Source organism: Passer montanus, unplaced genomic scaffold, assembly GCF_014805655.1.
Source record: "Passer montanus isolate IOZ18808 unplaced genomic scaffold, ASM1480565v1 scaffold10, whole genome shotgun sequence".
Classification (NCBI taxonomy): domain Eukaryota; kingdom Metazoa; phylum Chordata; class Aves; order Passeriformes; family Passeridae; genus Passer; species Passer montanus.
In genome coordinates, this window is record NW_024356505.1 from 24615674 (window position 1) to 25192389 (window position 576716).

The 576716-nt window shown below is 36.9% G+C and overlaps 4 protein-coding genes across 15 annotated transcripts in view; 3 read left to right on the forward strand and 1 right to left on the reverse strand.

The window, feature by feature from the left end:
* Positions 1 to 20312: 20312 nt before the first annotated feature.
* On the forward strand, positions 20313 to 268369 carry CACNB2 (calcium voltage-gated channel auxiliary subunit beta 2). 11 transcript variants are annotated; one of them, XM_039706174.1, is made up of 15 exons: positions 20313 to 20645; positions 31030 to 31122; positions 183327 to 183446; positions 221960 to 222082; positions 226297 to 226433; positions 228247 to 228323; positions 232150 to 232283; positions 235674 to 235754; positions 236026 to 236084; positions 238949 to 239058; positions 253446 to 253597; positions 254589 to 254684; positions 255960 to 256145; positions 257568 to 257611; positions 260705 to 260832. In XM_039706174.1, the coding sequence occupies exons 1-14, from the start codon at positions 20547 to 20549 to the stop codon at positions 257571 to 257573; spliced, it is 1473 nt and encodes a 490-aa protein (XP_039562108.1). In that variant the 5' UTR covers positions 20313 to 20546; the 3' UTR covers positions 257574 to 257611; positions 260705 to 260832. The 11 variants fall into 11 exon arrangements, with proteins under 11 accessions (XP_039562108.1, XP_039562099.1, XP_039562005.1 ...); XM_039706165.1 differs by having other exon boundaries at positions 260708 to 260830; XM_039706071.1 differs by lacking the exon at positions 257568 to 257611 and having other exon boundaries at positions 20315 to 20645; positions 260705 to 268369.
* NSUN6 (NOP2/Sun RNA methyltransferase 6) lies at positions 265456 to 288790 on the reverse strand. Of its 2 annotated transcripts, XM_039706195.1 has the most exons (12): positions 288777 to 288790; positions 286619 to 286712; positions 285778 to 285933; positions 284046 to 284125; positions 283228 to 283337; positions 280431 to 280584; positions 278877 to 278958; positions 277760 to 277879; positions 274982 to 275126; positions 273152 to 273300; positions 272230 to 272355; positions 268592 to 269064 (listed from the first exon to the last, which is right to left on the reverse strand). In XM_039706195.1, exons 2-12 carry the CDS (start codon positions 286691 to 286693, stop codon positions 268852 to 268854), a joined length of 1410 nt encoding a protein of 469 aa, XP_039562129.1. In that variant the 5' UTR covers positions 286694 to 286712; positions 288777 to 288790; the 3' UTR covers positions 268592 to 268851. The 2 variants fall into 2 exon arrangements, with proteins under 2 accessions (XP_039562120.1, XP_039562129.1); XM_039706186.1 differs by lacking the exon at positions 288777 to 288790 and having other exon boundaries at positions 265456 to 269064; positions 286619 to 286851.
* An 856-nt stretch (positions 288791 to 289646) lies between these two features.
* ARL5B (ADP ribosylation factor like GTPase 5B) lies at positions 289647 to 307416 on the forward strand. Its single transcript, XM_039711859.1, has 7 exons — positions 289647 to 289840; positions 297448 to 297508; positions 298817 to 298964; positions 300583 to 300666; positions 302318 to 302469; positions 304364 to 304403; positions 307228 to 307416. The coding sequence occupies exons 1-7, from the start codon at positions 289795 to 289797 to the stop codon at positions 307300 to 307302; spliced, it is 606 nt and encodes a 201-aa protein (XP_039567793.1). The 5' UTR covers positions 289647 to 289794; the 3' UTR covers positions 307303 to 307416.
* An 88461-nt stretch (positions 307417 to 395877) lies between these two features.
* Positions 395878 to 576716, forward strand: part of MALRD1 (MAM and LDL receptor class A domain containing 1) — a 236134-nt gene continuing 55295 nt past the window's right edge. The window contains exons 1-32 of the mRNA XM_039703707.1: positions 395878 to 396049; positions 400545 to 400685; positions 404680 to 404774; positions 404855 to 405016; positions 409144 to 409237; positions 412962 to 413105; positions 416641 to 416798; positions 423405 to 423497; positions 425682 to 425889; positions 433421 to 433567; positions 436473 to 436582; positions 440447 to 440614; positions 442746 to 442866; positions 454522 to 454674; positions 454824 to 454929; positions 456200 to 456567; positions 458000 to 458412; positions 471869 to 471956; positions 474656 to 474832; positions 477130 to 477307; positions 487357 to 487513; positions 490900 to 491010; positions 491885 to 492098; positions 495626 to 495873; positions 498394 to 498691; positions 514323 to 514568; positions 516191 to 516348; positions 537828 to 538008; positions 552370 to 552498; positions 556701 to 556862; positions 559194 to 559351; positions 566193 to 566394. Of these exons, the coding sequence (XP_039559641.1) occupies positions 395878 to 396049; positions 400545 to 400685; positions 404680 to 404774; positions 404855 to 405016; positions 409144 to 409237; positions 412962 to 413105; positions 416641 to 416798; positions 423405 to 423497; positions 425682 to 425889; positions 433421 to 433567; positions 436473 to 436582; positions 440447 to 440614; positions 442746 to 442866; positions 454522 to 454674; positions 454824 to 454929; positions 456200 to 456567; positions 458000 to 458412; positions 471869 to 471956; positions 474656 to 474832; positions 477130 to 477307; positions 487357 to 487513; positions 490900 to 491010; positions 491885 to 492098; positions 495626 to 495873; positions 498394 to 498691; positions 514323 to 514568; positions 516191 to 516348; positions 537828 to 538008; positions 552370 to 552498; positions 556701 to 556862; positions 559194 to 559351; positions 566193 to 566394 (5560 nt within the window). The remainder of the gene's footprint in view (positions 396050 to 400544; positions 400686 to 404679; positions 404775 to 404854; positions 405017 to 409143; positions 409238 to 412961; positions 413106 to 416640; positions 416799 to 423404; positions 423498 to 425681; positions 425890 to 433420; positions 433568 to 436472; positions 436583 to 440446; positions 440615 to 442745; positions 442867 to 454521; positions 454675 to 454823; positions 454930 to 456199; positions 456568 to 457999; positions 458413 to 471868; positions 471957 to 474655; positions 474833 to 477129; positions 477308 to 487356; positions 487514 to 490899; positions 491011 to 491884; positions 492099 to 495625; positions 495874 to 498393; positions 498692 to 514322; positions 514569 to 516190; positions 516349 to 537827; positions 538009 to 552369; positions 552499 to 556700; positions 556863 to 559193; positions 559352 to 566192; positions 566395 to 576716) is intronic.

Here is a 576716-nt window from a genome sequence, read left to right on the forward strand (position 1 = left end):
GTTCACATATTATAAAATAGATGACTTTCAATAACTTAAACTTCAGACAGGCATTGAAAATATGATCTATATGTTCATAGGTATGCAGTTGGGAAACTACATATTCATAGTTGATGAAATCAGTGTAATTTTGTGCACAGGATGTAAATTCCATCTCAAGTAATGAGAGGGAAAAAAGCTTATGAGAGCATAGTCCATTTTCTATCATTTTCTACTACCATAAAACCTAGTTTTCAAATTGGCTTTCTGTGCTTGCAATTAGCAAGAATATGCCATTTGTCTAGACAACAGAGTAGCTGAATATGATGTTTCTGGCATTATGAGAGTAGACTAAGAAATCACATGACTATTTGTAAATTCCTTCCTAGCATGTAATATTTTAATACACCATCAAAATTCTTAGGTTGGACTGCACCAATTAAACCTTGTTCTTGACTATGATTCCTGCTCATGGAAATGTGTTTTCTAGAAGTAATTAAAATGTATTTCACTTGAGGGAAGTGACTTTTTCTGTTTCCTATCCTTTCTCTCACTTATTTTCTCCCATCAATATAATGGCTGCTGTGTGTTAAATTTCAGTTTTGGTGGAGAAAATCTGAATTTTTTAGAGACATTTCATTACTATACTGTGTGTTGGATCATGGGCAAGAGAGACTTCAGAAAGGATGGTTTGAATTCTGAGGAAGCATACATAGAACAAAAAGTTCCTACCTTTTTTTTTTGGTTGGTTGGCTGATTGCTTGAGGTTTTTCAACTTGTTTGTTTTATTTTCTTATTAGAAAGTATACTTCAGCTTTAAAATAAAAAGAAAAAAAAAGAAACTAAAACCCCAACAAAAAATTTAAATGTCAAGGTGTAAATAACAATTCTGGTATTCACCAGCTTACATCAGACTGCAAGTGATCAGGTCTTCTGCACATCTGCAATCACTCTTTTAAAGCTATTGCCTCCCAGCTGAGATATATTAGCTGACCCTGGCCATGTGCCTAATGTTTTGAAAATTCTCAGTAAAACAATTGCTAACCACTTTCATTTCTACAGCCTACTAGTATTACAGATGAAGAAACAGAAAAACAGTTTCTAATAATGGATAAATATTGGATTTAGGCAATATAAACTGAAAATTGCTGGTGACTTGAAGTAGATATGTACTTGCAATAAACTCCTGCAGTTTCTAGCTCTGGCATGAATGTAAACTACAGCAATAACAAGAGTTGCTTTTGAGTATCTCATATTGATTTCAAGTAAGAAATATTCCATAGTTTTCCCTTCGAAATTCACAGCACAAAGGGTATCTCAGACATTATGAAGAAATCTTCAGGTCCCTGGCTTTCTCATGAATTATATTTTTGTGTGTTCAAAATGGCTATTTGAATAGTAAAAAGTCCCTTTCCTGTCTTCTGCATTTTGTCCTTTGCTACTTATTTCAGAAATAGCCACCTTTTTCAAAGAATTGCCAAGCTTGTTCTCCAGGGAAATTGGTGGTTCACATGGTAAGACACACAAAGTTTTGGCAGAAGAGACATTTATATCCACTATATTCATGGTTACAAAACAGCATCAGATGTCAGACTCAAGACTTTGCTCTCTAATGCTCTTGAAATCAGTGAGACTTAAAGAATAAACCACTTCTGAATTCTCAGGGTTTTTTTTGTTTTATATTGGCAAAATTTTACTAAAAAGCAGTAATTTCTTCTTCATTCTATTTTAATCAAAAGACAACACGGGCTTTTGAATTCTTTATAACAAAACTCCTAAGTCTGCACAGCGCCTCTGTTACTGAGATCTACATGATAAGGAGATCATCTGAAATACAGCTGGCAACCAGCACTGTTTCTCAAGTACTGAAAGTTCCTAGGCAGTATGTTTGATGAAAAACACATTGCATGTTCATTTATCCTCTATGTCCATTGAAAATGTGAAATATAAACAACTCTACTACAGACCAGCTCAAAAACCCTATATCTGGTTTACATCCTTCAGTCACCACAAGGACACTTCATTAGCTAATCCATTGTGAAACTGATTTTTAACAAAATAAAAGCAAATTCAATTTGTTAAGTTTAACCAGATCACATGTAATACCCTTCCAGTAAGTCTACCACCACAGTTCTAGCTGCCTTGTGTTATTATTTTCTGGTGACAGATAGGCTGCTACAAATACTTCTACCATAATTAATCTGCTCCAAGGGAAAAAAAAAAAGAAAAGAAAAAAGGGTTGAAAGTAAACTTCTAAATTACTTGGTGCTGCACCTTACAGTGTGAATTCGTCCTTGGGGTTTTGAGGTCTATGAATGTAAGACAAATAAGACAAAACAATTTCCCATGCAGTTACAGGGAAGAAACAGTGTTTGATATGTCTGTGATGCCAGATAATAATCATCAATAATAATGTAACGGTTTTGGCACTAGTCTGCTTGTCTTTAACTCTGTCTGTTGGCTACATCTACTATTTTCATTCTATTTATACAGAGTTCCATATTACTTACTTAAATGAGAGAATAATCAATCAAGTTCTCTCAGAGAAAATCAAATGAAGAAGAGAGTCCCTTCATAGATGAAGTTTTTTCCATGTCTTGTCTCTCACATTATCTCATCAGCTGAATTCTGCAGAATGGTAAGGAAATTAAAAGAATTTCTACTGGAGTTCAACAAAAAGCTCAAAACATGGAGTTTTCCAGTCAGTTTTAAGCAGCATCTTTGGGTGCTTCAAGTAACCCCTAGGGCTTGGAAAGTTTGTCAATTTGTAGTTAGGTACAGCAAAAGAAACTTCCTTAGCTCTGTGGTCTTATCTTTGCACAAGACTTTGTAAGGGAGCACAAGGGCAGTAGGACAGAAAAGAATTGTCAGTGAAAAGCCCCATATATGTGCAGAGAAACCACCTGTTTCTAGGTATGGCTAATTCAAAAGGTAGCAAAATATATTAATCCTCCTTTTTTCTCTAGAGTTTAGAGACCTTTGAGATAATCCAGTCTGGATGTAAAGAATTGGATGTAATCCTCTCCACATAGTGCACACATTTTCTATCAAAGATCTGCATCTGATCACTCCTCTCTGTTAGAGTTGTATAAAATGTAATTGCAGATCAGAATACTCAAAAACTAATCCAAAACTAGTTAGTCCCATTTCCAGAGACTGCTTGTGCATTTTCTACAGGGCCTACTGTTCCTTGGAGCAAAGACTAGAATCCCCAAATGATAAATTGGTTGCCAGGCTGAGGAGTAACAGCCAAAGAAGAGCTGAGGTGGGCAAACACCTCTGGAGATTCTCCAGTCCAACCTCCTAGCTCCGAGCAGGCTCAGCTAGACAAGGTTTCCCGCAGTCATGTCCAGCTAAGTGTTGAGAATATCCAAGGATGGAGACTGCACAGCGTCTCTGGGGAGCCTGTGCCAGTACCCAGTCACCCTGATTCAATTTGTGCACTTCACCTCTTGTCCTGTCACTAAATACCACTGAGAGGAGTCTGCCTCCATCTGCTGCATGAGTTTAACTTCAAGTATCCACGCTCAAGGATAAGATGCCTCCAGGCCTTCTCTTCCTGAGGGTGAACAGTTCCAGCCTTCTCAGCTTCTCCTCATGCAGCAAATGCTACAATCCCTTAAGCATCTTTGTAAAAGTTTGCTGGCCTTGTATTTCCATGTGTTTCTAATCCTGGGAAGTTCAGCACTGGGCCCAGCACTCCACATAAGTCTCATCAAGGCTGAGCAGAGAGGCAGTTCTGGCCATGCTGATGGACAGGCTGGACATAAGCCAGCAAAGTGTTCTTACAGCACAAAAGGGCAAAAGTCTCCTTTGCAAAGCTGATTTCCAGCTTGATCCCAGCCTGTACTGGTGCATGGGGGTTATTCCTCCCCAGGGACAGGACTTGGCATTTCGGCTTTTTAACTTGATGAGATTCCTGTTTGCCAATATCTCCAGCCCATCAAGACCCCTCTAAAGGGCAGCACAACCCCTGGTTCTTTACCACCTGCAGATCACATTCCTTCTTTTCTTTTTCTCCAACCTACCACCTTAAATTAATTCCTATAGAGTTCCAAAGAGCATTGAGGAGTGTCATGCCTCAGAGCTGCCAGTAAGTGTGATGTAAGCACAGTCCTTTGGGGGTAGGAAACAGGGATCTCAAGCTCTTCCTGATAAAAGCAACAAGACAATATCCCCAGCAACGTTCTTCACACATTAGATATCTTGCCTAAGAATAGGGATCTGTGTTTTTCCCTCAACCATCTCTGGAAAGGCAGTGATCTTTCTGTCAGAGGATAGTTCACAAATTAGGCAATTTTGAAGCATGTCTTGGCTGGCCCCTAGAAAATTCTTAATTTATAGGTCTTGAATCCTCGAGAGATAACATTCTGAACTGCTCAGACTGTAACAGTAGCTGAATTTGAGGAGCTTATGAACCAAATGGAGTTATTTAATAAGTTTATGTAACTCTAAAAATTATTCAACTTAACCCTGACTTTGTCCTTTCCATCCAGCCTTACAGAGTGCCAAGAGTGCACAATATTCACTGTCAAACTACTACTGCTGCTAGAGATGAGAAAAGAATGAGATGAGATAAATATTGCAGTTATTTTATTCTAACACTCCTAGCCAGTTCACATCTCTGCAAATTAGTACAACTTATGCTGTACAAAACCCACTAGAGCTACAGATTTATATGTTGAAAGTTTAAACAATTAAGCATTTTTGAAAAATAAAAATAAAAAGTTAAAACTCTACTTACTACCATCTTCATTTCTGCCAAAGCTATGTCAATATATGAAGTACCCAAACATTGTATAAGCTTGTTTGAAAATCTGAAATTCAAAGAATGATGTTTTATATTCATATGTTAACAGTTTACTTGCTACCAATAAATTCCTTCAGCTTCCTGCACTGCACAGATCTGACTGTACTTTCCATGCTTTTGTTAATGCCAAAATGTGCCCATCAGATAAAGTTTTTTATTTGGATAGAACTTCTTGTCTTTACAAAGCTGTTCATAAGTCTGGAACACAGGCTTTAAAATGCCAAGTTTGTAAGATGTCTCTTTATCTGAGTGAATGTGTCCTCAGTTAAAGCAATAGCCCCTTACACTTCAGAGATTGCCTTAGGAGAAACCAGGAGGAAATTAAAGGTAAATGTGGGTGAAATAAAATAAAAAACTGAATATATTTCAAAGGTGATCTCAGTGCATTTATTTAAATAAAAAATATTATAAATCACAAATCCTTTAATTAAAACAGTTTTCAGAGCCCCTTAAAGAATCACTATAGGAAGCAGTTAACCCTGAATCTCAATTGCTTATTTCTTGCTATCAAAAAATTATCAGTATTTATAGTTGTAAATGTAGAAACTTGCACAATACTTCCTCTATAGAAAATGAAAGTTAAATCTTTGGAAGTTCACAAATACATTCTCTTGTGCTGTTTCACTTACTTTTGCTACTTTGATCACATTCTTTGTCAAATGTTTTTGAGGCAATTACAGCTAGCTGGCATTCACAAAAGTGCTACATGATAGAACAGAGGGTATTCAGTAGGCTTATTGCAGCAGCATTTGTTCCTATTGACTTTTTTCCAAAATGTTCAAAATTTGTTTTCTCCAGAGAAAGCTTTTATTTGCCTTAAGACTCATACTTTGCTGTGGTACAATGAAAGGCAATCTTTTGTGCTGTAAACAGCTATGGAATGGTGGATTACTTCTATTCACCCAAGAAATGCTGTTTCAATAGTATTTATTCCCATGTTAATGTTTAATGTGAAGTTCTTAAAATGTATTTCCTTAAGAAGTGTAACTCCTATCTTTCTCACTAACACAAGTTAGTGGGTTTAAAATACAATAAGCTCATTGGTTTGCAACCATGGATTTTTTTTAGATATTGTTTCTTGACATCTTTTAGTTGTAAACAATAAAACAGAGGTTGATGATATGGCAGCTCTAGGGAAAATAGTATATTTTTTCTAAATTTTATATTTTTTCCAGATATATATTGCTCATAAAATCACAGAAAATAACATTTCATATCATAAATAATATAATAAATTATTTGAAAATACCAACACTTCTAGTGGTGTTACTACCTCTACTTTATATACTTTATATACTTTATATTGCATGATATATTGCATATATTATATATATTTGCCCTGAGAATACATTTATGGTCTGAAGAAAATCTAGAGGTAATGAAAGTGATAGTAAATGCATTTTTATGAATACTTTATAATTCATACTAATCCGTTATTTATGATGTGGGCCAGATTCAAGATAGCAAAAATGAAAATTAGTAGGTATTTTTCTGGCAGGAAAATTTACTCCACTATTATGCACAGGATATTACAACAAAGAAGGGCTGTTCCTTTTTTGGGCTCTCCCAGTGGATTGACAAGACATTTGGCTGTCATCCTTAAAATTTTTGGATATAAAAAACCAGGCTTTGCAGTAAATATTTACATTTGGTTGTGGTTTTTTGCACTGTGCAAGGACCAAATGAGAAAAAGGCTTGAAACCTTCAAAAGCTGTTGATGTAATATCTATCTCTTCTCATTTTATAGCATTGCTGTCTTTTAAATGCATTTTTACTTCTCATTTGGGAATTCCTAGCAAGATCAGATTTTAGCATAATGGAAGAGAAAATTTGGAAGCTGCTGTGGAAAACAGGTTACTAGGGTTACTAACCTGTGAACCTGCTTTCTACCCAAGATCTTGTAGAGGTTCAGAAGCATAGGGTATTATATTTTGTAAATAAATAATATTGACTCCCTGAATAGATCTGTTTTAAAGGTTTGATTATTTAAAACAGTAGCAGGTCCAACACCTTGAAGAGCAAAAGTCTCAGGACAAGGGCAGTGGCTTTGCCTGGAGTGCCCAGCTCAGGGCACTGCTACTTCACTTCCACAGATTTCAAATTTCCACCGGCTACAGCAGTTCAGGGGAGTTGTAGGCATACAGGAAAGAGATGTTCACTCAGTATCCCAACCTGGTTTTCAGGCTGCTGTCCAAAAAACAGCTGTGCAATAGCTCTCAGTGTTGTAAATCCTCTGAAGAACAATAATCTTAGCAAATTTAGTGAACTGCAATAAACCAACTTCATCTTATGGCAGTGTTAATACTTGATAGAAGCCCAGAGCACTGTAACAATCAAAGTAGGAAAATCTGATCTCCTCTCTAGAGTGACTTATCTGGCAATTCTCAGAGAACCTGACCTAATTTGAGTTACTCTTCTTGCACCTGTGCTAATGTGATGAGCGCACTTAGAAACTATTCCTGAAAAATCCTCATGGGGAAAGGGGGCTTGTGTCTGTATCCCCCCTCATATACCCCAGCTGGCAGCTCTGCAAACTGAGCTGCCTGAGCTGAAACTCAAATGACTCATCATTTTAAAGACAATTGCGATTTAAACCATGCTTCTGTAATAGCCTGAAATACTCCTTATAAATGAGTAAATGAGATGACTGTTTATAAATAAGAGTGCATATTGATAGTGGCAATATTTTCCTTCTCTCTGAAAGATTTATGATAATAATTCCAAAATAGTTCATCCTTATAAAATACATAAGAAGAGTTTTGTTGAGAATAATTGTTTTACATTATTATTAAAATAACTAGAGCTTGCCTGGTCTCTGCCTCAATTCAGAGCTCTGCTATAGGAGTTTATCAATCAAAATAACAGCTAAGTTATCCCAACTGGCTGTTACTCAACTTAGTTATTTTAGCACAGCTGATGTCACAGAAAGGGATTTATAAAAAATTATTATTTCTTTTATACTAGCCTGCTTGCTAAGATATCTTTCAATAGACTGGATTTATATTTATGAAGCTGAAATAAAACACTGACTTTTTCAAAAGTTTTTCCTAGACCTGGCCCATTGTGATGTGATTGTACATGACAAAACTACTGATGGGGGTATGATGTTTACAAGTCTCTCGGGGGAGTTTTGTTGCTCAGAAGTAACACTGGTGCAACACTATTTTTGGAAGTGTTGTCATATGGATTGCTTTTACTAGCAGCATTCTTGTGCATGAGGCTGGTGCTCTTAGATGTGTGTTCACAACAGTATTGTTAATCTGAGAAGCTTCAATGAGTGCTACAACCAATATATGCTTAAAATAACCCTGATACAAGAGCTGCTGTAAAATTCTGATAATAAAGTCACCAGGTAGAAATGCACTGATAATTCCCATTGCAATCAGAATAAATACTGTATTTATTTATAAATAAAGTATTTGGAATGGAATTACATGGACTAATAGGGAACAACCTTGAGCAATAGAGGTACTGTTTCAGGTAGAAATGCACTGATAATTCCCATTTCAATCAGAATAAATACCAAAGTATTTGGAATGGAATTACATGGACTAATAGGGAACAACCTTGAGCAATAGAGGTACTGTTGCTTTGATGAAAAGGGTAGGAGACATCAAAGAGCAGATTTTGCACTTTTAGCCCCAAGAAAGTAATAAGATTTATTAGGCAACCAATTATTTCCATTCGATATGGTGGCTTCAATAGCTATTGAATCAAACAGTATTTCGACACTACAGATATTTGGTTGATTGGCTCTTAATATGCCAGCCTGGTAGATATGTATAAGCAGTCAAAAGATAAATTCCAAACTCTGAAATGCAGAATCATAGTTTATCTCTATCAATGAACTTATGTTTTGATTCTGTCCTGCTTAAAGCTAAACATTTTTCTGTGGTATCTTTCAGCATAATGTAGCTTTTTGACATTTTGACTTTTTTCTAAGTGGGATGTACTAGGTTTTTCTCTTAAACTTCATGAAAAGCTACTGAGGAGCCATAGAAACAAAGGTATCTTGGCATATACATACTAACTAGAGTGAAATGGAATAGATTATATAAGCCAACATTCTACAGTCCTTCCAAACTGAGACTAATTACCAGATGTTCAAGAAACTTTATCATTAGTACTATCAGTCCTGATGTCCTTGCTTTGTGGTATATGTGGTTTTAGCCTTTCTGATACTGTATATTATTTCCTGTAGGGCTTAAAATGCTGCGGTTATATGGCTCTTTGTGTGAACTGGTTTTACTGCACACATTTTTAGGCTGGTTTCTCTTGATTATGATGCAACCTGAGAAGTGCCAGCACAGCAACCTAACCTGTCTGTGCTCCAAATGCATGGAAATTAGTGTTAAGAGAAGTTTTGTGTGGGACTGAGTCACAGAATCCAGAGAACGGCCAAACGTCACTTCCCATTCATGACATTCTGCTGTGCTTGTCTCAGGGCATTTTAGTCTCACAGTTTACATGTGTGAAGTCATATCCACATGGAGAAATCTTCAGTTAAATTACCTTCCCTCTAAGACAATAAGGAAAATGAACAGCAGAAGGATTAGGGACTCTGACAGCCCTACATTTAGCTGGCCTGTGAGGTTCAGCACATATCCCACTGTAGCCAAGGCTGAAGCCATAGATCAAAGGCAGTTTTACAGCAGCTGGCCAGCCCAGAGGCAGCACGCTTCCAGCAGGACAGAGTGCAGTGAGTGCCAGCCACCTGAGCACTACCAGCTTGTTCAGGTGGAATGTGCAGCCCTGGCTGCATCCCAACACTCTCCTGTTTTCCCTGCCAGCTCCCTTCAGCCTTTCTCAGTACAGACTTCTGACTGCCAGGGATGTGCTGGGACACAGCTTTACACTCTGTGTTAAGCCATGGAATCACAGAGCTGCTGTTGTTCCACACCAAGCTTTCATCTGTCCTTGGCTTCAGAAATCTCTGTGGACCAGCATAGTTTTTTAAAAAAAAATTTGAAGCAGAGGAGAAGGTGATGAAACAATTTGGATTTCCAATCTTCAGTGATTTGGTTTCAGCAAAGCTACTGACTGACAAATATTTAACAATACATATGTTTTGTGCTAGAAATGCAAAGATGTAATCTATCTGCAGATGTCTTTGTTCACAGTATTAACATCTTGAGGTATTTTTCTGGAGAGCCAGGGAAGTTGAAATAGAGATTATAAAAATTTCTCTTGACAAAGCAGGTTCTTGTTAATCTAAGATCCTGCAGAGAACTGTAATTTCCTACTGACAAAGATAATATTCAGGCATCACGTGGCCTTTGTCATCTAACAAACAGTGAAGGGTGCTGATTTTACTTCTGCAGCAGGTAGATTTTTTCTGTATTGTACAACCTGAGGCTTCACACCTGAGACCTTCCACTGCTGCTCTGATACTAGTGAAATGAGATAATTTATGGTAGAGTCCACAGCATGTCTATGTTAACAACATGATTTTCCTTTTTCTAGTCTGAATGGCTAAGTAAAGATCAAAACTGCTTGAAAAATATTTTATATTCTATAGAAAACAATTCTTTTTCAAATACCTTTCTGTCTGTGCTTTCACTTTTCAAAATTTGCAGGTTTTTAATATTTTTATTTTAGTGGAAATTTTAATTTGACTCTTTCTTTCGTCTTTCTTTTTTTTCCTTTTTTTTTCCCAAACTTGGCCTTGGATCCCAGACAAAGGAACTTGTGCTATGGGTTACAAGTGGGGTTTACTATATACACCTTTGCCAATGCAACTGGCCAGTCAAGTCTAGTCCTCCTTTTTCGTACAAACACTAAACATGCTTAGAAAGTAACTGCATTGAATTATTCCAAACAAGTTTGATTCTACTTGTCTGGGAGAAAAAAATGGTACTAACAAACAATTATAAGATACTAAGCCTTGAAAGCCTTCATTTTGGTTTGGAGTAGGAGGATGTTTAGTTTTGTACTAAACTGATGCTACACACTTGTTGCAAATGGCTCCCAGTCTGATCATCAACTTTGAATGTTACTTCTAACTCTCTGAGCTCTGAAAGTATAATCAAAATATATTTTCATATTATATCTAAGTTTATTTTTCAGTGCTTTCCCTACTGAAGTATATGTTTAGAAAGGAAGATGTGGAAGTGTTAGTGAATGCTGAATGTTCCATTTCACTGGTAGGTTGTAATATAACATTTTACCTCCAAGACATTTTTGTACAGATTTTTTTCTGTTAAATAAATTATTTTTAAAACACTTTGCATTTATAGCTTTTGTACTTGTATGTTACATTTACAGCCAGTCTACCTTTTTAATATTTATGTTGCTTATCATTAAAAAAAGTTGTATGCACAGACCTACAGAGCAAACAGTAACTACACTGAGAGAGTGTTTGTTTCTGTTTTTAAGGATATTTTGGTTTGTAATCTGATATCTGTTTAATTACCCAAAAGCTAAAAAAAGGTCATCTTTAGGATGTCTCAGATTAGGTTTGCCAGTTATGATTTCAATACTTTTTGTCATGTTTTTCTGTTTGGATTGACTTTGCTTTGTTTGATTCGATAAGTTTGGAGTTTCTCTAAAAGATGTTGTGTAGTAAAATCTCTGAAATTTTAGTTACTTCTAAAATGTAAGGGCTGATCTAAAAATAGGATTACTCTCATCAAATGGGATCTGAATTGAGGTTCAGAAGCAGTAAAGAGCAAACCTGAGAAACCTCCTGGGGTGCCAAGTGATCTTAAAGGCGCTCAACTCGATGGATTTGTGTTTCTCTATCAAGTTGCACCTGGGACCAAAGAGCAGGTAACTTTTTCCCCTAAGAAACTCCTTATCCTTATAGGTAAGGATTCGTATATCTTCAATATATATCTGTCAGGAAGTTCCTGTAACCATCCCAGGCAGAGGATGCACCATCCCTGAAAGCATTCAAAGTCAGATTGGACAGGGCTCTGGGCAGCCTGATATATTGAGGATATCTCTGCTCATTGCAGGGAGTTGACCAGATGAGCTTTAAATGTCCCTTCCAACTCAAACTGGTCATTAATTCTATGATTCTATGGTCACGAATGGTCTCTGTTCTGAACACACCTTTTGATAGGACAAGGAATAAATAGTAATTTTTAGTCAGATGGTTGAGTATTCCAAGAACTTTGAAATATGCTGAGATTTTATTCCTGTTCTTAAAGAATATTTTAATTTATCCAATGCCTATTTTGGTTAAAAAGCCAGTACAGTTTCACCGTTTCACCTTGGAAGCACTGAACTATTCTGTACTTCTTTTTCTTGACTTGCAAGTTATAATTTCACTGGCTAATTATACTATTATTTCTAATCAGTGTTATATTTTAAAATGTTTAAAAAAAAAGAAAAAGCATTCAAATTATAATGCAAGCCATTTGGCAAAATTACTAATTCTGCAAGACATTCAGAATAATGAAAGTATTAAATGTACTGGAACACATATTTGTGCAAGAAAGACACCTATCTTAGAGTTGTTGTTTTCCCTTTCTAATTGAAGCATGGTAGCAAATGCAAAACTGATGAATTTTCTTACACAGAATGCAGCTATGCACATGGAGATTATACGTAGACACTATAGTAGATTGTGGTAAATGAACTTTCATTGCAGTGGCAAACAGCAACATGAATGCTAATTAAAAGAGTTTACAGGCTTGTTGCACAACAGCATATGTGCAATCCTAGAAAAGCAGAGCAGACACTCAGCCACGTGGTGATCTCTGCTGCAGTGGGAAGGAGCCCTTATGAGCAGCACCTAATCTCTTTATGAACTCTCAGAGTAAGGAGGATATAACAAGTTTCTTTCTTCTACATGATCTTCATGTAGATACTTTGGTATCTACTTTGTTTTCATTACTAATTGATAAAAAGACATGCAAAAGCCTTTATTATAACTTTCGCCTTGTTTATTTAGGGGGAAAAAAACACAAAAAGAAAAGAAAACACTTACTCTGGCAATAATTTCTAAAAGTAAAAGCCCTTTTAGTTTAATGCTAATAGCTGAACAAACACTGAAAACAAACTATGTTTCTCCGAGAAAGAACTACATGGTATATGAAGCTGGAATTGCTGAGTGGGTGACCACATTCAGCTGGCCCCTTTGCTGCCCTAGAACATTGCTGCTTCAGCAATGGCTGCTGTTTAGAGAACTATTACACTAAACTTACAAGTGAGAATCAAACATTAGTCTTGTTTTAAACTGGTATATTGGATTTGAAACAGCAGGAGTTCAGGAGTTGATTCTTAAACAATAGTTTGGCTACAAACAGCTGACGTTTTGGTTCTAACTATCTCACTATGTTTACTGTCATTGTTTCCTTCATGATGAGTGACATATAGAGCAAAACTAAATAAAACAGTTTATTTTTTGTAAAAGCATGCAACAGAGATTTTTCTCCAAGAAGCAACCTCACAGCAACCCAACATGAAGAGCCCAGAGTTTCACACTGGTCAATAATATTTATGACATTTGCCATGCTACTTATGTAAGGAGCCATTCACCTACATGTTATTCTGTTGTTGAGGAATTTACTTTAATACACAGTATTTTCTTTTTTTCATGTGTTTTATCTATTCTAAATGTTTTGTGTCAGCCTGTAGAAATGAAATCATGGGGTTTTGCTATTTTTTGAAGAGTAGATGAGCATTCAGAAGGTATAAGCACATTAGCTACAGTAAATATTGAATTACTGTTTCTAAAGTGCTAGAAAAAAACTTGCATGAAGTAAGAATTGTGTTAGTGTTTATAAGCCATGATGAAATACGTCCAATGCAGGAGAAATCATGTTTGGGATTCTGGCATCCAGTCAAAAACTGTACAAAGTGTAGAGCACTTTGTAACCCATGAAGGGTTCTATGAAACTAATGAAGTTATGTTCATTAATGATTTTCAGAACTCCTTTTGGTACCCTGATGTACAGCTCATTCACAAATCTTGGAAAACTAGGGCTTAAGGAATAGCTGAAGAGGAATAGTTTTCTTTTTTGATGCTTCTCTCTTCAGGTGTATGTGAAAACTAGCAGAACTTCCTGAGCTTTGAGTGAATAAAACGATGCACACTGATTATACCAGAAAAAAAAAAAAAGGAAACAAAGCAACAGCATGAAATTTATTTGAATATTCTCCAAACAAAGGCTGTAAAATCTCATCTGGAATATATTTTGTTCTCAGGAAAAATTCTTTATGGCTAATTACCAAAGACCATGTTTTGCTTCTTTTCTTGAGGAGGAAATTTTTTAAGACTTTGCTCATTATCACCCTTTGAAATGTATTTTTCTTCCTGTTGTGCTAGAATACACTCCATGTATCTTTTCAGAATGAGGTCTCTGGCTAACAGGATGTTTCTTTAGTATTTGTTGCCATGGAGCTGCCTCTGCCTATTGAATTCACCTGGGCAGACTTCAGATGGCTCACCAGAGCTGATGCAGCCTGCCACTAACACATGTCTTCAGTGACCACAGGGTTTCACAGGTGCCATAAGGAAAAGCTGTTCTGATCCCTCAAAACAATCCCTTAATGTCCTATTAAGGGATTGTTTTAAGTAATACAAAAAAGTTTGGGTTTTTATGGATGCCTTGTGAGGTCACTGATGGCCTCAAATGCCCTCCTTGAAAGAGCAATGCTTCCTCCCTTTCTTTCTTTGCTGCCTTTTTCAGAAATAAGCATTCAGGCAACTAACCCAAGAGTGAACAGGGATGTGTTTCACCATGGCTTTCACCGTGGCTTTCAGCAGCAGCTCCTGCACTCCCCGCTGGAGTAGAGCAGAGTGGTTTGATTTCTAAAGTCCTGGGTGGCACAGGCTTGGACACCAATACATTAGCTCTTGCTTTTAATAGATATGTGATTTTAGAAGTTGATCCTTTTCTATTACTTTTATCAGTGTAATTCCATAATGAAAAATATATTAAGAAAATATATGTTTATTTCAAGCTATTCCTCCTACAAAATAGACCAGAGCAAATTTGAAGAGAAATTAATTTTTTTTAGTGTGCAATGATATAAGGAAACCATACAGATTTGAGAAACATGTTACAGGAAGTATTTGAGGATGTATTTAAAAATACATGGTTTCAAAATAATGTAAAAGTATATGTTTACTTTCAAAATGTATAGTACATTTGATTGATACTTGCAACTGTTTTCTTCTTTGCATAGCTGGGATCAGAATGCTGCTTTAGGCTTTTGGCATTTTTTTTCTAGAGAAGATGGGATGGCAATGTTACAATAGTAGAAAATTATGTCTATACTAACTTGGTTTTAGGTTTTTGAAGGACACTTCAAGGATAGTTATCTCAATAAAATTCAGGGCAGCATGGAGTCAGAGAAGATGGCGGAGCCTTATGCACCATTTCATGTTTTAGGGGCACAAAGGTTATCCCTTAAAAATTTTCTCTGGAAATAGATAAGTTGGTTTTGATGGCAATTAATTGACTGTGGCAATTATAGCACTTACATCACAGTAGTAATGTGACTGCTGATATTTTATTCCTCAGAATCATTTTTCTTATAAAACTTGAAGGGTACTTTATTAAAAACCATTTTCTTACAAAATGAGAACTTCAATTTTGGTAATGATTGGGTCACAGTTGAGTAAAAGAGGCTTAGCGATATGTGAGAAAAAGGAGGAACAAACAAAAGCATGAAGACTTGTCTTTCCTTGCCTCCTTTTGTTGCATAAACTCAAAGTACTTACCAAAAATTACTTTTCGGAAATCAAATCAGCATTATTCTGCAGTAATGTTCTCAAAACTAAGCCTTTGCAGTTTGATGTTTATAGCCAGGCTGCCTTAAGGGTTGGTGTGCTGCCAGGAAGGAATTTTTCAGCCCTGCTCCGAGTTGTGTATCCCGGCTGTCTCCCCTTCCCCTTTCACCCTGGCAGTCGCACTACTCAGTCTTCATGGTAGGATGGCTCAGGGAGATAAAGCAGCAGATTTACCCCATGGAAAGGTAATTAATTTTGTGCTACATTTTACCTTTAGTTCTTGAGTGGAGTCCCGAGTGCTCCAAAAGCCAAGCGGTGTGCCATGGAGGATCAGATTAGAGCAGCCAAGGCAAGGAGGGAGGGAAATGACATCTGGCAAATGCTCACTGTTAAAACTGACTAGATGGCAACATGGAGTGGTGCCATCATCGATTTGCACTTCAAATCTGTACATGTATAAATTGGCAAAGAATTTCAATACTCTCAGACGTATGAACTCTGCCAGCAGCCTTGGTAACGATGAGTTAACTGTCAACCACATCGGTGGTTTTGCAATCTGCACGCTGACTAGAGGTTGTCACTGTCTTCTCTTACACAATTTATTCTGAATGAAGTTTTGCCTCAGTGCCACAAATAAATGATTGTTGGGTTGAAAAAAACCCCACCAACAAACTACCCAAAAGCATAGAAGCCCAAATGGAGCATAGGGCTCAATGAAGGGTGGAGGAAAGGCCATCCTCAAGGAGCTATGGAGAGCTTGGATGCTGTCCTTGGACACAGGCCACACACGATCTGTTAAAATCTGTCTTTCATGTCAGTAACTCACATGGGCTGAGCATATTTGTGGCTGAGAATGCTATAAAACCTTTTTGTGTTCTTGTGATTCAAGTATTTAATAAGAGAAAAATGATACTATAAATAGGAACACCATAGTTGGTAAGGACTGGGGATACAAAAGGAGATATGCAGTCTCAGTTATGACAGGAGAGCAAAGAAAAAGCAAAGAAAATATCAACTGAAACCAGCAACTTCTGCAGAAGTGCTTAATCAAACATGAACTTTGTATACAACCCATCGACAGCGAATTTGCTCTCGCAAAGTGAACAGCTTGCGAGCCTTTTTTGGTCACGTTCTGCAAAGGGCTGAAAATATGTGCTTAGTAGGTGTTGTGGCTTTTTCAAGTATTGTGAGCCTTTCTGTGCATTAAAAGCATTTTTGCCAGTGTTTATATATTGCTCCTGTCTTCCATCATGTGGAAACCTTCCTCCTTCCATTCCTGCCTTCTCCTGAACACATTGTAACAGGATCAATCAAGGCTTTCTTTGGTGCCTGGCACCTATATCCAAGAATAAAGCATAATAAACGGGAGCTGGGAGAATGGATCAGTTCATTAAATCCAGTGGTGTTGTGCTCTGATACAGACTGATAACAGATTCAAAAGTGAGCCTGTCTGGAGTGCTTTTGTTCAGACTTGTGTGAAAGATAAAGTACTAAAATAAGAGGAATCCCTTTAATTTGCACTTGATACAGGCAGCTTCCACTTTATCACTGAAAAAGATGAACTATGCCTGTTTTGAGATATTAAAACCAGGTAATCAAGCAATTTTTTTTTAAATTCACAATATTGAATTTCTAGCTACAATTCATTTCAGGCAGGAGGTGGCACAGACTAATAGATGGCCAGCACTTCTTTTTAACTGAAAGTCCTAAAGAAATTCTCTATATCAGGGCTTTAAACATATGCTCAGTTCGAAGTATTTTATATAGTTTCATAAGAATAATTGTAAGCTCACTGGTTTGTATTTGTGCAAGTTTTTAATGAAGTCCCTTGGGTCTAAGTTATTAGCTTTTAGCTGCACTTGCACAAATATCAGCCAACCCTCCTTGGCCTATTTTTTGCACATTTAAGTGATAGTTATAGGCTAAACCAAACATGTACTTGCCATACATGGGTACAAAGGTTAGGACATGGTGCTGACACCACATTCTTATACTGGTGGTAAAGAACAATTAAACATGCAAACTAATATAGCCCTCCTTGCTTTGAAAGAACATCTAAACTCTCATGCAAAAAACCCAGCTATTTTTGGCACCCAAATCAGGTTATCTTGTCAGCCTAAGCTTTTGGGGTTGTTTATTTAAACAACAACAAAAAAAAAGCCCTATGAACAAAACAGCTTGTGCTGTCTTCTGGTTTTCTAACATTTACATGTTTATAAAAATCCACATAAGCATGCACAACACCTCTTTGTTGCAGATAAAAGTGTAAATAAATGCAGCAGTGTGGTTTTCTGCTGAGAAAGGGTTAGGCATACCAGGTTGCTTTTCCCCTTGAGAAAGAGCAAGCAATTTAGAATCTCTGCACATTGTTTTTACACACTGACCCTTCTCCTGGAGCAGAGGCGGCCAAAAACAGCATGCAGAGGGATGACTGCATGCATATGTGTTCAGCTGAAGGATTTTCACTGCACATTTCAAGGTTAGAGAACTTGGATTAACTGCTGAACAAAAGGAGTGAAACAGAATAAAATACAATTATTTTTCTATGCTAATCTTCTAGCCACTCATTACATCAAGGCAGTGAATGATAATTGCTGCTAAAGAACTGTTATGTAGAATATTTTTCCTCAAAAAGAAAAACCAAATAAACTTACTGAAAATTCAGGTGTTATTTGTGTGTGTGTGTGGGGGGAAACCTTCTTTTCTGAGTCTTTGCTTTCTGCAGACCCTATATGGGTGTACATAAACAAGCAAAATAATGACCATTATATTTTTACTGCAGAAAGAAAAAAAAAAGGACAAACTAATAATGAAAGATATGACTGAGCACACAAAAAAAGAACTTCAAGCTCTAATTTATAAGAGAGTAGAAATATTCTTTCAATCCAGGTTCACAATTTATGGCTTTAGAAACAGTAATGTTTCAACAATGATCACTACTACTCTTACAGGAGGATGGTATACTTAAAAAATGCTCTTATTTATACACTCTTTACAAAGTGAAAATCCAGAAGGTAATATGAAGGGCCACTGTTACATGATTAAGTGACTTCCTTCCCTTCTCTGTGTGAGAGAGAACAGGCAATCCCTGACAGATGCCTGAAAATCTACCAAGTAGATGTACTGAATCATGATGGATCGTCAGGCGCCTGTCCTAGAGCACACCTTGAAACAGAAGGATCAATTGTTCCAAAGCCACAAAGGTGTTGGAAATTCAAACACAACATCTTTCAGTAATAATATGCCGCCCAGCAATCATTAACACAAATTCTGTGTTTAGGTTTCCCAGCAAAGTCCTTAATTATGATGATGGTCACAAAAAGTCATTCCATTTAAACAATCTAATTTGTGTCAGAGAAATAACTACTTCAAAGCCTCTACTAGATGATGAAGTACGCATTTTTTACAACCAATATCTAAAAAGAAAATATATTTTTCGTTATAACGACCTGAAGAACATCTGGAAGCAGCCCAGGCTCCAGCATCTTTTCAGTTTCAAGATTGTTGAACATGTTCATTGAGTTATTTGAAGGAAAGTTAAGCAATGAACCCCACACTTTTCACTTTAAATTGAGAAGGTGTTTTGTCTTGGACAACACCTTAAAATTCTAAAAAATAATTTTGAAATGTCGTCTTCAAAAATAAATACGAAAGTTTTTGGACCAGTAAAGGTTCTTCAAACCTGAGAGCTCTTCCTCTTTCAGAGGCAGTTAATTCCTTCACAAAAAAAAAAAAAAAAAAAAAAAAAAAAAAAGGCAGTTCCTGTACAATTTTCACTATTCATATGAGAAAATCCATAGGGGTAAGCTAATTCAGAAAGGAACCTTATTAGCTATTATTAAAAAGGAAATAAATCAACCATGCAATCTGGACAAAGCTTGAAAGTACTTCTTGAAATTGATCTGGCTTTTGTTTGCTGGCTTTTCCTGAAAGTGACTTTTATTGCTTCTAGTAATGGTTGTGATTTTAAGTGTGTGCCATTAGGCCAGTCAGTTTCTAGACTTTCTTTTCACTGTTTGCAATCAGCTGGTAAGAGATTTCACAAACCATCACAAAGTGATTCTGAAAACTTAAGTTTCCCTCATGCTGCATGGGGCACAGCTAGGTCCCATCCAGTGAAAGAAAGGTATCAGCCATTGCGGGCTTCTCAGGATTAGAGAGTTCGGTCTCTATCGGGACCAAAACGATCTGTCATTCACAAGAAATAAAAGATCATCTCAGGGGTGGAGGGTGATTTTGCCGGAACAGGTTTCAAACAGGTGTTTCAAGCGCCTCCTGTGGGGCACCTGATAGCACGACTGAGATTGTGCAGACACAGGTTATATAAAATTTGACAGCGGGCTTCATCTTTCTCATCCCTTGTTGATATGTGCACAGGAACCTCAGAGCACAGGCAAAACCCCTATCAACACGAGAGACCCACGGACCCTTGTCCCAGCGCCGCTTTGCTCGCTAAAACCGCAGGTCTCAGCCGGGGCGCGCCGAGGCAGGCGCTGCCTGCGGCCAGGCTCCAGCGCCCGGCAGCGATGAAGGGCAAAGCAGGGCCTGGCCGCCCCCTGCACCCCGCTCCACAGCCCCGAGAGCCCCCGCTCTGCTGCTCGCCGCTCGGCCGCCCTCGGGCTGGGCGGGCGCGGATCCCGATCCCGATCCCCATCCCAATCCCGATTCTGATTCCGGTGCCGGTGCCGGTGCCGCCCCCGCCCGGCGCTGCCGGAGGGAGATGCTCGCTGTCACTTTCCCTCTTCCCCACGCACCGCCCCCTGCCCTCCCCCGCGCCCGCCGCCGGCGCTGCCCCGTCCCCGGCGCCGAGCGCTCCCCGCCGGCAGCAGGCAGGGCAGGGCAGGGCGGAGCACAGCGGAGCAGAGCAGAGCAAAGCACAGAAGAGCAAAGCAGAGCGGAGCGGAGCCGGGCTGGGCAGGGCAGGGCCGCCCGCCCGCTCCTCGGCATGGCCGGGTGCTGAGCGGCGCCCGCCGCCCCGGCTCGGCTCGGCTCGGCTCAGCACGGCTCGGCTCGGCTCAGCACGGCTCTGTCCCGCCGAGAGGCTCGGCGCCCAGCCACCCGCTGTCCTCGCCAATGGTCCAGAGCGACATGTCCAAATCGCCTCCCAGCCCGGCGCAGGAGGTGCAGATGGAGCTGCTGGACAACCCCCTGCCCGCGGCCGCGGCAGCGCAGGTACCGCGGGCTCGGCCGGGGCTGCGGGCAGGGGGGCGCGGGGCCGCCGGGGCTGCCCGTCCTTCAACTTCGGTCACCGCCGTCAGAAAAGTTTGACAGCTCCCCTAAGACGCCCGAAATCCCTGTCTTCGCCCCCACCCTCAAATGCCGTTTAATTAACATACACGGGATGCTCTGTGCCGTAGAAGCATCGTAAGTCAAAAGAACCTTGCGGTTATTTGGAGGATGAATATGTAAGAATACGTTGCCATTAAGCTGATGTTCCGCACATGTATTACTCGCAGGGTACGGGTGTTTTCCCCTGCTCCAGTAACCTGTTGTATCTGTACCTGATGCTTACCACGCACGGCTGAAGCCTCCCTCGTCTGCTCCACGGGCTGGTGGCAGTCTGTAGGTGAGGGAAGGCGATTCATGCCAGTTGCTCAGCAAGAATTTTGGGGAGGCTGAAGGTGTTGAACATGCTGAAGATTTAAGCTGCTCGATTTTCATGCAGAAGGTGGTTGTACAGTCGTCTCAGAAATTTTAAGAACTCAGTTCAATGTTCGGGTGGATGGGTGATGAGAAGGAGGCAGGGTAAGGCATACTCAGAAAAGATTTCATATTTTGAAAGGTTGTTTCTGTTTCATGTATGAATGTTACTTAATATCTTGAAGTTTGCAATAGTTGGCTACAAAGACTTCAGAGTGCTGGTTTTGACCCCAGTAAAAGTGTGGTGAAATCTGATTGTGTCCATTTCAGATTACAAACATGCATGATCTTGTTAGGACAGAGGTTTTCCTTTTGGGGTGCAGTTTTTACTGTTGCTGCCAAAGCTGTCTCTGCTTTGTTTGAGAAGGTGGACTAGCTCCATCCTAGAAGTGCTTGGTTGACAGGGAAAAATGCTGTCAGTCTGTCAACAGTCTTGGTGACTGATCTTTACTTACTCAGGCCCTGTGACAGCAGAACAAAATCCAGGCACTGAAGCAGAGACTAGGTTAAACTAAAAAAGAGAAAGTGTCTCTTTGGATGTCAAAGCCTCCAAGCACAGAACAGACATTTCAGTAGGGCCATATGCTTTGCCAGCTTCTCCAGAAACACTGGCAATGGAGCTAATTTCTGACCTACAAATCCCCCACTTTTTACATCTTTTCAGCCCTAAGCACAGATTCAGCAACTGTCAAATCATATGGTACATCTCTGTTGTGGACAAATATCAAATACTGATCATAAAATTGATTTCGCAATCCTGCTTTTTACTAGGGTTAAGAACCTCTCTTTAGAGAGGAAGAATAGTTTCCTAAAACCCATGTTATTTATGTTTCAGGTTATGCATTTATATCCTGTCTTATAAAACAGGTTTCTGAACATTCACAGCCAAAAAGATTCACTTTTTAAGCCAGTGAAAATGCACCTTTTGGTTCAGGGATGTTTTTCAGTTTTTGGAATCAAAGTCATTAGGCAGAACAGGAATCGTCTTCTCAATATGTACTTGTTTTAGTCATATATAAACCTTTGGTAGAGAGGAAATAAGGTCATGGAAACAAAAGAACCCTTTGTCTGAATAATATAGCAGGTTAATTCCTTAGCAAGCACTGCCTTTAGAGACAATTATTTTGATTTGAATTTTTGTTCCATGAACATTTAAAAAAGCCCAATGTTGTAAAATCTTACTGCTTTAGAACACACTCGCAGTGAGAAGGAGAGGCTTAATGAGGACATGGGAATCATCAAGTAGATTGCCTACAGGTACTTCAGTTATTTGTACCACTGTCTCTTTCTCTAAGGTAGTTGAATATCATTCCTAGAAACATTTCTACCAAATAATCTGTCAGGAAAAAAAAAAGATCCCCAACCAACATGTGAGTTTATGGCATGATGTCACTCCTAAAATTGGTCACTCTGAAGTGCTTCTTCTGGGAATTATGATTTAAAGAAATATTACTGAAGAGCCTTTGTAGAGTTTTTGGCTTTGAAGAGCCAAGTCATTCTCTTATCCAAGAATTTTACTTTTGTAAACCTGAGATTTCTTTTAACCTATGTTAACATCATGATCAATATTTTGAATTGTGCCTGTCCATCCATTTTGGGCAAACTTGTCACCATGGGCAGAGGAGTGAAATGTAGTTAACACTCTAGAAATAGTTCACTTAAAAGGCAGTTAAATATGTGAAATATTCCTAGATAACATCTGTGTAAAATCTATTTCTTATTTTCATAATACATTTTCCTAACAAGATCTGCAAACAAAAAATCTCTTTGGATGTTGATCATGACAGTTATACTGTATTTTTCCAGGGAAGTTCTTTGCAACTGGGACAAGATATTTGTGGGGTTTTTTTCTGTATTACCTAGAATTCTGTGGCTTTTATGTCCATATGACTGTAAAAATATAGTTCTATCTTTAGTGTGATCTTAGTCTCAGATGGATCTTGGTCTTAGATGGAGTTGCAGTAGAGTTTTAGATGTCCACAAAAATCTGCATGCTGACAGTTACATTGTGGACTTATTCACAATGTCCAGGTGTATGTCAGTGCAAAGTGGTGGTTTTAGGTGTGGCCCTTTTGTACTGAAATCAGCATTAGGTTTTCTGAAAGAAAAGAAGCAAACTGTTCAAATGTATCAGTGTATGGTGATCAGTTTTTTGGTGTATTTTTTAATCACCGAAATCAACTCCAGTCTTCTCTTTACTTCCTTATTTAATGAACCCTTTTTTTTAAGGAATCTGAATTAGTAGAATATTCATTTTAATAATTTTAATTAACCCAGGTACTATTATTATTTGTTTATAATATAACATAGCACATTAATGCCTTTCATCACAAGTCTTAGCCTCTCTCTTTTCCCCATGCTCCCATGTAATTTTCTTATGATCCTTCTTCAAAGTCTCTCAGTCCTCAAAAATCATTAGATTCAATTTCTGTTGCTGTTTTCTCATCACAAAGCTTCCTGTGCTGTGCATTAGGGACAGTCATAGCAAATCAGATGAGTAAATTACACGAAGACATTTCAAAGAAAACATAATGAAACCTTCTATCAAGCAACTACACACTACCTTGTGGAGGGATGAATCTTACACTGGATGAATTCTTCCCTATTCCTCATTACTATTTTCCTCCTGTTCTTCTTTTTGCCTGCCTATTCATCATCTGTCAGTGCACGTCCTAACAACCTGACACATTTTATGTGGAAACAATTCTCTTCTCAATTGTTTTCTTCAGCTCTTTCACCTGCATTTAGATTTCCTCCGCTACATGGTACTGCTAAATGCTTCTGCCTTCCAAGTCTCAAGGCTTCATCATCCCTGGAGTGCTTGGCTTGTTTTTCAGGTTGCATTGCAGGAGGTAAAATGCATGAGTCTGGGGGACAGGCTTGTTCAGTTTTCCTTCTGTATCAACTATGATTGATGTTAAGGTGAATTTCAGGGTCATGTGCATGTGGTGACTCCAGAAAATCAGCTTAGTTACAGGCCCTTACACTGGCTGTTGTCCTTCCTGAATCTCCAGCTACCTTCTCAGTTGTATAGCACCATCCCTTCACTGCCTGTCTTGTGGTAATGAGGAATGGAACAATATCCAGAGATTTATTCTCAGCAGATTAATCACACTGCCCTCTGCTGCTTTCAGCTGAGTTGATTTATCCCAGTTCATACCATGTTTACCTGTTCTTCAAACAAACATTTTGCAGCCGTGTATTTCCCAGTACTGACTTGCAAGAATACTTTGTAAGCCATAAACAAACAAAATTTATATCCCTTTGCTTACTTAAATAATAACCATACCCATTTGTTATAGAGGTGTGGAAGGTTTTACTCTCTTCTGGCAGCATCCCTAGAGGCCAGATGCAATGTGGCAGCACGTCAGTGGAGGATATACAAATGAAGAGATAAAATCCAATTCCATTCATTGGACTTCCTCATGGCCCTCAGCAAGAGGTAGTGTTTTCTGTCCTGAAGTGGTAATCTTCCTTCAGTGTTATATTCCTTACTGACAAAAATAAATTTTAATAATCCTTCACTGCAGAAAGCCCTTCAGGTTTCAGCTATTATTTTTCTGATAATTCTCTGCTCTTTGGGTATTTTTTGCATTATCCTGTACTCAAGCAATAAAAGGTGATTTTTCATGCTCATCTCTTCCAGAGATATTTTCCATTTGGGTATTACACATTATCAGCCTAGATGGGATGTAATAGTTGTTCTTTACATTATCCTAGAGTGTAAAATCTCTGAAACAGTTCAGCAGTTTCAGTTCTAACTTATTTATCAGATAACTATCTTCTAGAGGCTATCTCTGGTTTTGTCTTGTTTTGTCTCTATGGATGAAAAGCTCCTGTGTCATTACAAGGCTGGCTTCTCTGGAGTCTCAGTTACTTTTCTTCTGCTATTTTTCTCATGTCTTTACTGTACTGCGATAGAAGAGTTTAAAAATCAAGGAACCAAAATTGCCTTCCCTTCCCTCCAAGGGGTTGCCTTCGTCTCTGTCCTCAGGGTAGCAAACCCTTAGCAGAGGGAAACTGTCTCATGGTTGGCTGTTGGTCCCTGCAGGCATCCTTCTGTCACAGATCTCTTTCTTCTTGCTTGTGCAAGTGAAATACAGAAATCCGTGGAGAGCAGGTGGGGAGGTGCAGGCACGTGGCCTGCAGCTGTAGTTGCCAGTTTTAAAAAGCTGCAGGAGGCACAGTGGGGTTTGGGCAGGAGCTTCAGCACCTTCTGCTGCTGTGTGCTCCTGTTTTGCTGAGGGGGGAGCTGACATCTTCATCACTGGTATTGCAAGTAGATGTGCAGCAGGTTTGCACCGAGGTGGGTTTCCAAGCCACTGGGGATGAGGAGAGCCTGCCAAATTCCCAGCTTCTTGTCTGGCAGGTGGAGACTGCCAGATGACCTGGTCTGAGGCCAGGGTGGGAGCACTGGGAGATGGCTTACAAGTGTAGGAACTGGCAAGAATAGGGCTGTTTCTAGATGCAGTGCTGGCAAGGCTTTATCACAGGCCAGCAGAAAAGAGCATCTAAGATTTAACCATTACAGATTGCTCAGCAGAAATTGGTTTTCTTTTCTTTTAATGGTGAAAAAGAAGCATCTGTCAAATACTTATTTATGCATTATATTTGCAAGTTTTGAAAAGTGATTTGTGGAGGTTTAGGGGTTTTTGTATGTTTGTTTGTTTAGATGGATTTTTGTTTGGTGTAGGTGTAGGTTTTTTTAAATGACTGTGAAATGGACTTTGCAGACTATCCATGTAGCTTGCATGAACTTGATGACACTATTGGAAATCCTCAATTTGACAGGATTCCTGAGGGAAAGTCCTGTCTTTCCTGAGTTTTGTCCTGATAGCAAAAGTTTGTTTGGAGAAATCCAGGTTTTGAGACCTAAGCTGGGGATTCTTTTCTGCTGTGGGGATAATGAGTCTGTGCTGCTCAGGCTGCAGCTATGTCACAGAGCAGGGTGCCTGTCATAGGTCTGTGCTGATGTGGACCACACAGAGTGACTCGAACCCCTGCTCCTGAGGTGGAGGCAAGCCAGGATATGTTGCTGTATCCTACCTTTCCCTCTTGCCCTCATTCCTGTCATGGAAGGGAGCTGTGGATTAGTGGAGTACATATCACCAAGGTCTAAGTACATCTTCCAGCCCTTGGCTGTATGGTCAGGAAACTCAGCTCTACTCCTTTATGAGATTAGTATGATTTGTGGTGCAAAAATCAGAAATAGTCACGTCTTTTTCTGTTGAGTGAGAGTGTGGGGGTTGCAGCTGTGCAGCTGATGCTGGAAGGTTTAATTTCTGAGTGGTGGTAAGCCTGGCCAGTGGCCAGAAAGGGCCCAGGGGGTCAGACCTGCAGAAGCATTTGTTTCCTTGTTGTAAGGAATTGCTTAAAGAGGCAGAGGCTGTCCGTTTAAGGAAAGGATGGAGCTGGATGCATATTCTGCATACTCTAGAACATGTGCATCTTTAAATATTTTTAAGCTTTTGCATGGGAAGGAAAAATACTTGCTCCATATTTTCATTTCTGACATTCTAGCAATTTCCTAATCCTTCAGGGGGGGTCACTTTTTTACCTTTTTAGGTGTTTTGATTTTTGTAGTTGGTCCCTTGTTCATCTGAGATGATGTAAGATTCAATGTAGCTCTGAAATTTTGTTTTCTGGTTTTGTTTCCTCCAACTTATTTCTTCCATCTTTGTTTAAGGACCTAACAATGTCAGTGACTCTACTGCCTTAATCATCTGTAGTCTTCTTTCATGAGAGCAGATTTTAAAGGTTTACCTCTGCCACCTGCCACCAGCCTCAATGGCTGGTGCTGGTTTACCTATGATAAATAGTTAAGGTTCAGACTCATCCTTTGTATAGTCCTCACCACTGCTTTGCTATGAGATGCCATTAGAGTGGTTACTGGTGAAGGGCATTTTAAGATCCCACAGAAGATCAGTGCCCTGGTTGTAGATAGCTGGTAATTTTAAATGTTTTATATTTCCTCTTCCAGATGATAGTATTTTGCCTACAGGGATAAACAATGCCTTCTGCTTGTCCTGTGTGTTGCAGGATTAAATGTTAGGTGTTTTATGTGTTGAGACAGAACCTTGTTAAAATTAAAGTTTTACTGAGCAGCATTGATCTCATCTGTTTACAATAACAAGTAATTGTACATAAAACTGTTAATTATCAGGAAACTGCAGTGTATGCCTTTAGTACTTGATAAGATTCCCATATTTTACTTGATTACATGGGTTGAATAACAGTTGCACAATCAGAGTTTCTAATCAGAGTTAAAATGCAGAGTCTTCTTTGCTTTGTTAAGTCTTGGTTGATGAAATGGTTTTTTCAAAACTACTTTGGTTTTGGTTCGGTTTTTGGTAAGGTTTCATGTTGTTTTTCAGGTATTTTATGAAGCTTTAGAACATAAATGTGTGTGTTTTATTTCCCCGCTTTGAAAACTCAGCCAATTTTAAAGGAATTTCACACCTCTGACTAATAAATGAAGCTACACTTTTGAACTTGTAAACACATGTATACATAACTTTATGTTTGAGTAAGATGCTCTGCTAAAATCCAGCAACAATGTTACTGTCAGCAAACTTTTTTTATGAACAAGCTTGTTCACAGGGCTGGAGTCAGTGGTAAGCAGATCAGCAGGGACAAATGATGATGTGCCAGCCCTGCCTGCTGGGTTTGGAGGCTGCCACCATTGGGCAATGTGTGCTGGGGTACTGAGGTGTTTGTGCTCCAGTGCTTGTTGTGTTAGGTACAGCTGCCATACAGGTTAGGAACGACTGCCCCACGTTGCTGCTTTTGCTGGCCAATGTCCTCATGTTGTGATTCAGCCCTTTATTTTTAGCTGCCTAATCACAGCCAAGCGCTGCACAGAACACAGATAGGGGAATGCATTTTAACATGAAAATCACAGTAATATATTGGGCAAAAATGGTCTCTTTTTTTTTTTTCCTGAAAATTGAAAGTAACTGAGAGCTCATTACATATTTATTTATTTATTTACAAAGGCCTTGTTCTCGCATTAAGATCTTTTGGAAAAAAAATACACATGAAGAAGCAAAACATAATGGTCATGACAGGATGAGTATTCAAGCTTCTCCACGTGGCAGAGATAATTAAGAATTTTTAATAATATATAAGATTATTTTGATTATGGAAGGCTAATCTCGTCTTCACAAGAAAGTTTCAGGCATTTCTTACTGTGGGAATGAGCTTGAATGGCATGGAAAGTAAATGTAGTCCCCAATTAGCATCCTTTAAAACAATGAAAAGAGTCGTCAAATCCCAGTTTTCCCACATACAAAAACTGTCCCCCATTCTTCTGACTGAAAACTGCTCTGTGCAAAGAAGCAGGTGTAAAACTGACTCTGCCTACAGTCTGCAGCCACAGCCTGCCACCATGTCAACAGGTTTTTTATGTTTAAAGTTAGTATGTAGCTCATGCTTCTGAGGAGTTTTCACTTTAGAATAGCAGAACAAAAATATGCATGTTGCTGTGCACAAAAAAAAAGTCCTCAAACTGAAAAATCAAGGTGAGTTTTAGTTTGAGCTGCATTTCTATGATGCTGCCAGAAATAAACGCTTTTAGTCATTGCTGCACAGATATAAGGCATGCTTCTCTATCTGTGCTTGTAAGATATTCTTTTTGTTTTATCCTCATCACTCTAGACACAGTCCCTCTTTTGCCTCATAATTTTTTGGGTGTTAGCAAACCAAGCACTATGATACTTTAAATAAAAGAAATATTGTAGAAACTGGAGACAAATACAAAATGTGTGACTGTGAGAGAGAATATGTGTACATGTTTTTAATTATGTCCTTGGGAATTACACAATATTGTACTGTACATTATTAATGAAATTGCCTAGATAGTGTGGTCTTCATGTAGGTGCTTTATATTCTTGATCTCCTTTGTGAATGTTAGAAATTATATTTTTTGTAAGTGTATGTGTATTTCTATATTCTTCCACAAAAATTGTAGGAAAGGAATTCAGAATATTTGTGTGTAACCCTAGACAATTAACTGAATGGGAACCATTCAGAACAGGTAAATTTTGATTTAAAGATGTTGTTATATTTGAAGAATACTGCTGTCAGAGATATTTTTATGTATTTTAGGTACTTTGATATCATATTACGTGGAGTATTATTAATTGTATTGTACTGGGTGGAAAAAGATGGTTCTGGCAGAACTGTCTATTATAACTGGAAAATATTTTTAATAATTTGCTTGTAACAGTGGTTCCAATCTACTTATTACTCTTATTGATCTAGGAAGACTATTTCTTTACCAGCAATTTCTTCAGTTATAAAAGTGTCCTTTTAGAAATGCAACCATGTAAAACTATTCCTGACTGAAATTTAATTTAATATTTTGAAACCTGTGGGTTACAGTCCTAGACTCATCAGAAAGTCCTATTTTCACCCCCATAATCTTCAACATGCTGATTTTTGTATAGTTCTGCCCTAACCAGCATGCTTAGAACAAATTTGGGTGCCTTTCAGAAATTTCTTACAAGGCTGTTTTGCAGTTTTGAAAAAATCATTTGAGCTTGGCAAAATGTCTTTCCCATTAATCTGTTTTTTGGGGGATGCAACACTGCTTTTGTTGTAGGTCATTGTTAGGTTAGTGAGATAACAGAAACTGTTTTTGCTGAGGGTGTCCTGCCCACAGAACTGCTGTTCCTCGAGTCATCCTTCCTAAAAGATTGGTGCATTAGATTCCATCAAGTGCTCCAAGCTCACCCAGCACCAACACAGTTACAGTTTGAGATTGTTCTCTAGCATCTGGTGGAGGAAAGGTACCTGGATTTGTCAAATGATCTGAAGTTAGTAGTGGCTATCTGTAGTCCTCCTGAGTCTTAGACTGCAAAATATTTAAAAATATTTAATTTACTGCTAAGAACAGCACTCACATTTTGAAGACACGCTATTAAAATTCTGAAACACTATTTAAGTGTTTCAGCCTGCACTGGAGCCCTCTCTTCCCTACCACGAGAGCCAATAAGCTCAGGCCCAAAGCTCTGAGGGTTGCACAGCCCAGAGGTGGCGTCATGGCAGAGTTTACAGTCTATACAGTTTGCACTCATACAGAAATAAGTGGTTGCAAATAACATAGTTTTGAACCATTTATTTTTTTTCCTTGTAATTTAATGTAAAAATATTTATTGATGACCCATTTTTAATGCACAAAACAAATTACTTTTTGTGGACACATGCATGCATTTGCTTTGTTTCTAAACCATTATTTTCTGTGTTTCTGAACCATAAAGTTTTGTTTCAGCCAACCATAGCTTTCTCCTCATGTTTCTTTAAATTCTTAGTAGATAAAAGTAGATTAATGATGCCTTGCTTTTTAGTAGTATATTACTCCTTTCCCAGATACACATATAGTTCTTTTTATTGTTATACTGCTTTTACTTTCTTGAAATTATTGTAAAAAATTGTTATTGTAAAATCTCCCTCAGTTGTAAGATTGTATCAACAAGTTGTTTGTCACTTCTTGCTGTTTAATGTTCCCTCAGCTGACTTGGCTCATAGCTGTGATGTACTGGAGTCTGCTCCAGTACCTCCTCTCCTGCCATGTTTATTTAAACTAGCTGCACAACACTGTACTTTTTAATCACTGTGACTTAGGTAAATAATGCTACATCTATGTGAGTCTATAAGTATGTTTCTGAACCAAATGTGGAAAAAACCCAACAATGGCAAAACTTTTAGGGCTCAATTGACCAAGCCTGGTGAGAAGTTGCACATACATCCCATCAGTTACTTACTGAATATTTGCTTATTGATAGACACAAAGCTGATAATCTGAATCCCTGCTAGTCTAGGAGACACTGGAAGCTTTCTGTGCAACACAAACTAATGCTGTAATGTTGTTTCTCTAATCTGCTTTTTTTTTTCTTTCTTTTTTTTTTTTTAACAGTCCTATGGTAAAGGGGCAAGAAGAAAAAACCGATTTAAAGGCTCAGATGGGAGTACATCTTCTGACACTACCTCCAACAGTTTTGTACGCCAGGTATGGGTTTTCTGTTTCTGAAAGATTGGATGGCTTGCTGGTGTAAATGTTCAAAATATAATTTTTAATTTATTTTTTGTAAGTTGTCAAATCAGACTGATGCTGTAGTCTGAGAAATACCAGAAGTCTCTTCTGGCACAATGAAAAATATTTGGTTGCTATTGTTTTGATCTTGGCGTAAAAATACTTTTTCTTTTCTCATTCCTTTCCATGTATAGTAGTTACCCTTATTTTTGTTACTCTAATGCTATCAGGTGATTAAAGCTGGAGGAGGAGACAAGAGTCTGATAAAAGTGCCTAAAGTGGCAACATTTGGAAGAAAGAATCAAAACCCTACCAATCCTTAGGGTTTTCCTGCTTAAAATAGTGCTGCATGAAGCAGTGTTAACCTAGATGCTTTCCTCCCACATCCCAGTGTTATTTTAAGGCATGGTTTGGAGGGGAAATCCTTGGCAGCATTTGTCCCCGTTGCACTGATGCTGGAAGGAGCCTGTAGAAGATGGGCTCGTGGTGTAGGCTTCTGTGCCCTGGTGTCTGTGTGTCTGCTTCCAAGGGAGAGATCCTGGTGGAACCCATGGGGATCCCAGATCAGTGTGGGTGCTCCCAGGACAGCTCATTCTGGCCAACAGAGGGTGGCTGGAAGTGTATCCAGAGCCCAGGGTGGCTCTGATGCTACTGAGACTGTGCTTCTGAGGAAGGAGGATGCGTGTCAATGGAAGTGTGTCTGACAGCTGGGAGAGCAGAAATGGTACCCAGAGCACCACAGTGGCTGAGCCTGTGCAGTCTGAAACACAGCTCTTCATGCCCAGCTGATTCAAACCATGGTATTTCCAGTGCACACTTGGCCATCTTTTTCAGGAAGGTTCTGGAATTTGGGAACGTTCATAACAGAGTTTTGGGGCTTTTTTTACCATAAGCAGGCATCACACCTCCTTCTTTGCTGGCTTGTCCTGCATGTCCCTTCATCCCAAATTATTTAATGACTCCATTGTTGTTGTATTGATTGTATCAATACGGATCTTCTGTTTATAAAATTCTTTGACTTTGTCCTGCTGTGATTGTGTTGGTACGTTTTGTGGTAGGCTGTGGATTTGATAGAGTCAGGCCCTTATTACATTTCACTATCTGTTGGACATAGGCATGAAATATTAATTCATCATGGGACTTTTCAGTGACAGTACATTATATCAAGGTGGAAACCCTGGATCCAGTAAATTACTTGTTTGGGACATTTTGTCCTGTCTTAAAATACTGTGAGTCTAAGTAGTGTTTGAGAGTAGCAACAGGATCTCTCAGTTCCAAGGAATCTTTGTAAGGAATTCTTTGTTGCTGTTTTCCTTAGCTCCTTGTGGATGTTCAATTCAGCCTGGAACATTTTTAGCAGAGAATGAGTGTTTATTTTACACCAGCTGCACATGCTTCTTTGCCTTTCTTGTTTACCTAAATGAAATCTGAAGTTGGTCTCAAGTATCTCCTCTTGTTTGTCTTGTGATGGTGAGGAGCAGGGCAAAGAGGATCCATAAGAAGGGGGATCATCAAACCAAGTAGTGATATTGAGGTGAGCTCCTCTAGTCATTGGTTGTCTCTACAGAGTGTGAGGCATGATTTATCAAAGTACCAGACCTACCATAGGAAGCAGGTTTGGTGAGCTGTAGACTAAGTGTGTCTGTATCTCTCTGAGGGCTTTAAAGAGAGTGTGACTTCAAGTAAAGATTTTTACAGAAGAGATTTATATATTTCCATGAAATAAAATGTAGCAGTTACTCAAGTGATGTAATACAAATGATTGAAAGGTGAGTAGCTTCTTTGAAAAATTAGAAATGTTATAGATTGCTGAAGCAAAACTCAGCTTTGTAACTGTATTGTCACTGAAGATAATGAAGGGATGTTAATGGATAAATTAATTAATGAATACATTTGACAATTAATGAATTAATTTCATGTTACATTAAATTGTCCAGAGTAAATTTTTTAAGAATTGCCACAAAACACTCCTACCGAGTAATGTACAGGCAGAGCTGTTCAAGTTGTAGCAGATGCATGAAAGAAATAAATGCTTCTTCACAGTTGCTGCTGAGACGTTTATGTCAGAGCTTGGATTCCATGTTCAACAGGCTTTCCTGCTCTGATTCCTCTCCTGGGACAGCTTGGTTTCTCTTGCACTAAGGAAGAGCTGCCACCAGCATGACCAGGGTGCCCAGTGTTCCAGATATTAAACAGAATGGGGGCAGAGTTCTCTGCTGGCTCAGCTGCTGTGCCCTTCCCAGAAACTCTCTTGGTATATATATTGTTTATCTCCAGGTATCTTGCAGGATATTTTATATGGTATAAATAAACATAATTGTTTTGTCATAGCCATTTATTTGCAGAAAAATATAAATCCATTAATTTTGTCATTTTCCGATATGGATAATAATTGCAGAGAAACAGGGAAAACAAATGAATTTAAACCCTTTAGAGTCAATGATGTACTGTTCATTTCCTGTTATTTTATTTTAGTGCTGTATTGAAACCAAGAAATAAGCTCTTGCTTAAAAATGAATTTGTGTGGTTGTTTAATGGTGGTTTTGATCTAGACATAGGATGCACACAACCTGTTTGTTTCAGCAGTGCTTATGATGCCTATAGCTGCCTTTTGTTTCTTCAACCTCATTTCCCTCCATCAGCTCCCACTTCCTTTCCCATTTATTTCTTAACTTCTCCTGCCACTTTTATGTACATATCTACAAGTACTCCCCTCTGCACTGAAGGAGAAGTCCTGGGGTTGTCCTGAACCTTTATCACGAGGATGTGTCTGCATTCCTCATAAGGAAGAAGAAGTGTTTGGAAGGTGCTTTTGTGGGATATTTAGCTGGCCTGTCCCTAAGCTAGGGGAGCTGTGAGAGGTGTGCAGGTTCTTGTCATAAGCTTCAATAGAAAGTGGCAGATCCTAACACAGAAATATATTGTTGCTGGATAAAAGAAGACAAATACATCTAGTCCTAAGGAAATGTTATGCACATGGAAGGCAATTGAGGTATTTGGCAAGAGCAAGGATATAGGATTCAGTCTTTTGAATTCACAGAGCTGCTGGGCATTTAAGGAGGGCTGCAGGAGGGAGGGACAGACTTCATGTTTATTGCTAACATTGATGAACTTTGTTGTCTGGGTTTTAATATTTCCTTAAGGACATATGTCTCTCTTGCTCCAATATATATACCTGGCGGATTTCCTGCTATGCATACCACATGTTACAGTAATAAAAGTAATGCCAACTTTGTACTTTTTCCTTCAAATGCAAGTAATGTTCAAATTGCTTGAAAACTCCTGCTGCTGTATACGAATAATGAAATGTGGTCTGCAGAGCCCTGTGTGCGATGATCTTTTCCATTTAAATCTGTTTTGTGGAGTGCTGAAATAGAGCAGAGCAATCTATCCAGTATTGTTTCTGATTGTGTAAAAGAAGACTTCAACTGGAGCAAGAGCATCTGTATATAATATACAAATTAAGCCCCCATTCTTTTCAGTCCAGTTAGAGCTCCTTTGTGCTGTGAATTGTATGTATTGATACAGATTTTTATTATAATTTTTACTTGTGACACTATAATATGTATGAGATTTTAGGGGAATGTTTGGATCATGTTCTATTTGTTTGTTACAAAAAAAATGTTTGTTTAGTTTTGTCTCTAGTTTGTTATTGATGATATTTGAGCTTAAAAAAATAACAACAATTTGGCCTTCTTTTTATTTGCTAGCAACAACTGCTTGTCTTTTTAATAGCAGGAGAGAGAAATTTTTTCCTCTGTTTTCTTGTGAAGTTGTATTGGCAATTAAGCTGTGTATTTGGAAAGCAGAAGCATCAGTGCACACCAATCAGCTCCTAACTGAATGTAATAATGTCTTTAGGGAACCAAAGGACATTGTGTTATATAGTTTTCATCATCTTTTTTGAGCTTTGGAGTGATAAGCAGCTTGTTCTTAGGGTTAGTTATGAAAGACTGAATTGGATTTGAGCTCTAGTTGTTGCCATTTTGACTGATGCTTGGTAATGATTTTGTTCCCAAGGGTTTCTTCAAAATACAGAGCAGACAACATGTTTTGCACACAACACTATGGCACCTCCCAGGAACATTATTTTAAGCAAATTGCATGTTCTGATAGCATTACATATTTTGTGGTTGTGCTTCTGGACCCGTCTTTGTCAAGGTTTTATTTTAAATCATAATGATTAATCAGAGAGGCAGGCTAAGTTGTTGGGATTTTTTATGTATTACAAAGGCAGATTAGATTGTGAAATAGGCTGTTGTCTATGGACTGGCTTACAGAAATATTTAAGGTTTTACAAATCTGGTTTTTTTCCTTTAAATATTGGCTTGATGCCTGTTATACTGTGTTCACTCAAAAACACAGCTATAAATAATTATGTAGGGAATTCATTATTCTTCTGCTTTCCTCTAAGGACTTTTGCCTAGCTGTGTAATTACCTATTGAATTTTATGAATGGTAAAACTAAGATTTGCTCTAAAAACCAATTTGAAAATATTGACTTAGTTTTGCTCATAAACATGCCTCTTAATCTTGATTTCACCAGAGAACTGAGCTGTGTCAGAAATGTATTCCTCTTGTTTTAATTGCGTTTTTTCTTCCAGATGTAGAGCTTAGCTTTGATTTTTAATTTTTTTTCCTTTTCATGAGGGGAAGAGCTTATGTATTCAGCTCATAGATGCAGCCTGCCAGTGAGGCTATGCGTTTACAGGCTGAGCCACAAAGAACTGGTGTAGAGTGGGCAAAGATATTAGCTTTGGTCTTCATGCCCAGTACTAACAAACTTAGGCTGAAAACCTGCCTGTGCTTAACCTGCTAGGACTATTCCTGCTTCTTGAAGACTATATGTGAACAAGATTGTGGCTAGCCAGAAAATCTAAATAAAGAAGTACAAATAGGGCTCCCTTGCCTATTAATATATTCTTACATCCTTTGTGGGCCTCAAATTATGAGACGTGTTTTGCTTGTAGAGAGAAAAAGGAGCTTTGCAGACTTACCATTAGATTTTTTACCCATAAAAAATTAGGTATGTGAGGCGCTTTTGGAGGTATTGTGCAAATGCTGATTGTAATACATAAAAATATATATCTGCTGCTCAGCTCAATTTTCTCATCTCCTATTTCTGATGCAAATGTCTGGAGTTGTTGTGTTAGATTTTTTTCTGGTGATTTCACTGCAGATTTCACTGAAAGCCACATCAGTGATGCTTGTGGCCCGTGCTTGCTCTTGTGATTGCATTGAAGCCTTACACAAGTGATGATAAATTCTAGAAAGTCTCCTTATTTCAAACACATTAAATAACACTGTTATTTCATGGGGAATTGATGCGATTGTGGTGCCCTATGTTTTGCACCATAAATTGTAAGTTATTGAAAGAAATGCATTGCACTTGGATAAAGCCAATTTACGATGAGGGCATAGGGAGTATGATGTCTGTGCTGCTCTGTTCTTCTGGTGGTAGTGGGAGCACCCAAGCTTTCCTCTGAAGGCCAGTGTGTGACTTCAAATCCTGTGCAGGCAGTGCAGTTTCAGGGTGACCTGCTGTTTGTACTGAGCAATGTGAATCAGCTCTTAGTCAAATCCACTGAGACTGCCTGCGTTGTGATACGACTCCAGGAGTAGTACTGGCATGGGAAAGCAGCTGTTTTTTATGTTTTGTTCTACTTCTTGTTGTATGAAGTAAACCAAGTTCACAGCAGGGTGAAGAACTTAGAGCAATGCAGGTATTCATAAGAATATGTCAGTTCAGTTGTTGATGTAGAGTTTCATTTATGGCTCATAAATAAATAAGTAAATTGTTCTCAGTTCCTCAGTTGTGGTAAAAAGCAGTTGGATAGGGAGTGGGAGGAGGAAGGATAGCTTTTAGAAGAGGCCTGGGTTGGGAGCATGGGGCTGGAGGAAGGGAGGGGGGAGAAAGAGACTTTCCCTTCGGATGGCACTTGTGGAGCTTCAGACATGGGGAAAAATAATCACATTAGGCTCATTGAGCTATAGATTTCCTTGGCTGTAGTAAGAGTTTAAAAAGTCTCCTTTTTTGGCCTGGAGAGAATAGAACAGATGCCCCTATAAAGCATGGGATTTTGGCAGGCATGACTGGAGGGGAGATGGCTGAGAAAAAGCTGTCAGAAAGGAAGTTCATTTGTGGACTTCAATTCTTTCATGGGCCCTTTTTTGCCTCAAATGGTTTCTAAGAATAGAAGTCAAAATGTTGCCATGTGTTAAAAAAAACCTCCACACACCCTCTAACCAAAACAAACAGGCAAAACATCTTAATGCTCTTCTGACATGTCCATTTATGCTTCTTGTAGCAGGGTAAGAGAAAATTACCAAGGGGGGAACAACTAAATGTAATTATTTGTAAAAACAGAAGGATAGGAGCTCTCTTTTTAGCCTTGAATGGGTGTACATGTTTGATGTTACTCTGCATGCAGCTGAAGTCAACGCATCCTTTTCCAAGGAGCAGTGGAAATTTTGAAGGTGGGGCTCATACCTGATGTCTGCTGAGATCATTGCCAGCATTGCTTTGGAGCTTGCTGAGGTGATGGGTGGGTGTTGAGAGGTGTCTGACAGGTCAGACGTGGCCTGCTGCGAGAGAACAAGGGAGATGAAGCCCTGAAGGGGGGTGGGTGGCATCCCTGGGGGGGCAGCTGCTCAACCTCCTTTGGCATTCCCATTGCTGCTGGCTCTGTGCTTCTCTGGCTCTGTCAGGGAGAGGAGGAATGGGGCTTTCCAGTTGCTCAGTGTCTACCCCTCAATCAAACCATCACTCAATCACCTTTGGCAGCATCAGATCTGTCATTTTGTAGCGGGGCCTTCAAAAGGTGTGGCAGGACTTGTGCATGGCTGAGCCTGGGGGTTTCTGCAGGTGGCAGAGCTGCCTCCATGCAGAGGAGGGCGAGGAGGAGGAGGCAGGGGCTCAGTTGTGAGGGATTTTTAAACATTTAGCGAAACTGGTGAAGGATTTTTGGAGACTCTTCTATCATAGTGGATGGCATATGGAATGAGCAGAAAGCCTAAACTGGGCTAGGCTTAAGCCTTTGTCTTTGGCCAAATACCTTTCTAGCTGCTGATTGCTCTCTGACTGTCTCCATCTTTCAGCTTTGCTCTAATCAGAGTGGGCTTGCAAGAGCTGAACCTCTCAAAAGCCTTACAGCTGTGCTGGGAAGGAATCTCCTTGCCTGTACTTGCTGCTCCCTTGTGTGGGATATAGCAGTTTTTCCTTTTTCCATGGAAAAACTATGCAGTTGTAAACAGTTAGGATCAAAATTAGGAATAGGATTGAATGAGAATCAAGTGTTTTGTTTTATTTTGTCCCCTGCTTCTCCCAGAAAATTCAGTGTGGTTTCTAGTTCTTGTGTGCAGCATTGTCTTTAAATTTGTGGTGAGATGCAAGGTTTATTATATGCTATCATAGATGTTTTGTAGTAAGTACAGACATACAAAATATCTGCAATGGAAGAAAGTTTATTGTTCATATATTTCATATATATTCATAGTGTAGAGACTTTAAAAATATTTTATGAAGATAAATGCAGTATTTTTATAACTTTTACTTATGGGCCTATCTAGTTGGAAATTTTTTAACAAGGCCCTAAAATATGGAGGTTCTTTTTAGAAATAATGTGTTTTAATTCACTGGCAAAATTCAGTTTATAATTACATTTAAGCGCATAATAAACAATCATTTAGTTCCTGAAATGTTTTCTGTAATTTTCAATATTGCATTGATTTTCAGGGTTTGCAGTTACACTGTGTGGTTTTGATTGGGAACAAACGCCTAAGACAAGGGAACAGTTTGATCCTCTGTAAAGTAAATGTCATCTTCTGCTCCAAAATGCAGGCAGATTCATAGGAAAATAACTGCTGTTTGGCCAATGTGCAGCAAGCTGCTTCAATTTCTCTCCATCATGAAGATGAGCTGCTCCCATTTGCTGGCAGGGCTCAGGGAGAATAGAAAGATCCTTTGCAATTAGCCAGGAGGATTTACTGGATCTTTTGTCTTTCACAATACTCCACCAGTACATTCCTGCTTCAACTCAGGAGTGCTTAGTTTCGTCCCTCACTAAATAGATACACTGCAAAATATATGTGCCATTTCTGTTTAGTTAGTCACAAAATTGCCAGTTTTATGGGCAGTTACAGCAGAGAGCTGTCTTCTCTTGGGCTATGTGTTTAGACAGTATTTCCAGTGCTGATTATATGTTCCTGTACACTTGAATGTTTCTTTTTTGTGTGATCTCACTCAGACTTTGCTGGAGTACTAGGTTCACTGAAAAGGTTTATGATCCAATGCTTTTAAAATTGATTGTAAATCTTCTCAGGAATTTAAATTTTTCTTTTTATTTGGCTATCAAATAGTTGAGTGACACCCATGTGAGCACAGCTTAGTGAATGTTGCTTCCACTGGTTCGCAGTACCATGATGGTCACATGATATTTTACTTCCTGAATATTACTGGCCTGAAAAAGAATAAGACCTTAAGTGAATCTGGGTGTATAAAAACACTTCTTTAAAATGTGGTATTGTAGAATATATAAATTCTTTTTCCTCTGCCAAAGGAAATAAGTAATTAATAACACTCTTGCGACATGCAGTATTAATTCTAAGCACCATATAAACCTGTAGTGCCCTAGGTGTTAAATGGTTTTAATCAGATGGTTTACAAATAGGATAATCAGGTCTTGGATAGGAAAGAGAAGTAATTCCTGCAAGGAGGCAGGGAGCTGAAGGAGAGCAGGATGGATGAAGTGCAAAAGGTGTGAGAAAGATGACGTGAAAAAGGAGAAATATAATTATACATGCCTTTGATATTCTTCCTCCTATTGTCTCCACTGGTGTTTCCAAGTTTTCAGGTTTTTTGCAGATTGAACCTGGAGAGTCTGTTCCAGGATGAAAGCTTACCCTCTCTTTTATGCCAAATTACCTTTAATTGCTATTTCTTTTATATTAGAAATATAGATTTAAACCATGGTTGATCAGGTGGCTCTCAAAAGTGTCCTTATCAGATCCTTCTTTTGTAGGGACTGAGCTGAAGGCAGGCATCATTGCTCCTGTAGAAACAGTGAAGCATAGCTAGTTGGGTTTATTTTTCCTACAAATGGAGGAAAGTATAGCATATGTTCAGTAATTTCCTCTTGCTACTTTTCTAAAAATGTGTTATTTTATGTGCAGTTCTCTGAAAAATCAATCACTTTGTCCAGCTTCTTTGACCTTATTTATTTTTTAGGAATCCTTTTGAAAACAGTAATGTGTCAATGAAATATTTGTTTGCAATAAGGAAAGATTAAAGACTATTTCAGCCTCGTCCTTGAAATAATTGCTGAGAAAATTGCCAGAGATAGTAATAGAGTTTAATCAGGAATTGGTTGGTTTTAACATCTCTTTCCAAGATTAACTACAATTTATCCATCATCTGCCATTTAAACTGAAATGGGGAAAGGATGCTTTCCTAAGCCACTTGTATTGTTAAATAAAATGTTGAAATAATATGTTAAAGTAAAATTTCACATACTTAGGAGAAATTGTGTTTGCTCAAACTCCATAAACAGTTTGAAGATATCAAAGGTTAAAATATGCAAAATCTTCATGTTCGTGTTATTATCTGAGAAAAGTGAACAGTATTAAATTGCTTATACAGACATTGCAAAGAAATGAAAGTACATCAATAGATTTAAACAATTATGTTGTTACTATACATTGAAATCTGAATGTAGAAAATTAATCAACACTTTACACAATAAATAAGTGTGATGATAAAGTATGGTGCTGAGATAAAGCCTTGGAAGGAGATGACACAGCCAAGTAAAAGAGAGACAGCATCATTTTGAGGCCCAAGAAGCAGTGATTCATTGGAGATAGTCTGGAAGAATTGGCAGTGTGCCATGTTGGGTTTTTTTATGGAAATAGCTTAACTCTGGAAGGTTGAAGATTTTTTTTTCTAGTCTTACTGATTAACTGCTCATAAACAAGAGCTACTTAGAATGATACTTGAATTTTTTGCACAGTTCTCAGCCTCCATATGATATTTATTTATTTTAGAAAGATTCCTGGCTGTTTGAAGCACATAGGAGTATCACATTTTGTCTTTCTTGCAAATTTTTCCTACTCAGAGTTCAACTCACAACTTACTTAATTTGGTCCTATAATATGCCTAAAAGTCAATGTGGCAAAATGCTGTTTAGCACAGCATTTGGGATTTAATCTGGTATTCCTTCTATGAGAAATCTGCTCTCTACTGTGGCAAAGTTCATTACATCAGCCCAGAGCTGAGTCCTTGCACTCAGAAAATCCTTTGGTCTCCTATGACCTGTGATGTCAACTCTCTGTTAACTTACACCCTGTATTTTCTCTTAAAGCAGGGTCAGCTGAACCTAGGGTATTTCCAGCATGCATCAAATGTATATCATTTGGAGAATATGATTAGTCCTATTAGTTCTTAAAATTTTGGAAGGATAAATGGAGCCCAAAACCACTGGAAAATGTGTATTTTTGACACTACGTCTCCTGCTTGTAACTTTCACTATGGTTGGTTGATTGTTGATGTGGCAAAGCATTTGTGGGTTGCTTACATTTAGCATGGAGTTACTAATAGCCAGGGGAAATTAAGAGATGAAATAATAATGAAAATCACTGTTCCAGTGTTTGCTTCATTAAATAAAAGACAGAAAGTTCATCCATGGGAACAAGCCTAGATGTTACGATTTTGGGAGATGTGTGCATCATTTGTCCTTTTATCAACACTGCAGAACAAAAGCCCCAGCCCCAGTTCTGAAGGGATTCTTTGCTGATGGTTCCCTTGGGGTTGAAATGAATCTTCTTGTACTGTGCTTCTGACTAAAGACTGCAGCATATTGGTCAGAAGGTGGCATTGATCTTTTCTGTTTTTCTAATTTTTGTGCTGTAAAGTACTAACCTGTTTAAACTTGCCAGTGCTATTAGTTCTGCAGGCTGTTTGCAAGTAAAGACAGACCTTGGCCAGATGAAATTATTATCTCTGCTGTTTCCATGACAGTTTTAATTTTCCCCCATTGGAAAATCTGTATTCAGCTTAAAATACTAGATCAATTTACGCAGCCGAAGAGTCCTTGATTTAGACATCAAATTACCTCCTCTTATTGCCTGAATATTTGGTAGATGGACTTGGGGGAAATCCTATTCCTAGGCTGTAAAACTCCAGAAAGTTTCTAGGCAGACTTTCTTGGCACCATACATAAGATTTTATTTTTCACTTTAGGAAAGTTCACTGTATTTATAAGACTGGCATTATTCATGTTTTTTCAGAACACATGCTTGAAGTCAAGCAGCTGCAACTAACAGTTAATCTGGCAAACATTTACCTCTGCTTGCTCTGAGTACCACTCAGGGATTTTTCTCTGCTAGCCCTTTATAAGGGTTTTTGAAAGGTCTTACAAATGTGGTATTGCCAGCTGTGGAACAGGACCTTAACTTGGTCTTATTTGTACTAATGGACTTCCCTTTCAAGTTTAACTGTGTATGCATAACTGTTTAACTGTGTATGCATAACTAAATTTTTCTGTGAAAGTGGTATTTTAGTGGTCATTCAAGAGTTGGAAATACAGTTTCCATTACATTTCCAGGAAGACAGGATCTGCCTGAAAATACATAATCAGTTTTATTACGTAAGTTATCCCCAAAACAGAACACTCTGAAAATGTGAAATGTGTGTAAACCCCATCTCTGCCAACTTGGGAAAGTGCTTTTCATTGCATAATCAGTTTTATTACGTAATTTATCCCCAAAACAGAACACTCTGAAATTTGAAATGTGTGTAAACCCCATCTCTGCCAACTTGGGAAAGTGCTTTTCATTGTTTTGCACTTGTTTGGCAGGGATATTGTCAGCCACGGGGGCAAGGAGGCACCCTGAGACAAGAGGGTGAGCTGCTGGAGAGTCATTTGCCAGTGGTGCAGCTCCCAAAATGTGTTTGTGCTGCTTTGCTGGGCCAGGGAGGCTGCACAGGCTGCTCAGCTGGTGGCGAGGGGGGGTTTGGATGCTTTGTCCCAGCAGGTGTCCCTCTCCAGCCCCAGGTGGTGTTGCTTGAGTGCTGCTTTGGGTCAAGTGCTGCATGCTGCTTCAGAGGACTGTAGGAACGGTCCTGTGGGTTTTTATTATGCACAGGACAGCCCCTGGCTGAAGAGTGTGGTTGAAGTCCTTATCATGCCAAAAGCCATCAGACTTGGATGTCGTAGTCCCTCTGGTTTTGTCCACACTGTGGGAAGCCCCTGGGTTGGGATCACGTGCACCATGGCAAGCAAAGGTGCACGTGAACATCATTGCCTTTTTCCTCACCCTGTATTTCCCTGAAAGGGAAGCAGTTTGCAAGGAGGCCCAGCCTGCTCTGTGTTCCAGAAGTTTCTGAGTTTGGGCAATGGCTGGACCATTTTCTCCCTGTGACTGCTGGGCATTTCTCCCGCACACTGACACTTGTCTTGCTAGCATGGGTGTCCCCAGCTGCTAACAGGAGACTTCAAATCCTGTTTCAAAGGAAAGTTTTGACAAAGAATATACTGGAAATTGTGATGTCAGCAGGTGTTAAGTATGAGATAGGTCAGGAAGCAGACAGAAATGGAACTGAAGGTCATGTGTCAGTGCAGAGAAGAATTCCCAGCCTTTGTAAGCAGAAAACCCAGAATATCAGATTTTAAAAAAGGAAATTTTCCCACTGTGGCTACAAACATTTTATAGGGCCCATTTGCTGTATAGGATATTCTAGGGATTTCAGAATAGAACCAATTTATCAGATTGCTAGCAGTCTGTTGTTTGTTAGGTCTCTAGGCACCATAAATGAGGGTGACTGAGGCATTTGGCTAAATGTTGTTTCCTCCTTATATGGTATATCATTGCCATTTAAGAGAGTATCTATTAATTACTATCCACTTATGCAAACTTGTCTGTTTTTTCATGAGAAGATAGGGTACAATTTGAACTATTCTATTTTAGAATATTTTTTCCTTGATTTTATCCTGATTTTCTTAGGAGAAAAGGAGAACCTGGTGCATAGTCTCTGTTGCTTAGCTCATTTTGCTTGCCTCCAGTGGATGCTGTTGGTATTAGGCAGGGAGGAAAGTACTTTTTGAGTTCATCTGAGTTAGCAGCATTCTTGGGTGTGCTTGATGGTTATGGAGACAGACCATCTCTTCCAGAAGTTGATTTGTGTTGCCTAAATTAGTCTTGTGTTCTGGAATACTTTCCAGAAGAAGGAATTGTAGTCCCACTGAGTGCAGGGGGAGCATCAGGGAACTGGCTTTCTCATTTAGCTGCCTGTGGTTGGTTGCTGTAAATAGTCTCTTTTGCTCATACCTGTGTCTGACGCTCAGACTTTCTTCTTGGCTGATGTTTTGGAGCTGTTTAGCACTAATAGCACCTGTTCAGCTATTGAACACAGATTCAGCACACATTGCTATAGTGTTTTCTGTGTCTATACATCTTATTTCAATGGAAACCTTTTGCATCTGTTCTAATCATATATTCTGATACCTGTGGGGTGTGGAATACAGCAACACATAAGCTTTTTTTAATTGTCTTGCTGCTCTGTGTTTAGGAGTGACTCATTGCTTTGGAGACTGGGTTGATGAAAAATTTGCACATCTCATTATTCTAATACTGTAATTCCTGAGAAACATTACACTGAAAAAGCCCATTGTTCAGTTGGTACATGGTAACTTTTACTCTGTGGAATAGTACTATGGCCTTCATGAAGCAATCTTAGGTGTAATTTTCTATCAAATAAAAATAGAACACAAGGACCTTGCAGAAACAAAAAAATGATGCCTTGGAACTCAGACCTCAGGCAGAGTTGGATTGAGAGTTTTAAGAGGCTTCAATTTCATTCTGTTAGTCATATGATTGATTGTTATTAATATCAACCTTGAAGCTTTTCTGAACAGTGACATTTTTCTTTCTTTTTCTCTATAAATCTAGTAGATTAATGACAACCACCTGATTGACCAAGAGATTGGTTTTAAAACTGTTTTAAAGCTCTTGTTTTATGTAGTGGTAGTCCATAAAGGGACAGAATAACAATAATAAAAAAAGGAAAACCTTATACATCTTTCCTTCCCTTTGGTTTTATGATTCTCATTTAGACAAAATATTTAATGCAGAACATAGCTAAGTGAACTACTTCTATAATTTTTAAAACTAAATTGATTATCTTCTTGTTTCACTATTTGTTTTTACTTTATCTTGTAATACAGTGTCTCATGTCTTCCCTGCTTCCCTCTCCCTCCCAAAAAGCCCAACCCCAAAAGAGCTAATGAAGGGTCCCTACAACCCATTTTTGCATATAAAAATTTCTGAAGGTGAGAAGAAACTGAAAATAATGTTTGATGTGGCAAACAGTCATTCCCAATATTAATTTTAATGGAATGTGCGAATTGTAGGAATGGCAAGCAAAAAAGTAGGAAACAAAAACAATGGAGACAGCACTGGAAAACACTTGATCATAGTCAATCTTCAACCTCTCACTTCAAACACTAGGGCAGTTTTGGGCCTGCTTTCTGGGATCTGGGCAGCCCAGCTCCACGTGACCTTGAAGAGCTCCTGTCTGGAGCAAAAGCTTGGTGTTTGCTGTTACATCCTTCAGAGTAACGCAGTGTTTGGTATCTTCTGGGAGTAATATTTTTGGTGTAGTAAAGTTGCTATGGTAATGTACTAAGAATGAAAATTCTGAATGTGGTAAAATGTATGGACAGTTCTTAACTTAAGCCACATCCCTGGTTGTAATTTTTTTCTAACGCTGTAAGAAGACCGCATGATGAATTGCACATGCAAGTGAAGCTGAGCTTTGCTTTTTTTAATCTATAGGATGTGTCTGTGTGTGTACTTGCTTTATTTCCTTTTTTGTCTAGAGGACATAAAAGTAGTTTTCTTGCCCTGAAGTTGTGGGCAGGCTGGTGGGCACCTGATGTGTGAATTTAACCTACATTTTTTGAAGGGCAGTGGTCCATGAGTTGCAGTGATTACTTTTTTTTTGGCTCACATAAACGACATCTGCTCTGTCCAACGTTGTGTGCATTCCTGGGACTTTTTGTTTATTGCATGTACAAACTAGGAACAGAAACTCCAATTTAAGAAATATTTCTTTAACTTCCTATAATTTGAGATTTTGACCTCCAATTTAGATGGGAGAGTGTACCTACATTTCAGTCTAGTAGGTGGTGTTTTAACATGTTTTGGTTCAAGACAGAGAAATGCAAGTGAGGAACAGGTAAATTGAATGAACATAATTAGCTGTAATTGTGGGAGAATATTGCATAGACTTCAAGCTTTGTTATTTGTACATGTGACTTTCCCTGATCCTGATGAAATGCAGACTTAACAGACACACATGAGAGTGGCTGTCTCTTGGAGGAAAGGCTCTTTCCCCCTGAAGCAGAGGCAGCTGGTGCCTTGCAGTGACCAGGGTTGCCATTCTGCATGGGCTGTGAGCAGCTGTCCTGTTACACTGAGGGGATGTAGAGGCACTGGTTTGTAAACTAGTACATCCTACTCTTAATCTTTCTTTTTTACCCCTGCTTTGTTTCATAATACTTTAGGCCGCTGGTGTTTGATTTTTTAATCCTGTGAGTTAAAATCTAGCTACTATGTTAAGAACAATAGTAAAAGTGTCCATCATTTACGGAAGAAAATCTAAAATTGTATGCATTGAAGGTTTTCATAGTAATTTTTTACATATATGTTTATTCAAAACATTGGGGAAAAAAATCTGTTTGCCCTGCTAGTGGTCTCTAGCAGTTCTGCATCTAAGCTCTATGTGTTACTCCACAGCTGCTGTGCTCCAGGTCTTTCCCTGGCTGCCTCCACACCACATTGTGTCATCCATCTGTTTCTTTAGCTGATAACACACAGCTATTCAAAAAAAATTGATCAAATTGATGACACTGAGTAGTGTACTTAGTATATCTTTAATTCTGGAGGCATGCCTTTTTTTCTATTCCTTGTACAGAGCCTATCATAGTTCTTTATTTATTTTACCTGTGGAATAACCTGGACTTTCCACCCTGATCTAAAGATGCGGGCTACCATGCTAGACTACTAAAGGCTTGTGAAAGTTAAACATATTTCATTTTTATTCCTGGTTTTGTGGGAGTTTTAGATACACAGACTGGTTTTGGTCATGATGCTTTTAAATTCATGGCTCTGTTTTTGCTTGACAAAGGAAGCCAAACTCTGTAAGAAAATAAAATGTTCTCTGGGATCAAGATGCATTACATATAATATATTATGCAGAAATCTGTGCATTGTTTTCTAAATTATGTGCGCTTATTTCCAAAACTAAGCAAAATTGAATATGAACTGTAATGGAATAAAATAATGAAAGGATGAGGAGTTTTAAGTTTTTTCAGTAACGTCAAAAGTTAACATGCTAGTTGCCTGGTTTTAGGTATGGGAGGCATCACCAAAAGTTTTGATACCATTGTTATTATGAGACCAAGTGGCATTTTTTTCTTTTCATTTTCCATATATTTTTCTCTGAGTAATCTAAAATAATTATCTTACTGTCCTTAATATTTTAGATACAGATGCTGAGATATATATCTATCTGGACAATTCGTGAAAGGCAATGAGGCATGTGTATGTTAGCCTGAAAAAATAATCATGCACTGACTAAAATTTAACCCCCATTAACTTGTTTCATTTGCATGCCAAGCAATTAAAAAAATTATTGTTAGTCTGCATGCATTGTTTAATATCTACCAGGTACTACCTTTTCTGAATAATCCTGCAGGAAAATAGTTGAGCAGCATTAACAATATTATTAATATGATTGTAATTACTGATTGACTACTAATGATTGTACCAATTATCAAGTTGCCATAATACTTTCATAATGGAACCTCATTTATGTAACTTAAGTTTTCATACATATACTTTTACTTTAAGAGATGTGGCAAAAAAGGAATTTTCTTTTTTCTAAAAAGGAAGTAAATAAATATGTTTTTATTGCTATTCTGTTAGTTTGTAAAAATGCTAATTAAACACATTAAATTGATTGAAGATGTAGACAGGTTTACTCTTTGCTTTTCCATTTGTCCTTTCCATTCAACCTTTCTAATACTACATATTTGGTTACCTGCATTCGATAGGTAATCTTCTTATTAGAAGTTTGCATTGTCTTTTACTTAAACTGGATTAATCTAGTTAGTGAATTCCTACCACAGTATGTTGTGTTTGGTGTACTATTAAATGTAATTTCCACTGTTTAACTCTCCTTTTTCATGTTACTTGAACTTTGAGCCTGAGAGCTCCAGCAGTGCTGGAGTGAGTCCCACCACACTGGTCAGAGTTTGAAGCGTTTCATAGATCATATAGTTTGGGTTGGAAAGGACCTTTGAAAGTCATCTAGTGTTATCCCAATAAGCAGGGACTTCAACTGGATCAGGTTGCTGAGAGCCATGTCCAGTCTGGCCTTGAATGTTTCCTGGGATGGGGCATCTGCCCTCATCGTAAAGGTGTCTTCCTTGCATCTAGTCTAGATCTAGTCAAGTCTGAGATGTAGCTTCCTTCCCATCTCCTCTCTGTGTTCTTGAGGATGCTTGCAGAGTGGTAGAAATTTCTTTCCATGTCTGTTCCTGCCCCCATTTTGGAGTTACTTTTAACTCTAGGGATGATTACTGGAAGTCTCAAAAAGACTCCTTAGACCACACTAGTATCAATGAACTAAAACTCAGTAATCCCGAGTAATTTGTCTCAGTTTTGGCTCTGTCTCACCTCTGCAATTCCTAGAGGTCTCTTCTCAGAAGACCCTCTGTGCTATCTTTTGTTCATAAGTCACTTCTAAAATAATTCTTTCAAGTAAAACAAAATCTATTCTTTGATAGATGCAGCTCATGAGCGGAGTAAAAGATTGCTCAGAGTGGTGATTTTACATAGGGCTGTTGTTAAGCAGATGTGTTTCTTGTTTCATCCCCTGGCTGTGAGCAGGTTCAGGTGTCTGTAACCATTCCCTGCCAGAGCCGCTGTTATCGTCACCGAGTTCCCTCTGCAAGGAGTGCTCTGTCCTGCTCCACACCTGGGTGGGCGATGGAATCGGCTCTTGGAGGTGAGACAGGGGGCCCAACGCTGGACAGGCTGCAGGAACCAAATATTTCAGATGTTACAGAGGATCCTCTAAATCTTAGACCCAAGGAGGAGCTGGAAACAATTCCTGTGGAAGAAATTCAAGACCTTAAACCTGAGGATTTGCAGGAATCTTCTCCTCCTGAAGCAACTCAGGACACTAAACCTGAGACTGGACAGGTACAACAAAGGGATAACTGTAGATTAAAGTCTGGGGCATTTTTGCAGTTGCAGTAATGTATTTGTTAGCAATTATAAGCATACTGTTTTTAGTTGTTCTTGAGAAGGCTTGCTTGGGTTTTATGGATTCAGCCTGTTATGTCTAGAGGTGGTAACTGTCAAGCCCCGGAAGTGTAGTGCATATCATGGGAACCCTTTCTGCTTTAACTAGGGAAAAGTTTATGTATGTCACTGTCATCTTCAGGGGGGTTGAGTGGAATGAGAGTATCTGTTTCAAGCTGACCTACATAGCAAACTTACAGGTGTAATGCTGAGCACTATCCATAATGGATAAATTGAAGCTACCCTAGTATAAGGAGAACTTCTGTGTGCAGTTGAAATTACTGGCCTCAGTTGAGAGTGAGGCTAGAAATACGATTGTTGCTATCTGTGGTATTTTTAGTGTTGGTTCCTCTGCAGAAAATTGCATTCTATTTGATATCACAGTCCACGGAGAAGCATGAATATTGAGGGCTTCAAGTAGAGCACGTGTAAAATAGGTTTTCTTCATTGGAAAAAACTTAAATTATTTTTCAGTGTTGCTCCAAACAAGTGAAGAAGAGATCTCAGGAATGGGAGACAGGCTTTGATGACTGGTTCATCAGATGATCTGACCTTTCACTGCAATACAAAAGCTTGCTTTTCTGTGCTGTAAGAAGGAGATGTCCGAAAAAAATTCTGGACTGGGGTCTTGCCCAGACATTTTCTCATCTTCATATTTCTCTATAAAATTTCCACATTTGTTGTTCCCTGGATTTCCCCAGTTGTTCCCCAACCATTCAGGTCAGTGCAGCAGGCATTTGAAACATCTCCTAAGCACCAGATGAGTGTCCTACCCAGCAAGTATTTTCCTCCAAATCAGTAGTCCAGATCTACCAGAAGCTGGATCTCAGCCTGCTATCTACATCCTGAACAGGTGTCTTTCTGTTCCTTAAATATTTGTTTTGTGATAAGTGCTTTGACTTTTTTTAATCTGAAATTTTAACCAGCAGTCCTATCTTGAACTTGAGAAGTCTGTCCCAAAGAAACTTGTATTAAAAATATGATATTGTTGCTAAAAGTCTAGCTAACAGATTGACTGCTCTTTCTGTAGTATTGTTCTTCTGAAAAACTCTTAAATCAAGAAATGTTAGGAAGAATTCCTTGACAGAATGAAAAGATGACTCTTGTCTCTGGATGAAAAAATCGTTAATAATACAACAAGAAAGTTATCAAGTGTCTCACAACAATTCACTGAATCTGAAAATATTTTTTACAGAGTGCCTTGACTCTGCTGGAAAATATGACCTTCTGATGTTGAGGGTTTTCTTCTTTCTTGAAGGTTTGAGTCGTACGGAAAAGGGTCGGGGTGAGATGGTTGTCATCTTAACCAGCATGACATGGTGTCACAGCTGACAGCAGTGCAGTTCCATACAGCTGCTCCTCACTCCCCCAGCAGTGGGATTGGGGAAGGAAGCAGAAGGGGAAAAGGTAGAAAACTTGTGAGGTGAGGTAAAAACAGTTAATTAGGAAAAGGAAAAGCAAAATCCACATACACAAGCAAAGCAAAACAAAGAATGAATTCACTGATTCCCATGGGCAGGCAGGTGTTCAGGCAGGAGAGCAGGGCCCTATCACTTGGGGATGGGGACTTGGGAAGGCAAACACCATCACTCCAAATTCCACCCCCCCACCACTTCCTCCTTCTTCATTACTTTATATACTGAGCATTATTTCATAGGGTCTGGAATATCCCTTTGGTCACTTTGGGTCACCTGCCCCAGCTTTCCTTTCAAGTCTTTCCTTGAACCTCCCGTGCACCCTCATCTCCCTTGCCATTGGGGCAGTATGAAAAGCAGAAAAGGCCTTGGCTCTGTGTAAGCTCTGCTCAACAACAAAAACATTTCTATATTATCAACCCTGTGTTCAGCACAAATCCAAAACACAGCCCATAGCAGCCACTGTGAAGAAAATCAACTCTACCCCAGTGGAAACCAGCAGACGTGCAAAAACTTGGGTACTAAAATTTTGAAGAAGAAATGCTTCTGAAACAGGGCTTTCTTTCTACTTCTAAAAATTATTTCTTTCTATGAACAGTCTCTAAATCTTAGCCTTTAATAATTGATTTTCCTATTGGTCAAATAACTTATTTACTAAATGAAAAAAATGAAGTGTGAGGGAATTCTGGAGTTGAACTTTAAGAGTGCATCTTTTATATCTCTGTATCCAGGTAACATTCAGTGTTGCTGAATGTAAGATATGATTGGTTAATGAGCAGTTGTGATAATGTGTCCAACATCCTTGAGGCTGGCTTTTAATGCCAGATTAAGAGGAAATCAGTCCCACTGGGCATCTTCAAATATGGAGTCACAAAAAGGAAAGGGTTATTTTCAAAACTTTGAGATTTAATCTTGGCATAGTTTATTGCTTTTCTCTGATGCTTCTGAACATACATTTTCAGAACATAGACATACAGCTCTGTGAAAGCACCACTTTGGCACAGTCCTCCCCTTTTCTTTGTTTAATAGCTGGGAACAGTTCTTGCTGTTTAGTTCTTAATGTTTCCTGAGTTCTTTTTGCTGTTGCTGACTTCATGTGCAGAACCTCATGTGTTTCAGGGTTGTATGTGTACATGGCCCCTTTCAAAATGAAATAATTAATCATGTTGATAGAGTTGAAAAATTCTTGGCACATGTACAGGAGTTCTTTGCTTATATTCAGAAGGTCTTTTTATTGTTTTTAAAACTCAGCTAAAGTACATCCCAATATTCTTTAAGGCATCTGAACATTTAATTTAGCTAAAAAAGATGGAATTCATTAGAAAATATGTTCTCTGGAAGTTTCTTCATCTTAATACTTTGAAGTAGATACAAATAAGTTTAGAATGATTTCCATTAGTGTTTTGATGTGAGGTAAATGAAAGCAATAAACCATTTATGAAGAAATAAAGAAAGCTATTGTTAGTAAGGATACAAGATGATAAATCAATGCTTTAAAAATATTTCTGCCTTTTTAGGACTGTCAAGAGGCAAACTTTCAGCGTATTCTGGATACTAAGCACTTGCATTATATAATGATGTGTGTGTAGTTCTTGAACTTTTAAAATAATGTTTAGTTTATGAACTTTTCAACTTGAGATACAGCAGATTCTGCCTGGTGACAGAAAGTAAACAGAAGTTAGAACCTGCAGCTTCATTAGATGCCTAGACTAAATACAGTTTGTTTTCTAACAAAGCAGTATGAATGCTATGCATTCCCCAGCCTTTATATTCAGGGACTTCTGGTAGATTTATGGATCTTGAGTGTCTTTTTCTTTTTTTTCTTTGTCTCTCTCCCTCCTTTTCATTTCTGGCATCACTTTGTATGACTCAGATATTCCACTATTCTCTCTTTAAAGTGCCAGTAGTGCTTGCAAGAAATGCCAGTGTAATGGACTAGGAAATTCTGGTTCCTTTTCTCTAGAAACAATCCAGGCTAGGCAGTGGCCAGCCAACATCATCATACAGATGAAAAAGCCACCATTTCTTACCAGTCTTAGCCTATGAATGGGGAATCCTTAGTGACAAATGACTGCCCCTACTAATAGCAGAATTATGTTCAGTTGGGGAGCCCAGCCTGAATGGGGCACAGGGGAAGATTATTTCCAATGTGGTTTCCCTTAAAGTGTGCATGTGCTTAATTAAGAACAAGTGAAATGCTCAGCCAAGTATTTGGGGTTTATTTACTGTCAAGGTGTTCTTCTGCATAGCCTCTTGTGGTTTCCCATTCTGCTCTGCTCCTTTTCTCCATGAGAATAACTTCATTGATTGAAGTTATTGAAATTATTGAAGTTCCAGGTCTGTCTGACAGATCTCACCTAAAGAAACTAAGTTTGATTCAGATGGGCTCCTCGGCATAATCTATGCATTTACACCACAGTTTCTGCTCTTGGTGCTTTCTTTGATGCAATCAGGAAGCATCCCTAAAAGGACCTGGAATCTGCAACATTGGCTCATTCCCAACATTTGTTATATCATGCCTTCTTCGGGGAGTGCAGCTGTGTGTCATTTTCACATATATTCAGAATACATTATGAATGGAAGTTGCTCTTTCCCAAAGAATGCACAGCTCTTGTTTCTGTTTGTGATCAGGAGCAATTTAGATTGATAATAAACTTGTAGAAATTAGTAGTGGTGGATATCATGCATCTGAAGCAGTCTGATTTGTGTTCACTCTTCTCAGTAGCATCTTACTTGTCAAAAGTTGATTTTTTTTTGCTTATTTGTCAAAATTTTGCAATTCCCTTAGGGGGATTTGTGTACAAACTTTGAATCGTGTGAATTTATTTACAAGTCAGACTGCCTAATGCTTTGTAAGTTTTCTATGATTGTTTTAATTGTTGAAATAAGCCAAAAATCACAACAGCTTTCTTCTACTCTGGATTAATGATTACTACAACTGATGGTAACAGGGTTCACTTGGACATGGGTTAATGTCCTGTATGATTGGGACCAGTGTTATTTACTGTCTTCATCAATGACAGATGAAGGGATTGAGTGAACCCTCAGCAAGTTTGCCAGTGACACCAAGCTGAGTGGTGCAGCTGACACACCTGAAGGACAGGATGCCATCCAGAGGGACCTGGACAAGTTTGAGAAATGGGCCATAGGAATTTTAAGAGTTTTAACAAGATCAAGTACAAGGTGCTTTACCTGGGTTGGGGCAACCTCCAGTATCAGCACAGGTTGGGGATGAAGAGATGAAGAGCAGTCCTGCTCAGAAGGACCTGGGGTGTTGATGTCAAGAAAGGTGGGACATGACCCAGCTGTGTGCATTCACTTCCCAAAGTCAAATGTGTCCTGGGCTGCACCAAAAGAGATGTAAGCAGTAGTTAGAGGAGGGGGGTTCTGCCCACCACTCCATAATTCTTTACTGTGAGGGTGGTGAGGCTCTGGCACAGATTGCTCAGAGAATCTGTGGTTGCCCCACCCCTGTAAGTGTCCAAGGCCGGGCTGGATGGGACTCTGAGCAACTTGGTCTAGTGGGAAGTGTCCCTGGTTATAGCAGGGGAGTGGGAACTAGATGATGTCTAAGGTCCCTTCCAGCCCAGGCCATTCTATGATTTCATTGTGATTGGTGCCAGGGTGAGTCCTGCTTTATAAATGTATCATCCTGAATCAAGCCAGTAACAGGAAATGATGTGGCTCCTCAAGCTGGCCTGCAGTTTAGTACTTTGAATATCTGAACTTGAGGTAAACCATTAGTTTTGGAGGTGAATGTTCCATCAGGAAACAGCTGATTCTTACAATTTGTCCCTGCCATGGTCAGTAAAAGGTGGTGTTAAAAGAGAGGAAGCAAGTGTGCTCCATGACTTACCTTACAGTGCTAAAGCCCTCCACAGTCACAGTCTACCAAGGCCAATGTGAAACCTGTGTGAGCAGCTGGAGAATTATGAATCATTGCTCATAATGAGGAGCCATAATTCAGGCAAATATAAGTGGTGACTCAGGAGACACTGAATTGTGAAACAGAGAACAGCAGATTAGTTTCAGAGGGGCCCAGCAACCTCCCTTCAGCAAACCAAGGAGTGGAAAATGGCACATTAAATGCCAAATTATCCAAAACACAAACTCAAGTTATATGTAAGATTTCAGATTCTAGATGAAAATTAGAAGGTTTCATAAATAAACACCAAGATTTAAGGAGGAGAAGAAACCATGAGGTTGAGATTAGTTTACAGAAGGATTTTTCTGAAATCAGAACATTGTGAATCAGGTTTATTGTTTGTGTCTCCAGTTACATTATTTAGACCTTACATTATTTGAATTATTTAAGCACATCAAATGTGTTTTATTACACTTCAGTATTTATGTGGTTAATGATGATCATCACAAATTTCTTCTCTTAATTTTGATGCTAAAAAAACCCTTTCACCCACTTTGGTGCCCTCCCCTCATTTTTTAAAGCTGTGCCATCTAAATTTGTTCTTAATGACTGTCCAAAAGACAGTCTCACCTAATTTGTCTAGATTCAGTTTCTAATCCTTTGCTTTTGTTTTGACATTTTCTGCTAGATTAAAGACCTGTTTACTGTTATAAGCCCTTCCTGCTCCAGCTTACGTGTAATCCTTGTCAAGTCATCTCTTTAACTTTCTTACTGTAATAAACAGACTCAACTGCCTTAACATGCCTGAAGTAATTTTTCTGGCACTCTAAAATTTTACAGTTTTCATCAGCAGCCTAAAAGATGCGTGGATGTTTGTCCTGCACACATTATCACTTAATCTTGCTGATAACCATAACACCACCTACTTGCTCTCTCTTTACATTTCTTTGTAGGTTCAAAATCATTATGACCTTCTAAGCTACAGACCTGCTTAGAAAAAGTCTTTCTGTGAAACCAGTATTGTTCATGATCCTTTCTAGTTTGCTCCTTTCCAAAGTATTCAAGTACTACCTAGTTCCCCCTTTAAATAGATCTGTGTGCTTAGCTTAAATTAATTTAGTCAGGCCAAGTTTCCACGTAATTGCGTCATCTCCAATGTTTATTGCATCCTAGATTTTTCAGATTAACCTATCATTGAAGTCACCACTTTGCTGCAAAATCATTGTCTATTCTATCAAATTTGGCAGTGCAGTGGAGGTCTTAAAAATGTTAATTTTATGCTGAATTTGTGAAAAACAGAGGAGGGTGTGGGCAGCAGACGGACGGGGATGGTTCCACAGCGCAGATGGGTGAAATCTGACCTTTGCCCTCTCTTTATGGCAGTGGTGACAGGGTCAGTGGATGTGAAGCTTGTCACGGGGCAACAAGCACATGTGTAGGTTCAAGACACCTGCTGTCACCTGAAGCTGAGGTAGAGGTAGGAGAGGATACTGGTGTAAGCAGGGAGCACTATGGTGCTGCCCAGAATAGGAATCTGCTGCATGAAGAAGCTTAGGGAATCTGGGACACTGGCTAATGAAATGTTTGGGATATGAAATACACAGGGACTTAAGACAGACCAGTGTAAGATTTCCTGGTTTAGGCTGCCATTAACTCCACAGAACTGCTCTGAGCCCATTTACCATCCTTGCATTCACATATTAAATGTGTCACGGGTCTGGTCTACATATTTAAAGTAAAACGTAGTCATTTGCACTTTGCTTTTTTTGCCAAAATCTTTTCTGTCAGTGTACTAAACACACAAATCTGAAAAAATATTTTTGTTTAAGTTAAGAAAATCAATGTAAAATCCCATTTTTTCCCTATGAAAAATTCTAACAGGAGATAGTCATAGCTAGAAGCACCAAGCAAATATTTTAGAACAGCAGAAGAAACCTAGTGTTGTGCTGCTTTGGGTAGCATATGACAAAACTGGTTAGAGTGCTGTTTGAGAGCTAAGCCTATATTTTCAAAGATAAATCCTACACAGTTAAACAGCTAATGCATTATTCATGTGATACTAGGGAGAGATATAGATTTCAGCAGATAATTCCATATGGCTGGCCAGAGCAGTAGTGTGGAATCATTCTTGCTGTTGCTTGCCATGGGGACACATGATCAGGAGGGCATCGTGCTGCTGCTCGCCAGTTTAGACCCCGCCCTCAGCTGTGCAGAAAGCCACCAGACTGCAAAATGCAAAATGGGAATGGCAATGAGAAGATAATATTTTTATGGAATTTTTTATGACAGTAGTTCAGTTTTGAATAATGCCATTTAATGATTGTGTGTGCCTGTATTTGATAATTTTATGGAACAATTATTTTATTTATTAAAAACACTCCAGCAGAAATGTTTCTAAACATGTGTATAAAGAAGAAACAGATAAAAACAGTAGATAGCCTTCAGCTGCATATTTTAGAGGAAATTTTTTTAAAGTTACCAGGCTTGGCTTTTTCTGTGATACTTTCTGTTGATTTTTTAAAATAATATCTTCTAAATAATAATGCATTATTATATAAATATGGACATTAACTCCTGTTACATGCTCCCTTTAAATGATCTGCTCATTGAATTTGCTCTCCCAAAGTTATTTGTTATAAATATTTTGCTGGTGTCCAAGCAGTGTTCAAGTAAACTTTCTAATAATGTCTCTGAAGTCTGACATAACAGGGAATTTGTTATGGTTATATAAAGGTGAGACTTAAGATTAAGACACTGGGGCATGGAGCATTTGACTGTGAAGCTCAAATGTTCAGTATGAGTGTATACAAAATGGGTGTTGTAGGTTTGACTTACCACGAGCATGAAGGAAACTGCTATAAAAGCAGATAGTTGGAATATTTTATTGGTTGTGAAGACTGCCTTTCTTAATGGCATGGGAACTGAGTTATGTTTACCCCCCAACATTCTGTTCTCCACTCATGTCAAAATTATTTTAATTGTTACATAACCTTTTATTTAATGTATTTCTCTGAAGAAATGCCGGGAATAATTATAACTTTAGGACCACATTGTATAATTTCTGTCTATATAGTGTCTAGCAAGTCAAACTGTGATATTTGGTAGAGCATTACATGACATTTTATGCATTTTTATTATGTCTGCTATTAGCAATAATTTGTTGGAGAGTCACCTTATATTTCTATAGTTTATTTAAACAGAAAATATATAAATTTTTTGTACTGATCCTTCAAAATATAGCCACAAGAATCCTGTTTTCCTAGAAAATTTAATGAAATATTTTTTCTTCTTATGGTTCAGAGGAGTATCTCTTTACCATGCAAGGAAATTGAATTAAAAGCTGTCAGACGTTACAGAGTTTTCATAGCTAGTATTTGATGGCACTAGAGCTGGATTGCAAGAATTAATAAATATTGTGTTATTACTAAATTGCCTCACTGATCAGCAAAACATGACACTTCAGTTGCCTACAAAGAGGCTGCCAGCAGTTCAGATAATCAGGTTGTAAACATCAGTGTCCAGTGATCTACTCTTGGCCTACTTCAGGAAATGATCTAGTCATATATAAAGCAAACACTAAAGACACATTTAAAAATTAACAATGAAATTTAATGCACACTATCCTGTGCATGAAAATGAATTCACCTGAACTCACATTTAATTTTTTAAATTAAAAAGACAAAATACTGTGCATTCAGTTGTAATCTCTGTGAAGCTGAGCTAGATGCTGCAATTGGCATCTTCTGGAAATCCTGCTGAAAGTGATAAAAAGTACTCAAAGGTGTTATTGAAAGTTGGCAAGAAAGCAGAAAGATACTACAAGGAAGCATTATTCCAGATATGTGAACATGATGGATTCATCTGTTGAATATAAAATTAGGGAGTTTTTGAGTTCTTTTTTTCTTTTTGACTAACACATTAAAGAATATACACAGTATAAATTATCATAGGAAGAAAAAAAAGAGGAAGGGAGTCAGCATCTATATAATCATTTGAGTTTTTAAAGTGCTTTTTGTTCTCTCTGGTTTATTTGAATTATTTTTATTCTTGCAACTGCAGAAGTCTTCTAGAAGCTAGGTTAACTATATTAATCAGAGATGGTGATCAAAGAATCAGACGAGGGAGGATAAGAAATCATTACTGCTTCAGTAATAATTGAGAAAAGCATACTGTAAATGCAAGAAAAAATGCATGTGCATTTGGGACATAGTTTAGAGAAGCTAAACTGGTTTCTGCAATTAGCTGGTTTCTGTAATTCTTTCTCTCTTCATGATCACTGCTGAGACAACTCTGTGTCCCTGTATTTATTGCACAAGGGATAGTTCTTTATAATCGTTACTGCCCAGGAATTGCCAGTTATTACAGAGTAAAGTAGCATTAGAATTTCCTACAATATATTATAAATTTTTTTTAAAAAGTTCAGAATGTAATAATATTCATTGTAGAGGTACAATAGGTTTCTTTAGGAGTAAATTATAATGTTTTTCTGATGACAAAAGTGTGCCGTATTTGGGTAATCTGTTTTTGTGATATCTGTCAACATGTATTCAGGGAAACAGAAAATATGTCTAGGTGTAGTTTCTAAAATATCAGTTGCTGTTAGAGAAGCATAATGCATATGAATCTTTTCACGGCTAAGGTACTGCATCCATAATTATTACAGGAGAACGTTTTTTATTAATTTAAGTACAGCCAAAGCATTTAAAAATTTTAAATTGCATAGATACTTTGTGAAGTAAGTTTGTCTTTTTTTTCTGTTCAGCAGTCAGACTTAGGTCCCTTTGAATATGAATGTTTATCTTTTTATCATTTTGGTATTAGAATAACACAGAGGTAGGTGTGGTTGTACTGAAGTTACCATGCCCTGCCAGTATGTGTGTATTTTTTTTCCTAATATGTATTCTGCTGCTTGGACTGGCCAGCAGCAAGTGTGTGTTTGTGTATGCAAAATGGATTCCTCTTTTTGTCTTTTCAAAAATGCTCCAAGGATAAGTCTTTTGCTGCATGTAATTATAATATCTGGAACATATTCTCTGAGTGACGCCAAATGTTACAGATTTTTTTTTTATTCTTGTGTCATCCAAGGGATATCTAACTTAAGGACACAAATACATGAAAAATATGTGCTTTCATAATTCTGATTTTGTCCTTCACTCTTTAATGTCTTATGAAGTTTCCCAATACAGTGAATAAACAAAAGCATGGCTGTTAGTTGGTTCCATCTGAATTAAGCTGCAGCGAGTACATATCACTTATTCAAGGATGCTTATAGAGAATAATTTGTCAGTTGTGTTGACTTTGGCTCTGATGAGAAGAAAACTGGCTTTGACTACAGTGCAAATGTGTTCTGCATCTTCTAAATTCTGCAGTTAAAAATGTTAAGACAAAAGAAACTTTGTTAATGAATATTGAATTTATGTTATCAATCTAATTAAATTTAAAGGAAGATTTAATAAGCTGAGACCAGTGGTAAATGGTTATTCAGCATATTTATGAAGAAGACCATGCACAATTGCTAATTTTTCTGTATACTTGCTGAAATAGCTTTGGATTTCAAAGAGTTATAGAAAAAACCCCACAGTTCTAAAGAAATTCTGCTATAAATAGTAGACCAGCAAGAAGTTTAATGATACTTCCACTTTCCATGCAATTGTGCGCAAGTTACACATAAATTGTAAAAAATAATCAGATGACAGTGAAATGGTTAATATTTACAGAATTGTATTTTTGGATACAGAACTGTTGGTCTGGAAAGTGAAATTCTATTTTTAATTTCTAAATATGTTTGTTCCCTCTGCTCTCTGAATTTTATATTTAGTCCAATACACATGACATGGATGCTAAGTTAACCTAAAACAATTATCAATCTTGCCAGCCTTGACAAGCTTAGGGGAATAGTTCTGACCTTTTGCAGTGTCATTTAAAATGGAATATATCTCATGCTGCAGTGTTACAGATATCAGACATGTAGGCAAACTTTCTAATAAGAGTAGTTTTGATTACATCTTAAACTTTACCATCATATGCTGAAAGTAGATCTCTGTTCCAATGGGATTATTGTGTATTTAAGATTCATGCATGATATTTAAAAATTTTTCATAAAATTTAATTTGTCTGGTAGTTCCCATACATTCATCATATATATAGCATCAAAGATATTAGGACATAATGAATGAATCAGCATAGAATTCACAGATACCATAAATTGTGTAGTAGTTGTACAGTTGCAGGGAAGAAGTTCTGTGATACTGTGAACATGTAAGAGTATAATTATTAATGTTCATTAACTTGTGAAGACATGTATTTGAAAATACAAAGCCAATTGTATCAAACACTGTTTTTAGGTAAACATTTATTAAAGATTTTTATTTTGTTTTAAGAAGGTTTGCTATTTTTTTCCAAAAGTACTGTTTTCTCCATAGATGGGCCATTTGCTTTCATGCTTCCACTTTTGAGGTCTGAAAGACCAAAACTGAACAAAACTCATAGGATTTCCTTGTGCTGGAAATTTACATTATATTGCTGAAGGAACACAAGTCAGCTCTGGTTTATGTCAAGATTTCAGGGTCTTCTTTCTTTATATATTGAGAATACTCTAAAATTTGAAAAGAAAGAAAATCTCATTATAGAATGGTTTTTATAAGCATTATAGGAAACTAAAGTGGCAACTGTGTAAAAGCAGAAGCTCAAGGTGTGCCCCAAATGTTCCACAATCCTTTATGGTTCTAGTAGGGCCCAAACCAGTGGTTGAATAATATGTGTGCCAGTAAACATTTTAAACATTTTGTCCAAGATTCAATCTTGTCTGAAATAAAAACCTTTCCGTGTACAGTGGAGGCCTACATGGGCATTGGCACTGATTTTTTGTTGTTCTGCTGAATGGTTTCTGTGGTGCTGCATGATTGCTAATGGAGAAGCAGCCAAGACTATAATCTCCTTTTGGTGTTACTGACTTCCTTAGATAAGCCATTTAAAAGCTTCCTCCTTAGCATTTCACAATCTCCCCACTTCTTTCTTCCCTAAGTGCTAGTACATTTTATAAAACTTGTTACTATCATAGATAAAGGTGTAGTTTTTCTTCAGTTAGTCTTCAATTTTTTGCACATCGTTCAAATCTATTAGAAGATATGATTTTTTCTTGGCCTTTGGGGGAAAAAAAAAAGTAGATTGTTAGTAGTACAAGGTCCTTATGCAGCCAGAGGATATGTTTTTGCAAGCTGCTCCCCACATGTATGTGTTATCAGGAGGGATGTGCAGCATCTTAACATTTGCTTCTATGTTCATTGATGTTAAGAATGTGAGAAAACCATGAGATGTATTTGTGAAAAAAATGATGAAAACAATGCTTTAGATCTATTCAGTTTTTCCTGTATCTGTGAGGGAATCTACACTGACTACAGTTGGTTGTTATTTTTCAGGATAATTATAGATCCAAGCTAACACTGCTTGGGTGTTAAAATTGCTTTCACATGTAAATAATTATAGATGTCTTTGCAAAAGGGGTGAAGAAGGTCTGTAACATGAGAGATGGTCTTTAGCATTGGGTTGAACTCTTCTTACAAGACTCATTCTAAACTCTCTTGTAGTACTGTACTCAGTCAAGTAACTTACACCTTTGAGTGCCAATGCAAGCCTGTATTTCTCATAGAAATAAAAACACCTAGTGATGAAAATCTGATTGTTGGGTTGTTGGGTTTTTTCCTGTTGTATGTTGCTGTCTGGGTTAGGCTGTGTTTCTTTTTCATTTGGTGTAAGATCAGACACTGGTGTTTAGTGTGGCAGTTTTTATGTCACCAGAAGGAGCAGCCCTGGACAGGCTGTTTTCTTCCATGGGTGAAGGGTGGAAAGGATGGTGACAGGGAATGTGCAGCCATGCCACAGCAATTCATTAGTCTGTGCGCTTTTTCCAGCGTTGTTTGGATGCAGGCAGGGAGTAGGCTTGCAACCTTGATGAATATTTAGCAATAATTATTTTCTCTCAGCCATCACCTTGACTAGAGATTTCCGTTTCTTCTAATCTTGGTGCCTCAGGCAGAATAGAGCAGGGAAGGACAATGTGCGGTGGAGCAGTCACCAGTGCTGCCATCTAGTCATCCTTCTGCTTTGTCCCAGGGAAGTGCCAGGGGGACATGCAGACCATCCAGGTAATAGGCTGAGCATCTGTGGTTTAGTCCATCCTGATGTTGGGGAAGTGGGTTTAAGTGTCTGTCAGAGAAACTCTTGTGAGGAATAAACCCGATAGGATCAGATCACCATGGTGATCTCCTAGTGCCCCTTCTCCATACTGAAGAACTGAATTTTGTTACTCCAGATTGCCCCTCTCTACTTTGCATGAGCCCTGGAGGCTGAAATACTTACCTTCAGCATGTGGATGATAGATGTTCTGCAAATTAGCATTTTCCCAAGTGAAAGAAATGGACCAATGTCAAAGAATAAGTTTTATTCACTGATTGTTAGTTCTGGAATCTATTAAAAGCTTATGTATATCCAGTTAATTTCTACCAAAAGTTGCATTTATTATTAAAATAGTTCCCTATCTAGAAGTAAGAGTACCTTTTATATTATCTGGATTTAAAATACGGAAAGGTAAAGGAGTGAGTGCCTTGCATCATTAACACTGAATTTACCTTCCACTCACGTGTGGTGTGCGTTAATATAATATTGTTCTGCTCAGGACATGAACTGCATGACAAAAATTCCTCTCTGGTTACTGGGGTTTTAATTTCTTTTTTCTTTGTTATTTTCTTACATCTGTATTTCTTTGGAGTTTTTTTTCAGCTAGATAAGTATTTATGTATATTTTAGAGAAAGTGTGATTAAATGTTTCTGTCTGAAATGCTATCTTGCTAAAAGCAATTCTGTATAGTAGATAGATGTATAGTACTGGTATCTCTCTTATGGTATTTGAGTTTCAGAATAAAATAATAACCAAATACTTGATCAGCTCATGGATTCTGGATCTTGGGGATCATATGTCTGGTGTCTGAAAAACATTGGATGTTTTGAAAGGGTGTATTTTGTAGTGATGGAGATAGTGCTGGTGAGCTTTAATTACTATTTCATTAAGTAAAAGGTTTCTTTTCAGAAGCTTTTGCAGATTTCTTGCATTTAAATAATATTTTGGGATTAGAACAGAATGAACAGTAAGGAGTGGTATATTTTAAGTACATGAATAGTCTTCTACAGTACAAAATCCCCCATTTTGTTTCCTCTGCTAGGTTTTCTTTTGATTACAGATGGCCTGTGTGATAGTTGCTATAGAAACCAGACCATTTTACTTCAATCTCTCTCTGTTGCTATGGTGTGCAGAGAGCTGCTATGTGTAAAGTGTCATTTAGATTTTTTTTGTGATACCTCATGTAATAGTTAACTTGCAGTCAATACTCTCTAACAGCAGACAAAGTAATGTGACATGCTAATTAATGCTTTCTGCCACCAACTGTTGGATTCAACAGTTTGGCAGAAATTTGTTGCAAAGTTAATTTAACGGCAGATAAAGCTTTCTTTAAATGCTGTAATATTAGAAGAAAATAACTCACTGTTAGGCGGAATTGTTTTTCCTGCTGTAGCATACTCCCTGACTGAGAACGAGTGTATAGAAGGCACCCAGAGCCTCTGAATGCAGAAACCTCATGTTTGCAGGGAGGCTACACCAACCAGAGGAGCTGGTTTTGCAGCCTGCAGTTGCCAGTGGCAGCTGTGGCCTTCCGGCAGCTCCCAAAGGCGCAGCAGTTGGGACCGCTGAGTGTGAACAAGCTGGAGTGCAGCTGTGCCGGCCTCCAACCTTCATCCTTCTGCCAGGCTGAAATAAAACCACGGTGGGGTGGGGTGTAAGACTTGTAACACTTCCGTGTTGCAGTCTTCATAACTGGATTTGGCAACTAAAAATTAAAATTAAACCAACTTCCATAAGACTTCAAAAATTAGATTTTCAGGAAATGCTGCAAGGCTGGCATGAATGAGCCCTCAGTGAAGATGATGATCCTGTCATTACCCTAAGGTGAAGATGAGATTATTTTTCATGCAGAATAGTTGTATCCAGAACAAAAGCCTTACGTGAAGCAGGCTAGTGAGGATGTAGAATATGGCAAAATGTTCAGTGATCCATTGCCTGTTGCCAGACTTGTTTAGTACTAGCTCCTACTTAATTTATTTTGCTCAAACCCCAATTACCAATGCAGCATAAAAGTAACAGAGTTGCCCAGGATCTGAAGTGTCAGGAGGAGTCCCCAGGTTAGGAGCATGGTGGTTCTTTGCCTCCCCTCTGGGCTGAGCAGCCCTGGAGGGGCTATCCTGGGGGATCAGCAGCCAGTTTGCAGCTGTTGGGATAGCACAGCACCTCAGCCTGCCGCACCGCCATGTTCCCCTGCAGCACACGCTGCAAAGGAAGAGAATTCCATGGAGATTTTATTTGTTCCCAAGTACTGTCATCCCAGAGAGGCTCCAAAATCCTCCTTCCACTTTCCCTGCACAGTTTCAGTAATAAGCAGCAAGGAGTGTTGAGATGATGCTAGCTACATCCTGAGGCTTCGTCAACCCCCTGCTTTTCAGGTGGGAAAATGGTACCATCAGGGTGCATCTGTGTATGGCTTTGGTAAAGTTGTTTCAAGGGAGAGACTTGAGTCATGAAACAGAACCCGTTTTGAAACATAAAATCTTAATGCTTTTCAGATGTGAAATCTTATTTATTATCTACCCTCCAGTAAAGAAGAATAAAAAACTTGTTCTGCTAAGAGAAGTTCTTGGGAAGTGAAATATGCCTTCTGGAAGTATACTTTTGTAAACATCAGGATCTCCTTTTCAGATGTGAAATGTTCTTTAAGATTTTTAACCTCCAGTTAAGAAGAATAAAGAAAACTTTTTTGTTCTGTTGAGAGGAATTCTGGAGAAGTGATCTGTGCTCCTTGGAAGTGCAACAAGATATGCATTATCATCACTCAGGGTGATGCACAGACCAATGTGCATCTTCCAAGGCAGACGTTTTCTTCACCCCCTTCTTTATTTCACCCAGGATCAAAAACTTTTTATAGTTTTGTGTCTGCTGTGCCCAAGATGAGCTCAGCACCACATCTCCCACATATCTGTTTATAAACAGCAGGTCTTAGGGGGGCACCATCCTTGGAAGGTTTCCCTGCCAGCTGTGACAAAAATTTATGCTCCATGCACTTCAGGACCTTCATATACTTTCTCCTTTTCACTTTGCTGAGTTTGCAGCAGAGTTACAGCAAGTTAAAGTCTCCCAAAAAACCTTCACCTTGGATTCAAGGCAATAAATATATGAAGTTAAGTGTGGTGAATTTAATTATTTCTTCATGCGATTGACAGTGCTGAAGTTGAATAGCACAGATGCCCATTACCTGTCACCAGAGCAGCTGAATCAGGAGGTAGTCATGACACTTACACTTTCCACTGTTTTTTGTGGTTTTGTAATCACTTATTTTTCTGTTTTTTGTAAATGAGCCTACTGTATTCTTGTAATTGAGCCTAAACCTTAATAATTGAAGCTTCTGGTTTAGGTCTCATGCCTTTGTTTAGAAAAAAATACAAATTTTTCCACCTCGGAGAACCATTAAATCACAGAGCTGTGAGTGCACAGCACAGTTCTTTAGTCTATGAGAGAGGGATATGTCTGTCTTGTTAAACTGGCTTCTAAATTGCACCCTTTCCAACACACATTACAAATGGCACTGGCAAGGTTTGTACTTCTCATGGGTGCTTTGCTGAAAGAACAGCAACTGTCACGGTCTGTAAGGACCATGGATGGGTCTGCTCTGTTGTATTCTAATAACATGGATTTCCATAATTCTAATACTTTGTTCATATTTACAAAAGAGAGGATATATTCCAATATGAGCCAATACTATATTGCAGACCCTCTAACAGTAAATACACATTTCAGTGTAATTTTTCATATTAAAAGTTAAAGTCTTGTTTAACTAGCTTGCTTAATTAAAAATTAAATCACCCAAGGCGCTACAGCATTGAGAAAAGCTGTCTGAAACCGTTTCTGTAGGAGTCAAAATTGAAATGGAGGGCACCATATGTTTTTGTTCTACCTCATTCATTGTTTTTTGTCATTGTTGTATGTGAGCTAATGAAAATGAAAGACCTCTAATCTAGATAATTGAGCCTAGTCATCCAGGATGTATTAAGAGTCTGACATCTGGAAACATCTGGGTATATTAATGTTATTTTAAGTGGTTGTGGTTTTAAGGACGCTACTAAGACTGCTGTGCTGTGTTTATGGTTTGGGCTGTTTTCAAAATCAATCTTTGTCTTAAAATATATGTCCATGTGGATAGTATTGAATGTAGGTATGCAGATAGATGATCATTGGTTATCTAGTAACATGTAGCCCAGAGATTGTTCTTAAAAAACTAAGATGTTTTATTTTTTTATAAGTCATTATTTAGTTGCTTCTTTGTATCACTGTTATCTAGGGAAAACAGAAAAGTCATAGTAACCATAGAATTCACAGTTCATTACTGAGTCACACATAATGTGTTCTTGAGCAGGAAATGTTACTTGTACCATGCTGGCAGAAATAATTTTCAGTTATTGACTGGACTACATTTAAATATATTATTTCAGGCATGTCTATAATTTTGAGTATAGTTTTACTTTCTGTAGTTATGTAGGTACTAATGTAGCAATTAACATAGTCTTTACTGATGAAGTGGTTTTCATTTATTTCTTATACCTGGAGCTTCTTTGTACTATTTTAGTTCTTAAGTGACTTTTTAGAACACTTGAAAGCCAACAAAAAAAACCAAAACCAAACCATTGAGGGTTTTTTTAAGGACCTTTAAAAGACTCCAAGACCCTTTTTAAAGTCTTTGTAGTTTATGTACAAGACTGCTTCCTACAGAGATTTCCTTTATACCTCAAGGAAGGCTGTTGCATTTCTGTCTTTCTGGTTGTCTTTATCCCCCTTCAGCAAAAGTGAGACATCTCTTGCTTCTTTGGTTGTGATGAGCTGTACTGGCTTTTGAAAACCCAGAGAATATTGCCGTAAAGTTGGAGTAGGACTGCAGGATGTCTTTGTAGGGTCAGAAGAGGAGCAAGAGCTTATTGGTGCCTCTTCAGGGAGAGACATCTAGTGTCTGGTTGCAAATTAGCACGGAAATAACCTCTCTATTTTTCTTAAAGAAAGGTTAGAGTCAAAATAGCACCTTAAGAGCAAAACCACAAAATGATGCCCATGTGATTTGTGGGGTTTAGGTCAGTGTTTACTGCAGGCAAAGTATTACCAGTGGTGCAGGGATTTTATTTTTATTTTTAAGAGATACTTGATGTAGCAGTGCTTTATAATTAACTGTAAAGGTAAGTTTCTCTAATATTTGTCACAGTGGAATATAAGATGTGGTCTTAGGTATGCATTTATTTCTAGAAGTGAAAGTTTCTCTGTTGAAGAGTTGAGTCAATGTAGAATAAAGCTGCTCATGAAATTATTGCATCTTTGCTGAAAATGGTTGTAGGTCTAAATCATTTGCTTCTGAGTGTGAAATTGACTTTGGTGGCTCAGCATGCTGTGAATATTAACTGAAAAACCTTTTTATCAGTTTGTTGATTAGTATGTCTTATTCTTGGTGATAGAGTTCTGGTTGATTTTACTAATGGCTTTCTTCTGTCTTTGTGCTTTTCCACCCCCCCTATGTACTACTTCTAAAAATTACTTTGCAATCCCTTTGGAACACATGCTTTGCTCTGTTTGAGTTCCTTGAAGTACTGTGCACAGTTGGAAGCAATGAAAATTATCAAGTATTACAAATAATCTCTCAAGTAATATTCTAGATGGTGAAAAGTAGACTGAAAATGAAAAGATTAAACTAAGGTGGTGTATTGGGTTTTTTGGTATGTTTTGGTGGGAAGTTTTTGGGTGTGATTTTTTGTTTGTTTTGATTGTTTGGGTTTTTGGTTTGTTTTGTTTAAGCAAAATAAATGGAAAATATATTTTTAACTTAAAAAAAGGGAAAAGAAAAATATCCTTATTTGTTTTCTTCCAGAATTCTGGAGCTGTTTTGAGTTAATTTTAGCATTCCCACCATTGCTCAGTTATTACAATTTTTGTGTAAGATATAGCAAACAGAACTAAATTCCAAATCAAACTTGGAGGAAACAAAACTTGCTTTGCTACATTTTAACAAAAATGGTGTGTATAATGTAGAGATTCCTAGTGGCAATTAAATCTACACAATTTGCTGGAGCATAATATAGTTCAAACAGGAAGTCTATAAACGTGCTTGACAACTAATTACTTCATTCAAGAGAAAAGTGCCTTGTCCTTTGTTTGATGCCAGCACCATTCTTGCCTATTGTGTGTGTGGCAGCAGCTGTATAAAACGATTTCCTATACTGTGAATACAGTTAATTGCTGCAGCTATCGTTTCCCTTGGTGGAAGAAAACCCCCAAGCCATCTGAAGGGAAAAGGAGTAAAGGAAAAAGAAGTCATTCAGGATTGGAATTGTAATTGTGGGTTTGTTTTCTCCAATCTTTGTCAAGGTAGTTTGGCTCTGAGAACAGGAGCCTGCCAGTGAGTGGAAGGTTGCTGTCCTTGTGATGAGTGCAGTGCCAACAACGTGACATCTGTGAGCAGATACTCATCTCCATGAGTCACTGGTGGCCAGTAATGCTCTTGCTTATTCCCAGACATAGGGGTGTGTTGAGAAACGTTTTTTGTGAGATGCCTCTTTCTCCACAGTGTGGACCCGTTTGCCACCCGTTTAGCACTGTCACTTCTGTATTTAATTTGCTGAGGGAAGTGTGTTCAAGGTACATCCTCTTCACCTACCCTGCTCATAATGTGAAAGATGTGTTGGCCTCTTTCTTTCTAGCTCCTGTTTGCTCTCCTTACTTTCCTGAAGACGAAAACTAGGGAATAGACTAATGTGTAGATTTTACTCTCTGTCTTTGTTTTTCTTTAATATTTTTAAACATTTTTTACCTATAAAATAGTTGCAAGAATGGGTAGGTATGTAAAGCAACACTTTTCAAATTGATTATTAGTGCTTCCTTTAGGAACCGCAGTTGAGTTGTGTTTCAAAGGAGAAAGAGCTGTAAATTCAGAATTAGTTTCAATCCCTGGTATAAAAAAGTAAAGCTCTAAAATATTTTCATTACCCTTCTGAATATTGTGGATTTGTTAGTGCCTGGGTTTTTTTTCAAAAACCGGCTCACAAACTTACTATGTTGATTATTGGTGTCACATTACAGGCAAGCTGGAGAGCATGGCTAAGCATAAGATGTACAAGCTTTCCTGTGTCCATGATCCTGGACAAATAGAATTTGGGACACATCTTTCTGACTCATTTCATCTGTGAATGAAACCAAGCTGGTAATTGTCCAGGAGCAGGCATTTGGTGTGTGCCACATGGCAGTGGTGCTTAGCCTGTTACCAAGTGTCACAACTTACCTGATGCTATGCAGGAACACATCTACAATTGATCTGAATCCAACTGCGCTCTTTGCTAATATGATTTATGTGCTCTATTGTAACCAAAGCAATATGCAGTCACTAAATCAGCCATTTTGTAAATGAAGTAAACTGCACTAGTAATCCTCTGTGGAAAAACAGTGTGAGTATAAGATTGGTCATGGAAGGTTATTTATATCCCTTGGTTCTGCTTCCAAAACATATTAATTATTGCATGCAGTTAGGTGACACCTTACTTCTGCCCTCTGCATATGTGAAAACAATTCTGTCAAGCCTATGACAATCATCTTTTTTGTATGAGGAAATGTTCTAAAAAGAGTGAATGATGTCAAGTGATAGCAGAAAGTAAGATTTATGTAACTGCTTGTAGTGACCTGGTAAAGCTGTGATGAGAAGAGCAGACTACTGTATTGCTTTTTAAAAGTGCTAGAGCATGCATTTATGGAAGAGATTGTCCTCAAGTAAGGATAGACACTCCTGAATTAGCAGAAGTTAAGGTTTTTATGCACTGTGAAGTGTAGGTGAGAGACTGAAGGGGATAGCAGAACATCTTTTTGCATAAAGATTTGTTCTGTTTTGACTTTCATGAAGCAGAGATTGAAATACCATACCGGCGCTGTTGTATAGCACAGAAGTGTGAAAAGGTATGCTGGCCTCTCTTTGCCATTTTTAACCATTCATGACCAGCCTCGGTGGTGTTCAACAGATTGAAATTAGATATTCTTGGGCTACCCCAAGCCTTCTTCCAGGGATAATTTAAAGTGGGGTAAACCGGACCATCTGCTCCAGGAGCAGGTCCCAGGTCTGGACCTCCTGTGGATTTTAGCAGGGGTGCAGCAGTGCCAGGGACTGTGCTGGGCAGCACACGGTGAGGGGGACACATGTCCTATCCCCAGCTCTCCTGTCACCCCAGCAGCCACTTTCTATCCAGGCCAGACTGCTGGCAGGTGTGGGAAGGGGCCTGTGTTTGTTCATCTGGGAAGGATTCCAGTGCCAATTCCCAGTCCTTCCCTGAGGAGGGCCTGGTGGGCAGTTGGAAAGCATTTGGCTGGCTGACAGCAGAGCCCTACCGGATATTAAGCTACACAGTAAATTAATGAAGTTGGCACAGGGAAATTTAAGTTCTGGCTTTGAAACAAAGGTTTTGCTTTCAAGGCACACCATATTTTATTTTATTTTATTTTATTTTATTTTATTTTATTTTATTTTATTTTAATTTAGTAGTTTAAGAATACAGAAACTAAACATGTTGTTACAGATCAAACAAAAGATTTGGGATTCATAATGCTTTATTCTGTGAACTGTTTATGTCTGTGTAAAAAAGTTTGATTTTTCCTTTTATTGGAACCAAATTTACTTTCTTAAGCTGTAGTAGTTAAAAATTTATTTTATATAGGACCTGGTTTGAATCCTGACATCTTTTTAGTTATTTGCTCACATTTCTTTTCAGAATGGAGTTTCTATTTTTTGGTTATTTGAGTCACCATTTCATGTCAATCAATACACTCATTTCAGGATTCAAAGTGGCATCTACAAGGAAATGTAAAAGTATTTGCAACACACTACAGTTTGATTTCTATATTATACTTTTGTTTGCAACTGGTAACAATTTTGAACTGATTATGCCTCTAGAAGAAAAAAAATTATAGTGACCTGCTGCATTTCACAATGACGGGCTGTATTCTTTATGATTTATAGGCTGTATGGCTATAAAGCCTGCGCTCCCTCTTCTGCTACTCTTTCCTCATTCCAGTCTATTTGAACTTCTGATCACTGTTATCAAAACAACATGCCATCCAAACAGAGAAGCCAAGATTAGTCAGGCTTAAATTATCATGTATGGAGCCTGTCTCAGGAGACAGGGGCTTCCTGACACTGCATCAGGTTTCAGGCAAAGTAGGACTGTGAGGTTTAGAGTGTTTTCATTTCCAGCAAAATGCTTTGGTGCCATCTGAATTCTTCCAAGCAACAAGTAGCTGGAGGAAGTAGAGATTTCATTAGTTAATACCCCAGGGATGTCTTATTTGAGTTCATGAGATGTGCCATCTGGAAATTCTTGTTCATTCACATGTTGCATCCTTTTTTGGACACTGAAGAGATCCAAGGTGCTTTATTTGAGTTGCTTTGGAAGTGCCTAAAATAAAATGGGGAAAAATATTTGAAAGTCCCTATTAAAAATAAATAAATAATAAAAAAATCTGTTTCCATCAGAGTTGCCCAGGTTACCCTTCTTTGCTATGAAACCAGTCCAAGCTTTCCTGCTGCTTACTGCTATTCTCTAAGCACTGACTCTTTTTCTTCTACTTTTCATCCATTTATACTTTAAAATTTCAAAGAAGTCACCTTCAGAAGCATATCCTTTTCTCTTCCTCTCTTTTTTTTTTCTGCCCCTCAGCCTTTACCCACCAGTGTTCAGTGTGGTCCATGGGAACCTTGGGAACATAGGCAACTCCAGACAATAATACTCAGCACAGCCATTGTGGCGTTCTCATCCTTGTAGTTGTCTTGTTTGTCATGGGGTATGTTTGCTAGGATGAAACTTGATGTCTCCTAATTCTGCCGTGTTTTGCTTGCAAAATGTTAATTTGAGAAAAGTCTCTGATTTGGCAGAGCCCAAAGGGTGGCAGAGGTGTACCTTGTGGTTTGCTGTCTCTCTCTCTGTCTCCTACCCTATGACCCCAGCCTTGGAGCTCAAGGATTTCTGGGCTTTCATGGTCTGGGGTATGGAAGCTGCCCATAGAGACAGGGGCTGGGGAAGCCACATCCCTGCAGAGACTGGCAAAGCTCAGAGAGTGCCACAAAACTGGCATTAACATGTGGTTTTTTCCACTTGCCATTGCGTAATGCAGACATTCTTTTTGGGTGTTGGGTCTGTTTGGAGAAGGAAGAATGTTTTGAATTACGTTAATGAAGTGTGCTGAAACTTTAATAATGAAGTAGGATTTATTTTGCTGTTTCAAAATTGATTCAAATACATTTAGCCTTAGTTAGTAAGGCATTTTGTCCAAAATTGAGGCCCTTTGTGTAATGGTTGCCATGTTTGTCCCTCAGTGTTTCCTATAGAACCTACAGTTTCTTTTTATTTGGCTACTCATTTAAGCAAAGCTGTAGGAAATTAATGCTTAGTGAGGTCAAACACTATTGAAACTGACAAATGAGCCCAGTACAAAGAGGGAGACATAAGCTTTATTAGGAAACTACTCTAAAAGGTGATTGTTCATCCTGTTTGGTTGGAAGTAGTGAAATATTGCCCATAATTTGCAGAAATCCACTCATATTGCACCAGCTGCTTTTATTGTACTGAACTTATTTCCTAGAAAAAAATTTGTTTTAAATAAGCTGTGACATATATTTTTAAAAGAAGTTTCCATTTTTGTTTGCTTGGTTTTGTAAGAAAGATTTATCACTGGGTACTCTGATCTTCTTAAAAAATGTAGGTTTTGTTGCATTTGAACTTCTCCATTCATTATATTATGGTTTGCCAATCAGTAACACAATTCAGTAGAAATAGACAGTTGTTTTCCAAGAGTCCAAGAGGTTTGGTAATTATGAAGTGAATGTTTGTAAAAAGCTTTGGAAGTTAGTGAGACTATCCTAAGAGGAAAATTTTGTCATGCTTTTTAAAAATGTTTTTATGTTTGCTTTTACATAGCAGTGAATTCTTAAAACTTTGCAGCATCTTAGTATCTATAAAAGCTTCACAAAACAATTGTAAAACATCAAGTAATTGTCTTTTTGAATACATTTATTCTTTGGTTAGTAATAAGGACAGATTTAGAAAAACAGACTTTTAAATAAGAATTACACTGTTTGTGTCCTTGCTCTCAATACAGAAGTAGCTTAAGCATTACTTTCCTATTGCTTTTTAGAAGCTAAACATTAAGTAGTATAAGAAATGGAGATTATAAGTTCTTTCTTTAAGCAAAAAGACTACTTCAAGTTAAGCTTAGGCTAAATTCTGTGGCGTTGTGTCTACTTAGTGTTTGTAGAATCAGAGAATGATGGAAGTAGGAAGGCATAACTGGAGATCATGGAGTCAAACACCTTGCTCAGAGCAGACTCAGCTAGAGCTGTTTGCTCAGGGCCATGTCCAGGAGGGTTTTGAGTATATCCAGGGATGAAGACTCCATAGTTTCCCCAGGAAACCTGTTAAAAGTGCTTGACACCCTCACTGTAAAATAGCTTTCTAATAATTAATTGAAATTGCCTGTATTTCAGTTTTGTGCCCATTGCCTCTTGTCCTGTCATAGGGCATCTCTGAGTTGCTGGTGCTTTTTATGATATCCCTTTGGGTACATAAACACATGGATAAAATCTCTTCTCCAGGCTAAGCATTACGAACTTTCTGTCTCTTTCATGTAAGATGATCCAAGCCTTTCCTCATCTTCATGGCCCTTGGCTGGACTCATTCTAGTAACTCCCTGTATGTCTTGTTGATGCTGTTTCTCTGGGCAAGAACATTTTCTGAAGGAATGAAGGTTTGTGAGATCGTGCCCTGTTTGAAGTGTGTGATGAACACGGTGCCTCATCAAGGTGCTGTGAGTGAGTGATGTGGAGCCCTCCTGAGATACAGGGACTCATGCTGTGCCCTCACTCTGGACATTATTGTAGGCTGCTTCCAAGTGACCTGTCTGCAAACTCCTGCCTTTTGGGGGGCTGAAAAAAAAAGGTAGCCAGCCGAGGGAGTACCTTGCTCTGTCTCTTATGCTCCAGAAACTGGACTGCTCAAATGTGCTTAGCTGGGGCCTTGTTCTTTTGTTCCTCCTTTATCATCCCCCTTCTCCTTCCTCGCAATGTACTTTGGATGAGAGACATGCCACAGTTTAGGTTAAGAACTCAGAGCACTTGTGGCTGCCTCTTTTAGCCTCTCCTGTGACACAGAAGCTCATAGATTTTATAGCTGCATCACTGTGATCAGTAGTTCACTGACATGTTAGATGACACACATCTAGGAATGGGAGTGGATGCTACTGAGCAAAAATACATTCCACATCTACTGCGTGTAGCTGGTAACATTCCAGCTACACTCACGGCTTTGGAATGACTCATCCTCAGTCTGGTTTTTTATTGTTTTCTTTTCTCCTTATTCTGAGAGGGATGTTTATTAGTGACTGTCACTTAAAATAAAATGCAAAATAAATAGCGATGATACTCAGCATTAGATTTTCCTTCTTTACTATAAAGAATGCCATCAAAACTGTTAAGCATTTACTATCTGCAGTGGTTGTCTCAGATTTCTTCTTCTGTCCAGTCTCCCTGCCCTGCAATGCTGGAGCCACAGTGGCTTGTAAAGAGCTTGATATGACAAGAGCTTACCATTAGAACACACACTCAGTACAGTATATTTATCATTTTCTGGCTGGTTAAGTAGTTTAGCTTAGGCAAAAATCCTTACCTGTGGAGCTCACAGTACTTCTATCTTGGAGCTAAGCAGATCTGTCCCATGAAAGAGGGAAAAAAAAAAGCCAGGATCATCCTGCCTTTATTCACTCTGGACACTTCATGCTCCTGGTTCATGGGTTTTTTTGTTTATTTTTTTTGTAGAGGGAGGTACTAATATTGTAGTATTTTCGCTAAGAGTAGATTTTCACTAAATGCTTGCTCAGTATTTCTTTGGGAACCTTGGGTCAGGAGAGCTCTTCTTCCAAACTCTTGAGATGAGTTCTAGATGAGTCAGATGGGGTTTGCTTTGCAGTATATTTGCAGAAAGTTCAACTGATGTTCATTTCATGTCACTTTTAGCTCTATTGGAGGTACCACTGATTCCAGTACGGTGGGATGTGTAAGTGTAGACAGCATGGAGTTTAACTTAAAGCACGAATCAACAAGCAGATGTGCTGAAATGAACAGAAAAAGTAAGAGCTAGCCAGAAAAGATTAAGGAGAAGAAAGTACTAAAAGAAAAGCTTAAAAGACTGTCTCTCTTTGTAAAGTATTTGCTGAAATTCAACCAGATGGAGAGTGACTGTGCTGGTTTGAAAGGCAGAAAAGCAGCTTTTGTATCAAGAGACATAAGGAGTACTGTGTCTTCTGTAAGTTAGCATTACTGTACCTGCTGTCAAGTCAGAAGGTATTCTCATCTAAAGTTAAAATTTGTATTCAGTATTTTTATTGTTGCCCTTTGCAGTAATTACTTCATTTGATTTCAAGAAGAGTCAGTAAAATTATTTTGCCATTTTTAAAAGATTTAAATAGATGGATGAAGCAGTTTAAATTCCTTAAAGATAATGTCATAAAATAAGTTTACGATTACTGAATTTAATTTTTCCTTTACACTTTAATTTTCTGTGTCATTTTTTAAATAAGCCCTTTGTATTCAGATAGAAAGATACAGCCAAGTTTCAAACATTTCGTTCTTTGGCCAACTTTGCCACCTAGCGGCTATAATTAAATAGAACAACTCGTTTTCTGTGTTTTCAAGGAAGGTAATGTAGTGCAGTACTGCTGCCTTTTTTTTTTCTTTGCATTGAATTATTCGAGGATTTTTTGAATTCGCATAATATTCAGATGCAACTGAAGCCACTCATAATATGTTATGAAAAGAAGCACTCTTTCCTAATGTTTAAAAGCTTAGTATGCAAGTACAGGAGAGTTCAATACAATACTTTGTTTTTCGTTTTTTGTAAAAAAAGAAGTCTGGTTGTAATAGAATCAAAAGAAGAAATATCCCTGTTATATTCTCTTACAAAAAGGTGTCATTTTAGGTATGTGTTTGCATCTACTGTGATTTTTTTCTCTTTTATATCCCTGTCGCATATATAAAATAAATAATCCTTCTTTAGCTATCATCCCTACAGTGCAGAGAGGAGAAACCTGCACCTGCAGTGTTTGTGCTTCTATTGTGCTTTATTGGTGGGCTGAGTCCACAGGAGGAGTAATAAAGACTGCATAAGTATTGTTTTCTCCTCTTCCACTTGCTCCTAGTTCTGATACAGAATCATGTCCAAGTAGAAATTAATCTGTCTGGAAATTGTACTTTTGTATGTTGTAGTGCCTGTATTTCTGTGAAATTCTGTTGAAATAGGAACTCTGTAAAAGCTGTTTCCTCAGTCTTCCTGCCATGGGGGGGCACAGGTGCTGTGAACAGCTGCAGTGGGCAAGAAATGTGTGGTGGGTGCAGTGATAAACCCTAAAACCTCTGGACAGTGATCCACCTGACATGTTCTCTCTGGACTGCACAAAGCCTCAGGCAAGGCAGTTCCCCAATTTGTATGTAATCCTCCTTCTTCTCTCCCCGCCTTTTTTCCTTGTTTTAAAACCAGAAATGCTACCTTTTGTGGTTTTTTTCTTCCTCGTACACTTTGAGCTGACCTTGTTTACACTTAGTAAAAATTTGGTTAAAGAGAGGTGTTGAGGGAAAATTGATTCTTTCAACAGAAAAAAAATATTATCTATAACATGGACATTTGAAATTAACAGTGATATTTAATTTTGGAAAATATGATTACAGCAAATAGTTTTTTTAGACTTGAAATATTGTCCTTCAATCTCTCTTGAAAGGTTCAAAGGAAAAAAAAAAGCAGCTGTTGTCTGAGCAACAGGGCTACAGAATCATTATTTCCTTTTCCTCTATGTCCTTTTTAAGTCATATATCCCAATAATTCTTTCTAGGCAAGTAGTAGCTTGTGCTGTGACTATTTCAAAGTTATATGTGTGGTGACTTTCCACACATGTAAGCATGATATAGTATTGTGGCAAAGCATGAGCTGTTTGTTTATAATTTAATATGATTTTGTAAGTTTCAAGGGTGTGTGTGTCTCTATGCATCTTCTAGTATTTGACAAGCCTGTAGAAACTAAATATTCTTGAAATTTCCAGTATTTGAATTATATTGACTGACAGGTGGAGAATCTGATGAGGTAGTGAAAGGGAGGAGGATCTTCTGCATGAAAGGAAGAATCACAGAATTAGATAAAGCTTTGTTCCCTAAAAACCTTGTCTAAAAAACTGTGGGAAAGGCTATCATGCATCTTGATCTAAGAGAGCCAAGAGAGCATTCTGCATACAATAAGAAATTACAATAAAGACCTGAAACTAATAAGATATAGCATGGACATCTTCTTAATATTTCATATTCCATGCAGCAAATTTTTTAACTTTTGGAACTTGTTCAATAAATCCCTAAAGTACAGGAACGAGTAGACATAGGACCAGAAAAAAAGGGAGGGGGTGATGCAGATTGTCTTTAATGAGAAAGAAACAAGTTCTTGACTTTTGAGCTGGGGACAAGGAGAGGTGCTGATAGTGTCTGAGATGGCATGAAAGATGACCTTCCCATGAAGGAGAAAACAAAGATGACTGGGTGTAGAAGCTGCCAAATGTTCATTGCTAATGAGATTTCTGATAACATCTGCCTGTGCATGATATGACCTAAACTGGGGGCAGAACAGATCTGAATATTAGAGTTCACAGGTGGACACACTAGGGCTGGAGACAAATTGGAGCAAAGAAGAGAGGATGCCACAGAGAAACATGGTGTGTTCTAACACCTGTCTGACAGGAAAACCTGAAAAGCTGGCTGCCACTACAGAGGGTGATGGATCCAAGTGCAGAATCAAAAGAAAATAAGCTGAAATACAGTTGATGTTTCTGGATAAAAAGAGACAGAATGAACTGCAGGCAAAGGGAATAATGAGGCATAAAGGAACTCAGCTGACATGCAGACAGCATATGTCTGTAAGCAGAAATCCCTTAAAAAAAGCTAGTAGTGTGGGTACCAGATCACATAAAATCTCCTCCTGCATCAAAGCCATGGTGCTTCTAGCACAGTAGTGTAACTGTAGTTAAATTTATGCTAGATAGAGAGTGTCTGAGAGCCTGTTGGCTTTTTGAGGGCCCTTGTTTTCCTTGGTTTTTGGAGGCCATATCCTTGACTACTTGCATTTGTGTCAGTTTGTGTGACTGCTGTCTTTGAATTTGTCCCCTCTTCTCCAGTAATGTCTGTGGTACTGCCAGTGGCAAAAAAATCCAGAATTTTATGCCTGATATTGTAAGAAGCATTTTATTTTATTTGTTTGACTTTCTAGGAAATCAGTTTCAAACAAGTTAAAGTTTAAACTATGACTTTCTGGTTGCCATTCTCTGATGTTAATCTGTATGATTTACATCATACAGATTTACATCAGAGAATTGTATGAGAACAGCCACAGCTTGGATGATAGCTTGACAGATTCATATAAACCTAGGTTAGCAATCATCTAAAGGACATTGTTTATTATCTGTCTTTGGAGAGATTTTAACATTGAAAAATGAGCTTGAAAATATTTCAGTTTGCATTAACTCTCTAGGTTAACAGGCACAGTAGGGTTTGCATACATGGCTTCTTTCAGGATCAACTCTAAGGGATGATTTATTAAAGGATATTTTAAAAATTATTTAAGTTATTTTTGCTCAGTAATTACGTGTGCATAGATGTTGTAAGCAAAATCTAAATATTGCTAATTAATGTTAACATGTACACCATAATGTAATACATATAAACCAGCAAAAATAGCATAGTGATAGATAATTAAATCAAAATACATCAGGTTGAAAGGGTTTTGCTATTTTCCAGTCTATTGAGAAATAGTTGCGTGCAACTTCAGCAGCCTTATAAGAAATTGAAATTAAAAATTGAGCAGTATAGCTCTGAGGTGGAGATGGCCAGCATGAAGCTCTCTTAATGAACATGGACACTCCTTAGAACTGATATTCTTTTCCAGAGAAAGGCTGGAAGAGAACAAGACATTTATAACATTAATAGAAAGTCAACAACATTATTCTCTGATGTAAGACAAGAAGGTGGGGGCCATACTTTGCAAAAGCTTATTGTCAGTGATTAAATCAGCAAACTGTTATTTAAAAATGTTATCTGAATGCAGAGTTCTTGAGCTAGTAATGAGTATTTTTTTATATTAAATTTAGTTAGTTTTTTCCTGGAAAATAGACATCATACATGGATGATACAGTATAGTTATCAATTTGGAATGCCATTAAAAAAAGCAGCTGACAGAGGAACATTGTTTTTGGACTTTCGAGCAGTAGAAGAGTTAGACATCAACAAAAGCAGGTTCTTGAAAAGCCTTGGGAGGAATTGTGTATAGCACGTGGTCAGTAAAATGTCATGTGAGAAAGCTGACGCTGCTTGAGAGAAATCATATTCTTAAGTTTTTTTCCAGCAGTTTCTGAGAATCAGTTTATCTTTTTTTTCCTTCTTCCTGTGTGTGATTTATTGCATAATACATAGGAAATGCTTTGTAGAAGTTGGACTGTTTTTGAGAATCTCATGCAGGTTTTTTACCTGTAACTTTGTAAGCAAAGTAAGTTTTTTTATTTGGTTTTCATTTTTAAGGTGGAAGGACTGCATGACTTTTTCTACAGTTCAGAAAACCAAGGGATTCAGAAACAGCTTATTCTGCCAAAAAGTCTGAGATGTTTTTGTTATGATTTCTCCGTCACCATAGACCCTTCCAGTTTAGCATGGGTGCTTAAACACTTAAAATGCTTTTTTTGTAGGTAACTGGGTGGCTTAAAATATCTCAAATCAGTTTCTCGGAAGTTCTTAATGTTAAATGGAAATAAGTAAATTAATCTATTTAAAGACTGACCAATATGCCAAAAACATTTAGCTAAAAATAATACATTATTTCACAAACATTGACTCAGATAAACTGCTAAGAAGTGAGCCTGAAAATCTTTAAAATGATTAAAATTAGGAGAAATTTAAACATTTTGATGTAAATTTAGAAATCTATTCACATATTTAGAATGAAGTTATGATGCAACTGGTAAAATCAGACATAAATGTGCATGTAAAGTTTTAGGGGGAGAGGCCTTTCTGAGGGACAGTGATTTACACTGAGTATCTATTCCACAAAGCTGACATCCCAGCAAATTGGAGCTTAATAATCTTTAAAGAGTCATGCTGATTAGGGAAATTTTGTAGAAATTGTAGAAAGCAAATATAACCCGGGTGAGAAGGGTGAGAAGAAGAAGGAGGATCTGAGGACCTACAGGCTGCTCACCTTTACTTTGATCCCTGTGGAAATCCTATTGGAAACTGTGATTAAACATATGAAGGATAAGTAGGTGACTGGGAGTAGCCAGCATACATTTACACAGGGCAGATCGGGCTTGACCACCTTGACAGCCTTTTATGATGAGATGAATGGCTTAGAAGACAAGGGTAGAAGAGTGGATGCTGGTTATCCTGCCCCTGGGGAGGTTTTACAAGCTGTTTCCCAGCACGCGCTCATAGAAAAAATTATGGAATCAGTAAATGGATGGTGAAGTGGACTGAAACTTGTCAGAACTGCCAGACTAAACTGGCAACAAGAAATCCAGCCCAGACTGGAGTCCAGTCACTAGTTTTGTGCCCTAGAGTGGTCCTGGAGCCAGTACAGTTTAACCTCTTTATTTGATAGTCTGTGTGATTTATGCAGAGCATACCCTCAGCAAATTTGCTGATGCTACAAAACTGGGAAAAGTGGGTGACAGATCAGAGAGTTGTGCTGCCATCCACATGGACCTCAGCAGGCTGGAGAAATAATCTGACAAGAGCTTCATGAAGTTCAACAAAGGGAAAGGCAATGTTGTCCATCCAGAAAAATTAGTCCTATGCACCGATACAGACTGGGGCTGACCATCTACAAAGCAGCTTTGTAGGAAAGGCCTTGGAATCCTGGTGGAGTCCACAGGAGCATGAGCCAGCAACATGTCCTTGCAGCAAAGGCCACCAGCCTTCTAGGCTGTGGAAAAGTGCTGGCAGCAGGTAGCTGCTCAGCACTGGTGAGACACATCTGGAGTGCTTCATCGAGTTCTGGGTTCCCCAGGACAAGAGGGACATGGACATTCTAGAGTCAATCCAAGAGCCAGAAGATACAGGCAACTGCATTTACACTTAAGATAAAGCCTTCTTTTTTTCCTGTGGGGATGGTCAAGCACTTTAACAGGTTGCCCTGAGAAGTTATGGAGCCTTCATCCTTGGAGATAACTTGAAACTGGGATATGGCCCTGAGCCACCTCTTGCAGCTGAGTCTATTCTGAATGGGGGCTGGACTCAGTGATCTCCAGTAGTGTCTTCCTACATCAATTTATCCTTTAATGGATAAATTGAAATAATAATGTAGTGGATATTACCTCCAAAGGATCCTGAAGAATGCACCATAGCAGTCATTTTTTCAGTGACTTTTTACAGAGGGTTTGGAGGGGGAGGTTTTGTCTTGTATTTTAGGTGTTTTTCATCCAGAAGAAGAATTCAGCATGGTTTTATTTTGTCATTTCTGTCCTTTGGAGTGGATGCAATGCCATTTGAGGTAGCTAGGGAAGCAGTTCCTTGAGCTTGCTGGCACTGAACACTTCAGATCAATCTCATTATCTCTGGACAGTCACTTGATCACATTATGGAAGATCTGGCCGTGAGCTTCAGTTGACTGAGCTGGCAGAGGCTTCACCCAGACAGTGCTGGTTAGCTGAAGAAACCAATCCAAGTAAATGATAACACTTCTGTGACAGCCTCTTTTTCTTTCCTCACCCTTCAGTTTATATAACCTGTGAAATGAAGCACTTGAGGAGAATATAAATAGCTGTATCACTCATTTACCTTCTAGAGGTTCATTCCTATTTCACTTTTCTTGCCAGCCTGTTAATTTAATTTCAGATAAGAACTTTTGTCCTTTCTTCCATGCTCTTTCAGCATTGGAGAAGCTGCATCTAAAAATTGAAAAATTAGCCTCACTGATTACTTCAAAATACTTCTAAATTTTCTCCTTATTTATTGCAACTGTTAGTATATATTTCACTGTCTTTTTCACTGTCTTTTCCTGCTTCCCAAGTGTCTGTACAAGTCTTTTAAATGTTTTGTACGTGTCTGATAAGCTCCTTTTTTGAAGGTGCTATCATTTTGCCCTGTATGCAAAAACAAAATCAATCCCTGAGTACATTAACCTTGGTGTTGTCTTAATGATAATGGCTAACGAAAAGGTCATTTCAAAAACACATCACAAGGAAAACAAGATTCATAGATTTTTTTTTTTTTTGCCATGTTAGAGCAGGGAAAAAAACCCTTTTACTGGCTTGGTAGTTTTCTGTCTTCTTAGTGAGGTTTTCAGGGTTTTAAATTTTTTTGTTGTTGTTGGATGCCTTGTTACACTTTCAGTTTAAGGTAACATGGAGGTCTTTTTGTTTAACAGAAAATGGAAGTGGTCTGATTCTCTATTCACTGCATTGTCCTATGGGGACTGTGGCAAAGTCATATTTGCTGAACATTAAATTTTATCGGATTTCAATTAGATGAGTTTGACTTGTGTCCCTTCTATCCCCATATAGCCATCCTTTCCTTACATCTCCATAAAAAGCAACACAGACTCACATTTAAAAAATTGTCTTTAGTAATTTTTTGACGTAAAGTCATGACAAAGTATTTTAGTAACTTGGAGTAGGAAGAGAGAGACAACCAAACAATTTTCCTGCCTGTGTTGAAAGGAGAGATTTATTGGTTAAATTATGAAGTCTGTGGTTGTGAGAATAGTTGCAGACTAATTTGAGTAAGAGTTCTGATACTGTTTTTTTAAGAGGTGCTTGTGGTTGCTGGGAATCTTCTGGATGAATTTCAGGAAGGGTTGAAAACATAGATGGATTTGTCTTCCTCAGAAACAATTGAAACTTCTAAAATTAATTGTTTCCTTACCAGTGCAAGAAACATTTATGTGAAGCTAATGTTATTGATCATTTTCAAATAAGTTTCACAAATCTTTAAAACAAGTGGAATGTGTAACATACAGCTGATGCATGGCTTTTATATTTGTGTTATTTTGTGTCCAGATCTTCCCCAAGAGTAAAACATAGTCATTATAAGGAGAGAATTTAGAGAACTGATTTTTACATACATATGTAAGCTACTGCTGCATTATTTTGTCTAGCTTTATTTCATTAGCTATTTTGAAATACATTACCATACTTTTTAATGGTAATGTTCAGTAAGTCCTACTTCAAAATGTTTTGTTCTTCCAGCTAGTTATCATTATTGCTGTTATTAATGGTTTTATTAGAATAACTCTAAGCAGTCCTGATCAGAAGAGATTAATGATCTACACTGCTTATTGATCTGGTATTCTGCTTTTGAACTGTGAAATTGCTACAAGGACACTTCCTTATGGGTCACTGGGAAGTACCAACTTCTGTTCTTCTGCTAAAGATAAATCAATATGTATCAGAATGTGTTGTAGAAGGTAAAATAAAGATAACTTAGATTTAGGTGTATATATTAGGTCCTTACATCCACAATTTCCTGGTTTTAATTTTATTAGTCTTATTATATTTTTTTAAGATGCTGAGAGCATCTGCAGGTCCAGCTGAGATGAGTTATCAGCAATATATCTTCACTAACAACTGTGGCTTTACACCAAAAGTACATTTAACTTAAAAAGACCAGTTGGCGCGTTGGTGTCCATAGGAATGGATGGTTGTTAGTTGGATTGGAAAAAAAATCTACCAAAAAAACCCCACCCAAACCAGTCAAGCTGGTTATATTTGAATGGCTAAAAAGTAATTTCTGTCCCCAAAGACACAGACATGCTTAGCGCTACTAATTCTTATTGTTTTAAGAGGTATGTTGAAATTGAAAGGAGGTGAGTTTTAGTTGCCAGACTTTGGACTTGTAAATGTTAACTCTCTTTGTTACATAATTTTATCACACTGTCAGAGGGCTTCCTACTTCAGTGGGCAGACTCCTTTCCTTGCACTGGAATGAAACTCTGACCATTCAGCTGGCTTGTGTATCTGATAATACTTAGCCCACACACAGATAGCTTGCCTTCTTTGGAGTCCCCTCTTTCAAGTTGAAATCCAAACCAATCTCTGAGGAGTATCAGCTTCCTTTTCTTTACCTTTTTTGGGAATATTTAACCCTTTCATTAGTCATCCTATCAGAGCCTACATAAAGACAGGATAGAAATAGCTTGTATAATCTCTAATTTTTTCATTGCAACTTTAAAACATATTATAGTACAATAATACGTTAATATTACAAGCAATACATTATTTTATTAACTATTATTATAGTAATGATAACTATCATTATATTAATAACTGTTTTAATCCCATTGCTTATCCTAGTTTTTAGCAAAATGCCAGTTCTGAAAGAGTTAAGTATACTTCAGTGTTAAAAAAAGTGCCTGATATATTCATCTGACAGGAGATACACAGTACTGGAGAGGTTTGAGACTCTTAGACCACTGTCATAAATTAGTGAAGGATGGAGTTTTAAGATGTAATGTAGCTATTAAGCCTTTTCAGTATTGAAATACTCAGTCTCTCCCATAAGAAAAGTGATGAACTGTGATCACAAACAGGTTAATTTAATCTGACCTGATTTCAGAAGTGTCCCTTTATTGCTTTAAGGGTAATAATTTTTCATTATATTTGTCTTTTCAAAATCATTATCTGTAAGTCTCAATTATCCAGGTATTTAATTAGTTCTCTAAGTGCGTATTCAGAGTTTTAGTATTCTCTTGAGTTCTTTTTGTAAACAGTGTCAGCAGAGGAGACTGTGCCTCTGATGCAAGTCAGGTAGCAAGGCCACTCAGCAGTCCTGCCTACAATTCATGTGAAACACGTCTCGCCAGACAAAGCATCTGCCTGTTTGGAGAGTGGTTCTGTAGTCTTGCAAATCCAGAGTGAATTCAAGTCTAGACTCCGTCATTTTTCCAGGCTGTTGGGAAGGGCTCAGTAACAAATCAGATATGCCTAAGACAGAGCAGAGGTAACGCTGAAGCAAGGATCCTATTGCTGGTTTGTGCATTGGGAAGAAAGCTGTAGTAGCAGCAGCAGCAGCAATAACAACAGCAGCAGCGGCGGCAGCAGCAGCAGCAGCAAGAGACCTTCAGAAAGCTGGGCTTGCAGTAGTCGGAGATATAAAGATCCTGTTATATCTCTGTCTCTCCTAAGTTCAGAATGGTTCGTACAAACCTTACGCCACGTGTAGTAAAGGATGTACAGGAATATGGAATTTGCTTTGTAATAACTGGATGCTGAGGAAATAAAGACGTGCCTCTGGGTTTTTGTTGTTGGGTTTTGGTTTTTTTTTCTGCTTTTCTTTTTAAATCATCGGAAACAGAAGAGATTAATTTCCTCAGAGAAAGTAAGTTTCATCTGTCTTCACGATAATTTAAAGGGATAGTTTCAGAGCTGAAGGGTGACCATTTTGCTATCTGTTCCCTTGCACCTGGGACTGAAAAGTGAAGAGAAATGGACAGTGTCTCAGAGGAGACAGGAATGACCGAAGCTCGGTGAAAGCACACTCTGATTGTTGTCTGCTGTCCTCTTCATGCAGTGCTGTGGGCTGGTGCACCGACGGCGAGTACGGGTTTCCTATGTAAGTTTGCATTTGTATTAGAACGATGCTGACTTGTATGTCCCACTCCTAGCATATTAGATGATGTGGTATGACTGAGGCAGGTATTTTATTGCATAGCTGAATGACTGACCAGAGTACCTGTGAAGTAAGTTTTTACAGCCCAAAGACACAAGGATTTTTTTAACAGGTATGAATCTTGTCATCTCTTTTCTTGTAACTTGTTCTTATTCTCAAGGATGTGTGGCTTGTTTTTTTTTTTGTTTTTTTTTTAATGACCTGTAGTATTAATAGACTGGAAGTCTGACCATTCTGACTTCTTTTTTTAAATTGTGTATTTATTCTTGCTAGGTGCTCTGTGTAAATGGAGTTATTAGAAAAGGACATCTCTACTTATGCATATATGATAACTGAAAATCAATTAAAGTTATAAGAAATTATGGGCTGGGAACAAAAATTTTTGGAAAGACCCTGAAAAAATATATAAATAATCCTGTGAGTTATTTCTTTTGAAAAACAGCAGTAGTACAGTGGCAGAAGTATAACCTGATGTTTTGCATGGTGTATTTGCTTTCCAGAACAGGGTGTTTCAATACTCAGGTATGATATGACTGCTCTGTCTTGCAAAATGGCTGTCTCCAATAAATTCCACAAGGAAGGCCAGCACCAAAGCTTAAGTATTAGTAATGAAAAAGATTAAGTACTAGCAGAAATATATCTGAATTATGCTCAGTGGCATGATAACCCTCAAGTAATTAATTTATGTTTTAATATTCCTCTTCTATTCTTCTACTTAGTAGTCAGACAAGATTTCCAGAACAGGGTGTTTCGATACTCAGGTATGATATGCTCTGTCTTGCAAAATGGCTGTCTCCAATAAATTCCACAAGGAAGGCCAGCACCAAAGCTTAAGCATTAGTAATGAAAAAGATTAAGTACTAGCAGAAATATATCTGAATTATGCTCAGTGACATGATAACCCTCAAGTAATTAATTTATGTTTTAATATTCCTCTTCTATTCTTCTACTTAGTTGTCAGACAAGATAAGAAACAGGAGGTCACAATGATCAGGATAAGCTGCAAATTAAAATTGCTGAGTATTATCAACAAGCAGCTTGTAGCTTGTTGCACAAGAAAAGAGCAAAGGCATCATATAGTTCAGTTGTCAGAATTACTGTGTTTTTCTCTTTGTAATAGAAAGGTCTTTTAGAAATGCTTAAAAATTTATCACAGAGCAAGAAGGTCATAAGTAGTTGCAATCTAAGTCAAAGTTTGTGTAGGGGATTGATGGAAAGAATTGAATTATTAAAAACCCCTAAATCTCTCATTCAGAACAAATTGCAGAGATGTAAACAACTGGAAATGTGAGTGTTATCATAACTGTTTTGCACAGAGATAATTTGGCTTTGGGTGGGTCTTGTTCTCACTGTTGCAACAGTTGATACTGTAAAAAGCAGGCAGAAGAATGGAGTATCAGATGAGATAAAGGAAAGAACTTCGACAGTACTGTATTTTTGTACAAACTGTGCAAAACATTATATAAAGTTACTTTTAACCATCAATTCGGTATAAAATCAAAACTTGTATATCACTTATGCAGATACTTTCTTGATAATATTCCCAGAATTGTACACAAGTTGAAATACAAATACATTGAAAACCCTTCTTGATAGCTCTCGCATGCCAGTGAACTTTAGGTCATATGATAATAATGAACTCTTGAGAAGCATCACCCATCCTTTCATTTCTCCTTGTTACTGTTTTTTTAGCAGTAGCACTGGCCACTCTGAACAATATTATCTAGGCAGAATTCTGTGAACTCCATCATTTCTTGATGTTTGTGGGTAATAGAGAGAAAGGTGCCTAGTGAATGTTTCATAACTTACACAAAAAGTTACACAAAATGTTTCAGAACTTAAAGTAAAGTAAAGGGTACTGTGCAAAGCTGATGCACCTCATGACTTCTGAACATCTCACTAACTAGTACAAAAGTTTGTACCTTTTTTGTGTAAAGGGTACTGTGCAAAGCTGATGCACCTCATGACTTCTGTACATCTCACTAACTGTTTACAAAGGAGAAAGTCACCCAGTCTTAGTTAGGACAAGTGAAATGAAGTTTGCGCTTGATCTTTTTGGTCCGAACGCTAGTACCTGAAAGATGACCATGTTCTTAAATAACTTAATTACAATGAAAATTCTCTCTGTTGTTTGAATCCTTGATTATCCAAACCTGTTAGTATTATTTTTTTTTTTTTTTGGCACTCCCTATGGCATTTGACTAATTGAGGTTGTACGGTATGATTCTTTTGGGATGAAGGCACTGAAATTAAAGTGAGCCAAGATCTGACCCTTTTTATTAATGTATGACTCACTGGGGAAAAACATTAGACTTTTATTCTGGGTTATTAGTTTACAGTTCTGAAGTTGCTTATGAATTGTAGTTGTAAATTATCTGTATTGGAGGTGTGTTGTTTTTTGTTTTTTTTTATTTTTTGGGGGAGTTTAAGGTACTGTATGTAACTGAAACATATGACCAAACCTAACTGACTGTTGTGTGCCAGCAATAAAGGTCATTTTGGTCTGGGTCCTAAAATTTGTGCAAATTTTAGGCATAATCAATCCCTTTGATGATGTTTTGGGTCTGGAATATAGATCCAAGTACACATTACCCTTAGTACACAGGCTCCCATTGTTTCTTTGGAGGAGCAGCATTGTTGGTAGAGAAGGTATTTGTATTCATATATTGCTCCTTTCTGTGATCTCCTGCATGTTGGACAGTCATGTACAGAGATTAGTCCAGCATCTGTGTGCTGGGATAAAACTGAAGGCCTGGATAGGTTGTATCCATCTTTACCTTCTCTACTGGTTTTGTAGCTAATGAGTAGTGTGGGGACCACACAATGATAACAAAATTAAATCTTGCTCAGGCATTCTCATTGACTCTTCCCTCATGCTGGAAATATGTAATGCCTGAATCCACATTTCCACTCTTCCTCTTCTGTGGTTTCTTTGGATGTACAAAATTAAATCTGGCTCAGGCATTCTCTTGGCTTGCCAGATCATTGACTCTTCCCTCATGCTGGAAACATGTAATGCCTGAATCCACATTTCCACTCTTCCTCTTCTTTGGTTTCTTTGGATGGGTAAGCAGGGTGATGGGGGCATGAGATATCATTTAATGCAATTTGTTTAACATGGTGTGGAATAATCTGCAGCTCCTAATGGTAGGAAGTTTCATGTAGATATTATGACTGCATTCTAATACTCAATTCCAGAAATAAAGACCCTAATACTGGACATTTTCATGGCAAAAGCTGGAGATAATTCCAAGTAATATCTTCATTTTGCTCCATCAGTCATGCCTGTGAGATGGCATTTGTCAAATAGGATCTATTTGGAGTAGGAGGGAGGAGCAGCTGAGTGAAGTCCTTCCAGTGAATAATCTCGTATCTTTCTGTAAGTGAAGTTTAAAACATTAGTACTAATTATTTATTGCCCAGAAATGTTCTCACAATTCTTACTGCCTAAATAGTATGGAAAATCTAAAAGCACTGGAGCCTGAAGAATGAGCAGTTTATTTCCTGTTCAAAGTTTAGTCCAGTCTATCCATTGTTGGTCCAGCCTTCAGGAGAACTTGTAATCTGATGGGAGTCACTCAGAAATCTTGTAGAGCTCTCTGTTCTCCCTGGAAGAGTCTGGAAGTAAAGGCTGTTTGAACACAGAGTCCAAGATAATTCCAGGGTCTGCATTTATCTGAGCAGAGCAATTCTCTCACCCACTTTGCCTAACTGTATGTGTGTTGCCTTCTATTACTGCTGCGAGTTGTCTCATTTGCTGTGGTTCAACTTGCCAACAGAACTGGAAAAATTGGTTTTATGGCAACATAATAGGGTTGACTGAGCTTTTTAATCCATGGTAAATTAGATTGAGGAGGACGATTTGTATAGTTTCTTGAAAGACTGTTCAAGTCACTGTGTATGGAAGGGCCAAATCCATGTCTGGAAGGCATCTGCTGGAGACAGGTAATCTCAAACCCCTTGATCATCCCAGTGTACTGCAGGGCCTGCTGGTTTCTCAGGATGCAGATGTGTTTATTGCTATTTTTACAGCTTGTAAACAAGGAGTAGGTGAGTGTGGTCAGGGAGGACAAACACACGATAATCTGGATAGGCAAGCCATGGGTTGGAATCCCTTGTACTTTAAATAATAGCTTAAAATCTTTAGCTGTCTGGATTTCCAAACACTGAATTTAACACTGGTTTGTTTGAAAACTCATGTGGTTGACTTTTTGAGTTTTTGTGGGCTTTTTTTTTTTTTGGTTCTTTTTCAGAATTGTTGAATTAGACTTTTGTTTATGTGGAAGGACTATTCAGAATAAGTCTGAGCTGATGTTTTAAATATTTTTCTCAGATATATAACTAATTTGATAAAGCATCGAGATGATGTCTGGAAGGCAAATATTCATTACTCTGGCTCTAATCTTAACAAAGGACCATTATAATTTGATATAAAAAAGAAAAAAGAAACTTCAAAAATGCATTCCAAAACAATATAATATTTATTTGAACATTAGTAGTGAAATTTATGGTATGGCTTGTACTGTGTGTTTTAGTTTAATGTAATTAAAGGACCTTGGTATGGTTTTGTTTCAAGATGATTCTTTTCTAATGGTGGGGACTGTAATTGGAGAGCTTTCTGCCTGCAGCAGTGAGTGGGCTCCAGACATCAGGCTTTTTGTGCCTGTGTCTGGAGGATATTTCAGATCTCCTAAGGGAACGTTCTCTTTTTGGTGTACATTTGTGCTTGGGCTTGGTTTTTTTTTTTTTCCCTGTTCCTTTTTGAGACCATAATCTTTTCTATCTATCACTTAATAATGTTTCTCACCAGATCATTCTTTATCATAGCAGATGCTGTCCTTTTCTTTGTTCCTTTTGCTTGCCACTTCCCTTTCTCTTCTTCATTGCTGATTCACACTTTTTTCTACGTAGAGCCACATTTTTACTCTTCTCCACCATGCTTCTCGACCTGCAGAAATCTTGCTTCACATTTGAGAACTTCTTTTGCTTCTGTTGACATTAGTCTCAGCCCAGTATGGCACCTGCCAGGGCTATTTCTGTGACCCCCCTCTAATACTCCTGTGCCATCAGCTCTAGTCTTGTGTCTGCCCCTCTTTTCTTCATTGCTGCTCTTGTCAGTTTTAGTGGAAGTTTGAGCTGTTCACAAGGACACAAGGAGAAGCTGCAGGCTAAGGCAGCTGTGGTTGAACTGTTGTTAGCAGAATTTGCATCCATGATTCTCTTCTTTGTTTGCAGAAAAGCACATGCTGAGGAGGAGGAAAGAAAGTATAAACAAGTTGTGGTTTACTGATGAAGACATTTAAAGCAATTTTTTTAGCATAAAATAGTTGTATTTACAGCTTAAGGGAAGTGACTGGAAAAGACAAAGTCCTTTAACTTGCTTAAGTAACTGCACTGCCCTCAGTATGGGTGCCCTCAGTACTGTTATAAAGAAACTCATAATCTATGGATTTGGGGGCATATTTTCTATATTTGTCTCCAGGAAATCCTTTTTGCATTTTTTTCATACCCTAATTTTCTAAGTTTTTGTTTTGGTAGCATGGGGAGAAGAGTCAGTGAATAAAGTGGAATAAACCAATGGGGCCATATTTAAAAGGAAAGTGATTTGAACCAAGACTCCCTTAGTCATTGTATATCAGCCAAACCAGGAGTGCCAAACACTGCCAAAATTAAAAGTAATAAATTCTCTTTATCTGCATTTACTCTCCTACTTCTGTCTAATAACCTGTCTTCATTATGCTAGGGAGTAGTATTGATACTAAACTCTTTTGATTGCAGCTCCAGTCCTTTCAAGTGAAATGTCACACTTGTGCTCCAATTGTTTTTCCTTTAACATCATTAAGAGGCCATAGGTTTTTGGGTTGTTTTTTTTTTTTTTTTTTTTGACTCTGTGGCTCCATTTAGAAGATTTTACAGCATAGAGTTTGGGCTACAAAGCCTCTGTTTTCTTGTTGGACTTATTTAAAATTCTTGGTGCATTTCCTAGGTGCAACTTTAGAATTTCATTAACTAGCAAAAAGAGCTTCTTTTGAAAAAGAATCTTACATTTATGAGAATTAAATGGAACATTTGCAGCTCATTGTGCTTTGTGTAGTAAAATGATATAATAAATATGGCTGGTGAATAAAGTACTGTGACAATGTCTGCAATTAGTGTCCACTGTCATTCCTTTTTCAGTCTGTGTATAATGTAACTGCTTGAGTAATAGATTTAAAATATGTAAAATTTCAAGGTAGCAGCAGTATCCAAATTTCAATTTTATACTGAAGTAAAGAATTAGAGAAACCCATTTTAATTATTTTTCACTACCCTTCTCTCCTAAGGTTGAGTTCATATTTCCTTTAGCAATTATATCACTATTTTGCTGTTGCTTAAATGAAGCATTATTTTTTATTCCTTGCTAATTTGGGTATATCAAAGTAGTTACATTATTTGCATTGTTTCTGGCAAGAAAAGCTCAGATGTGTAAAACCTACTGCTTCCCTTGTAAACTCCTCTTCCTCCATCAGCAGCACCCTTGAATGTTATGCGTATTTGAATGTTAGCTTTCTGAAGCTGTGTTTAGATGAGGTGTTTTTAAAAAAGGCTTTGTGTTTTCTGAAACAAGTGATATATTACTGAAAATAAGTTTGCATATTTTCAACAAGCTGTACACTTCAGTCACTGGATGGTCTATGATTAGTCTATTGGTGTTAATAAGTGGGAATTGGGATCTGTAACCTTTGTCTCCAAACCCACTAGTGTGATTCATCTTGTGTCTGTGAAAAAGTCACATGGATACAGGCCTGGGGCACTTCCTTTCCATAAAACTTGAGGAGAATCCTGCTGCACAAATATGTGTGCAAACAGAATATTTTTTACTAAACTTGAAAAAAAAGGAGTATTTGTTAAAAATAAACACTTAAAACTAGCTTAAGAGATTGCTACATGTGAGATGTAACCCATTTTCATGCTTCATTTCTTTTTGGCTTTTTCTTCTTTGCCTTTTCTCCGACTTCATGCACAGTGAACTTTGTCATCTTCATTTGGTAAAATGTTTTTCTCCTTTTTTGGTAGTGTTTTATTGGTTTGGGTCTTTTGTTATTTCCTGAGTGTATTTTTTTTTCCTTTCAGCAGTTACTTTTTCTATCTGCTCTTCTTGAGTACAGTGTCTTTGAGTACAATACTTACTGACTTCAAGGTGGAGGAAAAATTTAAGTAGTCTTGGCAATTTTAATGAATTTTCTGATGAGTTGGCATCCCATAACAATTTTATGAGTGTGAAGTCATAAAAAATTAACTGGCTGTCTTACAATACTAATTGAGTCCCCTGAATTCCCTATAGAAGAATGCCACGCTGAATGTCTTTCCTACTATCTTTATACTAAACCAAAGTGGCAAAATTAGTAACTTAGTATTAGGGAAATGAAAGGAAAGTAAAAGAACACTTTTAGATTTGAATGGAAAAGATGGATTAATGAAGTGCTGGACACAGCAAGAGTGCTTCAAAGAGTAAAAACACTTCTGGAAAAAGTCTTGTAATTGTTCTGTTGTGATTAAACATCTTCCATCAGGATTGTTGAAGGTTTACAGGAGAATTTTCTGAACAAAGCTCTGATAGAATGAAGTTTGCTCAAAGATGTGGCTGCAGCTCTCTTCACAGACAGCAGCAGGCACAACTTCCCCATGATTTTTCCTGGGGAAGGCAGTGAGAAAGCTCAGAGAAGAAGAAAAACAATTCATATCTTCTCTTGCTGCATCTGTTGTTTGGCACGTGTGGAATGGGTTATGGAGATTGTTTACCCAAAAGGGATTTGTTAATTGGACACTGGTGATGGTGTTTGGATTGACCAATTAGGTCAAAGCTGTGTCATGACTGAAAGGGTCATGGGTTTTCCTTTAGCTTAGTATAGAATATAGTATAGTATTAATATAGTATAATATAGTATAGTTTAATAAAGCTCTTCAGCCTTCTGAATTGTGGAGTCTCTGCATGTTATTCCCCCCGGCTGGCGGTCATCCTTCATCGATACAAAGATGTCAAGGGCAACAAGAAAAATCTTTATAGGTGTATTGATGATAAAAGAAAAACAAGGGAAATTGTGGGACCTCTCCAGACAGAAATAAGAGACCTGTGTACTTGGCACATGCAGGCTGAGGTACTCACTGGCTTTTGTGCCTCAGTCTTCATTGAAAAATGCTCCATCCACACCAACTAAGTCACAGAAGGCAAAGGCAGAGACTGGGAAAATGTAGAACTGCCTGCTCTAGCAGATTAGGTTTGAGACCATCTAAGGTACCTGAAGGTGGGCAAGTCCATGGGACCTGAGGAAGTGTGTCTGTGGTTCCTGAGGGAACTTCCAGGTGAAGTGGCCAAGCCACTATCAATCATATGTGAGCAATCATGGCAGTCCAGTGAAGTTCCCGCAGACTGGAAAAGGGGAAGCATAATTCTATGTGTTATGGAACAAAGAAAATAAAGATATGATGGTGACAGCTAACATGGCTTTACTAAGGTCAAGTCATGCCTGACAGATTTGGTGTATTTCTACAACTTGATTACAGCATTGGTGGAGGAGACAAGTTGGTCAGAGCATGGTGCTAATAACACCAAGGTTGTGGGTTCAGCCCCTGCACAGGCCATTCACCTAGAGCTGGACTCAGTGATCCTTGTGGGTCCCTTTCAATGCAGAATACTCTGTGAATCTACCTGGACTTGTTCAAAGCATTTGACGATGTCCAGCACAGCATCTTGGTCTCTAAACTGCGTAGACATGGATCTGACACATGGATAACTCGACACATATGGAATTGGCTGGATGTTTGCACTCAAAGGATTGTGGTCAATGGGTCAATGTCCAAGTGGAGATCAATGACAGGTGAAATTCCCAAGGGGTTGGTTTTGGGACTGGTGCTGTTGAACACCTTTGTCAACAATATGGCCAGTGGAATAAAGATCTCCCTCAGCAAGTTGGCTGACATTAACAAGCTGTGTGGTGCACTCCACACACTGGAGGAAAGGGATGACATCCACAGGCATCTTGTGCCAACCTTATGAATTTCAATAATACCAAGTACCAGGTCCTACACCTGGATCAGGACAATCCCAAGAACAGGTAAAGGCTGGACAGAGATTATTCTGAGTAGAATGAGAGCAGCCCTGAGGAGAGGGACTTGGTGTCCTTAGACCTGAGGAGAAGGTGTTGGTAGATGAGAAGCTCCACAATGTGCAGCAATGTGCACTCACAGACTAGAAATCCTTAGTTGCATCATCAATAGAAGGAGATTGTCCAGATTATAGATGTTAATAATTCTGATGCTTACAACATTATAATTCCTGTCCAGTTAACCAAGCAAGCAGTACATACTTTGTAGGAAACAGAGTACTCATGGAGCTCTGGTAGAAGGTAGCAGGGCCTTTATACTGAAAGTCCTGTAGTAATGGTTTATGTTTAGTCTTTATTTAAGAATAGCTAGTCATCAGGGATGAGTAGTTTTTACACACTCTTCCTCTAGATGGAACCACTCTGCTGCTTCACTTGGATGAAATACTATTTGTTTAACAGCTGAAGAATCTGTTGCAGTGTGTATTTGCAATCATGCATTTATGTTCACATGTGCATGTGTGGCTCGGAGCAATCTGTGTGGCATTAAAGCGTGATGCAAGAGAAGGAATGCTCCTGGGGTTTGTGTTGCTTCTGGAAATAAATAAGTGGAAAGTAGTGTTTGCACGCTTTGATCTGTTACAGAGTAATAAAAATTACTATCTCTATGTGAATAATGACCTATTTATTCTACAGCTGGTGAAATGCTTCTTCTTGTCCATCATCTCTGTAATATCTATTTCATAGTTTATAGCCAGACTGCTAGCAATAACACTTCCAATCTTCACATTTTATAATCTTTTCTACTGATAGGTTTGTGCACAGAACCTGGTTGACTATAGCAGACATCTCTTTTCAGTAAAAACATCTTGATTCATTTATTGCTTCTCTGTTTCCATTTGTTACTTCCAGAATTTGTCCCAGTCAAAATATCTTTCTTACGAACACTTTTCCCATATTTTCTGATCATGAGGTTTTTAAGTAAGTTGTGAAAACCAACAACTAAGGTTTTCTAAGGTTCCTCTGCTTTTACCTGAATTAAAAATATTCTGTTTACCACTTGTTTTTCCAATTGTTAATGTGAGCTGTGTGTATTGCATAATATCCTCTTTATATTGTTTTCATTGAATTGTAAGGCACAGACTTTACTTACACTGGATAGTTTACTATTTCTAAGAGCAGCACGCTTTCTAAGGCCTGTGTCACTGCAGGCCATGCAAAAGATTCAGAAGATAGACTAGCTGGATTAATTATCTGCCTAATCAGAATGAAACGTAGTAAAAGATTGTCCAAGGGAGAAGAAAAAAATGTTTTAATGCAGTTAATTTAACTATTTCTCAGTTTTCATTTTCTCATGGAATTTTCTCATGCAATTTTCTCTCTTCATTTTCTTATTCCATTTTCTCATGGAATTCTGAAAGTATGCTAAAAAAGCCTGAGCCTATACAATACCAGCCTCAGTAAATAAATATAAGATGCTGGGTTTTGCTACCCAGCAGCTAAGGAAAGAAAGGCTTAGTCATGCAAGTCTTTAAGAACTTACCAGCAAAAATCTAATTGAGAGGTTAGAAATCAGATTAATTCAGATCATATTCGTATGGAATAATAATAAGCTACTTGAACTGAAAGAATTAGAGACATGATAAAGAGAAATTTAGAGGGGATGTCAAAGAGAAGTCAGCAGACCTGGAGGAGGTTTGCCATGTGTATAGGAAAAGCAGGTGGAGAGGAGTCACACTCATGGCACCTTCTTTTGTGGAGGAATTGGTTCATATTGTTATGAAGTACTGCACACATTTCATTAAAGATATATGTTTAATTTCATTTGAGATACATGTTTGCATGTGTCTGAAACCACAGTACCAAAATTCAAGTAAAATGGACAGCAGAATTTTTGCAAATGTTAGTTAAACTATGTTATCTAATGATTGCTGGTAATTGTTAAAGTATTGTCATGTTTATCTTTTGAATTGTCACTGTGCCATTACTTATTAATCTATTTGCATTTTAGTAATGACCTTCCTCTACAAGGATTAACATATTTGTGTATGTTGCATACGAATTACAACACATACCTTAGGAGAGGACATCAGGTGCAACAAGTCACCGAAGGGCAGCAGAGATGAAAGAAATCTTACCTGACTGAGGCAAAGAAGTGTGCATTAAACCAGGCAAGCCTATGAAATGATACCATGTCTAAGAAGGAAATATTTGCATCTCTGAGGAAACAAAACAGGATTTGTTTTGAGAGGTACACTAACCCTAGAGTTCTGTATGTTGTAAGAAAATAAATTAATAAATTTGTCTCAGTGACAAATGTTGAGGGAGAATTCACTGATCAGGTTAATTTTAAAATGCCAAGTGCTTCACCAAAACCAGGAGGAGCTCCACCCTGAGGGTAATGATATGAAGAAAGATGGAAAATGGAATAGAAACACAGGAATGTCTGTGAAAAGGAAATATTCAGCTTCCTACTTTTGTCTTCATAAAAAATTTAACTGTTGACTGTTTTGGAAGGTTAAAATAAATATTTTTCTTTTTGTTTTAATCTTAAACGGGCTTGTGTCAAGGGTTGGAAAGCTCCTGGGTGAAGCTCCTCATCCAAGCCTATTGTGAGTCAAACAATTAATTCACTCTCTCTTTTAAGAAATATTCTGTTTGTCCAATGTGTGTCCAGGGTGACCAGTGGTAACAAGGTTTGCCCTGGAAAGGGTGTCCAAGGGTCACATGAGTCTGTGTGTCCCAGTCACTGGTGGGGGAACTGAGACAGCAGTTTTTAAATGGGTCATCAGTGACCTTGCCAAGAAAATATTTTAAAACCGTTTCCCTTGTTGTGGTCTATGATGATACATCTTCCCATCCATATGGAGTAGGATTTGTGAAAAATTAAAAAGGTTTAAAAAACAACAACTAAAAAAACCCAGCAAATCCCCCCCATCACACACACACACACAAAGCTGGAGAATTGCACAGGGAATCTCTCCTGGTCTGAAATGCAGTGACCTAGCTCAGCCTTGCCTTTGCCAAGCTCGAGAAAGCTACAGATGCAAGACTTCCTGCAGGGACCCCTTCCTCCAGGTGTGCATTTGAAAATGTGGTGTTTATGCCAAATATTTTCCTTTGATTTTATACTTATTTTTGAAACTGCTTTGGATTCAAAGAGATAAGACATCATATTATCATTTTTTTATGCTAATACTGTTACTTACAGTTCAAGAGCTGACCTCAGTCTTAGTTATGTTTCTAAGCTGGATAAAGTGATCCTTGTAAATTTTAAAGAAAAATGCCAAAATACTGCAGATTGTAGTACTGATTTCTTCAAAGAGAGAAATAAAAAGGAGACAGAGCAGAGAGGACAAAAACTCATTCCAGAAATAGTGATATTTACCTGTGGTACAGACAGGGATCACAGAGGTGGTTTTTTTTCAGTGAACTCTTTGCAGTCGCTCATGGCAGAGCTCTGGCTGGATTCCAAGGAAGAATCTCTGTCTTCTTGTGCAAAGCTTGCTCACACTACCAGTTGTTATTGTGAGGCCGTGTCTCAGGAGCACTGAACAGAAAGACCTTCTGTACTCTTAGAGAAATGGCATGATTATAGGCAGAAAAAATTCTTATTCTTAGATACTGTAAAAATACAAAAGGAACAGTGTAGTTGTTTGGCATTAGAAAAGTCATATATATTCTAGAAAAAGTAAATGTATTCAGAGTACATGGGTGGAAGATGGGACAGAAAAGGGTTTATGACTACTGCAGTAAATAAAAAAAGTTGTTCAAGAACAGTTCAACCAGCTGGAAATAAAAAAATTGTAAAACTGCCAAAGTCAGTGAGACCCAAAGCAATTTGCTAATTGAATGATGATCACATGTGCATGTGCCTGTGGGTTCTGTTTCGTTCCTGTACTTTCATGCTGTAAATTTAAAGCATGATAAAAAGGGACAAATTAGACCACAAAATAAAACTTGAAATGTCAGTAATTTCTTTAGAGCTTGTATTATATATATTTTTTTTAGTGTGGGACAAGTTTCTGGGGTGCTCTCCAGATATGAAGGTGTATGAATCACAAACTGACAGTAACTTCTCTGTCACTTTGTTATCACATAACATGTGGATTTCTGCCCTAGAAGGTGGAATTTTTTAAAATGTCTTAATAAATGATTGTAATCTCATGCCTTGATTTAATACAGCAAATTACATTAACAGTTCTTAATATAACAATTTATTTTGCATTGAGAATTTGTGGATGCCCCATCCCTGGAAGTGTTCAGGGCCAGGTTGGATAGAGCTCTGAGCAACCTGATCTAGTGGATGGCATGCTGCCTATGGCAGGGGGCTTGGAATTGAAAAATCTTTGAAGTCCTTTCCAAACAAAAAAAATCTATGATTCAATGAATGTGACTAAATTATTGATGTAAATGCAAAACTCTTGCTGTGATTTCAATGGGGTAACTTTTTCAGTTTGAACTTCAGAGCTCAGTGTATTTCCCAAACTGAGTGGTGCTGTGTGGCATTGTTACCATGACATTACAGACCAGTTTGTCCAAGCTGAAGGGCTGGCCAGCAGCAGTGACCATTAGGGCCAAGGAAAAATTGATTATAAGAAATTCTTTCTTTCTGGTCTGGGGACTTGTCTACATTTCCCAATAAGAAGTGGATGAGAAAATAAAATGTGCCAGTTACTCACAACTCGGTAGGGTAGATTCTGTTGCCCAGGGCAAGTAAGTTGGATGACTTAAGGTCTATTTGATTGGAATTGTAATGGAGTCTTTCCAAAACTAGATGCAAACTCCAGGACGCTGTAGAAGGTATGATCAGGACTCTTTTCAGCCAATAAGGCTGGTTTTCCTGTTTTGGTTTCAGCTTTTTGAGGCAGGATGTCTGTGCCAGCCCAGCACCAAGAAGAATATATGGGGACAGGTTGGCTGCTGCTGTGCTAGGTAAACCTGGTCTTCAAATGCTCTAAAGTTTCAGAGATCAGTGGGAATATCTGTCTTCATACTTTTTGTGAAAATGAAGTTTCAAGGCTTTGCCAGTGGCTGCGCTTTGCTGTAAAGGAAGACAAAGTAGGGACTCCAAGAGAAGCCATTGCTGCTGTGCTGCTGAGCTCCCTCCTCCTGTATCTTCCTGCCTCCTCCTACCTCCAGTCTGCCTCTTCTGCCTCCTTCTGCCTTCTCTCTGAGGAGGAGAAGGAGGAGGCCGGAGCAATGCTTCCTCACCAGCTTAAACTGAAGATAGATTGCAGCCTCAGTCATGAATCATGTTGAGATAAAGATGTGTCTGGCAAGTTATGAGCTATAGAAGAAACTCTCCCATTTTTCCTTCACATAAACTCTTTTGGGTTTGCAGAGTGGTCTGTCCTACTGGCTCTTCTGAGCTGAGGAGACCACTCTCTGGCACTACTGACAGCAGGACACTCCTGTTACCATAAATTGCTGCCCATCATTGTTTCATGTGCTGATCTCTTTCATCCTTCAATGCCTGCCATGTGCTCCTGAGCTTGCTCTGCTGCTGGAACATTTAATTTGGTGCATGAAGGATGATGTAATTTGTGGCCTTTTTCCAGTACACTACTCTTGATTATATTGGATTGTGTTGGGCAGCCCAGGAGGATAATCTGTGTATATAATACATAAATATTACCTAGCCAAGCTGAACTTTATTTAATTACCTTTTCTTTGTCCCCTCTTCTGCCTTTTCTCCCCAGAATGTCTCTTTGACTTTAACTACAAGGGTACTCCAAGCCAGAGCCAAGTGTTTTCCCTTGATCTGTCCTGGACTGGCTGCTCTGACCACTCTTGCTGTCTTCCCTGCATGTAGGTGCTATGACATGAGAAGCAGAGGTGCAGATCCATCAGACCATTTTGCCTATAGCAAGTGCAAATAGGCATGAGAAAAGAGTGATTTAAAAAAAGGCTGTGTAAACCAGAATATTTCTTGGTACATGGTCTTCAAATATTGCCATCTTTTCTTTTAATAGAATTTTTGAGAGCATTTTTGTTTTGAAATCAGTGCTTTGCAGTATGCTGCTTGTCCCTGAGGAATGATGTGACGTAGTAGGACAGACTCTGATTTGAGCTGGCTTTTCACTGATGATTTAATTTATTAAAAGACAACATTATGTGAGGTTAAAATGAAACTGTTTCTCTGAAAGGTTTTCACAGTTCTAGTAGTGATTTTGAGCATCCTTTTCTAACCTCTATTTTTTTCAGCAATTTGGGCTTGAAATGCTTGATAATGTTGTCCAACAGCAACTTCTAATAAACTCTATTATTGCTATAGTCTAGGGTATTTGGCTTTTCAGTCCATGGCATTTTTCAATTGATAGCCACAGGAAAACAGGATCATCTGATGGTGTATTTAATTAGGGTTAGAAGTAAACAAAAAGTTAAAACAAATTTTTGTTTCTCCAAGCACTGCTGTACTTTTCATGGCTTTGCTGGTGTCTGTGTGCAATGTTTTCATTGTTTTGTTGTATAAAATATTGCAAATGAGCTACTTTTTCCTTTTTTTTTTTCTGTGTCTGTGTATTCTGAAGGAACTGTTTGAGTGGTCATAGGACAAAGAACAGAAAAATAAAAAAGAAAATATTAAAGTCATGTCAGTAACTCATAGTAAAGAATATTACACAGCCATTCAAATAATTGCATTAAAAAGCTTTTGTTTAACATTTATCTGTATTTTTGGATGAGAGATGAACATGAGTGAGTTGAGGTAGTAAGTTCCATAGTGGACTCGCTGTACTTCTGATTTTCTTATATAAGAACTGTACAAAGTTTTTAAGGTATAGAAACAATTTAATACTTTTTAAAAAGAGAGATATGAAAATTCCTTTTGCTTACCAGGGAATTTTGAGAAATTTTGTTTCGTAGAAGCATTATTAGAATTAATATGCTACTTCAGGAAATGATACATTTCTTAAGATGTAGTACATCTTTTTACAAAAAGGTTTGATTTGCCTTGCCACTGATTACTAATAGCTTATTTTGAATATTTTTCTTAGTGATTTTGAATACAATTTAATATGTGACACTCAACAACTCTTAAATTTCAGTTCTCTGAGTATTTTTAGTTCTTCCACAATTATTTGTATGCAATGAACAAAAATACCACTGAAATACTGCATTTGCATACTCTTTAAGCTTTCCTTTGCTGTGAGCATGTAATTAGTTTTCTACTTTTAAATATCTAATGTGAATTTTTCATTTACTTCTAAAGCATGATGCAGAAGCCAGTAAAAAATCAGATATTTTTTGTGTTCCCATTCTTGTGGTGATCCACTTTTTTATGCTTTCCTGCATTATTAGAAAATTTTGGGGTTTTTTGTACTGCTGAATAGGACAGATATGGAAAGAAGTTTTTATCCTACCAACCTTAGAAACTAACTATAGGAACAGACGCTGTACATGATTAATATCCATAGAACTTCTTCCTGAGAAACATCATCTCTGAGTCAGCTGCAGCATCTCAGATAATATACTTTGAAAATATGAATGATGATTATAAACTATGACAAATGCTTAAGAATTATTTTTGAATCAAACTTTGAGTTATCTGAATTTTGGTTGGTTTTGCAGCTTTGCAGGTGGGGGCTCTTTGTAAATCCATCCCACTTCCTTCCCTCTCTGCTGGGCTCTAGCAGCTGGGCAGCATCCTTCTTGCCTTGCTGCCTGACTCCCCCATTCACCCCAGGAACATTAAGTCTCAATTGTGCAACTTGAAGTTTTTCTACAACCACGGCCTATATTCCAGAAGATTTTTATTTTGAATGAGATTAGAAGAAATAAGCTGATCCTTCAAAAACACCAGTTACAAATATGATTTGGCTGTGGGGATCTGCCTCGAGCAAGCAGTTGGTTTTCTGCTGTGCTTGGTTTGGCTGGCCAGGCTCAGTGGTGGTAGCACTGCTGGCTGGGGCTCAGGGCAGGATGGGAGTCAGAGGACTTGGAGGGATGCTCAGCAGCTGGGCTGTGCAGTCAGGAGTCACTCGGTGCTGGGGAGGAGATCACCTCCGAGATGCAGAGCTGTTGGGGACAGCAGCTGGAGGGCACAGTGTCAAAGCTGCAGATACCTTTCCTCTACCAGTAAGCAGAAGATTGACCAGTGTCTCATCCTTTCTGCAGCCTGGCCATTTATTTCTCTGTGTAAAGAATAGCAGTTGTGGTTTGGCAGCCCACGTCACGGTTTGTTATGTATGCAAAGGCTTTTCTTTAATGATCTTCATTAAGCAGTGCAGTCCTGCAACGTTCTCATTGCTTCACAAACTTTAATGAGAAAATTGGCAGCATATTTTTGCAAGGTCACAGTCTTATTTCTGTTTTATATCTAGAGAGAAGACACAACAATTCCAGCATCTGCTTATTCTGAAGGGACAAAATGAATGATTCGGGTAACATGCATCTGGCTCAGCCACAGCTTGAACTGAGGGCAGTGGCTGTGAAGCTTGTTGCAATCAAAATCAATGCATACATTCATATGGTTTCTATTCTGGTGGTGATGGTGCTGGAACTTTTATTAAAACCTATAAAAAAAGGAAAACCTGGCAAAAGAAAGGTTTGAGATTAGAAGTCAGTTATTTGAAAGCTAAAACATCCTAGAATTCTGTGTATATGCATACACAGAATTCTATATCCAGTCCATATACAATGTATTTAAAAACCAAGAACCAAATTCTCTTTTTCTTAGTGGATGGATCATACTCAGGGGAAAAATAATCAGTTTTCTTGATGTGAGACATCACTTTCTTTCTGAATGCAGAGCTCACCAATGTAGGGCAAGAAGAGAGAGGATACTTTTATGAGTAAAATGGAAATAGATTTGGTGCTTACTTGGCTTTTGGCAATGCTGAACACTTTGCTTAAATCATAAATTCTGTTAATAGTCTAACTGTCTTGTGTACCACCATTTGGGAATACCCAGCTTAAAACAGGTCTCTGATCTCAAAATGGAAGTGATGAAAATTTATTTGCATAACTGCTGAGTATGCAATGCAGAGAAAGGCCACAAGTGTGCTCTAGATACAGAAAGCATTATAGAATGTTAAATTCTTGAAAGGATCAGACCAGAATCCTCTCAGACTAGATTCCTCATTAACTAATGGACTCATCTGGAATATATATTCCAGCTTTCAAATGAGAATAACAGCAACAGCTTCCCTCACAAGCATGTTCTGAAAACATGCTCATTAAAGACAGAAAAACCATGGGATATTACAGTGACTGTACAAAAAGGGCACCATCAGAAAGGAGAGGATGCATGGTGCAGAATATTTCTCTCATTTTAGGTTTATTGATCAGCATTTTTCCTCTTATGAGTACCTTCTGTTTTCTACAATGGGATTTGTGTCCTCTGGAATTAAATATTGCACCATATAATAGGGTTAATTTATTGACTTTCTAGTCTTGTTAGCATCTAAATTTTCAATATTTATTATCTTTTATTTCATTGTATTTTAGCAGTAGGATTTTTTTAATGTATGTCATTGGCAGTAACTTAGCTGCTTAAAGTAAAATTCAGTATTTCAAAATCCTTCTGTGTGAGGGAATAAATTTAGTTCATTTTATTTGAGCATGTCTGGCAAGCCATTAGCAGCTGCTGCTCTAAAATTCTGTGAACTGAGTTAATATTAAGAAGGAGAAAGCTCAAATGCCAGCTGTTTTTCAGCTTGTATGTGTAGCACCAAGTGTATATTTATTGTCACAGTGTATAGGGGCAGATCTGATCTAATCCATTCTACACCAGTGACAGTACTCTAGGATACCTTTGTGTTAGATGCTAATTTAATAGACTCTACAATTATAATCTTTAACTTTCAGAATGGAATGGAGTAATTTCTCCATGAAATATTTTCTTTAATATGTCTAGACAGGGTATATTTGAAACAGAACTGTTTCTAATAAATGCTTAACATCTCATTGAGAATTTTTCACTGCATAAAGTTTCCACTCTGCTGGATTTATAACCAGTCATATACCTTTGTATTCCACCTGTCCAACTACTAGAGTTTGAATCTCAGTGCACGTATTGAAGGCAATCATCCACTCTTTTATTTGAGTCCCAGTCATTTAGTGCTTCAGCTTCATGAGACTGAGCAGACTTATGAAAAAGAGGGGGATCTAATTAAAAACTGTGTGCATATAAACCTTCTTTCTACTATATGCAATGCAGAGTGTACCAGTCTTAGTTTCTGATTACCTACAATGTGGACTAGAAATAAGCAGAGGACTGTAATTATTTAAAAATCAGATAGTTATTTCCAGTGAGAAGTACACATGTTTTATCTCTGTCCCAATCACATAAGCAGTTTCTAGAATTTCTTTTAACAAAATAAGGAGTTTATGTTGCCACCTTGGAAAAGACCTTAATATTAATTTAATACCCACAAACAAATCACAGACCAACAACAAATTGAATTCTTGCAATCATAAGCCCATTGCATTTATGCTAATACATTAAATAATCAGTGTAAAGTGACAGATGATGCTTGAAGCATAATCTAGGTCTGTTTCATGAGTAGATAATAATATTAAGTTATTATTTAGGAAGTCCTAGAAAAATGGTATGTTGTCATGCAGTCTGCATCTGTCTGTCACATTCACAGTGTCTGTCAGCTGGACTTAATTTTGTACAATTTTTTTGGTGCTTTTTATCAGATTGCTTCTATGTTCCATGTCACCTCCTTTACTTTTGTGTTTTGTTTTCTTCTTTTCAAGATAACATATCACCATTTTAGGATGTTACTGTATCTTTTAACCTTATAGTTCATATTCATATGCAAATTAATATATATATATATTTGAATATGGTTCAGGTAGGTCACCTTCCTGGTACATTTAATGATATGCCTTGGAAAAAGCACATTTGAATTAAATGCTGTTGGTGAGTTGTGTAGATACTGTCAGTAGGATTTGCAGATGTTATCCGAGGGAAGGATGATGCTTCTCACAAGTTCAGTGCTCAGATGCCACGGAGGTACACTTGGACTGGATCCACAGTGTACCTGCAGCAGTAGCAAGCAGGTACACAGAGCATTTTAAGTACCTAGTGCCACTCTTTGATGCTTTGTGGTGAGTCTGTGAGGCTCCAACAAACTCTTCCCTCTGGAAATGGTCTGAAACACTCCCCTGTAAAATTAGTGCGGTTACTGAAAACAGGATCCCTTTTCTCTCATTTTTAAAGACAGTGCAGTCTGGCTTGTTTGCTCTTCACTGTTTCTCTTCTAATGGACTGCTCCAAATGCTCTCATACTGTGCAGTGAAGCATAAGTATTTTGCAAATGGTACTGGCCCGTGTGCTGAGTGAGGAAGCAGAGGTCTTCCTGTATAATCCGATTTCAATCAACTCACTCTAATCACTACTGATAGTTGCAAAATTTAGCCTGGATCTGCACTGGTAATCTAGATTGACAGGAGGTAAAAGTAAAAGGACAGAAGGGCAGAGGAACAAAGAGAAACGAGCAGAAACAGTGATTTTCAGGCTTTGCTTGCCGCTCTGGGACGCGTGTCCGTGCCGGCGGTGAGCGCAGAGCTGCAGGAACAGGTGCCCTCTGCGGGGCTGGAGCGCAGCCACCACGCCACGGGCACACACGGTGCAACAGGTACTGCACGAGCTGTTGGCATTATTCACTGACATTGAGATCCTAATGCTCTTTATTACTCTGAAGATCCCGGGGTCGTGAAATAGCAGCAGTTAAACAGTGCAGGCAGCAGCTGTGTGTGTCTTTGACATCCTCTGGAGGCAAGTGGCTCCCAGGGCTGGGCTTCACTCTCCTGCGAGATCAGTGCTTGGCTGGAAGCTGGCAGGATCACTGGACTCTGTGTTTTCTCACTGGGCAGGTGAAGTGTCTGTGAGAGTAAGACCCTTTGACTTTTGGTTTTAACTTTTCAAAGAGAAGAGCAAACTCTGGATTTCATGGATATACAGAAATACAGCCAGTTGCTGCTGAAGACAGATATGTCTCAGTTTGATTGGATTGTACACCGGGAGGAAAAATGACTTTTTTTCTTGTTACCTGACCACATGCTCAGTGTGCCTGTGTCAGCCAGGCCAAGGAACTCTACATCCTGGGGTAACCAAGGCACCTGGACTATCACTTCATCTGACTTCCCATGCTGGTGGGGCTGTTGTTGGTCGTTTCAGCCTTGCATGTTGCCATGCTAAAAACACCCAAGGCTAAAAATGTGTCCTGGGTAAGTACAGAACTGTGAACAAAGTTTCTGTAAGTATGGATTTTTCAAGTGTATATAAATATGCTTTGCTTATATATGTGGTAGTATAAACTTAGACTGAGTGTAAAGTAGACAAAAAGATTATAAGTCATTAAAGAATTATTTGAAATATTTCTAAGAGTTAGGAAAAAATACATTATTTTGAACACTGGTATTTTGAAAGAACTGTACTAGGAAATATAACAATGGCAGACTTTAAGCTTACTTGTTTATTATATATACTTTCCATCTATTCTAGTAAAGGGTTTGTGCTACATACTTTTAAACAATTGAAAAATTGTGGCTTGTGGCTTTCAGGATGCAGACTTAAAACGTAAGGTTTTAAGATTTTGAGGGGATTAATGCATAACTGTAGTTGAATTTCTATTTTTTTTATATTTCAGTGGTTTGATGCTGTATGTGTTTTCTTATCTAGTATAAGTCACATCTTTAAACACTGTTTTAAAAGTCCCAGGAGTTGTTTTGGTATGTTGTAATCAGTCATAATACACAGTGGGATGAGGGAGTCCACGTTCATTGTCTTTTCAGTTGACTTTCTTCTTTTTTACTAAGAAAATACATTATTATTTTTTCCATATCAATTATTTATGTATCAGAAACTAGGTTTCCTGTTGGGGAATAGAGTAAGCCATGAAATACAATTCCTGAGTTAACAGTGCCCTTTGTTCACCCCCATCATGTGTGATTATACAACGCTAGCAGCGCACAGCCTGCTCTACCCAATAAACACAATATCATCAAGTCCCAGCTCCACACAGAGTCCTGGAAATGCTGGCAGCTGCTCAGGAGATAGCTTTAGGGCTTCTTCAGTGACCTCACCGAGTCCCAAATATTGCCCCAAGTGTTCCTCATAACTGCATTTTCTTGTCTACAATGCTGGGGTTGTTCAGGAGTAAAGGATGTCAGTGCCAGCTCTGAGGTTCAGATACCTTCTCTTCCCTGCTGTGAAAATGCATTAAGTTTCAGGTTACTTAGAAATTTAAGTGTGCCCATGAAGTGGGCTGTGGTTGCACATGAGCCTAGTTGAGAGATGTTTGTATCCCCGAATTCATGTACTGAGTGATAAACTGCCCACATACAGTTCTTGGAAGTAGACTCATGAGTCTGCAGCTGTGAGGGGCTCCAGGTTTGGCTATTTAAATATAAGATATATTCAGGTATTCAAATACCATTTTCTGGTGATTATGTTGGAGAATGCTGAAATACTTACTCTTACCCATAGTTTTGCACTGTGTAACAGTCACCAAGGATAAAATAAAGTCCTTTCTTGCTCTCCATCCTTTCATTACCAATTTGCATAAAAAAAGGAAATAGATCTATGTTGTCATGAAAAAGTAAAATTTGGTAATCATTTCAACTGGGTGATTGATGCAGAGTTTATCTACCATAGCATAGCCCTACATTGCAGACATTAATGACCTTTAATTGTTTCACTAAACCCAGAATTGCGCATGTGAAATGTATAAACTATAAACTGATTTGAAAATTCCAGTGCAAAAATGACAAATTACATGATTGCAACTGTGTGCTACATAAAGAAATAGATGCAGCATCCAAACGACTGTAGCATCTGGGATTACTTCTAGTTCATGTACCATTTTTTCCTTTAAATGAAAACTACAAATAATTTTTACAGGTTTATATGTAAGGATTTCTGACTTTATTTTTAACTAAGCGAATTCTGTTAGTAATTTATGATTGTGATTGGATAGCTGTTGGAGTAAACAAAGAAATTAGTAGTTATAAAAAGATGGAGATAGTTTTATCTTAGCCTTGTATTCATCTCTTTCCTTTTGGTTTTTTTGGGGAGGGTTTAATCACCTAATGTCTTTTGCAATATAATATAAAAGTTATTCAATACTAAGTGATGGAAAGTGTCACTTCCTTAGCAAGTATAATTTGTGACCAGTACTTTAATTGAGAAAAAGAACACTTATTGCTCTGAGGATGCTTAAAACAAGTAAGAAGAATAGCGGGGTTTTATTTTAATGCTTTAGTATTTTGAAAATCTGACATACCCTACAGTGAAGTACAAGAGCACCCTAGAGAATCAAACGCCTGTTCAGAGTATCACTTGGTTAAAATCCCAACAAGTGGAGATTAACTTCAACTCCTTGAAAATCTGGATTTTGATTCTGGAAGTTTTACCTGTCTGGGAATTGACCTTGACCTTTATTCATATGCAATGAAAATACAAGGGTCCCAGGCTGAATCACAAAGATAAAAGTGCATGAAAAATGTTTTGGCTGTAATCTAGCAAGATGCTTTGACATCTGCTGAAATTTCAGTTTAATTTTCACCTGCTAGAAACTTGAGATTCTGGCCACTTTTTGGCAACTACTTCACTGAATCAGTGTTTGCTAAATCTTTGCTATTCTGTAATTGAAGTTGGCATTTTTTCCTTGTATCTTTAGCATATAATGATTTAAGGACAGAAACCATGTTATGTGGTGTACCTTTTTACAAAAAGCCTGCTGCCCACTTAATTTACTCATCAAGGCTTCCAGGTGGCTGAGTGCCTTCCCCTGTGAAAAAAGAAACCCCAAACTTTCTACAGCCTTTAAAAACTAGGCAGCTTCTGCTATCTGTGCTACAATTTTGCACCAGTGTGTCTGACAGTCCCTCACTGCTGCCCTCACATCAGAAATTGCAAGGCACAGAAGTTCGTATATAATGTATTTCAAGAGCTGAGGAGTCATCAACTTTTTAGTGGGTTGTTGTTTCTTTCCCAGAAGTGCTTCAGATACCACTTGATAGATCTCCTTGTCTTCGTTACAGGTTCTGTGAGTATCAGCCTTGGTTTTGTGCTAAAAGCAAGACATGTGGGGTCTGGCTTTTTAAAGGCACTAAATGGTCTTCTAGGAGCTGTGAGGACTTTAGTTTTAAATTATGTAGAGAAAGTTTTTACTTCTCTCTCTCTAATAGCTGTTGGTGCTGCCACATGTGAATATTTTTGAAAATCACTGGGAAGAACTGAGGCTGACCTAGACAATATGACTGTAAAATCTGTTTGTCATCTAGTGCCTTGGGGGTTTTTATATTTAATTTGCAAAATGAATTCATTTAATTATCCCTAATGGAATAATTTTGTTAAATTGACTCCTATTGACACAAATTTAATTTTCATTGTCTAATATAAGCAATTTGATTGTTTGTTACTTTATGTAACAAAGCTACCTTTGAGCTCTGTGACAACTGTAGGTAGGACCTGTACCTGTGGAAAAGGCAGTAGGCTACAATAAATGTGGCTGTGGGGCTTGGTGTATTTCTTTTAACTATGTTTTTTACCTAAGCAGCAGATGGTTGTGAGAATTTAAAAGAAAGGAACTTTGAAATTGGAAATGCTGTAGCATTCAGGTTCAATGCATGTTAATGAAAGATGCCTCCCCTATGGTTTCTGTAAGCTACTTGGCTAGTCTGTTCTACCAGTATATTGGAGGAGTAAGCACCTTCCAGTATTCTGTAAAAGACATTTAATAGTGACCTGATGTACTTTTCCAAGGTAGCACCATTTCAGGGTTCTAACTACAGCCACTTTCACCTATCCAAGCGTCCTCTGGCCTTTGGAACTGCACGAGCCCCGCTGGAGGGCCGCAAGCCTTGACTCTGTGCCAAGGCAGCCTACTGAGCAGAAAGGTCATTGAGCCACAAATACCCAAAATAAATTCTAGCTCTTTAGCTGAAAGCTGTAGAGCTGCCTGCCATGCTCTGCTGTCAGTAGTTATAGATTGTGGTGCCCACTGCAAAAAAAGAGCAAAGTCTGTGTGGCTTTTTTTGCAGAGTAGCTCTTCTTCCCTGAAACACAGGGTGGGGTGGGTAGGAAATGTTCTGCATTGTTGTTACTGTAAGTAGGATGCTTGTGTGTGCACACATAGTATGTTTCTGTTTATATTAGTATTTAAATTGAGTTGTCAGTGTTGGTATTAAAGAGACAAATCGTCTCAATGGCACAGTATCCTTTATCTCTGTCTTACTTAATAATGCTCTGTTGCACACCTTGTAGCACTCAGGTACAAAGGAGTGGAGTTTACAGAGGAGGAGGACTGACTTTTATGTAATTAATGAAATTATAACTCCTGCTGAATTCCCTCAGCTACTAAGAGGGTGTGATATTTCTATCTCACGTTATTACTTAAAATGTAACATGGTGATACATGCAGTGTTAGAAAGGCACAGAAAGGGAATGAGAAAAGAATAAAAATAGAATGTAAACATGAAATATGCTTGAAATATCACGTAATGTGAAAAAATGGTGTTATGTAGTCAGATAGAAAGGGAGAGCAGGGGATGAAATTCTAAGGGACAAAAGAGAGAAAAAGAAAAGGGCTTACTAAAGAAAATAGAGCTTTGACTCTTAAGAGATGCAATATTATTAGAAAGGAGGGATTAAACAAATACAGAAACACAAAGAGGAGGATGTGGCTACATTAAGAGCTTTATTTTTGTGTACTTGGGGTCAAATTGAAAATAGGAAATGAAACAAGTAATTTGAAGGAAAAGACAGTGGAAAAAGCCTGGAAATAATAGGAAAGTTATCTGGGGATGATTTCATGTTTACCCTAAAACATGAAAGATAATGGTAACACAAATGAAATTTGATGTGCTTCTGACAGAGGACAAAAGGTTCCCTCGGATGAGTTCTCTTCAGTTGGGGTTCTTGAGGCACATGGATGAGAGGAAAACTTGGAGCACCTGCTATTCACAGGCATGCTAGTGCTATTGCTTTGCTGTGGGTTAGTACTGATCTTGTGAAGATACTGCAAAAGTGCATGAAAATTGTGCAGGAAAGTGCAGGAAATATTGAAGGCGCACACCTCACCTGTCTGTGAAACATTAATAGAACTATTGCTCATTGCATAGCACTCTTTAAAATGTTACTGAAGGAGGGTAAGCTAGGGTTTGATGGAAGGGCTGTGCAGAGATCTCCTGACTGCAACAGTATCTCCTTGGACTTAAAAGGTGTATCCACACAATAATTGCAGGAGTATGTGACATAAAAGACGATTAATTGATTACTCAGCTCTGGTTTGCATGGAGGACTTTCATCCTTGGATAAATCATGGCTCTTAGCATTTAAGGATTGACACAGCTGAAACAGCTATAGATATTTTCTATCTGAAATGCACCATTATTGGTGAAAAACAGAAAAAACTTGTGTGTTACATTGCTTATGGAGTTCTCTTTCTTTTCAGTAAATTGGTGGGTTGCTGTTTTGTTCCTGTCTTGTCCTGGTCTAGTGTGTGCCAATGTGATACAATACTCACTCTTGTCAAATAATCTTTGACTGAATGACATTGTAGTTTGCTTTTTTCTGGTTGTTTTCAAGTCCTTAGTTTCTAGTGGAGACAGCTTTTAGCATTCCTGAGTAATAGAGCAAGCTTCCTCAGCAAACTTCTTATGACACGTTTGGCTCTCTCTGCTGGCAGCACAGGTTTTATTTCTATTCATAGAGGCAGGTCTGGGTTGTCTCCATCCTTCAGAGGCAAACCTTTTGTGAAAGCTCCAGTGGCTGCTGGATGGACTTCCTTTGGTTGTGTAGGGTTCTGTGCTGTCCTGCAGAAAGTTCAGGGGATTCAGAGCACTAGGAAAGAAAAGGCAAAAAGCTTAGCTCTATATTATCCTTTCCTCTGTTTTTCTTGTACACATATTTATCGGTGTAATTCCCACTGATTTTGGTTGGAGCTACATTCATAATCTGATTAGCAGAAAGGTCATCAGGACATGCAGAATTTTGAGTAGTCTGCTGCAAGCTAGAGGACTTGCTTCCTTTGACATTTCTGAAAGTTTTCCTTTGAGTCAGGGGAGCCAGGGTTCTGCCACATCCCGGAGCAGCTGGGCTGTGCCCAGGGAGCTGCACACGGGGCAGGTCCTGCAGGACACCTGGCTGTGTGTGCAGGGCTGGGCTGGCACCCACCTCACTCTGCTGGCACTGCCAGTCTGGGCTGCTTCACTCAGCCTGCATGATCTCTGACATCCAGCAGTCAAGTCTGAAAAATAAATTACTGGTGCATTCCAAATTGGAATTTATCATTAATTTTAGCAGCTCTGTACAGTGTGCTAAGGTCGTGACTACCAGGCAGCAATTTTGAAGAGTTTTGAGGGTGATTTGTGTTAAAAGTAGAAAGTTGTTGTTGACTGACTTCATATAGTAACGAGAAGTTAATCTTGCCAGAACATTTTCTTCTTCATACTGTGTAACTGCATGCACAAGCATTAACCACAGATTTCTTATTGCTGCTTCTAATTTCTGTGGGCTTTTGTAACCTCACAGATATAATGAGGAGGGCAAGAGGAATACGCTTTCCGCTTTTTAAAATGTAAAAGTTAGGGTGGGGCTTTTTCCACCTATCAAGAGTTAATAAAAAAGCAGAAGTTAACTGTTGACCCAGTCACAACTGATTTGATCTGCCTTGAAGTGTCTTGAAATTTTTTGAAACTTTGTTTTTCTGGGACAGAGGAGAGTGTTGTGAAAAAATACAAACCTTAGATTGAAAGTGAGTGATGTTGTCTGAGATGAAACAGAAAGTGAAATTACAGATGCATCTGTGGACAAAAGGAAATTGTGTCTGTTTCTCTCAGCAGTATTTGTACTGGCCTTGGACATAAAACTCTGGATACAGAGATGCCAGCTGTATACTCCAGTAGTTTAGTTATTTATATTGTCATTTAACGTTTAGTTTCTTAAGGATTTTGCCCCTGTTAAAATTGGAGATGCTTTCAATATAAATTTATAATGTAATTTTCCTGTATTTGAATTACAAAGATTAAAACTGACTGGGCTTGCAATTTATGCCAAATTCTCAGATACATCCCACATTTCTAGAGGCATAAATGGGCCCAGAGTGAATAAAGTGTAAATGGTTTACTTTTCCAGTGATGCATGACAAATTTAAACATGTAATGGCATAAGCATTTATGAATTCTTCACTCAAAACATTAGTGTATTAATGGGAAAATTATTCTTAAAATTATGGTAGCCAAGGGAAACAGAAAGTTAATCAAAAGAATGAATAGTGGACATTTAGCACTACTGCAACCAAGGAATACTCTGGAAAAACTGAGGAAGATGGAGAAGTTTTAATCTTTTGGACTTGCTTAATGTTACAGCTGACTGGGATTTTTATTTATTTATTTATTTATTTGATTTTTTTGTGCTGTATGTTAAGACTGTATGTTTTTCAGTTTGAATTCATCTTGCTCCTTTTCAAAAATAATTGTCCTCAACACAATTGCTACATCTCAGCTGGAATTCTGCTTGTGTATAGATATTCTAGTGTCCTGTGTTTTCGTATCCCATGGAGTTATAATGTTCTTCAAGTAATGTGTGATGCTGAATGAGAATTATGCATACACTGAAAAAGGCTCTTGAGAAATGTTCAAGAAATGTGTCCATATTTTAGTAATAAATTTATGGATACATTTGATCAGAATTTTGTGGAAATTTAGTCAATATATGCTCAAAGTATTCTGTATCTGTTTATTTCTTGCTAAGTATACTCATTCATAGGAGAATATTTTTATCTAACCATTAATTATTTATTTACCTGAATTCATAGGGGATATAGATTACTTTGGAAGTCTTCTTAAGTTCTGTTTTTGCAAGGCACCTGTTCTTGAAAGAAACTATGACCAGGATTTCCCTCGTGGAAATTCTTTTTGAGTATTTAAAAGCAATTTGAATGTAACACAGTGCAGAAAATTAAACCAAATTAACTACGCATTTTTATTATTTATTATGGTAGAAAAAGCTGTGATAAAAATTACTACAATAGAAAAAAAAACCAGTAGGACACTTAATATAGTTTCTCTGGAGCATCATCAACTGTCAGTAAGATGTCTTCTTTAGAATAAAAATAGTATCCACACTTGTTAACACAAAATATAACAGTTGGTTACTAGACTAGATAAATCTGGACAAAGATATGCAAAGGTGTGCCAGACATGGGGGAAAAAAAAAAAGTACAAATAAAAAGTTACTAATGTGGAAGGGTATGCTGCAGTGTCAAGGTACACATTGCCAATGAAAATCTCTTTTATCTATTACACATGATTTATAAATGCTTTTGGTCACGAGTGGAAACATTGCAGAAATGAGAGAAGAGATTCAAAGTACATGAGGGAGTGAAGATAATTCGGCCTGAAAAGCAGGAAACAAGTAAATAGAACTATAAAAACTCTAGAATTCAAGAATTCAAAAATCCATGCCTGTACCTAGAGCCTGTCAGTGATGCCTGCTCTGCAGAGGCTTAAGGGCTGGCCTTTATAACTGACTTCCCTCTTTGCTTCCTAATTTCTTTCAATTTATGTTTGCTTTGGTAAATAAGTATCTAGGTACTATAATATATACAGTGTATTGAATTCTTTCTCTATTACCAGGCTGAAAGCTGTTTCCTCATTTCAACATGTCTTTGGCTTTTCTTCCAGGAAAATCCCACTCTGTGAGATTTCTGCTATGTTATAGAGCCTGTTTCTTAAATGCACAGTATTTTTAGTCAATTTATTAAGTAAATTAAATTTGATAAACTTCAACAGACATTTTGATATTTTCTGCAAAAGGACTCCGTTGAGTCTTCCAGTAATTTTGGGGTTTCGTTGTATGATTTCCCTCTGTAACTACCCCATGTTGAATGAAGAAGGGAGCAGGGCCTGTTCAGCCTCAAGAAGTGACCACTGAGAGGAGACCTTATCTCTCTCAGTACCTGAAGAGAGGGTGCCCAGTGGAGGGACCAGGCTCTTCTCGGTGCTGCCAGCAGTAGGACAAGAGGGCAGAAACTGACACACAGGAAGTGCCACCTGAACATGAGGAAGAACTTCTTTACCATGAGGGTGGCTGAGCATTGGAACAGGTTGCCCAGACACCGAGTGGAGTCTCCTTCACTGGAGATATTCAAGAACCATCTGGACACAATCCTGAGCCGTGTGCTCTGGGATGGCCCCCCTTGAGCAGGGAGGTTGGACCAGGTGACCCTCTGTGATCCCTTCCAACCTGACCCATGTGCTTCTGTGGAAGACATAAAGCACTCCCTAGTGTAAGAGGTGCTCCTGCTGTGAATAAGAACAATATTTTTGTTAAGTAACAGTAAATGCTGCTTCTTAAAAAAAGACTAGTAAACAATTTGAGATAGATGCATTCAAAGAACCTACTCTCCTTAAGACTCAGAGACAGCTCACTTAAAATAAAAACAAACCATCATAAAACTGTGTTGGGTCATTTGAGTGCACTAATATGCAAGATATTATTTTACAGATTTGTTCATAGCTGCACTTCTGAATGTGAATGCTGTTAAACTCCAAGTACCAAATGTTCTTACTCTTTCTTTGTCTGAAAAGGGCCACTCAGATGTCCTTGAAGTTCAAAGTTCCTCCCTGAAGATGTGAGAATGTTTAAAGACATCAGAAAAAACAGAATGAAATCCCAAAAGCACAAAGGGAGCAGGAACTACAAAGTACTGCTATCCCAGCTGCTGATAGCTGCTGCTTTATTTATTTCATATTGGAAGGCATGAATCAGATATGACATCTTCTGAGAAACTGTTAACTCTTTATAAGCCATAATCTCAGTCTAGTCCTAGAGCTGTTTTTGCCTGTTAAGGAAATGGGATGTTGCTGGAATGCCTCAGCATTTATTAGTTGTCAGAAATTAGAACAGCAATTAATATGGTCTGCTGTGATTCAGACAGATGCATATGAAGCAGAAGCACCATAGCACAGCACTCAAATTCAAAAACTCCTTTTTTCTTCTTCTCACAAAAAACTTGATTTTCAAGCTTTAAAGTTGCTCATATTTCACACTTTAAACTGCTCACACAGTTGCTCACTGTACCTTGTTTCTCACAAAGCACACACACAATTTCTTAGTCCTGTTTTATTTATCACTTAGAAAAGAGTGCAGCACTTCCTTGTAATTTGTATCATAGTTTCTATTGTACAGAAATTGAAATTGTATTTAATGTCTTGATCTCTTTCTAGACACTGAAAAAACAGGAATTTGTAAGGACTTGGTGTGTATACGTGCATGGAATACTGTGCTTGGAAGACATTAATGTGTTGTGATATTCTTTTGAGTCATTAACAATCAATTGAGAATAGAGCTAATGAGGCAAAATATAACTATAGAATATATATTAATTTCCTCTTAACATATTCTTAGGAGAAGTTTTTTTGCAGGAAGAAAAAACATCATCCCATATTGCCAGCTGTAGCAGATTTTTAATTCAGCAACTGAAAAATTGTATTCTTTCATAGAAAACAAACAAAATATCTATTTTGAACTGTTGAAATGTTTAATGTAGTATTAATATATTATTAATGTAGTAATAGGGTCTATAATATTTTCACTTAAGTAGCTCTAATTTTTTAAGAGTTTTAACAAATTTTTGTTGGTTTATTATAATTGTAAAATGCTTTTCTCAATATCACAGAAACTTGTGTTAGGAAATTTTTCCCATTGTAAACAGAAATTAAACAATCTGTGTGCCAGCTATTTAAGCACTGACAACTGGGCCCTTGCAAGGTCACTTACAAAAGCTCATAAAGTTAATTGAGCTCTCCTATGAGCTTCGATATGAAGAGTAAGTAGAAAAGTGTTGGATTGCCAGATATTTTGAAGTGTTCCCAGTGCTTTGGCCAACAAAGCAGCAGGAGAGAGGACAGGGCAGAATGGGGATGTGCTCTTCAGTTCCTGGCAGAATGACACAGTGGTAGAGCAAAATCTATTAAATGACTTTCCAACTTTGTTCTGAACAAGCTGTACTCTCAAGTACCATCTGAAATGTCATCAGCTCTGTCAAATGCTTAATATTGTCCTGTAAGGTTAAGTAATTATCTCTGAATGCTTGTTTGAAGTCAGTAAGTCTGTTCTGATGTAACCTCTGTGTGCTGTGTAACTGCAAGACAATGGGAGGTATAGTTATACTGTATTTGTGATGAGTAAAATAGCATCAGTCACACAACATCTTTCTCCAGTGTCACCAGATCAGACATTTCAGTCTTTTCACCTGCATTAGGGATGACAGGGAATGTGGGCTGCACGACAGGTTATGTGGGCTGCACTGTAATGCATTTGTTATTGGCCTGTTCTCCTCTATCAGAAAATCTCAAGTTATCAGTCAATCACCTCTGTACACTGTTGGGTTGGAAATCTTTTAAATGAATAAAACTGTCGCACCTTTCCAGAACAAGTGGGAAGTTTATATCAGCAATTCCAGTGACCAGCTGCAGTCCCTGGGCCTGCAGACTGTGTGGTGTGACCAGGCACTGCTGCTCTGTGGGGTTTTGAAGGGATCCCTGAAGAGTGTTCAGCTGCTGTGCATGGGCTGGCTGTGAGGAGGGGGATACTTCTCTGTCCGAAGCAAAGCCAGTCCCTGTTAATAGCCCAGCACTGTTTAAACCAGCACCCTCATTTCTAAGCTGTTAGTGGAAAGACCCAGATTTGGGATCACTTGGTAAGTACCCCCAAACAGCATCAGCCACTGCATCAATCAGCCATTTCTTATTATCCCTTCTTTCCTCCTAAGTTCTTCCTCTTTCTCACCCTGATTCTCATCCAAAAAACCAGCTGTCCCCTAATCATGGTTTTTTCCAGTTTGTCCCAATTTTGGTGTGTCTGACAGTGTTGCCCAGGTAATATGGCCTTACATCACCTTACTGATAGAGTTACCTGCACACTGTGTGCAGCTTTGGTGGGAGAGGGAGGAAAAGCATTCATGTGCTGGTGGGTAAATGAAGCACTGGCACCTCTCTAAATCTGAACTGCTGCTTGGATGACAATGTGCTAAGCACCAGATCCCAGTGAGGATGGATGTTTTAATTTAAACTACTTTTGGGGTGATTTAAGCACTCATGAAGAAATGGCTTTTGAATTGCAGCCTTTCCTGTAAATATTCCTTATCTTCTTGGTCAATTGGAAAGAGAGTATTTTAAGAGATGTTTTGTAAGTGACCTCTTCCAAGGGACAAAGTTTCTGGTTTATTTTTCAAAGTACCTCCTTTGAAATGTGTTTATAACTAAAATCTTAAAAATGTGCACATTGCCTTCTTTAGAAAATAAAAAAAAATTAAAATTGCTTAAGTGGAAATCTAAACCCCAGTTGGTTTAAATCACTGCAGTAATCTGCATATTTATGATTGGAATGTCACCAGACTTGCTCATGATTGTAAATTAAGGACTTCTTTTCACTTACAGCCAATGCTTTTAACTACTGCCTTGTATCTTTTTTCTGAGTTTATTGTTGTTTGGGGAAATATTTTGAATCCTATGAGAAATGTGGCATGTTCCCACACTAATGGAAACTACTGTATTTTTGTACTATACAGTTTTGAAGGAAAAGGAGCTCCTCATGCTGCAAGTTACATCACAAGTAATGAGCCCATTGGATCTGGGAAATTATGTTCTTGCGATGGTGTAAATTCTCTGTTGTAAAAAATAAACTTTTAAGGAAAAGGAATGAAAAAGCTCTTTAGCAGTAAGTCAGGTGTTTCAGATTAGTTAATTATAATGTTGTGTGATAGTCTTTCAATTTAAATTTGGGGCATTCATGACTTCTCTGGGAAACTTGTTCCAGTGCCTCATCAATTTCACAGTGAAGAATTTCTTCATCATTTCTGATGTAAACATGCCCTCCTTCAGTTTAAAACCATTCTGCTTGTCCTATCAGTGTATGTTCTTGTACAAAATTCCTCTCCAGCTTTCTTGTCAGGTCCCTTTGGATACTGGAAGGCTAACCTGAGGTCTCCTTGGAACCTTCTCTTCTCCAGGCTGAGCAGCCCCAACTCTCTTTGTTTGTCTTCATTAGGTTGGTTTTCCAGCCCTCTGATCATCTTTGTGGCCTCCTCTGGACTTAGTCTGACAGGTCCACGTCCTTACACTGGGCACCCCAGAGCTGGGTGCAGCACTCCAGCTGGGGTCACACCAGAGCACAGCAGAGCAGAGGGACAAATCCCTCCCTCACTCTGCTGGCCACACTGCTTTTCATTCCCACAACTGGCTCTCTGTGCTGCAAGTGCACTGTGTCAGCTTGTCTTGAGCTTCTCATCCACCAACAGCCCCAAGTCCTTCTCTTCAGGGCAGCTCTCAGTCCATCTTCTGCCCAGCCTATACCTTTGCTTGCAATTGCCCTCACCCAGGTGCATTTATCATTAATACAAATCTTAGTGGTACTGTTAAAACTGTAATTTAGGTTGAAATTTTCAAGACTTGCTAGACTGTAGTTTGTAAAAATATGTAGATAATTCCACAAGTCCATAATTAACTGTTTAATGCATACATTCTGATAGGATTTTTCTTGTATGAATGTGCCTCACCAAAAAGGAGGAGGTTGAACAAAGCTATTCAAAATCATTGTGCTTCCAAAGTGAATGTTACCTGTTATTCCTGATATCTGACATGGTAGCTTGCCTCAAACTGCACAAAAAGTAGCCTAGTTAGATGTCCACTTCTGTGGTTGTAATGTGCAAATTGACAGAGAATATAAAATCCAAAGAGAAAAAAAAAATCCTCCCTAAAGTTGCCAAGTAGTCAATGTGTTAAAGAATGAGAAGAGGTAGAGTTTTACACCTCACTGATGCTCAGGACTGTTTGTTGACTGATGAGTGCAGGATTCCAAATGTAATGTTTATGAACATAAGAGAGACAATTACCTGCCTGTTGGATGGTGACAAACTAGCTTCTCAATTAAAAGGGTGGCTGGGCTGTTCTCTACTTAAGACAGCAGAAAAGTATTTCAGCAAAAAAAAATAAACCTTTTGAAAATCTCAAGGTGGAACCAGCTGTAAAAACCTGTCTTCCTTTCCATCACAAAATTATTTAGAAAGGAGAAAGGGTTGCAGGAGAAAACTATAAAAAATAAAGTTGAACTTCAAAATAATTCAGCCATAACAAAAATTGTTGACAGGAAATGTATCTAGTAATTAAAGAAAAACATTATACATTATTTACTATTTATTTTAAAGCTATCATCAATTTCTACTTGCACATTCATTTTCAGAGATACTGTGAAGTTACTGAGAAACACAGGTTTCTGTCACAATTTACTTAAAGAATGCATTCACTAAACGCTGTAGAATAGACAGACCAGTGTAATACTGTGTGCTCAAAGCCTTCAAATTTTTTAGAGTAATTCATGATACCTTTGCCAGTCTGTGCTTAGGGTTATATGTCTTATTTCATTAATATATTGTTTATCCTCTGAAGTGTGACTGTCCATCTCTTGCACAAAATTTAACAACTGTTAACGACTCTCCTGAAAGGTCTAGGGTCACATTTTTTAAGTTATTCATTGCACTTTTGTCTCTTGCAAGTCGTGTTTTGGCTCCTTGTGTTTCTTAGCAGTGCTGAACTTACTGGTGCATTATTACTGTAGGACTGGTCAGTTCTCTGAGAGCTAAATGGGTGCAACTCCTCAGCACTGTTCCTGCCAAATTCTGCTTTCTGTTTCTGAGGTTTTTAATTTTTAATTTGCATGTCTAAGGATTGCCTCATCTGTTTACAGCTGTAAATTAGAACAGTCAAATGTTTTCATTTATGGGAATTTATCATGGCATACAAGGAGGTGTTTGGGACCATTTACGGCATCCCTCAGTCTCCTCCAGAGGATGTCCCCAGGCAGTCAGCATTTTCCAGGGCTCTCAGGTTCCTGGGAGAAAATTCTTCCTTCATGATGGCAAATCTATGGTCAGACTGGGGGATCAGAACTTTAAATCTTATAAAGAGTTTTTACTCATTGCCATGGGTCCCCTGATGTGGGCTCTCTTGACTAGATGTTAGTAAAGATCACCTGTCTGTAGAGCTTGTCTTTTCCTTGGTCAAACATAACCTCTAGGCTGAAGAGCACTTGAGGCTCATACATTTGTGAGTGTGAATTGGGGACTCTATGGAGTGAGAAGAGGAGCATGAGAAATACCTTCAGTGAGACCCATTTCTGGCATTCTTCAGACATAAAGTCAGCATATTAAAAAGAGCTGTATTTTTAGCCAGGATTGCTTCCTAGCAACAGACCATTTACTGTACTGTGGGCTTAAAAAGTATTAAATAATTTTAGCTTTCCTACTTTAACCTCGATGGATTACACTAATGCCTGTGGGCTCTTTTCCTGTGCTATGCTATCTGCCTTCCGGTGCAGCAAACTACTGTCGAGGCCAGACTGCTCTTAACTCAAACGCTGGGAAACTTTTTTTAGCATATAAGGATGGTAACATAATTTCTGCTACCTTCCTGCTAAGCAACTAAATAAGTAAATAATTAGCAGCTCAAGAGATTGCTATCCAAAAGTTGCTCTAATTTATAATTTTACAAGTTAATAAAAAATATTTTTACTGGTTATATTTCTGCTAAGATTATTATTTGAATTTTAAAAAATTAATATTAATTAATTTCCTTCTAGTTCTAAATATTTAAGAATTATTACTCAATGATTTTCACTGAATGGTTCAATTTTGACTTTTATATTCACATTACAGTGTTTGATAGAACTTACGGCAAAAGAAGTTTTGATTTTCTGCAGTGACCAATGTGTGTATCCTGCTGAAGGCAAATAATTAACCTGTCTGCCTGATCAGCTTATTGTCTAAATAAAGCCTGTATTGTTTAAAGAGGATACTTTGACTAAAGTATTTAAATGGTCCAGACCTGAGAGTGCAAAAAGGCAAAGGTCATGCAAGTCATTTTCTTCCATACCCTCCCACCTTCTAAATGCTGCTTAAATCCAAAGCAAATCATCTCCTCAGACAGAGAACCTGCCTTTAATTGGCACATTCTAGTCACCTAGACTAAAGCCAAATTTACTTTTAAGCATGTTTTAAATAGCTAGAAATTGTCATAAAAAGAAGTAAATAATAAACCTTCAGTAAATTCCAGCCAGTAACTACTCCTTGTAGACTTCAAAAATATCTTAAATTTAACCATAGACTATATTAACCAAATTATTTTAGGATACTTCAAATTACTGTAAATTTGAAAAGTATTTTGAAAATATTTTAATTTAATTTAAAAATTTTGAAATATTTGTATATTTTCCACGTATAAAAATGGTAGCTATTTGAAATACTGAGTTCTCAAAACACTTAAAATATTCTTTAACATTTAAAAGAAGCATCTATTGATTTATCCCTTGTGTCTATATTTATGTCCCATTCGGCCCTGAGGTCAATATATTGAGTATAAATCTCCTGTGATTTGGGAATTTAAAATTCGTTTCTTACAAATTTTTTGATATGTTTTCTTTTCTAGTTTGTACTTGGTAAGTCTAGGCTAAGTCGTTTTCCAGTGTTTCTGAAAGTGATAACCTTTCTCTTAGCCCTGTTAGGCTTCACATTTAAAATGTGAAATAAAAGTCTTTGGGCCAATTTTGTTGTTATTTATGCATGGGTAAAGCAAATCACAGCTGTCTAGTTTTGTGCACGCCATGGAAGATGTTTATGCAAATCACTGAATAAGTCATTATGCATGCTTAATGAAATTTTGCATATGATAAAAGCCTTCCATTTGGAAAACAAAAATGCTGATGAAAAAATGACTGTTCTCTCTGGTTGGACAAGTCTTTTATTATGTACAGGGTAAACATAAATGGTAAACACATTACCCTGTTGCCATGTCTGAGTTCTTGCCTGGTGGGAATACAAAGGTTATTTCTGTCCTGTTTCGTTGCTTCAGGTGCTTTTCTGTTTGATTACCAATTAAGATTAGCTGTGATGAGTACATAGTATGGAAGCTGGAACTGAAAACTCAGGAATTTGACAGATGTGAGATATGCTTAACTGTTACTGAGATGCAAAGGGAATCAATGAATTAATGACACTCTTCATTACCCAGACCCAAAAATCTGTAAGGTTCTAGAGAGGGGGTTGTACTTGTTCTACAAACATACACTCTGAATTTGGATGGTCTTAAAAATCAAGTCCTGAATCAGACATCAATCCTTAAAATACTAATCTTTTTAATTCAAAATTATTAATTTTGTATTTGTATTTCAGCAAAAGTAAATAGGAAAAAAAAGGTGTATTCCTAGTGTTCTACGAGACATTATGCAATGTTCCATGACACTGATTTTGGCCCCAGCTCCCAAAAAGGAATGATTCAAGAAGCTCTAACTAAAAATGATGGAACATGACCTTCAGCACTTCTTTCCTGCACCAGACAAGATGCTTGAAATTGCCTGATTTTCCCTACTCTTCATATATTTGCAATTTCATTATTTTTATCCTGTTTTTTTTTTTTTTTGAGTCTCAGTATTTCTCATGGTTATGTTGTAGTAGGCTGCTCCTGTTTGTGCATTCTCCGAAGCTGCCAGGTGAACTCTGGTAAGGGAAGAGTGCAGAGATACTCTGTGATCTCAGCAAGAGCTGAGATCTTGTTTGTCTCAGGAGTGAATGCTGCTTTCCCAGAAGGAGTTTTGGAGTGTAGCAGGAAGGAGCTTCCAGGGCTGAAATGCTAGGTTTGACCTCCACCCTTGCCAGATCCTTTCCCGGATCTGGTGCTCCCATCCTTCACGAGCATGGGATATTTTGGCATGGGCCTGCCTTACCTGTTTGGCAGGCTGGACATGGATCCAGTCAGAATGGCTTGAGGTGCCAGTAACTCCCCAGTGCAGCCAGGGGGGAGCTGGAAACGTGGCCAAGTGCCGTGCTGGGTTCCCTTTCCATGCCCAGTGTTCATTGCTCTGAGTGCCCAGCTCAGTGAGAGTGTGCCCAAACGCAATCCGCACTGCCTGTCTCAGTGGAACATTGTGCAGGTCTGTTCTCTGGCCTTGGCCATGAATTATCCTTTCTTCAGGGTTGGGATAATTCAATCTAAAAATGCTGTATAGTAAATATTAGGGTTATGTTAACCTTAAAACATTCCACAGCATCTTTTTGTATTGTGACAGGAAGATTGCAGCCCTTTCAAAAACTATTATTAAAAAAGTGTATACTTTGGGATGCCATTTAATGCCTGTTTTGTATTGAGCATCCTATTTTCTCTTCTACATATATTTTGACATGAGAAAATATGAAATCATTGAATATATTTCAGAGCAAAAAGGCATGCTGAAATTGAATGTCCATGTTGATATGGCAATGGGCTGCAGAGCACTGAGATGAAAACTGCTTTGGAAAGTCTAAGGTCGTATTTTTCAAGCCCTGAATTTCCAGAGAGACAGAAATGTTTCAATTGCATTTTTATATATGCTTGAAAAATGTAAGCAGTGCTTCCTGCCTGGCACTGAGGCTGCCCAGGGGGCCTCTCAGTGGTCTGTGCTGGGAGGTGCAGAATCAGCTCCTTAAGCTGCTCTTCTCTTCCTTCTCTTCTACCTTCTACAAAATCCTGCCATACAGTGAGTTACACTGCTGTCAGCACGTCATGTTTTTATCCTTCCAAGTTTTGTACTGTTCCAGTTTCAGGATGAATCTCCTGAGATTTTAGTAGAGAATAAGTGAGAGAATAAGTATTTTAAATTTTCCTTAGTACATCTGAATAGATTAGTCTGAATCATATACATAAGAAAAAGATATTAAAGTAGTAATATTAAAATTCAAGGATGAAACATCAGCCTGAGTTCCTCTGAAAAGTAGCCTTGCCAGTTCCAGCAAAATTATCTTCTTGGAGACCATTTCCTTCTCTGCTCTGAAGAATTTTTGTATTGTTTTGCAGACAACTTTTGCTTTCTGGTTCCCTTTCTAAGGATTTTGGTGAGCTTCAGAAATATTTATAGCTGGCTGCAGTGTTTTATGGTATAGCATTATCAGTTTCCACTTGATGGTATGGGTAAAAAAGCCCAAGTCTTTGACAGATAGGTGGTCTGATATATGATTGATGAGGGGCATGCCAAAAGTTTTTTAATGTTTCTATGTTAGATTTGAGATTTAGTGTTCTTTTGTGGTTCATGGTTTATAAAATTGCATTCTAGCAGAGCTTATAAAGTTCTTTTGCTATTGAATGCAATCTATTAACTGGGAAAACTTTAAAAAATGTGTGTGATGAATAAGTAATCAAATACCCATCAGAATCCAAATATGCCTAAGTATTTGTTCTAATATCTGTTAAGATATCTGTCAGAATTGAAGAAAACTGCATATTTAAATATTTGGTTGAATTGATAGTCTTAGTTTTCTTACTAAAAATTGTCTTTAAGGAACTGTAGTGGAGTATGGAGCACTGGGAAGCAGATATGAATTTCCCTATTCTGCTGCACTGTGTTTTTTTTTAAAAAGTTTTTATGTTTCTGCTTTGCAAAGAAAAAGAAAAGAAGAAAAAAAAAAAGAGAAAGATGAGAAAAAATAGAGAAAAAGAAAAAAACCCCAGCAGTCTCATGACTGGCAGAGTTAAAATTTAATTTTACCAGTGTCATGGTTTAACCCCAGCCAGCAGCCAAACCCCATTTAATCCCCCACTGGAGAGGGGGGGGAAAAGAATTGGAAGGGGAAAAATGTAGAGGACTCATGGGTTGAGATAAAACTGGTTTAACAGGAAAAGGAAGAGCAAAAGCCACACACACAAGCAAAGCAAAACAAGGAATTATTTCACTGCTTCCTGTGGGCAGGCAGGTGTTCAGTCATCCCCAGGAAAGCAAGGCCCCAGCAGGTGTAATGGTGATTTGGGAAGACAAATGCCATCACTCCAAATGTCCCAGCCTCCTTCCTCCTTCTTCTTCAAACTTCATATCCTGGGCATGATGTCACATAGTCTGGCATACCCCTCTGGTCACTTTGGGTCACCTGTCCCAGCTGTGTCCCCTCCCTGCACTCCCAGCTGCATTGTCTTTGTGCAGTACCAAAAGCAGAAAAGGCCTTGGCTCTGTGTAAGCTCTGCTCAGCAACAACAAAAATATCTCTATATTATCAACCCCATGTTCAGCACAAATCCAAAACACAGCCCTATGCCAGCCACTCTGGAGAAAATTAACTCTACCCCAGCTGAAACCAGCACAACCAAGGATATTAAATTTGAGTGTTTTAAACAAGGCAGTGGAAAACAGGTGAAGAAACTGTGTGAAATTTAGGCTGTAAAAAAAAATTTGTGGTCTTTAAAAGTTACCCCGATGCTCTGAGGAGGGGCATCGGTGAAAATGAAAAGCTATGTCATTCATGTACCTTATGTGATGGAGACATGAATATCCTGAAAAGTGTAGGTGTATTTATCTGCATAATAGGGAGTTCCTAGCTTCAGCATCGGGCAAAGTAGTGTCTTCTCTCAGCCTTGCTGAGCTGCCCGTGTCTCAGAGCTGTGCAGAAACAGCAAGTGCCGCTGGGTGAGCTCTTTCTCACCTGCATAGCTGATAAAGCCAGGCTGCCAAAGAGCACAAAACCCTGGACTTGGTACAGAAGCTGGCCCTGTTTAATCCCTACATGGCATAAATGGGAAAACAGAGTACTTCTCCCCAGAAACAGCACCTTTATTGCCCTTTATTCCACATAGATGATAATGTCAGCACAGCAAGCACCTAAACATATTTAGAAAAATTATTTCTCTTTAGTAGAAAAGACCAATTTGTTCGATCTGGTTTTATTTGCATCATCATTTTCTATGCTAAACCCTCACTCCAGGGTTGTAGGTAGTGAGCTGTAAGTCAACTCAGACAAGGAAGTGCAAAATGGCCTCTGGAGCTGTCAGCCTTGGGACAAATGTTGCAATCAGACCTAAACTCTCCCCAGCTCTGCTCCCGCAGCCTCTGGGATAGTCAGCCCATCACTTCTCCCTATGTTGCCATGCCCTCACAGGCCCTTTTTCTGAGAGCCAGGAGCTAAATGTTGTAAAAACATCTGCTCTGCTCTTGCTGCTCTGCTCTTGCTGTTCCGCTCTTACTGTTCCGGTGTCTCATTTTAAACACAGTCCTAAGACATGAAGCAAACGGGTTTGTTATTTTCATCTTACTCATTAGATGATTCTCTGGCTTTCTTCTACTCTCTTTCTAACTGTTCTGCTTGTATTTTGTAATTTGTGAGGGACTTTTTATACAGACAGTAAATGGGGGTGATGCTGCCCTTGCAAAGACTCAATAATTTCCAAATGAGTCTCCCAATCTACAGGCAAAAATAGTCATAGTTGGTTCTGATTTCTTTCTAAAAAGATTTCATTGTCACCATTTCTATGTTGTAATACAAGTACAGTCAAGTGGAAAAGGCTTAGAAATTAAATCGTAGCACTGGGCAAACTGATTCTGTGGCATTGAAATGTCATTTCTAGAATTATCCGGCTTACTGGGAAGTGTTTCAAGGAATAACCTTCTGGTGTGGCAGACTACAGTGGAGGGATTAGATGGGGCTTGTACAGCGGGCCAAATTCTGCCAGTGTTAATTAGGATTGAGTGAGCATAAGTGAGGACAAGAACTGTCCCAGTGATTGCCATTTTACTTTTTAAACTCGTCTGGTATAGTTTTTTCCATTTCCATGTTACATTATTTATTTCCAGGTAGAAGCAGACTCATACCCCTTTGACTTAAAAAAAGAAAAGATGATCAGATAATGTGTTGACAAAATAATTCTACAAAGCCACAGAATTTGCTTTTTCTTTTTTTGTGAAATTTAGGATATGTTCGGGACCCTGTTTTCAACAGAAATACATCCAATTTTAATTTTTTCTAAGAAACTGGGCAATATTACCCCTTGAGCAGGACCTAGAGTTTTGAAGGTTTATGAAAACATCCTTAGAACATAATTGAATGCTGTTTACATGGGGTTTTTCAGAAAGGCAGGGAGGGTCTTAAGGAAGCCACAAAGTGAGGAGTAGCTGCTGAGACTATGAGGCACTCCACTCGGTCCTGCTACCTTCCCTGCTTCTGCAGGGGCATGGAAAGAGAGAAAGAAGTTGAGGGTGGAAAGTTTTGGATTTGACTCCCAAAATGTGTCAGCAGAAGAACATGGAAAGTTAAGATGGACAAGCTTTACCTGAAAATCTTAGCATGATGCTTTGCATGCTTCCTGAATTGCTATTTAACAGTATCAGAATGAAATTACTCAGAGGCACAGCTTTGAACTTCGAGTCAGTCTGAGTGCAGAATAGAATACACAGCCCACTGTCTTCTGCTTCAAGAGACTAGAAGAGAATGGAGCTGATTAAATAGCATTAATACTGTTATTTTCAATAATGTTATTTTAACTGCGACTCTTTGCTATTTTTAAGAAAATCAGATCAAAAGTTCAAGTGCTAAGAGGTGATATAACTGTAATAAGCTTCTGACATAGTGGAGGGAACTTTTGGAACTGTGGCTACAAGGATGACTGTGACTGATTTAACAGTGTTCAGTGGGAGCTACCAAACAGCTTACTGAAAGGAGAATCTAGGGCAAAGAAGAAGTATTTGTATTTAAATTATTTTATGAGGAAATGAAACAATATGTGAGCTGTATTTAGGCCCCTTCATTTTAACCTGGGAGAAAAATGCCGATGTGCTTGTGGTGAGAAGTGAGGAGGAAAAATGTACCTGGCTGCTGGATGACAGATCATTTAGGGGGAATGGATGTTTCCTTGTCTGCCTTCTACTGGGCATCTGGCAAACTGCTAATCTCATGATAATTTCCTGAAGTTCACTGTGCAATGATTAAGCTAGTTTTTAAAGACTTCATAATTTCATTATATAATTGTTTGGTTTTCTAGTATGTGGTTGAACATGGCTGGGTTTAAAAACCTAAAGAGATTTCTTCTAAAATCAAGCAGGTTTTGCATTGGTTTTGCAATTGTAACAATGACATTTAATATTTTTAATAAAATGTTTTATAAATTTATTATAATGATATTTTAGTAATATAATATATAGAGTAGCAGGAATATTAACTGAATACTAATTGAATAATATTTAATATTATTCAATCAACTGGAAAAAAATCTGACAAGGCTTGAAGCCCTGCAATTTGTGAATGTTTATCTTTTCTGCAGTTTTGATATAGATGTACTGTATTTCATGGACCAAAGCTTAAGCCTTATACAGTAACTCATTATTTGAGTTTTGTCCATTATTCAATCTACTGGAAAAAAAATCTGACCAGGCTTGAAGCCCTGTAATTTGTGAACGTTTATTTTTTCTGCACTTTTGATATAGATGTACTCTATTTCATGGACCAAAGCTTAAGCCTTATACAGTAACTCATTATTTGAGTTTTGTCTGTTTCCTTATTTAGAAAATTGGCACTGAAAAAATGTTTAATGACTGCCTATGTTTGCCATATTAATGGTTTTCATGCTCTGTATGTAATTCATATTGTTTTGCATAAGGATTTCCCTTGTATTTACATGTGCCTTTATAGTTTTTTTATTACTTTTTTTTTTGCTACAGTAGAGAAATGAACATTTAAAAGCAGTCCTGTGATAAACTGATAAGGTTGGATAGTAAAAGAGGAGAATTCACAAGAAATCACTAACTTCTTGCCAGCCATGCACCCTTGGCTCATCAAGAAAGGTGCTGGCAGCTGTTTGTTTGTGTTAAGAGGGGATGGCATTTATGCCTTGCGTTAAATCCTTGATTGACGCAAACTGCCCAAATCTCCTTAGGAAGAAGCAATCAGGGAGAGGCGGGCTGGGGGTGGGCAGCGCTCCTCCCTGGGCACAGCGGTGTCAGGACAAGCCCTGCCTGCTCTCTGCTCTGCCCTGGGCAGCTGCAGCCAGACCCTGCCTCTCCTGGTGCCCCCTGAGCCTGCCCGTGGCCGCAGGGCTGGGCAAGGGACTGAGCTCTGGGTCAAAATGATTGCTTGAAATGTGACTGCGCTTGAATTTCCTCTCACAGCAAGATAAGGAGTAAATTCTAAAAATGGCAAATGGAAGGGAAAGATGAGTTTTCTGCTCTGCATGGGAATTTCCCCTCAATGGCCCATGTTGTTGGTTTGGGGATTTTTGACGAACAGTCACAGCATTCTGCTTCATTTAAGTAATCCCACCCTGCAAAGAAGGGGAGGAATTGCAATGATTCTGCTTAGTAGCAAGAATGCCTTTCCATCTCAGTTCAAACCAAATAAAACTGGTAGTTTTGCAGCCTTTTACCTGACCTGTTTCATCACCCTGCTGGGCTCGGTGGTGGTGAACTGTTAGCAGAGTCTTTTCTTTCTCTTGTGCACTGTTTGTCACACAGACTGATGAGGAAGTGTATCAGGAGATGAGAAACACATGACAAAGGAGAGAGAGCCCTCTGAACCCCATCAAAAGGTATCTGTAACAAAATGTCCTGTAAAGCAGCCTTAAACCAAAAATACTAGAGATGTAGCACCTTCCAAATGACCTGACTTTTCCATGTATCTGAATTTTTTATATTCTTCATTACAAATTCATTTTTGTCAGGGCTGAGCTAATAGATTTACACCAGAAATAATTTTGCAAGTAATGGATCTTTATTTAGCCCTGCTGGATTTCATAGGGAAAAAAAAAGAATTAAGAAATTTTTTTCCTGACAGTTCTCAGGTAAGCTTCAGGTCTTTAAAACAAAAGCTGTTTGATTAAGTTATTATTTTGGGGGTGTTTCAAGAAAATAGGATTTAGAGCAGGGCTTCTAGGAGCACCAATATAGGAGAACAACAGAATAAGCTGAGATAGAATGGCTTAAAAGAAGGAAGAAAAATCATACTGCTTAGAAAAAAAAGTCAAAGTATGGTGACAGCAACAAGCAAAATAGAGGTAGAAGGGAATGATAATACAGAAAAAATTAATCCTGAATTGAAGGTGAGCTTTTAAGTCAGCTTCAGTACAGCTGGCTGCATAAAAAGATGGATGAAAAAAGATTGATGCAGAAGTTATTGTTTGAAACAGAAGAAATCAGAACAATTCTTAAAAATTTGTCTGATTTATAGATATTCCATCAAGGGGCTACAGTTGGCCTTTTAATATTTTGAGATGTACTGAAATGGTAATTGAAAATATTGGTTTAATATCTTTAACTCAGGATTCATTGTTGTCAGACATCACAAAACTCTTCTGTTTTTCTGTGTTGCCAACAACATTTGCACAGAGCACGGAAGCCAGCACAGTCTGATGAAGAGCGCTTCCTCTCTGCCTTCCGTGTGCTGTTCATGAAACATATAGGTAACAATTAGAAATTCAGTCTACAAATGTATTTTAGTTTCTCATATTTTAAGGAAGAGGTGCAAAAGATTAATTCCATGTTTCTTTGCCATCCAGGCGGTAGATAAGGGGTGTCCCTGCTCCCTGTCAGTGTCTCAGTGGGGTGGGCGGGCAGAGGGTGTTGGGTGGGCAGAGCAGCACTCAGCAAGCTGCAGCCAGGCATCAGATTTAAAATCACTCCTGTAGTAAAATATGCTCTTTTAGAAAAGACTAGCATTTGATTAATTCTCTTTTTTTTCCTTAATCTCCTTCCCTTCTTTTATTTCTGTTACATAAGAAGCCTAATTGTTTTTATAATTCACATTATTCCTTTTCTACAATGTATTCACCTCTCTGCATCATAAACTAATCTCAAAATATCTGTTATGTACCAGAAACAGAAAATGGCAGTTTTGTGTTCTATTTTAGTTTAATGTTATGGTTTTTTATTCTCTTTTCTAGAAGCTTCTTTCTGCAGCCTCTGGTCTAAATGCTGCCCAGCAATCCTGTGTATTCCCTGGATCTGGGACACAAAATCGTTCCCTTAATTCCTGTCTCTGATTACTTTCTGATTCTGACCAGTGTCTGGAGCTGAAGCACACGGACTTTATGTGTTTGATTTGCTGTGCAACTGAAATCTTTTATCAGCCAAGAATTAAAAACAAAACAAAACAAAAACAAAACAAAACAAAAAAAACCAAAAACAAACAAAACAAACAAAAAAAAAAAAAACCAACCACACCCAAACCTCTTCTCTGCAGCTGTACAGGAGAGGGCACAGTCTAGCGAGCTATAAGGTTTTAAATTCTCTACGGGTGCTCCAAAGTGAGCATGTGCTTTAAGCTGTATTATGTTATACTGATCTGAATATTCCTGTGTCTAAAAGTTAGTTAAATTTTATGTGGAAAGGCACACAATGGGAAGGGAAGCGCTGGTAGAAGTGGGTCTGTATCAGGGAAAATTTGTCTTAAAAAGATCTATAGAAATAAACTCAGTTGCAGAAAGATAAATATATATTTTTCTTAATGGATCAGCAAACCTAAACCTGTGTGTAAAATGACTGGAAATCTGGAAATGTGGTAAAATCTGTGCATAAAATGCCAAGATGTGTCTATAACTCTGGTCTTAAACAAACATCGACTGCATTATAATAACCAGGCATATAAATGACAGTGCTGCATCCAACAGAATTTGTTTTGTTTTATAAATTTCCTTTCATATACTTCACCAAATCTTTTTGGAAATAATTACTGAGAAGTGAAAATGTAAGAAGATTCAGAACAGTGATAAGTTGATATTAGCTGTGCTCAAATTTGACAAAAATTCTCAAAGCCTTTAAGAGATCTGAGATGCTCTGTGGGCAGCTGTTGGCCTGGGCCTGCCTGCTGGGGGAATGAGAGTCTTTCTTTTAAAAGAAAACTAGACGAGCAGGTGAGGGTATCAAATAGAAATAATTGATTTGGCTTAGAAACTGTGGTGAAATTATCACCTGAAGGCATTTTAAAATGCATTTGTGGCCATAAATGGGGTGTGGCTTTGCCTGTAGGAGTCCCTGAAGCTGGCTAGAACCAAGGCTGTTTCTGTAAGTCTGAGCTGAGGAGCACCAGAGGTTTCCTGGCAAAGGAGCACAACTGCAGAGCTGTCAGAACAGCCCCTGGTGAGCATTTGACCAGGACGAGCTCCAGACGTAGAGGCAGCTGAGGCCAGGTGATTCTGTGGGGCTGGATTCAGCCATGCTCTTCTGAAGGGGAAGAGTTTAATCCTGTGGGCTTGGCAACTTCCAGGCAGTTGGCTTTGGTTCAGGAGAATTGTCCAGGCATGTCAGTGCATTAGACTCCACTAAGAGGAGCCAGGACTACTGTCCCTTGGGAGCCACCAGTTCATCTTCTGGGGCCCTGCAGTGATTGTCCTGCTAACTGTGAGGAGAGGACCAGGAGCACCATGAGCACGGAGGAAAAGCTGTGATCTTTCTCCAGCCCTTCAAGGTACCTCTGTGTTTTTTAAGAACCATTTCCATTTCTGCTCTTTTATCAAATGTGGTAGTTGCATTGCCAAGACTACATTTTAGCTATCATTTGTAAGCCATTCATTTTGTGCTTGATAAATCATATAGCAGTAGAAGCTTTGAAAAATAATTTTCTTTTTTAGCTGAGCAGCTGACCTGAAATGCAGTCAGTGGTATTACACTGTTCAAAATATTAAAACTCTTTGGTCTCCATATTCCACTTTTGAAAATAGTTTTGTCAAAAGTTCTGTGTTGAAAATGAAACTTTTAAAAACAACATACTGGCACTAGCTATACAGCAAATTTAAATGAAGTGCAGTGTCTACTGCAGTTTCCTGTTATGGGGAAAATGATGTTTAAATGTAGAGTATATAATGTCCCTGAATCATGGAGAATATTAGGGAAATAATAATGGGAAAAATGGACTAAATTATATTAGGAAAATAAAATAACACTATCAGCTGAAGTCTCTATTTGCAGAGATAATGGAACTTCCTGGGCAGTTCCTGTTGTCTTGGGCTGTCCCTCAGCTGCCTAGTTTATGGTAAAAGCACTGTTTAATGCTGTTGGGAAAACTCCTTCCCATAACCCAGTACTTGACAGCACAATGTCTGTACTGGCCTGTGTAGTTTAGTGAAATTGCACAGCAGTTCCTTGGGCATTTTTTTTCTCCTGTGTACAGTAATATAAAGGGACTGGTTGCACTTAGTACCCCACATTTGGATTTGATGTTTCTGGGAAATTTGTGCTCTAACACAACAAGAATTTAAGTTTTATTTTGCCAGAGGGAAAGCTAAGTCTGTGATCAGAAGAACAGAACCAGAGTTAAAAGAGAAAAACATAAAAGGAGCAAAAAGGAAACTTTAAGTATATTTAACACCAACCTCCTTCCCTGGAAGATTTTACAGAGGTATCTCTCAGCCCTGAGAGGGGCTTAGGGGCAGCTTTAGCACCATGATGCTTCCTGGGAGTTTTGTTTTATATCAGCCCTTAAGCTAACTTTGAAAGTTGAAGAACTTGGTGTGTATCTCCTTTTATTCTCTATCTTCCTCTCATCTATTAATTTAGCACTTGACATAAAATATGCTGTATCAAATTAGATCAAAGATTTATTTGGCTGTTTGCAATATTAGCCAGTAGCAGAAATAGAGAGAAATATAAGCACAAAGCAAGTGTGCAGTGATATCCTTCCACATGACAGTTTATTGTCCATGAATACTGGCACAAGAACTGCAGCTGTGGTACTATTCCTAAGCTTTATTTAATATGTGTTTACTGGCTTTCAGTGGATTTGTATTCCAAGAATGTGATGTGTCCACTCACTTTTTGGGTCCAGTTCTGTCATTTGCTATGTATGTTACTTACTCAACAGCAATATGGTTTCTGAATTTACATGGCAGATGGCTGTGGTGGCTTAAGTTTTTTCTTGACAACTGATCTTTAGATCAAAATGCAAGAGGAGAGAATGCTCCTGCCTTAAGGGGTTTGCCTACATTTCAGTTCTGTTCTACCCATTAATTAGCATTTTTCTTCTACTTTAAATTTTTTTTTTCTTTTTATTGTCATGTGAGTGAATGACAAATTTTCTTCATGTCTTCCTAAGATTCCTTACAAGAAGTTCTCTTCTTGTGAGCTGCTTGGAGGTGAGACACTGGTACTGGGAGCCGGAGGCTTGCTCTTACACACCAATCTTTGGTGCTAGAGGCAACAAGAAGATTGCATTCTCCAATTTCAAATACTCATGTGGTATTATGTCCCCTTTTTGCCTGTATTCTGGCTGCTTAAAGTCTTATCTGAAAAGTGGGGAAAAGTTTCCCTTCATTTTATTGTGGAAGATAAATTTTTGAAGCTATAGATAGAGCTCATGGTGAGAGTCTCATAAAATAAAAAAACCCAAAGTTAACAACATGGCTTTCAGAACATACAGGAGGCCTGGGGCCCAAATACTCAGGGAAACAAAGAGAAGAAAAAATATACATAACATAGTAGATCAGTAAACATTCATGTGTCTGAGTGCTGAAAAATGTAGGAGCTTCCTGGAAATGAGAATATGATTATGTAGGTGAGGACAAGGGAATTCAATTAACGTTGACTAAATGCTTAATTGCTTTATTTTGCAGTCTAGTCTTCTGTCAAAGTAGGTTATGTGTGTAATATATTGTCGTTTAAGCTTGGTATGAGTGTGGTTTTTATCATCCATTCCCGGCTTAAAACAGAAAAATCCAGAGTACAGTGTTTCCTATTATTGAAAAAGAGTAAGTTAGCATTCTTTTTGCTTGATACATTATTTTCTTGAGCCTATTTACATGTCTTAATTGGCAAATAATTGCTCTCCTAATCCAGATAAGTAGTGTTCAGCTGTGAATTGCAAATCCCAGTGCCTTTTAGATTCATGGGTGGAGACTGCTGTTTGCAAAGGATGACTGAAAATGCTGCATTATCAACCTAATACACTATTTCTGTTGATACAGACAGATAATCTCAGATATTTGTAGACTGTAGTAGTCTGTGATAAATGGTTCTCCAGTGGAGAACATTAAATAAATAGAGAGTGTGAATAATCCACTCCTGTCACATTGATAGGAGTTGGGGAAATAATTTTAAAATTGCATATCTTTAGTCCTTATAATGCACTGTTGTACTGACCTATTTTTGATATAATCTTAGAGACTGTAATCTGAAGACTGTTCTCTGATTCCCTGTAGATCAGTGCACCTTACTCTGGTAGTACTTCTGACTTATCCTTTTATTTCAGCAAGGTTTTTTTCTATAGTAGCAAAAATTAATTCTCTGCAAGGATTTAGTGGTAATCCTGTTAACATTTTGTTGTTTGTGCAATTACAAGAATGGATATAGATATCCTTGTGTCATGTTTTTATTGTCAGTAGAAAAAAAGCGACTTAACAAGAATTTGTGATTGTTCTTAACTGGAGGAAAATTATGGTTCAGGAGAAAGTCAGTTATAACAGTTCATCATACTTCTGCATTACCGATAGCTTAATGGGCTGTTATGTGTGGGGATTGCTATTTAATAGCAATCCCTTCCAAATTTCACTGAGGAGCTGCACATAGACAAATATGCACTCACTCACATATTAACAAGTACTCTGTGTAGGCTCTGCCATGGTGCAGTGTGTCTTTTGTGCTTTAATACTAGATTGCTTTCCTGGCTTCTGAGTAAAATCACAGATCAATCTGGAATTTACACAGTATATGTAATACTTTATACTTTGCACAAAAATAATATATGAGAAGAATACCAACCTGGGGTCTTCTACCTTCCAGGAGTTCCAGCTGTGGCAATACTGGCCTGCTGTGCCTTTTACCCCCTGTGCAGATATGGATATTAATTTCCAAAGCACTGACGTTAAACACCACACCAGAATACACTGGATGTGAATGTCATACAAAATTGCACTATTTATTTAATTATTTTCTTGGAGAATATATATTAGCTGTTCCAAATTACAGGTGTCTGTTAAACAAAAACTAATTTATACTTATATTTAAATTGTGTCTGCTGGAATTTGCATAGTTGAAATGGGGCCCAGATGTTGCAGTTATGTAAGGGTCTAATCTAAAGCCAACCAAAGAGAGCCTTGTGGGCTTCAGATCACGCCAATAAGAATATTTTCAGAAGAATTAACATCAAAGGAGATTTCAGTAAGCTAACATTGTCTGTAGCTATTATATGTCTAAAATCAAAATATACAAATGGAAGGGGTGTGCCTTATTCACTGTGAATGGAGTTAAATTTGTATTTTAGAGGGGAAAAATGTGACATGAATTATCTGTAACAAAAAGAACCCCTTCATTTAGATGTTAAGGCTAACTGTATGTATCTTAAAAGCCATCCTTTTGTCTATTTGCTTAATTATTTGTGTGGGAGTTGTTAATTATTAATATTTTTTATGTGAGATGCTTTTCAAGTAGATCTCTTTTCTACTTTAAATTTTATACAGCTTTACATTGCATAGCTATTGCCATGCATTGCAGGATAGAAATGAAACTCACAAAGGGATTTACACTCTTGGTGGGTTATTTTGTGAGGCTTTGCAGTGATGGAATTGCCCCACCACTAGCAGCATCCTTTCCCCAACTTTTTTTTCCTTTATCCATTTCATCTTAATGACCGGAAAAAACCTCCACAAAACAAACAAGCAGTGTCTGACTAAGCCAGGTATGTCACTGTCCTCCTGGGAGGGTCTGACAAGTGCTGGATGGTAGAGGGGAGGGAAGCTGGGGATGCACCTGCTGGGGGTGCCAGGGATGGAGGCAGGAGAGGAGCAAGAGCTCTGCTCATAGCAGCATTGTGGAATCATCTAAACCTTTAGTTTAGCTGGTTTACGTTGTATTTGCATTTTGTGTGCTGCATTTGGAGTCCTGTAAATTTCCTAACACATCTCTCAGTGCCATCTTAAAATTTCATCTCATGCTGAAGATCCTTCTCTGCAGAAACTAAAACCAAATTGTAGATACTCTGTGAGTCCTGCTTGCCTAACCAACACTTAACTGTGTAGTGCTGTTGTGCACTGATCATACTTGGTGAATCTTGCAATAAGTGTCATGAAAAAACAGGAGTGTATTTAGACTGCTTGAATCTTTCATTTTCTAAACTTATTTTTGCAAAGCAGTGTGTTCTTGAACTCAGGAAGATGAACAGCCATGAAGATGCAATAATCCACTCTCAGGTGTAGCTGATGGTCTCAGAAGCAACAATTTGCAAGAGTTTCTTCAAGTTAGCTGGTCAAAAGTGAGGAAAATCAAGGTAGTTCTTTGTAAGCCAGGCACTCGTGTTGTGATTTTCAGCTGTGAACTTCTTTGTTCCAGAAGGTATCTAACTAAGTCCGATTACCCTTATTAAAAAATGCTCATCAAACTCTTCCCTGTTACAACCAGTAATTCTGCTGGCTTGTGTACTCACCCTTTTCAAACCTTAAAACCTATTTTACAATATTTAGGAGTAACAGAATTTTCTTCTTTATTCAGTGACAATTTTTTCACAGAAAAAAACCAAGGGGTTGACTTTAAATCCAGTACTGAACAAACTTTTCCTTAGAGGCAGGAGACCCTGTTAGTGTCGTTTGCTCCAGCTGGGCAAAGTGTACTGGAACAGTGACCAGTGAGTGATCCTAAAGCTCAGCTCCCACAGTGCTGGGTGTGCTCTGTCTTTTACTGGAAGTATCACCCAGCTGCTGTCCCAGCATCTCACCTGGGACCTGCTGTGTTAGCCCATGTGCACAACAGTGAGCAAACTTCCCTTTGGTGCAGGTCTGAGAGGGAAAGCATGAACCTGAGAAACCTTTGTGAATTTTGACATGTGCTGGGGAGCTGAGCACTCCTCTACTGACAGGGCTCGGGTGGGTTTGTGTGTTTTCTGTGGACAAGCTGTTGGAACAATTTAAAAGCATGAGTGTTGTCTGTTTGCTTATGAATTGTTGTCTTTGTGTGAGCTTTGGTTGATTTTTTTATCTCTCTTCTCAACAAAATTTTATATGTTAAAGTTCATATATATCAAGTTTGCGTAGATATATACAGTGTTCTTCTGTCTTGTTGTGATAAATGAGGGATTTTAATACCTTGGTATCTTTTGGAAAGACTTTGGATCTTCTAAAAGGGGAAATAAAACACTTGTAAGGCTGACTCTTGCGAGGTGAGAAGAGCTGACAGCATGTGTCACTTATAGGAACGGCAAAGGGATAATACTCACCTTCACATAGGAAAAAGGAACAGCTTGGGTTGTAGTAAAGTCGACCTGAGCTCTTTGTATGGGGTGCCTGAAAACCTAAAGGGCCAAGTTGGGCAGCTATGAAACATGAAGTTATTATTTGAGAACTCATGTAAGACTGGTGAGATACTTTATGACTGAATAAAAGCAAATGTGATGCCTGAAGTAACTGAAGAAAAACAAACACATTATCTGTCTTTTAAAATGGGAAGGCAAAACTGAAAAATTTTCAATTATATATATATATGTTAGACTTAGGTATTCAGATTTATGAGTTGCCATGTTAATGCATATCCTCATCAGCAAATGTCAGATAACATAATTCATAATGAGGCAGAATTACAATAAATTGCCTTAATTTGTTTGCCATATGCTAAGCATGCCCACATGTCCGCATATGGATCAGCTGATGCACAATAACTTGGTGATGAGAAAAATTACTCATATGTCTTAAGGTTTTACCAATTCTGAGTTACTGACTGTGTGATCCCTTAACAACTCATTTTTGATCTGGTTTGTCAACAAGAACTTTTATAGACTGACATCCATCTTGCTTTGTTACACAAAAAGACAAAACCAAAGCAGCTTAAACTTTTACAAGCAAGCTTCTATTAGTATGTTACTGAGTATTTAGTTAATCAGTACTTTGGTTTTCTCATGTGCTTAATGGCATTTATAATCCAAACCTAGTAAAATTCTATAAAGCTGTGTTTAATATTAATTAAGAGACTTCTGATGAAATCACTGCATAAATATAGATTATTAAGATTTAAAGTTAGGGCTGCTTCTCCAGTAGAACTATATGGGATTAAAGAATGAATTAGAATAGTAATCTCTGATTTAATTGGGCTCCTGTTCTCATAGTAAAGATGTGTTTTTCTGTAAGGGTTTGAAGGTCTTTGTTCTCAGGCACTTAATTTGTCAGGTTACGTAGCAGATACTTTTTAATAAATCTGACACACCTTAGGTGATGATTCACCCTCTTGGGCAAAAAAGGGTAGAAGTCATCTAGGACTTACTGCATGCTGGTTCCATGGTGTTTGCTGCTCAGAAGTTAAAAATAATTTTAAAAAAATTAAAAAGAAAACAAAATAGAATAAAAAGAGGTGTTTCTATTCCATGACTGAAATATTTAGGGAGCTTTAGAAACTATGATTGGTACAGGCAAATTTTTCTGTTGCTGTTTCTGTATTTTAAATTATCTCATTACTGTGTTTTCTGCTACAAAGTTCTTTTGTTTCAATATTATGATACCAAAATTTGCCATGATGACAGTGTGGTCTTGCAAGCTTAGTTTCAGTATTCTGTAAAATCTGCTGAAGGGCAGTAAATAAGCCTCTGGAATGAGAGCTGCTCTGTCCTAATTGCAATATTCCAGCTGGGACTGTGATTGTGTATTCTTCAGAGTAGTTCTGATTTGCCCCAAGGTATTTGTGTCCCACAGCATGAATTAAATTTTTTAAGGATAATAACTTTGCTAAAAAGCTTGCTCAGTAATTTTACTGTTAACCCCCCAACATTATTAATAAAGTATTGCATCAGAAATTGTTCTATTTCTCACAGCCTTCTAAAACTCTATTTGCTGAAGTTTACTGTTTGCTTCCTTGGAAACCAGTAGTTGTTTCAACATTTTGAGTTTATTACCCATCCTAGAAGTGCCTTATGGAAGTCAAAATAAATTGTGCATGTGGTTGTCAGTGTTCTGTGTATTTTTCTTTGCTCTGTCTATTTCATGTAAATAGAAATGTCTATTTCATGAGAAATAAGGGCAAAGTTTCTACTTATTTAATTCTCTTTTGGCATCCAAAATGGACCTAGCATGAATACTGGATTCTGAAACCATGGTTAAATGTTAAGAAACCTGAATTCCCATAGTCCCCTTAAAAAAAACCTCAAACCATAAAAACCCCTTCAAACAAACAGCCACCTCATCAGGTATTAACCAAAAGTCACTTGTTTCTGTGAGTGAGAATTATTAACATATGGTATGCAGATTATATAAATAAGAAATTACATTTTAAGAGCATAACTTTATATAGATCAATATTGGTACACATTAAAAGTGTCTGTGTGAAAAAATGTGCAGGGACCAGTTAATAAAAATGGAAGCCAGCCTGAGATTTTTGTCTAAAAGGGGAAAAAAAAGAATCTGTTTTGGTACTTTTTGTAGACATGTAGGTAGGGTCTGCCCTTCCCTCTCCGAGTACTGTTGTCTTTACAGAGTCTGCACACAAAGTTGGTATTAAGAGTTTAGCTTTTGGAAATGGACAATGTTTTCAGCTCTTATGGACCAGAGGCTGGACTTTGTGGGGCTTTTCTGGCCTCACATGTCTATTGAAGAACAGTCTTGAGGCATAGGCAGAGGAGAAAATTGCCCAGCTCATTGAGCAGCTGGAGCCAAAACAATGTTTATGCTTGTTGCTCCTCTGAGGAATCACTGCCTTGACATTCATTATCTCAGTGGTAACAAAGGGGGAAAGTGGTTTCTCTGTAGCTCTTTTTCTGTTCATACCATTCCTTGCCTGTTGCTGCCTGGTCCTTTCTCGTCTTTACTGCACCTCCAGAAGCCTCAGACAAATACAAACATGAATCCTTATTTACTCTTAACCTATGCTCTTATTTTAAGCCAGTTGACCTTAATCTTGCAAATTCTTAAACTCATTTGGGCCAATAAAATGCATGTAAGTTTTCCTGATAATTTCAGTTGACTGACTAATATGTAGAAGTATTGGCATGATGAAATGTTTAGTGAGAGTTTTTTAGGGTGAAAGTTTATATAAAAATCATGATTAAGGTTCATTTATATCTATCTTCTACCATAATATGTCTTTAACCTTATGTAGAGTCAAGCAGAATTTTTCTTTTACACAGAAAATTTCCAACTTAAATTGATATTTACAGCCTGAAATTCCAGAATAATATTTCTGTTGGGGTGGTGGGGGGGAGAATAGAAAGAAAAAATCTGTATCCACAGACATCAATAAATGGATTGTGCTTTGTTAATGCTCAGATGCCTTTCCTGTTTCTGGCTGCACAGCAGTTGTATGTTACCAGGAGGCCATGCATGTTGCAAACCATACATCTGAGATGAACAAAGAGTGATGTTACTCCAGCAAGTGTGCAGGCTCTGTCCTTACAGCGGCTGGCGTCACCATGAGCACGGAGCCCTCCCACTCCTCCTTGGTAATTGATGGTGACAGGCTCTCTGCTGAGCTGTCCCTAACGTAGGGACTGTATCAGATCAACAGCTGAGAGGAACGGCCAGCTAACAGTCTTGCTCCAAAGCTGTGCCCTTTAAACCAGGCCTTGCAAGTACAGGTATTGGCAATGATGGCCAGTGTGGGCTGAAGGTCTCGCTGGTGCGCTGCTTTGCGTCGGAGGCTGCACTCCTGTAAGAAGTGTTGCTGCTGCTGGAAGGGCTGGCCTGCTTGGAGTGAGGCTGACATGCTTGACAGACGCCTGATGTCTCCTCAAACTAAGCACATTGCTCCTGGGGTAAGCATATGTGGTAGGAGTGCAGGCCAGATGCTCGGGAGCCCTTTAATTTTACAATGCGATGTAGAGGCTGGCTTGCAAGTTAACTTAATTACAGTTAAACTGTTTCACTTTGTTCTCATTTAGCCAAACTGGAATGTTGTTGAGAAATGTGCCAGCCTTTTTGTGGAAGTCCAAACCATACTTTTGAGCTTCCTTTTTTGAAACACGCTAACTTGACTTACAGTTTGGAAAAACTGTAACAAAATGAGTTGAGGGGGAGGGAAAGCACTTGCAGGTGGCTGCTGCTGAGGGCTTCTCTCTATGACCCTATTAAAGTAGTTAAAAGTGGCTTGCTTTTTGTTCAGTGATTTTTGGGGATGGTGCTAAATTATTTTCTTCTCAATATGAAAGCAATGGGACTCTCTGCTGGCAGTAGCTTGAAGTACATTCTCTCTACAGACACAAACATTATACTCTCTATTATTTTTATGGGGTTAGGTTGTAACACGTTCATGAGTCTTGCTTTGGCAGCATTTGACCAGGTATGTGTATGCTGGGGCCAGGGAGTTTTAGTAGCAGACATCCCACTACAGCTGTGCTGTGAAATAAAATTTAAATAGATGACAAATAGTATTTTTAAAGTTCAAATGGATGTGCTTTTTCTTTTTGCACTGTATGAGAAAGGGATGAGGATTAAAATAAAATTAACATAAACATAAATTTTAGCTGAATGTTTGCTGAATAAGCTTGCTTCTTTCTATAACATTTATGAGCTTTTTGAATAAAATTGCAGTAAAAGAACAGTACCTTAAGATGACAGTAGCTTTCCAGAGTTGTTCTGAGGGAAGTCAGGGGCATTGTCTTGTGTAACAGCTGCTCCACAGCTTTTTTCTAGAAGGAAATCAGATTTGGATCATTGCTATTCCTGGGTTATTTAGGGATCTCCACATAGGAAACTGATTAGTTATTGCTAATATCCATTCTGTTCTCCTTTTATGGACAACTTTTCTTTATAAACAACTTCTTTTTATTCCAATTAGACTGTGCTCTTATGTTTGTGGGGAAAGTAGTGCAACAGTGGGTCCTACAGGAAGTGTGCCATGAAGCAGGAAAGTGTACAATTAATATATGCAATTCTAGCATGGATGTTCAGAATAGTAGAAATCAGCTACTAATAGAATCACAGAACCATTTAGCTTGGAGAAGAGCCTTACAATAATCGAGTTGAACCACAGCTATAGCTGCATTTAGTATTTTCTTATCTAATTAATATAGTAAAAAAGCTTAAGTCTTTATGTTTTAATCTATATACAAGCAATTATTAAGAGTTCAGGTAAACAATATGTGTTAGGATTCTCTGACAATAATAATAATAATTATCAATAATTCTCTGACAATATAATCCCAGTACAAATATAGGTGGGGAGAAATCAGGACATAACTTTTTTTGATGGGAAAAAGTTGTTGTAAAATTTAAAAAAATCCCTCAAATTGGAAAATACTGTTTTCCTCGACAAAACCAATCTGATGTTGAAACTTAGCACAACCGATCTACATGTTTCCATGCAGCATTTTCATCTTCCTGTCTGCTGGTTGTCAAATAATGTCATCAATACCGAATCCCTCAGTATTTCGTCAACCCTTCTTTCAAAGTGATAGCTGATGATTATTCTATTCCTGTTTCCTCAGTTTTTATTCTAGTCTCCAGATATGTCATGTGGAGAAGGCTATTTTGTTTTGCTAATGTGAGTTTTAGCTGTAGTCACTTCTTGTTCAGAAGCATTTTACAGGAAGCTGTAAAACAAATTAGCATTTTGTTTAGCAGTACTGCTCCTCAGATATTATCTAATTGAAAAAACAAATTGTTTAAATATCCAGGAGGAAGGTAATTGGGAAGATTAAAGAAGAGATATAGCTTGAGAACTTTCATATTATTGGCATCAATAATTAAGTAAATTTATTATTGATTATAGTCTTTGAATGGCAGTTGTTGCATCAAAAGTAGATTGAAATTGTGTACTTGTCCAGAAATTCAGTTAACTGCTTTATGGTTACATTTTTCTAAATTTCCAGATGACAGAATGTCCCTTGGAATATGTTGACCCCTGATGTGTTCAAGTTAATTAAAATGTTATAGAAAGATGAAATAAAGGATTACTTATTGCATAACCACTGACACATTTTCATCACTAACAGTCATTGTAACATAGAAGTTCTGAAGTATGGAAACTTCAGTAACTGTCAGAAAGTGTAAGGACATTTTGTCCTTACCTCACCCTCTATACACAGAAGCAGCACCCACCATTTTCCAATTTATCCAAATTTACATTTGTGACATCAGTGAAATAGATATTTGCTGCTAATATTTTTTATTCAGTTTTCAAATAGCAGTGAACAAGCCGAGGAATTCATAAACTTAAAAGGGCAAATTCTGCTATTTGCTTCCCAGGATCCCCGGTGTGGAGCTGCCACAAAAAAAAAAAAAAAAAAAAAAACAAAAAAAAAAGGACAGGAGGTAAAGTGCTTCAATTGCATTCAGCTATCAATTTTATAGGCTATTTAACAACTGGGATTCTTTTTTTTTTAATTTATTTTTTTTTGCTATGGATCAAAATACAGGAGATGCCAGAATTTAGAAAATAGGTTGTCTAATTACATATGAATATATAACTGTTTGCAATATTTAATCACTGATCCCTAAAGTCCTTTGTTACAAAAGCAGTATTTACAAATTTTTTTTCTGCCACTGGTGCTGCATGTACATGACACAAAAGCCTGTGGTTTATACCGTGCTCATAACTGCTTAATAACTGCAACAATTGCTCTGTGACAGTGATGATTTGAAAATTTTCTGACAGATTAAATGTTTACATTGCTGCTCATGGCATCAGCTTATATTTAAACAAGCTGCTGAGTCTTAAAGTGCACGGACAGTCTTTGTATAACAGCTCTGATTTCTTAGGTTTGTTTCCCAAGACAAGATTTATGCAATCCCACTTTCCATCTGTTAGTTGTGCTTCTCAGGAACTTCAGTGGCCGATTTAAACCAGCCTTGCAGAGGTCTCAGAAGCACTGAGTGATTATAGCAGAGCTTCCTGGGGGCTGGAGGAGCTGTTAAAGCCTTTTCCTCCAGGGGCCAGTGTGGGAGATGTAGAGCACTCTCTGGCCTCCTCTGGCATCTGGAAGGCAGCATCCATCCAGCTGAGAAGCACAACTTTAACTGCAACAGAGCAAACAAATGCTCACTCCTGCTCAGCTCACGAAAAGAGAAGTTCAGGGAGGGGAAGGGAGCGGAGGGTGCAGAGCATGTGGTGTGTAGGGAAAAGGAGAGAGAGCTGAAAGTATTGTGGAGGTGTGTGTGGGAACCTAAGCTTCATTACTTCTGCTGTCACTAAACAACTTTTTTTCTTCAGCTCATTAATGATACATTGCATTTTGCAGTATTTTACTGCATATAAACATCTATTCTTTTTCTGAATGTTTTGAGGCTCCTGAAAGGATGCTCTCAGGTTGATAATTTATAATATTGACCATTTAAAAATTACTAGCTGGCTAGTTAATGTATTGGTAGAATATTAGTATCAGAAGAAAATATAATTTTAGAGGCTTGCTAGATATAAAAACTAAATTTAATTTTGAGTATGCTCACGCTGATCAGAGGATGCCTGTAGAAAGACTGACTTACAGACACAGTAATTGTCTTGGTGTCTTCTCACTTTGATAGAGTCCTCACCCAAGTATGTATTATCATTCCTGTGCAACTCCCACAGTTTCAAGTACACATTGCAAAAACTCACTTCTACAGGATGAAATTTCCTTGAAAATCTCTCTGACCAAAAAATGTTTGGGCTTTAAAATTTTCTCTCTTATTAAAAGCCTTACAATTTGAGGTGGACTAAAAGACCTTTGAAGGTCCATTCCCACACAAAATTTTCCATGATTCTATGATTTTGCCTATTTGTTTAAGCAACATTAAGTGACTGATATTTATTTGAAGGGTTCTGGTTGGTTTTCTTGATGTCACAATTGCATATACTTTGTACTTGTAAAGTTATAAAGTTTCTATGAGCTAACAATGAAACACATATTTTCAAACTATAGTATTATTTGAAAGAATAATCTCTTCAATATTTCCTCTCTAGAAATTTTTAAGTTAATGCATAGAGGAAGGCATTGGAAAAAGTAATTTTTGATATTTTAAAGTACTGTTTTTCATCAATATTTCCAGTTTGTCTTGGAAACAGGGTCACTTTGGTGTGTAAGAAAAAGGATAATGCTTGATTTAATGACAGTTTGAATAGCTGATGCTATGGTAAAATACTGGAAAAGATGCTTTCAAACTAAGCACTTTGATAACTTCCTGCAAAATTCAGAGTAAATCAGTGAGTTCCTAGGACATAATGATATTTTCTGGCTGAATGTTTTCTGTCATGAAGGTGTGATCAGGTTCTATCACTTTAATTTCACATGGATCTCTCAGCTTCACTAGAACTTGTGTAGACATAAACAATGCAACCAGCTTGTAATGGCAGGAGTATTTTATTTTAGGAGAAATTTAAGGTGCCAGGACTGAACTACTTGAGAGAATAATTTCCTTCTTAAATTTTAAAAGCAACTTTCGTCATTGATGCTGGTTCAGTGCAAATCCATAATTCTGTTCATGTTATGGACAGCACAATATACAATTTAGGTGCAGTTTTACTAATTTAGGAGTGGAGAAATTCTTGCATCTTGGAATTCAAAATATTGTCTTATAGGTTGCTACCGTATTAAGATCAACAGTTATGGATTGGATTAGAATTCTTATTTTATTGACTTTTTTCCCACATGTTAAATCAAATGTCTAGCAAATTTTTTGTACTTAGGATGAGTTTCTCAGTGACTCATAAATCCTCATCCAATGCAATTTATTATCGTAGATTTGAAGCTGTAAAAGGTGCTGGGGGATGACTTGTGAAGCACAGGAATGGGTTCACCTTTAAAATTCTAGTCAGGGTGTAGAAAATGGCTGAAGGCCTTTCTTGGAGTATGAGAGTCCTGCAGTGTCAGACAGAGAAGGAGAGCCCCACAGAAATGCAGTTTGAGATGTGCTCTTTGCTTGGCTGCACGAGCCTTCAGTGCTGTCAGCATGGGGGAGCCAGGCTGTTCAGAGCATTCTTTATGAACACTGTTCGGGAATTGCGGCAAGGAGGGGAAGAAAATGTGCAATACAGAAAGATGCAATTGAAAAATCACACTTTTACATCTTACAGTTATATCTATATTATAAACGAGGAAAAAAAAAAGTCATTTCAATGTAGAAGAGGAAAGATCTTCACACCTTCTTACTCTCTGCCAAGTATTCCCCTTCTTATTCTCTGCTAACAAGATCCTGTTAATTTGAGTGGACAAGGAAGATTGACTGAAAGCACCTTACCTTCATGATGCATCTCATCAGGACAGTTCTGAACATGTTGTTGTAACACATTGCATTAATTCTCTGTGAGCAGCAACTTACTGCACTTATTTCATCCCTTGCATTGCAACCTGCTTAGCTGACACGCTAGTTCCTCTCGCTGTGTTTTCACTGCAACACACTGCGAGTGCCTGGCCAGGGTTACACATCTGGCTCCCTGCTCATTAAACTGAACAGCATTTCTGTTGTGCCAGGGTGACACCCAGCCTCATAGGTGAGAGAGCCGTTACAGCAGCACATATGCTGCCTAAATTCCACTTAATTCCTATTTTGAGCTCTTAAGTGGGTCCCAAGAGATAAACAGTCCTTTCTGCAGAGACAAGTTTTCCAGGTTTCACATTTCACCAGAACTTATTTCAGTGGAGCTTATGAAATTGCACAAGCTAGTCCATCAAAAATTAAATATAATTAATCCAAATTTTAAGAGTGCAAAACTGTGGCCATCAGAAATATTAGAGATTTCAAAAACAGTAAAAAATAAGAAATGGGAACTGAGATTTGAAGAAGCAATGAGGCCAAAGAAACCACAATGTTTGGTGATAATCAATAATTTTAATTGATGGAATTGTGGAATGATGGCTTATGCCAAAAATGCATAGACAAAGGCAGAGTGAGCCAAAATTACTCCTGTGGCCTGCTCTTGTGGTTCTCCTGGTAAGATGCATTTTATTTTCTGAAATGAGAACAGAATTTGGAGGTATCGACAGCACAAGTTTTACAAGCACTTCTGTAAATGTGATTTTGAGATATGGCTGGACATTTTAAAAGCCAAAACCACTTTAAAGGCACAGGGGCTCAGATATCTCCCCCATGAACTATCACTTTCCAAGTTAATGTCCTGAGCATGGAACTGCACAGCAATTATCCCAGAGGACAACCTGTAGGTGGACCACCGTTTTCAGGATGGGGGTTTGATTAGAGGGTAACACTCCTTTTGGTCTGGGCTAGCTGCTCTGCACAGCTATAAGCCAAAGTTTTCCTCAGTCTCCAGCTCTGGACAATCAGCATCTGGCCATGATGGAGCTGCCCATGGCACCTGAAACATTTCAGTGCCCCCAGAGGCAGACGAGTGCTGAGTGCGCGAGGTGAAAGCTTTTCACTGAGATTAAATACCCGTGTTTATTTAATGCTGCATTAAGGTATGGGTAACACTATCAAGTAGTAACGTTTCAGTGGAAAGATGTATTTTTTAAGGAAAATAACGAGCAGAAGCTGTTTCTACAGCATTGTGTAAGTTTTATATATTCTACTTCAGGATATTAAGTGTTCTATGTGAAGGTTGTTTCTTTTATTGAAATTCTTGTGCTCAAAAGTATATTAATCTCCCTTTTTGCAGTTAATACATATAGGAAAGCAAACATTATCTCCTATTTAATACTCAGGTATTACTTTTTAAAAATATCGTTGTTGAATTAATTTTTTCTTCCAACCCCTTAGAGCTCTGACAGAACTTACAGCTGTTTCAGAAGTGTCTGGGAGCACATTCAGCTGCAGGTGACTTCTGTGACCATCCTAGACCAGCAACAACATGTTGAATTGTTCTTTCTTCCTCTCTCCCCGTTCTCTGTGTTTCACTGCAACTAGGCTTTAAGAAGACAATGTTCCACATGACTCTACATCACATGTAAAAAATAAAAATAAAAATCTTGCCCACGCATGGGAACAATCACCTATGGGCAGATTTTGCAACTTTATAGCATTTATAGCACCTCTCCAGTATCTCAGTGATGCAGAGGATTTATAATACAACAGGTATTTTTATCATATATCTGTAATACAAATGTTTTCAAACATGTTGTGTTCCTGACACTCACTGTGAGTTGGATTAGATGTTTTAAGGTCTGACTGCAGGGAGATCAGCAGCTTGTTATTTCTGTGACACTGTGAGAACATACTCACGTTATCTTTCCATGCAGCAGGAGATAGCATGTGCCCCTAATGTATGGATGTTTGCAAGTTGAGAAGTTAAGTCTGCTGTTAGTGTTATCACTGCTGTATCCCGAAATAGAAAAGTGCAGGCAGATTGGATTGTGTCAGAGAATGGTAACCATAATAACCAATAACAATCTGCAAATGATAAGCAGTTTTAATGTTTAAAAATAAAATTTATATAGCATTCCTGTACTTCCATGGGCATACTTTCACATTTTATTATTCATTCATTTGAATGAATTTTAAGATGTGAGATTAATCTTAAGGAAGTGTTTTCATTATTGCATCTTGAATTAGTTGACACTGGTTTATTATATACCTAAACTAAATCTCACAGAATAAAATTTTACTTAACAACCCTCTTTCAGATGTACACCATCTGTAAGAGAGAATTACAAGCATCCTACATGATGTATGGAATTTTATGGAAGGAGATGGAGTTTTGTTTTGTTGGATGTAAAATGGATAAATTCAGGAAAAAAAATACAAAGTCTTCTGGAAATTATTGCAGTGTATCTTGACAATTTGGAATCTGCACCTTGTTCAGGATGCTGCCCGTTACTTTGGCTGGTACAAAAATTAAGCAAACAAACAAAAGATCCCTTTTAACTTGCCCAAACCGATGCTATTTATTTTGAGGGATGCTTTTAAATAAAGGAAGGTATCATTCAAGAGAAGGAAGTGGTCTAAATTGTGTCCTGGCCCTGCTAACCCCCTCCTTGCCTACCCCCAGCACAAAAGTAGGGATTTTAAGCACAAGTCTGGGAAACTCCAACTGAATTACTTAACTTGTCATGAAACTGTCTGAGCAATGTGGTGCTATGAGCAAGTTTTTAACTCTTCTGGGTTAGCATGGTCTCAGTCTTCCTTGCTCAGGCAGTCCTATCATTTTCATAAAACACTTGGATGTTTCTTAGAATGTGGAGTCCTGTTTCAGGTGTCCTTAACTGCTGAGACACTGCAGTTACCATCACACGGTGCTCAGAGAGTTACAGTGGCAATGAGAGGAGCTGGAAAAGACCCATTCTTCTAAATGTGCTGATGTCCAGAGGAACAAAGCAGCCTGGGCTTCAGACCCGTGCTGTAGCTCTTTCAGGGCAGTAACACTCCTGAAAATTTAAGTTTATGCTCTGGAAGGGTGTTGCCCACAGTTAGAAAGACTCCTCTGGGAGGAAATCAATGGCAGAGTTAAAATTCATAAGAAAAAAAAAAATAGTTGCTTATCATAATTTTCACATATAAATAACCTTTTTAAGAACTTATTCAGTGCTGGTGTGGGATGGGGTGGGATAGTTTGGATGCAGGGTAATTAAAGTGCATTAGCTCCTTATTTATATTATTAGCTCTTGCTCTTTCATGCCATATGTAAGAGGAAATAGCTTATTCAGAGTTTTTTGGCCAAAAGTTTCCTTAACAATTCTTGTTGCTAGCTTTGTAAAGGTGTTACAAGCTGTTGACATTCTTCACTGGGATTTGAATTTGAACCTGAATTAGGTAAGAGAGAGTCAATTGCTTTCCATAGAGTTCCCAAAGAAAAAAATGTTGTTACTGTTGGATACAAGCTGAAAAATTCTTGTTTATCAAGAAAGGCCTGTTTAGTCTATTAACCTTGACAACCATGTCAGCATTTTTTTCTGTTTGTTTTCCCAAAGGCACTGTGTTGAAGTACTATGATATACAAAGCTATTTATAGTGTAGACAGTTCATAGCTATGCTTAAAAGACATGGGTCAGGGTTTAAATACCAGAGTTAAATGCTATTCTCTTTGACAATCTGAAAAGTCATTATGCTTAATCCCTGAAAATTAAAATGGAGAGATGGAATCCCTAAAATATCAATGTGAATCAGATAATTTTTAATTTCACAGAGTGCTTGAGGTAAAAAGGAACCTCTGGAACTATTCCAGTTACCTGCTTAGAGCAAGGCCACCTAATGCTGGTAACCCAAGACCATGTTCAGATGGCTTTTGACTATCTCTAAGGATTGAGACTCCAAAACCTCTCTGGGCAATCTGTGCTAGTGCTCTCTCACCCTCTCAGTAAAATAAAAAAAATGCAACAAAACAAACCTTATTATGCAAAAAAAACAACCAACCAAACAACAACAACAACAAAAAACAACCCCCAAAAAACTCTTGGTAAATCTCTGTGTCCAAATGTATTTTCCTATATTTCAATCAATACTCATTTCTTTTTGCCTTTTTGTTAGGAGTCACTGAGAAGAGTCTGTCTCTCTCTTCTTTATTCGCTTTCCACCAGATACTATACACCTTAATAGATTTTTATGAAAGGAACAAAACTTAGGGAAGCAGTCAGGGAAAACAAACTCTGCATATATTGACACACCTGTGTTTATACCTGTTTGCCTCTGTTAACACATGATTAATATTGCTATTGCTGTGTTGGCTTCCACAGATGAGCAAGAACTACTTTAAAAGCGCTTGCAAACATTGAACAAGGGATGTACTTTATCCTTGTGATTTACTTCTTTTCAGTCAGACTGTAGTCTTGACTCTCACAGTCACAGTAGTTTATTTTTCTTTAGTCTGAACGCTGGTTCTTAAGGTTCAGTCTACATCAAGTCGTGTTGGTGTAGCTCTCTGCCACACATCTGCAAGAACGTGTCTTGCTGGAAAGTGCCAGCTGGGGAGAGGAGCAATTCCACCCTTAGCTTTGTTTCCACCTACCATTTTTCAGATGTATTTCTATGCTTTTGATACTTTCTGCCTTCATCCATTCTGCCTAGTTCCATTCTATCCCAAAAATAGAGCAGCAACTTTATCTCTTGCTGAAGTCTCCAACTTACAGGTTTTCCAATGGCCTGTATTTGCTTGATCAGCCAGTTCTGCCCAGGCATCCCATCTCAGCATTTCTACCCTGCTCCACACCATTCCACTCCTTCCTGGTTGCCCCCTGCTTGAGGCTGGTCAGGCAGCCAGCTGTCTCTGTGAAGGCCTTTTCAAACCCTATTGTGCTCCCTGCCTACCATGAACATTTTTCTTGCAGGATCTTAGTTCCTGTCTTCTGGCCCGGCTTCTAGGCTCTCCTCCCTGTGGGTCACACTGCTGCCATCCATTCTTGATCTGCACTCTGGTTTTCTACTCTTCCCATCCCACCACCTCTTCAGCCCCATTGTTCACAGATTCTTTTCCAACCTCTCTCTCCCTCTCCATGCCCCCCTCACACTCCTCCATCTCCTCCACTTCTCTGCTCACTCTTTCTGTGTGATCATGGCATTCTGCCTGCAAGGGCCAGCCCTGTGAGATGCTGCCCATGCTCTGCTGGCCAGTCCCTTGCAACACTCAGCTACTGGGGGAGCCATGTGCAGCAAAAACCCTGTGCTGTCACTTAGCTGGGAGAGGAGCACAGGTCATCCAGAAGTGCTTTGCTAAGTTTAAACACCCTCAACAGGGGTGGCATTTCTGCAGATTTTTAATTCTTGAACCATAAAAGCTATATGCAAATTTTCTTAGTGTTGCCCTGACACAGACTTTGGTACCTGTCACGATGTTTCAATTCAAGAGAGCAATGAGCAATTCAGCTTATTTACTGTCCAAGCTGCCAGACTCTGGCTGCTTGTGCTGTCTGCAGTGAGAATTACTTGTGACATGAAAGTCACTTGTGGTGACAGCCTGAATAATGCCCTAAGTCTCTGTGAGTGTATGTGTACTGCAGTCGTCCCTAATTTCATATTCACTGCCAAAGTACAGGAGCTGATGAAATTATTTTTTAAAAAATTATCATAGTTTTTAATACATACAAAGCAATATGTTTTCCCCTTTTTTGATGTTAGGAGTACTTGTAACATTCCTGCTGGTTTTATTTTTCTCCAAATTGTGAGAGCCATATCCAAAAGGGAGCAATCAAGCCACAGCACCCAAATTTCAATTGCTTACAAGAGCTGTATCAGACAAGCAAAGTAATGAGTGATGACACTGGCTTTGCCAGTATTGACAGGTGTGGTTTCACACTAAAAACACTGTGCAGGAAAACTTGGGCAATTACATTAAAACTAATAAGTGTGTGTGACCACACTCATTCAGCATCAATAGGAGCAACCAGCTTAGACAAGTGGTGATTACATTCCAGTAGAGGTGCCTGATGCCTGTTAGCCTCCATGCAGGAATGATGATGCATGTTTTATTTACGCTCTGGGAATGAACTATTATGATATTATTTGTTTGAAGCATAATTTGCAATTGATATAATGCAAAGTGACCAGTTCAGCTGACACATTAAACTAATGCTATTTGGTAAACATATGGTTGGAAATAAAATTAATGTCTTCTGATTTCTGATTTGCCCTTTTCCAACCATTTTCTTGGGTTTAACTCTGCTTGTGGATACATACAAGAACACAAAAAAAATCCAGACTCCTGAGTCACATCACATATAGTCAACAGAGGACAAAAGGTCTGTTTTGACAGAGAAAACAGATTGAGAGAAGAATATCCTACTAACTCACTCAAAGAAACTGAGTTAGTCAAGAGATGTTTTTAAAATAAGCAGGGGATGATGCAGGGGAAGGAACAGGGATGATATTTACAATGTATTTGAACTGCTTCATTTGCTGGTTTTGTTTGGAAAGAGGTCTTGTTCTCTTCTGTGGAAGAGAAGGAAATTGAGTAGCACAAACTGGTTTTCAATGCTATATCTTGTCATGAGATGCTGTGTATGTTAACTTGATGATAGATATACATGGGCAAGCATACACCCACACATTTCCTCCCTAAGATATTACATATTCCATATTTTTTTCTTAGTGCTTATGTATAATTCTGGTTATAGGATATATTGCTAGCAGCAGTATGAACTATAAAGAATTGAGAGGACTGAGCTGAGAAGGGATGGGTTTCATAGTGCTGTTTGAAAGCAGTTTTGATTTGGGCTGTGTTACTGGATGCCGACTGGTGGCCTCTTCCTCAGTTGTAAAGAACAGCCCTGCCCAGAGGGCAATATTTCTGCCTGCCTGGTTTACTTTATGCTGTATTCCTATGCCATCTTTATTGGGATTTATTTTTAAGTCCTATTTTAATATGAGCTTAGGAATGCAGCTGGGGATTTGGTCTCTGAAGTCTTTGTGTTTTATCATGCTCTTTGGCTTTTTTTCACTCTTTCTTGCCTGCTCTGCCTGGACTAGAAGTTGGCCAGGAGCGAGGCGGGTCCCTGGATCCTTCTGTCCCGGTGTGGTATCCCATGCCGATCCGCTGCCGTGCGCTGGAGGTAGCGGGTGTAACTTTTCAGTGACCTGAGTGCCATTGTGGCACAGAGATAAAGTTACACCGTGTTTGCAGAGCACTGGGCTTAGCAGCGCGAGGAAGCAATGAAGCGAGCGAAACATGCAAAAGGGAAACTATTCTGGGCTGTTTGTTTGCTTGTTTGTTCGTTTTTCAGAAGAGATTTTTCTTTTTTAAGGCACAGATAGTGAGGTAGCTGCATGGGTTTCTGCAGCACGGTCAGAGCAGCGAGGGGTGTGTGTGAGCCGAGCTCCCCGCGGCTCCCCCGCTGCTGCCGGCTCGCCCCGGCCGCAGCAGCCGGGCCCTCACCGCCCCTCACGGGTCCCGGCGGCTCCTCCCGGGCCCTCACCGGCCTCTCATGGGTCCCTCACGGGTCCCGGCGGCTCCTCCGGTGCCCGCCCGTCCGAGCCGCGGCTCCGGCTCCCCCGACGCTCTTTCCCCCCTCACAATTTGGGCAGTGTCGCGCCAGGCGGGGCAGGGCCGGAGCGCGGCGCTGCCGCCCCCCGCTGCCCGCACCGCCCCATCCCTCAGCCCGCACCGCCCCGTCTTGTTCCATCCCATCCCGTTCCTTCCCGTCCTGTCCCGTCCCTCTGTCCCGCACCGCCCCGTCCCTCTGTCCCGCACTGGCCCGTCCCTCTGTCCCGCCCCGTCCCTCTGTCCCGCCCCGCACGGCTCGGCACGGGCGCGGGGCTGCCGGTGCCGCCCGCGGAGTTTCGCAGTTTTCCATCCCGCCGGTGCCGCGGCCCTCGCAGCCGACTCCGAGTGGATGTCCCAGAGCCCCGGTGCCCCAGGAGCAGCCCAGGCGTGGGAAAGCAGCCTGGGAAGCCTGCCCGGCTGGGGCGCGGGAGCTGAGGATGCAGCGCAAGATCTGACTTCAGGCTACTGGGCGCTCCGGGCAACTGGTGTCAGACCGCCAGGGAGAAACTATGTACCTTTTTGGTAGTGAGGAGTACGAAGTGGTAAGATGTAAACAGTGATTTTTTTTTTCTTAGTTTTTACTTACTTTTAATGCTCCAGTCTCAGAGTTTATTGGACAGCTTTGAATTTCTGTCAGTATCGTTTGTTCTGTGTTTGAACTTTAATATTCACCAGTTCGATTGCTTTTAAAGTATGATATTTTTCTTCAAGTTCTTCAAGTAGTGGGGCACTATTTGGTAGATAAAACTGAATTTACTTTCCTTGTCTTGTTTATTGCATTGTGGTGGTGTTGAAAGTATTTAACTACTGAGTACTACGAGGCTGTTTGGACTCTGAGTTAAGCAAACCCATGCCTCCAAATAATTCAGAATTTGTCTCTTACTTTGCAATGTAAATAGACTACAAGGAGCTCATGGAAGTGGCCTTAATAGTATGTTTGTGGGGATGTTGCCAAACCATTTCTTTTGTACAAAAGTTCAAAGCATGTCATTGTAATGTACTGCAATGTCCATCAAAAGAGCTGGCTTATAAAAACCCAAACACACCCACGTTAAGATCTGACACTCTTTACTTAAGTACGTGTGTAAAACAGTGTTTGAAATAAGTTGATGATGTCAGAGAAGACCAGAAGAAAACCACTAAACAGCTCCACACTTTTGCATGACACTGTTAGCAGACATAAAAGTTTGCATTTTTTCAGCCTGTGGTTCAAGTGCTACGTTGTTAGCAAAATGGTTGGATTCTTCCACCCACACGCATTTGTGACCGAGTCCAAATCTAAGGAACTTTAGGGAAGAATAACACTGAAAAATATGTATGAACTCTACGATAGGACATCAAAATAAATTTCACAAGCTAAAAAGTGCTACATTCTTTGCATATAACTGGCAATTTCAAATGTTTTGTTTTGATTATTGAAGTTGCTCTTTGAAGTATGAAAGGGCCTTTTATGGCAGTCTGGTTTCTACAACACATTTCAAGGAATTAATTTAGTTATTTTGGATTTTTTTCCTCTTTTTTTTTCTAAGTTCCAGCCAGCTATCTATTTTAGATGCAACAAATGTAGAAGACATTCAGGAAAATAATTTAAGTGCAGCTGTCTGCGCATTGAACTCATTTGAGTATGTGTGACTTGCACAAACTTTCACAAACCAAGCTAGGGAGCTGAAAAGAACTTAGTTTTTCCAAAGCAGTAAGCCACAGGACACTGCAGTGATTGTGCTATAGAGTGTTTACTTGTGTATAAAAATTGTAAAGCAGGACAGAGTGTTAAACTTTGAAACTTTTTTTTTTTTAATTTGGTTACATTCAGATATTCGTAAAGGGTAGCAAATTGCTCTTAACAGACTTCTGCATTTTCCTCTTCATTCCACTGTATCCTGTGGAGTTACTTCCTGGTTCAAACAGCAAGCAAGTCTGAAATTTTAAAATGTCTTGAAAATAACCTAGATGACTGAAGAATGGTGTTAGAGCTTTGGATTCAAATCTCAATCTCTTTCTCTAATGCTGTTTCAGCTTCTGAAAAATATTGAAGTATTCTATGTCATAGAAAGTAGTTGAAAGTTTGAGACAACTTTCCCAGGCACATGAGCCATCTCATTCCAGTCCCTTTTCTACAACATAGTTGTGCAAAGTGAAATAGCATCAGTAGAAAAAGTAAGAAGTCCACCATGAATTGTGTGGGGTTGGGGTTTTTAAATTTTCTTTTTTTTTTTTTCTTTTCTTTTGTTCTTTTTGATATCTCTAAAGGTCCTTGAAACTGAAGAGTAATGATCTCCTCAAACAAAATGTGTCACTAAGTGCAGGCTAAAATACAATTTGGGTTTTTTCTTCTTAGTTTTTTCTTTAGATCAAGACAGTTCAGGAGAAAATAAGGATGCACTTTTTTGGTGTTATTTTGGCAGCCAGACTTCCAAGATGTTTGCTTTACTCAGTGATAAGTAAAATAGAATGGATGGTGTACATAAAGCTTGAAGAACACTTTTATTGTTCAGTAAAAGCTAAATCAATGTGAAACTTCTATCTGTACAGATCTGTTGTTCATGAAGCCATATGCTCTGTACTGTGGAAAAGACATTTGTTTTGTCTTCCCACACAATTACTTGAGTCACTGAAGGACAAAGTCAGTGAAAAGTGACAGTGAAGAATTTCAAGGTTTAATTTTAAGTTTACTATTAATTTAAATAAATTTTAAATAAGTTTAAGGAATTCTAGCTCTGCATACAAAATTTGATTTTTATCCTAGGGAGGAGACTACTGATGGAAAGAAACAGCATCATTAAAGCATCTCTTAGAGGAATTCAGTAAATCCATCTCTTAAAACTCAATATTTACATTGAGTAATAGAGAAATGGAACTGTGTGTGATCATTGTTTGCATTTCATATGCACACACACGTCCATGTGAGCATGCAGACACGTTTGCAGAAATGTGAGTATCTGAGGTGGTATTCTAACCCAGCTGAATTTAATAGCCAAATGCCACAGACTGCTACTACCAACTTTTGCATCCACTTTGCTTTCTTTTTGTTCCTGTGTATAAACAAGCTTGAATTATTAGCTTACTCTGAGTGCATACTAAGTCCAGATATCTGACAGCACTGATAATCATCAACTTTGATAAACTTTTGATAATGATAATCATCAACTTGGATAAACTTCTGATAATGATAAACTTTGATGTCGTCTCCCACCAATCCCAACTGACAAAGATAATATTGCTTAAGAATCAGTTACCAAAAGAAAAAAAGCTTGGGTTTATGACCACTTCATATTAAAAATAAAAACAAAAGGTCATGACACAGTGACAAAAGCTATCTTTTTAAAATAAATAAAATACATAAATAAATTTATTAATAATAAACCAGGTAGCAGTGGTCCTTTTTACCATTATTATTTCTATAAATGTTCTACTTGGGATGCACAGTGTCTTTCACATTACATTTTAAAACTTTAAGCAGATGCTTATTAAGCTCTTTATGAGTGATGAAATAAACATATAAAATCTTTGTAGGCATTCTTTGCCACATAACTGGCACAGTAGATGTGTTTGACACAGTAAGCAATTTAATTTCATAAATACAGGAAACTGTAAAAAGCTGCAGGCCCAACAGTCTCATTTGTGGCTGTAACTTGTTTGTTCAGGCCTTTTCCTGTTTGTTTGTGAGATAAACCTCTGGTTAAAGGAATAAATAAATAAATTAAACATAATTGGAGTAGTTCATCAAAAATGAAACAGAAAGAGGGAGCTCCTTTTCACAGATGCCTGGTAGATCGTAGTCTGCATTACTCTCCCAAAACAAAAGCATCTAAAACTTACTCCCAGCAGACTTTGGAGTTCCACATAAGGGATGATGGGACTCCAGAGGGTGCTTGCAAGTTTGGGAGGCTCCGCTGTGCCCCTGGACTACACTTTGCCCAGCAGAGCACTTCCCATGGCTGCAGAGCATCTGCTCTTCCTCCCTCAGGTGGACCTTGCCAGGGCTGTGGGTGCTGGCAGCTCCAGCCACATCCATCCCTCCTGCCTTCCCGGGGTGTGCCAGGGCTGATGGCACCGACTTGTCCTCAGCTGGGCACAGGACACCTTTAGTGTTTCATCTCTCCTTCCCACCAGCAGTCTCCCCTGGCAGAGACTTTGGGCTCTGCATGATTATTATTAGTATTGGCATGATCCAACACTGTAGGGTTAAGTAGGACTTCTTCTGAGAAAAACCTAATCACTGGGAAGCTATCCTTTTAGCAGAGTAATTCAGAGGCAGCAAGTTTTATTGGTTTTTGGTCATTTTAGAAAAATCATTGAATTTCATTCACTCTATTGCATGCAACTTTCAGAATTTTGTGATCAATTTTTAACTTTCCTAAGAAAGTCAAAACTTGGCTTTTTCTGATCTCCATATATATTTTTTCTTGGAAAATATCCTTAAAAAGAGTGGGAAACCTCTTTATAAGTCTAGTGAATTGCTTGTGATGTCCAGAGCATATGTTTTGGTTGCCTTGGAAATTGAGCATTTGTCACTTGTGTTCTCCAGGCAAAAGTTTTAAACTTGTCTATTTAAATTAAATCTTCGCTTCTGTTGAGTTTTACTATGTCCTCTTGAAGGAGGAGCACTTCTTTTGGAATAGTAAGTATGATGTTGATAAATGCCAGTTATATTCATGACTCCTGCCAGGCAGAATTATCTTCCAAAAAGTATGAAAATCTGTCTGCTAAATTTCTAAAGGAGGGGAATATCTTGGAGCAGTCAAATGCCATTCAGGTTTGAGAAGAGTTACTTTTTGACTGTTCTTCATTAATCAGACAGATCCCAATTCTGTGTGTACAGGCATTCTGCTGAGAGGGCTAATTTTCAATGGAAAACCCCACCTATTTTAGAAATATTTTAAGTCCTAGAAATCAGTAGGGAGAACACAGTGATGTATTTACTGTGAGTCATTGCTACTTACCTTATTTCAGAAGCTGAGTGAAGGGAGAAAAGGATGTTGTTTAATATCAGAGAGAGTCACTTGTAACTTTTTAGCAATGGTAGTTTTTATCATACTGTGGATTGACATGGGAATATATCTGAATAAATCAGAATTGCTTCTTTGGCAACCTCTCCCTTGAACTGCATGTTTGTTATTACAAGGATGGTTTGGCAAATTACCTGTGGCAGAACACTGTAAAAATTTAACTGTAAGATTTTGGAATGACTTTTCCATGTTCACCTTAGTTCAACCTAACGCAACAATATCTAATGCTATGTCCAGATAGATAAGTTGTACAACATGTGAGTGTAACTTGAAGTAGAGACTTGAAAGGCAGTCAAATTAAATTCAGTCTCTGAGTTTTGCCTCAGTGCCATGAGTCCATCCTTTGAAAAACCCCTTGATAATTTGATTTTTTTGTCTTTAAATTTTAGGAGACACTTGCCTTGTTTCTAGTGACAATAGCACTTGGTTAATTTTCAGCTGCAAATATTGTACAGCTGCACAAGAAATGGAGTTATTCATGCCTGAAACTGTGCGTTTAGTAAGAAAAACTCTTATGTGGAAGAAACAAGTGCTTATATGTGAAGATAGATGGGCTCACATCCAGAGCTGGATGTAGATTGTGAAACAGTCACCCTTAGCAAGCCTTTTTCCTGTGGATTTTCTGCAGCAGCCAAAGTGTAGAAGCAATACAGTTTTCTTTTCCTAAATTGGAAAAATGAGGGTCATTCTGTATGGCATCATTCCCCGTGACTAGCTCAGAGACCTCACAGCTGTGTTTAAGCACTGCATATGAGTTTTGGGATTTCCCCAAGGAAAGCCTGGGAGAGCTGGTGGTTCTGATGGTGTAGCAGAATGGCTCCTGAAACAGTTTCAGTTTAGAATAGGGAAACACTAGAGGGGAAAATCTCAATAAACGCATGCAGAGGAAAGTATTGGTCATTTCTGTGTTACTCCCAATGCACCCAGTGTACTTGCCAGACACTGATTTGCACAACTGTAGTGACCATACTTCTTTCCCCAGAGAAAATCAGTGTTTAATCTAATGTCCTGTAGTTTGTCTGAAGTAGATTTTTTAATAATGTTGTTACTGTTTCTTTCATATAGCTTCTATTTCCTTGCCTCCTGTCTTTAGTTTGAATTTCAGTGACTAAGGATGGAGCCTTTTATATTTTTGAGAGTATATTGAAGGTATTTGTAGTGTGTCTGACCTTCCCCTACTTCTGCCCCCACTGTCCAACACATGAACAGTCAATAAAGAGGTTGGGAGCTCTGTGGAGGCCATGGGTGGAGGCAGGAGCTGTAGTCCCTGTTACGTACACGAGTCTGTGAGCAGTGGATCAGCTGTCCCTTGTGTAGAGCTCCAAACACCTGGTTTTTAATGTAGGGTCCTGGGGAGTGTGGAGCTCTGGGAGATTAAAGACAAGGTTTCTCCCTTCAGGAAACAACTTTTAGAAATAGGTATTACCAACAAAAAATATGAGGCAAGTCAATGACTGCAATTTATCTGGATCCTTTTGCACTGGTTTAGTGCTGAGTGGTGTCTGAATGCAATGAAGGAAGGGAATGAGCATTTCTTTTATTGTGGAAGAGGATCATGGTGAGTGCATGATGTTTGCGAAGCAGGTTTGTGCCTGAGGCACGTGTGAGAGGGAGTCCTGTGAAAGTCAAATGGTTTCTGACATTTAGAAACCAACCCAAATGACCAGCTCCAGGTAATGAAATAGCAAAGGAGAAATTTACTTATGTTTAGTAGAGTGTAAGAGAAATAGAGTGTGAAAACTGGCCTGGGTTGGCAGGACCAGTGCAGTTCACCTCACAAACACTAAGAAAAAATAACAAAATCAAAGTACTTAAAAGTCCCACCAAATTGTTTGAGGGAGTTCTGAACCTCTTAGCTACTTTTCTATTTGTGAGACAGCAGTGGGAAGGAGGGAACAAAGTCTCTCAGAGGACCTGGCATTGATAGCACCAAGGCCTGATGAAATCTGTAAATTCATCGATTGGTCTTGGTTTGAGTTTATTTCCATTTGAAGGAAATGGCCGTAATAATGACCTAGTGCTGGCAGTGCACTGCTCACCCTCATGCTGCACAAGGCACTTTACCTCAGTGATGTGAACCAGCGTGGACTTGGGGAAAAAAACAACTTGATAACTTCATGATCAGGAATACGTGAATTTTTCTATTCCATATTCATCATTTATTCTACAGACCTTGACAGAAAAAAAAATTAGCATTTTTCAATGAGGAATTTCTATGAAGCTAGTGTAGTCATAAAAAAGTGTTAATGGTAGGAATAGTAATCTAGGCAGGGCAGTACAGAGTTAACAACAACCAACTTAGCTGGGCTCCCCTGATTTATGCAGCTTCATACTTAATTTTTGGATCTCTCTGCACACTGTGTGAGTGTGTCCAGGCTTTTGGAAATTATTTACAACTTCCTCCTTCTCATGCCACATATATTCATAGCTCTTATTTAATTAAATGTCAGGAGACCTATATAGCTAGAGATGTCCTCTGGGTAAAAGGTACTAATGGCATGTGGTTTAAGTAATCAACTTATAATGCTTGGGGTGGTGCCCTGCATGCAAAAGTTGAGATATTTAGAAAAAGGGGGCTTGAATGTCTTCAGTCAAGGAACTGGGACATGCATATGCTTTGCATGAATATGGTACAAAATAAATCCAGGTCTTGCAGGAACCCCAGTGTTCTGCCTCTAATAATAGCATTGCTTTAAAGTTTGTTTTCCACTTAAGTATTTGTGACATGCATTTTGATGTCTATGTTGTTTAGCCTGTGGATGGATGTGCGGTAGCAGAAGGGGTAGCAGAAGGGTTAGCAGAAGATGTTTTATGTGCAAAATGGAAATCGTGACTTCCCTGCAGCACATATGGAAAGCTAAAGTCAAGAAGGCATGTTGGTGCTGTCTGCCATCCTGCCGGCTCGCCTGGTGCAGCAGGCTGCCTGTTTTAGCCTCCCTATCCTGGGCAGCACAGTACTCTGCCATCAATGGTGTGTGAGTGGTGGCTGGCAGCCTGGGTAGCATGTTGCTCTCTTGACCTTTCAAAACTCTAGCAGTTACAACAGCTCAATTAAGCATTCCTAGCAGGCAGGCTGGATATAGTCCAGTGGCATTTTGATAAAAACCTTCCACGCAGGGAAATCAAGGACCTAAAATCCCATTTCAGAATATTTGATATGAATTTTCTTTGATAGTCTTTTTGGGGCACAAGTGCTTTTTTTTCTTTTTTTTTAATTCTTCTCTGTTTTCCTCTTCTTTTACAGTTGAGGCTGTCTGTTTGGGAATATGTTTTTGTTTTCCAATTGATGATTATAAGTAAGATGATTTGTCCTGTTGAACAAATTCAGTAGCAGCTGATCAAAGGAAATCTATAATTTCTTCTTATTTTACACTGGCTCTCAGGAAGGCTGTCACAGGGAAAAAAATTCATCTACCTCTTTATTGAAGTCATGGACATCTATTGTCATGAAGACATGTCTTCTCTAAATTATAAACAAGCTCCAGGAGCTGGAATGACTAAATGAAATGCTGTTTGTTTACTTACACTGCATGCTACTTTCCAGATAATTACTTCAGAGATGAATAAGAATTACAAAATCCAGCGGATAGGTAACACATCTTTAATAGGAATCATCAGTTCTTTTTTCAGCAGTCTTCTATGTACACAGAAGTGGTAATGATAGCCATGCTTTTTAATTTTTATTATTTTATCTATCCCTGACCAGATTAATGCCTGAGATTCTGCCAGGAAAAATTTTAGCAAAACTTGGGTGTTTTCATTGCTGTAACTACAGACCAATGGGAACCAGCCATTTTAAAAGGTTTTTTCCCCAAGAAATGAAAGATTAAAATCCCTGGGAAATTCTCTTGTGCACATTTCATTTTACATTGTCATTTACAGCACAGTGTGATTCTATACATTTTAATTTAGCAATGCGTAGGAATTTTTGGCATTTAAAATTCTAGAATTCCATATTATATTTTATGGTTTACAATAGAGTTTTAGAGTTCTGTTAGAGTTTACAAACCAGTCAAATGGAATTAATAAAAACTGGGGTTAATTTTTTAAAACTTTTTAAAGGCAGTTTCTGTGTTTTTTACAAATATCTATACAGATGTTCTTATTAAAAATAAATTCATTAAATGAAAGTAATTTTTATTGGTGTAAGAAAAGCAATTTTGTTTCTGAAATACAAAATGAGAGTGCTTCCTACTCAGCTGACTGCTTAAGTCTAAGGACAGGTAGATCATTACAAGAATCTTTAAGCAGAGGGAACAATAAAAGGCCAGGTTTTGGGAGCAAGGCTGATACATTAATATTACTAGTTGAGTATCATAAGAACATAATAGTATTTCAAAGCTATTCCTTTTAGTAACAATTAAGTATGAATTAAAATATATGTACATGTATTTTCATGAAGTATATTTGCCTGAAAGGAAATTGCAAACTTAGTTTTACCTCTTCACTGGAGATAATTGAAGTTTATTATATGTGTAGAAAGGGGCTTTACTGAAATTGACTTTGTGCATATCTTCATAGAATTGTTTCTATCTGCTTCTGGAGGCAGCTCAGTAGGCTAATTTTTGAGGCTAAATGTCAAACTTCATAGTTTATTATCCTAAGACATAAGTACTCTTAGAACTTCTTTACACTTTTATTTGGTGCAGGAGATTAAAAACGAAAACTCTTTGTAAAACTGCAAAATTTTAATCCATGGAGATTGTCAGACCTAAACTAGACAGGGTCATGAGCAATCTGCTGTGGCTTTGAATGTGCTGCTCTTGAGCAGGAGGTTGGACTAGATGTCCTTTCCTCCACATGTCCTCTTACCAGTCTACTTTTTTTCTTTGATTCCACTGAGAGAATGCAGACTATATAAAAATCATCAGGGCACAAAGGAGGAATCCCCAAGTTTTTACTTCATAAGTCAAAACGCACTCTTAGAAAATTTCATCTTGTCCAGCAGTTGCCCAGCAACTGATTTAGTTCCTGTTAGTGAAGGATGCCCAGCATCATTCTGAAATTTTAGGCCTTTAATCTTTAATTCACTGTGATTGTTTTGCCATGTCTTCATCTGGGGATAGTAATATGGGGATAGTATCTATAAAGTGAGATATGAAAGAGGCATTAGATTGTTGCTTGAATATAGTCAATTTATCATATATGTCATATTATGGTTTACCTCATATATTTAAGAAAGTTGTGTTGTTTCCCTTAATTCCTTCTAACATTCCTTCACACAATAATTCATATAGTGTGCTGTAATTCTGTTATTCATTATGGACATCCTGGCAAGAAAAGGGGTGGCCTTCAGACATGCTTAAGTGAAATCATCAGGTTTCCTGTACAAGACCTTAGTACCATATGTGAAATTTTGATTTTGCTGATGGACATTTCACTTGAACTTGACATTGGGAAAATGCTTTTTTCTTTTAAATAACCACCACATACACTTATTTCCTGATAAATTAAGCTGCTTTGCCTTCTAGGAGGTTTCCTTTACATGCGTGAATGTTATCCCCCTCCTCTCCTGCCAGGAACATAGATTTGTAAGGAAAAATTAATAATTCAGTTCAGTCATGTCTTTTTAGTACAAAATAATGTTCTCATCACTTTGGATCCAGAGGTTCAGTGGAATTTGCAGGTAAGAACATCTGGAAAATGGTCTGGATGGGACTGTCCTGGTGTGCTGAGGGAGAAAACATAATTCAGCTGATACCATTTCCTGGAGCTGTTTTTGCCTTTGCCGGGACTAAAATTTGAGCTATTCCTGTAATCAAATGCCTCCCAGTAAAATGCATACATTTAAAAAAAATCCAAACACTGCAAATTTTGCTGTTTTGTTTAGGGTTATTTTAAATAAACCTGGACATCTGTGTCTGTAAGTGTGGTGGGAGAGATTAATCCTGCCAGTTACACAACATGTTTTGTGGATCAGCTTGACTTGTAACAATTGAAAGTGTTGTCCTTGCACTTCTCTGCTAGATTTTATGATGTGAATACAATGCTATTCAATTTAAATAAGGTCTGGTTTAGCATAATCAAGACAGGAAGCAAGAAGGAACTGCTAGGGATATCATAGGCTATGATGATTTTGAAAATTAAGAGGAATAAAAATAATGACACCTTTTGAAATCATGAAAAGACCCAGGTTTGCAGACAACTGACAAAACATGAGAGGTCATAAAAGAGTACACTTGTGTTACTGTGCCAGCTTCAGCAACAAGCATTTCCTTTTCTTCTGCATGATGAAGGAAACAATAAACCATGATTCTTTTTTTAAGCATTGTAAAGTTAAAAACTTTGAACAGGAAGGGAGATGCTGACTGTGTGAATTATTGCTGATCATAAATGGAATAACTCTTACAGAAGGAATCATGGAAGGAGAGCAGTGCAAATCAAGAATGACATTCTGGTTTATGTAAATAAAATTTTTCAATATTTTGTAAGAAGTGTTTCTGACTATTTGAAATCAGTTAAGAATAAATATAAAATTTAAAAAAGAATAAATAAGATACCAAATCGTTTTTTTTTTCTCCAAAATTGAGTTTAGCTGGCATAAATGTGAGAGCCAGGAGGATTTCTTAAAGTCTTGAATTTAGTGGTGACTTCTGACTTTTACCTGACCAGAGAATCTAGCTAGCTGTGTCTGGAGAATGTTTGAAGGGTTTTGAGTACAAATGTGGTGTAGCAGTGCATATACAGTCTACTGAATGGGCCATAGGTGTGACCTAGGAGAGGTGATGCATCTTGGGTTTTTTAGAATTTTTAAATTTTTGCCTGCCCATGCACACTTAGGGGACTGACTTCATGTAAATCAGGGTGAGCACAGAGAGCCTGCTGAATGCTTGTAAGCAGGAAAAGACCAGTTGTAGAATTCACTTTCTACCTGTGTGCTTCAATTCAGAAGCCTGGAACTGCTGGGTATTTATTGCCTGGCTTTAATGGAAAGCTTCATAGAGTACAGAAGTGATTAAATGTTGTAAAAATGTGTATTGTTAAAAATAAACAAAAGGAAGACAGTAGCTTACAAACTATCCTTTTCATGCCAGGCATATAAGCCCAAATAATATTGAGGTTTGTTTTTGGTTTTGGTTTTTTTTTTTTTTATACAGTATTTAATATCCTAGAAAAGATACCTGTCTACTTTTGTGTTCTCTGCTGCTAAACTGGAGAGTGGCAAGAACTAGCAAAAGTTCAGAAAATGCTCATTGGCCTGCCATCCATCTCTTACATGCTTGAAATACACTCTCATATTTCTCTCATATTTCTCTCATATAACCCTGATATTTCTCCTCTTGAGGCTTTGTCCTTCTTTGTTGTTTTGTCATGGTGCTCATCCCCTGGATAATCTGAATGATGCCCATCATCCGCCTCCCTACATTTGGCTGCTCCTCGTTCACTCTATCTTTAGGACTCTCATCCAAATAAGAGTTGCCTTCCTGATTAGCACAGCAGAGCAGCAATCTCAGAGCCACCTTTGTCATGTTCCTGGCGCTCAGTGGGAAGCCAGCAGTGACAGCAGCAGAGGTACAGCTGATATGCTTGGGTGGTAATTCCTGAAGTAGAAACTGATCCCCTTGTAGATTAGAAGAAATAGAACTTTTGACTGATCGTAACCATATGAGTTTAAGGAGAAAATTAATTTAATTTCCAAACAATGGATCAGAGAGGAAAAAAGCAGGCTCTAGCCAGTGCAGTTCCTGAAGAAAACAAATTGTTGGGGATGACATAGGGTTGTTTGTATTTCTTTGATGAAAGTTAGCATAACATACTTAGAGACCTTAAGACTTGCAGAACTGGAGTTTCTGTTCTTGTGTCTTTCATCACTGCAGTTGCTGAAGACTCATTTGTAACCAAAAACTTGCAAGGAGAAAAAAAACTTGTAAGAAAAACTTGTAAATCTCTTTATCTGAGGATTTTAAAAAGTTGATTGATCCTGGTAGCATATTAGTAATGTCGCTTTACAACATAGTGAGATACTGCTTGTCTTACAATTTTTGAACAAGTTGACTGTTGCACAGCAAATCTAAAAAATGAAGGTTTGCCAAAGGTGTATGTTGTATCTTTTTGAGAATAATTCTATTGTATTACTTGTTGCAGATTCTTTTGAAATCCCAAACTCATGATTACTTTATGAAAAGTAGTACAGGCACTCTATCCAGAGAGATGATCACAGCATTCATTAGAACATAGCTGCTTGACTGTGACTGGTTTTGGTGCCCCAACAGAAAGATGTGGATAAATCAGAGAGGATGATTCAGTGGAGGCCTGCCAGGATGGTTACAGATGGATCACTTGACTTGCAGATACAGCCTGAGGGAATGGGGCTGGAGTCCAGATCCCTCAGCATCCACAAGGAGGTTATCAACAGCAAGGAGCTAGGCTCCTCAGAGATGTGTGTGGCAGGGCAATCAAGTATGTATTTTCTGCCAGTATTCAGTATTGCAACAATAGATGAAAGAACAACCAGTGGTATATCCTCTAGAAGAGGAAATGGCTCTGTGAGGGATATGATGTAATGTGCTCTCCTGACCCAGGCAAAGTCTGTTCTGAAGCAGAACGAATGTTCCTATGTTTCTCCTATGTCTGCAAAACAGAAAATGGTTTTTGGTCTTGGTCTTCTAGGTTGCAATAATTTAGAAACCTGAGTTCAGTTGTTGTCCTGGAAAATATCTGTTGTATTTTTCCAACCTGTGAATGTCCCCGAACACAAAAAATACTCCAGCACTGAATTATGAAAGTTCACCACACCATTTGCTTTTATGATTTCCTTGAATTTTTCTTTTGCAATTAATTTATATTTTATTTCCTTTCAGGTTAGCATCTAATCTGATCAGGTTAGCACCATCTTCATCAGCATGCATATTTCTGTTTCCATGTTGTCTAAAACAAACCCTGCCCTTTTAACCCTCCCATCTTCATTTAAGCAATCTTAGTTTTAGTGTTAGCATAAATCCATAGTACAAGATCTGTTTTGTCTATGAGAAAATACATTTAGGTTTATTCAATATTGTATATTTTACACTATCAGATGGTTTCCTAGAACCTTTTACTATTTTTTATTGTAAACAAGTATTGTATATACTCTCCACATTCTTGCATTGTCATGCAGATGAAAAACACAGACAATAACATGCAGAGCCTTCAGTCTTATTTCTTAGTAAAGAGATGGGGATAGTGCTCTAGAAATGATCAGACTCAGAATCACGAACTGTCTCACTCTCCTTTTAAAGGACAGTTGGTGGAGCTGTGCAAGCAGTGACAGCCGTGTAGATTGGGATGGGAGAATCAGGCATGTATTGCTTCCTTTAGCTTAATACCCTCATCCACTCTGTGAGGATGCACTAAGTCAGGTGGCTTGCAGAGACAAATCTAAATGAGCCAATGGATGTGAACAGTTGGCATCATGCAATCTATACATTAACTAATGTATTTTTGGTTTAGAAAAAAAATTATGAAAATATATGCTGGAGAAAGGGAATTTTTCAAGATTATTTTGATAGGTGATAGACAAGAGGTACGAAAGGCCTTTCCAGAGATATTTTCATTCATTCAAAGTATTGAAGACTGTTTATTCTTGAAATCAGATGAGAGTAATTATAATGTATAAATAGTGAAAAATGAGCCTCATCCTCTTTGTAAAATCCCAAGCAGTTTGCTTTGTTTTATGCTAGACCTGGTGGATAGGTAATGGGTATAAAGAAACAGTCCTGGTATTTTTGAAGGAGTCTATAGGGATGAAGACCAAAGCAAAGGACTAACACCTGAAACCACAAGGACTCATGTGGTTTTGACACTCTTAGAAACTGGGCTTAGATTCAGCCCATTGGTGAGGATGTATTTTTTGTCACGTTTATATCCTGAAATAAATGATGCTAGGCAATACAAAACTGCTTACTTTGTGTTTCTGGCAGTATCAATGAGAGGAAGGCTACAGATGCTTAAAGGGTCATTGTGTCTGCAAGAGATACCTGGGCTGACTCACAAATTAACTTCTGTTTTAAGGGCTTGAGGTTTCAGTGAGCCTGGGTGAGGGAAATTTAATTAATTGCTTAGTCTTCATGTGCACAGTTTAACAGAGGTCTTGGTAAGAAAACCTTTCCTAATCTAAGCAGTGAGCAAATGGCAGCATTCTATGTCATGACAGTCATCCAAGGTGGTTAACGAGAGACCATGACTCGGAAATCAAAATTTCAGTAGCAGATGATCTGGAAAATAAACTTATCAGTAGACTGATAACTAGTAACTAGTGTATGACAGCAGTTTCTTTAGTGTGTATGTGTCAGACTAACTCATTAAGAGATGGCAAAAAATATAGTTATTTAAACAGACAAAAACTGTATTTATGGTACAAAAAGAAAGGGTAGCAAGCAAAAATATGTATAAAAGCCGCTGTTATCTTTGAAAGATGACAAAGTTTGCGTGCTGGAACTTGAAGTTGTCATTAGTTGAGAGCCCCTAGGTAAGGATTAAGGGACAAACAAATAAAGAAGATATCATCATGAGAGTCTTCTATAGGGCACTCAGCTAGGATGATTAAACTGATTAATTATTCTTTAAGGAATTAAGGGATAATTCTAAATTGTCCATCCTTGTCCTTATGGAGGACTTCAACTTGCCAAGTGTCAACTGGGATCACTACAAAGCTAGCAAAAACAGGTCCAGACGATTCCTAAAACATCTGGATGATAACTTCATGGTACAGGTACTAAGGGAGCTGGCTGGGAAAGATGCCCTCCTTGATTTGATGCTTGCTAATGAGAGGATCTCATGAAGTGGTAGTTGATGACATTTTTGGTGACAGAGACGATGAAGCAGTTGAGTTTAAAATCTCTGCTGACAGGTGGAAAACTGCCAGCAAAGCTTCAACCCTAGATATGCTAGATATGAGAGGACCAGACTTCAGGCTGCTCAGGGAACTGGTGAATAAGGCTCCCTGGGAAATTACTGCTGAGGATGTTGGGGTCGATCAGTACTCTTTTAGAACCACCTCTTAATGGCACAGGAGTGGGCAATTTCAAAATGTAAGGGGTCCAGCAGGCAAGGCAGATGGCTGGCTTGGCTGAGTAGGATCTTCTGGAGCTAAAGCAAAAAAAGCCAGTGGAAGAAAGGTTGGGTGACATGGGATGACTGCAGAGATGGTGCTCACAACTAGAAGCTCAGTTAGAGTTGAAGCTACTCACTACTGTGGGGGACAATAAAACGTATTTCTAAAGAGGTAATCCAGTAATAACTTTGACCCGTTACTTGATGAGTGTGGTCACCTCACAAACAGGGACATAGGAAAAGCAGAGTTGTTTAATGCTTTCTTTGCTTCAACATTGATGATGGGCTTTGGGGGTCCCAGGGCCCTGAGCATGGATGTACGATGGCTGTGAGAATGATAAACTCCCAGTCATATCCAAATTTGTGCAAGATTTGTGCCAGTCAGTCTGTGGGGCTTGATGAGATTCATCCAAGAGTCCTCAAAGAGCTGGAAAGACCTCTCTCTGTGATTTTTGAACAGTCTTAGTGATCTGGAGAGGTCTCAGTTGACTGGAAGCTGTTTTCAAGAAGGGCAAGAGGAGTGACCCTGAAAATTACAGGCCTGTCAGTCTCACTTCAGTGACTGGTAAAATTATGCTGAATATTGTTCTGGGAGTTACTGAAAATCACCTAAAAGACCATGCATTGTTGGTCACAGCCAGACCACTTCTTGAAGGGAAGGTCCTGCTTGACAGACTTATTTTCCTTTTATGACAATATAATCCACCCAGTTGATCAAGGGGAGCTAAGTTGATGGAATATTTTGGATTTCAGTAAAGCTTTCAATGCTGATTCTCACAATGTCCTTCTGCACAAGATGTCCAGCTCACAGCTGGATAAACACATCATGTGATGGGTGAGCAGCTGGCTCACAGGTCAGGCACAAAGGGTTACAGAGAATGGAGTGACATCAGATTATGGATCTGATGGGATTCTGGAATCTAGTGGGATTCTGCGGTTTTACAGGGCTCCATCTTAGAACCAGTTGTCTTCAACATCTTCATAAATCACTTGGACATGGGACATACTGATATACTGAAAAAGTTTGTTGATGACACTAAATTGGGATGAGCTGTTGGCTCCCTTGAAGGCAGAGCTATCAGAGGGCTGGGCAATCACCAGACATTGAAGCCCAACAAGGGAAAGTGCTGGATTCTGCACCTGGGATGGGGCAACCCTGGATGTACAGACAGACTGGGGAATGAGAGGCTGGAGAGCCAGCCCTGTGGAAGGGGACCTGGGGGTCCTGGTCAATGACAAGTTGAACATGAGCCAGCAGTGCCCCGGCAGCCAGGAGGGCCAACCCTGTCCTGGGGGACATCAGGCACAGCATGGCCAGCAGGGCAAGGGAGGGGATTGTCCTGCTCTGCTCTCACTAGGGCAGCCTCACCTCGAGTGCTGGGGACAGCTCTGGGTGCCACAATATAAAAAAGACATTAAACTGTTAGAGTGCCCAAAGGAGGGCAACAAAGATGGTGAAGAGTCTGGAGGGGAGCTGTATGAGGAGCAGCTGAAGTCACTTGGTTTGTTGAGCTGGGAGGACATTGAGGGGGAGACTTCATTGCAATTACAATTACAATTTCCTTGTGAGAGGAAGCAGAAGGGAAGACACTGATCTTTTCTCTGTCTTGCCCAGTGACAGGACCCAAGGAAAAAACCTAAAGCTGAGTCAGGGGAAATTCAGGCTGCATATCAGGAAAAGCTTCTTCCCCCAGAGGGTGGCTGGGCACTGGAACAGCTCCCCAGGGAAGTGGTCACAGCACAGAGCCTGACAGAGTTCAAGAAGAGTTTAGAAAATAGTCACAAACAAAGGGTGTGATACATGGGGATGGTCCCTTGCAGTACCAGGAGTTGGACTTGATCCTTGTGCATCACTTTCAACCCAGGATGTTTTATGATTCTGTGAAATAGTAAAATACATAAGAGTTCATTACATATGCTTACCATCACTGCTTTTAGTAAGGTAAAAAATGAATAAGAAAGCAAGCTCCCAAACCTTCAGTTTTTTATCTGGAGTAGATTAAAAGTGTTAGATTTGAAAACCAGGTAGGGTCTGTATGTATGGAGATCAAAAATAAAATTCAAGGAAAATAGTCTTTTTTTCCTTCAGAATTCTCCACTGGTAACAGAATTTCATGTTGAATTTTCAAGGAAGCTATTTTTAAGTATGCAGAAAATCTTAATGACTTGAACCAAAATCCCAGATAAAAATATACTGACGATCTGGAACACAGAATCTAAATTGGCACTTTTTACTGAGCTGAGACAAATTGGGATGATGGTTGCCATGCTTTCCTGCAAATTCTTTCCTTTTCTAGCTTTCTGTTTTTTTGTTGACATCCCAGATGTGTTTTCCATTTTCCTCTTTTTTACTGTCCACTTTTAATTTCATGATGGACCCAATCTTTGTCTTTCTGTCTGTACTCTTATATCAACTACTTATATCAACTACTTATATCAACTACATAGCATTTTATATTCTAAATTCTTTTTTTTTTCTGAGTTGTCCTTCTGCAATTTAAAATACTTTCTTCATGATATTTTCTTCTTATTAATAAATACAGTCAAAAGTTATATTTCCATTTTCCTTAAAACCATTAATTTTTAAGCCCCTTCTGCCCTGGTAAACAGCTCCACAGGTCAGCTTGTTTTTACTAATAAGTCTGATTTACCTTCACCTATTGTCTTAAACATACAATCAAGTTACCAGTGTTTTCAAAAGTTACCAATCAATCTGTGTTAATATCTATGTGTGTACTTACAGTCTGAGACAAAAGAGAGATGATTTAGGTTCATGCTGCTTGCAATTATTTCCTTGATGTATTTTCCTTCCTTTGACACCTGTCTCCAAGTCATTCCACTGGCAACATCTTAGTTCTGTCACCGCTCTGACTTTCCTCTATAGCTCAAAATCATTAATAGTTTAGTGCCATTCTCTAGAGCAAATCAATTCTCTCAAAATGTTGAATTCCATTTATTTTCCTTTAATTTGGGGGATGTTTTTGTTTCATTTTCTAAAGTTCTCAATGATGTAATTATATTATTGATAAAGCTTTTTTTAAAATTAATTTGGAGACCGCCTTCTATTTCTGTCCTTGCCTTCTTCCTCAAAATCCCTTTCTCCTTTTTCATAAATGTGAGAATCTCTCTGACAGAATACACAGAGCTACCAGATTATCCTCCTTCAGAGGCTTTCACAGAACTAATCTCTGCCATAATACATATATGAAACTTAAAGAACAACGCACTGCAGTTATGCAAGGGATGAGTCATAATGCTGATATTGAGTATTTAAAAATGCTTTATTTTCTATTCCATTGTTACCTTGATCCCTTTGTTACTCCTTTGGGTTTTTTTTCTGCTCATATTCTCTCAGCCTTTAGATTGCAAGCTCATTTAGGCAGTGTTCATCATTCACTTTGTGACTGTGCAATGCCAAGCACAATATGGTCTCAATGAGTCTTATATGTTAGATGTTGTTTGGAAAACAGGTAAATTAACACACCAGAGCATCCCAAAGATTTGGGAAAAGTTTAGCTCTGACTATGAGGGTTCTATTTGTTTGATAACTAGTCTGATCTCTGCAGCTGCCTTTTTGCATATTTTTGAAGATTTTCTGAGGAATCTCCATGAAAAGACCATCATTCCTCTCATAATACCTACCCATTCTACTTTTTCATAGTGAAACAACTTAGAAGCAAACATTTAGGCCAATATCATGAAATGTGAGTACAAATGTGTGTGGGGTTATTTTGGTTTAGTTGTTTTGATTTTTCCTGATAAAGTACTTGGTACAGCTGTTTACGTGGTTCCTGAATGCCAAAATCTCCTCTTCTGCAAATCTAAGAGCTGTTTTAAAAAACTCTGCTTTCAGGCAGGTGTTGATTGGATTAGTGCCTTGTAAACATGTTAATGGGTAGCTGGATGCTGCCATCAAGCTTGCCAAAGTCATGTTAAGGGTAAAGAAAAGACTGATTTCCTATATAATCTCCCTTTTAATCATACTACCACCCTAAAGCTCCCAGCTGTTCTGAAATTTCAGTCCTGTGATTTGAACATTTCCCCTGGCTGTAGATGCCACAGCAATGCCACATAAGCTCTAGAGAACAACAAAAACATTGTAATCAACATTTGGTTTGGTTTTTACATGCAAACATTGAGTATTTCAATGCCTATGGTAGGAGCTGGCAGCACTCCTTGGATAGTAATTGTCTATTTACATGTAAATTTTGTGGCACTGCATTGCAGGGTGCATGCCAAGAACCAGGGAGGACATCAGGACTAGACTTTGCCAGGGTGTGAGGCATCCATGACCCTTATTAAAGAAATTAACTATTCCTGTTTGATAGTGCTTTAAAGAAAACATGGACTCTCATTTTTCCTTTGCTAAAAGGTATTTCTACAGTTTGTCATACACTTCAAATATACTGCAAAAATTAATTTAATTAAATTTGGGCTTTCTATAAACTCTACACTCAAGTAATTAACATCCCTATAGTATTATATAGCATTCTCAGAGCAGCCTTTTGTGTTTTCTTCAACATAAATAAATGACATTGTTTAGACATCTGGAGAAAACTTCATAGATAAGAAATTTTGATGTTCACCACCTGTGGTCCCTCTGCCAAACTGAGGTCCCCTCTACTCATGGTGCCTTTGTGGGAGAGCTTCTGGCTTCTGACTCTATGTTTTTCAGGTTGATCATTTTAGTGAAATAGAAATTTTAGAAGTTCATTAGGGTGAAACAACAATCTGTATTCCCTGGCATATTATGATGTGCCAATGTCAGCAGATTCACTTCATACTAAACTTTGACATTTCACATTTTGCCTTTGTTCTGAATCAACTTTAAATATTTTAAGATAAATTAACATTTTATGGAAATAACGCTTTTTTTTTACTTTAGTTCATAATAAACAAGCAGGAGTTGCACATCACAAGGACGTAATACACTCAATATCTAAAATCATGTCCTAGTGGGACGTGTGATGTCGTTCTTACTGCTGCCACAGGATAAGAATATAAGCAGTTAACATTATGTCTTTATAAATTCTGAATACTGAAGTGATTTGTTCCTCTTACTGGCACAGTGAGGCCTGAGCTTTCCATATTCAAAGTATAAATCAAATGAAGATATAAAGTAATTTCTGCTTTTGGATTTAAAAGTCTCATTAGCATCAAGTGAATGAAAAGATGAAAAATATATCTTAGAGAAGACCCCACTGCTATAAATTAAAGGGTTTGTATATGTGTGCAGTCACATATATTTCCTTATTCCTAGTAAAATCTCAATGCATGTTTGCTTACTGCTTCCTGCCTTCATTTAATAAATAATAATGTGAAAAGTCTTGAAGGAACTTGGTTGATCTTCCTAAGAAGATAATTACTTCTGAATTTTCAGTAATCTGGAAAATGATCTGCTCTAATGATATGTAATTCTTAACTGGATTACCCTGTGGAAGTTAGTCATGGTACTCAGATTGTTTTTATTCTTTAAATGCAAAACACTACATAAAGGCCACAATTGAATTGGTGAGAGCAGTGATGGCTGTATTAACCCAGTGAGAATTTCTCAGTCAAAATCTGTACTTAAGCTCTAGCTGTGCTGATGAAAGTTAAGCAAGGATACAGAAAACTAACAAGGAAAATAAAAGATCTAGAGGCACTACCAAATTTACCTAAATAGTTTCTACCTCCAAGTAAACAGTTAATATTATTTAATAAATAATATTAAAAGCCCCTTTTACTTGAGGGACCCGGTCTCCTAAAGATGACACACTTCTGCAATACTAAAAACATCAGACATTTATGGTCTTGTAGAAAAGGAACTCAAATATGATCACATATGACCACTAGCAGTGTGAAAAGTATGAATTTGCACTATAAGAATTGCTCATAGAAGCTACTCTAATAAGTGGTAAGATAATTGGGAAGTATTTTTCAAGCATGTTATTAAAACAGAAATTTATTTGTCAAACAAACTGGGACTGTAAATCTGCAAAGTAAGGAATAAAATAAAAAGAAGAATAAATAGATGGAGTAATTATTAACATGAATTATCTCACTTTTATTAGACAGTTTCCCATGAAAGATGAGGAATTGGGGGCTGCAGTATCATATATTACATACAGATACTACTGCAGCTCTTCCATATGGCAAAGGAAGGAGATGGAGACATGAAGAATTTCACAAAGACTGAATTTCAGAAGCTCTTGGGAAAAGATTTTTACTGTACTCCAGAGTAACCAAAAAAAACCTTCGGCATCATTTCCTCCTTCCCAGGGAGGAAATGTAGTTTCCTTGGTTGTCATGAATGGAAGGTGCACATCCACTTGTCATGATTTTTTCTTGACTAGTCAAGGTGTTTCTATTATAGTTTCATCATAGTTTTAATTTTTTTTTTCATTTTAATGCAACTGAATGCATTCTTAGCTCATATAAAAATATTCAGAAATTTACACAATTAATTAAATGTAATTGTATGCTCTTCCTTTTCCTCTGTTATCTGGCTGTGAGTTTTTTCCATATTCAGAAAGCAGAAAAGCTTCCAGCTTTCCCTTTGTGCAGAAAATTTACATGACCATGTCTGTACCATGGGGAAAATAAATGTAATGCTGCGGTTGATTCATGCAATTTGTCAATATAATTAAAATAGATGGGATCACTCTGATTTTTTGGATGTGTGTTGGGACTGTGGCCAACACAAGACATGACAAGCACAGTAAATGATCTCTGTGGTCGGGAAGATGAAATTCAAATTTTAGCAATTCTAGCCTGACCCAAAAGGCATTTTGGCCCTTTGGGGAGATATGAATTATGTTACTGTGCTTCATGATTTTTTTTTAAGGGTGAGGACTGGTTAGGTAGCATCCCTTGTGCACAGCAGAATGAGGGACAGTAAAAGTGATGCTGTGCTTCTTGGTCAGTGTCAAATATTGTGTGCTCACCATAGAAGTGCTGTAGGAAGCAAACACCCACACTGTCCTTTGATTCCTGCCAGGCTTAATGGCTGCTTTGTTTGTTTGCCTCTTACTTACAGGTGGTGCTGCTTCAGGGCTGGTTTATGGCTCCATTCCTCATGGCAGCAGAGTGGCACCAAGGAGCTGCAGGGCTGGTGGGGAAGGGTTTACGTGTGCCCTTTCCAAGGAGGATTGAGTGTCCAGGGATCACAGAGTGTCCTGGGGGCTGGGACTCTGGGGGAGCTCATCACAGTCCCACCTTTCATTAGTGCTGTGATAGCATCAGTGGTTTTGTCCAGAGGACAATGGTGTGTCAATTATAACGGGATTTAAACTCTGCACTAAAATTCTGTCTGCTTGTTGGTGATCATCTTTTCCCACTATTTCCTTTGGCAGCTGTGTCAGAAGTTGTTGCAAAGAGGAATTTTAAAGAACAGCAAAATTTGACAGGCTTTGGGGAGGTTACAGGGCCTCTGTATATTTTCTTAACAGACAAGATATTTTAAAAAATGCAGACTTTGAGTGTGTTTTATTTTGATTTCCACTCCTATTTCTCTAGCTCAGGAGACATTTTAGTTTTGAACAATCACCATAACTTAGCAGATGTATCTGAACTCCTAAAAAGCAAAATATTCCTTAGAGAATAATTTTCTTTATGCTGGTTCAAAGACAGCTTATTAAATTCTATAACTATTATGGGCTTCAGGAAAGAAAAAAGTAAAACATTTGTAAAGTTAAAAACTAGCTTTATTTAGAACTGTAAGTTTAATGACAACTGTTGTTTGCTCTAATAATGGTGAAATGTAGGCTGCTGCATCACTTGTGATGGGCAATTTCATTGTTACAGCTGTAACTATTACGGGCTTCAGGAAAGAAAAAAGTAAAACATTTGTAAAGTTAAAAACTAGCTTTATTTAGAACTGTGAGTTTAGTGACAACTGTTGTTTGCTCTAATAATGGTGAAATGTAGGCTGCTGCATCACCAATTGTGATGGGCAATTTCATTGTTACACAGACACAAATCATGGCAGGATTCGATCATTCCTGGGATATGCTGACATACTGCTGCATGTGCATCGCCACTGTTCTCAGCTGTAGTCTTTATTTGCTGTTTTTCTTGTAAATCTGAATTTATATCAAAGGTGGTCACTACAGTCAGATTCTTTTCACCTAGATTGTTGCATGTCTGACAATAAATTGTAAACACTCCAGAAAAACCTGCCTTAGCGTGTCACTCCCATGTCAGTTTCTTACAGGGTAGAGGATGATTCTGAAAAGCAGAACAGTGAAATTTAAGGTTTTGTTTGGCTTTTGTCATATGAGGATCTAATATTTATATGTTACATGGTATATTGTGGTTATTCTTTGCTCCTTTCCTCTGCTAATGTCAGAAAAAATACAGGCAGTAAGCAGGGGGTTAAATTCCCACTCAACAGGCGTATTTTTGGTTTCTGTAAGGGAAATGTGAGTGGAGCTCAGTGCTTTGCAGCGGAGGGCAGCACTCCGTGGCAGAAGCAAGCATCCAAGGGAAACGTGGCTGGCAGCAGACATCCATGACGGGAATGAAACACTGTACCAGCTCTTCCAGTTTCACAGGGACCTCGCGTTTTCCAGCTGTTTACCCTTGAGATGTAAAATGGCAATTTGGCATAGGCTAACAGCCCGGTGTGATGTGAGCATCTGCGTAAAAGGCTGCACATATGGAGCATGCCCAGTGGTATGAACAGCCTGTTACCCCACCCCCAGCCAATCTAGGAAGAGATGAAATGAACTTTGCACTTGCAAATGTCACTGAATACATTTTGCACAGGATTTTAAAAGGTTCTTTTACAAGCACTATTTTTAACAGCCAAATCCGCCCCCCAAAACAGAAAGGAAAGAGCCCTAGGTATTTTTCTGTGATTGATCTCAGTTTATGATCAGCTGAAGCATCTCTCACAATATTTCCGAAGCTGGTTTTATTTCATGTTTTTATCATTGAAGTTGAGATTTTTGGAGGTGGTGTGGATTTTCGGGAGTTTTTTTGAAATTTTTTTTTTTTTCCATTTTTTCCTACTGGCATGAGAAAATTTGAGAATTTAATTCCAGTAGAATACTTGGAAACAGTGAGGCTGGAAGCTTGAAAGGCAGAGGGAAGAGAAGGAAGGCTCTCACGGCAGAGCATGGATAGGAAAGGAGCTGTGATTCTGCAGTGCTCAGTGTGCACATGTTTTATGAGATCAGTGCCGGGCGCTGCAGCTGCGGACAGTAACTGAGCTGTCTGGCTAATGAAGGCCACCTGGATCAGGCTTCTGAAAAGAGCCAAAGGAGGACGTCTGAAGAATTCTGATATCTGTGTAAGCCCTGCATTTTCCTTATCACCTTATATTGTATATATTGCAAGTAGGGAGAGGAAAAAGGTGGTGAGGAGAGGACAGTTGTTTTCATTCTGATTGAATTACCAGAACTCTATTTTGTATGCAGGGAGATGCAGAGGGAAAGCAGAGCTGTCATTATTTATAGAGCTGTTCTGGCATTGTGGCTGCTTCCATTGTGGTGATACAGGGACATGTGTTGAGTCCAGACGGATTTTATTAGTTGGAAGTTGATTTGTGGTCATTTGCATGTCTTGCTGAGGGGCAGAGATGGATATGAGCCATTTGCTGTTCTGATGGGGAAAGTGTGTCAGGTAAAGACACTGCCCTAAAATAAAAATGCATAGCAGAGATTCAATCTCTTAGCAGTGATATTGTGTAATGGTAATTATTGATACTAAATTTGTATTTTGATTATAGAAAGTCTGTTTGCTTGCTATTTCTGTCACTGTTTAGAGTTCTAATTTTTATGGAGCCATCCTTGAAGCTGCTGTGTGTCCTTCAGCCCTGCACTGCACCAGTGCTGTAAGTCTCCAGAGAAACTGGCTCTGCTTGCTGAAAAGCACACAAATAAGAGCGCAGAGATAGGGCAGGAACTAAAGCACTGGAGAAGACACCTGCACTTTTTGAAAGTTTCCAGAAGAAAATGTTTATGTAGATAGAATTTCTTGTAAGTGAATTTCCCTTTTGGTCAGTAAGTCTCTGTTCAGTGATACAGAAGTAAGAGAAAAGGCAAGGTGTATAAGCACTTCTACTTTTTTTTTTTTGTTTAATATCAAAGGAACTTGTGACATTATTTTTCCTTTTGTTTTGCAGGGTTCGGCGGACTCCTACACCAGCCGTCCATCTGATTCAGATGTATCTCTGGAAGAAGATAGGGAAGCAGTGCGGAGAGAGGCAGAGCGACAGGCCCAGGCACAGCTGGAAAAAGCAAAGGTAAGGTATTGTTTCATGTTACAAACTCATAAAATGCTTGGCTTTAAAGCAGGGGTTGAAACTAGATGATTTTTAAGATCCATTCTAACTCAAACCATTCTATGATTCTTTGTCATGTCATCCATTAGTGATAAACTGTTTTTAATGTATTAATATATAGATTGGAGCTCTTTTAAACCTTCCAGACAGCAGTTGAAAATATATGTTCCATGAAAAATCACTTAGAATCAGTTTTCTGTAACAGGCACTTGATTAACTTATGTATTTCAGAACATTCTTATTTAAATGTGTGCATTTCTTCTTTTATTAAATACAAACATTTGTTGCCGTGTACAGGGTCATTGCTATGAATTCTTACTGAAGATGTTTCTGAAAGTTTGCTCATGGATTGCCAGGGCACTTAATGCTTTTACAGTGTTAAAAATCAGCCCTCAGTTGAACATCCTGTTCATCTCCCTTGAATGAAGAATCAGTCCCTAAAAATCGTATGTAAATAAGGAGAACCTGTTACAAGTGTGTTTTTTTCCTAAAGGCTTCACTGGCTTTCTTTACAGTTTGTGTGTTAAGTGACCCCATGAGTCATTTGCTGTAGGTCTTCTTCAGATTTCTGTTCTCTCCATACTCCTGGCAGATAGTGACAGTTTAGTAAGAAAAACCACTAAATGAGCTTTAGGTTTTTGCTGTGTGTTTATATATTTTCCATGAGATGTATTTAGGACTGTGAAGGTTTTAGCAGTGAAACTGGTGGGCTTGTTTCTCTTTCATCTGTGCTACATCTTTAAATAATACTTCATCTGTAAAAATTGTGCTCAGTTTATTTATTATCATTAATTTATCACTTCATTCAAATTTTTCTTTTTTTGTTATGTTAGCTGCAAGATTTAAATGTATTAACTGTTTTCCAAAATCTGATTTTTGTTCTAATATATTTAAATACACCATTGAGATCCCCCCTTAGATCTACCTACCGGATTTACATTTTTCTCTCACTTTCTCCGAGTCCCCTCCTCCATTTTGCCTAGTTTTTTAAATTCTTTATCTCCTTTCCATCTCCTATTCCATTTAATTCTCCACTGCCAGCTTCACCTCTGCCTGTTTATGCCACCTGTTTTACAAGGGCTCTTCAGAAATCTGTGAGTCCAGATCACTTTGCTCTGTAGCTGATCGTGTGGTGAGGACCAGCTCTGTAAATAATACAGTACTATAAAGCACAAGCAGACATCTTCATCAGGCCAGAAAGCCTGAATAGGGAAGCCAAAAATGCTTTTTGAAAATATAATTGTTAACTGATATTTAATAAGAGCTCCTACAGCAGCTTTTTAATGAGCTGCTGGAATGTGCCAAGTGTAGGAGATGCTGAACATCTCTTTGAAGTTGCATCTTGCTGTTCTGGGATCAGTGTAGCAGAAACTCAACAGAAGCAGCTCACTTCTTCCCTTCAGCCTTGTATATCAGAGATTGCTGATTGTAGTCAGGAGTTTCAATTTTATCAGGGGTGGATTTTGCTATTTTGAGGGTTTTTTTGCTCCTGGGAAAGATTATAAGGGCTGCCCTGAAATTCAGGTGAAGTTTTAAATTTTATCAGTAAATGCACAATCTTGAAAAGAAGAGTTGAAGTTATAGTATCTTGCAGATTAATCAGGGTAGCAGTGCAGTGCTTACTGCTGAACTGATGCATCCCTTAGCAATGAGTAAATCTATGCGAGTGTTGCTATGGGAATTTGGCTTACTGATGCTGGCTTGAATACATGGACAGCCCTTATGTAATATTCATGACCTCTAGCACAGCTGCCATTGTAGTTTGTAGAGAATCTGCTAGCAGACCTTGACTTCTAAAAGCTGTATTTCTATACATAAAACCAATGTTCCCACTCCAGCTGGCATGATATATAGTCTCTAGGTCTGACACCGTCTGAAACTGTAAGACAACTTGTGAACAGTGAAAGTAGTAAAGGCACTGCCAAAACCAACCTGTTGTAACAATGGTTATTCCAGTCATAGAAAACACAAAATTAGTTATTTGAATACTTTTTCCTTTAAAACAGATTAAGGCTGGAATTAGATAAACATTCTTGTTTCTCTAGTCAAATATTAAAAGGCATTCCAGGATGTAATGTATTGCAATAATTTTATGTAGAGGCTGTAACAGTGTAATATTTAGCCTAGTATAATATTTAAATTAATATTATTAAACAAAATATTATGCAAAATTTGTGCTTTTGTTTGAAATAAGTGGTAAAAAATGTGTTTAAATTAAGCCTAACTCGGTAGATGTAAAATATGACAGGGTGTGGTTTTTTGCCTTTATTGATGGTTCAGTCCTTCACCTCCCTGAATCACAGTAAAATTAATGAAGCAGTAGCTGCTGGTGGTGCCTCCTGGCTGCTGTCAGCCCCAGATGTGTTTGACACTGGCTGCAGGTTTGCTGCCTGCTCCCCACGGCTGCCTTGCCTGTGTCCTGACTGACTTCCAGGCAGAGGCAAGTGACAAAGCTGCTTTAACTTTTGCCTTTTTTCATTGTGAGAGGAAGTGTTGATCCTAAATAAAATCATTACAAATGTATTTGTCACAGGAATTAGAAGACGGTGACACACATGAATAATGCAGTGGTGGAGGAAAGATGATAGTGAATTAAGGGTAGATAAAAAACTATTGAACCATGTCACGCAGTTAATGAAAAGAGTTAAATGACATCCATTTTCCTTTATTGCAGCTAGGGAAAACACCTTAAACAGAAGATAAAATACAGTGATAGAGCAGACAATACCAAATTGTTAGGACAATTTTAAGATTTTTAAATTTGTATTTTTATAGCATCTAAGTGCTTGTGTGACATGAAGCCTGAATGTGTCTTTTATACCTATCCAAACAGGGAAAATAAAAGCAAAAAAGCTCATAAGGAAATGCACATTCTGGCTACCTTTATTTATATATTTATTTATTTAATACAAGCATTGCTTCTGTGGAAAATGGTTAAGCATATTTTGCTGACTCACTTTGGCATGTGACTTACTGTAAGGAAGGTGGGGCCATGGGCGCGTGTTCGGAGTCATCCAGGGACAGAAAATTAAGAGGAAGCTGATGAGGCTACCTGCAGGCCAGCATCTACTCCTGAAGCAAACAGATCTGAAATGAAGCTGTTAAGCTCAAAGCTTGAGATGCAATGATCTTGATTAGAATTGCTTAGCAATAAAACTGCAAAAAGGCTGGGAATTTTTTGTGTTATTGTTTTTGGTTTTGTTTGGTTGGTTTGATACAGGGGAAATAAAAACTGAAGGAAGGCATTGAGAATTTCCTCAGTGCTCTCCTCACAGACCATAACATATGCTAAATCTAGGATAAAGAGAGAGGACCTGTGTTGTGTCCAGGTAGGGTATGCTAATAGCATCCAAATCTAAGTCCATTGGTATTTTGCTGAGTTTCCTATTTTCACAAAACCATGAATCTTCAGCATTGACAAGCCAAAAAAATAATGACATTAATTGTGTTTGGCACTAATAATTTAAAAACCATCATTTCTACAGTCTAAAAGCTTTTTAGTTGTTGAAGGATGATGATTCAAAATAAAAAAAAATTACTGTCAAAATGAGACCATGGCATATGAGAAGTCCGTGGTTGTGTTAATAATAAGAAATCTTAATTCCCCTCAACCCTGCTTTGTTTGCACTCCACCCAATGCTCCACTGCTAGCATCCTTTTAGGAGTTTGTAAAAATTTGAAATATATATGCTTCTAGTTTTAAATGTTGTTAAAATATTTCTTAAGATGGTGAACCACTGAAATTTTGGTACTAGATGTCCCTTTTCTGGGTCTGAGGCAATGATATAAGCTGTCACATTTTTCTTTTTTTGATGTGTGCTGTAGTAGTGATGATGGCTTGTGACTGTGAGTAATAATGCAATGTCTTAAATGTAATGCAGTGCCTCCATGCATGGTTTGGGGACCACAGCTTTGAAATGTGTAGCAGGCTGGGATAATGCCTACATAGCTCTGTGAGGCTGAGGGCATGAAAAAGATTGTCAGATGTAATTATCCAGTGCAGTGTGCCAAGACTAGTTATTTGAGTATTTATTCACTCTCAGACAGGTTTCACAGCCTCAGAATGACCCCATGCTGCTAGCGGGCAGCTGCAAAGCTAGTTGAGGTATGTCTGCTGAAGCTGCAGTAGCATTTTTGACAGGCCAGAAGTGCCCATCTCCTTGATGTGCATCCTTATGTTATGTCAGCTTGTTCCCTCATGGACAGTCTTTCTATTTTCTCTCAACTGCCAGAATGTCATGGTGCTGAGCAGCACACAAAGCTATAGCAACACAGGATAGTACTGTTAGCTGTTGTGTGTGGTAATGTTTTTTTCACTGATTTCTTCTCATTTGCCCTTATGTTTTATAATATTTTTATTGCATGTTACCATTTAGATCACTAATATTGTGTCATAGTTGCTGGGATCACATGAGAGCTGGCACAGAGGTCTAGCTGGAAAAAGAATGAGTTGTTGATCCCAAAGTACAGTTGCAAATCTGGTTGTTGCTTAGCTGCAGGTGAGTTCTGCATTACTGGACCTGCTCAAATCAGGTTACAGATATTCTTTTTCTTCATTCACTGCTGCTGTTTTTTCTTGGGTGTGTAGCACTGGGATGTAAAGCAGCTTCCTTTATACTCTTTGTGACCTGTAGTTTTTTTCTGGTGTTTATTCATGATGATTTTGTCTTCAATTGAAGTGTATGTACTAGTGCCTGCTGTTATATTGGTTATTTCCCTGAACAGATTATCCCTTTTACTGTTGGGCTAAATTGTTGGGGGCTGGAATTCTTTCTTCCAGTGGGGTCTCACATAACCTGGAATCAAAGGTCCCAGAGACAATACCATTTCTAATTAGAAGGCATCGATTATCTCCCATTCATACCATGATTGGAGTGATTAAATATGTTTACTAAGTAGCATTTCTCCTTTTGCTTATTGGGTTTGAGTAGAAAAAAAAGAGTGCAGGGATATTAGCACAGCCTACATTTATAGACCCAGCTGTAAATACTTTAGTATCCTGGCTTTCTTCACATAATAAGGAAAAGAGATAAATTGTCTCCAAGGAATGGATGCAATACTGAGACAGCATTTTGAGGTTCTGAAGGACAACCACAGCTCTTCTGCCTGCTCTTTCACCTGCTGCTTTCACATGAGCCTGCTCCCTTGGTGAGATGTTTTTGTAGTGTTTTTTTCTGTATGGTTAAATTACCACGTAAAGAGCAGCAGTGCCAGTGGAACTTTGTGTAAAACTAACTAACTTCTTTATTAAGAGTAGTGTGAAAGAAGTATTTTAACTGAAGTAGGTGTCGTAAGCCAGGTGCAAACATCCTCCCTGGATGTTTTTCTGCTCCTTGTCCCACAGGTCCCTGGCACACCCAGCCAGTGGACTGTAAGCTTCTGCTGTAGGCTGGTACTGCACAGGTCACAGCAGAGATTCCTGAACCCTCATGTGCCTGCTTCTCACCTGCGGCTGCTGAACCAAGCTACAGATAAAGTGTGCTCAGGCCAGCCCTCCCTGGGGCTCAGGGGTGGTGACTGATGGCTCTGGGTGTTGAGCCAGATGTGCACGTGGGGGTCAGCAGGAGCTGCTGAGTGTCACAGGAGCCATACAAGAGGATGAGAAGTGGCCTTGGGGATGTTCTCGGTGACTGGTGGGGAGTGTGGCAGGAGAAAGGAGGAATTAAGGTGTGTCTGCAGGCTGCTCAGGCTGTTACAATGGTGAGCAGTTTCACTGATATCAGATTGAGGCAGATGCCCCTGGTTGCTCTAAGCAGAGAGATTTCCACTTAAGATACATATTACCTGGTTCATTGACTTTCTTAAGGTTTATAGGGTCTGATTTACTTTCCAGCATCCAAGACAGTAATGTAATCCAAGACACTGTAATCCGAACTTCATTTTTATCAGCAGCTGCTCCACCTACCATGTTTTTTTTGTTGTTTTTTTTTTTTTTTTTAATGGTTAACATACACATTTTCTACTTTAAAGGAAATAATGATTCAAATGCGGAGAGGAAGGTAGGGTTTCAGGGCACAAAACATTGTTCAAGGTAGCTACAATGTGTGTGATGTTGGAATATAAAAGTCTGTGGCTCTGGACCTCTGACACTGAGATCAGTTCAGGTGGCCAGAGCATAGTGCTAATAATGGGCTATTTACTTAAGATCCTTGTGGGTCCCTTCCAGCTCCAAATATCCTGTGAATCTGTAAACAGGAGCATAAAGGAATTGTTTAAGGAAGACATGCACATGTAACAATATCTGTATGGGCTTATACATGTATATATGTGCATTTTATGTATCCATATACACATGTATTAGATAACTATCACTGGTGACTTCAACTGGCCATTTATATTCTACAGCTGTACAGCCTCCTGTTGTAAAATGGTTGGTTTGTATGAAGGGAGAGCTGTGGTACCAAAGTATTAACTTGTGCAAAAATGCAAAGGTTTTGTAAGAGAATAGTTATCCTGGGATTAGAGCTGGAAGTGGACTGTCAAGGGGTTTTTGGAAACAGGAATGAGTTGGAGTAAGGACTTCAGTGCAGGCAATGTGTGTCTCACCTTGCACAGGTGCCCCAGCTCACAGTGACATACATGAGGTGGCACAGTGCATTGGAGAATAACTTGTTTGGACAACAAAGCCCTGTGCTTTCTGCTTCCTGTGCTGAGGGGACTATTTTCCAACCAGTCGAGGAGCTAATCTGATTTCTGTTGGAGCAGACACCTGGCTGATGTGTATTATTATGCAGGGAAGTACTTGTCATCTGCAGTGAAAACAAACCTCCAGACAGTTCTTGAGTCCTTGGCAAAGATTTTAATCCCTTTCTTTCTCCACAAACCAAGCTCCCAAAAATTGGGAAGAAAGAAGAAAAAACCCACAAGTATCTATAGTTTTGCTATATATATAATCAGAAAAAAATGGAAGGAAGCTTCAAAAATAATCTCTCTTTTTCATCATAATTGCGACTTGTTTTATAAAATTACATGCAAGATGCCAAGGAGTTCTAACTATAGGTAGCATTAGAGTGCTTTGATACAAAATTAGACTGACATTAGATGCCAATTCTAAAGTGTTTCCTTTGGAAAATTTAATATTAGTTACATAAACTAGTCACTGGTTGTATAAAACTTTAAAAAAGTAAGTAGGAACTCAAAATAAACCTGTAATACCTGGGAGAAGGATACTCTGTGTTCCCAGATTAGGAATATTTTAAGTGCAAAACTCAGCTTGAACTGTGAAGAGCGTCTAGATTCTGCATAATTCAAAGTATTATAGGGATTACTTTAAAATGAAGGTTCAGAGAGGTCCCACTGATGCTTTTCTGCTTATGTCCTGGATATGTTCTGGATATTTTCTGGATGTGTTCCTGCCATCTTTTTGTCTACATTCTGTGTAAAGTCCGTGCATATCCTAGAGCAAAAAACTTCCCCTAACATTCATCTGTGGACGCTGCAGAAAGCTCTGAATACTTCCTCTCTATATTGACCTCCAATCCTGCTTTGAAGTTTTCCTCCAGGGTTTCATAACCACCTGGGTTGTGTTCCCACATTAAATATGATAAACACTCTATTTTGTACTCCTAAAATGATCATTCCTGAGGTTAAATGTATATACTGAGATGCATTTTAGGCTGCCACAAAACATCAAAGATTAAACAGACATTTATTCTTTGTGAAAGTATAGATAACCATTTACCCTTCTTGTTTCATTTTGGTCATGGAAATGTCGCCAGTGGGCTTTAGTCCTGTAACTTTCACATCTAGTTTTATTTTTACTTACTTGATTGAAATAATTCAACTCTATTAACTAAGCAAGCAAGCAAATACTTTTATTGAATCTGATACGAAATCTTAACATATAAGTTTCAAATGGTATTCTCTAACTTAAGATATTTATCACTGAAATATTACTTCTTGGAGTTATTTTTTTAAATGCCTTCTTCTCCTTGCTAAATAGCTAGAGGGTGATATTTAAATCTGATTTTATTGTTAGCACGACCTGCAAACATTAACTGTTTTAAAAAATGGTTCAGTGTCAAGCAGTACAATGGTGCAGAAAATTCAGATTAATATTGTTGCAGAGAATTCAAGAGTGTCTCCCATTTTATTTCTTTTTACTATCTCCAGCTTTACTTTTCTTAATACTCTCTCTGGCCAGATTTGGGTGATTTTAGCATACTGTAATTGTTATATTAATTTTTAGTTTATTCGAGTGGTTGCCTGTCATAACTGACATTAAAATAAGAACTTCTAATTCAATTATTCTTAAAAGTGAGGCTTCCTCTTGCTTGTTGGTGTGTAAATATGTGAGTTAGATACATATTAGCCAGATTGCTCTTTAATCTCATTTTGGAAATTTTATCAGATAAGATACATATTTTCAAGGTGATTTGTTGTTTACATCTAAAATACAGAATCTAGTTTGAACACTGATGATTTATTTTCAGTGTTTTGAACAAATCTGCATTTGACAGGTATGGAAAGCAGGGATGCACCCCATGGTTTGAGTTTTGTTGTGCAAATATGCTTGTGTTATTGAACTGCAAGTCATCCCTTTTCAGTGAGTGAAGGAAAAACCAAAGGAAAAAAACAACTTGAAAGGGAAGATGAAGGATCAAACTGCAGCTGCTTTGATTATTTTGACTGGAGATGTCAGATTGTTGAAGTGAGAGAAGAGATGCGCCTGCTGCTTTTTGGCTCTATCCATTTGGCCAATTACTTTAAAATGAATTTTAAAAAGTTTTTGGATTCTAATATTTAAGCTGGGGTAAAACATATGAGCACAAAGCATCTGGGGTTACTCTGCATCCCTGTCACCATTGTCTGTCACAAGAGAAACACTTTCTCACTGAAGTGAAAATGAGAAATGCTGGGAACCTGCCATCTTGTAAGTCAGCTGTGCACATTGCTTTTAATAATCAGCAGTAATAAATGGCAGGAATTGGAAAGGAAAACCTATTTCTGGCTTTCAGAAGCAGTCAGATTACAGATGACCGTATCCTTCCCAGAGGAGCTAGAAGGGAACTACATTTATCCCAGCTCTCTCATTCGACCCTGTTATTCCCTTTTTGCAGTGAGGCACGTGATTCACTCACAAAACACATATTTCCTTGCATTCTGCCCTGGTGTTCCCTGGTAGTTTAATCCAGTTGAGATAAAAGACAGGCCCACCATGGAAGTGCTCAACTCTGCTGCCTTTACAGTAGCCATGGCATGTTCATTGGACCTGGTCTGCTGGGGTTGACCGTGGTCCTGCCTCATCCAGCTGCCTCCAAGGGTCTGAGCTGCCTTCTGCAGGCACAGGGATGTGACAGGAACATGAGGAGAGAGGAGTGTTCTCTGTACTTGTCCCCACTCAGTTGGCAGTGACCTGGGGACCCCAATAGCTCCAGCAGCCTGTGCCAAAGGAGATGGGTGCTTTCCTTTGGTGAGGTGAAGGAAGACACAGCTGTGCTGGTGTGAGTGGCTGTGTGCATGTGAACTCTTAATGAAACCCTTACTTTTTCCTCAGAAAGGAAGAGGTTCCTTACTCTTAGATTTAAACTCATCATAAAATTGCCAGGTTAAATTACCCAATGCAATCCATATCTGCCCTCTTTGCCTTCCAGAGCAAGAGTTTGTCTTGGCATTACACTCAATACTGGGTAAGGTCTCTGAGGGAAGAAGCTCTCATGGAAGCCCATGATTACAGTAGAGGCCTGAGGACAAGGTGAGATTAGGAAAGGATAGAGGGGCAAAATTGGAAGAGTATTTGGAATTTTGGAAAGGAATAGACGCTGTGGATTGACTTTCACAGCCTTGTTCTGTGATTCAGCTTGAAGAAAATCCAGTGGGAAGGAAAAACAAGGAGCTGTTCTTGATTTGGCATTCTTGAGCAGGTTTGAAAGACTCAGCTTCTACCTTGTATTTCTCAGACTTGACAGTATTTCTCTCACACCCTTTGACTGTGCTGTGTCTCTCTGGCAGCAGTTTCATGGCAGTGGCTTTGGCTCACAACATTGTTTTGAAAAGTTTTTATCTGCAGCTGCTCAGTTCATTTGTTTCAGAAGAGTCACTTTGAAGCCAGCTTAGTTTGGCCCAGTGTGTATGGTGCAGCCTTGTAGGCAGCGGTGTGCTGTGCTGTGGGGAGTGCTCCAAAGCACAAGGCTGCAAATGTAGCATCCCCTTTTCAGCTGAGAAATCCACCTTCTCCTCTTTGAGTTGGGATCTTGCTCTTAACCTCCTTCTGATCGTAGTTTCTGATACAGCAGGACATGTTGTTGGGTGTTTGTTTACCAGCTGGCAGTGAATTGATTACTCTTAAGGACTTTCCTTCAGAAACTCTTAAGGACATTGCTGTCTGATGTGAACAGGGACATGGCTACATACTTGCTGCTTAATTCCACAAAAATGAGCAAGACATAAAAGATCATAAAACAATGTATCTGCTTTACCTGGTTCATTCTGTCATGAATGGATAAGGTCTTATTTTGGTCTCAAAAATTAAGTTTCAGTGTTTCTTCCTGAACGCCCTTGCAAACCCAGTAGAAATTTTGTCTAATGCAGTCTGGTGGAGAGTTGTGTTCCAACAGTCAGAAGTTAAACCACCTTTCCTCCTTAAATTTCAGAGTATGTGGCAGCAATCTCACTCTGTTCATCAGCTACAGGCTCTCTGCTGTTACTGCAGGACTGCTGCACACTAGGACAGGAATGAAGACAACATAATTCAACAGCTGGAACATATAATATACATACCATCCTGCATGCATCTTTCATGTCATCACAAAGACAGTTGTAATAGCTTTTTCTGAATTTTGTTCACACTGGGTTCTTGAAGCTATGTTCATTAATTCTAGACACCATGAATGTCTGCTCTTGTACATGACTTCCTACAGAGTCTCCCCGGGTGTTTTAATGCTGACTTGAAGTTCTCACCACAGTGATCTGTTGACAAGAAAGACCCCCCACACTACATGTGATAAACCCATTCCCTTATGAGAGCCTTGAATTGTGGAGATGAAAGGCCACTAAATACGCCATAACTGTATCTGGTTCTCAGATGTTCATATGAAACTAAATTTCATCATATGTATATCAGTGGTATAAATTTTGTTAATTATCAACATAAAAATACTTCTTCTTTTGAAAAACTATTAAAAAATTAATCATAACTGATACTGTCAGGTTTCTTATGTATCTATACAAAACAAAATAACTTCAAGTCCTAAATTCATTTATTAGAAGTGATACGTAAAGCGTGTATTTGTTATGTGAGATAGTTCATTTAGGTGTTCATACAGAGTATTCAGTGTCAATACTGCTATGATGTCTGTTAAGATTCTGTTTATGGTTATAGCACCAAGCTTTAGACATAACAAAAGAATACTATGTTAGTTCTTTAAAAAACAAAACAAAACAAAAACCAGAAAAATAATTGGTGTTTTTCACCAATAAGCTCATATATTTTCAGGAATTTCTATATACCACGGGTAACACAGGAACCTCCATGTCAAAACCCACAAATTTTCTTGTGTGTTATAGCTATTTATTTTGTGTTGAATAGTTTAAGGAGAAGTAAAAAGTATCAAGTGACAAAATACACATAAGGATTTATGTCGCATTAAAACAGCTGGAAAAAAATTCATATGCTGATCCCTCTTCCAATTCAGACCTAAGAAATATCTAAGCATTTGAGAGATATGTGGGAGACCCAGGTTGGATACCATTCTTCTTGATTTATATCAAGGAATTAAGTTAGTTTCTTTTGCTCAAGTTTTTTTTGTAATTCTTCTTATGGAGCCACCCTGAAAGCTTAGATGGGGGTCAAAGTGGAAGGTCTTATCACATCAGTTAAATCTGGTAATACTCTTTTTTCAGTGAAAGAATTTTGAATGGAAATAATAAGATAATATAATATTTTTGGGACAGTTCAGAACGTACAGATTGAATTTACATTTTAAATTAAGCAGCTAATCAGAGTCTAAGAGCACACATTTATGTTGTTCAGGGAATATAAATTAAATTGATCAATCTGATCAAATGCATTGATTTTCAGAGTCAAAATATGTTTTTTGTAGAGTTTTTTCAAATTTTTGCAGAATTCTGAATGTTAAAAAAGTATTTTTTACTTTTCATTATTGTAGATTTTCACTTAAATAAAAACTCATCATTTTCTAATAGCTTTTCCAGTACACTCAGTATTTTTCGTAACTTTGATTCTTCACATTTTATATATAAAGCTTGAGATTTCTAGTGAAGTACAAGGTCTTTGTTACAGTAAAAGGGAGATAAATATTTGAAGATTCAGCAAATTAAGTGCTATTTCTTCTAGCAAATGTCGAGTAGCTGCTGTGTGCTGCTTTAGCTACTCTGAGGACAGAAACAGCTTTAGCAAATGTTGGGCCCTGTGTGAAATCAGTATCTAGTATGCATGTGAGAGAAACCTTCTGCAGAGGTGGGGGACGCACATGTTCTTGCATAACACTGTCAAATTTAGCAGTCAGTTGAATAACACCAAAAGAAATTTCATGCATGGAGAGTAAGGCTTCTCTAATTAGCTGTAGAAGTCCAAATGATGGGGGCTAAACACTCTATTATAGCAGTAAAAATCTCTGCTGTAAATCTTCCATCACTATCATATGTAAGGAACTGCTGGGTGCGGTGGCCAGTGGTGTTACAGAAAATTTAGTTAAAAGCATTGTGGTAAACTACTGCTTGTAGCTCACTGCATGTTGTCTGAGGCACTCTGTGTTTGCAGAAATTTATTTTATTTTGGAAGAGGACAGAGAGAATAAAATCCCTCAAATCTTCTTTAAACATTCTGCAGATGTATCTGATCCTTTTGTTCACTTCTGAATCCCAACACACACTTCCTCAGTGTATCCCCTCCAGAATGGCCAACAGAAGCTTTAACACCAGATTTTCCTCCAGTCTGCTTTTAGAGGTAGAAAACATTTAAATTGCTTCCACTTCCTGACCTGGCTCAGATATTCCACATCCTTGCTAAAAGCCTGCTCAGGCTGGCATGGAAAGTGAATAGTGCTGAGACCCATAATGACACTGTCTTTATGGAAAGTGAATAGTGCTGAGACCCATAATGACACTGTCTTGCTCCCAGTATCTGCTTTGAGACCTGGTTTCAGCCCCATTAAAGAGTGAATTTCTTGGAGCAGCTTCATTACAGAAAAATCTAATAGATCTATTTAGCAACACATACACCACATTTAAATTATTAATTCATCTCAGGGTCAAATTAGATAAATATATTTTAATGTCATTCTAGAACTTAAAATTAAAAAATGTGTTATATAAACTTGAGCTGCCTTCTGCAGGTGCAAATCTCTCCTAAATCTCTCCTATTTCCTCTTAAGTTGAGAGGAGGTATGCTGCATATGCAGAAATCCAGTTTTAAGTAACATTTTGTTTACTGTTGAATCTTTAAATTGAAATACGAATTCTGTATTCAAGTCTTAGTTTAGTCATTATATTTATCCGAGTTAAAGTAGAAATTAGATGATAGGCTTTTTATTTTTTTTAATTACTCTGATCAGTTTGTAATGTCTTATCAAGGCAGGTACTTATTACATGTATAATGTATGTATGCAAATAGGAGATACAGGTAAAGAAATGAGCCTGCACTGACTGTGAAAGAAGTGTGTTTGTTTGTAAGTAGGCTGGAGTGAATTTCTACATGTTAAATAATGAAAGAAATTCTTTCAACTTTGTCAAAATGTAGTCCATGAAACTAAGTGCTTTAATCCCACAGTTACTTGAAGAAAGACATGAGTCATCAACCAAATAAAGTTTACATTTTAAAAAGGAACATATTCCAATATTCCAAATATACTGTGTTTAAATATGTTTCTAAGAAGAATTAATTTGCTATTAGTTTTGTTTCCTGTTGGACTATACTAATTGGTTAATGATATAAAAATTAACAATTTACTATAGGTGAATGCTGTGATCCAGCTCTCTTGCTGGAATAGCCATTATGTGATTGTATAGTGAGAATGTTGGCTGAAAGGAATTGAAGATATGCATAAAGCCATGTCTGAAGGTCATTCTGAATTAAGGCTCAATTTTTTATTAAAATACCCTTGAGAGTACATTGTTAAGATGTACTTCATAAATAATAAGTACATGACATCAGATCCCGGGCCATTTATCTCACCTCTATATTTCTCCAAAAGGTACTTTATATAGTGGATATTTACTTTATATTTAGATTTATGTTGTTAGTCCTAATTTCCTGAAATGCAAGGTTTGTCTAGATTTCATTAGAACAGAGGATTGCCTCCAAATCAACACCTTGTAGGGCAACTACAACAGCTCAGTTTGATGCTGGGTTTACCATAATTTTCTCAATCCCTCTCTATATTTTACCTGGCATCTTACTCTCTTCAGATTTCTAATTCTTTCCTTTCCCCTTTTCCTCAGTTTCTCCTTGTTAGTCATGATGAGGATGTGCCCAGTCCCTGGGCAGCCTGCTCCTTTCCTTCCTGCTTGGCTGGAGCATCTCTGCAGGCAGACAGTGGTGCAGGGGATGAGGAGGGGCTGGGAGCTGCTGCCTGTCATGTGGGAAGATGATGCATCAGCATCACAGTAGGAAAGTGTCATTCTTGGAAATCTTGAAAGCTCCCTCTTGCTTAAAGGGGAGAGAGGAAATTATAAGGGGAAGGCTGAGACCTGCTTTGCAGAAATTCCTTCATCACCAGTAGTTGGCTCCTCAAGTGTGGAAGTAAAACCAACTGTGTAGACAGCACACATCATCTATCCTTCATTGTCTCATCTAGTTGCTGGTCTTTCTCAACTGTCTTCATTCATGTCTTTGCCAAGCAAGCAGCAAGTTGGGTGAAATTCTCAATGCCAGGCTTAAACTCCCTTGAGAGAGAGCAGGAGCTTTCTTCTTTTTACCAGCATTGAGAAAAAGGATTGTTAAATGTGTGAATTCTTTCCAAATGCGCACTTGTGTGATTTCCTTATAGTTCTTTGGTGGTTTGGGTTTTTTGTATTCTCATCAGGAATAGAGCATTTGATCCCTTCCATTTCCTCTTTAGTATATTGATGTTTTGGGGGTTTTTTGGTAGTTAGGTTTGGCTCTTTTAATAATCTTATAACGTGTCAGACATTTTTCCTCTCCTAGGAAACAAGGACTAGTCCACAGAATGAGAGTAGTGTTGCTATTGCTGCTTGGTTCCATGTTTGTTTGTTGGCTTCCTTAATGTTGAAACTTCCTGTTCAGACTGTGAGGTATGTGCAATATTGATAAATGTAGTAGTCTAGTCCACTAAATGTCTATCAAATAGAATAGGACATCTCTATAGTTGATACATTTTTAATTACTCTGTTCTATTTGTCTGATGGAAAAACACAGGCAAGTTGATGCTTTTAGTATTGAAAGTGTGGTTAACCATTGCAAATAATGCCATCACATTCATCTCTGTTGCATTTTCTTTCCTCATTTTCTTGCCTTTTCTTTCTTCCTTGCTGAGCTTCCTTTGCTTATGTTTGTCTATGACAGAGGAATGCTGCCTTTCCACAGAAAAGAAGGCGCAGTGGTTGCAAATCTTATGGAACGTGAGGTGTTAAACTGTTCATGCATTGACCATGTCTTATAGATATCCTTACAAGATTACTGAGTGGCAGTGAGAAATGCTTCATGTTTTCATGCCCTATTTATTGGTTGGAGTTATCTCTTGAATTTCCAAAGGTTCTGCTTTCCTTCATTCTAACCACCAAATATGTTCTGTAAGCTCACATGGTGGTTGGCACCAGGCTGCAGATGAGGAGTGCCCTGAAAGGACTATTCACTGTTCTGTGGTAGAGAATTTGCAAACATTGATTTTGGAGGGACTCAGATTTTATAGCCCTCAGCATTATACATGGAAAGGATAAAGACAGAGATGATATTTGCCTCTTGAATTCTGGATGTGGCTCTAACTTTATTCTCCTGTATGGGAACATGGGGATAGATAGAAGGTAGGAGACTAGAAATAGTGGTGAAAGTAATCTCACTCCTAAGGAGTTACAGCTGTGCTAATTATCAAGCATTAAGAACAAGCCTGCCCTTAAGAGGCCACAGCTGGATCCGGTTAAGAGGGGTATTATAAAAGAGCAGGTTGGCTGGTGGAGATGTGAGATAGAGTTTGTTGGCTGTGCAGAGGAGGAGAAAAAGAAGAAGGAATCAGTCCTCTCAGGAGCTGCCTGTGAGAAACCACCAAGAAGGTACAGAACCTTTGCAATAAGATGGCAACAGGAACATTTGGTACTTTCAAAGGCTAAAAGCAGCTCTTGGCAGTGTAAAACTGAGCAATATTTAACCCAAAATATTCCTCTTATAATTTTCCTTACCAGATGTATGAGCATGCAAATGAGAGAAAACAACAATGTAGAAATCTGACTTATATGATTTATAGTCCCGCATAAGCAGAATTTTTTGCAAACTTTACGTTATGTGTTGCTTAGTTTGAAAACTAGGGAGACCAAGGAGAAAGTTAGCTGCAACATCACCTTGGAAAAAAGAGCATTTCAAATTTAATTTTTATTAAAGAATACAGAGTACAGGTATGGCTTAAGTGACATAGGGATGGTTGTGTTTGTCCCTGGTGCATTAGGTTTATTTTTGCACTTCTAGTATGCTTCCAAAAGTATAATAAATAGAATTTTAATAATTAGCCCACATTTCTACAAATATTTTTTTCTCTATTCAACAGAAAAGCATAACTCCAGCAAACTTTGGAGTTTGGTTTATTTTTTAATTGTAGTAATTTAAAAAGTTAATGTATGTGTGATTTTTGAACAGAGTAGAATGAACATAGGAGAAATATGATAGTGAAGCTATTTGGCAGGATGCTCCTTTGACGTTTTTGAAGCGAAACTTTGAGTGATGTGAAAAAGAACCATGATTAAATGCTGTCCATTCATCCAGCTAAGTTTATTTTTTTATATACATTATTTTTTTATATTTTTGCATGTTTTTGAGAAGGCAGAAACATTTGAGCATTGTCTGTTGTAATCAGTAGGGAGAATGAGCCATATTCTACGTTTGGCTTATAAACACCAATGTATTTGATTTGGGAGGTTGAAGTCTGGGGAGAAGTTTTGTTGAATCATTACCTGGTTTTGAGTCATAAAAGGAATGGACAAAAGCAAACACTTTATATGGAAAGCCAGGAATTTATTGTCAGTTTAATAAAAGAACTATTGTTATTCCTATTTCAATGGTTTACAATTATATGCAGTTAAAAGTATATATACACACACAAACTTTGTGATGTTTTCCTTTTTTACCTCTTCACCACTGCGTCCTGAGGTCAGTGGCAGCTGCAGCTGTTGTGATCAGAGTGGGACTTACAGGAAGTCATCACAGCATCCTTACTGGTGGTTTCTTCCTCTTCCATACAAGATCGTGGTTTAGAATTATGTGCAGTTTACATATATATATACACACACAAACTTTCTGATGTTTTCCTTTTTTACCTCTTCACCACTGCGTCCTGAGGTCAGTGGCAGCTGCAGCTGTTGTGATCAGAGTGGGACTTACAGGAAGTCATCACAGCATCCTTACTGGTGGTTTCTTCCTCTTCCATACAAGATCCATCATAATGTTCTTACCTTTTTGTCAGTACGCTTTGGGGCTTGCACTGTGCTTTAATTCTCCATTACAGCTATTGCTGCTGGGTGTGCTTTATGTGTGCTGATAAGGGTTCTTTTTTATCTTCTCTTTTTATCCCCTAACACTGTTATTACACAGTGCTTGAATTGAACTTACTGCAGAATGCTGAGGTTTATATGCTCCTTCACTTGCAGTTGGCACTTCTTGCATCTCTTCCTGTGAGCCTTTGAAAGAAGATTTGCAGGGGTATCAGAGAGGCATCATGACAGCACCAAGGGTTGAGGGGCTGGGCAGGATTTTACTCAGTTAATACTCACACAGTTAGCTGGAGAATGGAGAGTGGATGTGGTGAGAGTTGTCTGACAGAGAGGAAGGAGAAAACCCCAAAGACATTTAAAAACCAAAAATTGATGAGATTGGAGAAGCACAGCTTGTGATGAAGTGACAATGAAGGAATTGGAATAAACGGGGGAAAAAGATCAGAGAAGTAAATGCTATTTCCTCAGTTGCAGACTTCAAGAAGTCACAAGATTAACATCAAAAATGATACTTTTTAAATGTGCTCCCAAATTTCTGAGCCTTTAGGCAATGTTTGGAAAATATTTTCAAGATTTATTTTACATTTGTAAGGACAAGAGTATAAGACTTATTTTTTTTAATTTTTTTTTTAATGACAGTTTGTTGTGTACCTAAATTACAAAATTTTAAGACCATGGACTTAAAGAGCAAGAACTAAATAATCCAAGACTTGAGACTTATGCATATTGGCTACACTACTTTCTTGCTTTCATGAAGCCATTAACTGGTGGGGAGGGGAGAAAAGTGTATGTGCCTTGCTGTTTCACCTTTGAAAACTGACTCCTGGTGCATGTGGCTGTCTGTGCACCTCTGCTTCTACATTTCAAATCTTCTTTTTTTAATAACTTCAGCAAATAACTTAGATACTCCAGCACATTACTGCCTTCATGATTTTAAGGTTTCTGGAAATTAATGGAAACAGTGACAACAGGTGAAATGTGATTAGTGACATGTAGAAAGGTGATAGTATCTATTCCATTTTTTCTTTTGTGTCAAAGGGTATACAGAGCTTCATTTTTATTTATTTTTTTCTTTCTGAAGTGAGTTTGTATCTCTGAAAACATTCTGGAATACATCCTTAAAAGATGCAAACACCTGGAAAGAAGACTTCCATTTATCAAGAAGAAAATGAAAATGAGTTTTGAGTTTGCTCTCCAGTTGGGAGTTTGCTCTCTAGTTGTGAGCAGCTTTAGCACTGTCAGTCCAGAAATTTCTGCAAAATTTGTATGAAAAGGCTTACAGAAAAGCTATATAGCATATAGATTTAGTCACTGCTGTCAAATTTCTATATTTAATCAGGAGTTATTATAGAAATACTCCTCTTAAAGTAATAACAGTGTCACATGAGAATTATATCAGAGAACTGTTTGTATCTCTTATGGTTATGACCTAAATTATCTATATTTAGAGCACATCACAGATCTGAATACCTGTGACTTCACATTTTGTACTGTGAACATCAAGATTTAGTTAGTCATGAATGCATGCAGGTAGCAATATAAGCTTCTATATTGTGGCCTTTTAGATCTGTACAGCATTTTTCCATGGTAAATGCTCCCATTTTTTAAGCTGGTTACACATCAGAGGAAGAACAAAGAAAAAACTCTTTTCCATGATCTTAGTCTATGTGTGCTCACATACATTATACTTGTAAGTATTTACTGTGCGGTAATTTTGTATTTTTAAAGAAAATACTTACCATTTCCTCCTTGAAAGATGTGTTACTCAGGATTTCTATCTTGCCAACTTCTCACTTGAGATTGGTTCTTCAATGTGATATTCTTTGAACTTGGAAGTTATATATGTGATTTTTTAATTACCCTTTGTGATACTTGGTCATTTTTTCCCAGGATTAATGTCAAATGAAAGGCAATTTATGATTATTGCATTAAAGTAATGGCTTTCAAAATTGATAGGTTTATCATGTTATTTGCAAAGGTTACTAATGGAAATAACAGCATTGAATAGAGGACAGTAACCCTACTAAATGGGAATTGATCATATATTCTTGGAAAGCTAATTTAAATTCCAGAATCTTGTATTAATTGCAAAATTGTTACTGGTAAATTAACGTGATGAAACAAGAAGTATTTTCTGTTCTGAGCACTCTCGTTTCATTATCGCATTTTTATAAAGATTTTTATTTTTATTTTAAATTAGCAAAAAATATTATTTCAAATCAGCTGGTTTATCACACTTTGAAAGCAGTCAGTTATTTATATTTTCCTGTCATGACAGTACCTTAGAGAACACTTCACTATTGGTTTTACCCTATAGATTATTGTACATTAATGAATTTTGCTTCCAGTTGTCCTGGAACATTCTGATGGATATAGAAGTTGTCTCCCAAGATCTCTCAGGAGCAAAACTGAGCATCTGACTCTGTGCATGTTTAGATAAAACTTCTACAAAAGACTGAGAAGATTAACTTTTTCTGAAATACAGTAATTTTGGAAAGTGATTGTTATTATTGCTTCTTATGTAACTTAAGTGATTCTTACACTTTCTGAAAAGGAATTTGCTAGTAATTTGATTCAAACCTATGACTTCCTAATCCTAATTAGTTTTTAAGCATCACTGGGGGCAAGAAGTCTGCAACTTTTGATCAATACAGCTTTGTTACAGTTTAGAATAAGAAAATTAAATAAAAATTTAGACCTTGTAGCACAATTTCAATTTTTATATTAGAAAGAGAAAATTTGTAGTAGAAGATTGGTCAAAATGCAGGGCAGAAAGGCTGGAGATCTGTCATTCATGGACTGCTTACACAATCAGTAGATTGTGAATTGCTTTCCCTTAGCTTGCTTTCGTCAGCAGCCATAACCACAACCAAGACAGGGAAGCAGCATTTCTCCTAACAGTTTTAGTGGAAATGTCTGCTTAGTCTCAACCCTAAACTGTCTTGTTGAGTAAGATCCTACATAGTATCTTCTTAAATAATTCAATAATGCACATACTACATGTTCAATTTTGTATTTTAGCTGAATTATATAGGAGGGTGGGAAGTTTTGCCTGTGCAGAGGGAGGAGGCTCCGAGGAGGCTGAGCAGGTGCAGCCTCCAGGAACTGCTGCTGTGGGGACACGATGGCAGAGCAGCACCAGAGGACAACCACCATGTCCCTTGGGGCAGCTGCCTCCTGTGCCCAAGGGAGATGGGCTTCCTCCTTCCTCACCTTGCCATGTCACTATTAATGAGCTCCGTTAAGTTAATAAGGATTCAACATCTTGAGTTTTGGTCAATACAAACACAAATACAGAAATTCCTCCGGTTTTTTTGCAGTTCTTACTTGCGTTTTTCACTTAAGTAATTTGTTGTCATGGTGTGCTGTGCCGTTCATTCTTCCTTGGACATGAATGTGGAAAATGGCCATGTGTCAATACACTTGAAGAGAAAGGGTTTGTCAGATATTACCTTGCTGAAAGGTTGGTGTAAAATCAAGACTGATCCTGCTCATTTTAACTTACCAGGGAATCACATTAACTTCTGAGTTAACTGAGCAAACGGTTCTCTAAGGTTGTGTGGTGTCGGTAGGATGTCCCAATATTGCAACCATAAAATACTAGCTCAAAAAATGCTGTTAACTTCCATCCTCTTGGAAACCAGGGAGCCAGGAGGGAGCAGGGATATGATACTGAATGCAGAGCAACAATTGGTGAGAGCGCTGCAGTGGTCAGTAAGATTTCTGAGGAACAGGACTGCCAGAGAGTGCAGCCAGGCTGCAAAGGCTGAAGCTTGACTGGACGCTGGAGAGGGATTGTGATTTTTCCCTTTACAGCCTGTTAGCAAGGGGAGCAACAGAGGTTTTGGCTGCAGCTTTGCCCTAACCTGGAGGAATGGGTTTAGCCCAGTGAAATCCAGCAGCCTGTTGGGAACTTCTCTAAACTGCAGAAAGGCCTGTGAGGGGCAAGATAATTCCTGTAGTTAAAGCTGGGGAGATCCTGAATATCCTGGGAAGATGCTCTGGCTGATAGGCCACAGTATTCTTTTCAAACACAAGACTTAGTGAAGTTTATAGGAGTGGCAGATCTGAATGGCATATCTTCAGTGCCACCTTCAATTCTGTCCTCTGACTGGGAGCACAGTTACCCTGTACTGTAAGTTGCCTGTAAAGGTGACAGAAAAATCGCATGTCTTTTGTTGCACATGTTTAAAAAACAAACTAACAAACAAAAAGATACTCTTAATGTTAAGATATTGTAATATTGTGTGCTCAAAGTATATGCTTTATCCTGTACATCAAAGACTTGAATTACTTGGGAATGTTCTGATTTTCCTCTGTATGTAAAGGAAAGGGTAGTAATTTCTCAGCCTAAGAAGCTTTTAGTCCTTTCCTTCATATGCATTGCCCATTTACAGAAATGCTAGGTTTGGCTTAACATGGAAGTTTACTTTTCTGGCCTTTTGGCCTTTTTCTATTCTTGGCACTGGTTACAAATTTGGGTATTTTTTAATAGTGAGCTGATTTATTTTTTTTAAAGTCAGACATTGATATCTTGGATTTCATTTAACTGGTTACTTATGTGTAAGATCAAGATGGAAAAAGAAAGCAGCAGATCTATGCCACTGTGATCTCATAAACAAGTTCATTTATAATTTGGAAAAAAAAATTAACAAATGAAAGGTAAAATATTCACAATACTTGAAACAGTTCATGAAATGCTGATGGGAGAGAAATGACAAGGCCAGGGAATGTAATGGTTTGTGAGGTTATGGGAAGCGAAAGCTAGTCAGCTACCATTACCCTTTGGTTGACCATTTTGATATGGTGAACACAAAGGTTAAAGGTTTCGTGTTGTTTGCTTCTTCCCTTTTCCTTCTGGGAACAATTGCATCCCTTTTCTTGGCTGGATCAGCAGTAATGTCCTGACCTCATGAGACATTTTCCCAGGAATTAAAGTCGCCTCCCTCTGTTCCCTGCTCTCCTGTGTCCCATGGGATGGTGCTTCTCTCAGCTGCCTGACTAAATACCCCCCTCAGAGAAGGAGGATGTGTCTTCCAAGGACTTTTCACTGCAGTGGTAGGATTTTCTCTTTCCAGAGAAGACACAGTACTTATGATAAAGGATGTTCTGGGTGCTTGTCTCTGCTGTGCTTTTAAAAGCTATAAGCTTTTCCTAAGCCTCTCAGGGGTCACTGGGTCAGCCATGGCTTCTGCTTCGCAAGGAATTCATTGGTTGGTGTTGATGTTAACAGTTCCAGTCTGGTATAATGTACTAAGCCAGGGAAAGGCAGTGAGCTCTTCACTGCTTGAAACAGGGCAGAAAAACACTCTCATAGGTGGCTTGAAAGAATGTAGCTTTTTCATAGAATGTCTTTGTTACCTGTTGTAAGTTTAATGTTTAACTGAATTTGGTATTTAGAATAAAAAATGGAGTTTGTAGACTCCACATCTTTTTCATACTGAACTCTTCTTTGTTGAAGCTGTTGTGTTACTGGACTACCACAAAGTTTTCCAGTGCTACTATGCTGGTTTTATGTGACTTGGTTTATGTGTTTTGGTTGCACTGTTTACACATTTGCTTTTATCTGTTCACCTATCATCACAAAATTCAAGAGTTCTTGCTATTAGTATTAAACTTCTACTTCCTCTATCAAAAGATAAAATAAAAGACTGAAAACTTTGTGGATGCAGAGGTTATGGTGTGTGGGAACGCTTCTTGGATGGGCACCAGAGCACAGTGGTGGATACTCTGCATAAAAGTCTCACACTTTTCCTTTTGTTTACTGCTTTTCCATAGTTCCAGTGGCTCCAAAGGTCAAAACAAAGAAAAGTACACTCTCAATGCAAAGACCATTGTAAATGAACACCGTGTTGTTCTTTCTGAAATCAGAAATGGCCAATTTGATTCTGTGCAGGAAACGGAAAAAAAAAAGAAGAAAAACTGTGAGCAAATAGCACTGGTTCTGGTAAATCAGAAGGGTTTGGGCTTTGGGGGATTTATGAGAACATCAAGTTACATAGCCAGAACGCATTCTACTGAGCTGTACTATAAAAAAGGGGGAATACTTCCAGCTCAAACTCTGTTTGTAACTTTTGCCTTTGACTTATTGCATAAAATGAGGATAAATAAAAAGAATTAATTTACAGTTGTAGCTGATGAGAAAAGTTCATCGGTGTTTGTTTTGTACCTCCAATCACAAAAATATAAACAGCTGGAAAAAATAGAGTGTATACTGGATTTTTTTTTAAGTATTTCTTTCTTTTTAGTGTAATGAAACAAAAACCCCAAGTCAGTGTACAGGGTGACAGACTTGCTGCCTGAGCAGCAGGTTGCTGCTTCTGTCCTGGCTGTGTAGCCAGGGCCAGCCCTGCCATCTAGGGCTGTGTTTGCCAGGGTTCCCTTGTTTGGTGCCACCTGGCTGCAGTGCTGCGGCCAGGGAGGATGGAGGCATGACACAAATGTCTAACTGATGCCAGGCAATTCTCTATCAAAGTGCTTCAGCTGCTTTGGAAGCTGCATTTCACTGTGACACTGAATTTTTAAAGATTCTCATTGCTTCACAGATTTTCCTTTCTCTCTGTGTCCCCTCGGTCTATCATATACACATTTTAGCAAGAAGGGCTGCCAAGTGACATAGAGCAAGAACGGTTTTGCACTTTGGATATGCTTGTGACTTTACTTTGTTGCTTGGCAGAGCAGTTGAAGGCAATGGGGAGAAGCACAAATTAAAAAGAAGGTGAGGAAATGAATTCTAAAATATATTTTGAACAATAGACTCTGCCCTTACTTTGCTGGCTGCTGTTTTTGCCAGCTGGGTAGAGCTGTGTAGTAATCATGTCAGAGTTAAAGGTAAAGGTCACACCTACCACTATCTCCTTCTGCTGGTTTTCTCCCTGAGCAGCACTGAGATGCAGGGCAGTACCAGCTCATGTGCTGGGGCCGCTTCCAGTAGCTCAACAAACTCAGCTGCTGCTCAAACAAAAGTATCAGGACAGCATCCCACCAATTTCTTTTCTAACACACTCTTTCACAGCTTAAGCTGTCTTGCTCCTTCTCTTTTCTTTGCCTATTTATTTATTTATTTTTCCTCTCAGACATTTTTTTCAATCTTCAGGGTGTTTTAAATGTTACATTTCTGGATGGTGTAAAAAGCGTTTTATGAGTGAGTTGAACACTTCCCTGTCTTGCCTATGGAGGCCAAGTCATCATCACCTGATGTGTTATCCTCACTGCAGCAGATAATCCTGAACAAAATGCCCTCTGAAGGGCCACTTTTTCCACCTCTCTTGGCCTTTTCCCTGGCTGTTTCTTGAGAGTGTGGATGTTGAAGCCACTACAGCACTGCCTGGTATCTTTAGGATTGGGACCAGCCTAGTCGTATCTCACACCTGATGCTTTGCTCTCTGTGCCTTAGGTTTTGAGGGTTGACTCTGCAGGCAAATCTGAATACCCATGTTAACTTCTTGGTAATGTCCTTTGGGCTCAGCAGTCCAGGATGTTTTGGTGGTTTCCTTGGTCCTTTTTCTATTTCCTGACATAGTTCCCACTTTGTTTCTGTGTTTTTGTGGTCTTTTATCTTGCCTGCCACCATTGTATTTGGCTTGATTTGTTTCTCTTCCCTACAAATACAGACAACCCCTTAGATCCTGTGGGGGATCTAGGAGGGCTTTATGGGCCAATTCTCTGCACTTTCTGTGTCTCAGTAAGTTGCTGCCTGATCTGACTTGTTACAGGTGGCTGCTTCTCTGAGTAGTCTTTAAGGGTTGTTTTTGGCCCAACAACTTCTTCAGTGGAAATAAACCCCACCTTGTCTCTTTTAAATATTTTAATCTTTTCTTCTGTCACTCTGGGTCTAGTGGGGTTTTGTTTTTTGGGGTTTTTTTTTGTTGTTGTTTTTTATTTTTTGGGTTGTTTTTTTGTTGTTGTTGTTGTTGGGGTTTGGTGGTGTTTTTGTTTTTTGGGATTTTTTTAATGCTTCTCTCTACATCACTGTGAGATGAAAATGAATGCTTGCATAAATTTTTTATATATAGCACTTAGATGCCACATTAATGAAAACATGAGAAGTTCATTGAGTACCACAAAAACGTAATTAACTAATCCAAAATAAATGTGTATGGAGCTTGCTTGCTTTGGGGGCAAAAGGTAGATGATAATTAGTTCTTTAGAAATACCTCAGTTCATAGAAAACAATATTATGAGATATGCAAGAGAGGACATTTACAGTGCTCTTGACTCCATGATGTACAGCCTGAGTTTGACCGTGGGGAAGCAGTGAAGCTGAGAGAGTTTGAATGTTTTGTGAATGTGAAGTTCTGCTGCCCATTGCCCTGTGGTTGATCTCCTTCCCTCCTCCCTTCCTCCCTTCCTCTCTTCCTCCCTTCTGCCCTCCCACCCTCCCTCCTCAGTAGTATTAAATTATCACACTTTTGACACAGTAGCTGAAAAATGATGACGATAAAGTCTAAAATTGAAAGAGTTTAGTAAGGTTTTACGTATTTTTAAAATAAACTTATGTAAATGTGGAAAAGTTCAGAGAGTAAAATAAAATTAAGACTTAAAGATATTTCAAGGCATTCCCAAGAAGTATATTCTTTTACACACCTTAAAGGTATTTGTGCAACATTTTCTTGCAACTTCTGAAAGTTAGAAAATAAGTAATTTTCTTTGTTCTCCCTGCCATTTTCTACACCTCCCATCATCATTGCTGCCCATGGCCAGACTGTTAGTCTTCTTCCTTCACCCTTGTCTTTCAAGTGCTGTTCTCAAGACAGTGCAGTGCGAGGCCCCAGAGCCTCTCAGATTGATTGTTTAGGAGCAATGTGGGCAGTATTCTTGCCTGGTCATCTTCTGTGGGGTACTGACTTTAACATGCTTGACAGCCATTCCTAATTGAGGTCCAGTTCATAAATCCTGTCATTAGGACAGCAGTTAAGTCAGTTAAGTGTTACTTTCATACGGAGTTAATGAATGTTTGGCCATTTACACCTATCCTTATAAACTGTGCTCTGTTTTTTCATTTAGTTAATTCTTCCTGTTTAGAAATACATAATTTTATGCTGATTTTTTCCCCTATTTGTTTCCTCTATTGTATTTGTATTACAGTTTCAGGTTATGAACTGTCCATCTTTTTTTATATAGTTTAGTGTGTTCTTATGCCTTTAATATTATTTCAGTGAGGACCTGTCACTTTCCTGAACTAACTTTTTCCTTGAGTTGCTTATACTTGAGGATGCACTGCAAGTATATTAAAATCTACTTTCATATAGACCATTGTATTTATTCCCCTGTTATCAGTCTTTCCAGACTGTTGTGACTTTTTTCCAAATCCTGACCACTTGTTTCATTGTACTTGCATGTTTTAAACAGTTTCTACCAGCTGATTAGAAACAAACCTAGAGGAGCCCCTTTTATTTTGCTTTCTCTGCTTGTGGTTTCCAGCACACTCAAAGATGTTACTCTTGCCCTGCTTGATTCCATTCTTCATAAATGTCTACATAGTTTCCAGATGCCATTAGGACAATGAACTCTATATAATTGGTAATTATTCAAATAAAACCCTTATCATTTTCTTCAGGCTTGATTGCTTATAATGTGTCTCTTTCATGTCCCTTTCTTGTGTTGTTTGTTTTGGCTTTTTTGCTGATTTTATCCTTAAATCAGAGAGTTTCAGTGGTCTGTCTCACAGTGCATTTAGAACTTCAGAGAAGGCCTGTATGTTTATTGTGCTAGACAAAATATTTTTTCTCCTACCTCGGGAGAGGAAATGTTACCTCCTTCATGTAAATTCTGATTATGCAGTTATTACACAACTCTGTTAAGACGTGATTTTTATTATGAAGTGGACTTCCACTTCATTTAGTTACCATATTGTTGAGAATGCTAAGTGACAAAAAAAGTTTCATGTAAATTTAGTGGTACCTAAAGAGATAATTGTCTTCAGTTTTTAACTGGATGCTGATTAATTAGGTGTACCACCTGTATTTTTTCATGTGAAACCAGTCTTTATAAACCCATCATGAAATCAAACACTATTAAATAAATGTTATTTTACAGTGAATATTTGAAAATTTAAGATAATATTGCATTAAATTAATATAAAAATTATGAAGCTGTGTAAAGTTAATATAGGGTTTATATTTATTCATTTTAAGTAAATTTTAATTCTCATTGTGCAGAAAAGGATTCATTTTAGATGAAAACAAATAAAATGTGCCTTTATCTTCCAGTGTCTGACTCAAAAAATGACACAGCATGAAAACACATACTAGAAATTTTGACTTTGGTATCAATCAACTGATTTTAAAAGTTCATAATGCTAGCAAAAAAGAGTATTTTTTGGGGAAGAAATGCAAATTTAAAAGAAGATTATAATGTGTAATTTAAATAATAACACACTGATTTTATTGTATTTTGTTTTTCCATTTTACACATCTTGCAAAAAGTTTTTAGTTTTTATTCACAAAAAACAGAACGTTTAACAACATTGCAGCTCAATATTCTACTCTAAAGGTTCACTCTAGTTTTTTAATGCATTTAAGTAAATACAGAAGTAAAATATGGCTATTAAAAAAACTAATTTAAATTTTAAGAAACTAAAGAGCAGAAGCCCACCATCTGTTTTCCTATACCCTCAGTGTCCCTTTGTGTATGGGTTATACCATAAATCCATTCACAAACTTCTGGTTGACTACCACCAATTCTGAAAAGATTATGTATCTTGGAGTATGGCCATGGATTTTATATAATTTTGATACTAGAGGAAAGATACAGAATTTTAAAATTGCTCTTTTAGAAGCTTTAGAAGTATGCAGAGTTTTACTTTCCTATTAGGGAGCCATATTTGGTGTCCAGTAATGTTTTGTATTCCATGTAAAACACATTGCTGCAGAGTGTGTCGAGGCTCACTGGTGTGCACACAGCTGCCCCACCAGATCCAGAGTGTGCATCACCCCTTCATAGGGGTAGGGAGTTTGGGGGAAAAATCAGGGAAAAACAGGATAAAGAGGAAAAAAGGCAAGGGCAGACTCTGATTGGCCAGCTGGAGAAATAAGTGATCCCCTCCTGAATGTCCTCATCATCCTCTGGGTGCTCTCCTCTCTACAGTATGTGACAATGATAAAGAAATTTCGAATTTCTCTGCTATAAACTAGACCCTATATAAAAAAAGCCAAGACTGTTTGGGGGTTGGAGGAGAGAAGGCCTGATTCTCATACCAGTGGCAGTCACTTCCCTGGAGAACCAGCTGCAGCAACAGGTGTAGGCAGGTAAAATCCTGTGTGATGTTGAGAATGTAAATGGCAGGTGCTTATGAATAAAACACTTGTATGTGTACTACCTGTTGTGTGTGGAGAAAACAGTTGTGTGCACATAGGCAGCTGTATCCTGCAGGGTTGATTCCCTGGTCAGACTGAGCACAGGCTGCTCCACTGGCTTTGGTTCAGCCTGAGGAGTTATGACCTTGCATACCCACAGAAAATTCAGTCCACTCAGCCAAGGAAAGTACAGTAAATTTTAAAAGTCTAGAAACCCAAATTAGAATTCCTACTGCCACTTTGCATTTTGATGCCATGTCTTTTTTCTTACAAAGAGAAAAATTGTTACAATTCTGTGTCATTTTATTTCATGTTTTTATAATAACTCTTCCTGCATCCAGCCTGGAATTAAACCTTAGCAGTTCTATGGCTATAATAAGAGTAAGGTTTATTGCCAGCTAATGTTTCATCTGCTGGCTAGATGACTAGCTGTGCACCAGCTGCATAATATATTCTGTAAGGATATCATCATCACAGCACTTCACTCCTGCATCTCATACACCCACCAGGAGACATGTTTTATCTTGTGCTCTGAGCAAGGAATACAAATGAGATGTCTCAAGGAAAAGTAAATAAGAATATTGGGAAATATTAAAGTAAATAAGAATATTAGGAAATATTAAAGATAAGTAAATCTGGTTTTAGCTTGTTAGTATGAGAGACTGTTTTTGGACAGGGATGAGATGAGAGCTCCCACAAATCTTTAGGTGCTGATGATGGACTGCTTTTGGCACAGCTCAGACAGAATGGCCCAAAGCCCGGCTTTTAGCTGTTCTTTGGTTGGCTTCTCCCCTGCATGGTTCTTCCTTGGTTCCTGGCTTATGTCAGAGAAGCCCTAGTGCTGCTCTAGCTTAATTCTAAATCTTTAGAATAATTTTTTTTTTTAGCAGAAGGACATCTCCGGAATATATGAGCAAGGCCATGGCTCCTCCTGTACTGGGACAGGAGAACTGCAGTGCAGCAGCTGTGCTGGTGCTAAACCTCCTGGGAGCTCATTGTTCAAGGAGGAGAAGGGGCTGCTGCTCACTGGTCTCCCAGATGTGCACAGGCGCAGTGGTGGCCAGGCTGAGGGGTCAATAACTGAGCTTTTGCCCAAAGCTCAATTCTTGACGGAAGAAAGATTACGATATACAAGAGATACAAGATACAGGAGAATTATAATAGCCGAAGTTTTTGGTGTAGATGTAGTTTTTGAAGGTTTTTTTACTTATTATTATTTATTATTAATAATTACTTATGTTATTCTGCCAAAATTATTATATTTGTCCTAATAGTTTATAAGTTTTGTATCTTCTTCATGTAAACTTTTTTTAAAATAAAATGAAAAAAATTAGATAAAACTACATTTCTTATTAGCTTTGCTTTGAAATGCTCTAGTTCCCAAGTCTCACAGTTGTTCTGCTTCCAGCAAATATTTGAACAGCAGAGCCAAAGTGTGCCTTGGCTCTAGTGCTCTGCATCTTACAGAATATTAAACCATTTGCAGTCTGTTAATTCTGTGCTGGAAGTTGCAAGGAGTTTTTGGCAATGGATATAAAGATTTCAGTCATGCTGATGGTGTTTGAAAATGTCAGTGTGACACTAGAAAGGCATTGCCAGGGTGATCCTTTTGTTGTTTGTTTTAATTAAACATAGAAAATTGCACATACACATGTAATTAAATAGAAAAATGTACAACCCGCCTATACAATGTCAGGTGCTCCAAAGGTAGAAAATTACACATTCTAAGTGTTTTGTGCTATCTTATCTTTCCTGTGCAGATATATAAATCTATAGACTTTACTGTGTAGTCTGATAATATTTAACAATTGTTGATTATTTTGTTTCTCCTTTGTTGTCATGGGATTGGTGCATTAGCTCCCTGCATGGGGGATAAAGACAGGCAAAACGTTCATGACATTTTAAAAAGAGAGAAATCATCCCTTAGAGACCACTTGCTTTTCTTCTTTTCAACTGGGAACTTGATGGAAAAAAATGAATCTTTTGAAAGGTTCTTGGATGGTATGGAGAGCTCCTTGTGTTTCACACATTATTGGTTTTTTTGCAAGGAAAGACCCTCTTGTATGCAAGTAAGATACAGAATTGCTCTCTACAAGAATATGGGAAGAGGTTGGTCTCTTCCCCAGGCAACCAGTGACAGGACAAGAGGAAATGGCAAGGGAGGTTCAAGTTGGACATCAGGAAGAATTTTTCCCTGAAAGAGGGCTCGGGCATTGGAATGGGCTACCCAGGGAGGTGGTGGAGTCACCATTCCTGGAAGTACTCAAGAAATGACTGGACATGGTACTTAGTGCTGTGGTTTAGTGGACAAGGTGTTGCTTGGTCAAATGTTGGTCTCAGTGGTCTTGGAGGTCTTCTCCAACCTTAATGCTTCTGTGATGCTGTGATTCTATAGTGCTGAGATGGGAGAAATTATATTACTGTGAAGTTAATGGTTGAACAATAATACTATACGCAGTGAGGTCTAAGTTAAAGATATCACCACCATTCCCCTAAGACAAAGGTAGCCTCATTTTCACTTTTCCTAAGTCTGGGATGTTTAACTTTCAAGTTTAACAAATACACATTTACCACAGCTTTGACTGTCTAGTGAATATGTGCTCTGTGTTTATGTAATCTGTATCTAGGCTGTTGGAGAGATTTGAAGTATAGATGCCATTTTAATATAAAAATGAGAAGTATCTCAGATAGTGCAAGACTTAGGGAAACAATAGATATCCAGGTGAGGCATAAGGTAACATAAGCTATGGCCATAAAATGTAATCATTTGAAAGGGGCAGGAGCCTTGAGGCAGCTGTAGTGTTTATCATATCCTCACATAACTTCTCAGTTTTAGTTCAGCGTATGAGTTAAGAGCTAATAGAACATTTGGCTTTCAGACTTTAAAATATCATCCTTGGAACATATAGCCATATAATTCCTGGAAACAGAGCAGTCTAGCTACAAAATGTATGTTTTGAATAAAGAAAGTGCTGAAAAATTCTTTCTTAGAAAAACATGCTGAAAATATTATGTAAAAGTGAAACATTTTAACTAACATTAACCTTTGGCTCTAGCAGTTGTAGAGACTTTCTGATCCAATTGAAAAAAAATGAAGCGCAGAATTACTTAAATATTGGAACCAGCAAAAAAAAACTTGCATGAATAACACTAAGATAAGAAACAATTTAAGCAAAGTAGCATTTTTTTAAGAGATTTTGGGAAGTGAGTCTACATTTTTAACTATTGCATTGCTAATTTATTTAGTGTTCACTTAGCTTGCTGTTTCACAGAATTTTGCTTTTCCTGGAAAACTCTTGTTTGTAAAGAGCCTGAAAATGTTACTGCAAATCTTTTTTCTGTGTGAATCTCAGCTTAGCCAAAAAAGCTAAGATCTGCTAAAATGCTGTCTCATAAGCTTAAGATGTCTCATAAGCATAAAACGTCCTCATTGTGACATTGAAAAAAGAACTTGAAATCCCAGCACAGTATTTTTATTGCAAATGACAGTTTTCATCTGTTGGCTTTTGCTGCCAGAATAAGCATGTTTTCAGTAAGCACAAACAGACTTTTTCAGCTGTGCCGGTTTCCAGCGGTTCCTGTTTACTCCCCAAGTGGGTGGTATGGAAGAGCCACCTTTCTGGCATACTTGCATGCAGACAACACATGGCCACCATCGAGTTTTGGCATTATGCTCTAATAAAAAAAGATCCTGCTCATATGAGAAAGCTTGGTGTGCGTCAGTACAGCTATTTCAGTCGTTGCTGCCTCCTGAGCTGAATGTCAACCGACATTGGTGACTCTATTAAAATACAATGTCGCAAAAGGAAGTAAGAAACATGACTTTTAAGCTGTGTGTGAAGATGAGCTAAAATAGTAACAAAAGTATCTCTGGAGAGTACTAGAGGACATAAAAAAATTTCTCTGAAATCTATCTATTGTTAAGAAAAATTGGATCTGGCAGACTCTTTTTTGTACCAGCTGGATGTGTTAAATTTTCCTTCTCTTCAACATTGAGTGCAGGCATTGCTGTAGGAGGGATTCCAAGGAACTGGAAGGATTCAAAGGTTTCCTCAGAAAATTTCTCCAATGAGCCTCAGTCCTAAGGAGTCAGAATTAATCTTTTGAAGCTGAGTTTCCGTGCAGCAACCCTTACAGCCCGTGTCGAGTTCCGAGAGGGAAGCTGGTGGCGCAGGGTACTCGTGTGACAGACACCGGTGTTCGCTGGCTGCTCTTGCAGGAGGCACGAGAGAGCAGCGGTTGTGACGTGTCCTAGGCAAGAATTCAGTGAGCCAGCCCTTTGTAAGGTAGCAGAGGAAGCACTGGTAATGGCTGGACATAGTTCACATTGCCCTAATTTTGGAAACAGGTGGGAAAATGTACTCAGATCAAATAATTTTGTGTTTAACTACTTCTCTCCCAGATCCTTCTGAAGGGATCTGTGCTATCCAAAGCCATTATAATTGTCATCATACCACTGTACTTAGGCTGCTACTTATTAAATACAATTGGACTGTGTTTCATGCTGTACTTCTCAGCTCCTTCACTTCATTGGTAGTCCTCAATAGAGCATAAACCCTCTTTTTAGACCACTTAAAATTAAAACTGGTAATTGATAAATTCTACTTGTAATAACACTTCATTTTGCTCGTACTGGACTACAAAACTAAGTACTTGTTTTCCTTTATGGATTTCTATGTTCCTCTCTCATTGATACATGAGAGAACCATAGTTCCTGTATGTTTTTTTTCACAACCGCAGTAGTCAAATACTGGAGGAAGATGCACAGAGAGGTTATGTTGTTCTGTCCTTGGAGGTGTTTAAGACTCACTCAGGGACACAGCCCTGAGCCCCCTGACAAAACAGACCTGTTTTGGGCAGGTGTTGGACTGAGAGACACCAGAGGCTCCTTCCTACCTCAGTTATTTTGTGGTTCTGGCTTCCTACCAGGCTTGTTTGCTACACATACCTATGGCTGTAAAAGAAGGCTTGATCTTTGCTGGGAAATAATATTTTTGGTCGCTGCTTTTAATGACAGCAGCTGTATATGCTTCTAATTTTCTGTTGGGACATCCATGAGTTGTCATTCCTTCCTTAGCAATGACATTGCTGAGCAGATGCTCTTGTTAGAGATTGGACAATTTCTTATCTGTCACAAGGCTCCAGCAATAATCAGCATTTAGGACAAAAAATTTCCTGTAAATTGTTTGTGTTCTCAGGTGGGTTTGGATTTTCTTTCTTGTGCATAAATTAGTGTACAAAGGAAAAAAGGTAAAATAGAGAAGTTATGTTATTATTTTTGCATTTGCATTCTCAAGCTGCTTTTGTGACGGGATAGGTTTCATAACATTATAAATTGCTTTACGATAGTAATAAAAATCATGTAATTCTGTAAAACATAGAGGTTTTGAACTGCTTCTGCTTTATATATTTGACTCCATGTCATTAGCAGGGCAAAATAAAGTGAGATGTTTTCAACACAACAGTCATTAGGCCATCATGGTGCTATTGATCTTTGTCCTTTGTAGAGTATTAATATTGTTGATGGCACAAACACTGTGGAGGGCTACTCTGTGAGAAAAGTGCTGAACATAGGTCATCATCTGTCATATTTGCTCCCCACTAAGACTGCTAGTGAAAAGTTAAGTAGTAGTAATCACCTTTCCTCATATGAAAGAAATGGTGTGACTTTTTAAATTTTCATGAGTGCAAACTTGTTAGTGATTTGAGAGACATCCACTATCTTAATTACCCAAGAGAAGAATAATTCCTTATGTTCAGGATAAGGCTGCATGCATGTGTGAAAAGTGGCTAGGATGAAGAATGAGTAGCTTTATGGAGAAGTAGGGAGGGAGTGAACTAGCTTTGAGACACATTTTCTGATCTGTAACACAGACACCAGCTTTGACAAGCATTTTTTTGAAATGGTAGCTGTAATCATTTTCTGAGTCAGTTCTTGTCTTAGCTGGCATTGCCTTCATAAAGGTGTATTCTAATTTCATTTAAACTGGTATAAATACAGAGATGCCTCTACTGTGGGAATGATGTGACAGAGCAAGAAATAAGATCAATCAGAGATCCTAGATCAAGCCCAAGTGTAGACAAAAATGGTTTGGAGAATGCTTTCATCAGTTTTTCTGCATCCTAGTAGTGGATGAGGAATAGAGATACTTTGATTATCAACTAACAATTCCAAAATTAGTGGCCATGAGGGAGATGACCTGTTCTGTGAGCAAATTCCATAACAGAAAATGTGCCTCCTTGGCTGGGATTCCCAGGGGCTGCCTCCACTGGGTTTATTGAACAGCATAAAAAAATCTGAAATTAGTTATAGGAAAAAAAGGTCCTGTCACGTTTTGAGTACATTACTGGAGAACAGATTGTATTATTTTGCTCTGTTATTTGGTGAAATATTTATTGAATACAAATACAAAGCAGGTACAAACTTTTTTAAACTGACAAATTGACCAAGACAGATACAATGTGCAAATTTTCATGTTTACATTCAATACAAGTAAATCATGGCACAAGGAAATATAAGTAGTAAAGTTAATAATACTGCAAATAGTATGAAATTAGTAATGAGGGTTGGTATGAAGATGTGTAAAGTAAATAGAATTTGTAAAGGAAGAGGTGAGATCCAAATAGAAAAAAAGAAAATTGAGTAAAGTTGCTCTAGACACACTTTATTTATGTTACCAAAAGTGTACAGCCAGAGTTGATTAAACAGTTGTTGAATAAGATTTTGTTGATTTATATTCTGAGTTTATATCAGAATCTGAAACTGGTTCATGAAGAACCACACTCCAGAGTGTGCTCCCTGCTGCCCTTATGGTATAGATGATGGTAATTTTTGTGGTCTGATTGTTCACCTTCTGAGTTTATTCAGTTGGTTGAGTGTTGTACTTCTACCAGAGAAAAAATAAAAAACAAGATGGAAGTGTTAATTTTGAAGATAAATGAACTTTTTCAGGCTACTTTATTTCTCTGGAGACACATGACATGTTAAACTGTTTAACATCTGGGAGCATCTGTCCTGGTAGTCCAGCCTGTGGATTAACTGAGTGCTAAACTGCCATCCCATTTTCATGGAGATTTAGGGAATGAACAGCAAGTGCTTAACTGTTTTGACCCAGTCTTCTTTTAGAACTGCAGAATATGTAAGCAAATGCTAGATACATTTTCAAATATACATATGCATGTGCCTTTTTTTTTTTTTTTTTTTTTTTACATAAGACCCTAATTACATAACAACTGGGCTTTTTTAGTTCAAGACAATGTAGTTCAGGAAAAATACTTAATTTGATAGTGCTATGAAACCTTCAGAATTATTTATTTATGTAAAAAGGCTAGCATTTAACTTCTATAAATTAATTAGTTTAAAATATTCAATTAGATGAAGTATTGTAGTTTAATCCCATGATAATTTAGTCTTCCTTTCTACCAGTGTGGCAAGTATCTAAAATGGGACATACCATTTCTGTGAATATCTGTAACTCAATGTTCTGCTTTGTTTTTCTGCTCAGAATTTTACTTTTTTTTCATGGCAGAGAATGACAGAGAACTTTCACCTGCTACTTTTCTTTCATGTAAAGATAGTTCTGGAGTAGTTTCCATTGTATTCTTTTTCTTAGGTAGTCAGGTGTTGTCTTCTAACAGGAAATTTTAAATCATGTCTAAGAAGTATGTCAAGGACATTAACTTCCTGGAGATGTCTGTCTGTTGCAATGCTGCCAAGATTTTAAAGTCTTCAGTCAACCTAAAGTCTTTCATCCACTGTTACTTTTAGGAGCAAGTCACAATGGTTAAGCAATTTTTTTTTTAATTTGCTAGAGTATATAGCAATGTGAGAATGGATAAGCAAGAGTACTAGCCCTCCTACCAGTGTTTGGCACACATTGTTCCTTAATAGATCCTTTCCTGTTCTGAAATATATTTCTACAGTGACAGGTCACTGCCATACAAAATGGTCATTCTTAAAAAAAGGGAATGATTTATTTGAATATTTACTATTTGATGGTAAGTATTGCTTAGGAGATTTGACAATTCAGTGATTATTCATATCTGTATTTTGAGTGTTGAAATTAGTAATAGCATAGAAATCATCAACTCTTAGTCTGTAATTTTTACATTCAGGAATGTTTTGAGGTTTTGTATGAATATATTTAAATTTATAGGGTCCTTTATTTTTAAGGAAGATTAATTATATCACTGAATCTAGTGCCTGTGTGACTCCTTTTTTTATGGCATGACTAGTTCTTTAATAGTTTGGTATCTTTTATGTAGGGTAATAATGGAAGTAACACGGAGAAAATTATAGAGGTGATCATTAAGATACAAATTTGAGCTGTTAGGAAGTGAAAATTCCCATTTTATCAACACTGCAAGATATTTTAATTGATGTGCAGAAATCACCAAACTTTCATTTTGGATTATTGTTTTCACAAATGCCCGGTTTCAGAAGTGTAATCACGAATACATAATCATCAGGATGCCCTTCTAACACTTTATCAGGTTATGACAAATTGGGCTAAAGGTTCAGCCTCAGGCAGGACAGTGGTGGGTCCTAGGGATACTGTGTGATCATCTATATGGGGAGAGCAAACTCAAGCTGTTGTTTAGCCTAGAATAAAGCAGAAAAAAATGTTCTCCTATAAAGTGGTTGTACCTTTGAGAAGAGGAAGCCCTTGGTAGCTGTAGCTGGGCTGAGCTGGATGGCACCTTCTGTTACCATACCTGTGCAGAGAGGTGCTCAGCACTGGTGGTGCTGGTGAGGAGAAGCTGTGCAGATGTGGAGCTTCTGTGTGACTCTGGGAACTGCTTCTTGAAAACAAAACTTGGGAAAATCCTCTAACTCATTGATGTCACCTGGCAGCATAAGAACGAATTAGGGAAATGATCTCTCTGTAGCTGGTATTGGGTAATGACATGATGATGTCAAGGCACATTGCTACCCCTCAGAGTGCAGTGGGGTGACTTGCTTAGGGGTTACTGGCAACTGCTGGCACCTCTTCTCCAAACTGGCAATTTCCCCAAACAGTTCTTGGGTGCTGAGGCTGTGAGGGCTACACTTGGAGCAGCCTTAGAATGATCCTGAGGCAACCAGCACATATATGCCTGGACAAGAATGGTGTGGAAGGAGCAACGTTGGTGCAGTGCCATGCTCCCTTTGCAATTCCTTTTGCAGCCCCATTGTCCTTGGAGCTTAGTTTTTCTGGCTTTAGAAGACCTACCTCTTATGGCAGCCCTCAAACACTGAACTGGAAGCAGAACTGCAAGCTGACAATATTATATGGATTGCCAAGTCAATTGTGATTACTTATTACTGACTTTACTTACCTCAAATTAATTCAGAGCTCTATCACCTGCTAAAAATCTGTATTCTATGAAATGTGCTGATATTAATAATTAATGTTAGTAAAAACTAGGCTTCATTATGTTTTGCATGGATGCACTGAGAATTCTTTGCAATTTTTATGATTTTAACAGCATAACATAGAGAAATCATCTCCTGTGTATATGTTTGTGCAAATGTATGTGCTTGCAAGGGAATCTTCATGATGTTCATCTTTTATTTTGCAGTCAAAACCTGTTGCATTTGCAGTTCGGACAAATGTTGGGTACAGTGCAGCTCACGAAGATGATGTCCCAGTCCCAGGCATGGCCATCTCATTTGAGGCTAAAGATTTTCTTCATGTTAAAGAAGTAAGTAAAACCAGAGGAGTAAGTGAATCACTCTTTAAGGGAATACTTGAGTAATAGTGCTACTATTTTGCAATGTTGATAACAGTTCACATTGCCAAAGCACTTTACAAATGTTAAAGTGTATAAGGAATTGAATGTTCTTTTAAATGCTATTCTTGTGGAAACAATGGCACAAATTCCTTACAGTCAAATTAATGAAGTTCAGAAAGCAAGTATTTTTCTTCTCTAGTAAAAAACGCTTATTTGTAGGTTTAAATGTCTATGTCTGACTATTCAAAGATGAAATAGTTCTGGTTATTTTTTTCTAATCTGGTACTGTGAGGGTTTGTTGTGATTCAGCAGCCAAGGGTTACTTCTGTTTTATCTGTGTGACTGCATCTCAGTTAACCCCAAAATCCTCAGGTCTCCTGTTTTTTTACAGAAGCTACTTCCCTGACACAGACAGTATTTAGTTAGCAGTTACACGCTGAAGAACTGGAATGATGTTTCAAGATAATTGCAACTGTCAATAAATAAGCTTTGCATTTGCTGCATTGGTTTTCTTTTCCTGTAGTCTGCTTTTGACATTTTTAAATTTTTAAACACCTAAAGTAATTTTCTTTCTTTGCTTCTTGCAAGACACTCCCAAAAAGTAACTTGGTAACTTTAACAAGCAGGCCCTCCTCTGTAGCCTACTGCTCCCTTTTGAATTTCTCCTTCAATTTAAAATGTTTCCTAGGTTTTGGTCATATTCCATTGCAGTTTGTCTCAAAACAGATATTTTCTGGATATGGAAAAATATAGGAGAAGAAATAGAAAGTTAATTTAAGGTTGAGAGCAACCCAGCCATGTATTTGAAATTATGTCTTTGCCTCATTTCAGACCATCAAAAAATCCCTCAGTAGTTATGATTGATGATGCACAATGATTCTGCTAGCATGGGTGCTTTCATTCCTAATACAGAGATAGAAATACAGGTGGACAGAAACTAAAGGAACACAAGAAACAGACTTGGCTAATGATTGTAATTTTTCATATATATTAGGCACACAAAAAGAGAATAATTTTTATTCAGACTGTATATGGTGAAGGAAGTACGCTATCTGACTGATGATGGTGTGAAAGAATTGCTCTGCTCTGTCCTGTGACAAAAGAAGAGATGAGCAGGCACAGAGTCCTGGCCAGAGAAAACCATCAGCCTACTCCAGTGAGTCTTGAAGCACTGGAAAATAAGGCTCGGTTTGGTTAGATCAAATGGTTTTCTGTAGTCATCTATTCCATCTGTACTTCAAATTAAGTGGTAATCTCAGACTTTACATCAAGTGTTTCCCCTGTTTCCATATAAACCAGACACACAGGGTTAGCAGTTTTGTGTTAAAAGTTAATGCATTTTTCTTTGCAGCCCAACTTAGTCTCAGATGCATATATATATGTGGGAGAAAATTCTGGAAAGAAAAGTCTCCTGCACTTTTTCGTATCTCCAAAATGCCTTGAAGGCAAGCTTAGCTCAGCTGAGTTCTTACATTGTCTGTGGCTGCATGTAGCATTGAGGGGTGGAAAAATAGATTAGAATGTTCCTGCAACCCCAGGTGTATTAGAATAGGCATTCTGTGCTGATTGCCTTTAGAAACACCTGGTTTTCTCTAAGCTGTCGAGAAGTCATTGTCTACTGGTGCTGGTCCAGAGATTGGCTGGGAAGGCACCGCACTGCCTGATGCAAGTACTTGCCGGAATGGCAAGATGGGAAGGGATCCATGGGGAGTCAAACTGGGACTTAGACTCTTGCCCTGCATTTGGCAGCAGCTGTTATGTCTGGGTGGGTTGAAGCTCCTTCAGAGGGTGCTCCAGGCCCAGCCCTTCCCTGCACATCCGTGTCCTCCCCCTCCATCTTCTGTGCCAGGCCCTGCTCATCCTCCAGGGCTCTGTATCCCACCAGGCATTGCTCCTTCAGTACATTTGGTGCTCCCTATAGTTAATGCTGGGGGAACTGAATTATCCAAGCTTTAATTATTTTTGCAGATTAAAGAAAGAAACATATGAGACTATAAAATGCAGTGTTGCTTATATATTTTATACCTTGTTGCTTATATGTTTTATACCTAATCTATTGCTAGAAATAAAGAGAGCTGAGTTACTCTCCAGCAGCTTCTGCCTGCATAAGGATGCCATACTGGACCAGTGCTGTCCTCTTTTTGTCTGAAGGGGCTGGTCACCAATTTTTGCTGCTGAGAGGGCTCAAACAAGAAAAACCTCAGTTCAAAATGTACATGGACAGTGATGAAAAGCTCTGCAGTGATTGAGTGTGAGGGAAATTTATCTTCATTATTAGGTTACATTCATTAAAACCCAGTACACATAAGGATGATGGATTCCTTCCTGCATGAAGAAACTGCTGCATCATAGTAACTTATGAATCTTTTGAGGCTTTAAATCATGGCCATAATTTTGTTCTGTGTTTAATTAATTTTTGCATTTCCTTTCGCGCTCCAAACATAGGTGAATTACAGAGAATTACTCAACTGAGCCAGCAGCTTGAGAGCTTGACATCTCTCTACCAAAATTTTAAAACAAAATTTAAAATTAGAAGGTATTATGTGTTTTACTATAAACTTTAAAAAGTATCTTATACTTTTCATATATTGACACAGCATTTATCTTTGAGACCTTGCAGAAGTATGCTTTTATTTCTATAGAACAAATTCTTATGGATTTAGGATTTCTATGTGGGACAAAATAGTGACTGTTCAGATTTTAATTTAATGGTGTTTTTAAATTATCTATCTCTTCTTTTTACTAAGTTAATGATTTAGTTAGCCTTTTGTAATGAAAGGGCATAATTTTAATAAGTACATTTCAATCTAATACAGCTTTGAGAAACTGCTATTCCAGAGTAGCTCCCTATGAAATGCTGCTATTCTTACTCATAGAGGCATCCCATTGGATGAATATTATAGGTATCCTTATATTTTATAAGCCTAAAAGTGCTTTTATTTTAATCTCTATTATTTGTTAGCTGGAATATCTTGCAGCTGGTCTCAAGCACCACAAGATTTCTATAGCTGCCAAAGTGAAAGATAATACTGCAATGTAGGTTGTGTATCAATGATCCACCAATGATGGTAAAATTAATTTCTTTTTAAGGGAGCCCACACATTTTACATGTTTTATTCCTAACTGTACACTTGTTAAAGTTACTTGTTCTATAATTAAATAGGCACTATAATATCTACATTAATAGCTTGAGATTCAAGAGAGCTACTTTCTTCACATTCAGGTGTTCTCTTAAAGTTCCATAAATATTCCAAATTACCCAAAATTCCTTTTTGGTGATAGTTATTCCCATGGAACACCAGAAGTATTGTGTGTGGGGCCCCTACATGAGTGACCTATTTTCCTTCAAAAATGGTGAATAAATAAGAATGGAAAAAGCAAATAGTTCTGCTGCATAGACTTCTGCAAATCAACCAACCTCTCCCACACATGGTGGGTGGGGGGGTGGTGTATGAACAAAGGTGTTGAGTTAAAGTATTCAATATCTCATATTTAACAGAGCTGAAATTCAGTTAGTTGAGCTATCTGGTGGACTTGTAATTGTTAGGTTTTTTTAGTTATCCAGAGATATCCATTCCTTGAGGATCTATCATGGTAAGTTTAAGATGCAGATCACATGAGCTATCTGAAGCAGGGTATATATAAGCAGCCAAATTCAGTCATATTTCAGAAGATTTTAGTGAGAAGTGGGGGGATTTGTTAAGCTGTATTTTTTAATTTAAATAGAGAACTGAATAAAATGGAATAAGAAAAATAGATTATTACAGAGCTCTAAAAATTCTAGCAGTAGGTGAGAGTGGATACTAAGTCTCTGGTGTCCACCAAGGAGAACTGTGAAGGGAGAGCAAAAGCAGCTCTCGAGCAGAGAGGAGACTGTGAAGCAAGAAAAATGATGGTGAAATGAGTGGAAATAAAAACCTTGGAGAAACATGAAGTCTTTGCAGGAAGGTTTCCACTTAAGAACTGTGGATTTTAATTATTTGAAAGGAATAATTATTTTAATGTATTTCTGAATATTAGCAAAATTCTTCATTGCCATAATAACATAGCACAGTGATTAACTGCAGGGAAAAATTACTAAAAAAAAGGCATAGCTGCAAATTAAATCTAATAACAAAGTTATCCCAGATACAGTAATTTCTTAGTATGCTACTTTTTTTTTCTTTTTTTTTTTTAATCTGTAGAAATTTAATAATGACTGGTGGATAGGACGATTGGTAAAAGAAGGCTGTGAAATCGGATTCATACCAAGCCCAGTCAAACTAGAAAACATGAGGCTGCAGCATGAACAAAAGGCAAAACAAGGAAAATTCTACTCCAGGTAATAACAAGAGATCATTAGTAATAGCAACATTGTCTGTGACACAACTTGGAATTCGTTGCTGTATATCAGTGATATATGCTTAATTATTTTTAGTGGCAGCTACAAACATTTTTGATCAATGAAGAAATTAATATATAATGAATAATATTATTTATTATATAACGTTATTTTAAATATTATATTGCTAATTAATAAGCTTATTTGTATCATTGCTACATGGGAGAAAAGTAGATATTTAGATTGGCAATCTGTGGTGGTCTACCACTGAAATGGTTTCCTTCCTTTTTTTGTAAAATAATTGCTAATATACATTACAGTAAGTACATTTACTATGTGCTAGTTATTTTTTTTAATTAAAATTGATTTATCTAAATTCTATAACATTTTTTTAATTGTTTTGATGGTCTTCCTATTTCTAAACACATTTAAAGCTCATTTTAGAAATTGCAGAATGTTAAGATCAGTTTATTTGTAAGCCAAAGCCGGTGTGTGTTAGTTAGCTTGTAAGGAAAAAATAGTCTTGTGGAACTCATTGCCTACAATCACAGCTTTTAAGAGCACTACATTTTATGATGGAAGTTTCATGTCAAGTCTTTTGTTATCTGTGACTGCAGCCATCATTGCATAAGAAAAAGGACTGTTTCTAGATATTCTGAACAATACTCAAGATAGAATAATGTCACCTTTACTCTCAAATTGTTAATAAAGTAGTTTTCTAGTAACACCTATTGAAGCAAATGTCAATTGTTTCCCTTTAAGTATAAAGGAAACAAATATTACCAGTGTATTTGAGTGGGATGGACCTGGAATTGAGCTAGGAACCATTCAGGAAGCCAGAAATGCTTTCATATCTCCATAGGAAGAGCAGCAGTGTTTCTAGAGCATGTCTAGAGTAAGACACCATGATTGGGCGGTGCTCAGCTGCATGCACCAGCTGTGAAATGCCTTTCCCATGAGCATGCTGTCCTCAGCAGAAGGATGCTGGATTCCTTATTTCTCTAGTGATACCTCTGGGACAGCCAGATGTGTCCCAGTGATTCACAGAGAATCATAGAGGCTTCCATTCTCCAGAAATTCTCACTGAAGATAACCTTGTCCTACACCACAAATGCATTAACTTAGTGCTTATTAATATTTCAATATAGAGAAAGTGGAAACTAATACTATTACATGAATTATTTGAAGATGAAATAACCTTTATTACATTTTTTTAGAGCTTTTCTCATTATGGTAACTCAAAAAAAAAATGGAACTGTTGTTTCATTTTCACAATTTGGATAGGTTTTCACTAAGCAGAACTTGACAAAAACCTCAGACTGCTTTAAGTTTGTTTGAGAGACTTTTTTTCTTAAGTGCTGTATTGTATTGAGAAAGCAAAATAATTTGTATGTTAATTAAATTGAAAAGATGATAGATACAGTCTCATCTTTATTAGCAATTTATCAGCAATTCCTCAACTAAAGGAAACAGATATGGTCACTGGCTTAAGAATTACTCTTATTAATGGATAGTAATATTAATCAATATATACTAGTAGTATGTCAGTATTATTTACTGAATTGTATTAAGATCCTGAGGAAGTCAGAGCAGCAGAATGAATTGCAGCAGCACAGGAAGTATGATTGATGTTTGCAGTTCCTCAGGTCTCAAAATGTACGCACATTTGGTGGGAGATGTATATTTTATACCTCTGCCAGAAATACTGTTTGTCTCACAGCTAGCACCTCATTTAGAAGGTAGATAATAAATAAACTAGATTAAATATTGAGAACGCTACAGAACTTCATACTAATGTATTACTTTACTCCAGTAAATCAGGAGGAAACTCTTCATCCAGTTTGGGTGACATCGTTCCTAGTTCCAGAAAATCGACGCCTCCATCATCTGGTGAGTAGGTTGTGAACCCTTCGGTAAAGAGACTCATGAATCTCATCTGTTAAAATCCATGTACCTTTAGACCTCTTCTTCTTATTCCCCATTCTTCTTAGGTAAAACCCGAGTGATATGTTACCAGATAAGGCTGGTTTGGGGTGGTTTGAAGTGATGGAGTCAATGCCAGCAAGTCCAGACAATGATAGTTGTTAATGCACAAAATTCCCTCTTTGCTTTTACCACAGAGTTTTGTAGCAAAGACATAATAGATCTGTGAGACTACATTACAGTAGCATAAGGGAAGGTTTGGTCTGGTCTGAGCACTCCTACTGTACTGAACAATAAATACTTCCTAGTACAGGAGGAAAAGCAGGAATAAAAATAGAAGTTTCTGAGAGGTTTCTGCAGTAGCATCAAGAAAGGCATTATTTTAAAACATCAGGAAAATTTAGTTTCACAATTCTGACATGAGGATGTACTTCACATAAATCTAGGATGCTGGATATTTTTTGCCTTTGACAAATTTTTCAAAAATACTATTTTGTACTTAGAGCATCAACATACAGATTTAACTGTAGTTAGGTTGGATTCAAGTGATATGAGGCAAATATGTGGCAAGTTGGGGGAGGATGCTGGCATTAGCTCCATTAAAAAAGCACAGCAGAAGATAACAAAAAAAATTTCTATTGAATTCAGCTGTTGTGTTGCTGGATGTTTTATTTTTCATTTGCATTGTAAATACTGAAAACAGAAAATATTAATGAGTGTTGCTAGTGCCTTTTTACTAGGACGAAGACATGGATCTTCCAATCATATTCATTTATATGGAGTCTGGTCTACAGACCAAAATGCACCTGAAGATTTTAAAGTATTTACTTGGTCATTTGAAAGGGAGACAGAGAAATTAAATTCTGTTTTGGTAGTGTCTTCATTTGGTTCAATTAATTTAAAAATGTATCTGTCTTGTGAAACCATGGATTTGTTAGCAACAACCAACTTCATTGCAATTGCAGTTTGTTTATAAAAATTCCACCTCAGTTTAATTTCTCTTTTATTTAGAAAATATTGTATTAGTTTACTAATGTATGTCCATAACAAGTGTGTAGAACACATCTTAATATCTTATTTTTGGATGGCTTTAAACTGATGTGTTTACTGTTAAGGAAAACTTTTTCAACAATGGCGTTTTTGTAGTAAAATTGTCCGTCAACTTGACCTATATTGTAATTTTATAGTTAAAGTGCCTGAAATGCTGTGATATTATTTGCTATCCAAAAAACACTTGAAGATCGGTACATGTATTTCCAGAATGTTGCACAGAATTTAGAGTTAGGAGCACAGATATCACCTGGATTACCAGCTGACTGTTACCCATCCTCTAATTTTCATTGCATTGAGTCATTTCTTCAGACACTGTCTTTCAAGAAACATGGTTTTTCTAGAGAAAGAAGGAAATATGTTAAAGTTTATTCAGTTACAGTAAAGATTTGGAAAATATATATGGATAGTACACATTAACTTATTCTGTGATAGCAAGATTTTGAATCTACAATAACCTTTGCTAATGATGTCTTAAGAAAGGTGAAAGAGGCATAGTTTGTGTCTAAAACAAGAACTCAAGTGACTTTGAAACACAATTCAGTTATTACTCCCACACCTCCTCCCTTTGAAAGTATAATCAATTACAAATACATCAATTATTTAATAAGTTGAAGAATACTAACTGAATAAGTTAATTTCATTTTTTACTTTGAGTTGGGGATGGGTTTTTTCAATATAAAATAGTGCCGCTGAAAAACAAAACCAAAACAAACTCACAAACAAGATGAAGAACCAGTGAAAAACAAATGAAAGAGAGGCTAATATGCATTTAAATAATCAATATTGATATAGTAAACAATCCATTCAGTCCTGTTAGGCCACCAAACTGGGTAAGAAAAATGCTGAAAATTACTGAAAATACCCCATTGAACTAAAGATATTTAACAGTAAAAGAACTGTCACAGGAGATGTTCCATAGCGTGAAGACAGAGAATGAAAAAAGGAGATACTGGTAAATAGCTGATCAAATTCTGTATTTCTTTACTTCAGGAAAAGCTTAAGGTAACTAATTTTTTTTGCTGACAATTTTGGTTGAACATAGTAACAAAGAGTTTTAATGTGCCTTATTGTGAGTGATTTACAGCATCTGTGCTGGCCTGTATTCAAGAAAAGATAATATGGTCTTTTTATACTTATGAAGAGGATGAAGGAACAGTGTTGTTAGAAGAAAATGTTACATGATTTCTGTGGCTGTTTTTAGGAGCAGGATTATAGAAACAGGATGCAGATCTACTCACTGGGTTTTTCCTGGGAAGGACAGACTCAAAGGCACAGTAACTCAGGAAGTGTCAGGCATCAAGGCATTAGATCTGTGGCTAATTCAAATGGGAAAATGTACTTTATGCAAACAAAAGAGATCACTGCCCCAAGTATCTGTTACATCAGTAGCTTCACGTAGGCTTGACAGAAATATTTATTTGTTACATAATTTAATAGCACATGCCACTGTATTAGTTGATGTCCCACTCGTGAATCAGATGAAATCAGGTCACTAAGATGGTTTCATAATAGTTTGCAATGATTAATTAATGGTTTGGATAAAATCAATACAAATGATTCTGCTTACAGATCTATTTAGGGTTAGGCTCAGTTCCACATCATGGCATGGCAAGATAAGTGTGTGTTACCAGAGGGAGTGGAGAGGTGGGTAACACCTTCACACATGACGGTGGTGATGTATGACTGATTATGGTTCACTTTGGTGCATCTACGTGCTTTCTGAAGACAAGTTTAAACCATTACTTAAGATCAGGATTGACTCTTGTAAACGAGAAAGGTTTTGTTTGGCTTTGTTTCATTTTACCTGTGGTTGACAGGTATCTGTTCTACTCAGCATTCAGGATAATACGGCTTTGTGTTTTGGAAGTGTATTTATTACTGAGTCTGTGAGGATTCCTGTTGAAACTGTTATTACTTACTTGCTAAAAACCACATAATTTGTGGTTATGGTCTAAGCATTTTTTGTTACATGTTCTTCTGGGCTAGAAATTGAACAGCAACGGTTTATTGTATTCACTTCCATTTTACCCCGCCTACATCCTGACTTTTTACATAGGATTCATGTCTCTGAGCTAAGCTGGGATAAATTTCCTTTCTTCTGCTATCCATTCTTTCTAGTTTTCACTATTTGTAGATCTATATTTAATTACTCCTAATAAATGTAGCTTATGAGTACAATGCATTTTTATTTAAAAGATTAAAAATCCCAACTGTAGTCCATCCTGAGATAAATGTAGATAACAATGTCTGGCTGATTTTGTCATCAAAAGTGAGTTGTCTTCTAATTCTTCATTTCCCATAGACACAGTAGTGACATTTCAAATTTCAATTGATGATACCTATTTTCAGTTAGTGTTCATTGCTATGAAATAATTGAAATGTTGTTGACCAAGTTATGTTGTTTACATTGGTGGAGGTCTTATCTATTCAAGTGAATATTTTGGATTTACACTGGTGTAACAAGAACAAACTTGGCCATTGGTCTATTTTGTAAATGTTACAGTAGCTGTTACACATCACCTTCTGTCTTCTAATCCTAAAGTACTGCACCTTTAAATTTTCCCCTTTGTTTTATTGTGTTTTTTTCCTCATGGTCAACATTATTTATTTATTTATTTATTTATTTATTTATTTATTATTTCTCTGGACAGTTTTATTTCTCTTTACCTGTTATTTCCTTTTTAACCTATCTTTACTTTCCCTGTCATCTGATAATTCTGAATTGTTTGTCTGTATATAGCTGTAGACATAGATGCCACTGGCTTAGATGCAGAAGAAAATGATATTCCAGCAAACCATCGCTCCCCCAAACCCAGTGCAAACAGTGTAACATCACCCCACTCCAAAGAGAAAAGAATGCCCTTCTTTAAGAAGGTAACACCAACTTCCAAGCTCCCATCTGTCCACCTGCTCACCTGCACTGCGTCGCATTTCTAGTCCTGTTAACTGTCTGCGTCCTTTGACAAGCCAATAACATGCATGCTTTGTTGTTCTTTGTTTCTCTTCCATGCTGCTGTAGCTAAGCAGAAGCAGAAATCGGTAAGTTTATATCGACATCGCCTGTGTTTATCCTGCCACTGGCATCATTAGCATTATAACTCCAGATTAACAATGCAGCTATTCTAGAATTAAGGATGAAGAGATGTGTTGAGCTGGTAGTGGATTCATTACAGGAAAACAGGCAAAAGTTCTGTGTGTCTGTGAAACTCTGCTACATACTTATCCTTTTTGATGGAATAAAAGGACACACTTAGCAGGCCTTATAAAATCTTTGAGAAAATTGTTTCTAGCATTGTAATGCACCTCTCTAGTGCATGTTTATTCTTTCTATATCTTACTAAATTTTTTTTTTCTTTATTATTCAGTCTGTTGAAATCATTATTGGAATATATCAGATACTCAGTTTGGACTTTGGAAACAATTTGTCAAATTTGTTCTATTTTTAGTTTAGTCTATACTCAAGCTTCTAATTCACTAGGTGCAAAGTCTGCAAGTGCACAAGACCAATGGAAAACCTCAGACTTGTTTTGACAGTTTACTTCAGGTTTTTCCTATTGTCATGTATAAATTATCAGCCAAATGTTCTTGCCATCCATCAGCGAGACTTTTTTAGTATCTCAGCTATTGGAAGTGGTACTGGTGGTTCCCAGGAGAGCCGATGTCTCTCCATAGATAACCTAGATAACTACAGAATTATGCAATTGGCATCCTGTTGCAAAAAGCTGCAATAGGTTTCTAGGGCCTTTGCTGGAAGAAGTTAGCAAGACATTAGATAACAGCCAAACTATGAAGTGAAATACCACATTTGATTTTTTTGTTTTAAAATCTGTAGTCTTCATAGCTCTCATTCGTTTGGTTTTAACCACTCACTTAAATCTACAGGTAACAACCGACTGTTATAGTGCTTAAGCAGTGCCAAGTGACATTGTTGTCCCTGCTGTGGGTGCTCTCGTGTTTAATAAGTAGATCTTTGTTTCTGTCTCTCTTTTCTTGAACTCTTTTGCATAGTATTGAATCCTTCTCATTTCCAAAGTCACTGCTGTTGGCTTCAGTTTGGTCTGTTAAGCCTGGTGTAGAAATCAACAGTGGGTTCTTACTTCTGAGTAATTTCTTACTTAATCATATTTTTAATTGGATAACACATGCTGACATGTATTGGATGCTGTCTGCATAAGCATCTTTCAAAGCTGCAGCTTCCAGATGAACCACCTTAGATGTGGATGAGGGTTAGTCCCGCATCTTTCTTTGACTCTGTGGTGCCTCTTTTCTTCCATATCAGAATCATTACTGTGTTAGTGGGGTTTGTAATACTGACATTTACACTATGTACTGGATGGCCATCCCAAAGTAATCTACATAGCCAAATCACTGAGTAAAAGCCCTATGTTCAAACCTGCCAGTTTTTATTCTGAGTTCATATTTGAATTTGAATCTGCAGTGAAAGCTGTATAGTTCAGTGCCAGTTTATTAGAAAATATTAGATTCTATACTGCTAAATTAATGAACTTTAATGCTTCCATTAAATAACTTATAGTCAATTTCCTGCTGACAGCTTCATTATTTAAAGCTGTAAAAATTAGAGGAAAAAAATGCCCATTGCAACAGAACAGAATTTTAAAATACCGCATATTCCATCAAATAAGGTAATTTCTGTGCTTGCCCTGATTGTCAAATAGCTGGTTAACTTCTAGCATGAATGCCTTTGGTTAAGTCAGCCACATTAAGACAAAGATCTGTTGCATCAGGGCACTCATGCTAAAAGCACTTGCACAACTGTAATGAATTTTTCTTCGAATCTGTCTCAAATACGCTTATCAGATTATTAAAAATGTTAGCAAGAACAGTGGAGGACTTCTTTTGGATAAAGGCCCAGCCTAATTGCAGGGGTTTGCTTTGAAACATGTTGAGTCAGATTCTGTACTGTGAAAAATAAATTAATTTCACATGCTTATGATGCCTTGGGCACTGGTCTTCATTCTCATGTTATTAATTATCTTGTGAAACTACAGGTAACAAAAAGTAAATTACATTGAGGGACATTCACAAAAATATTTTCTGTGTTTTAGGCTGCTTTAGACTGCTGCTTGTGTAGCATTGTGTGCTGTCACTGTATAAATGTCTGTCTTTGTGGGTTTGTGTTTTGGAATGTATATACTTATTTTAATGTTATTGCGAAACACCTTGGGATACATTGAGTTCTGGAACAATGAACAATGTCTGTATTCTGTGATCTTGACTGATGTATTTGTACTATGTAAGCATTTGAAAAATAGATCTGGCATTTCTTTTTCTGTAACACCCACACATTTCTGGGTTTGGATTTCAATCTTTTATTCCCAAGACAATGATAAAGCAAAACTTTCCTTATGAACAAGAACCTCTTTCTGATTACACCCCATTCATGGTGATATATATTGAACAGCCTCTTACTGAAGAAGAAAAAATACCAAACTTAACATTTTGTTTCTTTTTATATAGTGTTATGATAAAATTTTTGCAACCCTTAAAAGGAGGCAATCTATTTTATCTCTGTATGCTAGAATACTTTTTTAGAAATTTTGCATGATACATCAGTTAATATTTTGGTAAATATGGCGCTACCAGAATCCATTCTTGGTTGGTGACGAGAACTTCCCAAAGTGGAAGAAATGCTATCCCAAGCTCTGCTTATGATAATTTTCTATAAATACTAACTTGATCTGTCATTATTTTTATTTAATTTGTAATTGAATTGTGGGTGCAAATGTGGATGTCAGACTGAATGGTGCCGTGGGAATTTGCAGTGATGTCACAATGTTTTTTCAAGCACTGGGCAGATCTAAAAATTGAAAAAAAATATGCATTATGCTTTTCCAATCCCGTTTGTTTTATTTTTCTCTTCATAATTTCCTATATAAAATTCCTGTTTAAAACATGTCACAGCTGCAGGATTAACCATTTCAATTCATTAGTTGTTGGAAATAACCTTTTCAATTTAGCAGTTAGGAATTATGCACTGGGAAATGGGCATGACCCAGAATAAGAGTTTTTAACTATCCAAAGTATACATAAAAACAGTAGGAAATCTTAAAGTCAAAGAAAAGTTTTTTTCAAAAGAAATCCCTGAACCTCTTATGTCCTTATGTTTTGCTACCATTTCCTGGGAAAAGTTAATGAATCTGAGATTCCTGTGACATTACTGGAAATTCAGAGTTCCTAATACTTAAAGAGTGTATAACACTTTCTCTAGATGTTGTGATGCTGAAAACTTTCTCTGTTTTGCAGACAGAGCACATCCCTCCCTATGATGTAGTGCCTTCTATGCGACCAGTAGTTTTAGTGGGGCCTTCTCTGAAGGGATACGAGGTAACTGATTGTTGTAAATAGTTTCATTTTTTACAAAATACTGTTCTTCATTTGTATTTGATAATTTATAACATAGGCAAACATCAGACAGTTTTTACTCCTACTAAATAGCTGCTTATTTTTATTTCATCTCAGAATTGAGATAAATTGCATTCCAACCCCATTGTTTGGATACCAGATTTATTGTCAGCTCTTTCTTTTCTATAATATTCTTATCATTCAGAATTATGAATTTTATGCAATTATTAATTTGTTGGTTTTTTCCTTCTAGGTAACAGATATGATGCAAAAAGCATTATTTGATTTTTTAAAACATAGATTTGAAGGGCGGTAAGTACTTTGCAATGCAAATATACTTCAGGTTCCATTTGGGTATTACCAGGTTTTTCAGAAATAATAACATTGGACAAAATTAGGAACGACAGTTAATTCCTTGGTCAGTGGATTGGAAGTTTCCTTGACCGAGCATGCAGAGGCTGTGTTGCAGTGGGAAGTATTCTGGGGCATATATTTGTTGAGAGTGGAAAAAAGGATGTCTTCTTCTTGAGGACTGTGACATTCACACCTCAAATTGCTAGATATTTATCTACAGATTAAAAAGTGATTTTAAATATTTTTGAAGTGATATCTCATCAATGCTTCCCAGGTTTTGAGCAAACTGGCAAGAGCCACAGTTCCTCCTCAGCTCTACTTCCTTACTTGGCATCCAGCTTGGAAAGAGTGATATGGGATTCAAACTATCTGGTGTATGGGATTGTCAAATTTTTGATCACTCAAGATAGGAGCTTGGTTTGACAGTAGTTCTGGGCTCTGTAGTGGGAAGTTTCAAAAGGAGAGGGATGAGGGGGTGGGGCAGTGCCCTACCTTGCTGAAATACGGTCACCTTTGGCAGCACACCGGCTCCCTCGCTGGGTTCTGACCCGAGTGGTTGCAGCACACTCCACTGTAACACATGGGATTTGTATTTGAGCCTTCAGGCATTACTGAGGCGCAGATGTCAAATAAAAGTCTGTCTCTAAAAGCAGTGCCCTGGTCTATAACTCCAACATCACAGACCCATGGAGCAGAGACATGAGATGCATTCTTGAAACACAATTATATTGGTAATGGATCAAGCTCCAGATTAATACGTTCTAATGGGTTGACATTGGGAGGAAAAATTGTGAAAACAAGAAGATCTTATAATAAAATCTGTAACTTCAAGGAATGTTCTATTTAGCTTGGAAGTGGTCAGATGCATAACACTATTCTGTGTGTCCTGCTGCTGTCAAAACTTAGAAGAGGGAGCATGAGGTTTCTTGCCAATAGCTTCAATTATTTAAAATACCACACATTGTGGTTTAAGCTGGTGGATTTTCTCAGTCAGAATAATGATGTCAATACCTTACACTTTAGTAATCCCTCTTTATATTAGTCAGGATTGTCACCCCTAGATAACATACCTTTAGAATTGGAAGTTAACAAAATATCTGTTGCAAACAGAAGAAAATTATTGCATCTTTATGTCTTGAAATATTTCAGAGCATGTCACATATTCAGTTGTAGATCCAACTGTGGCAGGGTGAATCCACAAATACTCCAAACAAAATTTGTGTCTATAGTATCAGATTTGAAGCATCCCAAACTTCAGTAGCCATTGGAATCATTACTTAAGGTCCTGAACAAATTGGCACCAGAGATTCTCAGGTTCATGCTACTGCTTTGAGTTGCCACACTGTTGTCCCTGCTCTTGTCGCAATTGTTTTGCAATATGAACATACACACCCTTTGTTTTGAGAACAGACTTGGCCTTCCTGATGTGATATTTCTCAAAGACATGAAAATGTCCTCAGAAAGATGGTAAAAAGTCTTAAAATTAAGAATTGTATTTTTCATAGACAAACAGACTGATAAATCTGACGTTGCTCAGGATACCATAATTTGATTTTAAATGGCAAAATTTTACTATTGCCTGTAGGAAAAAAGATCAGCAGAAAAGAATCCAAATCAACTAAAAAACCCAAAAAGTTGTAAAAGTTTGTGTCCTTCCATTAGCAAATAAAGAAAACTAATAAATATCCCAATATACATGTTTGATTTAATTTTAGGACAAATGGCATTATCTGTGAAGAGCTGTGCCACAAATTACAACCTTTGGTTATGCTTTTAGCTTAAAAATAGCCTATTGGATTACATTTCAGATGAACAAACAGCATCTGACTGTGCTTGCTAGAGAGGAGCCCTCCCACTTCTTAGCAAATCCATTTCCTCTTTTAAATTGCAAGTAAAATCCTACAAGGAAGAAGCAGGGAATATCGTCAGTGTGATTTAACTCTTAGCACTGGAAAAATGTGACCTCTAAACCTCATTAGACCAGAGAGTTTGAAAAGGATCTTAAGGGTGCATTTTGACCCTGTAAAACAAAATAAACCAAGGTAACTGTTTTCCTAGGAAGAAGAATATGCAGAAGGTTATGTAGCAGGTCAGTGCAAACAACTGAAAGTAATAACCACTTCTTTCTTGGCTCATCTTTTCTCATAAACACAAAGCTGAGCCTGCCAGATAGTCAACCTAGGCTTTTCAAGTATGTTCTTCTCCAAGTTACAGTTCCTATTTTTAGGTGCTAGCATTTCACTGCTAGCTTGAATCTTTCTGGAAAATTATAGGTAGCTCTTGCACTCTGTTAGAAAAACACATGCTAGTAATCTGAACAATAAAAAAGCCAAAAAAACCCAAACCAAACAAAATAACCCTCAGTTATATTGCTGGACTCATTTCCCTAATAAGCCTTACCTTTACCATTTAATTCTGCACGTCCCTACATGTCTTACACCCATGGCTAAAGTAAGCCAGTTGTCGTTCAGAACTGTTCAAGAAGTCAGGGAAAGGAGTAACCAGCCTGTTCATACTGGGGATACTGGTGAAATGTCAGACCCTCACCAGACCTGGAGCCCCCAAGGAAGTTCCATCTTCTGCAGAAACCCCTGACCACCTCCTGCCTCCCTTCTCCGGAGGATATCAGTATCAGTAGTTATTGTAACAGTATTAAGTTAGATAAAGTTTTTTTCTCTGTTCACATTGGGTGAAGCATACAGTGCTGCTGAGAACTTACTTTCCTATAGTCTTAGCCATCTTCTAGTGTTAAACGAGACTTCTTCCCACATCCCTGAAAGATAAATAATGTTCAGTGCTATTTTGCTGTATTTATTTTGCAGTATATCAATTACACGAGTCACAGCAGACATCTCGCTTGCCAAACGCTCAGTGTTAAACAATCCCAGTAAGCACGCGATCATAGAACGGTCTAACACGAGGTCAAGCCTAGGTGAGTACCTTAATGATGTTATCTACAAATTGCCTTTGAAGTGTGCTACTCTCATTTCATATGTATAAGCTAAAAATAGCCTTCTCTCTGCTGTGGGAAAATCACAGTTCCCATAATTTAGAAATCATTTTAAAATCACTATCAGGTAAACTTCCTATAGTGCTGATTTTGGTTGATTCTGCTTGTGCTCAGTTTTCATGTTTTGATGTTGGTCTCAGTGGGGAGAGGCAGCCATCCATATAAAATCTGAAAATATGTTCTTCTGGTTAAATATTTGGAATTATATGAATATTATTGATATTGTGCATGGTTTTTAATGTGATGACTAGTAGTGATAGCTACTGACATGAAATCTGAGAAAAATTATTGAAGTACACATTTTATTAATTTTGTACCAGTTTAACTAAACGTGAGGTTGATACAAAGAAAGGAAGGATGCAAAAAGGGAGATGTTTTTTAAAAATTGTATAGCTACATTCATAGCCTAAATATCTGTCAAGTTACATGAGTCTTTTTGCACTGAAGCTTGTCCAGTGTATCAATAATTTAACATTTATTATTCAGAAAGAAAAATAAGCTTAGCTGGGAAGTTGTAATTAAATGTAACCATTTACAGTACAGGTGGCTGCACTGGAGCTTCCCATTGCAAGGTGTCCTTAGATTTAGGAGGAAAAGGTCATTATTTTGGAGTCTTAATTACATAGTGCCTTTGCCTTTCCTCTAGAGTGAGATGTATCCAGGACTCTGCTGCTGTCACTGGTGCATTTCCTCTGTAGAGACACCTGAAAATAGCCAAGAGGTATAGGGGAAGGTTCCCTAACCATGGCAGGGGGCTGGAGCTAGATGCCCTTTAAGGTCCCTTCCAATACAAGCCATTCTGTGATTCTAAGATGAATCCTGCCAGGAGTCTATATCTACATACTTGTGTAAGACTTGACTGAGATACGGGACAAAATCCCATAAATCCTGCGCAAGTCTCCCATCAAATATCAAAAAAAGGAGAACTTGCTATATCCCAGGTGAATACTGTCATGTTTCTGCCTTTACAGAGCTGCAGGTTCCTCTTTGTAGCCTTTGACAGAGATTGGTTTCCCCTGAACGGCATTACATCTTGAAAAATTGTAAATTTTGTGAAACAAGAAAGTAGTTTCATTCATCCTATTAAATAAGTTCTTATCAGTTATACACCAAAAATTTTTCAACGACACCTGAACTGTGACTGAATATTTAACATTTGCCTAATATAGTAGTACTTTTTAGAATAAGCTTTTCCACCCTAAAAATTTCTACTTCCCTTTCTTGAAAAATTGTTTTGTAAAACCTTTGCTTTCAGCTATATGGAGGCTGTGAATTTTTGCTTTAAAGGAGTTTATAGCTTCCAAGTGTGTCTTATTTTAAGTGTTTTCAAATATCAAAATGCAATGTACTGTAACAAAATAAGTATTTTTACACACAAGAATATTCTTCTGTGTGAATTTCAGTCTTGTCACCAAAGACTGTTTAATAATCTAATGAAAAGATAAAGTATCACTTATTTTGACTAGGACTGAAAACTGGTAGAAAGTATGGAGGTCAACTAGTCATGGAACAGAATCATGATGATTAAGTTTCCAGCCTCATCAGCAAAGCTTGTGCAATTTTGCAATACTGTACAAATATATGCAGCAAATATATGCAGCAGTGAAAGCATATAATTAATTTCTCATATATGTGAAACACCTACCACAAAATTCTATACAGGAAAAAAATCAATAAAAATTAAATGCTGCCCAATCTTGTACACCTTTACCACCTCTACAGTAGAACTGTACTCTTGAGAGCATCAGCATTTTTTCTTTGTATCAAGGTACTTTTTTAGATGGAGGTATTTAAAATGGGAGTTGTGACAGAACTTCAGTTTGGGACACCCAAAAGATAACAGTGTTTACATATATATGCAAATATGTGGATGGATAGGTAGATGTGTCTCTCTAGTTTTTGTAACAGGCCTGTTTTTAACTAAGATTTCCTGCTACATATCAGGTTTTCAGTTGAGTATAATTGTTCTGAAAATTATCTGATTTATAAAATAACTTTGAAGACCTTTGACTAGAGCAACTGGGTCATTCTAGCATAAATTTAGGGAAAAAATTAATTTTACATATGCTAAAATAGTCTCGAACCTTTTTCTTTCAGAAGATGTAATACTTCCATTGATCTAGTAATCTAGCAGGGTTTTGAAATTCGGTAGTGAACTGAACAAAATTTCAATTACATGTTTCTGGGCAATTTTATGAAACTTATGAGAAAACTTGACCAAATTATTAGAAGCTGCTATTAACACATAGCAAGTTTTGCATCTGAATTGCTTGAAGTCTCAGCTTTCCTTGGCCAGGTCCAGCAATGATGCTGAGCAGAACTTGCTCCCACCAGACTGAGTCAGGGCAACCAAGCAGCACTGAGGTGAAAAGATGCTCATCTTTCAATTTACAGTCCCTCCTTTGCTATGCAGAATGGAGAATGGAATAAAAAGTCATTTGCTTGAAAGATGTTCACCTGGAGGAATAGATGGCTGCCAGGCTAAGGCAGGAAGGCAGGTAGTGAAAATCCATTATGGAAGAGGTTGGGCTTATGGAGAAGGAGATGGGCTAGTCAAACCCACCGATAAAGCACCTCCAGGCCAGTGCTCTAGGCATGGGACAAACCATGGGAGGACAGAAATCAGTCAGGAAAGGAAGTGATGTGGCAGCAGTGTTGGGAGGAAAACTGAGATAAAATAAGCTGGAGTCAGAAAAGGTAACTGCTTTTGTAAGACAGTGGAAAACCCTTGCAGAAGGCAAAAGAAAAAAGTACAAGGCTTGTTACAGCCTGTTCCCTTGCCTATCTGCAATGTACCTCAAGGCAGAAATAAGAGTCAGAATCAGAAAACATCATTACAGTCTGCTGGTAGGTGACAAGACACCAGTGCTGTGAGTATTTAGTTGGCTGAAGTAGAAGAGGTGAGTAGTAATATCACACTATATAGTGGATTTTTTTTTTCAGTGATGAATTTTTTATAAGTCAACAAAATATCCTATTAAAAGAATATTATTAGTTCTACAGATTAAATCAGTGCAAAATAAAGGTTAGGAAGTGATAATAAGAAGGCTAACTGTGCAGCATTTTAGTATCTTTAGGTTATATATGATGTGATCCAGCCTTTGATCAAATATTTACAGACTACTTTTACACCAGTCCTCTGCCTTAATATTCTTGATAAATGTATAAAACAATGTGGCAAATTGGAAGCAATGAGATTTCCCCAGTGCAATAGTGGCTTTTGCTGCTTCTGATATAGAACTGCTGGACAGCACTGGATTAGTTATTCTCAGACTTTATGAAGATGGCTATTTTTTCACAGTGTTCTTTGTATGCTTCAAGCATCTTCTATAGAAAGACTGAGTGTGGTAGCTGAAACAGGAATTCAAGCTTTGGACCTGTCAAATAATAGTGTATACCATCACAGTCAGCATGTTGCATGGTAATGCACTGCCTTGGAGAAGGGGGATGGAAAGCAGGCAGTCCATTATGTAGTACTGGAGCTCCTGTTGGGAGCTTGTAAAATATCAGCCTTGTGGATCCTCATTCCCCAGAACTTCTTATTAGAGGCTCTACTCTTTGCAGACATTTAACTGGGGAGGTATTCTTTTTATTCCCAGCCTAACTCAGAATTTTTTCCTTCTCTCAGATTAGTGCTGGTACTCTGTACTGACAGTACAGAGCAGCATCAGGAATGTCCTGAGTCTTAGTACAGAAGTCTAAAAAAGCTTCAAGGTTATGTTCCATTTTGGAAGAAAGAATCCCCAGGAATCAGGATTTCCTGCATTTCTATTCTGAATATAATTTTTATTGGTAATTACTCTGAAGAATCAGACGCTACATTTCTGAAAATTAAATCCCCGAATTATTCATAACTTGTGATTATTCTTTCTAATTCAATTTTCTCTTTGGAGTATACATTCATATATTCCAGCTTCTCACTTAACTGGGATGTTTCAAAGGGAAAAATAATTTTTTTGCCAAAGTGAGCTCCACAAAATAGCCCATAAATATTTTATGCATTCTGTTTTCAGAGAAAGATTAGAGCCATGTGTTCTAAATGAGATGTGAAACACGTATTTGACAATGAAGAGAAAGTAAATTATTCAATGGCTTCTTATCAGTTGACAGTATATGGAGTTGCATACTGAATGAGACAGCAGCCCTAAAGGAACAGCTATATTATATGTTCCTGAATGTGCTCTCTTGAAATACAGATCACAAAAGATTTGATTAAGGAGAGCTATTTTGGCATTTTATGTTATCAGCATTAGCTGTGCAGCCAATGGTGTTCTCTACTTCTACAAGTCTTATAGATACATCATTAAATCAGGACTCATATCACGTTAGTTCTTTTCTAGTATCTGCTGCAGGTCTGCTTATAGTCCTGGAAAATGATTTTTTTGTCTACCTACATTTTCTCTTCCATAAGATGAAAATAATGGGTCTTTTCCCCAAATCACTGATGGGGGGAGGAAAAAAGCATAGAATTTCAGCAAATACTAAATTCTCAACTTGTGCTGGGTGGTTTTTTTCCTGTTTTTGTTTGGTTTTTTTGTTTGTTTTTGTCCAGACTATCTCCAATGACTTAGTTCTGGCCTAGGTATTTAAAACTGGTATTTATCACAAAAAGTTTTGTTCTTGTTAAGGAAAAACAGTATTTGTTTTGGTTTGCAGCTTCCGGGCTGCACAACTATGAGATGTGGGGAGATGAGGTGCTCTCCTTTCTCTCCTCCTTGAACAGTCATTGGCACATGCAGTCATTGGCAGAGATCTGTGTGGTTTATTCCTACATCTGGTACAACTTAAAAATGCCTTTATACAAATATATATACATATTTGCTTTATATATAGTATGTATATATATGGCAAATACAGCTCCCCAGAACTGCTTTTTGTTAATGCAAATCCCTCCTTCCATCAAGATTCAATGGAAAGCTATTTTTTACTCATCAAACTTTATGTAGTGGTACCTCATGCAGCCAGGCCACTGATCTAGCCCTCACTTATGATCACATTTGTGAGCAGCAGTTGTAACTGCAGCAGAGAAGGCTATTTCTTAGACTTCTGAAAATATTTTGTTGGTTTTTCATTATTTTAATAAGTGTTCCATCAATTACTTAAGGTAATAAAAAGGTTCTGTGCTTGATATATTAATATAAAATACTTTCCTCTGGGAAAAAAATGTGCCTCTTTTTGAAACCTCTTCCTTATCACCCAATACAGGTCTGCAGTGTTGTACCTAGCACAGAAAACAGTGAAGTGGGCACCATTCTTTGGAATTATTTAATAGACAAACCAGAATTAATTTCAAAGAGATATACACCAACAATGTGATAGTAAAAAATAGGAATAGCCACAAAGAACTGGATTTATAGGATTATAAGGGAGTCTCAGTCAGCTTATAATGCTACACACACCTATCGACTGACAGTTTGCTTTTGTAATGGAATCAGTTAAAAATAGGCTTGGGATTTGACTTATTGGAAACCAGTGCTGCCACTGAATATTTAGTATAAAATTAATGTTCTCGAGAACTTTTTAAAAATAGTGTCTGGCTCGTAAAGATTTAGATGGATAGTGCAGTCTTATTCCTCTCTGTCCCAGTTTGAAACTGGACACTCTCTAATTAAGCTTGTTTTGATGTAAAGGGAAATGTTTGCTTGTCAATATTGTTACATGTTTTAATACATGAGATGTTAGAACTAAATTGAAGGAAAGGGCAAATTTCTTTAAAAGCCTAGAAGAAATCTGTCATTTTGAACAGATTTTTCCCCAAGAATGTACAGTACGTGGTTAATTCTTATTCATCTGAAAATCAGCCCAAATTGGCTCAGTTAATTCTTTATATGGACACATGCCATTTGCAGAAACTGAACCAGCTTTGTGCTTCTGCTGCATTTCTTTGTCAAAAGAACCCAGACCTTTTTCTGTGTATGTTACACTTGTTATAACCTTACCTCATGCTGTATGCTTTGTACAAAACCTGATTGTGTTGGCTTTTTCCATTCTTTGCTTCATTAATGCTCTCCTTTTCCAGATGTTTTAGGTATGTATACAAGCTTGCAAATTACTTTTCCTGCTGTTTTGTGTTCAGTGCTTGATTGTACCTGACAGAACCACCGTGTGTTTCTCGCATCTGGCTCACTGACAGACAAAAGCTGATCCTGTACTGTGTTGCTAAGTCTTTCTTTTAGAAAACCTTGCTGGTTTTCCTTATTTAATTTAAAGTCATTCTAAAAATAAAGTTGACATTGACAAGTAAACACCACAGATTAGGTATCCCATTGTGTATTTCTGAGATGTGTGCACCTCATCTGTGTGTTCTAACACAGATGTGTGACTGGATGTAAAATGTGTCATTGTCCTTATGGTAAATTGATTGCCATCACGTGCCTGGGAGTGTTTATTTGCTTTCCATGTGCATATGCAGTAGCCTGTCAGGCATTACATGCACCCAGTTTGCATGTGCAATTGAGCACCTACCTTTGGAAGGCTGTCTCTAAAAAGTGTATAGAGCTTCCATTCACATCATTAGGTTGATACCGTAAAGTTTTGTCTTCTGAAAATGAAATATAACTGCTCAAAGAGACAGTTGTGGATTAGCTGTGTGAATTTCAGCCTTGTGGGTTTTTTTCCTTGATATTTGTGTGAGAAGGCAATTAAATGCTTGAAACTATGCTAACAATTTATTTGTTAAATATATACATATGTATGTATATATATACATACATACTGTATATTTTATAGATATATGATATTACTATGTATTTTCCATATCTGATAATTTAATGACAGTTGTGCTATAGGATAAGTTTCAAGTAAAGGCTTCCTCAACTATAAATCAAAGATAAATTTAAGAGAGTGCTAGCTAGGACTCATGAAAAAGACCTTCATTACTTACAGAGGCCAAGGAAAAGGAATGCAAAATTTGGACTGAATCAAGAGTGCATTTCCTTCCCAAAGTCTCAGAGATCTAATATAGTTCAAAGAAAATAAAGGAGATGTTCAGTCTCTTGTGGAAAATCCTGATTGTCCCTTTATAATTTTATGTTCAAGATAGTTGTGACAAATGTCCATAATTCTCATTCTCAACCAAGAGTGCCTTTCCTTCCCAAAGTCTCAGAGATCTAATGTAGTTCAAAGAATCAATCTCTTGTGGAAAATCCTGATTGTCCCTTTATAATTTTATGTTCAAGATAGTTGTGACAAATGTCCATAATTCTCATTCTCAAGTGTTAAATATGTTAACCTGGTAAACCTGAACCTTCCTTGAACCAGAATGCAGAAAAATAACAGCTAAGAGCTTTTGAGTTTTCATGAGGATGTAGCTATACTGTTTTTGCCCACAAATCGAGAAAGAGTAGCCTGAATTTAGTGAACCCATTGTAATTTATGAGTCTCACATGTCCCAAAATACTGTTTTATCCTGCTGGAACAGCCTTGATTTCCTTAACATCTAAGGTCAGAGTTTCCCTAATGAATTCTTTAGGTAATTCTGTATTAGAAATTTGTTACTAACTTTCCAATATTCCAGCTTTCAAATAAGGTTTTCATACAGTATAAGCAAAGGATTTGAATGAAATTTCCTGAGTGTTTTCAAAGGGTATATGGGGGGAAAAAATTCTTCATTTCTGTAAATTAGAAATAACTCCTAGCAATCACTTCTTATATTTTCTCAGGATACTATGCAGAAATATGTGTGATTGATAATTACATTGAAGCAAAACGTGCTCAAAAAAAAGTAGTGTAGCAATGTGTTAGAATGATTTCTAAAGTTATGGATATCGTTGTAATTGACAGGATACTTGGATAGGTGAATAAATATTTTTAGCTAATTAGCTGTTTGTTCAAGAGTACAGTTTGCTTCCCTTAAAGCTATTCACGCTGTAGGTTGAATTGATTGAGGTTTTTTCTTTGTCCTGGGCTGGTGGAACTGATTAAAGTTCAGCAGGCTGTGTCCCCATTTTATTCTAGACTAAAAGTTTGCATTGTTCAACCAGAGCACAAAGAAGTCTTGAGTTCAGTTCTGTTCTCTGCTAAGAGAGGCATGGACTCATCATTCCCATCACCGTGACAGGGCTGTGATCACCTTTAGGGTGGCTGTTGGTTGGTCCTGCTGAGTCTTACGCACTTCGCATAATAATTAAACTAAACTTTCCCTGGAGAAGGAACTGGAATCCATGTGTTTTGCCTCCCACTCTGAGCATCAGGCTGCAGAGTCAGAATCTCTCCCACTCAGTGAATACGCAAATGTTTTGTGAGTGGCACACCATCAGCAGGAGGGGTTGAATAGCCAGGGATGGAGTAGTTCCATGTCCTGTCTGTGAGAAAGGCTGAACATTTTTATTTATGCTTGTTCTGAAAAAAACAACAGACCAAGAGAACACTTACTTGGTGCCTATGTATGGACTAGATCTGTAAAAGCCTATAGCACTGCTCTGGGTAATGAGGCATGGTGCACAAATACCCATATTACTGCCAGCCTGACATGATGATATCCATTCTGAGCTATGCAGAGACACTTGCTTTATCCCCTGGATAAAATAAATGTTAGACTGCTTCTTTGCTCAGTTTTCTTATTACAATTACTCCTTAACAGAGTGTAAGGGAGCCTGATGATAGGAGCAGTGCTGTGCTGTGCTGCTGTGTGGCACCTTCTGAAGCTGCTGTATTTCTTCCTGGCACAGTCATTTCAGTGCATCCTTGTAGAGTGCTCAGCCACTTGTGTTACTGCTGCAGTCTGCTGCTTTCAATCTTCTCCATTCATAGGCCATTAAAATTTACTTCCAGTTTAAACTTGGCAGAGGAAGCATCATTCCATGAATGCTATTGTTTTGCTAGCCCAGAGAAATGAGGCAGGAAGCAGACATTTTTATGTGCCATTTAGTATTTTTAAATGACACTATCTGTTTTATATTTCACATAATTACAGTGCTACATTTCAGGAGATGTTAGTCCATTATAAATAGATCTTGGTCTTGTTCAGGTTTCCAAACATGACATTGTTTCTGTCAATACCACTTGGACGTGTGTGTACATTAAAAGCCATCTGAATTCTGCCTAAACTGAGCCTCAGCAGGCAGGAGGAGGAAAACCCTGCGTTCCTGCAGCACCTCACCCCACAGGCTCCTGTTCAGCAGAGCCCAGACAGGAGCTCCAGGCAGAGCAGGAGACATGCTTCTCTCCTTTCTGCCTTATCCCTTGCAGGAGCCCCATCTGTTAGGCATGAGTAACACATGCAGCCACTTTTCCTGGAAAATATTGTCATCCTCCCACTCCCACCCTCCTCTTTTTACGTAACAAGCTAGTGGCTAAAGTATTTGGTGAAGACCAGGGAAATCTATGTATATTCACGAAACTACATTTATGTTAGGCATTTGATTAAAACACCTGTAATCCAGTCATCTTTTGACCAGTTGCCTGAGGACTAAGCTAAAGCATTTCATCCCTCTTGCTCATGTTTTTCAAGATCTTTTCCTTCTTAGCTGGATATGCAGGAGCAGAGGCACAAAGCATTCTGCTCCCCAGCACCGGGACAAAGCACGGTGTGGGGCGGGTCATGCAATCCTGCCTGGAGACTGTGGCACTGAGGCTCCCTGCCTGGGGAAGCAATGGAGACTGCCCAGCCCAAGCCCCCATTCGCTCCCTGCCTGCCCAGAGCAGCATTGCTGCTTGAGGGGTGGGAAAGGAAGATGAAAAGAAAGAGGCCAAACACTTAAATACCTGTGGGGTTTCTTCTTAGCTGGCTCTGCTGTGCTCAAACCCCTTGTAGCTTATTGGATCACCCTGGTAGTGTCTCAGCCTCATTTCTTTGTTTGCAGGGAGCTCGGATCCCTGGTGCAGCCAGGGCAGCCTGCTGTGGCCTGCATTCTGCTTACAGCAGTACCCCATGGAGACACTGCTGATTTTGCACTCAATATGAAGCATGTGTGTACACACACATGCTCACAAATTAAAATTTAAAATTTTAATTCTGTCAGTCAAGCTCATGATTTTGGTTTCATTAGAGACTTGTGCAAGCACAGCTCAATAATAATCACTTCCTATTTTTTTTAATTTTCTTAGATTTCAAATATGACTTTCAGCAGGTTTTTTTGCTGCAAGCCCTTCTAGTTGGTTTTAAGGCACTGGGATAAAAACTACATTTTTTTCTTTCAGCTTTGTTATGGAAATCCTGAGGTTGCCTTAAACTTCTCATTACTTTAGTTATAGTCATGGAGTTTAGTGGTTAATTATTTTTACGTAACTTGTAAGTTTGTTTTTGGTTTTTTTTAAGTAAAAGTATTAGCATAAAAAAATCATGGCTACTGATAGCTATTCTCCTTAATTTATAAAATTATTTCAAAGCCAATTGTGTAAGGTGTTGCTAATCATTTTGTATTGCATACATTGACAGAGTTGTGTTTTCATTCCATATGTCTGTAATATCAGCAGCCCTGTTTAAAGAAAATAGAATGCTTTGTCTCTGTGCCTGTTGCAGTTGAAATCATAATTTACCTATCAGTTTCAATGAACAAAACAGAGCCACCAATACCAAAGACAGGAGACAAGGTCAAATTTAATATGCTAAAAAAGTCGTACTGTGCTCAGTTGCGAATATGTGAATTTCACTGCTCCTTGTGAAGATCGAAATTTCTTTGCTGCCTCTAAGCAGTAGTTTGTGCTTCACTTGGGCCTTTGCAGGCCAGATGTGTGTCCATTTTGCATCATGTCCTTCCCATGGAACTGCTATTTCATCAGGGTCTTGCTGAAACAAATTGCTGGCAAAGCCACTGCTCTGTCACGCTGTGTCCCAGTGACTCCTGGCTGCTGTGGATGAGCCCAGGTTTGCAGGAGGGTTGTGCTTCTCCACCTGTGTACCATAGAGAAGGTCCCTGTCCCATGGCATTACATAAGTGACCCTAAGCTCCACCACAGTTCATCATGTTTAGTAGTGCATTGACAGAGATAAAGTGTTGTTGTATCTTTGCTTGTATTAGGTGAGGTTATTGTAGTGAACTGGGAAAGATTTTTTCTTGCAATTCACTTGTGAGATCCCGCTGGTATAAAGAATATTTGTCTGTGCCCATAATGGGATAAGTGATTTACTTGTCCTCTCATTGCACTGGATTTCTGTTTAAAGTGCAGTAGTGATATTGGTAATTAATATTTGGAAGTAAGTTTAAATGTGCTGTGTTTGAAGTTCTCTGGGAGATCTGTACCTATTGTTTCTTAGAGCTGACTCCTTATTGTATGGAATAAATAGTTGAGTGCTCCTGTCATTTAAAATATGTTCACTTTCTGGTTACCAAGGAGACCATATGAAATAGATTGTAAGGGTCACTTTAGAATTTGGTAGCTGATTTCTGGGTTTGAGTGTTGTAGCTGGGCTGTCAGCATTTCATGATGATTGTCACAGTAATTCTAATTATTTTTATGCCTTTCATTATGATTGGCAAATACAATTTATTGGAGTTTAGTGTTATAACTTCACTCTTATGCCTCTCCAGTACATAAGAAGGGACATTATTATAAATAGATGGTATTCATGGAGGTGGAAAAATTGCAAAGCTATTACTGTGCTGCTTTGAAGATACCCTACTGTCACTGTTCTCAGCTCCCTATTTTAACTACCAGCAACATTTGTGTTAGTATCCCCACATGACTTTTTGAGTTATTTGCTTACTTTGGGCAAAAGTCTGAGATAATTCATGTTGAACGTCTTGTTGAGTAGGAGTTATTACAGGTAGAGAATTTGGTTTGTGAGATATTGCTAAAAAAGAATGAAAACCAAAGCAGTAGCAGTGGTTAAAGCCTTTGTCATCTAAAAAGAGGAGCTACTATTATGTAAGTAATTGCAACAATCTTGTAAAGTTGGAATTCAAAGATTTCAAGCAAAGTGAAAGTTTTTCCAGAAGCTGAAGAAGTACTCTAAGGAACAGGAGATCAGGACCTCTTCAGCTATCCCTGTGGCATTTTTCCCATCCATTCCTGACTGAAGCAGCAGAGGCACCTGTATTAGTTCACCAGTCAGGCAGTGGAGTTCCTTGAACTTTTGTCCTCTACTCAATTTAAGAAAACTAGGTACTAAAATACATTTTAATTGGCAAAGAAGATCTCTCTCCATCTTCAGGCTTAAGTGGAAACAATTGGTTCACAGGACCATAGTTACCCGCAGCTATTGCCCTGCGTGTGTTTCACAATAGAACATACCCTGAGGTAAACTCTGCCCTGGCAGTGGGTGTTTCAAAAAGTACAGCAGAAAATCTAGTCCACAGAGATGTGTTCTGTACTGGCAGAAAAGTGCTGCGAGCAATGTAGAAAATACTGCTTCCCCAGACAAAATTGTGATACGATGGCATAGAGACAGCTTTTGCTGGTTATAAATTGTCTTGAACGAGAGTTTTTTAGCAGTCTGGAATGGTCTTAAAATGATACATTAACTAATATTATACTGACCGAAGTGTTGAGCCTGGTTTGAAATTGCAGGAAAGCAATCTAAACTCATCATCAGAACAGCGTGACAAATTATCTCTGAAATGTTTATTCTAGTTGTCATTTGTACTTAAATTAGGGATAGATTATTGATTCTCTTCTACTAAATTTCTGAAACAGTGGTATACAGTGATTGCAGCAGTATTTCTGTGCAACAAAGTTGTAGAAAGTGCAATTGTGAATGTGGTAAGAACCATCAGAAGTTCTGCCTTAAAAAATGTGGTCCTAATTCAGGACTGCAGCGGGACCACAGTGCTTTTATTGACCAGCAGCAAAGCATGCATCAATGTGATGTTTTCCACACTGCACATCTCACAATGTTCACTGCTGTAAAAGACTGATTGTGTGTGCTCACTCAAATCTGCAGATAATCACAAACAGCTGGAAGTGATCTCTAATTAATCCAAACCAATGTCTACCTCATCCAATAAAGGATATCATATATAGATTTTCTGATGACCATTTAGATGTTACTTTGTTTATAAAATGACCATAGCAATCACCTATTGATTTGGAACCAAAATACTAGCTGGCATGCCTTGATCTCTCTTGGAAATTTTACAACCTTTTTATAGTACCTGATTTATTCAGCTGCTATTCTAAGATAGAAAAAATCAATCTCATCATGTCTCTTGAAAGAGACCATTTGATGTAGAAAACTCCCTCTCTAGCCAGATCATGTAGGTTGTGTTTTCAAGCAAAAGTTAAGCTTTTGCCAGCATAATAGCTAAAAGACCAATAATGTAATTTCGAGAAACTCTCTATTAAATTTTTGGTACCTCTTCTTTGACCTTTAAGTCTCTGTTTGTTATCTTCTAATATTTTCTTTGAATGGGCTGGATATCTAATCTGGTTTTGGTTCATGAAGCATGCACAACCTTTAAAGGGAAACCTATATAAATTAATCTTGTCTGGCCCAATGATTTTCTTTATAGACTTGCATAAATCACTCAGCTTCTTTAATTCTTCTGTGAAGTCAACCACTAGCAAGATCTGAGCAGGAAAATGTGATTTCATTTTAAAGATGATTTTGGTATTATAAGATGTAGTTTTGTTTCATTGGGGAATGAAGACAGTTTCTACACCACTTGTGAAAGCGGATGCAGCCCATCTGTCTTGGAGAGGTTTGCCCTGGAAAGTACTGCCAGTCAGGCTGCTGAGGAGCTGGGAGCATGACTACCAGATGAAAAGATTATTTTCCTCTGGGAAAATCAGCTTTCCAAAGCTCCTGGGATTGTTAAGAGGATACCATAGCATTGTTTTGATTATTCAGTTATTTTCTCTTATAAAAGTGTTTTACACATAATAGCCAAATTTTAACATGGTACCATACTGAGGCCAGTAGAACAAAACCTGTTTTCCAGAGCTTTGATAAGTTGAAGTAAATGGGAAAACAGTAGTTTCTACTAGTATGGTAATGAGCCTATAATAAAAAGCTTATCTCAGGCACTCCATCTTGAGCAAACTGGTTACTGGGTAAGATTGAAGTCTGAGCTGACATTGTTTACATGTAGCAGATTTGTGGCATATTAAGGTTGCCGTTTGATGCAGCAAGCATTCGTACCCCTTTCTCTTATATACATGGTCTGGGGTCATGTCAGAAGGTGTTATCATATCTCTGCAGCCTGGAATAGCAGGAATTGGTGAGGCAGGCAGGCAGTGCCTCAAGGGCAGCAAAGCGGGGCTGAAACGCCCTCATTAAGGCTGGATTCATTACCCTGCTGCGCCTGGGATGAGCACGGGTAACAGCAATTCCTGCAACCAGAGAAGGAGCAACACGCCACTCTGCTATATTGCCACATTTGTTAAAAACCTCTTAGCATTTTCTCTAACTCTAATTTTCTACTTTGCAGCTGAAGTTCAAAGTGAAATTGAACGGATTTTTGAATTGGCCAGGACACTGCAGTTGGTAGTGCTTGATGCTGATACCATTAATCACCCAGCTCAACTGAGCAAAACCTCTCTGGCTCCCATTATAGTATACGTAAAGATTTCTTCTCCTAAGGTAAATATTTTAGATGTCTTCATGTTCTTTCTGGGTTTTTTTTGGGTTGGTGGTTTTTTGTTTGTTTGTTTGTTTGTTTTTGGGTTTTTTTTTTCTTCTCCTAAGGTAAATATTTTAGATGTCTTCATGTTCTTTCTGGGGTTTTTTTGGGTGGTGTTTGTTTGTTTGTTTTTGGGGTTTTTTTGGAGGGGGGGTGGGGCGCACCTTAAATGCAGATATTCTCATGTCCTCATTTAGGTTCAGAGCTATATATTGTTACTGCTTCCCTTTGGATAGTGAACTATTAATAATCAAAAAAGTATCTGAGCTCTAGTGTTAACCAAAACCTGTTTTGGAAAAGATGATGTAGGTCCAATGAGTTTTTAAATTGGAATTGCATTTTCAGTATCAATTACATAAGTAGTGCTCATGGTTTCTTAAATCAAAATAATATGGAAATGAAAGAATGATTTTCACTGAATGAGTATCAGACTGATTGCTCAACTTTAACATCTGATAATAAAGCTTTCACTGTGTGTAAAAAAATGCACAGACCTTGTGAAGAGGCATTTGAAAGAGAAAAATTAATTTATGGGAAGAGCACTCAGGAAATCAATTAAAAAAATTCAACTTAGAAAAAAACAAAACCAGAAGCGGAACTTTTTAGTGCTTGTTAAAAAGAAAGGAGATACTTGGATGTAAATGAAAATTAGTACATCCTGGAAGAGGGAACACAGGGAATGTTCTTGAAGCCAGCAAATTAAGAATTTGCTCAGCAGAAAAAATTCAGGAGTGGAACTTTTTAGTGCTTGTTAAAAGGAAAGGAGATATTTGGATGTAAATGAAAATTAGTACATCCTGGAAGAGGGAACACAGGAAATGTTCTCGAAGCCAGCAAATTAAGAATTTGCTCTGCTCATGTGAGCAGTTTCAAATGAAAACATTTTAAGTGGTTATATATGTATATTAAGTCTGAGTCTGATCACTTTTCTTAATGTCTTATTTTTCACAGGTTTTACAGAGGTTGATAAAATCTCGAGGGAAATCTCAGGCCAAACACCTTAATGTTCAGATGGTAGCAGCTGATAAACTGGCACAGTGTCCTCCTGTGAGTTACTGTTAATTTATGTGTTCTCTCAGAAAGGTGCCATTCTTTTCAAGCACGAGGTTAATTACATAATTTTTGGGAATGTTTGCCCTCTTCTGGCCATATTTAACTATTGCTTTTTGCAGAACACCTCCTGAGGTCTCGGGGCTCCGCTTTAGGGTGCAGGGGAAAAAGAGTCCCAGTCAGAATCAGTTATTAGTATGTGTGCTGGTACAGTCAGTGCTTCAGTAAACTGAACATTTCCTTTGCTTGCTAAGTTTTAGGGGGTTACTCGTTGAAAAATGACCCCTCTCAGTGACTGTCCTTTATCTCTGGTACTTTAGAGCTCCTCTGGGGCATCTGTCAGCATGGCCCACCACTGCTAATCTTCTTGGTCAGGGTTTGCCAAAGAGCTGAGTGGTACTGCATAGCTGACAGCTCTGCAGTTCTTCTTTAGATGTGCACTGAAGCAAATTCTCTCACTTTCCACCTATAAAGTGGAGGTGATGACACCCCAAGTGTGTTTTAAACCTGGCATGCATTGCTGCCTGCATACTCAGCTGCCAAGAGTATGGGTAAGGAACCAGAAGATAGGAGTACAGTTCCGTTGCAAATATAATTTGCCATAGTTACAGAGCTGAGTGAAGGGAATGTCTTCATCTTTTAAGTTCAAGCATCTCAATTAAGCAATGCTTAGGTCTCCAGGAAGTCAATGATGAATGCTGGAGTCCTGCATAGGCCCTCAAAGCTGCCTTCTGCTCCCTGAGCAGGGAGGAAATAAATAAAAATCACCTCCTAACTTTAGGAGACTAAAATTAGACTGTGTGACTAATCTCTTACCTAATATTTGTATGACACTTGGAAACTGAATGATCTGTATTCTTATGGTTGTTAGTTATTGTTCTTAGTTTACCTTAGTTTTCTCTTAGTTATTCTACAAGGGGACTGAATCCCTTTCTTACCATCCCATTTTTTCAGTAGTTAATTGTTCAATATTTATCCCTTCTTTCTGTGTATTTAAGATTTGTTCAAGCTGCTTCTTCCTGTCTTCTTTGACTGTTTGTGCATTACTCTGTGGAAGTCTCAAGGCCTTGCTTTAGCAAAGTAATATTCGTGCTAGTTATGATTACCATCTTTTGTACCAACTGCATTCAGAAAAACAAAAAAAAGCTAAAATATCTTAATACAAGTAGTAAAAATGTGGTTAATTTTTGACTAATGGAAAGCATGATCAATGTCTCTAGCTGATCTCCCTTTACCTGGTGATTATTCTCACTAAAACCTTTTCTTTATCAGGAAATGTTTGATGTAATTCTTGATGAGAACCAGCTTGAAGATGCTTGTGAGCACCTTGCTGACTATCTGGAAGCCTACTGGAAGGCCACACATCCACCTAGCAGCAATCCTCCTAACCAGCTTCTCACTCGCACACTTGCAACAGCCACTCTTACTATTAGTCCGGGTCCAAATATTAATTTACAGGTACAGTTTTTATGCCATCTCTTCTTTTTCTTCTGTCAACTTCTTCTCCATCCAAAGCACAGAGTTAGGCTGATACTAGAATATGCTGAATATGTTTTCCTGTTGTTAATAGATTGAAAGCTTTTTCAGCAGACATTCACCCATTTTCAGTATAAAATGCAAGCCTGTTACTGTTATTGCTATTGTATTCATAGTAGCATGTGTTTGTGTCTTGACTAGGGGGCTGGTTTTGATTCCAAGGACTAAGCTGGCCTGACTGAAAACATATGATGTGAAATGGAATACTTCAGGTTTTATTGTGCCCAGGACACTGCTGTGCCAGTAATATGTGTACCAGCCACAAGCATTTTTATAGCTGGCCATGTGTAATCCAATCAGAGAAATAGAGCTGGACTAAGACTGGGCACATTCCAGCCTCTGGTAACTCCCTGACTGATGGGCACACTATGGCTAACAGGCAAATCTCGGCCCCAGAGGCCCTGCATGACAAACTGGGTTATGTACAGGGCAGATCCACAAATGTTTGAGGGAAATCTGTTCCAGTCTTCCCACAGGCTGTAGAGTTGTAGAGGCTGAGGATGACTGACTGTATTAGTAAAGACTCAGGGTCAAAGTGGCCCTTCCAGTGTTTCCTTTGTTCTTTTATTTATTGGCCATTGCTGTGAAAAGTACAGACTTCCTTGAAGCCAAACTCTTATGTCAAATCCAAGTCCCACTGCACTTATGTTGTGCAGAAAGACCTTGAGAGAGGCTCTGTGTTCTGAACAGCAAGGACACTCTCCAGTGAGCTGGCTAAAGGAGGCTTTATTCCTCCCTCTGCACTGATGTGCCTGTTGATATGGGCATATTATGTCCCCTCTCTTCTCCTTTGGCTTTCAGTTAGAATCATTTTATTGAGGTGATCAATATAAGGAGATGTTTTCCTTTGGATATGTTTTGCATGATATGAAGTGTTTAAACTGCTTCACTACTTTATTATAAGTAGTGAGTGACTCCTTGAGGCTAAGAAGTACACAGAGGGGGATAAAATACATCTGTCCCAGATCAAATAAAGGCTTACTGCATCTAAATTTCTACCTCAGTTCAATATGTGCCCATAAATTACATACATATGCAAGTTACAATTCATAACTTTGGCTAAGAAAAACACTTCCTTTTAGAAACTCAAAGGAAAAAAATGTATCTGCACCCAAGTTAAAATGCAAATAGCTGTGCTCTTTTTTTATGGTTTTGCAAAACAAATTTTTGTGTCAAATAATTTATTTCTCATTAGAAAACCACATACTTGACAGGTTTGTTCTTTAACAAGAAACATTTCTTTAGCCATCTTGAAGGGTATCTCCTTCTCTTGCTTTCAGACACAGTTGCAGGAAAAGAGACTGTAAGCTATAGCTCATTTCTGCCTTTTTTTTCTGTCCTCAGAGCTGAAACACCTTGAAAAAATTGTGAGCTGGAAGAATTTCTGAGTATGAAATTCAGTATTGTTGTGTGCAGCCTTGCTAGATAAACTTTCTTTGCTTTGTAAACTTCTAAATTATTTTGCTCAAGTTTTTCTATGCTTTTTGAGTGTGGATTTATAGCTCACATACTCATTGTATTAACCACATTCTCTGGAGGAACTATGCAGAGAGTTTTAATAACACTTTTCTGAATGCTGTGCTGTCTCCTTACAAACTAACAGATTTTTATTTTAAGGACTAAAAATGAGGGTGTATTTGCAGTTTCAAAGTTTGATTGTAGGTCTACTAATACAGAAGTGTGAGTCAACAGGGGTTTCTTATGGAACATAAAACCTACCTGTTCCTTTGGTTTCATTTTCCTACGATACATCTTCAGCTGACATGTCAAACCTGAGCTTGTCATTGCCTTGGCACAGAATGGGTCTATTTTTTTATTGATGGTGGCTGAACCCATTCTTTCAATAGTGTTAAGACCCTCTATTTAGAGAAATTAAAGTCTATGCCTGTGCTGTATTTCTGGACTGCTCTACAGGGAAAAGCCACCAGTTGTTTGGTCTGGGGGAGCCACGTCTGCACTGCAGAGCATTGGAGTCATCCTCCCCTGGGGCCAATGCAGTGCTCCCTTGCCATGAAACATATTTTGGGTTTGTGGTTTTTAAGTCCCCAGTGTACATTGCAAGGAGGGATTTGTGTTGCCAGCTGCCAAAGTGGCATTTTTACAGCATGAAGCTGCCTGCGTGCATTGCATGGCACGAGGTGCTTGAAGGCATGAGGCATCCTGGGACAGTTTGAAATTAAATAGGCAAAGACCTAGGCAAAGACATTGTGTCTGACTGAGGGAGAGCTTCGGAACAAACTTGTATGGAAATTGTTGGCTAACTCCAAAAGGACTGGAGCAACCTCACACACATATGGTGCAGGTGATCAGGGACCACTGGAAATAAGGAGCAAGGCAAATTCACTCAGTGGACAAAGGCTTCTCTGTCCTCTTTCAACACTGTATATACTTCTTTCCAAGAGCCCCTACTTCTTTGAAAGTACAAACAGAATACTGAAATAGAATTATCTCAAGCTTTTTCTATTTTAAACAAAAAAAACCTTATGAAATAGGGCTATAAAATTCCTGCACTGAAGAATCTATTCCAAATCAGAGCCTGAATTTGGTTATGAACCAAAAAGCCAGACTCTAATCCAGATTCAGACATTACCTGTTCATTGTCACTGTAATATTTAATAGAACTTGCTTTCAGTTAATTTGCCCATAAATCCCAACAGCCCTAACACTATTCTGAAATTGCAGGTATTGGTTCTAAATTTATTCATTGTTTCTTCACATGTGCTCATCATAGCACAGGAGATGCATATGAGCTTGTAAAAGCAGCAGTGTTTCCAATGCAGGTTCAAATTTTGCATTTGTTCTCAAACCACAGCAGTGACAGATTTTATTAGTCGTGATTATATGTAGGTACTTGCATTTCACCACATGAGAACTGTAGGGTTTCACATATTTATACTATGTTTATGTGCCTTAAAACCAGTCATGGTGATGAACTGATGAAAGTTGTGTTTCCACATGCAAAGCAGGCATGTTTCTGCTTTGGACTCTTTTGCTTTTCTCTTCATTTCATTTACAATTCCCCTCTGTTGAGTCATTTCATTTCACCTTGAACAGATCTATTCATGTTTACAATTATTATATTCCTTTCTGGCAAATGAGAATCATCTTGAGAATCACAAAAGCAAGAACAAATAAGAAATTCAACTGCTATCCTGTTACCTTGTTCTCATCTATGCCATTTGTTTCAAATTAGAAACCCAGCTCATCTCTCAGATGTTTACATAATAAAATGTAGTCTTAGAAAATTAAGATTTGTCAAATTTACCAAATTGCTGATTTGAAATATGCTGCTTTTTATAAGTTTCTGATTAAATACAGATTATTTTCCTTTCCAATTTCCCGTAATTTTACTTTTTGGGTTGCTAGGAAACCCACCTGCAAGGATCTGTGGCTGAAGGACAACATTTCCTCCTTCCCCTAGCTCTTTTCCACAAAATAGAAATGAGAAAGAGGATATGTCCATGAACTGCCCTGGGGGCAATCCTTGTTTTTAGACAACTCTGAACATAGAAGGGCAAACTTAAGACTAACTTTGGTGTTCAGAACAGTCTCACAAACAAATGCCTGTATAACTCCGGTAAAATGTGCATTAATTTTGTGGCAGCAGAGCAATAAAAGCAGGTTAATGTAATGAAACCCCCAAATGAGGTAAATAATGCCACTTGTTCATTTTGCAGTGATTTCAAAGCATTTATGCGGGTGAAGAGTAGGTTTATTGCCTGGTAATTTTTATTTCGGTCTTTTAATAGCAGTGGTGTGTTAGGAAATTTTGTATGTGATAATATCACTCTCCTCCTGCTTTTCTTGGCAATGGGCTGTATTCTTGAGCTCTTAAAATTATGAGGTCAATGTGTAATTTTTCCTTACAAGAAGAAATGAAATTATTGCTGAGAAAACAGAAGGTCAGTGATACTATTAGTATCATAATACAAACTTTATTCATACCAGATTCAATTGCATTTTTTTTCCTTAAAAAAAAAGTTCCTCTATAAGAGCCAAGGTTTTGTACTTTGGTTCTTTGCTGGAATCCACCTCCTCAGCCCTCTAAAATCACTTTCCCATAGCAGCTGTTGCCAGACACGCATCTGTAAACTCTTAGCTGATATATGCCCTCTCCTGGCTGGTATCTCCTCTCAATTTTTCTGCAGTTTGTCCTGTTTCTGCATGCTCTCTTTTTCTTTGGAGGGTGGTGACAATTGTTGCTAACTGGAGTAGTCAGAAACATCACAAGAAATGAGAAAGTGCCACAGAATAACCCAAGTGCCACCCTAAATTCTGATGAGAGTAAAAAGAACTGTTTGTATTATAATACTGAATTTTCAGAAAAAGTGGAATACTAATGGTTTCTTTCCTAGTTTAGATTCAAAGTGAATTGTTTTGTATTTGAAATATTATTGGTTTCATAGTACTTTCTAGTTGAATTTGATATTGGGGGAAGCTTTTCAATGTGTACCTCATGACCTTACTGCTGGTTCTGGTAGCAGGGATCTCAAGGAGACCAGAGGAATGACCATTCGGTCCCTGAGCGCAGCGGTTCCCACATTGAAGAGGAAGCAAGGGTCGAACCCACCAAGAAATCCCAGCACCGCTCTTCCTCCAGCCAGCACCACAACCATCGCAGTGGTGGCAGAGGCCTTCACAGGCAAGAAACTTTTGACTCAGAAACACAAGACAGCAGAGATTCAGCTTACGTAGAGCCAAAGGAGGACTACTCACATGAGCATGGTGACCACTATGATTCTCACAGGGATCATAATCACAGAGACGAGTCCCATGGGATCAGTGAACACAGACACAGAGAGTCCCGGCATCGCTCAAAGGAGAGGGACCGCGAGCAGGACCACAATGAATGCAACAAACAGCGCAGTCGTCATAAATCAAGGGACCAATATTGTGACAAGGATGGGGAAGTGATATCCAAAAAACGTAACGATGCAGGAGAGTGGAACAGGGATGTTTACATCCGTCAGTAACTTTTGCCTCTGGCAGTCTTGTGTTTCTTTGAAGTCTTGTAACAATGCCCCTTGAAAATATCTTGGGTTCTTCTTTGCAGAACATATGGTATCCTTCTGTATGCTGATTTGTATTGCTGTTGCTTGCATAGCAATAGCATGAAATAGAATATTCATATACTTATTTTTTTTGTTAGTGCTATATGAATTAGTGTAGTACAACTGAAGAGTTCCTGATGTTGTACTATGACATTTTTCAAGCTGTTTTTGGTAGCTGCCACTTGAACAATATCTGTTGCCATCAAGGTGTTGTTAGTGTTTTTTTAAAAAAAAGGTACATTTGATGTTTAATAACTTCCCATGTATTCAGCAAGCCAGGATCAGCACATAAAAAAATCTAAAACTTTCTGTCTGCTCTGATTTTTAATTTGTATGCACTTGATTTGCATATTGATTTAAGCACCACTCTGTTGCTTGTACCTCTGGTGGTCTCCGTATGAAGACAGAATTCAGTCTTGCCTTACACACAGGGGATCATGGAGTCAAAATCTATTTTCTATGTACTGGTACTGTGTACTGTATATACAGTTTATAAATGTTATTTCTGCAGACACCTTCTTACTATATAAGTTTGATCACACTGTTTTAGAGTCCTAATGCCAAGTCAGCAGATTTGCTTTTGAATTACTGGCAACTGGAACTAGCCTCACTTAGGAGATCTGTAACAGTGTTCAATCTAAATACTTTTTCTTCTGTAGCAGAAAGCTTATACTTATTGTAAATATGGATGAGTGCTTGAGATAAAGGGTGTAACTCTTAAAACTTACGCTGCCCTTGCACACGAAATTTTGCATTTTAAAGTTACGGTAAAGATAATGAACTTACCACTATAAATTATTCTTCTCTGTTCAGGTCACAATATTGCAATGGGCACAGCTTAATTTTTGTTCTACTGTCAGTGATCAGAGCACACATGTTGGAGGTGTGTATGTGAGTGGGTGGGTGGTGGATTGATGTTCGTGTGCGTGTGCACGTTAGGCAGCAAACTGTGAGAATCTACTGAAGAAAACAAAGGTTACTCAAAGGCCCAAAAAGTCTATTTCTACATTCTGTCTCTTAATTTAAAAATCCAAATTGCATTCAGGGAATATGAGGGAATTTACTGACCCAGGTAATTGGGAAAGCATAAATCTGCTGGCTCTTTGTTGAGACTTCAGGAGAGTAAAAACAGGCAAATATTACTGTGAGTTTCACTGGAAATGTAAAATCTTTGTGTTTTAGAGTATTTGTTTTAGTAAGAAAAGTTTACACAGCTTGTGGAGAGTTATTTTGTTGGAAAATAAATTTTTGTAGCTTCTCCACTTTTTCTACACTTGCCAATTCTCTGCATTCCCACTCTGAAGCCAGCTCATTGCTTTTCCTTCACCAAAGCTGTTGTGCTGCTGATGAGAGCATAGAAAAATGACTGTGACTTAGGGGCTTTCTAGAGAAAATGCATTGAAATCGAAGGGAGTGAACACAGTTTGTTTTGCACTGAACACCTGTTGCACTGGTAAGTGGGGGGAAATTCTCTATTATTTTTGACTCCAGGTTCCATACCCTTGCCTAGTGTAAAAGCTGTTCTGCATCACATGTAGTCTTTGTAGTACTTACATTAATGAAATACTTTTTGTATTTCCCTGTAAATAGCACATTATATAAAGACTGTAGTGTGATAATAATTAGTTTAGCTGGAAGTTCTTTTTATTTATTATTTCAATTCTGGTAATATCAGCATTGCCTGATTTTGAATATCATTTTAGTGAAATGGATAAGATATATGGCAGGTGCATGCTTTCTCCAGTCTCCTAGCCCAGCATCCAAGAAATTTGCTCAAACATTCTCTACCCTTCCTCTCCTACCCCTCTCCCTGATGCTTTATAAGCATTTTGATGACAAACTAAGAGTGGGAAATACTGTTGTCAGTTATCTGGCCATTCCTCCCAGTGCTGCTGACTGTGGTGGTTATTCAAGGGTAGGTTTTGGCTCAAAGCATGAACTGTGGGGAACACAAGAAAAAAGGTTATTTTTCTAGAAATGAAATTCTCATCATTTTCTAAGCATCACTAAATGTCTTTATAGAGAAAGGAAGAATAGGTAAGTAGATCTGTTGTATTACTAAATGGATATAGAAGAGTATATAAACTGGTTTTTGATACAAGAGAATTTTCAGGGTATCTGTAAAAAATGGCATTAAAAGACTGTTGTTTGAATCATATCAGATCACATGTAAGTGAGAAGAAAATTATATTGTCTTGCTCTGTATAGCCTGGCTTTAGCTAATTTACCAGCTGCAGTAAATGGTGTTGCTCCCTGCAACTCATGACAACTATGTCATCTAAGAAGTGATTTCACTTCAATACCTTGAATGTTTTGTTCTTTTTTTTGTTGGGTTTATGGTTGGGTGTGTGGTTTTTTGCTTTGTTTGTTTGTTTGGTTTTTTTTACTTTTGCTCCAGAGAGTGTTTATTTTTCAGCTTTCTTAAAGTATTTTTTAAGGAATGTTTGGCAGAATTTCAAAGCACTGAGTAGTAGTATATGAAAACTATGGCATAGGCAGTTGTGTATAGACAAATAAATGAGAAAATAAAGAGCATAGTCCAAGCCCTAGTATTTAAGTATTGATTCATGGAATATAAACATAAAAAAACAAAAAACAAATCCAAATCCAACTGGTCATAGAATTGTGTTTTATATAGTGCTGCTATTTATGTAGAGACAACATACTAACAAACACATATATTCCTTAGGCAGACTCACTGAATAGGTTTTATTAGCTGAGATACTTTTTTTTCAGTTTCTGTTTTAAAAGTGACAAATCATTTGTAATGTGAGCTTGTACTACATATATTGCACAATACCACCTGCCTGCTGAGCACTACTTTGAAAAGCACTTTAACAGAGTTATGTCATAAGAAGCTTTAAAAATACTCCAAGTGGAGGACATATCAAAGATTATTTTGATGAAATGTCTTTGCAAAGTTTTGCCATTAGAAGGTTTAATACTGGGTGCATTAGGATACTAATGAGTTCATATTTCTGTATCTGGTTTCAGGGGTTTTGAATCTGAGAAATGGTAGGGGTCCCAGTGAGTACCAGAGTCTTACGGATTTTTGGTAAAAGACAACCTGTAAAATTTCCATTCAAATGAACTAAAAAGATCATAAAACCAGTGAAACAGAAGAAAAGGGAGGAAGATAAAATAGTTAAGTGATATGTAAGTCTGGGCAGCTCAACTCTGTGTTTTTCTAAAGAATTTCAATATATGGAAGGAATGGGATACATTTCAAAATCTGCATGTATATGTTAGATGTGAACCTTATTCTTATGTGTTTTTACAAATGACTATACATCAGTGCTGAGTAGCCTTAGTCTATTCTTTACCAGTTGTCTAGTGTCACACAGATGTCATGGAAGAAAGAATTCTCTTCCAGAGGGACTGGAAGGAGGTGACAGTAAAAGTCTCCAGACCTGCTAAGGGACAGGACAGTGGGGAGGAAAAGGCAAACAGGTTTGTGCACAAAGGCAGCATCAGTACGAGTTATATGCTGAAAATACTATTTTTTACTAAATGGATCTATAAATTACTGCCTAGAATTTAAATAATTATTCTAGAATGCTCATGAATTCATATTCTGTGACTGGCATCAAGAGTTCAGAATTTGAAGAGTTCTATAGTTTTTGCTTCTCAAAGAATTCTCATAAGGCTCTGGACCTATTTAATGAAGATCAGTTCTAAAGCCACAAAGAGTTTCAGTGGAGCACCTCTTTTCACAGAAATCTGTATACTCTTAGCCTATAGCCCTTATTGTAAATGGAGGATAAGGAAATGAAATTCCACTCACTGAACCCTGAATAAAGGGAGAAGCCCATTTTTATTTCTCCCTGCATACCTGGTTATTCATCTTATACACGCAGTTCCTGCCCAGATCTAATACACTGCCCCTTAATATTTTGTCTTTTATGAATCTGTTAGCAATTACCATTATTAAGTTCTGTTGGTTTGTAAAGTCATTCTCACGTTCTGGGACACCTTCAAAGGTTTTAATGGGGTCCATTATCATTCCCACAGCTGGAATGAAGTGAGTGGTCCGACTGCTTTTAATCAATGGATGTTCAAAGGAAAAGAGCTGCTGTAAACCACCCCCTGTGTTTGTTAGTCACTAAAGCCTCTTCAGAAGGTATTTTGATTTGTGGTTACATTTGACCTCTGATTGCTTTAAAACATCAGGCTGAAAGATGTTTTCCAAATGTTTTTTACTTTAATTCTATTCCATCCATAAAAATTCAGCACATTGCAAAAAACTTTATTACAAAGTCCAAACAGAGAAGTTATTTTTCAGAATGTAATACAGCATTTCTGGTGTACATTTACTTATATTTATTACTTTATGCAGATCTTTCACCAAAATCATAATTATTCTATCATCTGTAAAATATGTGGATGCCATTTTTACTGTGAATGTTTTTAATCAAATGTTATTCAGTCAATTTTATTGCTTGGCAATTTGTCTGTAATTTATTTCCCCACTTTTATATAACAAACTATTACATATGAGCTTACAGTAGTTTTATAGACAGTTTCTTTTTATAACTTACCACCCTAGAAATGTATTCCTACGCAGCCCCAGAAAAGGTTTATATCAAATATAATAGAGATTAAGCAGGTTCTTTTAACTCATCCATATTCTCATTTCTTCCTTTATTCTTGCCACTTTTATCTGTCATGCATACCTACTCTGCAATGAATTCTAGCAGTAGAAAATTGGATTTTCTCATAAACTTTTTATTCATGAACAATCAAACATAAAAACAAGGTTCTTTATATTTTAAACTACCCACTCGAAAGTAATTTCTTGATTGATCACCTTCACCAGCCCATTCCTTTAGAAGCATATGAAATCCTGTGATCCAAAAAATTGGTGCATTCTGTGACACTGAAACAAGAAAAAGCTGTATTATAATTTCATAATATATGAGGCTGCCTATTTTAGTATCTTTCTACTGACCAAGACAGATATTTAGATTTGGCACTATTGCTAATCATTATTTCTGCAAATAGAGAAAACTACTTTTCAGACTTTCTTAACTACAGGATCTGATTGCATGCCTAATCTATCTATTTTGTAGGTTTAATCTTTCATTATAATGACAATAACTTTTTAAATTTAATATATAAATATCTCATATATATATATATAAAAATATATAAATATATTCCATTGTGCTTCAGCATCAACTGGTGAAGCACAATGATTCAGCGTGTAAAGATTATCAGGAAAGTAATCATATGTTTAAAACATATATACACTATCCTTCAGAACTGTGTCAGTGAAAAATTCCTACCACTTCTAAAGTCACAGTAAGATTGGGAAAGAAAAAGGGCATCCATCCAACTTTAGTCATCTAACTTAGCCACACCTGTAGCGAGAGAAAGGATGCTGGCTCCTTCAAGGGCTGCAGCATCTTAACGGAGTTTCTGTTCTGACCTGCCTGATGAAGCCACTCCCCCGTTCCCAGGAGAGACAGAGCCCTCGGGAAACAGCTGAGGCCAATCCCTCCCATATGCTGAGTGCTCTTCCAAGGCTAGCAGCTGACTTTTGCAGAAACAACCCTAATAACTAAAGTTCATATATCAGTAATTTTTTCAGGTGAAGTCTGCTCTGCAATTACACTGGAATTACCTAAAAGTTAGTTGCATTTTCTTCTCTCCCCCAAGAAACTTCTCCTATAATATCAAGTGAGGTCACCTCCTTAAAATGCCTGTCATCCAAAACTAAAGGAAGTGGGAGATGTCTCAACAAATATTCCACTAAAAATTCAGCAATCTTAATTCCTTCAAATTCAGCATTGCACAAATCCTGCTACTGAAACTGGAGGTAAATTTCCTTACTTTATATGAATACACAGACTTCAGTATATAGTTTATGTGTGCTGATTAATGTTTACAAAATTTCTATAATCTGCAAAAAAGAACATGCTTTTTTACTAGCACTGAATTAAAGATTTCAACATGTTCCTACAATAAAAAGATTCATTCCTTTTGTTCCCAGGTAATTATTTTCACCGTATTTAGAGTAGAAAGATTATAGTATGATCTTACATGACTCTAAATAGGATATCTCACCTGCTATTGATGAAAGAAAATGACCTTAAAATTTCTTTACACATGGTGTGTTTAATGGTACGGAATGACCAACAGAAGTAGAGAAGTAGTAGACAAGAATTCCATTTTCCTATCCTGCTAGGACAGGCCTTACAGAGGATGTACTTGTCAACCTTGGCAGGACAGAAGAAATATTTTGTTTTTATTCAAGAGCAGGAGGAAACATACAGTATCAAAACATTTATGGAAAATATAAATACCGAAAAAGAGAATTCTAGAGATTGTTTTGATTGCAAGGAAATACAAAATGCACTTCTTATAGTAGAAAGAAAAATTATAAAAGAACTATTGCTCTTTTTAATCCAGCCAAATAGTTATGTGTGAGAAGACAGACTTTTTCAGATAATGCTTTTTAAAACTGGAAATTGATGAGTGAGAGGAAAGCACCAAACACACACAGATGTCAGTTTCTGTTTTACCTTGTCCTTAGCCTTCCTTCTTTAGTGCTATTGTCAGTTCCAGCACGACTGAAAATACTGTTCAAACTGAACTGAAGCAGAATTTTCAAATACATCTAACATCTTTCAAGAAATTTAGATTATTTAAACTTTGAGCAATGTACTAAGGCAGTTTTCATTAGCATGCTTCCCCAGTTTCAATTTTCATGATTTTAGCTGGTGATGCTTTCTAACCAATAAACAGTTAATGTCCTTAGTTGTTTGAAAGGTGATTTGCAACATTTCAGATGGTATTATGCATTGTTTTCTGTCTTTTGATATTAATCATAATTGTAGCCCCTTCTGTTACAAATGTTTGACTTTAAAACTGTCACTTGTCAGCCAGTCCAATAGGCTATTTCAGAACCAATACAGTTTATGCATGGGAAGTTTGATGTTGAAACAATATTTATTTACATTCCCAGAGTGAGATGGTTTAATATATTCATGCTGCTATAAAAGACATGCTACAAAGCCTAATCGTATTTTGTGTATATACTATGTGTACAGAGAATCTTGCTTGTATTAAAATAAAAGAGAAATGAGGTTCTAAGTATCAATTTATAAAACAGTTCTTTGTAAAATGTTGCAGTGTTTTGAGAAGCACTATTTAAGGAAACTATTGGTAAACCTCCATAGAAACTACCCTTTCCAAAATTCATTGTAATAGTTCCCATCTATTTTTTTATGTCTGCATTTTGTAAAGTAGCTTTACATCCCTTCCTACGCTTGCCGCACCAGATAAGGGGAAACCAGAGTAGACAGCAGTCTGAGTTGTCATTCAGGCACTGACCTGCTGTAACTACAAAAGCAGAGGGAGACTTACAAATGATACTACCCTTCCCCCAACCATGACTTTTCTGCTGCAACCTGTGGCTCTTTCCCATCAGAACAGCTGGCAGATTTTAGTGCTGCCATAGCAACCCTGCCGTCAGCCCGTTGGCTTGGTAACATTGCAGCAGCAAGAAAGGCACTTCACGTCTGAACTGTTCTTAGACTCACTGAGGTATTTTTTCAGGTTGCATTCCCAAATCCTTATTTACTGTTCGATTTAATAAATTTAGCAATGAAAAATCCTATACAGTCTTTATTTGCCAAAGAAATCAGGTCATCTTCTGTGGAATCTTGCAAAGAATTAATATCCATTCCTCGCAATGTCACAGCAGATGGATCAAATCTCTGCAGCAGCTTCAACTGATCAAGTGATAGTCCAGCTCCCTTCATGCCTTCTCCTCCAATGTGAGGTTCCTGTTCAAGTAACAAAGAAAAGCAAATTACTGCATCTCTAAAATTCTTAAATGCCCTAAATGTATTCTGCTGAGGATTTGCAGAGCTACCAAAGAATTCACATGGACAAGCTATGCTTGTATCAATCACACCAGAAGATCCAGAAGTAATGTGGCTCTTCTTGCCTTCATCTGGCCAATATTATTCAAACATATATACAAGATTTATACAAGATATATACAAGTATTTTGAGGAGGTGATGATGCCCCTCATCCACTTTATCTCTGTAGTTTAGAGTGCTTTTTGAGGACAGGTGCACAGGTCTAAAACAACTCAGCACTCCAAGGGCTGAAACATCCCAAGAAAGCTGTTACCAGCAGACAGCCAGTCTAAAGGGTTTAGGTTGCCACTTCTAAATGATTCAGCACTTCTGTGTACTGACTTAATAGCTATTAGTTAGGTCAAAAATAGGGAATCCTTAGCCCATTACCAGTATCATCAGCAATAGCAGTAGAATTCCAGAGACAGCTAGGTTGGAAAAGACCTTGGAAATCATCAAGTTCAACCTATGACCTAACACCACCTTGTCAACTGTACCATGGCACCAACTGCAGTCCAGTCTTCCCTTAAATACCCGCAGGGACTGTGACTCTACCCCCTCCCTGGGCAGCCCATTCCAACACTCAGTCACCCTTTCTGTAAAGAACTTCTTCCTGATGTCCAACGTAAAACACTGGGATACTTCACAGTAAAAAATTCAACTGGAGAGACTTAAAGCCCCAGTCCAGAATATTTTACTGCCTAAAGAGGCATCATTTTGGCAGATGATGCAGCAGAAAAACATAACCTTTGAGTTTTCTAGTAATTTAATAAGACAAAAAGGTAAATAAGACTACTGTTACATATGCGTGCCTGTGACGCAGAGAAAGGGGAATAATCAATTTCAAGAGATAACATTTGGCTTCAAAATCCTGGAGAGAACTTAAAATCCCAGCCCTCGTCTCAATACTTCTTGTGAATAGCCTTGACTGCTTCTTATTTAATACCCTAATTCCTGGAAAAAACAATTCTTAGCTGGATTGTTCTTTCAATGCATTCAGTAAGGAGATGGAACAAAGTGTGCAAAAGCTGGCACTGCAATATCAAAAATAGATCTCCTTTGTCAATCTAGTCTAATGTAGTCCATAATGCAGCCTACAGCAGAGTGTTTTTTCAGCCATCACACTTTGCTAACACATGAGCTCACCCAGTCAGCACATGATGTGAGTTAGCTGCTTAACCACGTCCTGCATGCTGGAGAGCTGGGCAGCCAAGGGGCTGCAGACTGATCCTCCCTTCCCTCAGCAGGGTTTCAATGCTTTCCAGGTAAAAGACAAACACAGGTGTCTATTGTAAATTGAGAGAAAAGTGACATGCAAAGGGAGACAAGGGGAGCAACTTGATGTAATAGAAGGAAGAAAAGGTAGAAGTCTAGGGAAAACAGTATTCCACAGGTTCAAGTAACTTGCTTAAAGGCAGACCAGTGTCCTCCTCTACCTTTTCATTTTTCCTTCCAGTTAAGTTACTGCATTTAAGCTGATCTGCAGTACCTCCTGTGTACACTCCTAAGTGGAAGTCTGCACAAAGGAGCAGCTGCCACATGGTAACCTCCACCTACAAGAACAATGCTTATGGCTCCATCTCCTGTTTTTTCCTTGCCCACATTACCCAATATATCCGCTTCCAAGATCTGTTGCCAAACTGAGGAAGTGGGAAACAGTGGACTGGATAAAAAAGGAGGCATCTACTGAGACTAAAGAATATGGGAAATAAATACATAAAGGAACATGAGGTAAGTAGATTGTAGACTCCTGTTTCATGTTCATTTAAAAATATCAACTTAGTTTACACTGGTAGGGAGCTGGTTATTAGGTATTATAAATTATATGTGGGTAAACAATTCAATGTCATCTAATTTAAAATATACTATACATAAAAGATTAATTTTTACAGATATGGCATGTGTGTGAAAAACAGTGCTTTATTCAAGACTGATATTACTGGTGAGAGGAAGTTTCTATAGCAAAAATTAATCTTGCATTTGAGTTAATAAGGCTTATGTTTCACTCTGTCATTCTATCCAGGAGGATTTTTTATGCTGTTACGTTAAATGTATAATCTCAGTTGAAATGTTTGGAACTGAAAAATTCTTAGTGAATGGATGGTGAGAATACAGACATAAGAACACACCATAAAAAGCTTTGATGAAGAGCTTCAGTTCTGTTAAATCTTTACCAGCCATCATATTAATTTGTCACTGTACAGCTATTGTATATTTTTTTTTATTTCATTTGAAGATTCATCTAAGCTTCTTAAGACAGGTACGAGTAATCACAGAATGTGTAAGCCAAACAAAGTTAGACTTTTCCTCAAAGCCATGATGATAAACAACTACCACATCCAACTCCTCATCAAAGAGGGAGTGGGACACACATGGTCTGATGATAAACCCCCCTGAAGTATTATAAAAGGTAACAGATATTTCTGAACTGTATGAACTGTAGCTAGTATAGATAAAAACATTCTAGTATCTCCCTATATATATCATCTCCTCCCAGACATCTTAATGGTAGACACTGACTCTAAAAAAGACAAGGTACCTTCTTGGGACATTGAGCCTGAAATAATTTCTTTCCCTCATTCCTTTTAAATAAATGAAAAATAGGTCCCATATATATAACATTCTCCTTTGAAACAAAATTTTATATTCATTTATGTCCCATACTTTATATGCAAGTCTTCATGACTTCAGTGGCATTAACAAAAAAAACCCCATAATTTCGCCTCCTTTGAATATGCAAAAGAAGAGAATAAAATATATGTGCTTTAAAGAAATTGCAAGAGGCATTTTAACCTGTCCAACCTATCTTTTGTCCCTGTTGTGTTTTAAAAGACTGTTGTACAAATAAAAAAAACCCTCACAATATAGAATGGGAAAATACTTAATGATGCCTCAATAAAGCTCAATTAAGCACAAAAACCGACTTTAAAAAAAAGCCTCAGAAATGCTTCTGTTATTTCTATCCACAGCAGTTAAAATTGTCCATGGTGAAAAAAAAGATTTATTGATAGTAAATATACCATCTAACTTTATAGTTCCAAAAGAAGATCACTAGATTGTGTGAAGTACCCTGAAAATAGCATTACCTGTGGATGAAGCTGGAGGCATGGAAAAGTTTTCAGGGCCCAAGCAACTTGCTCCTCATTTTCAGAAAGTGTAATTGTACATGTACTATATACTAAAACACCTCCTGGCTTCAGCAACTTCACTGCCTGCAGGGAGAAATAAACAATATTTCAGCTTATTTTTAAATTTCGAACTTTCATATTAAGCAACATTAACTAATAACCCATGTACCTAGAATATTAAAACTGAACACTTAATTAAACTCAAACTGTTAAGATACTAATTCCTCTCAGGGAATACAGCAAAGGATAACATGGACTAGAAAGATTCTTCTTTCAAAACAGGCATTATAGCTCATGTAGTTTATTAATGTCATTGAGATGACTCACCTTGTAAGATTTGTTATTTGTACAGCTCTGCATACCCCAGACAGATTAGATCTGTTTTCACCACCTGCTGCCAACCATGGGTACACAATACTTATGTCAGTTATAGTAGATGTCAACTGTTTCCATATATTTGGCATGGAAGCTATATCTATGCTGCTTTTCAAGCTGTCATTCACTTTGAATATGTATCATTCAGATTCTGACAAGTTTCATCTTATCCTTCAGCATCAGCCCAAGCACACTCCTTAGCATGTTCCTAAGTCACCTGCTCCATGACTAGACCTTTGTATTTATTATCATGTAAAACCGATGAAACTGAGGGAAATGAAAGAACACAAAGCTTTTTATTTATTATGGATTACACAGACCTTTACCATCCTCCAATGAACTGGCTCCACCTAGCAAAGATCTGGTGGAGCTGACAGGTTAACAGGACCCTAATACTTCCTGGCTGCAAAGCAGGGAAAATGAGGCACCTTTTTTTTGGGTAAGTTTTATGCTACAAAAGCATTTGTGTTCAACTTAGCTTATCTACTCGATGTTTAACACATACCACAGTGAAAAGCTTGCGCTGTAGTGGCTGATATGAGGTCACTTCCTTTAAAGTTGAGGAATAAGCCATGTTTGGTCTCTGTCCCATTCCACTACATGGAGCATCAAGAAGAATTCGATCAAATGACTCTGGTAAGAATGGAGGTCCTTCTGTAAAAAACAGTTAGTAATGTAAAATGTGGCTGTTTCCTTCCTTGAGATTTCACTGTAGGTAAGGAGAAGCTGTTACTGCTTCCTTGACATAAAACATTTATGTGCTACAGAGAGTGTCTGAAAAACTAGTTTTAGTTAGAGGCAAGCCTCAGCACTGCTGGTGGTAGTTTCCATCTCCCAGAAAACTGAACAGTTTAAGTTCTATGAGCTCAGAAACGATCCCACTAGGCAATTTTTTTAAACTCAATTTAGTAATTTTAAAGAAAAATGTAAAAGTAATCAAACTAGTTGCAATATGATTGGTCAGAGGTGCTGGGTACAGAGTTGCACATATAGGCTGTAAAGAACCACAGTCAGCTCAAAAGTGTGCAAACCTTTACTGAGACAAACCCGTAGTTAATCATTAAGACTGCCTTATAATAACTGGACTGTCTATATAATAACTATTTCTTGTGATGTATGCATAGCTATATAAAATAAAGCACTTCATAATCACATGAACTACTGCAACTTCTCATGGACGAACAATTCATTAAAAAGAGGATTTTGAAGAGAACAATTTCTGACTATTACCTAGATGACAATATGTATCTTCCATATGCAGAGCCTGTCCTTTAATCTGTACCCCAATGGCTCAACAGCCCAGAAGTTTCTATCTCCTCAGTGCTGGGGAGACTGGCTCAGCATCACTGCTGCCAAACTTGTATTATCACACTACTGCTACCTAGCTTTTTCCTGACTACAAAATGAGTCTATCTGGTTTATCTACCTCTGATCCATTACTAAAATGTTCAAAATATGTAATGTGTTACTTTCAGGAATGTACAGAAAAGCCTTCATTATCTCTCAGTATTACAGCTTGCTCTAGTTAATCTCTGTAATTGCTACTTGCCACCTACAATATTTGATGTTCATAAAAAGACTCTTAAGAAAGTACCTTTGTTCCTCCAAACCAGGAATAACTGCAATGCATAGGGACAAAGAAGGTGAATTATGTAATCTGATTCCTACTTTGCCTAACCAGTGACTGAGATAAAATAGACTGAGAAAGAACAGCATACTTTGCACAACAAACTAAAAATAATCAAGGCAGCAGATACCATTTAAATCATTCCATCATGGGAACAGAACCAATATTGTAACTGCATCGCTTCAAAAAAGCAAATGAAATTACTTAAAATAATACACTGTGCTTGTATATAACTTTCCCTTGAACAGCTGAACAAACATCGATGAATTAAACCTTGCAGCACTCCTGGGAGTTAGGTATTAATAACTCCATTTTACTGATGAGGATTATGAGGCAGAAAAGTGAAGCAAGTCTGCAAAAATAATTTTTTTCTCAGACTAGCCCATAAACTTCCCAGTATGGGGTTAAATGTGATCATGAAAGAAGCTTTAAGGCTTCTTCAGTCTTCGATATTATCTGGGAAAGGAATGCATTTCCTTTGAGAATATTAGGTTGTGACAAGGACAGATAATTTGACTTTCTATTTGCTTCACAGAGAAGCTGATAATCACAAAAGAATAGAAAACAGAAGTGCATTCACAGTGTTGAAGCATTAGGTATCTGCCAAAATTTCAAGAACTTGTAAACCTGTGACAGGTTGAATACTGTTTTTGCAAAACATTAGTATTTTCTTCTAAAAGCTACTACTACCCAAATTGTTTATTTTACCTTGTTTATCCTCTCTCTTCTCTGCTGAAAGGGCCTTTGTTCCATCATAGCAAAAGGCCTTAATGCAATTCAACTGTAGCAATTCAGCATTCTGCTTGATTTTCTTGACCTTGTTAGCTATCTTGTCCATGGCTATAACTTCACCCTGAAAAAAAATCCCAAAGTTTTCATCAAAAGCATAGGAAATTGGAACCAGCCGTTTAATCCCTTTCTCCAACCCTGGCAGTGTAATAGATAAAGCATAGTCTTCCCTACAGAACTATTTTATTCTTAAACCCACACTCCTGCACTCCTTGTTCCCACATTTTCCACAACAGCCACATTAGTCTGAAGCTGCGCACATTCCGACTGCTTGGCACTGTCACTCTAAGGGATGCTGTAATATCTGACTGCTGGCAAGTGGTTTTCTTGTTTGTTTCTTTTTGTTTCCTTTGAACTGCTGAACTGGGCACTAAGATAAAAATGTAATCATTTGAATGAGGGTAGAAGCCTCAAACACATACTAAAATAGGTCAACAGGTTTTAAATTTGTATGGAGAGGGTAGGAAATATGATCACACTACAGCACAGAGCTGAGGAAATGGGGCCCACAGCAATGTCTCTGACTTGCTCAGACTCATATTGGAATACTTGCACTCAAGTTACTTCAGGAAATAGTGTAAATACTAAAATAAGTTTAGAGGTGAGGGGAGGAAAATCACAATTACATGATTCCTGTTATGTAAAAATATGATGTTTTTCCTCCCCCAAAATAAATCAAAAAAAGACACACACCACTACCTGCTACACAAAATCTGTTAACATGAAATCTTTGCAAAGGAAAGCAAAAAGTAGCATCAGTAAAATCCAGAAGAGAACAACCCTACCAAAAACTTGTACTAGACTTGCTACAGCAAACACAGTATGCTGAGAAAACAACTTTTTCTGTTTGGTGATGGCTCTCTAAAGGCTTATAGAAGGGTAAAATGACTAAGATAGTTTAAAAAGTAAAACAAAAATCAGTAAAGATAAGCTGCAAGATCATCTAGTTCATCCCTGCCATGAGCAGGGACACTTTCCACAAGAGCAGGTAGCCCAGAGCCCCATCCAAGCTGGCCTTGAACACTTCAAGGGATGGGCTATTCACAGCATGTCTGTTCTTTTCTCCCGAGAAAAGAACAAGCTGCAAGACAACTCTTCTCCATTTGGCCCATGCCAGCCACTGCCAGAACAACTACTTATGAGTCATCTGGAAAAAACAGTGGTCTAGACTGGGATGCAGATAATAATAAATTATCAAGCTTTAAGTATTCCCTATTCTTATTTTAGAGTTCTTAACATTATAGAGTAATCTTAACATCTTGGTTATATCATTTAAAAACAATATAGTGATGTTTACAATTATATCACAAAAAAGTAAGAGTGATTTAAATCTTCTGAAGTGTTAATGGTCTAATATGCTGTGAAGCATCAGTATCAAAAATCTGTGAATGGAATTTAAAATCTGCATTCTTAAAAAATAAGCTTTTTTTTCCATACCTTTATCTTCCATATCTTAAATTAAATTATATACTCAGAAAATGAAAATCAAGTGAGATAAGTATTTACCATCTGTATTTTTAATCTTTACCACATCAGCTGCAGGCAAGCACAATCAAAATATGTGAAGTGAATAAGGAAAAAGCAGTTCTGCAAATTTATACAAAGTGTAGATACACAGATGGAAAAAAATATAGATGTAAATGAAACCATGACATAAATACATGATTTGTAGACTTCCTTTATTTATCACACTGAAATTCTTTACTGGAAGCTTTATATATGTATAATGTCTAATGACTGTCTAATGCATTTTTAATGCCTTCCCATTGTTCCATACTGATGGAAAAAAACACTTCCACAGACAAACCATCACAGAACTGAACACATGCCTTTTCTCAATACATTCATACCATTACACGCTGTGCCTCACATTTATGCACAGGCGCCTGTCAAAGTACTGCATAATGTAACTGCAAGACTTCTAAACAATGATATATTCTAATAACCCTATTTCAACCAAAATAATAAAGACTTACAAAAATTCAGAGGAAATATTACATGCTTTTCCTCTCTGCTAGAGAAGGGTAACCTGCATTTCTGTATTTCACTGTGCACATAACACTTCAACATATGCAAAGCTGTAATCTTATACATTCTTATTTTATTACACTCTCCCCTCCTTTGTCTTTCTCTGATTCTTATTGCTTTCTGATTTTTATTGCTTTCTCATTAGATAGTTTTGGATTTTATGACATTCTACCATAGAATGACAGAAATTCAGATTAGAAATTCATCCTACTCTATGCAGAATTGATAATTTTTACTGAGAACAATCCTAACTGGATTAGAAATATTTTAGTAAGTTTTTGTAGAGAGTTGTGTTTCTTTGGCACAGAGTAGTAACCCCTGATTTTTATGCATCTCAGTTTCATGAGTCCAGCATATTCTTGCATGTAAAAAATTCTATTATTAAAAATAATTCAGTAACATTTTAAAAAGCGAAATTACATAAATTTCAACTATCAATCTGTAGCAAAATAAGATTTTATAGCTGATGGTGAATACTTGATAAAAATTGTCCATTGCCCATTTCAGTAACTGATGTGTAGCAAAATACATTGGTAAGTAAAATGTCAAAATATTAATTGTTTGCTGCTGTAAATTATCTGTGCATTCTAATAGTTAAGTGAAAAGAACTATACAAATGAACAGCGATCAGACTTTCTTCCTTAGAAAATGCCAAATTACTTCTCTTACCTGATCATGCATTAGTGTTGCAAGATGGGTTGTTTTTCCTCCAGGTGCAGCACACATATCCAAAATTTTCTCTCCTGGTTGAGGATTTAAAATGTGGCTCACAACCACAGAAGGTAAATTCTGTAATAAAAACAAATATTGGAGAATTCAAACTTTAAACCCTGCACCAACTCCTTTATTATGGAACGGCAAACACATTTAAAAATACAATTCATTCAGCAGGGAACACACCTATGATATTGCTCTCAGTTCTTTGACAGAAAATTAACTATTTGTATTATATATAACGGACAGTTTACGTAAGAAGTCTCCAGTGGCTCATTTTTTATTTAAAGCTATGACTGAGTATTTATGATTGAAGTTTAAGAGCTCATGACTAAGGAGACTACAGTGCTAAAAGTCCAACTAAAATAAGCTGATACTGGCACAGAGCACAGCAGCTCTTTTTTTTACAAATACTTTATATTAACCTGTTTATTTGAATATTTACTGTATTAACATATTGGTGCAGCTAAAGAACAGTAAGATCAAAATGCAGAAGTCCAAGCTTGCTGAATTAAAGTAGCAAGACGCTGAACTGTGCTATTAATTGTATAAACAAAACAGCTGCACTGAAGAGAAATAATGTGCAACAATTGTGCACAGTACTGCATCTTAAACAGTATGGAAATACTTCTCAGTTCAACACAAAGGTATAAAAACCTTTTAAAGCTGTCTTTAATACTTAAATAACAGCTTCAAATCAACCTAATATTTGGAGATTTTCCTGATTATCTACAGAATTATGTACCTTGAAAGGGGCTCATATTGCAGGGTTCATAGGCAGATTCCAAAAACTGATAGTTCTATGCAGAGTATCTGTGCAAGAGGAATTTCTACGTTTTTAAGTGAATATCTCTTATGATGCTTTGAAATCCCCTATCAACTCTCAGACACAGTATGATTAAACCACCTACATGTAGACACTGACTTCATTTTAAATACTTTGTGTTCCTCACATCTAAAGACTCAATTAGGTGCTACAATGCACAAGGAATGTAGAAACCATGAATGTGTGCTAAGAGAATATTCATTATTCTGTAAATAGTACAGACTTTTGCTGTTGGACCAAACATACCTGTAAGAACAAATGACTAGGGAGCACATTGTCAAATGAAGGACTAAGGTAGACTGGCTCTATCATTCTTATGCCCAGGCCCCTGAAAAACATGAAAAAAAATTCTAATACTCAGTTTTATACATTTTAACAGTAGTCAATTATAATCATCATGCTTACAAAACAGCAACTTGAGACAACAATCTTACAAGAATGAAAGAACAACCAAGAAAAATACTTATATGATTTTGTAATATGATATTCTCTAAAATTACATCATTAAGTTGAGTAAATCATGGCAAAAAATAATTACACGATAAATTGGAACTATCTGTAAAATTACATAAAGCAAATTTCTGGTTCTGTACACAGGATAAACCAAGATTTAATCCAAGCCTTGATACTGTAAAGAAATGCACAAAACCAGACCTAAATACCTTAACTTCAATCCATAACTGCTTTTGGCGAGCCATGTGTATGCACTAGAGCACTGGCATGTGATTTCCTAGTTAGATTTTTCTCCATTTCCTAAATTCCTGAGATTTCAGTCAAATTACTACAGGAATCCTATATGAAAAGCTTTGCAAGAACATTGATTTGCCTGCAAAGCTGTGGTTTGAAATTAGAAGTCACTTAAAAGTTTTAAATATAGATGAAATTGTGACACAGATATAATTGTTAAACCAATGTACCAGAAATGGATAACAATAAAGAGAAAACCATGCAAAAGCAACTCTGAGTCTACAAACAAAAGATTACTAAAGAGAAAGAGTATTATTTTGCCTATGTACTGGACAGTCCAATAAGAAGAAAGGATATGAGAAAGCAAACTTGCAGACACCAGATTTAGTGTTACATACTGCTGTTCCATGTCACCAACTCAACAGCTACATCCTACCACTACACCTACTGTATTTAAACTCATAAATCAGAAATTCTCTGGAAATGTACTTTTTTCAAAAGAACTTTTGTAACTTGTTCTCAGGAAGTAAAGTCTTGGTCATTAATTTGACATCCACAGTCTTTTACATTACTTTTTCTATGTGTTTTAGATGACACAAGAGGAATAAACCACATACTTCACCAACAAAATAGAAAAGCAAGTAATCTTGAAATAGGTAACTACTTTGCCAAATGTTAGTAATTTTTTTAAGATACCCGACCTTATGTTCTGTTCTTTGTCCCACCAAAATAAAAAAGCCCCTACAGATATTTTTAAAAGATGGAGAAATTGACAAAGCTGCACTTCTGTTCCATCCAAAGAGGGAAGTAGTACAACACAATTCACCAAAATGCAATTTTGCCAGAGTGAGAACATCTGTCAGTTCTGTTTGATATTATTGAACTGAATGAACATAAATTATTAAAAGACTCCCACTTATTTCCTCCTACCTCTCAAGTAAATTGGTATCTGAATCCCCTATGAAACTAACAGCTTACCAAAACATATTGGAAATCCCAATGTGCAAAGCCACCTTGTGACTTCACACAGGGTACAAAATAATTCAGTGTTTTCACCCTTCTCCTTTCCCTTTGCAAACTTTTACATGTAGATTGCAAGTACAATGGACTTACTTCAATGGGCCACTTGAACTGAAGATTTCACTGCGGCTGAGTTCTGAAATCCCATTTCCAAGGAAAACTTTGACTCCATCGAATTCTTTGGCTCCTCTTTTGCATTTCCCTTCAATATCTGAGTACACTGAAACCAGATCTCCAGCTTTCACAACTGCACAAAGAAAAATGGAAAGCCTGAAATCATTAAGATATTTAACAAAACAGTAGTGACCAAGTAACTTAGGATTTTCAGTAGACTACTTACTTCAACTCTTCTATCATACCAAACTTCACACTTTCTAAATGTAATCAAAGAAGATAAACTGATATAAAGCTTTAAAGTTTTACACAGTGAATGACAGCCACCAAACCACTGGAGGTACTGAGAGACACCAAGGTGCAAGTCAGGCACTGTGTCTTGTTTTCCAAGAGGCTTCACAAACCTGCATTTTATTTTACCAAGGGAAGGTCACCCGTAAGTTTTAGGCACACCCTTCAGGATCCAGTCCCCCACGTGTGCTCCAAGCACACAAGTACATGAAATAACACTGCTCACCCTTACTGAACAAAGGCAGGAATGCTAAATTTATCTAATGACCTCTCAATAGCCACCTAAAACATAGCTATAGCTGCCTTTTCTCTAACTACTTATCGCTTTGACACAAGTGATTATATATTCTTGTTCTCGTCTGGCTCTCTTCCCTTTAAGGGAATTGCTGTTCTCAGTGATCTTAGAGTGTTTTATATCTCCAATTAAAACTCACCAGATCAGTAAAATATATAAATATACACCAAACTCTAGAAGTGTAATCCTACAGACTTAACAAACTTTCTGAGTTAGGAAAAAAAATAGAAAAGGGATGGTTTAGGTGATTTTACATAATAGTGAACAAGTGCAATGTGTTGACTGGCTGAAAAATATGCTTAAAAATAAAGGCCTCTTCTGATAGCAATAAAAAAACTTCCAAAATTGCACTTCTGAGGTGCTGACAGGCTGGAGGAACAAGAAGATATAACAAGACTAATAGCAGTTCAGCTTCCTAAGAATTCTCAGAATTGTACCAGAGAATACTTTTCCCTATTTTCAGGTGGCCTTCTGATTATGCCCTAATGTCCTGAAATTCTTAAATTGCAGTGTTTGTTGGGTAGCCATTCAAAATATATTTTTTACACTACTTATTTTTACACAATATGACACAAACATTATGTGATTGCTCAGTATTAATGTCTGCTTAAACTTCAGTGAACAAAAACCTGCAGCAATTTAACTCTTCCATATCTGTCAATGTCTTTTGCAGTATTCAAACATAAATTATTTTATTTCACTCTCTGCTGACAATCATCCTTTCAAACACAATAGTCCCACATAGGGTTCTAAAGTTTTCTGTAGATTATAGCAGCATTCCATAAACATAAAGGTTGGAGTTTGATTAGTTAAATTAAACTCAAAGCCCCCTGATCATTAGTTTACCCTCATTTGGATTGCAAGTTCAGTGATCAAATACATGTTCTTGCTGGACTATTTTTTTGCCTAGTTAGACCATCTGTGCTTAATACAGCTTTATTATATTTGGCATCAAGTGGGTAGTGTGCCCTTTTATTTTATTTTCTTATCTGCAATTCCCCTGAAGTGTTCCATAAGTTTTATAGTATCTTTATTTTCTTTGAATTGATATTACATGCATAATTACATGTGGCAATTATGATAAATCACTAGCTGACTCAAAGGATTTGAATATTTATGGGGTTGTCTAAATAAACAGTTCTAACAACGGCTATGCCAATATATTTATTTCATTATCAAACCCTAGACTGAAAAACATTCCTGTTCAGTGAACTGGATTTAAGCACATGCTTAAAACTTCTTGAAGGTTTTTTCCTGAAAGGAAATGAAGTGACTTGATAAATGCTTTTCTGACTCATTTTGTTTAATAATACGAATCAAGATGATCACTAGATCTCATCACAATAGACTAATAAGGTGAATCATCCAAAATTATACTGGTTTTACATAAAGTTAATTTGACATTTAAAGAATAAAAATAGGTTGCTGAACAAAAAGCATGCATATGTAGATTTTTTTCCTCTTGTCTCAGGCATTGATGCATAATTTCCATTTCTTAAGAATTTGACATAAAAACTGACATAAATTTCTTCTCATCAATGAAAAAAAGATTTTTACTACATCTCTCTTATATAAACAAATGAATTGCCAATGGATTAGGAAAAAAAAAATCTGGTTTTTTTGATTTGTAACTTAAATCAGGGTAAGTGGCTCTATGACTGAGTGAAGAAACAAAAAATCTGTATCTATTAAATAATCAAGACACACCTAGTCACCACCCAGATGTGGTATCCCTTTTTTTTTAAGCAACCAACTTTTGTAAGTTTATTCAACTTAATATCCTTATTAAAAGTTATAGTATTTAGTAGTAAAAAAGACTTCTAAAAAAACAGGTTTTACTTTGAAAATTTGCTTTAAAATATTTTGAAATTAAAAAAATGAAATTGAAATCCTTGAGAACTAATACTTCAGCCACGAATTATAAGGAAAAAGGAACTTAAAACAGGCCAGGCCAGTGAAAAATAATTACATATAACTTACTCTAAGTAAAATGAAAAATAGTGAAAATATAAAAGAAACAAAGCCAGAAAAACTTTTAGAAGTCTCATCAACATACACCACAACCATAAAATTAATTTCAGTTGAGAACAGAAAACAATTTTGTGTCACTATTCATTTATCTATTATTCAAGGGTGACACTTTTTCTGCCATCTTTACAACATAATTGGGTGTATTTAGAGAACTCTTACATCTTGAGGTAGACACAATTCCAGGGACATAAACATGTGCTCCTCGAAGTACTGCATATCCACACTGGGCTCCAACTATGACTTCAGATGCATGCTTGTTTAAATCTCGCCTAGAAATACAAAATGCAGTTGAGTGAAAAATAAAAGTATACTGAAAAAAAAGCCAAATACTCCCCAAGTAAACTCTAGTTCACAAATATGGATTTTATCAGATATAACAGAGAAAAAGTAACTATCATGTATTACATTTAAAATATTTCTTTTAATTCTGGAGGCATCAAAGGAAAGTGTAAGGAAGAAAACCAATCCTCAAAATAATGCAGATTCTGGTACATTCTGTCACTACTATGAACCTGACACAGGAATACAAATAAATTATACTGGGATGGAGAAATAGTCCTCTATTCCTCCCTGTGTCAGATGATTGTGAAGTGACTTTGTGTTTAACAACTGCTGAGGAACTCTTGATTCCAACTTGATTTCTTCCAGCGGAAGAAAACCCAGGCTGTACTTATCCATAGCCTCTATATTCCACCACAAAAGTTTGGCTCTTCTATCTGCCACCTACCTGGCTTTCCAGGGAGGATGCATACATGTAATTTTTTCCCCCATAAAACATTAGTCTTATAAATAAGGAGAGAACTCTATGTTTTCTTTCATTTTTTAGGACTAAAACTCTGACCTGGTTAGTGTATGGACTGTCCACCAGGTCATAAAACAAATGAAGTTGTGCCTCAGTTATAGTGAGTTAGTTATAATAACTGTTTAACAAGAAATCTGTAAAAAAATTTTAAGGCTAAAGACTGAAAATTTCAAACCTGGGTCCAATGACAGGAATTAGTAAAATGTCCTGAAGTTTTGGGTGCTCAAGAACTGGAACGCATAGTCCTTTAAATTGCTGTTTCATAAAAAAAATATAATTAGTAAGCACTAGTAATAAACTTAATATCTACATACTTAATTAAACTGAAACCCATTTTTCCATTCATAATTTCTAGGTGTAGAGCACAAAACACAAAAGCAGTGAAAACAGTTAAAAGCACCTGGGAAATAGTGTGCAAGGGGGCATTATATATTAAATGTACTGGTGCAAAAGACTGAACATTCAACAAATTCAGAAATAACAAGACCACAAAGAGATTGACTGAGAAATTACTTCAGGGAGTGGGAGAGTGTTCTGACACTCATAACCATATCACTGGTTTTTGCTTTCTTCTGGAACAAGGTTGAGTTGTTGTCAGAACACACAGTGACACCACCTTAGAAGCTCGGGTGTATTCTGTGTTAACTCTCAAATGTTATTGTGATAAGCCACTGTTTAACTCCACTCATAAATTGTTTGTCTTACTTAATAGGCCATGCTTGCAATACTTTTCATTCTTCTTGTCAGTCCAAGTTTGGGCACTGTTAGCTGAGTTATGTATTTAGCTGAATAAAAAAATTGCCATTTTATAAAGATTCCAGGATTTAAACAATATTATGTCTTCTCATCTGAGCCTTCTAAAATATAACCATAAACCATGTAAAACCATAAATCAGCTTCCATCAAATAAGTAAGTATTTTCTCTTAACAAAGGAAACAATCTATGATGATACCTCTGTTCAAAAATGTTATGTGCTTTCCTTTTCTATCATGTAATCACATTTAAAAATACAAGAAGTTTTTGAAAAGCTGGTCTTAAGTCAGTTTTCAGCAAAGCCTTTTCCCTTGAAACAAAATATAACCCTGCAAAATCCATTTCCAGACTTCCACAATCAAACTAAAATTAGCAAAACACATTACCATCCCAGCCAGCAGAACACTGTCAACTCCTTCTGCATCACAGAAATGTCTTGGCTCCTGTCATGCAAAAGCTCCCTGTACACCCACTAGCATTAATAATTTACTTAAAGAACCAGATCTTTTTTAGACAAAGTTCTAGAACACAATTTCAAAATAATACATTTCTTAAACATAAGTGTTTATGTATTACCAGATAAATAAATGTTTAATTAAGTAAAAATCTAGAAAATTATATAAGGATTAAAAACAGGTTTAGATAAATACAGTGGCTCCAAAGCATCACCGTGGCTCCAATTTCCAAAACATACCAATTTTCCCACTTTCCTGAAGAGTTTCACCAATGATATCTGGATATACAGGCATTCTCCTTCAGTCTTAAACAGAACTTCTAAGCATGCTGAAGATAGCACACTGAGGTGCACTTCTTGTCTGTCATCTTCTCTTACCAACTCATGACATCTTTATATTATTTACCACAGCAAATCCTATCAATCCTATCAAGGATTTAGATCTGCCATACAAAAAAAGAGTTGGATGTCTTTTCCCTCTGTTACAGCTTTTCTTGGAGGGATGACATGAGGGATACTGGTACACAATAAATTTTCATTTAATGGTTAATGCTGGCAGGAAATCAGTGTGATTGTATGATGTTAATACCACTGGATGCATTGAGGTAAGGTATAGTTTTCAGTAATGAAAAGGTCTCGTGTTCAGATGAAAGATGAAATACCCTGCTGTTTTTGCTGTAACAAAGAAATTGCACAAACCTTCTGGATCTCTTCAAACAGCAATTTTTTCACATGTTTCACTGAGGCCAAGTGGGTATTTACTCTTACAGTTGTAAAAGCTGGTGGATGAGATAGATGACTTAACAGAGATTGGTATTTTTTCTCTGCCTCCTGTGCACCTAAAGCAGTGATAAGCTGAAAGTGAAAGAAGAGATTTTATATCAGGAGATTCACTCAGAAGCCTCTTGTTCAATGTAAAAGAACCCCACTGAATAAACATTCCATAGAAATTGAGGGATATGTTTGTGTGGTGTGAAATAGTGACAAATGTCTATGTCTGGAAGCCTAATTCCACTGGAAGCCTCATAAATTTCCTGAAAAAATACTTATTGCAAAAACAGCTGTATCAGCAAAATCACTGCAAACAGTTTGCAGCAAGTATCAAAGCAACTGCTAGAGAGCTGTCTGCTGCTGCGCATAGACCAGCCCTAAAGAAATGGAAAACTAAATTCCAACCTATGAATCAGCAACTTTCATACTGATAAACCTGTACATTAAAAAGCCATTTTTTTATCCTTGGCATCAGGAATTAATGTCTGCAGTATTACCCTGGGGTAAGGGGAGTATTTCTTGTCAATATCGTGTGGTGAATATGTGCTTAATTATCTATGATCCACTCCTCAGTGGGATCCAAAACTAAATTCTGATTTATACTCAATTTAATGTAAATATTTGTATGCTACTTTGAGCCAATGGGCAGAAATAATAATTTTATATTAAAAAGTCTGTGTTTAATGTGAAGATAATATTTTATTGTAAGGTATTAAAGTTATATTAAAAAAATTATTTTGTGATGGTTAGGGGTAACTATGTCACATACCTCATTATTTCTGAACACTTTGGCGAGATATTCTTGAACTTCATATTGGAAAACAATTTTAGGGAAGCAGGACATCTTCTTTTACTTTTTAAATCTGCTGGCAAGGAACGGAAACAAGCAAAGTATTTTCTTCATGATTATCATATTCTCTAAGTTTAGAAATTTAACATAACATGTGCCCACAAACTAAGCTGTTGGTTCTGATTCTTCCTATTTTAATAATGCAATTTTATTGCACTCAAATCTCCAAATACTGGTCAGGATATGACTCTAACATTACTCTCAATTACAAAAATTCTACTGATCCTTAAAATAAATCTTCAAGCTATCTGGTGAAAAAAATACATTGATAAAAGGTACAGGAAATTTCAAGATGTAGCTTTAATTCCTCTTGAAAAGCCCAGCTATAAAATCTTATTGTAGCTCAGTTCTGATAGAGATTTTGCTCTTTAACATTTTTCTCTGTAGGTAATAAAATACAGTTATCTTCCTAAATGGTATCTGTCCACCCCTCAAAAATTTTGACAAATTATATACATTTCAGTCTGAAATGAGTATCTAAAAATTCAGATTTGCTTACAACAACTTAAATGGAAGGAAAGAGAGAACAACACTCTAGATTTATTCCATTCATAATAAGGAATTTTTACTATTAAAATACATTTTCATTGTGCTAAATATACTTAGAGAGATCAGAATGTTTCAAAATAATTCATTTTATTTAAATAAGAGATTATTAGTCACTTCTATCATACAAAACCCCTCAAGAATATTTTTTTATTTTTAGTATTTCTGATTCAATTCAAATTTTAATGATAAAAGAATGTGACCTTATGTAGACTTTTGAGACCAGACAAAGGCAAAGTTTCACGAGTAGGAATTTCAAAGCCTTATTTGGCAACATTAGCAGCCATTGAAAGAAAGAAACTGTAATTGAATTAACTTCTTTTTACAGGCTAACAAAATGCCAAGAATTTCCCCTGCTATTGCCAGGAAAACTAATAGTAGTACAATAGCACTACAATCTAACAGTTGATACAACTGAAATCACCAAAGCTTTAACATCAAATGTTAAATCACCAAAGATTTAACATTTCAGAAAATGTGACATACCATGTGCCTCTTGTCCTAGAAAGCCTACATTCCAAAAACAAACAAAAAAACCACAAAAAGACCCCCATATGGCCCACATTTCAAAAGGCTTTTCTTCAGCAGCATAATAAAGTAGCTTTTAAAAAAATCCCACACATTCCAAATTTTTTTAAATAATTGGAATCCTGAAAATAACTAAGCAGACATTTCAAAACTGGTAGAAATGTGGTGTTTATAAGCCCTGTGGGTGACTTCAATATTTACATTACGAAGGCAATGTTGAGGCTGGGGAACACAGCTGAGAAGGGACAGGACAGCTGTTTTAAGTTCGGATAGAGCAGGAAGCCCGGCTGATGGGGGACACTGCCTGCTGCCCCTCCTGCCAAGTGCAAGTCACACTTCAAACGCTCAGCAGGAGGCAGGCTCTTAGTACCTGAGAATTTTTGTTGGGTTTTTTTTTTTTTTTCTCCAGCTCTCCTATGCCGTACACGTTGCCCCAGAAAAGGTATGACAGACTTTAGAAGAAAAGATTTTTACTTCTTTTTTTCACTGCTTTTCATGTGCCTCTGTGGGGAACTGCAGCGGGGAACGCGACGCCGAACCAGGGCTTTGATCCAGCTAGGCACATGAACGCTACCAGCAGTCACACGCAGCCAGCACCAGAGATGCCGAGCTACACTTTCAAACCTCCCTGCCCACCCTTTGCCACACGAGGAAAACGACAGTGCGGTCACTGTCGCAGGGAGCGGAACACGGGGCTCCCTCCTTTATTCCCTCGCCCGCCCATTACTGAAAAATCAGCGAGCGGGGAGCAACGGGACGCGCAGCTCTTCCCAGTCCCCCGAGACCCTGCGCCTGAGCCCAGAGGTACCCGGGAGGCGGCCGCACCCCAGCGGGACGCGCCACCACCGCCTCAGCCCCGACGGACCCCGAGGCACACATGGGCCCGCGTCCGGACCGGGCCTGAACGAGAAGGGCGGAGCACGCAGGTGCCGGACCGGGCCGGAGGGCGCTCAGCCCGCCCGCAGACCCGGACCCCCCGCCCGACACACACACACACACCTACCGCCAGCGCAGCCGGGCCCGCCTCCTCCGGGCGGCGGCAGGAAGTGCCGCCCGCCAGTGTCGCCATGGGAGCCGGGCACGCCGCGGCGCGGCCCCCGTGCTCCCAGCGCAGCAGAGCCCGCGGGGCGCCCGAGCTTAGCGGATATAGACATTGCTGACATCCCTTCATTATTTAATTTTATTTTATTTTTTTTTTTTGGTTTTCTGAAATTCTGCCGAGTGGATTAAAGTAACAGGTTTCGTACTCCCACCGCTTCTGCACCTAGTATAGACGTTGCTGACATCCCTTCATTATTTAATTTTTTTTTTGTTGTTTGTTTGTTTTTCTGAAATTCTGCCGAGTGGATTAAAGTAACAGGTTTCGTACTTCCACCGCTTCTGCACCTAAGTGCACGCAGGCTCGCTCGCTAGTGCGGAGCCGGGTTCGTGCTCACTGCCTGACCCTCCCCAAGGTGCTGCTTGCGAGGAAACCCGGGTGGGCACACCCGCAAGAGCTCAGTACAGAAACCTGCAGCACAGCCCTGAGAGCGAACCCGCTGCTTCCACAAGTTTTACTGTACACGGGAGCACTGCTTGCCCTGAAACCCTCCATCCTTCCCACCGGCACAGGCCGTGGATCGGCCACAGCACCGCAGGGCTGGAGGACACGGGGTCGGCAAAGCGCGCTGCCAGCGCCTCCCACTCCGGCAGCGACCAGCGCGGCGGGGGCCTAGCGCTCCTCGCAGCATTCGTCCCTTGCGGGGCGGCTCCGTCCTCCCGAGCGTGCCGACCGCAGCCCCCTCGGCTTTCCACCAGCCCCGGCGGAAAGCTCGCGACTGTCCCTCACACACGCTGCCGCCGCAGTGACGCGCGCGGGTCGCGCCGGCGCCCCCTGCCTGCGCCCGCCCGCCCGCTCGGCGCTGCCGGGGCCGCTGCGGAGCCTCCGCCGAGGGAGCCGGGGGAGTCACCGCCGCCGCCACCGCCACCGCCTGGGTGAGCTCGGGGTGCCCCGGGCGCTCGGCGGAAAGCCGAGGCCAGGCATGGGCCTAATCTTCGCCAAGCTGTGGAGCCTCTTCGGTAGCCAAGGTGGGCGCGCGGGCCCGAACCGGCGGCGGGGCGGGCGGCGAGCGGAGCCCGCGGGGCTGCGGGGGCCGCGGGCAGCCGTGGGGGCTCGGGGCCGGCTCCGCTCGCCGGGCTTCCCCTGAAGGCCCGCCCAGCCAAAAGTTGGGCTTTGCTTTGTGCGGCGCCGCGAGCGCTGGTCCCGCGGCGCCTCATGCTCGGGGTCGCTTTGTCTGAGCTGCCGCGGTGGTCCCTCCTCTCCCCTCCTCTCCCCTCCTCCCTCGGCTTTCCACCAGCCCCGGCGGAAAGCTCGCGACTGTCCCTCAGACACGCTGCCGCCGCCGTGACGCCGCAGTGACGCGCGCGGGTCGCGGGGGCGGGGCCGTGCGGCCGTTGGCGTGCCGCGGTGGTCCCTCCTCTCCCCTCCTCTCCCCTCCTCCCCGGCCGCCGCTGCCCTGAGCCCCGCGGGCGGTGCGCGCCCGGCGTCCGCGGCGGCCGGCACTGCTGAGGCTGCGGCGGACCATGACGGTCCCTCTTGGCTTCGCCGATCCTCCTTTCTAAGTCGGGGTCTGTTATTAAAATCGTGTCGTTTTAGTCTTTAATTAAAAGGAAAAGAAGGACGCCAAACATGTAAGGGCTTTCGAGGTACAGATCTGTTTGTGTTTTGGCAAAGATGTTAGTTAAATACAGTTAGTGACCCAAGGAAATCAGTTCTCCAGCCAAAAATAAAAAGGTCGTAAGGGGATAGTATCGCTTTCCATGCTCTCCTGCCCAGTTCATCCACCCCTGCAATCACAGCTCATGTTCTAATCCAGAGCTCAAAATTTGGGTCTGCCACCACCTTTACTTCAGATGGTTATCATAAAAGTAGAAAGTTATGGTTTATCTGTTAATTTATTTGTTTTAATGATTTTGGTTTACCTAGCCAGTTTTGTTTAGAAAATTAAGTAGTTAATAGTAACATTTTGCCTGCTCCAAGCTCAGGGCCTCAAGGAAAAACAATATAAAGAATAAAATTAATTGTTCTCTCATCAGGTTTCCAAATGTGTCCCTCATTTCCACTTTAAAGTTATTGAAAATGCAGATAAGCTGGTTTTTTTGTACAATGCTCTGTTGCGAGTTTTTGGAGGCAGATACACCTGGTGTACTTTAATAGTTTTCTGCCTGTGATTGCACATAACCCAGTCTAATTCTGTACATACCAAAGCCTCAGTGTGTGTGCACATTGACATCTGTATATCAAACTGTCTTTCATGGGATGGAATTGGGATCCAGTCCCAGATAATTTCTTTTTCTCATGCATACACCATCCTACCACATCATTCCTGAAGTCTTCTAACAATCTTCTGAATTTGTTGCTAATTTCTTGTTTTTTCTCCTATCCTCCAGAAGAATACTAAGTACCCTTTTTTTGTTTTCATCAAGTAGTGCAATCTGCAACTCTTTTCTTCCATGAAGTATTCCAAAGACTCCAAAGAGATCTATAAGCAGGGAACTGATCAGCAGATAACTGGTAGTATTTAGTATTTGCCTCTATGGCAAATAGTGTAGATTATGATGTCAGTATTTATCTTCAGGAAAACACATTGTCCTGGTTATTGTATATTATTTCCTGGAAGAAAAGTTATTCTTCATTGTGAGTGACCCTGGCTGGATGCCAGATGCCCACCAAAGCAGCTCTGTGACTCCCCTCCTCAGCTGGAGGGGGGCGGAGAAAACACAGCAAAAAGGCTTCTGGACTGAGATAGGAAAGGGAGAGATCACTCACCAGTTCCCATCATGGGCAAAACAGACCCAGTTTGTGAAATTAATATAATTCATAGCCAATCAAACGAAAACAGGTTAATGAGAAATATAACCAGGTCTTCTGAACATCTGCTCCCCACTCCTCCCTCTTTTTTTCCCAGGATTAGCTTTATTTATTTTTGGTTCTCTACCACCTTCCTGCAGGAGGGAATAGGGAATGGGGGCTATGGTCAGTTCATCACATACTGTTTCTGCCACGTTCTTTTTTATGGAGAGGACTGCATCACCTGTTCCAGTGTGGGATCTCTCCCATGGGAGACAGTCCTCCATGGACTTCTCCAGTGTGTATTCTTCCCAAGGTCTGCAGTTCTACACTCATGTTCCAGCACGAGTCCATTTCACGAGGCGCAGTCCTCAGGGACGGGCCATTCCAGCGTGGATCCCCCACAAGATCACAAACCTGCCAGCAGACCTGGTCCAGAGTGAACTTCTCTCCACAGGTTGTTGCCAGGAGCCTGCTCCAACATGAATGTCCAGTGGGGTCAGAGCTGCCTTTGGGATCTACCTGCTCTAGCATGGTGTCCTTCATGGGATGCAGGTGGATCTCTGTTCCCCCATGGACCTCTGGCTGCAGGGGCACAGCTGCCTCACCATGGGCTGTGGGTGCATCCCTGTCACTTGCAGCACCTCCTCCCCCTCCTCCTGCACCAACCTTGGAGTCAGCAGAGTTGTTTCTCTCACAGATTCTCACTCCTCTGTTCTCTGTCTGTAATTTCACCTGGTCAGTTACTTTTTCTCATGTTAAAAATGTTGTCCCAGAGGCATTGCACCTCTTACTGATGGCCTTGGCTGGCACTGGCTGTATACACATAGGAGAAGTTTCTAGGAGCTTCTCAGAAAACACTGTGTAGCCCTCTCCACTATCAAAATCTCACGTTGCAAACCTAATGCATTCATATATTTAAATGGTTAATGAAATATTAGTCTCACAGTTAAACAGATGAGATAATACTGTGAAATATTTACTCTTTGGCATTTATCCCAATAAGAGACTTAGGGTGTGTCCTGATCCTGGTTTAGTGCTGGATTTATCTTTTGTTTCATTTTTGCTTTGTTTTGGGTTGTTTTTGGGTTTGTTTTACCTCCTCTTCTTGTGTAACCACAGAAGCGAAAGTGACTTTCTTTTCATGGCCAAAACTGAAATTTCATTCTAGAAAGTTTGCTTCAAACATAAATTTCTGATCTAATGGGAAATTACTCTCCAACAACACAACTGTGTTTTCTAATATCATTACTCATAATAAAGCATAGTAATTTCTGAGTTGATTTTGGTTGCTCTTCTAGTTACATCAAATCTTGATAGTTCCGTGGAGAATTCACAGGCTGTCCTGTGGTGTTGCTTTATTGAGCAGACTAGCCCACACTGATTTTGGCTGTATGTAGGGAATATTCCAAAGATGCAGATAGGGTCTGCTGTGTGCAGATCATGGTATCAGTTCTCATGGCTGGTGCGAGTTGTGTGATAACCTGCAGCACTTGGCAAAAGGAAGGGTGAAACTAAGGAAAGATTTGAAAGTTCCATCTATGTTCTGTCGAGTAGAGCACAGGGGATGAGGTGTGTCTTAAGTCTTTCAGCTCTCAATGTATATTGTCTCATAATCAAGTAGTAATTGAATGATGTGAACTGAAATAGAGATATTTTTACTCATAAAAGAAACAGTTGGCTTTAAAATAGACTTTTGTCATTTTTCTAGGTGACTTTCTAATTGCTTCATGATAATTTTTCCTTTTCTTTGAAATTGACAAAAAACATTACTCAAGTATTGTTTTATTTAAAATATCATTCTTAGCAGCCTTTTAAAGTCTAGATGCTAAATTGCATAAGTTTAGTTGAATTTACTTTTATTAGTAACTTACTTCAGAAGTTTTAAAAAATCAGACTCCAAAAATGACCCACTGAAGCTATGATTCAGTAGTCAGGTGGCACATTCTTCTAAGCAACATGTAGTAGTGTGGATAGATGGTGGAGCCAATAAGTTAGTGCCTGTGTTAATGCATGTCTGAGTAAAACTTGCTTGACTTATCATTCCATCAATATTACCAAGATAGCTCTTAATTAAACTGTGGGTTAAAAATAGAAGTGAATGTCAGCAACCCTGATAAAGATAAATGACTGTTATCAAAACCTTACATTTTTTATGTGGTGTATAGAGTTCTTTGAGAAGCTCACAAATCTAGGGTTTACTTATTTTTGGAATGGTAATTATTCAGCATCTATACAGGTTGCTCTGAATAATTGCTACAGTTATTAAAAAGTTGTTTTAAGAAAAGTAATGGTAAGCTCTAATTGAAGATGATTGAACTTCTGTAACTCCAGTTTATTTCACTAGGCCTTACTGGCAGTTCCCAGTCAGGTTAGGAGAGACCATTATCTAAAAAACCAAATGGTTTTTGGTTCCTCTGACTACTAACAGTTATTGACAGCTTCTCTACTTCCTTGTAATCAAATCTGGGGGTACAAAATGTGTTTTAGCAGTTATTTTGTGCTTAAGAGAAGACTCTAAATTAGCTGTTAGTGTGCAGAATGAGTCTTTGTATTGAAACCTCTTTGACCTCCAGAATAATGCTATTCCTCCTGCCTTCTTTCTAGCAAACTGCATTCTGTCTTCAACTCTGAGGCCTCCAAAGTACCAGATGAGCATTTTGTTTCACAGCTTGAAAGCTGTTGGTACTCTCAGTAGTCATTTCTTCCAAATATGTTAGAAGTCTTGTCATTGAAGTATTTAGATTTTTTTTATTTTTATCTTTTGCAAAGTAGAGAAAAAGGCATGTTGGGAGAATAAAATCTTCAGTTTTGGACCCTTTTCTCACAGAGAAATATTGATGAGTAAGGAAGAAAAGAGTCTATTATGTCTTTCTTCTAACATCTGGCAGAAGATAATCTTGACTGTCCTGTGGTTTTGTAATACTAAACTGCCACAGATTTTTTTTAACAGTATTATATATCAATTTTTTTTAAACTGTATGCTAGAAAGGGTTGATGAAACCAAGAAACCCTTGTATTCTTTAAGGAGTAGTTTAATCCTGTCTTTTCTATTTTTCCCCTGCGTAATATGCCTACTTCTACTTTCCCCATCTTCCCTCCCTCTTTCTACGTGATTTATAAAGACTCTTCTGCTCTCTCAACTTTGTTAAGGATTTTCTTCTTCTTTTGCCAAGAACATGGTGGACTGGGAGGATATTAATGAATACAACCTAAACTGACTTTTAATACCAGTCAGTGAAAGGGAGAAACTTGGGTTAGTCTGTAAGTACAGAACACAAATAAATCACTAGCTATGATTTACCCAGTAACTGTCCTTCCTCCTAAATGTGGCATCTGTCTTCTCTTAGTTACTCTTGTAAACAAGTAGCTGTCATGCTAAAATTCTGTTCTATCTTAGTTTGGTAGTTTTTAAGCTCACATGTTTTTCCTCTAATGCACATCTATGTGTGAATTCTTTGTTTTCATCAAACTAGACAGAAATTCAACTTTTGAATATGTTTGTAAGTGAAGAGTTTCCATTACTATAGTTCTGGAATCTGCTACTTGTGTGAAATACCCATGATTTCATCTTAGTATTTTAATGCCAAGATCACTATTAATTAACACTTGGGTGACTGTTTATTGTTTGTGGTTATTCAATCACTGTATGAACCACCATTTGACTATGAAGTAACACAGATAAGCTGTGCCTTTTTTTCCCAGTTAGTGTTGGACCATTCACACTTCAGTGGCTTTCAAAAGCAGCCATCTCAATGGAGGTTTTTTCTTCATCATTTAGTGTGATGTTGTATCATCCAACACTCCAACCATTCATGCCTAATATGATGTGTTCTGATAAGAAGATGAGAGAGCAGTGTAATGCCTGACTGGAATTTCTTTTCTTTCTTGAAAATAACTTAAACAGAATGCTGCAATAGTAGAATCATCTTCCTGGCAATAGTTAACAATATGTTTGGTTTGAAAAAAACAGGAGGGTATTTCTGTATTTGGACCTTTGAAAGCTCTTTAAATTTAACTATATTTGAAGAAGAGGTGGACAGTCAAGCTACTAGGCATGATTTATTAGCCTTGAAAGTAGAGAGGATTTCATACTATTTATGTATTGGAAAAGGTTATTAATTACTGATGCTGCTGTTAGTGGGGCTAAAAGTACTCCCACATTTACAGTCAGGAAATGTTCTTTTCTTAGGATGTGTTGGCAGGATGCAGTCATAGGAGAACTGCCACAGGGAAATACATTTTATCCTCTGTTATGACCCTATTCCATAGCAAAACTTACAGAAGTTCCAAACAAGAAAATATTTTATTACAGTAATATTCAATATAAAAAGACCTAGGTTACTATATATAAATAGATTCTTAACCAAAATGCTTCAGTTTTTCCTTAAACCACCCACTTTTGGGGTAAAAAACATCAATTTGATACTTATGATAGATCCTCTGATCTAGTAACTTGTTTGATCCTGTAGATCAAGTGTGGTATTTTGTAGGAAATCTTTAAACTGTGAACCACGTTTTGCTTTGAAATAAGTGCCCTAGAATTGTAAATATTATCTCTTTAAAAGTGAGCTTGTTCACAGAGTTTTTAGATATCCATTTGCAAATTTTTCACTCTCAAGTGGTTTGCTTATTTTTGTCAGTAATTGGATCACTGCTGAGGCTACACACATGCAGCAAAAGAGCCACCATTCTAAGTGGTTGTAATACTGGATTTGAAATTCTGAGGGATTATTTACAGAGAAGCATATAAATTTTGGAGGATTTTTTTACTGATTTTGTTTGTTTGGTTGATTTCTGTTTTGTCTCTCCTGTGCCTGGATACAAACAGTATTGCAGCAATTGCGAGATCACTGTTTTGTATGTTGGACTTTACAGCAGGTTGGGGCATGGGTTCTTTCCTTTCTGCTCAGCACTGATGGGGCCTCACCTGCACTACCATGTCCAGTTCTGGGCTCCTCAGTGCAAGAGAGTCATGGAGAGTCATCCTGGGGAGAGACCAGTGATGGGCTGCAAGGGTGATGAGGGACTGGAGCATCTCACATGTGAGAAAAGGAGGTGCAAAGAAGGAGAGCCAGGCTTGTCTTAGTGGTGCCCAGTGACAGGACTGGGCTACTGCACAAACTGAAATGCACAAGTTCCCTCTGAACATCAGGAAACACTTTTTCACTGTGAGGATGACTGAGCAATACCCAGGCTGTCCAAGGAGGCTGTGGAGTTTCCATCTTGGATATATTAAAAACCCATGTGGACATGGTCCTAGGCCACTGGCTCCGTGGGCCTGGTTCAGCAAAGAGGTTCGACCAGATCACCTCCAGAGGTGTCTTCCAGCCTTGACCATTCTATCATTCTGTGACTTTTCAGTTTAGAAGTTGCAAAAGCAGAATCTGTGGCCTATTCAAAATACAGTTTCCTCTTAGATTCTATGGTGTGAATAATGATGGTACCTTAACAAATGGTTATTATTGATCCTTGAATGTTAGGGTAATATCTTTTGCAGTCTTTGGATATTTTGTAGTGTTCTTAGCATGATACACTGCTATGGATTATATTTTTTCACTGTACTTCTCTTTCTGAAACTAGATGTTGTAGATGAAGTAATCATTAGTAACCATACCTTTATTAGGTTTCCAGTGCTGACTTTTCCTGAGACTGGAGTCTCAAGAGAAGATGAGGCTTTGTTTGCCTTTTTTTCCTCTCCTGAAGTCACCACTAATCTGTATAAGGTATTGATATAAAAGAAACAAGTGGTTGCTTTCTTCAGTAAGGGAGAGTGAGAATTATAATTATTGCTGTTTCCATGGATTTATTTTTGTCTTTTTTTTTTCTTTTTTTGTATTTGCAGAGCACAAAGTAATCATAGTGGGACTTGACAATGCTGGCAAGACTACTATTCTTTACCAGTTGTAAGTATATGAACTAATTGTTTTTCTGTTTGCATTTTATTACTTGTCACTGTTTAATCTTTGAAAATTCAGCTTTGTAACCTGATGTAATCTCTAGGGCTCTAGATCACACTTTGTACATTAATGGTATGAGTTGTTCTAAACAGAATGAATGTTTAAAGGATAAGTGAAGGAACTGCTCTGCTTTAAAACTGAACTGTAAATTGAACAACAAATTTGTACATCCAAGCACAAAGTGAACTGCAGTTTTTTTTTTCCCATGAAAGCCTGTCTGAATTTGTATGCATAGAAATAATCCTGTTTCCAGTAACTGCAGAAAAGAACACAATTTTTAAATTAATAGAAATTCTAGCCACCCTGCAAAAAATCCAAAAATGTTTCCAAATGTTTCTCAATTCCAGTGTCTAATACTGTGATAGAGAATTCCTGAAAATAATATTTCAGCTTTCCCAGGTCCTACCTTACTAATTTTCAATAGCATCATTGCACCCAAATCTTGGCAGCATTACAAGAATATCCATAATAAATTCAAGAGTGTTGTCAGGACCATAATTACTATTGTAATTGTGGAAAAGGAGGAGAGTATAGATAAATTAATGTCCTTATATTTGGATATCAAAGCAACACAGTATGCTTTCCAGAAATACTTCCTATTCCTGAAGATTTTGGGCAAGCTTAAAGGTGGAACTGGGCAATTTTCAGCAATGTAACCAAACAGTCCTTTGGGATTTAATATCTAGTTACTAAGTAGAGTGCTTTGATAAAATTATATTCTGATTTATATTTTGCATAGTTTAGTGGTTTTTATATTTGGAATCTTTAGAATGGCAGCTTCTGCTTTAAAACAAGTGCATTTTAAGTGTCTATTAATGTCCTTTAGAAAGGCAGTCCTATAACATTTAACCATTTGTTATATCTTTTATGTGCTTTTTTTCCTTGCTGATTTCTTTAAGCATGAATACAGTCACTGCTTTCTAAAGTTCAAATGTTAATGTCCTTTAGAAAGACAGTCCTATAACATTTAACCATTTGTTATGCCTTTTATGTGCTTTTTTTCCTTGCTTTAAGAAATTTCTTTAAGCATGTATTCATGCTTAAAGAAATCTAAGGATTTCTTTAAGCATGAATACAGTCACTGCTTTCTAAAGTTCAAATGTATAGCTTTTTTAAAATATGCCTGATTTTTTAAAATATTTTTTGTCAGTTATACATATTTACTTTTTCTACAAAAAATTGTTATAACTGAACTCTAACAAGCCTTGTGGATTTTGCTGACTGGTCTTTTTGGTGTGATATTGTTTCCTTTAGCTTAATGAATGAAGTGGTTCATACTTCTCCAACCATAGGAAGCAATGTAGAAGAAATAGTGGTGAAAAACACTCATTTCTTAATGTGGGATATTGGAGGACAAGAATCATTACGGTCATCGTGGAATACCTATTATTCAAACACAGAGGTATGAGAAGATGCTTTGAAATCTGCAAGTTGAATTAAGTTTGTTTGAAATGATATTTATTTATTAGGAATATTTGTAGACTTTTGTAGAGATTGTAGTTGTATTGTTTTTGCATTCTAATGAGGGAGACTAAGGTATCTCTGGTATGCAGCCATTTTTCTGGTAATATTTGAAGCATTTTTTCTGTGTACTTTACTGTAGAGTTATTTGATCTGTGCTATAAACTGTGAAGTTAGACTTTCTCTAGGCAATCAAATGATAATGAAATGCATTTTAGATCAGTTTTTTTGCTTGCTTTTTTAAGTAGATTAAAAAGAAAATTTTGAAATGTAACTTGCAAATTTTGTGATGATTTGCAGTGGTCAACTGGACTTCTGTACATCCAGTCTGAAATGGTTTTAAAATAATGATAATTAGGAGGAAATGAGGTATGAAGGAATAAGGAATAAAGGAATGGAACTTTTTTTAAGCCTAGGCAGCAGTATTTAAACAGCTCATCAGCTCATAGCTTTTAACCAGAGGAGGAAGGAAAGTCTTGCTGTGCACTACTCGTCAGGTACTGGCAGAGCTGCTGTTGCTGGAAAGGTTGGAGAAGAATTCAGCAGCAGTTGACTTGTGGGGTTTGGTTTTTATGACATTCTTTTTGAGGCAAAGAGTTTATCAATACAAAATGCACATATAATCACTGAGGATTCTCTTTGAGATATCTGCACTGATGTAAAATATTCTAGACTTCATTTCTTACCATTTTTACTAAAAGCAGAGCCCTCTTGTAGATATTACTCCTTATATAAGTATTCCATCCTCTTGTAAAATTAGGTTTTTTATCTCTTCTTTTTTCTGTATCTTTTCCTGTGCTGTTGAAGAGAGATGAGATCTGTGATCTGCCCTAGATCTACTGTAAGCCTGAAAATGACATCTCAACCTTCATCTCTAGTATTTTAGACTAATTTTTTATTTTATGTGGAAAAGTGCAGCTACATCTAAGAAATGCATGAAGTTAAAGAGACTTCTACCAGCATTATCTGGTGTAGAGCAAGAAGTTCTTGGCATTTATCCCTTGAGTATCTTTGATTTTGGAATTTGGAGAGATGCATATATTATTTTTCTGATACTTTTGGGATGTTCTTTGTATTCTGTCTAGCAAGTGTTTGAATCCAGTGCCTTGTAGTACTTGGATAGAACTTTCCCTTTACTTAGAAGCTTTGTCTGCTGGGAGCAGTTGAGGAAGAAAAGAGATCTGTTTACTATGCTAATCCTAGCCTCCCCATATGAATAATTCTATTACTGTTCCACCTCATCTGCTAGGCATCTCCAAGTCACAGCAGCATTAAATTGACTCAGGTTCTCATACTTTGTGGTCATTTTCAATGGCTAATGAATCCCTTTAATTTTATAAGGCAAAGTGATTTGGAGAATATGTTGGAGAATTACAACATTAATTTCTGATTCTCCTTTTTTGCTACTCTCTTTTCTTTTGTCACTTTCTCTTTTCTAGTGTCCTCTAAAAGTGTCTGTCTCTTCTGTAGATAGACTTGTGGTAGTGGTATCTTGAAATTGTGCTTTCTGTAATTTGTAGTTTTTGTTTACATATTGTACTATTGGTGTTTTTCCCTAGTTCATCATTCTGGTTGTTGACAGCATTGACAGAGAGCGACTTTCTATTACAAAAGAAGAACTTTATAGAATGCTGGCTCATGAGGTATGGTGGGGAGTTGGGATAACAGTTTTTTTAAGAGCAGTTAAATAACATTTCATGTTTCCTATGTTAACAAAAATAATACCATCAGGAAAAAATTTGAGAATAAGTGTGCATTCATGTTGATCACATTTTAAAATCATGTAAGTTATAAATAAGGAGAAGAATTATTATGAAGCACTCTTCAAATAGGACTTGCTTGATTGTAATCAAATCGGTCTTTACTTTGCAAATGTTGGACTTGTAAAATATGTTATGCTTCATATTAATGTAACTGGGTATTGTCCTTTACCACTGACTAGTTAAATGTTAGTGGCTAAAATGTTTCATTTTAGAGAAATGGAATTGCCTACTTTTTTTGTTTGTTCTAATCCTGTTCCTTAAAATTAAGGAGTATATATCATACTATGGGAAAATTAATTTCAGTTCATTTTCCTTCAGAATTATTTGTTTGTATTTTTATTATATGTTGTCCTGGGGACTGCTCAGCTTTAGGTCAACTCACTCAAACATCCTAAATTAACTTGTATATTTGCTTAGGTAAAATATGCTAAAACCTTTTGTGATCACTCTGAAGCTGAATTGATATTGTTTTAAATCTAAATATTCTCCTTCATTTTTGAAAGGAAAGGATTTAGTACAGTAAAAGCAATCCTGTTGGGTTAATTTCTCTGAGAGATTTGTTGTCACATAAAGTTTTGATTTGCATTTTAATATTAATTGTAGTTTGGGTCTAGTAGTAAGGAGTACATTTCCACAAAAAGGTGGAAAAATTACTTCTTGTGCTGAAGTTTTCCCATATAGTTTTTTGGTTTCCAGTCTCAAACTCTTAAGAAATTGTGATCTATCATATCTTGAAATCAGTTGGTAGGCCTAGACTAAGCTACTTGTAGGCTTGAATTTTCAGCTGTAGATCATAAAGCTTTGTTGTTTTCAGGGTTTTTTTCCCTTGGTGGAAAAATAGTCTCAAAATTTAACATACACTGAAATGCATTGAACACTTTTAGTTGCAACTGTCAGCTTCCCGAGTATTAGATTTGTTTACCCTTCTGCTCTTTTAAAGCCATACATTCTTGTCTGTTTGGAACACTAAATTCCACACTGAAACAAAACTATTTTAATTAGTTATTAAAGTTGATGCAGCATTAAAACTCCCTTTTTTGAGCATTAGAGTTAAACTTCTAGTAATTCAGAAAGCTTTCTTAAATTATTACTGCTTTAATCAATACAGAACTTCTTTACTAAAGTTGAAGGAATTTCAAGGGACGGATATCTAGCAGGCTTTTCCATTTGAATATTTATTGTAGCACTAGCAATGTTTAACCAGACATAATTCTGCTGGCTGAGTGGTTTGGGGCATTATAAAGTGTATTTCGACGAGACTTTAATTAGTTATGTATGAACATGTGGTCAACACCAAGAGGATCCTCATATAATACTTTGCAATTTGATTCTCTGTGGTGGTGAGCACTTTTGAATAAATTATTTTTGCAGTCTTACTGTAACAAATACTTAGTGTAGTAGGACGGTTAAAACTCCGTGCTCCAGTGTAATTGTTGATTAGCTTGGATACAGTTCTTTTAACAAATGAAGTTAGCACAGTAGCCTTTTAGTTCTGTATAGTAACTGTAGGAGTACTCTGAATCGTTTCTAGGATTTACGGAAGGCTGCGGTTCTGATCTTCGCGAACAAGCAGGACATGAAAGGCTGCATGACGGCTGCCGAGATATCTGCCTACCTCACCCTCAGCTCCATAAAGGATCACCCGTGGCACATTCAGTCCTGCTGTGCTTTGACAGGAGAGGGGTAAGTGCTATGAGAATTCCTGGTAAATGAGAATTCTGATTTAGAAGCCTGCTGACACCAAAGTGGATTTTCCGAAAGTTCATATATTCTGGACTTTGCTGCCAGAGGGACATTTTGAATTTTTCTTCTTTGTAATTGAATCTTGTGGGTTTTTCATAGCTCAAACTTCAAATTCATATGAAAGTCTTTGACTTCTTGTTGAAAACCCCAAACCAAAAACCAAACACCACCTCTCCACCTAAGTATGTAGCTGTTCACATAGGTGTCTACTCTCTCTGTGGTACTTTCTTGCTCTGGTATGTCTTTCTATATTTAAAGAAATAATCTAGTTCTTTTCTGTTCTAAGCTGGGAGGCTGAGGTGTTCAGGTTTTTTTGGTTGGTTGGCTTTTTTGATTAGCATTGAAACCTAGTTTTTGATGAAAAGTTACATAGATCTGTCATAAAACAAATTTCATACTAATATTAAACTTTGTTTATATCTGACTAATGTAGCTATTTTTGAAATTTGTATACCTTATGCTAACAATTACTAACATGGAATGCTGGGCTAGCCTTACATCCTTAGTCTGTAAAATATAAAATAAAATTTGGATATCTTTTAACAAGTTGGATAATGTCTTGCTTGTATGGTGTGAAGTGTACTGATTTTTCATCTTGATTTTTAAAGCCGTCTGGTAATGTGTGATATTTAGGGTTTTTTTGAGCTGTGTTGTACAACCTTTATAATACTGTGGTCTTGTGACATTAAAAATAGTGAATCCAGTTGAGTATTTGGGAAGGAAGAGCATCTACCTCACTTTCTAGCATGAAGTATTGTCTAATGTCATGGAGATGTCTTGTAGAGTGAATGGTGGCATTAACTTCCTTAGGGTGGAATGTGTTAATGAGAACAAAGTGGGGTTTTTTTTAATGGGGTAGATGTATTATTTAGTTCTAATAGTTAACTACTTTCCTTCTACCAGTTTTGCTAAAGTCACTTTTGAGTAACAGAAGCATGCTCAAAAGTGACTTATGGACTAACTAAGATCTTCAACCAAGTTGACATTTGAAGGAAAATAAAAATTAATAAATATGAGGTTTACTTTAGAAGCAGTGGTCATCCTAGGCTGCTTCTTTCATATTTTAAAACAAAAAGCAATGAATATTTAGAATACTCTAAACTATGATAGCAGTGAGATAAACTTAGAAAAAAACATCCCCAGAGTTAGATAGCTGAGCTGAGTCTTCTCTGGGAAGATCTGACAATCGCGGGGATCAACATGATGTGAGTGAAGCTAGCATTCATTCTTGGATAGCTAAACACTGGTTTACTGTAAAAAGGTAAAGGCTCAAAGGGGTATAAATTAGGTAACTAGGTCCCTAGAAAATCAAAGGAAAGTCTGTCTTCTAAAATGGAAGATTTTTAAATGGAGATGCAAATTGAGTTAGGAAGCATATTAGATCCCATGCAGTCTTAGTATTCAGTATAAACACACTTTTAATTTTGTAATGTAATTTTGATGTGCTGTCTTTTCATGAAACAATTCAGTTTGAATAATCTGCCCTGTATCTTTTAATATTAGTATGTAAAGGTCTAGCTTTCTGTAGAGCAAGAAAAAACTTTTTTCTTTTCATGTACTTGTCAGTAAGCATTTAAGGATAGTGTCTTTTAGGTTTACAAGGGAAAAAAATTAAGTACTGCCAAGATTCAATAAAATAGAACGCTTGGCCATTTTCATGAGGCTAAAGCCTAAGCAGACTTAGTACACTGGTTGCTCTCTTCAGCTTTCAATCCCATTTCCTGTTGATTTAATTTATTTTAAGTAGCTGTTTTTGCACATAAAAACAAGTAGAAAATACCTTCAAGATTCTGGAATAGAACTCATGCCAAGTATAACATCTCTTATCTTTCAGATTATGCCAAGGCTTGGAGTGGATGACCTCCCGTATTGGAGTGAGATAGCTTTTTTTTTTTTTGCCTTTTTTTTTCTTTTTTTTTTTGTTATTCCTCCAAAAGAAGAGACTTCTATTTATCCTGTGAACATGTACATTTTTCTGTACTTTTGGCTGCTGAGGCAGTGATCAATGTTTAATTTATATCAGCCAACCTCCAAGCTGTGCTTGAATCAAGCGCAGTTGAACTGAAACACAAAAGTATTTTCTTAACTTTTTTTAATACACTAATCTTCAACTGGATGAACATATGTGAATCTGTTTTTAAACATTGAAATTCCTCTGAATATGAATTCTAACTTTTTCAATGATAGCTTTTTAAAATCTGTTTTGTCATTGTCAATATTTCATATTTCCTCTTTCTAAATAGTTGTATAACTTACTAACATAAATGAGCACATTTTATTTAATAATTAAAAGTAGCATTTAGGTTAACTTTACTCTGCCATAGCTTTAACCTCAAAGGATAACCATATCTCCAGCTGGACTTCCTGGAATATTAGTAGAATTCTAGTCAGCATGAGAATGAATAGTTATGAATGCAAATTTTTAAGTGCTTAATGAACTAGTTATAGTTAATATTATGGTGGCTTTTAATCTCATATACAATGGAACTTCTGCCTTAAAAGAAAACTGTTTCAGTCTCAGTTTCTCTGGTATGTAGTTCTAGGACATTCTTATATTCTTCTACTTGAAGGTACATCTCTGTACAGTGCATAAAAATATTATTACCAAGTGCTGGTGTAGTCATTTAGAACTTGAATACCTTTTCAAAGACGAATGAGTAATTAAATTTGGAATTACAGCAGCCAGTGTTATGTGTAGACTTGGTGTATTTTGTTAAAATTTTAAATTCTGTATACATGAGCCTTTCTCACCTTTTAGTGAGAGTGCTGTTTTCTAAATGAATACAAAATCAAAAGGGAAGCCAGATCTATAAACAAAACAAAACCATGGTGCTGTATCTGTAGACTTCAGAGTGAAGCTAATCTTGACATTTATTTATCTACTATCATACATGTTTTCAGATTCTGTTACAGAGAAATTATTTTGCCTTCATTTTTGGTTTTGGTCTTATTTGCACAAGCAGAGAACTTTTGACATTGTTTGAGTTAGGTTCCTTCACCTGAAATTTGAAAAACAGATGGTGAAAGAGTGGACTCAGTAACTGTTAATTCAATTGGAGTGGAATTAAGTTAAATCTAAAGATAATCTAAAGATATGGAGTTAGTTGTGAACATTAAGCATCAAATAAACCTAACCACCAGTCCCCCAAAAACCCCCACATGAGGACTGAAAAAAAACAACAAATGAAAATGGATAGTGGATACCCAATTCCTAGCAAAGTGCCAGCAGCAGTCAGGTACCCAGCCTATCTAAACGCTTGGCAGGTTTTTCAGAAGCACTGTTCTGCACTTCTGCATGCCTAAAAGCCACATGGAGTTTGGTTACCTGAACTGTTTTGCAAACTGACTGTAGGCCTTTCATGACAAATGTTTTTGTTTAATCTTGTTTTGAAAATTTAAGCACACTGAGTTTTCTTTAATAAAATTTTAAGCTTTGTAAATTTCAATTTGCTTCCATTTTATTTAAATAAAATTTAATGAAATTTTAAAAGTATCAGCAAACATGTTGTCGTAAGTGTTGGAAAGACTTTGAATACATGTGGAAACAGTGATTAGTTGAATGAAGTTGTGTATTATTGCCAGTTGGAAAAAGTCACATTTAGGACTACATTGAGTGTCAAGTCAAAATGTTCAGAAAATAATTAAAGTCAGTGAAAAATAGTGTATAAAGAAAAAAGATGAATGCGAGGCAAGGTTAAAATCCGATATTAAAGCTGCTTGCTGTGATGTTTATCTGTTTTAATGTGTGGAAATAAGATTTGTTTTGCTCTTAGGGAAGCAAATTATAAAGGCAAAAAATAAAATGACAGTATGAATGATGTTTCTTGTTTGGTGACTTAAAAATAAACCTGAAAATGAATCTAGATTGCAAACTGAATTTATATCATTCAGAAGGTAGTCCTGAATACTTACAAAGAGTAGTAGCTGGACATATTGCCCTTTGGTTGTGGGTTTTTTTTTAAAGGTATGATTTTGTATTTAATGCTTTCTAGCTAAAACCATTTGTAAATATATAGTTTGATTACTAAATCCAGTCTTACCTGAGATAATACATAAAACTATGATTAGGAGGAAATATACATAAATATGTAAGACTGGTAATACATAAAACTATGATTAGGAGGAAATGTCGGGTTGTATACATAAGAGTAGCAGAATAATGGATGTTTTCTTTTGATTTCTTAGCACTCAAGACCTTAGAGTATCTTTACAGAATAAAGCATTCCTAACAAATGCTGTGATTTTTATCACCTAACAACTTTATTTTCTGCAACAGTTTTCCATTGATAATACTGGTTTGTTCACAGCACTATTGCTGTGATATTTTTTTTACTGTTACTATTTTTTGGGGAAAAATGCCTTGGTATGGAATTTTGGTGGGCCTATTTTTAATAACTTTGGAACCTGTTAAACTAAAGATGTTTTGATCATAATATTTTTAAGTGTTACCATAGAATAAATACTCTGTCTTTGCTTTGCCAAATAATGCATTATGTTTGCTAATTTGAATGTAGTAAATATCTTGCAGTAGTTTTGCACTTAAAAGTATTCTGTGTTTAATATGCTGTTCACAAACAACAGTGTTACTCACCTTAAGTTCAAGAAATTATGGTGTCCTATGCACATTTATGTTGTACTGCTGTAAATTGGTTGGCACATGGCTTTTTATTTGTTTATGTTTTTTTACTTTTTGTCTAGGTGGCAAAGAGATTCAGTATACCCAAAGCAGGGATTCTTTCCAGCTCTTTAAATACACTGCACTCAGTAAGGTGAAGAGGACTCGGGCACAGCTGCTCAAAATATTTGTCATCAAAATAAAATTGAGTTGTTCTGTGAAGTTGGATGGGGTTTTTGTTTGTGAGTACTCTGGTGAGGAGGTATTGCAGCAGTGTAGCCTTGTCACCTTCATTTCATCTCCAGTCTGTTCACTGGGGCAGAATGGGTGCCTACATCATGTGCAGCTGTAGCCAGTTCACAGAACATCTTGGCTGGACACCTGCTTCCTTTCATCTCAGAGAAGTTCCCGCTTTGATCCTAAAGATCACATCATTTCAGCCATGGGAAGTGTGGGTCTTTGTTTGTTTTAGTGAAGGGTGTTTGTTTTAGTGGACTGTTCCCTTTCTCAGCAAGAATAAAACAAATCCAAACAAAAGACTGGAAAAAAAACTTGTATGGATCTCTTGTGTGTACATTTGACTATGCTTAGCATTTAGCTGAGTTTGCTCTTTCCTTTTGTAGAGTCTGCCTTGTGAAAGGGCCTAGAAGGCAACAGTGAGGAGAGCAGGATGAGAAAAACCTGGCCATGATGCCAGTGCTAGCAGTAGAAACTGGCATCTTGGAACAACCTTCAGCTTCTACAATTACCTCGATGATCTTTCAACATTGACTGATTCTATATTTTGCTTCCTAGGGGATAGTGGTCTAGCAAAGCTGCACACTGTCCACAATGTGTGTGCCCCCTGCAGTCAGGAGAGGCAGCTTTATGCTAGGTTTGTTTCTTGCTAGGTGTGCTACTCTTCAGTTCAGTTGATTTCTCTTTTGCTGGGTAGTGATATGCATTTCATACAGAAAGTTTTCCTGGGTGTAACTGAAGACATTGTTCCAGTTGCACACCAGTTGTGTCCCCTAGATGGCAGGAAAGGATCAGTTTAACAGTGCCTTACCTGCTTTAGCTTGTGTTCTAAGGCATCTATCTGAAAGACTTCTAAAATGCCTCAGTAAATGAAGAGGCTGTGTACCACTACCTGAACCGTGGGGAACATGCCTATATGAAATGGAGACAGCATAAGGGAGAGAAAGCTTGAATCACATCTTTGGTGGGAAGAAAGCTTACAGTGAGTTTTTAAAAAAATTGAAGCTGTTCTATAGCTTGAAGGCATTTTGTCTTAATTCTTTATGGTTAGAATTATATTCCAAACCTTCTGTTGTTGCTGCAACTGAGAATGCAGACAACAGGAATTAATGCAATTCCTGGCATATTTAATTGTAATAATAACTTCTGTCTGTTGTCCATGACACACTTAATTGTTTTTGAACTTTGGTTGGTGACAGTTGCTCCTGTAATGCTCTGTTGCACTGCTGCTCCTCAGAAATTGCAGGGATCTGGGATATTTGAACTGTCACCTTGCAGTGTATTTAGCTATGATGATGATTTGTTGTGTTTACTATATACTACTGCATATGAAGGCTAAATTCAAATAAAATAGTAGTTCTGTTGCAAGATTTAGATTATTTTTAGTGTAAGTAGTTCTCAAAATAGCAACCAATGCTGTGGGCAGTACCACCAGCAGGCTTTAATTGTCCATGCTGTTTCTTGTGCAGTGATAAAATGTATCAGATCTCTCATATTTGTGTATTTCTCTTTATGCAGTGTTTTAAAAAGTTATTATAACTACAACTATTCACAAGAGTATTGCCTAATAGTTAGCACTTCATTGTTATGTCTATATTGAAAGTTACTGCTGGCCAATCTTTATTACCGGTGGAAATGGCTTGTATGGTCTCTAAAGGCTCATCCTCCATACTGAGCAAGAAAAGAAGTGGTGAAAAGTGTTGGGCCATCTCAGGAGGGAGTGAAGTATATAAGACCATAATTTCATGTCTTTTCTAAGCATATTCTGTATTGAAGCAATGAACAAGAACTTCATGAAACTCACTATCTGTTTTGGCAGCTCAACTTTTACAGCTAGAAGCAAAAGTTAACCTGTATGTACAAGATGTACCTAAGAGTTTAGTTGAAAAATCTTTGGACGTCTGGTGGGCCAGGTGATAGCAGTCATGACCTAGCTTAGCCATGCTCCAAGTCTGTAGGCTGAGATCCCATTCTGTCTCCGAAGTCACTCTGATAGATGTATTGGCACAGCATTCAGGATTTAAGCATATTTTCCAAGAAAGCTGACCTGGAGATGCCCACACCCTGAATGTGTGGGTACACCTTGTGTGTGGGTTGTCCAGCCCACAGAAGCCATCTCCAAAGCCAAAGCCCTACGCAGAGGCTTCTGTACTCTGCAGTGCATACGGTGCACTTGCTGCATCCACAAAGAATGAAGTGGATCTGCCTCCAGAGATCAATTTGGTCTCACCACACTCCTCTCCTGAAGTGACCATGAAGTCACTGGAAGCTGAAATGCAGTGTACCAAGATAAACCTCAGTGAAAGTATTAATTGAAATTTTCAGATGTAAATTTCAGATTCACTGACATTTTAGAATTAGTTTTATTAAAAAGTACTGTTGGTTGGGAAAATATCTACCGAGTTCTTTTAAAACATTTCAGAAAACCTTGTTTCAAAAATAGGGCTGCTAAGACTGATAGTGACTTAAAATTTTGGTAATTGGCTAAAACTGGTCATAATTTTTTAGAGTTTTAAGGAAAATATAACTCTCTTCTCAAGGAAAGTCTGGGGTTTGGCCCCTCATTTTTCAAGACTCCACTTTCAAAGCAGTGTTTTCACTGAATCATTTGAGTGCTTTTCATTTTTCCATTAGCTTCTTCCATATTCCTTTTGAGGTTTTATTCCATTCTGTAGACTAGTTCACCAATTTAGGCTTGGATCTTTGCTATTCTAATCTCATGTTGAAAAAAGGACTTTTTGATCAGCCTTGAAAGTTTGACAAGACATCGTCAACCACCACCAATACTCCACTGTCAGGAAAAACTTTAAAGGCATTTTTAAAAAATAGTGTTGCTAGATGTTGCTTGGTGTTGATTTCAGTTGAGTACACTACAATTAGAATCTGAAGAAGCCAATTGAAAGGTTAATGTTCAAACTTGTGGGAAAATATGAATGACTTGACTTTTGTTTTGAAAGATACAAATATATAGTTATATATAAATTTGTCATATTTAATGGAAATTGATGCACATACATACTGTAGTCTGACAAGTGAGTATTGAACAAGATCCCCATTGATCCTACAAATGCCTAAGCTCTCAGTTCTTAGTCTCTCCCATCCAACAGTTGCTTTGTATTTGGCACCTTTCAAAGATAAAATACAACCTCTTAAAATATTTTTCATTTGCTTTTTTATCAGTAAGTTGCAAGGTAGCAGCTACTTGATAGATTCCCCTCTCCCATCCAACAGTTGCTTTGGATTTGGCACCTTTCAAAGATAAATACAACCTCTTAAAATATTTTTCATTCGCTTTTTTATCAGTAAGTTGCAAGGTAGCAGCTACTTGATAGATTCCATTTTCAATTTAGTAGGAAATGTAATGTACTTCTGTTCTGGAGGAAAATTGGTAAGTAATTACTGTAGAATTAAATCCTTTTGCTTCTGTGAAAATAAACAATACAGGAAGTGTCTGGGGACTTGCAGTAGGATGCATAATCCAACAGTACTCATTCTTCTTATAGAACTATCTAATTAGGAGTTAATGAAAAAATATTGGACTGCTTGCAATTCCGTACACTGATTCTCTGCAAGTGTAGAAAGTTTCTTTTGCTTCTTTTGAATCTCTGCTTTGGCTTCTGTTTTTTGCTGCAGTGAAAATGGGATCTTGCATTAACACGAATTGTTTATATCTTGGTAATAAGCAATTAAGTTCAGTACCTTTGTAATTCAGTTGCTGGTTTGATTGTGTCTTCTGTGCAGTCAAGACTTTCTTCTAGACTCAGTATGGATTTACAATTTTTTGCCAAATTAAAAAAAAAGGGAAAAAGAAAATGAAAAAGATGTTAAGGAAAAAGAAAGTAAAGAGGGTTAACTACATATGAGTTGAAATAAAGATGGAGAAAAAGTACTTTTTTCTGAAGTCAAACCATGTGAATCTGTTTGCCTTCTGTTTCTTTTGTAGAAAAAAAGAGTTTTGAGGTTTTTACTTGTGCCAAACAAGTACTAAACAGAGGCATCATGTGTGAGCCATGGGCTTTATATTCCAAATATTCTCTTCTAGTTCTATTGATGAAGTGTCATCTGGGATTTCTCTGCACTGAATGCAAAATTTCTAAGATTCCTGGGCAGGAACCATAGTGGTGACAGTGTTATAAACCACAGCACATTTCTGTGCCCTGTTTTTACTCTGCCAGTGACACGATCCATCCTAAGGACGTGATTCGTGAAGGTTCTTTTTCACTGGTCTCAGGGTGCAAAAACTGACACAAGGGGATTTGCAGTAAAATCAAAATACATGTACTTTTATTGAATAGCCACAGCAAAGATGCGTTAGAGAGAAGGGGAATGGAGAAAAAGGAAAGAATACGGAAAAGAGAAAGAAGAGAGGGAGGGCAAGGAGTTGTATAGCTACCAAACGTGCAGATGACAAAGTCCCTCGAAGTCCGGTCGACGAAGAGGCCTGTTGTCTTCACGTCAGGGGAGATCTCCAAGGTATCAGTCAGCCCTAACCTTTTTTATAGTCCTTTTGAAATGGGGGAAGGGGACACAGTTCAAAATAGTCTATTGCGACAGGGTACAGAAAGTCCATCAGTAGTCCATCAGCAGCAGGCGTCGTCAGCAGCAGACGTCGTAGGCAAGAACCATTGTCTTTTTTCCCCGGTGATCTTGGCTTTCATGAGGATCGAGAGGCAAAAAATGAGGGAAGTTTCGGACAGACACAGCCAGGAATTCAGATTTAAACCAAAGACTCTCCCCACCAATTATGAGGTATAAAGACAATTTGTCCAGTACTCTTACAATGTAGGAAGTGAAAATTAGCTATTGATCCTATAATATACATAGCAATGCATTCAGGGTTATGGACAAAAATACTTTCAAGATTCATAAATATTTGATTGCTCTGAAACAGATGTCAGTGGCTTTGTTTTCAAAGGCTAGTACTAGAATTGGATAGAATTTTAATATTGCTAAAATTATGCTAAAATGCTTTTGGAACTTCAGGCAAAATAGATCTAAGTTGCGTAGTAAATCTAATTCATTTCAAAGGGACAGAGCAATAAAACCCCTGAAGCAGGCATTACCTGAAGGTAATTGACTGCATCTATGAGTTAAATGTTCCAAGGAAGACTGCTTTTAGCTGACAAGGTCAATTATCCCCTCACTGTGTCCTCTTTTGGTGGTACTGGCATTCCAAACACATCCAAAATTTAAAAAAAAAAAATTTGAGAGCAAAATAATGTGTCTTCAAATAAAAGTCTTACTAACTATTTTTAAAAACTTAGATATTAAAGAAATCAATGCACTGAAATATACTTACCCAATGGATAAGTGTACTTCACTTTCAAGTGTTTGTTATCTATCCATTGTCGCTTCTGGTAGGATGAAATCTGATAATGGAATTTTTGTGGTTTGTTTAAAAAACATGGACTGTGAAATGGCATTGTGTGCTAAATGGACTAGGTAAAAGCTTGTACCATCTTTGTATTTGAGCATCCCTGCAAGCTCTGTTTCATGGTGTAGAGGCAAGTTTTGTGGCCCAAAATAGGCAGTGCCAAATCACATAGGGAATTGGTAAAAGGTCAATGCAGTGGTTCAGATGCCAGTAGCAATAGTTCTTCCTTGGTTTTATTTCAGATGTCCCAAGTTCAGCTGGCACATCCCACACAATAAAACCTCACCTGCTCTCTGTGCCTAAGGAACTTGAAGTAGATGCTCTCTTGGGATGTTCCCTGGGGAACAGCCTCAAACTCTTCACATAGCTGTTTTGAGCTCCCCATTGAAGAAACACAGATCATGACAAATCTTTTACTCTGTGTGAGATATCTGTCCTCCCCTTTGGTAATGCTGTGTATAAATTGTACCTTTTCCCTTGTTTTAGTTTCCTGTTCATTTATTTCATTTTGTTTCCAACCAACGTCTTTGCTATAATAAAGCATTTGAATTTCATCTGTTTTGCTGCAGTTTTTCTCTCAAAAGTAACAATTACCATGTTCTGATAACACCAGATTGTTCATCTGTGTCCAATTTGAAGTTAACGTTCTGCCTTCTTTAAAATTGATAGCCCATTCACTTTGTGATGCTGTTTTGTTCATTCCTTTGAGTATGGTAATAATGGTGTTTCCAGTCCTGTTCATGCTCTTTATATTCTGCTAATGTTTGCATTTGCTTGGGAAATCGCATAGCCTCTTTATTATTTTATCTTTTAGTTATGTGCTTATTCTTATTTTGTGAATCTGCCATGTAATTTAATGTTCTATGCAGCTTTTTGTCTTGTTTTAACTCCAGTGCTAACCTCTGCAAGTCCTGCTTCTCTTTCTTGCCCTGGAATTTTGTCGTGTTTGCCATAGTATAGGTTGCTCTATACATCATAAACTTCATCTCTAGTGATACTTGAGTGGGAAGTGTATTATTTCCTTAAAGATTAATTTTTTCCCATACACCTTTATTTTTTTTATCAGATTCCTTCTAGATTAAGTTTAAACCCCACGTTTATCTTTTCAGTCTTTAGTTGGAGGTTCCTTCTACCTTCAATTACTCTTCCTAGTGTCTATTTAAAAGTGTGCTGAAGCTGTTTCAGAAACAGTTGATTGCAGCAGCAATGTCCTGTGGCTGTCTTCCTTTCTCTCTTGAACCTACTTCTAGTGGCCAGAAGTGGAAGTGATGCTTTAAATCTTTGTTGTCATTCACATTTTTGGAACATTTCAGCTGTTAACACATACTCAGAGTAGTTTTTTAGCTTCATGTGCCCTGATACTTTATCCAGAGATTCAAAAGGGGATGCTGACTGTCTTACAGTGTCCCTGAGTAGGAGGGTGGAACAATGCTCCATGTGTGGTGAAATGAGTAAAGGAAAAAGAGAAATGAAGGCTGAAAGGAGAAGGGAAGAGGCATCAGAGGTGGAAATGCCTTGAGTCTGCCCAGGAGAGCAAGCATCAAAGTCTGGATGAGTCAGAGCACACTGCCTGGTGGCAACTGGGAGCTGGAAGATATATTTGGAGCTCACTAATGTCAGTGCTTGACTGGAAGCAGGGCCAACTTAAAGCTTTGGGCCTTGTCCCATTGTCTTGGCCTGCACTTACTGGGACATTGAGCTTTCTCACATTGTCCTCTTAGCTGCAATCCCATCTCCGTGCCCATGGCATTGGTTTGAGCATTCACAAGACCACACTGAGAGTCAGGAACTTTATTTGACTAAAAATCAACCACTGAGTGGCTTCACAAGAAAATAATGTTGGTGTTAACAACATCCTCTCCTGGCTTTTCCTGAAGGAAGCAAGGTGATGAGATGTAGGAAAGAAGCAACCCCTTTGCAAACCAAAAATTGTCCCTTCTTCCTTCCCCCCACAATACACACACGTGGGAAACCTCTTGCACAAGTGAGAAGCTTCATCAATGTAAATTGTGCTTTGGATGGATGGGCAACATAATCACAAGCTACTGAATACTTTTTACTTCCCAAAACAACCCCCAAAATAAGATTCAAAAATGCTTAAGTACCTTTCTTGGCAATGTCTTAAATGTAGGCTTCAACCAAAAATGTGATAGGAAAACAAGTATCTGCTGTAATTTCTGAAAGCTCACTGAAAGTTACAGTTCAATTCAAATTCTGGATTTAAAGTGAAAAATATAGATAAAATATAAACCCTGGTGTTTAGTAACAAACAAAAGCCTCCCAAAACCTTTCTGTCACAGATCTTTCTCAGCTTTTCCATAGCCTAATATTAAGCTCAGTGACAGCCAAAGTATTTTCTGAGGTTTATTCTTTGGTATAGAAAACCTTTAATTTACCCTCTGGGATATCTGAACTTGCGATGGAGAGCTGTCACATTCACTCTGATTCTATGTGTCAATCTGCTAACTCTCATGCTGTTCAGTGCTTTATACTGTTTACAAATAAAGTGATTTCTGCTGCTCTGCATCAGGTTTCTGAAGCACATGCCATGATAATAGGACAATCAAATGTCATTGGGATGAAATTTTACCTGTACTACTTTGAGTTCAACAACCAGTTCACAGATCCTGTGTTTCTGTTATTTAAATCCTTAGGGTTTTTTTATCTCAACAAGAATACTGTAATCAAATGAAATCAGGGTGGGATTGGAGCTGGGCAAGTGTATAGTGAAAGGGGGAGCTTCAAGTGCAGTCTAGCTGTACAAGATGGTGTTTTATAAATAATGTGCAGAAATACAACTGGACACAGCTCTAATTTTTGTCCTGTTCTTTGTTTCTCTGAATATTTGGCTTTTTTTTCCTGTGGTTTCTTTGTTTCTCTCCTTCCCTTCCCAAGCTTCTAAGTGAAGCATCAATTTGGAAGACTTAGTTTCTTTTTCAAGATTTACACATTTCAGTGATGCAACAGATAAGCTTAATAAATTGGGCTGTCTCAATAGCATCAAGTGTTATAACTATAAATGGCATTATGAAATAACCAGTATTGTCTTTATATTCCATGCATTTTTCATGTGAATAGTTTCCTCAATATAAAATAGTGTTTAGTATCTTGACACCTGTGCAAATACAGAAAATATGTCTTAAATTCTTCCCACCTGCACCAATCCTAACTTCTGTTCTACCCCCACCATATACTGGATGAAGCCTAAAGGAGATGGACATGTGATGAAAAATGTATTTTTCTGAAGATTTAAACTAATTTTTTCACTAGTATTATTAAAAATTTTATTTGATCTTGTTTTTTTCCTCTAGAGAGTTCATTTTTAGCAACTATTTTATCCAATATTCCATACTATGTAATGACACCCAGCTTCATTGGTGTTTTAAAATTTAAAGTGTTAAAGGTGTTTGGTAAATGTAACTATATTTTAGTTCAGCTCATTTTTTCATCTCAACTTTCCTATCAAAACCATCAAAATATAGTGTCAACACCAATTATAAACTGCTTCCCTGAAAGCAGAGGTCTCTGTACTGTCATATAACAATTGGCCTCTTAGGTTGATTAGTTCAAACCATATTCTGTACGTAAATGTCTGGTATCAAATTATTGCAGTAAATAGATATTTTCATTTCAGATTTGTGAATTGTTATATTAATGAAAATACTAATATGATAAAAACCCCTCAAGTTTCTATTCTCATTCATGACTTCAAGATAAAAAATATCAATGCTTTTGAAGATAACCTTAGATGCATGTAATTATGACAGCAAAATGTGCTTTAAAATCAAGATTCAGCTTTGGTTTTATGAAAGTGTTAAAGAAAGAAACTTCTAATGAAGAGAGATTTAGATGCAATATGTGACTTCAGCTGCAAATTGGAAGCTGGCAAGATTTGGGATTGAGTATCTTGGAGGCAGTAAAAGTTAAAAGCTAGAAGAATAGCATATTAACTGCTACAAACCACAAGAATTACAGGTGTCAAGCATCACAAGTGTGAAACACTTCTGAAACATTCACACCATTGTAGAGCAAGGATTGCAAGAGAGGTTGGCATGCTGAGTCAGGTGCTCCTTCAGTTGTGAATAAATTCATCACTCAGCAGATACCCTGACAGATCTGCACTCGTGTAATGAGATTTCTGACAGAGCTTTCAGTTTAATCTGTGTGCATGTAATGTTTCAAATTACAATCTAATATTCTTCAATTCTGACAACCCTTCCACTGAAGTTGTAGATTCTTACGTGTCTTGCTGATCAGTGATCTTCCATGATCATCGGTGAATTACTTTGGCAGCTGATCGTCTTCTGTACTCTATACTGGATTATTCAAACTGCAGAAGTCTCAACATAAGATGGTCTGTTTATCACCATCAATTTAAAGCAATGAAAATGAACAGGAAACAATGAAATGCAATCAAATTCATTAAGGAAGTGCAGTGTAGTTTTATATGACTTGCTGAAAAGCTTAGATAATGGTGGTGATATAAATAGCTTGTGAAAATTTAATGTGCTGCAATACTTCCAGTATCTTAAATATACTTTGCTGTGCTACAGATTAAGTTTATCAGCAGCTATCCACCCTATTAAAGCTCTCAAGGTTCTGCTAAGCACAAACAACTGCTGAACAACATTTGTTTTGACTTTGAGAGTCACCAAAAGTATTGCATGTGACTTAGTGCATGGAGGCTGAGTGCCATTTAAACTGTCCAAACATGAAGCATGCATTTTTAAACACTAAGTAGATGTTAAATAATAAAACCTGGTTTATTTTCCTTGTATACACCGCCTAATGTATAATGAATATATTGAAGGGCTGTTCTCTAGTGAGTTTGCTTAATGGGGCTGCATTCTGTATAGAGAGCTTCATCTGAAATGTGTGCTGGCTTGAGCTATGTGCAGCTGTGCTGAGCTTCTTGGGATTGCAGTATTTCCTATCTGTAGGGAAAATATCTTCTTAAAAATACATAATGCATGCTATTTAAATTGTGTTTAAATATGAACAAAGTTATGAACAGACACAGCTGTGTTTGAATATGCATTCTTTGTCACTATCTCACCCTGTAGGTTAATGTCTGTCTTCACTCCCATAAGAAGGAGGAGTAGGATACATTTGCAAAGATATAATTTTGGTTGCTTATTTAAAACACATTAACAGTTCTGCTGGTTTCTGTGAGCAAATTAAGACTTTCTGTCTTTGTCAACCCCAGCAAAAAACTTGTGACCTAGCCCAAAAAGTTTAAAATAAGCAAAAGGAAGCTAGTAAGTCTAATGATGATGAAAGTATTGCACTGAAATGCACTGCTTGCATAGTTCCTATATATTTACATTGGAGCCAGCATATTAGAACAGTTATTGCTAATTATACTTTGAGTCTGCACAGGGATGTTTGAGGTGTATTTCATTAAGGCATTAACAGATAATCGCTACTCCGAGGAGAGAACCACCTTAATGTAACTGATACCTGCCAAGTTACAGCCAACACAGGAGTAGCAGACTAGGCTAGTAATATTGTAATTCTCCCTGAGCAAGTCATGTGTGACTGTTGATGGCTCCGTTCATTTTTCATTTCCCACTTTGGCTGCTTACTCTCCCACTCATTTCACAATGAAATGTTTATTCAACCATTTCCTTATACTGGGGAATCTTACATGAAAGGATGTGAAGCAAATGTCATGTGAAAGGTCTGGAGATATCTTAGGCAGCAGGAAGCTTTAGAGCAGTTAGGAGTTATTGCAGGCACAGCTGAGGCTTAAAAGACAAGACCTCACTGATATGGCTGAAATTAGCTGCTCTGAGGAGAGTGGGGCAGAATTGCATATGAGGAGCTCTCCCAGCTCAGCTCAGGTACCAGCTTGAATTCAAATCTGGTGTGGGTCACAGGTTAAAATGAGTTTGCACCCTTGTCCCCAGGGGACATTTATCTATACACCGATGCCATCTTGCAGTTTGGCACATTAGTGCTGCTAAAAAGCTTCCTTAGGGACTGCCTGCCCTGTGTGTCCTTGTCCTGTTATGGAAGCAGTCCTGAGTAAATCAGTCTTATCCAGCAGGATGAAAAATTAAAAACAAACAAAAACTTCAGCTAAAACCAAGCAGCCAAACAAAGAAAATGAACAAACAAAAAAGGAAATAAATAAAAGATAAGTGTTGCTAAACAAGAACTGTAGTTTTTTGTACACAGTGATTCAGTGATTTCAATACATAGGTAATGTTATTTGTTTCTTCTTGTCTTTAGTAAGCATGTCAGTAAAGAAGGAACATTTAAATAAGAATTTTTTATCTATTCATTGTATCTTATTTTTGTACTTTAAATCTCCTGTAAAATGTCCTGCCAGTTTAGGAAGTAACAATCAAATTCCTCCCAAGAGTAGACTTTTATTTCAGCTACAATCCAAAGACAAATGGTTCATAGATTTTTTCCCATGCCTACTACAGGTATAATTTTAAATGTCCTTTTAACTATCTATACTCTTTGTAGATTTTTCAAATATGATTTAGATCGTTATCTTTGCCAAATTGATGATTTCAGGAGCAAAATACCATGATAGAAAATAGCAGCAGCTGGTGCTGTATTACATGGAAGGAGCTGCTGTGGCTGGGATGTGTCCCATGTCCAATGCTCAGGTGAGGGACAGATCTTTACATTTCCTCAGAGTGAAATATCTGCATCCTGTCACAATGCAGTTCTTCCCTTCACTGAACCAAGTGGGGTTAGAGATCAGGGATATCCATCCCTGAGAGATTCAGGCATGCTGGCATGTCCACAACACGCTCATAAAAACTGCATAATTCAGTACCTCACTCCCAGTCTTTCATCATCACTCTGCTACTGGCTCCAGGCTCCCTCTCCAAGGTGCCTGGGTCTCCCTTGCTCGTGGAGCAGCCACCACCTCTGCTTAGGAGGACCAGAAAGCAGCAAATGCAGCCAGGAGTGAAGATGGGGTGCCAAGGTCATCACTGAGCATTGGTCAGCCAAAGGAGTAGATGAGGCAATTACAAGTGCACTTGAGCAGAACATTTGAAGTGAAATTTCAACAAAAAAAATTTTGATTATCCTCAATCCTCCCATAGCTGAAACATGCACATTTGTCTCCTAGACTGCAAGTGTAGCAGACTTTTTTCCCAGATTATCCAGTTTTTCTTGATTCACTACAACTTCAAACAGTTTTCCTTCAGTGTTCCCACACTGTCTTATTCCAAAAATTGTAACAAGAGTTGTGTGATTTGGGGGTGTATATAATTTATTTTTTTTTAGTTTTAAATAGAAGAGTGGAGGCCAGGGATGTGGGACATGCCAAATTCCAAAAGACGGATTTCACCAAGACTTTTTAATTTGCCTTTATTACTACTCCAGATTCATTGCCTGAGAAAACTTTCTTACTCTTACTTTATTTCCTAAATGTTACTTGCTATACAGGTAGTCTTTATGTGTCAGAGGATATCCCACTATTTTTTTTAACTATTACTTGACTTAGGGTACAGAGTTGCCATAAAAAAAGTTTATGTAACTAAGAGCTGACTAATTTACCCCTCACAAGCAGGTTACTGAAGTTTCTGAAAATAAGGCATATGAGATTGGTAAAAGAAAATATAACTATATGGAGTTTTCCTAAATGTTACTTGCTATACAGGTAATCTTTAGGTGTCAGAGGATATCCCACTATTTTTTTAACTATTATTTGGCTTAGGGTACAGAGTTGCCACAAAAAAAAAGGATGTAATTAAGAGCTGACTAATTTACCTCTCACAAGCAGGTGACTGAAGTTTCTGAAAATAAGGCATATGAGATATGTAAAAGAAAATATAACTATATGGAGAACTAAGAGTGGGAAAAAAAAAAGTTAATTATTTAAGTCTTTTTAAAAGGAAAATAAGCAGCAAAGTACAATAGTTCAAAGGGGGGAAAGACCAGATCATTTGATTTGACAAAATTTAAAATGGAATCATTTAATGATATGGCCTTGCTGATACTTATGTTTCCCTGAAACATTATGGTGAAAGTATTTTGAAAAAAAAAAAAGAAATACTGCATTCATAGATACTGTCTTCCCCAAGCTACAATTTCTTTTCTTCTCAGAATCAATTGCTGAAACTCCCATATCACTGCTGTTAACAAAAATTAGTCATCATTTAAGTGGGCAGTGAAGAGGCTTTTGATTTCCATTCTGTTCATTTATAGATAAATGAATTCTCAGTTCTGCTCTTTGCAGTTAAAGATGCAATACTGACCAAATCTCAGATAGTTTACTTATGTACTTGTCCCCACAGAGGAGTTCCCCAAAGTTTAGAGTTGGAGCTTCAACAGTCTTAAGGAGAAGCTTGTCCCAAGACTTTCCTGGACATTGCAGAGCAGAAAGGAAAAATCCTTGGAAGCATTTTATTTCTTTCCCCCTCTGCCTTGATATGAAGAGTACAGGTTTCTTTTACTGGAGAGTGAGCCTCTTGATGAGAAATAAAATTATAAACCCCATTCTCTGCCCTCTCTCTCATGCCAGCTGTCATGCTAGCTTAGCCCTCCACCTTCCTACTTGAACCTGCCTGGGAAGCAGTGAGACTCTGACCTGCTCCCTTCAGCATCCAAATCCTGCCCATGGGTAGGCAGCAGCGACCCAAAAGAGCCAGACAAAAGCACTGAGTGTGCATCCTTCTCCTCACAGATCCAGAAGTGACACAACTGGAGCATCCCTCATCTTTGCAGGTCAGATGCTATCGTGGTCCTCAGGTGTTCAGAGCAAACAGGAACATAATTCAGTAGCACAACATTTCTCTCTCTTCAATCTTTAGATCATGACACAAAGTCAATGTGTGGATTGATCACAAGGCTGCTGCTGTTAAAAGTTCCTTTTGTTTATTTATTTCCCTCATGCAGAGAGGTGCCCATGAGTGTTCTTATTGGCTCAATCAACTGCAGAAAAGTTTAAAGCATCATGGCATGAAAAGTACTTTTTCTTTGCCATAGGAATTAAGAATTCTTTATGCCATGCCTTGTTATAATTGCTTGTATCTTGAGCTTACACTGTCTGGACTTTTCCAAATATAATATCAGCTATGTAGGAGTAAAAGAGAAACCCAAAGTGGCTTAATGAAGCAATTTTCCTGTGCTTATCAAGTTTCAGCTTTCTTGTCAATTTTTAATAGTCATTATTGCATTAGTCACAGGTATTGCAGGAAGGCATGAAGCACATTTCACCATCAAAGGAACATGTTTGTGGTAGCTGAATTGTCATGTATTGATATTATATTATGATACAGGTTTTATACCCTCTTTTCTGTAACAAGCAAATAGAAAGATGAAAGTTTTATACCCTTCTGAAAACAGAAGAGAAAGAAAGAGGTAAAGGCTATTTTTTAATGTATTAGCAGCAAATATTAATGTATGTTGCCTAAATGACAAGAAATGTCAACAAAAATTAATTAGAGTGGATATTTCCTTCCATTATATGGATCTAATTGAATTGATATTTTTGTTTCTTCAGTTAGTAAAACAGTTACTGTGAACAAAATAATAATATTACTCAGGAAATGCAGGTCAGCCACTGCTCTTTGACTAAGATTAATTGTGTTGTTTCTTAAAGTAATAAATTGCAGAAAAAGAAATGTGTGCTTCATATGTTACAGACTGACCCACCTCTCCTATTTGAATCAAAATATCTCATTCAGAAACAATGAAATTGGGACATACACTATGTAAAAAATACACTTTTATGTATTTCTTCTGAGGTCTGTTTAGATCACACGTGCCTTTAGCTTGTGAGTTTTAGGCTTACCCTATTTGTATTACTCAGTAGGGAGTGTCAGGCAATTTTTTTATGCTGTGAGAGCCAATGTGCAGATCTTATCTTGATGAATCTTAATCTATCAGACCCTTCTGAAAAATTCTTTTTTACCTGTTCAAATACAAAGTATTTTAACTCACAATGAACACATTTCTTGTACATGTGACTGCACTTGCCTCATTGGGCTGGAACAATCCTTTGAGTGGGTGCAGCTCTGTTTGGAAGAGGATGTTGGACTGGGTTTAGAGGGGCTCAATCCCCTTTCTGAGTAAACAACTTTAGTTTTAGTAGTCATGAACTGCATTCTTAAGTTTAAACTATTTTTTTCCTCAGAGAACTATCCCAAACCACTTCCACAGTGCCAGTAGTGGCAGCACTGTCTGCAGCACGCTGCTGAGCAGCCACTGGAAGACTGGTGCTCACACAATGGCTGGGTGTTAGTTGTCCATGAGAGTGTTTAAAAAACTGAAAAACTGCATAGTTCAATTTGTTACTTCACCCAGAAGTTAAAAAATGAGAAAGAATAGAATACAGTGTTTTGCAGAAATTTTTGCTATTGCTTGTTTCAGCCTGGTTTTAGTAGGTTTAGGAAGATGATTAAGACAACTGTTTCATCAGACTAACAATTACCTCACACAAACAAATCACCAGTCTCATCATTACTTAAAATTTGACAGCTAAAAAAGCAATTGAACAGTTTCAGCTGATACAACTTTGTCCCTTCTAGTATCTGATTTTTTTCCTCAGCATTTTTTTCCCATTTGAAGGTTTTCCTTATTTGGTAATGGTAATATAAACTGAAGTTTCATTGGAAGCAATTAAACTGATCTTATAGAAAGGACTATTACTTATGGAAATACCTAAGATTATTTTTGTCCTTTTATGGTTTTGTTCACTGGTTTCTAATAGATATAACTTGAAGCAAATCCTGGTTTTAAAAAGATCTCCAGAGTGCCATGATTCAAAAAATATTTTAAACATCTATTTCAGCAAAACACAGAGTTCTTGCTGCAGGTAATACTTATGTGCTCTCTGAAATCCAGAGGGCGTAGATATAACTTGAAGCAAATCCCGGTTTTAAAAATATCTCCAGAGTGCCATGATTCAAAAAATAGTTTAAACATCTATTTCAGCAAAACAGAGTTCTTGCTGCAGGTAATACTTATGTGCTCTCTGAAATCCAGAGGGCAATATCTCTGCAGTTTTATCTGTCTTTCAGCCCACATTTTTAACTTATGTGAGGGGGTAGCAAACTTCCACAGAAATAGGAACTGTCAAGAACTGATGATCTATGGCCAGCACAAGGTTTAGAACAACTGGAATTTTTACATTCATGCTGTCAGTCTTACAGCCATACTCTTCGGGCATTAGCAACTCTGCAACAAAAAGTGGTAAAATTAATCCAAACAAGCAGAAAATCACCTGGTAGACACTGTGGATGAGAGACATCAATCCTTAAATTTAGACACTTAAATGGTTTTTTTGGTAAATGGTTAAGATACTTACACTGTACTCCTTCTGCAATGAAAGCACGTGGTTCCCTTGTTCTGTGTTAGATGTCAGCCTCAGGATGACACAATTCTTGCCCTGCCATCCTCTAACTATATCCATGAGCTGTTGCTTGAAGTAATTGTGTGTGATTAGCTCAAGTGTAGATTTGATAATAAATCAGATTAATCCCATACTATGCCATCATTTTCTTTAAAAATCAATAGCCCATTGAAAGGAGTGCATTTTTCATTCTATTGTTTTAGTTTATCAGTAAGAGGCTTAAAAAATGCTGAGCATTTGTGTACAATTCATAAACATTAAAAAAAAAAGAAAGCTAAAATAATAGCATTTTTTTGTATGGAATAATACTTCCCTAAAGTAGGTGAGGGTTTCTTGGGAATTTTGAAGTGCTTTTACCACGTTAATATGTGCTACAGAATATTGGAGAAAGTAAACAGTTATACTAAAAGTTCATTATTTGAAATGGAAGGCACACAGTCTGATGGCTTGCTTGAATATTACACCAAAAGACTTGTAAATCCAGTCTAGAAAATCTTCAATGATAAGTACAAAAAGTGAAAAGAGTAAAAGGTTTGAATGTGGCGTGATGTAAATCATCAGTGTGGTGTAAGTATCATGCTTCTTGATGCACTGGGCCAGCTTTGTCATCTGTGTGTAAATGGGAATGAAGGTATAAACATATATGGATGCATGTCTAAAGCTGCATTAAGCCCTTGATATTGCCTCCACCAACCAGTGTGGCTCACTAGCTGTCTCAAAAGCCACAGTGCTGTGGAAATCTGTTGGTGCACAGTGTCAGTGCAGAAGGGACTGTGTCATTTGTCCTCTGAGGACTGATGTGATGCTCCGAAGAGAGACAACTTGCTGCTCTCTACATCATCCAGCATAAAGGCAAGTGAAAGGCCCATGCAGACACTAGAATAAAATAATACCTGTTGCAGCTTCTGATAAGATGATCAGCAGTAAATGACCAACTCCTGAAAATAATATCAAAAAAACTAGTGTCTGGTATATTGTTGGCTAAAAGACTCTTCCTCAAGTTCTAGATTTCTAATTGGCAATTATGAGGTTTGTGTTTGCCTGGTATAATTATTTTTAGTTTTGTCATTTTCTTCTGCAGCACTTTGCAGCTGGCTATTCTTTTTCACTCTTACTTTCACACTTTCTTACTTACAAGTAATTTCTCTTCATTTTGCTATAGATGAGAAAAGTTAGTAATTTTTTTCTTACATTAAGCAGTAGCATAATAACTCTGATTCTTTTTACTCATGGAGGCTTCTTTTGCAGAAAATTTTAATAAACCTTTTGATTCTTTTTATTCATGAAGGCTTCTTTTGCAGAAAATTTTAATAAACCTTTTGAAGCCTCTGAACTTCCGTGTTTTATAAAGTCTAGTCAATTTTTTATTTCACACCATCATGCTTAATCTTTTTACTGCTAAAAATTGTTCCACTTTGGTAATGGGCATTCATCACACCAATACATATTAGCTCTCATCTCCTGTGCTCATGATTGACTTATCATGGTTCCTTCTTTTTATCTTATAAGCAGTCTGCCTTTTCCACTTTTTATTATATATAAAGCCATTTGGCTACTTTTATCTTGAAGTACATCAGTGGATAGGAAAGCTGGCAGATAATGGTAGCTCAGTTTTTCATTTGATAATGTTGCATTTTAGAGCACAGAAGAACGAAAAACAATGTTTGCTGTCCTCCATAGAAATGTACCCTTCTAAAAACGAGCAAGTGAGCTGAAATCTAGATATAGAAGCGTTTGGTATCTAGAAATACATCCATAAATGCAAAATGATTTTGTGATAAGATAAATTATTGATTGTCCTGTTATTTTTCCAATATCCCAAAAACAATTAAAAATATTAAAATTTGATGGACCATACAAGAAAAAAGCCACCATTTTCAAGACCTAAAGAATTGAAAATTCCCATTTGGCTTCAAGCTGCAACTGCAGCAGGGAATGGAGTCCACTAGCTTCTGGGTCATGTTTGGGTCATCTGGCATGAGTATTGTGGGTGCTTGAGGAGTAACTATGGCACTCAACACCAGTGTTTAAGCAGGTGAATCCCTTACCTTTTTTTGTATTATTCTCCCTTTTCTTGTGTCATTCTTGCCTGACAACTTCAGAGTCTATTTTTTTCCCCCACAATTTGGCAGAATGATGAAAGTCCAACAGGTACCATCTTTTGTATAACTTCAGTGAAAATTGTCATCCCCATAGAGGAGAGACCCCTTGGCAAAGGCAAATCGAACCTTGAGGGGCAGCCTTGGTCAGCAGGGAGGCAAGGCATGGCCTGACAGCACCCAGGTGCTTGTTGGCTTGAGTCTGTGGATGGTGGGGACATGGGCAGGACCTGGAGGGCACTTGCAAGGTTTCACATCAAATCCTTCTGTTGAAGTCAGTGTGAGATCAATGCAGCTCAGGAAATCCTTCTGAATTCAAGGACTTTGTCTGAAGATTAATAAGGTTGCTTTCAAAGAACTCTTCCCCGAGATACCTGGTTAGAATTGGTTTACCACATTTAAATTTCTTTCTTTCACTTCAAACATTGTATGAAAGGGTAACTGCAGCAGAGAAAACATGTCCAGCTAACTTAAATTGCAGTCTGATCACAACATGTGCATCCACGTTTTACTTTTCATAAATTTTCTTTGTAGATATGTACTTCTTATTTGTTTTTATTGGAATTTCTTTTAATGACTTTTCTCTAGTACATTTTCTCTAGTGCGAGCTTCAGCTTTCTATTTCTCTTTCTAAATGGAATGCCTAAATCTGCTTGCTGTAATTTACACAATACTCCAAGGCATGAAAGCATTATTTGGTCAGCTTTGCTTTGTGTTTTTCCTGCACTCTCTTCTGGGACTGGTATTAGTTCTTGTTAACAGTCTCATTGTGAAATACTTTACCACCTAGGGCTCCTAAGTTTCGGGTAGCACACAGGAATACTTTTTTCCCCCTTGTTGACAGTTTCAGTGTTATCAGACTTACACTCAATGTCATACTGATGTTAATATGGAAACTTGCTATTACTCTCTATATGACAGATATTTCTCGTGCAACAGTCTGTGATCATTTCTGGGTTTTGTGCCTTTATTATGCATTCCACAGCTTGAGGTTTTGAAGGATTTTAACATTTATTGTGAAAAAAAATTCAACAGATAAGTTTGCATCTTTGATGCCATTCGTCAATATTCTGTAAATATTTATCTGAACAGCTTGGTTTTTTATAGAACAGTGGAAAATTCACCAGTGAGACTACCTGTTCTTTCTTCCACTTTAACTTGTCCATGTATTATGTTTCATTGGCTGCTAGCAAACCAGAAGATTGGTTTTGGGCATTTGGAAGATTTCATAGATTAAAAATTAAGGAATATCAGCTTTTTAAATTCTGTAACATAATCTAGAAATATTTTAATTTAATTTAAAGGTAATTGGGCAATATTTCAATTGCACCCATTTAGTAATTTCTTAAGTAATTTCACTCTAATGATAAATATACATTGTCTAAGAAAATATGGGAATTAATGCAAAAACAAAACACCTTTCTGTGTGGTAGTTTTTCTACTGATACTAAAAATGTACAAGGGCAATATAGAGGGACCAGTCCCATCAGCCAGCTAAGACTTCTTGCACTCTTTCCTAGAAGCCAAAGCGTTATGGGACAATGACTGGGTGGATTAATTTGGCCTGCACTTCTTGGATTTTTTATAAATTTACTGCAGACTTTTGTCCTTTACAAAAAACTAAGTACTGGTAGATATTTGGGTTATAAGAAAAATTCTTATACAGAAGGTTGCAGCAAAAAGATTCACAGATTTATATTTTTACCTTTTGGCAGTTTTTTGTATTTCAGTTCTGAAGTTATTGAATGGAAAGCTCTTTCCTAACTAGATAATGAGGTAATAAATTTGTTTGTACTTTTTTTGGAGAATAATGGTCACATTCTGCCACTAATCCTGTTTGCATATTGCTCTGCCTATCTGCATTTGGAGCAAGGTCTTTGCACAGTCTCAGGATACTGTCTTCAGCAGAAGAGATAAAGTAGGAAGTTCAAAGGGGTCTAAAGACATTTTAGGGGTTTCTGTGCCACAGTTTATACTTTGCAATAAAGCAGAGTTTTATTGTAATAAAAATCCTTGTTTTCTTGCTAAAAAATATTTTTTGCTTAAATGAAAGTTTATCATGCAGAGAAAATTAATAAATGTCTGTTTGGCAACTGGCTTGCAGCCAGTGAGGCCTTAGGGAAATACTTGGGTGCAGAATGACAAGTAGGTGGCTTTATTCCTGTCATTAAAAAATTTTGACAAAAATAAAATATTTCCTAGCAGTTTTTATGCCTCTAGTATCTTCATTTATTGTGATCTGGACTATCACAGTACTGTAGGGTCTTGCCTGTAACTGCTTACACAAATTTTTGCATAGCCTTCACATATGCTTTGTCTCTGTATTTGGTGCCAAAAATACACCTTGATTTTAAAGAAAGAAAAGGAGAATAGACTGCAAGTGCTTTAGCTAAAGAGGATGTTTCTTTTGCTGTGCAGCTGTATCTCCTGATGTGCTGGATGGAGTTTCTGATAATAATTTATACTGATGCTTTTGATTTAAAAACATCCTATCCATATGAAAAGCAGGTTGGAATGCAGTGTCTGACTTTGAAGCCACTTATTACAGAAAGGTCTGAATTCAGTGTTGACACTGCTCAAACGAGTAGGCTGCATTAGATGAGAAGCCTATTGTCTCACCCTGTAAGAGGATCTACTGCTCATTTATGCTCTCCTTTTCCTCAGATTTTGGTAGTGATGGGGTAATTTTCTTGTATGAAGCTGTCAGCCCTTCTATCTTCACTTAGCATTTTATAAGTCAATTTTAGCATATTATTTCTTTGTCTTCATTCACTGTACTTTAATAGAAACATTTTTTCCATCTTCTGTTATTATAGGAGAGCTTTCTTGATTTAGAAATGAAGAAGTAAAGTGAGGACTTTCCTCCTAGCACTGCCATGATGTGCCTACTCTGCAAATAGCTAAGTTCCTCTCATGGGCTTTACATCAAATTAGTGAGAACATTTTTTAGTACATCCTTGCTAGAATACTGTTGGTCATAGCATTGTCCACCTACTAATTAAAAGGATATGTGATAATGACAAAACAAATCTCAAAGGTAATTCTCAAGCTAGGATAGGTCAAGACCCCAAAATGTGTTCTTTTTAATTAAAGCCAAAATTTTTATGAATATTTAATAAGATATTTCATGGAGACCTTGTTAGGACTCTATCTTTTCTTAAAGGGAGGAGAGGAGCAGTCTGCCTCGAAAGACCAGAATAGAGGCTGCTCTTGAAGTTTCTTGAATTCTTCTAGGACATTTTAAAAATACCATCTACAACACAGAAGTGGTAAAGGTCAGTAAAGTGAAAAATGAAGGTGGAAATGGAACAAACACATCCTGGCCTTGTGATCAACAATTTAGTTTAAGTTCATTAGTGCAAGAATTCAAAGAGTCCTTTTTTTAAAATATATTTTTCCCAAATCAGCTAAATCATCTACAGACACATGGATTTTATTTTCCTCACTCTTGCTTAGTGTGTATTCCATTTATACCTTTAACCTATGCCCTGATTTTTAAATTGTATTGCCAACCTGAGCAATATCACCAACAAATCAGCGTGAGGGGCTTGAGGTTTAAAAGAAAAAGATGCACTTAATAAAGGGATGTCATTATGTTTACCAACAAAATTTTGGATCCTTTTCAACTGATTGAAATTTGTTGCCTTTAATATAAGAACAAAAGTTAATTCTTTTTGTTTTTAAATAAATTCAGTGTAATTCATGCTTGATTCCCTAACTCTTTAAGTTTGCTTAGTGTGTATTCCATTTATACCTTTAACCTATGCCCTGATTTTTAAATTGTATTGCCAACCTGAGCATGACCACCTACAAATCAGCGTGAGGGCTTGAGGTTTGAAAGAAAAAGACGCACTTAATAAAGGGATATAATTATGTTTACCAACAAAATTTTGGATCCTTTTCAACTGATTGAAATTTGTTGCCTTTAATATAAGAACAAAAGTTAATTCTTTTTGGTTTTTAAATAAATTCAGTGTAATTCATGCTTGATTCCCTAACTCTTTAAGTGTTGCCAGAGTTATGACAAAATTTGGAAGTTGATAGGGTAAAAATTTTTTGTCTCTTTTGTTTTGTTTGGATTTTTTTTTTTTTTTTTTGGTTTTTGGGGTAAAAATTTTTTGTCTCTTTTGTTTGGATTTTTTTGTTGTTTTTTTTTTTTTTTTGCTTTTCATTCCAAGAAGATATCAGGAGAAAAAAAAAATCTTTCAAGAGTCAGTGCCTGGGCCATTGATATCCTCTTAAGTTTGACAAGGCTATGGGATAATTGTTTCTGAAACCATTGTGCTTTTGAAAATAGGTTTTAGAAAATAAATGATGAAAACCTCTTCAAGGAGGGAACTCTTTCTATAAGAAGGTATAAGCTTGTGATTTTTTTCATTGCTTATATGCAAAATTATCCTTATGAAATAGCATTATAGCATCAAATTAATCCTAGAAGTTACTCAGGAAGTGTCTTGAGAAAGAAGAATTTTGTATAGTATTGAGCACAGCACCAGCTAGGATGTTACTTCTGAGAACCAACTTTTCTACTATAGCTTTTACATATTCCTCTCATTCAAGTATGAAGTTTGGGAGTGCATAAAGGCAAGCTTTTCTAATTGGGAGCAGATGAGGAACTGATTAGAAGCAACTTGTATTTTCTCCTTGGTATAGCCACACAACTATAGGAGTACAAAAATACTCTTTTGCCTCACGACAAAGGGCACTGCTGATTCTCAACACTGCGCTGTCATTTTGCATGGACTTGTCTTGATCATTAATGAGAACCAAACAGGGAAAAGAATGAATCCAGCAGAAAGAAGATATGGCTAATCAGTGGAGTGCAGGCACTGAACCTCTGTTCCCTTTCTTTCCAAGTGAAAATAATGGATGTGGCAGGATGCAGGCTCAGCATGGCTGCTGTAGCTTGGCCTACATCAGTTCCTTCTGAAGACAGCAATAGCTGCTTCACTCCAGCCATTCAGGGCTGCACAGCTCTCTGAAGTGAGTGCTCATGAAAGCATTCAGAAATCAAAAAGCAAATACAGTATCTGGTATGGGACTAATTTAGCATCAAGGATGCAAGAGAAAAAATAGCCAAAGAAACTGATAAGAAACATGTCAGTCAGGCTGTTGCATTATTTATTATGCACAGGTATCTGTGCATTTCATTTTTCTCTCCCTTTCTTTATTTTGTATTTTCCTTGATCCTACCTAAATTTGGCTTAATGGAATTTGACCAGAAATTGCTTCCAAGCATCCTCTTTATCATTAGGAAATGTAGCAGATACCAGGGAAGGAGACAGAGACCTGAACAAGTATTAAGTGGCTTTTCCTTCCTATGCTGCTCCAGGTTACACAGCCTTCAAGTCTTATAAAGCTATCCTGCTTTCCAGTGTTTCCACCAAGTTTATTAAAGTGTCCATGAAAAAACATAAAAAAAACATATGAAAACCAGCAGTGTTTGACTCTCTGGATTTCACTCTTAAGACTCTTGAAGACAGTGCCTACTCCCCTCCTTTTCTACAGTCCTGAGTGTCTTCGATGCTCCTCAGTTACAGCTCTCCCCAGCAGCAGAGCTGGGATGGGCTTCAGGCCCCACACTGGGCTGAAGAAACCCAGAAGGGAGATAAAGTACAGGCAGTTCTTGGATAAGCTGGAGAAAGGAAAGCTTGCTGGAAAAAGAAGCTGCAGGAAGGTCACAGAGAAAGTGGGATAAAAATTCCCATGTCCTGTGTTACGTGGCGTATCCTGTACAACCATTTAAAATAAAACAGGTCAAATTAGAGATTTAACTGAAGTCTGAGAAAGGATAGAGACTTATGGGTACTGGAGATGATAAAATATTTTGTTCTGTCTTGGGTCAAATACTACAATTATTATAATAAGAGAAGCAGTTTAGTATCAAATTAATAGTTATTAATCATTCTATATTAGCATATGAAAACCAATAATCCATCTCTCATCGATCCAATTCTACTCAAACTCATACTGCATTCTCTTGCCTACCTCTTTACTTTTTAAAATAATCTTAGTTCACAAAAATGACTGAGGAAATGCCGACATGTTTGTCTTCTCAGATGATTTTTTTGGGGAGGGGTGGAGTAGGAATTTGACTAGCACACAGAGTTTTCTGTCAAATATCACATTAGATAGCTTAGTCTTGATTTTAAACTTCTTTAAAGCACATTAAATTGACTTTTTAGAAGGGTCTCAATCTAAAATTATTTTTCCAAATGTAGACTAATTTTCTGATTGTTCTCTCATTTGTCAAACCATCAGCAGAAACAGATAGAATCACCAGGGAAAATTCATTAATGATTCAGATAATAAGCTAAACTTCCTCCTCCTTCTAGTGTTTCAATAATAAATACTCTATAAAATCAGAAATTCAATATTTTTAATTGAAATGGTTTGCACAACTAGACATCAAAATATATGTAATGAATTAGTATACTAGAATTAATTTTTGGGTAACAGACAGCTGTCAGTGAAGCAGTACATTGGAACCCCTTTTCCCTCTGGATTTTTGAGAAATCCCAGAATATTTTAAAGAGGAATGTCCAGTAGAAATGTAGCTTATATTACCTCTACAAAGGTGATACCACACTGGTGTAGTCAGATTGGCATTTTTCATTAATACATCCACCAGCCAGCTGCCCTGAGCACCACATTTTCACATCTCTAGTAGCTGATCGTTCAAATGGAAGAATCAAGAAAACAATTTTTTTTATTTCCTTTTGGAAGTTACTTTATTCCACGATATAAAAGAAAATTAGTTCCCTCTGACTCCTCCCTGTATTCATATTTTATGCTATATTTCATTGTTCTCTGCTGTATGAATTGTTACACGTATTGTCTCCAGCAGGAAGTCTCCAGATAACGCCACAGAGGGCGTGATGTGTCTGGTCACACTTTGAGCAGAGAGATGTCTCTGGGCTGTGTGTGTTGGTGGGTAGCTTTCAGCATATGTAGAGAAGAACTTTGTGAAGTCCAGAGACACCAACTTATCCAAATTAAAAATATCCAGAGTAATTTGATGTTTACACCACCTTTTTCACCCCAACGACGTTGCAAATTATGAATAGAGAATAAATTGCTCCACCTACACTGACACATGGTGTGCTTCAGGGCTGTAAACATCAGCTGTTGAGTAAGGGAGCATGAAGTGAATAACACCATATCTAATTAACACAGGAAGGGGCATTCAGTTAGTCAGAATGTAATTTGAAGCTGTTTTAATTTTGTTTCAGTTAAGTTAAAAAATGTGCTGCCTGTAGAAGCAAGATCATAGCAGATAAAATAGTGATGATGGATTGCTTACATTACTGAAAATATTTCTATGGTTATCTTTAAACAGATTTTATCAGAAAGAGTCATATTTAATTCTCTGTTTAATAATATTTGCCTGTATGGTCTGATCCTGATGATTTTAAAACCTAATAAGGTAAACATTTGTCCTTGAGGTCTACAAATGTTCTTTTTTTCTAACTCTAAATTAGTTTCTCCCACTCTACTCCATCTCAGGAATCTTTTACATAAGCAGAGCCCTGATTTTCTTGGAGACCACTGATTTTTAGGCTCTTTCAGTTATTTGTCTTCTTGGGTTTTGTTTTCTTCATAGGCTTTTGTAAGTCTGCCAGCTGAGGCTAAGGCATTTACTAATGGCTTTGAGATAAATGATTGGTTATTAACCATTTGATTCTTTTTTTTACTCGTCTCCTACAATAGTATTAGATGACAAAAAAAATATTTTTATTAAAGTTCACTAATATTGCTTACCACTTACTCATCTCCTACAATAGTATTAGATGGCAAAAAAAATATTTTTATTAAAGTTCACTAATACTTACCACAAGGACAATAATGTGTTAAGCTGATCATGCTGGCTACAATGTCTTGACTAAATGGTGATTTGTATGTTACTTTATAGTTTTATCCAAGTATTTGATGACTGAGAGGCTTTAATCACAAACTGGTCATACAGCATTCTCTTTGTCTCTATTATAAATATCTTTGTCATACTTTTCATAAGAGTTTCCTGGCATAAATATAGTGTTAAAAATAAAACTGGCTCTTGGTGAACATTCTAACAATTTTTAATCAATGTTTCAGTGCCCATTCTGGGGATCAAGCAAGTTCTAATACCACAGAAGACTGTGCATATCAGAAAACAGCTCTTGAATCTCACCGTTTTTCTGAGACTCAGAGTGCACAGAGAGGTGTAAATCTGTAGTATTCATGGTGATCTCTGACACTTAGCAAACACCTACAGCATTTAGGACTGGCTGTTATTTCTGGACTTTCTTAGCTATTAATGATTGTAACTGAAGAATGTGAGTGTCTGAAAGACAATTCTATGTCCCTAAAAAAACCCAGCTTTCTACCCAGAGGCAGATGATCATAGCTGTAGCAGGAATACAAGGTAGTAAAGACTTACAAGGAGTCCTAAATTTGAAGTTGCCCCTTGAGTGATATTGGAGAAAAGAAAAAAAATTTCCTTCTGTGTTGCTGTCCTATTGCCAAGGTTCCATACCTTCTCCTCATTTCTTTCTGTGTTGCTGTCCTATTGCCAAGGTGCCGTACCTTCTCTGTGGTTTCTCAGGGGCAGCTCCTCACAGCACTGACTCCTTCTCAGCACAGCCAACAAACTCCATCTCGCCTCTCAACTAGCCAACCTGCTCTTTTATAATACCCCTCTTAATTGGATCCAGCTGTGGCCTATAAGGGCAGGCTTGTTCTTAATGTTTGATAATTGCCACAGCTGTAACTCTTTAGGGGCCAGATTACCTTCACCACTTGTCTCTATTCTCCTACCTTTTATCTATTCACATTTCTGCTTGTTGGTTTTGATCCTTCTTTTACTATCAAAGGTTAAGTGGCAATACTTGTGGTGGGGATGGTCTGGGATATGCTGTCCCTCAAATTGAAAGCAGCAAGACCTTTGGATGACTTCCATGTGCGTTTTTGTTGACTTAGTACTTTTCTTAAGGAAGATCTTGAAAATGAAAGTCGAAAGAGTTAAGCTTTGCTTCAGTTTGCAATGATTATTCACCATTATTCATTTAAATGCTCTAAAGCATTTAACCTATTGTCTGCTACAAGCAGTAGTGGTGAATTCTGGCTGTGTGTTCCACCACAGATAAGGGAGAAGTGATCTGTGAGTGCAGTCCCTGTGCTTCTCATGTGATCTGGGTCTGACAGCATTGTTCAGGAAAATGGGTGTCCAGATAATGTAGCAGACTTTCCAAAAACTCCTCAACTAGGTATTATTCTGAAAATAAATCTATGTTGTGAGAAGTCAGCTAGTGGCATCGATAGTGTGATGGCTTCTTTAGCATTGTTTGCCAGTGCATGGGTATTTAATAATAGATTTCTCCCTTTGAAACATGGATGTTTTGTCTGATAAGGCTCCTAGCAGTGCTCAGGAGCAGAGGCAGAAGGCTTGCAAGCACTCAGGCTGCCTATAAGCTCACTTTTTCCACTTTGCTCAAGATTGAGCAGGGATGTTGGACCAGATAACGCAGTGTGCTCCCTTCCAACCTGATCAATTCTGTGATTCCATCTAATCTGCAAAATTATAGTTCCATTCCATGGAAAGAGGTATTTAGAGGAGGGCCCAGTGTTTGCTAATTTTATCCTGATATGGAGTCAGTATGTGACTGGAGCACTCTGCAGGGAACCTAAAATATGCTCCAGTCTGATGAAAGAGAGAAGGCCCCAATAACATAGAAATGTTCTAATGTGTTCCTACAATGAATATCGTGGACATAAGATAAATTATTTTTGTTGTTTACAACCTGTGATATCTCCTAAAGCTCTTTGTGGAGATGCAGCAAAAGTTTTTGAAGGAAATTTATGATTTCTCTAGAGAACTAAGAGATTGTAGCAACCTGGACTTACAAAGAACATTATCTTTGAGCCTTTAAGAGTATAACCTCCATATATTAAATAGTTTCAGGATAGTATTTTTCTATTGTTGATTTTTTTCAAGATTTTTCAGAGCTGTCACTTTCTGCTCACAAGATTGTCAGGAAAAAAATAATTTGGTACCATGTTCCCAATATTCAACTGAACTGCTGTTAGGGTTTTTGCGTTCTTTAAGATTCTGTTTACTTGAGTTGATTCAGTATTATAATTTGATATTGATATGATCCAACTAATTTCAAGGGCTTCTAGCTGCTTGACAGTGCTGTTTTTGCAAATGAACCAGAGAATGGTTTGGTGATTGATTTTATTTATGTGTGGATCAGAGGTTAGATAAATAAGTGCATCTCTGGAGAATTAAGGTGGCAACACACCTTCTTTTCTTGGAGCATAGATTTTATTTTGGAAGGCTACAATATTTTGTGTATGTGTTAGAATATTTGATCAATGCTTACAGATCTGTAACAAACAAGAATTCAGATTAACTCATCCTATTATTCTATTTTGCTGTATATTCTATGCAATCTGTGAAGAATTTATATCAAAAAACAATGTGCTGAGTTTTTATATTCCAGGAATTCTATTTTATTGTTAATTTTATTATTATGTTTTTGTTTGTTATGGGATTTGGTTTTTTGGGGGTTTTTTGTTCTTGTTTTTCGATGGTGGTTATGGTTTGGGGATTGTTTTTTTCAGTAGGGAGAAGTTTTACTGCAAATTGGAGATTTCAAACTGCAATTGCTTTCTACCAAAACACATATATGTGCAGATATTTCTACTCTAATTCTGGGAAAAAGTGTCTATTTTTATATTTTTTATCCTGACAGAATTATACAACAGTCTTAATGAAATTATACAGTCATGATTTTGTGAGTGTATTTTTGTCTGCAGGGAACATAATGATCTGCCACAAGATGGAGTATTAACTCTGGTTTTTACATATTCTTACATAGCCTTCAGTAACTGGAGACACAGCTCATGTATCTGAAATGTGAAAGTGGCAAGGCACAATCTAAACTATTTACTTCTATGCTTAACTGGTTAGTGCTTAACTAGTGCTTAACTAGTTAGGCAACATGGGAGACTAGGGAGTGAAGTTAGCCAGAGGTGAAATTGCTTTATATTGGAATAATTTATTTATTTGTTCTATTCTTTTTATGCTTAGTTTTAAGCAAAAATGGGTAGCTGAAAATGTCTTTATTCATTCCTTATGGACTCCAATGCAGAGCAGAACAGTTAGGAACAGCAATTACAGAGCTGAGGCTCTAGCACAGTTCATGTTTTCAGCTGTGTAGACTTAACAGGCTCCAGAGGAAAGTCTGAAGGAAGGGTGGCTCCTCAAACTGGTTGTTCTCAGCAAAAGCCTGCTGAACTCCTCAGTCTCCTAGATCTGCATGTTGTACCATTGCTGCAGAGGATTCCATGGCTTTTGGTCTCTTTATCTTTGCAAAGTGAATGTGTTGGCTTTGCAAAGCATCTTCCTAGAGTCTGACATCTCCCAGCTCCCTCACTGGGGCTCACACTGAGCTGCATCCCAGTGCTGCTCTGGCTGCCCACCTCTGCCAGCAGCAAAGAACTGCAATGTTCAGGGTGCACTAAGGCAGACTTCAGCTGTCACAAGATCTATTTCAACTAGGAATGGAAGCAGACATGGAGAAGCAACCATGGGAACACACAGAGCTGTCTGGGGCTCCACATGTAGCAGCTGAAGCTCCCTACATCTGTAGATCCTTGGCTCTTTGAAGCTTTCTCTTTGCTGCTCCCAGCCTCTGATGTTGAAAGAGTGGATCAGAAGCCACACAAGAGAAACTAACACAAATTTACCATTTTCTCTTCTGACGGAAGAGAAAGAAAGAAGAAAGGGCACAGGCCACAAACTGTGCATAGTATGGCTGACATTCAATCACTAACCTAGTCTTTATAAATGGACTGTAAGGTCTATAATGACAAATATTCATCACCTCCCTTTCTCACCATCTCACCAGCAGTGATGTGCTAGAGTTTTGAGAGCAATGGTTGCTTTTTTTGCAGTGACTTGATGGGAAAAGGGCTCTTACAGAGACCTGCTGCTTGTCCCCACAGCCCTCCACCACCACTGACAGAGTGCTAGTCTTCCTAAGATTCACTCACATTCACAAGGCTTCTTCTGCCAAAAATAGTAGTAACTCCTCCTGGGTGAAGTCCAGCCCTGTAGGATGAATCTAGTGAGATTTGTATAGTCCTTTTCTAAGGGCAAATGCTTAAGCTACATTTTAAAAGTCTAATTTTCTAAGAGTTATTCACTCAAGTGGAGATAAAGGGAATAACAGAGAAAAAAATTCCCTGGTATGGTGTTCTGGCCCCATTTGATCAGCTTCAGTATGCAAATAGAGTTTTCATTCACTTCCATTATTTTATATGAACTTAAAACTTTTTTTCCATAACATTTAGAGTGGTTTTTCTGCTTGGTTTTTTTAGTGCATGTTTACCTTGCTGCCACTGTTTTTCTATGTTGCTAGCAAACAACTGTATTCAAGACTGCAGTAGTTTGGTCTCTTTGATGATTAATATATTACAGAATCTTTTATGACTTTTGATATGGAAAACATAGAAATTCCTTACATTTACTATCCATCTTTTTTCGAGGTGTTCTCCTTAGTAAATCATCAACATACCTGAGATGTCTCACAGGTATATGAGGTATACCTGCCATTTCATAAAACTCAGGTGTGATTTCTATGTAGCTCATCCATAAAACATAAACCGTTCACATTATAATGTAAAGATGGAAGCAGCTGATGTTTATTTTGTTTTCTTGTTTATTCTAGTAGCACAGATGCAAATCTTGTAAAGTGTCAGAAGAGTTGTTAGATGAACACTATATTACTCAGAGCTTTCCACTCCATGTAATTTCAATTTTAAAAGTGCTGAGTGAGATGTAGTGCAATAATTAAAAACACATAATTTGTAATTATGGAGAAGCTGATAAATCTAGCACAATAGCATTAGCATCATAAAACTTGTCAGTTCTGGTCATACTTTTTTTCCCTGTGGCATCATGTCTTCATGTTTTCCAGGTTCCAGTGTTTTCTGGAATCTAAAAAGGAACAAATCAGATAATTTCACCTCTGAAGCATAGACATAATTGTTTTTTCCAATTTGGATAAAAGCTTGTTGCAGAAGTTAGTTGTTTTCTTTGGCTGTGCTCCACATAATTTTTATATCTATTTTTCATCTCAGTAGTCACAGCTTGAGACCTGAGTCTCTTTTTTAACTATTGTATGGAAAAAAATCATGGAAGATGATAGACAATGGTTTCAACTTTGTGCTACAGTATAAAGTGGTCTTAGGATTTGATGCCTTAAGTTACACAACTTTTTCAAGGAACTGGACACAATTTGGATGGCTTTCAAAGCTTTAGAGCACCCAGGATGCACATTAGCTTCAATTAAATCTCGAGGTACTCATCACTTTTTCTGATGATTGTGCTTTTGAAAGCTGTATTCAGGCTTTCATGAATCTCACACTCTAGTTTTGACTTCTTTTGTTGTCTGAGGCGAAAGGTTTCCTATAAATGGCCTGTGGAACTTACAAAGCAGTAGGGAGCAAAGTTCCACTTCTGTTTTCTTGGTTTTTTGTGGTTTTTTTTTTTTTTTTTTTTTTTTTTTGTTTTTTTTTTTTTTTTTTTTTTTTTTCTTTTTTTTTTCCTTTTTTTCCCTGCAAATTGCTAATTTAATTTGAGGTATAGCACCAGTAGGAAAAATGAAAATGCAATAGAACAATCCATCTGGTGCAGAAGAACATCTGTATCTTTTAGTTCCAGAAGTGGCATACATGATTTCTTTCTGCTGTGCATGTGATTGCTTCTGATACCATGAGGAATAATAACACTGATAAAAATACATAAGAGCATTTCTTTTTAATTTTTTGTTTATAATGTATAAGCTGTTTATATAGAATAGTCCCAAATTATAAATGAGACACTGTATTATTATGTTTTGTGATTAGACTAAGTGAGGAATGTATTCTCTTCCTTCATAAAACTTTCATGTCAGCTAGTAGAATTAAAAGGTCTAGTTTTAGGTGACAGCTGAATGCAGAATTTCTGTTTCCTTCTAAGACATTGAAGGATACTGTCCAGTCTTGAGAACTGGAAACTGTAATTGCATTCACTGTATTTTATAAAAACAAAATTAATTTCAGTGAATACACTAATAATGTGTAAAAACTAAAAACTGTCCCCCCTCCACTTTTTTTTTTAAAAGATCCAATATTAAGCCACAATGATAATATGATATTTTAAGTAACAGATTATTTTTATTATCTATTTAATGGGCTTCTTTTAAAGTTGTAAATGAACACTTGCTAATGTGCAGTACAGACTGGTGAACTCCAAAAGCTTTAAGCTGTTGATAAAGAACCACAGAGTTTGATTCTGTTCTGAAGCTTCTGCAGCATCCCTGCCTGTGTCAACTAGCAAAAGCAAATTTAATGAAGAGAAGCTTGATGTATGACTTGGAAAAGGAACAAAAGTGTCCCAATCTAGAACTAATTAGTTATGGCTCCTGCAATTCCTGCTCTGCCCACAGTCCTCAGGGGAAAGAATGATCATAAAATGCACATATAGAGAGGTAGTGTGCATGTGCACATGATGTGCCAGCAATCTTCTATAGCTTCTGTTGAAAAATTCATATATTATAAAAATCCATATATTAACTGCCAGGCTATAAAACAAAGCAATCAATGATCAAAAGGAGCATGTTGTAGCAATATGCAAAGTTGCTCCTGTCTGTAAATACAGCTCAGAATCAGAAAATTGGGCCAAAGATTCAGCTATAATAGATTTGTTTGTTGAAATTTTTGGAATACCATTTAGCACCGGATATAGTTTGAAGCCAACAAGTCAAGACACTATCACCATTTCTGCAGTGAAAGGAATTTTCAGCAAAGAATTAGAAACAATGCACTAAGTCATGTGGAAATTTTATATTATAACTCTCTCATCCTTCCAAATGCTGATATATCCTTATTCAAAGGATTACTATTCCCAAATCTTTTTTGTGTCAGAGTAATAGAGGATTATTTGATTGATTGCTTACAGGCTAATCTTGGGAACTGTAAATAACAGCTTTTTAAACACAGAACAAATCTATCTTAGGGCTTATGAAAAGCAGTTCATGAAAATGCTCATTCTCATAACAGTGTCTCTTTCAGTTTTATACCTTGAATTTTTTTCTTCATTTACAGGTCTCAAACAAAGATTTCATTTGGATAAGCAACATATACCAGTCCAAAATAGATCAAGAGTATTTTCATTTTTATTCAGTCTGTTCTTCTATGCATATGGAACAAAAATCTATACTCCACTATCTATGTTGTTCTGCTGAGAAATTTGCTGGAAGTTCAGTAGCTTTGATTTTTTTCTGCCTGTAGAACCAATCCCTTTTTCATGCACTCTATCTCTGACAGTCCTAACAGTTATTGTAAACTTCAGAATTTTGCAGCTTTGACAAACACATACCATGCTTTGGTGAAAAACTTTGGTCTCCAGTATCTGAGTGGGTTTTACTCTGATATGCTGATGAGTATTTAGTGCTATTTGCTACAAACACTTTAAAAATATTGCTAGTAAAAAAACCCCACTCACATACAAAATAAAAATTCAGACAATAGTTTCTTCAAAGAAATATCCTGAAAACAAATTGTTAATTTGCATGCTGTAAAGAAGATGGTTGGTCTGTTCATGGAGCTGGAAGACATGTTCTGGAGAAACACCAGCCTGAAGGTAAACAGATTTCCATGCCTGTTTAAATTAGTATGGCTGCATGCTATGAGAAGCGGAAGTGTCATCATTCTTCTAAAAACGCTTTACTTTAATTTTTGTTCACTTTTCATGCAAACAGAAAGCTGTTCATGGAAGTGCTGCTGTGAGTAAAGGTGAGCAGGTATGTTGTGCAGCCTTTACTAGTGGGGCTGATGTGGAGAAACCAGCACAGAATGATTTACATTTCTGGCAAAAAAAACCCCCAAACAACCCAAACATGAAAAGATTGAGCAAATTAGTATATGAGTGAAAGGACATTGAATAGATTAAATTTGTCTGAATTCTGCTTTCCTGTCTCCTTTTTTCCTCCTCCCCCTTTTATTAGCCAGATACAAAGTGCACCAATGGTTTTTCCTTGGCAACTTTAATTGACACAGCTTATTTTGCTATGTCAGGGACATCCACACTAAGGAAAATTTGCAGTAGAAGTGCACTCAGTTTGTACATTTTAGCTTTCAAAAGACATTTGATGATCCTTTCATTCCAATATCAGCATAAGTGAGCTTGAACCTCTATTACTCCAAGAGAAATTAAGTAAAAAAATTCAGGCTTTTTCTGCTTCTTGGTATGAAGACATAAACCGCTGAAGGTTTGCTCTAAGATAAGCTCAGCATAATTTACTGGGCATTAATTAAGTTGTATCTGCAAGAAATATCCACCTGACAGCTTCAGAGCAGAAAATCAGTACACTGTCTACCAAGTGCTATTATGATTTTTCTAAAACTGGATATTTAGGTCATTGTTGCAAAATGAAAGTTGCATTGAATAACAAGATAATTTGTCAAAAGACATCAAACTTGTCTAGGTGTGCAGCTTGATTTGATAGAAAGATAATTGGACTCACCAGTACTTGAATAAAGACCTTAATAGACTTAATTAGTAGACTTAATAGACTTAAGAAAGATCATAATTAATACTATAGAAATCTCAGTGTATTCATTAGTTGTTATGGTAGACTGATCAAAGCACAGGCACCTACTGCTGAAATCACCTCCATGAACCTCATAGGAGAACTGGAAAACTTTCAAAGAATAAATGTAGAAAGATTTTATGCAATTTTAACCTCTTATGACAATTATACACAGAGCAAAACCACTTCTGTCTGAGCTCTTCCTGTGGAATAAACCTCAATTTGTATTTTCTGCAGTATTAATATAAGGTGTTCTTAGATCTTCACCACAAACTATGTAGAGAAGGTGTCAAATGTAATCTGAGCAGCTTCTTTGAATTTTCTCTGTTTTGTTCTCAGATTGTTTGGCTTTCAGTTTGAGAAATTTTGGCTGCCATACTCCTGAAGAAAATGGGAATTAATACCATTCCCTAATTATTTCTGCTAAATGCTTTTGTTGAAAATCATACCCTTAGCAATATGACACCTCAAAAATCTATGTGACCTAATATTCCAACCTTCCCTGGACCTTCATCAGCCATTTTTTGCCTTGTTCTGCTTTTCTATCTTTCATGGACTGGGGAAAATCATACCCTTAACAATATGACACCTCAAAAATCTACTATGTGACCTTATATTCCAACCTTCCCTGGCCCTTTATCAGCCATTTTTTTGCCTTGTTCTGCTTTTCTATCTTTCATGGACTGTCCTAGAGTCACTGACTTTTTTGCTTATATGGCTCCAGACTCACAGCTGAGGTAGAATTTTGTCATCTATCAGAAACTATCAATTCAAAATGCTCCATCCTTCAACTGAGGATGATAATTCTCATCATGAATTGTGTGGTTCAATCAATTATGTTTAAAAGATGTGCAGAATTCTCTTCTAGACTGTTAAGTCATATTACTGAGCTTGTAGTTTCAATTTTACTGTATCATTTTCTTCAGCACTGCTTGTTTATTTTCCCACTTTTAGCAGATAGTTTCCTGTGTTCAAAATTGAACACTTTTTTTGATGTGGAAAGTGGAATCATTAAACTGCAGGTATCTGCATTCAGTGGCTCTTTGGCAGCTCTGTTCCTTGTCATGAGTATAAGATTAGTGCTAACAAAGAAAAAAACCCCAAAAACCTCCCTGGTGCACCTGCTGCCTCTAAAATAGGATTTGGTCTCAGCTAACTTCCATGTTAGCATTGTTAGATGTCATCCAAAGAAAGAAATCCACTGGGACTGCAAAAATTACTATTGAGATAAGTCCAAGAACTGAATGCAAACTGGGAAACTGTAAGGCTCATTTTGTACAGGTTGCTATAGATCACACAGATCATGCAGCCCTACACTGAAGGAGGCTGAAAGAATGCTGAGTGATTACATTTTACAAGGAAAAATAATCTGGTATTTCTCATTAACAAGTCACTCCTTGAAACTGCACCATAAAGTCTGACTGCACTTGTTAACATTACTGTCTGTGTGATTGTGTGTATGCGAATAAAATCAGTGTGAATGTACATTTTATGCCTCTCAGGTTATAAATTGATTTGTATGAGATTCTACTGTTTTAGGCACATTCTCATGGATGAGTGACCTCACTAAAAGCAGGCGACTCAATTTCTGACTTGTTTGCCATATCCTTTCTGATCAGCTTTCCCATTTGTACAAAAAGAATTATTTCCATGATAAAAAACAGAGCAGAGTACTATAGTATTGTGTAGTATTTCTATTTATTAAATATAATTCTGAATTTACCAGTAGCCTTTCTCATAGGGTTTTTTTGCAGCATATTTTAACTGATGGTAACATACACTCTATCACCCAGCCCTGGCCTTCTTCCCATTCAGGTCATGTTTTCTTTAACTGCATTTTCTCTCATTAATAGTCTGGACTTTTAAGACCTGTAGCAGCAGGAATAAGTCACTCCACTAATACCAGTATGTCAGAATTTATAAGAGCTTTGCTCAAACTATTCATAAATTACATAAAGTCTCCTTGAATGTAGAAGTGCTTAGATGGAGCTAATGTATTTTCTGAAACCCTCCACCTCCTTTGCAATCATATTTAATCTTTTGTTAAACAAAGAAGCCTGTGATGTCCTCACCATCCCAATGCCCTCAAAAAAGCCAAAGTCACACTGGCACACATGCATGAAACACCAGATTACCTGAAACTCATTAAAGTCAACAGCTCAAACTCAATGTGAACCTCCCACCACCCACTTGTTCCACCAGCTGTCACTTTTAGTAAATGTACTTTAAAGTTTTCAGTTTTCTTTTATTTTCTTTCCTTTTAAACAGTATATTAATTTAATTGAATAAAAATGCACATACAGATAAACTACTTCCATTACTTACCCAATGATATAGAACAAAAATGAGGTTTTACTGTATCAGAATCTTTCTAACCTAATCAAGGGGAATCCATTAAAACGTGTCTTTGATGCTAATTTAGCAACAAAAATCTTTGTTAACAGTTGGGCAATTTTATGTGTTCCAGTATAATTTATTAATCTCTAATAATCATTATAATTTAGATACAAATATTTAACCCCAAAGCTCCCCTACCTGTGTTATAAAACTACATATAGGCAAGGGCTCTTTCATGTGTGTATTGGAAGAGCAGTGAAATCACCTTATGAATATGATTGATGTGAAGATGGTTCAGTCATTCTTTCAAGTTACTAAGAAGTCCTGACTCCTTCAGAAACAGGCCTGAAGCCTGCTACAAACTGCTGATCTGGAGACAAGTCACTTGGCACATGATGTTCTGGCTTTCATAGTTTCTGATGTTATAATTTCACAACAGTGGCTTGAAGTCTTTCTAATAACCCCACTGCATATATAATTTTTAATGGGTTGCAGTGATATAAACTACTTTGTTTCCTGGATTACCATAGAAACTCTAGACTTGTTTAAGACCCAATTTGAGTTGTTAACAGTTGGGCAATTTTATGTGTTTCAGTATAATTTATTAATCTCTAATAATCATTATAATTTAGATACAAATATTTAACCCCAAAGCTCCCCTACTTGTGTTATAAAACTACATATAGGCAAGGGCTCTTTCATGTGTGTATGGGAAGAGCAGTGAAATCACCTTATGAATACGATTGATGTGAAGATGTATTTTGGCTCAGTCATTCTTTCAAGTTACTAAAAAACCCTGACTCCTTCAGAAACAGGCCTGAAGCCTGCTACAAACTGCTGACCTGGAGACAAGTCACTTGGCACATGATGTTCTGGCTTTCATAGTTTCTGATGTTATAATTTCACAACAGTGGCTTGAAGTCTTTCTAATAACCCCACTGCATATATAATTTTTAATGGGTTGCAGTGATATAAACTACTTTGTTTCCTGGATTACCATAGAAACTCTAGACTTGTTTAAGACCCAATTTGAGTATAGTTGCTGAGATGCAAAGAAAATTGTTTGAGAGAAATTAAGTTAATGCAATTAAAGATCTTAATTCACTTGGAAATTTTTTTGCCTTTTAAAAATTTTTATATTGGTCTTCATTACTGTATTGACTTCTTTTTTGTGTGTGTGTTAGGACTGGTTCTGTTTTCAGTGTTACCCTGTTTGTTATTAATTACATGTTTCAAAAGCTTTTATCTCTGGAAGGAATTATTTTTCAATTACAAAAATAATTGTTTATGAGAACTAGGAAGAAAAAAGGAAATTGGCCGATAGGAAGTGGCAAGAGCCTAAAAATCTCTATAAAAAAGTGATGAAATTTCTTAGCTCTTTATCAGTTGTAAGTAGTGTTTTTCTCAAAGTCAACAGAGCCATGCCAAATATGCAACCACAAATTCAGCAGATCTGAAGGCCAAAATTAAATAGCTATTTAATGAAAACATAAATTATTTGGTATCAGCTTGTTCCAAAGAAAGATTTTATTGCTGAAGGAAGAGCAGCTTGTTTATTTGAAACCATTACATTGCAAAGAAAAGCAATATTTTTCTCTGTGTAATAACCACAGTCTCTTCTCTCAATTCAACTTTTTTTTCCCTCCCTGAAAAAACACCAGTGAGCACATTGCCATGGAAACACAAAGGATGTATTTTTCTTAAGAGAATAATTTAAAAATCAATTTTATTAAAGCAATCCAAAAAGATGATTGCATATTAATTTGAGGAACAGACATACAAGTTAGCCCAACATGCATCTATTTGACCATGATAATTATTCATTCATGCAGTCTACAGACAGGACAAGCCACAAGTTAAGTCTGCTTAAGTCTCAGCTAAACAGAATTAAGGTGAGTGGCATTGCTTCATTTTGCTACAGGTTTGGATGTACAGGGTGCCACAGCCTAATTTTCAACTAGTGACATGTTAAACAGTGTCAGTTTGACCAGGTGTCTGAGTCATATTTTAAAACTAAACTTAAATGCTCTCTGTATACACTTGTAACTAAAATAGATTCCTAATGGCATTTGTACTGCTTTAAGCTAATGGGGGCCTAACCAAATTAAAATGAAAGCTTTATAAGAAAACCCAGATAAGCCATGTAGAACAAGGGTAAGCTCAGCCCTCTGATGTATGCAATGTTTTCAATTCTAGTGATTTCAATTTCAAGGGGAAACGCTGCACATACTTCAGGTTTCAGAAGAGTGGAGTAGACCTCCATGAACTTAATGAGCCTAAAATTGATTCAGCAAGACAGTTCTTTAACTTGAGACTTGATGGTTCCATTGATGAACACAATTTGGTTATAAAAGCAGGATTTACAGACACCAGGTCTTACAGTAGCAATTATTTTATTTGTTAACATGCAAATGTATTCGAAATGTTCCAAGTGTCCCTGCAATGACATTTCTTTAATATATATTTTTAATACCTTTTTGTATAGTGATACATTAGGAAAAAAAATACTTGTATCTTTTGTTTTTTTAGTAGTTAGTGTTGTAGGAAATGAGCGTCCTCATTCTATGAAATGAAGAGGAAGTTTCCTTTCAAAGACCCAAAGTGATAAATACTTTTTGTTAGTTGAGATAACACCAAACTGAGTCATGAAATTGGGGAAGTTAACAAAATATAATAATAACTGAAATGGGAAGTTAACCATTACCAATTTAATCACAGGCAGGCATTTCATGAATGAGCAGCCATCACTGATCATAGCTTGAAATTTTTTCTCTGGGTTTATGTGGCAAGATTTTGGTATCAGCAGGGTTGCAGAGGCAGCTTCTGTGAGAAGACACCAGGAGCTTCCCCCGTGTCAGACAGAGCCAAAGCCAGCTGTCTGCAAGAGGGATCTACAGCTGCCAAAGCAGAGCCCACTGGTGTGACAGCAGGGCACACACTGCTGTGACAGCACCTTTAAGAAGAGGTTTAGAAGAGCTGCACAAGAGCAATTGAGGAAGAGGAGTGAAAAATGAGAACAAGAACTGTGCAGACACCAAGCTCAGTGATGTAGGAAGGGCTGGAGGTGCTCCAGGTGTCAGAGCAGAGATTCCCCTGCAGTCTGTGGCTAGGATGGTAAGACAGGCTGTTCCCCTGCAGCCCATGGAAGGCCATTTTGGAGCAGAGGTCCAACTGCAGCCCATGGAGGATCCCATACTGGATAAGCTGGATGCCTGAAGGGGGCTGTTCCTCCATGGAGAGCTCATGCCAGGGCAGGCTCCTGGCAGGACCTGTGGTCTTGTGGAGAGAGGACTCCCTGCTGGAGAAGGTTTGCTGGTAGGACTTGTGACCCTGAGGGGAATTCATGCTGGAGCAGCCTGGTTCTGAGGGACTGGACCTTGTAAAGGGGCCCCCAGTGGAGCAGTTTGTGAAGAACTGCAGCCTGTGGGAATGACCCATGTTGGGGAAATTCCTGAAGGACTGTATTCAATGGGAGGGACCCCATTCTGGAGCAGAATGAAGTGCAGAGACCACAGCATACCCACCTAGGAGACTTTTGTCATATTTTCCTCCTCCTGCCCTGCTGAGAAGCAGGAGTGATCGAGCAGATTGGTGTGCACCTGGCACCCAGACAACATCAACCCATTACAAAAGTAATTGTCAATCTGCTATCCACAAAGGAGTTAGAATATAGTTATAACAGGATAAGTGTTCACAGCAGCCTTTATTAAAAAGGGTCTCCAATAGTCTTTAAGTAGTTAAAGTGAATTTGTTGTGAAGCCTCAGAATTTACTAAGGTCAATTAATTCTCAGTTGCAAAGACTATAACTAGAAAGTGTTTGTACAGGCAGTAAGAGAGGTATTCAGAAGGGCCATGCCCAGGGGTGATGGGTCAGATGTGCCTTTTTGCCTCACTGAACACTCTAAAGACACAGACATGCTTAAGAAGATTTGTCTGAAACTAGTTAATTTACCTCATTCTCATTTTCTCATTGACCGAGTCCATTTTTCATTATGTTTAATCAAATCAACAAGAACCTGGTAATTTATTTCTTAATTAATATAACCTTATTTTTAATATTGATGAACATTCTATTTAGGAAATTCAATCATTGATGCCTAAAAGAATCCTGCAATGACTGCAGAAAATAACATTTTTTTCCCTACTCAGTAAATGTCTTGTAATGTTTATAACTTCTGTTATGCAATTTTTTATACTAAATAATCCTCACAATCCATTTTGTACATAAAACCTATGGAATAATAAATACTCTTGTCTGAACCTGGCAAATAAACTTTTAATATAACCTCATACATTCTTTTCAGCAATCTTAACAGAATTTTTATCTTTAAAAATATGTTCTTGTGTGTGTCATCCAACTATTGCTTCATGCACAGTCACTACAATCTTTATTTATGTTCCTGCACACGTATAGGGGGGATTGTGTGTGTGTTTATTGGTTAAAAAGGTAATATATTAAAAAAATGAGAAGTGGAAAAGGAAATATCTGAACACAAGGAAAACCCACTTGTGAACCAAAACCAGCAGCCGAGCAGAGGGCTGGATTGAATGGGCTCCTTGTAAATGGCTCCAGGTGCCATTTCACAGTCCCTCAGCTCCACTTCCCTCTTCCACTCCTCAGAGGTTTTCCCTGGCAGTAAACTCTGAGTCCATGGCTTCAGGCGTTGTTTGGTGCACTTTCAGCATCCAACTCCAGTCACATGGAAACAGGGAAATGTCTGTGCTGGGCCCTGCAGCTCCAGACTTGGAAATATCACTTAGATTTCAGGGGGTGGTATCTTGGAGAAAAGCAAGCAAATTTACTTCCAACAGGTTTAGTAATGTACCAGTAATATTACTTTAGTTGAATAGATATTAATAAAGAGACATTTCCAGATTTTTCTTCAAAAAGAGAAATTTACATTTGCAGTGGTTCATTCTAAATTTACCCTTTGTGCTTACAGTTGATGAAAACATTAACTTATCCTCCCTTTCCTGTGCTGTGTTCCTCCTGCTGTCATCTCCACCTTTTGAATGAAATTGATGTCCCTGCATGGTTGTGCAAACTAGTGTAAGAAATTCCTCAAGCTTAAACGTTCTTGTGGATGTGGCTGCATTTTCACTGCCTGGGGTCCCCAGACATGAAGATCAGTATCAGGTACTGCCTCCAGGGCACCCACTGCCTCATGCATCTCCTTTTCTTTTCCATGGCATTATAACAGCCATTAATAATTTATCACAAAAGAATTACCTCAGAAAAGTACTTCCCAGTGGAAAGAGACAGATCCCTCAATTACTAATTCAGTGCTGTATTTATTATTCCATACTCAAATTTTCGGAGTATATAAGGGCTTGGTGTATTACCATCATGACAGAGGATGGAGGAGCTCCCATTCTGACTCAGCCTGCAGGTCTGTAACAGGTCTCATTTGTGCCTTTAGCAACTTCAAACCGCCAGTTTTTTCCAGCCACAGCTCATTATTGTCCACTGTGCTGATGCAGTTACTGAGTACCAACTATATTTAGTTTTCTAACCTTCAAACAAAATGGGGCAGAAACATTAATCAAAGCTCCAGAGTAATCAGCAGGTAAGTTTCCAGTCAAAGAAAAAAATCTATCCTTTTACATCACTGTAAGTGGCTCATAATTTATGTCAAGGGAGAAGTAATGGGAGTACCAGGCAGCAATTTCCTTCTAGTGGCCCATGCAAAGGGAAGACACATTATTTGTTTAGTGGTCTAGTGACAGGTACTGGTGCCTCACTTCCCATCCCTACAAAAAGCAACAAACCAAAAAGGGATTGTGGGGAGCTAAAAAACATAAAACAGAGCTTTTAGGTCTTCAATATTATTTTATGCTTTGTAATTTCTGGAATAAACTCTATTAGATTATTAATTTATATTCTGGTTTACTATGCAAAGAAAACATTTTCAATCCTTTTTTTGGTTTTCTTTTTCCTTTACTTTTTAGCTTTACTGCTGAAGCAGTCTGCCAAGGCAACTTTTAACATTTTTTAATTTACCTCTAGAGGCCAGGTTTGCAAGCACAGAGGTAGAATAATTTTTCCACATCAGCTCTCCACATCATTCTTGCAGATGCATGTATTGTTTTAGACTGTTCTTTCAAATGAGATTCTCTAGACATTTAAATTTAATTCTATAGACCTACAACTTGCTGGTAATTTTCAGTAGTAGTATTTTTTTTCCAGCATCACTGTTACTTAAAGAAGGAATCCAGGAAAGGCTTTACAAACTATTGCTTTCTTTTAAGCTCTTGGTTGTCAAAGAAATGGAACTAAAGAAACAAAATGCATGTTTAAATGGATGGAGATCTGTGTTAGGTAAACAAAGCAGGTTATTTTAAAACAGTATGCATTTTGCTTCCAGCATCCAGAACTGACTTGTTAAAATATTTGTGAAAGTTAAAAATTTCCATTTTTCTGAAGTAAATCTGTTCCCCAGGTATTTTGAGTACTGAATTTGAACAAGGCCTTTCTCCTCTTGAAAAAAAAAAATAGCATCTTTAAATCCCTGCTCAGACAGAGAGTGATGTGAAGGAATATATGTTTTTTTTTCTTGCTCATTGTGATCAGACATTTCTTCCTATTGACTGAAGTGCCATTTCCAGTGAAAAGTTGGGTCCCTAACCAATCAAATTTTTACAAAGAAAAAATGTTCACATAGTAAATTGTTCCTAAGTCATTATTCTTTCTTGTCATGAGGACTGAGGGACAGATTCTCTGATGTTTTCTACTTTCAGCCTTGGTGACAGGAAGACAAAAGTCTTCAGCTGTAATACACTTGCTTGTACGACCTCTGAGCAGCAGAATTTCTGTGACAACTGCACTTACTCAGCCTTAGTGAAAGACCTAAGCCTGGAGAAGTGACACATCTAGCAGGAGGCAGACCTCAGTCCTCTCACACGTGTACCTGCTCCACTGAATGCACAATTAGAGAGGTAATTTTCCTGATTTCTTCCCTGGTTCCCTCTTTGTTCTTCTTCATGCCAGAGTTATGCTGAAATAGGAACTTTAGCCCTTGGGGTGTAATAGCATTGATTTATCTTTTTGAACTTGAGAAAGAGGGTCACTTCTCTACCTCATGCACAGCAAAATTTTCTGAAGGAGATGTCTGTGCCTGTTTGTTTTAGCATGGTATCAGCAATGCTGGAATGACGGTGTTGGAGTTCTGCATTACTATTGCATTCTGTAGCCTTTGTCAATAGATCAGCATTTTGTTGCCTGACCTTTTTGTTTGTCTCTTGTTTAGCCTCATTAACCTTTGAGGAATGAGGTGCACTGGACAGTAGGCAATCAAAACACAGAACACCTGAGAAGGTCAGTGTGATATGGAGTGCAGCAGGACTTCACACAACAAAAAAGGTACATATTTCCTTTTCCTGCTGTCACACTGCAATATTTCTTAAGGGAATATCACAACAGATGTGTTAAGTCTGTGCTGGTCCCCCAGAAGCATTGCTAATCTCCTGAGGACGTGGAGGTCTTTCTTGTGATATTTATCTAGACACCATGTCTGCTTCTCTAGAATGATTTTTAAATTGTAGCATTTGTGAAAAACATCAGTTTGGCACTAAGAAAAGAAGCTTCTCCAAAGCAAGGCTGTACCACTTTAAACAAGTTAAACTGGAGCATTCAGTTCTGTCTCATGGGAACTTGGTTTTAAAAGTTAAAAAAAAAAAACATGTTGACAGAAATTTCTGTGCCAATTTAACTGTTTTATTATAAGATCCTTAAATATGTTGGCTCTAGTTTCTTACTAAGGTAGGGAGAGAACCTTGCAATCATCTTTGCTGGTAGAAGACAGGTGCCCTCTATCCCCTGCACCTTGCTGGGGGTACCACTCCATAGCTCACCTGACAGAAGGGCCTGTATGGACAGTTGTCCCTATAAATCCCTTACAGACCAGGCAAAGGCAGGCTTAAGCAGGTTACTGGGAGGAGACTGCACTGGCACTCCCCTCCACATGTGAGAGAAATGAAGGCAGCAACACCCAGCCAGCTGTCAGTGACATGCAGCTGAGAATAGCAAAATCTTTTCAGCATATGTAGATCTGAAAAGGATACCTGTTCTGGGTTTAGGCAACAAATGAATGAGTGTAAAAAAGCCCTGATAATGTAGACATTTGTAGCTGCTTGGATGAATGGATAGTCTATAAGTGATCACTTTTAATTGGCAGTATTGAACATTGTCCCTTTCAACTTATTCCTGGGCATGACTTGTGAGCATCTACACAGATGTAGGGCAGATGTAGTTCAGTGTTATTTAAGAAGCATAGAAGCCAATTCCTCAAACTCTAAAGACAAGGAGCTACTAGAATCAACCAAAGGTCTCCAAAATGATAAAGGGACTGGAGTATCTCTCTTATGAGGAACCTGGTCCTGTTCAGCCCAGACAAAAGACTGAGAGAACCTTATCAATGCATACAAATATCTGAAGGGCAGGGTCAAGGTGATGGGAACAGGCTCTTCTCAGTGGTGCCCACAGCAGGATAAGTGTCAATGGGCACCGAATGACACACACAGAGTTCCGCTGAATTTGTAGAAAAACTTCTTCACTTTGAGGACATTGGAACAGACTGCCCAGAGATATTGGGGGATCTCTTTCTCTGGAGCTATTCAAAACCCACCTGGATGTAAACCTGTTCAAACTTTTCTAGGTGATCCTGCTTTAGCAAGGTGGCTGGGTTAGATGATCTCCAGAGGTTCCCTCCAACCCCAACCATTCTGGGACTCTGTAACAATGTGAGTAATGAAGTAGAAAATGATTAGCACTGCATTTTGTAGAACTGTTTTAATAACAAAAAGCAGGAAAATTCTACTTCATTACTGATAAATGGGTTTTTTTAAGAAATAAAAAGGAAAAAAAAAGTTATGTTAATTTTAAAATAGACATCTAGAAATCCTAAGTGTTTTTTATTGACATGTGTGTGTCCATACCTCTGACAGGGTAGTCACAGTCTTGGGTGAGAGGAGCATCTTTCTGCACTTTTAAAACATAGCAAAAAGTAAAGGAAGCATACTTTCACATGCAAGGAATAATGATTTTTAAAATGACTTTTAAGGGTTTTTTTGGCAACAAAGATTAAAAAAGTCTTGGCAAAAACAAAGGTTGATTTTTCATTGTGATGTCTATATCATGTAAATAGGAAACAGATTGATATTAATGTTGCTTACACGGTGTTTGTATAAAGCTTGCAGTTTTAAAAACATAACTGTGTGGATGCATAAAGCTGTACTATTTATACAGCAAATGTGTATATGCCAGTTTGGAAAGATAATCCGTGATAGGGCTGCTCAGCTCTCTCAATTGAATATTTTCACTGACACTGGTGACATTGCTTCCAAGTACAGCATTAGCAGGATTTGGTTCTCTGAATTTGTGCCCTGACTATTATACTTTAGATTGCAATGCCTCATGTTTGCCGCTGAGAGAAGTGTATAGCAGGGTAAAATGTAGTATCTGGTGTCAGTCAGAGCCTGACTGACTAAGTGGCATTACCCCTGTGCTTTGAGTTAAACAAACACTCTATGAGATCCAGAGTGGAAATTGTGAGTCTCAAGGTGAGAGAAAATCATTCTAACTGAATGTTCTCCCTTCTTTCTTTCTTAAAAAAAACCAAACCAAACCGAAAAAACTCTACAACTTTAATCAAGAAATGAAAAAAAAAAGCCTTGAGAAACACCAAGAGCAAAGCTAAGCATGGCTGAGCTTTATAGAGCCAGAATTTGGATTTTTATGGAGTATGTGATTTAGTAGCACTGAGATTGAAACAGGCAAAAGACAAAGCAAGCATGAGCTCTCTACACCTTTAATCAAGAAATGAAAAAAATAAAAGCCTTGAGAAACACCAAGAGCAAAGCTAAGCATGGCTGAGCTTTATAGAGCCAGAATTTGGATTTTTATGGAGTATGTGATTTAGTAGCACTGAGATTGAAACAGGCAAAAGACAAAGCAAGCATGAGCTCCTGAGTTCTGTTCCTGCAGCAGTTCTGTCATAACCAATGGCAGCATCTGTTCTATCAGCACTAAAATAAGTATGTAAATAAGGAAGTGATATAACTTTCTGGTAACAGAGAAAAGAAATTGCTTCATTTTCTTGTTTCCTTTTTAAAAAAAAATATATATAGAGAGAGAGAGCATGTCTGAGAGAGCTCCAAACCCTAGGAAGGATCGAGACAGATATCTCCAAACAAGGAAGGACAAGAAGTGAGAGAGGAAACAGAAAAGCCTGCTCTGACTGCACTTAGACTTTACTGAATGGATAAGATTTGAGTAATAGAAGACTTGTATCTCAATTTACAGTTCCTCTCTTCCAATTGTAGTTTTTATCCAGTGATGGTATCCTGTGGCTTCATTCAAAAGATATTTTTGCTCCCTGTGTGACCCTCCTGGAGTTGAATATTTTGCCAGTTTGAATCTCTCACCATCTAAATCATGTCTGATTACAAGCTGCTGTGTCTGTGGCAGCCCTCACCAGAAGTGGCAGGACTGTAACCATCCTGTGACTGGCCCATGCTGCTCAGAAGATGGGTACAAGTCCCCTTTGCTCCCCTAATAAGGTTGTGCCTTGAACATTTAATGACGTTCTGGTTTTCACACTTGCACAGAGACCACTCTATCCTGAAATGTCAGCATTCCTGCAAGCATTACAGTGATGGCACTTTAAGAGTGGAAGGCTAACACTGGGGGAAGGAGATAGTCAGTGGCCAGTTCTTTCAGCCTCAAGACAGCAAGACAAATTCTTAGTTTTCTCAGTAAGAAAAGCAGGAATAATAAAATAATCCTATTGAGAAGATGATTTCCTTTTTAGAAGCTCAGAGAAAGATGGAAATTCAACCAGCTGAACCGATTCCTTTCATTGCAAAGGTCTGTTCATTTCATCTGGCTTGAGGCTTCTAATTAAAGAAGGAAAATTTTCTTTGACTCCTAAAAATCACTGGATATAATATAAGGGGATAGAAAGCTCCCTTGGAAGGAGTGTATCTCTACTGTTAGGTAAAAGGAGTGTCCCTGATGTGAATTAAATCAGATTTGGTGTAAATAAGGTAGTAAATGATGCAAAATGAGATGACACCAGGATGCTGTATTGTGAATATGGAGGTATTTAAAGTTACAAAATATCATGTATTTCTCTAGGCTAGTCTAAAGAAAAAGAAAATATTGCAACTGGCTTATTTTGTGCTATTTTCTACAAAATATAAACTCTTTAACTTAAAAATTTACAGAAATGTTTTTCAAATCTACTGATAGTCTATGACTCAGTGAGGAACATTATTCAAATGCATGGAGCATTTATGTACAGTTGTCTGCTTCCTGAGGGCAGTATAACTCCAGAGCAATGGCTGATTACAGTGCTTCCCAAACAGACAGGGCAAACAGAATTTTGTACAGCTTTCTGAAAGTTTAGGATATGGGGAGAGGGGTGGGGGGGTGGTGAGGAAAGTAGGTCTAAAATTTCTTTTTAGAATTCTTAATGCATATTTAGTTCCGTTTAACTACCAGGTGAGATGAATTTGAGATTTTTCTTTCATTTATAACCATAATTTTCCATTCCATGCTTTTCAGGTGTGATCTCTTTCAACACAGGAAGTTTTTTACTGAAGCCCAATGGGTTGTAGCACTCAGCCAAGAGGAAATATAAGAACAAGGTTAGGAGCAAGGCAAGGTTGAGGAAGTAGCTCCCAAACATAATGTCCCAGCTTCCAGCAACCTACAGCTCAGAGATTAATTTTGATCTCATTACTTTGTGTTTAGTAGTCCTTGATGTACTTCTGCTCAGTTAAGGTGTCTGGTTACTTCTGAAACCAAGTAAACTTTCAGCATTTTCAGCAACTTGGTACAATGAATTGCACAGTTTGCCTCTAATTTCTGTGGAAAAAGCATTCTATTTTTTTGAATTTGCCACTTTCATTTGATAACTTTTGATTTTTGTATCATAAGAAATTATTAATTGCTGTTCCTCATGTCCCTTTACTTGTGCTCTTATAAAGTTTTATTATATGTCCTTGCAGGCAATTATTTTCCAGGCTTCAGGGTCTAAATCCACTGAGTTACATTTTCAGTGTGCACTATTTTATACTTTCTTTGCAGCTATTCTAGTTCTACTTAGGTGTTTTACTGACAGAAGTGGAACACCCATTTAAAATGTCATGTGGATTTATTCCATAGTATAGGGATAATTTTTGCTATAGTCAATGTTCCTTTCCTAAAAAATATTAGTATCATAGTTGCTTTTCTGAAAGTATCTTGTTTAACATTTTATAAGGAATATTAGCTAGTTAAGAATGTACCAGTGGGTATACATCTAGTCAGTGTTGGTTTTCCTAGGTGCATTACATTATCTTTATCAGTAATTTACTTCCCAGTGCATTGTTCAATGACTTACCTCCAGCACATCCTTAGCCATTTTCTTCAGGCTGTTGTACTTACTAGCCTAAATTTATAATCATGATAAGATATTGCTATCTTCCTTTTTTTACCTTCTCCAAATTTGTGTACACTTGCCATAGTTAACCATTTATACATATTTTGAAAAGTATCAGATTTAACTATGCTTCCTCTGGCATGCAAATGAGTTTCTCACCTTTTGAACTTATTCTGCTTCCCATTTTGCAGCTAATAATCCACAAGACAACTTTCTTTTCTTGTGACACCAGTATTCTATATTCCTTTGTTGACAGGGACTTCTTTCATTTAAAAAAAAACAACAACAATAACAAAAACAACAAAAACAATGAAGAAAACCAGAAAAACCCACAGAAACCCACAAGTAAATGATGTATTAACTGAATAACTATGGTCTATAAAGTTATTTCAGTTAATTCAGAGAACTCTACTGATATGTGGTCATGACCGTCATCTACAGAACTACAATGGTTGCTCCTCAAAATTCCCATTTTCTTAAGGTACCTGCTGATCCATCTTCTTCTTTGGTTGCATTCATCAGGCAGACCAATATAGGATACTGTGGTGGACATCTGCTACACACTGCCTGAGTAAAAAGAAGAAAGAGATGTGGCCCTTCCAGACAGCTAAGAAACCTTGTATTTGCAGGATTTGATCCTCATGGGAGGCTTTAAAATCTGCCTTTTAGGATCACTACAGATGTGAAGGTCAGGAACAGCTTTGGCTGTAGTGTTGGTGGAGTTCAGGGTCCTGAGAGCAGAGTACGAGGCAAAAAGCAGGATCACCTTAACCTCTGGAGAACTGCCTTTTGATTGTGCAGGGATATTCTTGGAAGTGTCCTTAGGAGAGGAGTGCAGGAGAGCTGCCTGATTTTCAAGAATCACCTCTTCCAGGCTATGGGAATACTGACCCATAGCAATGTGCAGAAAGTCAGAGAAAAGCAGCAGAATGTCTATAATGAGGAACAAAGACCCAAATTCTGCCTAAAATCAGAGGGAAAAAGGAAGCATACAAGATATAGAAGCAGGCACAGGTGTGCTGGGAAGAGTATACAGATGCTGTCTGAGTAGGCAGGAATCAAATTGGGGAAGGCATGAAGGACAACAAGAAAAGCTTCTGCAGGTTCTCTTCCAGGCTGAATAGTGACCCATAGCAATGTGCAGGAAGTTAGAGAAAAGCAGCAGAATGTCTATAACAATGAACAAAGACCTAAATTCTGCCTAAAATCAGAAGGAAAAAGGAAGTATACAAGACATAGAAGGAGGCACAGGTGTGCTGGGAAGAGTATAGAGATGCTGTCTGAGCAGGAAGGAATCGGGTTGGGGCTGGCATGAAGGACAACAAGAAAAGCTTCTGCAGGTATTTCATCTGCAAGAGAAAGACCAGGGAAAATGTTACCTTGCTGTTGAATAGTTCAGGAGATCTGATGACAAAGGACACAGAGAAGGCTCACCTCCTTCACCCCTGTCTTTAATAATAAGGCTTTCAGGCATTCCAGGCCCCTGCAATTATTGTGAAAGTTCAGGAAAAAAAAAGTTTTATCCTTGCTAGACTATGATCAGGTTAGAAACTTTTTAAACCAGCTGGATTTGCTTCAGCCCATGGGAACTTGTTGGGATGCACCGCCAGGTTCTGAGGGAATTGGTTGATGGCATTTTGAAGGTGCTAACTGAAAATTTTGAAAGCTCATAATGACAGGGAAAGTTTTCTGAGAACTGGTATAAAGCACTCTCAGAAAGTTTGTTGATGACTGAAAATCGGAAAGGGTGGTTGATACACCAGAATGTTGCAGCACTATTTAAATGGACCTTTACAAGGTGGAGAAACAGGAAAAACAAACACAAAAAAATAAACTTGTGAAGCTCATCAAATGGAAATGCCTCTTCCTTGCATCTGGAGAGGAATAACCCCATGCATCAGTACAGGCTGTGGCTAAACATCTGCAGGGAAGTCCCTAGGAGTGCTGGTGGACAAGGGGTAAAATATGAGTCAGCCAGGTACCCTTACAGCAAAGAAGGCCCCCAGTTTGGGGCTGTTCTAGGCTGTGTTGGAGCATTGCTAACAGCTCAGAGGAGGTGATCCTTCTCCTGTGCTCAGCCCTGGTGTCACATCTGGAGTGCTCTGTCCACTGCTGGGCTCCCCAGGGCAAACAAGACTTGGGACACATTGGAATTCACATATAAAATGTAAAACTGTTTTACTGAGAGGGCGTTTGAACAAGAACAGATTGCCAGAGGGGTGGGGATCTCATCCTTGGAGACATTCGAAGTTTAGCTGGGTATGCCTGTAAGCAACTGACTTCTCTTTCCTGGCTTTGAGCACGGGTTCGATTACCTCAGACAATCTCCAGAGATTCTCTCCTACCTCACTGATTTTGCATTGCCATGTTTTTGTGATTGTTACAGCTCCTACCAGTTTTCCCAGTGCAGATGTCAGAAACAGTTGTCAATATTTTACATTCAGAGCTTTCAAAGATTTTTTGTGCTAGGCTCCCCTGGTATTACTAAAACTTTAAGGAATTTAGTTTAGCAGCATAGTTTATAATCTTGAGATTTTATTTTCCTTTCCTTCCGGAATTTTTCTGTTATTAACCTGTATCATTTAATTTAATATATTTTTCTAAAGCCTCTTCTTCTAACACTTTTATCAGAGTCAGATTCTTCAGTCTATTTCAAGTAAAGAAATTTCAGTCATCACAACTTTTCTAATATATCTACAGTGGTTACAGGTATAAAAGATTTGGAAACTTCACTTCTTTAAGAATTTTTTTTACACTTTCATTTTATGGCCTCACAGTCTATTCATCTCTGACTCTGGTATGCTTATTAAACAGTTACTATAATCCCTTATATCATCAAGTGTTAAGTGTCCAGTTGGGTACTACATTCCATAGACTCCCTGGTGTTCCAAAAAATACACCAGCTGAGCATCATATTTATTGGTACCTGGGACAAAGTACTCTATCCAAAACTGTGGTTTAGATATATCAAAAAAGCTGTACTATTTTTTTCCTTCTCTGTGATGTTCAGAATTTACAGGTAATGACTTTGACCCCATCAGGACCTTTTCAGGTAATAGATAACCAGAAGGATGTGTATGACTGGAGAAGACTGTGTAGGGTCAAGAAGTTCAATTTCCAAAAGATCTTTAGGGGATAAAGCTAAAGATTTTAAAGGACGTTGCTAGACACAAGTGCAGTGATATTGAATTTTAATGAATACAGCTGCATCTGTAGAATAGTCCCTGTCCTAGCTTATAGCTATAAATTATGGTCTAAATAATATTTGCTTTATCTTCTTTAGGTCATTACAACTTCTTTGTGCAAATTATTATTTTTTGCAGCTGTTCCTTTTTCAGATTCTAATTCTCTAAAAAATACTCTTTCATTTTATATTCATATCTATGTGTTTGTGGATATATTTGTTTGCATAGTTGGCTGCATTTATATTTCTATATTAATAGACATTATTTATTATAACCATATTTTAACCATATTATAACCATTATTTATTATAACCATGATATGCATACATATTTCATCAAATATGAAATTATTTTGAATTAAATGTTGAGATTTTAAGAAATGCATTTTCCTTTCAATATAGTGACCAATAAAGTAATAGAAAAATACGAGGTACTAAAAAAAGAGTGCATTTTTAGTCAGTGTTGAACCAAATTATTAAAGAAACTGTGACTAAAATGTCCCAAAACATTTTTAACATTTGAAATGAATTTCTGTGAGACCAAAATGAAAAAGCATTCCATTAAGGTCTATAAGAAGCATAGTTGCAGATGATACATACTAACAACATCAGTAATTCTTTGGATACAGTTTGACAAAATTCACCTGTTCATTAACACTGGTGTATTTTTTTCCTATCATTTCAAAGATGGGGTGTTTATTTCAGTTAGATATGTTCTGATTTAAATGACCATACTTTAACTTACCTAGTTTTGTGTGGAATATAAATAATACACTATGTGAATTCAGACTGATTGCTTGTATTAATGTCTATAAGATAAATCTGCTACTGTGAAAGTGTTTTTTATCTCCAAGACACAGAAGATTTTTTTCTCCAGTCTGCTGCCAATTTTGCCACAGAAGAGTTTATGGATCAATACCCAGATGTAGCTCTACCTTTTCATCAGACAGCAAGAAATTTGAAGCTGGGTAAAGCAGTATATTTTCTGAGGGAAATGGGCCAATTTCACATTATGCTACATTGTTGATAGGGCATTTTGACCAAAAGAATGTTTTATGTTAAAATCTCAAATCCCAATATTTTATTCCCAGGAATGAATATGAGCCTTTAAATAAGAAACTGTTCAGAGGATGGCTAATTTTACCCCCAACCTTAATGTATGAGAAATTGCTTCCACGAAACACGGCTCTTAAATGGGCAGATCCTTACAGGCTGCAATCACTACACTAAACCCCAAAGGAAAGGGACCAGAAGTAACTGCAGTGGTGAAGAACAACTGAAATATATTCACAGCAATGTGTCACACTGTGAAGTGTGTATTATGAAGGTTTTCTTTCTCATTACTTTGGGACTATGGACCCCTGCATAAAACAGGCTTGAGATCACCACTGTTCTCACCCAACACACACTGCAACTCAAATCTGGGTTAATTTGAATAAGTATATGGACAGCAGTCTATAAACCAGTAAAAGGAGTTAGAGTTAAATAATCCAATAGAAAGAAGTGCTCCAACTGAGCAGAAGTGAAAAGGTATATAAAAGTTTTCTGATATACCCAAAATTCTGGGATTATAGAAAACAACAAAAAACAAACAAACAAACAAAAAACCAAAAACAAAACAAACAAACAAAAAACCAAACAAAAACAAAACAAAACAAAACAAAAAAACCCCTCCAAAAAAACAATAGCAGAGATAATTTGTCACTTTACCATTGACTGGAAATGACTGATAGTTGCATATTTTTTGAGGATGTAGAGCGTGTATTTTCTGCTTGTCAAGCAGGCTGTTCTCAGAACAGAATTTAATCTGTAATAAACCAGCTTTTTATTTCCCCCAGTTCAATCAAATTTGTGTTTGTCTTTACACAGAAACTGCTGTTTAAATTAATTATGAATGCTTTTAAAAACCTAGACTGAATTTCACCAATGCTTAGTTAGTTCTTTGTATAAAAAAATTAGTCTTTCTAATGAGGTCAGCTTTGGTCACAGTGATTTGTTAGAAGAAACAGACCATATTCCAGTTTGTCAAAACTTCATTACATTCCAGTTCCTAAAAGTGCCAAGAAAAAATAATATTGTAATCTAAGATGTCAAGGAAATAATGTATCCAAACAGTTTATGTGCTTAAAGCCTCAGCGAGGTGGTGTTGTGCTCTGCTGTGTCTTCTTTTTTATTACATCTGGCAATACATTACATCAAAGTTCTGCAGCAGGAGTAATCCAGAGGTAGGGACATAGTCATATTATCTTTATCAGAGATACTGAAAGTTATAATTGAGACCTTCTGTAGGTTCTTGGGGCTGTGTGGCATCTGCCTCCTTCGTGGCAGAGGTTGAGGAAGGACGGAGAAGCCTTGACAAGAGTTTGCAGTGTCACCTGTCGCGAGGTCTGTCCCGTGCAAGAGGGCGATGTCCAGAGCAAGCTCCTGCCCTGAGTGTGCTCAGGACCCTGCAGGGTTTTGGCTCTTGCTGACATCAGCCATGGGGATTTCAGCCTTGCAGTCTCAGCTTTGTTTCACATCTAAACTCTGCCTGTGCCCCCTTGGCATGTCAGTGCTCTTTTAGGTCTGCTGCTCAGGTGTTGTAAGGATGATCACTGGGAGGGTGAAATGCCTCAAAAGGGACACACTGGGTTTCCATGTGCAAACCAGGAGAGGCAGAAAAACTGAAATCTCTCTGTTCCCTATGCCCTGAATTCTTTGAGTGCATTACTATACCTGAGTCCTGCTTTTCTACTTCAAAGGAGGCTCTGAAGTGATCATTAATGTTCCCTTGGTATAACCTTATCATTCTGATGAAATTCCATCTCAGATAATTGCGTTCTGCCTCCCCAGATTCCCTGTGCCATTTCAGCTGGATATGAGATTCTTTGCTCACTATCTGCTCCTAGCTGTTGTGAGCAATTGCTGTCTAGAGGCAATGCTGCAGTGGGTGAGCATTCTGCTTACATTGTCTCTCCTTTATTTATTTCCTGAGGGAATGTTGATTCTTAATTTGATATTTTTAAAATACTTCAGGAAAAATTGCAGTAAGTATTGGCAAGACATTGCTTTCTTTGCTGTTTCAATGGGTCTGATACTTTGATAAAAGGTGTATAAAATAGCATAACATTTTAAATAATATGTCTACTATGTATGGTAATTTTATGAGGCTTGTAGCTCAGATGTAAATCAGTCCTATTTCTTCTGTTTCCTGGTGGTAGAAGACTTGCCATGCTCCATGAGGCAGAAACAGGGGATGATGAAGTGAATGTACATAATAGCAGGAAGGAAGAGGGAAATGAGGGTTGTACATAAAGCAAGAAAATGAAACTAAATACTGTGTCCTTTCCCTTTCTGAGATACTCTGTGAAACATATAGTTACATGACAGAATGACAACTTTGCTGCTATTATGCCCTCATGACTATTGATTAACTTGTTCAATCAAAATAAAGATGTTTTCTTTGGATTCATTATAGAATTTGCCTTAGTGGAATGCTAATCAAATAGAACATCAAGGGAACAATTTATTTCTGGCTGAGTTATGAACTACCCTGGGGTTTGACAGAGGACAGTAAAAAATCTTTGGACACGTCCCTCGTAATAGCATAACTTCTTTATTGAGAGCAACTTCATTAATAATATCATTAAATATAAGAAGGGGAATTTGGCTCTGTGTGTTGAAGTAGTATACATAATTCCTTGCTACAGTTCTGTGCAGAATGATCTTTGCTATAATTATCCTCACTGAGGGTAAAGGGAGAAATCTGTTGAATTCAAATCTTAACATATAATGCTGTCTATTCATATTGTGCTTGTTTCTGCAGCTATTGAAATAACCTTGGCAGTTACAGGGCAATGGGAAGCTTAATTAATGCCCTGTGTATGTCACCTACAATGGGGAAGCACTGTCAGTGGCAGGAAGGGCAACCCCTGTCACAACCCCTGAAAATTTAATCCTAAAATGGATTACTAGACCATAGTGGACCATCCAGTCAATATACTTCCTGTATATTACATACAGTATTGAATTTTATCCAGAAATGACATTAGAAGGAATCAAAAGCTGACATGCAGTCTGTTACTGTCTTGGAGAAATTCCATCCAATGGTTAATCACCCTAAATATGAAATAAAATCCTTATTCTTTGTTTTGCTTGTTTTAGCTGCAGTTGTCAGCTTCTTTCTATAATCTAAGTGACCCCTTAATATATTCCTTTCAACTTAGGTGTTATGTACTTGAATTATTTCATACAGCTTTATTTGTATGATTTGAAAAATTTTGTAGTTAAAAAAATTATTCAAAACCACCAGATGTAGTTGAAACATTTTAATGGGAAAGTATTATTTTTTGTAAAACCAAAACATTCTAAAAAAACATTCCTGGATCTAATATACTAAACCTTACAGAAAAATCAATATGACAGCTGAAAGACTTCTGACTTGAGCTTCAGTACTGTCTGTTGTGTGCATATCAGCTGAGAAGTTGTTTTACCATGGTTTTTTTTTTTTCTCTTTTTGTGAGATTTGTATACTGTCTGTTGTGTGCATACCAGCTGAGAAATTGTTTTACCATGTTTTTTTTTCTCTTTTTTGTGAGATTTGTGCTGAAATGTCATTTTATGATGTTGTTTGCCATTTTTTATTTTCATCTAATTCAGTTTTTAAAATACTGATATTTTAGCCGAGAAAGATTTTTTTCTGCCTGGGTAGGTTATTTTCAGAATATTCCAGTCTTGATGTTATTAAACAGAAGTAAACTCATCTTAGTTCCCTTTTCCCTAGCCTCTGTTTTTGCAACAATTTTATTAATGTGTTATTTTTGCCTCATGGTGGCTCCCTGGGACCTGACTGTTTACAGCTCCCACAACATTTCTGTAGGTTTTTTTCCCAAGTGAAGCTTGCATTCCTTGTTTCCTCCTGTAAATGTTTACATTGAGCTGTACTGAATCAAGATTTTGAAAACTAATCTTTAATCAAGAAATCTACTTTATTTTGTATGTCATTTTATGAGCAAGGCCTTTGTATTCTGATCTGAGCACCAGCCGTTGAATACTATTAAATGTAGATGTTATTACAAAAAATTATGAGTCTCAAAGACACTCCTTTCAAGCTTGGATAATAAGCCAAATTGCAAACTTCTCATTATGCACTAGAAGAGCTAATTCCAATGTCTTTATTAGTCCTTTAGTCTTATATTTCTACAGTAAGAACACTGAAATAAATTTGCCATTTCATCTAATGATTAAGTCACTTTTGCTTGACAAGATCAATTTCCTGTAAGACAATTACAAATTAAATTGTTTGATTCCTAAAACAGATTATCCAAGAGTTTTTCTTGCTTGATATAAGTGGTTATTCCTGTCATCCTTTTTGGCTTTCTGACTTTGGCAGAACACCCTAGCAATATTTTAGTATTTCCTTGGAGTTCCAGATTTATTTGAAGGAATATGGAAACTCCAGAGACTGTCCAGTAGTTTCAAAATTTGACATCACTACTAAGTGTTGATTAACAGCTTATTTAGCTATTATTGTGAAGTATTCCACATTTGTCAACTTGTGCATTATCCTGCATCTTCTCAAAATCAAAATAGACATATTTATTGAACACCTCAATTTGCCTGTTAGTTTTGGTGTTATTATTATCATTAACATTTCCATCTGATAGTAATAAAAGATTAATGTTTTCAATATGCTTAAAACACTTGGGGTTTTGTGTTATGTTCTGCCAACAATTGTTTTTCCTAATGTACTTAGTTTCCTTTCCCACTTCTTTATACCTCATAACTTCTAATTTACTTTGATTTCCATAATCTCTTTTCCTCACTATTTTATTATTGACATGTCTTGTTACCTGAAGAAGACATCTAGGATAAATTTCTGAGACTTTCACTATTTCCTGAAAAAATGGCAACAGAAATGGCTGGTGAAGAGTTACAGAGAGATAATTTGGGAAGCATTGCTCTCAACACTTTATTTTATTGCAAAAATTATGGGCACATTTCTGTCTTGATCTCAGTTTATGAAGATTTTTTTCAAATTTGTCCCATGATGGAAGTGGTTCATTTCTGCACAGAGCTGGGAGAGAGGCAGTCAGATTCATTTCATGCCAGACTCTCAGGGGAGTGGTCTGTAATCCCTGTCTTTCCTTCACCAAAAAATATTATGTGTCCTCGAAAGGAAGGAGGAAAACTGGTGAAAATGGCCAGCACAGCTGACAATTTCTGTAGCCAGTGATGCAAAATGCCTCATGTGATTAATTTTGTTTCAGACACCTTTACCTGCTCAGGTCCACTATTTGCACTGAGACACAGATAGAGTTTAATTCCTGAAGCTGTAGTGGAGTGCTTTTTCATCACTGTGTCCTGCCTGATAAAGAAGACAGCATGTGAATATGCAAGGAAATGACTTTAAAATTGATTTCCATAACAAGGTATTTAAATAAAATTTTGCTTGGAGAATATCTGCACCAATCTAATCAAAACTGTTGAAAGGAGTTTATTCTCTAATGTGACTGCTGTGATTATTATTTTCCCTAACCTACCAGTTTCAATTAGTTAGTTTGCGCCATTTGGTGTAAGACAAATAACAGAAGCAAGTTATTCCTATGTAATACTTATGTTCTACAGATTAAAACAATTAAATTTAGTAATGTTGCTGCCATCTACATTACTGAGGTAGTTCCCACCAGACCTGTTCAAACCCTGCTGAGGATTTGAAGCTCACAGCAGTGGGACGGAGAAATGCCTATAATTCCATTGCTTGGGCATCCTCCTTCAGTGAACCTTCACTGCTAAAGTTACACCTCTGTCTCCAGCATGGGACAACAGCCAAGCTTCATACAGACATAAAGACACAAGACTTTTCTTTCACTGGACTTTTTTTCTATGACTTGAATAAGAATGTGTTTTCCTCCAGAGAGATCATGCATTTTAACAAGTTGGATACACTTATTGGTTTAGTCTATAGGCTTTGATAAAGACTTCTTGGACTAAATCACCCAAGCATTTGTTAAATATTTTACATCAAATCCTGCCAGTGGAATATATAGCTCAGGATTTCAGTTTGTTTTTCTATTCTTTGCATCTGCAATGTTTTGTAACATCTTGGATCGATTTCTAGTTCCAGAGTGCAGCATATTTCAAATAAGACCTTTCCTGAATTGTTTTGAAAAATATTTGCTAATCATGATAACATAAATAATGCCACCTAACAGTTCACCTCAGTATTAAAAACTGAAGACAAGGAATGTCAATTCAAAGGGCATGTGTATTATTGCTCTCATGTCATGTAATTCGATCTGCTGAAAACAATGACACTCTGCTCTAAAGTGGAATCCAGAATGGTGCAATTCAGTCAGGCAATGCTCTCCTCAGGCTGATTCCATCCATAATATCCCACCACTTAATAAAAAAAAATCTTTCCAAAGTGGTACTAATTGCTGTACACTTTGAGCTCTTTTGTAAGCTATATATGAGAGTGTCAGGCTAAAATTACTGTCTTCATTTGTCATGATAATTAAGTCATAGAACATTACTTTAAATTTGCCTCATCTTAGGTGCACATTGATAATTATAATATATCCTGATAGGCACTATTCTTCATGCAATCAAGTTGCTAGTTCAATGATTATTTGATTGAAAAATATGAAGATATATCTTCATAATGATATTATGGGGTGAAATCAAATGGCATTAGTTTTAGGTGAAGCAGGTGAAGAAAGGAAAATCAAGTAGTAATTTGTTTTTGTAAAAACAAACTAACTGGGTTTAGTTCATGGGAAATATTTTACAGGAAATGTCTGTGTCTTGATGAACATGGGCTTGCAAATGATCTTAGGATATTTAAGTTTTAGAATTATTCCATGTGATTAAAAAAAGCATGAGTATTTGAGTATTTATTTGTGGATAGTGAGGGTAAAAATGTTTTGATTCAATGATGCAAATAATTGTGGACGAAACTCTTGCTGGGCAAAAATGTATTATTCTTAGTCTACTATTTTTACAGAGACAGCTTTTTACTGTTGTCTGATCATCACTTATGTTAACTAGAGTTTGGATTTATTTTAGTGTTGTTTAAAACTTGAATTTTCCATAGAAACCGTGTCAATGAACTAATTAACAGTTAATTACAAGCATTTAAAAAAACCCCAAGCCCCTCTACCTTCTACCTACTCAAAATGCACCTGTGTCTTATGCCAGTCTGTCTCTGATGTTAGTATTTTTCTGATTTACATGGACTAAGTGATACAAAGAAAACAAAAAGAGGTATGGATCTCAGCTTCTTTATTTCCCAGACATCATATAGTTTTATTTTTAATCTCTAAAAAATTCAAAGTTAAGGTTATGACTGGACAGTAATTTTTTTCATGTTCCTTCATGTGCTGGTTATATGTACTGCATACAGAGCATGCAAAGATATGATTACATTCTCAGTAGTCACCAAGAATAGTATATATGTAGGTGCATATGTGGGAAAAGCCAAGTGCAGACACACATAGAAATATATATATATATTTACATAGGTACAGACACTCATACCTTTGCTTTGTAGGACATGACAGATCACTTTGACTTTCAGTAGGAGGTCAGGAAAACATCTTGGCATTTCACAATATAGGACACAACAAGTGCTAGCAAATTTTCATTTGGCAATTCAAAACCAATTCATGCTTTAACCCCACATTCAATTATGCTATTTCATTCAATCTGGTCTAGTGAAACTGTCATCCCTATAAAAATATGCCTTTATACCACGGAATATGTTAGGATACTATGTATAAGGACATATCTGTCCTGAATAATACCAAGATGATACCACCACCAGCCTAAAGGAAGCAATTATTTCTGAATAAAAAGCTGTTCTGTCATTCCTTGGCTGACCATACACAATTTGAAACACATATTGGGAAAAAATATATTGCTGGAGGGAAGCAGAACCATTAAATAATTAAAATATATATTAGCAAAACATCTCTGTGTTGACCATACACAATTTGAAACATATATTGGAAAAAATATATTGCTGGAGAGAAGCAGAACCATTAAATAATTAAAATATATATTAGCAAAACATCTCTGTGTTTTATGTTCATATAAAGTGCAAGGGTGAGACTGAAGGGTGTTTAGATTTTGAAAAAGTGACAGCACTGCTGACACTTGGACACTCCTGGGTTTTCACTTATACGGTAATAAATCACCTTCCCCATTAAAAAGAAGTCTTTAGAAGTGCCACACCTGTAATTTCACTGTAGGCAGTAAAATTAAATAATTTATCTTCCTACATAGATAAAAAATCCAATTAGGACCAATCAGACTGTGGTGCCACATTAAAAATGCTACAATTTTACCCTGGATCATCCCAAATGTATATGTATTTAAGATGCCAAGAAGCAACAAGGAGATATTAAACGGCAACCATTGGAAGGAAGTACACCACCTACACTGAAATTACAAGGTATATTTTGACTTTATGTTTATTTCATCTTCTCATTAACTCTGTGGCTTTCCCTTATTTAATATGATTATTTTCCTGTTTTTTTTTCTTGGGAAGATAAATAAGTCTATTATAAGGTATGCACAGAGGATTCTAAAGGTGGTGTATGCTTGTCTTCTGGGTACTACCTTGTCTTCCCTAGGAAAGAAATATCTCTGAAAGAATTATGAAATGGCTTTTAGCTAGATCTTTTGCCTTTTCCACATGCATAACTGGATTAATTTCCACCTTATATCTTTGAAAATTAACCATAAAATACACAATTTTTTTGAAATTAGAAATACATTATGAAATACAAGCGTGAAAGTAGCAATAGTGGAAAAGCATTATCTAGTTACCAGTTTTCATATATTTATAGACTTTAGAAAAGTTAGACTGATTTCTTTGGACTGATTTCTTTTTCTGTATACTCAGTATTTGGATATGTACTACACATGTAAGCATAGCAATAGTTAATATTGCATTTTTCAGTTTTATCTTTTACTAATGTGATTTTTAACCAAGAAGCTTTCCCTTACCATGCACCTAGAAATCTTGGAAATTCTTTACTTCAGTTTCAATTTCTCCACTTGCACCCTGGAAATTGAATGAAAAGTGACCCTTTTGAAATCCAGTCCCCTCTGATTTCAGACAACCATGCACCACAGCACCTTTCTTTTAAAAGTGGATTAAAAGTGAAATTTTGGCCCCACTTTGTTTTCCAAAACTACATTCTTCTGCAGGTTAGAGACTTAAGCCATGGATAATTTCTGTCTGATTATTTTTCTCCCAATACCCTTTTATTTCAAGTGAGTCCTTTTGATGTGTTTACCCTCCTGTCTGCTTGCCTTGGTTTGCTTCTTAAGTTTATTTTAACCTCTTTTGTATGGTGATCTCTTAGGGTCTTCTCTGAGTCTAGGAAGCTTATATTTATTGCTCTAATTAAACTTTACTTGTAAATGAGGGACTAATGCTCTGCAGAATATTGGTTGTGCATTGTCACTACAGCTTTGGGTGATGGGGTTATAGTTCCTTTGCTCTGTTCATTACATAGCTTCTTGTGTGGCTACATGACACTGGCAGCTCTAATCTGATGAGACTATCTCCTCTTCTGTCAACTCCACTATACTTGGATTTTAGACATCAGTGAGACTCCTATGACCCTGTGCTTTGCACAGTCATTTTACCATATCCTCACGCACCTTTTTTCAGTGTCTCTTGTGCTTGTAATTTTCTGGAATGAGAAGTTAAAAATGTATTTTGCTAGGACATTAGCCTAGGTGTTAACACAGGTCAGTCCTTCTGGCAGTGTGTTTATGTATTTTAGCTGTATCTTCCACTGTCCTTTTGAAGCACAAACAGTGGTATCTGTTATTAAATTCTGCAGAGAGCCACATGAGACAACATTCCCATTGCATTTCCAGTAGATAAGACATGTCAGAGACCCTGACTGGGGTTATAGACTATAATCAGCTAATCAGATTGTTTCACACTGACAGCTCTAGGGTACGTCTGAGGCACTAGTGTATCTTTGCAGCAGGAAACATTAATATTGGTGAATAAAGCACACAGTGCTTTTAGGGGTCTCCAGAAACAGGCAGTGAATGGCCTCTGTCTAAAGGGTTTCAAACTTTGAACTTTGTGCCTCTATTCTGCTCAATTTTCATTGTAGGTATTTTGATACAGTCTGTTTTGCATTTCTGCCTTACAATTCTCTGTCTCAGTTCTTGATTCTTAAGAGACTTAAGACACTTCTGTATATAAAAAAGTGGTTATAGAGATAAATTCATTCCTGGCTATGCAATACTTAAAAATTACAAATGATGTAGAAAACCCTTCATAGCCAAAAGAAAACAGGGAGCATTTTATTGTTCTTCTCCCTGTTGTTTCTGAACTTTAAGTCTGTCAGGCATTTTCCCAGTAGTGTGTTTGGATCTCCATTTCCCATCTACTTCAGGCAAAGTCAGGATAATTCTGATTTGTGTTTAATGGCACATTGCTTAGTAATTTAAATTCTTATCTGACATTTTATTTTTTCATGATAACTTGACACAGCTACAAAGAATTTAGGGAAGAAAAATAGGTCTATTTGGGTCCCATTCCTAGTACAAGTAGGAGGTAAATGCCTCACATGCTTTTCAGTATGCCTGAAAACACACCACCAGGTTTATTCTCAACAACTGGTGAGATTCTTTTCTCATGACAAGTTAAGAAATTGCCTTGTAACACAGTAAGAATATCACTTCTTGATACTCAATCTCAAATATCAGCACAGACCCCTCTTCAATGAAAATTATGTTAGCATGAAATAAAGCCAGCATTTTAATGCTGTGCTGATACACAGCACTTCACAGATTCTGCACCATACTGAGACCTGTTGCTGTATGTAGTGCTTTACAAACTTCAAATTCAAACCAGTCACAGCCATGTTGGTGTTGTTCAGTAAATCTCTAAGAATATAATTTAGCTGCCATTTAGCATGTGATATTAATATTATTAAATATGCAGGTATATTAATATTTCACTGCGTCATTTAGTTGCATATTTTAAAAAAGATTTTATGAATCTATTATTTAAATGAGATAAAGGATTATGTGGTTCTTTATGCAGAAAATATATCTCATCTCTCTTACTTTATTATCTCATTTGGTTTTAGATGAAGGATGTCAGATTGCATAATGAGGGAATGAGATCTCATTTTCACCAAGGCTGCTCAAACTTAATGCAAGAGTTTCAAGCTCCACTGTTCTTCTAAGTAATAAGACTCTCTATATGTCATACTTTTTTGCTTGTGAAATGTGGAGTAGCACATTGTGAAGATTCTATTTCCAAGGTGCTCAAGTGCCTGTGACATTATTAATTGAAAAGACTACACTAAATAATGGCTTCCTGGGTTATAGTTTCTTCTTCTTTTTAATATGCGTGGTATTGTTTCTTTCTGGAAGGGAGAAAACTGTCACCCAATATCTAGCAATGGTGCATCAGAGATATTCTCCTACATACAAGATGTACCATTCTATTGCTTTCTAAAAACCTAACTTAGGATGGATTCCAGAGGTAAAACAGAGTCCAAACAATTTTTAACACAATATTTGATTTCAATCTTCTGCATACCACCTGTCTCTGGTGATCATCTTCCATTAGAATTGTCATCCTTGTGTTTTTCAGGATTTTTCTTGGAGCACCCATTTTTGTTGGCAAGCATGTGTGGCTTGCTTTGAAATGCTCAGACTGTGTCTGATGATTCATAAACCAATGGTGGCTGGGTTCATTTGAGTGTCTAAGTCTAATGAAATTATATGAAATTATTTAAGCCTAATGAAGCATAAGCCATCAGCTCAAATCTGGAATAGTGCCAAGACAGAGGTTCTGATTTTCTTGCTTTACTTGCTGGGTCGGGGCTGACAAGGTCAAACCTCACATGCACAGCTAAGTGAAAATTAAAATAATGCTGTTTACAATAATTTCTGGTGACATGTTTAAGAATTTTAAATTGCCCTAGGAACATGAAGCCAGATATTTAAAGACTATTCAGCCACAATTCATGGAATTTTAATTGGTGTAATAGTCACAGTGGGTCATAGACATAGAAAAATAATTTCTGAAATGCAAGATCAGTTGAATAGCACAGATTTAATACTTATAGGAAAGTCAGTCTTTCATATTTATTCCTTCCCCCAACCTCAGGGTGAAGAAAAGCCTGTTAGGGTTTCCACAGGCATTATGGAATTTTTGGGACCCTCAGGAAGCACATAATATGCAGAACTCTGGTGCTGTTCAGGACTAATGTGAGAGCAGAAATGCTGGGAGGCTGAGCTCACAGGATAAACAGAGGTATATCAAGGAATTATAATTTGCTGCTTAACAGAGAAATTGGCTGTGTTTGGTCCAAGAAATCAGCAGAAATTATGGTTTGATTTTTCACTGTGAGGTAAAGCGTACTGAATATTCAGGTAACCTGACCATACACAATTAAGCATAAATTTCTGAGTTAATTTATTTTGCTGATTGCAGAGAACGCTTCATTTCTTATCTTTTAGAAGGTTTGAGAGTTCTTCACATTTATTCTCTCAATTTATCATTTTGACTACTGTACTGCCATTTTTACATGTTTTTAGGTGAAGATAGCAAGCAACAACAACTTGTCCTGACTAGGGCACTGCGCACTTTGTAAACAAACTTGAGTCACTGACATCCTATTCAGGAAAGTGAGTCCAGGATCTAGAGTCAGACCTCCAGTGAAAATTCTAATAAAATAAATTAATATGTAAAAATTAGTAGTAGGCTTTAAATATGAATTTTCTCAAATTAGGAAAGAAATTATTAGTTCTGATGGCAATCAAACAGAAGACATAAATAATCTAAAGGCCTATCACCATTGCACATCACATTTATTGGACTATTCTGCCTACAGAACCTCCAGATGGTTCCCATACTTATATTTAATAGCTAACTTAAATGTCTGATAGAAATAACCTGGTGAAATCACTCAAGGCAAAATCTGGCCAGTTGATGCATACAGTGTTTGTCATTCCAATATGGGCCTTTATTGCTACTGATGTAGTACTTTCAAATATTGGATTTTTAACGGCATGTAAATAAACTTCAGTAAACATCACTCAATGATTGAAGACTAATTATTTTATGAGTGCTTTCTGTGAAGGGGGGATTATTTTCTTAGTGAGTCTGGGATTGAAATATGAGTGATTTTACTCTCATGAAAGTAATGTGATGCATACTCCAGAATTATTTGATCCAAGCTTTCCGCAGGTGTCTGTTCAATGCCTTTGTGCACATTCCTGAGATAAAACAAAACTAAGTCTGAAGATATTAACTCAACATTTTGGTATACATACATGAATAAAATGATCCTTGTGAAATAACAAAATTAATAACTGGAGAATAGGATTTTGATTTACTACTCATAGTTTAATTGTCATTAATACTGCTAATGAAATTCCAGAATTTCTTATTGAACCCTTAACTAAGAGCTATCTTTGAACCCACAGATCTGTAAAGTTCCATATGGTGTATTATTTCATTACAAAGGATGACCCTGGATATACTTTTTGTTCCTGGCCACAAGGAACAGCTCATGGACAGCTTATTTTCTACCAGAATCCCCAAGTCCTTCTCCTCAGTTTTTCAGCAGGTCAGCCCCCAGCCTGTGCTGGTGCATGGGGTTATTCTGCCTTTGCTGGATTCCAGACAGTTCCTCTCTGCCCACCCCTCCAGCCACTCAAGGTCCCTCTGAAGGGCTGCACAGCACCCTGGGGCATGGGCCACTCCTCCGAGCTTTGCTTCCTCGGTGAGCTGGCTGAGGAGGCATCTGCCCCTTCATCCGAGCAACTGATGAACAAATCAAACAATACTGAGCCCAGTGTGGGGCCCTGGGGGCACCTCCAGTGAGAGGCCTCCAACTGTGTCCTCATGCAAAAGACCCTGAGGCAGATTTTTTATTATTCTTAATTTTAGATTCTGGTTATCTGTATAAAAATCATATAAACAGGATTCATACAGAGGATTGAGTTAAAACTTGATTAGTATAAGGTGAATGTTTTCTGCTATTGATCTAAACAAGTTTACTCTTTATGTAAGCAGCATATGCACAAGACAAGCTTCCAACAGTGTTTAGATTTCCAGGATGAAAAACTGTGCCCCTGCAGCAAGATAATATCCAGACTTTTCTCCTTAAGCTTGCCTACTTGTGCATTCATTGAAAGAGGACATAGGGGATACAAGGCAGCTGTGAAAATGGCTGAACTGAAATGGCTTTGACCATTACCAAAATCTAAGAACATAAAAAGTTGGAATAGAACACATGCAGTGTAAACAACTGTGTGTAGTAAGTGTCTACTGAAGTAATATGGTGTAAAAATCTTTTTAAGACCCTCTTCATTCCCTTACAATTGTCTGTTTATATTTTTTTTCTTAATCTTTTTTCCAATTGGTCACCATTCCAAGCATTATCAACACTGCTCAGAATTTCACACCATTTATTTAAGTAGGAATTTGACATCTATTTTCATAGGCTAAAGGTAGACATTCAAATGTCTTTTAAAATTCAAGTTGGTCAGTTGCGCTGGATAAAATTAAATCCAGATAGGTTTGGATTTCCCGCTGCCATTTCTTGAGAAGGTTTGACCAAAACACATGAAAGCATCTGTCCCAGAAGAGAATAAAACCATCTTTTGAGTGTTTAGATATAAGCTTTGTGTCCAAATTTCAGCCATAAAACAAAATTATATTTTGTATAAATAGTATTATTCCTTCTTTGTTTCAAGGTTTTATGTCCACATAATTTTAATTTTTTTTCTGTGTGAACTTCCTACTTTTCCATCATCAAATTGACCAGGCTGTTTCTCTATCTACTCAACGCCTCATCAAACAGAAAAGTTCTTTCAACAAATTTAAGGCAATTTACTTTCTCCAACTCTCTCTCTTTCTTGCTCTGTCTTTTCTACCTTTCTTTAGTAAATGAATAATGTAATACCACCATATCAGTATTCATGCACATCCTCATCATTTAGTGATGACAGTAAATCAAAAGTGAAAACACATCTGTTTACAGAGAAATTTCCATATTTCATATACTGTATGCAAATTCTATGCAACTTTTGTTATTTCCTTGAAGGCAAAATGTTCATTCTTCTGACACAGCTAATTACTTCTGTATCCAAGTTTGACTTGCTGATGAGATATATTTATGGTTTTCAATACTGCATTTGGAGTCTTCTCCAAACCATGCAGTTCATGAACTTAACATACTGAATTCAAGTTACTCACATCTTTAAGGACCCCAGCATTTTAAGTGTAGTACGTTAACAGAAAAGAAAATGAGCACTACTGTAAGCAGAATGAAAATAGTAAGAAGTTAAACAAAAATATCTGATTTATATCTCATTGAAACTTAGTTAAATTATTTCAAGTGTTTTGGCTTGTGCTTTTAAATTAATTATTTTTTCATGCATGCAAGAAGAAAATGTTCTTTCATCAGACATTTAAATGCAAACCTACTTTCTAGGGTTGAACAATAAAATGTAATCCCAATAGTATTTTCTTTGCTAATTAAAGGGATATTCATTTCTTCATAGTTTAATTGAATAGACTCCCACTGAATTAAAAAAAAAACAACTGTATATACGTAATATGTGATAACTATTTCAAATTTGCTCTGTGCCTTATAGCTTATGTACCTTTGAAGAGTGTCTGCTTACACCAACTACAACCTAAGAAACACACTGTTTTATCTGGACACTTCTGTAGTAAGAAGTTTTCTCTTTCACAGATTTTACTGACATTCTGATATCACATAAAAAAATCAAAATTGAGAACCCAACAAAGACACATTGACTAAAAGATATGCATTTCCAACAACATTGGCTATCTACCAAAATATAGCAATAAAAGCAGCAATAATCTCCCCAGAAGAACTTTAATGGTTTTAATGTCATATAATATTTGCATGCTGTGGACTATTGGGAAATGTTTCCATAATTTCCATAATTGACTGTTTTAGAGACCAAGGCAGCAAATACAGTTTTAATTAGAAAAGTGCGTCAGTTCAAAAGAGTTCCAACAAACCTCCTAATAATTTCTGGCTGCTTCTTGAGTAGAACAATGCTATCAAGGCCATCTGCAGTGTTGCTCTGATGACTATAATTATGTTAATAGTTTAGCGAGTGCATGACTTGACATTAGTGGCTCCTTTCTTCAGTGCTGCAAACTCTGCAAATCTATTTACTTAGTGGGGTAGAAGTAGAACAAAATTTTTGCTCCCTAGAAAGAAGTGGAAAAATGCATTCTTCTCCACTATATTTCTTAAATAAATGTCCACAATTTTTTTAAGGTCAGTGCCAAGTTTGTCACATTATGTAACAAATTATTAAATCTAATTTACTAATTAATGAATTTTCAAGAAAGTGATGAGCAGCAGAAGAATGATTGTCATTCCTTCAAAATTGTGATGGCATCAGATTTGTCTTGCTATGCTGTCTGCCTTTCCTTAGCTTCACTGTAAATCAGGCTATTTGATCTCCTCTCTTTTATACATATTGGAATTCCTTGAGGAAAAATCATAGCTGCAGTATGTACATCTATTAGAGAAGCTTCTCTTTAGAAGCTGATGTTTTTGAGGACATGGCATTGTTTTGAGTGTAGGTTTAATACTTATTCTTTAACATTTATGGTCTAATGTTTATGATTATGGAAGGTGTAAATTATGATTTGTCAGCATAATTAGATATCCATCCTTTAAAAGAATTACCTCATTCAATTGTCATTTTTCTTTTTTTAAACCAGCTTCCTTGCCCATAATTTTCTCATTGCTATTATGAAGCATAAGGCTGCAACCGTACATCAGAGGAAAATTCCCTTTGGGCACATGTGCTCCTGCACGTCTGACAATGAAGGCATCAAGTGAATGTGAGCAGACTTGGTATACCCTTGATAGCAGTAAAATCACTAACCAAAAAATATGAACATTTTGAATTGCTAAGTGAATTATTCCTCTTTGTGTCTTTCAGAAAATTTAAGCATTTTCAGAAACAAAATCCAGATGTGTTCCTGTATCTTAGCTTTCCTCAGTAATCTTCTTTCATGGGACAAAGTCATTAATTGAAACAAAGCACCAAGAAGGTAACAGCCACTTTTTCTTGCTGTGTTCATCCTAAATCAAGCACATGTTGATTCTTTTATAGCATATGCCAATGCTATAAAAATACATACAACTGACAGTCTATCTCATCTCATATGCCCCACCCACAACTGTTTCCACCATTGTTATATTTCATTAAAGAAAATAATATATGAAGTAAAAAGCCCATTAAAAAAATAAAATAATATCATACATACAAAATATTTGACAAAAGGAAATTATAAAAATTAAGATATAGTAAAGGATCTTTTCTGACGGAAGCAGATATCTAGGGAAAATGTCAGTTTGAATAACTAAATGACACAAAATAATTTCTGCAATTCAAAGTATAGCACTATGTTAGTAAAATTTTAAGAAGATTAATTAAGACTTCATTTTATTTTAAAAATAATTATATACTGCCAAAATCCAAATAATAGTAAGTATACTCAGGGAACCCTTAAAAATCCAAAATCACCTGCATCATATCTACAATCACCTAGTCATGTATATCATGCCTGAAATTGAGACAATTACATAAGCCATACTTAAGGCAATTAAGCTCTATCACCACCACTGCTAGGCAAAGCAGGTGGGCAGAGCCATTTGAAGCCAGTTGGCCCTTCTACTTGGATGAATATTATGAGTTTTAAGTGTTGAGTTAAAACTTGTTCACACTGTGAATGAAACAGCTCTTCATTACAGTAAATTAAACATTAGTTATTTTATGTTACCAGCTAAACCAAAAAAATAATCTGAAGTGCTGGTACTTGGCAATCACTACCCAAAGCTGAGACAAAATAAATTACACATACACCAACAAGGCAGCTGGCTGTCCCTTGCGTGATGGACGACTCCATTTGGAGAACTGCATCCTGGGTTCCCCAGGACAGGAAGGGGGTGGATATGTTACAGCAGCTCCAGAGGAGCAGCACAGAGATAACCAGAGGTGGAACACCTCTGCTGTGGAGAGAGGCTGGGAGAGCTCGGGTTCAGCTGGAGGGGAGACCCTAGAGCAGTCTTACTGCCCCTAAAGGGGGCCTGGAAAAAAGCTGGAGAGGGAGTTTATATGAAAGCCTGTAGTGACTGGACAAAAAGGAATGTTTTAATGGAAGAAAGCAGATTTAGATTAGGTATTAGGAAGAAATATTTGGTGTAAGGGGTGCCCCATTTCTGTAAGAGCAGGATGAGCTTTGAGCAATCTGTCCAATGGAATGTTTACCTCCCCACAGAAGGGAGATTGGAATTAGATGATCTTTAAGGCCCTTTCCAAACCAAACCGTTCTATAATTCTTTGAATGCTTTTATATCAGAGTGAAGAACTGGGGATATGACAGCAAAAATCAAAACAGTGTTCTTGTGGATAAACTAAGGCACAAGTAATCTTCCTACCACAGGAAGCAGTAAAACTGAAGCAGGGCTTGCTTATGGGGCAAAACCTTTTTCAGCTGCACCTTTGGGATTTGGCAGGCTGAGAGTTACACAGAAAAACTGTGGTCGTTTTGAAGCAAGTTGTTTTCTGCAAATGGGCAAAAGTACTGGGAACAGTAAAGGTGTAGCTTCCAAAAAATAGGGTTTGTCAGATTCATAAATCATGTCAATGTGTTTTAATATTTTTCCAGTGTATATTATTTATAAGAGAATCAATCCCATCTATTTCATTAAAAATCCCTTTCATTAACTTTAGAACCAAGTAAAAAAGAAAAGAATCCTTGATTTTAAATTAATCTTGAATTTTGGTTTTGAAACCTGCTTAATTGTCACCTTCTTCCACTATTATGGCAGGGTTTAATTTTTAGAGGAAATTCTTCCTTTCTTTTGCCTCTAACTTTAAATTAATTTACATATTTACTTGCTTTTAATATTCTAGTTTCCTTTTTTAAAATGTCATTCTAATATAAATGTTTGGAACAGATACACAAATGCATTGGCAATAAACTGGAATATAGACCTGAGAGAAACTGGTAGAAAGGTTTTAACTTTAAATGATGTCCTGGATGAAGGAATATTACATGGTGTGCTAACAAACCTTTCTTGCTGTACTTGACTTGTGGTGCATCCAGAGAATAAAGGTGTCTTGGTTTTTTTAGAAATATTAAGGAATGGATCAAAAAATATTATTAATACCATTTTAGTGGCATTATTTGGGCCCCATAAAACAACCAACCAGGCTTTATTCTTTATTTGACTTACCTTATAAATTTTATTTGAAAGGTCTGGTATTAAGAAGCAAGACCAAGATAAAATAAAAAAAAAACCAACCCGAAAACAAATAACCCCCCCAAACAAACAAAAAAAACCCCAAAACCCCAAAACAGCGCCAAAAAACCCTAGATACATGAAGTTGGGCTACCCAATCCATAATGAATTCATAATATTTCAGAAAACACTGTTTTCTGACATAATTTTCTTTTTTGCCTTTGAATCCATATTTGTGTTCTAGGTACATCTGATATTTTCTTGAGTAGAAAGTCTGAGGATGGTGGTAATGGAATAGTAATTATTAGTATGATAAAAGTGAGTTTTGCACAAACTTAAGGAGTTGAAACTATCTTCATTGATCTATTTAAAATCTCATGTATCAAGCACATCAATCTGAAAATATTATCAGTTGTTATAGCAAAAATTTATGTGGACTGGTGGGAGAAATTTCAGACTCATGTACCTGCCATAGTTACATAGTTGCATTTACATATAAGAAGAAAACAATTGTGACAGGTACGCAAAGAAAAATGAATGGTTTAATTTATATAAACTTAGATTAAAATATTGGCATTGCATTCCTGAAAGAAAAAGATGAACAAAGACAGAAAGATTGGAAAAATAAAATGTTTGTTATCCCTGTTAAATCTTGTACTAAGGAAGTATGGGTTGATGCTCCCTATAGCAAAAGCAGGTTTAAGCTTTGCAACTAGGAGCAGAATTATGCTCTAACTTAACAAGACATTTAATGTTGGAATATGTTGGAATACTCTGTAATATTATACTTGTGAATAGTCCTGCTGACTTCTGAAGGTCTCAATTCAGTTTTTCGAAATGGTTGATAAAATTTCCTTTGGCTGTGTGGGTTTTAAATCTTAAGTATTGACTGAGGAGATAGAGATGCTACCTGCATTCTGCCACGAGTACTTACTCTGCCTTTACTGTTCCTCTTGAAAAAACTTTAAGTTTTATAGAAAGATAATATTAAATATGTTCTTATTGTCAGATCAGCCAGGGTTTAATTTCTTTTTTCTTGTTTATACTTTCACTTCATTTCTCAGTAAACTACAGCAAGTTATTTGATACTTAAATCTTCTGTATCTGGAGATTAATGATCCCGGGAGAAATTATTATTATAATGTTGGATAGATGATTTTGACAATGAAATATGTAATTTTTTAGCACTTCTGGCAAGGAAATGGATTTCATATTTTTAAGTGCTTAGGAAGTTTAAGAAATGAAATGTGAATGTGTTTTTCTGTTAAGACAGTACATTTCCATCTAAACTGAAGTAAAAAAACCCCAGTATAGTGGGGTCTCTTCAGTTTCCCACAAGACAACATATGAAAAACAGCATTCCCAGCACATTTGTTCTTTCTTTTCCAGCTCATTTACTTTTCATCTATAAGCCTATTTGGAGCTTCTATTACACAGTGAATGATTTTCCAATTTATGCTACATTCGCTTATATTATACTTACTGTCAGTAATTAAAAGAACACTTCTTTTGTCTTAAAATTTAATTTTTATTGTCGTAATTAAGGTTATGTCTTAATCCTGCTTAATTTTATAGGAATTTTAGTTCCGTGAATGGGATAGGAGTTGGTTCAGCCTTCTTGGCTGAAGGGAGAGAAATGAAAGACCTTCATTTATTAAAAGATTGATAGAAAGATTCTTTAACTGTGTGCACACCATTCACATATTCTGTTTTGGTCTGAAAGCCTGTCCATATGGTAGAACTTGTTCCACTATCTGCCTTAACTTTGAATAAAATTTGCATTCAGGAGCAAATGTGGGAATCCAAGAGATGCCAGTGTTACCCTATGTGAGTGTGCATGGACACAATTGCTGATAAACACCTGCTCCATCCTCCATGAGCCTCATGGAGGCCAAATCTTGTATCCTGAGCATAACTTTTATGTACTTACATATATATGGTATTCCTGTTGATAGCCCTGTTTGTATTTAAAGTAGCATAGGAGCTGTTCCTATGACTTATATAGTTCTTTTTTAGTGTTTTCCATTGCATTCTCTTTCTTTTTGGTGTTCTGGTACCAGGCCTGGACAAAAACATGGAGTAAGTATAGGCTTTGAGGTGGCTGCTTGCCTGTATGAAACTGGAAATCCTGGAGGCTCCCTTCATTTCCAATATAGGAAAAAGGAATATTGCACTTCCTCTTCCACTGTTTTTCATACAAATTTAAGGAAACAAGAATAAAGGATTAGTTGTTTCCTACAAGAGGCAGCTGTGCCGCACTCCACTGGCCCTGTTATACCTACCATCACCAGTGGGATTTAAGTTTAGAATAGTCCAGCTCAAGAAAAATCCTGATTATAAAAGTGAGCCAAATCAAAGATCAGCTAGTGTTGTGGTGCTAGAAAACTCTTTGGATAAAGGCCAATTTCATTTTGGAGATGTGTATACTTTTGTGGGGGTGACAGATTTGTTTTCATTTTGCTGCACAGTGCTTTCATTTTGAAAACACTTTTAACTGTGAGTGACTGTGGGAGGCATGTAACAGTATTATTTAAAATTTCAGAAAGCAATTCTGCAAAGAAATTAAATTAACTGCAGATTGTTGCACTGAGAATTCTGACATTGTGCCCTTTAGTGGTGGAACTGCTAGGAGGGATGTGCTGCCTAAGTAACCAGTTTTAATTTACTTGTTTGGACACTTGTATGGAACTTAGATGTAGGAACCCTGACACAATCCATCTTGTACATTCTGGCACATTCCTGATCTGTTGGGGTTTTTTTCTTCTTCTTTTTTGTTTAATGAGATCTTTTTGTTCTAAGGCTGACTTTCCAGTCTTAGCATTATTTTTCTGTGAGTTTTCAGTTTCAGCTTTATTTTCTGTTGCACTTTGATTTTTAAAATCCCTTCTCCCTTTATTTTTAAAATCTTGTCTACTCTTTTATCACTGAGTCTCTTCCAGAAATATTTAATGAGATCTTTTTTTTCTAAGGCTGACTTTCCAGTCTTAGCATTATTTTTCTGTGAGTTTTCAGTTTCAGCTTTATTTTCTGTTGCACTTTGATTTTTAAAATCCCTTCTCCCTTTATTTTTAAAATCTTGTCTACTCTTTTATCACTGAGTCTCTTCCAGAAATATGACCACTTGTCATGAGAAATACACTGTCACTTGTTCTTAATTAAATAAAAAAGTTATTACTCAAATAGGCATTAATAATGTCTTGCTTTGAAGATGCATCTAAACTTTAATAAATCCCATCTTCATGATAGCATTAGGAGGACAGAGTTTAAGAGAAAAGCAAATTGTTCTGGTCATCTTCTCTGACTGTCCACAACTATTTAAACTGGCAGTGTCCATCCTTTTTGCATATAGGAGTATTAAACTTTGCAGTTTCTTAAAAGCCACAAATTAGAAGTCGGAAACAGTTTCCAACCACCTTATCCTATCCAACAGAGTGTATTTGCTCTCAAAAATCTCTGTGTCTATTAAACCCTGGGAAATCAGTTCAATCAAACAAAACTAAATACAAAATTGAACTCTAAACTGAGGCCTGGTTGATGTTACCAGCAGGTTTTGACCTTGTTTTATTCTCAAGAATTCCAGAGAAAATTTATTTCTGCAGCTGTTGATTACACTGTCAGAAGGTAATTTATTACCAGTAAGAAAGAGGAAAGTTTTCACTTAAATTCCCATTATCAAAATCTCCTAAGATTTCATATGTTGGAATGGAAGATATAATACTGCATTTGATACAAACCACCACAGATTTTACCTTCCTTCAAGATGAATATTTTTTGCTAATTGTTTTCTATTGTGCTAGAACTTACAATTTCAAAAAAAAGTTTGAGCTGTTAACTGAACATCTAACGTCTTTCTCACCTAGGCTTTTGCTCCATGTTCCTGTCACTTTGTGAGCATCTCTGGACAAACACCAACCATTATCATGATGTCTCTAAGCTTTTTTTAGAAAAAACTTTGCCACCATGACGTCACAGGCAAAAAGACATTGAGAAAAAAAAAATACTGCTTGTCATAACTTGTCTTTTCCAGTCTAATGATGTTTAGAGCACAGGTTTCTCACACTATGTTGGATGGAAGGAGATGTCAGAGCACAGGACCTGTGGATACAGTGTTGTAGGCAGAGGGTTTTTTCTTTGTCTGCCTCCAAAGTGTGTTTCTAGACTTTGGTAGGTATTATTCCCTCTGCATGGCCTGGTTTTCCTCTGGGGAAGGGTTATATTACAGACAGTGTAGTTGCCTTGTCAGTAATCCATTTGCTAGAAGGTTTGAGTGCAAGGTAACAATATTTCAATATTCAATATGTCAATATTTTCTGCATCTGCATCCAGCCAGCTGCAGGACCTGCCTTTAGTCAGACTTCATTCTCTTTTCCTGCTGATCATTCTGTATTAGGTTTTGAGTTGACCTCTGATTTGGAGATATTTGTTCAAAATTTTTTGGTGTTTCAATTAGAAAGAAAGTCACTAATTTTTCAAAAGTAGTTGGTTAATGTAATTACATATTTTCCATCCGGGCATGCTGCAGGTATTCCCTGGTAGATTTGTATCACAAACCTGTATTCTGCCTGCTTTCTTGGTACGCATTTTCAGCCATTGCTGTGAACACTTCTTTTGTGCCACCAGGGCTGAAATTCATTAGTATTTGTCAGGTGCTGTTTGCTTGTCTGCCATGGAAAGAGTCAGCTCTGTCAAAGCTGTCCATGGTTTATGTCACAGAAATTACTATAGTGAGGACTGGCACCTTGCTGGCAGCAGCCTCAGCAGAAGAACAAAGGGACTGAGGAGAGATAGTCTGAAATGCATTGACAAAAATCTAAAAGAGCTCTGACATTTTAAATCTCTTGAGAATCTGTTTCAGGGACAATGCTAACTTCTGGTTCACAGGTGTAAAATGGCAATAGGTAAGGTGAATGCTCACCCTCATACTTGGTATATTCCATTTAATTGGACAGGTGACGATACTTTTTCTAACTTTGTTAGCAGAAAACTTATGCTATTATAACTTAATTTTAAAGTAAGCTTTTCTAGGCATATATGTACAGAGCAACCTGAATTTGTTAGTAATTTAATCTCAAATTTTGGGTTTCTCTTTCTATGATCTAGTCAGAATAATTTTTTTAATGAATTGCCATCAATAATTGTTTCCCTTCATATTACTAGAATATTGAAGATGGAGTCTAGTGTACAGTCTATATTTACCAGATATCAAAAAAATAATTAACTGCTTCTTATAAAGTAATGTCTATCTGTTTGTGAAACATTACACTGGGCTTCTACCTCTTCCACAACAATAAATTTACCTGATATTAAGTTATACAACTATTCTTTGATAAGTTACTTAATTTCTACATAATTCATGCTAAAAATGTAATTTTATTGCAGTGATGGATGTCCAGACATTTTTTGTTGTCTTGAGAATTTTCTTTCCAAAATAGAACAGTAATAGGCAGTAAATCAATTAATAGTCATTTACCAGTCTTTGAAGATTAACTGTTTGGTGTAGAGCTCTGAATACCTGTGATGACAATTTGATTTCTGGGTTTTTTCCTATGAAGGTTATGCCCAGATTGCTTCAATATGATCTGAAATCTTCAGATATCCTTGGTTGCAGTCAGTGAGGCTTTTGACTTTATAAAGACAAGCAGAAGGCTCATTAATCAGTAGGTCTTTATTGGGAATAGGAACATGCTGAGTCTCTGTGATAGGTACTACATCTTGAAGGTTTTGGAACTGCAGATTTGAAATAATGTGCCACTGGTGGAAAGCACCACCCACTTTTTACTGAAAGGGCTCAGATGACATATATGGAAGTGCTTAAGGATAAAAAAGTCAAAATATTAAATGGTTTTCCATCCTTTTTCATAACTCAGTACGTAAAATATTTGATATATAGTAACAGACTGTAGCCTTCATGTCAGTTTGAAAGCATAGTTCTCAGGGCTGTCAGGGCTTGTCTTGCCCTGTTTGAGCTTGTTTAAACAATTTTATGCCAGCCAAATCATTGTAGCTCCATTCAGCATGAGTGGTGTGATAATTGCTCTGCAGCAAATGTCTGAAAAATGTATGCATCCCCTGAACAAACATCAGCCATTTATTTCAGGTGAGGATGTAGGAGGCATTGGATAAGTCTCACACTTCACTTGGGAACCAAGGAGAAGGAAGAAAGTGTGCTAAATTGGACCCAGATGAATCCTAGACCAAAGATGAAGACTTTCCAAGTTATGCCCCTAAAAGAGCATATTTGCCCTTCTGGTGAAGACTTCAGGTTGTTGATGGCTTGATTCAATACTCCCTCATTCTTCTTGAGGGAGATTGAAGTTGCTGATGTTAGACCCAGAGGACCATTGGAGAGATGAAGACAACAGGAAGAAAAGAGTTAGACACGTGGAATATCATGTTAATCAACTGGATTCATGAGGATTTTCTTAGATAACTTTGATTATTAAAAGAGAAATTGTGCTGTTTAAAATTCCTAGGTCTATATTTATGTGTTACCCTATTACTCATAGAAAATTTTGAGCATAAAAGTTTTATATATTTCAGATTTAACTTATTTTATACTCAAATATGGCCACTGGAGTTGGTGAAACAATTTTGCCACTTTTTAGTGGGGTGGACATCTAATCATTTATTCTTTGGTGCAACATTTTGGCCTAACTTAGAAATTCTCAAGATTCAATTTTTTCTTTAAGGTTTTGATAACATTTAGTTTAAATCTTCATTAGAATTGTTTATTTGAACTGCTGCTTATATTTTTGAAAAAAATGCAGATAGTAATTTGTTCACTCAGATGAGTTGTCTTTTTGATGTGGTAAATACCTAGCTTACAGCAGCTGTCTAGAATTTTAAATTGTTAAGGAAAAGCAATAAAAGTTTATTGCCATACTTGAAATAACCTGTCATTATCTATAAAAACTGCATTCATTTTAGACTTTGTAATTCAACAAAAACATTCAATAAGTCTGATAAGGACTGAAAACTATTGCTGCTGATGGTAGATGATACCTAACTGCGAAAAACAGCAACCATGTAAACTTTGAAAATAAACACTGGGTATTTGAAAATAAACACTGGAGATTTTGAATAAAAAAATCTCAATAACAACTTTGCCAGCTGAAAATGTGTGGTGCATCTCATTGAGCAGGGGATGAGATGAGAAAATATGTCTCTTTATTTCAAACTTTAATACACTCTACTGCATTCAAAGCAACTCTGGAAGCAGTTTTGCTTGCTGCAGGACATGCCCTGTGATGGTGGACCCATGGCCTAGCAGCTTCTCTGGCATTGGTACTCCAAGATTACAAACATTTTCAAAAAAACAAAATCTATCAAGTTTCTAGGAAGTTTATAGATAAAACCATTCTGGTTTGTTGGTTTTTGTTTTTTTTTTCCCTAAGAGAGCAGCTGAAAGCTTGTCACTTCACTGCAGGTGTAGAGGATCACTACCTGATGAATCATGCAGGGATAAGCAGCAGTCTGGGTAGAACTGTAGAGGAAGAATAGGAAATTGGGAAGATTCAGAGTTTGCATGGTAGACTAAGGTACTTAGGAGTTTGGGGCTGTGAAACTTGTTTTTTGTTGGTTTTTTGTTGTTGTTGGTTTTTTTTCCCCTGTGACTGGGGAGAACAATATGTTTTCTTCAATCATGTGGGAGTTGGCCAGGCTGCCAGCTACAACCCCTTTCCCAGACGAGGTTGGGAGGTCTAGGGTTATTTTGTGTGATTGGGAGGTGGAAATAGTGGTATGGGGTGTTTCCGACTCACTTCCTATCTGTGGTGGTTCTAGAAATATCACTTGGAGCAGCTTCAGTGTCCCTCTGAGCTATATTTACAGCTGCTGCTTTGTGAGAGTTTTTACAGTACTGAAAAATGTCCGTGTCTTAGTGGCAGCCAGCTTAGGAAGGTCATAAGAAAGTTTGTTTGTATGTTCTATTTGTTCATTTCTTCGCTTATCCCATTGATCTCTCACTGTAAACAAAGTCACTCAAAGTACAAAGGGACATTAACAAGTTGTTAAAAGCTGGAAGGAAAGTTCTAACATTCGGGAGATCTATGAGAATGTACTACATTTCACATTAACATGACAATGCATCTAAACTGAGTTTCATATTCATTTATCTTAGATGCAATGATTAAATTAATCTCTAGATCTAAACAATTTTTTGGTAATGATAGAATGAAAAAAGTCAAGAAATTAATAAGTGATAGACTATTTCCTACAGTTCCTTGAACTGTGAAACTGTTCTAAGTAACACATAGCTCCAATTACTCTAACTAAAATTTCTTAATACGTCTGAGTTAATTTAAGAAGTATTACTAGGTATTTTAAACTTAGGATAGAGCTGTTTTATTGAGGCAGCACACAGTTATCTTGTGGTTTTTTGTTTTTTTTTCCAAGCAAAGCATGTATCTGAAGTTTTACACAATTTCATTATGAGTGCTAAGCTTCTACCATTAAGCTCCTGAGTGCTGTAGTTCCAAGGACTTTTCCCAAAGCCTGTGCCTTCATTGCATAAAGTTTAAATGCATAATAATTGCACATAAAATATGTTTCAAATGAGCTATGCTCTGTTCAGAACCTCATCCTTTCACCTAACATCTCTGAAAATCAGAGCTGAAAAGTATCCCTCTCTTATCTTAGTAGAATATTGTTTCTTTGTATATCAAGATATTGCCCTTATAGTGAAGGCTGACTTAAAATTGTTGGAGAAAGGTTACTCAGCATTATTACTTCCTACTTAGTCTTATGGTCTAGGGGGTATCAGAGAAAGTCAGAAATTTTCAGACCACTTATTTGTTTTTGGATGAGGAAATTAAGGTAAAGGGGAGTTTTGACCAAGAAAGATTTTTAATACATACCTCCTGTCTCTTTTTCAGGCATAATTTCTAAAAAAATGTCGAGTGAGCATGACTGCTTGCAAATCCTCAGGAGCAGTATCATTGCAGAGATGTCCTAAGGATAAAATCAATAATATGGGAAAACTCAATGGATAAGGTTTTTTTTTATTTTTAGCTTGGTTACTAAGGTATATATTTTGTTGAGACTCCCTCTAGATCTTAGCAGCCTAATTTTCAGCTCTTGGGCATGTGGACATGCTTCAGGACTAAAGATTAATATTGCTGGAGACACAAACCTGGGCTGTGCTGATTTAGCTGCAGCCATGGGACTCAAACCCAGGGATATTGCTTTCTTCCAGATTTGTCCCTTATCTTGCTGTCTTTTCTAACTAATGTTATATATGACAGAAGCAGACAGACCATTGGAAGGATTTATTTGCCCTCATGTGCATACTTAGAAGTGATACTCAAGGGTAAGCTTGTTTTTCTGTTAAAAACCACCTCTAAAATGCTTGTTTCTCTCAGAGATAGACCTCTTTGGGTGGTTTGCCCTGAGAGGGTGTTTGTCTGCCTCTGCTACCTGTAATGCCTTTGGTTGCTGTCCAGTCTCTGGCAACTGAGGTTAGGCTAGATGAGTTGTGATGGGTAGAATAAACATGGTTGGTTTTTGGTTCAGGTTTAATTTTTATAATACGTTTTTTTTGTTGTTGTTGTTTTTTGTTTTTTTTTTTCCCCTCCAAACTTTGATAGAATAAACATTTCCTTTGGTTCAGGTTTCATTTTTATAATACGCTTTTTTTTTTTTTTTTTTTTTTTTTTTTTTTTTTTTTTTTTTTCCTCTAATTTTGAAAAAAAACCACGGTTTGTTTTTTGTTTTTTTTTTTCCCCTCCAAACTTTGAAAGAAAGCCAGAGCTATTTATATGGTAGCCCTCTCTGGCCACAGAGAGTGATAGGTACAACTTTCCCAGGCATTGTCCTGGGGAAAGGCTGTGAGAAAATCAGAGAAAAGAATGATAAACAATTTTTATCTTCATTTACTGTACTTGATGTTGTGAAGATGTAGAATGTGTCATAGAGATTTCTTTGCTGTAGAGTGATTCCTTAATTAGTTAATGGTGATAGTGTTTTAATTAATTGAATAATCTGGTCTGACTATATCAGACTGTCTGTAAGGGTGATGAGTTTCTTAATAAGTATAGTTTAATTAACTGATTGGTCAGCCTTCTAGAATCATAGAGACAATGTTAATTATTATCTGGCAGGGACGCATGCTACAACATATTTGTGTTCCTTGAGGATGAAGGGAAAGCCAGATCTTGTTCCAAGAGTTGCTAAGCATTGTTACCATGTTTACAGTTTGGTTCCAATGAGGGCTGCATTATTGAAATAAATATTCCAGCAATTCCTGCACCCTGTGTGACCTGAAGCAGGGCAGCCACAGAGAGTGAGCAGTGGGTAGGAGACCAGAGCAGAGGAGGAGCTCTGGGAGCACAGAGTTACCTAACACTCCTTGGCCACTGGTGGCTGTTTCTTCCACGGAACCAGTCTGGAGCTAGTTTGAGTTACACATGAAACAGATTGAGCCTTGTGATGTAATAGTTCATACCAATAATGCATCAGGTCCTCTGCCTCATGGGTTTCACTCTGCTGTGAGACAGTGCCACTTGCTCTATGTCCCTTGCAGGGAGCTGCTTTAGGAGAGAACAGAACCAAAATGCTTGGTAGAAGAAAGGGAGCAGTATGTTCTGAAACCTGTTGGAGGTCTTTGGTCTGCAAAGCAAAAGCTGAGAAAATCTTTATTCCATTCTTATTTCTCTGAAGAAGTGACATAGTAGGCAGGAGGTAGAAATGGTTCCACCTGATCAGAGTTTATACCAATTAATAGTTTTGCTTTCTAATAGGATATTGCTGTTAAGAGACACTTTTTGATTTTTTTTCCCCTTTCTTACATTGCAGTATAGAGAAAGAAGGGCAGCCCTTGACAGCTCTTGACATTTCAGAATTGAAGTTTCTTTTTTTTCCCAAACTCAGAGTGCAGAGACAATTTGTAGTACGTAGTACACATAGAGATTTTTTTTATCTTCCACTGAATATTTTCCCTACTTTATCACCACCTGTGACCTCCTCTTGAATTTTATCCATTAAAAAGATAGAAAAAGATGCTCCCAAATTGTTTCCCAAAATGTAATATTTTTTCAGTCTCTAATGATCTAGGATTTCATCCTGATTATATCTAGTTCATCACACCTTCTCCTAATACTAGGGACTTTTTTACTTTATTAGTTGTGACTATGGTGCTCATAATGTACCTTGATCACTGCATTAAATTTGATTTTAACCTTTCAATTGATTTCACTGATTTCTTTTAGCAAATAGAGGTGAGTGGTAAGAACACTTGCCCAGAATCCTATTATTTAAATATATTAATATCTTAGTCCTCAATAGTTATTCTTTCAAATAACTATTGAATTTGTGCCACTTAACTGAAAATACATGCTGTGCAATTATTGCCTTTCACATCAAAGTAATAAATTCTGTCAATTCTTGTTAAAAATGGATCAGTTTGGGATAATGGTGATTTCTTGACTTTCTACTACTGTACAGAATTCTTTCAATTACAATTTAACAATTTAAAATTAAAATGGTCATATCATAATATAAATAGTGTATTTTTGGGAAGAGGCTCTCAAAACAAAGTCTTGTCTGATTTTTTGGGAATTGTTTAAAAAATACAGCTTTGGTGGTTTTATTAAAAGTCGGCTAAGATTGCTCTTGTATAAAAGATTTTGGAGGATTTTGTTAAAATTAACAGTGTTTACTAAAACCTTGTATTAGAAGAAAAGGAGAGATATGTTAAAGGTTCATATACTGGCACAGCACTGCTCCCCAGTCTGATCCCATTAAAGAAAAAAAAAGCAGCAGATTATAAGTTTGCCATTTTAAAGTTATATTAAACCTAATGAAATTTGGATTGCTTTGTAAGACTTTTCCCTGGAAGAATGTTAGTATTTGCAGCAAAATTTGAACATGTTTTCAGATGGTGAAGCTTATATCTCAGTTTCTAGTTCTTTCCTCTGTTTCATTGCTGATAATTACTGGCTCTACAGAAACCTGAAGGAGAATTGCCAACTGCAATCCATTTTATGTTTAAGCAAATAACTTTCTGTTCACATGAAAAATGGTCTCAAAAATGCAAAATCTTTCTGCCCCTGTTTCAGAGCTTGTTTGGACTTCTTTCTAAGACTTACTTTTTCAAATTCCTAGATTAAATATCTGAAACTTTTTCAACAGATTTACTTAAGTTGAAGGCTGAGTGGGCAATCTTTTTCACTTAAGTGAAATGTGCTTTGTCTTGCCTTAAATTAAATTAATTAGGAAAAGCCAGAAAAATCCAGATGTGATGCAATTTCAAGCAGTTTTCTATTTTAACTTTGTTTTCCCTTCAAAATTATTTCAGCAAAGAAACAGCTTTTTAAAAATAGACATAGTGTCTGGCTTTGCTTGCTTTCCTTTCACTCTTCGTTTTCTCTGCAATGTTTCTCTAGTGCTTTAAAAATACCCTTTGATTAGTGCCCATCTTCTGCTTTTCTTGATATCCTGGACATTTTGCCAGTTTATATTTTTCATTTTCCCTCTTTGCCTCCTTTATATTTTTCAGGATGCTTCCAGTTCAGTACTTAAAGTATTCGTCCTTTTGACATTCTCTGAATGTCCTTTGCTTCTGAGTCATCTTCCTGTTCCTTTCCATATCATTCTCAGAAATATAAAAACCTTTGTTGTTCTTATCTTAGTTGACAAGAGGGCTGAATTGTTGCACTTATCAAGAAACTCTCCCTACATGTACATAGCCAAACATTCCCAAAAAAATGAGACACCTTTACTTTGGTTTTGTACTTTCTGTTACACCTTCACTGAAATACTTTCACCCTTATTCACTAAAGATCCATTGATTACATCCTAAATATTTCTGAATATTTGATACATTTTTCACTTATTTCCACTCATAACAGATTATATTGTGATTTTGACTTGTTTGGGCTATACAAATTTGCTTGTTAGGAATGTTTTGGAGCAGATTAAGCTGGAAGTGGAAACCAGTTCCTGTAAAAATTAGCTTTGACTCAGAATACTTGTATACAGATTTTACTACTGGCACAGAAGTACAACAGTTGGGAAAAATGAAGTGAAAATTAAAGAAAGCTGAAAGGGAAATCCTGGTATTGTGATGCTTATCAGTGTACGGGGAGTTTAAGATATAAAGGAAAAAAATAAATAAGGTAAAATATTGTATGTTGGAGAAAATTAATTGAAAGCAGATGAATAGCGGAAATATTTAATCTTTTACAAATGTAGTAATGTGAAAATATATGGCATAGGGTGTTCTGTTTTTTTGTTTGTTTTTGTTTTTTTTTAATATAAGCTTCTATTCTGTACTTACAGACTGGAAGATAACAATTCAATGATATGCATTCTTGAGGAATATATATATATAAAAATTAACTCTTAATTAATTTAGTCATAGCTCTGCTTTTTATCAGGGAGTTTTCCAAACAACACTATGGCCTGAGGACAAAGCATTAAAGTAAAACAGCTAAAACAATATCCACAGAAATAATGATGAAAAGGGTGGAGTTGAACCAAATGAGCTGGAAAATGCTTTCTAGGCAGAACAGGAACCTTTGTCACAATAAATATGTGCCTGCCTCTGGTGTTGGAGATAATAGGAAGTTGCATCAGACCTTGCACTTCTTGCCTTCAGGTGATGTTGCAGTAGTAGTCTTTGTTCCCTGACAAGAGATTTCTTACATTAGGAAAATACAGATCTGCAGAACATAGAGATGATTTATTTCCCTGCAGGCAGAGTTTGCATGTTTCTCTTTACAGATACTATGGCACTTGTGCATTCCAATCAGCATACTTCAGTTAGAGATATATCTTGTCTTACTTCTGCTCGCCAGGGCTAACAGGCACATCAGAGTTATGCATGGTGGGATGTGCATTCCCTTGAGTGGGTTTTGTGAATTTGTAGGTGGTGAAATATCCAGACCTGTGGGCATCAGTTACTTGCCACTTGGGAATTTTTTTTCATCCCACTATTCCTATTAAAGGGGTGCCATACCTACCTGAGTCCCAGATTTACTTTGTCTACTTCTCACCATTATTTGCCTTGCAAATTTTGCAATTAACTTCTCTTTTTCCTATTAGCACTCCACCCCTGGTTTTGGGACATCTAAAGTTTTTAAGTTACTTCATTAAAACAAACTCCCTGATTTCATGTGATGCTAGGCTGAATGAAACAAGTTGATTCAATATTCACTCATAAGGTTGGCTTTTTTGATTGTTTGGATCTCCAAGTCCCCCTCCTTAATTTGAAGGTCCTTGAGGCACTGGTCTAAAGCTGTGGCCATAACCACTGTGCTTTGGTGAAACATTGAAATACCGTGAAAGGCGTTACTGAAACATTCTCATTCAAACGACGGTGACATGTGAGAGACAGAAGTCAGTGTGCTGATTTGCAATCCCTTTGATGCAAAATCAATTGAAATTTGAATTTCTCTACTTTTTTTTTTGCATTCGATGTACAAACTTTTCATCGATTTTGTAAACATTTGTAAACTCCTTCTGAGTAAATAGAGGTCTTTGTGGATGTTAGTCATTTAGTAATTCTACCCTGTTTTCCTGTTGTTTTCTTATCTAATATATTTTCAAACCACTGAGCAATAAATCCAATCAGTAAGTTAATGATATACAGTTGACTTTCATAGCATGTGCCAATATTTTTAGTAATAAAATATTGTATTCAGTTAAATATTATCCTAAGACACATCAGGTTGAAAGTCACTGCTTTGCAGAAGCCATACTTCCTGTAAGCTTCAGATTAAGAAACTGAGGCTCTAAAACCATCTCCCAGAGAGATGTGTGTAAACACAGCTTGGTCAAAGGCACTTCATGAGCAGTACTAGGCACTTTCAGTAATCATTTTCCCAGTGAAGGCTCGGATAGTAGCACAGCCCATGAGCAGGCTCCTATTTGTCTGTGTGCTGTACTGCTTCGCTCTGGTGGACACTCAGTCACCCACAACAAGTGGATGCCAGCGTGGGGATGGCTCTTCTGCTGCTCCTGGAGAAGTGTGCATCTCCACCAGCTGTTGTGGAGACAGCAGTGATGAGCAACAAGGTGAGTCTGGTGGCCTTAGCAGAAGTGTGATACACTTTGGTAAATGAATGTGACAGAAGAGAGAACTAAGGAGCATGTTTTTGTGTTAAAAAATGGAAATTGTATTTTATGTTTTTTACCCTCTTTTTAAAGAAAACCTTATTCCAGCTGCAGTTTGATTTTTCATGCTTTTTGTCTGTTTCAACATTTGTGAAGTGCAACATTCTCATGAATCTTCATATGGATATTACATCACAAAACAAGTGTTTCCTCATCCCAATTCAATGAAGATTCAGCAGGTAATACTTTTTCCCTTAATTTGTGAGAAACTTGTTTGATAGAATTCAGATTTAATACAAAATACCTAGACCAAGGTATAGGCTAGAAACTTTTTTTTTTTTTTTTTGGTCTAGACAAGGGTGGAACTTTCCTTGAATTCATGAACTGATTAGCAACTGATTATCCTAGGTTAATCTTTGTCGCATGCATTAGTTAGAAACACAATTTGTGCTATTTCCTGTAAGGAATTGATCTAAGTGGAGAGAGTGAATTTTAACTGCTACTCTAAAAGGAAAATTGCATCAGAATTCTAGTATTTCTAGAATACTGTACTACAAAATGCTGCTGCAAATAATTTCATGTCATGTTTTTAAGCCCAGCTGGAGATGAAGCACCACATAGTTGCTTGCTTGTGGTTGAATGGGGAGGAGAAGTGTAGTAAAAGTTGTGTGTTGAGATAAGAAGGGTTGATTAATTGAAAACAAAAATAAAGTAAAATAAAACAATGGTAAGGATATTAATGGTAAATAATAATGATAACAGAAAGGAAAAAATGCAATTAATGTACAATACAATTGCTGGCCACTCTCTGAGTGGTGCCAAACCTCCCCTGATCAGCTGTGCTTCCAGCTAACTGCCCCCAGTTTGTATAGTGCGCATGACCCTTCCCAGCTATGCTCCCCCTTCCCCCAGTTTTGGTGGTTTTCTTTTATTTTTTACAGAATTACAGAATATTCTGAGTTGGAAGGGACCCAGAAGGATCACTGATTCCAACCCTGAAGTGCATGGCCCATATGCAGACCATACCTAGAGCCTTGCTGTTATCAGCACCAGGCTCCCATCAGCTGGGCCAGCCCAGAAAATTCCTCACTGGCACAGCATGAGGCAAAGGGAAAAATAAGTCCTTGCCATAGGGTATCTATGACTTAGCAAGAAACTGAAACATCAGCCTGTTATCAACACCACTGTCATTCTGAATCCAAAACAGCACTGTAACAGCTACTGAGAAGAAATTAACTCTTCCCTAGCTGAAACCAGGACAGATGTATAAGGCAGCTCTTCTCCTTGAGGATTTTTGTTCTGAGTCCAAAGAAGAGCTTGGATTTATCAAAAATTTTAATTCTAACTAGAAATCTTATCTAAGTTCTTCTCCTCACTATGCAACAAAGAAAGCTACCATCTTTGTTGGGATTTTCAAATTTCAGTTTAAATATAAAACAGATGGCCTTTAGATGAGCCTGTATCTATCTGTCCACACTGAAACCTGCTAATTAGAGCATGTTAACAATCACTGAATTCATCTGAAATCTGTTAGAGCAGTAATTTAAATCCAGGTTCTTCAAATTACAATTTTGTGTCCAACCACATAAAGATTTTCTTCCTCTGATAGGACTTCTTGTTATATCCAAATAGGATGCAGAGATCTGTTTGGAGCAGGAGTCTAGAATGAGCTTTAGGATACCTGGTTTTTATTTCCCTGCAAATAAGACAATTATTAGGACTGTATTGGATATCAGTATATTTTTGTAAGTTTCCTGTGCTGTACAAAAAAAGTATTAAATGGCAATGGCTGAAATGCCTGTTGAATTCCCTGATATGTCTAACACATCTCAGGTGAGGATATATTTTTATCACTGGCACAAGAGGTGGGTATGCTAAGTTCCACTGCATAGCCTTAAAATCCTCATTGTGCTTGGTCTTGGTTTCCCTGGAAGGGGCATTTACTTCAGGCAGCATTTTCTATTGTGCCTGCAGAATATGGAACAAGAGGTGCATTCTTCCATTATCTTTTATGGTGGCTTTTTACACTTGTCTGTTGAGGGAATGCAACTACAGAAAAATGTTTATATGAAAGTAGAGAATTAAAGGTTTCTCCTAAGACTAATATAGATAAAAGAGCCTATGGACTCTGTAAAAGCCCTAAATATGAAATTATTTTGCATTTCAATTGAATGCCAGAGGGGTAGAACAAGGTTTTGAGGTACAGGCTGCATGCTGGGACTGCTTGGATAATGGTCTGGATTACTTCAGGAGATAAGTCAGCTGTCAGACAAGAAGATTTGTCCTGCTGTCACTCTCTCTTGGGACTTGGGATTATTGCAAAATTATTTTTCTGCTTAGGTTTCAGCTCCCGGTCTCATGTTGGTGAAGGGTTCCTGCTCTTTTCTCTGGGCTTTGCTCAGATTTAAGGAAGCTTCTGCAGTAAAAATATATAAAAATTGGAATTCCAGTTTTTATTGTTCATTTGGTCTTCATACTGCAAAATATTTGCCAAGAAACGAATGATAACTAAATACTCTTATATATTTTTTTCCCAGAATATCCCAAACAGACTTTTTAAACATGCCCACTTGAAATAGAAGTTTTAAGTGTAGTCTCTTCCTCCTGTGAGACTTGGAATTTTTTCTAGGAGTTATTTTAGATTTTTTTTAATTTTATTTTTTTGTTGTTGTTGTTTGTTTGGAGTTTTTTTTTCCCCCACAGAAAACTCAGCAAAAATTATCTAAAAAATCCCACACATTTCTTCCTTCTGAACTTTTCCTTTCTATACAGTGACTTTACCTTTGTAAATCTATCTTCCAGCAAATTTACATTGGTTTGCTTTGAAGTTATATTTTCTGTGAAAATTAATATTGCCTTGGAAAATAATGATGAATTCTTATTTTTTTAATTTAAAGTGGTACAATTCTTGCTATTTCATGGATATTAATTTGTAATTGTTTTTTCAGGTATGAGAAAATTGTTGAAGAAATATTGAGTGTGATTTGGTGCATCTCATGTCATGTCACACTTCAGTAGTGTTAGTGCTTTTGATGAACCTCTGACATGCCTTTTAGCCACTTAAAGATCTAAGGAATAAAAGCAGTAATAAAAAGTGGGTTGATGACTCAGTGAATCTGCACATTAACTTGAGTCTGGAATGCTCGTGTGAATTATTTCTATTTTCCCTTCACCTTGTAATTGTTGCAGAAAACTGATATGAATACGAAAGTAATGAAATTGAATATCATAGTGTTCTGCAATGCTGCAGTTGCAACTTTATTTAAAATGAACAGTGAATTATGATAATGCAGACTTGACCAGAAGCATTATGAGGGCCCTGGAGTGGGCACCAGCTGGAGAGGGAGTGTGAAGACATTGTAGCTCCTGTGTCTAACCATAGTCCCAATCAGAAGGCAGGGTCTTATCCACCTTCCCATGCTGTGTAAGACACAGGGCAGGGGAACTGAGAATTAACACATAGGACACAAAATCTGGAGGCAGTGCCATGTACTGGCCACTCTGCTTGGGCTGGGGTTGCAATAAGTTTGTTCTTTACAGCCGCATCTACTTAGAATTCTTTTTAATTAAACCCTTCCACCACTACAAGAAGTGCTTCAAGGAATGGGGCTGTCCAGCCTGTCAAGCACATCCAGGCACTTCCATTCAGCTTGGATGTGATACATAAAGGGCTGTTGGACACCTGTGCAAAAACCAACATCTGTCCCTCCAGCCCAGTACACAGTTATTGATCTGGTCCCATACCTACCTCAAACTGCCTGAATGAACTCATACACCAAACTGGGTTTGGTGCCAGAAGGGTGTTCTGCCTCCCTTTTCCATCCTCCACTGCTCTACAGGGGAACCTGGCAGGGGGAAAATGCTCCTTCCTCACCACATTGTAACATGTACTAGAAGAAAGAGGAAAGGCTAGTGGGGACACTATGCCATTCTGAGGGTTCATTGTGTCTCTTGTTTGAATTATGTAGAATGAAAAAAAACAACCCAAGCAAATTTTGCTTTCTGATTACATCCTGGTGTTAATTTTTTGTTTTTCTATGCAAGAATTTGACAAATTCTTCACCTTAGAGCTGCAGTATATTTTAAGAACAATCTTTGCATATAAACTATACTAGCTTGGAGATTTTTCTACAGAAAGGTAACTATACATATAGTTGTGATGAAAACAGCATATATTACAGTAATTAAATATAAATGGATGAGTTTGGATTTGGTTTGGTGAAGGAAGGACTTGGTTGATTATTTGGGTTTTTTTTTCCCAATGTTCATTCTCAGTCGTCTCTCTTCTACTGCACTGTTTTTCTTTGTTCAGGATTTAAACATTCTGGTGTTTCTCACTTTTTTTTCCAGAAACACTGTTCAGAGTGTTTCTGTATGTCAACTAAACAGCAAGGGATGGTGAAAAAAGTATCCTTTTGCTTCTGTTTTTAAGATTTCAATTTTCTGTTTGTTTGCTTCAATCCAGATTCCTCCTGGAACAACTGTGATTTTGAAAACAATCCATGCAAAGTTCTTCCTGAATTCAATTTACAGCCTGGCTGGATAAGAAGAAATGGTCAATCTGGGATGGGACCACCATACTCTGACCACAATGGGAATGAGAGTGGTAAGACTCCTCATGTGCTTTTGGAAAACCATGAAGTCCTACAAATTACGTAGTTTTCTATTTAATTTACTAAATCCTGGTAATTTCTTGATAGTTCAATTATATTCTGCCTCATGTTTTCTGAGAACTTGTGTCTTTGTTTTAAGGTGATTTTAATTACAATAACCCAGAATTCCAGAGGGAAAGGGGAGGAGAAAACCAGTATTTCAGTAAAAAAATCTTGTTATCATAGAGGAGAAAGTAATCAGTTTCAAAAAATGTGTTTACCTTCCAGAGTGATCTTTACTTGTTTTGGAGATATTAGGTGATAAATACAGTCTTGATGATTGCAAAGTTTAGAAAATTTGAGACGTGTTTTAATGCTTTCTTGGACTGGTAAATGCCTGGAATGTGTGTATCTATCATCTGTGGCTAATATTACTACTCCAGATATTTTGAGAGAAGAGGATACTGTATTTGGAGACAGGATAAGCTTTGATAGTCTGTTTTTGAGCCAGCTTCTTTCTAAATCTTCTCACAATTCTACTTTACCTTGAAGAGTGTCTCTCAACTAAGTAATTCCCTTTCTCTGAGGAGTAATTCCTCAGACAAAAGTTTATACTTGTCCTATAATTCTAGTTTACCTTGAAGAGTGTCTCTCAACTAATTCCTTTTCTCTGAGGAGTAATTCCTCAGACAAAAGTTTATACTTGTCCTATGGCCAAATTAACCTTGTTTTTCCTTCTGTGATACATACTGTAATACAAAAGCTCTTTAGTTATTTTCTCTATATTTTCTGTTACTCTCTGCCCCTTCACCTCCGCCCACCCCCTCTCATCCCTCCTGGCCACAAGCAGTGCTTTGGAAGCCCTCATGGTGGGCACCTGAAGGCAGGCATGCAATGCTGGAACATGTACAAGAAGAGAATCCTATTTGGGATGCAAGTGTTGTGATTAGCCCATGTGCTTTACAGCCCATTCCCAAACTGTGATGATCTGGGAGTGTGGAAATCTGCACTGTTCTAAAGTAGCATCTCCTACACATTGCATAAGCCACCAAATAGGTAGTAGTTCCCAATAACAATGAGTATAAATTGGTGGTTACGAGGTGAATGTATAGAAAACTTGCTTAGAAATCAGTACATTAAAATGAAAATCAAATTTAATTTTTTTATTGAAGAAAACAGCAACCAAAACCCACATTCTAGGTTTTCCTGCAAGTTCCTTTTTCACAGTGAACAATTCTCATGATACTTTGCAATTAAGAAATTTTATATACCTGATGTGCTTTTAGCAACTTCAGTTTTTGCCTTGTGTGTATCTCATCCTGCTATGTGTATTATTCTTCCAAAAACAAGATTGCTCTTAAATAAGTGTTAATTTAAACCAATGTTAGCACAAAAATGTGAGCAGCTACCAAATCGTTTTCATTAACACAAGCTTTATTTCAAGTATGCAAGTTGTGAAATGGTTTAAAATAATAAAGCTTTTCTCATTAAAAACCACATTAAGAAAAGTAAAAAAGTAAAAGTTTGCTGTATTTTAATTTCGTGGTACCCCAAAAGTATCATGAAATTCAAATATAGCAAACTCTTGGCTAGAATCAAGATAGGTTAGCCAGGCAGCAGTCTTGCTGTAGTTGAAGTTTCTAGAATTTGTGCATGATTGGTAGTACACACCACATCAGGATGCAGCAAATGCCAGAAAGATGCACTAATAATCTTTTAAAAAATGGTGAAGGAAAAAGGTAGCTTATACAGACAGCCAAAGCCAGAAACAGATTGAGAATCATCAACTGAAGTATTTCTTGCAGATGAAGCAAACTGTTCAGTCACCTGTATTGTTCACATTTGCTTGTTTTGGCCCTTCAGTCGCTGTTGTATCTGCCAGGTCCGAATTGTGCAGTGGTCATGTTAATCTAAGTTATTTTGTTCAGGTAGCAGGAAGCTCAAATACTTGTAGCTATTCAGCTTTCTGAGAGGCTGTGTACTCAGATCAGTGAACTGAATAGCTGAGGAGATTTACATGCATTGTATTAATTTGCTTCTATTTTTCTTCCTGGAGAATGTCTAAACTGCACTTTCATTTTCTAAATGCTGATTCTAATTGCCTAGGAAATATCTGTCTTATGGCAGTGAGTAGAGTTTTCCCACTGCTGGTGACTTGACAGACTATGTAATCAGTTTTATGTTGGTTCCTGCTTAAAACCCAGAAATGATTCTCTATCGTGACAACTGAGCAGAGTATGCTCTGTGGTAGAGTGTTAAAAGGAAGACTTCCTGCCATCAGGATAAAACACACACATTAGCAGAAAAGCAAAGATCCCTTGGTAAATTTAACTCCTTTGAAGATTTATGTAATCATTTACCAGAACCCAAAATATTTATTAGGTCTGTCTCTCGTGGATCTTTTTTTTCACTGAAAAAGTAATTGAACAAAACAGCGACAACCACTTCAAAAGAACCCCAAAAAAAGTCCATAACCTGATTTTTCTAGATGAAACTATTCTCTATGCAAAGGTGTAATGTGAAATGACTGTTCAAAGAATTTCTTAAAATTAGCATTTCTTCCCTATCTGTGTAAAACTTAAAATTCCTGTGGCAGGTGAAAAATAATTTTTTTACTCTTAGACACATTAATCTTTAGAGAACTAAAAGAAAAAAATTTCAAAATTTCATGGAAGATAACATCCAATGGAACAGATTGGAGTCAGGGACAGAGACACCAAGCCATCTGCTGTGGGTAGGAGCAGTACCCTTGCAGCTGGCAGGCTTTGAAAGTGCTGCCTGAGCAGTCAGGAAAGGTCTAAAACCTGGGGGCAGCATGGCCACTGCCCTGGTAGCAGGCTGCAAAATGCACCTCTGTGGGGGATTGCCCTGAGCTGGGCTGGTGCTGCTTCATCAGGGGCTTCCCAGTTCCACACAAGGATGAAAGGTCATGGTGGATAGCTTAATAAATTAAGTAGTTAGATGTTTGATCTATCCTCTGATATTTGGTGAATGTACTAATACTTATTTTTAGGACTTTTTTTTCTTTAGTCCTGCTTGGCCTTTTTTCTCCTTCATCTTCCTCCCTTCATTAGCATGTTAATGTCAGAGGACAAGTTACTTGGCATTGTTTGGAGTTTGGGAAGGGAAAGAGAAGAGAAAGGAAGAAAAATAATTAAAAATGGATCGAGTCTTTTTCTATTCTTTATTTTTCATCTTGTATCCTTAGCATCTAACATCTCTGAAATGTTTGTGTTCAGGAAGAGCCAAATTTTAACTTGCAATATTTGATATCCTGAAATGGTGTGGTTGCCTTCCATCTGTCATAAGATCCGAAACAATATTGCCAGGAAGAGACATCATTGGTCAAAGGGCATGGCAACAACCATAGTTCATTGACTCCTCTTGAACTGTTACACTTTCAAGTGAAGCAAGGACTTGTTTTGTAAATGAAAAATAATGGTATCTTTAATGGGAGCTTTGAAATTACTAAGCCAACTTTTTATATTGGGAATATACAGGGGCACCACATCTTTCTCTCAAGGCAATTTTCCAAGCAGCCAGTACCCAGACACCACCAGATTTCAACCTATAAAAACACCACAGTCTTCTCTCCCATGTTCCACCATCTCCTCAAAGACCTGAACTGTCATGACAATGTGTATTGTTTGCAGCAGTTGGACGTTTGGGTATAAAATATGATATGTACTCAATCATTGGAGCTTAAAGACTTTGAATCAACATTAGTTTCTCTTTGTCCCAAAATGCTGAGTATTCAAGACATCACGACATGAAACATTTTGGAATCCTACTTAAAATTTTAGCTGAAACATGGAGCAATACCATGACATATTGAACATTGAAAAAAGCTTGGATCACAATGGCTACAAGTGCTATTAATCTTTTCTGGGGAAACAATTCCAGTTGGCTTTTTAGTTATTAATTTATACCTGTGCATATTGCTCTCCTTGTATTATTGTTGGTTTTTTTCCTGACTTCTAAGTTTTCTATTTTTATTCGTTTCAATAGCTTATTTCCTCTCATTGTCCTCTGAAATGCAATCCTCTTCTGCAGCTTTAAGGACAAGTGTTTTCCTTCCAACTGATGAAGAACACCTTTGCCAGGTATTTTGGTGCACATTCTTTGTATTACACTGTTTGCCATAGTATTTCCCTGGAATAATCATATCTTCTTTTTTTCCTAGATTAGATTCCATTATTGGATCAGTCAAATGAGCAGAACATTAATGGTGGGGTTTCAAAAGCTCTCTGAAGATACTGTTACAAATATTTGGCAAGTTTCAGGAGAACTACGAAATCAGTGGAACATAAATACCATTACAATCAATAGCACCAAAAAGTTTCAGGTTAGTCAATTGAGGTTACTGTAAAGGACACTTCTTAAATGGTTTGTAAATGGTGGGTCTTTTTAATAGGTCAGCATTAAATATTTTGTAATTGAAAAGAAGGCACTATCATGAGGTAAACGAGAAAAAAGCCATTTTGCAATCACAGTTTGCATGAACAAGTACAGCTTGTCTTAACTCTTAATGGTGTTAAAACTGACACCCAACTTTGTGTAAACTGTGCATGTGTCTTAAATAAAACATTCCAACTAAGCCGTAAATTATCTACCAGCCCATAGAGGTGAAGTACTTGGGTTCTTAACTTTCAATACAGCATTCTCTTAGCCTTGGTCCAGCTGGACTGATAAACTCAAGGATTCATTTATATAGGAAACTGCATTCTATACTATGAGATACTGTTTTACAGGGGTACTGCAGGTTACAAACACTGTATTTAACTATTAATTGCAGCTTTGAGCCTTTGTCACAGAACACATGCAAATGGTTTAATTTTGCTCAAAGGTACTGAAAAGCAATGCAAATATCATAGGCTATTTAAATGTTTTTGCATGTGCATTTACAAAAAAATATTAGCACAGTAAATGTAACTTAGGGCTATAATATTGTGGGTGATGTACACCCACTGCTATGCATAATACTGGAGAGAAAGTGGGGAGCAGAGAAGAAAATGAGAGGCCTTTTCTGCTACAGCAGCTACTGCGAAGTTGCTTAGCATGCAAACCTGAAGGCATGGCAGATCAACCTCGTTTCCATAAACCAAATGAGTAACATAATTACTTGGCTTCCATATTGTGCTAAAGCATCCAACAGGATCTTGATTTTTGAAGTAATACTGGCCTACTCAACTCTTCTGAGAATGTATATTGCAAAATACCTGTACCCAACTCAACACAAGTATCAATGTTGTTATTGATCAGTAACTTACCTCTACCTGATAAGAGTGCATGTATAGCAATCTGAGGTTGTATTGGAAGGTCTCCCTTCTAGATTTATTTTTTCATAATTTGTATTACGTGGAAAACTGACTGAGTCTGAGAATGGTTAATATAATATGTCATCTACTTTCTCTGAATTGTTAGGTCCAATACTAATTAGATTATTGCTTGCAAACCTGGTTATCCTTTGGCCTCTATCAAGTGAACTGACGGGCAGAGTCCAGTTTTAAAGAGGCTGGTGTCAAACTTGCTGCAATAATCATTACAATTGACTTGAGAAACACAGCTCAGAACCTCACAAAACCTAGAGTCTGAAGCTGAGCAAATTTTCTTCTGTTTGCACATTTTGCTCCAGTGACAACTTGCAAGATATCACTGTCATACAATTCACTTGCCCTTTTGCTCTTGTTGTTTTATATGACAAGCCTACAGGGCATTTTTCAAGATAAAGTTTTGATTATTAATGTTTCTGTGGGGAAAAAATGATGGGAGACGAATAATTTTTATTTGGATGTACAAATCACTTTGAAATAGGGTGCTTTAGTACTTTTTTCAATTTTAAAAACACATTTGAAATTAGATTTTAGTTAAAATCTACCTCTGAATCTCCACTGATTGTTTTCTTTGCTCGTTTTGATGTTAACTATTTAACACTTATGTCTCTTACTATTAAGAGTCTGGATTATATGTATAGAATACAGAATTTAGTTTGGCATTTAAAAATCTCCATTTTATGGAGGTCTGAAATGCAGGGATTGACAGTGGTTTAACTTCTGAACAAGCAGAAAGCTCAGTATATCTGTTTTGGCTGAGTTTTGGAGAATGGTATCATGCTATTTTCTCCAAGCTACTTTTCCTCTGATTAACTGAGAACAAATATCTGTCTCAGAGGCTTCATTAAGGAAAAGGGTTTAGGCTTGGGGCTCATGTGTCTTTATTCTTGATTCCTGTTTTACCTTGTGCTTTGCTGCTGTGCTGCAATCTGCTCCTGTGGCTGCGCTGTGGAGTCAGCCCAGCTCGTGTTTGATCCCACCTGCAGTCCCACTGCCCCTTCCATGCCACTAATGGAGCTGCAATGTTCACTTGATCTGGTGCTCACAGATATTGCATAGATAAATATCACTGCACTTATGAGTAAATTGTGCCAGAAAGACTATTTTTTTTGTTACTGGCCTGTGTGCTAAAGTGCTCTAGACTTTGTGTGAGAAGGAAAACGGAATGGCTCCTTTCTGGAGTAAACTTGGGCATGAGTCACTTTGGTTATTATTGCACTGAACTTAGGGAAGGTCAGCTGGGTATCTGCACCAGATAAAGCCTGGGTAATCTTTTTTAGACACAAAAGCAGCTTGTGGAAGCATCTAGTAATATTATCTTCTGGAAGTGGGGAAGGTGAGAGACTGTTCATGAGTTTTGAGGAAACACAGGTTCACACAGAGTTTGTGTGCTCTGGTCAAATATGAACTTGAAGCAGCCTCTGCTTTTGCTCCAGAAAAGTGAGCTAGTCCCTCTTTAGCATTTTCTAAATCACTTTTTCTCATTATATAATAAAATCTGACTATGAAACCCTAACTGCAAGGTATAAGTAGATATATATTTAAAATGAAGTTATTAATAACTAAATTTTGAGTTCAAAATGAAACATCACTGTGCAAAGGTAAAATATTGGCCAAATTCTTGATATTAAATAATATTCTGGTGTTTCTAATTTTAAAATAGTGCACTATATTGTTTTAGGAACTTATTTGTCCTTCTTGTGGTGATGTCATGAAAGTACGCATTAACTGCACATATAATTGCAGCAGAATTCAAGAATTCAAAATACTGTTTTCTGAAACAAATCAAATGAGCAAATTTCCAAGATGCTGCATTTCATTCACATAAATATATTTTTAATGTGATATGGCTGACATTCTTGTGCAAGCCAACTGCAGGTTCAGTAGAACAAACAAAAAGACAAAAGATTACACCCCTCAAAAATTCCAATTTATAACATAATGGTCATATCATTGGATAAGTTGTGTCATCTTGTACAGCAAAAAAAAAAAATTCAGTTCTTGGTAATTTATGGGTTTTCTGCATCAATCTGTTAAACTATGCACAATATTGTTGCTGAACTCTCGAGGTAATGCTTGAAAAATTATTGCTAACACTGTGAATTCCTTAATAAGAGCTAGAATGTACCTCTAGGAAGATTGTGCCTCCAAGACCCTGGAAAATCCTGGAACTGTTTCATCCCAAGAGGTGGCTAGGGAATATTTTAAGGAACATTATTAATAAGATTGATTTGTTGGGTTGTTTTGATTAGTATGTTGTTATGTTTTCCCAAGGACTGAGATTGATCAGTCAGTTCCCTTGTACACCACTGCAGAAAATGTGTAATAGTCTGTGCATTTACAAATGTGGATTGAAATCTGCCCTTAAGATGGAAAAGTAAAATATTTGTAACTTCTTGTGTATAGAAGACTTTGGTGGGGGAAAAAAACCCAAATATTGTTGTAACATTAGAGCAGAAAAATTGTCAACCAAGTACTCCTCCAGGTTTGTTTTGCCTAAAAATGTGATGAAAGGCTTCTGAATATTGGGGGTTTTTTTTGCTCTGACTTTTCTCCATGCTTTTGAGAAATTCTAAAATCAACCAGAAAACTTTGGTGGGGGAAAAAAACCCAAATATTGTTGTAACATTAGAGCAGAAAAATTGTCAACCAAGTACTCCTCCAGGTTTGTTTTGCCTAAAAATGTGATGAAAGGCTTCTGAATAATGGGGTTTTGCTCTGACTTTTCTCCATGCTTTTGAGAAATTCTAAAATCAACCAGAAAATATTCATATTTCCAGTCTCTGGTGAAATAATGGCTTGATAAAACACAAAATCCTTTGTGTTCTGTTCTTTAACTGTCATGATCCTTGCTTAGATTTTAAGGCATTTTATTATGATTTTCCGATCCTTCCTGTTAAATTCTACTTTAATCTTGAGTTAGATGACTGGACTACCTATCTGTGCTCAGGTGAAAAAGCCACAGGTGTGTCAAAAAGCCAGGATGATAATCCTCCAAAATTGTTAAATGTGTGATTAGAGTTCTCATATTTCCAATAGATACTCCATGGACTTGACTCGCATATGTTGTGTAGTTTTTTGGTTTGTCTATGACACTGATAAACTGTGTTTCTTGTTGATTTGCTGTTAATCTCTTTAGGTTATCTTTTTGGGGATGGTGGAGACCCAGAGACAAGGTGAAACTGTTGCCATTGATGATATTACCTTTAGTGAAGGATGTTCTATAGCACATGGTAAGAATATCTGTTTTTCAGGAGCCAATTTACATTGTCTTTTCCTTGGATTAGAAGAGAAATGACAACAGAATTGTTTTGCTATTCAAAGGCTTTTTTAACTCTGTAAGTGTTTTCATTTGGCTCATTTTCATTTCCCTAAACAACCACCTGTCTTTTCACATCTAAACACAATTACAAAGAAAGACAATACTTTAGGAAATCTGATACACTATAAATGTAGGGCTCAGTGGGTAAAAAAGATCTACTGGTTTTGGCTGAAGAATTGATATGTTCAGCCAGCTCAGGCAAAGCTTTGGAGCTGACTAAGAAGATTCCCAAGGCACTCATGAATTTCTAAATGCAAGAAGGTCCTGATCCTCAGCTGTGCAGTGGGGTTATGCTGTTCTGCTCTGCTACATCCAAGAGCTGCAATGTCAGGCTGGTCATCTCTGCAGTCAGACCATCCCTGCATGTCGGGATTCTTCGGCAAAACATTTCCTATTTCCCATTTCAACCCATTGTATTTTCATGGAAAAGGAGTGCTACCCATCCTAGCATAAATTAAGTTGCTTGCTGCTCTGTATTACACAAGAGTATTGCCCTCTGGCACCTCTGTCACATCCTCAGGTGAGTGCAGTTCTGATTCAAAGCACCTCCTTTGTTTTTCTTTCTTTTATTCTTGGCATGGGCACAGAGGGTTTAGACTTAAAATCTAACTTGAGATATTAAAAGCAGTGTTTGACACAAACCAAGCTAGGTTACATGGTTGGTTTTGTGTGTACCATACTCCTAAATAATGCTCTCTAGATTTCCCTGTAGGAAAAAGCTGTTGAAAAGAGAGGCACAGGGATATCAATCTGTTAGAGTGCTAAGCAATTGCAAGCAGATCACATTAAAAGCAAGATACAAACCCTAATTTAATAATGCCAAGAGGCATATACATTTAGATTTCTATAATTCTAGAAATCCATGTACTTGTTTAACCAGTTTCTATGGGAGATCTGTTTGTAAAAATACATTGTTTTTCAACAAAGTTCTTCTAAAGAAAAAACCAAAACCCAAAAAAACTCAGCTATGAGACGAAACACTGTTTCAAAAATTTGGAAGAATTAAAAAAGGAAACTGGTGTATGTTTTCACCATATCTTATAAATCCAGGTGTAAAAAATACCTTACATGGCAGCTGTTAAACTCCATGCTGTGGCTTACAGATTGAGCTGCTGCACTGTTAAGTGCCTCGGGTATATTCTAATAAGAGCAAGTTCTTATCCTGTGTTTCCTCATTATGAGAAGTCAACTTCATTAGGTAACATCTAAATGGCTCACAGCAGCCAAAAAAACAGGGTCAAAAAAGCTTAATTTTCTCCCTGAAAGAGAAATGTTACTACTGAACATTTTCCAGTAATTAAAACAAAAGGTCAGACTAATGGTTGGTTGAATTTGAAATAATTTTTTTTTTTAGTCCTTTTGGAATGTCTGTAAAAGTAGACTTTTAATGAAAACCACTTTAATTTCATGAAATCCCTAGTTAAAACTTGCATTTTTAATGTACTCCTCATAATTTTTAATCCCAGAACAAATGCACAAAAGAGATGACCTGGGCATTTGTATTCATTAGCATGGCTATGATTTTAGGGTTGTGAGTAAAATATCTTTAATTTTTGTGCTTTCAGGAGTTTCTTGATGCAAACTCTGATGTTTAAATATAAAAGTAATTTTGTTATGCTTTCAGTTCTTTCTTCCCTTCTGTCCCTCTCCTCTCTTCCAAACTGCTCAAATTCAGTCTGTTGTCCAGTTCTGCTAAAGACTAATCTTAATGCATTGAAAAAAATGCAACTAAAACCCTATCTTCAGTATAGCAATTTAAGATACTTTACAGTTTGTAGTTTCCTCAACAGCTGCCAAATAGTTTCTTATCACTCAAAACCCCCACAGCTCTTTATCATACATTTGAGCATGGGCTGCAGAGAAAAAGCTTTGGCTGTAAAATAGAAAATATGAAGTTGTTTTCTGAAACACACATAATGCAAAATCTCCTTTAATTATGCCTTTAGAATACCTTCTGTTCAAAGGCTTCATCTTCTTATCCAAGTGGCTGCTCTGCAGAATTCCCTCTCAACCTCCAAACAATTATATATGTGAAGAACCCTGCTAAGACTGTCCTGATCTCTATATAGAGATGAAAGAAAAGAGCTCCAAGGCATGAAAGTGGAATGCTATAAGGGAGAATGAGGCTTCTGTTCTCCTTAAATCACTTGTAATGCAGAAGTGACAAAGCCTCACTGCAAATATATGGGTTTTTTTCAGCAAAACTGAAGTAATTGTTTACGTATTACTATAATGTATAAATTTTGACAAAAATCCAATATGAATAGTTCAACTGAGAAAATCTTGAACTTAATTCCTTAGCTAATTCTAATCCTGCAAGGACATAGGCTTTAATATTTCAGAAGCAGGTATTTGAGATGAACTGCTACATCTAGGGATGGGAGTCAGAAAATCCAAAATACTAATCTTACTGTTGTCTGACAGTTGTCTTAATGCTGTGGCATTAAGAGCTAGAAAATGGATATTTTCACAAAAAAAAAAAAAGAAAACAACAACAACAACAACAAAACAACAACAACAAAAAACCCCAAACAAACAAACAAAAAAAAAACCAAAAAACAAACCCCTCAATTAAAGAAAAAACCCCACAGAATTACTCAAAATGTTTTATAACAGTACCTCAGAAGTGTTAGAAGAAAGTCTTGATTCCTTTTGAAAGAATTTGCAAATTTTTTGCATGTTGAAATTTGACCAATAAAAAAAAAATCCAAACCTTTTCCAGACTCTTGTGAAATTTTGCATTTTCCATGGGAAACAAGTTTTTGACAAGCTCTTTCTCACACAATACACATGGTTTAAAAACAGTGCCCATTTATTCAGCACTAGAAGAAGGAAGAAATGAAAGGTTTGCAGTGCTGCCTGGACAGCCCATTTCACTGAGGTGTCAATGATGTGAATAATACAATGTCTCTCAGATGAAGGAGACAGTAACACCCATGTAAACTAACCTGAACCTGTTTTCTCCATACAGTTAGGAGTCTCTATGTTTTCCCTGAGATATCCTGACTGCTATTTAATAATGTGTCTTAACCAGGAGATTGCCTCTCCCCTGCAATAACATTGAAAAGTGGAACTTCATTGTCACAGTGCAATCCTGCTTAAAATCCTGACCATTGCTGAAGGCAGCTGGATTAGTCAGGCATGCTGTACCCTGAAAAAGGTCTTGAAAATATGTGGTGATGCATTCAGAACCTTTCTGTCTCTAGGAAGAAGTATTCTGTTACAAGCATTGTGGAGATGTTGCTGTGTTTAACCTCAGTTAAAAGTGATTTTTTTCTGTAGCTATCCCCTGGAAAAGTAAATAGGAATTTCTTATTATTACATGTCAGTTTTTATGTTACCTGGCAACTCCCTCTGTGGAATTGAATTCATGAAGGTTGTGATGACTGGCTAACATAAATAGCACTCCATTGCTTTGAAAGAATAATCTGTCTTGAGGGAATGATTTCTTAGAATATGTAAAGATGGTAGGCTGAAGTACAGGGCAGCAATCAGAGATACGCAGGCCTTTTGAAGCAACCTTTTGAAGAAGCAGAAATGTTGCCAAGGAATTTAACAAGCATAGTTTTCTAATGGGGAATAGTCTCATAAAGAATGACTTTGTAAGAAGTGATTTTTTTTTCTTTGTCTTTTAGTACCACAGATTTCCATTTTTGAGCTTGGCATGTGTGAGTGGCACTCAGACCAGCCAGCTGAGCCTGCTCAGGGGGCACGGCTGCGAGCCGGGCACAAGATTGCCTCCTGTTCCTTCCTGAAGGATTCCAGCAACAACACTGAAGGTGGGGGTTTAATTTAACTCAAAATTACTAGCTGTCATGAAGAATATAGTGCTTTTTATGGCAAGATGGTGCCTCAATGTCAAAACAGAACAAAACTACAAAAAGTACTTGTATGTATTTTGTACTTAGGTTTTGTTTTGGCTGTTTAATGACACCGTGAGCACTTCCTCTGGTAAGACATAAAATATTTTATTGTAAGAATTAATTACTTTTTTCAGGTATTCATGAAATATTTTAACATAAGAATTCCAGTATAAACAAATAACTGATTTATTCTCCAGTTTATTCTTTGTATGAGATCTGTGCATGAATTTGGTGAAATTAAATTAAATCAAATCAAATTCATCTATGTCCCCAGTCCTTGTGTGTGTGTGTTTTTCTGTTTTGTTTTGATTTTGATACTTGGCAGTTTGACTTGTGTAGTACTACTCTGCTTGAGCATATAGTCTGGAACTGATTTTAAACCTCTTATTAGGGCAAATGTAAATAAACAATTATTCTAGAAAATAGTGTCTTACCTTTAAAATCAATAAAGTTAGTCCACATTCAATTTTAAGAAGCAAAGATCATCAATTGTTTTTGAAGTCACTGTGTAGTATGTCTCTATGGGTTTATGGGAAAGGCTTTTGAAAGCTTAATGATGTAAATCTCAGTGTTCTATTGTGAGACAGAATTGTTTTGCCTGCTAAGTGTTTGCCTTGTGTACTGAGACTGCCTTCAGAGGGGTCAAGTACTGCTAGTCATAATAGTACAGTTTGTGATGCAGCTTTGAAGAGCTAATATTGTGGAGATTACTACTTGAACTTTGAACCCACAGAAATGAGGCACATCTCATTGATAGAAGCTGAATGAATGTTAGATATTGTTTTTATTTTTAAAAATATTTGAAGATAAATTTTAGCATGCATTTCAATACAATCTAGTAATCATAAGTCAAATTATCATTGAATAGCAAGGAAAAGTGCATGAGTGGATACACTGTGTTAAAAGTAATTTTTGCAGGTATGTATAACCAAGAGCATAGAGCAAAGGGGATTTTTTTCCCCTTAAATGTGAAAAGTCATATCATCTTCCAATTTTCACTGGTATCTAACAAAAAAGAGACTTTTCATTTGATTTTATTTGAAAAATTTCCCTTAAAGTCATTGTATCTGTACCACACCTTAACATGACATCTTAAGGGCTAGTAATGGGTATGGATTTCCCTTTCAAGGCAATATTGAGAACACAAAAGATATTGAAATTCTGTAAGGGCTTTTACAGGAATGTATTACAAGCACTGTCTATGGAAAGAGAATATATTGGGAAATATTTCCTGCAGAGGTGCTTGGGCATTGTTGTATGGATATGCACAGGCAGCTGAGTAGGCTGAATTTCCCCAGCTGCTTAAGGAAATTCTCTGTGCTTCTAAGTCATAGAGAAAAATGAAAATGTGTGAAGAAACAAGCACCAAAACAACAACAGAATTTAATTCATCATTAACATTGAAAAGTATTGAGAAATCTGAACTGTGATTGCTGACCTCTCAATACATTCAGTATTTTTATTCAGGCAGATGTGTTGAGACAGAAATGAAGAGGTTGAATATAAAAGAGTTCTATAAACTAAAGACATAGTGTGCAAACTGCAAAGATGCCATGCTTGAGGGCTCAAACTTGCAATGCAAATAGAGCTTGACTAAGCTTTATATTCTGATTTTGATCAAAACTTTTACTTCTATAAATGGAAGAGAGGTAAGAAATAAAATTATAGGAGAGGTCTAAACAATTATATTTATAAACAAAAGATTTCTTACAGCCTTTGAATAATCCTCCCTTGCTGGTATCCCTAAATTTAATAAAATACTTTCTGTCCTTGGAAGACCTTTTTTCTTTCTTTCTTTATTGCTTTGCTTCCCTAGTTTTGCATTGTAGGCAATTTATCTATATTTTTTCCTCTTAAGTTCTCTGGTGCTAAAAGTTCTTACAGAGGTTTTATATTCCCCGTAATACTGTTTAGAAAGTACTTTTTTGTTATTTTTCTTTTTTCATATATGTTTCATATATGCCATTGCAGTTTCCATAGTTTATGTTTCTTGCATTGGATTAATCAGAAGCAATCACAATGCTTGCACAAAATGAATTTCCTAAAGTGGAGTAAGCATGCTTTTTGAGATACAGGATCATTCTGGATGCTTCCTAGGATGTTTCTTCTGGAGTACAGCACTTGCTTTCTTGTCAAAAAATCATGTCAACTCTTCTTTGCCCTGCTTTTAAAGATTCAAGTACTTGAAAGGGCAGAGGGAAAAGGATGTTGATTATCACTGGGCTCAGAAAATAAAATTGGTTGGTTTCATAATGGCATCAGAGAACTCTGAAGTTAGATAAACAACTGGTAGCATATCTTCTAGTGTTGCTTATTTCTCATGCACAAGATAGTAGTCATAGAGGTGTAGATGCTTTGTTCACGTTTATGATATAGAAATCTGGGTTAAATCTACAATATTTTCTTATATAAAGGTTAGTTGCTGTGGCATGAAATTACAACCTTAACTGCAAGGAAATTTCAAAAATATATTACAGTGTGAATCATTACATAACACAAAGAGGAAACAGGCAATAAAAGGAAAAGAACATGGTCCTTTATAAAAATTAGTATTTTTCTTGTGAAATGACACTTTCTTCCTTCACTTTGAGATTGTGTAATATTTGTATTTGAGATGAGCTTTATTTAGAGAAATAAACACAGAATCTGCAGACTTAAGACCTTTAATCAGTCTTTGTTTAAACTATTATTTTAGTAGTTGCTGCAGAAGGCAGCAAAATATTCAGTGACTCAGGAGGCAGGGGAAAGAGCTGACATATTTAGTAAAAAATATTTAGCCTTTTTATTTCTGAAAACTAATAGGCACTGTTGAGGTGATGGAGAACTTCTTAGATCTCTGTAGGAATGCTTTTATAAGGGCCAATAGGTCAAGAAGAGCATAAATTGCTTTTCTGCTTCACATGGAAGGACAATATGTTTCCAACATTTTGTTGCAGAAGTTCTGTCTGAGGAGTAACAACCTTGATTACATGGTGGAGATGTGACTGTTTCTTGTACCAGTAGTGCAGATGACCTTTATTTCTTTGGTTGTTTTTTGAGCATTGCTGTAAAAAACATATTTCCTGAAAACCACAGTGGGAAGAAAGCTCAGTTTCCACATATATTTGTCATTAGATATTGAATGTTTGTAAATGTAAGGAGGCTGAGCTGGTACTTCTTGCACGTTTAAGCATGTAAATTAAAACTTTGAGATACTATCAACTGATGTAATTTGTGGTTGCTGGTGCTATCTGTGAGTAAAATGAAAATATATATATTTATCTATTTAATAGGAAACAGATTATATCCAAGTCACATCATCAGCATGACGATCAGACCTCATTCTTGCTGGAATGGGTCTTTGGTGTAATTACATGAGAGCAGTCCTTATTTTTAAGTCCTTAATTTTTGAGGAAAATAAAAATGTTTTTGAAGAAGTGACCTTTATGTCCTTTCCTTTTTTATTCTTCAGGCCATTTTGAGTGGTTAGAAGCTAATGACAAGGCATTATATGAAAGTGCCCATCTAAACAGCTCCATGTGTCATTGTTCCAGCAAGAATTGCCATTTTCAGTTTCACTACTCCATGGCAGAGAGCAGTGCTCTCAAGGCAGTACTGCTTATGAACCAGGTAAGTAGAAAAGTGTTCATTTCCAAAAGGTAAAGCTATGGCAGCCCAAGTGTTACCAGACAAAATGCAAGATACCCTGCCTGGCTGCATGCCTGTCCCCTGAGTCAGCTTGTGTAAAAACTAACGTGGTTACTGGTTTTCAAGTAATTCCACTGGTCTGTGCCATTGCAAAACCTGGGTGTTTGCCATTTCAGCTATGAACTGATTTGATGGGTAAATGTTCTACAATAAGGCTGCAAGGACCCAGCTATTAAAGAATTAAATCAATTGCAGATTTCAGGGGGGAGATCTATAATGACAGCTTTTCTAGCCTTCTTCCTGTTATAGAATTAAGAAAATAGGTGCTTTTGTCTATGGAGACATATTAAAAAAAATTTGTTGATTCAGGATAGCTGGAAAGTTCTTGATTAAACACCTGCTTTGCTTTGCCCAAGTGTTAAAGCAGTAATTTTTCTATTCTTCTACCTATTAGTAGATAAAAGCAACCTGCCAGAATGAAACACAAATGTCAGTTGAGCATTGCTAACTATTTCCATGTTTCTTATCTCCCCTACCTTGTGAGCCTTTCTACTATTAGGATGTTCTCTTTTGGAGGTCTTTTGGTTTGGTAGGTTAGTATTGATGCTTTGCACTGCTACTTAATGAAAGCAAGATCAGTAGAGTTGCTCTCATTCAGTTAATGGCTCTCATATCTTCATGCTGGAGGTGAATTCTTATCACCCAACAATATGCATATTTAAATATTAATCCACTTCATTCACAAATATTAGAAGCTAAAAACCTCAAAGTACAACACAACCAAAAGGTCTTAAAATTAGGACAGGTAATGGAAATAATTTATTTCTTTCTGATTGTGTCTTTGAATATTCATGAAAACAACTCCAGGCTTTTGCTCATGTTTCATTTATAAAAGCCAATAGTTATATTTTTCTGTGACTATGTCAGGGAATTGTAACATAATCAGTGTTCTGGTCAGAATGCATGGATTTTTGTGCCATAGTACTTGCCAATAAATCCCCAGGTATGACACTCGCAGCAACCTTGAGACAGAATAGGAATATTGATTTCAGCAGTTCACCTGAGTAGCATCAATGGACCCAATTCAAGAGTTGTTTTTCCTGGAAAACAGAGCAAATGATGTAAGTGAAAACCATAAGAAAACTGACATATGAGTTCCCATAGAACTAGGAGCCTAGATTGAATTAATTGATAAAGTGGTCCTTACATGGTCATTAGAAGAACATTTTCTGGCATTTATTACATCAGTCCATTCTGTTTCCACAGAGTCTCTTAGCCCTTCTATGTTTTAGTTAATTGAATTTTTCAGAAAGTGCATTTACTGTATATAGACTTATTTAAAGATGATGTAAGTTACTCATACTGCAAAATTTGCCAGAAAAATCTTCATAAACATAACCTTCTGCTAGTAGTTTCATGAAAAATAAAACAACATACAGACTCATGTTTAAGACTTCTTAAACTGAAATGAAGGGAGAGTTGGCTTTTTCACATTTTGCTACTGAATCATTAGGTTGTTCATGAAAGACAAATAAATATTTGAAACCAGCCAATAGTAAGAACCAGAAGTGAGGGCTGAGTGCTTGTTCTGATTCTGGAAGACAACAGATTTGCTATCCTGGAAGCTGTCATTCAAACTGTGTGCATCTTGCAGTTTCTTGTACATCCTATTACTATATTTATTGATCAAAACCTCTTGTCTTTGAATAACACTTGCTAAATCCCAGAACTGACAGGCCCACCACCCCTGAAGACTGGATTATACCCAATGCACAGTTTCAGTACTGTTCTAAGAGGCAAGTAACACAGATGTTGTAAATTTTTCTCTGTCCTTTCTCAATCTTTCCAGAGAGAGAGAGAGCAAAGATAAGTGAACATATTTTTTAATATAGACATTGCGGTATCTATCAGAAGACAGGGAATTTACATTGCTCTTGGGTATGAAGAACGATAAGGAAAATGGACTTTTTTGTCAACAGTGACCTATTGTTTACTTACATTTACTTTGCAGTCCGTGATAATCTGCAGCTTTTCCTCTTTTCTTGCTGGCTTACCAAACTGCTCTTCATTAAGCACTACTGCATTTGACGATTTGATTTTCCTTTCTTAATTGTGACTCATATATCTTTGAACTTTGCCTTATTGGTTTGGAAACTGGTTTCTGCATACTGAGATGATTTTAAATGCAAATGTTGTTCTTCACAGTGCTTGTAATTCCTCTCAGTATAGTATTTTCTATATTGTTTTAAAATTTATTTTTCATCTGACTTTCCACACTCTCCAGTCAGTCAGTACTATAAATATATTAGGTTCTGGAACAGACCTATGCAGAACTTTATCATAATTTTCGTTTAGTTTAATAGAAAACTATTGACATCTCCTCTTTGAAATAAGCTCACATTTCTATTTGCACACACATTTTACAGTATTTTCATTACACCGAATCACCACAACTTTTTAAAGCATGTGTTATATGAAATTGTTTAAGAACCTTAATAAAGTGAAGTAACTAATTTTTCAAGTCTGTTTATGATTATAAAAAAAAACCCCACACTGCTAAACACAACCTGCTCCTCATCAGAAACAGCTAATGTAAGTTTCTCAGTTTCTAATTCTCTAGCTGCTTACAAGGTTGCTAGCAATTTGTTCTAGCAACTTTTGCTAGCAAAGTGTCTTAAGAGTTCTTCAGGATCTTGCCTATAATTGCATATTCTGTATTTATCCCTTAGCTGCCATGTGTGTACTTTGTTCTCCCAATTGTCTAATTTCCTACACATTCTCCTCAGGTTCTCAGAGCTTGCTGTTGACAGAAAAGTATTCCTTCTAGTATTCAACCTTTACTTAAAAGTGTGATTCCTTTCCAGTTTTAGTACTGCTGGCTTATATGTACTTTTAACATTACTTGCGTATTCTGGTCCATATTTGAATTCCAATTTAGCAATATTAACTGTTCAACTAACATAAAACATTCACAGAATCATACAATGTCCTGAATTGGAAGGTGCACACTAGCATCATTGAAGACCAACTCCTGATCCTGCACAGGACACCCCAGCTGTCACACAATGTACCTGAGAGCATTGTCTAAAAGCTCTGTCAGGCTCTGTGCTGTGACCACTTTCCTGGGCAGCTGTTCCAGTGCCCAGCCACCCTCTGGGTGAGGAACCTTTGTCTAATACCCAACCTAAACCTCCCCTGACACAACCTCAGGCCATTCCCTCAGGTGCTGTCATGGTCACCACAGAGAAGAGATCAGCGCCTGAACCTCCTCTTCCCCTCATTGGTTGTAGACTCCAATGACGTTTTCCCTTAGTCTCCTCCAAGGTGAACAACTCAAGAGACCTCAGCTGCTTCTCACACAGCTTCCCCTCAATCCCCTTCACCATCCTCATGGCCCTCCTTTGGGCACTCAAACAGTTTAATGTCTTTTTTATATTGTGGCACCCAGAGCTGTCCCCAACACTCAAGGTGAGGCAGAGCAGGACAATCCCCTCCCTTGCCCTGCTGGCCATGCTGTGCCTGATGCCCCCAGGACAGGGTTGGCCCTCCTGGCTGCCAGGGCACTGCTGGCTCAGGTTCAACTTGTCATTGACCAGGACCCCCAGGTCCCTTTCCATGGCTCTGCTTTCCAGCATCTCATTCCCCAGTTTGTAATCCAATTAGCAAAATGAACTGTCTGTTAACTGACAGGTAAATTTTAACATTTTAAGTAAAAATGGAAACCAAATAATATAATGTTGAGCCTATCACTTGCTGTTCGTTACTTGTTTGTTACTCCCTTTAAATAACGGGCTTACTTTTCTTCCTTTTATTGTCTTAATCTTTGTATCTTGTATGGATTTGAAAAATCCAGAAATTAAGCAATAAAATATAATTTCAACTAATGCTTATACATGCAAGTATATTTGTATCGTAGTGCACTAAAACTTTTCTGTGTGTTCAACAACACTTGCAAAAGTCATGTGAGTACATTCCTCTGCAGAAGGTAAAGTTGATTAATCATTGTGGGAGAAAAAATAAGCCTTTGTTGCAAATTACTCTCTCTGAAAAGAGAAGTAGGGACAAAATAATGGGTACAGTTGCACAGCAGTGCATGTATCGATAGAGAAATGTCAAAAAAAAGATAAAAATATTTTATAGATGGAGACCTTTCTAAAAAGTTGTGATTTTTCTTCCATCCTTCAAATCTGAGTAGCATTATGTCAGAAAAAAAAACATTTTGGGGAAAAGGAACAATTCTTGCCCGTTTTAGCTTTACAAAAGGTTGTTTATTGATAGTAATATATCACAGTAAGGGGAATAGAGTAAAGTTGTCTTGAACAACTGCTCCCCTGCATCACCAAAATAAATCTTGAAGAAAAGTGCTGGAAACGCAAGACATTCCATATTTTGGAAGAAGGCTAGTGGCACACGGAATGTTCTAGAGGGGTTAACCCATTTGTAGCAAAGAGGTGGAAGAATAGGACAAGGAGGGTGAATGCTACAAGTATTATGAGGAAGAGAAACCATGTTGTGAGGAAGAGAAACTATGCTGTTGACTTATTAGAGCTGTATAAAACCACAGGGCAAAATCTGCTTAAAATACTCTTTAATCTGAGGTGACTTACACCTTTCAGTGAAAATAAAAGTCCCAGAAGGTCTGGCTACTATACAGAAAACTCAAGTTTACTGCTACAAGCTATTTGTAGTAAAATTAGTTTGGGAGAAAAATGGTCATGGGGCTGGGTTTCTAAGCTGTTATCTGAATGTGAACAAAATTATAGTATTGAAGAGCATTCGGTCAATACACAGCAAATGCACTGCTCCCCAAAAGATATACAAATGTGCTTGAAGGGTTTGTACATGCAGGTGTAGGGGACCATGTTAAATAAAAGCAGAAATTTAACCACAGGCTATGGTTTTAACCTTCCATGCAGTATGGTTCCTAGTACATCATCCTTTTCTGTGTCTCATATGTGCCTAAGATATGATTAGGCTGATAGATTTCCTTTAGAAGCTGAATTATTTAGTAAAATGAAGCAAGTTTTACACAGAATTAGGTGTTCTCAATATTGAAAGACCTTTGCTGCATATGTCATTTGAAGAATTGAAAAAAAGCATCCTATACTAATGTAGAAACTTACAGCTGACTTTTATTTCTGAAATCAAGTATGCCATATGCTTTATCCAATTTGATCTCTTCTGTCATTGAGTGTTTGAAATTAGTGTGTTGCCTTGGCCCTGTCTTGCAGTTATCCAAAATTTCTTTTCTTTTTTTTTGGTGATCTTTGAACACATGTTCAATAGGGATTTAATCTTCCAGCTTTGCTGATATATCAGAATGACCTTGGTAAGAAAAGAGCACTAATTGTCTGCACATCACAACATCACAAATAATAATTTCAATGTTCTGCTGGCTGAGAGTCTATCAAGCAGTAGACAGCACATTTCTGCTCTCTTTTATATTATAAAACAGGAAAAAAGATAACTGTCCTTGTCTATAGTACTGATAACATTTCACATGCCTATCATGACCCCTTTTATTAATCTTTTGTAAGAGAAATATTTTTTATACTTTCAATTTGTTGTTGTACAAGAGACTCTCCATTTCTCTTATCCCGCTTTGCATCTTTTTCTGAACTGCCACTAATTCTGTAATATCCTTTGTGGAAAAGGTACGACCAATACTTTGCAGTGCTTTGCATCTTTTTCTGAACTGCCAGTAATTTCCTTTGTGGAAAAGGTACGACCAATACTTTGCAGCTTCCTAAAAGTAGTCTCAATATTGATATTTTTAATGGTAATTCTGTTTGTATGTATAGCCTAAACTTTTCTTGCGGGTTTTTTCTCTCTTTTTGGTTCTGCTCTATTTTGCAGCTGCTTCTTGAAAAGATTTTGTGTGGGTATATAAAGTTCAAATTTCTGCCTTCTTTATGCCTCAGTATGTTCCAAGTGGGATCATGACCTGAAGCAGAGTGTGTGAGATACTTTTGCCAGATTATTGAATCAAAAGGGCTTGGAGTTCTTGCCTGAAGGGAGCCTTACCATATGTAGCACTCTCCCTGTTACCTTTAGGAGGTGGAATTAAAATGGAGCATTAAAGTAACTCAGATCATGAGTAAAAGTTGTTAGGTTGTTACTCTGTGTGCTTGCTTTACAAATTTGGAAAAAAAAGTTTTTAGCACGATTGGCTAGGTAATTCTGGCAGACTCAAACTTAAGTTCTGAGAGAACTAAATCTAATTAATTACACAACAATAAAAACTGTTATTTATGAAAAGAAAGCTTATGTAGAGAACACCATGGAAACATAATGTTAAATAACACGGTTTAATTTACATATTAATTAACATTAATTCTACCAACTCAACTCCTGTTAATTATATTATGAGTCTGTTTAGTCACAGTAAACATGTGTTGTTTCCCTTCTCTTCAACAGACCTCAATGCAAAGATTGCAAATGAAAATGAGAAGCTCTATTTTTTCACATGGAGCAACTTTGTATATAATGGTTGTTTGGGAGATGAAAAGATCAAGGACGAAAAATGGCCTCAATAACTTCTAGAGGAAGAAAAATTGTCTTTATAACATTGTTTTCTACATTTTACAGGAGGAACATGTCTTGTGGGAAACCAACATCCTGACTAAAAAGGAATGGGTCAAAGTGAATATACAGCTACCAACAGGGCTAGAAAATATAAAGGTATGAATGAAAAAGGCATGTGCTCAGTTTCTGAAGATCCTTTACTTTGTTGTTTGTAAATCATCTAGGAAGCCTAAAAATTAGTTAAAATTCTGTGTATATTGAATATCTTGTTATTTTTTCATTGCTTCAATGTGAGTAAATCTCTGGCTGTATCTCAAGAAAACATCTACATAAACATTACATACAGAAGCTGCTGCACTTGAATAATATGCAAGAAAATGAATACAAATTCCATCTGATTCTAATTAGTCATCTGAGTCCAACTCAGGAATTGCCAACTCATTGAAATGTATGTATACTGTTAAGTGAGATGGTGTAGATGATCTTTGTGGAACTTCAGTGGAATTATGTAAGCCAGTAATTGGGAAGATACCTTCTCTTGAAATTTCAGACACAGAGATAAATGCTAAATTGCAGCTACTTAATTTTTATATTAATTTGCAATCTTGCATTTTAAGTAACTTTCCATTTACTTTTTTTTTTTTGTGGTTCTGTAAATAACCATCATATTTTACTGTTTCGGCAATCAACTGAAAACATAATTTCTATGAAAGGACAAAAACTAAACCCACTGCAGGAATTGATGTTTTGACAGATGTTAGAATGAATGCATTTCAGTAAGCTAGTAGGTTCTAAGGGTGTGTTGTTAGCTGTCTCTCCTTTTCCCATGAGGACAATTTTGAATAAACAAGCAGATGTGTAATTAAGTTATCTGTAGTATCTATAAATAAGCATCTGCTTAAGTTGTATGTTTATAAATAAGAAGCCAAAACTGTGTATTCTTGTAAAAAGACTGCAAGGATCCCTTGCACTTAGGGAAGGAAACATGCTATCTTAAAATTTGTGCTTATTTCATATTTTCTGCACAGCATTCTGTTTTTTGAACTGGTAGAGAGAGCATGGAAAGTATAAGATGACTTTTGTCATTCTTAAGAAATTTTCTGTAGTGGAAGACAATGACCTATATAACTCACATTTTAGAAAGAAAAATGCCTCTTGAGTTTTCACTCCAACCTAATTCCCAGGCTTTGGGAAGTGTGCTAGACTCTTGTGCTTATGCCCTAATCAGATCTGTTCCATCTTCCTTCTGTTTTGTCAGATACTCTTACACACAGCGCTTTCTCATGCTTGCACATAACTACTTTCTGAGACTCACACTTTGGTCATGTCCCAGCTTGTGAAAACACACAAATCCATTTTTATTTAGTCCTCCAACTCCTGCTCTTTTTTTTTTCTCAGTGCTTTCTTTTATTGCCATCCTAATCTTTTTGATTAATCCAAGCTTTCTTCCTCCTACTCTCTGCTTTAACTCAGGTAAAATAAACCTTGAGAGCACAAATGGGATAATTTCATTGCTGTGAGAGCCAGCAGAGCTGGGCTGCACCGTGCCCAGGAGCAGCAGATGCTCTTCTGGAATTTCATTGCTATAAATCAGCTTGTGCTAAAGCTGCTCAGAGCAAGGGAGCTCTGTCAGAGAGAGAAAAGCTCCTTGAATCTCTGTGGCCATGTCAATAGCAGTAAAATAAGCAGGGTGAGGGCACAGGCCCAGGATTGGTGTGTGATTGCCCAAATAATTAAAACATCAGCATGGTTCCTAGAAAGGTTTTGACCTAAGCAAATCAGCCACCTCCAATCCAGTGCCCAGAACAGTTCCAGGACAGCAAGCAGGCAGGGACCAACCCCACAGCAGAGACTGGGTGCATCCATTCTGTTTTATGTGATGAAACAGTTAAGCTCTGCTATGCCAACTGGCATCCAAGGACAGTGCCTGCCCAATTTACACACCTGCAAGTGGAAAGTTTCTCTTGGGGATCTGCAAAATGAGGTTTTGAAGACACTTCAGAAAGGAGGATGGAGTCTTTAGAATATTAAATTTCAGGACACCTTTCTAAAGCACAGGGGTATTACTAATTTTTAGTTAAAGGTTTATGAGACTAGGATTTTTTCTTTAAGATAGACTTTTTTTCTTTTTAACTTTGCTCTTGAAATTAATCAAACTTCAGTTTAAAATTTGCCATAATTTCAACCTGAGATGGCCATACAAAATTTCAGATTCTGATTTGAAATTTATCACAGCTTTGCAACAGAAATTATGAATCACTTTTTACACTTAGAACTGTTTTGTGTAAATAAAAATCAGTTTCACTCCATTGTCTGTTAATGTAAATATTTTATTGACAGCTTGTGTTTAAAGGAACACTCCAGAGCAGAGCAGGTTTTATCTGCCTGAATAGCATCCAGCTCTTGGATGCTGCACCATCAGAGGCAGCAGGTTTGTGCTCCTTGGAAGAACCTCCCTGCAGGGATGGGCAGCCCGTGGCCCCTGGATCAGCCTGTGACTCTCACCCAGACTGCCCTGGTGGCAGCGATGAGGACCCAGCCACCTGCTGTGAGTGAACCCCATTGCTTTGGAGGGACAGCCTGCTGAGGAGTGCTGTCAAACATAAACATTTCCGTTCAACAAACCACTAGAAAAAATATTTTAAATTTCTATGGCTTCTTTTCCCCAGAATATTTAATGACATACAGGTTAGAGAAAATGTTCATAGCATTTTCTTCTTTCCATTGTTTTGTGTTCCTCTGTCTGGCCTCATCATTATGTTTTAGACACAGCTCCTAATTTGTTTAATAATCTGCTGAAATACAACATTTATTGTATTTTTGCTTAAATATATTCCCTACATACCAGTTTTATAACTCTAATTTGCAAGGGAATGAAATCTGCCTTGGGATTTGTTCTCTGAACAGTTTTCTAATTTAGACTGTTTGTGAATTACTGTCAGAAAATGCATTAAATGACATGATATTTGCACTTTGATACAAATCTCCACAAAAATGTAGTTCAGAAGCTGCATCTTCATTATATTTGCAGCTGAAGGTGGGTTTGTTTAGAAGCCACGGTTTCTACTGTACAATCAAGAGTAAAAAGAAAAGAATTACAATTACTGAAAAATGTCTATAATAATTCTGAATAATTTTAGATCTCCATGTGAAAACATCTTTAGGGACCCTGTCACTTCTAAAATTAATATTATAGGGCATGCATAAGTGTGTATGTTTGCCTGTGGTATTAATACTTAAATATGTGTTTAACAGAAAAAATGTGTACATATTTAAGATACCGGTGATGATATATATTGCTGCTGGGAGGCACCAATTAAAATTTTGTGAATTGTTCAAGGTAGCAGGATTAAAAACATTGATAATATTTTATTTTCTAATTCCTTGACGAGACTTCAGGAAATATTTGTGACTGCAAGCCGTTTGTTTAACTCACAGTCAGAATCCTTAATTTTTTTTCATTTGCTTAAATAACATTGTGGGGATTATCTCTGAAACAAGCAATATGTGCAAATGCTGAAATAACATTTTAAATAGGAAGGTATATACTGTTTTATCTCTGGGTAGAATCTAAGCAAACATTAAAGTCTGTAAGGGCTCCCTTTCTGAGAGCTCTTCTCGATTTTTACAAGGCTTGACCCTGTGCTACGTCTGGGTCTCTGTGTCTGTCCTACCTCCACGAGTAGGAGTGTGGAGAGTCCTCATAAGTTCTTTGGGAGCAATGGAATAAAAGGGAATTGTATTTTCAAAGCTGGACTTTATTTCTCAGCAATTTAGTGATCCCACTTCATAACAATGAAAAAGAATTGCAGTGAGGAGCAACTAGAAAGAAAAGAGAATAATTTTTAAATTTCAAAATAATGAAAAATAATTGTTACAGTTGAAGGAAGCTTCTAATCATAGTACACAAGATGAAAATGAAGATAACTCCAAACATTTACAGGCCTGTCCCTCAGACACTGGACATGGATGCTAGGTAACCAAAAGATTACAAATTAGATCTAGTCAGTCTTTTAAAGATCACAGTAGAATTTTTGGAAGTATTTCCTCTGTCATGGTGATGTTGATGGGTCAAACAATGGAGATTTGGCACAAGAAGGAAAAGTCAGAATGACCTGATGGTTTCAACACTGTCTTTGTGGAATCTCCAGAGTTATGGTGCTGTGACAAGGAATGATGAGAGCCACAATCAGTGCAAAATGTTCTTCAATAGCTCTGCCTAGTGCTCCATTCTCTGCTGCTGCTTCTGCAATTAACTTTGGCTTTTCTACTGGCACTGATTCTCCGCTAACTCTCTTCAAATTAAAGGAAATATGACACTCAGTTGCAACTGAGGAATAGGGATTGTTTGCTTAACTATTTATTGAGATATTCACAGTTTGAAAAGGAATAATTTCATTGGAGCAGTGCACAAAAGTATAATCATCCCCCAAAAAGAGGGCGGAAAAAGGTTATTTTCTGAAGTATAAGTACCAATAGTAGTTGCTTATTTCTCTTGACTACTGGCTGAGAAGAAAGAGCACACAAAAATATACCATCATTGAAATAGCAATAACTATTGTTAAAGTTGGCCCATTTTAATGGATAATATTGTCTTGCATACTTCCCACACTCCTTTTCAGGAAAGATGACCCTAATGGAATATAGCTACTCAGCAGTTTGCTCAGCTTAGAAGATTCATCTTTCAGACACTTTTCATAGTACTGAGAAAAAAAAGGTGTAAAGAAAAAATATTTTTTTTTGTCCTTTGTTCTTTTATTCCCATTTTTCCACAAGATCTTCATATTGTCCTCCATGATGTTTAGACTTCACTCTATTTATTCATATAGATTTTCAGTAAAATTTCCTATCTGGCACAGAGATGCATGTTTTAGCCTTTATTAGGTCTTTAAGCATCTATCGTTGGATACATCCTCAGTAGTTTCCTTTGCTGAAGTGTTCTCAGGTGCTGAAAGAGCTGACAGATCTCCTACTGAACAAAAACAATGGCAGACAGCTGTTACTTAATGTGAAGTATTCCCCTCCTTTAAGAATTTCTTTGTTTCATTATAATAAGGAATTAAAAAATAATGTTTCTCTTTGGTCATGTTGATTTGACATGAATAGTGTTATAATAACACAATTTATTATGAGAACAAACACATAAATATTTTGCAATGCTTCCTAATATTTCTGTTTAATCTCTGCTCATTTAAATAAATATATATTTATATCTACGAGACTTAAAAGTCTCAAAAATTAGGAAATGGTCTAGGAAACACTTATGCATATGAGTAACCATGTTTATTTGAGTTGTTAAAATCTATGAATATAATGGAGTGCCAAGTTATGAAAGTACAGATTTTACTATTAAATTCTACATTTTCATTATGTCTTTTCGGGCACCTTTTATTTGTGGTCACTTCTATATTTTTATTTCAGTGGATGATAACAAATTATGAAAACCTAGTTAATATATTCAAACAGAAAGTGAGATGCAGGGCTTGGGTAATTTAAAGGACTATAAAAAACCCTTTCATGCTGATGCCTTTTCTTTATTTCCCACCCAATACAAAGGAAGTTTTGTACTAAATACTGAGTCAAATAACTAATATTTCAAGCACTATACTTTTACATTGTTTATGCATAACCTTCACAACACTTATAAATCCATAAATACAAATGAATCAGTTGCTAGCAGTCCTAGCAGCTTGGAAACAAGTCTAGGAAGAACTGGCTGTTTTCAAGTAATATCACATTTTGATGCAGTAGTGCTTCTGGAAATTACCTGCTCATCAACATTCATGTAAATTCAAAATTATTGTGGGGTGGGGTCATCCTACAGGTATTTCTGAAAGAGGATCACTTCCATTTATCTTAATTAGAAGCTTTCTTAAAACAGCCATCTTTACCGCTTCTGCTTTTAATTTAACACCTCTAGTATTACCTTAAATATTCTCAGCTTTTTGTAGGATTTGTATAATTTATGAATATGGAAAACATAGAATGAAGTAAACCTATATAATCTTAAAGCCATGTAGCTTTTACAGCATTTCATTTACAGTATAGCAATTTACAATTGCAAATCCTTGAAACCTTTCACAGCAGGTGGGCACAGACACAGATATTTTTATTACCATTCAACACTGAAGTGGACAGAGCACTTTTTAGTCTGAAATATTTGTTTTACTAAACATTTGTGCATTTCCTGTGACACTGAATTTGCCTGAAATTGAAAGTATCTGCTCATTGATCTTGTATGCGCATGGGGAGAACAAGAAGCTCCACCTATGCTATTTTCACAGACTTCACTGCTGACCAGCACTCTGCAGCCCTTTGTGTTTCACCAGAGCTGTTCCAAGCAAACGTGGCCTCTGCAGAGCAAGGGGGAACAAGAGATTCTCTTAAGCTCTCATTTACCCTAAGCCATGGAACTGAGTCCTTTCAGAAGGATGTGAGGCCATCTCACCTATGAGAGTTATATTGAGTCATCTGTCTAATGACTTATGACATGAGGAAGTTCAGGCTGGATGATCTGTGGCCATCTGGGATATTTCTGTATGAATCCTTTAACAAATTCTACATAAATAAAATTAATCACAAACCAATAGAGAAAGTGCACAGACACTCAGCGAGAAGGTATATGTGTAACCCTTCACTTTCACAAAATTACATCAAAAGTTAGCCAGAAATTGCAAAATATTAGTGGCAAAGAGGTTCTTTGGTTTCTGTTCATAATGATAATTATTACTCCAAATTCCAAAGACACTTAGGTGCTGCCATCAAAAATGAGGGGAGCAGCCCTCTTCATTCCATACTGTTGTTCAGGGAAACACCAACCTGATGGAGAGACCAGCTGAGTGTCCCCATTTGTGTTCCTTTGGTTGAGCTCTCAGAGCAGGATTGAAAACCTTTGTGCACTTGCAGGCTGGCAAAGCTGAAGCAATATGACTTGGCTGATAACCCAGCCTAGTTAACAGAACTGCTTTGTTTTTACCCTGGGAAGATCATGAGGAGATGGGATAGATAGAGTAAGCTAGTCAAAGAAAGAAATATTCCCATTTCACCTCCTAGTCCGCTCGAAATATGTGCTTTGTTTCCTGGGCTTTTTGGGGGTTTTCTCGTTGTTGGTTTGGTTTTTGTTTGGTTTTGTTTTGTTGTTGGGTTTTTTGTGGTTTTTTTTTTTTTTTTTTAATAGGTTGAAAATAATTTGTATTGATTGAAATTTTTTTCAATGTATTTAATGACTTTAGTAACCTACACTTATTCTTGAAACTCAGAAGTTTTTGGGAAAAAATTTTCTTCCTGGCTGCGTCATTGGATTTTTGTAAAAATAGTGTAATAATTACTCCTTCACTAGTTAAGATATAGTGATATATTCACATGGATTAAAAAAAGTTCAAATTTGACTTACTGTTAAAATGAAAGCAAGCTGTTGTTTTACTATTTTCATTTCTGTTTTGCTGAATTATAAAGGTAACAGTCTAAAATAGAGAACTGACTCATTTTCCATTCGAAATGTCAAAAACTTATCTGCTGTTTGAATCCATTGAAATCTTCCTAGTGAAATATAAAACATAAGCTCTGGTGCTGAGAGTTCCAGTAGGAAGGGACATAATGCATCAGAAAAGAGTTTTATGTCAAACTTAACTGCAGCATGACTACTCAAAAACTATATGCTGTGCAGTCACTTACATTCCTACTATGGATATTGAGAGATTATCTATAATCCCTTGAAGGTTCTGATAAAAATGCTGAATGTTTGATAGGAAAGACATTTCTTAGACTTTATTAATGTTTGAGGAATGGAAAAACACACTGAAAAACTGTCTTACTTGGATTTGGGTTTTAGCCAAAGCAGAGAACTTTTCTTTCAAGCTTGATTAAACATTTACAAGCACTCCTTAAGTTTTTAGAATTAAGTAGGGGTAAAGTTTAAGTTTGACTGTGAATTTGGACAAGTGCATTTCACTTACAGTTGAAGGCAAGCTGTTCTACAGCATATTTAGACTTTTAAATTGAAGTATGACTTCCAGATACTACATAGTGGGAATGCTTGGGTTTGGTAATTGACTCTGGTCAGGGTTTCTGCATAACTGGGTGCTTGTTTAGAACTTTAAATTTCAAGTGAAAGGTGGAATAAAACAACATTTAGCATCTAAAATGTGGTGAGCATTACCATTTGCTATTTTCTCTCCACCACCCAAAAGAAAAAAACCCAAACCAACCATCATCATCAACAAAACACCAAACCCAACCATGAACATCAACAAAAAACACCCCAAAATGCACAACCATTAATTTATTCATACCTTTATAATTGTGTTCAGACTTGAATAAAGTTTGAAAAAAATGACTGGACAAAACCAGTTTCATTTGGGATTGTGCTTTGCTGTGTATGCATGTCTTTCCCCACCACCTCCCCCCCACAAATGCTTATATATTCAGTCTAAAAATGGATGTTTATACATTTCTTTCTATTTCTATAGGGTTAGAAAGAATTGTACTACAGACAACCAGTATAAGAAATGCTGATTTCACCACACCTCTCTAGCTGTTGAACATCAACAGCACTTATGGGCTCTGATCATACAAAGGCTGGTGTATTTATCAGCATAACAAATGTCCTTGAGGTGCCAAATGCCTCCAGTTAAAAGAAAACAGTAATTTAAAATAATGTTTCCATGCTAAATATCTTTTAGAGCTGTAAAATAATAGTTATTAGTATTATCTTGATGTTAGTTTCACATTTAAACCATTATTTTAACTTGTTTTCTTTGGTGCCTACAAGGTCATTTATAGATGTCTTTTTGGATGTTCCTGTGCAGGCACTGCAGTCAGCTGTTTATGTAGAAGATGTTTTGTGGGGTTTAGGAAGGCCAGGAGAAAGAGATATTTAAGCAAAGTATGTTTGCCTTTTTGTTTCACATTGGTTCTCTCAAGACTGCTTAGCTAAGGAAAGCAAAATACCTAGATATAGTATTAATTACCACAACAGCTTAGTCTTGGATATCAATTTGCATATTCAACCTTAATGTACTAGCAATTGAAGTCTAATTAAAAAGATACCTTGTGAAAAGCATGAAAATTTAATCAAATAAGTAACCAAGTTTCATTTTAAACTAAATATGCTGCACTAAACAGAAAACTATGCACCATCAAATTCTAAAATATATGGTGAAGCCAGACAAGAGACACTGATATTTGTGCCTTACTTTGTACCTTAAGATTTAGCTGTTCAAATAACCTCTGTATTCCTGGGAAACTTTTACTATTTTATGTTTGCTACAGTGGTGCTTAAAGAAAGATGCATTTCATTTTGGTTTTGTACAATCTGAAAATTGGAGTAATATGTATGATCGTGTCTGAGGCTGATATGATCAGATAAATGTGCTGGGGAGCAGAAAGTGACAAATACAGCTCTAAAATAATGGTTGCAATTGCAATAAGTGACCCCAGGAGTTAAGTGTAGTGCCTTGGGAAGCTGTTCTGGACCAGGAAAGAAAACTCTGAGTATAAAACTCTCTTATCAAAATAATTATTTGTATTCAATCAATGTAGGAGTGTGTGAAATTTTTATACAATTTAAATTGGTCTAATCCATACAAACTGAGAAAATGGTCTTTTACTTTGCAATAAAGATTTCTAGGCAATCTGAATAATTGATAAATTTAAATCTCATTTTCAAAATGAAATTAAATGAAAGCTTAATTCATCTTTGCTTTCCATGTATTTTAAGCCCTAAATGCATTTTGTTTTTCTCACACATTCATAACTAATTTACTGGTGCAATTCTTCTTTAAAAATATTTAATATTATCCTTATAATATCTCAGCAACCTATGTACATGTCTTTACTATGTTTATTCTCTTACAGGTCATTTGTTTCATGGTTCTGAGTTTGATTAAGACGGGAAGGGCTTGCCCAACCTGTTACCTGTATTCTAGAACTAATTGTCCCTCTGAATAACCTGAAACACATTTTTGCTTCTTCAACACTCTAAGTACATCAAAGTACAAAACAGTCAGAGTTGTGGGATTAAACTGTTGCATCAAGTTCAACTTATTGATCCCTTGTTGTTGTTGTTGTTCTCACCACAGCTAATTACACCTTATGTGATTTTGAGACTGACCTTTGTGGGTGGAAGCCCCTGAGCAAAGGTGATGCTGACTGGAACATAATGAAAGGAGAGGCTCCCCCTGACAGAGAATTCCCTGGCAGAGGTCATACCAATAATATGGGCCATGGTGAGACTTATTAATATTTTTCTCCTTTTGTCATGAAAATTCCTACTTGTAAATGGTCACAGACTGATAATAAAAACTGGTTTGAAATGGATGCCACACAGTATGTAAATAACACAGGTAATGTATTACAGAAAGCCAGTCTGTTGGAGATAATATTTTTTAGCTGTGATCTATTTACTATGTCTTTGTAACCCTTATTTTTGGCTGGCACAATCAGTGAGGTATGAGGCTTAATGCAATTTTTTTGAGATACTGACCTTTGAACCGACAGCTGACTTTGTTTGTGCATATCATAACCATTGTTTACCCAATATTCACATAGGGGCCACTCTTGGAAGTATTATTTGGACAAATAGCTTTTTGTTGAGTGCAGTCAAATTAATCCATATTGTCTGGGAAAAATAGAGTGAACATAATTTCCTTTAAAGTGTTGTTCTTCCTTCAGCCTATATTTGCTATACAATGTATTCAGCTGGAAAACCATTTTATTCAAGAAAAGGGCTGTTAAGAATATTTTTCCAAAGTGAAAATGTTATTATAGCACACTCCATAAAAATAAAACTGTCAAGCATGTTTTTCATTGTCAAATAATATTGACAAGTATTCTGTGACTTTAATTTTATTAAAATGTATCTATTGTACTGCTTCCAGTGGAATAAGATTAAAATCTGTGTTACAGTCCAGAGCCCCTTTAATTTGGATTTAGTGAATTATGTATATTATCTGCAGCCAGACCTCCACCCTTCTCTTTCACGTTCATGTTAAAGAAATGTGACATTTAAGTATTCCTCCTCAGATATAGGAACTTCAGGATTAAAATTCACCTGAGCAAACAGTAGTGGGTGAAGTATGTGTGTGCCTGCTATAGAATGATTCTAAATGAGCAGTCACAGTTTGTCCACTGGCCCTCATATGATGAAGTCCACCAAAGTTGCTCCTGACTTTTCTCAGCAGCTGTTTGATATTTCATTTTATTTTCTCTGTAGAGTGGGACTGGGTCTGCATTTCTGCATTCAATGTAAACACTGCTGTGTCACAGGTTTTCAACTCTCAAAGCTCCAGATCTGCCTGTGTCTTTCCCTGCTCTAGGCGCCTATGAGATCTGAGGGGCAATGTGGTCAGAAGGAAGGCTGCTGGCAGCTTTAGTATCACGTTAATGTCCTCCATATGAAGCTATGTGAAACTTAAGTGAGCTTAAGCTTCACTTAAGTTGCTTTGACACCTGAATTTTTACAAACTTGTTTCAGTGTTGCTGCAGGTTGAAGCCTCAATCAGATTTGGAGGTTACTATGCCCCACCTCTCAAGCCCAGTAATGTTGCATTCTCTGTGTAAATTAGCTGAAAAGGTATTTCTGAGGTGGTTTTGTACCAATCTATCATTGTGCCTGCTACAGCCACGACTTAGAATTAGGATTCCAGAATCTGAGCAAGCTTTTGCCAACATTAAATCACCATCCTTCAGGTTGCAACTGCTCCTTTTAGTACTGTGGAGTGGTCATCTCTCTTCACTCCTGGGGAGGGCAGTAGCAAATTTTGATTAATGAAGATCTTAACAAGGCTATAGCGGAGCCTCAGCTGCAAATTAAAGAGGGTCCTTTGAAGTACCCTTGCATTCCAATGAGGGGAGCTTCCCTCGTGCTGCGGAATGCAGCATTCCTGTTTGTACAGGGAGCTGGAATGGTCCCCTCTTTGTGCCAGCCTTGCTAAAGCAACGCCATTATTCACGTGGGGCTGGACCTAACCCTCGGCTTCATTACAGATCCATGGGAAATAAGTGGCTAAGGAGTATGACTGCAGCAGCACAATAGCTGATTTTCCAAGATGTAAGGCAATATGTGTAATATAAATGCTCAAAAAAGACTGAGCCTTTAGTGTTGTTTTGCATAGACTTTCATGAAAAAGTCTCAGTATTCAGCAAAGGCAGCACTGACAGCATTCAAAATATGCTGCTTTAGGGCCCCTTGAAAATGTTTATCCTTCCCTACCTTTGTCTGAAGCACATCTGCTGTAGTTCAAATCCAAATGCAGTGCATTTGCCAGAGTTCAGATTAGATCTTTAATTAAGCTTTCATCCCCACTAGCACAGACAACAATGTCAAGTCTGTGGACCCCATGAGAAAATACAGCTTTTTCCATTGGCTCCTGTGGTCTGCAACATTGTTAGCATGCTTAAAAGTGGCTGGGCTGTGCTGAGAGTGAATACTGTACCCTGAAGGAAATAATTTCTTGTTTAAATTCTGTTTGAAACAATATTTAAGCCAATTAAAATGTGTCCTTTAGGGATGCTGGCTGAGGTCTCTGTTGCTTGATCTCCAGGGCGCTCTGTGTTGCAGCTCCTCTGCTCTCCCCAGTCCGTGCAGAGAGTGGATGGGCAGTGTGTGAATGTGATGGGTAAATCTTGCAGAGTTTTAAGGCTGGAGGTCTTAAAGCTTTTGCTTGAAGAGAGCAGATAAAAAGTACTTCCAGTGGATCTGCACAGTAAAGTTCTCAGAGAAGCAGCACCTGAACTGCCTTTGAGGGTCTCCGTAGTCACTTCCTTGGGTGTATGTGCTTGCAGGCACCACGAAAGGGTAGCCTTAGCAATGGCTGCCCAAAAAATCTTATTTCCTTGTCCCTCTCTCCTTGTCTTTGGAATCAGGCATGATGATTTTGCAAGAGTGAAGAGCCAGGAGTGTTTAGCAATTCTGTTTTGTCTTTACCCACATAGACATTGCTTATCACAGCCTGTAATAGCACCCTTCTCATTATCCACAGAGACTGAACTGATGGCAAAGCAGTTTAGATTGTTTTGGTCTATGAATAAGCTTTATGTATCTCATGAAGCATATAGTTACCTCTCTTAGGTAGACATTTGCCATTAGAGCATGACATATTTCTCATACTTTAAAATAAAATTTGTTTACAGGAACATTTATTTACTTCAGTGGATCACATCAGAGGAGCACAGAGACAGCCATGTCTCATCTGGGAAGCCCTTTCCTTGTCAAGCTTACCCCTGGGCTCTCCTGCTGCCAGGTAACAGTTTGATATGAACTGTTTTTGTGACCTATCCCTCTTCATGCTCCAAGTGCTGCTGCTGAGGGCTCTATTTCAATACCAGTGGAAGGAGTTACAGGCTAATGCTTTGGGGGGACAGAGAAGAGGCAATTTTTACTGTTTTGTTGCCAAATTTTTATATCTGATTATTACTATTCTTTCTCAAAGCCCCTTTTTTGTGACCAATCCCTCAGCTGATGCAGGTCAGATATTCTTCATGCTCCAAGTGCTGCTGCTGAGGGCTCTATTTCAATACCAGTGGAAGGAGTTACAGGCTAATGCTTTGGGGGGACAGAGAAGAGGCAATTTTTACTGTTTTGTTGCCAAATTTTTATATCTGATTATTACTATTCTTTCTCAAAGCACCCAGCAGGTGACTCAGACTTCAGGACATGCTCCAGGTTTTTGTGTACTTTGGCAAAGGTGTCTGGACACTGATAACAGGGCTCTATCAAATAGCCACTCTGTTGTCTGCAGACAGCAAAGTCACATAACCAGGCTTCCATAATAGCACACCTATGGTTTGAAGTCACGATGCACAGCAGCTGTGTTGGTGTGACCAGAGAGAACTAGCTACTCCAGAAATGCACTAAATTTTAATTCATGGTTTGAGGAGGATGCTTTTTAAGCTGACCAGTGCAGTACTTGAGAGTTACTTTGAAATGTGGATTTTTGTCAGATGTCTTGTGGCTCTGCAGAGGAATGCAAAAGCAATCAGCCAGGATAGTGGTTGAGCGGAAAAACTAGAAAGGTACCAGAAAGAAATGAATCAGGAGAGACAAATAAATATAAAAAAGTTAGATGAAAAATGAAAATACAGTTTTATAACTAGATGGTTTTAATTTTCAACAATATTCTGTATTTTAAAAACAAAAATTGAATAAATATATTAAATATGAACAGCATCTCTTCACTACATTCACAGCTGTATTTTTATTTCTCCTTTTGGCCACTGAATAAAATTCATAGACACTGTTCAGTTTTATAACTTTTTTTTCTTTGTCTTTTCTTCTTTCATGAGCCTTTTTTTAATTTTCTATTCTGTAACTTTTAATGCTTATGCCATACTGGGGAGAAGTGTAGTTATGACGTGGTGTTCTTCTGATACTATATAATCCCTTCTTATTTAAAAAGTCAGAGAGAAGAAAAGGAAATGACAGAGAAAGCTTGCTAAAATAATTTTATTTTGTTCTGTGAAAAAAAAAAAGAGGTTTTAAAGAAACCAAATGAAATTTAGACTGGTTGCTTAACTTTTCGGGCTCAGTGTAGAACAGAAACTGTTAATTCCATTGAAGAAAAAAATTTTTCAAAAAAAGGAAAAAAAATTCAGAAAAGAAAGAGATGCACTTAGAAGTCCCAACAAGTAGCAGAATTTTATTCCAGCAGGATCTAGGCTTCTTAGATTTTATCTCGTCTAAGGGACCAGAAACAAGTGCTAGCTTAGCTAAATCTGTTTTACTTGAAACTGCAGCTGCTTGGACTACACATATCAGTGAGTTACCAGATCTCAGCTGAATAGCTGCCACTTGCAGCTGAGGAGCAGAAGCCTCTGAAACAATTCAAGAACAGTTCCCAACAGTCCCCTAAGGCAATCTCACAGTTCTTAATCTTCACGTGACTTCTTAGTATTATAAAAGGTCAGAAATAAAATAGATGCAGGATAAACTCAAGCAGAATGCTGCTGCAGGGAACTCAGAAGTCCTGATCCATCCCATGGAAGCCCTGTGTGTGCACTACTCCTGGGACACCCAACAGCCTTTGCACTCACAGCACATTTGTTCAGACAGCTCCATCTCTCTTCTGTTGACTTTGATACTGAGAAGATAAGCACCTTTCAGATTCAGATTAATTTATCTTAGAAACCCTTAAGGCAAACTGGGCACCACTGATATGTGAACCAATGAATTATTCTAGTAAGATCTATTGCAGAGTTTGGTCTGCATTCAAAATAAACACAGATGCAGTAGGGATGCACATATTTTTCTCTACTTCAAAGTCAGAAAAGAAACAAGTTTTATTATAGGTATGCATGTATTGAATGAATTTAAAATTCTTAAATCCAACAAAAGCTAGAGCATGTTCTTACCTAACTGTACGTGTCTGTCAGGAGAGTGTTTTTGAGGACTGGAAATTTGGCTTTCTGCCACATTATCCCTGCAGACTTTCATTTCTGGGAAAGAGCAACGAGTGGGGTTGCTCACTAGGATGTGTTATGCTCTCTGCCTATTAATGTGAGATGATGCCCTCTGTTGGGTGTCCCACTGAGAGGATAAAAGGATCTACACAAAGAGATCTATGTTTATTACTAGCTTTACAAGTTCTTTAGCTCTGGTTGATTAAAAAATATATTTGAATTGAAGGGTAGCAGATTTATATTGTCCCTTTCCGGTTAATTTAAGCTTAGCAGTAACTTCTTTCTGCAGCTTCTTGTAGCTGGGTCTTTTTGTAAATGCAAGCTAAGAAACATCTTCATTTATCTCAAGGTTTTGCACTTGTAGAAGCAAATTTCTAGTCCCAGCTCTGTGCTTACGGCCCTTTAATGGACACAATAGTCATTGTATAGTAGGACATGTAGACATAAAGAAGGAAGGTAACACTATTTCTTACTGAATGAAAACATAAATTTGTTAGAAAAGCTGTTTGAAAGACAAAAGCCGTGTAAATTGTTGAGTGTAATTATTCAAACACCTCACTGGTGTTTGTATACCTGCTGCTTTCTATTTCTTAAGCTTTTTGCTGGGGGAATGAGTTTCATGAAAGTATTTCAATTTATTAATAAGGATCAACATTATTTTATATAAGGTATGATTTTCATGAGTGGTGGTAAAATTAAATGTTGAGACTGAGTCTGCTAGACCTGAAGCTGGATGATATTAAAAAGTAGCAGTGTGTTTTAACAGGAATATTTCTGCATGATTGATCCAGCTCTTGTTTTACTTGCATGAAGAGACAAGTATTATCAATATCAAGGCTTTTGCAGGGAAGTAAGGATACTGCAGTTGAAGAAATTTTAATCTTTGTCTATGCAGACAAGCAGGAAGGAAAGGACTCAGGGGGAAAGAAAAAATTATTCTTTGAAAATCTTATTTCTTCCCCTCAGTTCTCAGATGAATTTTTGCCTGGGTATTATTAAAAAAAATGAATGTATCAGTACAAAAATAAATTAAATTTATTAAATTTATCTGTATTGCAGGGGAGTGAACCGTGATTCTCACTGTTTTCTTATTTTTTCTGCCTCACAAGCAACCTCACCCACATAATGTCTTTGTATTTTCCTCCCATATATTGGTCAATCTGCGTGTTTCAGCAGATGAATAGATTATTTTAAAAATCTGTTTTCAGATTGTATTAATTTATTTTGATTTTAGAAATAAAAGATCATAAGGTTTCCTTCACACAAGAATCTCAATGATTCTTGTGTGAAGGAAACCTTATGATCTTTTATTTCTAAAATCAATGATTCTTCTGAGATTAACATGCCTATGAAACTGTCATATATTCCGCATTTGTAAAGAAAAATAATTTTTCAGAAGTCTCTAAGCGCTTACTGTGATAAAGAAGTTAAGGGAAGTCATATCATTCAGTCTGCATCAGTTGGTAGATACAAGTTAAAAGTAAATTGTAAAAATAAGCTTTGCTTTTAAATATAGTTTTGTCTTTAGACATGGCACTGCTCCTCAACATGCTGTAATTTCAAACATCCCCATCTTTCATGCAAAGTCTATGCTTAGACCTGTCATGTCTTTCATTGTTATATTGTACATATATTACTTGGTACTGAATTTATTGCAGATTGATTGTATAATTTTTTAAAGCTTTTCACTAAAAAAAATCTTTCAACAGGTAAGATTTTGGTACTGGTTATCTCAGGATTCCCAGCTTTCTGTCTTTAAGAGGACTGCCTTCAATGGAAGTTTGGAAAAATTATGTGACATTTCAGGATTGCCTGACATGAACTGGAAAAAAGTGAATATACCTTTAGAAAGTGTGGCTGAGGAATTGCCTTTTCAGGTAATTATATATCACATCTACATTACTTTCACAAAGATATTTTACTTTGGCCTTTATAATTAATTTACTTTTAATGATGAGATAGAGAAAGAGCATTTCCATTCTGCTTTTTTCACAGGTCCATCTATTAAAGAGCATAGCCATTGTTTCAGTATTCTAAGCAAATTTCCATTCTTTAATGCCCATAAGAAAAACCATTTAATTCTGCTTTTTTCACAGGTCCATCTATTAAAGAGCATAGCCATTGTTTCAGTATTCTAAGCATTAGAATAACTTTTAGTAACAAACATCAAAGGGACCCTAAGGATTATTTAGTTCCAACCCCCATTGGCAAGGATACCTTTCATTTGGCCATGGTTGGTCAGAGCTCCATCCAACCTGGCCTTGAACATCTCCAGGGATGGGGCATCCACAACTTTCCTGGGTAATGTTCCAGTGCCTCATCACCCTAAAAGTAAAGGATTTCTTCCCAATATCTAATCTTGACCCATTTTTTTTAAGTTTAAATCCATTGTCCTGTTACTACATGACCTTATAAATCCCTCTCCCTTATAAGTCCCTCTCCATCTTCCTTGTAGGCTTCCTTCAGGTACTGAAGGCTGCTATTGGGTCATTCTGGAGCCTTCTCATATTCAGGCTGAATAAACCCAACTCTCTCAGCCTTTCCTCATAGGACAGGTGCTGCATCCCTCTGATCCGTTTGGTGACCTCTTCTACATTCATTCCAATGGTGCTGGGGACCCCAGAGCCTGGAACAATACTCTGGGGTCTCACAAGGGCAGATTAGAGGGGCAGAATCCCCTCCCTGCCCTGCTGGCCACTGCTTTTGGTGCAGCCCAGGGCACATTTGGCTCTCTGGGCTCTGAGTGCACATGGCTGGGCCATGTCCAGCCTCTCATCCACCAGCACCCCCAGCTCCTTCTGGGCAGGGCTGCTCTCAATCCCCTCATCCCCACCCTGTGCTGATACTGGGGGTGACCCCAGCCCACGTGCAGCACCTTGCACTTGATCTTGTTGAAGCTCATGAGATTCCCATGAGCCACTTCTCGAGCTTGTCCAGGTTCCTCTGGATGGCATCGTGTCCTTCAGGTGTGTCAGCTCCACTGCTCGGCTTGGTGCACCACTGCACTTGTTGAGGGTGCACTTGATCACACAATGTCATTAATGAAGATATTCAATGACACTGGTACCAATACAGTACAATACCCTGAGAGGCACCATTTGTCACTGATGTTCATCAGGACTCTGAGCTGTTGACCACTACCCTCTGGATGTACATGCATCCAATTCTTTTTCCACCTAACAGTCCATCCATTAAATCCACCTCTTCTCAATTTGAAGAGCAAGATGTTGTGGGGTCCGTGTCAAAGGCTTTACAGAAGTCTAGATATGGGACCCATAACCCTTCACTGATGCAGTCACTTCATCCTAGAGGGCCACTGAGTTGGTCAGGCAGGACTTACCCTTAGTAAAGCCATGCTGGCTTTCTCAATTCATCTCCCTGTCCTCCATGTGCCTTAGCATAACTTGTAGGAGGATCTATTCCATGATCTGCCCAGACACAGGGGTGACGCTGACAGTGGCCATCTCCCTGTCCTCCATGTGCCTTAGCGTAATTTGTAGGAGGATCTATTCCATGATCTGCCCAGACACAGGGGTGACGCTGACAGTGCAGGTACTTCAATTTGCAATCTGTCCCTTCATTTATTGTACCACATTGCTAATTTCATCAGGCACAGTATAGACGAACACAATTAGAAGTTGTTGTGAATCATCATATTTGGTAACCATGAATAGCTAATTTAAGAAGATATATAATTTTTATGTGTTCACGCAGGAAGACAATTCATTCAATAGTGATGACTTTTTACCAGTTTTGATTGAAGCAAGGTCATCTGGGTTGCATAATTTTCCCTAGGTAAAAATAGTCACAGCTTTGACAGTTGAAGAGGAAATTTCTGACCTGACCAAATCTTGGTTGTAGTTTTTCCTGGCTGATGTTCAGAGTTGGTTGTAGGAACTATTTAGTTCAAGCGCAGATGTCATAAATTATAAAGTAATATATAAATAAATGTGTGTGTCTTTTTATCATGCCACCTTTAATGAATTAACTTTTTTTCTATCGTTACAGATTATCTTGCGAGGTACTACTCTAACAACAAATGCTACTGTTGCTATTGATGATATCAGTATAACAGGGGAATGTGTAGTTGTGAATAGATCACTTCCAGAAGTCAGCCAGGAAAGTGAAGGCAAGTTTCATGGTTTTCAATACCTTTACCCCAATGTCTGCTATCTATAACTGTAATTTGATTGACAACTTGAAGTTACTTTTACTAAAGTAGAGGATAATCTGAGAAAAAAATTACAGCATTGATTATGCTGTAATCAGTCATCTCCCTGAAGTGTTCCAGGCTGCATTGGATGGATCTTTGACTCTGCCCATGGCAGACTGGATGATCTTTAAGTTCCTTCCCAATCCAAACCATTCTATGACTCTATAATAAAGGCTTTCATCCTTGTGTTACACATTAGCTGCTATAAGAAGTTTACACTACTTCTGCAGAGTGAGCTCTGGTGGGAATTTCCTGGCACCACTTACTATGTAGTACGTGCTCACATTCATGTTTGGATGCAGAGGCAGAAGCACAGCATCCTATATTTTCCACTAAAGAGCAAATTCTGCTGCTTTACCTTTAAGGAAAAAGGCTTCTCCCATCATTACTGCCTAATATCTGACATATAATAAATGCCCAGCAAACTCATCTTCATACTCACACTCTGTAGTCTGGAAGAGCCAATGGAAGGAAATATAAAACAACGTAACCTGTCAGACTGCTGCTCATGGTCCTCTTGATACAGCTGCTTTCAAAAATGGCATGGGCACACATGTGCAGCCATGGGTGATGTTGATGAGTTATAGACATCAGGTATCTGAATTTAATATAAAAAAATTTAAAAGCATAATAGAGAACTTCAGTGTTGTTATTTTAAGGCTTCCCTGATCCCTATATACAGTGGGGTTGAGGTATTTAGAGAAAGATTTATTTGCTTGAACTATTTTCCCTGCAACTCCCTCATTTACCCATTAATCACAAAGATATTGTTTTTAGAAGGGAGGTTGTTGTTTGTTTTTTGTCTTTTTTTTTAAACCCTGTCTCAATAGAAATATGAGTATTTAAAAAAATTAAGTTAAACAAAGAATATGAAAAGCTGCTCATCATTCCTCTCACTTACTCACTTTACAGAAATCTACTGAAGAAAAACCAGCAGACCATGGCTTTTTGCTTCCCCATTAATCGAAATTTGGGGTGTTTTCTAGTGTGTAAGTTGAGGTATAGGCTAGTAATGGTGCAGCACCCAACTTTGGCTGCTTGCAGCTTTCATTGTGACCTGAGCACAGAGAGAGCACAGCTACAGCAGAAGGGTTTGGTGGAAAACCTGACCTGGTTCCCAGGGAAAGAGCAGGGAGCTGTACCAGCCTGTGGCCTCTGAGCAGGAGCCTGGCTCTGTAACACCAAGGTTACAGACAACTTTTGACACGATAGTTTGAATATTGTGGAGAGTAAGATTTAGTTTAAGGCCATCAGACATTGAGATCAGCTGTGTTTCTTATCAGCTGTGATATAATCTAGTATACTGCATAGGTGCTGATCTGTTCCTTGTACTGAGCACGTTGCTATATTAAATGGAGATAAAAAGCACTTATAATTTTATATACCTGTGGGTTTACTTACATGTCTTTTTTTCTGATTTTTAAGGGGGAAGAGAATCTGCAGATGCTAATGCTTCATCTTTTTACTGTCCAGAGGGATATTTTTCATGTGGGAATGGGCAATGTATTTCGCCTGATAAATTTTGTGATTTTAAGCCTGACTGCCCAAATAACCAAGATGAAACCAAATGCCGTAAGTGAAAACTTTGAAATCTATGCTGTTAAGCTCCTGTGACTATGTTCCTTTGTCCTATTTGCAATGCTTTCATGACCTCATAAATCTTGAAATTTAATTAAAAGTAAAAGCTCTTGAGAAATAGTTACTTCACTTTGATTCTGTTCTGTGATTTTTCCCCTTTTAGTTTCTGTAGCAACTACTTCTTTCTTAGTATTGAAACCAGAAGAAAATGTTTTGATTAATTATTTAGTAGAAGATTCTTCTTAAAAAATAATATTTTATTTTATACTTCTAATGCACTGGTCACAGAATTGCATTCAAATTGTATGTTTTATATATTTACTTTTGATGTGAAGATGCCCCAGCAGTACCACAAGCCTGGTCACAGGTACAATTTAAGCTGAGTCAGCACCTTCTTTTTGGATGAGCTGTAACTCCTGTCAGGGCCACATGCCTGGGCTTTCTCTGCATGGAAACAAACACATGGGAAAGTAGAGGGAGGTGATGCATCTCAGAATCCCTGCCCACTATACAGTCAGCAGGGAGCTTGGAACTGTTTCAGGGTCTCTAATATGCAGCTTCAAAAGTCTTTGATTCATTCAGTTTCCTGCTTTGCATAGGAAATCACAGTTATACTTCACACTTTTGAAAATTAGTCTCTTGCTTTGAACCACCAGCTTTGCTGTAGAACTTGAGATGCATTTTCAAAAGAATTGCCATGAGATTTGTTTAATGCAAGTTTGCTTTTTAAAAATACAGCATGATGCTTTCTAGCACCTTCAACACAAATGACAGAAATATTGTAGACAAGATCCTCAAATTATTTTCTGTACCCTGTTATGCATCTAACAACATAAACTTCTTTAGATGCGCTAATATAATCCAATTTCACTGTTCATATTTTATGGTTTTTATTTGGAGATCTGAGACTTGTTGATCTATTTGACTATTTGCAGGTAAATGAAATAATTACAGCTTCTATGCAATTTCTCTTCAATTCTTCAATTGTATCTTCTTCAGCTAGAGCACTGGTATTGGGGTTTTAAGTGTTTAGAAAGACTACTATCCAAAATATACAGAACTTTGACGTATAAAACTGAATTTTGTTTTACTAGCAAACAGTTTGCCTAGCTAAAATCAGAAATTGCTATTGAATGTTCACTAAGCAGAATATCTTTCTTCTTGTGGGCCAGAGTAAAGAAAATTCTGATGTTACTGTAGCACAGTGGAGGTTGGAAGTCATATTTGAAGATTACTTAGTGGTTAAACACCACCCTGCTTCAAGCAGGGCCACCAGAGCCAAATACCCTGAGCTTGACAGGGCTGGGTTCTGAAATACCTACGAGAATGGAGACTACCCAGCCAGCCAGGACACCTTGTTCCAGTGTTTGATCACCCTTGCAATAAAGCAAGTGTCTGTTGCTTCTTCTTGTTTCACTGGGCACAACTGAGAAGAGTTTTTACTTCTTTACTGCTTCCTTGTCCATGTTACTCATATTAAAACACTCCATTTTTAATTTACTTGATGTTTTTTCTACTTTAGTTATGATTACATACCTTATGCAGCATTGGGTTCTGATAGTCTGAATTTTTCTCACATTACCCTTTTCAAATTCAGGTAAAGGGTGTTTGTTCTCTGACAAAATAATAACACTTCCAAATCAATAGTTTAATTAAAAAATGTTCTAAATAGATTTAGCTGCATGAAACTTTCACTGCACTGGGATAGCAGGGAAGTGGTAGCTTTTAATCAAGAAAATTAAGATCTGTTTTTTGTGGCCATTTATATTTCCTTTTAACTATTCAGCCTTTCTTTCCATTTCAACATTGTACCTTTGGCTGAAGACAAATGTCTAGCTAGGTGTTCAAGCAGTCCTAGACCAGCCTTAATTACAAGTAGCCTTTATGGCAACCGATATTTTTTTTTCCTCTAATTATATGACTGAAGACTCTTTTATTATACCCAAGTCTCATTTGTCAAGACAATACATTAACAATGCAAAACTAAAGGTTAAACTTTGGAACCATTATATTTATGGTGATCTTTGCTCTAAGTATATTGCTGACTTATAAATCATTGTTACTGCTGAGCTGGCTCAATGTGTGCTAGCACTACAGCTTGTAATGTGGGAAGCAGAATGTAGGTACACAAAGGACACTGCAAGCATTTTGGCAAGTTGACTGTTTCCAAGCAATAAACTTGCCTTTCAGCACATTAATCTGGAAGTCTGCAGCACTGGAATAGCTCTTATAATTCTTTTCAAAGAGTATTTCATCATCTTCATGCTAATGTATTGCATCATTACTTTCTATATTTTCTTTGCATGTTCCTGATCTTGGATGCACGCGTTTCATATTTCTCAATTTTCCTTATTTCTGAACTTGGCTAAGCACAGACTTTTGTTCACCTCTTCCAACTACATTGTTATTTTCATTAATATTAAGGTTTTTTTCCCATTAAGGTGTTCCATCTAATAGTGATTGCATGCACCTTGACCCTGTTAATGTTTTTCTCTTTGTATGCAAAACAGGCAAGGATATAACATGGGCTTAAAATGTCTTTCAAAATATGTTTACTTTAAATCTTATAATCTTACATTCCAGTGAGATGATTTAGTTAGATACTCAGGTCTGCCACATCCACTGAATAAGCCAGGTATCCATACAATTTTTTTGACTCTCAATATCAATCCTTGAGACATCTCTTGATTTTCACTTCCACTCAAATGAGTACCTTTTTTCCTGTCAGGCCTGGAAGAGCTCAGTTGAAGATAACCACTTCTGGGACTGACAAAATATTTTCTCTCTTGAGTGCTGCTACCCCTCACTATCAGATCACAGCTTTTCTTCTACAGATGAAGAATTTACTATGGCCATAAAGCTTTTATACTTTTTATACTTGACTTCCATGCATTAAAGCAGAGGAGAAATGCGACAGCCTTTTTCAAACTACAGATTTACAGCAGTGACCTAACACACCTATCACATTGTGTGCTTGTGCCCTGGAAGATAAATGTGCAGCATGACTTCTATGGTCTACATCCTATGCATTTTGTGTAGTCTAAATGCTCACTTTTGCACCCTAAGAATTATGTTGATGGAATAGGAATAAATCAGGTTGAAAAGCAATCTGGCAACATAAATGTATTATTGATATTCTGTCTGACCTTTGCTAATTTCTCCCTTATGCTCTGTCTTTTGTGTCTGTTCTTTTTTTTTTTTCTCTGTCTACTTATGGTGTGGATTATCAGGAATAGTTACATAGATTTCTATAAAATGAATAAGAAATAATTTACGTTTATGTGAAATATAGCATATTTTTACAGGTTTTTCCATGGTCACATACTTTCCGGTTCTGACCTCGTGCACAGTCTCTGATGCATCGAGGCATACCTGCTGCAGCACTGACTCACCCACAGACATAGATCCTTTGAGATGTACCTTCTCCAGCATGGACTTACCCTTCAGAGTTACACCTGCTGCCACACAGACATAACCATGGCCACAGGTGCTTCAAGATGTGCCAGCTCTGGCATGGGCTTATTGTCAGCCACAGACACCCCGGGGAGTTCCAGTCTAGTGTGGCCTCATCCACAGGTCACAGTCCCTTTGACTCGAGTCCACACTGGAGTTCCAGCAGCAGCAGTGACCTGGCCATGCAGGCTCATCACCTGTGTGGCTATCAAGTTGCTCCAGGCACAGTAGAGTAAGGAGATATAGGCAGAGCAGCAAGCAGTGAAAGCAAGAAGCAGCCAACAAGGAGCACCAGGCTCTGATGAACAGTCAGGAAAGCAGGCCCCATGGCAGGCACAGGGGTGAACCAATTAATGTCTAAAAGTCAATACAAGCTATAAATTTGAACCAACACATTCCAATCACACTTGTCATTATCTCAAACCCTTCAAGCCAAATGTGTCCAAAAGACTGCTATGGCTGAACCCCCAACTCAGCCCCACATAGCTGCTGACTCACTGCCTGGTAGGATGGGAGAGAGAATCAGATGAGTAAAGGTGAGAAAACTCATGGGTTGAGATGAAGACAATTTGATAGGGAAAGCAAAATCCATGCACACAAGCAAAGCAGAACAAGGATTTAATTCACCCTATGGTCAGGCAGGTGTTCATCCATCCCCAGGGGAGCAGGGCCCCATTACACATTACAGTGACTTGGGAAGATGAACATCACCACTTGGAACATCTCCCCTGGTCTGCTGCTGAGCATGACACCACAGGACATGATGTAGGCTATCCCTTTGTCAGTTGGGGTCAGCCTTCCTGGATGTGCCTCTTTACAGCTTTTTGTGTATTCCCAGCCTCCTTGCTGGTGGGGCAGTGTGAGGAGCAAGAAAGGCCTTGGCTCTATATAAACATTGCTCAGCAATAATTAAAATATCCCTGAATAATCAACACTGTGTCCAGCACAAATCCAAAACACAACCCTTTATCAGCTACTGTTAAGAAAATGAACTACACAGCAGCCCAAACCGGCACACATAAACACATGATATTGTTTTGTGTTTATGTCTAAATGAAAGATGCGTTTACTAGTTATTATTTCTATGGTGTACAGTTTAGGGCAGCACAAGCATGCTAAGGCTAGCCTTAAATGAAGTAATTCATAAACTGGACATAATCTATACATTTGTACACAGTTTTATGTACCTTAATTTGAGTTAGAAGGCAAGTAAAGAGAAGGATGCACATATTGGTTCATAAAAACTACTTTAGTGGCATAATTGTTTAAAGATAAATATTATTTGGTTTCTAATGGTTACCTTCATATGAGTAATAAAAATCTCCTCACTATTATAAGAAAAATTCCCCATATTTCCTGTTAATAATCTTGGCAAAGCATAACACTTCTGCTCTAATTTTAAAGTAGTTCTTCCTAAATCTCATTTTTAGAGTCAAATCTTGCATACCAAAATGTCTGTCTCATATGCTTGCTACTCTGTTTCAGGCAAATCAGTAATTCTTAAAGGTGAGCCCAGAAACAGCAGCCAGATCAGAGAGACAGGCTTAAATTCAAGGAGTGAAAAGATTGCCAGGCTGTAAATTGGAGAAGGTACCTAATACTGGAAGTGCCTAGATAACTGCATAAGAATCAGCTCATGAAAGTTAAATGGGGAAGGGATGGGACTAGAATCCCATCTACAGAGAAGGGAAAACACCTTTGACAGTAAGCAAGAAATGGCTGCAAAGGCTGCATTGCCTGAGCTGTCTGGTGTAGGAGAGAAGATACCACGGGGCTGGAAGAAGGCAGGGCAGGAGGGACCTTGGCTGCTCTCGAGGGAGATCTGGGACCAGCTGATCAAAGTGTCAGGAGAGAGAAAAATAATGGAAGAATAAATGTCTGATAAGAGAGAATAAAAGAGGAGAGAATGGGAATGAAGAATACAGATATGTAACAGTGATATTTTGGGAGGGATCAGTATAAAATGTGGCCGTTAAGTGACAAGGAGCTGAGACTACATGACAGGATCTGGAGCAGGGAGCTGCTTGGGGAAATGAGGTAAGAGAGTGAGGATTTCCAGTTTTCCAGTGATGCCAGGGCTGAGATAAAGGGTCACAGAAGAGCAGCTATATAATAGGGAAAACAGGAAATAAGCTGTGGAAAAGCATTGAGGAAAGAGCAAGGGCATTTTTCTGACAGAGACCACACACACTTTCAGAATTTCTATAGAACCCAGAAGTCATGGGTCTAACTTGTCTACTTCTTTCAGGAAATATCTACATAGTATCTTTTGGGCCAAACCTATGTCTCATTGCATAGTTACTCATTTGGTTTCGAGCAAATTATGCACTTGGATAAAAAATATTGAATGGGCTTTGGTGGCAGAGAAAACAGGGTGAATAACAAGACCTGAACATTGACCACTGGACCTTATTTTTGTATAGATCTGTGAAAAGAAGAACTTTCCCTTCAGTTTTATAGAATTCATTTAAAAATTTTATTTTCCCTCTGTAAAAAATCTCAATCTTTTAAGTCCTACAGCTAAGTTAGGAGACATTTAGTGCAGTTAGTTGTTAAAAATGTAGGTGCACAGTGACATCACAAGATTTATTTATAACAAAGTCTTTTTAATCTGCATGTTTTGCCTTCTTTACAGGTGAAGCTATTTCTCATTTCACAAGTGATATACACCTCTGTGTTATGTACAAATCATGTCTGTCTAGTACTAAAAAGCCCACATGACTGAAATCACAAAGTCTGTTGCAATTTCATGGCTACTGAAATGGATTTCCCAACAGAATTTAGCAAAAGAAAATGTTCTGGAATACTTTGTTCCTGTAGCCATTACAGAGAAGACTACCACATCTATTTGTTTTAAACCTTTAAGTGTGGATTTTTTTTTAGTTTCTTTGTGGTTTATGAGTTTTTTTAAATCAGTGGGGTTTTTTGTTGTTTTTTTTTTTTCTAGTTTGTTATTTTTTTGGGGAGGTTGGTTGTTTTTGTTTTTCTCAAAATAGTAGCAATTAATATTTGGAAATGAAAACTGAGGGAAGGGGGAACTCTGCCTTGGATTTTGTAAAGATCCGACTTCTTTGATCTTCAAGTAGTGACTTGCTTTTTGTCTTTTGTTTTTTTGATTGTTTGTGCCGATTAGCATTGCTTCTTGCTGATGAACCTTTGCAGTTATTTTTTTAGCTGTTCTCTATTCAGTTTGTCGTAGTAGAAATTAGGACACTGCACCAGCAAATTGTGGTGTTATTTGATAGAGTATATATAATGGAATTAGTAAATAGTAGCTGGGATAAAAAACATAAAAATGGGAAGGCAGGTGTGTGTTTCAGTATACTTGTATCATAGAGAGGTAAAATAGTTTAAGATGACTGTGTCCAGAGTTAAACTGGTTCCTAGAACTGATGATAATTTTATTTTTGCCATTTATTGCAAATTGTGCCAATTTGTAATAAATTCCTAAGTTTATTTTAAAATTACTGATTGAAAAAGAGTTTAAAATTTATTGGCATATTAGAAGGTTTAGAAACATATTTTAAATAAAGGAAAATATTATAATCCAGTAGTGATGATGTTATCTCTTCACCTGGGTTTTTTATTTATTATGCATTATGTATAAACTTATAAGGGCTGAAAGACAAGGAGAGATTTTGAGAGTTGTAGAGATTTATGAACTTCCACTCTTGAAGAAATGCTAATATCTTGAACATTTGTTTTTAAAATACTGTTCTGAGCAAGGCTGCTTATTAAATTCCTGTTAGGCATCACTCTGCTAACAGAGAAACTTCACATCTGATTTGTGAAGAACTTAGAATAAAACTCCTCAAACAGAAAGGGAAAATTACTTTGCATGAGAGCCCAAAATCAGAAAGAAATCTAGGGTTTTGTGGTAACAAGTCAGCTCAGAGAAAACTGAATCTGTTGAAGGAGTAAAGGCAGCTTTCTCAAAGTATCAACAAAGCCAACCACTCTGAAATTCAATGCTCACAGGATCTCTGATTCCTTCTTGACAAGGGAGGGAGCTTGTTAGAAATGATGCTAAAAGGAGCAGCAAAGAAAAATTATTCATACAGGTGACATGGATACCACTAGGAGTTAAACAGCATGAAACAAATGGTTGAAGTATTTTCTAAATTAAAAATATAGAAAAGATGACAAATTTTGGTAGGGTAAATGTAATAACATAGTAAGGATGACAAAAGAAGTTTAAGAAACACCAGCAGTAAATCCATCAGCACATGAAGAGCAGACAGCGTGGCAGAGTGCACAGGCTCACGTGAGATTAGGGTATATACACAGCATGTGAGAACAAAAAAAAGGAATAGGAGAAAAGCAAAAGCAAAAGTCTTAGGCGAGAAGGCAGATTAGATTGTTGAGTTCACGGTGAGAGAAAGAACAAAAGTACCCAATCAAGAGACTTTTTTTCTGAATAAACTGTCTGAAATGGAACTGCCAGTCACAGAAGTTATGGTACAAGAGAATTAGATAATTGAAGTGTTATCAAGCATCCAGATCCAAGTGCATTTCACCCAGGCTCTACCAGTTTTCTGTATTCTTGTATTTTCCCTAGGTGTTAAATAGTTGGTTTGAGATTTAGTTGAAGGTTTCAGGGTTATTTTATCTCACTGGACTCATCCATGATTAAGCTAAATGGTCTAGTGAATCCTTTCTTCTCTGTTTTGTCTGTTACAAGTTACAGATGCAAGAAATCTGGGCTCAGACTTAACAGTTTTATCTTGTTTATTTACTTCATTTGGTGTAACCATCTGTGTCCAAGGTCTGTCATATATTTTGTGGCTGTTCTCCTGGGAATGGTTTCTTCAATTGAGTAAAAAGCAAATCAAAAATAGCTGTCCATATTCCTTTTGCATTATATTCTCTCTGGGGATTTTCAGTAATTTCTCTCATGCTTAGGTCCTTGAATATTTGCAGATATATTTTGTCTTCATTTTATTCTATGAAAACTTTCTGTCAAAAAATTTCTTCCTTCTCTTTTTCAGTCACATTTGGTTTGCATCATCTTATCAGAGGCATTTCTGACCCACATACACCATATGTAGAGAAAACATATATTTTATTGGATCTCTTAAACATTATTTTTTTTCCCATATTTGTAGATTTTTTTTGAAGCTGTGGACTTTTAACTGTCAATAATTTAAAAAACTTTCTCTTTTTAGAGGCTATATTTATCAATATTACTAATATGCCTCATTAGTAATTTTTCATTATTTCTAAAAAATATTTATAACTAGTGTAACATGGTTTCTAAAGAGGAAAACAAATAAAATCAAACACAACACATAGAAAAAACCTCCCATGTTTTTAATAAATAAACACTGATGTAATCTTGTTCTTCAGGGGACTTCATATGATTCTGATATGTGCATATTCTACATACCATACTATGAACATAGCATAATATGACCACTGAAAGCTGTAATAAGAGTTATAAAATAATGGCAGAATTCTGACAATCAGGCCTGAATATTTGCTTTATTTACTCTATGTATATAACTAATAAATTATTTCTTAAAGTCTTTACATAATTCTCTTAATGTGTTCCATTTAAAGCCTGTTATATTTGCAGAAATTTTAAAAAAATGTGATTTATTTAAGATTTTTTATAAAATACTAGAGAGAAAAACCTGATGAAAAGGAATTCTTTACTGTGGGAGTGGTGAGTCACTGGGAAAGGTTGCCCAGAACAGCTGTGCACAGCCCATCCCTGGAAGTTCTCCAGGCCAGGTTGGATGGGGCTCTGAGCAGCCTGGTCTAGAGAGATGTCCCTGCCTATGGCAAAGGCGCTCAACTAAAAGACCTTTAAGGTCCCTTCCAACCCAGACCGTTCCATGATCCTATGTTAATTTACATTCATTCATAAATGACACCCATCCACTCTTTTTTTCCTCCTTTGTTTGTAATATGTACATTTTCAAAATACCACTGCTCTTTTAAATGAAGCATTGAAGAATGCAGTTGAATATACTTTTCAGATCTTTTTCACTTCAGTAGTCTGTGTTGCAGGGATTATCAATATCATAGTTTCTCACTAATGCCTGATATTTAACTTCATTACAATTATGAACAGAGGGTGGATTTTGTTATCATTAACATACTTGCTGGCATTTAGGAAAAAAGGGATTTTATTTCTGGCTCCCACAACGAAACAGATCTTGCAGAAGGTTTGTGGCTGCTTTGTGTGTCCAGTGTTCTTGCTCTGTACCAGGAGGACTGTGAGGTTCATTTTGAGCACCTCCTCGCCTGCTCTGAGTGCTTTGGCTGAAGCACCCCAAGAGAGGAGGATCTGTTTCACTGAGAGCAGTGCACATAGTGATGGCTTGGCTGGTCCTCGGTGGCTGCTCTTTTACTCAACTGGTACTAAGCAAATACCTCATGTTTGCTAAAAGCCACTCTGCATCTCCACGCCCCTTTCCTAAACTTACTTCTAGAATATTGACAACATAATAGAAACATTTTATTTACTTTTCATACTGCAAAACTTTTTTAGTTAATGTTGTGTATAGAAATGAAATGTCTCTTTCTTTATTCCAGCTGCTGTGTGTGACTTTGAAAGAGAGAGCTGTGGCTGGTTTGAAGCTGTAAATGCAGATGAATTTGACTGGGTAAGAAGCTCCAGCAATGCTCTTCCACCTGCACTGAAGAAGCAAGCTCCTCCACGGGATCACACCTATAACAAAACTGAAGGTAAGACAAGCCAGGCCTAGAAACAGAAGTGGAATAGAAAAACCTGCTTCTTGACCAGATTTTAAGCACAGGCCATGAATGCTGTAAAAACCTTTATACACCCTTTATTTCTTTAGCCTGAAAAGTTGTTTTCTGATTTATTTTAACAGGTCATTTTATGTTCATTCTGAAGAGCAGCGACAGCATTTCACAAATAGCTCGGCTACGAAGCCCAAAGTTCAGGCAAACAGGATCAAATTGCACACTGTCCTTTTGGTATGAAATACTTTACATTTAAAAATCCTGAATTATCTCACATTGCTTCTCTTGGACTGAAATTGAGGTTATAGTTTGAAATAGATACATCTTTCTCTGAAGTATTTATTTCATTTTATTCTGTTAGCATATAGTCTTCATTGTGAAAAATACAGATGTAAGATGAATCACTTGCAGAAAAGAAGTAAAACATGACATGATGTAGTTGTCAGGCTCTGAGCAAAATTATAGTAAAGGATTGTGCCTGTATATACATGGGCAAATACCACAGTCCTTTTGCTAACAATTCTTTGGTTAAGTAAATTTGAAAATGTGAATTTTTTTTCAAGAAAAGGAAAGCACTGAAAAATCTAATAGGTCCTTGAGTCACCTTGAATATCTAAAATTAGATGTCATTATTATTAAGTAGAATTTCCAGTGTGAGAATTGGTTCTTTGCTTCCACTTATTTTTTCATATACACAGAAAAAAACAAACCAAACCAAAACAACAAAACCCCACAACTAAAATCAACAATCAAACCCAAACAAACATTTTCAGTAACTGTCTTGTCTCAGTCTTTGTGCAAACTTGTCAAAGATAGACAGAAAAAATATAGCTTTGATAATTTGTTTACTAAGGTCAAACTGGTGTTACTGTTTAAATAAAGGTTTGGCCTGACCTCGATGTTATTAAGTGCAGTTTGTCTCAGAGATGTCAAATACATCTGCCATTGGAAGTGGAACTGTCTTTTTATCCAAGATTCATGACTTGAAGTTGGATATTACAAGTTGTTGGTTGTATATGTGCTTCTGCTCCCAGTATGGTTGTACAATTGTCAACCTAAGTATTTGTCAGTTTTAAATGCTGAAAGCTTAGAAGGCAATATGTTAACAAAAACGTAGATAGAAAGCATATTTATGCATTCAGTAGGTGTTCTGTTTTTCCTTCTTGAAACTTTACAATCATGTACTGAATTAAATTTATAAAAAGAAATTATGCATCTGAGTGAGCAGTGTTTGTTGCTGAATATAAAAGGAAATGTGTCTCTTCAGTTCTGGTTTTCAATTTAATGAAGTATGCTTCTTCTCTCAAAATTTTCAGTTCTTGAGATGAGGCCTAAACTGATATAGCAGCCCATCCTAACATCATTCAGAAAATGGACTGACTTACAGGCCCTATGGACTTCCTATGCATCACAGAAATGTAACATAAAAGATAAGGGTCATTGTAACTGATGTGGTCTATTTTCATCATTTGCCCACTTAACATTCTTATTTTTATCATTTTAGGTATTACAATTACGGACAGTCAGTTGGGGCAGCCGAGCTGCAGTTGCTTGTGGAGGGGCTGAAACAGCCTACTGTCCTTTGGAGAACCTACTACAACGAGGGGGATCAGTGGCTGAAGGCAGTCATTCAGCTTGGACGCCTTGCGCATCCTTTCCAATTCTCACTTGATAAAATCAGTCTGGGTGTTTACGAGGGCGTCTCAGCAATTGATGATATTAGATTTGAAAACTGTGGTCTCCCACCTCCAGCATTAAGTTGTGAAGGTCCAAATCACTTCTGGTGCAGAGACACGAAAGCTTGTATTGATCGTTTATTGGTCTGTGATCTTGTGGATGACTGTGGGGATGGATCGGATGAAGACAGCTGTGGTGAGTACTCTCCACTATTGCTTACTAACACCACAAAAAAATTGACCTGCCAATTTACCCCTGAACTGAAAGAGCACAGAATTGCTACAGCCAGTAATGATTCCACTCAGTATAGTTAGAGATAGTACAAAACAATAATTTTAAACTTAAATGCATATGATGAGTTAAACTGCGGGTAAATGGAATTCTATCTCCTTTATCCAAAGGAACTCCATTTCTTTATCTTGTGTAAAACACTAACATTCATCACAAGTTTATTTTAAAAGGGAGCATGTAAAGTCAAGGTGCTATCTTTGGTTTTACTGGCAGAAGCACAGACTTACTGATGGACTGAGTGTATGTCCTACCTCTTCTTAGGACCTATACTCTTCCTATTAAAAAAATTAAAATACCTATACTAAAGATAGGCGTCATGCAGAACATATTTGTCCCCTTCAAAGGAAGCACTTGAAAGGACTGAGGAAAGCTATGAGTCGTTCCCATTTTTGACATTCACCTTGAGTGCTGAAGGGTGCTGTTGATGGTTTTTCCCCTGAAGCATACATTCATCAATTTTAAGAACCCAAGAACATTAATATAAAATAAAATTAACTAGCATTTGCTTTATCACTTCCTGAGGTAACTGAATTATGCAAATCACAATCAGTTTAAGAATGGGGGGCACCTTACATGCTCGAGGTGATATCAGTCTGCAGCAATAATTGCTGAATATCAACTTAAAATTGTTGTAAATTTAAAAGAAAGTGAAGGCTTTCCAGCTTGTCTTAGTTTTTCTACTTGCGGAATGCCTAGCTTATTTATAACCCATTTTGAGCTCTACGATAAGGTTTGAGTTGCAGTTTTAAACACCATTAAATGCAACAGCTTAATTTTAAAAATGCTATAATGTCAGTTACTGCTTATTAAAAGCAGATACAAAGTTGGAATGCAAATTCAACACATTATATTGTTTTATATTAGAAGTAATTAATACATTTTGTCTTGGTGTCAAATCAAAAAATGCAGTCGTGTTATAAACACTTTGATTTAGCCTTGATAACATTATCATGTTAATATTATTGAGGATAGTAAAGATCTAAATCCCAATGTGTTTTTAGGACTATATCTGCCAAGCAAAAATACATTAGATCGTTTATCACATATATGTACAAGACAGTATGGTGTGGTTTATTTCATTCAATTAATCTCAATTTTAACTCCTTTGATCTGTTCACTTTCAGTTAAAGAACTTTACAGTCTTTAATTTTAATAATGCCTAAAATTAATAACATTGATAATTTTACTCACAGTTCTGTTTATTCAATAAATTAAGTACAATTTGACAGATTTGTATTGGAAATAAATATTTGCAAGGATTAAAAAAAAATTAAAGCACCATCCCCTTTTGATACTGCTTTTTTATTTTTGACAGTCTGCTCTCTTTACATTTCAGACCCTGACCTACAGTGTAACTTTGAAAACGGGCTGTGCAATTGGGAACAGGATGTACAGGATGACTTTGACTGGATCAGAGTACAGGGTCCAACCCCCACAGTTAATACAGGCCCATTAAAGGATCACACAACAGGCACAGCCAGAGGACACTACCTTTACCTGGAATCCTCTGAGCCACACCAATTCCGAGATAAAGCGGTTTTGCTGAGTCCTCTTTTCAACCCTTCTGGCTATGGAACCTGTGTTTTCCGCTTCTATTATCACATGTTTGGAAAAGAAGTTTATAAGCTGTCAGTCTTCCAAAGAACTGTGAGTAATAGTAAGGGATGGCTGTTGTGGTACAAGTTTGGAAATCAAGAAAACAGATGGATCAGACAGACACTCTTCATCAGCAGTTCTAAGCCATTTCAGGTATGATCCTTCTAAGTTTTGAAGTGTTTATTTGCTGCATCATAAAACATTGAGACTATACAAATAACTGCACAATCTCAAAGCTATTTGTAACTGTCTGATGAATTTCGCTTCAAAATATGTTTGTAGGTTTTTTTGAGGAAATATGTTAAATATTTTTGTTCTTGTGGTTACATTAAGTTTTCCCCTTAAACCACTTAATTTTAATATTTTGAATATGTGTTATTTAAAATGAATACTGTTGGGTTTTTTTTCCCAAGGAATTGGTGAAAAAATCCAAATCTACTACAAAATAGTTTGATTCATTAATTCTGTTCAAAAGAATATCCTTTACTTTGCCTTACTTTTTAAGAGTGACAAATTAATTTTAATTATATAATACCAGAAAATATATCAATACAAAATATTTGGCTGCCAGGTTAGACTAAGAGTCAAAAATTTCTTGGAGGAATATACGATTAAAGTAAGTTACAGCTATAAATCTTGACTTATATTTTTCTCTTTTAAATATTGTAGATATCTTTAAATATTGTATTATTTTTGATTACGTGTGGTCTTTTTGTTCCCCTTCCCCTTCCCCTTCCCCTTCCCTTTCCATATTCAGTGGTTTATCTGAAGAGCTATAAACCTCTGAGTCCTGTATTTGACCTCCTGAGAGTTAGAAAGGTCTATTCAGTAAGTGAAATGCTTTCCACATGTTGGCATTGTAAGGTTTTTTATTTTACTTTCACAGTTCTGCACAGAGATTTTCAAATATTATTTTCATCTATTTTTTTCCTATAGTCATTTTTGAGGGCTATGAGGTGTAGGTTTGATTGTTCTGAAGAAAGAGATCAAGATCTGATGCTCATTATAGTGTATTGTGTATCTTATAATGGAGTTTGCTGTGTCACAACCTACAACACTTCAAAACTCAGAAGTTTTGAAGAGAGCTAGTTGTGTCCTGTTTCTACTAAGTTGCCAAGTGCTGATTGCTTTTCAATCTTTCTTTCTCTTTCCAAACTTTCTTTTAAGTGTATAGTGTTTAAATATACTATATTTGAAGTATTTCTGCTGATATTTGTACTCAGCCTCTCAGTTGGTTTCAGGCTCTCTCCAGGCTGTGTAACTGTATTAAAGCTGTAGCTTCTATATTTACTACACTGTGTTCCCAACACCCCTTAAACTTAGGGTTTCACTGCTTTCACACCACGTGCTTAAAGTCTTTCAGGTCACCTCAATGCTTCAAATGAAGTGTTTAGATTCACTTGAGAATGGATTTTTTTTTCATGAAAGGCTAAAAACTAACTAGTCTAAATAAAAATAGAAGTTTTAAATAATTTTCTGGTCAAAATACATGTGTTGGCTTCATAATCTTCTGTCTCTAACCAAAGCATCTTGTCAGCTCTTACAGGATTTTCAGAGATTCCTAGTGAATAGAAAATGTTAGATTCTAGAAGCAAAGATAGTCCAAGTCTTTGTCAGTCAGACCTTCATTTTGCTTTTTCTCTTCTAAATGTGTGAGATAATCATACATCTGAGATGTGTCCTCTTCCTCTTTCCTCCCTATGTAAGCAGGTCATTTGTTGACCCCAGTCAGAGAAATAATCACTACAAATAATAAATCCCTCCAATTCACATTTTCAGTTTATTTGCTGAGCATGAGAAGCCAGCTTTGGGAGCATATAAACAATTGTGCCTATACACCAACTCCTAGGAAAAGGAGGAATTGTCAGCCCAAAATTCAAAGCAGCAGAAAAAGGCATTTGAGAGCCTCTTGAAAGTCAGATTCTCTTTTGAAAGTTTTGAACTCTATAGGTATGAAACTCTAGGCCCTTTAATTGAATGCTCTGGCAGAAACTAAAAAGCAACAGCAGACTCCCTTGGCTCTAACCTACTCCCAACAAGCCTCAGAATCTTAATTTTTTTGAGAAAGCTTTGTTCTGGCTGCCATTAAACCATGGTGACATTTGTTGCTGCTCTATTGGATATTTTCCACCTGAGTGTTACATGTGACAACATTGAGAACAATGGGAGTAGCTGGAGGTGGAAAAGGTAAATTCAGAGCTAAACTATTTACACAAAAAGAATTCAGTTTTCTGAGACAAAATTAAGCACCTCTGTCAAATACTATTACTGTCAAGTATTAAAAAGAGTCCCAAATACACATGCACATAAAAATTTTGTAGCTTTATTGATCTAGAGTTTCTCTTCCTCTGCAGAGCCTATTATCTGCAAGAAATTATACAATTTTTAAATTGGAAAAATTCATGTTTAAAATAAATTTCTTATAAACCATTCCTTTTAATTCCATGGGATACTTATTTCAACATGAAAAAACCCACTGTCGAGTATCCTTGTCTCTTTACTTCTTCTGCATTTATTTTCATCCTGAGTTTACTTACATGTCTTTTCTTTAGATAAATGCTTGAAAAGATAGCAAAAAGCTTGTCCATGGTAATCTACTCATATTGATGATGAATAGTGTTTCCTTTATCTTCTTCAGAATAATCATATCTGTAATAGTTTCTGCTCAGAAGGTGCAAAGGTTCTATTTTAACATTTAAAAAAAAAAATACTCTCTTAGCTTGCTCTATGGATTCATATTTCTGATGATACAGAAAAGGAATAATGATATGTGAAAAATGGCAAAATGCCACAGCTCAATCCTTTTGGCAATGTAGTCTCCTTTTTGTCATGATAGAAATCACACACCTATTATGTGTATCTTAAGAGACCTCGGGCAACTTTACTATATTGCAAAACATATTATTAAAAAAAGAATCATTATCTTTACCCCAATACAGTTATTCCCTGTTTGCTCATGCAGATTATACATTTTTCTCTGTAAACAAAGATGGTTATAGATCTTTGATACTGCAAAGTGTAAGTAGTACATTAGGGAGTCTATCATCATTTTGTAATGATTTTTTAAAGGTCAGTTTTGCATTTTATTCATTGGCTCTTATCAAATTTAAAAATGCAAGTACAATGTTTAAGTCCGTGGTTAACTATTAGTGCTATATTTGGTTTCATTACTAAAAAATTTTACTATTCTGAGTATCATGTATAAAATCTTACTTGTCCCTTCAAATATAAGTTTCTCCATTTAAGTGTGAAAAATAAGGACCAAAATCAGAAGAAAATAAATAATACAAAATAACATTGCAATTAAGTAGCTATAAAATGCATTTGGCAATTTCCTATTTTACAAGTGGTTAAGAAAAGTAAACAAAAAATCTGCTATAATAATTTTAATTTTTTATCAATTAAGTATTACCTCTAATTTTTTATCAATTAAGTATTACCTCAGAAAGTAATGGAATAGTGATTGAAAATTAGCATGATACATTTGCCATGAATATAGAATAGCACTATATTCCGTGAACACAAATATAAAACAATATTCTTTCTCCAACTATTATTTTTATCTGTTGTGCTATTTTTTTTAAGATACAGTTACTTGTATTATGGTTTTTGTTATGATTTTGACATATCAGTTTCATATCAAACACATATGTATTGAGCATATGTCTTTTACATCCAGGCTCTTGTCATTCATCTTGTCAAGAGAGATAGGAAGTGCTAAAAGTTGTACCTAAGGGACTAAGCTGGTTGGGTTACAGTCACATAGGCTGTTCTGCCTTTTCTTCTCTACTCTTCCTTTTCACTCCCCAGTGAGATGAGGTAGCAGCTGTTCTTTGGGGGTTTTGATGATCTGCTCTGCAGTAAGTGAAATGGCACCACAAAAATCACTCTTCAGTTGTTTTTGCAATTCTTGCTTTTTCTTGGCAATTACTTTTCTGAGGAAAGAGAGGATTGATCAACACCCTCACCCCACCAGCCATTTCTGTAATGAAAGACTCAGAATTCTAGTGGTAAATGGAAATATTGGTGTAATTGCATTTTTAAAACTATTTTTATAGTGGTTTGCGGTTCTGCTTCAAACAAGAGTCCACTGTGGCAATTTTTGAGGGTTCAGAATGTAATGTTTTTCTTTCATACATTTCTAGTGATGATAATTGCATTTCATACATGAATAGTGCAGGGAGACTTATAGAAAACTAAATACCCTTTTTACCAATTTAAGACAAGATAATGACTCACTAGTCTTCTTTGTTATCTAAAATATCCTTTAAGTAAGAACGATTCCATTTCCTACATAACAAGCATCAGAAGTATGGAAATTATAAATTTTAGATACAAATCTTGTATCCCATTTCACAGCCCCTCAGAGAGAATATTTTAATAGGGATTGTAACATCGATAGTTTTGTAGACTTACTTGTGTAAGAATTTTTCAGTCTTCTCTAGTAATTAATTGATAAGCATCAGGTTGAAATTCTGGACTCATACTGGTGTATTCCAGAATATGTTGCTGATCAAACTTAACCAGATTTCTTTGCCTGCAACTTCTCTGGAAGAGTGTGCATTACTCTTTATTGTCCCAAGGAGAACTATTATTTCCTAGTGTGAAAAGCACAGGAAGAAAGAAAACAAGCCAAAGTAATTGTGTATTTACCCTTATTTTTTGGAACATTAAACTGGGGGGGAAAAAAATTGGAAATGTTTGACCCTTTCTAGAACACTTGGGTAAACAGTGTTCCTTTCAGAAAGAAGGTTGCTTGAGACTTAGCAGAGAAACATCTAATCAACAGTGTTAAAAAAACTTCATAGAGAAAGACCATGAGTAATTTTTCTGAATAGAGACAAGAGAGGTATTCTATGAAATCTTTGTATAACACATCCAAGCAAAAGGAAATAGTATTTTAGGATGGTCTGTTGTACAGCTCACTGCTGGTGGATGTTTTGTGTACAAGAAGCTACAAATGAAGTCAATAAGAAACGTGGCAAACTGTCAGAAGCAAAGTCTGTTAAAGGCTGGAAGAACAATAACGAGACTATGACCTCCCACCTGCCATACACTGCAAAGTCTGAGTGGAACCACCGTGTGCCAGGATGTGGCATTGCTGTGGGTGATGCCATCCATGGAGACACACACTGAGCTGTGACAGCGAGCCTTGCCACCACGCCTTGCGAGGCGCTCTGCTGCACAGGGCTTTTCGTGCATTGGGAGATTCATTCTCTTTGGTATTCTACCTGTAACTTCAGATTTTCTGCAGCCACTTTTGCCCTTATTGAACCAGATTTATTATTGTCAAGTGTTGTTAGCCTTCTGCCTTGATTTGATTGTCTACCTGCTTCCTTCTTCAGGGCCTCATTTCAGCGTGTTTTGACATACCAGTAGGAGTTTGTTAATGTTTAGTTGGTCAGGTACACATTTTTCATTAAAATCTGGTGTTGAAGCAGCTCTGAACTTATCAAGGACTTCTCTGAGACATTTATTACGTGTCTAATACCTACTTGTGATCATTTTTATTGCTTTTGATGCATTCCCTGGTAGTAATTTCCACACAAAGATTTAGAGAGCATGGATTTCCACTCAAAAAACAGATTCAGTTTCAATTTTCAGTTTATCAGTCCTCATCTTCCTTCTCCTACTCTTCTCCTTTGTACTTCCCCTAATAATCTGCTGAGATTAGTATTCAGGAATTCTTTTTTTTTTCCTTATTTTTCCCCTGTCCTTTAAATGTTACCATTTGCTTTTGTTCCACCTTACTCCTCCAGTAGTACTTCAAATAAATGGATATCTAGACATATTTTCTGCATCTCAGTAGGTCTTTTTTTGACTATTCTTCTTTGTTTCTGATCTGTATGTTGGCTTCTTTCATCCCTGATACCTCTTTGCATATTGCACAATACTCTGTGGTTTTTAGGTTTTTACATTAACATTGTGCTGTTGGTTTCTGGTCTGTTTACAGTAATCATTCTCATTTTGTTTTCAGTGTGGCATTGTACAGCCTGTAGTTTCAGGCAGACCTGTTTTATATATAGCTATATATATATATATATATATATATATATATATATATATATATAGCTGTATACAGTTTTGTATATAGCTGGCCTCTGGAACAAGGTTTTTTTTTTTAATTGGCTAATATGGACCTTTAAATATCCAAATGCACTGGAATGGGAAGAGACATCTTGCACCAGATAAAAGGTTGCTTAAATTCTCATCCAACCTGACCCACACATTTCTCACCATCATTGTAAAAAATTTCTTTCTTCAAGTCTAATCTAAATCTTTTTCGATTTAAAATCACTGTATCTTATCCTGTCAGTATAAGTCTTGGAAAAAAGTCTCTCTCCATCTTTCTCATGAGCCAGCTTTAAGTATTGAAATGCTGCCATAAGGTCTGCACATCTCCTTCCTTTCTCTAAATTCAAGTCTTTCATACTGTGTTCATAGGAGAGGTGTTCCAATGCTCTGACCAGTTTTTGTGGCCCTCTCCTAGACCTGCTCTTACAGGTCCATGTAGTTCTTATGCTGAGGAATCCAGAGCTGGATGCAGTACTCAAGGTGTGGGCTCACCATGGTGGGCAGTGGCAGAATCACCTCCCTTAACTGGTTGGCCTCACTTTTTGTATAAAGCACAGGGCAAAGCCTACACAATCCTGCAAGTTATTTAAACAAAAAAGGAAAAAAGACCAAACAACCAAAAACAATAACCAAATACCTAAACCCCAAAAAATTGTTGTCCTACCTGTATGTAACACTCATGCCTTTTTAGAATGTGTCCTGGCAGGTGTGATGTGCAGAGACAGTTTCAGGATGTCTGAACTGTGCCAGAGGTTGCTCTGTCAGGCCAAATTTTGTGGATTAGTCCAAGTTTCTCCTGTTGAAGTGTCAGTGTCTTTTGGTATGGCAGCTCTAATTCTTGCACTTGTAGGTCCTAAGCTCCATCATTTCCCATCCTCATGACCAGCCTCAAGGGGCTGTAGAGGGCCAGGAACAAAAGATGACATACCTCATATCCATCTCATGTTCATACTTCATGCAGAGCTTGTATAGGCTCTAGTTTGGGCAATTCATGCTCAGGATGCCTAAGTAGTCCACAGTCTAGGTCAGAAGCAACATACACGTAAAGTGGACAATGTGGGAACCAAGGCACTTGTGGGAAGGGGTGAAAAATAACCTTAAGACTTTGTGGTTAGTGGTGAACTTTGTGTTGATAGTGAAGAATATTCAATACCTACAGTATGAAGTGAAATACAGAGAATTTTCATGCTGAAAATGTGTGTGGTACAATGCTGTATATTTGAAAAATAAGTAGTGTGAGTTTTTAAAAAAGTCTTTCCTAAACAATGGTGTTGCCATTTTTGATAAATGGGTTTCAGAACACAGAAAGTTGTGGAAACAAGGAAATCACATGAGAAATCAGGAAAATACATTGTATAAACCTTCAGAGAAAATTTTTTTGGGCTTAGTTCAGGTGTTTGGGAAAGATAGAGGCCTTTTGTTCAATGCTATCAGAATACTAAAGAGATAATTTACTGTAACAATAGAAATAATTGATTCTTTGTGCTATTATTTTATTGATATGTTGTGGAAAACTTGTCATGATGTCATCAAGTCACGACATGTGCACATAGGGGACAAGGAATAAGAATTTCTAATCTACCTTTAATAATGCTTTTTCCAGTGAAAATTGTATTCTTAACTTCATGTCTGTCTTCCTTGCAATTTGTTTTTTCTTGAGAGGGGAGAGAACAAGGGGGCCAGGGTGAGTTCTTTGTACCTTTTTTGTCCTTATTTACATGCAGGCTGCTCAAAGGAAATCACAAAAGTTAAAATAGCCTTTTTATTCTCTACTGAACTGTGAAGTTCTGCCCATGTTTTAAATATGGAAAACCTGAAGTAATGAAAAGTTTTCACTATCTTTCAGAACCCACAGCCCACTGAGAAAATGTGTTGGGCCAGTTCAAGGGGTATCATGTAAGAGAGGAGTTTTGTTTCCCTGAAAATTAAGAGTGCTGTTTCACTTTTCCTATTGATATTAATATATTACTTATCAGCAACTGCTGAACAGGAAAATAAGACTTGGATAGCTTTTCAAGGAGAAGGAAAATGTTAGTGACTTTTATCTCATGGCTTAACTGGATCTAGAAGCCATCTTTGAAAATATAACAGGAAGATCACAGGAAAGCTGTGCTTTGTTGAAGATTTAATTAAATTTCTTTTCATAGGGCTATGCTTTATATCAAGCATAGATTTTAAAAATATTGTTTACAATCTTTCTGTTTTTTGAGTATGCTTATAGCAGAATTAAGAAAAATGTAGAAATCTACTCCCACTGAAGTATGTGTCAAAACTCTCATTAACTGTAATGAAGACAGGATTTCATGTCAACCCACATGTTCAGGTGATATCTCTATCTTACTGTTTCCTTACTTTGGGAGGTTAAGGCCATATGCATGGATGTAGGAGCAGCAATTCTATATAACTAAGTCAGGAAAATCTTTTGGTTCAGGAAAGGTCCAGATCTTTAGGCAGAAGGTCTAATAGTGATCCCTCTGCTCACTAGCATTTGCTGCTGATCAGATAATTGACTGTTTATGACCACAAGTGTATTCACAAGCATTGAAAAGAAAACAGTCAGTGCCTCCTAGGATGGTCCTTATCTCAGCATGGAAGAATTGCCTTTGCAGTAGGCTCTGCACAGATCAGATTAAAGTCTATCCATTCAGCCCAGTGCAGACTTCCCTAGACAGAGATGTGAAGATGTCATTCTGAAGCCCTTTATATCTTGGTATGCTCTGCTGTACAAAAGGGAAGGACCGAAATACTCAGGTCATAGCAAGTCATCCTGGTCAATGTGGGACACTTTCAGGACCATAAGTCCCAGGTATTTGATACAGTAACTCAGCCAGAACCCTGGGGTGTTTTTGTTTGTTTGTTTGTTTTACTTATTTGCATATAAAATCAGTAGAAAACTGTGTTTGGGAGAAAAGAAAGCAGACTTTGTATATCTTTGTAGATTAAGTCAAAGCTAACCATGAATTTAAGGTGATTTAAACATAGTTTCATAATTATAATTATGCTATATAGATGTTTCTCAAGTGGGCAGGCTAAACATGTTGCTTTATAAATCTAGAATCTCAGAAATTTTTTGGCACTGACAATTTGGTACTCCTGCAATAATTCTTCCAGTGCTAATATCACAGAGTGACAACAGGATCTTTTCTCTTGAATGAAGTTTTGTGACCTTAATACAGGAAAGTAAAGACTCTGAGAATATGTAGTTATTAATCCCACCAATATCACTGAATAGTCTAAAACAGGATGGAAATGTGATTCATCCCTGCACTTTAGAGAAATGCTGTGAAAAACATCATAAATCAGCATGAGGGTTCACAAGCTTATAGCGAAGTGTGATAAAGTGCTTTACTGAACTAGAACTAGTGTTTTCCGGTATCTTGTAAAACCAAGCACTGTAAAACATCAAATATTTGACACAAGATTTTTCATATTTGATGTGTGTAACCTTAAGAATGCTGGTAACAATTCATTTGGACACTGTGTAAAAGGACTTTATTTCAACTTTTGGAGTCTTGAGACATTAATTTCTAAAGCATTTTCAATGGTCATGAAAGAAAGGGGCTGATGAGCTTGAAGAAGGGCAGTGTGATCTTGAGCTTTTCAGTGGGTATGATTTAAATGATGTGGTGACCCAGTGTTGATAATCTTTCCAGAAGCTGATGGCAGGTCTCCACTTGTGATTGCTTTTGGGGTTAGAAGGGTTCCATGCAGCACATAACAGCTCTGTTTGCCTAAATCATTCCCCCCAGGTGAGAGAAAGCTGGAACAGACAGTGACAACTCATGCATCCATTTTTTTTCCTAAGCAAAAACATTTTGCAGATGGTACCGAGGAACGTTTCAGCGCCACATAAACAGAATGCAACTAGTGGACACCTAAATGAGAGATTGGGGGAATGATCTCAAGTCCACAGTGCCTAGCCCTTTGATGGCAGCTGAGGAAACAGAGAAACAAAGCCAAGGAGAAATAAATCACCTTGTTTGGACTCATCAAAGCAGTCAATATCTTATTTGACATGAATTAATAACTACTCAAAAATTCAAAATCAAATCTAAATTTCTATTTTTTTAATAAAACTTTTTCTGAAAGAATTGTGCTTTATTGGAAATAGTTTTCCTTTTAATGTGTATATCTTGAGAAATTATTATATATTATTATGTTCATGCATTTTTGAAAAAATCAATTTACAGTGAAGACTTATGACATGATCATTGGATGAAAATATTTTAACAAAAAGCTTTGAAGCTTCGTTCTTTGTCTTATGCTTTGCCTGTAATTACAAAAGTTCCGTCACTTCATAAGAAATGTATTGCTTTGTTGAAGAAAAGTTATTATACATTATTATGCAATTTTCTTTATTCATCCCTAGCATTAAAACATAGGGGTAGTTTGCTGCAGAGATATGCAGATATGACTTTGTTTTCAGTAAGTTACAAAAAAATAGTTTACCGAAAAGTGTTTTGTCAGTTATTTGTGTGGTTCTTCTTTCCTGTTCAAACCAAATCATACAATTTCTCACCAGAAATCATTGTAGAAACCTAATCTAAATTACCATGCTCTAACTGGAAATAAAAATCACTAAATAACCCTGTTGACCCCTCCTGTGACAAACTTGAGTTACTGTTTGTCTAAATTACAAGTTGAATGCATTAGAACAAATATCACCATTTCCTATACATTTGGAAACCCTCAGAATTTTTAATATGCCACAGTTTTTTAAATTAATTCCATTCTATCTTAAACTATACATGTGTAGAAATTAAGATTTTACTTTGGTTACCTTCAATGGGAATTGGCTAGTGACAGAAATGAGCATCACAGTAAAAACTGAGCATTTGTACAGAACAATATTATCCATTGTAATTCCCCTATTAGGATTTGTCATAATGTCACTCCACTCTTCAAAATCTTATTTTGTTCAAAATCTTAAGGGATCATTCTCTCTGTGCATACAGAGTGTCATTCTAATACAGTTTGTTTTCATGGAATTGGGTTTTTTCCCCTTTTTTTAATGTCAAATACACTTTGATACCTTTATGGATTTCATTGAGTCTGGATCTTAGACTTCTGAAAACATGAAATTGGAAACTGTTTATTCTTATTCAAATAATAAATGTGATGTGAAATGAATTTCACAACAAATTAATTTCCCAGAGGTTGCTTTATAATATCTTATGAAGTTTGAGGAATTATGTCTGGTAAATTAATTTAAGTGGTCAAAGTTTAACCACAGCTGCAGAGAGACTATGCTCTGTACTGAAGCTCTAAACTCTCATTTTCAGTTTTAAGTGTACAACTATGTTACTATTACATTTTCTGTGTTGCTAATGACTTCATGCTATATTTCAAAGTATCAGACTCCCAGGTGCATAGATAAATGTAAAAAAATAATGTGGGTGGAGAGATTTTTAAACAACATAATCATAATGATAATCAGTATAAGGGTATTCTGAATTCAATTCCTCTTAGAGAACTGTGTCCTGTCACTTCTAACTTTGGATATATTTAATTCTTTTAAAAACATATTCCTGCTTAAGGTGCAAGAGAGCGGCTTTGTTGGAGGAAACTTTGGTGGAAGATGCTGTACAAGGATGTCCTCAGCCCCTGTGTCTGTCAGGTCTGGGGACATGGGCACAGGTGGATTTGGAGACTGAAGCTCCTTGCACATTCAGCAGTTATATCCACAAGTTCACAATCCAATCCCATGGAAAATTAGTGTAGTTGTGAGGGTATTTGGGTTTATCTTAGAAATAGCTGTGTAATTAAATAAACTTGCTGCCTCTTTTTCTAAATTTGAGCAAATTAATAAGTAATTAATTGCAGGTAGATAGTCATTCATGCTTTGAAAACAAATTGAAAATGATATTTTAAATTGCTGTGTGTTTGCCAGCCAAAATTACAGTGGAAGGAAATTTGTAATTTTGGAATAATAACTTTTCTTGCATGGCTTTTCCAAATAGTAGATGTTTTTGTTTGCCCTGTTTCCTATTTCTAACCATTTCATTGCTATTGGTACCAGTACTGTAGCATTCTCCCCATTTTAATCTAAAATACTCAAAAGCCTGGGGTAGTATTGTAAAGAATATTTGTAGGTATCCTGAGGGAAAAATAAGAATGCCATACTGCTGTGAGAGCAATAAAAAGCAATGCTGTCATTTATTGTTGTCGTTCACATGAAATATATTTTGTGCTAAAATGGCCCATCTGGAGCATATCCGTACTAGGGGACATTTACCTGTCTTCTTTTAGCAAACTCATTTATTTTGTTTAATGGACATAATATATAAATGAAGTGTAATCATTTTTATTTACTCTGGTGATGTCAGCATCAGTAATAAATCTACAATTCACATGCAACGTCAAAATAGCAGAAACAAATTTGTCAGTGTTAACATATTTAGACTGATATAATTCTTCTACTTTTACAGGGTTAGGGCCATTCCTTGCATCATTTAAGTATTTTTCTCTTCTGTTACAGGATAATAAATTTCAAGTGTAATGTTTAAAAGGTCTCTGTACATATCATATGAAAAATGGTTCTTGTTGAATATAACCTTTCTTTATAAATAAATTACAACAAAAATAGTAGAACAAACAGTACTCTGAAGCAGAACCATCATATTTTTGCCTCTATTTATCTTTCATTAATGTGTAGGAATTTTTTACTTAAGTGAGGAAAAAACTGAAAAAAAATGCATTAGAAATTGTATACAGCATTTCTGAAAGTGAGTGTGTGTGTAGCATGTAAAATAAGGATTTAAAACAATGGCAAAGAAATAAGTTTTTGAACTCTGATGGATCAGCAAAAGCATATTTTTTTAAAGTGTGTGGTTTGAGAAGGCTTAATTATTTTATAAATAGGGGTTTATTATTTAGTTAATCTAAGAATACTCTTATCAAATCTTTCGCTAATCACCTGCTAGATATTTATCACTCAGTAACAGACAGAAGAGGAGGTTTATTCAGTCTTCCAGAGAGTATTTCACAAACACCAACTTCTCCTATTCCTTGGCAGTAGAAAATAATGAAGCAAATACAGCATTGACAAGTCTGATGAAACAGTAGAATTTTTTTCTTTAAAAGGTTCCATAGCTCATTTCTTACCTGCCTAATTGTTTTCATCATACTGTAATTTGTGTGAGTCTATAATTTTTTTCCATGAATGGTATTATATTTAAGCATGATTAATGTCATTCCAATAAGTACCAAAGGAGGTAATCATAATATGCCACTTATGATAATGTCTTGCCATCATTTTATATCACAGTGATGTTTCAGTGAATTTACACCATTGTGAATCCAACCATTCTGTTATGGTTCACTATGATTAATGTGACCACCAGTGAAACCTGATAATAATTAGTCACTCTTATAAATTGTTATTAAATAGACTGTATCCCCCAGAATAAATTTAATCTCATTTTAAGTGAGAAACATGCCAAATAACTCCTCTATCAATTAAAAAGAAATATTTAATGAGAAGTGGACTTCTACTATACACTGAAACATGCTTTTTTAATTCTTGTTTTCCTAGATTTTGGTGAAAGGTATCGTAGGAGATGGTTTCACTGGAGACATTGGACTCGATGATGTGTCATTTCTGGGCTGTACTCTTTACCATGGTAAGAGTTGGAATGCACATCTCCAAGCTGTGAGCTGATTCATTGCTGCCATTTGTAAATATCGCTACTAGAAAAATAAAAGCCAGGTTAAAATGTGAGTCAGGAAATCCAGATTTGTTTCTCTGCTCCTCAGACTCTCATATCCAGGCATCAGGATGGATAGGTTATGCTGTGCATGTAAGGTCCAAAAGAGATCCTTAGTGAGAAGGGTGCAGATTCCATACTCTTTTAGATCTTGACTCCTAGAAGGTAAAAGAAACTTAGCTGTGTGTGAAGGAACTGAAATTGTATTCTGCCAATTCAGTTTGATACAGCTTTCCACCTCCCCCAATAATTCTTAATGTAGTTACTGTGCCAATTGCTGTCACGTGACAGCACACAAACAGTTCAGGTGATAGAGCAACCAGTTGTCAAAAGTCATTGTTACCAAGTGCAGAACAATCTCTACAGAATTGTAAAATATTATATGCCAAAATACATGTACTTCAAGACACCAGATTCAGGATGTGGAGCTTACCACAGAATAAATTTTAAGAGAGCTGCTGTCAGCTGCAGCAGGCATTGCAAGGTTATATATGGTGTGACAGTTGCTCTAAAGTCATGACAGGGCTGTCGAGCAGCAAACAAGTTAAAAGAGTGTCTGAGTATTAGTATCCTAGCACTTGCTCTAAAACACCCTGGTGTAGATGCATTTTGTTCTGCTATTCCAAAAATTTCTTATAATTTGTTCTATGAGGAATATCAAATGTGTATAGTATTCATTTTGTAGATAATTATCTAGTGTTTTACCATATTTATACAGGGTAAAGCAGTTATTATAACATTTTGGATATGAAGGCTTTTTATAAATACTCAGTTAATGGATTGTTCCTTATGTTCAGGGAATAAAATCCTAAAATAACTAATCAGAAAATCCATATATAATTTCAAATTAGTTATGAAGACAACTTTAAAACTAAACAAGAAATTGGAAAACATAGAGGGTCAGAGTTTCAAAGTTCATAACTAAGAAAAAAACCCTTATTGTGTGTGGAAAGATAAATTGAAAATACTCAAGTATCATGGTGGACAGGAATGAGGTTCTGTATATTTTTAAAATTGAGAGCAATTTTTGAGACAGTCTAGGGTCCTGTCTTAATTTTATTTCCTCCATGTCATAAAAATATTTTTAAAAAAAATCAAAGAGACTGTGGGATTTGTCTGCAAAATAGACAACAGCTATGGCATACTCCATCATATTTAACACCACTTGGATCAGGTTGAAAAAACAGGATTCCCCTGTCCCTGCACACTAGAATCAAGCACTACCCAGTTACTCTAGGTCCACTTTAAGTGACCAAATACTGACTGGGAGAGATAGGCTTGGTGGTAAAGTCTCTCATAAGTAACATGAAAGATGTTGAATCTTTTGAATCTTGAGTGTACTGCTTGAACACATCATTCGAATGCCCTGACCAAAGGCTATTCAGTGATGCTTGCTCTGGACAAAATGGTAGTCAATAAAGTGTAGAAAATAAATTGTTTCAAAATAGAGGAAGTATCAGATCCTCCTTTCTTTTCAGGTGTTGTGAAGGCTATGTTTATTCAAAATTTCTTCTTCCATTTCAGTGTAGCAGGAGCAGAACCTTAAATGTGGCATTTGTATTTAAAAATTTCTGACCAATAAGGTATTGCTGTTATTCTGAGTTGTAGATATATGTATCAATTAATACAATTCTTACTTCAAAATATTCCTTCCCTTAATTATTTTGTTTGAGTTTTAGGACATTTTGAGAATATCATTCATTTGACTGGAAAAATAAATTATTTAATTTCATAGATTTGCTTTCTACCCTACAAAATAGAAACGGGTAATTTATTATCAGTATTAATGCTCCAGCCATCAGGGATTAAAAAAAAAGAAATCCTTGCTCTCCCAGACACGTTTGATATGAAAAGTCTTCACGTGCACTATTTAATTAACTCAGGTGTATTGCTCAGGTGCATTGTGCACTACAGCTAATAATTTCATAAAGTATGAAATTTTGAAAAAGAGTTTTATAATGGAAATTCCTTTTATGGACAAGAATAGCAAAGGTTTTCAAGAAAAGAGAGTAAGTTTGAAGAAAGGTGAATAGTAAAGAATAGGAGGACAAAAAAAAGACAATTGATTTGAAAGAAGTGGTAATGAGTTTGAATGAAATATAAAGGAGGTGGTGGAACAAGGTTGTGACCTCAGAATAATTTCTCTAATGAGAAAATAATTTTTTACAGCGATAAATTTACAAGGTAAGAAGGTTACACAGTAATTTTCACAGTCGCTTGTAATAATCAACATGTTGAAAAACCCCATTATCATCTGAATAATCTGTTAGCCTTGGTGCACAGGGAAAATCAGTTTCTGTGATTGCTGTGTGAGTGTCAGCATGAGTTTTTTGAAATTACTCACCGGGTTAATCCAAATTTGAAAGACTGGCAAGAGGTGTAAATCCTGCAAGTGTCAAAGATTGTATGGATGGTGTGACAAAACCAGTGTTTTCCACTGGGGAAAGCTCCAATTCAGCTCCTGCTGAACAACGTTTCAGTCACTCAACTGGCCAGGCACGATTCCAGTAAAGCCATACCCTGGAAAAGGAGGGCAGTGGCAAAGGGAGAAATCATTATGGAGCTGAAATCCCTTAGTCCAGGTGCTCAACATCCTCTTGGCTCCTTTTTCAAAGGATACTTGCCCACTCTTTCTACAACGACTTCAGGAACTTCAGTTCCTGCCACGCTCCCCATGAACAACTGCACAGAGAAGGAGTTTGTCTGTCAAGCCTCTGGCCACTGCATCCAGATGATGCAGAAGTGTGATTTCAGACCTGACTGCTCTGATAAGTCTGATGAATCAGCTTGTGGTGAGTGGATCAAATCATGTTCTTTGCACTTTAGTAGTTTGTGGGTCTTAAACACATTGCTTTAGCAGCTCTATCTTATCTACAATTTGGTATTAGCACCTAGATGCTATTTTAATGTGATTTTCCCCAGGAACATAGTAATATTTTACTCTTAATATGTGTGATATAATGCACTTTCTGCCTTCTGATTCAGACTCAACATTTCAATTCAAGTTACTACTGAAATATGATAGGGGAAGGAATTCTCGCTTCCCTAATGGTTGGTAACCATACGTGACAATTTTAAGTGAATGTATTTTTTTAAAATGTTCACTAGTCCAGACTGGAAGAGAGAAAACTTTAGAGTTTCATCTTTGGGGTGGACATCTGGGAGAAGAGTAACCACTTCTTAACTACTTAAATGAGTATGGGGTTTTTTTGGTTGGTTAGTTGTTGAGGTTTTTGGGGTTTGCTGAAACAAAATTGTTTCAGCATCAGCAATAATTGTGAAATTCAGCCTACTCCACACAGAAGTGAGTTCCAGCCTGTAAAGCTCTGATAGTCTAATGGAACACTGTAAGGGAGACAATGGACATGGTCCACGCTTAATGCGCATGAAGATCTAAGACAATTGTTGATTGCTTCTGAGTCACAGCAGTTCACACTGTAGCATTTTAGAAGCTGTTAATGACTTCCCTTTGCCTCAAAGAAAAAAGTACTTGAAAGTACCAAAGCCAGTTAATGAGGGGGACAGACATCTAGAGACAGTGACCTCTTCAGCCTTTGCAAGCAAAACTATTGTCATTGAAAATGAAAACTCTGAATTCCTTACACACTTTGAAGGGAATTCAATCACCTCTCTCAGGGCTGAGGGCTCAGTGAGAATAAGTATCATTCTCTGCCTGTGTCTATTTCCTATGTGGGAATAACTGGAAGAAATGAGTCTGATGTTTAAGTGCCACAGTAGTTTCCTATAGTGTGAAAAAACACCAGCCACTGAAATCTTGCCCTGAAACATAAATACGGAGCCCTCTGAACATTTCTCCCCTCAAAACATTATCTTACAAAACATCTTTTTCTTCTAAGCAAGATAAATACTGCAGAGAATATATATTTACATATTTGCTCTATCTGAGGTCTCCCATCGCTAAGATGGGAATTTATCACTTAAATGACAATGCTGGACTAGGACTTAAAAATGTCCAAACTGAAGCAGAAATATGATCATAGGAATGTGTTACCTTTCTCAGAGGCATTTTAAATATAATGTTTACAAAGCATGTTAAAAAGGGGAATAAGCATTTAATGCTTTTCAGGAAACATCACAAATCTTCATATGAGCAACCCATGAGATCACACTGGCTGCAGTTTGCTTCCTTGGTGAGGATATACAACCTATAAATCAAAATTCATTCTCTCTTTAGTCTACCATTTTTAGCCTTCAAGTAAGGAAGCTTCAGGCACATTCTACCAACAAACCATGATTTCTCAATGCAGCATTTTTTATGGGTTTATGGGTTAAAATAAATTCTTGTTTTCCTTGCACAAGTCTCACTGCAGTCACTTAAATTTAAGTGTAATAATATGTTCCAAAGTTCTGGAGAGTGACTAGACTCAACTTGGACCATGTTTTGGAGAATAAATTTTCACAGCAGAAATGGAAAATAAAATTGGTTTCTTTACCCCAAGTAGGGTTGCTAATGAGCTCACTTTGATGCTCAGGAAACAAAAACTCTTTGGGGGGCAGCTGCATGTTTTTTTAGTAAGACAACAAAACAGTATTTGATACCAATACCAAATAGATGCATTTTTATGTAACTTTCAAGTTTTGTAAGGACGGCTTGAAATCCGGTTTGGAGTTTGGTTTTTTTTTTTAGAGTTATGGTCATGGACTTTGTAGAAAATGTACAATGATTTGCTAATGTCATCAGTCTATGGGACTGGAGACAGACCCATACAGCAGCCTGCAGGTTCTCAGCTGATGAATTTTACAGGAATTTCTGTGTGTATTACATGACAGATTATTAGAATTACCTGAAAGATGGTTAGAACTCACAGGAAGGTAGATACTGAGGTGCAAAGGAATATATTCCCAAAATAGGTATACTCCCAAAATTAGAATCTGTCTTATAGAGGAGAAAATACAAAATTCATGTTTTATTTGTAAGGAAAAAACTTTGCATGTTGGTAATGTGTCAGTATTTACAGATACTATAAATTGAATCCTTTTTATTTCCATGTTGCTTTTTGCGTTGTAACATGAGTTAATGATTTTCAATTTTTATATAATCATGAGTCATCACTGTTAATCTCTAAAGCTATGGAAGTCTGTGACTTTGAAGATAAAGGCCTGTGTGGATGGCATCAACCAGCCTTGGAACAGATATCAGGAAATTATTCCATACTTATCACAAAGACATTCAAGTGGCAACTTGGAAGAGGAGCAAACCTCTACCCTGAGGAAGAGCAACACTGCCCATTAACCGATCATACTACGTGAGTACAGTTTTTCAGGTGCTTGAGCCTCTTCTAGAATGTGTGATCTAAACCACATGTAGATTGTCAAGGGGAAAAACTGCTGCATTTACAATACTGCTGCAGTTTACTGATTTATTAATGACATGTAATTAACTGACAATAGGTGAGGTAGGTATGCGGGATCAACACTACAGATTAATCAAAAATTAAAAATCATTATTAAGCAGGTAAAAATTTCTAAACCTCTTTCTATAAGTAACTCCCAAAAGTTTCAGTACCTCCCCATCCAGAGAAACGTGCATGAGGGTATATGGAGTACAAGCATGTTGCCCCTTATGGGAAAGCAAGTTTGGAAGAGGCGGCTGCTCCAGCATCACCCTCTTCCAGCAGCCCACACTGCCAGCCCAGTGGGTGGCTGCAGGCTGTTGGCAGCACCCGGGGGACTGCTGCTCCCTCTGGTCTCTGCAGTGGTTGTGGCACCAGCAAGATGAACTCTGGCATGTTAAAACCAGGTGTTGACTGCATTATCGATTCCTGCTATTACAAATTTTCAACCTACTTTCACACTTCTTTTCAAGCTGGCTTCTCTTTTGGAAGCTGGCTTTGTAATTAATTTGGCACTGCTTAATTTAGTTCATTGTGGTCGTCCTCTTGATCAGTTTGAGGTGAATACCTTCTCAGTCTTTATCCACACAGAAAATTTATGGTCACTTTTCTACCTTACTAGCTATTGTTAGTTGTTAGCTATTGCTTCCAATTTTGTTAATGCTGTTTTTAGCTATTGCTCTTACCTCAGCAGTTTTGCCCAAGGGTGGGCTGTAAAGTTAACACAAAATACCCTGTGAATTCTGCACTCATTTAATATTTAACTAATGCAGTTCAAAACTACTATAGTTAGAGCTAACTTCAGCTTAGCTGGTATTTTTTTTTTACCAGTTCTTTTTATTTTACCATTTTTCCAATTAATGATATAAGTTCATATTAAAAATTAAAATAGTTCTATTCTCTCAGTGAAAATTTGTAAATTAATGTTGCATTCTGGGTAGGTTGCTTAAGATAGTTACTAGCTCCTTAGAAGATACTCCTTTGATTTATCTCAAGGAGCAAAAATAAGCTTTTCTGCATGAACATTTGGTTTTAAATATTTGAGGTTTTTTTGTTGGTTTGGTTTTTTTTTAATCAAGTGAGAATTGTGTTTTTAAAAAATGCATTAATCCAATGTATTCCAGGTAAAAGTAACTGTAAGAATTATTGAAAAAAAGAATCCCTACAGGTAACTAGAAAATGTATTGAGTTCAATCCATTTTAAATGTTATGCAACTTCATTAATAAGAAAATTTCTCTACAGTGTAATTGCTCTGAACAGAAAAATACTTGCCTGGTTCTAGTGACATGTATGTTTAGTTTCTGTGACAATAGTACATAGAGTGCAAAGATAGTCTTTAAAGTAAGACCACTTCAACAAAGTCTTTGCTATATTGCTTTTAGTTTAAAATTACATTATTTTGCATTTACTCAACCTGAATTTCTATTGCTATTAAAAAGTGAGCTCAATATGTTCATTTCACTGTGTACTTCATTAAAATCACTGTATTTTTGTGAAGATCCCAAAACAGCAATACCAAACTCAAAAAAATCATTCAACAATAGCAAAGAATTACAAGGCTGTCAAGCTGCTTCTAGGTCTCTACATTGTATATGAAAAGGAAGTGTATCCCATAACAAAAAAGAGCAACTGTTTACAATAAATGAGCTGTCAAATCCTTCATTGACTGTTCTTTAATTGTTGTATATTAGCCAATACCAGCCCTGTATGTGTACTTAGTAAATCCTCCCACAACCTTTCCAGTGTGGGTTTACCTTGGCACAGTGATACATGGAATTCTATTACTGGTTTTCAACATATTTTCAAGGTTTAATGCAACTAACAGTATATTGAAAAGGACTGATGAAAAGAGAAAGTAAATGATCCATAGAGATTGCAGTTTGCAGGCAACTCTGTAATGTATTGCTCTTGTGATATTTCACAAGAAATGCAGTTTGGTTCTATGGTTTCCCCCTTCCCTTTGTTTATTGGCCTATAGAGAAGTACAGAAGATAGATGCTTCCAAATTACCACAGGAGATGCAGAGCAGCAGTTTTATTGAATTAAAACCCTGCAACATTTTGTTTTATTTTCTCATCCATTTTCCCCAAATTTCCACTAGTTAGATGAAGCAAGCTGTGTTACTCTAATCCTGCATGTTTGCAAATTAAAATAAAATATGCAGGGCTATGTATAGAAATGTTTGGATTCATTCTGATGCAAGAGTAGTTGGCAGTGCAGCTTACAATGTGTTTTTTCAGCAAAAATACCTGTGAATACTTGTAGTCAAACCATCTGCCTCCCCAGAATAAGTGCTTGTGCTAGCCACATGCAGGCTGGTGAATTGTGGGGTGAGGGTGTGAGTCTTTGAAGCTGTAATTACATTAATTAAGTGAAAGTAATTACTTTGGAAATAGAGGGAACAGCTTGCATGTGTATATAGAAACCAAAGGCTGGAGGAAGAGAAGCTGTTATGGGAGTCTGCCATTGGAGCCTGGCTTGAGCTAGAAAAAAATCTGTAATGTGTTGTGCAAAGGGCTGGGTGACATTGGCACTGTGCACTGCAAAGAACACTATTCATACTCGAATGTAGAGCTCCTGTGATGTGTTTCCATACTTAGCAAATGGAATTCTCTATTGCAGTTACATATCTAAAAGCTGAAACAATAAAAGTATCTGTTTGTGTAGGCTTAAACAAGTGTATTAAATTGACACCAGCAAATGGATGTCTATTAATTTATTTCCTTTTTAAACAATCTGGTTCGTGATGTGGCAAATTCTCTGACATTATTAATGATATTTGGTTACAACTGTTAATTGAAAACTTTGTAGTCACTTAATTGATATGATAATTCATGCATCAAATCTAATAAATCAAAACAAAAATGGATGCAGAGATAGAACGAAGCTGACATGTTAATTATTGCTGTGTAAATAATTCCCCTGATAAACATATTTTTAATACATCTGTCTTTCTTTTGTGTCTTCTTTTCAGACAATCATTTTCAGAATTCAGGAAAATTATGAAAATTAAAGGTTTTAAGTAATATGCTTAAGCACAGCAGTTTTTTCAGCAGTCAAGAAATGTTTAAAATTTGAGAGTCCAAAAACTTTAAAAGAGGAGAAAAAATTGTGAAGTATTGTGGGTGTGGTGTTTCTTTTTTCCTTGGGTTTTTTTTGTTTGTTGGTTATTGGGTTGTTTCTCCTTGTGTGTCCAACATGAATACCAACTATTTTTAAGAATAAGCTAATGGTGAGAAATTATTTGCAGGATAATGTCAAATTATTCCATTGCAAGCAATCATCAAACTTAATTTTGTACAAAGAAAGAGAATATACCCGAAGTATTTTTTACCTCTTATGTTAGGATGCCAGAGCATGAGATTAATCTAATAATGAAAATAAATTAAACTGTGAATAATTTAATTATTTTGTGTAGGTAAATTTTTGCCTACATTTGCCTCATTTTTTTCGTGGAATTTGTATTTATTACATAAAACAAAGCATCAAAGTTTTCTGTGATACACTTGAAGCATGGCCACAGATAGAAATTTTCTTTTGAAATTTTGAATTTTAGGATCCAAAAATAAATATACTACAGTTTTATTTAGTACAAGAATTCCTTCTCACATTCCTGGTGGTTTTCTTTTGAGCAACTTTGTGATGTCAGTGTCCAATTATAGGTCTCAGTATGACTTGTGTTTTGGTGTGTTAAGCAGCTTTGAAAAAACCATTGAACCTCAATCATGTGATAAAGTTTAGATGCTCAAGATAGTTTGTTTTTTTTTCTCTAGCACTGTGCAAAGAACTTGATCAGTTGGCATCCAGCATTTTACAGGCAGCTGTGAGCAGAAGTAGAAGTTGTCTTCTGCAATAGGAAATAAATCTATGACATTTTCAGAAAGCTGCCTTCCAAAAAATTTATATCTGCTTTATTATGGTATGAGAATCATATTACATTTTTGGTTTCTGAATTTATTAAGTCTTAATATTAAGTGTTCATGGATGTGGGCAGTTATGAGGAAAAAAATAGTTACAAATCGTAATAAGAGAATTTACTCTATTTTGGAATAACCAGTTTGAAATTAATACGGCACATATGACACATATGGCAGTAAGTGAAAATCTGCATTCCTAATGACTGTTTGCTCTCAATTATATTTTAATTTTTTGAAGCTATGCAGAAATGCTGAAATTTAGTTCAAACAAAGCCTTCCTTTCTTTTTTCTTCTAGTTGTTAGATACAGATTTCAGTTACTGGCTGTTTAGGACCTATTAGAATTTAAGTGTTTGGAGGTGTTCTGCGGAGAAAATCTTTCTCTGATACACAGAATTAATTAAATTATTAGAGTTCTTATCTTCCTTTAAGAATATTGGAAATTACACATTTTATAACATTTTAATTTTGAATATAGATTATTTTTCTGAAACAATATCCTCACAGATGCAATAATCTTTATTCAGGGAAGAAATATTTTGAAGCCTATGAATATATTATATGTCAAACTGCAAGAGATCTGTGAAGGTTTTGCTCACATGTTACGGCCTATCCTGTATTATCTACAGAAGGATAAGTAGTCAAAGAATTTCTGGTGCAGACATTGAATATCTAACAAGTACAGATATGAAAGGAACAAGGTGTTTTTTTTCATTCTCCTTCTCTCTCGTTGCAAGTCTTCTCATGATTCGTAAAAATATGTGCCCCATCATATTTCTTTCACATTCACAATCACTAAAACCTTAACTAAAACCTTGGCCCTGCCCATCACGAGTCCCTCTCCTTCCTACACCTGTGGCCTTGTGGCTGAACTGACCAGCACAATGGGCACTGCATTGTGATGCTGCTACCCAGCCCAAAAAGGAGGTGATTTCTTCTTGAATGAGTGCTTGATATTAAATTGTCTTTCACTTTTGAATTCTTGTAGCATTTTTTGTGATGTCTCCAGGCAGATACAATGTTGAGGGAAATGTTAGGGTTTGATTTTTTTTTAACAGAAGGCTTGTTCTTTATATATATATATATTACACTTTCTGTAATATTTTGTAATATTTCTAAGTGGTTTTTACCCACTTTTCAGCAGTTTCCCACCTTACAGGCAAATTTCAAGTAAAAGGTAGAATATGTACATAGCTTCCCCATTTTACACTTAATATTGAGGTTACATTGGGATCTATATCAATGTATAAAGATTAACCTGTCCTCATGTCTTCGCCTATTTCCTTTAGAACATTTTAATAATTAATATTGTATGCTATATCTTTGTATTGCAACTTTTGTTGCTAGAAAATATGTTTTCTATATATACCTTATTACATTTTACCATTATATCATCTGGTTTTGACACTAAGAAACAAGAATTAACAGGAATCAACAGAAAATGAAGTTAGCATCATGCAAAGGTAGCAGTATCACAGTTTGCCACCACCTTGTGTCAAGTATATAAGGCATTAAGATATCAATGCTATATTCTGATGACAGAACAAGAAAAAAATTACCAAACAATGAATATTTTCTCATAAATATGTTTTTTACAAATTTAATGTTAGAATTTAACCTCTTATTAACTTTTTTTTTTCTCAGAAATCTTCTGATAGAAGGTTTTTACCTAGGAAATCGTAGCTAATTTAAAACAAAAAAAACCTGCAAATGCATTTATTTTAGGAAAGCTTCTGCCTGCTGGTTACTCATGCTTTGGGGGAAAGAAGCTAGACAAGGGAGTGATCTCTCACAGCCCCAGTACCCTGACAGAGGATGTGGAGGATGTGGAAAATGCAGACTGGAGCCACTGTCATGACTGATTTAAACCATCAGCTTGAGATTTCATGGCCCACAATTTCCTGATGTGTCCAATATTCCACAATCCTTTCCCTTTGGTCAAGAGGGTGCTTCTCTTGAAGGTCATCTAATGCCCTACTGGGTTTCCTTGACCACTATTTTGCTTTTTTCTGTGTACAGAAACCCATCTGTTCTAATAGCAGGTCACTCACCTGGGCAGATCCCAGACAGATGGTGTTGGAAAACTGAAAAATAATACTTTCAGTGCATAATAAGTGCAATAGGTGGGGGGCTCTGATAGACAGTGTACAGCCATTATGGACATATATAATCAGGAAAAATGGAAATGCATGTGGAGGCTGCTGCTTTCTGAATTTTGAAATTCAGTATGGTGTGCTGATCACTGGGATACTTATAACTCTAAGGAAACTAAAATATCTCTCTCCAGGTTATGTTTTCTCTTTGTTTTTTTGTTGTTTGTTTTTTGTTGGTTTGGGTTTTTTTTTTGTGTTATTGCTGCAATTTGGAAGGAAATCATAACTTTTCAGTGAAAGGGAATTGTTTGTATTCTAATCAGGTTCAGTTTTCAGTCCTAAAGAAAAATATTGAGTGAGGGGTATTTTAAAAGTCCATTTAAGTGTTTAGTCAGGGATTCTCAAACAGTTAGTAGAAGATACACGGAGGAAGTAACACTTTAAAAACTGAGAGATGTCCAAAAATTCATTAAATAAGAGCTTGAATTTACTGTACAAGAAACTACATCTAAATGAGTTTTGATCCCCTTTCAGACATTGCAACAATAGACAATTAGAACTGTGAAATGTGTAATTCACAGCATGAGACATGACTTGATAACACTGCCAGATTTAAGATGAGCCTAGGTTTTGATAGGTCTTCAACTTTTCTTTACCCACCTAATGTTTCTGTAATTATTATAATCAGTTCACTATGTACTTTGGAATGCCTTGAAGGGGAAAATGGTATGAAGATTCTTCTGTAAATGTCCATTTTTTGCCAACTACAGTTCAAAAGATATTTGAAATATTAAGATATTAACTAAGACAAATATGAAAATATAGGTCAGTTGCTTGTGTTGAAAATTTTATATCCATTAAAATGTTGTGAATTTTCCTCTGAAAGTAATTAGAATTTTTGGACTAGTACAGGAATGTCTTTGTATAAGGAATGCTTGTAGTACAGGGTAAAATTAATTATTTTCAAAGGGTAAATATCGAGATTTTAATGACACTTACTGTAGCTGCCAACTAAGAGGTTTTCCACAAGTTAGTTTTCTAAATTGGCCTGAGCTCTTGCAGCTACTGGCAGGGGAGCCTGCCTGTATTCTGCTGAATTTCAGCACTTACATAAGAGCTATGCTGAAAGGTAGATTTATTCACTATAATATATGTTGAAAAATACCATGTTTTGCACTTGCTATCATCAACTTCTTGAGGTCTCACTTAAAAAAGCCCAAAAAACAACTCAAGGGACTCTTTTTGTAGAATAAGAAAGAAATTAACTTAAGGATGGGTCTGATTAACTCTCAGAATGAAAAAAGTTATCTTCTCTGAAGATCGCTTAAAAACAAGGGCTGGGGGGGAAGTCAAGAACATCGTCTGGCAGAGTAAGAGAAGCTGTTAATTTACATTTATGGAAGGTTTGGAATACCTTCTCACTGTATATTTATTACTAGGTTAAAATAAAAGTGGGCCAGCTAAGAAATCCTTTATTTTCAAAGTCAGAGCTTGATATGCTGAACAGATGATTGCCTGTACATTAATTGGCTCTGCCAAAAAATTTGCATCCACAGAAGTTATGGACCCTCTAGTTAATCTGAACTCTCTACAAACAGAGTGATTACTTAATACTTCTTCCAAACTCTTCCCCCTGCAGATCATGGAAATTCCATGCAGGCTTCTGTGTCAGGCAGCTTAAGAATTCAAGACAGAGAAATTACTTTGTTCTGTGAGCAAACATGATGCAGGCTGATTTTCACTAGAATAAAGGTTTCCTTTTAAACATGGATAGGTCACAAGTACATTAGTCTTCTAGTGCTAAGTGTAAAAATGTCCGTGGCAGAAGTGAAAATCAACAAGGATGCTCTACATATACTTACCCATCTCCTTCTGATCCCTCTACTTGCCATTACTTGCCCACATAACCTTAATCTTCTTCTAATCACATACCACCACCGTGTTTAATGGCTAGCACTGTGAAGTGTTTCATACAGAGGACTTCCATCTGGTGTACTAGTTTTAAATGTGATATTATAGCAAACACTGAAACAAGGTCAAAGAAAGTTGCAAGGACACTTGTCTTAGGCTGCGCTATGAGGCAGAAGTATCTGGCATAGATGTGATCTTTGGCCTGCCTGTGTCTGACAGAACATACCAACAAGAGATGGAGGACTGAATTTCATCATAGAACTGATTGTACCCTGCCACTGTTTCAAACTAATCTCATTGAGAGGCATGGATGTAATACTGAATACTCTGACAAGTATGAGATCTGTAAGTGCTGCGGCTCTTCAGAGCTTTTTATCATTCTGCTTCTTACAAGTCCTTTTGAATGCTGTTGTAAATACAGTGCCAACACCCTTGGGTCATTGAAGGCAAGAGTTCCCAGAAGCAGAGTAAATTCTGAATTTTTCAATATTTTTTCAAACCTCAAGAGAACTCAACCCTCTTTTACCTCCAAGCAAGACTCCAGCAGAATACTCAGCACCAAGGCAAAAAAGAAACCTAAAATTGCTATCTTGAAATAACAGCTTTCTTCAGCAGAAAGGAGGGGAGTGAAAAAGAGTGGTAGAAATGCACATTTCTTGAAAGATCTCTAACTATGAGTTTTCAAAGTTTTCAGCTATTAGTTATAGTAGAGTCATTTTATTTGGAGAATGTTTTAATACTTAGGCTAAAGGATTAAGTAAATGCATGCAGTAATTATAAAGATGTCTGAGTTGCCAGGATTCAGTGATACAAGAAAAGCATCAGCAGCAGTTCTCTTATCTGCCTTTTCACAAAAACTAAAATAAGATGGAGAAGATCCTGATTTCCACAGATCCTAACTCTTCCACCCCCTTAGGATTCTGCCCAGATGAACTTTGGTCCCTGCTATGTTTATGAGTGGTTTTCAGTGATCTCACATGTAACATATCTGATCTATGCAAAATGAAGATCTGTCCCATTAAAATGATGCCTTTTGATTAGTTGGTTGTTTGGTTTTTGTTGTTTGTTTGTTTCTTTGTTTTTGTGGTGTGACGCATGGGGAGGTAGAAGCAGTAGTCTAGCTGAAAACAGTCTCTGATTTGTGAGGATTTTGGAAGGCCTGTTTCTGACCCTGTACCAGCCAATTCTTTACTCTTCTCATTAGGCAGGATTTTCAGTGTGTGAAGAGCCTGATGCCATGACGTCTTTGAGCACCTTGTGTTTCTCTTGGCAGTGCTTGCTGTCAAGGGCCATTGTCCTCTCACAGTTGTAGTGATGCAACTTTAGAGAGTGGTTGCACAGAACTTGGCCAATCAGGAAAACCAAAAGGAAAGGAAAACCAAATACCAGTACCTATCTAAAAATGTAGGTTCCATTGTCAGGTTTGTAAGCACCTGTTGGGAAAGATTCTTTTGAGAGTACAGAGTGTGAAGCACTTCTGCTGGAGAGAAGAGAAATTTATCTTTGGTCAACAGCTGCATTTTATTTTGGAAAGTAAGGCTTTTAGGGGCTAAATCTTAAATACCCAAAACACTACAACTGCGCTTCTGGTATCTCTGTACACTCAGAATCTGATGCTTACTTCAAAGAGACCTCATCTTTCCTGGTAGCACAGGAGACAAAATTTCATCCAATATCTTGGGTTTTCCTGACATTAAGCCAGGATCAAACCCTCTAATTTCCCCCACTAAAGAGGGTAGCAGGGAAAGCCAGAGTCCCTCTAGCCCACATCTACATGATCCTGTGGGCTCGCTTCAGCTTCTTTTTTTGTTTTGTTTTTGTTTTTGTTTTGTGGCTCGCTTCAGCTTCTTTTTTTTTTTTTTTTTTACAATCTCTGCTTTAAAAATACTGGCTGCATTTGCAAGGGGTATTTTTGGATTCTGGCTACATACTAAAATGCATCCAGATACTCAGACAAAATGCTATCTAAGAAAATATTGCAATCTTTAATTATGATGAAATACTTTGCTTTAATAAGTTATTGCCCTTCTTCTCTGAGCAGGTGCACAGAAGAAGGCTGGTATCTCTTTGCAGACAGCTCAAATGGAGAATTTGGTGACACAGCTGACATTGCTACCCCAGTCATCTCCATTACAGGGCCCAGATGCAAAATCATATTCTGGAACCACATGAATGGTTCAACAATAGGTTCTCTGGAGGTATGGAGATGCTCTTTATTTTGTTTTGTTTTTCTGCATGAAATTGCTGTGAGGAAATTTATGCCTTCTCTTTTAGTTTTATTAAAGCCCAGGCTGCTAATAAATGAAAATTAACAATTGTTAGCATTCTACTGCTCTCAACATGCTATGGTATGAAGGAAGCATTAGTTCAAATACTGGAGAAAATATAAATTAGAATTTCTACAACAAGCAAGAATTGTGACTGTTGTAGACATGCCATGTTTGGAATTTCAATACAAGAAAAAGATTTTTATCACACAGTACCATTTGACACTGAAAAGCAGCAATAGATATTTGGACATCAAGGTCTTTGGCTAATGTGGGAGCATGAGAAAAAAAAGTAATTATGTCAAAATTTGGCATAAAATCTTGTAGAAAAAGTTTTTTCCTTGAAAACCTGAACATACCACTTTTAGAGATTATTTGTATTCATGTAATGACTATATGCTTAGTTTATATGCTTATATTTCTGTGGCATGTAAGCAACAAATTTGCTTTCCCATATCCTTTTTCTCATTCTGGTTTAAATAAAAGCACTTCTGTAAAGGCAATTTAACTCATTAGCAGCTTGTAGATCAGATAAGTCACTGCAGACAGAAATGAATAAAACAACACCACTGTTCTATACAATTATTTTTACCACACAGATGTGTGCTTATAATGGGACTTCCCAGGAATATTATAGAATACGTACAGCATCAGGAATGGATTCTAAAAATGCTCATATAAGGTATCCAGTCACCTGTGCACTCAGTATCGTATTGGATGTGGGCAGTGCATGAGAATTTAAATATACAAATTATAAGAAAAGGTGACAGAATTCAGCTGTTTTGAAAACAAAATTAACACTTGTGTTGACATTAGAAACATGATGTGGGATATGGTGAACTACACACCATGCATGTGACTGGCTAGATATTTAGTGGAAGCATGTTCTATGTTTTCTTGGATTTTTTTCCTAAACAATTTTTTAAAATATTGTTATATTGCTCCCTATTGTTAAAGATCTTGCTAGGCTGCTTGATAAGTGGTCAAATACTAATTAATTAGAATCAGTGGGAAATCAGAGGATAAAGATGGTTCATGCTCAGTTTTAAGGCTTGGGATGAATAAATGTGCTTTGGGACTTCTTTGCATACTCCAGGGTCCAGTCTCCTTTACGGTGTAAGAACCCATGTTCATTGGAATCACATTCAAAGAGTGTTTTGTAGAAATCAACAGCAGTTCTATGGAGTCATGCCCAGTATTACCAGCCCAAAAGGCAAATCTGTACAGTATAGAATTTTTTTCTTTTCTGTTTCAATGCTGATTACAATTTCCCTCTATTCTTTAACTGATCCTCCGTCACCTCCAACTTATTTCATTTTAAGATGTACCAAAGTAAAATAATGAAACCTTTCCACACTGTTAATAATTACTTGGTTTCAATTGCTTGATTAATCATTTAATAATGGGTGTAAGAATAACTCAGAATATAAAATTATTTAAATGATTTCTCATTATTTATATTAAGAGGGCTCTAAGTATTTATTAAGTAGGAATGGGAATATTTTCTGTGCTTAAAAGACCTTTTATCCATATCTTCTCCCAAGACTACCACATCTTTTTTGACTTTTGCTTGTAAGTCTGCATCCATGCCATCAAATATCATGTAAGCTTGCTGAAGGTTTTCCCATCATTTGCATGAATTGTTACCTTCTTGTGTTTCTATTGCTTTCTTAATATTGATTTGCTGTAATTTTCCTTAGCAACCTCAATTTGAGGAACCATTTGTTTTTTTGGAACCATTTTTATTTAGTTTCTGTACTTTGACTTGGTATGGATAATTTTACCAAAGTATTAGATGTGCTTTTTTGCAATATAATTGAAATGCATAGAGGTTCAAAGTGCATTAAGGTACAGGGAAACACTGGGTTTTAATAGCACACAAATTAATGGCCATGTTTTACACTAAAGTTTTAACTTTTTTATGATATGATAGAAAATAAGAATTTATGATGCAGAAATTGGATATATAATAGATAATTTACAGTCTGTAAAAACATGTACATGTGTCTACAGTCACACACATGCCTTCCTATAACTATATTATTTGCATTTGATATTTAAAAAGAATACTTTCTTATTCATCATTCATTCTTTCAAATAATGTCTGTAATCCCTGTCTCACTAATTTATTTATTTTCATTTTAAATTAATGTCTTCTATGGCAGATCTTCCTGTCTATAAAGTCAGAACTCACTTGGTTTTTTCTTTCCAATTTGATACATTTTTATTCATTTTTTCCCCCTAAAATGAAAGCTCTTTAGTGTGAGGATTTGCTATTTGCTTGGCAGAACTTACCTGTTATGCAATATCATATACACTCGTGGGACTGCATAAATTTAAAACAAAAAAAAAGGTTTTTTCATTATGGTGAAAAATGCCTGGGCTGCCCTAAGAAGATTACACAGCGTAGCAGTAAATCCTTGAAAGCAGAAGTAGTTCAGGCAACTGGTGAATGGATGTTTAGCTCTGCTAGTACTGACTGGAGACCCAGCTTGACACACTTCATCAAACACCCATCTTGTTATTGCCAGCTCAGTTGAATTTGGATGCCCAAGAGATTGGAGCAAAGAATATTTTGGACCCTCTGCTCATGTTGAAGTGTGTCATCATTCCCCAATTTGGTCTTTACAAGGTTTAAAAGTCTTTCATTGCTCAGAATGGTGAAATTTTGTCTTTATTTAAAAAAAAAATAATTTGTAGAAGAAACAACATTTTTCATAAGAATCAGGACAAGAAAATCCACCCTGGTAGAACAGTTAATTGTATGCATGAACAAATACATTTTTCAGTAAGTCTTGTTAACCCTGTTTCCATGTTGTACAACTGAATCACAACCCACTAATGAACAATTTTTATTCACTGCTAGCCACTCTGAATAAATTAATGAGATATGTTAGTCCAGTTAAGGCTGTGGGCTGGGTATGTTTATGAGGAGGTCAGAAAATCTTAAAACATTATTTTCTCAATATAGTCATTGATACTGACATATCCATGTGCATCAGGCTGGACATTAGGCAAAGGTTCTTCACCCAGAGGGGGGCTGGGCACTGCAGCAGGATCCCCTGGGCAGCACCAAGCCTGGCAGAGTGCAAGGAGCACCTCAGCAGTCCCAGGTGTATGATTCAGCTTTGGGTAGTCCTGCAAGGAGTAGGGACTTGATGGCCCCTTCCAATTCTATGATTCTGTGAATTTTAATGGTGGAATAGAGATTAGATTAACAATATCATATTGTACTCTTGTATACAATCATAGGACTCTTAAGTGAGTTGGTAATGGAAATGTATTCTTTTGTGACCTAAAGTTATTTTCTTTTTTAGGTACTCTATAAAGACAGTAACAAGACTTCTAAACTGTGGACTCAAAGTGGCAGCCAAGGTCCCCAGTGGAACAGAGCAGAAGTCTTCTTAGGAATTCATTCAAATTTTCAGGTGTGTCTTCCAACGTGATGTGCTTCCTAGAGAGCTGGCTTAGTACTTCTATATTAAGCATTCTTCACCTTCTCATTTCCCTTTTCACACCATGCATGTACCTCTCCTCCAACAGAAGAAATAATCTTTTTAGCTGTCTGATTAATTATCTGAGCTGCACTTATATTTTTGGAGATTTCTCACTCCTCTTTTATCTCAGACTGGTATCAATTTTTAAGACTGAGAATCCCATCTATCCTTGAATCCAACTCTGCTTAAAATATTCTACTTCTTTCTCCTTAGTGTGCAGTAAGTAAAAACATCTGAATTTTGAAAAAAGAATCTTGAATGTGATCTTTGCTTTAAAATCAGAGTAGATTCCCAAAACCTCTTAGAGATACTTGCTTAGTTGTAGACTTATGAAAAAAAACCAAAATCCCCAAGGATAGTCAGTAACACATTTTTAAAAGAGTTACATTTCCTGATACTTCTGTCTTGGAATTTTAATGAATTTTTAAAATTCTTTTTACATTCATGGGAATTAAATGATGAATGGCAGAGCAGTCTTTTTCAAACTTTCTTTGCAGAAGTAGGAAGAACCCTTTCCATTAGTTCAGGATGAGTGAGGACTAGTATCTCTTTGAGTGGCATAATTAATTCCCTTTTGTTGGTGTGCTTGGTTATGTTAGAAGATGGTCCTTCAATAACTACAGAGACAGATCTGTACCAACTCTAGTACAAGATTTCGTAGAATTATGCTTTGACAGTAAGAACTGACCATGTCATATTAAAATATTTGTGAGGACCATCAGTCTCTGTTCTTTTCATGTTGTGTGTATAAGCTTTTCTCTATCATATCAGTGGCTTACTGTAATAGTTCTGTAATTTTTATTAGGTTATTTTCAGGGCAAAACATGGTGTCAGTTACATGGGAGACGTGGCAGTGGATGATATTACCTTTGAAGATTGTTCCCCTCTGCTAATCTCAGACAAACCTTGCACGTCAGAGGAATTCATGTGTGCCAACAAGTACTGCATCCCAAAGAATAATCTGTGTGATTTTGTAAATGACTGTGAAGACAACTCAGATGAAAGCCCTAGTATTTGCAGTAAGTATGGTAGTTTTTTAATATAGTTATCATAAATAACTGTGCCTGCTCTAAATTTTTAATACTCAAATACTTTTGACAACTCATCAGCTAAGAAAGCAAACAAGAAGGTAATAATTTAATTCTATTCCTTGGCTTTTAAGGATTTTTAATTATTATTATTTAATTTAAAATCCACGATACAAAATACAAAGAGCTGCTAATGGATGTCTTAAAATAACTCAGAAAGCAGCTGTCTTTAAAAGCAGAATAAAATTATCCTGCTTTCCATATGAAAAGAATGTATTAAGCTGAAAAAAAATTCAAGCATAATACCTTTGGGAGATGAGGAGCCTACCTCCTTAGATATTTCAAGGGTTGTCAGGTCTCAGCAAATTATCTTAATCTGAATATTGTACAATTTTGGTCTTACAAGACATACCAAGAAGCAGCATATGCAATATCTGATTCAAAGAATGATGTTTCATATCAAATGGCTCCTTCTGAATCACAATATATGGTATTAACACTTCTTTTACTACTACAAATGTGGGAAATGCTCACACAATCACGTCTCCATTGATTGGTACCATATTAACAGTTGCCTCATTTTTACTGAGAATATTAATTCAGTTTATCAAATTCTCAGTGAATACAATTCTTTGAAGCAAAAGTATACTGATATCCTACAAAAGCTAAGGTACATGGCAAAGGAACCATGTTTTGCAAATTATTTGCATACTATTCAAGTACTCAATGATTTCCAACCAGTAATAGTACATAACTAGCCTATACAGGCACCAGCTCAGATCTTCTGCAACTAAAAATGAAGAGTATTTCAAGTTACAATTACTCTGTTAAAAATATTCTCAAACTTTGATTTTTGTTTTTTGATTTTTAAAAAAAATATTAATGGGGTTTGTTTGTTTAGATTTTTTTTGGTTTTGGCGGGGAGTTTTCTGCATAGTCTATGTTTCCGATGAAATATCATCAAACAAATATAAATTGAATCATTAAGGGCAAAATGGTTCAAACAAACTGATGGGATTTCATTTTGCAACCACTATAATAAGGATTTTATTCAAATTTCCCATTGGAAGAGAAGAAGTGAAACAGTCCCATACAGTGAATGCTTTCCTCTAACATGTTTTTTATTATTACTTTTAATTGAGAAAAAAAAATTGCAAAATAATTAAAAAAATATTTCCTGACTGCATTTTAATTGTAAGCTTTACAGTGAAGCATTATGGTGCTTTAAAAGCACAGGAGTCATTTAATGTGCAAGTGCACAGTCGTCTGCAGTAACTTCAGCTTCTAAGCAGGCTGCTTAAACTCTCTTCTTCATCAGTGGAGATGAAGTTCATGCAACTTAAAATCAGTTGTGTGACTTAGATTAAAGAAGTTGTCCTGTAGATATGAATATTTCTCTTTGTTGACAATAGAGATCCTATAAGGACATCTAAGCTTAGATTAGGTAATACCCAATATATACAGCATTAGGAGGGATATCAGTGCTCATGCCTTAAGGTCTTGATTCTTGAAAACATGTCTTTAAGATGAAAGGGTCTGTTGTAAGCATGAATTTTATTGAATCAAGATGGTATTTGTAAATAATGAAAGGAATTTCTTTAAGAATGGTCCTGAAATTTTAAGTAACTAAATCAGTTGAAAAATATGATTAGGACAAATTTTATGGGCTGTTGCATTCAGATGAGTTAATTTACAATCTGTGATTTTCATAAAAGATAATAATAAAATTTCACATACCAGGCCTGGGTTGATTTTAATTATTACTTTAGATGGCACTATATTTGCTGACAGAGGTAAAAGGGAAGCTAGTTTTGCTAAGCAGTTCATACTTTTAAGAGAAAGTTTCTAACTTTTTTACTTTATTACATTCACAGATTAAAATTCAATGAAAAAAAATTATCTGATTTCAGCCTGAAATTTTTGAGGTAGCTGTCTTTCCTGTTTTGGTCCATGTGTAGATTCCATGGATTCTAGATCCTTAGCCTGATTTCTGATGCTTCTGAGTACCTTTCAGTTAAATAAAACTACTGTCAAGTCACTGAACTTTATCAGACCTCAGAAAAGTCTCAGATTTTGATTACATTTTGGAAGAGACATTTTGTAATTTCTGATATTGTCCTACAAAATAATACATAGAGTTTCCAGATTTATCTTCAAGGTGCTTTCTTTTTCAGCAATAATATTAAGAACATTTAGGGCACAATCAAAAAATTCTTGAAGTCTCTGCTGAAACTCCGGCTTATTTCAGCAATTTTACTCTTACTTGGTAATCGTTATAATGAACTCATAGATGTATATAGGGAAAAATATACAGAAATTTAACTTCTGGAATGAGTAATTGACTTAATTTATGTAGACAGTTTCCTCACCATGCTGGCTGTTTTGACATTCAAGATTCAAAAATTATAAAGAATATGCGTGTTGATTCATATAAAAATCAACCAAAATTTTGACATCTTTCTTCTTTCCTAGGCCTTAAGTACAACTTAAGGAGATCTGTAGACAATCATAGAATCATTTATGTTGGAAAAGACCTTTAAGATCATTGAATCCCACTATTAGCATTAGCAATTTCACCACCAAACCATGTCCCTGAGCGCCACATTTATGTGGCTTCTAAAGACCTCCAGGGATGGTGACTCAACCACTTTCCTTGGAAGCCTGTTCCAATGTTTAACAATCCTTTCCATGAAAAATTTTTCCTAGTATCCAATCTTAGCCTCTGCTGGTGCGACCTGAGGTCCTTTCTTCTTCTCCTATCAGTCATTGCTGGAGAGAAGACCCTGAGCCCCCCCTGCCACACGTCCCTTCCAGTAGATGTCAGGAGCAATACGGCCACCCCTGACCCTCCTTTTCTCCAAACACCCCCAGCCCCCTCAGCTGCTCCTCTTCAGACCCAGGCCCCAGGCCCTTACCCTTCTTTGGACACAATCCACCACCAACACAATTCATCTATGTTTCTCTACTGGCTAAGGAAATACAAGTGAATCGAGGACTTGTGCAAAAGTAAACTAACCTTGGATGCAATTCAGCTCAAGATTATCACACCCACATTTATGTGTTTTGTCTGTATCTGTTTATATAGAAGCTGTGTCTTTATGGTGCTCAATACTTTCCTTTTGATGTGTCTGTTCCCTAGATAGAGGCATTTCTTCCTGTTCTCACCTAATCTTAACATGTTCCTTTATAAAGAGGCTGGTTTTCTGTGCATGTCTTGAATGCTCTATGAGGGGCCAGTTAAGACCCTAAGGAGCTAAAATAGTTAACTAAATTTGGTTACATTTATACCAAGGATCCTGTTGACTGTAATAAAAAAGCACTGGACTCACATATATGCAAGTAGCTTTATCTTAATATCATAGTCCAGAATATTCAAAATGCTCTTTTGAATGTGATACAAGGCTATTATTTTTTACAGTGAAGCTTTTTCCCCACATATGTTGGAGTACTAGGTTGCACTATATGTACTTAACTACTTGAAAATAAATCATTTTTCATGTGTGGCAAATATATTTCAGGTGCATCTATTGGGCATTGCAATTTTGAGTTTGACCTTTGTGGATGGAAGCAAGATGAAAATGATGATTTCAACTGGCACCTCAGAACTAGCAGTACTGCAAAACTGGGCACTGGACCAGCTACTGATCATACACTGCAAGAGCCATCTGGTCATTATATTTTTATAAAGAGTTCATTTTTTCAGCTACCAGGACAGAAAGCTAGGATTTTTAGTCCTGTCTTAAGCAGAAAGAATAAAAACTGCAAGGTATGTGAGGGTGTGGTAGTAGCAGGAATGAAGAATTTGATTTCTAGATTGCACCAAGAGTGTACTCCTAAAATGATTAAAGATGATTACTGAAATAATTCTTGAGGAGAGAAAAAAACAACAAAAAACAAACAACCATCCTTTTGTAGAGAAGTCAGGATCAGATCTTATTTCATTTTAACCATAAGAAAAAAATGCATCTTGCTGCAGGAGAAGAGTTATTCTGCAAGTAAATGAGTACTCCATGAGATTCAGATGAAGCTGCCAGTAAATGCAGTGTCTGATTTACAATGTCTTATGCAACTCATCCAAAGTGAAAAACAACTATTTAATGGTTTTTGATTTTATGGAGAAAGCATATGTAAGTGCAGTAACAATTGGTTTTCAAGGAACTTAACTGCAAAAGGAAGGATGTGTAACAGAAGGCTTTGTTACCAGCTCGTCTCTAGAAAATGAAGAAGTGTAAGCCTTGATCTTCCAAAATATCACAGCACGTTGCAGTGACTTCAGCTTGAAAATTTCTTTGCAAACATGGAATAAAAAGTGTCCTGGTTTTCATACACCTTTTATAGTCTTTGCAAAAATAGAATGTCCCAGAAACTTTAGCTATGCCTTATTTTGAAACTGCAAGTTTACCTTTATACATCTAATAAGTCTAATCTACATCTAATAGCCTACATCTAATAAGTAGGCCTCTCAAGAGGATAATTTTCTTTTTGTGATCACAGAATTATGCTCATCAAATGAAGGTTGTCTTAGATTGAAATAGTCCTAAACAGTTCATTGGCTATGCAGGTGACATCTCTGTGCAAAATGTCCAATCATGAGCCTCTAGTTTCATTTATCTCATACTATTCCTGAGGAATATTCCTGAGTAGTTTTTCTGTAACTTGGAAAGAGTTCTGCTTATGTTTGAGATTTCTAACTAGTTCATTTTACTAAAATACTTCTCTCTGAAAAGTCTACAAACTCTTTACAGATAAGAAAGGAAGTATTAAACATAAAGAATTTGATTTATGATTCAAAAGAAAAGAATGATTATGATATTCAGTGGCAAAATTTAATTTAGCCATTATAAAATTATCTTCAAAATTGGAACCATGTTAATTTTTATATTGCCTAAAATACATATACTAAAAATAATCTGCTTACAGAAACATGGAGATCTCGACCTTCTGCTTCTAGCATTGTATTTATCAGTATCTCTTTCTCTGAATTACCTGGTTTCATGATCTAAAAATACTTCCACTTTTGGACTTCTATGAAGCAAAAAACATATGTAAAGAAATGCAGAATAACTGGGAATGATATGTTAACGTCTGTACTGCTACGTATCACACATTAAATGCAATTAAGTGCTTGAAATGTAATTATGGGAAACTGTTGCTTTTATCACATAGAAAATTATTTACAAAAGCATGCAGGTTTGTGCACCTTGTGCAGACCAAACTCTTGACATCCATAATGTGGCCTGAAGCAGTCAGTCATATTTATATTTTACTTTTTGCAGGATTTGAGCATTTCTGAAACTTACACATAGATAAATGTCCAAAGGAAGGAAAATTATTGGTATAGGAAATTGTATGAAGGGAAAAAATATGCTAAGATCTGAAACCTCATAAGATCAGAGAGTCCCCTGAAGTATTTTACTCCTTCCTATGGGTTATTTGAAAAGAAAATGCTTCATCACATTACAACAGATTTAGTATGGAGTCTTAGACCATGTCAAATAATTGGAAAATGAACTTTTACATCAATTGGATGAGTTTTACACATAGAAAGCAAATATAAATCAGTAACTATAAAGAGGCGTAGATGAATAAAAATATTTTGTCTGTATAGAAGACTTTTAGAAACAAAGCTGCACCTTCCAAAGGAATAGAAATCCAAGACTGAATTGGAAAGAACTGAGTGTGCAGTTAAATGTGAAGAATTTTCACAGTGATCTTTTTATATATGCGTTTGGTCTTTTGCATTTAAACATTTCCTCATTTTTACTAAAAATAAATAAATCACTGTTTGTTAATCCAAGTACCTCTTATATATTTTAGATTTCTTTTGGGTTATTTTTGCATATGTCCATGTACATGTTTTGCTCCCATTATAGATAGGACTATTTTATAATTGCACATTCTATACCCTACATAAACACATTTTTAACCAGAAATTTTTCAGTAAACCGAAGTTGCTTCCTATATTGTAAATGGCACTACTCCATTCCTCTGTTCCCTTAAAAAATATTTTAGTTCATTCACATTTAAATGCAAGAGTCATTCAAAGGGATGCAAGATTTGCTGCTGAATATTTTAATGTTTGAAGTTTGGCTTATGGAATAGTTAAAGAATTGCAAATAGTAAGTTGTTCTGTTGCCTTTTGATTAAATTATTTTTCAATGAGTAAAATTAATGACTACTCTGAATGCTATTAGTAATGCTCAGTTTAAGAATTAGAGTAAATACAATAGCAGAATTTAACTGAAGTCACCTGTTGCATACTTTATGCTCTCGTTTTTGCTTACAGATAATTTTCTATTATCATATGTATGGAGCTCACATTGGATCCTTGATTATCTACCAGAGAACTACATTGAAACATGAAAAAATTCTCCTTAATCTTACTGGAAACCAGGGAAATTTCTGGCAGCGCAAGGCACTGACTCTGTCTGGAGATGGAAACGAAGATTTTCAAGTTGTCTTTGAAGGGAGAGCTGGAGAAGGTCCCAAAGATGGCATAGCACTTGATGACCTCACGTTTTCCAGGGAGTGCTTCCCATCCCAAGAGTTTCTACCAGCAGAACCCACAAAGGTACCTCCAACAGGTATGTTCCAGCTGTGGATAGTCTATGAAAGTCTGTCAAGAAGGAATAGCAGCATTATTTTAATTTCTTTGTCTCTCCTTCAAAAGAGAAATAGTGTACATATCTTGCAAAAGACATTCAGAAATTTCAACACTTTTAGGCAGCCCATGAAATTCTAATAAAATAATTTTATGAAATAGTTGTTTGGGTATTGAGTCAACTGTTGCAAATCTGCAAAACTTCTTGTCCAGCCATGTACACTTAGCCAATATCCTCCTTAATTCAGTAGGATTTATTTATCAAAAGTTGTAAAATAGAGTTGTTGTAGAATATAGAACTGGGTGGGATAGTTTGCAATAAGGCCAGCAGGCTTAAATGCTTTTTGGCTGGTAGAATTGCTAACAGTACTGGTTAGGCCTCATATCCATCTTCTGCTTGCATGGTATGGTGCTAGCATCAGTGCAATTATTTACACCATCCTCACTTATTGCACTAGGGAAATAAAACTCAGAAAACATTTACCAGAAATTATACAGTTTGGATGAGGATGGATCCCAATAACCCCAAGGTAAGAGCTACTCATGAAAGCACTGCTGCTGTAGGTTAGCAGTATTTGCTTGGACACAAATGATGAAGGAGAGACTCTTTTTGACAGAACAGGACAAATCTTTTTCCTCCTTCCACATTTATCACAGAGCTACTGAAATGTAACCCCCTAAAGTGGAATTTAGGAGATGCATTTTGTTCCTGGGTCTACTACAAATTTCCTGCATGGCTGCAGAAAGTCATTTTATCTCACATCTCTGTCTTGCTGATCAATAAAACAAAGTTAATATTTCCCAGTGTCAAGGACTACAACGAGAATGGATCATTAATTTATGTGAGCAACTTTGCTTTGTTACTGCTGCTAATGAATAGCCTTCCCCTTTAGGATGTCATTAAGCACTGCTCAGGCACTGGGAAATAACACTGATGAGACTACATCAAACCCAAGAAATTGCACTGAACTTTGAGCACAAGATAAGCAGGAAAGATATAGGCAAAATTTTCCAGACACCTCTCTGATAAGATGCCAGTTCTAGTACTATTGGCTTCCTACTTTTGCCAAGCCAGTCATGGAAATTTATTGCAAATTATATTTGTATTTTGAAGTTCAGCTTTATATGAACGTTACCCCAGGAGGAACACTAGCCAAGCTTTCTGATTCTTTATTTTTGTTGTACTGAGACTCTATCCTCTTAATGGGAGATGCAAGTCCCTATGGCAATGTTAGAAGCTTTAAAAGCTTTGATTTTGATGGTAAAGGATGTTCCAAAACACTTTTATGTTTTATAATAAAAAAGATACTAAAATCTCAGGAAAGAGCCTCCAGAGACTGATTTCTTGGTGTAGCTCATATAAGATGTACTCTGTGAACTTCAGAAGTTCACAACACTTTAAGGCAATGGTTCAAATTCCTCCTTAAAACAAACCAATTTTTTTTATACTGACAAATTTTACTTGTCCAGGATAAGAGTTTACATGACCCACTGAGGGGTTCAAATTACATCTGCTACTTAACAGTGGTATCTCTTTGCTTCACTGCCTGTAAGTGGGTCTGCTTCTGCCTATAGAAATGCTCTGAACTGTGGCAAAATGCATGGTGGATGTTGTGAAAAGTGCCCTATAATGCAATTTTTAAAATTAGAACCAGCTAAAATCGCCATGATGATCAGCTGCAAAAATCTGCAGCCCTAGACTTATCTGACTATTTGTAGAAACAAAGGAAAATTTAACCAAAAATAAAACACTTATATCCATTGATCAATTTTTTAAAAGTTTCTGAGGATGAAGAAGATCATGCAACAGTTTCCTTCTTGTTTCCATCTTGGGAATATATTTGCTAAGAAAGTAAAATTATTTCTCCTTTAAGAGATAAACTCATCATTTATGAGATCTACTCTAATACAATTCCTTTTAAAATTTGTATTTCTCTAAGATAATATTTGTAATACACATATCAAAGGAGATTCTTCTGAGCCTTATTGAGCCATATCACTGTGTGAGACAAAGTCTTTGCTTGTTATTTCTGTGCATAGAGTCATATGGCAGTGAATGCAGTGTAAAGATGAAATCAAATAGAATCATTAAATGTTCCCATCTGTGACACTGATTCACCATTCAGAAGAATTTTTCCCTGATTCTATATATACACCTTGAAATTCTGCACATTAAAAAAATATATTCTGAGGTGGCTGTTTCTTTCAGCCAAACATGCAGTAATGTTTAAAGGCAGGAAGTGAACACTGGACAGCTAGAAAAAATAATTTTGAAACCTTGCATTGTAATTTCCTGTAAACTACAGGATAATGTAGATTGTTCTCAATATGCTGCTTAGCAACAACAATGCTGAACTGCAAAGCCACTGAGAGACACTTAAATTGCTGGGTCTGAGAAACAATAAACATCATTTTAGGCTGGCCCTTATTGAATTTTCATTGTATGAACATTAGTTTTTGCTCCTGTGTCACAATGGTACTGTGTGGAGGAAAATGCAAGGACAATTCTGTTTTAACAATGTTATTTGTGCCTGTTGCTGTGTCTGTGCAGTGTGGTAAGATTTTTGAGTTAGGTTTTGCCTTGTGTAAAAAGCTGCCTGCATCCACATCAGCCCAGGAAGAGACCCTGGCCACACTGAACCTTGTGAAAGTTGCAGTTGTTTCTGTATTTGGTTTGTCTGGCAAGGTTTTGGTGGCCATGAGCTACAGGGGTGACTTCTGTGAGAAGGTGCCAGAAGTTTCCCTCATGTCCAGCAGAACCAATTCCAGCTGGCACCAGGATGGGCCCAGCAGGACAGGGCTGAGCCCACCAGTGATGGTGGCTGCATCCCCATTATAACAGATTTAAGAAAGGGAGAAGTTTTTGCACAAAAGCAATTGCAGCCAGAGAGATGAGTGAGAATATGCAAGAGAAGGAGCTTTTCTGGCACCAAGGTAAGGGAAAAAGGAGCAGGAGATTCCCCTGCAGCCTGTGGTAAATACCATGGTGAGTTAGGCTGCCTGATGGAAGCCATGGAGGTTAATGGTGGAATAGCTATCTATTAATAATATTTTATACTTACAGTTGTTTACAAAAGAGACATCATGGATTTGACAATAATTTCCATGATCTCTAAACTTGGTTTTCCTATCTTGTTTCTATCCATTCCCTCCTGCAGTGTTGTTACTGACTATAAAATTGCAGATCCCTCCATCAGAGTTTCTGCTCATGTCTCCTTCCATTCTCCTGGGAATACAACAGCTGCCAAGGGCTGCCTGATCAGATTAGCAGGCTACAATACAGAAAAGTTATTCCAGACACTATAAAACTGGTATCTGCTGACTGCAGTTTTGTAGAGAAGACAGTTATTTTCAGCAAATTAAAAGCAATTCACCGAAGTGTGGAACATGCCTTTGAGAACATTGAGAACATAGGAATATTAACAGAGAATCACATCAAGGTCCATTTCACTTGATATCCTCTCTACTGCTGTCAGTGAGATGCTGAATATATATGATACTTCCTCTTAATGTTCCCAATATTTCCTTTCTGGATGACCTTACAAACCAAATGTGGTTTTGGACATGTAGCAAACCTTAATGTATTTGCTTCTGTATAGAGCCTAGTTTCCCTAGAAGCACATTCAGAAGTATAGCCCTCTTCTCATTTTTTGGAGCATGTTGTACTGTTCTGCCACTTGCAGAGAAAGTGACTCTGTTTTTACCCTCTTTTTACCGAAAATGGTGAACAGCCAAACACATCTACTCCATATTGATCTCTATGCAATCATCCTTAAGCAACATTATACACTGAAGGAGTTTCAACTTATTTCTTACATGGAAACTATTCCTTATGTTTTCCTTTTTCTGACTTAAAAAAATAAAAATCCACTATACTCTTTTGGGATTGTAAAATCAGGTCTGTGCAGAGCATTTAGCAAATGCATGACCAGTGGAATGGTACTGTAACAAAATGGTTATTTTCTCTTTTCTCTCTTTCCTGATAAATCCTAAAACCTTTATTGTTTTGTCCTTTTTGAACATTGGCTTTTGTGTTTCTGGAACTGTTTCTGTACTTTGCTGTGTCACTCTTTAGGAGTGGTAGTGATAGGATTCCAAAACCTGTGAAAGATGGACTGTGTTATTCTGTGTAAATCAATAACATCACATTTCATTTCCAGTCACTCAAGGTACAATTAATTTGCTAAATTGTGACTGTTTATCTCCATTATAGTTGTATAAAATAACTGATTCACCTGTGGGGGTGGATGTTACCGGGATTGTAAGATAGTGAATGTCTTGCTATGGCAGCTAATGTCAAAAATGTTTTTTAGTTCATAACTAGCACTGGGGACAGTCCCAACACAATGGGACTTAATAGGGACAGTCCCATTAAGTCCCACTGTGTTCACTTTCACAAAAAACTTGTCCTATTATTCATAGTTAGTCCTAGCTTATATCACCCTGAATACCTTCATATCACTAGAAAATTTTCTTAACTCATAACTCATGCACTTCCCTTGTCTTTTAAAAGTAAATGATAAAGAATACAGTCTTGATGTTTCTCTGTTCTTTCTTTAGGATTTTTTTGTTTTAGTTGATGGGTTTTGTTTTTTTGGGTTTTTTTTCCATACTGATTTTTAAATCTTTTAGTACAAATTTCTCCTTCACAAAAAAAAAATATAAAAAATAGAATTTATAGAATTTGGTCAGCAACATAATTAAAATAAATATATGCAAAAGTAATAGAATAACCAGGAAATCAGATTTGTCAAAAATATTTTCATTTGAAATATAGCTAAAAACTCTAGACTATACTCTAAAGGCCAAAGGATATTACCTATATTACTCTTTGGCAGTTACAATTAGATCTATAAAAGTTTACAGACACATAAATAGCAATAACTTTGGCAGTTTTTGTAACTTATATATAATTACAAGAATAATAAAATTTTATGCTTCAGTGCATAATGTGATCTACTGAAAAGAGGAAAAAAATCTCTCTATGCAGAACTAATCAAATAACAAAGCATTTATAGCTTCATTTAAAACAGCCAGCATTGACAATTGACTGAAAGAACAGGATGTGAAATGAATAAAGTAGTATTTCTAAAGCATTTTAAAACCAGTTCTGGGAAGAGAAAGAAATAAAAACAAACCCAAAACCAAATAAAAATAAACAAATTAGCCCTGAAACAGCAACAAAATCTTAACAAAAACCAATCAACCAATTAAACAAGGACCCCCAACAAAAAACCCCAAACAAAAACAAGCATATAAAGAGGACTCAACATTTCTTTTGGAAGGCTGAATCTGTAGGTGCCTTAATTACATACAGGAGATTGTGAAGTTTTATTTATTTTCAGATATATCTAGAATGAAGTTCCACGCAAGAGGCAACTTTCATTTTCATTATACAATAATACAAAAGGTTTATCATTATGGTATTTTAAAACCAAGAAATCAACATGTTTAATTTTTTCTCTCTCCTCTCTGGTGCATTATACAATTCCTTCCATATTTTTCAGAAAAATGGTGGAAATATTGTAGAATATGTAGATTGGTCTAGGAGCTTGGTATAAAGCTGCTACATTTGAATATGAAGTAGTCATGACTGCAGGTAACTTGAATTCAATTTCTACATATATTGTTCACCTGTTATTACAAAAAATTTCCTTTTTATTGACTGTGAAGGAGAAAAATATATAGCTGAGATTTTGGTGGTGCATTTTGTAATTCTGTTGAGCTTTCTCCAATTAAATTCTAAATCTGTGTAACTTTACACAGATTGTACTTTATCACTGAACTTTATCAATTTAACTGGAAATATCTTGCACCACTTTTTTAATTCTACAGTTTCTTCTGATTCTTTTTGCTTGTTTGTACCTTGGACTCTAATCTATCTCCTTTTATTCGAGCTCTAAACTTACTAGATTGTGTAATGGTTTGAAAGCAATGTGCCTATTTGCTAAACCAAAAAAGAAATTCACATCTATTTTTACTGGCCTAATTAGGAAATTTAGAATGGGTTGTAATTTTAAGGGAGTTAAAATATTTTTCCACTATTCTGTGGGGATTTAGGATACATTTCAGTCCCTAACCAACTACAGCATTTGAACAAACAGTAAAGTACAGATAATTTGAAGGCATTTCCCTTACTTTATTATAATTTTATGCCAAAGATCAAATTTTTTCCCCTAGTTATTCTCAGACATAGTAGTGAAATTAAAGCCCAGAGATTCTTTGGATCAGTCAGATGTGAAGAGAGCCTGAACTGGGCCCATTACTGACTACAGCTCTAGAAACTGGCAGACAGAATGTGATTAATGTCATCTCAGAACATGATTAATGTCATCTAAGGTCCTTGGAGGTAGGGCATTGTCAGCCTTTGTTTTTCTGTTTTACAAAACTGTTTAACATCTTCAAAACTTTCATTAGCTCTTGGGTCTCCACAGACTTGTTTCTGAGAAAGAGGTCCCAGAGCAGGCATCCAAATAAGTGTAAGGTCAGGAGAAAAGAACTTCAGTGCTGGCAGCTTGATGACAGTCTCTGAGCAGCAGGTAAGGCAGGTGTTTATATCTACATTCCTAGTATGAGCTGGTAATTCCTTTAGGCAATGAGTAGCTGGGGTTTGGGAATAGCTTTTGTAACCAAATTGCTACAAAATTGTAAGAGGAATTTCTGTTACTATATTTATAAAGAACCCTCTTAAAGAGCCTTGCTCTTTCATTTCTCTCTGCGGTGAGAACTAAGTAAAATCTGAGCTTTCTCAGGACCACCAGTGTTACTGTCATTGTTAGCTCTCATTATTACACATTTCTCCATGTGTTACATATCCCAGATTCAGAGCTGGCCTTTCCTTGGGTGAAATGAGAACATGAAAGCTGTAACTGTGCTCTGTATTCCAAGAATTAGATAAAAAGTTGCTCTTACTTGTCTGTAATTACTTTTCTTTTTCTCACATATCTAAAAGCAGAGAAATGATGTCACAGTACAGACAAGTCCTAGAAATATAGGATGTTTCTACTATTATGTCTTGCAGCAGCAAAAACAATCTGAAAAAAAAGTTATATCTCACAGAATCTAGTCCTATCTATTCAAATGCCCAGTCCAATACACCTTTACTGGGCATTTGAATTTTCTAGATGTCCTGGAACAAAATTTCTGTATGTGGATAAGACTGAAGACAAGTGTGGTTCTTTATTCTCTTTCTCTGACTGTAAGAAACAAGATCTAATTCAAATGCTATTTAAGTACATGCTTATCAATAGTCACTTTGGACTGCATTTTACATTACTAGTTAGGAATTTACATTTTCAATGTGACGTACCGTAGACAAAGGAAAACATTATTTTGAACAAGATGTTTGTAACCTTTAATTGAAAGTTTAGTTTATACTTTGTGATTTACATAATGAAAGATTTCAGGCAACTCACCGCTCAGCTTCATTTTCATTCTCTGATTTTTTTGTTCTGAAATTTTTCAACAGAATATGACTTTCAAATAAAACGCTATTTTAATTTTGTAAGGTACCTAACTATCCCAAGATGTGCCTGGATGCTATTTAACGTCAGGATTAACAAAGTTAAAACACAAATACGAGGTATAAACACTGTTAACTGTCAAAATTTATTAAGCATTCTTGCCTGTGGAAAGACCGCAATTGTTTTTTGCTCTAAGTCAGATAAGCCCCTTGGTCCATCATCCATGTTAAAGACAAGAGATAATGAATGTGTTAAGCATCTCTGCCTTGTCTCTGTCACTGTTTGTGAGGAGACCATCCTTGTCCTGTAGTGGGTCAATTGCCATTAATATATTTGAAAATCTCCTTTTATTGTCTCCCCACAGCTCTGCTCAGCTGAGCTTTTGCCACACAGTTTTTTTCCCTACAGTGGAAAGAAGCATATCTGTGTTTTGACCATATAACCTGTCCTTGCTGCTGCTGGCCATACACTTTCTTTTGCCCTTTTTCCTAGGGAAGATTCCTGTTCCACCAAGATGGCCTTCTGCCTCACTTGCTTGAGCTCAGACATTTGAGAATTGCCTGCTTCTGTGCCTTTATTAGGAGATGATGTTTAAAAAGTGACCAGGACTGATGGACCCCAGCATTTGTGAAAACATTTTCCCAGGCAACATTAATAACTAATTCCGTGAGCAGTCTGAGGTCTGCTCTCCTCAGGTCCAGAGTTGAGGCTTTGGCATTTCTCCTGTCAACAATATTCACTTTGCTCATGAGATCCACTCTGATGACAAGCAGTATGTCAAGGAAATTGTCAAAGCTTCAAAAGAAGATTGCATAAGAAATTACTCAGCTTCTATTGGACTTAGAGATGAAGGTTTGGGCTAGGTAAATATGAGGGGTTTAGGTAGTGTTGTTCTCTGGGTTTCAGGACTGTTGGTACTTTTCTCTGTATTTCCCTTAGCTTCCTTTCCAAGCAGAGGAAAGCTGAATGGCAGAGCTTAAATGGTAAACTCTGTGGAAATCCTGTGAAGTGGCATCAAGCAATTTCATCAGGGCTGTTTTTCTAGCCATGAACTGTTCTGTTCTTTCCATGTTCAGTTACTTGCTGTAGCAGATGTGTTAGTACTTACTTACCTCAAAGTGCGCTGGTAAACATGAACACGTGCTGAATGATGGTGCAGTTAATAAAGTTATCAATGCTTTCAGGAATAAATGACTGTACTGGACTGGATTAACATTAATTGAGAAGAATAAAAAAATAATTTTGTCTTAATTGTTTATCCTGGCTGGAAAAAAGATAAGGAACAGAATTCCTTAATGGCACTAGGGGACATAACAGTGCCAAGAGTAATCCTTGTTGCTTTCAGAACCTCATCTCAAAGCACTTTTGCTGACTTTATGGATAAAATTTTAGTCTTTTTCTGTTAGTGTCTGAGAACAAACATGTAACTCAGAGGAAGGGAAAAGGTGAACATATTTGAAGCTACCTTTCTACCAGATACTGTGTGATTAAGGAGTTTGTTGATATCTTTCTCCTCCATCAAGAATAAGGCATTTATCATTTTCCTGTTGACCTCTTTAGTCAGGAGGCTTAAATATGTGCAGAAGGCTGGTCAAGACATCAATGAAATCTTTTAATCATCACGTACTCTTCAGATGAAGGTGGTAAATACAGTAATCCTGAAATTTTTTCCTGTGTAATGACAGATGAGGATTCGTAGGGGTCATGACATTCAATTTAATCAGTTTTGGGCAGTTTTCGTTTCTCCTACATCTGACCCTTACTCACACGCATCTGAAAATTTTAAATATAACTGTGTTTGTGTTGTAATTTGCCATACAAATTCTGAGCAAATTATGTTTCTTGCGGCTCTTTCTTGCTTTAATCCCATCTGTACACTAGTGGGAATTCTCCAGAACAATTTGTAGTTTAAATTTGTATTGTTGAATATTACTACTGATTTAACGCAAGAGGTTGACATTCATAAATAGTAGAAATCCCCAGCTGATAATAGATGTATTTTTTTCTTATCTTCCCCTTTGAGTATTGAAGAGGTATATGTCAAATTAAGGATGTGACTGGATCACCTCATAGTGTCTTACATGTTGAAGAAAATGCAATTTTCTGGAAAACATCTGAGGTCTTGTGGACATATAATAGAAAGACTTTTTTATTGCTTATTGTATGTGTTTTTTGCATGCCTTTATTTGACAGAGAAAGGTTTCTCAACATACTTTTGTTCATACTTTTAGTTCTGGAACCAATATTTCTCAGGTTTTGGGACTCCATTTACACTGTCTTCTCACCAAGGTTAAATCTGGCCAGGAGAGTGTCCTCTGGTCTCAGAGTCAGGCCTGTGACTAAATTAGAACTGGTTGGTCAGGCTTTGAGTAGGATTTGAGGGAAGTGCTTTCCACGTGTCACATTTACTGAGAAGCTCTGGCAAGTTGCACAAAGGTGATTTATCACTGCACTGCAGCTTCACCTCCCACGATATGCTTTGGGCAACAGCTTGGGGTGTGGTGGAGAATATGGAATAATCACATATTCCAGTGCAGCCAGCAAAGATCTCACCCACTTCAGATTCAGTTATAACATCATAAAATGCTTTTAGTTCACTGTTTAACCAACTTTTCATTGATCTCTTTGTAGAAATTCCCTTCTGACATACCTCAGCTATCCAGAGTTTGTGCAACCCATTTCTCCTGTTCCAAATGTTCTGATTTAGCCATACTTTTGAATCTGGAGATTCAATCTCCAGAATTTTCTCCCATCAGAAATGCTGCCAGTGAAACCACTGACCAGAGCCTGCCCATGGCACCAGGAAATGCAGATGCCATGCCTTTTCCACCCGCCAAACAATCAGATAGCAGTTGGACCATTAAAGCAGAGTCACAGCTAAACCATTTTGGGCTCTAAGGTAGAGATGTCACCAGTTATGCACCAGTCCAGGCTCTCATAAAAGCACTGTTACACTGATCTGCTTCAGGCAAGATGCCAGTCTATAGTTGTGTTGCATTTCACATGAGCTCCAAGTTGTATTTCTAGACGATATGCAGCAAATTTTTGACATATTTTCAGGACTTTGGATCTGATACCTAAGGAATATTTATTTTTCTGTATCTTTACTAAGGAATTCAGGCACTAAATAGATTTAGATTTCATGTATTTGAGCCAGAACATGGCAACCCAAAATTTTGTACAATAGAATTTTTTTTGGATTTTTGCTAAGAGTAAACATAGGAGTGTGAGTTAAGCTTTTCACTTGGGTTAGTATTTAGTCTTTCTCACTGTAGTAGAAGCATATTATGAATATTATTGTTTCTGTAAAAGCTTTGCATAAAAACTAGAGATAAATTCCTTTTCTCTTAGTATTTCCAAGTCCACCCTCAAGAAGATAGGTTATAAATTTCAACATGGCTTTGGAAAGGGAAGACTGTATAAAAGAACTGATGTATCACTGTACACACTGTTAAGTGTGTGTCCTCTTACAACAGTTTTTTTTGCTTGTCCTTTTCTTAATTTTGGAGACATAGACCTCCTGATTAGCACTGGAATAACAATATTAACATAGACTGTATATCTTATTTCAGTTTTCTGGCAAGGAGCAAACCAGCCAATGCTACTGCAATGTATCTTTCAATGAATCCAGGCCTAGGTCTCTTCTTATTCAGTATGGAGATTTAACACCTAATTAAAAATTTTCTTTCAAGTTCCCCTACTAGCATGTTATAGAATAAATAGGTGTATAATTACTCAAACAACATGGAAAGTATGCACTATTTATATTACTAAAGATATTAGTATGCCAGCACTGTAAGAATGGGGGAGTTAAAAAGACATTGTGCCTCCTCCTCTAATCAAAACCTGCTCTTTTCATTTCTTGTGAATGCACATTCACATGCATCTAAGCAATTCAAACTGAATCATTTGATCTTTATAACATTGTTTTTAGCATTGCCCTTCTTATAGTATATGCAGTAAACTCAGTATGAAGAGGGACTGAGTAGCCCCTCTTGCCTTCAGGTCAGAATTTCTGGTAACCTTAAATAAAGCAAAGCACCAGGTTATGACCCATTGAATGTGTCACAGATTGGGTATGTCTTAAATCGTATTGAGTGACTGATAAAAATCAATACTTTTAAAATAACGAAATACCAACAAACAAAACAAAGATTCTTCAGTGGTCTGTCCTGGACAGAGACAATAATATTGAACAGCAACAGTTTCTTCTAAAATTCCCTCTTGCAAATGAACTCAAGCTGTTGTTTTTCTAACTTTCAGTGGTTCAGAATGCAAATCAATACGTCAAAGTACTTGCAAGGCTTACAGAACCAAATGTTTGCACTCAATTCCAGAAAATAAAGCTTTTTTCCTTAAAAAAAAAAGCTGATACACTATAATGTTTTTTAAATCATTCTTTTCCCCAACATCAGAAAGTCTTTAAAAATTCTTTTAATTTTAAAGCTTTGCTTTTGAAATGAGATGCATTTTTCACATTCCTGCATTGACAAGTCAGTATTACCAAGCATCATCAACACTGATGAAAACATTTTCTCTGTGTTCTTGGGTTATAGTAGTGAGATACTAGAGGAAAGATGTTCTTGTTAACAAATTATTTTTTTAAGGACACATAGATTTCAGTCATACAGTAATGTCAGCTCAGAGCAAGAAGGATAATGGAGTAATTTTTACAGGGAAAACCTCAGCGATCTAAATTATCCAGAGAGCCCCTATCCCTGGGATGTCACAATCTTAGTCTGCTGATTAATTACTCTGTCCTCTATACCAGACTGTGGTTCTACAGGACCTCTGGCTTTGATTTAGAAGAAGGCATGATTCTCACCATGTGAATGTAAATAAAATCTGAAAATATTTTGAACCAGCTCTAGATTTTCACACCTATTGATGAGTTATTCCAATAACCCATTTTTACAATTCTAATTGTAAATGATGTTATTCATTTGGTTTGGTTTTTGTTTGGAAAACATCCATGCTTATGTTATTAAATATAATAAGTTTAAGAAGGTTAAAATTTTATGAAATTTAAACCTTAAAATAATCCAAATTAGAACATCATCTGGCCACTTCTGGAAAGGATAATAAAAATATTTTTATAAATACATTAATAGCAAAATGAGTGGCAAGAAAAGCCTCCATTCTTTATTGGATGCAGGGAGGAATATGAGGAAAAGGCTGAGTATATGAGACCTTCTTTGCCTCAGTTTTCAACAATAAGACAGGCTGCCCTCAAGAAAAAAATATTTTCTCTCTTGATGATTGCAGGTAAATTTCTTTTTTTTTTTCAGAATACATTTAAGAAAAACACCCTTATAAAATAAGGAGATTAATCCTTCTCCTAAAACCTGTTTAAAAATATAAATGTTTTACCTGTTGATTTTGCTCAGGGTATATAAACAAGGGGATTACAAACTGATGCAGCTGTTTTCCTCTGCTGTATAAATCCTCCTCAATTCAAGGATTATTTATCTGAAGGATACATATAATGATAAGATAAAAGATATTTATCTGAAAAGGGCTCGAAGGATCTACTGCAGCCTAGTGTATCTATGCATTACCACACAGGACAAAAAGTCTACCCACAAATAATCTTCAAGAAACACTGATTGTAGAAAAGGTTTGCTGAACCTTGTTAAGGAGAAGTTCCTCTCAATTAATTACCTCTCATACCCACAGGAATCTATGTAACAGAGTGTTTGAACAACGAAGATTAAGAAAAGTAGGGAAGAAAGAAAGCTCTAAAAAATACTCCTTTTCCTGTAGGTTTGGGGTTATTTTCTAGGAGGAGGGAAGCTTATTTGTTTATTTGTTTGTTTGGTGGAGTTTTTTTTCCCCCCACAGTTTTAAAGCCTTAGAAATGTCATTTAAAGAGAAGCAATACTATGGAAGTACATCCAGAAGCAAGTCACGTTACAGACTCAGGCAGTGTAATATCATTCATTACACATGCTTGGAAAGATTCATTCATGCCAGGATTCGAGACGGATTTTTTTGTTTTTCCTCAGGAAACAAAGACTTCCACTTTTCAACTCTGCTTTTTTTTTTTAACCTCAAATTGGAAACAATGCTACAAAGGGACCTCAAGATTCAATAGTTATTGAAATTATTGATCAATGAACCTCAAGGGAAAATATTTCAAGGCATGAACTGCATCCTGAAAATTAAGTTCCTAGTTTGCTGACAAAATAAATGTTTTGCTAAATTCTTACTGCAATAACTTAAAAGAAGGGTAGGATTATAATAACCAGCTCCTAAAAATATGTCACTTAAATTAGGCAGAAATTTTATAATAAATCTCTGTCAGCCTTTGGGATACAAGAGAGATGACTGAAATTCTGAAGAAGATTGATAGAAGTTTCTGATGGACACTACCTGATTCATAAATACTATTGCACCATTCTTTTGACCAGGACTGTTTTCAGAGATTGTGTACTAATAAAATTCTCACTGATTTTTAAAACTTTTAACTTTGAACTTCAAACAATTCTTTTTCTTCTGGTCAGAGATCACCCATTTTTCTTGTCTCCAGATTTGGAGATTTTTGCCTGATGTTCTTGACTTTCAAAGTCAGTATCAGACTTTTATTTTTACTTGCTTCTTTTTGATCAGGAATTTTTCCTCCTTTCTCTGAGTAATTGTTAAAAGCCAAATAGTAACAATCTTTTGGAGCAAACCTGATACATATTCTTATGTTTCTAAGAAGTCAGGAATTAAAAATTAATATTTTCCCTGGAAATCTTGCTACATATTTCTATCATATTCCAATATGTATTTGAATTTTAAATTTATTTTAGTAAGAATTGCATAAGGAGGATTTTAACTTGAAGAGCAGTGGTTAACACTTGTTTTCTTTAGCTGATATCTAGAAATAAAGTGACTTGTTTTGACTTTAACCAAAACCTGCAGCAAAGGGTTCTAATATTTTTTTTTCACTTTGGAGCATTTGTAATTTAGAGACTGGTTGAAACAAATGGGATGTAGGTAACCAACATGACAGCTGAATACCCTGTCTCTTATCCTCTTTTTACTAATAAATCTGGGGTTTGGACCTCTTAATAAAATTCAGCCTTATATGAATGTCATTTATCTCCTTTGAATTAATACAGTGGTAATGGAAACAAGGTTTTAGCACCATGTGATTTTCAGTATCAATTAACTCAGAGGTTACCAACATGACAACTGAACACCCCATCTCTTATCCTCTTTTTACTAATAAATCTGGGGTTTGGACCTCTTAATAAAATTCAGCCTTATGTGAATGTCATTTATCTCCTTTGAATTAATACAGTGGTAATGGAAACAAGGTTTTAGCACCATGTGATTTTCAGTATCAATTAACTCAGATTCTCTCTATACTTGTGCAACTTTTAGACATGTACATATTCTAATTTTGTCTGTTGAGCTCATATAGTCATACTCCTATTTTACAGTAAAATTATCCTAGTTCATTTATTTCTGGCACAGCAGAATGTACGAGGTAAATGGGAAGAGGTCAGTTTCAGAATGTTGTGTTTCTCCTCTTGATTACAAAATGTATTGAAGTTGCTATGTTTTATTCAGAGTCCTGCAGAAACTGATCTGAAATGAAAACATGAAACTTGGAAATAGATCCTGTGTCTGAGTCCTACAATCTTTAGGCTGTACAATAGTAGAATTATTCCTCAATAATGGCAGGAAGACTGCACAAAAAGGACACCATCAACCTACTGAACTCATAAAAAAAAATCCATTAAAAGGCAAACTTCTGTAGTTAAAACAGAAAAGTTTTTTCTTCCAAATTAGGGCTGCTAAAGTAGGCTCAACTTTGCAGCTAAGATAAAATGATTCAATCCAACACCACATGAAAGAAGAATGCCAGCAATTAAGTCAGACTAGAAAGCTTTGTTAGTGATGGAATGCCTGGCTGGAGCTTGCCCTCTGAGGCTTTACAAGGAAACAGTCATTTATTTAGGCAATCACTTGACGAAATACAAAAGAAATAAACTGATAATGGATTGGTACTTCAGGGGAACCAAAGGCTTTTAATAAAACTGCTCTGGACCACCCTCCTCCTCCTAAATATTAAGCTCTCTGTAATGTAACCTTCCAGTAACCTTGCTGGGATGCACGGCACTGTGATTCACCAGGACACCCTCATTCTTCTCTTTTCAGGCTCCTGCTCACATGGCCATAGGCAGTGCCAGAATGGCAAGTGTTACAGACCAGAACAAAGCTGTGATTTTGAAGACAACTGTGGGGATAATACAGACGAGAGTGAATGCGGAACTTCCTGCACCTTTGAGAATGGCAGATGTGGCTGGCAGAATTCCCTGGCTGACAATTTTCACTGGGTGCTAGGGGTCAGCTCGCCTCAAAGTCTTAGACCTCCCGGGGACCACACGCTTGGAAATAGAACTGGTATGTTGTTAGCTCACTAGTAAGGGATCATTGTCTTCATGAAATGTCTCGTATATCCACAGGCAGCAGGGGAGTTCTAAAATCTCTAATCAGGGTGTAATTTCTAATGAATTAGATGTGTTACAATATAAAGATATTAACTGCCATTGTGCAATAATTTTAATTTAGGAAAATTGAATCTTAGTTGTTTCTTATATGAGTCAGGCAAGATAATTTGATATTTGTCTGGAGAGAGGCATTTGGTCTGGCTGCAATTTGCAAAGGTGAGTTAGCTCAGCTCTGAGTTCCACTGGGTCCCACTCCTCCAGAGCTTGAGGTCATTTTCAGGAAGCTTACAGTTCCCCATAGTGACTATTCATACTTTAATTTTACACAATGTTAAATAAGTACATTTAAAAAAACAAATCTCCTTTGTTAGTGCATGTCCTGGTTTGTTTTGGCCAAAGCACTCAGTTATCTGCTCTTGTTCTTGCTACAAGCTCTGTGCCTTCACACTTTGCTTTTGAAGGTCCTGTAGCTCAGACAAAGATGTTACCAAAGCTGAGCTCAGAACTGACCTTAAATTGAAATATTCACAGCAGAGTTGCACAAAGGCATGATAGTAGTCACTGAATGTTTACACAAACTGCTGAAGGACAAAACTCAATAAACTTCAAAATATGTAGAAAAAAAATAATTTGCATTGTCAGTAATATATATTTTTAAAGTATTGTCACAAATACACCACTACACTTGCTAAATATATGCTTGACCTCAGAGAAAAAGCAGATTTCTGATCCTATAACACCATGGCAAACATCTATGGTCATACCTAAACCAGGGAAGTGTCAAAGATGAGTCCACTTGTTTCTGCATTATCTAGTGAAATAATTTTTTTTTGCCTAATTTATATACAAACATTAGTAGATGTGCAATTACAATTTTTGTGCTATATATAATACATTTATGTTTATGTCAAATGCACATTTCTTATTTGTACAAAGGAAAAAAAATTTAAAACTTGGGAGAATTTTTATGCTTCCTATTAAAAAATAAATGGAAGACTCAAGGACTGTATCAGTGTTGAAAAATACTAACTCTGGGCATCTAATTTTACAATTTCATCTGACTAAATAATTTATATGTTCATTAATATTCAAACAGAGTAAAAATGACCAAAGGTAATATGAACCATTAGGGATACCTAGTGATTTATACATGCATCTTTTTTTTTTTTCCTGTTTCTCAAGTTTTTATATAATGTGACTTGCTATTTTGAAGATTACCTTTCAGGAGACTCTATCCTGAAATTTATCATGATGTGGCTATTTTGTGATGTATTGTCAGAATTGCAACTACTGCAGTTCATCAGGGACAGTAATCAAAGTAGCCAGAAAACCTGGGAGAGTTCCCAGTCTGCTACACAAGTCCACTCCAGTCTTAAGCTGCTACCACCAGTTTTTTCCTGATATAAGAAGAGCACAAGAAATGGGAACTGGTAATTTTTTCTCCTGAGCTGAGGTTGACTAGAATGAGACTTATGAGGGAAGTGTTCTTCACCTCTCTGCATTTACTTTACGGAGTTTTGGAGTCTAATATGAAAATGTAAAACACTTTTTCAGTAATACATCATTTCATTTCAGGACATTTCCTATATCTTGAGGCCACTGCAATAAGCCTAATAAATGAAAAAGCCCATTTGAAGAGTTCCATATGGAAAGAATCAAGTGGGACTTGTGTGATGAGTTTCTGGTACTTCAAGTCATCAAAAGCCATGGGACGTACTCAGGTTCTGATTAAGGTAACAAAAAACCTCTTTTCTTTTGAGTATATTATACCTGTAAGGGTGTTCATGCTCCTGCAGAGTGCCTCAGCACTGTGACATTCTGTTGTTAAGCTGACAGAACTGGGAGAGCTCCCACACACGTCCTGGTTCTGTGCTGGTTTTTATTACTCCAGTCTCTTAAAAATGCTTTTAGCATTTCTCTTCCAAGAGAAGCCATCTGAAAAGCCAAAGAAAATCTTTTCAAATCCTCTTTTTATCTTCCCTTCTTCACATATAGTACCTTTCTCTGATTTTTTCCATGTGAGGCTATTTTCATATTTTGCTGACATCCTTATTGGTATTTATCCGTATGCAGCCCTGTTGTTCTGATGAGACAAAAAAAAATTACCAGCACATACAAATTGAGAATAAAATGCATAAATATGACTGCATTAAATATTTTTATATAAATGGGTACAGAGAACAATCAATTTTATTTAAAAATATTTTTCTTCACTAAATGTGAGATGACCAAAACATATTTTAAAAATATTAGTTATTAATATGAAAGTGAAAACTGAGACATTTGTAAAAAATCGGCTGTTCCTTTGCTGTTCATTAAAAGGATTAACTGCCTGTAAAAACATTTTTTGAATCATAATATGGTTCAGACTAGAAATTAATACTTATGTAGAAATTAATAATCAATGTTCTTCAGACACAGTGACCAAATATGTATTTGTACTTACTTGCATCTGTGCATCTCTTCTGGTTATTCAAGTACAAATCATGGTGCAACTTATTTGCCATGTGTCACTCAACTTCCCTTCCTACAATATCTCTAATAATGTCTTGGTGACCTGCATTAAAGTTTCTGTTTTATTTCCAATGCATATATTGGCTGACTTAACTTTAAATGATAAAATAGATTTTTTTCCTTGAAAACAAATTACTAAAAATTATTTCTCTAGATTATTCTGGATAATATAAAAATAATTTAAAAGCCTGAAAGATAAAAAACTTCAATAGATTTTAGTACTTAGAGATACAACCCAAGATATGTCTGCCTGAAATATAAAAAACAATGAACCCTTTGACAAACATCAGGAGATTTAACAGCAGACCACTCATCAAGTAACTGTATATTTATTGAGATGTTTTCATACAGCTCTTTTTCTCAGAGAAGTTCAAATTTGTAAAGGAGGAAAAATTATTCCATCGTTGTACTGAGATTTTTTGCAAATCAACTTAACTTCACATGTTATGCTGTTAAATGGACCCATAAATCCATATTTTAATTGGAGTTTCTATTTAGCATTTTCTGCAGGAATACAATCTAATTAAACAACACTTAGTCATGGGAAGTCATACTGAAGCTTCTCCTGCTGGTTCAAACTGGAATATCACAATATTTCCATCCAGATTGAGTATCCCTTGATTTAAAGTAAAGTTAATGTCAATGAAGACAGATCTCTAGGTGGTGATTAGCTGAAAATAAAAGATGATGAGATGGTCTGGGAAGGTAATCACCATCTCAAGCTTCAAAACTTAGCAAACTGCGTGTGGCTGAAGTCATTCCATTCATTCAAAGTTTAACTGAGAGTGATGACTGTATATACAATGGAACTGTGATGAAAAATAAGATGAGGAAATATTTTTAAAGGCAGAATAAGGAAAAAATTTCTCTTCTTCTACAATTATCACAGTGGAACAAACATGGTAAGAAAAGGTAAAAAGCCATTTTTAAGAAAAGCATAGTTCATGGTATGCACTAATATCTTTTCTTAATATATGCACTGCTTGCCCACTTTCAAGAAGTCTAAGATTATCTATCACGCTACTAAAGTATTATCTCAGACTATGAGATAAACAACAACCAGAAATAAAACTAAAAGATCATAAAAGGGTAATATAGCCAAGCATGAACCTCTTTTGTTAAAGTTGGTAGCTGGAGAAAATCAATACATTTTCCTAATGGAATTTCTCTGAAGTTACTGTTGTTTTGATTTTTTTCTCTTGAAATTGTACTACATATTCTTTGAAGAAAAAAATCTGTATATAGAATAATAATAATCCAGTCCAAGTGATGGGCTGTTGAAATGGCTGCAAATGTATTCTTCAAATTGACCCCTTCGACATTTATGTAAACAAAAGATACTGACAGTGCAGGTACTTATGAAGACTGAAATATCCAAATCACCACCCATCTGAATTCAAATTACAAAGATTTGATAGCAGTGCGAAAGCAAACAGAATATTCCACAAAGAGATTTGGAATCAAGATCAAATCAAAGATCGATTCAAAACTTTTTCCAGTGAGATTTTGAGACGTAGTCTTGACTGTGGCAGTTGTAAGAAAATACCATCCATTAGAGGAGATATTTCAAAGTTCAGGTGCAGCATGTTCACGTTCTAGTGTTGGTGGTTGGGCACCTCATCAGCATTCAGTTTATTTTATGAGTCAGAAGAAACTGTGTATTTTTAAACATGCTTAAAGAGAGGAAAGCAAGGATTATTAGTTGAAAGTGATAATACATTTCATTATTCTGTTGATCTAAAATAAGCTTTCTACCACTGCTTATGTTGTCCCTGCAATTAAAAAAAGAAGCAGCAGGAAATCAGCAACAAATGATAAAACCACTTGTTGAAAATAATTTTTGTGCTATCAATGTCAATTGCTTTTGCATAGACATTTTAATTTTAAAAAGATAATTTAAGTTCCAGTACAATTAGGGGAAGATTCTTTCAAAGATTTGAAACAAGCCTCCGAAAACAAATATGCAGATGAATGAGGAAGGTGAAACCTGTCATTAGTAAACCTGTCATTAGTAACTCCCTCTGCTGACAATAACAAGGCCAATACACACAGGATCTCATTAGGAAGTTCCAGTGGACCTTACCCAGGCATTTAATTAATTCCATCCAGTTAAAAATGAGCAAAGACATAAGGACATTCAGGAAAACAAGAAGTCCTGATCAGTGCATGGCAAGTACAGCCAGGCCCCGTTTATTCTGGGGCAGCAGCAGCCTAACCTGGCCAGGGCAGCATCCAGCCTGCTCAGCTGCTCAGGGCTGCTGCAGCACAGACCCTGTTACCTGGCTGCTGCTTCTCAGCCAAAGCTGGGAGCCCCCACAGTTGTTCCCCTGGCATTGTCATTGCTGTTAACCAGCCCAGTGCAGAGAGGGAAGGGTTGGTAGTGTAGCTATGTATGGCTTAGCAGGTGCCACCGCTCAGGTGGAGATGAGTCACAGTGGATTTTCTAATTCCCTGGTTAGTTTTTATGGAGTTAAATTTTCTATCCCAGGCTGTGGACATGAAAATCTGCAGCAGAGGTTCTGCAGATGCCAGCTGGTATATTCTGGACATTTGTATTTGTAGGATCAAGTAGCTTAAAATCACATTTTCACAAATCAATATAATTGACCCTACTTCTATGGGAAGTCACTCGAGAATAAGGCTTAAGGAAACTGCTTATTCTACCTCACAGCATAAAATAGAATGTGTATTTCTACATTGATTCTTCTCACTGACTGCATGAAAAACAATCAATCCCTCACATTAATGTAGAAGTTAGAAACTGTATTGGATTCAGGTAGCCTCAAAGCAGATTACTTGACCTCCCTGAAACTAGAGGAAAAAATTAAGTTTTCAAAGATTTGCTTGAATGCTTTACTTAAGAGTTTGCTGAAATCATGCTCCAAAAAATGTAGATTATCTGTAGATTTAGTAAACAGACACATAACATTTATTTTGTAGACAAAATTAAGGTATTAGCAAAATTCTTTAAAACTAATAGCAAAGAGTAATTTTTCCTAGTATTTAGTTCCACACAGCTGCATAGTGGTAATGGCCTTTATTTAATGCGTATCTGCAACTCTGAAAAAGACACAGTTTTAAACTATTTACTCCAATTACTGACCTATGAACTGTTATTAAAACTTGTAGTTGAGTGAATGAAATGTCATCTGACTAATGAGAGAGAATTACAGAATATTAGTCCCAAGAGTTCTGAAGGGAATCAGTGGAGATACTGTGAAATAGAGTATTACTTGTCAAGAGTAACTTTTATGACATCTTTACTTCCCAGGGCAAGAAAATGTTTTATTTGTATTTCCTGAATTTGAAACAGCACCTTTCATCTTTTTAGACATTGTTTCAAACAGTGTTGTTTTAGGCCTGATTTTGGCACAATGACAGAAGCATATTTCCAAGCAAATTGAGAATGAGAGACTGATTAAATAGAAATAAATTAGTTTTCATTGAAAGTATAATTTTCAAAAAGAGTTAACATAGAAGGTACAAACAATTATGCACAACTGTAGGTAAATGCAGATACTATTCAGTGTGTTTTATTTTCCCAGATGAGTACATTAGGAAGTTATTTCAATCTTATTGTCAGTTACTGGAAGAACATAATTCATTGTATTCCTATACTGTAACCAGATGTAAGCATTCATTCCAAAGAGTTGATGAAAGAGAATAATATATTTGAACATCCTTTGAAGGAAGAAAGTATTTTTAAAAAGAGTTAAAGAATCATCTTGTATTTTGGCATCCTTGTGAAGACAAGAGGTTTATCAGAGGATTTGTAACCTACGGTCATTATTTTTGTAGAAACACATGTAAGTGAAATTGTTCATATGAGAATTTTAAGGATTTTTTTTTTCTTAAAATTCTTTGAGAACTTGACTTTTTCCTCACTTAGGAGGTGAGGTCTATGAAGGATATAGGATTGGCGTGACTAGGGCATGTCTCTGTCAGGCAGGGCAGTGCTTGGTTATAAAACAGTGATGCACACAGTCATTAAGTGACTCAGAACAGCCTGCAACATTCCACCTGGAGTCACAAGCCATGTGTCCCCAGAGCTAGTACCACCCTCCTAATTTCTACCCCAGCCTGGCACCAAATGGCATCATGTGGCATAGACAACAAATGCACTTTCAGTCTCCTCCAGACTGCACGGCTCCCAGGTGTTGTTTCGCTGGACCCATTCCTCAAATCAGAGACCTCTGGAAGTGATTTCCTTTATTGATTTGTCCTCTCATAATCTCATGGACTGCTGTCACATTGCTGCTTTTTAGCATGTGAGACTTTGAAGTGACTCTGGGATCTTTGCTGGCCCGACATATTTTGCTCTTTTCTAGCACTTTTCAGGGCACGCATTCAGCAGTGAAAGTTGTGATTTAAATGGTTCTCAGGGCAGAGTTCTTTGAAGGATCACAGAGCTGCTGTTTAATGATTTTTACTGCAGCAACAGACATCAAAATCAGATCTTTTTGTAATAACTGTGAAACAGGCATAGCACTTTGTCTGAACAATAGCCTCTGAGGTATAGCCTTGGGCTTTGAGCATTTTCCACACCTCTTCTGCTAAAGAACTTAGAAATTTAATTAACCTTTTTTTGAGATAATAAATAATGCAAGGTGTAACCTTGTGCCTGCTGATACCTTTTACAAAGCATAAAATATTGATCAGACCTAAAATTGCAAGACAGTATCTAATTTTCCTGATCAACAACCTGACTTGGAAAAAGCTCTCCAAATTTCTTAGAAATGTTCTAAGAAAAAACCTGAACATTTCTAAGAGTTCCATTTGACCTCAGCAAAGGTGGAAGATCTTGGGTTTTTTTTTTTCATTTTTCTTTCTCATCTATTTTAACATCCCAAAGCCTCTTTGGTCTTCTACTGAGAAAAGCATATTTTTTTCAAACTGAGCAAATGTTATACTGTGAAACTTCATCAAAATCAGATGTAGCACTAGCACTCATGGTGCAGAACATTTATCTGTTACAGGTTTTGTATTCCTTTAATGCAACTTTTATTTTTAATTCACAGATCAGTTTTAATGTCACGAAGATGAAGGTAGTCCTTGATCTTTGGCAGGCTTGCAGTACCAAGTTCTAGTGTGCTTAAAATTACTTTGATTAATCAATAAGGGTCCTTAACACAAGAGTCTAATTTTTATCCTTGCAGATTTTTTTTTGTTTTTCTGACCTTCAGCTTTGAATTCTCATTAGCTTCAGGAAGAAAAAACAAACCAAACCAATAACATCAAAAAAACCCCCACAACAACAACAGCAACAAAAATCCAAAACAAAAAAAAAAAAACAAACCCTGAAAAAACTCCCAAAATAAAAATCCAAACCCAAATCAAAACCAAAATCAAAAACGAAAACAAAACAAAAACAAACAAAAAATAACAAAAAAAACCCCAAACAAACAAGAAACCTCAAAACCACCCCAAACCAGCTGTGTTTCTATATTTGCCATAATTTATTGCACAATTATGGGAGGACCTGATTCCGGTAGTTTCCTGTGAGAGTCAGACTAGGAATTTTTAAGTACACATATTTATGACTGCAATAATCTCTAAGTGTATTTGTTTGTAGGTTGACCCCATAGCATTAGGTAGAATTGTCTCATCATTGCATGCACTAGCATGCAAGAGCATTGCAGAGAGCAGCTATTGTTTGCAGCAGAGAATAATAGTGTCAGTGCAGGGGGAGCTTGAGAGACACCCATTTCCTCCCACCATCTTACTATGCAAACAAAACCTTCCACAACTCAGTAACTTCACAGTGCTTGCTGGTAAAAGGGTAATTGCAGCTTAGAGATTAATTTTCTGCCCACTTGTGGAAATCCCATAGTCCTTTCACAGCAGTTCCTCCTCTTTCTAGACTCAAATTCTTCCAACAGGTCTTTCTCTTCAGTCATACTCCTCAGGTTTCCAGCTTCCCTCAGCACTTCCCCTTGCCCTCATTCTTTTGTAACTTGCTTCTGCAAGGTTTACCAGGCCATATCTGTGATTAAAAAATATCAGCAAGCTCAAATAAGGAATTTTAAACTGATTTTAAAATGGAAGAAACCATGTTAACATGATTTTCTGTTTAAATTAATGTAGTCGTGAGAGATGACACAGTAATACTACTAAACTCAGGAGTTACAGACTATTTGCATTAAGTCTGGAATATGTGGGTGTAACTGTGTGGTCTGTAGAGTATATTTGATTTTGCCTTCAGCAGGAGCACTACAAGTAGAAGATGAACACTAAAAATTGCATTTCTTAGCTCCCATGTACCAGATTTGTAGAGGGCCTTAACCTATCTGTGATCCTAGTTTTTCTTTGGCTCCTGTTGTTTAGATGATATGGAAAGTTTGTGGGGTTTTTGTGTTTGTTTGTTTTTTAATAAATAAATATTTATTAAAAGTACAGATCTTATAGAATTAAAAAATGAGGAGAATTGTTTAACGTTTAGCTGCAATGCTGGGCTGTAATGTGAACCAGGTGTGATAACTGGGTGTGATCAAAATATGGTCATTTTCTTAGCATAACTGGGGGCTTGTTTTCTAAAGAGAGTGAACATACACAAAAACCCACAACCTACCAAACAAACAAAAAACACTAAGCCTTTGAGACTGTGTCTATCAAAACATGATGTGGATGCTTTTCAGATTTTCATGCTAAATGAAAGTTATGAGCCAAACTTTTTGTTTAATTTTCAAATTCAACAGAGAAAAAAAAATCTTATAATGGAAAGCATACTTGTTTGTTGGATAAGAGTCATTTAATATAAATACAATGACATATTTTTAGCTTGTTTTAATTCTAACTCTTAGATTAAGAAAACAATTGAAGAGTGGTGAATAAAAAAGGGCAAGTGACCTTATTTTTCTTTCATTTCAAAATCATCTCTTTTCTCTCAACCATTATATGTCCCCACACCTTTCTTATTATAATGCTAACCTGAGGTGCTATACCATGGGGGCTGTTCTATTATTAACAATTTAAATTATTATTTGGCATCCAATTTTATGAATGTCAGTTTCTCTTTCACTGAAATGCGAGAAGGGAGAGAGGTTGTGGAAAGGTCATATGAAACCACAGTAGAAAATTAGGTTAATGCAATTGTATAACTTTATTTTATGTCCTTAACTTCTCAGTTTATTGTAAACTGTGCTTTGTTTGAAATTACAGTGGACCAGGCACTCAATCTATATTTGGCTGAATCAATAAATCAAGGCACAAATGTGAACCATCTTTCAGGTTTTAAACAGTTTGCTTACACTTGTTTTCTGTACATTTATACCATCTCATTTAGGCATCTGAATAAAGTGCTTCTTCTTTTAAGTGACAGGATGATAAAGCTAGTCTACCATTCATGCCTTTAAAATCTTCAGCCTATATTTAGATGTTATTTGGCCTTCCCCTCAGAACTTCACTGTTGCCTTTCACGCTTTCCACTGAATAGCGCAGCTCTAGTATATTACTGTTTTCCAGTTTAATTTAGTTTGATCTGCATGGAAGAAAAACTTCTTTAAATCAGAATTTCCACTGTGATCTAGAAGAGGTACTGTTTAAATTTTGATACATGAGGCATCTAATTCATTTCATTGATCAGCGAACACTAGAAGACTCTTGTTATTTATGACATGGAAATATCATTAGCTATGAAGGATTCTGCAGTGCACAACATTATTCTGAGCATTTTGACAGTGTGATTCAGTTCAGAATTGTGTTCAATGGGAGTTCAGAAGGAACATGTTATCAAAAAGTTTATTAGCAGTCAAAAATTATTTAAGTTCATTTTCATCTCTTTAACCCTTCATACACCAGCTCTATTCTTCCAGAGTTACTAAAAGAGTGAGAGTTCTGCTTTTTTGCTTTTCCTAGTCTAGCTGTTTTAGGAGTATGTGGGCTATGGAAAGGAATAAGAACTAATGGAAATCTTCCCCTGACTCACTAGCTGCACATTAATTAATCTTAGATGTTTCCTTAGTTAAAAATGTAGTCTGTTAAAGTCAGTTTCTCTGGAATTTAATCTCTATAAAAATTGCAGTGCTCTCCTTCCAAGTTGTACCAAAATTTGTTGCACAGAGAAATTAGGTGTTTATTATTAGATCAGAGATTTTTTTGACAAAAATGGTGCAGTAAGATCCTTTCAAAGAGACCACATGTCTAGAAAAGAGCAGTGTTAAAGAGTTTGACAAGAGAATTTTCACTGTATGTAGTTGAAAACCTGAATGGTTTTATAAATAATATCCGCAAAAGATGTGGTCATATGAGAAAGAAAGCTACAGATTACCATGTGGCAGGGCCAAAGTAGGAACATCATGGTAAAGGATAATAAAATATCCTAAAGCCACCATTTATTTTTTTGAGTATGCCAATCTAACTGCTACCGATTTCATGCAGAGGATGCCATTGCTATAGAAACTTCTTAAACATCATATTGAAATATCCTTTTCCAAGCTGACATGATGAGATTGAATTTTTACTATAGAAGTGGTAGGGAAGGTACATTCTTCCACAAATCCCTTGGAGTTTTCTTTTTCTTGGGTAGTTTTGTCACTTAGTGGCTATATTTTTCTTGATTTTCCTTTTTAAATGTTGCAATATTTCCTCAGTTCACAGTAAAAGGTTTATACTCTTCTGATAATTAGCTCTGTGCTTACTTGCTTCAGGGAATAAATCCATTTAGAAAACACAGACAAAACTTCTGCACTGTCTGCAAGATCTAAGGAAAAAGTGAAGTGGAACCAGAGAATTGAGGTTATCACAGCTACTGAAACTATAACCCAAAAGTGTGTAATGTAATAGTTGCTGTACTGGAAAAAAAAAAAATTGGAAGGATCTCTGAGGGATTTTGACTTTTCACAAAAAAAAAATTAATGGAAGAGAAAGAAGTGCCACAGAATTTTCTGTTCCACCTTAGTTTTATTTGTATTTGTTTTGAAAGATATTACAAATTCTCTTATATATATTAGAGCGCGGCTGACGTGTTCCCATGTTTGTTTTTAGATCAGTAATTTTGCCTTTTCCTGGAAAATTATGTCTGTTACCACAGGAAAGACATCTTAGAAAGAGATCTCTGTGCTTTCTACAGCAGGGAGATTTTTTTTCCTAAGAAATAAGTTAAGGTCACAGGAGCTGATTTTAAAATGCAATTTGTCCCAGTCTGGGTGGGACAAATTCTTATTGTTTAAAGTCATAGATGCCCCCAGAGCAACCACTGCTGCAGCCACTTTAATTTCTCTTTGTTTTATTCCCCATGTCAAAGGGAATTTTAAGTATGATTTGTCTCATTGTAGAGCAAACATCTCTAAGAGGAAAGGCAGCTGTTACTTTCCCTACTGCTTCCTGTAGACTTGTAAGTCTAATACCTTTCAGTAAGCAGTACTGGGTACTGTCAGGAATGTTGGACAAATATTTGAATTTGTTATATTTCAGTAAATGTTGCCATATACTTACTTAAATTTTTAGTATCTCTGCTGGCAATGCAAATACCAAAATCTCGTGAATCTGTCTGCAAATTTTGTCTTGTACATCCCTACCATGCTATGTATATTTACATATTTATAACTTCATTTGTCCTTCAACATACTTGGTGTTGGTCATTGAATAGAGAAGTGTTTTATTACAGGACTATCTATCAGTTATAAGAGCCCTCCATTTTTAGAGAATATCTTTCATAACTGCAGATTAAAAAATTAAATCAAATATCTAGTTCCTTGGCATTCTCTAAGTTGTATTCTCTTATACAACTAATAAATAGTTGTATTCATTAGATGTTATAGAGACAGGACTTAAACATTTCTCTTAAAGGTGTCTCATTTATCCAGGGTCAATACAGTGAAGCTTAAAATACTTAATTGAGTTTGACTATATAAAGAATATAGTATTTTTTTCAGCCTCAGTGTTTTGGGTCCCCTGAGGCTGTCCAGTTCATCTAACATCCCAGAGGACCTGTTCTATATTTCTACAAGCCCAAAAGCTACAATTGATTGAAAAGAATATTCCAATAGAATACAAATAGGCTGTATAGTAGATGTCACAAAGAAAGAAATACAGTTATATCCCAGAGAACATCCCACTGCATTGAAGTAGGAATGACATTAATCACTCTCTCATACATCTGAAAAAGCATATGATGCATTTTGATGATTAATAGGAAATATTAATGTCAATCCTTGTCCTGCAGATTTGCTGCTTTTAAGCTGTGACAGATCAAATATTTATTAAAACCTTATGTTTCAATGGCAGTGTACAAAAATTACTATTGTCAGTCTTAAAATTATTATTCATCTTTTAATTATATTGTCCTGTATGAAAGAACCTCACTTTTCCTAAATACATTTTATTTACATCAGAGATATGTACTTATTTTTCCTTTATTTTATCAAATTTTATTTTCTTTTTCTCTCACCAGAATTTCTGTAAAGATATGTTTTCCTACTTCTTCCACTTAGTATTATTCAGAGAATCAAAATGTTATTAGAGGTGAATTGCCAAATTGAAGTATTGAATAAAACAAACAAAATCTCTGGAAGATTCCAAATGCTTTATTCAGATGAATTGGTTTTGCCTTGGGGTTTTTATTTTACAAGGCAGCTGTAGTGATAATTCTTTAATTCTTCATGCACAAATCTTCAGATTTTGAAGAGCTGAGAGGACTTCCACACAGGCTGATTCCATAATTCCCACTTTGTGGAACTGATCTTGTAAACACAGTGACATTGTGAATAGAATGCTTCTGACCTTAGCAAGTATCTGCCAAAGTGTCAGAGGAGAGAAGTTGTCCTGCCAGCACAGCTTGTGTCCTGCCTGCCCACTGTGTCACTCAAATAGTACTTTGATTCATGACATGTGAAAGGAAAGGTCCTCCACCATCCTTTTTCTCCCTGGGCAAGCACTCCCTGGCAGTGTCTGGTCTGCTCTGCAGAGCTGAGGTGTGAGTTTTACCCAAGTCCCAGTTTCACTGTGGCTGGCTGTGCACACAGACTTTCCCAGACACTCAGGGGGCTGTGCCTCACCATCCTCCTTCCTGCTGGGTGCTTTGAGGTCAAGATTCATCGTGGATGTCACCACTGGTTCTAGAGTTATTAGGGGTATGCACCTCCTACTCTTGGATTCCTTCTCTCAGGCCATATCCAAACTGATAAAGGAAAAAAATAATGGGGGAAAAAAAGAAGAAAAAAATGAAAAGAAAAAAAAAGAGAGAAGGTGAGTTAAAGATGCATAAAAAGCACTGAAATTTAATAAGTGACTTTTGCCTCCCATCTTTCAGTATGGTATTCAAAGTATTCCCTATAGCAGGAAAAACATAATGGATTTGAGTTTTCCTCATGTCTGCAAAATACTTTTTTATGGTCTTGATTCATAAACTGTTCTGTTACATCTATTACTCTATATGCTCTGCATTTGTGTAGGTAGTGCATAGGAGTAAGGGGGTTACTTTATTTTTAATCTACAAAAACTATCATTGCACAGCATTTAGCACACTTGTTTGGCACTATGGAGGGTTGTAACAGATGTCCAGAATCTTAGAATTTTGGTTACTGTGATTATATCTCAAACTTGAAAGCTTTGCTTTTCCACAAATTTGCAGTTCCCTCAACTCGGAGACGGGAACATTCCAAAGAGACCTGTAAAATGTGATTAAAACAAAGGTGTAGCAAGGTTTGAGACAAAACAGAACTAAGTTGCTTGAAATGCTAATGGTCTTATAAAGTGGCTTTGATGCTTACTGTTACTTAGCCTTAGCAACAGAACTGAAAGAAAAAAAATGTAATCCAAGCAATCAAAATTGTATCCCTTAAGCTACCTAAAAAACCCAAAATCAAACAAAGGTGGATCATGACAGGAAATTAAGAAGAAATATATGCATTTGAGGAGAAAAAAGGGCTGGGACAGGGAGGAAATGAGGAGAGGATGAAGTAGTACAAAGTACCTAATGAATCCTCTTTTACAGTGAGTTGTTTTATTTCTCTCTTCTAATTGGTAAGGATAACATATGAAACGAAGATATATTTTCTAAGACCCTAAACACATAAAAATATATTTGATGGAAATACTACCATGGGAATGTAAAGAGGTACAAATGTCAGAAAGTTTGCTTGGTTATAAATGAAAGCTTGCTATAATGATATCTATTAGATTTAATAGTTGTGACAAGATAAATCCAAGTTATAAGAAAGTGAAATACACAGACTAATTTAAGGAAAAACAACAAATTATTCTTGCTTTCCCATTATAGATTTCCAAAATAAGTGGGTTTAAACTGTAACTTTATCTTTTTTTAACAAGCAATTTAATTGTCATTCCTTGCAATGTGTACCTGCTTGAAACAAACTGCTGTCTCCAGGTGAATTACCAATCACTTTTTATCAAAGTATCTTTTAAATTGTCTTTTCTCAACTCAGCACTTTGAGCAATTAAAAAAGAAGAGTCTTACTATTTCAGAATTTTACTTCTAGAAATACTGCAAATGCTGGCACCCATGGCAGGATGAGGTGTTGATGCCTTTTGATGCTCTGGAAGAATTCACTGAGATTCCAGAATTCCAAATAAAACAGGTGCATTTTTAAAAAAGGAATTTTATCTGAGGTACACTTATTTATCTAGCTTTTTTCATTAGAATGCATGGGGTTTTCTTTGCTGAAATATGTAGTCCATTATTATAGCAATGTTAATTTAGGAAATGAAAATTGGGGAAAAGATATTTCAGAGAATGAAAATCATCTTAAAACTTTACACAAAGGAGGAAATTAAAGGGTTGGCTGGATGGGTTTAGTCATTAACTCTTATTATGAAAACCTACTGAGACTAATACACACAGACTCTAATAAAAGGCTTGAAAGCTGAAATATCACTGTTTCATCTTGCTGTTTTCCTTCTTTCTATAATGCATTGTGAAAATTCAATTTTTTTGTGTGATTTTTGTAAGTTGTCCTTAAAAGCGGAGCCAAATTTTCAAGCATGCCATGTATATATGTATATATGTATATATGTTGCCTGGATAAAATAATTTCTCCAACATGTCATTTGATTTGCTTCATGTTTCCTTTTTATTGAAGATAGAGACATATGAAATGTCCTATGAAACCAGCTTGCCTGGTTCCTACAATAGTATAACACTGAAAATTTTGTGATTTTTAATGCATTCTTCTCATTGCTGAGAATCATGAATTCTCATTTAAGTCACTGAAGCTTGAGTAAGCTCATCAGCATTGTACCCTTAAAGTAAAAATCATCCTGTTGCATACTTGTCCCTAATTTGTCCCTGCCTTTTGGAAACATTACTTTGTAGATTCTTGCAGTTTTCTTGCCTGCTTTTTTTATTTTATTTCTTCATTTCTGCTACCTCAATTTGCTGAAAAATTCAGAATTCCATAGCGAGCATCTTGCAGCATACTTCAGCTTAGTAAAAGAAGAAAAATTGTTTAAAATCTCTTCCTACATTGAAATATTTTCTATTTCACTCAGAGCTATTCTAGGAAGACTCAATAATTTTGGAATTATGTGTTTAATGCAGAGCTACAGCATTCAGATAATTAGCAGCAATTTTCTAAATGTAGCAGTAATACTAACCACAAGAATTATTTAACAGGAGCAACAAATTTTCAAAAGATTAGCTAAGGGCAGGGTAATAAATAACTACTACTGTGCCCAGATTTTCCTACATTATTAACAACAACATGCACAAATGTTTTGTTTGGTTTGTTAGCATACACTTATCAACCTTGCCCATAAAATGCCAAGAATGTGCCTTTCTCTCATATAAGGTAGCTGGGCTGTTTAACTGAGCTGTTTGTATGGAATTGTTGTCAGACTGGTGATTGACAACTGTGCCAGAGGACACACGTGCTCGCTCATAACTCACATCTTCATGGCCTTGTTGGCTGCTCCCATTTTTCTTTGTGTCACTGTGAAGGAAAGATGGAAGAGAGAAAAGAAGAAACAAGGAAACAAAGTAGGGAAGAGAATCAGAAGGAAAGTGTTAGGTTGAATTTTAAGTCTTGGGTGATCCAATATCAGCTTCAGTGCATTTTTTGACTCATTTAAACAAGTTTGATAATTTGATACTCCTGACCATTTAGCTCATGTAGAGTTTTTGTTTACTTGAATGAAATATAAGATCAAACTCTGTATGGTTAATTTACTGTTTTCAAGTGGAACAGCGTTTTAGAAATTTTTAAGAGAAAATCAGTGAGAAATTAAAAAAATGGAATCTCTCATACTGTGAATATAACATCAGATGAAGGAGACAAAATAATATTTTTGGTTTTTTAAGAGATTTTGCTATTCAGCATCTGTTTTCAGTTTTATTGTATTTTAATGCATTTTTGTTTCAAGCTACTTATGAGAGATTAAAGTTTAGGAAGTGAGATCTTTAAATTAAGCAAGTATTCTGTGTGCAGAGGTAGCAAATCTATAAGGAAGGTGCTCAGAACCTTCTTCAAATAGGACTCACTCTCAACCAATGAAACTGAAATAAGTACATAAATTATTTTAGAAGTGTCAGCAAAGATATTAATTGTTCTGTGACCTGGGGAAATACAAATTCATGGGCTAGGCCTTTAAATTATTGACAGATAAGGAAAAGCTGTGACTTTTCTTCCAGCTGCCTCCTGTTCCTGTGATGTGCATGTAGCACTCAGGACTGCACCCCACTCCTTGCTGAGAAATGGAAGTAGCAGGGAAGGAATACAGCTCATCATGGAATATTTCATTTTTAAACCACTTGGTCAGCCATGAAAAGACTTTAATAATGTTACTATACCAAGGAAAATAAAACTTCATTAAAACCAGTTTTATTAATTAACTTTATTTGCACACCATGAAAATACATTTCATCCTAAACCAAGAATAAATGCCTGAAAAGTAAACTGCCCTCCTGAAATACTCTTGTAAAACAGAGGGATTACAATGGATCCAAAACTGGAGAAAAGATCAGTGATAGTTAAAGTTACATTATGCTCATTCTATACTATTTTTCTGTGTTTTGCATAACCTATATCATGTTTAAAATATTCTGGATCATCAAAGATTTTCAGGAAGATACTGTTTTCAAAGCAAATTGAAAGCAGAGATGTTTTTCCTAATTTTTTATAAAAGTATGTAAAAAGAGCTTTACTTCTCTAAAAAGTCTGAAAGGTGATTTTAGAAAGGGGAGTCTTTTGATACAGTTAATCTGGAAACTATTTTTAAGGTATTAATAACAAACATTTAATTTTTTTTTTTTAATGAATCATTTGAAAATATTCTGTCTCTGATTAAAAAGCCCTCAAGTATATTTGGGTTGAAGAGTCCAGGAATATTTAAGAAATGTTTTTATTGCCTCCATCCATTTGGTAAGCTCTGCTTCATTTCCTGTTGCTCTGCTGAAATAAATATCTGATGGGAATGAATCAGGAAAATATTTTGAACCCAGCTTGGAATATGAATAGAAGGAAAGGTGCAGATCAAGAACAAAATCTGTGTTTCATTGCTGTTTCATTGCAGATGCAACTAGGAAGATAGCTTCATAGAAAAATCTTTATAATTGCATCTGGAATACTTACTGTATCACTCAGAAAGAAAGTGTATTCACAGGAAGTTTCTTTGCAATATCTTGTAATGGAAAATCACACACTCCTTGTGCATGCTTTGGAGTCAGTTCCTAACATTGTTCTGACTCTGTTAGAAATGTAGCCTTGAGAATAATGGTGGTCTCTGATGGATAGAAAAAATATTAAACTTAGCCACAAAATAAAAGGAATTCTAAGACAAAAATAAATCCTTCCTCTCCTTTATTCTTACTATCCCCAGGTGAATTAATGAGGATATTGAGCCAAGTAAGTTGCACCTTTCCCCTTGAAGCAGTCAAAAGAGAGGCTATAAACACTTTAGCTTGTCCTTCAGATGAAGACAAGCATGAGGAAGATTCTGAATTGCAAAAGAATGAAATCATTAAAAAAGAATTCCCCTCAGACCATCAGAAAGCAGATAAAAATTCTCTGAATATGAATATGAATTTTCCAGTGGGGCATACAGACCTACAGATCTAAACAGGTTGTGGCCTTCTTAGAAGTAATTCTGCCATTTTGTGAGAGTGTTTATTACTCAGCATAATGTGTCTGTGGAAGTTTAGGACTCACTGCTGCAAATCAATGTAAAAATATGCCCTTTACTGTCAAATTTCCTTTCATGAGATCGCCTCACCTCAGCCTGACCTTTCACTATGTTCAACCCACAGAGGGCAGTGATGTGCAATTAATAATAACTTTCCAGAGCCTTAAATGAAAACACCATCTGTTTTTAGCAATCTTCCTATGTATTTTTTGGGAAGCAACAATTTTTTCACTTCATCTGGAAATAACATTGAACTCTTGGAATTTCCCAGGTTGATTTTAGGGAATTAAAAAGTAAAGAATTACAAAATAGGTTGTAAAAATTATGTTCTGGGGAAATTTCTGGAGCGCTTTTTTTTTTTTTTTTGTGGTAATATTGCCTGGTAATAGTCTGCACTAATAAACAGTAAATCATATATTGGGAAATATATATATATATATATATATATATGTGTGTGTGTGTGTGTGTGTGTGTGTTCTTATGTATATAAAAGAATACATATATTTTCATATGTTTGTATGTATGTATGTATGTATGTATGTATATACATAAAAAGTAGAAATACTCATGCAAATCCAGGATGTGTTCTATGGTTCACATAGAACAAAAATCCTGTGGTTCAGTCATCCTGTAAAACTTAAAGTATGACCAACAAACAATTCTCCTTAACCATTTCTGTCTGCATAAAGTCTACATGCAGCTAAACTCTTCAGGAGTAGCAGGAAAATGAGATTCCTGCCCTGACCAACAGCCAGCAGAGTCAACCCACAGATGTGAGCCACTTTTTGTCTGCCAGCTGGGGCACAGGCTGGGCCCTTTGTCTCCAAACAGCCCAGGCTGAATAGAAATCTACATTCAATATGAGTAGGTCTCAGCAAAAGAATTGCCTCTTAAAAGCAGAAAAAAGGTGACATTGTGACCTCCAGCCTCCTCTTTACTGAGGATATTTCTGTTTGTCATAGATCTCTTTTACATATCTCTCCTTTACATTAATGTATGGATAAAAGAGTGGAAGAGATCGAAGGATTTCTGGATGCAATGGGCAGATGAAAGCACAGAACAATTTTTCTATCCACCTCAGGCCATGTTTTTGTTTGTTTTAGAAGCAAACACATTCCAAAGATATGAAAGAAATGCCAAAGCACAAAACAGATTAAAAAGTTGGAGAATGCAGAAAGCAAAACAATAATTCATTAAACAGAATCTGCAAAGCTGCGAAGAGATGATCCTCTCATGCCAAACATGCATCCAGAAGTGTACAGCTCGCAGCCCTGAGCCAAGCCAGCTTCACTCCCTGGGCTGGGGAGAGGAGGAAAGCCAAGTTTACTGCTTGACTCTTCCTTTCCCACCTCCCCTCAGATGTTTGATGCAGACAATGTGCAGGGCTCATGACTTTGAAGGGACTTTGCACTCTGCATGGGAACAGCCTTCCTACAGTTGTGCAGGGGGCGAGGATGCTTTTCATTTTGGTATGTAGAGCTGTAGCTGAGCAAGTGAAAAATCAGCCTGTCATGCTTTATGAAGTTCTACTGTGGTGTGGGAACTCCTTTTGTCCGTGGAACCCAGACAAGAAGAGAGATGTCTCTTCTGTGTTTTATTTGTGTACTCATATTCAGTAACTTGTGAAGTGCAAGGAGACTGCCATAAAGTTTCCATCTGGAAAAATTCTTCTAGCAAAAAAAAATAAAATTTCTGTGTCCTACTGTATAAAAAATGCCCCTGTGCCTATAACTGCATAAAGATTCATATGTTGTGGCTATGACACCACATACAAATTGATTCCAACAACATTTTCGTGTGGCTATTTCTAAAGAAATATGTGATCCCCATCACTTGTTACTTGTAGCATCCTTTACTCAAAAAAACCAATGTGATAAACATAATGTTAGTCTGAACAGAATGTCATGCAATTAAATGTAATGTGAAGTCAATCAGAATCTGGCTAGCAGCAGACATGAGGCTCATGTTCTGGATAACTGTGTAACATTTAACACCTCCAGATTTTATATAAATACTTATCTCTGTGCATTTCAAAAAGATCCAGCTCTCTCCATACATTCAATCTCAAATATATCTAATCTTATAATAGTTTTGGGGCTTAATGTTCAGATAAAAAAGGTTTTGAATTTTTCTATCATGCTCAAATGTATGAATATTAGGCAAGTCCCTTATCACTCAACATTATTTTAATCTACTTCATTTTAAATTTCCTAAATTTGCCACTAATACACAGCACTGAGCTACTTTTTAAAAATTAATCAATGATTTATTATGAAAATATGAATAAAAATTATTTGTTTTCCAAAGAGTTGTCAAGTGCAGACAGTAGAGGGTCCATATACAACAAATGGATAAAATGTTCAAAAGTGTATCTTTTCTAAAGTTTGGAGTTGTATTCTATGTTGGAAAATACAACAGGCCAAAAGAAACTCATCATAATCATCCATTTTATGCATGTCAAGGATAGGTGAAAGGTGTTTGCAGACTAAAGAAACTAACCTAATAATAAAAAATACTCTCTTGGAGACTGCCCAAAAATATCTGAATCAATTGACTAGATGTAGCTGAGGTATTGAAATAAGTTATTGATGAACAGAAATAATAGGTGTAACTTTAAAATACATTTGTCACTGTTTTACCAGTTTTGAAATCAGCTTCAATTACTGTATCTACCCTTTTTGAGCTCAGTGTTAATATAGAGCCCTCTAAGCTGTGTTTCTGTACTGAAATGTACATAAACGTTTTACAAAAGGTCTTTCTCTCATGCTGATTCCAGCCCCTCTTAATTACACTGATTATAGGCCCAAAAGGGGCTTCTTCACTGGAGGGTGATTGGTTCCTGGAACAGGCTCCCCAGGGAGGTGGGGAGCAAGAAGCATGTCTGAGTTCTAGGAGCATCTGGATGATGATCTTGGTCATGGTTTAGTGTTAAGTACTTCTGCAAGAAGCAAGGAGTTGAATTTGAAAATCACAATGGGTCCCCTTTAACTTGAGATGATCTATGGTGCTATGATTCTGCTAAAAGAATGGACTGCTGCTGTGATGGCATACAGGAGTCTCACTGGGAGAAATTCATTAAGAGCATCATTACCAATCGTCATCAACTCTGGAATTAGTGGTGCAAAGCACTACTAAGGTCCTGTTATATTGTTTTCGTTTTAATGGACTGTGTCATTAGCTTTAAACAAATGAGACATCACTGATGAAGCAATGCCTAAACTTGCATCTGTAGGTGCTTGTGTGCTCAGATATCATGACTCAGAAAGGGCTGCTATCACCACTGGTTGAACAGCATTAGTTATGTGCAGAAATAGAGTTATTCAGCTGGATATCTATGACTTTACATAAAGTTATGGAAAGTCATCCCTGTCTTTTTTTTTTCCTGTTTAGCATTTTGAAGTAAAGTTGCCATCGTTTTCAAAAGTTCCTCTACTGATCATTATGGTTTTCAAGAATACCCTTGCCAAGAAACACTTCAAGTTCTCTATGCTTTTTTAGGTCTAGGGACCTCCTTCTAAGAGATATCAGCAATTCTGTGAGTTCCCTGATTCACAAACTAATGTAATATTTGTGTGCATGCTTGTCTGCACTCTCTTATTCAGAATACAATAGCTAAAGCACCAAGATTCATTTTCTCATCATAAATATGCATAAGACATTAACATAAATCTGATCTAACAGGTTCACCATGGATAAAGAAATGTAATTAATTTTCTTCCCTGTCTATTTTACTGCTGTCTCTATTTTCCTTAGATTTTGCTTGTTCGTGTACTACAGTCTTAGAGCCTTTGTTATGCATTATATTTAGCTGCTTGATGCATCTCACAGTGTTTTTCTTAACCCCAGCTGGAGTACTAATAGTTTTTGCTAAGAAAATAGTAGAAAATAATTTGCATTTACAGTTTAGATGGTTAGTTAGACAGTCACAAAGAAAAATAGATTCAGACATATACAAAATTTATGCAAATATTTCCTTTTGATGCCATCGTATATATGCATCACCCCTTCACAGCAAGGAAAATTGGTGCATCTGCATTCTAACACTACTATTATAAAATGAAGCATGTTTGCTTCTGACTTGCCAGATAGGTAGTATGATAAGAGGTCTAAAGTAAAGCTTTGAAATACATTACTGTACTTGCGAGTCAGAGTATTCTTATTTACCTTCAAATAAGCTATACTAAATCTATGGTTATTGCATATTTGTTAGATTTTCCTCCCCTTTAGCACCATGGTCACAACTTTTTTTAAAGATAGATGGAAACAATTTAATATGGTAGAGTAGCCTTGCATCCAGTAATATATTCTAAAAACAAAGAACAGTTTTGTATGAAGTTAAATACAACTCTAACAAAATGGATGCTTTTACAGTTCAATCACACACAAAGTATTTTTTCTACTGAGATTTTACCTGCTACTGATGGTAGTTATTTGCCCAGTGCTCATCTAATTTCACTATTTTCCTATTATCCTAGGAAAGAATCTCTTTGCCAATTCTTGACACAATGGCATGGGATTCTAGTCTTCTTTTGGTTTTGTTTGGTTTGGTTTTTTTCCCCAAAATTTGTATTTGATAATCCATACGTACATGTATTTTACTATATAAAATTTATTCACATTTCAGACTGATGATGGGATTGTGAAAATATGGAGTGAATCAGGAACTCATGGTGGCATGTGGAACAAAGTCAAGTTACACTTGGGGAAGTTAAGGAATTTTGAAATTATCTTTGAAGGCATTCGTACCGGATACCTGGGAGGAGGAGCAGCAATAGATGACATAGAGTTCCACAACTGCAGCACAAGTAAGTTCACAAGGAAAATTTCTAGAGGGATGCTACATGAGATGTAGGAACTTCTTGTTCATTTTCAAATACATCATAATTTTACTGTTATCATCATAATTTCACTGCTCATAAAATCAGTTATGAATAAATTGTTTATGCTCTTCTAACTTTAATACTATCTTCTACACATACATTGGTGCAGTGTTCTCACACTAAATTATGGCAGATAAATCCAAGAAATTGCTAAGTTTTTTATTTATTTATTTGTTTTGTTTTGAGTAAGTTTTGACTTTCCTTCTTTAATCTATTGGTAAGTTATTGAGTCTGTGATGTTGTATATAACAATTTCATTGTTATATACAACAAATTGTGTCAGATTATACTATATGAAACCTGTGGTCTCTGGGTTTTATTATAAAGTCTCTTGCCATAAAAATAAGTGAAGACTACAAATGAACCTTTATCAATATTGTTTTTCCCAGTTCAGCTGAGGTATCAAGGTCAGCAGAATAAAACTTTTGACGCCTTCACAGAACACATTATTTAATTCATATCTCTGTGGACATAGGCTAAAATAAGAACAGTTTGTGCTTATTAAAAACAACAAAAGCAACAGCAGCAGCTACAACCACAACAACAACCAAAAAAATCCCCAAAAAAGGCACCCACCAAAAAGTCTCCAACAAACCACCAAACAAAGAGTAAAAAAGAAACCGCTAAAACCAAGATAAATACTGAGTAGGTAGATCATGATTTCTCTCAGGGAAGTATGTGGTCTTGTTGGAAACAGTGTGACACAACATAAGTGATTTTGTTAAACGAGGTGCTGATGCCACCTATCAACACTGTTCGAGTTTTGTGGTACTTCTTTGAGCAAGCTTTAATCTCCTGCCATAGACTGGATGCCCATCATCAATGGGAGTATGAAAAATGAACTTCTGAAGAACACCTCTTGATCTAGTTTCATCTAAAAAATGAAGGGTTTGCATTCAGAAATTGCTGTATAATTGAAAGAATGGAAATGTGATACAATCTGGAACCTTCTTCAGAATTGCGCTGTAAAAAAACTCCAAAGCAGATGTACTCTTAAAAGCTCTACAAAACACATGAGCATAACTGAGCCCCTTGACTTCTTTTGAAGTGTTTCATTGTCCTCATTGCTGTGCATGTCATTGTTCTCCAAAAAACAAAGGTAGATAGGTAAGGATGTCCTGGTAGGAGATGGTAAGTCAATATTTATCATACTGAATAACAAAGTAGATGCTGGTCTCTATTGCAATTTGTTGCCAGTTGTGTTCACATGTATTAATTCATACCAGTGGGATCTAGTTAAACCACATTTCTAGGATTCTGTTCAGTTTTGGAGCTACAACAAATTAGACACTTCATTTCACAGTCAGATTCATGAAGATATTCAGCAAATGAAAATAGATTTTATTTTCTTAAGGAAGAAGTAATATCTCTTTTAAGTCCATAAAGATGGTATCAACATATCTTAATATAGTGTAAAAATATTTCTTCTTACCCTTAAGTCCACATATTATATAAAAACCTGAAAAATGACATCATATAAGCATAACTGGAAATATTCCAGAGTTGTCATTTCAAGGAAGGAAATTGTTTCAATAAGGATTTGGAAAGCTGTCAGATGAAGGGTCCTCAATCTCTGAAAATGTTAAGGTTGCTGAAATTTACATTGGTTTTAGGCCATGACCCTACAAATCTGAATGTTAACAGTGTTTTATAACAAGTCTGCATTAAAATAGCTTTGCAGTGAAACAGTTCAGGAAGTAACTTGGTTTATTACTTTATAGCAGCTATTTGTTTTACAGCATTGCTTCAGGAAGAAGCTCTATTGGGAAAGCAGTCACACCAAGTGCTCCAACTGCTTTCCCATACAGCTTCAGCACAGTCATATTCCTGTGTATTTTGCAGAAAATTATGGTTTATGAAGACAGATGATTCAGAGGAGGCTTTTCTCACAGAAGTTTGATACGTACAATTGAAGCTTAATTTGCAATACAAATTTTTTTAAGATTGATTTAAGAAAGCTGGAGACCCAAGATGCTGATCCTTTATAGAGATGTAACTTGCATGGTCCTTGCTTTTGCATTCTTTTAGGGTACAGTCTTTATACACTCAGGAATCATTTCCTTACAGCATCTCTGGTTGTATATGCTAGGTACAGCAGGGTTATCATTAAAGTTTAGGAGTATGTATCCTGTGGGAATGCCTTTATGCTTATGCCTCTGCTTGCCAGCAGGATCAGAGGCCGATCGTTTGCTCACTTTTCAGCTGTATCTGTGTGCATCTGTGAACATGCATGCCTGTAAAATAAGCAAAACAAACAAAACCTAAAAAAAACAACCCACACCCCACCACATCTTACCCCATCTCTATCCCCTGATTTTCTTATCTGTATGAGGACACTTAGCCTCAAACCAATGTTAAAGGGAATAATTTAGTGCCTTTCACATCAGCTCTGCACTCTGCATATTGTTTGCCTTCTACTCCACAAGTTGATACCTGCTTGCTTAATTTTCTCAAGCATTTTGGTATGCTGACTTTCCTGTTGGCATGATGACATGAAGGAGCCTGGTCTGACCTTTCTCATTTTTGTTGTTATTGATTCTTTACCTGTGTAGAACAAACAAGCAAAATACATTTTGCCAGTTTCTCAAAAATAACATTTCCCACCTGACCCAAGCCTGGGGCATTCAGGATAGAGAAAGCATGTCATGTACAGATTGTGCTTTTTGCAGCACAGAGTTCACAGTTTTATTGTGTCTGTCATAACAAAGCTAAAAGTCAGCAAACACAATCTTACTGTGGCCAAACTCAAAAAGAAGAGCAGCATACAAAGCAGATGGCAAACAGGGGTTTCTGACCAACAAAATGACTTGATTTACAGCACTTACCCATGTTCTGTATTTGTAGCTATAGAATTGCTGGGCTAGACATATGACAAGGGTCCTCTAGGGCAGCTGAAGCTGCATTTGTATTTTCTACTTGGTCTTGTTTTGTTAAACTAAAATCTTACATATTATGGGTATTCTGGATGTGTTAATTACATAAACAGTGAAATATAACATGCACAGAAAAAAACTAGGAGATTGAAAATAATTAAATCTTGAAAACAGGTTTAAAATAAACAGAATGGAGTTGAAATGAGAATGCCTTAAATTGTGGAAAATTCTTATATTTAGCTGCTTCTCAGCAGATAGCATTTAGTGGTGAAAACTAAAGTAAAAGCAATTCTGGAGCTTTCAAATATTTTGGGATAGCCTCCTCCTCACAGACTGTCCTTTTGGAAGCTGCTGAATGGTATTCCTGGAACATGGTTTACAGTCAGCACAATAAAATTGCCTCTTTGCCAAAATTATGTACTCAAGTTGAGATAGTGAAAAGGGGAAGAGAGAGGCAGTCCATGTGATATTTTACATGTGAATATTAGATCTGTTTTCTGCAGTATGGTAATATTCAATGGTTATATCATTGTTTAATGTATCTAAATAGTTATTTTACTTTACATGTCTTTTCCTTCAGCTTGCTTCCATGCAGTATATTATAATCTGTATACATAATAAGAGTATATGCACTGAGGTGGATACTTTGCTCTTCACTTACATAGCTGTGATTTACACAGCTCAATCTATATGAGGATCTTCAACTGATTACAGAAAATCTTTTCACTATTTCCTTTTTAAAATTAATTTTTCAACAGCTTCTTTATAGCTCGATCTATATGAGGATTTTCAACTGAAAATCTTTTCACTATTTCCTTTTTAAAATTAATTTTTCAACAGCTTCTTTATCAGTAGAATACAACAAATCACTCTATTATGATCTGAGCTTCTGAGGCCCTTTCCTTCAGAGATCGTTTTCATCAGATCTTACTAATTTCTACGGAAGTGAAGGACAAGAAGAAACTGTGGGTTTATTGGAAATTTGAGCTCTAGGATATATTGTCAAAGACAGAATAAAACTATATAAATAAATCTATAGATATAGAATAAAAGATATAAAAGTTGGTTTTGAGAGGGTAAGCAATGTTCTGGTAACAAAACAGGTTAAATTACAAATCTTATACATTTTATTTTATAGGTCAAATTAAAAATATGAAAAACAGTGAAATTACATCACAGCTAGAAAAACATTGTCCTTAAATTAGCTAATATATTGATTTTTTTTTTACTTTCTTATTCAATAATTATTTATACAACTTTATTGAGACTATGTGACCTGAATGGAGTTTACTGTCATCATTTCTTGTGCTCTTTAATAACTGACTTTGACCATGCATGGAGTTATTTGCAGGCTGGAAACAAAATGTCTCCAGTTTTGCCTTAATAAAAAGGTATAAAGAAAAAAAAGGTATTAAAAAAAAAAAAGTACCCTCAATATCTATGAGGGTCATGCAGAATAATCCTTAATGATAACAGTTTTTTTACACTTATGACATTTAACTTCATGATAATGTGGTCTGCTATCATTAAGGAGCATTTCTAGCATTATTGATCTGCTTTCCCAGCTGATGGCTCACTGTCACATAATAGTGAATCAAGAGCACAATTTCTCAGGCATGCTATTACCAGAAGTCTGATTTTTGTGCATCTGTAGTTTAAAGAAAAGGAATTTTGTACTCTCAGATATACAACAGTGAGTATAAGCATGGGCATGCACATGGCTCAGCCACATCATACACACTGATTTTGGCAACCCAGGGCACCACTGAAAAACTAACAAGGGAAGATAAATGAAAATATGAGAATCATAACTCTGAATTAAAATTTGACAGAAATTTCTAGAACGTTTTGATATTTAGTTGTTTTATATAATTATTCATAGTCTGGGAATCCAGTGCCATAGAAATCCAGGAATAAGACAGAATCATTACAGGTCCAGTGGTCTTTGTCAGCTGACTGCTTGGAATCAGACTCCACAAACTTTTCTTCTAATGTTACAATTATGTTTAGTTTTTAAAATAAAAAATCCACAATCTATTAATAGGAAATTGCTTCACCAAATTGAGCTGAACAGAAACTTTAATTAAAATATAATAAAGTTTGTATTCCTGGCAGTAAATTTTTTCTTTCCCTTTCTCCTCATATATTTGTATTCCTCCTCACATATTTGTATTCCTTCTCACCTACTGTTTATGGCAAAGACCATAGGTGAAGGTACTGAAATCCTTTGAAGAACTTTACCTCCATGCTCTCATAAACAAGAAGCTTTGAAAGCCCCAGTAGAAAAATACTTTCTTATTAGAATTCCATCCTAGCTTTGCAGATCAGAGAGACAATAACTGAAACCTCCTAGTGTTTGTGTATGTAGGCAAGATTTTTTTGTTTTAAAAACAAGCCAGTGTTTCCTTTGAATCCTCAGCTGTGTATCATGCAAAGCTTTATGTTTAGTGGATAATTTAGTTTCTTCTTCTTAAATACTTGAGAGAAGTTCAAACCCTGATAATAGAAGTATTCAGTACAAATCTGGCCCTGAAGTGAGAGGGAAGGGAATTCAGACAGAGAAAGCTGCCAGACCCAAATTAGTCACTAAGGATATTCACTGATGTTCAGACAGAATGTATGCTCAGTTTTTTTAGTTTTCTTTTTTTTTCCCTTTTCAAATATTTTAATGATTCATTATGTCTTTCTCTTGTTTTTATAAATAGGTCAGTGTCAGGGTATTCTGGCATGGGGCACTGGAATGGCACAACCTGCCTAAAACTTCTCAGTAAATGTGCTGAAATCAATGATAAAGTTTTTGTTAGTCTAATATTTGGATTTCGCCTTTACAAGGAAATTATTCTCTGATTTCATTGTGAGTTATAAATTTAAAATTTTCTGCTATATATTGAGTCTTCTTCATTGCAGACAAAGAAAGCTCATTTTGAGAAGTCTAGAAATTTTGGCATCTTTAACTTAATTTGGCATAGTGTAACATACATTAACATGAATGTACTTTATCACTTGAGGGAAAATTTTACTGAACCCAGACCTCATTACACTCAGCAGAGGGCACAGATATGCACAATTGGGTTCTAGACAAGGAAAAAATCTTGCTTTTGGCAATGTGAAGATCAGCCACAGATGCCTTTCAGAGGAAATCCTTTCTGCATGCCCCTGTAGGAAGGACTCGGTGAGGAAGGCAGCACTAAGGACAAATGTGGAGGCAATTCCCCCAACCCAGCTTGCAAGGGCTGCCACTTACACCGGGGGGAAGACATGAATTCCTGCACAAGTCCTGTTATGCAGAAATGCTTAAACTGCATTGAATATTTAGACATTCTATAAATGTTTGGAAAATAAAAATTAGTTTTTGCAAAATTAATTTTTACAGTCTGGATTTGGGGAAAGATTTACATTTGACAACCTTCTTAAAAAAAAAAAAAAGGAATAAAGGGAAATATGGCACCAGCTTGAAAACCACAGAATTGTCTTGGGTTTACTGCATTGTTCAGAAGCCATTGACATTACTGTAAACTAGGATTTCTGTTAACACTTATGTAAAAAATTCATGAGCTTAAAAGTTTGTTCACCAACTTTTTGCAGCTCTCAGAGATGCATCAGGAATGCCACAGATTAAACAAGAAATAACTTTTATCTCATTTTTCATGAAGGGACCTCAGTGGCATTTTAGATTTCTGTTTATCTCATGGGAAACTTTTGAAGAAGAGTTGCTGACTCCAGAGATAATTTGGTTTGCTAGCACATGGCTGTAAACTAGGATTTTCAGCATAAAATTAAAATCTCATCATTTTGACATTTATTTCACATATTTCTTACTCTTCACATCCAGTGGTAGATTTTTTGACTCTACCTAATTCAAATGGGATAAAGTATAAGGATTTTTTGGCTACTAAAATATATAGGGTTGAGGCGAATGGACTTTCTATCTTTTTTTTTTTTTTAACATATAACTTTTCTCTGTAAGGGTGGTACTAGAAGAATGACCCCTGAAATGTCACCTTGTTGCAGATAATTGCAGCTTGCACTATGTGCTCTACTCCATTGGTCTGTCAGAACAGCCCCTCTGGACCACATTAGGAAAAGTCCACATTAAAAAAAATAAAATATTCATATCAAATGCTTCTAAGATATCTGTGATAACTGGAGAGTGCTGTGATTGAGTAGCTTTGATCAATTGCTTCTGCATCACAGTGGAAGCAATAGTTTGACAGTCGCTTTCAGTGCAGATGTGATTGAAAAGCTCTAAAAATAATCTATTCATCTGAATTTTCTGAGTTGCAATGTAACTCTACATTGGAATTAGGATAGAGGACAGACAGGGAGGGAGAAAAGGATCAAGAATTAGAGATCTCATGTCAAATTGGTTCAGGAGATACTTTTATCTGGTTGAACACATTCATAATTACTGGGAAATAGGATTTTCTGCAACAGCATCTCATGATTTTTGCCTTATTTCAACTTCTCCCTTTCTTTTACCACTTGCAGATTCTAAAGAGATAAGGCCAGACCCTCATTGCTCAGTCCTCGGTGCTTCTGCTTCATGTGTCCTTTGGTTTTAAGCAAAGTATGGTAGATCCCTATATAAGAGTACCAGGAGTATGAGATCCTTATCCTGCTGATACACTGTATGCCAAAGCTGGTCTTTCAGTCTTTATCAAGTATAAAAGCTTCTGTCCTTGTCTCCTGTGGATTTATATACTCCATGATATCAGCACTAGAAGTTAAAGAGAATTTTCTTATCTTTTGTATTGCTTGAGCCAGAGGCAGTTCTGCATTTCCAGAACTGTGAATAAATTTTTCATTCTTGCAGGATAGCGGGGGGCCTTAGGCACAGAACTGCCTGCTTTGAACAGCTTTGGGAAGTCCTTTGACAAAATTTTGTGTCTACAGGTCAGAGTATCTCCTAAGAGTCGACAAAATTTGTTAGATCTACTGTTTATATTGGAGTCAAAACATATCTTTGCATTAAATCTGGCCTTTTGAGTGATCTATTCCCTGAGGAGGATTCTCTATGGTTTTAAAATTATAAAATAACCTTATATGAAATTACATGTAGCTTGCTTGAGCAGAAACATTTCATCTAGTTTTTCTTGCAATAGATTTACAAGATCATCCATGGAGAAAAGCATTATTGATGAGCTTGCTAATACAATTCTAATATTCTATAAAAATGTCATGCATAAAGAGGACTGAGCAATTGAGGTAAGCAAATGAAAAAACTTGATGAAAATTGTGTTTCATAATTTCTGAATCTCAGAATTGAGTAATGAAACCTTCTGGGACTGTGTATTTCATAAAATACACTTTAAACAAAGGGTGGAACTTGCAAATTAAATTTCCTTTAATTGAATAACATTTTCAACAAGATGCTTGATTATTACTATATCTCAAGTGTTGTGAAAGAGGGGAGAGCAGTGCTTGAAGTGCTCCCACTAAACAATAAAATTTAAACAACCAAAATAGAAAGAGGTGAGTTTTCAACTTAAATTTGAAAACATTTCTACTCCGGAAGGACCATAATTTCTAAAAAGACAAATAGTGGGAGAAAAGGCTAATTTCGATTTAATATCCATTGTATGTTTTGTTTCATTTCATACTGCTGACATGGTGCTGTTGTGCTGTTGAGTGAGCTCACGTGCTTCTCTTGGAGAGCAGAAATGAGTCTCTTGCTAAACAGCAGCTGTGCACTTGAGCTTGAGGTACACCCTGCTTTCCAAAAAGCTCAAAGTCTGATCCACTGCTGCCTCTGGGAACCATAATAATTTGGAATTCACCCTATGCCTTTCGAAAGCACAAATCATTGGCCAAACACAACCTCCTACAACCTATGTTTTTAGTGTTGTAATACTAGAGCGTCTCTTCTTGTGTGATCAATCACTTCTTTCATGTTAAGTCTTTTAAACTCTGTGTCACTAAATCTGTTACATTTAGTGCTATCTATTACACTTAAATATTTTTGGTCTTATCAATTTTGTTTCAAACAATAAAGATCTACAGCCTATAGGACTGATATTCCTTCTGTCTGGTTTTTTTTGTGATTTTAGATGTAATAGATATCACAGGAATATTTACATCTTACAAAACATTGGTACAAGTAAGCTCTCATAGTCAAAGAATCAGAGAAATAGTCACTGACCTGTTGCTGTCCTCTAGTTGCAAACTTAAAGGAAAGAATGGTTTTGTGAGTTCTTTCCAAGTCAGGCCTTTCCAGGTAATTGGAAAAAAAAATCTCAGTTAATAATGTTTTATTTATCAGCTATCCCCAAATGAATTTTGTCATGTCTATAAATTCTGTATCCATTATAAGGGTTAGTCTTCCATAGGTAACATATACTGGAAATGGGTATAAAATAAAGATAGCTGCCAGCTTGTGCTGTATCCACAACAGTCGCAATTTATTTGTGGTATGCATGATGTGCAGTTGTGTGCTTTCTACGTGTATGCAAACACACACAGGTGTCGTTATTAGGGAATGGTATTGGTATGGAATGGTATTTGATGGTATTCTGAGAATTGCATTGTCCAGAACAAAATATGTAGAAAGGAAAGCAAGTGTATATAAATGCAAGTTCTGTGGCAACAATCATTAATATGCTTATTTTGTTGGGTTTACTGATCCAGAAGCCAAGCTAGCTCTATTGGCCTCTTAAAAACTACTTAGAAGATTATGTGGCTCTTTGCTGTATCAATACAAAATTGTACTTAACTGAAAAGTGATATCCTGTATATGCTTTTTCCTTTTCAAGTACTGCCATTTCATTTGGTGAAGGGATTTGCATAACATGCAGTCATTAGGTAAATCTAAAATATGTCTTGTGTTAGTTTCTTTTGGTGTTCTAGCTTTTTGTAAAGGCTGCAATTCTGAGGGGAAAGCCAAATAAATGTGCATAATAAAACATTCTAATTTTTTCATACCACAACAATAGATTGGTTTTGTTGTTGTTCGGTTTCGTTGGCTTTTTTTTTTTTAATTAATAAAAATCTAATCACCAAGTATTTAATGTAAGATAAAAAAGTGATTTATAAGGGTCTATGTGCTGCTCCCAGATAACTTTGACCTATGACAAAATAACTGGTTTAATTACTCCATTGATTCTTGTTAATCTAGTTATTTCTATGCTGCTGTAAATGTTGGTTGTTACCATAAGGTATTCAATTCTTATCTGTGCTTGCGTTTTATGTTCTATTATTTTATTTTGGGGTGATTTTTTTGCTGCCTATAATGTGGTTGTTTTGGTTTTTTTTTTTTCTGGGAAGGGAATGGATTGTGGCCTTTTGACCTGCAACATATTTTATATAATATTCAGATCCCACAGATTTTTGGACAGAATAACTGCGGGAGAAGAAAGATCAAAACCTGATACAAAACAAAAATAGCTAGTCCAAGAAATGTCCAAGAGTGATGAAAATTAGTAAATTTAGTTGGACCTTCTGTTCTCATTAAAAAACCAAAACCAAACGGTTCCCACTCCCTACCACCTGTTTTTGTAGCTCTGATCCATTCCTCTGTCACTCATGCTATGCCTGCAGACCAACACTCCATACCTGTAAGGACATTTTTCATTATGTAAAATTATGTCTAGAGGTGAAAAAACTTTTAATTGTTCAGTATAAGGGTTAAACCAAAGATTTGCAAGAAGGTCAGGTCAAAAAACAGCATATACAGCTTTTTAATTAAGTCCAGGATACTCTGGTCAACAGTTTTCTTAAATTGCAATGAAATGTTTTCTTTTTATTTTGGACGTCGTAATTCTCTGCAAATTTTTCATAGCATATTTAGAAATTAGGTTAGTACATACCAAAAACATTTCAACTCCCTGTAATGCCACTCATTCCCATTCTGTGAAAAATCCACATTTGTGTATATTTTACTCTTTTTCACCTTTGGCATTTCCATACACAGCATCAGCTCATTCTTTTGCTTGCTGTAGTTCACTCATCCTTTTTAATGTTGTAGTTGCTCAAAGATAATTTCAGAGTAACAGAGCAAGCAAAGTACAATCCATAACTTTCTTGTCATAACCTTTCTCTTAATTTGTTTTGCATGTATTCAGAACTAGATAGGGTTTCTTTCCTTACAGGTTTATTGAGAAAGAGGAAAGAAACAGAATTTACCATATTTTTAATGTTTTTTTCTGCTTAGAAATAGTGTTTCTGTATGTTTGGATTTTCAGGGAATGTTATGAGCTAGATTATTAGGAAAAAATATAATATTACATACTGTATATAATCAACCATCATCCAACATATGTTATCATCCTACTTACTGGTCATCAAAGTACAGATGAGAAATATGATCAGATGAAAAGCCATCTATTTTTAAATGCAGTCCCAACACAACCAGCATGCACGAAGAAATGATGATGAAAATTTTTTCTGAAATATCAGCTGAAAAATAAAGCTGTTCATTAGGAGACATTGTTTTGCTTTATACTAAATCTTTCCGGAGTGATGTTAGATTGCTGTTCTCCAAATTCAGTACTGATAGGCACAAACTCAGATTTTGGCAACCTTGTAATTTTGAGGGGAAAAATTAAAAATGGGCAAGATAGATAATATTTTAAATGTCCTATCTTTTTCTTTGTTTAAAGTAGGTTTCTAACATATTTTCCCATATGTTCTTCAGTGTATTTTTATCTGGTAAAATTGATTTTTTTCTGTATTATATTTGAAGAATATCTTGAAAAAATGAAATTTCTAAGCTACAACTTCTGTGTGAACTTGTGTTTGGCTTTGGCTTTTCTGACACTGAAGTTGCATTTTATGGTCAAGTTGCACCGTATTTCTTGTTTTGTTTTAATTCTTAGCTGGTATAGGAGTTTTGACCAGAATGAGTGTACTATGGAAAATTGATTTTTTTATGCCATAATTCCAAATACAGTTTAGAATATTTGGTTGCACTGTGCAATGCTAATGCCAGTATCTTGATTTAAAGAGGGATTTTATTTCTCTCTGGCAATGATTGTAGCAGAAAAACATCATTATCATAAATGTAACATGATACCCCTAAAAATTACATATAAAAAAGTTCTTACCCCAAAAGGCTAAAATTCATAGATATGTAAATTTGTGTTTATGACATTCACACTTGTTGAGATAAAAAATTTCATTATGTCTCTGTTGGCATCACATGTTTTATTTTAGGATAACATTTTAAAATGCTGGTTTATGGTATGTTTAAAGTACTATAAAGTTGCTCGTTTTTATAAAAATAACAACTGTAATTAAGTGCTAAATAAAAATTATAGAGTAACATAACATAACAACATAACATAATGTAACATAACATAACATTGTGTTGTTATGTTATTAATGTTGCTCTGTCTAGGTAATACTGTGTAATATGATCACAAAGTGACAAAGCCATGGATTTTCAAAAGTCACTCCCCTGTATGGTGAAAATGTAACCCTTTCATATGCAGTGAAAATCACTGTATGCTAATGGATCTGCAATTACCTAATTTCTGTCATTTTTTAAGCCACTGAATGACTTTAGGAAGTAGTATAATTTTCCAGTGCATCATTTCCAGTGCAGAGAAGGGAGTGGAGATAAGGGTTTTAAACTCTTCTCAAAAGTGTCTACTGACAAAAGGCAATGGGCATAAATTCAAAAACCAGGAAATTTCATGTGACCACAAGAAACGACTTTACTGTGAGGATCACCCAACACAACTGGTCCAAAGAGGTTGTTGAGTCTCCATCTATTTATATTATTCAAAACCCAACTCCACGTGCTCCCTCACAACCTTCTGTACTAGAGGTGGCTCTAGCAGTGGGTTGGACTAGAGAGGTCTTCAGAGGTCTCTGCCAACCTCAACCATTGTGTGTCTTTCCAGAATTTAGGATGAGCCATACTAATGAATTCCTGGTGGTACCTTTAATCAGGTTTTAGCACATCATTTTGGAGAGGTGTGAAAACTGCCTTAACCATCACAAATGCCTCAGTCAATTTTTTTCCAGGAGTCTGCTCCTCCTAATGGCTCTCTGACATGTGGATTGTCTGTAAAAAGCAGCAATAGATTTTCACCTATTTAAGGCATTCATGACAATTTGTTTGTGGTGACTAATCAGATCAAACTGATAGTGAAAAATTAAAAGACAAAATAAAAAGACAGATATCAATTTGGAGAGATATTTTTGGTGTGTCAATGCACATGGGCTTCTGTATTTCAAAGCTGAAAATTTAAGTATTGAGGTTCTGCAAGTAACCAACATTAGATGTGATTTTTTTTCTTTTTGTACTATCCATTTAAAATGCATGGATTACATTTTATTGATGTATTGTTACTCTGTTTAATATTACTTTGAGTATATGTTGAAACTAAACCAAAAGTTTAGTTCTCTTTTCCTATTCTGCTTCAATGAGAATGCAGTTCCTCAGTCCGTAAAATTCAGTAAGTGCCACTATTTGAGGAGATTAATACCCTGACAACAATAACACGTCCTCTGGAAATATGGGCCTGCAGAAAGGCAAATATCATGGTGTTCTGATCAGACTGTGTTTAACAATATGTCACATTTTAGTCACGTTTGAAGGAAAAAATGAAACACATTACAATGAATAGAGTCAAAATAAATTCTCCTAAATGTCTTATTGCAGAACTTGAAGCTACAAACTGAAAGGCAATCTAAGGTTATCAGAGTGTTTTTGAAGGGTTGCATTCAGGGTTATCAGAACTGTTTCAATTACTGTTGGCTGAAATTATGCATACAGTGCACTGAACTAAAAAATAACTTAGGCAAGTTCCTTTTTAGTCTTACAGTCCATGGATGGCTGAATCTCAGTACTCTGGATTTGAACCTAATGTTTTATGTGCAAGTTACTAAGTTACTCTCATTTTGTGAGATGATTTTCACTCACCTTCAGAGATGAACATAAATTGTTGTAAAAAGATTTGCATATTAAATAACCTAAGAGAAATTTCTCAGTGGTTCACACAATCAGAGCAGCAGTTTATCTAAATTCTACCAAAAAAAAAGGGTAAATGTCTTATAAATGCTCTGAAAGTTTATTTATTATGCAAATGTGTATAACAGCGATTTTTCTCAGTTTAAAATGTTATTTTCAAAAAATATAATTATGAGCAGAATAATGCCTTCTGCCTGTCTACTTTTCAACAGCTCACAGAACCCTTTTTTTATAGAATGTACACAACAAATATACCAGGGAAACAGTTATGTTGATGCTGAATTGAATTTTCTTCCAGCCAAAACATCCTACTTTTGAAGCTTTGGGCAAGGCAAATATAGTAGTCTAGAAACACATAATGCAACATTAAAAGAGTGAGACCAAATAATATCTGTTGGAAGCAGTAAAACCCTAAAGCCATGATGTATAATAGTTAACAAATTTAAAAGAACATCCTTTGATCTAATTGCAATATTGATTTAAATGTCTTGTTGGTTTCAGTTGGAGAGAATCCCAGGGAATGCCCTGCTCTCACTGATTTTATGTGTGGGAATAAGAATTGCATAGAGTCTCAGTTCATCTGTGACTATAAACCAGACTGTGAAGACCTATCAGATGAAGCTGACTGCAGTAAGTATCTCAGTGTTTTAATCTAATCTTCAGTTAAAATTATAGCTTTAAATTCTGTAGCATAGTTAAGGTGAGTCCATAAAGATGATTCACTCAGAAGACGATCACAAGCAGGTTGCCTTCCCCCCAGCTCAAAATGTCTGAGGATATTTTCTCATCCTCAGAGATATTTGCTGCAAAAGTATTCAAGTGTGGTTTAGTTGCAAAAGTGTGACTAAAACCAAAGGTTAAATACTCAAAAAAACCCCTGACACCAAGGCCAAAACCAGCTTAGGGATTAAAAACATACTTGAGGAATTAAATCAATTAGTTACAATAAAAATTAACTCTGAGAAAAAAAGTAAGCTTGCTTAATAATGTAAAAAGGTGTTGAAAGGAAATATCAATGTTGAATGGAAAAGCTAAGCAAGCAAAACTTATAACATTTAGGCCATATGATTCTGCCATAAAAAGGTGAATACTTAAAAATAAGCTTGTCTTTCTTTTCAAATGAATTTTGCCTTTGTGATCTGAGTAGTGTGAGTACAGTTTCATTGTTTGATCTTGCTTCTACCTCAGAGCTAGGAAATATTTTACTGTCATTTCTCTATTACAGAACAGTTGGAAAGAATTGAGTCTGTTTATCTTTGCCTAAGTCCTAATGAATACTGAGACACAATTTGTCTGAAGGCATTCTTTGCTGAGGCTGATTGAGATGGAAGCACACAGCTCCATTTGAAAATCTGGATCAAGTTAATGGGCTTTCCAATTCAGGCCTGAAACTTAGAAGCAGTAAAACATTGTGCCTTTGTTCTGCTCCATATCTTTGTTTATTTACAGCTATGGTCTGGACTGAATATTTGGAGTAGGAAGATTAAGTAGTCCATATATGCAGCTCAGTAATCAGTCTAATTGTTAATCTTTGAGCTGGAGGGTCAATTCTGCCACAGTTTAGGTATGCTCAAAAGTAAACTTGATAGATAAATTAATCCACACATCAATTCAATGTTCATCCTTTGTGGACGTAAAAGTACTTCACTGAAATAAGCCAATATTTTGTGATCCTTTGAAAATCAAGGGCCTTTTTTCTTGCATGGGGTTGCTACATGCTCAACTGAACAGGATTACAAAAGTAATGACCCTTTATTGGATGATGCACATTATAATTTTTTTACCAGGCTACAGACTTACATACTTACTAAAAAAGGTGCTAAGATGTCACAATAGGAGTTTCTTGGAGTTTCTCCCTTTCATAAGAGTAAATGCAGTTCTGAAGAATAAAAGATGAAGACAATTTTGTGTTGCAGTGAACTTTGTGAATCATATTCATGGAAATGAATTTACATTGAATAATAACTTTAAAATATTGGGTTTTTAAAAGTAGACTACAAAATAGATTTTAAACAACTAATCTGCATTTCCTGTATAAAGTTTTAGTACTTTTTCAGGAGTTAGGCAAAGTAAGTGCAGCAAAATACACTGTAAACTCACCCTTGTAAGATTTTCCACACCTAACAGACAGACACTAAATTTGAATTACTGTCCAAACTGAACTGTTAAGATATTCAGAAAACTATGGAGACACTTGATTTATTCCCTAAATATTATTAGAGAATATAATAGCTTCCTCGAGGGTGGGTGTTGTTCTGTGTTTTCTGGAAGAACTCTTTTCTTAGTCAGATAATACATTGGAACATTTCAGGCCATAAATTATCTTGAATCACAGTAAAGCAACTCAGTCTTTGCTATACTGAAGAAAAGCTTTTCCAAGGGGGGAATAAAATGCTGATATTCACTTAAAAAAAATCGACTGAAATATCTTCTTATTGTTGATGGAAAGGCTGTACATACATCAAAATATTTTCATCAGTCTTTAGTCTTGCTGTCTCTACCGAAGTGTAATGCAGAGATACAGTAATCTGGCATTCAGAATACTCAGATAAGCCTCAGGTATAATATTTCCCTGTCTGCTCTATTTTATTCCCAACAAATGATGCCTTATATTTAGATAAACACAGTTTTTCCCTGAGCATATATCTTATAGATGGGAATAAACAAAATTAAAGGACACATAATGCCTTCCAGATATGGAAACCTGATTTTTACATGAAAAGACAACAGGACCTCCTTAATCAGAAAAGAAAGTATAACAGGCACAGAGAAATCTGTTCATAGCCTAACCTGTCCCATCACAAGTGGTTATGGCCACATTTGTCTGCAGTTTTCTCCTTTGCACTGAGCTCAAGGTCTGAGCTTATTTCACATTCCACTATAGTTTTATACAAGTGTAATTCCAAATAAGTAAATGGACCATAATCTACTCAGCAGCAATTCCTGTATGCAGGATTTACAACAGAACCTGTATGAAATGAACTGCATCCACGTAGGCTGGTGGACTTTTTTTTATAATAAACTCATGGTAATTACTTACTCTATGTTTCATTCAGTCCAGTCAGGCAATCTTGCAAAATTTTGATTCTCTTTCAGTATGCTGCTGGAAGTACCGAGGTGAAAAAACCACACATGAAAGCAGTTTCAATTTTCATGAATTGCAGCCAACTATACAGACAGATTTGATTAATAGCAAACCTCAATGTTGATGAACCAACTAGAGGAGTGCTTGAATTATTGAAATAAAAGCAATTTTTCCAATAAATGGAGCAATTTTCTTCTACTGGCTTCTAAATAGGGTATGCTTACCCATAAAAAAAACAGCCAGCAGGTGCAGATGGGTCACCTGACTTTGTCAACCCAGTAAGTACTGTTCATAAATATTTATTAATAATTGCCTTCTGAATGCACTAATATATTAGGGTAAAAAACCTAGAGTTGGGTATTCTATTATGACTAGTGTAAATCCTAAATGGATTTGGACTTTGATCTTGTTAGAGATGCACAAGAAAATGTACTTTCTTTTTTTTAAAATAATGGGTTTCCTTTATTCTTCCTGTGTGTGAGGTTATTGTTGGAGTTAGGCCTCTATTAGGTTTACATGATGCTTGTAATACACTGCCAATACACATCTGTGCTTAGAAGAGACCTAAGTCATTGTAGTTACATTCAGTAATGTAAGTCCTTACATTACTGAATGTAACTACATACAGGACAGTGTAAATTCTCCCCCTAGCATACAGGATTTTGATCCAGTGAATAACCTATATTGAATCAAAACTATACATTTTTTAAAATATTTGTCTTATACATTTAACTAAGGTGACACTTTTTTTTACAGAGAACAAAAGTCCACAGGGTTACAGGGTTAGTGGATGTGTGCAGACCTTGGATATAAGCAGTTTTATGATAATGATATTTTCATAAAGAATGGCCTCAGATTTTCTTTTAGCATCAAAGTAGAAAACAGGAAAAAAACCAAAACAGATTAATAGGAGGCAATTAAATCTATCATTTTCATCTATACCTTTATACACAGACAATGATACATAAATAGTTGTATTTTAAAATTGCAGAATATTTCTAGATAAAGGAACATAGTCTAAATCCTCAAACCCATTCTGAACAGTCACAGTCAGACCTGTGTCTAAAATTCATGGCTGATTGTGATGCTTAACAGTTTGTGACATTTTTCTGAGGTCTCTTCACAGGTGTTGTTCACAGTCACACTCAGCAATTGTGCAGCTGCCTCTGCTTCATAACTAAGGAAAAGATGTTATTGAGCCACCAGAAGAGATTGTGGTGCTATCTGATTCATCTGCCCCACACCATTTATATAATTTTGTTGATTAATTGTTTTTCCAAAGTAACCTGAAGCAGCAGAGTTAGAAGTGAGCAGTATAGCTCAGACCTCTTGAATTTAGTTGATGAGTGTCCTAATCACTAGAACATATCTCTCATCATAAAGCTGCCATCAGACATAATATTCACAAAGCCAACACAGGCTTATGAGAAATGCATTGACTGCAATGCAGTCAAGTTTGCTATCTAATTGTCTGGAAATCATTCTTTCCATTTACCTTGGATAAGAACTAAATTTGGTGGTTTGTCATGGGCATTCATCTGTCATAAAGTTTATACCTGCTCTTAAAGTGAAGAATGAGTTTTTCCTTTCCTCATTAGCTACCATATATTATTTATGTCTATGTATGGAATTCAGGGAATCACGGTGTTAGCCATACAGAGTCTTTTTCATTTCCATTTTTAGTGTGCAAATTATAGCACCTTTATATAGAGCTGGGATGATAATTGACTTTTTGCTGTATTTTCAGGTTACTACACAAGTATTCCTGGAAGCTGTAACTTTGAAACACAAGATCAAGAATGGACAACTGTATGTGGATTAACACAAGACACTAATGATGATTTTGACTGGAATATTAGCAACAGTGCCGTCACAGGGAAAACACATCCTCATACTGACCACACACCAGGTATTGCCATGTGTACTACATCACTTCTGGGAAAATAAAATATTAATTGAATTTTAAAAAACCTACAAAAATGTAGATCGGTGCCAAGGTAACAGCACATCTCAGTGTGATCAGCTGACACAGGAGAATGCTTCAAAGCAGTGCCAGAAAAGGTTCAGACTGGACATAAGAAAGCATTTCTTTACCACTGGGGAGGACAAACACTGGAACAGGCATCCTAGAGGTGTTCAGTGCCCCCAGCCTTTCAGTGTTTAGGAGGCTTTTGGGCAATGCCCTTAACAACATGCTTTATATTGGTCAGCCCTGAACTGATAAGCCAGTTGGACTAGATAACCATTTTAGGTCTCTTCCAACTGAAATAATACTATTCCTTTGTATTCAACTCTAATAACAAATTTCAGCTACATAATGTCATCTTCTGACATTAAAAGATGCATTCTCTGATGAAATCATAACTGGCTATAGTAGTACCCTTCTCCTTGTCAATATTTTAAATAATCTATTTTTCCTGAAGTGTGCTCCCATCCCAACGAATTTTATAAAAACATGCAACCATATTCAGGATGAGGAGCAATGTGTGGGGCTGTGTGTGAAATGCCTGAGGCACCTGCCTTGATTTAACTTACCTCCCTGACACTGGCTTGCCAGAAATGTTATTATAGAAGTTCTTCTGTCAGATATTTCTGACAAACTGCTACCACGATGCCTGTTGATTTTCAGGAGAATGAAATGTATTGATAGGCAATTACAGTAATTGTAATTGTAATCTGTGTTATGTAGTAAGCATAATTATATATTGTATTACATAAATATTAAATAATATATTCTTTATATTATACCATATATATGGGTGGGATATTAATTTCCATCACAAATGTACCAATCTCTATTTGAGAAGTAGTTCACTTTCTTTCCAGAAGACTTAATGGATAGAATCTCTATCTTAATTTCCATTTAATCAGTAAAATATAGTTATTATTAAAACTAGAAGAAATTTATGCTGTTTTTCTCCTGGGTTTGCAAGCAGCATCATCTACATTTCTCTTGTATTTTATGTTTTCAAAATCAAAAGAGACACCTTATCATGGGTGGCTGCAGCCAGTTCTGTCCAGCTCATTTATCCTCCCTTTTCCCTTATTCTGCACCTGCTGCAGGAACTGCTCACCTGATCATGAGGGAGCTTCTTATCTACCACAAATCACAGTTTTTGCAGACATTCCTACTACTTTATGTTGCAGGCTGTAAATCTGGAAGTGCATTCCTCTTGGAAAGGGACAGAACAGACAAGGTAGAGGTAGAAACTACTGCAGCTGTTCCAGGCAAGCTGTTTCTTGCAAATAAGTAGTTTGACTTGCTTCCTTGCTGTTACTTTGATGCAATGCGATAACAAAACAACCACTAGCCCCTGGCTTTTTAAGGAGATTTTGTGTGTTTTTCTATTTCAGTTTCTCTCATTTAATTAGTTCTTTGCTTCTGTGAAATTACCCAGCAATTGTAAGAAAAAACAAAGTTAATAAAAAGTGAAGCAAAAGGAAAACAAAATTAGAACAAAGTGTTTACAAAATTGTCCAGATTTGTAATTTACTTTTCAATTACCCAGGCAAGATATATTCACATTAGCTACAGAGGAACTGCTTGTCAGAATTGCCAACAGCCTGTAATACTTAGAAATATCTATTGGTCCTTCCTGTTTATGTTGGATATTAGGAAAAGGTTCTTCATCCAGAGTGTGGTTGGGCACTGGAACAGATTCCCAGGGGAGTGTCAAACAGTGCGACACTTGGGGTGTCCTCTGCAGGGGCAAGAGATGGACTTTGGTGGTCCTTGTGCACCTCTTCCAAGTCAGGTTATTCTATGATCCTGTTTAGCACAAGGGACATCTAGGACAAGTAACATCTTTTTGTACTGAAAGAGGAGAGACTTAGATTAGAAATTAGGAAATGAGAAAGAAATTCTTTACACAGAAGGCAATGAGACACTGGAAAAATTTGTGCAGAAGCTGTGGATGCCCCATCCTTGGAAGCGTTCAAGGCCAGCCTGGGTGTGTTCTGAGAAGCCTGATGGAGTGACTGGCATCCCTGCCCACGGCATGGGGTTGAACTAGGTGACTTTTAAAGGCCCTGCCAACCCAAGCTATTCTGAAATTCTGTGAAATACACAAAGGATTAGCAAGGAAGATCTCCATACAAGTATGGTATGGTATACATGTATGTAGTAAAAAGAGAAAGGTATGTGTGTATATAAAAATGCTTATAAACTAAATCAAAGCATAAATTAGTACTGAAATACTTTAAATTTTTTTCTTTATTTTCTTTTCTTTTTTTTTTTAAGGTAAAGGACAGAGATTTTTGTATGTCAACTCATCTGCCCAGAAGGAAGGAAACAGAGCAAGGATAATTACCACCAAATTCTTCCCAGCTAGTCTTGGGGTCTGTAGAGTTCGCTTCTGGTTCTGGATGTTTCCTTCTAGGCAAACAGGAGTCTTAAAGGTAAAAGTCTACTACATTATGGCATAATAATACTTGCTTTAGTACTATTTGCATTTTTGTGTCTAGGATTAGCAAAATTCCAGGAATTTATATTAACAAAACTTCATCACAACTTACTGCCACTACACAAATCTTCTCCTGATAAGATCAAGTGACAGTTCTGCTTTAGTTTTACCTCCACTTGAAGTCCTTTCACTACATGTGTAAGAATTAACATTGCACATTTGACTAGTATACTAAAACCTACCCAGTACCAGCACAGTTCTCTGCAGAATTTACTCTAACATAACACAGAGACAATTTCTAATGTTTAGTGGTTTAAATTATATGTTTTGAAAATGTTAGTGCTTTATTAAAACAACTGGAAATATGTTGTTATTAACTGTATTCATAATATAGCCCAAGTTTCCATGAAACTGTCATCTTGCTGTTCCCCAAGCATCCTTAACAAGTACACTTTTGGTTGTTAAGTAATCCAGTAACAGTCCAAGCAGGGATGTGACTCCTTGGCAGACAGTTCAATAGTTCAATTCATGTGACTCACTGCATAAATACGCTGCACAGTTCCTTTTAAGTGACCTGAGAAAGACCCCTATCTGTGAGGTTTGTTAAATTTTGAAAATAGAGGTAATGTTTGGGTTTTGTTTTTTGGGTTTTTTGTTTTGTTTTGTTTTTTTTTTTTTTTTTTTTTTTTTTTTGTCAGTACAGAATATAAGCTAGCCTATGTTAAAAGTCAATATTTTTGTAGTCTTGGACATTGAATTAAGTCAGTAAGTTTTTTACCACTGTTTTCTCCACTGGAAAAGACAATCATAGCACTGCTCCATGGGATTATAGTGCAATTAGGCTGGAAAGGCCTCAGGTGGTATCTTGTCCAACCCCTTGCTCCAAGCAGAGTCAGCTACAAGATGATGCTGGCTGGCTCAAGAATTTACCCAGTCTTGCAAATGTCCATAAATGGAGACTACTCAGACTCTAGGGGCAACTTGTGTCACTGGTAAACTTTCCACTATCTTCTCCTTACATACAGCCCAAGGATAATGTTACTCTTCATTCCACCTTTTTTTTTCTTTCATTTTTTTCAGTAATTTTTTTCAGGATAGGATTTGCATATCAGTTTTATCTCTACACCTAGTTTATTACTCTGAGTATTACTGTAAATTTACTTATTGATAAAAAATCCCTGCATTTCATGAAGTTCATATAAGCAGCAGTAAAAAGCAAATATAAATTCCTTTTTTTGACCTGTTGATAGCTGAAATACTGTGAGATTATCTATGATTAACTATCTGTTTAAATTCAAGTATCCTGGACCTTACAGCATGCAAGATTGATGATGAGATCCTTTGAAGAAGCTTTTGAATGTTTTCAAGCATCACAGAACACTTAGCATTTGTGAATAAGTAGATGTGTGTGGCCTGTGTGAGTTAGCAGGCAGACAGCCAGAGCTGCTTTTTAATTGGACTTTTTCTTTTTAAGAAGACTAGTTTAATTTCCTCTAATTGCCTCAATTTCATAAAGAATTGTCTTACTCCCACATACAAATAATATTCCCTGTTTATGGCTTTGCTACATGTGCTCTTAGATAGAAACCTATTCACAACAGATTGAGGCACTCAGCAAGGAATATCACCTCATCACAGAATCAATTTACCTCTGTGGACATTTTGCTTTTTTCTATCAAACTAATAAGCTACTCAGAATCAACTGTTGCTGTTATTAAATCAAGAATATAAATTAACTGTACCCATTCAAGTGAAAAAGGAAAAAGCCTAAAAAGAAAGAAAGAAAAAAAAGCAATAAAATCAACAGCCCAAAACTTCTGAAACAACAGCTCTGTGAAGATTTTTTTTTTCCAGTTTGCACTGGAGGTGAAAGAAGTCAAACTGTAATAGGAAGTTTGAATAATGTGCCAGAATATAATAACATCAGTACAAAAGCTGATATAGTTCTTATCTGAAAGACAGCTATCTGGTCGAGTCTGAATTTAAAAAAATAAAAGGACTGCAGATATGGGATATACTGAGATGTGTGATTAAAATGCCATACTAGGAATCAGTAAAAGAAAGATTAAAATGAACATTGTAATGGTATAGGAAATAGACATGGTAGAACTACACAAAATAGTGGAAAGTTACAGGAACAATCCCATTCTTACTCAGAAAAGGAACTAGTCACCGAGGAAAGGGGAAAAGGAACTTGAAATGCTTCAGTTCTGTATTCACAATGCACATTTCAATTGCACAATTCTATTGTCACAAACTGTAATTTGTTCATAGGGAAACCAAAAGTCTGGGCTATAATTATTATTTTTAGAAAGGACACAATGTTTACAGCAACTCTTGCATTAACATAGAATGGATGCTATTTAAAAGACATCTGAATACTCCTGCTTCCGGACTTCAATTAATCATTAATCAAGAGGAGAAAAAAAATTGCTTTGTAATGACTAAGAACAAACCCACTAGCTTTCCTTAGAGGCATTTGGTAAGAGTCTTTGAAAGGGGAGTTATCCAGTACTAAATACAAGCCTGGTCTAATATCAATCAATATGTTCTGGACAAAAATGCCTCTTAATACAAACAAATGTTGCTGCATTATGCTGTGAATGTAAATTTAAAAAACCTCACATTTCTCTTTGCATTCTTATGACTACTTTGTAGAATTTAATGGTGTAGGAGAGCAGTTTCAGCAAAAAATGAATGTGGTTTTCACATCTGTTTCTTCCCAATGGAAATTCTATTGATCATCTGTCAGTTAGACTGAAAACACTCAGTGTTTATTGTGCTTCTCTGCCCAGAAGTCTGTCATACTCATACAGTGGAGAATTAAAACTGAAATTAATACCTGATGTGATAGTATAGCTAATATAACAGTTTTCTGCCTTTGTATTTGTTGATACTAAAAGAGCTGATTTATAATAAATTTTGGTATAAAACAGGTCACTTTTACTCAAAAAACCTAAATATTTTATTACTTCAAACTAATGTTTAGGAAAAATTTTTATTACTTCAAACAGAGGTTTAGGGGAATAAAGAGAAAAGAGGTAATTGTTTAAGTGCTTCTCTATTGGGACAATGAAATATAATAAAATTTTTTAATCTGATTTGTGAACTTAGAAACAATTTCAGAGCGTCTCTGATGGCACTTGTGCCCAAGGAAGATATGTGATGATGACTTCTGGTGAACATCAAGAGTTCAAAAGCATGATCTTAAAGATGTAAAGCACAAAACCTAGCATCATTATTCACTGGAGTCAATGGAAATTTTCCTCAGCTGACACAAGTCTCTGGTGCCTAATGAAGTGAAAATACAGGTTCTCTTTCTCAAGATTTTCCTGTTTCCTCAGCTGGCAATTAAAGGCTCTAAGTTCTTAGTGGTTGGTGAATTCATCTCTTATTATGCACCCTTCAGACCTGCGTTGCTTTCTTATTTATTCGGCAATTCAGGTGGAATGTAGTACCTTCCAGCATTCCAGCTGCTAGATTCAGGCAAGATAATATATCATATTAAAAAGTCAGGATGAGGGTACAGGATAGCCATGAGTTGTAAGTGCTGATTAACAAATAGAAAATTGTTTATATTTTTATGACCTTAAAAAGTATTTTTCATATCCCCAAAATGAAATAGAAGCTGAAAAATAATTCAGAAGTTTCTAACACACAGTATATTCTGTGGAGAATTAGAACTAAGTCATGACTTTAAGGCGGTAAATAGGATTTTCTAAAGAATGTTGTTCTCTGTGGATCAGCTAGATCAGTATTAGGCTGCAGAACAATCTTATCAGACTCATAAATACAGAGTTGTTCAATGGGATTTTGCTACAACTTGTTGTTTGTTTGTTTTGAGGGTTTTGTGGTTTTGGGGGTTTTTTTTGCTTTGCTGATTTTTGTTTGGTGGTTGCTTTTCTTTCATTACATACCATATAATGGGATTCATATAGTGGGATTCATCTTGCCAGCTTTTTTCTCCTGCATATCTTAAGTTGTTTTCACTACCAGGCTAGCCTGAACACTTTAGATAGGATGCTGTGCAGGAAGGTGGTGCTGGGGGTATTAGCACCACAGAGTTGTACCCTTCCAGAGCTCTAGGGAAATCTTATCCATGAAAATTTGCTCGACCTTTCATGTGCTGTATGTGTTTACACAGGCCAGCAAAAGTCTTGTATACACTTGACATTATTCCTGACTCAGAAGATGCTCAAACACTGAGTGACATGGGTAGTCCCAGGAGAGAAGATATTATTATGTTTCTTCACTTTCACTGCGCACAACCTCAGAAGAAATAAGACCTGTATCCCCTGCTAAAGGAACAGAGTCCTTGGGATTCCCATTTTTCTGAACTCTCCTTTAATCTCATTTGACTTAGCATGCATTTTCAGTTATGTGTTATTCTTTTAGAAATTTCATCTAACATTTTTTAGAAGACATATAAGAACACAGACCCTTTCCTGGCATAGTTGTGGATAGAAAAAGGTTTGGAGAACTCAGGTATTCAGGAGTACTTTGGCAAGTAGTGGGATTGAAGCATTACCCCAGGAAGGCACATGACAAATGAAACAGAACTGTTCTCAGTTCAACTGAGATTTCCAATGTACCAGTTTAGAGATTTACACTAAATATCAGCTTCCTCAATTAATTATGCGATTGTTATACACCAGGTTTAAACTTTAGCCTAACTGAGGATGGAGTCACATAAATTATCATAACATGTTAATTAATCCATTAGTAATTACATATCTGCACACCCTTATTCTATGGTAAATGTATGTTACATCTCAAAGGAAAGGAAGGCATGTGAGATGCCTTTGCATCTATGTGAACTGGAGCTGATGTCATCAAAATGTCACACTTAAGACCCAGTTTGACTTGCTGCCATTCCAGACCCACTGGCCAGTGAACACACAGCAGGATTCCTGACTGGTTTATTGCTGGTACTGAGCTTGAGCTGCAGGGTGGATCTGAATGTGCACAGAATGGGTCCTTGCTGCACCTGAGACCAGACTTTGTATGGACACAAAGAAATTTCTCTCTACATAGACCTGTTCAAACAATTATTCTGCCTTGAAACTCTAAGTATGAGAAAATTCTCCTACTAACCTGACCAAAAGAATTGGAAAAAAAATTCTGGCTTTAAACAATGGGACAATCTTTAAGTATCCCATAAGAAAGATGCTAGTATTATCTTCAAATGTTTTGGATTTTTCCCACTTCTCCAATAGCTATTTGTGCAGCTGTGAGACTCAATGAGATATACTGAAAGGGATCCTATCTTAATATTTACCTTCCAAAAGTAAATATCACTGCTTATAGCTAAAGTCATGCTAACATTGTTATTTGCTATAAAATTCCAGATCATCAAGATGGTCATATTTCATGATTGATGAAATAGTGAATGGTTCCAGAGACACATAGAGGTGTTTAACATTGTCCTAACCTCACATGAAGGCTTTCTTTAATCAAGGGTTTCAACTTATTAAGACCACAGAACTGGTAATGTGAAAAACTGTTGCACAGTTTTGAATTTTATTTTATGGGTTGAACCATCTATTTCTGCTGAACACCTGTACTTTTAGCCCTGCAAGAGGTGTGCTTTTAGGAAGACTGTGACAAGATATTGCTGTTACACAGTCCTGTAACCAAAGATCAGGCTTGAAAAAATTTGGTCCTGATTTGAGTTACTCTATGTCAGTATTCTTTCTTGCTCCCTTACTCTAGAAATAATAAAAAAATAACTTGGAAGAGTTTTCAGGCATCATAGATATTTTAATCAATACACCAAGTTCTACAAAGTATGTGGAATTTAGGGTGCCATTTGGGTTTTTAGCTTATTTGTCCCACCAGGTGGACTGGGAGAATCAAACTTACTGAATTATACAGATCATTAGCATGGGTTCAAGTTCATAACTTTCTTGGGCCTCAGGGTTTCTGTTCCATTACTAAACTGGGGCATTCAGTTGGCATCATGAATCTACAGGTCCCTGGAAAATTAGTTTAAGAGAATTATGTTTCTGAAGGTGATGAGAAGGGGATATTGATTATAATACTCAGTCCCTTAAAGAAATGGTTACCATCTGGAATTGTTAGAATATGCTTCCTTTCTTTTCTCCAGTTCCTTTTCTATTTTTTTTTTAACATGGTCAGATTGTATAAGGATTTTATAACACCTGAGTGGGAAAAGCAAATATATCTGTCCAGTTTCATGTTGGCATAAATTCACTAGTTGTTGGTTAATTGGGACTTCATTCATTGCTATACTTATTTCTTTCAGTATTTAAATATTTAATGTATTTTTGTTCATACCTTTGCTAAATATGTTTGCAATAACTTTTTATGACTGTCTCAAACTCTGTATAAATTGCTAGTACCAGATGACAGACTTAAATCCCTAGTTGCTTAGTCTTTTATTTATACCTCTAAAATCTTCACTCAGTCTAACTATAAGGAGGTCACTATGTCGAGATGAAAGGATAGCTCAAGATCCTTCTCAGTTTTTCAGTATTTCTTCAATTTTTAAATTAATTTGGGGTTAAGTCTTTGCTCATTATCTTCGGTATGTCAGGCTGAGACAGTTTGTAGATATTGTAATTAGTGATTGGATTAGCAGTTGGGGTTGGTTTGTTTTTTTTTTTTTTTCACAGTAGCTTTATATTTGAAGCTGAACTAGCATTAGCAAAAATATTCAGCAACATTTGGTCATCACCAATATGAAGTGGGTCTGAGCCATATCTAGGAGGGTCAGTACTGCCCAAGCAGGGAGGTGCACTGCTGCACTTGGGCTGTGTTACTCTCCCAAGCTGCACTCCTCTTGCTTAATGCTGATTCATTCCTGTCATCAACAGGTCTACACAGTTGAAGAACATGGAATGGATATCCTTATGTGGTCTTCTAGCAGAAATGAAGAAAACAAATGGATGTATGGAAGTGTAGTTCTCTCCAGTAACAGCCTTTTCCGAGTTGCCTTTGAGGCTGAAGTAGGGTGGAGTCAACCCACCGAATTTGCTCTTGATGATATTTCTTTCACCCCAGAATGCATTGTTGGAGGTATGCTATTACACAACTATATATTTTACATTTCACTTTTCAGAGGGCGAGGAAAATTGTGGCATTTTGTATTTTTATGTATATCACAGTCACAAAGTCTGACATATTTTCTTTTTCTCAAGGTTTATAGACAACAGTTTTAGTTAGAACTTGAACATACGAATAATTATAGCAACTTAGACTATCACTGGCATTGAGGAGCTGAACCACAGTTGAGTGGAATCTAATGACATTCCACTAGATTTTTCTCCTGTATGAAAAAAGTCAGAGAAGACATTAGTTTGAGATCAAAGGGTTTTATGAGTATTAAGGTAGTTCACAATTATTTTCAAAGAAAGTTTTAGGTTTTTTGATCTTGGCTCTTTTCATAAAATACAAATGTGTACCACATTTGCCTTGCTAACATTTTCTTCAAGTATTTACAATCTCACTTCTGCTAGACAAGTATTTGATTTCTGTAGAAAAATAATTCTAATGTCTTAAAAGGCCCTTGTTTTGTCTGTGAGAAAAGTTTACTCTGCTCTATGGTATCAAATGTAGCATATGATACCATATCAGAAGAAGAAGAACAGTATACATGCAAATACATATTCTGGTAGAAATATCTGCAGATCTCAATGACTAAGGGACAACTAGGAATTATTATTGTTAAATAAATGCCAATATGAAGGTTATAAAAATCTTCTTTGATAACCTTTCTTTTTATTAATACAACTCTTGTTATTCTTGTTGTGTGTGACCTAGTTGTCATGCTGTTCAAGAAACTATTTCTATTATTATTGCCATTGTGATAAGCACCTTCTGGAGGAATTAAACACATGCTGATTAAAGCTTCAAGTGAAATAATATGTTCACATGGGTGACATTTGTTCAGTCTCAAGCTCAATGAGAGTTTTGTTTATTTTCTCTAAATAGGCTCAGGCAAATAATATTTTGGAATGTAATTCAACGAGCTGCAGACTATGTGCATAAACAGACATTTGTTCTGCCCGTATTACGTTAATCACCTTTTTTAGCCACATCTTAAGGATTACATAGGCAGTCTCATGCATAGTATAACATAATAGGCAAATTTTCAAATTATGTATTTTAAGTACCTGTAATTGTGAAATAATCATAACTATAGAAATAAATTAATTTTAATAGAACAACATTTTCTAATGACATTTTTTTGTCCAGAGATTTTCCAGTTGTAGAATACTTTAAAGTATCTAACTTGTATCACAATCTGTTCTTCTTACAAATGTGATATATCATCCATTCAGCCTGAAGAATATTTGTTGGCGTTATACTGTTTACTTACAGTTTGCTGAATAAGTCAAAAACTCATGCCTTATCTACATGCATCAATTGCAACTTGATAGACAATCTTCTTTGCCGACAAAAACTGTATCTGGATGCTGTTACTTAAGATTGGCTTCACACTGTCCTTGGAAGAGTCCTATCTTAATAATCCTTGCTTGCCTTATAGAGCTTGTGAAGAGGCAGGAGAATTACATAAAATCCATGCAATACAATAAACCATAGCAATTTAGGAAATTTATACCACTGCATTTTTAATACTCTTCCTGACAAAGAGCTTCTTAGGAGGAGGTGCTGTTTTTTACTAACTATTGTGGCTAGAGAGCTGCTTAAATATGCAGATGGTAAAATTTGAAGATATTACCTTTAAATAGTATAAAAGCACTGTCCTGTAGATATTTGAGCAAGAACAATTTCTGTAACAAAATCAGTGGGAAAGTTTACCTAATCCACTGTAAATCCTGCTTTGATTGTTGCTCATTATGTTTATTCAAAGACCTAGTTCAAAGAAAAGTGTGTTACCTGCAGTGCAGGTTTTGTGTAGTGTTCTTCTTTTCAGAAGATAGCTATACTACTGCAGATCTTTTTTCCTCTCTCTGTATTATTATATTTCAGCTTGCCTTTAATTACTTTGAGTTTCCAGAGGCAACATGTTCTAAATGGAAGCAATCACAATTTAGCAGGTTGGGAGCTCTAAGTAATAAAACATTGCCAGCAGCTCTAATTCAGTTGTGGTTTTTATGTTTTTAAGTAGTCAGTCCATATTAGCCATGACAGTTTCTAGATATCCAAGAATACTTCTGAACATTTGTCGAGGTAGTGCTAGGTCAAGCTAGGACTACTGCAGAAGCAGCTTGCAGCTGATGCTAATGCAGAGGGAGCTGGCAGTGGCACTGGATCTAGTTCAGAATTAGCTGCAAAATGAGATATATTCACACCACTTTTCAAGGTTCATAACTTTCTGCTGATGAAGTTGTACGAAGATCTTATTTTACATCCTAGGGACCAAAGAATTTAATTGTTAATTAGTTGCAACTATCTTCTTCACATTTGTAAATAACAGCTTGATTTAAAAAAACACAAAATTTTATTTCTATTATGCCTTAATTTTTTTTCAAAATATAAGTTACAAAACATTTCTATTTCTAGTTTCAAATGGAACAAAAATTCCAAAGTATTGAATCAGATTTTATGTTCATTAATGTCTTTCTCATAGTATTTTCTAGCTGAGCTGAAATAGGAGGCATTACAGAAATTCTAAAAATTATTGCAACACCTAATTTAAATCCTAGCATTAACCCAATGATGCCTAATAACAAAACTTTATTCTGCTTATCAAAATCAGAATACTATATTTTGCCACTCATTTGTTACTACAGAAATAAACCAGACTGACAAATTTGGTGTAATTTAGCTAAATAGCACTTCTAACAAATTGGAGCAGGGTTCTTGAGAAATAAATAAATAGCAAATATATTTTGGTATGTCTTCCAGAGATCATCCAAGTGAAATATTTGTGTTTGTGGAGATCTAGTAGAAGAAGGTAAATCTCAGTTCAAAGTCAGCACTGAATAATGTTCCAGCTCTTTTATGCAGTCAAGTTACCTCCAAGGCCCTATTTAGCTGCAACTCTTTGGGAATTTATACCTCTAAATTGTACTGCTTTAACTAATTGCTGAAGTAATTTTGGTTTATCAAAAAGAATATTGTTGACACTTTTAAATGAATATTTAGGATGAATTTTGGATATAAGAACAAGTGCAAATATAGCATGTGGCACCTGAAGCTCCAGAGTATTTGAGAAAACAGTATTTGCTTTTTCACCATCAGTCATGCTTATCACCAGTTCAGTATTAATACTGCTTACCAAAATAATTAATTTGAATAAAATTAATCTGGATGTGCTTCTATGTCTATTCTTCTACTTCACCTTTCCTTATTATTCTCTCTTTTTTAATTACTGTTTTTAGTCTGTGTTTGCTGCATAGTTTATTCCTATAGCTGGTCACACTCTCTGAATTATTTTCTTTCTTTTCTTCTGTTTTGTGAATTACTTTTTATCAACTTTGATAATTTTATTTTAAAATCTTTTTTACTTCTGAGCTTCTTTTTCCATATATTCCCTTATTTATAAAATATTTTTCAAAAACATATCTCTTTAGCCTACAAACTTAGCACATGAGAAAGGACTGTCATTGTTACAAATTTCCCACCACATCCCCCTGCAGCTTTCCTTTCACCTGAAAGATTTGTCTCCAGTAGAATATATTATTATGTAAGGATGCATTGGAGATAAAAGGGCAATTCAAATAGTGCAAAACATTCAGCACAGACAAGACATGGCATCTCTAACACCGTGTAATCTGACCGTGGTGGAATTGTGAATGTAGGAAGTGCTATTTCCCAGACGCAATGGGTCAGGGCTTTTTTCTGATGTCACCATAGTTCTTGGTTTCACCACACAGGTTACCAACAAAAAGGTCAGATTTGCCTCTTAGGACCTGAAGTACTGTAAAATTTTCTGTGATTGTGGGCAGCTTTCACTTAGGTGAAACATTTGCTTTGAAATGTCATAATTCTTCCAAGTCTCCACATTCTTGTGTAGCAAAGCACAAACTAAACCTTCTGTAAAGGTTGTGTATAATCCTTATAGTGAGCAAGCTTTCACTTGCCGTGAAAACACAAATAGAAGAAACAAATCAGAATCTGTGAATTATAAGACAGGTTTTAGCTTTACAGTCAAGCCCAAGGGTATTTTTAAAAATGTGTACAAAGGCATCCCAGTACCCTAAAATCTAACATCCTAGAATTGAATTTTCAATTTATTTGAGCCATCATAAGGCAATCATGAGATATGACAACAGCCATCCCTTTAGATCACTTTCCTTAATTTTCTAGAAGAAATTCAATTCCAAAAATTGTGTGACAAAGGAAATTATGTTCAATCAAATTTAAGATAGATATACTCAGAATTTCTGGTGAGCCACAGTAAATAAGAAAAAAGTTCATCTAGAAATATAACCTGTCTCTAACAGTTCTAGATGTCATGGAAAGAGGATAAGAAAAGGAGAACTATACATACTGTTTTACCCCAATACATTTCCCGTTGGCAGCCATTTGTAACTCAGTCCTCCTGAGCCATATATAGTCTCAGAATAATGATCCTCAAGTTTTTTCTTTCCTTGTGAACTTATCTATTCTCCTTTTAACATCAGGGAAATTTTTAATATTCAGAAATTAAATTATATGCTGCTGCTGCTTATATGAATCTAGGCTTATATTCATGAGTAGAAAAGCTTTAGTGCTTTCTCATTTAGGCCTTGAAATGTATGAAATCTTTATTTCAACCTTGGTGATTCACTCTTTTGTGTGGTGGGTAGGATTTTCTTAAGACATCTCCATAAAGCAGTTTCAAATCTCACAATAGATGCATGCTATAGACCCAGTCCTGAAGTTCCTTCAGAGTGAAATAACTTTTATTTACTTCCAAACAACAGCAGAATATATGTGACGTCATACCAAAAATTGGTGATAGGTGCAGGTTCAAGCATCAAGATGAGAAAGAAGGTGTTCCAAAGGACCAGAGCTATAGGCCATTCTCTTTGCCCAGGGTAGAAGGAAATGAATGTTATAAATGGCTTCTAATTTAAACTCTGTTTATGACTGTTTATAATTTGAACACAGCAGAATGAAAATATAATCTAATACTTTTTCATTGAATGACTTAGTAAAAGAATATTAACTCTGAAAACTATTTCCGTATAGCCAGATAGTGGAAAGAAAGAAAGTGGTAAAATAAAAACCTATGTAGATAATCACCTGATAATGACTCAAGGTTTTCAAAAGCAGCATAAGTCTAAAATAATATAATTTTAGCTGATATGTGGTATCTTGAAGGTAACTAATTTTCAGAAAAAAAATGGGACCAGAATTTCTTTAGAAGTGAATCTCTTTGTGATTTTAGATAAGAAACCACAGAGAAAAGGCATATATGTGTGTAAATACTAATGTCATAACATCTTGCTTAGTTATAATTTGTTTCTCACAACATATATTCATAAAATGACAGAATATCCTGAGTAGGAAGGGACCCAAAAGGATTATCGAGTTCAATTCCTTGTTCTGCACAGATCCATCCCCAAGAGTCACAAAATGTGCCCAACAGCATTGTTCAAATGCTCCTTGAACTCTGTCAGCTGGTGCTGTCACCACTGCCCTGGGGAGCCTGTTCCAGTGCTCAGCCACATACTGAGACTTTTCCTCCCCATTTTATCCCTGCTTCATGAAACAGACTCTTTGAATCCTGATTGTTTATAAACCTCTGCTGCTGCTTTTCCTGCCACAGACTTTAATTTGCTTCAAATCAGGGTCTGTATGTTTTTATGGAAGGACATAATCTTTAACCACATTATTGAATACTATTTTTCTCAGACCTTTCTTTTCTTCAATGCAGAGATGAGACATAATTGAATATTTTTGTTTCTATTTGTACATTTTTCAGATATATCTTTGCAGAATTTCTTATCTTGATGAAGAGTTTTTCTAAACAATATATGGCTCTGGCATCCAAATATTTGAAAAGCATTTGATACCTACCTTCATAGCTACTTATTGCAAAATGTTATCTACCTGGCAAGTAAAAAGAAGATGGGATAAAAAAAAGTTTCTGTAATGTTGAGTAGTATTTTGAAAATGTCCAAGCCATTATTGTTTTCAGACTCACAAAATAAAAAATTCTGAATTGACCAAAAAAGCAAAATATGATTTGGCCAAAATACTTCTCCTGTGCAGACCCTAAATTAACAGACTAACAATAAGTTGTCTTGAATTAGGATAATTTAAAGAGGAGACTCTAAAATGAGTTACATCCCCTTAGTCTTAACCAATTCCTTTCCACCAATAAGGAATGAACACGAGTAGATATAAGTGAAAAAATACCATTTACCTACAAGTGGAACAGCAAAAGGCAAAAAAAAAAAGTAAATAACCACTAGATATAAAATTGCTAAATCACAGGAACCCCACAGGAGCAAAGAGACACCCAAAATGCCGGAAATACCCTTTCCAAGATGGTTCCCATGTATCTTGAAAGACAGAGGGAAAATGGTGCCAGCTCTCTCCCCAGGATGGTGCTTCCCAGGTGGCCCATGGTCTGGGAGGAAAAGGGAGAAATGGTGGTGCCCAAAAAGAACTCTCCCAGGAAGGTAGCAGCTTATGGAGCTGCACTAGTGGCAAATGAAGACCTGCCAGCCTGTGTGGGGTCAGCTCTGCTGCCCACTGCTCCTTTCTGCACCCACAGCACTGCTGGTGCTGATGTCCTGACCCGCTGCTGTTCTGCAGGGAAATCCACTCTGTCGGTGCTGATATGGGGGGAGCCAGCCCCATGGGACCAGCTCAAGCTTCACTGCCTGTGGAATTTGCAAGATTCACTCTAAAGTCGGTTTCTAGTTGCAACATGCAGCTCTTCCAGGTTGCTACAGTGGCAAGCCAATTACCCACGCAAAGGAACCCTTTTGAAAGGGCAGCATTCACCTTCAACACACTCCACCAGGCAAAGAAGGGAGTCAGCTTGGGTGCCGTGGCCATTATATGTAGTTGCTACAGTGGCAAGCCCAGATACCCACACAAAGGAACCCTTTTCAAAGGGCAGCGTCCACCTTCAGCAAACTCCACCAGGCAAAGAAGGGAGTCAGCTTGGGTGCCCTGGCCATTATATGTCCCAGCTGCCCCACAATTCTGGTTCTGGATGTGCTGGGGCTTATAGAGGCAATAAGAGATCGATATGAAATACAATGACATTCTGGGTTACCCATGACAGAAGCGTAACAGACAAACTAGTCAAATTAAACAGCTCAGAAGCCAGCCATTTGCAGATGATTTCATATGCACTCCAGCACTTTTAGTAGATCCCATTTTGCAACAAGAAAAGCATAAATTACATTTTTATCTAATTAAGAGACAGCAACCCAAAAAGCAGGGTGGGTGTTTGTTTGAGCTTTGTGCAAAAAAATAGCTGCATAGTGCAGAGAGAATCTTGTTGAGGGGCGAGCATGCATATGTGTCCGTGTGTCCATGTGTGTGTCCATGTGTGTGTCCATTTGTGTGAATCTGTGTGTCTGTGTGTGTGCAAGTGTGTCTGTGTGTGCCCATGCATGGAGCAACACAGAAAATTCTGCAGCAGAGCAGGACTCATCTGACAAAACCTTAGACAGTCTGTGATCCTTCTCTGAAACTCCCAGAGCCCAGGTGCTGGAAATACTGGAAGGGTTAACTGCCTGAACTGCTGATGCTGATACTACAGTGTTAGATCATGGGGAAAAACACTGTAGAGGAGGCTTAACTTCTGATTTCTTTAAGTTGCAGAGCCAGGGGAATCACTGTTAGCTTGTGTGCTCATGCTTGCAGTGAAGCAGAAATCTCTCTCACATGGAGTTTCTTTCTCAGGGAGAGGGAAAGAAGAAACTCAAGGAGTTTCTTTCCTCAAGGGGAGGAGATGAATCATGAGAGAAGTTGTAGGGGGAGGCTGCTCACAGAAACAAAGGAGGGGAAGAGGAAAGCAGAATGAGTAGCAATAGAGGACTGGAGATATCAGGGATATTTGTGAATAGGTTCTTTAGTCAATTAACATTTCCCTGAAACCAATCACTATATGCTTTAGATCCGTGTTGCTTGGCAAAGATAGGGCATTTATGCATTTTTAAGGGCTAAAACTTGTGATCCAAGGCATAGTACCTTAGAGAGCTTCTTCAGCCTGTTCTTGTACTTTCCAGTGCACAGACCTAGCCAGTGCCAAAAGCCAAAAGTTTTTGTGGATTTCACAGAAAAGGAACTGGGAATAATTTTAGCATAAGATAATTGCACTGTATAAACTAGGATAATGATTGGCAATTCCTAAATGCAATTATGTTGTGTACGTTTAAATTAATAATTGTACTATGTTTGTCCAAAACCTTTGGTTACTCTCTGCCGTCTTATAACTTGTCAAGAATACTGAAATCTTCTGAAGCAAGCTCATGCCTTTTGGGAAATTAAAATTCTTCAGATTTCTTAATAGTGTATTAAAATAGTTTCATTAATATTGAACCTCCAAACCCCATCTGTTTACAGAAGAAAACCTTCAAATCACACAGATGATATTTTTCCTTGCTAACTTAATTCATAAAAATCAACATATTTCATTGGAGGGATGGAGAGAAATAATATTTGGAATGAAATGGTTTCATGACACTATCTTAAAGTGCAGAAAATTCTTAGACTCTTCCTTATGTAAAACCTACTCATCTCCTCAATAAAAGTCTTCAGATTTATCTCAGAAATTATATCCACTTCATTTTGTCAAAGACTAAAGTTTTCACATCTTCTCCAGTCTGTCATTGCTCCTAATAAATAAACAAAGCAACAAATTCATTACATTAGCAGGCATAGATAGCAATTCCCAGAGTATTCTTAGGAGAAATATTGAAATATTGCTATATTCCTGTCACAGGTAGTGTGTTCCAGCCAGAAGCAGTAGTTCTCTGAGTGAAGACTAAATCATAGCTTGACTTTATGGCAGTAAACCTGTCTGTTTTCCATTGTTTGTATGTTAGCCAACTGTGATCATTTAAAATAAATTCTGCGCAGGCATATAGAAATCTGAAGTCATTGGGCCATGTTCTGCTTTTTTAAAATTCTGGCTTTGTCATGGGGTCTCTGGGATCCATTGCAGCACCCTGCTCCATCCCTCTCATCTCATGAAGGGAAGAGACTTGAAGATTCAATTGGCCAGACTCATTCCCCCCCCTCTTTTTTATTTTGGTCTTTTTATAAGCGTGGCAATAAACAGCAGGAACTTTATTGTAACAGATAAAAACTCATGGAAACATTGTTAAAGTGTTTGTATAGTTTTAGTCCAATTAATTTTTGTAAGTAGTTTGTTTCCTCACAGCCACCTTGAATGGGTTGATTTCATGCCCTGATCCAATGTTTACTGAACTGAAATTGAGGACTGACACCTATTTCAAATTAATTAATGCACTGGATTGGGCCCCTAATTAATTTATACTCTTGTCTAATGAAATCTATTGGAGGGAGTTATTTTTACCTCTTTTAGCTATAGTTAATAGGTCCACTGTTTTTATTACATGCACTAGTGAAATTACTTATGCAAATATATCAGACAGGTTGTTGGTTTTCAAGGGTCTCATGCAAGGCCCATTAAAATCAACATGAGTTATCCAGTTCATTTAAATGGACTTTAGAGCAGGCTCTGATACACCTGAGGTGGTGCTGTCTAACAGCATATGGGATAACTTTATTTCATGCTCCCTGGTGTTGACTCTAATGGCAATGTCCACTAGACTTAATTAAAATTCACTGTTACAGGTGATATATAAATATAAAAGGGGACCTACTCTGTACCAGAGATCTTTGTATTTGAAGAGGAAAGGCAGAAAAAAGGAGGATAGTCTGGAGGTGTTGCTTCATTCAAATTAAGCATGTTTGTGTGCTGCTTGCTGTGGTAATGACTGTGTAATACAAACATTTATTTTATATTAGCATTTGGGTAATAGCAGTTCTATGGTTTTCTGTGACTGAATCCCTGTGATTCATGAGTGAAACATTTGCAGTGCCAACTTGTGAAGCTTGCTTTACAGTCAGGAAACAGGATCATATGCTCCATGGATGACAAAGACAATAATACAAACAAAACATACAAAACATACAAAAAAGCAAAACAAGTGTACAGAAAATGTTCATCAAAGAGCAATAAGCCTTTAGCAAATCCCTATCCCACAAATATATAATTGTCCTTGAAAATGAGCACTTATTGACTCAACAGTTTACATATTGTAAAGGCTCTTTTCTCCAAAATCATCAGTTCATAAGCTCTATTTACTGTAAACATGGTTTGATGGTTAGCACATTGCAAAAAATGTATTTAAAAGCACCTGTTTGATTTGACAACCGTGAAATACAGATATATCCAGCTGTAGTTATTGTAGTTCATGGAACAGTACATAAAAAATTTTATTTGCTTT

Excerpts from the sequence above, each read along its gene's own strand:
- CACNB2 (XM_039706071.1), top strand. The coding sequence starts at position 20,547 with ATGGTCCAGAGCGACATGTCCAAATCGCCTCCCAGCCCGGCGCAGGAG. Across the intron at positions 183,447-221,959 it reads CACAGCTGGAAAAAGCAAAG|TCAAAACCTGTTGCATTTGC; the intron begins GTAAGGTATTGT and ends TTTATTTTGCAG. Across the intron at positions 236,085-238,948 it reads AAACATAGATTTGAAGGGCG|TATATCAATTACACGAGTCA; the intron begins GTAAGTACTTTG and ends TTTATTTTGCAG.
- ARL5B (XM_039711859.1), top strand. The coding sequence starts at position 289,795 with ATGGGCCTAATCTTCGCCAAGCTGTGGAGCCTCTTCGGTAGCCAAG. Across the intron at positions 300,667-302,317 it reads ATAGAATGCTGGCTCATGAG|GATTTACGGAAGGCTGCGGT; the intron begins GTATGGTGGGGA and ends AATCGTTTCTAG. Across the intron at positions 302,470-304,363 it reads TGTGCTTTGACAGGAGAGGG|ATTATGCCAAGGCTTGGAGT; the intron begins GTAAGTGCTATG and ends CTTATCTTTCAG.
- NSUN6 (XM_039706186.1), bottom strand. The coding sequence starts at position 286,693 with ATGTCCTGCTTCCCTAAAATTGTTTTCCAATATGAAGTTCAAGAATAT. Across the intron at positions 285,934-286,618 it reads AAGTGTTCAGAAATAATGAG|CTTATCACTGCTTTAGGTGC; the intron begins GTATGTGACATA and ends TTTCACTTTCAG. Across the intron at positions 284,126-285,777 it reads TGTTTGAAGAGATCCAGAAG|CAATTTAAAGGACTATGCGT; the intron begins GTTTGTGCAATT and ends TTTATGAAACAG.